This window comes from Anas acuta, chromosome 1, assembly GCF_963932015.1.
Source record: "Anas acuta chromosome 1, bAnaAcu1.1, whole genome shotgun sequence".
NCBI lineage: Eukaryota > Metazoa > Chordata > Aves > Anseriformes > Anatidae > Anas > Anas acuta.
The window spans coordinates 163,529,601-164,081,807 of record NC_088979.1 but is presented as its reverse complement, the minus strand read 5'-3'; the positions used below and the strand labels follow the sequence as shown (position 1 = coordinate 164,081,807).

The 552,207-nt window shown below is 37.2% G+C and overlaps 1 protein-coding gene and 2 long non-coding RNA genes across 11 annotated transcripts; all 3 read left to right on the top strand.

The window, feature by feature from the left end:
* The first annotated feature begins 83,370 nt into the window (after positions 1-83,370).
* LOC137849472 (uncharacterized) lies at positions 83,371-183,295 on the top strand. 4 transcript variants are annotated; one of them, XR_011091905.1, is made up of 7 exons: positions 83,371-83,619; positions 84,949-85,137; positions 86,133-86,267; positions 96,723-98,783; positions 168,822-168,922; positions 175,909-175,987; positions 183,067-183,174. It is a non-coding gene; the product is annotated as an uncharacterized lncRNA (long non-coding RNA). The 4 variants fall into 4 exon arrangements; XR_011091908.1 differs by lacking the exon at positions 86,133-86,267 and having other exon boundaries at positions 98,638-98,783; positions 183,067-183,295; XR_011091906.1 differs by lacking the exon at positions 86,133-86,267.
* Positions 183,296-186,654: 3,359 nt separating this feature from the next.
* On the top strand, positions 186,655-544,257 carry SYT1 (synaptotagmin 1). Of its 6 annotated transcripts, none has more exons than XM_068669113.1 (11): positions 186,655-186,804; positions 265,216-265,330; positions 311,349-311,410; positions 413,828-414,016; positions 449,160-449,344; positions 461,827-461,949; positions 465,063-465,230; positions 468,639-468,806; positions 489,683-489,800; positions 536,105-536,238; positions 541,093-544,257. In XM_068669113.1, the coding sequence occupies exons 4-11, from the start codon at positions 413,845-413,847 to the stop codon at positions 541,297-541,299; spliced, it is 1,275 nt and encodes a 424-aa protein (XP_068525214.1). In that variant the 5' UTR covers positions 186,655-186,804; positions 265,216-265,330; positions 311,349-311,410; positions 413,828-413,844; the 3' UTR covers positions 541,300-544,257. The 6 variants fall into 6 exon arrangements, with proteins under 6 accessions (XP_068525214.1, XP_068525217.1, XP_068525211.1 ...); XM_068669116.1 differs by having other exon boundaries at positions 413,825-414,016; positions 461,836-461,949; XM_068669110.1 differs by having other exon boundaries at positions 186,656-186,804; positions 413,825-414,016.
* Positions 224,335-228,463, top strand: LOC137850288 (uncharacterized). Its single transcript, XR_011092440.1, has 2 exons — positions 224,335-224,418; positions 224,952-228,463. It is a non-coding gene; the product is annotated as an uncharacterized lncRNA (long non-coding RNA).
* Positions 544,258-552,207: the final 7,950 nt, after the last annotated feature.

Below are 552,207 nucleotides of genomic sequence, written 5' to 3'. Positions count from 1 at the left end.
TTTTCTGTATAGCAGAATTAATCAGTTAACTTTTATAATTAATTAAAATATTATGTTACCGGATTTCAGATACTCATGGGTATTCTGAGCTGTTCAGTAATCAAAATGTTGAATATAGGGCTGAGGCTGAACATGAACCTTAAGCATATAATACACTCCAAAGGCTGTTTTATATTGGAACTATCTGCCTAATATCAGGGACATACTATGGCAAGTAGAAATCACAGCTATATTTGCAGAAACCTTTGCACTTGGTCAAGAATGCTGAGTACTGCTTTTTCTCTGAGGGATGTTTGGGGGATCAGAGAAAAGAGGGTTTCTGGTTCATCTACCTATTTATGCTCACAAAAATTTCCCCTGCAGTTAGTTCTCTCCCCTTAGTTTTGTTAGCAGACCTTCTGAGTATCAAACCACAGTTGGTCAGGAAGTTTCCAACTAGGCAAGCTGTCCTTCCAAGCCAAAATGATGCATCCAAGAATGTCAGAGTGAACAAACTTCAGCTGCACCCCAAGCAGAAGATATTTTTGGCCTTGTTTTCTGCTAGCTTACTGAGCAGCTGCTCCAGAAGGTCCACAAGATGCTTTGCTTGGGACCCAGAGCGTGAAGCTTCTTGCTGTGGAGCCAGAGCCTCTGTTGTTGCAATGCTTCAGCTCCAAATACTGCTGATGCTGCAGGTGGATGTGGAGAGGGTCTCCAGGCTTCCCAGGGTGCCCCTTGGATGCTAGGGAAAACCCAGGCCACCACCTGCTCACATGGAAGAATGGAGCACCCCTCCTGAAGCTGGAGGTGGTATAGAAACTGTTAAGATGTGGGAGAGGGGACAAAGTCCATCTTTGCTCTGATCTGTTCCAGCCAATATAAGCAAAACCACTTATATACTTTCTGAAATTAAAACTTCACGCATTCTAGCTATTAGATTATTATTATTATTATTATTATTATTATTATTATTATTATTATTATTATTATTATTATTATTATTATTATTATTATTATTTAAGATAAGCTTTACTGATTATTATTTTTTAGTTTCCAAACACAGAAGAAGGAAATCCCTGTAAAGGTCATTCCTATATGAAAACAGCTTTCTGGTGCTAACACAAATTCCTTAACAGTTCGTTTAGACTGCTGTTGCAATGTAAATGTATGTTAATGTAGATGCTGAGTGGGGTCTGATTTGCCTTGCTAAGGAAGCCGTTCCTGCTGACTGTGGGAATTGCCATTCCCAAAGCAGGGAAGGCATGTGCTCAAAGCACTTCAGTTTTAGCCTTCCATTATTTTTTTTTTTTTTTTTTTTTTTTCCTATTTCAGATAGGAAATAGCTCTTGGTGCTGCCACAGGTCTTTCCTCTGCATTTTGCCCTCTCCCTTTTCTGTCCTTCTGACATTTAACACATCCCTTCATCCCTTTCTGCCTTTCTTCAGCTCCTCTTATAACTGCTGTTCCCATCACTGCTCAGCTTTGCTCCCCTTCTCTCCCTGGCACGTTTCACTTGACCATCTCTTTGCTGCCCAGAAGGCTACTTGCTGCTCAGAGTGTGCCAGGACAGCATCCCGTCCTTCTCTGGCTCTGAACACTGAGCATATGCTGTCACAGCTGAGCAGAGCACAGCAATAGCCATCCAAAAGAGCGATGTCCCCTCCCTCGGGCTCACTGCCTGAGTGCTGGCTTTTCTGCATGTGCCATGGCAAGGCCTGCTGCAGCAGTGGGTGAGAACAGCAGGCTCTGGGAAGAAGCCCCATGCTTTACCTATAGCAGTATGTTCACAGGGAAAAAGCTGAATCACTTCTGGGGTGGTGGATCCCTGGTGTTCCTCTTTGTTTACACATCCCACCCTTTTTCCTGACTAGGGAATACTAAGTTAAAAGCAACCTTTCACTGGTTTTCAGTACTATGCCAAAAATAAATAGCTTGCATTTTGTAGCCTAGAGGAAGACTCCATGGGATGTAAAACAGGAGGCATGCAGTGAGTTAGGACATAGGAAAGGGGAGTAGAAGCTCTGAAACTTCTTCCGTTGTCAGACAATCTGAGTTTTTCAAAGGAGTTTTATTTCTTTTGCTTTACTGCTTACCAGAGGAAAAGAGGGAAATCTATACCTCTGATTCTGTGGTGCTTCACACACCAAATTTTTACAATTTTTACATTTTCAATGTAAAAAGTGGTGGAATTCTGATCATTTTAGAGAGAACAAACAAAAGCCTCTCATCTTGAAAATGAACCAAATCTGTCTGGCATTTTCAAAGAAAAATGGAAACAGTCGTGTTACTGTAGTGATATTTGTTAAGTAGTCTTGAGCTCTGGGGAACAAACAAACAAAAAAAAATCCCCACATTTTTCCATAGCTGTCACTGGAGTTACAATAATCAGATAATATTATTTAGTACTTGCTTAGTGCTTTTGATGCCTCATCCCAAAGTACTTCACAAAGGTCACAATAAGCATTATTGTTAAGGAATGAATGGGAAAGAAATCTCATTAATGGCAGCAGGGTGCAGATAGCAATATAGCACAGCTTCATGCATAGACCTGTGCCTTGAGATGCTGCTAATGAAGAAAGCCCCAGAATTGATTAACATCTTTATTGTCTACTCTCCTTTATTTGATAGGGGGATATATACGCAATTGTTCAGAATATTTTGTGAACTGTCATCACAGAAGATGCTTTCAACAAATGAAAAAGATACTGTTAAAATTTTTTAGACCCATGATTGCTCTCAGTAAATAAGAAACAATTTGTTGCCTGTGTGAGCGTATGTAAATGTACACTCACATATGGAGAAAAAAAGAAAAGAAAATAATCATTGGATTTTTGGATTTTAGAGAAGCACATGTCAAAGGGTGTTTGATATTATCATAGTGACTAAGGAGTCTGAACTCTATTTCCAACAATGACTTAAGGCTGCCTAAGTAGTCTTTGTGTTACCCATTGGTAGTTTTTAAATCTATGGTAGTTTGTGATAGTTTTCCTCAAAATCTTTGTGCTTACAATTAAACATTATAAGGATAAACATTTCAGCTTAGATTCACATAAATTAAAGCATTTATGTCTCTGGATTCCAAATTTCAGCTTTCCCAGTTAGTTGGGCTTGGAGGCCTCCATGGTTTAGAGGAGTGGCTTTCTGTTTGCCTTTGGGAAACAGAAGACTAATTGCCTCATATGCAGTAATCTGATGTTGTTTGCAAATGAGATTTCCAGGCAATTGCTAGACATGTATTTTTGGATTCTGTATTTTTAGTTCAATAACAGTAATCTTAGATATCACTCCTTTACAGAGTAGACTGGTCCAGCCACAAACCAAAAGACTCCATTTTATTAGGACACGGTTAGGCACAACTTCTGACAGCAGTGCCTATAACTCTGTTAAACGTGCTCAGCCTATCTTTTCTCAGGAGATGGCAGCAGCAGCATTCCTGAGATGGCTGCAGTCACTTGCATTTACTTTGGGGGCTTGAGGAGCAAAGCTGGATTGGGAAACAACTTTCCCTTTCCCCCTAAAAAAGTCCTCCCTGCAGCCATGTGGAGTGTCATGCTCAGAAAAACACAGACACAAGTGTTACATGCAATGTGAGTGATGGTCAAAAGGGTATAGCTAAAGAAATATTAAAGTCCAAATTAGCTAGCCCTATCTGAACATGTTACAGGTAACCCAAAGCAAGCATTACCCTTTGAGCCAGTTAAGCAAAGGCACTGTAAGCAACGTTGCATCAGGATAGCATAACTGCATATCATAGCCACCGACTTCCCTACAAATTTCTCCTCTGCAGATGAAGCAGAGGGCCAAAGAGGAAAGGTAAGAACAGGCAGACAGTGTTTGCGTTGGGTGCTGAGCAGGATTTCATTTTGCCATGGGAGATGTTTGGGAGGTGAGGATTAAAAGTGAAGAGCAGTAATATGGGAGAAGCAGGCAGGGAGTAGAGAAAGCTCTTTTGTGTTTTAATCTTTATGTTTTCTGATGATATAGTGAAAGCACCTGAGGACTTGCATATAATGTTGAACATCTGTCATGTCTTGTTTGTGTTGTAATCCTTACCCCATGTGGAGGGGCAGGGGAAGGTTTTTGTTTTCTGAAGACATTTTTACGTGTCTGTCCTTAAATGCATGTTTTGCTGTGAGGATGAAGAAGCCAGAAGTGGCTCTTGGGCAGCAGGAGGTGGGGGCTTGCCTGGCAGGACCCATGCCTCCCACAGAGCTCTTGTGCACCACACACACTGATACGCTGATGACTGTTCAGCCAGCTGCAGTGTTCCTTACCACCTGGGGCTCTCTAGGCCTGTGGACTTCGTGTTCAGATATATCACAGGGACCTCGTCCAGCTGACATGTGACAAAGCAACAATAACCATCGCTCTTGCTCTTACTCTCTACTTACTGGCTTTGCTGATTTTCATTTGTGTTCCACTTCAGCCTGCCGCTTTTCATTATCACATCCAAGCATGAGGTAGTATTGGTGGCAATATTATAGTTACCTGTGATAAAAGATGAGCTGTGTGTGCTGTTCACCTCAATCCAGACCATTATCTAATTCTTCCTTGCTAGGGAAAAAAAGATCTCTGATCATTAACATAATGGCTACTTAAAAAAAGAAAAAGAAAAAAAAATCTAAACAGAAATTACTCCATTCATCTCCCCTAGAAGGAATCTCACCCAGAGAAAAGAAGCTTTTCAGCAAAAAAATTACATGTCTTAGATCCGTTGCCAGTCCCTCCATCTATTTCTGCTGTCTTGAGTAGGCTGCAGGCTGCAGAGGTAGTGCGTGGGAGAGGCAGTCCTTATCTAAACACTGGGGGAGTGTTTCTTACTGCCTTTCCCTTAACACTCTTCTGACTTCAGACGGTTAATGGTGTGGAGAGATGAGTGGTCTCTGCTTTGTTGTTTCCAGGTGGCACAGCTGGAACCTGTCTGGATCTAGTTCTCTCACTGCAGCTGAGAAACAGAGGTTACTGGTAGCAAAGGAAAGATTTTGAGAGATTAGTTTAGAGAAATCTGAAGTTATTATTACAGAGCTATTCTCAGCTGTCAGAGTATTTTACATTCTCTTCTGTCTTTAGAAGTAAAAACTGAGCAGGGAGTAAAATGATGTTTCTCTTCTACCTAAAATGGTAAACTGTAGGATAAGACAGCTGAGTAGGAATCAAAATGAGGGTGGTGAAACACTGGAAGAGCTCTCTAAGAGATGCTGTGGGATTTCCATCCTTGAAGATGTTCGAAACTTGAAAGGATATGACCACGAGCAATCTGCGCCAAAGCAGATCTGCTCTGAGCAAGAGACTGCACCATGTAACATTCAGAAGTCACTTCCAAGCTCAATTATTCTGTATTTCTGGGAAAGAAGGGTCAGAAAAGAAACCAAGGCTACCCTCCTCCCCCGCCAGCAACAACAACAATAAAGTGCCCACAATTTAGTAAATATGAAACACTAGAGGTAGTGGCAGCCAACTGAAATTCATTTGTAAAGAGAACAAGCATGACCAGCAGCAGCTCCCATGTATGCTGCTCTTCAATATCTCTTTATTACATTCCAGTAAGAAAAACTTCCAGATAATCCTCATATGTTCCGAACAAGTGTCTGCTTTTTGTTGTAATTCACCATCTGCAGGTCAGGAATTTTCTCTTTCTTTTGCAAATTTTCAGCTACACTGTGAGACACATACTAATTGCTCCCTGAGGTCAGAGCTATTGATGTTCCTTGATTATTTGAAGGTGTGTGAGATAGATGAGTGAACCTCTAAGGGAAATGTTTAACATCAAGAGTTTACAGGAAAATTTAGCGAATGAGAGAGATGAGAACATGACAGCTTTATAGATTGAGGTAACACTCTGCATCTAGGAGAGGTAGCATCTAGGACTATCACTGTCTGTATTGTGATTATTAACGACCTGTAAAATAGTTTGAACTTTGAGATGTCAACAATTGCAAGTAATAGCATTATTTTGATTGTATTGTCTGGAGGTGTCTCTCTCCAGACTATGAAGGAGATAAAATTTGTGGAGTTTGCTTGTTTGTTTGTTTCTTTGTTTGAAGAGGGGACACTATGGCAAATGAAAAATGCATTAGCAAATGTAAGTAATTCAGATTTTAATGAATATGTGGAATTATTCATACACTTTGCTAGGTTCTCAATTAATTATAAACATTTGGCCATCTGTGAAAAACCTCTGCTTACTTCACAGTGTTGATTCAAAAGGCATATGGATTGCTGGGAGATCTGAAGAATGGAACTGAAAAATAATACTTAGGGTATTATATGAATAAACAGTTTGCATTCAGCTGACGCCATGAAGATCACAATTCTAAAAGGGTATTAGAAGAAGAAAAAAATGATTAACAGTGCATGAATGGAGGTGAGTTCACCAGGGACTTCTTGGGGAAGAAAAGATCAATAAAAGGGTAGAGGCCTATCATAAGCCACGAGCACTACAGGGAACAAAAAATTAAGACTTTTAATTTCCTGTTGCTATAATGCAAGTGAGGAAGGAGGAGGACAACTAGTGAATCAAATTATGAGTCAACAACTTGACATTGTTGAGAGGCAGAATGTATTATACAAACACAGCTGGGCAAAGGAACTCAGCCACATGCATCCAAGGGTTAGGGTAAGGAAACGAGTCTGAAATAAAGGAAGTTCTCAATTGCAGTAGGCCCATGTACAGTTATTATGAAGTAAACTGCTGGAAAATAATAGTCCTCAAAACATGAACACCAGGACAAGACATTTAGCAGAGTATTGACATGTTAAATGATACTCTGTGACACTTAGCATGGAGTGTCTTTTTATTGGTTTTGATTGAAAATGAGTGGCCTACCCACTTTAGAAAACAGCAAGGAAGTGCAAAGCTAAAAATGAAAATGAAAGATAGATAGATAGATCGATCGATTGACCGATCTTACCATTTACCCTGGAACCTTGTAAGTATGGCAGTGCATAGCTCTTACACAGGCCCAGGGATCCTGCCTGGTGCATTAAGGAAGGTAGAGCCTGCTTGTGTCTCTGACTGCTGCTTCTGGACCATGTGCTCCACAGGGGAACTGGTGGATCAGTGGAGGTGGTTTTCTCCCAGCTTTGTACCACCAAAACAGCTCAGCGGAATATAGATAGACACAGATGATCAAATCTCCTCTTACTGTGATGCGGCACTTTTGCTTTTGTGGTGCAGCTGATTTAAAGGGGGGTAAAATTAGTCTGACATTGATGGCACAAAGGCAGCCAAGACTCTCACCATCTGTTTTCCTCTGGTGCCTTTTGTGTAATGTTTGACTGGGTAGACTTTGGCAGCAGAAACACACATTCCTTGACACAGCAGGTGGCTTTAGCTACAGTATCTGACTTCGTCTAGTTGTTATCACAGAAAATCAGATTCACTATGACTTTGTGCATGTAATATTACAGGAGTTCACCATAATTAGACACAGAAACTAACTTTGGACTCTCTTTTGTCCTTCTGGATAGCACAATCAACCAAATGCTTTCTGTCCATGCTGCTTATTTGAGATTTTATTCTATTAATTTCTTCGGTGTGGACATGAAGTCATATGTGCATGCAGAACTGACTGCAGGCTGACTCAGGCTTGTTAAAAGTTTCACAAATAACTGATAATGACAAAACGGATGGATGCTAAGTAGTGCTTGACACAAGTTCATGGTTTTAAAGAACGGTTGTCTCTTTCTGGACATACTTAGGCATTCTTTCCACTGCAGAAGTGCTTTCCTTTCTCAAAAGTCCATTTTTTCAAACATGTTCTCATGAACAGTGACTATGCCATCTCCTCTTGCTCATTGGTAGAATTCCCAGAATCTTTTATCAAGAACTACTTTTTTTCACTCCTTTAAACTGTATCATGACTTCTCTGTCCCAGTTCTGATTCCTTCTTGAAGCCTGAGCTTTGGAACAGGACAATCTGTTCCAAGCACAGGGGAATCCTGTGATACCTTCTAAATGCATATACTTGACACTGATCAGTATCACTTTGCATGGACAGCCCTTCTCATGTTTCTAAACACATCTAATGTCATTCATATCACTGTTTATCTGGTACTGAGGTCTTTCTGTGAATGTGGAGTTATTCAGATTGCTCCATTTATTGTTTTTAATGCTAACACAATTTCTCAAGTGTTCTAAGCTTGCTAGAAATTTCTAAGAATGTTCTTCACAAAACTCTTCAAAAAAGTCTTGCAAACAAGAATTTCATTATTTGTAAATTGTTCTTATGGAATCCCTGTTGTTCAACAAAATCCTAAATTATTCTGGGGAAGAAAGCATTTTATCATATGATGTAATTATATTATTTGTTGTATTTTCCAGTGGCAGACAAACATACTTTTCTGCTTTGTGTCTATGATTATTGACAGTTCTCTCATTTCTGTTAATTCTTAGAGTTTTCCTTGTTCATACTCTACTTTATAAACTTGTATCTCAGACTTTCTTGTAATAGGCTGCTTATCCTTTTGACTTGCTTCTCAGTGTTACTCCATTCATTGTTTCTGATTCATATCAGTCTAAATATCAAAAATGTCTTGTGTTTGTGTGTCTATAATATACATACTAGAAGACATACATTTCTAATTTATGGATAGATAGATAAACACAGACTTATGAAAAGCATTTTATTTTATTTGTATAATTTTCCACTTCATCGCTTAACCAGATTTTTATGTCACTGCTGTGTTAATCTAAGTAGACACATTACAGTTTTGGTGTTGATTTTAAGTTTCCAGTCATATTCACAAGGTTCACTTAAATGACTTTTTCCAAATGATTTGTTTCTTCTATTTGATTTTTAGTTTCATGAACACAGTTCATTATCAACAATTATTTTATTTCTTAATCTGTTTGCACAAAACAAACACACATCCGTGTGATCATATAGATCACATCTAGATCCTTTCTGCAATGCCAAAACATCATGTGTTGGTGGTTTGTTTTTTGTTGTTGTTGTTTGTTTGTTTGTTTTGGCTCTGTGACCCAATCCCTAATTATCTGTAAAGATGAGGCCTTATACACAGTTCCTTCTTGTTGGGTGAACAGACTTGACCTAAGAAACAAACACATGTAGATGGGTTGGTAAAGGCAATGTCATGCAGAACAAAAGCCCACATAGTAATGCATTATTCCCTCATGACTCTGTTTTTAGGAGATATGTAAGAATATGTGTATTCTGTTCTCTAGTAAGCTTTTTTGTGAACAGAATTAAACACCAGTTATTGCTGTTAATCTTAAAATAGTTGATGCCTAAAAATCCTAGACTGTGCATTTCTCAGATATGGAACCAATAATTTTGACTTTGTCAAACTTCTGCCCTTTGACTCACTTAATTCATCTGAAACTGGACTAACTCAATAGTTCCAACATGTTGGCCATGGAAATCTTCCTATGACATCTCAGTTATACAGGCTAGATGAAATGAATGCTCTTCAATGAACAATTCTGATTTCTTTTGTTTATTAATCAAGTCTCTGATACTGATCTGTAGGAAATTAGAGGTGTCGTTTTTTGTTGCTATTATGTGTTTTTTTGGGGGGGAGAGGAGACATTTTGCTTCTCACATGCTTTGATGTCTTAATGTCTTAATTTTGTTCTCAAATCTTATTGTGGCACTCAGTTCCTCTTTTCATCTTTTCCTTTTTGTTAAATGAACCTTCAGATTTACTTAGCTAGACTGTCCCCTCAGATTTAAGTTTTCATTACGTTGACATATATCCCAGCCAAATCATGTAACTACTTTACCGTGTGGAAGGCCAGTCAAATGCTCTAGCAGAAAAGTTACCAGCCTTACAACAGTTACCTAAGAATCAGACAAAACAAAATAAAACAAAAGTCTCTCTTCAAGTGCTAGTGAAAAAAATGAACAAATTCCAGGAAGACCCACCTGTCTGTGCTCTTCCTTCAGCCTTCTGATTTTCTCTGAAACAGTCTATGTATAATGAAGATGATACAGTGCAGCATCATTAGGCCACTGTCTTCACTGTATCATCATTACTGATCTCATGTGCCTATTGAACTCAAAATACAGTACAGGCTACAGCATAATGTACAGGTTCCTAGCCAGCCATAAATGAATTCACTTGGTATCGCAGTGTGCAATGGCCATAGCCCTACAAGTGTAATTTACTGGAGAAGGAGGAGACAATTAGCCTGCTTTGAATGCTATGCTGCTTGCTTCCCTGCTGCCAGGACTCAAGAAAGCCTGACCTTTGTTTTTACAGTATCTGTTCTGAAAACTGGTGATGATGCTGCAATACCTCACTGCAAACCTACTCTAAGCTGTACTTAAGAGAGTGGCACCTTGTGTCTGTGCCTTGGGGAGATAGCACACCATCTGTTGTCTCCTTGTCCTTTACAGGATGTTCTCTCCCTTCTGTTTAGGGGAGAAGGCATCATACCAAACTACATCCTAATCTGCAAACTTGTTTGAAACGTTATATCCTTGAGCCAGAAATGGATCCAAACTATTATTAAACTTGACCTGAAACTTTAGAATAAAAGACCATTGGGTCACAGCTAAATTCAAAAGTCTGGACTGTTTTGGACAAGACTGTCTGACTTTTCTGGATAGTTGGAGCCCTCTTTTATGGGTGTAGTTAGTTTTCGTAAAGGTCGGAATTGTGCAAATGTGTCTTGCTTCCCCATTTCTTTACAGTAGCTTTCCTTCCTGTTTCAACCAAGGCACTCTACAATATCGACTGCAGCTGTCATGACAGTGACCTAATGATATAATGTGAAATTATATATATTATATATATGTGTTTTGTTTTTTCTTTGATGACCAGAGCACAACTGTGCTTCTCTACCTGCCTGTCCTGGCCCTGGTCTTATTTCTACTGGTTATGAGATAAAAATTTCTCTGTGCCATTTCTTGGTTGTCATCTCTTTCTCCTTTGAAACTTTGTTTTATCTTAAACTGTGTGTCATCTGTACTTCTTGTTTTAACTTATCCCATTTTTAGAACAGCCATTTGCACTTTGTATACAGGTTTCTTACAGCTTGTGGTACAAAGAAAAAAATACCAAACTCCAATATCAGAAATAACCAGTGAGGTTTATGGTTTCTGAACTCTCTGGTGAAACCTCACTGCTAACCATGGCTTTAAAGGAAATATTTTAATATATGCAAAAATATGCAGATCTATTATGTAAACCAAGGGCCTACCTAGCCTTATGAAGAATCTCCTTTGGCTGTTCTGCTTTTATAATTCATCAGATACAATATCTAAAACTATCTAATAGCCACTGGTAGAGGAAAAAATACAGGTTAGGCAGTATCACTGCCTAATGTAATGTAAGGAAACTTCTAAGCTCTGTGTGAAACTCCATAACCTTGACAAGTTATTATACCCAAAAGTATTTTGAAGGGGTTTCCAAATGAGTTGAATATGAAGCATGCATTACAATTGTTATTTCTTCAATCTCCTCATCTACAGCAGTAACAAGTAATGGCAAATATGAAAACATTTTAATGATATAGACAGCTGGATAGAAGTCATCAGCTAACTTCATGTTGTCATAAATGATTTTACACAATTTTCAGTTTACGTAAGTTTATTGTTCTATTACAACTCAGAATTAATAATCAGATGAAACAGAAAAGATTTGCTAATAAGTATTCTTTTGACAAAAGAAGAATAAATCTTTGAAGACAAGAAAAAACATTGCAAAGGTACTAACAAAATAATGTAACATAGTTAAAAATTCAAATTCAGTTTTATTATCATCTAATAGTGTAATAGAACTGCAGGAAAAATAAGGTGAGTTAAATAAATAGCATCCAGGATTTAAACTCCCTGTTGCATCTCTGTGTTGCAAAAGCATGGTAGCAGTGATGTGGAACAGGACTGCCCAGGCTTACTGGCTCTGAGGATCTACTACTCATAAAATTTTAATAACCTTTATAACATGCAGCTTTTCAGAGATAAAGAGCCTGGCTGTAAAATTACAACCAGTCTTGTAGAATAAGAGCTAAAACTACAGAAGAACATCTGGACTAAGATGAGCTAGAAGAAAATACATGTGCACTTCAGCACTAATCAGGAGACTTTCTATATGAATTAACTGGAAGAGAGGATGTTGTTGGGTTTTGGTTCATGACACTCATCTTCACAAAATCTGATTTCTGCCAGGTCCCCCTATGAAGCTCAGACGTGTTGCTATTAAAGCCATATTCCTATTTTAGTACTCTAACCAAGCCTTAACTTCAATTATTCATAAATATAAATAAATTGTACCTGAAAGACTTGTATTCTTTAAAACAGAAAATTTTGGGAATAATTTCTTAGTCCTATTCTTCATGATATATGCATATTCATAGCTCTTTAGAATAATATCTTAGCCCTATCATTTGTGATGTGTCATCTGCATAGCTTTAATTCAGAAGTAAAAAAATGAAAAATCAGCCATAGCAGTTATAACAGAGATGACAGAAAGGTGATATTTCTGAGAACAAGAGTGACCTGTTCATAGTGTGTAAACAATACAGAAGGAAAAAAAAAAAAAAAAGAGAGAGAGAGAGAGAAAGAGAAGAGGAACCAGAGAACCAGAAGAGTGGAAGTCTTAAAGAAGCAGGAGCATTGGGAAGGGCAAAGCAGTTGGTAAAGTACAGATCTTCATCAAAGATGAGGCAGGAGCACTCAAATAACGGGAAAACCTGAGCTCACCAAGAGCATGCCTGACAGTGGAGAAACTGGAAGGGAAAGGAGAAAGGAAACTCATGTCTCATAAGATTTTGTTAGACAAAGGCTTGCAATGAAATGAGAATTTGTTTGGCAGACAGTGAGTCTGCATCACTGCTAGAAAAGGTCAGCCAAGATGTAAAAAACTCTTGGGTTTGGTATCAAATCATTGCCTCTCTAAGAGGGTCTGGACTTCTCTTTCTGTCCTGTAGCTTTCAGCATGCTGAAGCTAAAAGTACTACTCCCCATATAAGGGCATTACATAAAATCCATAAAATCTTTTTTTTTTTTTTTTTTTTTTTCTCCTGTTCAGTCTCCTACAGTGTGCCAGGTGGCATGGCATGCAGCACAGTCGCACAAAATGCCCTTTTTATATCAGGCAATGTTTAGATAATATCGCTTGTTGAGCGCAGTCCTGTTCCCACTGAAGTCAGTGGGTGCTATTGAGCAAAGGTACCAGATGAGATTAGGCCTTATGCTTTTGAGGCACTGCCCTGTTATAGTCCAAACCTCAAATAGGATCTTTCCTCTAACAAACAAGCAGGGATGGATGGGAGCAAGCTGCTTCCCTGGCTGTTTCCTGAAGCACTATTTTATACCCACCGTCTGCCCACCCATCTGTTCAGACCCTGTTACAAAAACTGGAAACATTCCTGCTTTTTAAATGGGGAGAAAATGCCTAAAAGAGAGGAATAGGTGCTGTGAGAATTCCGTAAAATTAGTACCCTGATCTTCCCAATTAAGTATGATAAAATCAGGAAATAAAGAAGATTTTTATTTGATTAAGAGTACAGTCTTTTCTGAGCATTTTATAAAAGCAACATCTTTTGTTAAGGATTTATCAACAAGTCAGTGGTTACCTATGGTTACTCAGACTGCATTTGTGGACTGCCAGACAAACCTTGAAGTACTTCGTGGGGCAAAGCTGTGGGCCAATGCTTTTGGAAACCTTTGCATGTAGAGGGAACTGCAGAACTGGGACCTGAGCCCACAGAGCAGCCCAAACATCTGGAAGCAACAAGCCCCATGGAGTACATTGCAGCCAAACTCTGTTTGGTGGCACCACCTGTCACTAGGTAGCTCCAGCCGTCTATGGGCCTGGCTTTAGCTGCAGGCAAAGGTTTGGAGCTCATGACAAGGCCACAGTGAAATGAAGAAATGAGGGACAGGGAAAGCTTTGCTTTTCAGTGGTGCTTTCAGGGCTTCTGGTCCTCTGTGGCAGCTGCTGCTCATACTCCTGCCCAGACTCCTGGGCACCATTACAGGCAAGCCCCAGTGGGCAGCTGTAGGCATTGCTGTCATGGGGTAATGTTGGCTTTACTTTATTATCAGGGACTGCCTCCTTTGAGACAAGGATATTTCTTGCAGTGACTGAGGCCAGAGCCTTAGAAAGCCATCTTCAGAAAAGTCAGCATGCTCTCTTTGTGAGGTGGTGGTCCTTGTATAAGCTAAGAAAAGAGAAAAGGTTTTCAGTTTGCAAAAAAGGAAAGGGATTTTCCACAGCAGCCAGATAAGGAGGTCCTTGAAGATGCTCCTTGCAATGACGAAGTAAGGATGGTTGGCGTTGTGCCATGGCTCAGAGAGGCATATCAAGCCAGCAAAGATTCAGCAATGCTCCTAGAGTGGGGAGGGAATTTAGTTGCTTTTAGATGTAGTCAAAAGTATCAATTTTAAATAATCCAAACTCCTAACTTGAAGTTTTACTGGTGGCTTTGCAAGTAGCTGAGTAATAATACCTGAGACAACTCCAAAAGGGAAAGTCGTAGCTGGAACCAGGTCTCAGGATGCATGGGGTAGCAGCTTATTATATTTTATGGCCCCTAGTTTTTGCTTTCCTGGAAATTAAATCAGTTTATTCGTCAACCATTCAGAAAAGGGGAGGAGAAAAAAAGACAAAATGAATTAATACATAAATAAATAAAATGGGTAGACCGAAGGCCCTCACCATGACAGGACAGGACACTGCTGTCAGGGCCACCTTGGCTTGTGCACAGGTGGAGGTGGGTGGAACACAAAGAAGTGCACATGTGGAAACAGACCCAGCTGGAAACAGTCACTAGAAATTGTGTAGTTCAGAGCGGTATTAGCTTTATTAAAAAAGTAACTAAGTTCAAGCAACATCTATCTCATACAGCATCTTTTTAGAGGGATTTCGTCTGAGATGGGGGACTGGTTACTAGTCATAACTATTCATTTTCATTTAAAAGAAAAATAAAATAAAATAAAATAAAATAAAATAAAATAAAATAAAATAAAATAAAATAAAATAAAATAAAATAAAATAAAATAAAATAAAATAAAATAAAATAAAATAAAATAAATAAAATAAAGTTTGATACTTGCTGTTTGCCAGAGAGGGCTGGTACTGAACATCATCTTTTCCTGAGTTTATAAAGCCAAGAAAGCTAAGTACCTTGGCTGTTTTTCATGCTGTGACTAATGCCAACTAGTTTTACTGAAATCAAGGTTTATGAAAGAGTCTCTCCAAACATTCCTGTTTGAAGCTAATGGCTTAGGCTCTTATCTGAGCAAAAGGAGCTGTACAGAACACAGAAATGAATTTTAGCTTGAATTACTGAATGTGGATTCAGATTCCAATAAAAACTAAGTCACTGGGATTTGGGATATTTCTAAATGAGGGTTTCGAATCAAACTGCTTTCCCTCTGTTGACAATCTTTTCCATACCACAAGCATCTTGGTGTATTAAAGAAAAGACTTATCAACAAACAGTGTATTGCAACAAAACAGTCTTTTTCACTTGACTTGGCACCAATTAGAAAAACAAATATTAGAAACTGCTGAAGAGCTGTAGTGAGTATGAACAATTTAGACAAGTTTCTAGCTGAGAGAAAATTGACTGTCATAAAATTGGGGATGGGAAAAGGCTGAATGCAGCCTATGGGACAAATGATGCTAATATTAATCTTAAAAGATTGATCCAATGGCAATTACTCTCATTTCCTTGTCTTCTGAGACTACAAGTCCCACTCTGCAGTGCTCCACTGTGCTGCAGGGCAAAATACAGCTTATGAAGCATGAAGTTGAATGCTGGGAATTGTAGTCAACACACAATGAAGCTCCTTATTAAAGATTATTATAACAGGACTATTTTCTGCATGTAGATTATAATATTTCTGAAAGTTTCTAGTCTTCAGTAGACCTAATATTACAGTCTTCTGGTGTTTAGTTAAAAGACAACATTATTCTGCAATTTGAACAAAAAGTATTTCACAAAAAGTGAAATAATTGAGTGTTGATGTGAGAATTTCTATTCCTGCGAAATAAATTTATTTTTAGGGAAGAAAAATGAGCTGGAATAAAGCTCACTGCTCTTAAGCTCTGTCTAAAGAGTCCAGGGTTCAGTCAAATGCATTTATTATTTTCTAAACTTAAATGCCCCATCCTAAAAAAAAAAATAATAAATAAAATTAAAAAAAAAAAAGCAGTGGGAATTTGGGGAATCTGAACCTGCTTCTCTGAGTCTGATTGCTGTTTGGACACTGAAGGCAGGTTATCCTTGCTGGGTTGAGTCTGGAAGCCAGAGGCTGGTGCGTACCAGCACAGTCAGGACACAGTCAGGACTCAGGCTCTTTGGTGATGAGGGCACACCTTGTGCCACCACTGCACTTCCCAGGCCCCTGCATAACTGCTGCTCACATTCACATCCCATATGGCTTATGTAATCTGCAGATATTGCAGCTCAGCAGTCATTACAGACCCGGAGGCACGAAGTTTCAGTCCTAGGCTCTGGGGTGCATTATGGGCTAAATGAGATCTTGTGCTCTGTGGCTAACACTGTAATTGCTGTTTTCAGTGCTGTAGGACTGCAGCTACCACCTATCTCCAGTACATATAAATATATGTGAAGAAGGTAGTAACAAAAGTCTAAATGTGCATAGAGTAAAAAATAAATAAAGCTGGAAGTCTTTAAAGAAAGAGGATGATATAGAAGCTCCTGACTCCTATAGCAAATAACAGGTCTTCAAGATGGTTTTCTGCTCTCCTGTGTTGGCAGCCAGTTTGTTAGATAATTGCTGTGTTCCAGCCAATTGATACTGCTACACAGCTTCTGGAGATTGTCTGGTGCTTATTAGGGCAGGGAGTTTGCCCATTTTATAAGGGATGCAAACAAAATAATAGGAAACTTCTAACATTCTGTCTTTACTGCTGTGCATACCATTGGGACTTTGAAATCAGTTTTGCTGACAATATGTCTGTTCTGTAGTATCTAGCACAAGTGTTTTTGCTAGACATGTATTTATTTTCTTCTGGATGAGAAGGATTCATTAATTTGTCTTTGTTACACTTACTGAAATTGGTTCTCTCTGTTAAGAATGCAGGGTAGGGAAGAAGCAGTGAAGTAATTTTCTTCTAGACTAGGGGACTGTGCAAGTAAGTAAGGAAATAAAGTGCTTTTCTTCTGCTTACTGATCTAATGCTACTTATAATTAGAATGAAGAAGTGCAGTCTACATTCTTTCCCCAGGCACACAGTGTGTTATAGGAAGCATATAGAGTGGAGGTGGACAGGCCATACATTGTATTTGCCAAGTTGTGACATGGTAGCAAAGAACAAAACTTTGAGCTCTTTACAATAGACTCCTAATAACTCCACAACATCCTGGAGAGGGTCAGGCCATTATCTCTTGTAAGAGTATTTTAATCAGCTGGTCCAAATGCCAAAGTAAATCTCCACAAATTTGCAACAACCCTGTTTAAATGCAAGCAGTGCTTAGTTTGCTCACCAGAACAATTCAAAACACCACAGGGTGAGGCAAATTTGTCACTTTTTATAGTTATGACAAAGTTTGGCACAGTAGCTCTCTACCTTGACAGGGTACTGAGGATGCCAGGTCACATTAGGCTCTGGTCTGAGCCTGCAAGTGGGCTGGGGCAGAATTTTCTTCACTGCAGCAAAGCAGTGAAGTGAACACAGCCTGGATTCAGCTGCTCAGAGCATGTTTCAGATTTCTGTGCTCTTGACTCGAGGTCAAATCTTGAGTCCCTGTGTAATGCATGCTAATGTGATCTTCTCTTGTCTGATTATACAAGGTCACCTGAGAACCTTTTGATAAAATGACATGTGGTAGGTCATGGTCAGTGGCTTCTTAGTGTGGTTTGTAGACTAAAGAGTTAAGGATTTTGAAGGGCAAAGAAACTGAGTTTCTAGTCTATTTTTCTGAAAATTGAAAGTATTTGCTTCATTCTAATATAGAAAACCAGCCAAAGTAACTTTCTTCCAATGATAGGTTATTAAAGTTTTGATATCTAATATTAAGCTAGCTAGCATTGGCTCCTTTTATAGAAACAAGTTTTTCTGGAGCACAATTCATCTCACCCAAAGAAAGACATCTAAGGTAGGTCAAATGAATTGCTCTTTGGAGGCATCTATTTTTCTTACTTGACTATAAAGGGAGCCTGGGATGAGTAACTCAGGTGTCTGAAAGTGAAAGATTTGACCTATGGGGAGACGAATCTCACTTGGAACAGCAAGCCAGAGAAAGCTGTGTGGCATGAAGCATGATAAACCTTGCCAGGAGATAGATCTCCCCTGCCAGTGCAAATGCTCACTGTGTATACAATTAATAATTATGTTAATGCTGAATTCCTCGCTCTCTGCCTTTATCGTGCCTTGATTTCATCTCTCTGCAATTCTGGATGATCTCTGTTTCTGTGGTGGTTCCGCTCGAGTGGGCAGCCAAGCTCCATCACAGCCACTCTCTCACTCCCCCTCCTCAAAGACGAACGGGGAGAAAATACGATGAAAAGGGCTCAAAGGTTGAGATAAGGACAAAGAGATTATGCAGTAATTATTTTAACGGGCAAAACAGGCTCAGCATAGGGAGATAGTAAGATTTATTGCTTATTACTAACAAGCTAAAGAAGTGAGAAACAAAGGAAAGAAACCAAAGGTACCTTCCCCTCCATCCACCCTCTTCCACCTCCTCCCCCCAAGTGGTGCAGGGGAACAGGGGAATGGGGTTATGGTCAGTCTACAGCGCTTCTTCTCTGCCGCTCCTTCTCGGTCACTCTCGTCCCCTGTGCTGTGGGGTCCCTCCCACGGGGTGCAGTCCTTGATGAACTGATTCGGTGTGGGCTTTCCACAGGCAGCAGCTCTTCCAGAACTGCTCCAGATATGGGTCTGTACCACGGGGTCCATCCCTCAGGAGCAAACTGCTCCAACCTGGGTCCCCCACGGGCAGCAGCTCCTGCCAGGTCACCTGCTCCTGCGTGGGCTCCTCTCCACGGGCTACAGGTCTGGCCCGGAATCTGCTCCGGCAGGGGTCTTCCACAGGCAGCAGCCTCCATCGGTGCAGGGCCACCTGCTCCACCGTGGTCTCCTCCACAGGCTGCAGCGTGGAGCCCTGCTCCACCGTGGTACTCCATGGGCTGCAGGGGGACATCCTGCTTCACCATGGTCCTCACCACAGGCCGCAGGGGACATCTGCTCTGGCGCCTGGAGCACCTCTCCCCCTCCTTCTTCACTGACTTTGGCACCTGCAAGGCCATTCCTCACTCCTCTCACTCTCCCAGCTGCTGTGTGGCGCAGCGTTTTTTTTCCCTGTCTTAAATATGCTGTCACAGAGGCGCAAAACAACATTGCTTTTTGGCTCGGTTCTGGTCAGCAGTGGGACCCTTACCAAACATGGGGCATTCTAGATCCTTCTCACCGAAACCACCCCTATGGCCCCCTGCTACCAAAATCTTGCCACGTAAACCCACTACAGTTTCCTGTCTAGTAGTTCCTTTCTTCCCTCTTCCTCGATCTTCCTTTTATGAGTTTACTCCTAACCTTCTCTTTCTCCTGACCTCTTTCCCAGACAAGGCAGCCTAGAGGTGTCTAATGCAGGACCGCATGAGCTCACAGTTCAGCCCTTGCTGAAGGACTTACAGTTACACAGAGGAGCATCTGGAAGTTTAAGCACTGCTGTCCTTGGCATTACTGGCAGTATCCTTGTTTGAGTGGGGCTTCTTTCATTTCTTGGCTGACTTTGTGGTGGTGTTTTCTTTTTGTTGTTGTTGTTTGTTGTTTGTTTGTTTTTGTATTCAATTTTTCTGTCAGAGGTACCTATACTTCCAGCTTCTGAGAAACTAACTGCTGGAGAAACAGCCAAAGACTGCTCTGAGACTGGAAGAAGCTGAGTCTCTTTAGCAGACTGGCAACAGGGACTGAAGTAGGTGCATTTTTTAAATTTTTATTTTATTTTTTTTCAGACCAGGGACTCATTTAGAAAGCCACTACATGGGACAGATATTTCACTTGTATTCCAATTACTTCTTTGGTAGAGTTTGAAGGAGTGAAACCTGTTTGTACTTTCACTTGCAAGTTGATTTAGTAGTGACTGTGCCTACTGGGACACTCGTTCCCTGTGGATCACAGGTTCTCCTGGGGACACCTTCCTCATGGTCATCTCTCTTATTTTTAAAGCAATCTCTTTTAATCTACTGAGTGATTAAAGATATTCTAATTTATATTCTTTGACTTAACCTATTTGTCACCCCTACCAGGGCCCCATATTTAGAACAAATCAAATGCAGCATTTTTCCCCTAGGACAGCAGAAGAAAAGTACATGAAAGAGAAAAGGTCCTATTATGTCCCCTGTAATACATTTGTAGAAGTGTTATGTGTAAGTCTTTGGAGTGATTAAATGGATGATAGTTGTATTAAGTTTTAATTGATGCTGCCTCCTAAGAGATAATACAGTCATGAGAGAGAGCTAGATCCTTCTGTTGTGTAAATTTCTGTAATTTTGTTGACTACCACAGCATCACAAACTCATACAACCTGAGGATTAGATCCATCAAATCTCACTGAATCTTCAGAGTTAACTTCAAATAGATCCTGCTGTATTTAAGACTGGTATTAAGGAAGTCATTTGTTGTAGTGGGAGCCACATTTTTATGATTTTTAACTTCTGCTTTCTCTGTTCTTCCCTGGTCCATTAGTTTATTTTTTCTTGTCTATGTCTTTGTTCAGTGGCCTTAATTTTGCTTATTAGTAAAAACTGCACTAGAAGATGTTGAAATTGGGGGAAGAGTCTTATGCATATTTTTTTTATTATTATTTGCTACAAATGAAAAAAAAAAAAAGTCTCTTGTTTATTTGTACTGCATTCACTCTTACAACTTTAAATGGGTCAGGGCCTCACTGTACCACAGGGGTATGTCATAAAAGAGAGTCTCTGAAGCAAAGGGACTAGACCTGTGGAGATAAGAAACAGCAACTGAGGGAAACAAAAGAACAGGGAGGACATGAAAAGGTCTAGATAGGCATGAAAAACAGATTCTAATTTCTATCTGCACAGCTCCTGTGTGTATTAAGCTGATCAGTAGCAATGATAGCACCTCTGTTATTTATTCTTCTAGTAAGGCTAGGCTGTACAGAATTTAAATTTCGGAGCACTGCATACTAATTGTGTTTGTATTACCCACTTGTCTTTTTCCTTTTGTTTTGTTTTGTTTTGGTTTGTTTGTTTGTTTGTTTGTTTGAATGCTTTTATCACAGATTTTGTATTAATTAAAGCTTTTGGCTGAATGTGGTTGCTTGGCCTGGACAAAGTGGGCTTCAAAGATCAGCCTCTTTCACAGCATCAGGGAAGCCAATTGTTTGGATAATGACCTGCAGAGTAAGGTCCTCCCACCTTTTTGGTATGCAAGTTGATCCTTTGCTCTTCCGGCACCAATGGCTGGATCAGCAGCCAGTCTAAAGCCATGGTAATCCAAAAGATACTTCCTATTGCTAGTATATCACTAAAATATAGTTGTTCCTTTTGTCATGAGATATACAGTGCTCCGTGGTTTTAGTGAATGAAAATAACATCTTCAAAAACAATATATAATAAGAGTTGAGTAGGATACCACATTTAACACACTGTTTAATTTCTTAAAGTATACTGAGGGATAGGGCAAAACTAGACTTGACATAATTAACCTCAGTTTAACATTCAGGAAGATCACAATCTCTTCTCATTTTCACTGAAGCCACCTGCTAATTCCATTATTTATTTCAATAGCTGACCATTTTCCTCACCATTAACCTCATAGACTTCTACTCTGCATGTTTCTAGGAAAAAAAATATTGAGGTCCTGGGCTCTAAAGTCTATATGTATTCCAGCATTGTTCTAAAAGAAACAAGATACTAAGCAAGTATAAGAATTAGCATCACAAACCTTATTTGTAATTGTCTATTTGAAGAACTAGAAAGTTGTGAAGGAAATGTGATGCCTAGTACATGTATATGAGAACACTAAATTCAAAGCAATTTTAAGGTGATGACAAAGCATAAATGAACTAAATTACAATCAGTGATATCTCCATGATTTGCATCTTAGCCAGCAGTTGCAAACAGCATGACCTGTTCATACTTGTGCTGTACTCTGTGATATATTCAAAAGTCCATACTGACTTTTTTCCTTGTAATGTTACCCCAGCCTGGTTTTCAGATAGATTGCATTTTTACATCAACACATTTGAATTTGAAATGTGTCTCACATGACAAGGTACTAGCTCTTTTAGCCTGAAACTATGGCTATGCAGAATCTCTGCATCTCTTCTACCGATACAGGTCTTTAATGTGTTTGTATGTAAATGTCTGTGCCTCTCACCAGTATCTCTGGCAGCCCACAGCACTGTATGGAGTTTGTATTTATCAGGGTATAATATCTACTGGTGTTAGTGTTTCAGAGGAAAGGCAGATTTCTTGGCTAAAGAGCTAGCATCTTAATTTGTAGTTTTGACATACGTGAAGATGCACCACAGCAGGAAAGTGAAGGAAAGATGATGCTTGTGCATAAATAACTGAATTACCCAGACAGAATCACAGAATCACAGAATCACAGACAGATATCTTCATAACTGTAGTTGCTGCAAAACCAAATTTTTATTGTTTGTTTGTTTGGTTTTTTTTTCATTGTCTATAAATTAATATTTTTTTTTTTTTTGTCTGATGCTGAAGAATTCAGTATTCACATATTTCCAGCTTGAAAAACTCCAGAAACTAAATATATTCCTTACCTTAGCTTCACAGAAGGAGGTTTATTTCCTTCTTAAATATATTTTTTTTTTAAGAATGCAAGGCCTTACGTACTTCTCCATGGAAAATAATTGCTTTGCTTCAAGATATGTGAACACAAGAAGTATTAATTTCTACAAATTTAGTGTGATGCTACAGTTTAACTGGAGCTCAATCTGGCTACTGCTGTTAAAGATGATAAAAATATTTTCATAAATAAACAAAGAAGAAAAGGAGGATAAAAGAATGTCTCCATCCTTTATTGGATATGGGGGGAAACATAGTGACAAGAGGTGAGGAAATGGCTGATGTGCTTAATTTGAGCTTCGTCTCAGTCCTTAGCAGCAAGGAGAGTGGTTCTCCAGGTACTCAGTCCCCTGAGCTGGTAGATAGGCATAAGGAGCAGAATGAAGCCCTCATAATCCATGAGGAAATGATTAGCAACCTGCTACTCCACTTAGATGTATGCAAGTCTATAGGGCCAGATGGGATCCACCTAAGCATACTGAAGGATTTGGCAGAAGTGCTCACCAAGCCACTTTCCATCATTTATCAGCAGTCCTGACTATCAGGGGAGGTCCCAGTCAACTGGCAGTTAGCAAATGTGACACCCAGCTACAAGAAGGGTCAGGAGGAGGATCTGGAAAACTACAGGCCTGTCGGTCTGACCTCAGTGACAGGGAAGCTCATGGAACTGATCATTTTGAATGCGACCATACAGCATCTACAGGGCAACCAGGTGATCAGGCCCTGTCAGCATAAGTTTATGAAAGACAGATACTGTTTGATGAACCTGATTTCTTTCTACAACAAGGTGACACATTCAGTGGATGAGTGAGAGGCTGTGGATGTGGTCTATATAGACTTCAGTAAGGCATTTGACACCATTTCCAACAGCATTCTCATGGAGAAACCGCCTACTCATGGCTTGGATGGGTGTACACTTCATTGGGTTAAAAGCTGTCTGGGTGGCCAGGCCCAAAGACTAGTGGTGAATGGAGTTAAATTCAGTTGGAGTCCAGTACCAAGTGGTGTCCCCTGGGGATCAGTATTGTGGCCACTTCTCTTCAATATTTTTATTAATGATCTGGATTAGGAGATTGAGCACACCCTCAGTAAGTTTGCTGATGACCCCAAGTTAGGTGCAAGCGTTGGTCTGCATAGGAGGGCTCTGCAGAGAGATCTGGATCAGCTGGACCAATGGGCTGAGGCCAACTGCATGAAGTTCAATAAGGCTAAGTGCTGGGTCTTGCACTTGGGGCACAACAACACCATGCAATGCTACAGGCTGGGGGAAGAGTGACTGAAAAGCTGCCTGGTGGAAAGGGACCTGGGGGTATTGGTCAATAGCTGACTGAATATGAGCCAGCAGTATGCTCAGGTGTCCAAGAAGGCCAACAGCATCCTGGCTTGTATCCAGAAATAGTGTGGCCAGCAGGACTGGGAATGCAATTGTCCCTTGGTAGTTGGTCCAGGTGATGCCACAACTTGAATACTGTGTTCAGTTTGGGGTTCCTCACTACAAGAAAGACATCAAGGTACTGGAATGTGCCCAGAGAAGGGCAACAAGCTGGTGAAGGGTTTAGAAAACAACTCTTAGGAGGAGAGGCTGAGGGAGCGTGGGTTTAGCCTGGAGAAAAGAATGCTCACAGGAAATCTTATCACGCTCTATGACTACTGTAAAGGAGGTTATAGTGAGGTGGGGATTGGTCTCTTCTCCCTCACAGACAGGATGAAATGGCCTTACGTTGCAGCAGGGGATATTTAGGTTGGATATAAGGAAAAATTTCATCACTGAAAGAGTTGTGAAGTATTGGAAGTCACCATCCCTGGAGACCTTCAAAGAACATGCAGATGTAGTGTTTAGTGACATGGTTTAATGGTGGACTTGGCAGTATTAGGTTAAAGGTTGGACTACATGCTTTTAGAGATTTTTTCCAACCTAAATGATTCTATGATTCAGTCATGTTTAAGCATCTAAAAATGTGAGCATTTTTTCTCTGTTGGACTAGTATTTCATTTACAATTCCATTTAATGGATTTTTTTCCATATATACTTTTTTTTTTTCCTCTGTTTTTTCTTAAATATACGTTTAATAATAACTCTAGAAATATGACCAAATTCTTACACAAAAATGTGGTTTTCAATATCATACTGTAAGTCAAAGCTAAATATAAAATAAATGCCTATATAACGCTAAAACTGAATGGCCAACCTTTTCTTCTTGAGTTCTCTTAGAGTGATTTTTTTTTTCTTTTTGAAGGAAAGAACAATTTCCCATCTTATTTTGGGGAATTATGGCACATTTTATGTTACATTTGGTCTAGCCCTAGTACCTCGCAGGAGTACACCCTAACCCATGTAGAAAAAAGGAAGATGAAGAAAATCTGGTTTGCAACAGATGTGAAGTATGCTAAGGAAAGTCTTGCAGTTCCCCTGAATATAGAATGACATGTACTCTGATGTTTCCAAAGTCATTCTAATTCCATGCTCAAGTTCAACTATAACACAGTTGAAAAAATCTTTTGTATTTCTTGCAGGTAGTCTAAAATGCCCCTAGGAGGATTAAATCAATGTTTCAGAAGTAATTCACCAAGACACATTTTTTGTCAGACCATTCAAATGTGCAATGTTGCTATTGTCAAATCTGTGTGCACATAAATTCTATGAATTCATGCTTTGATTGCAACCTTGGCCATAGCATGTGGTATTATTGGGGTGCGACAGTGGGATTATAACAAAAATCATTGATAACTGAAAATGAGAGATAGGCCATGAAATATCCTGGGTTGTTTAGGTGAGCTGTACGGGTTGTGCTTCCAAAATATATACTTGGGAACAAGGGTTTGATCAATGAGAAAATGAAGATTGCATACTTTTATCAAAAGTCAAACATAATTTGTTGTAGTCAGAACAAATCTCATCTTCATTAGATTTTCCCCTTTCTTCCTGATTCTGGCCTTTTATCAGCCCATTGTGGAGTAAAAACAGTTCTCCTGGTCTTTCAGGCTTTATTATTTAGCAAAGGCTTAGGAGGAAATTAGAATCTGTCCTCTTGTTTGGAGAGTGATCAAGACAGGACTTATTTCATTCACTCCTAGTTAGGGCCTCCCTGAGAACATTTTGTCACAGTACTCAGGAGAGTTACATTAGTCAATATGCAGAGAAATGAAAAAGCAATGGATTTCAATAATTTTTCCTTGACCTTTAAACACAGAGGGGTTCTTCTGCAAAACATTAGAATATCCACTCTTCCCCAAGAAGCTGAATGAAGGTTTCAGGGACAAATTCCAACACAACTGAAGGAATATGTGTTGAGACTAACCTTTTATTTTCTTTTCTTAGTGGCACAAACATTAAAACAAAGTCTGTATGAAAGAAAAACCTGGTTAAAAAAGGTTAAGAAAAAATTTTGCACTGATAAAATGATAACATTTCAACTGATAACTGACAATTGAATCCTTAACTATAGATTTTTTCAAAGGAAAATTTCAAGAGAATATATATGTATATATATATTTAGATAGTTACAAGCATATACCTTCATGAAAAAAGACTTATGAGTTCCAATGCAGCTTCCCTAGTGAGATCCCAGCTTTTCTTCCTCTCCAGGACCTCTGCCTAATGGAGGTATTTGTCTTCCTTTGTTGAAAGAATACCATCATTCTATTAGATGTAATGTCAAACAATTGATACAGACCTGACATTCTTGAGTGTGAGTAATGCTTATGGCAAAGGTTGCCACATTTGGGCAATTACTAACATTTCCTTAGGCAGTAACCCTACTGGATACAGGAAACTCTTCCGCCCCTTTAATTGTAAAAGAAACAGTAAATTAAACAGTTCCATGCCATGCACCAAAATGGTAGGAACTGTAGCATTGGATCATAAAATTCTTAAATCTTCCTTTCAGCAGGGAACACAATGGATGGAGCTGCTGAGGGGTGCTCATAGCTGGGCTGGCAGGAGCTCTGCACTCTCTTCATTCTACAATGTGCAGGAGCTGGCTGCGCTTTACTGGACCTGCTACTGCAATGGAAATTTTAAAGTGACATCAGGGAGGAATAAACAAGCAGTCTTAACAGCATGAATTCTTGCCATTACTTTACTTAATGAGGGAGTCTGCATGTGAAGTACCTGCATGTGTCTAACTGGTAAATCTCTTCAGAGAAGCAAAGCAAGCTGTGGCACCCATATCCTATGTTCGTTCTTTCTTTTTCTTTCTTTCTTTCTTTCTTTCTTTCTTTCTTTCTTTCTTTCTTTCTTTCTTTCTTTCTTTCTTTCTTTCTTTCTTTCCTTCCTTCCTTCCTTCCTTCCTTCCTTCCTTCCTTCCTTCCTTCCTTCCTTCCTTCCTTTCTTTCTTTCTTTCTTTCCTTTCTTTCTTTCTCTCTCTCTCTCTCTCTCTTTCCTTCCTTCCTTCCTTCCTTCCTTCCTTCCTTCCTTCCTTCCTTCCTTCCTTCCTTCCTTCCTTCCTTCCTTCCTTCCTTCCTTCCTTCCTTTCTTTCTTTCTTTCTTTCCTTTCTTTCTTTCTCTCTCTCTCTCTCTCTCTTTCCTTCCTTCCTTCCTTCCTTCCTTCCTTCCTTCCTTCCTTCCTTCCTTCCTTCCCTCCTTCCTTCCTTCCTTCCTTCCTTCCTTCCTTTCTTTCTTTCTTTCCTTTCTTTCTTTCTCTCTCTCTCTCTCCCTTCCTTCCTTCCTTCCTTCCTTCCTTCCTTCCTTCCTTCCTTCCTTCCTTCCTTCCTTCCTTCCTTCCTTCCTTCCTTCCTTCCTTTCTTTCTTTCTTTCCTTTCTTTCTTTCTCTCTCTCTCTCTCCCTTCCTTCCTTCCTTCCTTCCTTCCTTCCTTCCTTCCTTCCTTCCTTCCTTCCTTCCTTCCTTCCTTCCTTCCTTCCTTCCTTCCTTCCTTCCTTCCTTCCTTCCTTCCCTTCCCTTCCCTTCCCTTCCCTTCCCTTCCCTTCCCTTCCCTTCCCTTCCCTTCCCTTCCCTTCCCTTCCCTTCCCTTCCCTTCCCTTCCCTTCCCTTCCCTTCCCTTCCCTTCCCTTCCCTTCCCTTCCCTTCCCTTCCCTTCCCTTCCCTTCCCTTCCCTTCCCTTCCCTTCCCTTCCCTTCCCTTCCCTTCCCTTCCCTTCCCTTCCCTTCCCTTCCCTTCCCTTCCCTTCCCTTCCCTTCCCCTTTTTACTTTCCTTTTTCTTAGCCCAGGAAATAGGTAAATGGCATGTACCTTAAACACAGTGCATTTACAGAACAGTGACCTTAAGAGCTTTAAATGACTACATTGTTTAATGTGAAGGAAAAGAATACCACAGATCAGTGGAAATGTCAGCAGTACTTTTAATGAATCAAGTTTGTTTTAATCGATATTCAAGTCTTCTTTCCATTGCCCTGAGATTGTCATGCTTTGCAAAGAGATAACAGTAAATGTCACGCTCCAAAAAAGCAAGTGCCTTCATTGCTATAAATCAATTGGAAACATTGTTCTACTAAACGTGACAGACACAAGTGACAGAAATGCTGTCTTTCCAAGAAATCACTATTTCTATACCCCATGTAGAAAAGGGTTTGAGGGAGTATTGCTTAGAGCCTTCTCTCAGGTAGCGCAAACACGGGACACACTGGAGGCTTAATCTGAGTGGAGAAATAGCCAAACCAGTCCAGGAGATATGCAATGCTTTTTTTTTTTTTTTTTTTTTAAATAGTTAATTCTGTCAAGTTTTTCTGGGGTATAGTTAGGACTAAGAGTTTGTAAATTTAATAGCTAAGCATACAGATGTCTGACTTTATAAACTTAGGCCAGCTGAGGCCCTGGGAGGTGAAGTAAATGACAGAAACAGTCTGTCACCTAGTTCAGCTCAACATACAATGACAAGAATTCATTACTTTAATATCCAAGGCAAGCAAAATTATGCTAGAGTATAAACTAAAGTGCATTACAGTTATTGTGGACCTTGAGACTCAGGCAATTTTGATTTTATGTTTACTTTCTTGAATTTATACCTCTGCAATTTTGGCAGTGGTGTGGAACATGAATGGGCACTGTATGCCTAGGTTTGTGCTCCAGAAGCTTCATGAGCTTTACAAGCACTTGGAGTGAGCCCCTCTGTGTGATAACTGTGTCATTTGACTAATACTCTACAAGTGTGTTGCTGTGTACCACCAGGTCATTCCAGAGTTACAGCAAACTGGCTGGTGTTGGCTGCCTCTGCTCCCACTAGTGTTAGCAACTCTTCCACTTTCTCCAACATGCTCAGGACACTGTCCCAGCAGAATTACTCCTTACTTACTTCTCTCTTGCCTGAGAACTTTCTAAGTATCCTTTACTGCATGTTTTATTGATATTTGTGAAACCAGCATCCTCTCTGCTTGATGACTTAGCCCTTTGCACTTGGCTTTGCACAAGAGCTTTTCCTACAAAAACAAATCCTATTAGGAGTAAAAACATACAGATGGATGGAAAAGCCCAGAGCCCAGTAATGAAAATAGTATCTGTATGCACAGGAATGTTGCTATTCCCCAGGAAACAGGCCGGTTGTTTGAACTTCTTGACAACTTCTTCAGATGTCCCTGCCTATGCTTGTGTTTATCTATAGTGGCCTATACTGGCTCAGATACCAAAAGCTCCAGAGGAAAGGGGAGCCTGGGACCAAGACAGGTCAGATGCAAATGAGCTGCTTGTCTGTGCTGTACAAAGATCTGTAATGTTAGCTTTTAAATTTAGATTTGAACAGAATTTTTTGTCTTCTTTTTGAAGAAGAGAGCTGCTTTCGCTGCAGTGAAAGGATAATAAGGACCCCAGGCAATGCAGCTCTTGCTGACCTACTTCTTTAAGTATAGGACAGGCATCAGTTCTGGAATGGGATGGGAAAACATTCCTTTAAAATTTTGCTGAAAAAACATCAGGCTTCACCACGGTGTGTTTTTTATCCTTGTCTGCTAGCAGGCAGATACTACTGATATGGTTAGTACCTATCAAAAGAAAGAAACGGTGGTTTTCTGTTTTTTAAGTAGTGTAGTAATTAGAATTAATTTGTGGAGCACATTATATAGATGAATTTGTAAGACTCTTTAGATAGGAAAAAAAAAAAGCAAAATCATATGACAACTTTGACACTCTTAAAAACTTAATTCCTACTTTTTATATAGAGCTTGCAGAATTTCAAGAGATGACTTCAGTAGTTTGGATCTTACTGTAAAATGCACAGAATTTCCTGCTTGAATAGATGGAGCTTTTCTTGTTTGGTCTTGCCTTGTGAAGGCTGTAGAGCTAAGAGGCTTCCTAGAGCTATGAGGATAATTCTACCAAGTTATAGGCCAAGCCTTGACCTCTCTCTGTGGCTTGTTTGGGATGCTCTGATTTAAAAGATATACAAACACTTTGGGTTGGCACTTAAGGTTTGGTTCTTTACAAGGGAGGGGGATTACAGGAGGGGGAAGGATTCCTGCTCATAGACCTGGTCTTCGTAACTCCAAAAGAGCTTAGAGACATCTTTTCATGCTAATTCCTTCATGTGGGACACCCAGATTTATGCTGTTCTACTTCATTTCAAGCATGGGTGAATTTCATGGTTTTCTTGAAAATTTTGTTGTCCTGATGCATACTAATGCCATATGTCCAGGGCAAGTGCTAATAACATATGTAAAACTTCCACAAGTAGCTTGTTCCAAATATGGAAGCAAAAATACATTTATGGTAGAATGAGCATGACTGGCATGTATTCCATAGTGTAAGTAAAGTATAAATACCACCTTATATTTCAGGTAGTTGAATCTTTTTTCTAGTGGACCCACACACAGGCTCTCACAAATGACAGAAATGAAGGATTTTAGAAAAGGCCATGCCTTATAGTTTGTTACATTTAACTTGAATTATATATATCTCATAATAGAAATCTGGCTTGTCCTTGTACACTTGCAAAGAACTGTTAGACTACTGAAGTAAGAAAAAACAAATTACTAGCACGCCATGAAAGGATAAACATGCTGAGGTGCCCTCTGTGCTATAATTCCATTTGGATGTGTTAGATGTTTTGCTGCATGCATTTGCTCAGAGCATGCCCTCTGGATAGCTTTTTCTGTCAGCAAGTCCCATCATGTTTACAGGAGGCTCTATTAAGGGTTCTGGGAAAGCTAAGAAATGTATTTGCTTCGAGCATAATGCGGGGGGGGGGGGGGGGGGGGGGTTGTTAAAGCAAATTCCCACATTTCTACAGTATGCAAAACTGGACAACAAGATTACAGTTGGGTTAACGTTCTGAAATAAAATAATTCACCAAAGAAGAGAAAAGGCAGCTTTTTGAACTCTAATAAATTGGCAAGCTTAATGCAAAATAAGAGAGGCATGTAGCATTCAAATTTAGCTTGTTAGAAAGGGGGCTAATTTTCTCTGGCAGTTATGTATTCATCTATGTCAGTGCTTCGCTAACCAGCTGTAGATGTTCGGTTCAGGATCAGACTAGGCAAAATAGGGATTTGCCAGATATAAAGCACTATATAACAAGTAGTTTTCTGGGACTCTTGCCAGCTGACTGCCAAGAGCTAAGTGAGGTTCCTAGAGGAGATAGGCTGCTGTTACCAATCCATGGGGAGGCTGTCAAGGCATCATTAGTAGCCTTGACTCAGTTTCCTCCCCTCTAGACAGCTATGCTGACTGATTCTGCTGTCAGCAGCTCTTATAGCTTTTCTGACTCATTTGTGACCAAGTCTTTTGCTCCTCGCATGGCTGCAGAGGCTGTCTGCTTCCATACACAACTTCTTGCAAGTCTGCTTCATACAGGCTTTTCAGGGTTGTTCATAAATCAGATCTCTGGTAAGAGAAGGAAAGAAATATGCTGAAACAAAATATTTTAGTGTAACAAGGCATAAAATACCTTAATAATCAGTCCCCACCCCACCACCCCCCCCAATTAAAAAATAAACAATTTTTTAAAAAAAAAAAACTGTCTCAAATTTTAAGCATATTTGTGTGGTTGTAACTTTGCACATACATACTGAGTCTCAAAAAGAAAGGTCAGAAGACCCACAGAAGTGGGAGTATCATTGCATCTAGCCACCAGATATGGCTTCTACTGATTGCCATTCTGATCTCCGATGTTTGAGTTGTGATAGTTGAACAGAACAGTCCAGAAGAGGAAGTGTGTTACCTACACACCAGTGTGGATACAGCTCCTGCTGACTGTTACAAGGTGAAACTGAGGCAGTGTTGTCAATACTAGTTAAACTCATAGAAAAGAATGGCTTTTGCTACTGCCTTTTCTATACTGTTGGACTGTGATTGTGTCTCTGGATGTTTCCACACAATAGAATCATATAACAGACAGCAGTAAAATAAAGGATCTTTTACGTGGAGCAGATACAATAAACTGTAAACAGCATACATATACCAAACTTCAGAACTATGCACAGAGATATTTAGGAGTACAGTCACTGTTAAATCATCTGAGTTCTAAAAAATAATACTTGAGGTTAGCATTCAGCGTATGCCAGAGACTGGTTTCAATGCAAGACTCTTGTTTGTTCTCATGGCAGTGCCTGTATTTATCATCTCTGTGTTACCCTGTGTGTCTCAGTTATGTAGGCTCCACATCTGGGTCAATTAAATCTGACCAGGAACACTTGCAGAGCATAGCCTGTGCCCAGACCTCTGAAATGAAGTGCTATGAGCCTGCTGCTTATGGAGGTGTTCCCCAGAGCATACACCATCCCATTACTTGGGGTAGCACTAGTTGTTACAGGCCAAAATAGTGCAAGGCCACATCATACCAGTTGGCTGATGTAGGTGACTGAATTGCTGAATGTTCCTGAATACTTTGATTTAGTAATGTACCTTCAGCTGTATTGTACTGTGAGGCTCAACTTTGCTTTTTATACATCATAAATATATTTCATAATCTTTAGCAGAGTCAGTTGGATGCAATATAGTGTATGAATACATTGCTCACTTCATGTTAACTCAGCAAATCACCTCAAATTTAGAGATAATTTCTTGAATTTGCCAAACTCATTATCGTGTTTATTACCTTTTCAGCTATATGCCATGTTTAATGATAGAAAAAATTAAGAACCAAATGTTGCTTATGTTTTCTTCTCCACTACTCCTCTGCAGTACAGAAAAAATCTGTGTTGCCTGAAACAGAAAAGCTTGTCCATCCCTTATCTGATGGAGAGATTGAGACTTATGTGTAAATAAATATACCTGCTTCTGCTTAAAAAAAAACAAAAAAAAAACTATTTACAATAATCACCTGTTTATTGGGAGTTTGAAGTAAGAGCAAAGGGGATAAAATCAGCTGCTTAATCCTGTTAGCTGATTCTGTGACACCAGATCATGATGCATTTACCCTAGTTCACTGTCCCACTGATGACACACTAATGGAAAATCCCATTTAGCAAATTTCCTATTTAGCAAATGGTTAATCATGAAACCTTGTTTTATGAGATACAGACTACGTTGATGTGGTGCATCTCAAAATGGTAGTATGATTGTACATGTTGTATGGGGCAACAGTAAGCAAATAAAAACTTTTATTTTGGTAAGGAGACAACAGGAGAGCAGACCTTCTTGTATCTGATCTAGCTGGCTTCTTTGCCAAGCCTTCAAGACCTTGCAGAGGCACTTCTAATTGTGCTACAGCCTGGGTGTGAGCACTGTTTCTGGTAACCCTCTGCAAATCTATTTTGGATATATTTGCCTATATTTTTCAAGAATAAGGCACACATGATTTATTATATATATTTTAAGAGCTCAAACAGAAGTGTGAAGAAATGCTGCCCTTAAAATTGTGAGTAAAGGAGATTCTGTCTGTCTGGTTGCTGGTGGTGTATTCACCTCTGATTTACCATACCTGGGACTTAGAGGACTGCAATTTTTTAAACAGCAAGAAATTCAATAAGACCCAGATAATCCCACCTGCATCTCTTCTGCTATTCCATTATATATATATATACAAAACCAAGCATTTTCACAGCATGAAAATATCCTGAGTGAACCATAAGCTCATCCTTTGCAAGCCATAATTGCTACCTTATATAAGTGTTATATACCAAATGCGGCATACTTAGTAAATAATACTGTAGCATTCTCAAATAGAAAAGGCTGTATGTGCTGAAAATATTTCATACTTCCATTGGTCACACCATTCCACATTAACAGAGTCTGACCTCTGGTGTAGAAGTATTTACAGAATTCTGTAGCACTATGTTAATTGAATTTCCAGTAGAGTATTTGTACTCGTAGAAAGACTAATTTTGTTAAGAGCAGAGTCTACTATATTTCTGATATTTCACCCTTCATAAGTGTGCCTTTTGAAATAATTAATAAGCCTCATCTCCCTAAAAATGAAATACATTGAAAAGCAGCAGGGTATTTTCCAAGTAACCTAAATACTATAGCAATAAAATCAAATTTCTAAAACACATGATCCATAATGATGGGCAACAACTGTTTCATGCTGTCATGGCAACAGGAAATCTTAGGGTTGCAAATCCATACTTTAAAAAGATTATCTTGAGAGCGCAAAAGGTTTTTATACTGCAGCTGCAGCCATAGTATACATAATATACAATTTCTCACTACTTCACAACCTGTATATAGCTTGTCCTGTTTTTTACAGTTTTTTAAACCTCATTCATTTGTGTGATGTTCTTTTCTTTAAGGATTTGTTTCTCTTCCATTTCAGCATGAATTTTATATTAATCTGATTTCATGCTAGTTTATAATATGCTTTTATGAGATGTCTGGGCATTTGCCCATCTATTTATTTTGTAATAGCAAATTCATCTGTTTGTTGTTGTTGTTGTTTTTTAAGAAGTATGTTCTTTGTGTCAAGACTGTTCTTTGTTTTTATGTTTTCACTGCATATTATATTAGAAATACTTGTATCTATACTCTCTTCCCTTGAGTAAAATATTCTTTACCACAAGCACTGCTCATTATATAGCTATGGCTGCTTTTTGTTGCCTGTCATGCTCTCCCCCTACCACTCCCCACACTACCAGCAAGGCTTAGTAAAGTGATAAAAAGGAAAAAAGAAAAAAAAGAAAAAAAAAAAAGAGTAAAGAGGTTTTCATGTTTTCCCTCAAATAAAAGTTAACTCTGTGATTTCAGGAGGTGGACTTTTCCAGTGCCTTTATTTAATGCTGCGTAGCCATACCACTAGCCATACTGTATTTGGATTGCAATATATAAAAATACAGTTGCATTTTGCTGTGATCAGTGACAGAATTCCCATAAACTTCTGTGGACCTGAAATTTTAAAGTAAAAGGATGTTTTGTTCTGAGCAAAGGAGGCATGAACAAATTATGTAATTTTCTTTCTTGTTCTAAGATGCAAGATTGCTCTGCTAGTCACATGGAAGAGAATGTCTCCCCATCCTAAATTTATCCTTAGATAGCAGTTATGGAGGAGGAACATTGTCTGAGTAGCTGTGTCTTGTTAGCACATTTCATAAGACTGAAGGGAACTCCTGGAAATATGCCATCACAAGAAACTGTGCCATAAAGTTAATAAAGCTTTATCTTAAAGCTATGCAAGTTGTGTTCTTCTTCACTACTGTTACTGAAAGTCCATTCCTGTAAATGCTCCTCTAACTTCCCGCCTAAACTGAGTCATACCACATACCTATTTGTTCTTGTGTTGGTGTTCTTTAACTTTAATAGGTCTTCTCTCTTCCTGCTTTCACCCACTAATGTATTTAGAGAGAACAATATCTCCTGTCAACATCTATGTTGAGAGCCAAGCTCTTAGTTTTTAGAGCCCACCTTTTCTTTATCGACCTAGTGGCCTTTTTTTCTGCATCTCTTACCAGCTGAATTCAGCAGTCCTAAATAAAGGGAAAGAGGATCAGAGTTCTTTATGTGGTAACCACTGCTATGTTGGGTCCACATGGCAGGACTTGTATGAGTTCCATATCTCCAGACCAACTCTGTTTCCAAATCTGTTCTTGTGGTATACATCACAAAGTGAAATTTACTTCTTGTATGCTTATGACTTCATTGCCACTTAGAATATTTTCTCTTACATTATAGTGTCACTGTGTGTAGAAATTAGAGGAAATCATTATTACCAAGAAAATAAAACTCTTGATACATATGAAGAGAAGTTGTGGTCCCATGTTCCCATGTAGTCAACAGATACTAATGAATAGATTCTTATATAGTCTATCCAGTGCACTGTATGAGGTGTTAACAGTGTGAAACATTCAGTCCCCTTCAAATTCCAGTATGGCATGGTATGAACCTTAAGAAGGAAATGAGGTTTGTTTCTCTTTGTGTAATACAATGCAATGGATGACTATTCTGACATGTTTGGCTGAAAATAAGCCTCTAAATATTTCTTTATTAAAAATGTCTCAAAATGTGAACAAAATTCTTTTGTAGCTTTATTCAAATCAGAGCTGAAGAGCTCATATTTACAGAATGATTCCAGCTCAAATAATTTTGTATATTATGAAATACTGATTTTTTATTTTAAAAAGGTGACTGAGTTAGAAGGTTACAGCTAGGTATGCAAATCTAAAAGTCTTAGAAATGACTCACAGCAATACTCTGAAATAACAAATATTGTCCTAAAATCCTTAATGACTAGAGGCTAGATGGGGCCTTATCTTTCAGTTCTTATCTGAATAACACATACAGAATACACAGATAGACACAGCCTGATTTTATTGTAGATATGTTATTTCACAGTGTTGTGAAAAGTTTTAAATTAGTCCTTGAGACTTCAGGGCTTTTCCAGAGCTACGTTGAGATTTGCATAAGGAACACATCCTGAGCTTTTACTCCTGTGGCGTAGCTACAGCTGTAAGATCCATGCAGAATAATGGATTCATTTGGGCTACAAAGGATACTGGGAGGTCTCTTAGCCAAATTTTCTGGGTGAGTGAGGTTTAGTGAACCCAACACTGAATTCAGACCAGGTTGCCCAAGGCTTTACAGCTCCCCTGGGCAACTTTTTCCAATGGTTATTTTTACTTACTGAGTTTTATTTCTTTTTTTCTTTCTTTTTTTTTTTTTTTTTTCTTCATTTCTCCATGTATTTCAAGCCAGAATTGTTGTCCATCATTCTCTCCTCATACAGCTCCATAAAAATTTTGACTCTATCTTCCTGGTAACCACCTAGGTACTTGGTGGGTTGCTATTAGGTCCCCCTGAAGCCATCTTGTTGCAAGACTGAACAAGCACACTTCTTTCAGCCTCCCCTCACAAGGCAAGTGTTCTAGTCTCAAATAACATAAGCAGCCCTGATGATCAGATGAAAAGATTGGTTAAAATTACTTATTTCTGAACAAAGAGTTGTTGTAAGAACTACATAGTATCTAAGTGATCTTTATTTCTGAGGAATTTCATATTAACTAGTATTTTAAAGTACTGGTGTATACTGAATAAACACCCTCCAGAATGCCAAACTAATGCTGAGATGAAGGAGACTGAAGTGATTTCACTTTGGAGCCCATAATGGCATCAGTGTGGTGAACAATGTTGTGAAATTAGTAAAGAAAAGTGTGGTCCCTGTGGTCCTTTGTCGACTCCTTTCTGAATCCTGTTTAGAAAAAAAAATCGTGTGCACCACAGTAAAACTTAAGATGCCCATCTCTGGCCAAGCATCACACCTGTCATAAGGAATGCCTGGCCTTTTTCCTCTCTCTGAGAGCCTTGTCCAAGCTCTAAGTGAAACTGGACCAAGGCTGCCAAGAGTGGACCATGAGCCCAGCCCTGTATCTCGCTCCCTGAAGAAAAGCAGGGGTCTTTATAGTGGGTATCTGTAACGCTGGTTCTGATGTCAGGCTTCAGTTTCCCTTTGCTTCTCCTTCCTTGCTGTTCAGTGTTTCAAGGCTGTGTGAACTCAGCTGCTTGTCTCTTCTGTTTCTTCAAAGCCCTGCTCCTGTGGCTGCTCAGTTCTGTGCAGGGAAGCAGAGCTTTGAAATCAATGCTGTGTGACCACAGCATCCAAGTAATGAGTATTTAAAAAGAAGATATGTGAGCACTGGGGAAAAGGAGGAGAGGCCTGGATGAGGGAAATGCTCATCTGTTTAAAATGTCAAGGCTTAAAATACTGCTCCCCAGGACTTTCAGGGGGCTTTGAGCCCAGCCAGAATCTGTCTGCTTGTCCCACTTCAGGCACTTTGTCTTCAGCAAGCTATGGCCTGTTTAGAATAGGGATACTTTTTCCACTTGGTTTGGATTTGCATGCACCTTAACACCATTTGTTTGGAAATTCTGATTTATTTCTTTTAAATCGTGAAAACATTAACACAATAGTATACACTCCTGGGTGTATATTTGTCAAACTGTACATAAACTTATGTGAGCTGCTGAAGGCATGAGGTATTTACATATCTGATGGGTTCATAACAACCTTGAATCACTGACTGTCTTCCCACTGGATATAACACAGTTTTGATCCCCCCCTGCTCCCCAATTTACTGATGAATGCATTGTGCATTATTCCTTGTGGTTTGTAGTGTTCATATTAATGCAATTTAATTAAAACAATTAATATTCATGTAGCAATAAATGGTAGCAGCAATTTTGTGAACAAAATGGTTTTGAAAATACCCTATGTGCATACAAATTGTTTAATTTAAATAAATATTATAATTAACATCTTATTTGTACCATAAATCAGGAAATGCTTACAGAGCTCTGTGCTGTGTAGCACTTTTGAAAGACAAAGCTGCAGGCATTTGCAAACATGTAAAGAAACAGGGGTGAGAGGAGGAACAGTACAGCCACTGTATTGTTTTCTACTATTTGATCTTCCAAGCTACATATAATCATATAATAAAAAGCAAGAAATGGGTTCAAATAAAAGGAAGGTAAAGATGGAAAACTGAAAGACAGAAATCACACTGCTCTGACAGAAAAGATTGAACTGAAATTACCATGAGGAGGTGCTGAGTTTGGTTCCTCTCACTTGTCATTGCTTTATTTTCAGTGGAAAGCTCAATATGAAGCCTTTGCTGGGTGACAAAATGCACTGTCTTCCTGCAGACATTCTGCCACTGTGTCAAGGTGGGAAAGCACTTCAAATATTAGCTCTGCGTCCTGGCTTCCCTGTAAAGATCTCATTGGAAACATCAGAATTATTCTCAGCTAAGGGTCCAGCTACAATGTTTTGTTGTTTGAGGGCACTGTTCTGCATTGAAAATATTAGAAAGCAGTGCTGGGGACTGGGAGGGGGAAAACCTTTTCTGGTGCATTCCCTCCTGCATCAGCAAGGCTTTCTGCTGATTCTGTTTCTCATCTAAGCAGAGACGGTCAGTAGAGATTCTTCTCTGCTCTGTGCTCTTTTCCACTAGAGTAAAATGACTGCTCCCTATGTGGGAGGGTGTTGTTTTTTTTTTTTTAATATCCTTCAAGTTGGTCTTTCCAATTGATGCCTGTTCTCTTTCCTTCCTCCTCCTTCCCTCCTCTGCCCACTTGCTTCTATCTCCACCTCTTTCACATCACATCCAGACTTTCAGAAATAACTGGATGGGTCCTCCCATATGTCCACCAAGTTTCTTGAGGGACATTTAGGCACCTTACCAAGAAAAGGAGGAGAATTTTTCCCTAAGTAGATATTTCAGCTACATCACAATATTTCCTGAATGGTCATAGTTGGAGTTGCCTGCTCAGTAAGCAGTGTTGTACTGCCTGGATCTGGAAAGGATCCCTTTTACCTAGGGATCTAAAACAACTGCACCCTGCCATAACCTGATTATCCTCAGCTTTTTGTCCTACATAGCAAGCAGTGCAAATGCAGATAATTTGCTCTTACTGTTGTGTGCATTTTTCTATAGGCAGAGGCTGCAGAGTACTGGGGATTGTCTTCCTATCATATTGACAGTCATATTGAGGTTGTGCTGCACTTCAACCAAGCTTGAAAATTTAATCAAGACACAAACAAGTAAAATCCAGTCTAATCTGCAGCCCAGCAATTAGGATATTCATGTTGGAAACAGGCTAGGATTCTACTCCTTCCTTTCTGGCCTTTGTCTAATACTATTTTTTGTTAAATGGAAGAGAAAAGCCTGTCCAGCTCACAGTCTCTGCATCACTTGGTAAGAGGTAGCAATTATATCAGAGTTTTCTGTAATTAAGCAAACTAAGGTAGACTGATAGGGATATGCCTAGAATTTTACATAAGGCCTGCTACTCATCAGCCTGAAAGATGCAATTTCAGGAAGCTGATATTTTGCTGAAAGGACCATTGCACCAAATGTGGCTGTACACATATTCTGGTTCATTATTATTATTTAGATTGAGAATCTGTTCACCTGTGTCAGAAGTGTATGCTTTCAAAATATGTAACAGGAACCAGTTCATTTCCTGAGAAAAAAACATGCAGAAGGAATTGTAGAAAAGATACAAAGATACTCAATAAGAGTGTATAAATGAAACAAAAAGGCATCTAAAAAGTTCTCTTTCTACAAACTATATTTTATATGCAAGTTATTCATCTTTCAGGGTAGTTTCAGGGTAGTAGTACTTTGGGTATGCTTTCAGGTTATTAGTGTAATTTCAGTTTTAATTTATTTTCTACTGGATTTACACCCTGTTAAGAAACATTTCAAACTTTGCAAAATACTTTTTGGTTTCCAAGCTAGTACTCTTGTACGATGATAAACATATTGGCAAGCCTGGGGAATTTGAGGGCAATATTTCAGAAAGTTGGATAACTGGCACAGAAGTAGAGAAGGTATAAAAGAATGTTGTGGTAGACCGAAGAAACCTTTGGAGTTATCACAGAAAGGATATTGGATGAGATTAATTTCCCAGGAAGTGTCTTGTTAGAAAGATGGTATGTTTTTAATGCTTGAACTATTGTGAAGCAATTTGTATGTTGCAGTTTCTCGCTTAAGGCAAGACTTATGTTTAAAGCATCAGTGTGAAATTATGAATAGATTTCATTTAGAAGAAGGCTAAATGAAAACAACATGTCTGTTTCTTTCAAGAAATTCTGATGCATTTATATTTTGTCTCATCAGGATATTTATTGGCCCAAGGAGAGCTGCCAAGGTTTTATTTGGGTGAATTTTTTATTTTATTTTTTATTTTATTTTTTTTTTCTCCTGTATAATGGTTTAGCAAGAAATAATAAATTGCTATCTATTTTTTGTTTCTTTATTCCTTTGCTACATACAGGATTCAGTTATATTTCTGTAAAGTGTTACTTTTTAGTAATAGTAATTTCTGTCATAGTTGTGGTTCAGGTTTACCTTGAATCACACTGCTTCTTGGGTACCAAAGGGAGCTCTATTAATGGTCTTCCAGAAGTATATAAGGAGTTTGGCAAGAGAAAGCAATTTATATGTTCATCATATAAAAATGCACATGTGAATATTCTGGTGAATTATTTTTTCTGTATACCAAATCATTAGTAGACTGTTCTGACTTCTATATTCCAGTAAACTGTACCATTCATCGTAACAACTACTTCACATCAGTTTGACTTTTGCCCATTCTAAGAGAAAGATACTTGTAAATAAATCTGCAAATCTGTTATACACAAATCAAAGTGGAGTTTGTGATCCTGTGATAAGAGAATGAAACAGATAACGGACAGCTTATTCAAAGTGTTTCTCTTGCTGGGTGGATGAAAAACATTGGCTTAATTTTTAAAAAGAACAGCACAGGAAGGTAAAACCCAACCAAAAGTGTTTGAGTAAAGAAGAGGGATGAGCACTGCAGGCAGTTAGAGGAAATTCAATAGCGTTATCTGAGAAGACATCAACCAAAAAGGAGAAAACAGGCTGCAAAGCTGTAACACACACAGACAAAAACAATTTGGTACTCCCAACAGATCATATGAGCCGTGTTTATCCCATTAGCTGCATTTTATGCAGTAGTAGTCATAAAGACCATGGCAATGAGAATAAAGGTTAACTTTTCTGTAAAGGTGCAGCACTGAACTTCCTCCTCCTCAGGAGAGTGGGCTTAATGTGGCCTGATACAATCTTCTTAACTTCTGAGTCTTAGTATAACTTTTTCTAGGACCTTGTCTCACATACAGAAACGGTCATCAAGGTACCTCTGGCCCAAAGCACTGTTCAGGGTTGTTGCATCAGTGCCCACTCTTTCTTCTAACCATTTCCCTGGAGTGCTCCCCTCACCTTCCTCCCCACCACTAACCTTGAGGGCAAATTTGCCTGTTTGCTGTAAACTTGGAGGCCAAGGGATTTTTCTAGCTCCCACAGGAGTCAACAATTTCTTAAACCCCTTCTTCTTCACGCTTCATTTATGTGATTACAATGTTTACTACAGTAGGACCACTGCCATTTTCCTCTACAGTCTTTTTACAGATATTTCAAGAATTCTTTACAGGCTTTCAGGCTTTCTTCTAGCCACTTTCTGCTGCATGAAGAAAGAGCTGAAAAGGAGAAGGCTGGCCCATGTTTTGTTTAAAATTTAGCCTTCTCATGTGCCCTTCTTCTCTGGGTTTTCCAGTGCTTCTGTTTTAAAGTTTTTCTCTTCTGTGCACCTTTCACTCTTGATAGGTAGCACCAGGTTTTGAATTTGCCTGTTCTTAAATGTTATTTTGTGTAGCACTCTTTTAGTTCTCTAGAGATTGTGATTATTATGTTGTGCTCCTATCACGAAAGGGCAGAAGGCTCCATCAACACTTCCTGACTTAACCCCAGGATTTTCCATTTGCTTGAGACTCAGTTTTGTTTATTAATGATAGATCCAACTGTTGCATCAGTCACTCCATAGATACATTGACAAAAATGGTCCAGTGAACATTGAGATTGTAATACATTGAGAAGGTAATAACAAAAGTTGTAGAAGCACTTAAACTAAACACTATGAAAGTAATATAGACATTATGAATAAAGTTATTGGTTTACTTGTTATAATATTTTGTTAGGCTCTACTCTTAACTCCCTAATATGCCTCTTAGGATTTGATGGAGCTTGTTCAAAACCTCATCTTACATAGTTTCCAGCTTTTTTTTTTTTTTTTTTTTTTTGCATCAAGCAACATAAATAGATTCTCAATATAGTTTGAAATAGTTTAAAAGAGTATTGCAGTTATACCCATATAATTGTGTAATGTACTGTAATGACACAAACAATTACACGAATATACAGAACAAGATAAGACAATTGGCTTTCCAAAGACAATTACAGACATTGACTGGATTTCAGTGGTATTTAACCACATAATTTTTGTTTGAAATAACAATGTTCCATTAGTCCTTGGTGTACTCTATACTAAATGAAGAGATTGAGAAACATTTGTTTTAGAAGGTGGAGGTCATAACAATATTCACTGTCTTTAAGTAGTTTGCATGTTATGCTCGGATGTGTATGCTACCTCTCTCAGGAAATTTTCTGTACCATCCCAGGACCTCTGTTATGTGAAGAGGAGGTTGAATGAAACTGCCTGGTTAAGAGGAGATTCTTCATACAAGTGCTTTCCTACAACTGGAAGCAGTGAAATACAGTGAGAAGGCAAGGCATGAGAGAGGACCTGACAGCAATGTGTTAATGTCATTTTTTTGGTGTGTACATAAGCTAACAGAAATTAACCTGTGTCAGCAGAATTAAGTATAAAGCGCTTAAAAAAAGAAAAAAAAAAAAAAAAAAAAAAGGTAGGGGTTTGCCTTTTTTTATTAATCCTGGTAGTACCATACAGGAGTCCACCAGAGCAGTAAAAGCAAATAAGAGGTCTTTTGTTACCATGATGTTCCCTGTGGTACCATAAGATGTGATTCATAAAGGGGGAAAAAACAACAACAAAAACAAAAAAAACTTGACTCATTTATCACATATCCAGGGGCAGCAATCCATTCAACAGGACAATGATCCCACACATGTTGAAAGTACATTCTATCCCATCTTCATCAAATAAATGGTATAATCTGCCTCCTCTTGGAAGACTTTGTTGCTATCCAGCAAATGGTAAGAAAATAAAGCTGTTGGATCTTACATAGATTCTCATTAGATCTCTGTCTTTGGTGTCACATATACCAGTTGAGAGCTGCAGAAATGAAAAGATAAGAGAGAAAGGTGACTATTAATATGACATTTGCTTTTAATTAGTGTCCCTTAGTGTTCCTATTATTGTAATTTAGAAAATAACTTACAGGTGATAATTAAAGACAATATAAACATATTGTCTTTAATACATATTCAATCCCTATCTAGGGCTCTAGGAAAAAAAAAATAATAATTTTTTTTAAAAAGTATTTTTATAGCCAAAAAAATGAACTAGAAGGAATCTTTCATATTAAGTTTATCCTCATCACTGCCACATCCAATTTTGTTCATTAAACAATAGTTCTTAAGCTCCATCTTAAACACTAGTCAAATTTCTAACCTCTTTCTTCCTATAATAAAACTTCTTCACTCCTATTATGGCTAGAAACATTTTTTCATTTCCAGCCTAAATGTATTCGTGACTGCTTTACACTCATTTATTCTTGTGCCAGTACTGCCTTTGAGTTTTATAAAGTTCCTGTGTCTCTGCATTTATTCCTTCTTCCCCCAACCTATGTATTAATAGATAGGAGTCTTATCCACCCTCAGTCTTCTTTTAGTTTAGCTTAACAAGCCAAGTTCTTCAAGTCTCTTCCAATAGCTCATTTTTTGATGCCTCTGCCAGGCTAGGAGAAACATACTACATCTGCATGATCTGCAGCATTTCCATTGCGAGTCAGGTATCTTGGACATGCAGAGACAAAATGTCTGCCTTGCACATGAGGTCCCGTTACGAAAATGTATGTGAAGCTTACAGAAAAATGAAATTGTATAAATTATCTTGGTCCTGTAGTGGATTTTGTCTGTTTGTTTGGGGGAGTTGTTTGGTTTGGTTTGGTTTGGTTTGGTTTGGTTTGGTTTGGTTTGGTTTGGTTTGGTTTGGCTTGGTGTGGCTTGGTTTGGGTGGGGTGGGGTGGGGTGGGGTGGGGTTTGTTTGTTGTACCCATCCACCCCCCTCCCCGGGATATCTTGTCCTATGGGTTTATGTGGCTGTGTAAATTATAGGTTATAGTTTTCTGATCTCATTATGACAGCTTTATTGTTTCTTTGCCAATATTTTTCTTTGCCAATTATCATCTATTCATTTCATCATAATTTTATTAACATCGATTCTTCACTTCGTACATACTGAACAAGCAGTAAGTGATACAAAGGACAGAACTCTTGTTCCTGGGTTCTAGAGATGATGGAGCATTCCTTAAGGACTAGTTCACTGTCTTCTTAATGTGAGATCATGGGTCATGTTTGTCATTTTTGATTTGTTTTGCAGGTCTTCATTGCAGAATGATCAATTCATGTACTTTGCTTCCACCTTGTATCTTATGTTTTCACTTCCATGCCCTCCAGATCTCCCTCGAGGCATCTGTAAGGGTTTCTCCTAGGAAGAAAGGCTGCCTTAGAAATTCTTACTGTCCTTCCCTAAAGGGGTTATGACTCAAACAAAAACCTTCTTCACCTTTGTTACTCATTCTTCATATCTCATTCACATATAATGCAATGACATTATAAACACAGGTTATGTGAGCACCTTCACCTTGATTTTTTTTTATTTCCTGGAACATGTATCCTTTGGCAGATGTGTTTTTCACCAGGTTTCATTTATTGCTGTAACAGTAAATTTCTAAACCTGTGGCTAGAGTTACCCCTTGCGATAGTATCCTAGGAGCCCTCCCAGACCCACTTTCCTTGAAGGATTAGCCGTAGCAGTTTAATTTACACAGCTATCTATCTGGCTTCTGCTCTCACCCATATGGATACCTTCTGCTCTTTTCAGAGGTTTCTGTTCTTCTCTCATTAGAAGCCTGAATCAAAACCCAGGGCTCTTCCTTTCCTAGCTGAAGGGAGTGATAACAACAGGGACATAAAATGAGATCTACATACAAGCACAGATGGAAATTTTCTGATAAAATAACAATTGTGATTAATCTGCATTTCAGAATTTGCCCCCGTGACAGAGTCACCAAGAAGTTGCTACAGCTCCACACTACTGTTCTACTGTTCTTCAGCTTTAAACAACAACAACAAAAAAGTGTGATCAATAGCTCAGTTAAAAAGAATTTGGAGGAGAGTTGAGGGTTTGCCTGCTTGTGAGCCAGGCAGCTCATCTCATGCAATGAGGCTGAACAACTTCTGTTTGATGATCGTCACGGTTGGGTGAAGTGGAGCAGGGAGGGAATAAATGTCTTTCAAATTAGATTGCAAAACTACAGGGGGAAAATGCTTGCCTTGAATTTTTAACCAACCACAGACCTGATTAACTTGAATCATGTCTTTATTTAATTTGAAGGCTGCTTTCCTAATTTAGGTTTAAATTATTACAGCCCAGCCCTTTTCAACAGGGCTCTGTTCTGAGGCTGTTTGGGTCTGCTGGCATAGCTATTGGTGGGTATTTCTAAGGGCAGCTTTGCCTGCTCTCTGCTCTCTGCCTCCCCCAGATCTCTGTGCATGTAGTTATCTCAGCAGCTGTGAGCACAGAGCTACTTTGGGAGTCCCTGGCAACATCAGAAGACAGCTCGTGGCATCCTAAGCCACTTAAGCCTAAGACACTTTCAGGCACCTGGGGTGTCAAACACTTCAAAAGGGGCAAATTCACAGTCAGAACAGACTGAACATCATATTGAGAGTCAGGTGGGGGCAGCCCTTAAAGGACGGGGTAGATATCACCACTGAATTTTGATGGAAAGGCTGCCTTACTGGCTTGCAGATTGGCAGCCCAAAGGCTTTATGCAGGTTTTGTTTGCCTTAGCAAATTTTAAGAATGCACTTGAATTCACTGTTGAATCAGGACCTCTCCAATTCAGACAATAAAAATGAATAACCAGAATAAGAGGTGAATTTTGTGTGAACTTTGCTTCCAGCAAAAATGTTTCTATCCTATTTCTCAGATGGTAGCAGTCAGTTAATTTACTTCTGATGCTGTTCTAACAGATGAATTACAAATGTGTTTGCTTTTCACAGTAACTTTGGGTTATGCTGAATACATCACATTCACTTTTGATTGAGCAAAGTGGATGCCATGTTGCCAGTCATTCTGTTTACATGAAACTTTTCATCACTGAAATTTATACTGTGCTCTCTATTGGTGATGATTTACAAGGGTGATACATGTGAATATTCGCCTGATGGAGGCCAGGCATCTATCCACAGTGGCAGTGAAAATCTTTTTTTAAAAAACCTTGTGAGGATGTGACTGCTGTTTTACACCTTTTAACAAACTGCCCCTCCAATGTTAGCACGGGGGAACAATCAATTTTTTTGGAACAGCTGTATTTTAGGACCAATGTTCCTATCTTCCTGATGCTAACCTTATATTTGTCATGGTTTCTCTGTCAGGGAAAAACAAAACAAACAAAAAAGAAAAACAAAACAAAACCAAAAAAGGTACATGGGTACATAAAGCTGCCTCTGCCATCAGTGAGGGGTGTTGGGAGCAGTGTGATGGAATGATGGACAACTTCTAAAACTGCTGGGGACCTGGAAGAAATCTGTTCAGCTCCTACCACTGAAAAAAGATTTAGAGTAAAAGAAATAATTTACCCCATACAACTTAGGCTTCAAAAGAATAAAGCTGCCAGGTCAGCTTACTTAATCAACAGAATGGAGGAAGCCAATCTAGTGGAAGACTAAATGCTTTTTCCAAGACTACATTTGCTTCACATTTCAGCTTTGCTGTAGCCAGTACAATTGGCACAAGATTTAGTAACGGTACTGTGAATTTTACTCCTCTTTTCTTCAGCAGCTTTTATAAAATTCACAGTCTAAGGTAATCCTTAGCTTATGATTTGCAACAAAGTTGGATTTTTTTGTTTGTTTGTTTGTTTGTTTGGGCAAAATGCCACAATATGACTGAAAACTACCGTGGCAGCATAAGCTAGGACAGTTTTATAAATAGTTGTGGTACAGGCATCTGCAAGTTGCTCAGAGTGGCTGGGAAGAACTGACCTGGCTGTGCATCGTGGATGCAATACACCCTACCCTGTATGAGGTTCACCCCTGCATGGTGTAGGGTCTCTGCCTGGCCTCATATCTTGTCTCTCCTTCATCTGTCTTTAGAAGATATCCTGTTTGGATTTATTTCTGCTGGACCAGCCACACAAAAAAAATTGAGCGTCTGGGAGCAGGAGGTGGAGGGGTGATATGCGTGTGAACAGAATTGAATTCTGCAGAGACTGCATCCGGCTGGTGGAGAATGGCATTTTAACAAAGCTGGGCCAGTTCTTTCCTGCAGGCTCCCACCGTGGAGCAAGTTCATGACCCTTGTTCTTTCTCAAGCAGACATATTTTCAATTAAAGCTGCCTCCTTAACAAAAAAAAGGATATATATTAGAAAGGGCAGGCTGGGACATGTGATGGCTTCTTAAGGCTCTTCCCCTCCAGTGTGACTAGAAGAATTGCCTCAGGCCAGGCTCCTTATGAGAAGGGGAAAAAAGTTTCTCTTGCTGCCTTTCAAGATAAGGGAAAGGTAGAGGATATTTTTCCTCTGTGATCTTTTTTTTTTTTTTTTTTTTTTTTTTTTTTACCTCTTTATAGCTATCCCCTGTTACAGTTCAGGCAGTATCAGTGTGTCCATTATAAACCTGTTTGTGTGAAACATCCCATCTATTTTGTACAACATCTTTAAGAGAACATAACATAGTTTAGCAATGTGGAGTAAAGAAAACTTTTGGTTTGGAACACAATCAAAACAAACAAATGAAAACAAACAAAAACAATCAGAGAAGCTGTAACATTTCCTTCCACCCGGTGTCTCACTAATACCAGTTGTAGGTCCCCTGTTAACCAAATTACTGGCTGTGGACATCAGTGTTCTGGCATCAGTGCTCTTGGGTCTTGCTTGGTCTGAACAGTTTGCAGAGCTGGCTTCTTTTGTGGCCTTCCTGTTGTACTTCCTGGGATAGACCAGAGGGTAATGCTCTCTAACTCTTTTCTAAGACAAGCCAATTGACTTTCCTGGTTTCTCAAGAACTGACCCTGTATTTTGTATTTAGATCAAGTCCCTAACTGCACTGGTTTCTCTGAACTCTTTAAAGACCCTCCAAGGTGAATAGAAGTAGATTCATCCTCTTTGTTCTCACTAACTAGTACAAGTATGCAGATCTTGGTACAACAATAAATGGTAAAAGAACAGCTGTATAAGGTCAGGACAAGGGCCTGTCAAAGCCTATATGCTGACCCTGACCATTGACAGTGGCCAATCAGATGCTAACAGAGTATTAGAGATCCTAATACTCTGACACTCTCCAGTCTCCATTCATTTCCTCACCCCTCTCAAGACAAAACCGAAGTCCATCTTCCTTCCTTTCTCACTTCTGGAAGCCACAATGTCCTACAAGATGCTGTCTGCCATGGCTGGGACTCAGGTGCAAAAGCAAAGGACCAGAGAGGGTGGAGGATGTACAGAACTAATAGATTAAGAATGCTTTCACCCTGAGCCAAAACAAAATCTTCCTGAAATGTAATGTAACTGTACTTTGAAATAGATAGCTTCCTCTGGCTTTGATTGTTTGAAAGTACAATAATATGGAGCAAAAGAGAGAAGAGAACAGGTCCTCTGCTATAAAATGATAAGGAAGCAGACATCTAATAAATCTTTGAGTCATAACTCGGGTTATTCTTTTATAGTGGTTATAAGGGAACAACAGTTGTATGGACTATGAATAACGCAACCCCTTATGCTCCCAGTGTTTGCTTCTAGTCTCTAGCAGGAAATGTTCTTCCACTCTGCAAAACTGCAGTCTCAAGAGCTGTGCTGTCACTGTCTGTCTGCAAGCTTTTATTCTGGTTAAAGGGCCAGAATGTTGTCAAATGAAAATGAATGCTATCACAAGCAAATTTAATATCTGTGTTTACAACAAGCAGTTCTTCCAGTGCTGATTAGAACATGGCTCCATCTGTCTCTGGCTGGTCACTCCACCATATTTTTTGGAAGGCCTGTGCAATTTAAAGGAAAATCTAGATTTGAAAGCAAGCTCTGATTTCTTCCTTGCCCAGCTTTATGTCTAGACAAAATATTTCTATTTCTTTTGATTTCCTGATTCTCCCATATTAGAGAACATGAGGCTGTCTTATTGTTGATGCCTCCCATTTAAAATGAAAAAAGTGGGTTGTTGTGTTTTTGTGTGTGTATGTTTTTGTTGTTGTTTTATTAGTAGTATTTCCTCTTCTCAGCTGTTAAAAGCCTTCATGTCTGTTGGCTTGAAATCCATTCTGAAGTCATTCTAGTGTAGAGCTTTCTTATTATAAGCCGTACTCACTAGGTTGAAGCTATAATTCAAAAGTACTAGAGAAAAAAAAAATCTCTTTCTGTTTGGATTCCCCTCAGTAGATAATGATGGTTAAATCTGTTTTAAAATATGAATATAAAAAATGAGACACACATCATCCACTTCCATATGTGCTACTGCAGTAACTTCAGCACACAAGAAAGAACTGGGGATGTAACAGGACACAAGAAAACCAAAAAATAGAAAGATTTGTGTGCTGATGTTCTTATTTTTTTTTTCTCTAAATGTGGACTAGATGACATTTAGATATGTACCCACGCACCTGTATTTTCTTGGTAAATCTAGTATTACTAATTGTTCTTATGCACAGCACTGTTTTCTTTGTGAAGCTCTTCACATCAGCTCTTAACTCCCAGTTCTGTGCTTTAATAACAATACCATCTGGCTGAGGTTTTCAGACTTGCCTCTGGGGGTTGAAAGCCTGTTTTTCCATTATAATTAATGAGATTTGGGTGTCCAAAACCCCTGGGCAACTTTGAATACATCACCTGCATCTTCTTGGGTTCACAAGTGCTTTGAGACTTTCAAAAGAAAAAAAAAAAAAAAAAAAAAAAAAAAAAAAAAAACAGCAGCAACAACAACAAAAAACATTAAGTTGACCTGAGATTATAGGATACTATGCAGCCTTGATGCACTATGTGTCTTTACACATTGTAAAGTATAAAGTGGTTAAAGCTTGCTCTATGGCATCTGAAGGGGAATGTTGTTGTCTTAGCTAACAGTCAACAAACCTGTTGAAGATCTTACCAATTACATTTAATTTTTATTCATAACAGTTAGTTAGAGGGCCAGAATGATACTGTTTGTTTTTCTGTATCAATGCAACATTTTTAATGTCTTATATTAGAACAAAATTTGGTACTCATAAAAGTACATAAAATTCTGGCAGCTGTCAGTAGCAGCAGGTCTGTGTTATGACAAATATCCAGTAATTTGCTTCATGATGCTGTGGGCCAAGGGTGACCAACCTTAATGTCAGGTCCCCAAATCTTCACACAATTACAATCAACAAAAACCTCTTCCATATTGGCAGAGGTGAGGAAGGGGAGCAAGTAGCTGTTTCTTGAAGGCTAGGCTTTAGCTGAAGACTTTAACTGTCCTTCCTGTCACTTCTTGCAGCTGAGGACTTAGGGGGCTCCCACAGCTGGAACATCTGGGTCCAGCTGTGAGGCGATGTCACAATCAAATTGCTTATGACTCAAGAGCTACTCTCTGGTTACTTTATCCTTAAGCAAACTGCCAAATTGCTCAAGAACAGAAAAGCTGCACCAACGTCTATTCTGTGGGTGAGTAAAGTCTGCCTGATGGCCAATGAATTTCATGAATGCCTGCACAAGGTGGTATTCAGAATTTAGCATGAAGCATTGCTCAGTAAAAATTGTGCAAAAAATGGAGGTTTGTAAGACAGAATTGAAAATGTTTTCTATCTGCTGCAGGAGAATCCTTTCAGAAGAGGTAGGATAGATAGGTTCACTAAAATAGTAAATGATATAAAAATAAAATGGTTTCATGCAGAGGGCAGTCATTTGCACTTAAATGGCAAATAAAAAATAAGTAGCAAGTCAGTTCAAATAATATTGTTTGTGGGTAATCCATTTGGGTGTGCTTATATAATCCATTTATATAAGAATCTACATAAAAATCTCTGTCCGTTCAGTCGGAAGAGTCTTGTTCAAATGTTTTATGTTGTTTTAGATTTATAAGAAAGATCCTTTCTGTATGCTTTGCAGACATAAAATAATGGATTAGTTCTTTAATAAAAAAACAACTCATGCACTATCTGAATTTTCATGCGATAATCTTCTGCTGGACTTACACATGCTACCTCAAATATGATTCAATTTTTTGCAAACTGCATACGGAGGACATGGTTTCATGCTCGGTGTAAGCAGATACATAGCTTGTACCACCTTTCGAAATAGCAGTCTTGACTGCAGAATCTCAGCTTTGCTTTGTGCCAGTGTTAGCAGGGCATAGACCTGGCTGCAGACTAACCTTTTTTGATATAAAAAAAAAGAGGATGACACAAAGTTTTCAGCTGAGTGAGCTCACTAGCTCGGCTGTGCCAACATGATGAAAGGATGGAAGCACAAAGCTAAGGGCAAAGCAGGATCTGGAATCACCCTTCTGGCCTCAGCGTGGTCTCAGGTCAGCTTGTGCTCCCTGTGCCATCACACTCTGAGTCAGTATGAACACGCCTATGCAGAGAACATGCAGTCAATTTAGGACATCAGAAGCAGCCGACTGTATGCCAGAATATCATGTTTGTTGCTGCTGGGCTTTGGATTTTTTCTTTTTTATAATTGTTGTTTTATTATTATTATTATTTTAAGACTGATGGCTTTATATTCTACAAGGACTTTAAATCAGAGGAATAATTAGCTATGTAAGTATGTGCAGCAATTTCTCTCTTAGTGAAGCAGAGGGAAATCCTGACAGACCTACATGTGAGGGATGAAAGGACAGCAATTTTTCCAGGAATAAGACACACATTTCAGAATAAATGCTGTGTGTAAAGAATATGACAGTAGACTCGGTAGGATATCAAAAGATATGAGTATGATAATGTCTGCATTATTATTTGTTACAAATTTCAAAGACCGCAGACCAGGCTCCAGAACGGTTTATTAGCTGGGCTCAGCGAATCACCTCTGCCCTTGTTTACTGGTATAAGTGAGTAAAAAGGGAATAATACTGTAATTTAAGGAAATACAGCAAATTTGTTATAGAGCATTTGCACCACATAGCCAGTTACTAAATGATATAAACATTAAAAAGGCAAGACCCCACTTATGCTTCTGGAAGGGTAGAACCTTTGTATTAAAGTGAAATATAATGTTACTCAATTTGAAAGCAATAATCCAAGAGGGTATTGTTGATTCATGTATACTGTAAGAAAATCATTGTGAGCTACTACAGGCTTCTATTTATTTTTCTGTGTGTCATGTGTCCCACCCCCAGTACCCCACCCCCTAATACCGTAGCTGAACTGTGGCTGAAATATTGCTTTTCCATCCCCCAGATGGCAGTGCTGCCTTCCAAGATAATAAGGCTCCCTAGCTCTGGGAGAAAAATGTGTGCCAGTCCCTGTCTGGCTTATGTGCCATGTTCCTTTGTTTCAGAGGAAATATGATAACAAATTCTAACGTAACAAGGCTAGGGTAATCAGGATGGGTTTGCTTGTCCAAGTCTGACACAGCAGCCTTCTTCTATTAGGGGCACCCACCAGGTCACAGACCATTCGTAATAAATGATGTCCGCAAACGTGAGTTGGAATTTCTACCAAACTTTATTTTAAATGTTTCTTATATCATCTAGGTGCACTAGAGAGGAAATAGGTGAGATGGCCAACTTGGCTCTTAAAGGATCCGCAAAAGAAGAATGTGTGTGCCAGTGTCAGTCCGCAAATCTTTGGCACCAAGCCTAATCCTGCCTCCATTTGCCTTACCTGAACAACCCTTGAGGTCCTTAGCAGGGTGGGTGCTGAGAGGTGTTGCAGATACCTTGTTAGTCTGATAAATCTCCCACTGGCTTGTGGGGTGAGATACTCACTTGATCTCTCTGTGCATTTGTGCAGTCTCTTCAGAGGCCTGAATAAGAACCAAGCTCAGTTACACACACGCACACACACCAGTCTGCCTGCACCTCTAAGTGGGTAATCTTTAATAGGAATTAATTAACTCTAGGTGCAAAATAATGGGTGTAATGGAATACGAGAAATGTGGTTTGTGAAAGTGGCTGCCAGCTCCAGTGGCACGCTGAAGAGGGAATGAGGAGCACTCAACCCCACAAGAGGTCCTGGGAGAGTAAGCCCAGTTGTCGCAGAAAGTGAAGCTTTTTAGCAATTGAGAATCCAATCAAATGGTCTGGCATGTTCTCTTCTATTTTGACAATAATGAGAAAGGGCCATCCAGGTTGGGAGGGTGTGATCTTTTTCAAGGATCTTAATTCTCATTACAGCTTGTTTTGTGACTGGAAGGGAAGAAAAAGAACTAGGACTTTGTAGTGGTATTTGCACCCTGTTTCTTTCCTTCACTGGAGATGTTTGTGTGTGTCAAGCCCTCTCCAGAATTTCTGCTACTTCTTGAACATCCAAAATCACAGGTGGCAAAGAACTGCTATTAAAGATAACCCCCTTTCCCTGGCCTCCCATTTTGTGGTTTGCAATTCAGTAAGGAGAGGCTTTTTTTTTTTCTTTTTTTTTTTTTTTTTTTTCCACCTTTTCTGCTCTGGTGACAGCCTGTGATGAAAGGTTAAATGCAAGCAGAGCCCAGACACACATTACCCATCCCATGCCAAGCCCCAGGATGCAGGGCCCATGTTGGAATGGGACTCCCCACGTAGGGGGTGGCAGGGGATGAAGGTGGGGAGGAGGGCAGGAAGTACACAGGGAGTCTGTGACAAAGCCAAATGTTTCATCCCCAGTTTCTACTGGAGCTGTTGCTTCTCTGTGTTGCTCTTTAATTGGAGCAGGCAGTAAATATAACCTGGTCTTCCCGGTTAATAGGATAAGAGAAATGCAGATTTAGTTCAGAGCAGCTACTGTGTTGCTAATGGTGCTTGGGTCACAGCTCCCATCTTCAAGCCCTCCTTTATCCTCTTTTATTTCCTTTGTAATTCTACCTGAAAAAAAAAAAAAAAAAAAAAAAAAGAAGAAGAAGAAAAAAATGTACATCTTATTTTCAGGAGGGAAATGTATCTCTTTGCTTTTCAGCTTTCTATAATTTTTCCCTCCTCACCCCAAATTTCTGTCTCATTCAGAGTCATGCTTTCTAACCCCACACCCTCATGACCGCCTCTTCCACTGACCTCAGGAATTACCAATTCACCTCACCTAAAACAAAGAGCTATCAAACATAAATTATGCAATCTCATTTCTGCCATAGCTGGAATTTCTCTTCTGTTCTCTGATAGCTGCTTATTGAAAAATCAAAACAAACTAATAATAATAATAATAATAATAATAATAATATCAAACCCACAAACAATATTTTATTTTTTTTCTAGTGGGAGCACTCAGCCCTCTAGCCTACCACAAGTCCAGGACTTCCTTATCACACTAACCCACACATAGCCCAAATAATAAAAATATTTGTTAATAAAAAGCAACAGAGATGGCATTTGAAACAGGGGGAAGAAGCTGTCCTTCCAAATGTGGTCTGGATTTTGCACTGTTTTCTCAGTCAAAAACCCTCTCCTTCTAAACATATTAGCAAAGATAAAAAAGACAGTTTGGTTTAAAAGCTGTATCATCAAACCCCTAAAATATCTTCCACCTCCCTCTACTCCCCCCAGATCTACATACACTGAAGAGGGAGAAGGAACTCAGCCATTTAAAGACACATCTGCTCATCCCCAGAATTTGATTTCAGCTGTCACCAACTCACCTGAAATGATTATATAGGAGACCAAGCTTATCAACTCTGGTTTCCCATTTCCAGTGATTACAGCACTTTGCAATTCTGATATTTTTTTTCCTGCAGAATATGGCAGACTGAAAGATAATCTAGGTTTATTTTTTAAGTAACCAGATTGTTCAGTTCAGAAGAAAACCAACACAAAATAGAAACAATACTTCTGCTGCTTGAGAATAAAGATTCTTCCATCTTTTAGAAAAGGTTTGCTGCCAAAGTGATGATTTTTCCATGGCTAAACATATTTTACATTCAAAAGTGAAATATGTAAAGTTTACTGAAAACAGAGACATTTTATCTGAAATATAAAAACCCAGAACAGTCTTTTTCCACTAAATTAGAGAGAAAGCTTGTAAGTGCTTTGTATGATTTCCTTTATATGTATATATATATATATAAAAAAAAAGTTTAACACAGCTTAGAAATAGAATCTCCCTTTTGTTTCCTTAAAAAAAAAAAAAAGAACATGTTGCTATGGTTGTATTGAATCGCCCTGACATTAATATTACACATCCTTCATTATTAATAAGACATTATAAAAATTAAAAAAAAAAGAAAAAAAAATAAAAAGAAAGAAGCAGCAACCTCTGGTATCTTCTACTCAAGACAGAGGTGGTACTACACCACTACACCATCTGGGATACAGCCATCCCTGGGATACTTGAAAGACATGTGGATTAAGAGATATGGTTAAGGATTTCTCCTTTTGTAGGGAAATATGTGTGCTTTTCTGTCTCTGTGTGAAAAACAACAACAACAACAACATTACAGATAAGCAAAAGAAGTTGTTAGAAGAAAACAAAAAATATGAAGTATTTTAGGAGAGAGCACTAAACTAAACAGGGCTCTGAACTTTCTACAGAGATCCTCATGCCCAAGTTCTGTTCTTGTTTTGGACAGCAAACCTTAATCAGAAATACACAGGTTGCATAGGAGGAATATCTGTCTAATCTTATATTTTCCTTTGAACCAAAATCCTCTGTCCAACTGCTTGGGTCAAAAAGGGCAGCAGTGTTTTACAGCTTAGCTGGCAGAACTTGGTTAAATGTCTGTCTTCTGACAAATCAGTATTTTTTAAAGGAGAGGTGACTCAGAGACACACGAGGCAGTCAGGCTGTGCACCTCAACAGCTGTCAGTTACTTTCCTCTCCAAATCCTCTCAGGGAAATCAAGCTTGTAAGGTATTTTGATTCAGTGGCATCTGTTGTAAATATGCATAATATTAAGACAAAGGGCAAAGAATAGGTGTCCCTTATCAAATTTTCCTGGGGTGAGAAAGCAGGAATTTGCTATAGCTCCTCTTTCATAGTTAGAACTGAAAGCCTTCCTGCTCTTGATTTTGTCTTTTGCCATTGACTACTATACAGCTGGAAGATGAGTTTTATTCTGGCCATTTTAATTGCAGTGTTCATCAAGACTACTAATAAACATGAACCACTGCAGTGGCACTTTGTGTTTCGGAGATCTTGCTCTGTCTTGCACAGTGCCAGATTTTGTTTACTTTGCTCATGTGAAAAATATCTGATTCAGCCAGTGAGCAGCCACACAGGTTTCACTGGATGAGCTTGAGGTAGAGCTTGAGTTAGGCCTTCTTCAGCAATGGTGAGGGCAACAGCCTGACCCTGGGGTCCCTACCAAGGAGTGCAACCGTTATTGCACACAGAACTCTATTTCAGCCAGATACTGTCAGTTCTTATTAGCTTTAATTTTTGATTTATTTATTCACAATTACTATCCAGAATATTCAACCTGGACCAGATTCTGACATTTTGAAGGCCTAATTACCAGTCTAACAGGAAAACCTACATTAATTGTCAGTAAGATAGTGTGACTGTTATCAAAGTAACTGCTGACAACATGCCCAAATGCCTGTTATCAGTAAAGGAGAAAGTCTGCCAACTTTATGCTAAAGTCAGTTTTCACTCACTGTTTTTTTGTTCTGGAAGTTATATCAAAATGCAGAGGGTGTTTCCAGAAAGAATTATTATGAAGAGATACTGAAAGGGAAGGTGAAGGAGGGAGAATGAGAAAGAAAAGCTGCATGGGGAGCGTTGCCCTGGATAAATAATTCGGTTGGTGCAAAACAGAGGATGGGAAACAGAAGAAGAGGCTTGATTTGTGTTTTTTTTTTTCTTTCTTTTTTTTTTTTTTTTTTTTCTCATTTAATGTATTGGAGAAGAGACAGGTTGTTAGGAGTGTTACTGCAGTACTCCTACTGCTTCTAGAATTTCTCAGGGGTTTGATTAGTATAACTCACAAAGGTTTAAACAGACTCATTTATGGGAAGGAAAGAATATTTCTACAGGGCACATATTTGAGATTTGGCCTATTTCTTTTTTCTTGTCATTTCTTGACATTACCAACAATAATGCAGGAATTTCACTTAACAAATTCCTTCCTATTGCAGGGACCCTGATGTCTTCTGCTCTGTTTTGTAACACATTGTAGCTACAGCTTTTACTGTTTAACAGTAAAGCCCTTAAGACTGAGAGGTTCACAAAAGATACTCCACGTTATTTTGTAGACATGTTTATGACGTAAAATCTCATAAATGTCTCTGAACAAAATTGTATTATGTCTGTCTGTGCCAGTGAGGGAGATGGCACCTAATGCACCTAAATAATGGCACCTAAATAATGGCACCTAAATTTCATGTGGGACACTGGATGTGCCTTCAGGCAGAACTCATATCCCTAGGACTTCATACCATACGACAAGGGCAAATAGGACTTCATACCATACGACAAAGGCAAATATTTATCTCCATTTAAGTTGTAGATGAAAGTAAATAGGCATAACTGGTCAAGTCCAAAGAGGAGGGGAAAAAAAAAAAAAAAAAAGATAACTTGAAAGATGATCACATTTTGGTACTGACTAACAAAGTCATTATTGAACTATGAGCTGTTTGGCATCTTTTCCTCATAAGTGATTTAATAAACCACCACTAAATAATATGGAAAAGTAGAATAAATAGACTGCACTGGAAAGTAATCAATAACTCACTCCTCTTACCTTTGAGATGCGTCTTTCTGGAGTAGATGCCAGAGAGATCTCTTTGTGGTACCAGTTATTTTCACTCACTGAAGCAAGCTCAGTTGTTTGAAGATGCTTACTCCTCTGGGAAATTCCTTTGTCCCACAGTCTGTGAAGCTTTATTCCATTTTGGTAAGATCTTAGGATAGCCTGGGTAGGAGTAGTAAAAATGCTTCCCATAGGAAGTGGTAAAACTTCTTTTTAGAAACCCATTTTTTGGCCCATCTTGAGAAAGTTTTAAAATATAGACACTGTTTAGCAAATCCAATTGAGAAACAATTAATATTTCAAATTCATGGGAGCAGCTGCAATAAGTTGTAAGTTGTGAGTTTGGTTTTACAGGTATTAACTGTGCAAACTGACAGTATTGATGTTGGACTGAAATCCTTTTGGGAAAGAGGAATTTCTATGTGGGCATCAATGTTCTCCTTGCTTTGAAACTCTAGCTATACCACCAGGAACTCTTCAGTAACTTCCTGTATTTCACATGGAAACAAGATCAACCCATCCTCTTAGTATTTTGCCTTTACTGAAGAATCTAACTGTTTTTCATTATTATTCGGGGTCTTGCCTATTAGAAACTCAAGAGCTAGTACAATCCCATTCTGTCTCCTTAAGTGTTACGGCTTGAGTTTCCCAAAGGCAGTTTTAACTTTCTTGATTGCCTTCCCTGCTGTACAATCTAACACTGAAGTATGATTGCAACTATCAGTTGACCCACTTCTGTGTTCCTAATCTGAAAAATAATCCTAATTTAATTTGTAAAAGAAGGTTTGTTTATTTCTTCTTGGCACAGGAGATTTGGATTGAGAATTAGGATTTCTCTGTTGAAATTCACAATATTTTTCAGTCTTGCTTTGAAATACATTGCTTCCTTTTTCCATCATGACTTGGTTACATTTTGCTAATGCTAATTTGCTGTTATGACTCTATAGCAAACTGAACAAAGTAAAAAGAAATGTTCCCCTTGGCAACATCTGACTGGTTCAAGGCCCCAAATAATGTCCAGGTCCAGCTTGAATTTGAATGGCTTTTCCTTCAACAACCCTCCCACATCTTCACGACACAGTGAGAGAAGGAGGAAAGCTAACATTGTTGTAATATCCTTTGCTCATTTAGAAGCAATGCTTTTAGAAGGAAATAAATATGATATTGTGTACCCACTTATAACAGCCATGGGTAAAATTATGCTGCATTGGTTATTGTTCTTTACATATATTACCCATTGAAAAGGAAATGAAATTTGAATTAATGGGCCCATTTGTAAAAACATGATTGTTAATATTAATATGCAGGATAAGTCATTTGGCAAGAGCAGAAATAAATTAGTGGGTGTCTCAAACACAGCATTTCACTGGAGACCAACTGCACAGATGCTGAAAATACAATCCTGTAGTTAAACCAATGTGCTGGGAGACTTTGCTCAGAATTCAGGGGAAATATCAGAGCACAGATTCTCCGCAGTATGCTCTTATTGTCCAAAAGTCTACATGCGCTGCCGGGAGATTATTAGTGCTTACTGAGAAAAAACACTTTGCAAGGGAAGAAGCTGGTGGAAGTAGCAAGCTCCCCGATTTCCTTCTGCGGCTACTGGGCTCATGCTGCGACTGCAGAGTATTCTAGATGGATTTCTCCGTTGGAAAAAATAGCCACGGGGAGTTTGTTTTTGTAGGCTCAGGCAGAACTGTTAAAACCAAGATTTTGAACTCAGCCCTGCCTGTCTCAGTACTGCTCAGGCTTTCTTCCACATGCCTCCAGTGTAAAGGCAGGCATCACAAACAGAAAGACTGCAGATAACTTTTATTGCCCTCAGACATTCAAGCTCACAGGATGACACCCTGTCCTTAGTAAAGAGGTAAAGCTTTGGAGAACTCACTGGGAATCCAATTAGTAGATTAGAAGTTTTGCTAGTTGATTATTCATGTTTCTAAACTATTCATCTAAAAATACTCAATTTGATCTTTCAGCAGGATGCTGAAAGCCTTATTTGTGTGCACCAAGTCCAAATTTCTCTTAATTATTACTTATCTCCCAGGAACTGAGTTTTTGGTGAAATGAAAAGCCACCCACCATAACTACGTGCTCTTGTTTGTAATATTCTTCATTCTCTCTGGTTCTTTAAAAAAAAAAAAAAAAAAAAAAAAAAGTATTGGAGTTTTGCTTGCCCATTTCAGAGCCAAGTACAAATTACCTCACTGAGACAAAGCTATCAATCTCTTGCCCTGAAGAAGCTTTGGAGATTAATCAAAAGCTGGGTTTTCTTTGGTTCAGGGGCAGGGCTGGGGGTGGGGATTTATTTATTTATTATTTTTTTATGATAGGGAATGACAACTTTTTCTGAAATCAAAGAATCCTCACAGAAATGGGCTTTCTTTGTTTCTGTGAAATACTTCACATTTTCTTTCATTTTATCCATTCATCAAGCTTTTCAAATGCAACAGTGGAATAACAAAGTTAGAAAAAAGCAGAACAATCACTAAAATGTTACATTCTGCATCTGAATACTAAGAATCCCATTAAAACTCAACATTAAAGCATTGTTTGCTGGAGAAAAAAAAAATCGGGGCTTTGATAAAGAAAAACAAAAACAACCTTGGCTTTTCCAGCTTTAATCAAGTAATTTGTGCCCTAGTAAGGGCTCTGCACTGCTGAGTTATTTTAGGAGCATTTATCACAGGTGTTTCACATGTGTTCAGCACATCCTGATTCTAATCCTCTTAATACGCTTAACAATAGTAGGGCGGCTTTTGAGAACAGGCAAACTGGCTCTCCCAGTTATTTTGGACCGTGTTCTTACACAAGCACTATTTAATTGGGATTTGAATCCCTGTTCCAGCACTCATTTCATCCAAAAGCCAACTCCATCTGTGCAGGAGGTTCTTCTTATAATGCATCATTGGGCTGAACAATTCCTGCTGTATGGAAACAGTGACAAGTACGTGGGAAAATAAAATCCTTAGGCCAGTTTCTTCCATGTTAATTTAATGTTCAGTGCTCTGGAAACCAGCCATTTGAAGGAACTTTCATCTTCTGGGTTGCACACTGTCTGGAGTTTTCTCAACCAGTTAACTGGCACCTGGATCACACTGTGGGCTTATATTGTGATGCCATGCAAGCAGTAGCAGAAATAACCCATAGTTCTCTAATTAGCCTCATTAATTCATTACTTGTGAGAGCTCCTAGCTTCACTGATTGTGTGATAGATTACAGCAAGTGCAATGTGTATCCCAAGCCAAAGGTGAGGGCATGTAAGAGAGCAATGTCCATGAGATGATCTTCAGATCCAGCAGGGAATATTTCTGTTTAAGTATTTAACTTTTTTTTTTTTTTGTAAGTACTTCAGGTCATTTTTCTTCAAATGATTATGCTTTTACTGTGTGATAAATAAGATTCTGCTTGAAGATACCAGAGGGTATGTGGCACCAGAATAATATCTCTGCAGCATATTTTGAGTGGTGATCACACCATTTCTAGCTCACCATATGGCTTGGTGCAGATGTCCTAGCATTAAAATGACCTTCTTCATTACATAAAGGTCATAGAGGCAGAATTCAACATTTTGTAACCCCTGGCACAGGTACAGGCTATACAGGGAGTACACCTGTTGCTTTGCCCACAGTTCAGAATGCTGTCATCCAATATTTGACTAAAATACAGGTATTGATTTCTACCTTATATTGATGTTGGTAACATCAATTAATAAACTTAGATGTCATTAAACAGTTCAGTTGCTGATATTAACAACAAACAAACAAACAAAAAGTTAAAATGCTAGAATCATTTTCTGTTTAGGTTTTATTTTGGTAGCTACAGTAACAAGAAGCATTACATTCTTCTTTTCTGAATCTCTGTCAATGGCTGTTTGTCTCTAGCAAAATGAAAAATAATTAATAATAATAATAATAATAATAATAATAATAATAAACAGAAAGTTAAGGCAAGGACCAGGGGTTTTGGTACATAAAAGACTACATAAAATTCTACTCTGATCAAGAAAGGCTTTTTCTGCATCTCACTCCTGGAGTGGGCAGGGTGGCCAGCATTAACCACGCCCCACCTGCACTGTTCTGCAGAAGTGACCCTGTTACAGGAAAGCTGAGCTGGGTTCCCCTGCCTTTCTCCCTAGCCTCTGCACCATCCTCTGTTTCTCTGACAGAAAACCTTGAGGTGTCCTCGGAGTATTTTTTTCTGTTGCACGGTGCTGCCTCAGTCGAGCAGCATGTTGAACAAGACAGAGTATGTGGCCTCTTAATTTAACCAGGGTTGCAAAGGTCAATAAATGGCACAAACAGATAACAGAGACATGCATCTTTTCTTCCCTGGTTGTTCAACAGCATTGTCTCTTGCTGGTTATTACTAGAAGGAGTTGCAGTTTACATGCAGCTCTGAAGAATCGCTATATATGGTATTTTAAGCAGTGTACTCAAAAATCATGCATGACATTGCTCTTTCTATCTGACCATCCAAAAGTACTTTTATACAGCCACTCCATCTTCAGTAGTCCTTTTGGAGGGATTTCACCAGTAAGATGCTAATAAATTCAGGAAATTTGAAAATCACGTTCTCTCAGCTAGTCTCAGAGCACCTTGTCAGGCACACTCTTTACCTTCTCCATGCATCTTCCTTAGCAGTGAGCTTTCATGAATGCCACTGATTTAGTATGTTTGGGATACAACCAAAACATACTCCCTGACAACTTAATTGAACTAGAAATACCTGACGAGGGAACATTTCATTAAAAACGGATAACAGCCAGTAATCTGGAATGTGGCCTTTTTTTACTGAATAGAACAAAATAAAAATAAAAAATTCTAAGGCATATGAAAAGTTGACCAAAACCAAAACATACACACATAAAAAGAAAAACCCAGAACTGCGTTTTATTCCCACAGGTAAAGGGACAAAAAGAAGTGAAAAGGCACAGAAGGTAAAGTACATGATGCTCAGTGAGATTGGCACAGCATTATGAAGCATCTAATTTCAGCTGCCAAAGGGGATCATATTGATTTTTTTTTTTTCCATTCTCTGTGTGTGCTTTTATAGAGACTTGAAATAGAGTCTCCATTTTGCTCTTATGAAAACCACGTTTCTTGGAGGGCAATGTGGGAGAGAAAAGAATAGCTTTTTTCCCTTGGAAAAATAGCAGCCTACTTAGCACTTACAGGAGGATTATACACCCTAATGTTCTGTTTAGGCACAGTGAGGGGAGCTGGATGCCTTAGGAGTATTTAGGAGAGAGATTTTAAATCCATACAGGCTGCAGTATGGTTCCCCATTTGTACACCATGGGAGAGATCTAGATTCCAGACATCTCTTTTGGGTATATAAAATTGCAATTAAGGGCAAACATTACAAAGCAATTCCAAAATACCCCCATTTGTAGAATCACAACTGAAGTTATTGAAAAGGTTGTTATAAAGTATATACTCCTTCCTCAAGATTGCCCCAGCAGATACAGTCAGACTCTGACAGACAGGGAATATAGAAAACTCCAGTTGTGTTGCAGGTCCAACCAGTGGAAAGATAACTCTTCATACTGTGAGTCATTTCTGACAGTTAATCAAATTCTAAATATTTGTAGGATCAAAGGAAGATTCGTTAGCAGCACAAATAACTAAATGACTTCCTTTTTATGGAGAAATTTTTATTAATAAGTAGGAGATACAAAGGTCCAAGAGATGTGTAACACTTCTTGACAACCTCAGCATTACTGCATGAGGAAGGGAAACAACTCACCTTTCCTTTCTTTTTCCCATACTTGCTTGTTGTAGACAGTCTCTCACCAGCCCCCCTCCAAATTTACATTTCCTCTGTGCCTTTATAGCAGCTAGAAGCTCTCCAGCCTTCTGTAGTCACACACTTATTTGCAGATTTTTTCTGCACTATGGTTAGGAGTTTTAAAATGGCCAGAGGCTGTGGTAGATGTATGGCTTGCGGTGAAGCTCTGCTGCAAGAGAATTGTTTGATTGATTTTTAGGACAGCAGTTAAAACAAATAAACAAAACAAAATATTTTAGAATTACAGCAAAGGAAACGTTAAAATACTGAAAGCAGTTTGCATCTATTGCTGCAAATGTGAGCTGCCTCTTTCTGTTTGGCACTGCAGCAGAGCAGAATTCGAACCATCCAAATGACAGTTTTAGAGAAGCGAGGAGGAAGGAGAAAGCAACAAAAAACCTCTCATGACTCAAACATTTTTCCTTTCTCCCCCCACATTATCTGGAAGAATTAAAAACCCAGCAGGAAATTAAACATATACACCTGACAAAGAACTGCTGAGAAAAATGTGATGTGTGATTATAGATGACTCATTCTCATTTGGGCAGACTGGTCTCCTTTAAAGATTCTAGCATGCTCTGTTCTCTTTATTATTTATTTATTTATTTATTTTTTCAAAAGGCATTTTGCAACTCAATTTTCTAAATAGGATTTGTAGTTACTGTTTATTGCATACAAACTAGGAAACGTAACAAGCTTCTTTTAATGATGCATTCTAACTAGTCGAGTTATCATTAATTTATATGCTGAGTTCACAAATAAAGATATTTTAGCATCCTTTTTTCACATGGAAGGGATTCCTTTTTATGTTCCTGTGAGCTGTATTTTTAAGCTGGTGTGGTTCTAGCTGGAGGTTCTACCATGGGGTGGAGGAGGCAGAGGCAGTGTAATAATAGCAATGCAAACTACATAGTAATGCTTAAACTTGCATAGCACTTTCTACATGAAGGTCTGCTGTGCCTTTACAATGACTTACATAAATTTTCATAACACCCCTAGGACATGGAGAACAGATATATAATGAGCACGTGGTACAGGATGGAATCACGGGAGATGATTACGTCTGGACAACCGCTTCTTAAAGCCTTCATCAATAACAAACATTTTAAACAGTAACTTGGTTTCTAACACTGAAACTGTCTGGGGATTTGAGTTTTCAGCATGCTGTTCCTGAGCTGGAATTTGTCCAGGACATCCGGGTTAAGAGGCATACCATGGCTTTCAGAAAAATTGCTATGAGCATTAAACGATCAAAAGGGGGTCACATCCCAATTGTAGGTCCCATCAAAGGATTAGACCTGTATCATCAGGGTGCTCTTTAATAAACTCTTATTGGCTCAGTACAGTCTTAAAAGGAAAACTGCAGTGTAGTGAATCACCAGCACTGCTTAGTGCAGACTCAGTGTAATGTCACTTAACTTGAAGAATTTGACATGATGAGAACACAAAGTGGTGAAATGTACAGCCTACAACAACCAAGGACTTGTGCTTTCAGAAAACACATCTGAAATATTGTACTAAATTTACAAAGTCTGTGTTCAGCTCCCTACTATACCAGGCAGTCATTAATAGGGTAAAAAGTGCATCTAAATGACTGGGATGAACCTACAGTCTGTACTTTGAGATCCTGATATTAACTGCCTGTAATATTTGACATCTTAACCTGTTCAGAATAGTATTTTTCCCACTCCAGTGGATAATTTATTTGTTTGTGAAAGTTTAAGCTGTTTCCACAACTGAGATTGCTGATAAAAAAAAAAAAAAAAAAAAAAAAAAAAAAAAAAGATTTTCCTAAAGATTTTCCTATCTTAAAACAAAAGGTAAAAATATAACAGGCATATGACTTCTATCATTCCCAAGCCATGGAGCAACAAATTGTAACTCCTTAGGCTATTATGTTGTTTGCAAGAACAGAGGCTCTTGTTTATTTTTTAAAATCATCTACATCTGGCCCGAATGCAACATGTTTATGTTCAGTAGTAACTCCTGTCATGGTAGCAAAATTCTCACAAGTTTCTGAACTTTTCCTGTCAATGACCTGAACTTGACATCCCAGCTCCTTCTTCAGAGACCATCTCATCCACTGTCCCCTGAACGCAATAAATGTTGACATCCAAATGACACCTTTCTGGTTGATTACAGACCATTTCCCTGGCTCCCTATAATAGTGCTGGACCTGATACTACTGCAGGATAACTGCAAACCCTTGCATGTACAAGTCAAATCTTACTAAAGTGGGGTCCCTCATTTAATTCTTTGACCAAACAAAAGCCAGAAACCGGTCTGCTTTGCCAAAGCCCTTCTTAATCATGGTGTACCTCTACTTGCAGGCAACTAATTAGATTTATAGATGCATAAAACCCAACAATATCTGATGGCAGACTCCTCCTTGTATCATCACCATTGCTGGGATCCCTTTCAGCATCCTGAGGGAGAACATGTCTTTCCAGCCCTTCACTTGCTCAGCTCAGCCTTCTGATGTGATTGGTGATTCGTCTCTTTTTGTTCTTCTTGAAGAGTCTGTCTCTTTGATGACAGACTTTGATGTTCCTGTTTCAGATCCAAAGATACTGCTTTTTTCTACCACAAAAAGGCAGTTTTAAAGCAAACCAGAGGTCAGAGTAATAAATAGAGTTCATAAAATCAAACAAAATTAATTAAGATTGCATAGACAGATTCCTCGGTCTCTAGTGCAGTGGAAAATCACAGAATGTTTAGGGATTTTTCTGTGTATGTTTCTGATTTGTGTATGTTTCTGATTCTAGGGTTGAAGGCTTTTTTTTTTTTTTTTTTTTTTTTGCTATTACCGTGTGTTTACACAATTTGGATAAAATATAAATGACTGCAATTTCTATGAATCATTTCACATGGTATTCACTACTTTACTGCAGTCTTTATGACTACAGTTTAGTCTCTGATTGATGTAACTTACCTTATTGGAAAGCATAATTATTACTTGAGAGTATATGTTTAGAAGGAGGAGAGGTCTCCTAACAGTATCCCCCAACTTTTTTCTCCCAGCTCATTCCCTTCTGATGTCTAGAAAGTTTACCTAACCTCTTCTGCAGCTGCACAATAATAATGACAAAATGAATGATGGTCAAAAGTAGGTACCCCCAGAACCTGTCATTTCTTCTATTAAGCAGATACTGTCAGCTTTGGACAAGACAAGGTCTAATAATAAGATAATTCAGCTGTGGCAGCACAGGAATTTACAATGATCCAGATTGAAACTGGACTCTGTGCACAAAACTGCGTCGTGCATTAGCTTGGCTGCTGGGCTTCTTATTCCCCCATTATTTTTAAATGGTGTCATACATTGCCTCTTTTGAATTTTAAAGCAATGAAAGATGCCAGTAATATAATAGACTCCTTGACTTGCTTGACTTTGAATGATCAGAAAATTCATTACCCAGTAGGGAATTTTACACTGTAATGAAGAATTAAAAAAAGTAGCTGAATGTCAAGGAACCTGCCAGACTTTCCCAAGCTCTTTCAGTTATAAGGTAGGAAACAGCAGAGAATTCAGCCGTTAAAAGAAATAGTAGAGGAGAGATAGAACATTACTTAATGGTTCTGGCTGAGCTTTACACAGGCCAGTGTGCTGTAAACAAGCAAATAAAATACATGCTTGGAAAAGACAATACATTCATTATGTCACTTCAGATGTTTTCCACTGGGAGCATCAAATTAAGATTTCAACCATTCTGACCAGTATTACCACATTTTAGAGGATGAATAAGGGGAGAATACTGGAGTAATTTTCAGAAAAATAGGGCTAGGTTCACTCAAAGTAAATTGAGACTAGCAATTTCTATGGCAAAAGAAAACACAGCTCTTCCAAATAACATCAAAAAGTGGAAATCTTATCCCTGAGGAGTCTGACACAATTGTGTGGGGTGTTGGGAACATATTAGCTATTAGCCGTAGTTCTATTCAGAGTCTCACTCTATAAATAATATTGCAACAGCTTTGTTCAGGAGAAAAGAAAGTAAAGATCACAATTCCTACCTTAGGATTCATTGAAGAGAATTCCTACCTTAGGATTCATTGTGGGACTTAACAATCAAGCCTCAACTTGCCCGTTACTTGGGAAAATGAAGTATCCATTTAAGTAAAATGCTTTTAGGAATGCAAATGCTAAAGGTCATATTAGTTCTCAAACAATGTGGATTATATGGGAAATGGATTATATGGGCAATGTGGATTATGGGCAATATGTATAAATGTCTGTGAACAGTAACACTGTGATATTAACCCTCTTGAGACCATTATCCCAGATATGCCACTTGTCTTTGAGTGTCTTTGAGAATTTGGGTTGTGATTTCTAACAATTTTCTAACAATGGAGGGTACAAGAAAAGTCTTATATCTTTACCCAACTCAAAAAAGATTTTAAGGGTAGTCTGAGGCCTGCTGGATCAGCAAGGTAGATTAATAGGACCACAGAAATTCAAGTGAGTGCAGGGAATACCAAGTGATGAAACATGAGGAGGGGGAGTCCAAGAAGTGAAAAAAGGATTCTGGATTCTGGACAGGGATGCCTGAGGTCGAAACCTGATAACATTAATCATTCTTTATGCAAGCTGGTGACACACTACTACATACTGTCTTCTTGCTTCACTGTCAGCAGTACCTCACAATGCTGGTTACAGCTTTCCCTTAACTTCCTTTAAACTGATAATCACAGGCACAGGACCATTTCACTTACAAATGAGTGTCCCAGAAGCACTTTGCAAATGATCCTCTGTTCCTCAGGTAATATGGGACAGGGAGACATTAGAAATGGGGTAAAATGAGATCTGAGCATGTGTTAGAAGAAATGGAAAAATAGATGGACAAGGGCCTGCTCCTGTGCTTGTGTGTTGTGTGGTAATGAGTGTGGCTACCATCACCCACAACCATGCACCCTTAGCCCACAACTGAGTCCCAGTCAGTGGTGCTCAGAAAGTGGCTTTAGATGATCCATATTCCAAAACTCCCACTTAATAGCAATCAGATACATGTAACATCTGGAGGTGTCAGCAGGAAGAAAAACAAAGAAGGTGTTGGAAGGAAAATGGGAGATGGGAGAAGCAGCCTAGAGATGGAGTTGGGGGGACAGGACTGGGAGCCAGTACACTGGTGGGAGAAGAGAGAAGGAAAGAGACAGGCAGACTGTGCTGATGTCTGCCACCTTTCCAACCACTCACCTCTCTCTTGCCTTTACCATGCACACACACAGCGTGACAGACTCTCTAGTTAAAAGACTAGTGCTACTTTGCTCTAACTTTCTTGTGCTTCACTATGCAACCTTAATGGGCACTTTTACAATGGTCTCTGTAATGCTGAGAGAAATTGTATGAGGTAAGTTGTAAAGGCACTGGGTGAAGATCTACAGGCATTTAGGCAGTTAATTTTCTAGTTATCTCAGGTGCAGGTTTTAGGAGTAAGAATAACAAAGCGGGATGGGCCAGGGCTCACAAAATAAAAGCAAGCAAATCCATAAGAAGGCTTCCTGGCAGCTCAAAAACACAGTTTCTAAGGTTGTAAAGTAATTGAAGCATATTTTCTCTTTGACTGTATTTCTGTTACTTTCGTTACTTTCGTTCCAATTCCTGCAATTTTTCTGTTTCATAACAAGGAAACACCTGTTTCTAATTAAAAAAAAAAAAAAAAGTAAAAAAAAGTAATGTATTATCTTAAAAATATTGCAGCCTGAATTAGGAAAGGACTTTTTAGTAATGTTATGTTTAAGTGTTATATTAGGTGTTCTAATATTTTCTTCCTTTTTCCTTTTTTGTATCCCCCAGCCCCCCCCCCCCCCAAAAAAAAATGTAGAACTTGAAAGTAGGAAATTCTTGGGTAGGGATATATATATATATATATATGTATATATATATATTTATTTTTTTTCCAGAGAAACTATATTCTGATTTGGCTGAGGTGATAATTATTTAAAATAACTAATTGCCTTCAGCAATGTGTGTTAGTTGGTAAGATTCTGCAGTGTGTTAAAATTAGCGATTGTCTAGAAATGTTCTGAAGAGGCTGGCTCACTAGCTTGATCAGTGCCTTTAGCACCAGCTGCATCATCAGTGCCTGGCTTGCTTCTTGCAGAAGTAGTTATTGTGGAAGGGACTATGAAGGAAAAAATACAAATATATATTGTGTCCTACCATTTGTCCTAATCAAAACTGTTATTTCATGTCATCTGGGTCACCCCTTGCACATTTATAACAACTATTTGTTGGACTTGATTCTTCAGTGTCATCACTTGGAGAAACAGTGATCTCCTTTATCAGCTGCTTATGAGTAAGTATGTTGTGAGCTATCTGTTCTAGAGGTATGTAGTTCAAATATCCCTGTTGTTTAATGTTAGGTTTGTTATATGAAGACACACCATACTTAATATGAAAGGCCAATTTGTGAAAGCTAGGATGTTCCAGTAATGAGGCTGTCTGTGTAATCTTAATTTGCATACACAAATGCATGGACAGGTACAGTTCACACTGCTGTCACCATAGGAGCCAGGTCTTGGTAACAAATGCATTCTGCATGCAAAGGAGACAGAGCTAAAGAATCCTAGACAACCATGAAAAAGGTATTTTCCAAGCTATTAATTTTCAAATCCTGTGGAGCAGACAGAATTCACAGTGTATATTCAGAAATTTCTAGGCAGAGTGAGATATAATGGATTTCAAACACCAAAGTGCTCATCACAGGTTTTCAAAGAGACCTTTGGAGACCATTAAGTCCAACTTCTCTCCTAAAAAGTAGGAGAGAACAATTGCTAATACTCAGGTCAGCTGTGGCTTTGTTTTCTTACATCTTAAAACCTCCTAAAGATGGAGATTTCAGCTTGATGCAGTGCTGAACTGCAACGTTTTTCCCCTTCACAAAAAAGTTTTTCCTAGTACCCACTCTTAAATTCCCTAATTACAACTTATGGCTACTGACACCAATTTTAATTGCGACAACCAGAAAGACTTGATTTCATGATCTTTTTTTTTTTTTTTTTTTTTTTTTTTAAACTATCATTCATGTAGCTGTTGCCTGCTATTAGATCAGCCTTTAGCTGCTTCAGCAGATGAAAGACCTCTCAACCTTTTCTTTTGGCCCCAGGCCTATGAACATCTTCACAGTTCCCCATGAAAGTCTCTCCAGTCGATAGTCCCAAATTAGATTTGCTTTTCTACATACAGCTTCACAAACACTGAGCAGAGCGGGATAACAACTTCCCCAAATCTTTAGGCAAACTTCTTTTAGCATAGCCTGATCTGCAGCCTAGTTTATTCACAGTGAGAAAGAATATTTAGTATATCGTCCATCGTACGTCTTATTTTCAGCAGGGCTGCTGCCTATGCTTTGATTATGTGTGGGTTTACACTGTCCCAGGTGCAGAAGTTTGTTTTTCTCCTTGTATAATGTCATAAGGTTTCTGTTGGCACAATTCTCAAGATTATCAAGGTCCCTGTGGATTCTAGTTCTGTCATTCATTGTGCAAGTCTCCCTTTAGCATCATTCATAAATTCGCAGATGGTAGATTTTGGATTATCAACCAGGTCATTGATTAAGATGTTAAGATGAGCAAAATTTTGGCCCTTCTGGTACCCTACTTGTAGCAAGAAGATGCTGAGCTACTGATTGCCGTTCTTTGAGTCCAGAGATACAAGCAATTTTCAGTGCATCTTATCATCATTTCTTACAGTCCACACTTCCACAGAGGGTAAAAGTGAATGCTGTGAGAGACAAAGTTAAAAGATTTCCTAAAACTGAAGTATATCACATCTACAAGTCTCCCCTTGCTCATAGACACAGACATTTTGTTGTAGGAGGCAATCAGGTTGGTTGAACATCATTTGCTCCACTAAAATCCACACTGATAGATACTTTAAACATTTCACCCTTCACATATATAGAAATGTACCCCCAAAAGACAGAGATTGTGATCTTTACAGGCACTGAGGTAAGGCTGTCTGGCCTATAAATCCCCAGATCTTTCCTCTTGACTTCTTAGAGTCGGTACCCAGTGCTTTTATGCATACCATCCAGGGAAAGCAGATGGGAGCCTCAGGGAAATTTGTGTTTTCTCTGTGAAGGACAAGGTATCCTGGAAATGGTTTTCCTGGCAGAAGGGTCTGAACCTGGGAAAGCATCGTGGTCCTGGAAGCATCCAGTGAGCACTTGCTGATCCTTGAAAACCTATAGAAGCAACTGCAAATCTCATGTCAGGCCATGCCCATATGTGCACAGGTATTTATCCCAGCTGATTGTGTCATTTGTGTGAAGTCATATTAGCTGTAGGCCTCTAGCTTAGACATCTGAATTAACAGGCCACCACATACAGAGTAATTCCTCCAGAAGATAATGCAGAACTCACAGTTCAATCAGCATTTTAACTCAACTCCATTCTCACTGTTTTGCTGTCTTGAGGGAATATTGGTTATAAAGGAATCTAACTCAGTACCCTGAATTAAGGAATCACTCCTTCAGGCAGCGTGACTTAGTCCTATTAAGTTCAACTGGAAATTTATTTTGTTGCATAAACCAGGAAAATATGATTCATATACTGTGAATGCTCAGCTGAATGTTTGCAATTTGAGCTCTTAATGAATTTCAGTTCAACAAATTAATTGCCAGTTTAGCCTGAAAAGGTTTCAGAGGTACTTGGGAATAAGAAACACAATTCAGTTCCGTCCTCTCTGTGAAGCAGCACATGACCTCTGCAGCTAAAGCTGTGTTTAGAAAAATTTGTTTTGCCTATTCAGAATTTGTTTTGCCTATGGTCATCATCAAGCCAGAGAAAACATTCCATAGGTGAAGTCACACACCATGGATTTTTTTTTAACTATTGATAGACATTAATTCAAAGATGACAATTCAGATTTCAGCCACAGCAATCAATGCTCTACTTGAAAACAGTCACAGAGCTATAAAGTTCTGAACCTACAAAAGCCTTTTAAAAGATGTTTTAGGAAAATATTTGAAGATTATTTTGTTAAGAGATAGTTGTATCTAGAAGCACCTCAGCTGCTGGGGTCTGCAGTTTTGTAGTTCATACACTGTGAAGAGCTTTTGGCACACCGGAGGCTTCATGTAGTGCGGGCACTGAACTGTTCATCCTTGACCCTTTGGCTTCACTGATAGTATGGGGGATATCCACACAGAGAGCTCAACAAGCAGTAGCAGGCCGTGTTGTGAAAACACTATGTTTCAAGCCTGCCCGTGTTAACAGAACAACCTTGGGAACTCCCGCAAGATTTGGTTGTTTCTAACGAGCAACCCTAAGAACTTTCTTCTTCCTCTTTGATAACATACCTACAAGGGATAAAAAATATGAAATACTAATAGAGATTTTTGGAGAGTGTCTCTGAAGGGCCGAATAAAAATTGTGGGGAATATTGTGTAGTTTTGTGTGCCCTTAGTTTGTGACTCTGGGTCCCATTAAGGGAAATACAGGAAGAAATCCTTTCTAGCATGGATGACACTGGAATAGGGTTAATTGAGGGCATGGATCATTAAAAATATTGCGAGCTCTGTCACTTGCTACAAGCTGTTGATTTATATGGGAAATGAGAACTACGAAGGTGTGTTTACGGATAAGCATACGTGTTTCTCTCCCAGTATAAAGGGCTGAGAATAGAGGTGAAAAAGTCAAGGAATGAGAAGAATACAGAAGATATCCACACATCTAGTGATTACTATCTTGTTCAGTGACATGCTAATTTCCTCTGTAAGTATTATATACTGTGCCCCTACTAAAGTTTATTATCAAGTAAATTAAACTGGAACTTGCAGCCTTTAGTATATCAGTCAGTCCAGGGAATTAATGCATTTCATTATTATTTTTTTGAAAACAGATAGGAAAACTGACTTTGTTTTCAAATAAGTAGTAAAGTAGAGAAAAGTGTGGTCTATATGTTGTGTTTAAGTGCTTTACCATGCAATTTCACATCTCTGTATGAAATTGCTTAGAAATTAAAGCAAATTAGCAAAAAGATAATTAAAATATTCCAGATTTCTTAAAAGCTTGTCATTTCCATTGTATATCAACTAGCTCTTTAAATAAAGTGAAGTGAAGGACGCAGGAGAAATCATATTAACTTTGCCCTCTTGTCCCTGAGCTACCGTCTGAAGATAAAGTTCTGTTTTTAAAGTACTGATCTCATTTCAAAGGAATACAGCAACATATCACAAAGCTGTGATCTAAACCTTTAGCTTTCGCATGTATTTAATGACTTCAGTAGAAAGCAAAAAAGTATGTTCTTCCCACACTAAAAGAAAATAGTTTGGTCACCAAGAGTTCATAGTCTTTATGCAGAAGAGTTTCATATGCATCTTACAGTTAGAAAACCAAAGGACCGAGACAACGGATTTCAAACCCAGCAATTGCACTTCCCTTTTTTGCAGCCTGGTTGCAAGTCATGCTGTTGTCTCAGTAAGTTATTTATATATACATTACTTAGAGTTCCTTCAGTAATGATATTTTTACGAATTCATTTGGATTTCATCCAAGATAATGAATACTAAGGAAGGCAGTAAAGTGTTTGGCATAGGGGAGATTCCAATTATCTAGCTGTTGTGATACTCAGTCTTCCTTATTCTGTATAAATCTGCCATCAACATGTTATAATGAATTTGGTACCCTAAAATTTGTAAGGACTCAGTAATTCCTTAATACAAAATCTTTTGCAGTCTTTCAGAATATCTCCTAACTGTTCAATAGGCTATGCAAGAGAAGTTTTCTCCAAAAGGAATTTAAATAGTCCTTGAAAACATAATATTGAATGATTAAGCCTGTGTCAGGTATTGGGTTTTTGTTTGTTTGTTTTGTTGTCGTTGTTGTTTTTTCAAAAAAATGTAAAATTTCATAAGAAATAAAGAAATTGTTTGCCAGTGCCATCGCTGAACTCACTGATGGCTCTGTGTGGGTGTTCCTTATTGTGGTTATGCAAAAGAAATCACGAGTCAGAGGAAAGTGCAAGAAGGCAGGTATTGTAGTCACTGTCACCAGACTGTGGAGTGGCAGAGTGCTGAAGGCATGGGGGATAGTTGCAGTTCCCCAACATTTTGGCTCCTTATTCTTCCTGCAGTCTTCCATCTGACATGCAGTTTGAATGGCAAAGAGAATGGCTGCAAATTAGAAAGAGTTTTGACTAAGCTAGAAGAAAGGGCAAAAATAAGATGGATTAGGTAGAATGAAGAAACAGAAACTGAGGAGCATGCAGGTAATGATAAGAGAATTATAGTGATATTTGATTAGGGACTAGATTATAGCCTCCCAAATCTAGTCCGTGATGTGCCCACCTGCAGCAGCAGTGATGAAGGATAATGTTTTCCCACCTCCTCTTCATTCAAGCGTGACAAACAGGATCAACTGCAAAGCTGTCTTTAGGAAAAGTTTCTCATTCCAGTAATTCATCAGCGTTATCTCCTGAGCTGCTTCCTCCTCCTGTGAGTCTGCAGTAGATGTAGTTAAATTACAAAAAAACACAGAAATCACTTTGCAAGTCATCTCTATCAGTAATCATCTCTATTAGCTCACTTAGGAAATGCACCCCTGACCACTTTCACTGAATCTGAGGCAGACTCTCCCTCTGTCATAACGCACGGTCAGTGAGGTATCAGCAATGATAGGTGTCAACACAAGACAGACAAAGACTGCCAAAACCCAAGGACAAAATTAAAAAAAAAGAAAGAGTAGCCACTGAAATGCTTTCAAAATAAAAGGCAATAGAATTAAAACAGGAAATGAGGGAACACAAACCTTGCAGTCATAGAGATGTGTGGGGAAGAATCAATGGCCGAAGAAGGTAACTATTACTAACCTTGCTATTGAATGAATATATAAAATGAAAGAGTTTGGATAGTGCTACAACTCTGATGAGGATTTTAAACAATACAAATACTGCTATTCTAGGAATGCTGAAAATCCAAGCATTATGAAGGAATAGTTCTGGCCTTCATCCTGAAATTACTGCAACATTTCTGATCCTGCAATGGAATAAAAAGTAACTACTACCAGGTCGCTCAGTCCTGTGTGCTAGGGATCCAGAAATATAACCGAGCAATGACATTGATTCATTACAGTACCTAAAGAAATCAGTCACCTTCTGGATTCTGGTTTATAACTCTATTTGTTCTAGGATTCATCAACACTTATGTTTATCTCTTTGCAAATCATCTGATATCATTGACTGGGAATGGTAAAGCTACCTGTTATTATTAGCAATAATGGTGTAATTTTATATATATATATATATTTTATGTTTTGTCATTACAAAAAATACAAGTTCTCTTGGACAGAATCATATCTGTTTCTGTTTTCATACTCGTCATGAGTATTTTGTTTCTTATAAAAGCTGTATTTGCAGATCTATATAGCCAAAATTTAGTTAACAAATAGAGAAACGTGAAGCCTTTTGGTGAAAAAAAAATCATTTAACTACAGAGCTATATCAAATAATCATAAGGCTAAATTCTTCCCTCTGCACTGCTTGTGGCTGCCTTCTGCTCTAGGCAGCAACTAATAGCTTGCAGTTTGGCCTTGACTTTCTGGAACAGTGGAGCAGTGCTTAAAACACATTTCAAGTAGAACGAAGAGGCTTTAAGACACTGACGTATACCCCTGAATCTCAGGTAACAAATGCCAGCCTGTGTCTGTGAAACACATTAAAGCAGCTTCAGGGCTGCTGTCGCTCACACTTCTGCCTGCTCCAAAAGTGCCATTAGGGTTGTTGAGAAGAAGATGAACAGAGTGATTCTTCAGCAATTTTTGGTGACTTAGTACTAGACTGGAGGCATGGCATAGGAGTTACCATGGCTCTTTTATGCCTTGGTGACAACTTGGTTGCTTATTAAGCCTTTAAAAACTGGAAACAGAGGCTCATCATCTGGCTGTCGGTGTCTAATGCACTCAATGGGTAATTGCAATTTAACAGGACTAGTGTCATGATTCTTTCACAATAAGAATAGTCCTGAGATACAAAATGCATGATTTTCCCTTTTCTTTTGATGAAAGGATAACATATCTGGAAAATTTGGCTGTTTTGTGATGAAATATGTCACTGATGCTCACTCTGTCACTATAGTATTCAGATTTGCTAATTGTATGCTGATTGGGACCATTAAGTTAGTGGCTGATGCTCAGAGTCGTCTGAAATCTTGGAATCACAGAATGGCTCAGGTTGGAAGGGACCGTAATGATAATTTAGTTCCAACCCCCCTGCCATAGTCAGGGATATCTTCCACCAGATCAGGTTACTTCAATTCTTGCCACCCTACTTTGTTCAGAGGGAGTGTCAAGGAGATCAACCTGTGTTGTGCAATATTCTCCAAAAGCAATGTGCAGTTCTAAATATACTGGTCTTGCAGTTCTCTGACAGCACTCTTCTTAATGAAATTTTCCTCTTAATTGCTGCCAAAATCAGAGGTCTCCTATTAGCGGCGTGGTGCAGAACCCACAAGGCAGAATGCTCTGTACACTCAGGGCAGCCTCAGCTTCTATTATGCAGTGTTTTCTTTAATCCTCCACACCTGTACAAAGCAAGGTTTTCTCTTTTACTGCAAATGGAACCTATGTGCATTATTTTGAGATAAATATGTTCTAGAAAAACTGAAGCACTCTAACGCTCATGTCTATCTAGGTTAATTTTCATGGCATAGCAATATTTGACAGATAGAAAAGATGTTTCTTAGTTAAGAACTTAAGTAGTGAAAATATTTAAGCTTACACCAAAACTCATCTCTGAAACTGGATGCTGCTTGGGAAACTGACAACAGAGAAAGGTGTTAACTGACTGTAATGCTGTATGCTGAATGTCTGCAAATTCTGGGAAAACAGGTATGTGAAATTCAGCAAGGAATAAAGGCAAAACTAATGCAGCATTTCAAACTACTTTTGCAGTCCATAAATGTTCCTGTTTACAATCTCTTTTACATAGGTGGTGATCTATAGTTTTCACAAATTGGGATAAATAACCACAGTAAATAACAACAGAAGTCACTAAACATCACAGGGCAAATATTTTCTCCATCCTTGCATATACCTGGACACTATGTATATATACACAACCTGCTAGCAATGACAGTCATGTGATAAATCACATCCCTATATGACAATCTGTATAGCTATGTAATTGCTACAAGCAAGTTTCACTACACAGCTTGCACTATGACTTGTTTCTGCATCTCCTTAGGCTGTGTTTCCACCATTCCAAATGTGCAATTGCAGATATAGTCCCAATCTGCCAGTTTTTTTTTTTTTGTTTGTTTGTTTTTTTCTATCTTCTGTGTGAATTAACATTCAAGGAAAGCATCTTTGTCACAAAAAGAAAAAGTAAGAAAAGGTAACCTGTCTGTAAGGAGGTTCCTTTCTTTTTTTGTATGAAAATAATAAAAAAGGTTTTAATTTTCCTTACTATTTCTTAACCAGATTAAAAAAGCAGAGTGCTAATCCATCCACGATAGATGGCAATGTGTCTATGTTTCCAGATTTATAAATAGGAATTTATAATGGAAAAGTTGTCGTAAAGTACAGTTATCTCAGACACATGGTTCTAATCAACAATGCATTAATTAGCAGTACTGAAAAATGCATCAGAAGAGATATCTTCATTTTTCTCCCAAAATTTTGCTCTTGAAGTCCCTAAAATCAAATTACAGGATAAGCAGCAAAGCAGACATTAACCCAAGTTTCATGGATGTGTGATCCATCGCGGGCATTTTTTTTCTGAAAAAATATTGAACTGAACATTGCTTAAGCCATTAACTTTCAGGGAGAATGGTTTGTTTCTCATTAAAAAATAAAAATAAAATAAAATAAAATAAAATAAATAATCCTTTAAAATCTCATATTTCCTTCTTAAGAGTGTAATCGTATGATTTGTTGCTAAAAAAGACTGAGGCATTCAGGTCTACCTTGCCCTTTGGGCAGCTCTTTATTGACCACATCTGAAGTGTCTATCCAGTCATAGGAGATGCTGGGATGTCTGGACTCTACTTTTCTGCTTCAGAGGTTGTTTTTTGACATAATAAATGGGGGTCATTTTTGTAGCCACCATCTTTCAGTCTCCAGAGTTAGCAGCAAGTCCTTCCAGGCATATTTGTAGAAAAGCAGGGCATTTAGAGACAGGCTTTGTTCATTTGAAAATGAACTGAATTAGTCAATGTGCTCTCGATGTTTGTCCCAAAGGCTAGTATTATTGCTATTTAACCAATGTCTGTCATTTACTGAAATACCAAACCACATATTTAATTTTAATGTTACTGTCACATCTGAATTGATAAGTTACATATGTAAATTTGATTTCAAATGAGAAATTAAATGGCTAATCAGCTGATCATTACACTCATAGTATGTCATTAGCATTTTAGGTCTTACATTATTATTTATCTTTGACTACTGGGTAGTTTTATTTTCACAGCATGTTATTTAACCAAATTGCTATTTTTCTTGTTATATTTAATTAAAACTTGTGAGAAAATATTTGCAAGGGAAACAAGCAGAATTCTTGTGTTTTTTTGTTGTTGTTGTTTTTTTTTTTTATTATTTTTTTTAATAGTCTAGTGTATCTGTTAAAGAGGTAGAATGTTAGATAAACATGTCTGTGGATGTAAGACTATACATATTGTTATCTATATTGCCATCTGCATGCAGTTTAGTCTATTCAAGTAGAGTATTAGGATCTGCAGTTATTTTTGTGCTGAATTTACATGAATGGTGTAAAACAAGTCAAGGACAAGATTGATTTGATGTTTACTTTTCCAGTGTTTATATGTTGGATTGTTTTTCATTGTTTGAGCATTCATCACACTTCCATATCACGGGCTGGTCCATTTAAAACATAAGAGGCTACTCCAATAGGCATTAGGGGAGGTTTCTGCTTATATCTAGTTCTCTGGTTTGGTCATCAAGTTTCAATCTTCAGATGATTGTTCTCTGTGGGAGACATTAACACATACTTGTATGTTTTTTTCCTTTACCTTTTGCGTGTGTGTGTGTGTGTGTGTGTGCATGTGTATTTAGCAGAATGCTGAGAGGAATGTTTAAGATTCTTATAAGCCAATAACCTCTTTTTTTTCAAAATAGAGAAGTACAGATGAAGTTTGAAGTGAATATACATTATCAGAACTGTCTTTTTCCTTAGAAATCCCAGCAGTTCCTGGCTTGGAGTTGGATTTGACATTTAGTGAGGAGTAACTTCTTTCTATATGAAAACCCACACATACTTCATAAGTCAATGTATATAATTCACACATGCCTAGAAATTTCAGCATATAATTGCCCTGAAAGTGTCATTTTCTCTGAATTTGGAGCTGAGCAGAATTTATTCCTGCCATTGCAGCTCTGGGCTGCTGTGATTGTGCACGGTCCACACACCCACACTGGATGGTTTTTGTGTTTCTCCAGTTCTCTTCCTGCCACTCAGCCTGGCTGTTTGCAGGACTAAGCTACCCAGCTCAAATGCACAGGGGCCAAGGCAGATCTGTGACAAACACACTGGAAAGGTGATTGGCAAACAAAGTGGGGAGCTAGGGTTGTAAGTCATAGTGGGGAGCAAAATTGGGAGAGTTTAGCAAGGAGCTCCTGTCAGAGACACTGAAGTGTCTTTGAGCAAAACCAGGAACAACAGAGAGCAGTCAGTGTACTTGGTCTGCCAATGAGCTTGGGGAGTGGTTTATTATCTGGTGAAACTGGGGAGAAAAAAAAAAAAAAAAAAAAAAAAAAAGGAGGGGTGGAGAAGAAGAAGAAATAAGTCTGGAAAAAAAAAAAAAAGCAACAGCTGCCCAGGAAGCAAGACTGAGGTTGAAGGAGATAACTGGAACAGACACAAAGTTCAGAAGACAACTGGAAACATGGGGTGGAGGAGAATGAAAATGTCACTGAGCCACAAAAAGATAACAAGATTGGGAGAGGAGGATGTGGTAGAGGGCAGCAGTGCAGAAAGTAGATGAGGGTTGGCCTTGCAAAGAGGTCATTAACGGAATAAGAAGCCTGTGCACTTCTGGGACTATCAAAGAGAGGAGATGTGTCTTAGAAGCAGCCAGTCCCGGGGCAGGGACAGTTTGAGGAGTGTGGGCACAGTGAATGAAGTTTGGAGTTGGTGGCGATCAAATTGTCAAAGTCTGTTGACATTCAAGATCACCATTCTATAGAGTCTCGTGCTGGACCTAAGATTCCAGGGTCTCTGTCTGGATCACAGAATCACAGAATGGTTGTAAGGAACCTCTGAAGATCATTTGGTCAAAACTCCTGCCAAGTAGGGTCTCCTAGTGTGGGTTGCACAGGATCATATCCAGGTGAATCTTGAATATCTCCAGGGAAGGAGACTTCACAGCCTCTCTGGGCAACCTGTTCCAGTGCTGTCACCCCCACAGTAAAGAAGCTTTTCCTCATATTCAGATGGTATTTCCTGTGTTTCAGTTTGTGCCCATTGCTTCTCATCCTATCACTGGGCACCATGAAAAAGAATCTGCCTCTATTGTCTTGACACCCTGTTTTAAGATTTTTGTATACATTGAGAGGATTCCCCCTGATCTTTCCCTTCTCCAGGCTAAAAAGGCCCAGCTCTCTTAGCCTCGCCTCGTAAGAGAGATGCTTGAGTCCCCTCATGATCTTTGTAGCCCTCTGCTGGATGCACTCCAGGAGCTCCATTTCCTTCTTGTACTGGGGAGCCCAGAACTGGACACAGTACTCCAGGTGAGGCCTCACCAGGGCTGAGTGGACTGGGAGGACTTCTCTTCACTTCTCTAGCACTGCTGTCAATGTTCTTCCTATAACACCCCAGGATATTCTTGGCCTTCTATACTACTTCTTCCAACGATGGCTGGGTGTACATTTGCTTCCAGCATATTCTACTTATGCCAGTTTACTCTATTTGGGCTAGGTAATACTAAGGATATGGCAGCATGGTCTCCTTGTCAGAGGCCTGGGAAGGGCCTAAGTCATGCTAAGACCACCAGCACCAAATACGCACTAGGATCAAGTTAATGTGGATATTTTACCACTACCATCAACATAAACATGTGGTGTTCCACACTGGTACATGGCTGACACACAGTGATTTTGCTGTCTGATATGGATGGTCCCACTTCTCAGGCAAAAATGGTCATAACTACACCAGAAGCCAAAAGTTTGGCTGGATAAAACCTCTCACCTAAACAGTTGGGATTGTTTGAAAATGTGATTCCAAGAAATTGGGAAGCAACACAAACATACACACACAAAAAGAACCTTAATGCATAAAATAAACCATAAAGTTAGTACAGTGCCATAGGTCTAAAGGCTGTGAGACAGGCTAATGTCAACCCAAATATCATGTTGAACTTGCCTCTTTCCCACATTCTTTGGGGGTGACCTCACCACCAGTTCCCAGAAATCTACACATGTGCCAGTAATTTTCCTACTCTTGCTAAGTCCCCTAAGTCTTAACAGTGCTGAATAACCACCTGTCTGTCTTAAAACTAAGTCTTGTGGAGATTCACAAATTGCCATTCTCTTCCCTGTCTTTTTTGATTAGGTACCTATTTCAAAGCCTACCTACCAGATTGAGTCTTGCACAATGCAAAGCACCACTGCCAAAAACTTTCCCACCAGTATTTTTCCATAATTCCAGTGTCTAAAACATGCACTTGTGTATGGGAAACTTGGCTTAAATTATCTAACCAGTCAATATATGAAGAGCATATACTTTAATGAAGAGCATTATTTGGCTGAAATAGCTAACTGATTTCTCCTGAATTTGCTACATTTTGACTAAAATAGTTAAGCCATTCATCTGAAGTAGGATCAGAAATCAGCTCCCTTGATTTTGCACCTATTATCCACAAGTGTGTGTCCATGAATGCCCATCTGTTAAGTTGGAAGCTTTTTCTGTTTCTCTCATTCAGTGAATACGCATTTATTTCATGCAATGTCAAAAAAGGTTCCACTGGAGAGTTTGTGAATGAGCAAGATTGTGAATCTTGCTCTTAGATGTTGTACAGGGAGCTTGAGGCTGTGGAAGCCTGTAAATGGACTGAGGCCAGTCTGTGGAGTCTGGGGTGTTGGTTTATCCAGGTTTAAACCAGAGCTTTGTACTTGCTCTCACTGCTTACATGCCTTGGCTTCTGGAGCTTGACATGGGATATGTGCTTTGATTTGCTGGAGTGCTACACACACTTCACTCTAATTGATGCAGTAACAGCTGCACTTTGGGTAGATAAAGTAGTGCATAACTCTGCATACATTGTACATTTAGTGCTCTTGGGGTTCAGACTGAGCACCCAAATGCTGGGAAGGCTCCACGCCTGGACTCTCCAGCTGTCAGATGGAATTAACACTACTCCTGTCAGCTCCCAAGGGTGCCCTGAGCACAGTGCGTGTAAAATAGCCAAATGGTACTGTGAAGAGCACCAGAGAAAAACCTGAAGGAGATTAATCTTGAGTTGTTTTGTTGTGCCTGAAGTTAAACACTGGAAAATGAGGAGAAGGCAAAACAGCCGTGGTCAGCTCATTAAGTGAGTACTGCTCAGTCTGAATGAGACAGGGTCAGGTAGGGAAAACCAGTAGTACATAGTTGTTTAACTGGAGAATATACCATCATGTAGATGTACATAAGGTTGAGTACTCTAGTGTTAATTTCCTGATTTCTGAACTTTGGAGTGTTATACTCCATGACCTTTCAATGTAGGTTTTTATGTAATCCTTATATATGACTTTTAAAATCTGACAGATGGCAAGCTTTTGCAGTCATTATCCCTTTATTTCCTCGGAACAAGATCTGGTAGACTGTAGAAAAAAATCCTAAGGGAAATGATTTCTTCAGTGGTTGTGTCAGTTAAAACTGGAGTGTACAATGTACTGCAGAGGACAACTCAGCAGTGATAAGTCAGACGACTGTATGACTTAACAGGGCTTGTTCTGTTTGTGCTTTGTGTGGTTCTGGGAAACAGAGCGAGCTTGTCTCTGTATTATGCTGCTGCTCTGCCTCAGGGAAAGACTGGGTTTGGGCAGGATAAATTAATTTTCATTTGGACTGTGTCTCCCTCCCTTTCTCCTGGCATCACATTTGAAGTTCCTGTGTTGTGTGATCAAAAGGCACAGGATGCGCAGAATCAGTCAGCTCTGCTACCATCAGCAGGACTGTGTACAACACAGAGTATTAGGGATTATGGAGATACTATCTAACCAGTAAAGAGAAGAAAAGCATCCAGTCTTTAATAAAAGGGTTGTATCAGTGAGGGTGGAGAAACACTTGATCGGTGTAGACAAGGTAACATTTAGTAAAAAGCTTGAGGATTAACTTTTAAACTCTACCTGATGTGGAAAAAGGGAAAAGGAAAATGTTTATCTTCTGAAATCAAACACATTCTTTATTTACCAGGGCACCAAACATGACTGTACAGAAAAAGCTTCATTTAATTTACATTCACAGCCTTACTCCTGAAATATTTCCGTAAAATGAATGACCCAGAAATAATCGGGCTTCCCAAAACTTGTTGCTGCCAATTTAGTATTAAGGGAGCAAAACAATGTTATTGAGAGCACGTAATGTAGACTAGATTTCTCCCTTCCCTTCCCTTCCCTTCCCTTCCCTTCCCTTCCCTTCCCTTCCCTTCCCTTCCCTTCCCTTCCCTTCCCTTCCCTTCCCTTCCCTTCCCTTCCCTTCCCTTCCCTTCCCTTCCCTTCCCTTCCCTTCCCTTCCCTTCCCTTCCCTTCCCTTCCCTTCCCTTCCCTTCCCTTCCCTTCCCTTCCCTTCCCTTCCCTTCCCTTCCCTTCCCTTCCCTTCCCTTCCCTTCCCTTCCCTTCCCTTCCCACACTTTATCTCTGTCTTTCTCTCTCTTCAGGCAGAGTGCTGCCCATCAGATGCAGCCTCCCTCAAGAATCTTCCTGGGCCATTTTTTCCTCTGTAAATTCAGCCCATGAACATTCAGGTTTCAGTCCAGCTGGCAATAATGCTGGCACATGAACAACTCTCAATCCTCCTGATGTGCCTGGAGTTGTCTGAAGGAAGGAAGTGTTGCTGTCTGAACAGGGTAAGTAACAAGGGATAGTCTTGGCAAATATAATTGCTACTAGCATTGTGAAATTTGACGCGATTTCTTCGATTACCTACTCTAGAAATAATGTATTTCCAAATTGCAGTGATGTGTGTAATGCCTACTCCAGTTAAGTTTGTAAAACACTTATCATTCTAATTTTGTTCTCAGGTGCTTATAGGTTCACTGAAGTGTTCAAATTTCATTCTTCAACTTTTTCTGGAAGCTGCCCAACCCAATATTTTTTCCAAAAGTAAAAATGGAACAAAATCAAATTATAAAAGTTTTAACAGCATATCATTTCCAACCACTTGATTAGTTTTCATCGTCATCTCAGATAAACAGTCTGAATAACTGATAAACTTCTCCTATGCTACAGAAAACTATTTGTTTTTCCTTTTTTTTTTTTTTTTTTTTTTTTTTTTATGTCAGGAAAATATATGCATATATTTTGTAATAAAATAGGGATGAAAATAGGGATGCACTGAAATGTCAGCCTGAGCAGTACAATTGCTTCAGCCTCTCTATAAGCTAATAATAACAGTTTCCCAAAAGGATACTAACTCCAGAAACTCCAGAACTATCTAGAGTGTTGCAGGGGGTGAGGAGAGTGAAGGTTCCCAAGGAGAAAGTGAAATTTGATAGCTAATACTTAATTTAGTGGGCATAGACTGTTTATTCTTGTCCTATTCACTATTAAAGAAGAAATATCATAGGTACAGCTAGGACTAGGTCTCTACTAAATAACTAATGACAGATCAGAGCTCTGATTGTCTTTCTAACCATATATCCATATGGTTAGAAATAACGGTATTAAGATGAAGCTAATGTGCGAGAGTATCTTTTGTTGTTCTAGAACATCTCTACATTTTTTTGCAAAAACTAATTTATGGAATTTCACAGTTCCTTTATCCCAAGACACCCTTTACCGCTGAACATCTCTCTGCCATGTGCATGAGAATATACTCTGTCTGTTCTTCTTTGGATTCCAGGAGATAGAAGGGAGGAGAGGAAACAATTTCCCCTGAATGGACCATAAGAAAAAGTGTGATAATGGCTGATACTACTCAGTTCTGCAGGCATCAAAACAACATTTGGTGATGGCTTTGTAAAATTGTGTTTATCAGGTAAATTTGGCCAACAGTCAGCTTTCTCAGAACTCATTTTGGAATTATGTATTGTGTGGCCTTGAGCAGCTCACTTCCTGTTTTTAATCTAGATGACAAATGTCTATAAACCTTCTATATATTTAGTTTAGTATTCCTGTGAAAAAAATAAAGCTAAAATAGGAGAAATATTTTTTAATCTCTATTTATTAGTAAAGAAATTTATACATGAGAGAAGCACACTTCTGCAATTTTTCCTTTTTTTTTTTTTTTTCCTATTTTCCAATTTACGGCAAAGTTCAGACTTCGTATCACGTTGTTTTGGAGGATAGCTGTTCTAACAAAAGCAGAAGCTGATGCTTGGTTCTTAGATGCTGTTTAGTTGTATAACAAGCACTGCCCTTGGCCAAGGGAAAGAGAAGCTGCTTCTGCACAGCATAACATGAAATGAAGTTGAAAAATGATCTGCCACTTGTGTGAGTGGTACAAATTTATGCAAGCTTTGTCATGGTCAGCAGGGAAGATTAATGAAAAATGGGACTTGAGTCAATCAGTGTTGAAACAAACTGAACCAATTAATTAAATGGAAACACTTAGCAGAGCCTGTATCAATAAATACAGATGAATATTGATGCGGATCTGTAAGATTTGGGGCAGAGGGGGATGAAACAATGTAGAGAATAGAAAACACTTAAAGGGAAAGAGTTTCACAATGTCTCTGCTGCTGATCATCCAGAAGGATTAGGTACTGATGGGAAAAATGCTCTAGGGCTTGCACAGAAAAGCTGGGGCCATATAATTTTTTCTGTAAATATATTTTATTTCTATATATAATATAGAATGGTCATGAATTTATGTTTAATCATATGATTATGCCAAATCTATGATCTGAAATTAAAAATGCACAACCCTAAAATGCTGTGGGACAAAAAATATATATTGAAACTGTGTTTTTCCCAGATCTATTATTCACACAGTCATGGTTCGTTATAATTGTGTATAAAACGACCACCTCTGTGACTAGGAGAGATTCTCTAGAGCTTCTCATCTGCTGGACTTCTCCAGAGAGTCACCCTATAAACAAACAAGAGGAGTATATTGATAATGCTAGTAGTCTTAGTACTAATTAGGTAGAGCTTAAGAGATCCTTATGTTTAACTAGTGGTGTAGCTTTGTGTTTTATGAAGGGGAAATCATGGGCAGTGTTTGATGGGGTTCTGATGGGGGCAGTAAGGAGTACAGTAGTGCCATATGAATCAAGGATTAGTAAGAGGTATAAAAAGACGTTAAAATACTTACATCATAAGAAGAGTTGCTTAGAAGTAAATTCTACATTCTAGTGTTGTGCAGGAAAGACAATATCTTATTCAAATTGCAGACTTTGCAGAACTCAGGAAAAAATTGCTGATAAATATCTTGTTTTGTTTGTTTGTTTGTTTGTTTGTTTGTTTTTCTCTTTCAAAAGACTGAAAAGGGCAATACATATCCAGATGAAGAAATTGAATCATTTGCTTCTTTCTCCCTTACTTCCTGACTACAGCATTAGTAACTAAGACATATACAAAAATAATAAGAAGAAGAATTGAAAAAATATGAAGTTGTCTTAATAACTTCATTTCTGCATGGCAACCAGTTACCATTGAGGCAGAGGCTTTTTTCATAAAGGAACACTGCTGGAAGGGCTATATATAAGATTCCTGGTATAGAATCCAAATTGAATTAAAGTGTCCTTCTGAGCTGGGATCTGTCCCTGAAAGATAGAAGAAACAGAACAGAATAACATCATGCAGCTTAAATTCATCTTGCTATATCTCAGCTCCAGGAAGTTGGTGGATGGTATGACCTCACACTGGTTCTTCTGACTGCTGAAGGGAATTGTTCAGCTGAATGAGAGCAGTCAGGGGAAAAAAAAAATAGAAAAAAAAAAAAAAGTTTTAAAATGCTGTTTCTAATTCCAGACTGAACTGGAAAGGATCAAAATTGACTCTCTGGGCCTGATGCAGTTGCTAATAAAATCATATATTCTTCAACTAACACAATTGGGAACAGGTTCAAATTTCATTTCTCTTTTTTATTTTTAAGAAGCCCCCTTTTATTGCCTATAATTACATGAACATTAAAAATGCTCAATATTTTTAGAAGTTGAGTAGGAAAATAAGCCTACCTTCCCCACTTTCCCAGAAGAGCAATGGAGCTGCTGCGTATAATTAATAACACAATTTTGACCGGCATTGTCAAATTTGAGGAAAATGCATCTGTAACTTAACAAAGAAATAAATTAAATCTAGTGAGGTGGCAATAAGAAAATTGACCATAATAAATATATTAGTGCAAACATAGACAAATATCTGTTAAATTTTATCCCCTTCTTCATCTTTCAATTTGTTTCAAACCATTGTAGCCCAACAAGACCATAAACACAGGAAATTGTAATGTTTCTGTTTTTAGATTGCCTATGGTTTTGAAGTTTGGTAAGTTTTATCAAAGTAACCATTTTAGTAAGGTATATATGTACATAATGCTGCTGAGAAAAGTCAGTGCAGAATTGTGCATTAGACCATTCTCATTGTGCTCCACAGACCTGATATGAAACTATATTGGTATGAACAGTTGCACAGCTGCATCTATGGACCTCAGGCTGGGAAATGGACTTCTCAGCCACTCCTCAGTCCTGCACCTTCCCTGCCTGATTATACTTATTACCATCAGAGAAGAGCCCTTTCTAAACAAATACTAAATAATTACTTGTGATTTTTCCCATGAATTGCATCCATGTGTGTATCTAGGAAGACTTTATATTAGTTACATTTACTTTTATATAACAGATAAAAATAGATGAGGGTCTCAACTGTTTTACATGTGGTTGTGTTTCATGTGTCCCTCCCTTCTTGCTTCCCCCCCCCAAAAAAAAAAAAAACAACAAAAAAACCAACTTTGTGTGTCTATTGCCAAGAATTCCTCAGAAAGTGAAGGTGAACTACTGAGAGTAGGATTTGTAAAATGATATAGTTTTTCTTTACTAAGTCCCCACTGTAAATTGATGCCAACTGTAGAATTCTTAATGCATTAAAAGAGTGTCTAGATGGTGAAGGATGGCTGATGCAGAGTGACACTCTTGTAGACATTATCAGTTTCTTTGCTCTATTGAATTGTTTGCTTCCAAGAAAGAAGAAGAGAAAATCCCATGTTATTGCCACCACAAGAGAAAAGCACTAGTGAGGATTATTTTTTTTCTGATGCAGATGAAAGAACTTCTGCCCTGGGTGCTCTTAGGAGTAATGGAGTTTGGGCTGTTTACAATGCTGTGTCTCCACTTGAGATGCCTATTATTAGAATTTCTGGTTCCCTTATGTCTCATAAGAAAGCTATGCTGAGACAGTGGGAACCTGCATAACACAGAAACACATTAATAGTCAAGAATTTATAATTTTAGAACAGTAGCAAGCATGGCACTCCCCACCTGAACCTTATTTTTAACATTTTGTTTGCTCACAGGTGACTGGGCTGTCAAAGAGTCAAAGTAAGGTTCTTACTAGTTAAGCTTCATAACAGCTAAAGCAGACAGTTCAATCCGATTAGGATGTGAGAGGAGTTCTTTCAAAGAACTAACTAACTAATTAAATAAATAAAGCCCATGTCCTGATCCCCAGTCCTGTGTCCTGCAGAGTAGAAGTACTCCAAGGGCTTGCTACAGCATGTGACAGTAAATGTTGCTACTGTTGATTACCATAATCAATGAGACAGTGTTTTTCTCTCTTATTCAGAAACACTTTGCTAAAGCGTTTGGAATAATTAGTTAAAAACGTACTACTTTCTCTTTAGGAGAACATAGCTGATTAATCTTCTAGGTTAGAAGACACAGGTGTGTGAGGATAAGAGCCTTGTTTGTTTGAATAAACAGAAAGTGTCTCATAGCTTTGCAAATTACTTCCTTTAAAGCAATCTAGGTAAATGAAGACAGAAATACCTGTTCAATATTTATTCACTGAAGAACAGAGAGGTTTCAGTTACATTTTGTTTTTGAAACAATGTTAAAAGCTGTTCTAGTATAATTCTATTGAGCCTAATGATTTGTCACCGGAGATGAATTTGGTCCTGGTATCTCTGTTTTCACCTGCCAAGAAAAAAACGTTTTTCAGCTGACTTTACATATTCATCACTCACAGGCAGGAGACAAGTCCTGGAACAACTCTCTTCTTTATATGGACTTTCTAATTCAGTTTTTCCAATGAGCTGGAAGGGAAGTCATGATCACACCATTTTTTGTTATGATTCTGAGTCAGTTTCACAGATTTGATCATGTTTATCCCCAAACTCAAGAATTTCTTGATGGATTGATCAAAGGCATAACTTAAAAAGTATATTTGTAAAATGAAAGGAGTAAAAACAGGGCTCCTTTGGAGATTTTATTAACTGACCTGCATGCAAAATGTTGCATCAGATGAAACTGCAATATATTTCGGATGTCTTAAATATTCTAACTTTCAGAAAGATTGGAAATGTTCTGAATTCACACTCTGCCTGGATAGGCAGGACACCTCTGACAGCATAGAGTGGTCCCACAGTGTTTGGGCAAAGGGGCCCAGGAGTGCTAAAATGATGGAAAATTAATAAATTGTATTTTGAAAGCAGTTACCTTTCATCTATACCTACCCACTGTCCAAGATTTTCTTTGGAAATTTTATGTGACTAGGGAAGTGGTTGTCCCTTTATACGTGGCACCAGTGAGACCTCACCTCAAGTACTGCATTCAGTTTTGGACCTCTCACTACAAGGGCATTGAATTGCTTGAGTGTGTGCAGAGAAGAGCAACATAGCTGGTGAAGGGACTAGAAAACAGGACATATGAGGAGTGGCTGAGGGAACAGAGGTGGTTTAGTATGGGAAAGAGGAGGCTGAGGGAGACCTTATCATGCTATACAACTGTCTGAAAGGAGGTTGCAATGAGGAGGGTGTCGATCTCTCTTCTTAGGTGACAAATGACAGGAAGCAAGGAAATGGTCTCCAGATACTCCAGGGGAGATTTAGATTAGGTATTAGGAAGAATTGCTTCATGGTGAGGGTGGTCAAGCATTGTAACAGGCTGCCTAGGGAAATTATGGCATCTCTATCCCTAGAGGTATTTAGGAGACTGGTGGACATGGCACTAAGGATCATGGTTTAGTGGTGAACATGGTAGATCTGTCTGATGGTTGGACTTGATGATCCTGAAGTAATTTCCAATTCTATGATTCTGTGATTCAGTCTCATGGCTTCCAAGTTCAATGTCATTATCATACAGCTCCTGCAGAACTAGTTTACAGATAATTCTGCCAGGCAGACTATCTGGGAAATTGGGTTAAAGAGAGGTTTCTTGATTGGTAGAACGTTCCTCATTAAATAAAACTTGTCTTTATCAGATACATTGACTTGCAGATCAAGTTGAAATTATTTGTTGAGTTTTTATTTTAGCTTGTTCTAAAAACATCACGTTATGTAATGTAGAATTTAAGATATTGTGATTTCAAGAGTGATGTATTTTAGTGACTGAGTTCTCCTTAAATAGAAAGATTGCTTTCTCTTCCCAAGCCACAATGGAATAATTGGTGGGCTAGCATGAATGAGTCGTGAGCTGCATACATCAGGGCCACTTGAGTCAAGTTAAAGTCCTTCAAACCTCAGTTTGTAATTAAAAATGAGAGTATGGGCATGGTCCTTAAATCCTGATTATAAGTCACTTAAAATAATTACAGAAGCAATGAATGCAATTTGAGTTATTCTTTCCATGGTAAGCAGTGGCTAACCCTAGTTGGTGAACAGATATCTCCATAAAATATTCTTGAAAGTGATTATGTAAAATTTCAGGTTATGTTTTTGTGTTTTTTTTTTTTTTTGAAAAAAGTCATTACTTGGATACATAAAACTAGTCTAGAGTATACAGAGCAAAATCTCAGCAATATGCTAACAGCCAAACATGTAAATCATTATCTATTATATGCTATTATAGTCAACATAATTGCTAATATTACATTGTATTTAATATTTTATAAATTACTTTGATATATCAGCTATATTTCTGCATAACTGCTCTGACTTCATTATCATTCATGCAGTTGACTTGCAAAACACCCATGTGATTTTATTATGTGAGTTTATTTGGTCCCTCATTTCCTTAGATACTAACCTGCATTTTTCCTCATGTATTTAATTGTTTCCTCCTTTTTTTTTCTCCTGTTTTAATTTGTGTTTTTGTGACACTCTGACTGAAAATCACAGCTGTTTGGGAATGAGGTTAGAAGCACAAGCTTGTGCTCACTGTGATGTTTTGGTTTTGTTTTTTTAAAGCCCCCTTGCATTCCCCCAAAATCTTCTGAACATTAATACACACATTATGGAGTATAGTTGTCATCTCAAGGCAGCCTTCCATAAAGTATTGACCATTAGCGCACTATCTGTTCCACCGCATAATTCACATGATTCATCAAGAGCCAGGAAGGAACAGTTGCTTTTTCTGGCTTGTACACAATCATCCTTAATATATTTTCTGAGATTCAGATTCAATGCTGAGTATTGCAAGGATTTCAGACAATGCAATGCCATTAAAAGCTTTTGTACTAGCAGTGTCTTCATCAAGAGCTATAGTTTAATTTATATGTATCTTACAGCTTCCCATTAAGATTTTTTTGTTGTTTATTCCCTCCCCCTCCTACTTAGAATCCACTTTCCCTTGGGAATAGATTTGCAGATCTGTCCTGTTCTTGTCATTGTGTAGGTGGTATGGTACTGCAACCATATTTTGCTTTCATAGTAAACCAGTTTTCACTTCTCCAAGTCTGTGAGCTATTCATGATTTAAAAAGAAAAAAATATATATATTTTTAAGTAACTCTTTCTGTCAACAGAAATGAGACTGGCAACTTGTGTTTGTGTTCCTAGTTTATTTTTTACTATGTTTAGGTAGGACAGGATGAGAGGAGTGCTTCTGGAAGTATCTAGAGGGTCACATCCATCTGTAGTGGAGGTTCATGATGCTTCGTAGGATATATCCATCCACTGAATTCATGTGCATTTCCATCATCACAGCTGTTGCCTGTTGCAGCTTGTGCTAACCCGTTTTACTTCATGTTGCAGCAGACTAGGAAGTCATGGACAGGGTTGTAATGAAGAGAGCCAAAGACAGGGTTGTGTGCATATGTTTAAAGTTCCCTAAATATATGGAAGGATTTTAAAATATGTGGATTTTGCAGACCCAAGAACTAAACTAACCCTGAGAAATCTGCATGTTAAGGATGTCAAAACTGGTCCACTGACGGTGACTGTGAAAGGCTGTGGCCGTGAAGCTGGCAGTATTCATTACAGCAGCATGAAGAAGAAGCTTTCCAGATCAGTTGAATTACCTTTGAAGATCAGTATGTCAGTCCTGCAAAGGAGCACATGAGAGGAAAATGTCGTAATACTTCAATTTGGTCTTGTTTAAAGTTAGATTAGCTTATTATCATTCTATAATAAAATCAATGTGAAAAGAACAGAAAAAAAAAAGTCCATTTCAACATACATCCCAAAACTTCTAGCCATTTGTATGCTAGTTTGCATTCACATCCCTGACTGATCTCAGAACTGAAAAATGTACCACACAGATTTCCTCAGCTGAATCAGGTGAGGCCACATTTAGTCACATTAAATAGAAATACATGTGTTTATTGGTAGACAATCGTGGCTTTATATTCATGGATCTTTACAGCACTGAAGTACTTTTCCAGTCCTTGAAAGTATATCTGCTCAAACTTTTTGTAAAACATGTCCTAAAAGGAGAAGTAAGCAGGTGCTTGAAGTCTTAAAGATTTTTATTTTATATTTAATATTTTATTTTCCAGTTAACCCCAACTTTTTTTTTTTAATTTGTTTTAGTTTTTATTTGAGAGAGAGCTTTGAAAAAAATATAGTGATGTGGGAGCAGTATAACTTACTTTAATAAATTTATGGCTTTTTAAACAATAAGCTAGATTCTCTATTATTCTGTGAAAGCATCAATATATTTTGACCATTTGTTCTCTTGTTATGTTAATTTGGAAACCTTGGGATAAAATGTATATTTTTCATGTAATTTCCAAGGCTGTCTACTTTTAGGAAATCCATGCTCAAGTCCCATAACGGCTGTTTCGTGACAAACTTCTAATTATTTAGTCAATGAATTTCTGATGCATGATATAATTAAATGTATTTTCATTCTTGATTTGTTACAGAAATGAGCATTGAATGAGTTAGTTAAAGACTGATAATAAACACACAAAAATGTCCTATAGTCAGATGAAATATTGAAATTGAATTGTGAGCTTGAATTTCTTTCCCTTTAACTCAGTGGATATAGTGAGCACTAAGGGGATCCATCAGAGCACAGCACCTCAATTTAATAGGCATACGGCATAAGATCAGCTTTTGAAAACTGTCATTCTCACATTGCATCCTTGCCAAAATATTGCTACTGAATTTTAGAAACGCTAATTTAGATTTTTAAATAGAGAATGACAGAAATATATCAGAGAACTGCTGGGATTATTGTTGATGATGTTTTTGTATAAGATCTTTTATAGCAGAGAAACATTGCTTACTGCCAGATTCTCAAAGAACACTTTTCTTGCTGAGTCAAGTTTTAAGCTAAAGCCCGTGGTGCTGGCCGAGTGACATAATTCCTAATGGAGATATAAGGAGGAACAGGGGGAAGAAAAATCCCTCCTCCACTTTGTGCCCAGCTGCTCCCTCTGAACTGCTATATGGCAGTCACCTCACATAGGTTTGCTCCTGGTTGATTCCTCTCTCTAAACTCTCTCTGGAAGACTTTCCATAGATACATGATTTTCTGCAAAAGGCTTCAGTCTTGTTGCTTCCACTGTGCCATCCTAACACCAAGTCACACCTTTCCTGCCCTACAAATGGGAGGTGACATTTACTGGGTGACCTGAGTTGTTCAGCCAGGAAGCCAATGTCAGAGGTGACCAGGCCATCAGAGCATAGCTGGTACGTCCACCCAAAAATGGGCAAGATATCTGTGCATAAAACCTCACCTCCAGTCTAGGCACATGGATGGTGGTACAGTGAGACTTGGTACAGAAAGACAACTATCACTTGCAATATCCACTGCCATCAGCAAATTAATTCTTTCTAGTGGAGACTGCTGCCACTTACAAGGCATTTCTGGAGCCTTGCCTGTAGGTATGTGAAGGTAGAGCAGTGCTTCTGCTGCTCAGCTGAATTGTTCAAGCATAACCAGACACCAGCTGGAGCCACCTCAGCAGCCATGACTGACTGCTTCTGTACATCCTTTTATTTGGATCAGGAGTGGAACCAGGCAGCCCAAGACAGGCAAGCAGCAGCACTCATTGAAGCAAGCAAGGAGAGCTCCAGCCCAGAGATATCACTGCCCTCTGGGCTGTGTGGCCTCAGGTGTAGTGCTACTTGTTGGGGCTCTCTCTGTTCCTCCATTCTTCTTCCACCTTGGTGACCGCAAAGGACCTCACATAAATGTGTTTTTTTGATGTTGTTTTTTTTTATTCCTTGAGGTCCATGTAAGTACTTCCTAGGATTCTTTCTCCTTCCATTTTTTGAGTCTTGAGACCCTAGTCTATGCACTTGTCATTTAATTACTGACATTAAAAATATGGTCAGTACTTGTTGACAGAAATGTGCATTTTCATACATTGGGGCAGTGGTGGGGAGAGGCATTTTTTGTGCTGTGTACCACCGTCAGAGATTACAAGATATGAACACTGTAGTAGTGCTCCACAATCAAAGATGATTCAGCAGTGCATCTCTCCATGACATTACATGCTCAAAAAAAGGAAAGTTCCAAATAAACAAAAATTACTGAGGAGTTGAAAATGCTACCCACTATGCACAAAGGTAGCATTTAAAATAGGCTCAACTGTCTACAAAAATTAATGAAATGTTGGTTTGAGAGCTGGAAACATATTGTTAGATTATATTTTAATTTGGGCATGCGAAGAGGAAGTACATTCCATGTAGTGAAATAAATAGAAAAGTCTGCAGCACTTACTTGCCAAACATACTTGCAAATAAATGCATTTTAGTTGAAAGGGTACAGTATTTAGGCCAGCTGAAAATTAATACACTGCTCGGCAGGATGCATGGGAAACTGCATATACCTCTTCACCTGGAAGATGCATTATTATTTCTATATCAGCCAAAATTATGAGGAATTACTGAGAGAGATTTCAGCACCTTCTGTTAGGAACAGCCTGATGAAAAAGTGTGCTAATGGAAATCAAACAGTATGTGGAGAGAGTAGCTGTAATCTTCATGCACATTAACCGTCCTAAAATTGGTGGCATTAACTGTAATAACGGTTTGGCCAGGACAGAGTTTAAGCTGTTGGTGGGTGGCTGTGGGTGGAGAAGAGCTGCATTTTCTTTGGAAATTTGGATGTGATTCTGTGCTTTGTCTTTCCTACTCTTTTTTTTTTTTTTTTTTTTTTTTTTTCCAGTTTCAACCACATTTGGCAGAAAACTAAAGGTCTCCGGGTTAATTTACTTTCTCAAGATGTATGCAGCCATGGCATCTTTCCCATAGCCCCAGTAAGGAAAGGACTGCTGTTAGTTCAGTAAGCAATGGAGAATTCATTCTGGAATTAGAAATGTGTATCTTGTACTTCCTAGCACACCAAAGACAATCAGCCACAAGACACTGACCTGCAGGGAGTCAGATCATTGGTTTCAGTGGTTGCTGAACTATTTCTTTGGTTCACAGGGTGGGTGTTACTCAGAAATCCTGAGCTATCAGCAGAAACAATGTGTTTTCAGTATATCTTGTGAAATGTCTGACTGCTGGTTTAACTTTTATTTTGAAGTAACATTATCTTCATAATACTTCTGCTTGAACAATATGCATGTTCAAAGACTCCTTTCTCTCTAAGGAAAGAAAGCAAGTTGCTACCTACTTAGTCTCTACCTGAAGCTGTAATGCTGGCTATGTGATCAGAATTCTGTTTCAGATAGTGATATACAGAGCTAAAATGGTGAAAGGACTAAAAGCCATGACTTGTGAGGAGCAGCTGAGGATGCTGAAGTTTATTGGTGTTCAAGAAGCATGGACAACACTCTTAAATACATGGTGTAACTCCTATTTTGCCCTGTGTGCAGGCAGGGGTTGAACTCCATGATCCTCATGAATCCCTTCCAACTCAAGATATTCTGACTCTACAATTATATTTCCATGGAATTCAGCAGTAGAAGTGTTAGGGAACGAAATGAGGAATAATGCAGGATGTTAAGCAAAATTGTTTCTAAGTAGGGTGGCTCTTTAACAGTCTCCAAAAGCTGGTAGATGAACTTTAAAGGTTGTGTACGCTTCAGCAGGCAGAAGCTATGCTTCAGCAAACCTGAGACTAAGTGACGATAATGTTAAATGCATATTGCCCACTTCTGTAAAAAGAGCAGTGGGAAAAAAAAAAAAAAAAAAAACTCAAAATCACGCTTGCCTAAGGATTTAGGAAAAAAGGTGACTTGTGGGTGGATGAGATTTAAGCATCATATAAATAAGCTAAGTGTTCTGAGGCAACTAGAATCTCTTTAAGAAATAGAATTGACACAGAGGAATCAACGATTATAGCAAAGCTTACAGACACTCTTCTGGAATAAGTAATGAAAAATATTATTTCCAACTTGGCAATTGAGTACCATATGCACTCTTAAAGATGCCATAGGAACAGCAATGTTATATGTCATTGCTAAGCTAATGTGACCTTGTGATATGTGTTTATTTTTAGGGAATTCTTGCCTGAATGCTCAGGTATTTTAGTGAAAATTACTTGTGTAATTTTCTATTTTACCTCTCACAGAAATTGCTTCATGATAGTTAAAAATAATTAATTAAAGGTAAAAAATGGAAGGGTTTTAAAGATATACTAAATATTACAGAATTAGATTTTAATAACTGTTCATTTAACCATGTATAAGCCTTAATTGATATACAGTTTATAAAAATGTTCATTGGTACAGCTTGCAGGATTCTTGAAAATGTCAAGCAATTGTAGTTGTAGATGAAGTTACTTTTCTTCTCAACATTTTCAAAAAGCATTTTTCAAGAGATGCTGCTTTAATATTTATATAAGCAGTTAGAAAATAAAACCTTGGGTACTGAAAAAATATGCATGTCAGTAGCTTCTGCTTCAAATTGACAACCTGTACATCTTTTCAACAATCCTTAGATGGTTTGTAGTTAGCTGGCCACATTAAAGATTTAAGCTCCTGAGGTTAGTGTTTTCTCTTTTCAAGGGAAGATAGTTTACTATGTCTTGTTCTCTTGCAGACTCTCAGTGCATCTTTTGTCATGACAAATGAAGCTGATGCAGTACTAAGGTTTCAGCTCTGCTGTCCATCATTTTGCTTTCTCATAAACAGGAGCAATTTACTTGGTGACCAGAAGCATACAGTGTTCAGCTTTGTCAAAACAAAGATGTGACAGACAAACAACTTTTAGTGTCTGGAGCAGTGTGTCCTATCCTTGGTCATGCTGAATCATGAAACTTTTTCCCTGCATGTGTTTGGTAAGTTCAGTACAATTTAGATCTTCTTGTTTCTGATGGGGAACCACAAGACTATTCCTATAATATTTAGCTGATAGCTAACAGTTTCTGTTGCTAGTTAGCATCTTTCTTTCAAGTGTATGCTGATGGAAACAGGCATAGACCTAAGAAAAAGTAGCCACATGAGCCTGGTTGGAATCAGGAGTGAGCATTTCCCAGGAAAAGATAATTTAATCTCCCTTCCCTTTTACCATTTTTAAATTTTGTTCTGCCATCCAATGTAAATGAAAATAGGTAAACTGAGGCACATAACTATTCAGGAATAAAAAACATTTTGCACTGTATATTCCACTCCTGGATTGTGCTTCTTTCTTTAAACCTTCATTAAGAGGCTTTAAAAAATCCATTTAGCTTGACTCGATTTGAAATATAAATAGCAAGCAGATCACTGTCCCAAATATCATGTGTGCGACTGTCTTTAGCACTTAAACAGCATCCTCTAAGTGCCTGGCACACACACGGAGAAATGAGTCTCTGTAGAATAAGCTGATTTAAACACACGTCATGAGACCTACATGTCACTAGTGGCTGGTCTACACACTGCAACTCCTGGCAGACCTAAGAGGTCTTAACTGATAATGAAAGAGTAAAATAGGAAAATTAACAATAAATTGCCAGAGAGTAAGATGTACTGTAGATCATAAGCATTTTTACCATGTTGCATGTTAACTCCTTAATGCATCCTTCAGTAAAAGGTTCACCTGTCTGTATCTGAGTATCAGGATTTCCCTGGAAGGAAAGGATTTTCTGGAAGTATCAGTATTAAAGTAGGCATGTTATGTACCGGACCTTTTATGCAGAAAATTTTAAGAAGGAAATGAACCAGTTACCCGGGCTTTTAGGATACGCCAACCTTGTTTCTGTGCTACAACATGTCTTAACTTATTAAAAGTACAAAAATACTATTTGGAGTATAATATGTATAACATCTTATCCCACTGATGCCTTTGCATAGTTCAAGATGAGGTCACCACCTGCCTTGGAGCTGTAAATCCTGGCTTGGAAACATGCATGCTCAACCTGTTTGTGTCAATATCTTGCTTACCTATGCAGATATATGAAAAGCTTATATTTAATATTGATAGGACTCAAACATTTTTTTTTATATCATAATTTTATAACAAAGCACAATTTCCACCAAGTACGTAATTTAGCAAGAGATATACATTTACAAGATTTTATAGTTGTGTTTTCCAAAAATGCCTTACATTGCCTTATTGAATGACTTAAATGTAACACATGATCTATACAACAAAATCACATGAAGGAAACATTTTCAACTGCTTTGCATATTTGAGTAAGACCTTTTATATTTTTATATTATGTTTCTAAGTAAATTTGCCTATCTTTAATTCTAATTTTTGAACATGTAAAGATATCACCATTAATATAGGTTGTTTCTTGTCTCTGTCATGAGATGTCAGAATAAAGAAGCAAAATAAATTATGTTTAAAAAAAAAAAAAGTAGTTCTTTGGAAATCTCTTACTCTCTGCTGGAACTTGCATTGTACAACACTACAGTATGATGAGAATTGGATTTTCTTTCCCTTCTTATATCTTCAAAGCACATTCAACTGCCTGAAATGCTTTGCAAGAGTCAAGTTTGGATTTTGTCCTCAGACCTCTGAAACAGAAAAAGTGAACAACTAGCAAGGCAGGCAGGGAGAGATGGAAAATGCAGGCCCTAAATTGAGAAACTGGTAGTTGATTTTTCCAATAACTTAGTCCAGTTAGCTCTTCATTTTTCAGTATAGCAGACACATTTACTCTCAATTTTCTGATGGTCACACTAAAGTACTGCATAAAGATTTATTATGATGGTGAAAAAATGCAACAATGTGACTTTTTTTCAAAATAGGTCAAGAATTTTGCAGTGGTGAAACAAAGACTGTTTTCATTGTTTGTTTGTTTTTGTTTTATTTTTTTTTCCATTTTATTTTTTGTGTGTCAAACTTCATCTTCAGAATTCTGAAGTTATTTTTTTATGTAACATTTTATGTCTCTTGAAAGATGTTATGTGTAAGTGTGCCTTATCATTCAAGTGACTATATGCTTAGCAAGACGTGTTAAGAAGACATACTGCATCAACACCTTTGAAATTTAGAATTATAGTCTATCCTACAGTTCATGCAGGAAAATGAAGAAAGCATATTATCTGCTAGAATTTCAATTTCAATTCCAGAACTTCATTAAGTGATCTTTTTTTTCTGATCACAATCCACTGAATCATGAAAATAGTTTTTATCAGCATTAATGTTTGTTACAGCAGGTAAAGCAAGAAAATATATAAATAATGGAACATAAAGTAGGATTAAATGCAATCTCTCCTCAAGGATTATCACAGAGCCTTATATCTCACAAAGCCGTATATCATCACATCATGTGGAAATAGCTCCTATTTTATGAGATTTTTTTTAATTCCTAACCTTCCGCCCCACCCCAATTTTCCTTCCCCTTTTTTTTTGATCTTAGTAGGAATGTTTAAACACTCTGTATTTTGCTTTACCAGGCATTTTAAATTCATACAATTTTAAAAACTTTATTTACATCTGCATCATGTTTTTTTGCTTTTGTCATTTTTGTTTGTTATATTTTTATATTTAAGCAATACTTACCAGTTTCTTGCCCATCCATGGAAATTAATAATGCCCTTTTAACATGACACAGTCATTTTTTGATAATTACACTGAAGTCAGTTAGTTCTTTGTTTGTATTTATTAAGATACTGCAATGTGTCCTGCATGCTCAGGATCCAAAATTCAAGAACATACTTAAAAGATCATCTGAAAGAAGTTTAAGTATTGGGTATTTTTTGATGTGCACATCAATTTTGCTGATAGAATTTTTGGCCCAGATGAGTGATTTTTTCTGTTGTTTCATTAGTCTTTAAATAAAAGAATACAAAACCCATTTATATGTTTGTACTTGTGACATTAAAAAAAGTGTTGCGATTCTTAAGGAAGTGCTGAGATATAGGAGAATCTAAGGGGGTTGAGAAGAGGTTCATGAGGTAAACATTTCCTCAGTATGGCAGACAGCTCTGATACTGCACAGACAAGATAAGTCTTAGTTTATCCAAGATCAATTGTGTCTTAATTGTAGATATAACACAAGGGCTACGTGTATTACAATATAATGCTTTATCTGTATGCTCAATTGCTGATATTTGCAAAATTAATCAAGGCTGCACATCTGTTAACTATAACAGTATTCTGAGTTCAAAGTGCTCCTGCGTAATAGAGAATACATGATCCTTACAGATCTGTCTGTCTGTCCAAAGTTAGGATTAACCACATATGTAATTACTAAGAATCTTCAATTCTGACAGCTCAATAATCTCCCTAAGCAATTCTCTTTCATTGTTTACCCCTTCTTAGATTTAGTTTCCAATCTCTCCCACCCCAAATATGCAGCCTAAACCCTCACTTTACACTTTTTTCCCTACTACATCTTTTCAAACCAGTGCAAAGGGAAAAGGTGTGGGGGCTTCCTAGATTAAAGTGTGCAACAAGTCTAATCACAGCTATTAGAGCTAGGAAACCTCCACTCCTTCAAGCTCTGCACAGCCAGAACAAACAATGAAGATTACAGTGTCAGTGTTTTCAAAACAGGCACTTTTACAGAAAATGACTTTTCTTTTATTTAATAGAACTGCAGTTGAATGTAATTTTGTCCTTTAAGTAAACTATTCTCTACAAATGATACAATTACAAAATTACAACTCGCTCTTTAAAAAGACAACATTCAACAGGTTCCAAGAATTAGAGACTAGATTATCTTTAGAGTTCTTCAAAGCATGCTTACAAATGACATTGCTTAATACCAATTGAGAGTTGCATTCCCCATACATAAATTTAGTCCTTTAAAAGTTGCTTCAGTACAGCATAAGATAGTCATCTCGGCTTCCTTTGTTGTCAGCAGAACGAAGCAGATGGAGTGACTTGCTTTGTGGCTGTTCCTGTCTCTCCACTGCATATAGATAAATCCTAGACAACAATCTCTGACTGGCCAGCACATTTTTTATCTTTTGCTAGAGGAAGTTTTGCAAGATCAATCCTATTTGTAAAGTTACCAGTCTCTGGTGAATCTTGAGAGGATTCCAGCTGTTCCTCCAATCCCTGAAAAACTTCAGAGCCTCTCCAGCTGATTCTTTTCTTCACTGAAAGAGGATCTTTGCCCAGTCTTACGGGGTTCATACACACTTCTCTCTCCTCATCAGTCTCTACTCAGTTCATATGATTCTTTACTAAAGGTCTTACACAACCCAAATTAATGGGAAGTTCCTCTCTGATTTCACTAGGCTCTGAATAATACCTTCTGCTTGCACTGTGACTCTCCAGGATCTTCCCAGCCTTCACTCTTTTATCGCCAACTCTACCCCTCTAAACTTGATGATCAGCTTCTGGTTCAAACAACTGTCAAATGCCCTGCTGGGCACCAAATAACTGCTGCTAATTTCAAATTCCATACATAATGAAGCCTGGCGCACATACCCTACAGCACGTGAGATTCGAATTCAGCTTTCTAAAGCATACTAAATGAAGGCAGAAATTCACTGTAAAGTCACAGTTCCTTGTCTCCAACTGCAGAGCAGATAGAGCTTAAAGCTATTACAAATCCTTACCATTTATCGTTTTGATGCATGCTTGGTTGCCCTCATATCCCATTAATACTAAAAGCAGTTGAGCATGTTATTGTTGCTCACAAACACACCCTTTGTGCTTTTTTTCTTTTTTTTTTTTCTTTTTTTTTTTTTTTTTACCAAAATATTGGAATTTTCATTAATGGGAGCACTTAAGAGAGAGATGGGAGAAAGAGCACCTCAAGGCATAGGCTCTGCTTTCACTAGCATGAGCAGATGAGAGGTCTCCCATGACAAGAGCAAAGCACTGCAACCACCTCTCTCCAGCTTTAGACCCACAAGAGCACCATCCTGCTTTGTGCAATGCTCTGCCCCTGCTCTCTCAGGAGGCTACAACAGCGAGCTATTGCCTCCCTCATGAAGCTCTCCATTATTCTGCCACACAGCTGCTGCCAATGTTTCCAGAGTGAGCCCAGGCTGCTGCTGCATGGCTCTGCTGTGCCGTCTGTGTGACAGATGGTGCGCAGTGATGCAGCGGCCACAGCTGAGCGTACATGGTGGAGGTGTGATTCCACCATAAAGATCTTCCAGCGCTGCTGCTCAGGAAACCTCCAGTGAGGGAAAGGAACAGTTTAAAATTCTATTATGTACATAAAAGTGTTTATTCACCCCTCATTGCACACAAGGCTGGAGGGTATTGCTGTGCCTGTTAGCAACATTTTGCTTTACCTGAGAATCATGAAGTTCTGCAGCATCAAAACTAGACCCATTGTATCCTAACTTTCTCTATCTAAGAAACAGATATAATTTTTCAATAGCTTTGACTGATTTGGATATTGGGCCTACTAAAGCCCGGACATTAGAATGGCATGGGCCTGAGAAGCCGTGAAGGTCAGAGCATGGTCTAACAGTAAGAGCAGTAAATGTAAATGGAAAAAAAAAAAAAAAAAAAAAAAAAAAAAGCTGCTTAGTAGGCTTCAGGGGTACAGCCACAACTTTGGGGGCACAGCCACATTAGCACATTTACCTGCCCTTGGCACTTCTCACATCTGGCTCACAACACATCTGTCAGGAGATGTGCATGAGCATCACATGGAAGGGTCTTGTCCACTATTCAGTGTGCAGAAAGCTCAGATTTTAGACAGTATTAAGAAAGGCCAGGATGGTGTAGCCCAAAGAGTAAAAATTCTATCACAGTTATTGGGAGACATAAGGGAAACTGGGTAGGACAGCAGCCCTGTAATTGAAGCAGGAGACATTTTGTTTTCAATAGGCTCTCTGTTCTCCAAGAAAGTTAAAACTGGGGCCCTCTAAAGGGAAAAGATATTTTTGAATACATGTATTTTCCAAAATGAACACAAAAATAGTATTTCTGTAGAATAATCAATGTGCATCTCACATCTGCTTCCTCAGACCATAATAAAGTTACTTTGGATACTGTAAACTATAAGGCTCCTCAGTAACAGGGGCAGTCCTGCCAGTTACACTGCCAGTACTGCCAGTATAGATATGCCATGAAAATGTAGGCTAGCAACCTGGTTTTTGCATTAGAGCATCTTACAATAGGAGGCAGATGTTGAAGTTTTGTCTAAAAGGGTTATAAACAGGCTTCGGCTTTCTGTCTTCCCTACCCTGGCTCTTGCTGTCTCCACTTCTTCACTGATTTTCTTCACTTCCATGATTTCTTAATCTGAGGCAGAATGATTGCTTGTTGTCAATGAATGTTCTGTATAAGGTGTCTGCCGCTAAATTGCTTTCAAGCTGATAACTATTTCTAATAAGCTGCAAGACAGCACTCAGCATGTTTAATGTTTCTATTATTTTTCTACAGAATTAAAAACCCTAGCCAGTATTTTTTTTCTTGTTTAAATCTTTTTACCCCCAATCATCTGGAAGAGAGAGAGGACTTATGCTACAGGTGCACAATTCTGAGCACAGCTGTCTCTCTTGCCTGTTCATGAAGGCTTGTCATAGCAAGCAAAACCACTGCCAACCTAGCTACTAACAGGAAAAATATGTATTCCGTGATTATCATTTTTGTTTGTATTTTTTTTCCCTCCATAAAACAAAAATATGAGTATAGAGCTCTGTATGCAGTTGATTCTGTTGCCCCTGTGGGCCTTGTCATAGAAAATAATATATATATTTGCTAATTTGTCACTATAAAAATTTTAAATTGCGAGATTTAAAAAAAAAAAAAAAAGCATCAAAGTGACAGTCTCTTCATAAGTCTGGCAACAACGGGGAAAAACAACTTCACAGCCTGATGTTGCTGCAGTTTGCCAGCCAAATGGGTATGTGCAGGCTGTTGCTGGCAGCATTAGCTGAGGGTCTCCTTTCTGGAAAGATAGACTTGAGCTCTCAGGCGTGGCCGTCCAGTCTGTGCAAGCAGGGCTCACTTGTCCTGCCGAGCTGCTCTCCTGCTGGGCCTCTCCCCCCCAGCACAGCATTAGCCACAATTCTCTTATCATTATGGCACCCCTTGGAAAACTTTTAAGGATATTACCTAGCAAACACTTCTGTGAAATTCTTTTATGTTTAATTCCTTATTTCCACATTTTTGGCGATGCAAGCCTCTGAAGTGAGTACTCCTTCTCCTGTAATTTTCCTATATGAGTCAGTAACAATTTTGTATGGAAGTTTTGGATAAAATAATATCTTACATGTTATGGTCTTTAATTTTGTCTTTTTTACTTAAAAAGAGATAAAATTATTCTCAACCTCCTTAAATATTTGTGTTTAATTTATATGTTTGATCTAAGCTAGGCTTCCTGTTCTGTAATAGCAAGCATAATACATGATGGCAGGGCTTTTCAGCAAGGAGAACTGAGTGACATTCCTGTATTATTCAATTAAAAGACAATGCCAGTGCAAATTTCTGTTTGTATTTGAGCTCTGTTTGAATTATTAAATGTAATTATGTTTCACATAGTAAGCTTGATAAATAAAACTCATCTAGGATCACTGTAATGTTCATTGATTATCTTTGGTAGACCTCTCAAAATAAAAAGTACTTATAGAAAAAGAAATCTCTACCATTACTGATCAGATTATTATTATCCTCCCAATGCATTGGTCCCATGACTGTTCCCTGACTGCATAAGATCAGAAGGATTTAGCTCTCCTTCCTTTAGGTTGCCTAAGTAGAAAAAGGAAACTATGACTTCTTCCCAGAGTGATAACACAGAAAGTATTAGTCAGTCCTCATGGTGATGGGATTCTTTTAAAGTAAAGGCAATTACTGATATGATATGATATGATATGATATGATATGATATGATATGATATGATACGATAATATATATAAATATATTTTTCACTTGAGTTAATATTTGAGCTGGAAAATCAGGCTTCTGTATATGAAGGGATAAACTTTTAGAGCTGTAGTGACATTTACTCTGTATTACTTTTGGGTGTCCCAGGCTTTTGCCTCTGTAGTCACCTTCTAACATGCATAGAGACCAACCCTCTATATATAAGAATAGGAGGGATCTCCACGAAATAGCAACTTAGTGTTTTCTTTCCAGTACTTCATGAGAAAGGAAATTTATTCAATCAATTAGGGTCATGAAGAGTTATTCCAGGGTCAGTGTTCAAGCTTCTCTATCCAGGCAGTCAGAATCACTACTGTATCTTAAACATGCCCATAATACAGCATTGTATTAAGACAATAATTACAACAAAATCTTAGGTATTAGAAGTTCTTTGTGTGATTGAATAGCCAGGTGGTATGTAATTACTGCCCCAATGTCTGGCTCAGTAGCTGTGCTCTTGCAATTCTTTTACTGTTTTGTTGTTTGGTTGTGGAGTTTCCTTGTTTTTTTGCTTGTTTTGAGGGATGGAAAGGGTTGGTTGGTTGACACTGTTGGGTTTTTGTTTGTTTTTGTTTATCTGTATGTGTGAAATAGCCAGGTTAGTATAGAATAGTACTTAGAGTGATACAGCTGAGGACTTCTTTCTGGTATTGTCTAAAATGTTCCCTTTGTTGCTATGAACTCAATGAAATCTCACTATATCAAGGTTAAGACCAGCCAAACAAAAAATACATATCTCTGTATCCTTTGCCTGCATTTTTCAAGTAGCTATAGAATTCTGTCTCCATTTAGTTACCCTTTGGCTTAACTACTGTTTAGCCCATCTAATATTTCCAAAAAGTCTGTCTTACAAGAGAATTATCACTTCTGGTTTGCTACCCTGGAATTCTTCCAATCTGTCACTGTCTCCCTGTAATGAGATGTCCAGAACTGCTGCAGTTGTAGTTGTATTTATCGCCCCACGTAGATGAAATACCCACTGTAGACTGAACGCTGTTTAGAAGGCTATGGACTGCCAAAATGCATGGCAAAAGCATTTCTTGATTGTTTCAACACAACCACTATCTCTCTCTCTCTCTCTCTCTCTCTCTCTCTCTCTCTCTCTCTGTTCAAGGTTGGGGTATTAATTTTGATCTTTTTTTTCTTTTTAATTAATTGAAATGACTGAAGAAACCTAATCTTTCCACTTCCATAGAAGTCTGAGGCAGCTAAGCTGATTAGGCACCTACCTTTTACCTGGCTTAGGTTAAGTAAGATGTGTCCTGTGTGAAATAGTTTGTAAAAAGTAATTGTTACAGCCTGAGTGACATAAGAGTGCAGTGAAGGGAAGGTAAATGTGAATATGTGAAAGGAAGACAGTTCAGTCCATGCTCACACTTTCTGAGACTTAAATAAATGATAAATGCAACTCTTTCTTGATTGACTTATTATGTAGAATAAGGCAGAACTAATGTATAGCTATCTCATATATTAGCCATGCTCTACAAAAGACAGGTATAGGCATTTCGGTGGATGTGCAGACTCAGAGAAGTGAAGGAGTAGCAATCAAAAACTGCAGTCAGAAATGTTGTTTTTGTCTCAGAGCATCTTTAAAATTCAGCTGTTCCCTTGATGGCTGTCAATGTGTCTGTTTGTTTTGGGGAAGAAAAAGATGAAATGCTGCTTTTTGGTAAGGTCAAAACCTTTTCTTTTCAAGGTTACCTGGAATGTTTTGATTGTTTCAAGCTTCATATTCTTTCTTTACTATAAATAATAAAAATGTAGGTCTGCATGCTCTAAAACACAAAGTAAGTTTACATTTATCTCCTACCTTAGGAGACTAATCAAAATAAAACTATGTAGATTCTTGGTAACTGTATAGTTAAGTTGACACTGTTGTCCTCACAACTAAAACAAAGACATCTGAAGCTTTTTATTTCTGTTTACTATTAAAATATATATTTTTTTTATGGAATAGAAATTGCCATGTTCATTTTAGCTGTTGAGCTAGCTTTGAAACACAGAATGTATCAAACAAGGACAACATAGCAAATGGCTAGGTTTGGCTGCACAAATGCAAGAACACAATCCCACATACCACTATTAGTTTACAAGCTGGGCTTCACTGAAGAGAGAAGCTCTGCCTCTGTTTTTACCCTATGTCAGTACCCTGTACAAGATCAAATGATCATCAAACTCCTGCTTCCTATAGGAAGGTTCTAAAACAGGAGTTTTCAAGAATTTTCCTCTAAGAAGGATCATTTTCTCCTAATGAGAACATATGGTTTTGGCAGCACCAATCTTTAAGGAATGCAGTCAGCTTTTTTTTTTTTGTTTTTCCTCCTTTAGAAAGTATCAGCCTAAGTACTGAGCTCATTTACCAGTAAATCACCAAGTAGAATGAAGTATTCCAAATGTAATCATCACTATCCTCTCTTGAAGGCTTGGACTGATGTGAATCATAACTGTGCTTCATAACAAAGACAATATTGTGTAAATGTTCCTATCCAGAAGCAATGAGTCATGCTACAATGACCATCACTTAATCATTCTGACTAAACAGAGGATCAACATTTACAACTGAGTGTGTTAACTTTTAAAATATTTTGGAGAGAGAGAACTATGGCAAAGTATAACAACTTATAAAAGCTACTACTGTATATTAATTCATGCTACTAGTTTTACTTGGAAAATATGCCATCAGTGAGCTGTGAAAGGTGCTTATGAATTCAACTTGTTTGCAAGAAAGTAAGGGGGGTAACACTTTTTGCAGTATCAGAAAGAATATTCCACTTGACCCTTCAATATGCTATCTATCTCCAGACAGCATAGTTCCTTTTACAGTAGATGAATGTAATGATAAATGCCTAGTATATCTGAGAACAAAACAGCATAAACTATTACAAATGAGGGATTTTCTGTAACTGTCTTTGCTATAGTTTAACTGTTGATGAAAACCTATTATGGAGTGGCAGTTTGCTGTCAAATGGCCCTTTAAAGGACAGGTTTGTAATCCCACAGCTAATGACCTTGGAATCCTCTTGGTATGGTAAAGATTTAATAGCTTTCCTTTACAAAGTCCTTAACAAAATAAGGCTTTTTTAAAAATAAATTCAACTTTAAAAGTCAATTTCTTAAATACTACTTTTTTCCTGTAGTGCCAAAGATTGTGCTTGAGCCAGCAATGTGTTTGTGTGGTAAAGAAAGGTAGTAATGCTGTCCTAGGCTGCCAGCAGGTTGAGGGAGCTGATCCTTCATTTCAGCATTGGTAAGGAGGTAGCGTGCTTGTGGAGCACACTTGGAGTGCTGTGTCTAGTTCTGGGCTCCCCGCTACAAGAGAGGCATGGAGCTCCTGGAGTGAGTCCAGCAAAGGACCACTAAAGATATAAAGGGAACATTTCTCCTGTCAGGACAAGCTGAGAGAGCCAGGACCATTCAGCCTGGATAAAAGAAGGCTCAGGGGAGATCTTATCATTGTACATAAATAACTGAAGAAAGGGTGCAAAAAAAGTAGAGCCAGGCTCTCCTCAGTGGTGCCCTGTTCCAGGACGAGACGAACATCAGGAAGCACTTTACTGTGTGGGTGACTGAGTACTCACACATGTTGCCCAAAGAAGTTGTCCAGAATGTTGTCCATTCTAATTTGATATTTGATCTCTGCTATGCCTCATAAACTCTGGGGAGTATCTTTGCCCTGACTTACCTCTGTGCTCTGTTCTTCCCAGTCATATGGCATAACATCTACATATGCAACACTTATGGCTTTGCCCAGGCATTACCTTTCCATTTTGGACTTGCTCAGCTCAACCATTTCTAATTTACTGTTCTCCTCCAAGTTCTTGCACTGACATGACATGACATGACATGACACCAACTGTCTGGTGCTGTTGTGCTGTAACACCATGACTCCTGCTGAACAATATTTTCTTGCTTTCTTGTATTACCCCATCTGCATCCATCCTTTGAAGCAGGGAACATCTGGGTGTTTTTTTTTTTTTTTTTTGCTGTTTGTTTTGTTTTGTTTTTGTTTTATTTTGTTTTGTTTTAATGCACTGACTAACCCAGAATGAAGACTCCTGAGCTCTCATACTGTACACATAGTTGACAAGAGCAGCGATACAATGTGACGTTCCATCTTAGTGTATTGATTTCACATAGATATGAACCTAAAATTTTGGAATAAAACCTGATGCCTCCAAGATAGTTTAAAGCTCCTAAGGGTTTCCATGGAACCAGGACTTTTTTTCTTAGCTAATTCAAAATTGAGACCTTGAATAATTTCAGGTTCAGCTTGCACTGTAAGTTATACCCACTGGATCCAATTGAAGAATACTTTCTATACATAAGAAAAGCACAGAAATCCTTTCATAGATTACGAGACGAAACTTTTGTAAACACATAATGATATACCAGGTGAAGCACAGAAAGCCTGGAGGTGTATTTTTTTTGTTTGTTTGTTTGTTTTGTGCTTTTTTTTTCTTCTTTTCCTGAAGCAGAGAAAAAAAAATACATTTATTTATTTATTTCATGAAGGCATCATTAAAACCAATGTAAGGAATTGAGTATCCTTTCTCTCTTTAAGGAAAAACAAACAAATAAACAAACAAGCAAAAAACAACCAGGAATGCATCCAGTAAAAGAAACTTAGTTTAAAACTTAAAGAAAATATACTTTTTAAGAAAAAAGAGGGATATGAGCTTTTTGAGAAAGAGTTCTGAATGCGAAGGACACAGCATATTCTTAAATGTTTAAGATAATATTATTTTTCTCACTTATTTTGGTGGACTTTTCCATCCAACAAACTTTAGATCCCCAGTGGAAGTACATGAAAGAATACAAATGATGCTAAAGATTGACAAAGGTGAACTTGGGGGGGGGAAAATCACAGGACAATAAATATTCTTCTTTAGTGCTAATTCACCCAAACCATAGGTATCATATTTTTAGAAACAGTTTAAGCACAGCATGGCTCATTCCCTTTCTCGAAGCAGGACTAAATCATTACATGTGTAGTAGGACTGCAACAGGGAGGTTGGATACTCAGTTTCTTATTTTTAATCTTCTAAGACCATATATTCTAACTTTACATGTGTAATGTAAATTGAGAAGGGGAGAGTAGTGTTCATAAATAACGCTGAAGAATTAGGTATTTGGCACCATTGCTGGCTGCTATTTTTGCACTACACAGGGAAATAGGCACTATTAATGACCTCTCATAAAATCCCTTCTGCTTGAGGTCACAGGCAGGACCTGCAGCTTGCACATTCTTTTGTATTAAACCAGCACATGTGGCTGTGTTACCACCTCTTTCCACCCTTCTCTAGGTCCTGTCACGGCTCAGGATTTTCAGCAGGGTGACATAGACAGGTGGTCTCCCTGGCACACAGAAAAGCCAGAACTCCTTTCTGAAAACACCAGGATGGAGATCAACCCCTCTTGTGTCTCCACTGAAATACTCTCTCTCACAGCTGAGGGGACCTGAATGTCCTCACCCTTCCTGCTCCTGTTTTAGAGCATTGAAGCCAACATCAGCCCAAGTAACATGGAAAAAACACAAACAACTGCACTGTTTTCTTTAATGCACAAGTTCAGTAACAATAAATTCAAATATCTCTATAGGAGATAAAAAATTGAGAATGATAAGTCATCAAGACAGGATCTTTTCTGAAAGTAACATTGCAATCTATGTTATTCACAGCCCATCATAATAGAAAAAGAACAGCATGCAAATCTTGAAGAGACAGTCAAAGGTGGAAAGGTGTCTGTGGAAAAGACATACACAGCAAAAGAAAGGAGCCAAGTGGAGATTGTGTAATGTTGTTGTTGTTTATTTATCCATAGATATTTTAGGTATCTCATTAAGTAATACAAAGAATGCTTTTGTAGATCTTTTTTTCTGCAGTTGAGTTGTAGATGCTTACACAAAGCCAGCATCTACTTGGTGTAGCTAAGCTGTAGCAAATTAAGAAAAAAAAATAGTTGCAGAAAAGTCAGCAGGGATCGCTAAGTTCAGCATATCATGGCCTACATTCAAACTATTTTTGAGTGGTTGTAAGACAGTCTTTATTCTTGAGCTCTGCTAGCTAGTTGTACAAAATCTAAATTCATAGAGATGGAAAGCCCCATAATATCAATCAGACTCTTCAATACATAGCAGTTACATATATAATAAAAAAAAAAAAAGATTTCATGAACTAGAATGTCCATAAACAAATCCTGTCCCTCCTTCACCTAGTCACAGAAGCAATGATTCAATTTTGTGACATGGAAAATGTCAATATATCAATAAACTATTACTTCTGCTTTTTATTTCTTGTTTTTAATCCAATTAGCTTCATTTAACACAAAAGAAAAGTTATACTCCCTATTCATGGTTACCATAGGGAATGCAAGTACACAGTGTAACTTCAGCTCTGACTCTATTAATACAAAATCATCAATTTGGTTATGTCGCAGTTATGGTACCAACAGTAACCATAGCAAAGGAAAGAGAAGAGGACCTGTATGTTTATATCATTGTCATGTGATCCTCACCACTAAATGATATGGCAGCTATGTGGCTTCTTAATGTTTATTAGAATATTCTATCATTATCATAAAAAGTAATAATCCAAAAATACAGAAAACCTATGTGTATTCAGAATATATTTCATTCTCTGTGTTTTTGTTTCTGTAGTCATATTTGCACCACATGTTTGCTCTGTAAAGAGATTGCATTACTGCAAAGTCTTCTTCATAGATGACTGGATTCAAAGTTTTCAGCCCTCACAATTCTCGAAAGCTTCTACTAGCTTAAATGAAATGACCCATCCCACTTGTGTTATATCATGGAAGTCTGTCAAGTTGTGTCATGTGACTTGACTCTGAATTTCTCCTCTCTTGTAAAGACCAAATGGCTGCTGGTGGGCACTTGTAATTCTGAGCTACAACTGCAGGTGAACACTTAACATTTATACTAGACAGAATATATGTAGGCAGAAACAATTTTTGGTTTTAGTCTTGAAAAATGTAAATTTATATTCTGCCAGGATAATTCAAAATTTGCTGAAGTGACTGTCTTGTCCTTTTGCAAATCCATTTTCAAGAGAATCAGTTTTGAAAGTCTGGAAATAGAAGACATTTAAAAGTAAGGAAAATAAACTTCTGTAAAGAGAAAATGGAAAAGCTTATCAAGTACCTGCCACATTCTGAACACTAGACTTTTTTTTATGGACAGTCATGAAGAAGTTACATGCAACTAAGAGAGATAGTGAAAGTTATTTATGTTTACATCTAGAACTATGGGAAATGCAATAGTACTGAATGTACTCTGAATTGTTCCTTTTCAATCTGTACCCTAATGCATATTTCAGAGTTTCCCACTCCAAGAGGCAAATTATCCACAGGGAAAAGAGAATATCTTTCATAATCTAAAGCTACAGTCATGGTGCATCAGTGGACTCCTCACTTACCCTTTTAAATAGGAATACTCTTTAGAAAACAGTTAGGTAGGGCTGATGGTGCGATTTCACACAGAAAATTATTTCACAAGAGTGGCAAGATTGTTACAGCTAGCACTCATAAAGGGAGATCAGAGGATTCAAAAGATGTCTTGCAATCTGTTTTGAATATACATCTTTTACATTTTTTTCACTCTTTTTAATTTATTTTTCTATTTTAAAAGAAAAGTTTGAGTCAAGTAGTATTTCATTTTATGTTTTTCTTATGAAGAGAAGGATCAGCAACAGTAATATTATTTATCCATCTCTGACTTTATTTTTGAAATCCTATTCTTTTTACATTAATTTGGATACAGACATGTCTTCTGACTTTTATAGTTTTTAGATTATAAAGGCACTTTGAATTTTCTGTCTGAGATACAATTAAGCATCATTCTCCTGACCAGTAGGAATGAAAGTGTTCAAAGAAAAAAAAAATCATTGGATTTTGCTAAACTACTGAGAATTGACTGTATGTAATACATAGCAAAATTGTACATAATGCATAGCAAAATTGCACAGTGTTCAAAGTCATTGTAGGCCACTTTCGCCACTTTCACTATTTTATGCAAACAGAGCAAAAAGTCAGGTGATGAGCTGAAAGATTCAGTAAAATATGTAATGAAAATCGCTTAGATTTAGATATGTCTGTTCACAAGAAGAGAGGATATTTCACATCAGACACCTCTTAATTTCTTGATTGAATTTGGAATAATGTCTTCTTTCCTTGAGAAGCACCAAATACACACACACACAAATTAATGGTTTAGTAGTAATTGTAAACAGAAATATTACACACAACTCCACTTTTTTGAAGGTAAAACAAGACTCAAAGTACATTGACATGGATAAGTATCAATAACATTCTGCTGACTTGGCTGGGTATTAGTTGAGGTGCAAAAAGTAGACCTTATTCATAAAAACTCAAACAACAGTCAGAATAACTTCCAGCTTTTGGGAAAAAAAAAAATATATCAATGGGAAAAGCCCATGTATTTAATTAGTTCCCACTGAAGTTCAATTTGAGGGCATTTTAAAGCTCTTCCTGAAATTCTCTTTTCCATTCCAGTACTCACATGTTAGTAGAAAGAGTATAGTTTGATTCATTTCTGCCAGGTAAAAAGAAATATTTCCTAGGTAAACAAGAAAAAATCTCCATACCAGTGAAAGTCAAGCAGAAAAAAAATATTTCTTGCTTCTTGCTCCAAATTGATACTGCAGTGCCAGCAGCTTCAAAATATTTCTGAGTTATTTGAGCAACTTTCATATGAAATTAGTAGAAAACATATCCAAACAGTACAGCATAACTGAATTTTTGCTATTGTATGTGTTATAAAATCAAATATACTGAACTTTCTTTTTTCCTAAGGTGAAATAATCATATAAAGCTCTAATAGGTTCAGTTCTCCACAAGTTTTTAAAATCCAAGGAAATATTGACACTTTTAAACAAGGGCAAGCCATATAGCAATGCATAAATCTACATTGGTATTTCTTGGCTTTTGGATTTTGAATCAAATATTACCAGGGCTTTAGTTGTTGACAATTAGGGATTTTTAAATGTAAAATAAAGCCTTTAAATCTATGTCCTACATAGCTTGTCTTATTTTATAGATTGCTATTTTCTTCATGGCCTCAATTAGTACATGTTACCAATCTTCTTGCTGTAGTGCTTGCATGAGTTAAAACTGAGGCTAGCTAAACACATTGTTTTACACCTCTTTAGTTATATTTTCACATGCTTCATATGCTTCTATACAACTCCACAGCATTCATCCATTTCCCATCTGCTTATCTGAAAGCAGTAGGATCAAAAATACTCATAAGTACCAGACATACAAATCACGATTACTGGCTCTGTCTGGCAATCTTAAAAATGCTAGAGTAAGTGTGCATACCTATCATCTACTTCTTACAGAGAAGTAAACTCTTACTAAACAAGATTTTTGAAGCTTTTTTTCAGAATCAAGGCTCCAGGAAGTTTAACTAAATCTTTTAACATGAGGGTTGGGTCATGTAATGAGTGCTAGCCATTATGAAGCTAGCCATTATATAGTCCTCAATCTGATACGATGCAGAAAATGGCATTCTACATACAATTAAAAGAGATATTAAAAACTTCAGTGTTATCAGTTAAAATCGAATAATCTAAATGACTTAAAATGTATTTTAAAAATTATTATGTAATTATATCTATTATGTAAAAAGAAGTATTAGTAAGAATCAGAAAAGATAATTCAAATGACAGAGGAATGGTGGACTGAACATATATAGGCTGACTTGCACAATTAGCCTTCTGTGTTGTGATTTTTATTTCATGGGTTCCTCCTAGGAATCAAAAAAAATGCCAAAGCTAAAATAAAAGTCATGTTGCTCTTGAGTTAGGGGAAAAGCATTGCTGGAAATGTTACTGAAGGGTATCTCGCAAGGGTATCTCACAACTTACAGGGTTTGTAGACATCCTTATTTTTTGAAAATAATCTGATATCTAATGCTAACCCCATCTAAGTGCTTGGACTTGACAGAAGTGAAAGAGATTTTAAAAATCAACACATGTTTAAGTTCATATAAATTATGTATTGTTTCATCTCCTTTTTTCTCTTGGAGTCAGGAGTAACAAAACAAAACAAAACAAAAAAAAGAGTTCAAGCAGGGATATTTTTCTGCAGATAAATGACAATGATTTGACATAGGAGGAAAAACAGCAGTCTGAGTCCTTACCTTACAGAGATGCTGACTGTCAGATTCATTCATTCTTCAATCATAGGATTACATAGGAAACTGCTATCTATAAATTGACTAGGTATTTGAAAGCACCTGAATCTTCTAAATCTATCTGGCTTCCTTAGGAGACTGATAATTTCACTCTTAGGCAAGAAAAAATGTGATTTTTTTTTTCCTCTCCCTGAATGTAAATTTAGATTAGGCCAAAGAACAATACAAAAATTATGCTTCTGGTGTTTCTGGGTTCATCCTTCTCACTACCCCCTCACTTTGGGCTGAGGCATTCAGACCTGCTGTCTCTAAACTGTAACTGTGTGGCATATTGACTGGATTAACAGCTCTGTAAAGATACTCGTGAAAATCTTCTGGATTCAGAACGTTTGTTTTCAATATTTTTTCAGAATTATAGCATATTCCTAGCTGAAAAAAAAAAAAAAAAAAAAAAAAAAAGGAAGGAAGGAAGAAAAGAAGGAAGAATTCTTTATATAGGTAGACTGACAGGTCTGTCACTCTATTCCTCCTCTTTGTGTGTTGTTATCAAACCAGTCACCCCTGGAAAGCATTTTAAATTGTCTCTTGATGCTGGAAGTTCAAAATGTTTCAACTTCATGTTTATTTGAGAAGATTGTGTGGGAATCAAGCACAACTTTCTCTCTCTCTCTTTTTTTTTTTTTTTTTTTTTCTTTTTTCCTTTGGAGAAGCAGAGCCTGTTTTTCCACCTTCAGAAATGAAAAAATTCAGCTTTGACCCAGAAGACGCAAGGTTTTGATGTTTTAATTTTACATTACAACACCATCCTGTAACACACAAACAGTGCTAGGGTACACATCTCTAAAGTGGTGTGCTAACAGCAGTATCATTATTTCAAAATCTTTTTTTTTTTTTCAAAAATCACACAAGGCAGCTTCAGAAAACAGAACCTCTCTGATTTAAGAAGGAAAAAAAAAAAAAAAAAGCAGCACATTGGAATTATTTTGTTCAAGTACTTTATGGAGAGCTCTCAGAATGAAAGAAAGGCAAAGTCTGAAATTAGCATGGGCATAGTTAGTCCAGCTTTATCTCTAGACTGGCAGCTAGCTGCCTGTCAAAAGGTTTTAAGTAAAGTTCTTGATTGTAGGTCACTTCTCTGTGGATAAATCACAGAAACAGCCACAGATAAGACATATGATTGGCTATTCTCCTGCTGAGGAGAGACTGCATTAAGGTAGACTAATGAATACTGAATCATTTTCTCACCCTCAGGGTGGACGCCCCTGTCAGGGCTGAGTCACTGTGAAAGCAGTATGCTGAAGTGATTTAAAATGCAGCAGCTTTTAGTGTTGGTGACAGATGGATATAACTTGGGCTTTATACATACTCATTTTTAGGCCTTCACAAGCCATGAGTGCAAATATACGAGAAAATGAAAGATAAACTGTGACACAAGTCTCCTGTCTATGCACACTTTAGGAAAGTGCAAAGTGAAGACCTTGCCACAGACGTTTAAAATGTCCACAGTGGACTGTCTTCTATGGTAGTTAAAGATGGATATTTTATTCCAAGGTTTCCTCATTGCTTTTTTTTTCCCCTTAACACTGAAGAATTTCCTGGAATAAACAGTGTATTACCTCTGCATAATGAAATTGCATTTTTACATTTTCTGCTGAAAATTTGTTCTGATGTGATCATCAGTTTACCTAGTCAGCTGGAGGTGTTACAGCATCAGAAATGGAGATATGAAAAGCTTGAGGTACATTTCAATTTCGTCAGTTGCATTTTAATTCGAAATATGTGTTCTTGTTCAAGAGAGAGGAGATAAAAAGGTAACTTTAGAAATATCAAACACCCTGACAGAAAAGATGGATTAACAAAATGCTATTACAGCCTGGGTGAGAAATTATGCAATTGTTTCCAATTTGGCTGAAAAATATGTCTTATGGCCTGGAGTCTGCCCTGAATTATGACTTCTGTGTGTATAATTGTGGCTTTTGGCATCAACAGACTAATAAGGAGAAGCTTGTGGTGGTGAGCTCTTTGAGGCCTCCCGTGGCTGTCATGACCACCTTGGGGACCAGCCAAGGAGAGGTGTTTGCTCACACTATGAGCAATGCTGCTAGGAGGAGTTTCATAAAGGTCTAGCTGCTCAGTGTCAGAATGTACTTTCCCCTAGCTCCTTGGGAAAAGCCATAACTTTGCATAACCCTGTGATCTCTCTGTGGTGAACCCTTGTTAGCAAAGTAGTGCAAATAAGGCTGCTTGTGCACAGCATAGACACAGAATGTATCCCGCAAGGAATGCTAGTAATATAAAAATGGATAATGAAACTTCATAGCGTACATGCATGAATTCTTCTAGCTACTCAGTCAAACCGTAGTCTATGGAAACCTAAATTGGAAAGCTGCTTGGGAAAGGAATCACGTGCAATGGAGGCTATGAATAGTCACTAGCAGAACAGCTTTATGAAAACAATAGCTCTAATGCTTGCATGCTGTTCTATGCCATTTAAAGCATTGCTGCTCGTTGTAGAAAATGGGACTTTTAAGCTGACCTTCTGTTTTACCTTTGGGGAAGCTAATGCTTGTATTGCAAGGGGGAAGCTGGTTGGTTGTTTTTAATATGATATGTGCCACAAATGAGAATGTCAGGAAGGTCTGAAATTTCATCTCATCCAAATCTATTAGTGTTAATGTTCTTTTCATTATGATTTCATCAGGATTAATTAACAGAATCTGTGAATAATATGCTGCACATATTTGATATGCAAAACCAAATCAACTGTACAATTTATGTTTCCTTACAGCTGGTGTTTCACATATTGACAGTCAGGAGTATAGACTACATGCATTAGTCTACACCAGCTGTCCATGACTAACAGCTCACCTTCCTGAGCCATGAGGTGCCCTGGATCTCAATAAAGCCTGGTGCCAGCAGCTGACCCTGCTGGAGGCAGGGCTTCTGAAGAGGAAGAGTTCTGACAGCCAGCCCAGAAAGCAACAGAATCACAAGGTTTAACACACATTTAGATTGTGCTGGTGTAAGTGTGTCTTGATCATTACATTTGAAAATAGTTCAGGATAAATGTATGAAATGTCCAATATTTGTTTTCAATGACTTGTCCAGTGCTTCCTCTGAGAACCTTATAAATTACCTCGCCAACATGATTCACCAGTAAGTGGGCACGGTAAATATGAGTGGGATGCTTATAATTCTCAGAGAAGAGCTCAACATTTATCAGAGAGAAATTTCTGTTGATAGCAATGGTAGTGTCCAATTAACCCCCCTCTATATAAATATCTAATTTTTAACGGGAGAAGACATTTCTTAAGTGTTGTGTTGGTTTTTTTTTCATTTATTTTGGTGGTGGATCACAAGATAAAGACTTGAGGTCTCCTGTACCTTTTTTAGAACATGATAAACCATCTTTATAGGCACCAAGATCTGGAATATTGATATATTTTGATGCATAGAACCAAAATAGTGCAAATCTGTTTTCTGCTTTCACTGGGCTTGGCACAGGCTCCTGGATATTTACATCTTAATTTCTTCCACTCAGATGTGATATTTGATGTGAGTGTTTGTGAAAGCTACCAATCTGACAGTCCTGCAGACCAAAGCTTTCCATTTATTTCCCTTTAAGTACAAAGTTCAAGTTTCCCTTTCCAATTAAAGTGCCTCTACCTGTGCTGGCCAGACCACCTCGAGGGAGGCATCATTTAGATTCCAGCCACACACTTTCCCCTGCCTCACTGTTGCAAATGCCAGCAAGAAGCCGATTTATGCCAGCTGTTGCATATTTTTAATGGGCACACTTGTCTATAGGGAACAAAACTATCAGATAACCACAAGATAACAACTTTAGGTTACTACCAGTCTGGACTGGATTTGAATTAATACTCTGGAAGAAAATTACCCTCTCTCATTAATTATCCAGATCTGTTTTGGTGTTTGTTTGGGGCTCTGAGAAGTATCTTAACAGAAGATATATTTTCTGTTTCTGATATTTTCAGAATGTTTCTCTTCATAAATAGGTGGATTCCAAATTTCAGGTTGTATTAACTGCACTCAGATGTGTTTTATACTTAATAGATGAGGAAGTTAGCTTATATTAGAAATGCAGTACATGTATATTATACCTGCTGCACATTTATCTAAACAGTGTCAGGTTTTGAAACAGCTTACATTAACTCTGCATCTGTGCTGTGAATCCAGAAAGAAGTTGAGGTTTGCTCAGCTAAATCCTTTTTCATGGTGTTGGCAACTGAGAAGGAGTTTGTCACTGATATGCTTACTTTTTTTTTTTTTTCATGTTTCATATTTCTGAAGAGTACATAAATGAGAATAGATTGACTCTGAAGTAACAGAAGGAACAATGTAGAGACAATAATGATGAGCATGTTCCAGCTGTATGGATTATGGGAGAAGCTCAAAACCTCCAGGTTCTCATTTTCTAACAAGAGAGACAATGATGCTTCTATACATAGGCATGGACAAGCCAGAGGGGGAGAAAGAGGTGTTTAATTTCTATCTGCTGTTGCAGCTTGGTGGCTTTGATACTTCTGGAACCATGCTATGGCAGATGAATTGAGAGCCTCACTGTTTAGAGGAGAAGGCAGGGAGGGAAGTGGTGCATTCCCCAGAAACTGTTGAGCCTCCCATCTGTGCTGTTGACACTAATTTGGGATGGAAAAGGGTTTGGCTAGCTCAGCATGTTGTATCCAGTGCATTTGGACCTTGCTGTGTGACCCCTTGCCCTGTTTCAAGGAGACTGATCCTCACCATTCCTGTTACAGAGGCAAATGTTTCTGAATTAGAAAATTGATTTTTCTTTTGTTTTCCACAACTTTGAATGCCAACCAAAAAAGGAAAAGAAAAGAAATATAAACTTTTCACCAGTAGAGAAAGTATGAATGGAACATGGCACTGCTAGCATGTGCTTCAGAAAAGAGCACAAAAGGGGACCAGGGCCAATACACTCATGCAATGGGGACATGTGCAATATATAGCTGAAGCCTAGGAAACAACAAATAATTGTGTCACATAGGCAGCTTTTTAACACCAAATGATTTTTGCTTGAAAGCCTAGCCAGATGAGTTGCTCCCACACACAAAGGGAAAGAAAATAAGAAACAAAAAGAACCTGGCTTTGGAGAATTTCTAGTCTGTATCCCACTTTTGTAGAGGTGGCTTGCCAGAGCAATATACAAGATGAAGCCCAGACAAGAACTTGATTATCTTTTACATCAGTATCTGCACCTTGTAGTGTTGTATTTGTTTGTTTGCTTGTTTTTTGGCACTGTCTTTCCCTTTAGTTTTCATATTTTAACCTGGAAGAGCCCTACAGACCCCAGGAAATGTCATACGTGGAGACAGAGACCAGTCTGTAGAAAGTAAATCCATAGAAAATGAGCCAGAAAATATTATGAGATTCTATTTAAGAGATATGAAGCTAGATTAGATGACGTGTTAACAAGCACTAGAAGGATGTTATTTGGGGCAGGAATTTCCAAGCATGCTTATTGAGATGCTGTGGGTGGTCATGCCAAATCACTTTATGGACTATTATACCCCATTGCTCAGCTTAACATTTCTGGCTTCTTTTACAGTGAATATATCACTTACATCCATCTACTTCTATCAAGACCTTCAAAGCAGGTGGCAACTCACTAAAAAATATAACATCATGACGATTGGGGCCCTTTTGGTTTACGGTTTATGTATTTCCTGCACAGCTTCTGATTTTGCAAGGAGGGTTTATCATCATGCACCAGTAAGAGATTAATCTTGCATCCCTCTCAAAAATAGGCTTCCTTGTCTGCCAGGAACTCTCCTTTAATTCTCATCAAATTCTCTTCCTGTTGTGTGGATGATGTGCAGATGGTTATTCTTTCACCTTTAGATCCTATGGTGGACAGCTTGTATAAGTGGTGGTAAGTATGATCCTTCTCAACCTGCAAAGCACTCTTCCAAAAACATTCATTTCTTGAAATAAATTAATAACAAAGTAGACCTATTTACATATGCTTTTACTTTTACAGTTCCAAGCCATCTCAGGGTTACAACACAGAAACCTAATGGAGAGTTAAGGTTGCACAGAGTCATTAAAAAAGCCAACTTAAATCTTGATGTCTTCCAGTCAAAGGCAGGTCAGGTACTGTAGTTTTTAATTTTACAGCCATAAACACTAAGTTTGGAATAAGATAACTCTTTTATTTCTCTTTAGCTAAAGCATGGACAAATGTATTCATTACACTAAAACATTTGCATTATTAAAAGATTTCAGTGAACACAAAGCAATTGCTAATCTGAAAAGGCTATAATTATTTTTGTCTAGCCATGAATAAATATCCTTTTTGCAACATTTGTAGGCTTAGGTTGTCTATTTCCCCTTGTGTATTTGTAAACTTGTATGCCAGTTGAGTCACCTGGATCAAAGCCACATTTTAATAAGACACAGAAGAAACAAAGTGTATTTGCTGTCAGCTTTCTCTACTGGAACTACAAAAATAATTGTAATCGATTTTACTTCTTTGAAAAAAAGATGACCCTTCATTTGCTTGGACAAACCAAAATGGTTGTTAACCATCTTCAGTGACCTTTCTCTTAGCTGACAGTTGGTTTGTGACAGATGAAGCTGAGTAATCAGCTGACTCTTGTGAAAACTAAAGCCATGTACCCGATACAGTCTTGTTTTGAACTATCATTTGTGGTACATGGGATTTGTTATGAAAGCTTCAGCATTTTGAATATTTTTGTCTTTCTGTCAGGATAATGAGCAAAAAATAAATAAAAAAATGCTCAAGCCTGTTTCTTCATAGGAAGGGATATTTCTGAATTTACAAAGCTGGCTTTAGTGGTATTCCTGTTTTCTGTTTTCCTGGAAACTTTTCCTAGGTAGCTAGGGGAATTTCACATATGTCCAGTGTTAAATATTTCCCCTACAATGAGTTTTCTAATGTTTGAAGGATCTGTCATGAAACAAGTGTGACTTTCATTTTAAAAGGTGTCTTTGCTGCTGAAACAGAAAGAGACGAGAAACTCTAGTTGAAACATGGTTATGATTAGATGTTAGGATTAAAAAACAAAAAAGCAAAACCAAAACAACAAAACAAACAAACAAACAAACAAACAAAAACAACAGTGAGGGCATGGCCCTGACCAACCTGACCTAAATTTTCCCTGCTTTGGGAGCAGCAATAGAACTTGAACTCAGTGACTTCTAGAAGTCCCTTCCAATTTGAATTATTCTACATTTCAGAACATTCCATATGAAAGATGACAGGAAGGTATTGTTTATGATCATTGTCAGTCCTCAGATTTCAGATTCAAGACCTGATTATCTATACTGGTAAATATATTGCATTGAATTCTATAGCAAACTGATTCACTACCTACATGTCACAGACCGACAACCATTTGTTCCTTGGAAAACTGTTCCTCATCTAGTGTATTCCTAAAAGTTCAGTAACTATCATGACTCAACTTGTGAGTTTTGTCTTGTTGGAATATTAGGATTATATTGTGCCTGCAAGCAGAAGAGACAAGTGAAATATTCTCCCTTATGTTTCTTCTGAATGCAAAATCAGAAATACATTTCATATGCGAGCTGAAATACATTAAAATTCAGTTACTGTTATTTACATTTAAATAATTTGAAAACTGGGGGTCTTTGGAAGTCAAAGTAATGATAATGGAAGGAGCCTTCATGTTTTCCTGTCACATGCAGTGAAAGAATCAGAAGTGGTTGGGGGGGTTCAGACATCCTTACTGTATTATACAACTTCTGGGTGATGCCTGCTGCAGGCAATTGTGAAAATGTCTCAGCAATTGAAGATACAAACATAGATGAGCATCTCATTTGAAGCATATATGTTCTTTTTTTTTATTATTTTTTTCTTCTCTGCTACATTTTTAAGTTGTTGAAATTAGTATGTTGGAAATATTCAATTTCTTTTTATTTTTCTTGCACAAGGAAATAAGTAAGAAAGGCATCAGATGAAGTAATCAGCAATATACCCACAAATGTTGGTATTTGTGGTCTCCCAGCTTTACTTGGCTAATAAAGCACCCTTTGGAATGGGCAGAATGAAGAAAACGCATGAAAGCTGACTGATTACATTTGCAATCAGTTGTTTTTTTCTATATCCTATCTTCCTTTGTCACCACACATTTTATTAAGCAAAAGTTACAGATAATACATTAACTGGAGATCTTCTGGCCTACAGTTTAATGGTACTAAAGATAAGGACTTCTCACACTTTTTAAAATAAGGTAAAGATAAAAGATAAAGATAAGATAAAATAAGAGTTGCTGGTGCTTCTGAGAATGTAAGAATTCAGACTCTAGGCTGTAGTACCACACATATCATTACTAGTTTAACCAGTTTCAGGCATGCCTGGAGATTAGTACACAAAGTACACGTTAACTACTGATTGCTGTCATTCCCTCACAAGAGTCAACACTATCATAGATAAAGCATGAGAACCTGAACTAATGCATGGAAATCATTCACATGAAGAAGATATCCAGCTTGCTGCTAGGACCATATTTCCAACAGGCAAAAGTGAGAGAGTGGAAAAGAATGGACACAGTAGTCCTGTGTAGTGGCAGACTGTAATCCTTGTCTCAGTTATGCTTGCTGGGATATTTTCCATTCAGGAATGAGATGCAAGAGCCTGTTTCAGTAAAAGCACTTATTCTGACTTTATCTATGGATAGCATGGAAGGCAAAGCAGTTTGCAAGCAGCCAAAACCATCAAAAAAGCATGCCTTTCCTGGGGGTAAGCCAATAATTCACAAGTCATCCCTGCATCCAAATTTGACTGGTAGCAAGAAGGAGATGACAAGGCAGAATAACATTGTTTTGTTTTGTTTTGTTTCACTACTAATTACATAAATCATAGTCTCTTAATTGTGTGCCTAAACCAAACACTAAATAACATTGTCCATCACAACACAGTTCACTGCAGAAGAGTAGGACTATATATGCCTTATTGGCTGAAACTTCTTGCTTTCCTCCTTCCTCTTCTAACTCAAGAACACTACTTCTCAGCAATTTTCCAGGGTGCACACACAGATCAAGATTTGTTTGTTAGCTCATACTTGTGCATTTTCTCATCTGACTTGTGCCTTTTCGGAGAGATTGGTCACAGTGGCTTAGAAAGTTTCTAGTGTAAGAAAGTAGACTTAAATGAACTTGGTTATAGAATTTATTTAATCTAGGAACAAACTCAAGAAATAAGCTAGCGGGCTCCTGCAGCTCCTGGACTAATGGCTCTGGTTCTGCCTGAAGTTATGAAAGCAGGCTGAAATACATGCTACTTTGGATCTGTGAACCTTGTTATTCAAAAGATAGTATGATAATATTTTCCTGTCCTGATACCTCTTGTTTTCCTTTAAATTGTGTGTACATTCATGATTAAATCCACTTTATACTAGTTATTACCAGCACTAGTTTATGGTGTGTAATTTATTAAAAACACAATTCCTTGTTTGTTTTCTTCTAACTCAACTAATTTCTGTCTGAGTTCCTGTTTCTTGCTTTTCATTATATGACTCAGTCTTCCAAAGGCAATTGTTCCACTAGGAAGATAAGGTGAAAAGGCAACAGAAATAACACAATGTGTCATCAAAATAAAATGTGGTACAATTTTAGTTTATTGTTACTGAGGGAATTCCATTTCAGTATCATTCCCTCTGTGCCCAAAAGTAAGATAAAATAGTGAGCTTTTGTACTTCTGGTCAGAAATTTTCAGTTATACAACATACTGTCATATACGTGCTGTTTATATATAACAAAAGCAAAATTTACTCCCTGTAGACATAACACCATTATCTTTAAGACTTTCATTATTTCTAGATTCATGATATCATGAAGATAAAAGCTTTTACTTTTTTTCCAAGGTGGGGGGGGGGGGGGGGGGGAATGAGTCTCTACCAGAAGACTTTGCAACTTCCTCACAGTACTGAAATTTAAAAAATTGTCCTACTCAGTGCTTTTGGTGCAGCTACATAGTACTCCGTATATTTCTGAAACCTTTGTAACAGTCAGTTTACTTGGTTGATGAACTTAAGAAATACCAGCTTTTTTCAGAAGAGGCACTCAGTAGTAGCTGCTACCATTACTACAGATCTATTCTACCTAGCTTCCACAATGATGGTTTGAGAGTTTGATGCTTTTGACTGTAAAGTTGTAGGGCAGATTAAGCAGTCTTTCTGACAAGAACTCAATACTTGAGCTGAGATAAGCTGAATTAATAAGTGTAAGAGATAATAGGAAACAGAAGGAGATGAACATGAGGCAAGCTAGGGTGTTTTCTTCAATCAACTCTTTAACAAACTCTCAGACTTTCCAGAAAATGTCTATGTAGTCAAAAGAAAAGAAAAGAAAAGAAAAAAAAGAAAAAAAAAAAAAAAAAAAGAAAGAAAATTACCCAGGTTCAATTCCAGAAAATATATTATGCTTTCTGCAATGTGGAGTATTTTTTCAAGACTAAGGAATGGCTTTTTCGCTTTCTGGAGACAAGCAGCAGCAATTCCTCGCTTTCCTTTTTGTTGTTTTTTTGTTGTTTGATTTTTTGTTTTGTTTTGTTTTTAAGGGTTGTTGTTTAATCTGAGAGTTTTGTAGAAACACAAACTGAAGGAAAAACATGATTTCATGAAACACCATTAACTGGGTGGAAAACGGTATCTCAAAATACTTAGCAGACATTGCATTACATGAGTGGGGAGATAAAGGACTCTCATGTAAATAAAATGATCAAAAGGGAAAGTTAAAACTAAGCATCTATCGAAGAAGGAATACCTAATTATTCCTTATTTTCACAGAGTCGTTGCAGTCAACTGTCATAAAGTATTTTTCAGTTTTTAATGATATTTAGGTAGCTTAGAGCAATGCAAACTTTGAATAAACACCTTAGCAGTAGTAACTTTTGTGTTCATTACACACACAGCTACCATGACAGAGGTAAGAGCCTGACCAGTTCCCCTGACCATGGGCCCAGTTCTGTTACATTCAGATCAGCATAATTTTAGAATATAGCTTAGTTGAAGGGAAAGAATTTGTTTCAAATTGATACTAAAGAAATTCAACGCAAGCATGGACTCAAAATAGGTAGATCAGATAAAGAATAAAGACATGTATGCAGGCCTTCACTCACCAATCAGTGAATAAAAACAGCTTTTTAATATATTAAGTGACGATTAATTAATTTGTTTAATGCTCTGTCCATTGATAAATGAAATATCACTTGTGTTGACGGCAGTTGTACTCCTTGCTGTCTTGCTCTGCGCTGCTGTGATAATTATTATTTCAAAGCAAAAGCCAATCCTTTTCTCTCATTTAAGAGATACCATGCCCCATGTGAATTGTGGATTTTATCTAAAGCACACTGAAGTCCACTGGAAAAACACCTACAGCCTTCAGTAAGCTTTAGATCAGTCTCTGAACAGGTCAGGGTTCTCGTGGAAAATAATATCACAAGACCTTGTAATTATGTTTGAATATATAATGACTGTACATAGAAGACATATTTGAAGGAATCACAAACTCTCAGAATGTCTGAGGTCAGAAGGGACCTCTGGAGATCAGCTAGTCCTACCACCTTCTCAGAGCAGTGTCAATTAGAGTGTTTCCCCAGAGCCACACTAGAACATATTTCTAACTTTATTTCTTTAGTTTTAAATTAATGATTTTCTCAATTTAATGTTCTCTTACATAAAACTCTGTACTACATTTCACTCTGTAATTAAGGGATCGTTTGCCAATCTTTTATGGCCTCTTATCAAGAGAGTGGAATCCTGTTGTGCAGGATTATATTTAGTATTATATTTTTTTTCACTGAACAGGGCATCAGGATTTGGAGTTTTAATGTAATCTTGAAAATTATAATAATGTGCTAAACTAATTCTGACCTTTTTAAGGTTCTATATTTTGATTGCAAAGCACTCCACTTTAGCATGAGTTAGTGAGACTGCAATCAATAGAGAAAAGAACTAGACAACCAATATAAAATGGGTGGTTTGGCACTTAAGAATATCTTTTGGAAAGGTAGGTAGAGAGACCTCCAAAATTTTGTCAAAAGGTGTTCCAGAAATAGAGCACTCTGAGCCACTTTGCTGTCAGACACTGCTGTTGAGCCTTGACCAAAGTTGGACACTGAATACCCACTGAGGTTTCTGTACAGATAACTCTCACCTCTTGTCCCACTGATTTCATTGAAATTATTCCCACAAATTGTTATGCTAATGGACATTTACACAACTGTTCCAGTGAATCTTTTCACCATTTCCCTGGACACTTGTTAGCTGGCATCCTGCAACATCCATGTTCTTATGAATCTGCTTACTTTCTAGATTGAGAGCTATACGGAAATAAGCTGACAGTAAGACCAATTACAAGTGATTGATTGAGGTTGCTTATGTATACCTGATACTGATTGTTGATAAGAGTTACATTTTAATTAAAATTACAGCTTTTCTTACTGTATATTAACATGGCTAGATGAATGTAAATTAGAATAGCCTTCATGCTATTATGTCTCCTAGGATATGAGAGAATATTTATATATCAGATATACTTCAACTATGAAATTAACACAAGGTGTGCAACAGCCAACAAAATAGAAAAATTGAAGGCCAGATTTAATCTTATGTACCATCAATATAGGGGTTTAGATTCAGTACAAAAATCATTTAATACCTGCTTCTCAATATTGTCTGCAGGTATCTCATTCATATTGAAAACATCACCAGTCTCCCACCAAGAAACCAGCACAAGAAACAAATCACAGGCTGTGCAGTAGCTCACCCTGAGCACAATAATGAGGGTCAGCCATGAATATGGGTGGTAGGTGCCTGGCAAAGGCATACCAGTCCCCTAAGAGCCCTTACTGTTGGGGCTGGGAAATTGCAAAGCCAGAAATACATGTAGCATGGAAATGGGAGCAGCAAATCTCCAGGGATACTGCCTTCTTAACAAGGGTATTTTCCTTGGATCAGGAAGTAGGGGGTACTAGTTGAGCCAGGATTTTAAGGTTGTCCTAATCTTGATACTTGTCTCTCATTTCTTTACAAAAAGATAGAATTACATGTGTTCCGTGGGTCTATCTTCTTTCTTCTGTTCTTTTATTTTGATGAGGTCCCTAACTGAAGCACCTCATCAGTTTTTCCAGCCTTTGAAATTACCGTAATATTTTCTATGTTGAAAGTATATTCTTATATGCTTGTAGAATTAAAAGTTTTAATTCGCTTTACTTTTTTGGTGTCAAATAAAAATTTTATTGAATGAAGAATTAATGTATGTTTTCAAACAGTAAAATATGATTTATATACTAAAGACCAGAATATATCAGTCTGAGTAGTGCAAAGTGGAAAAGTATCTATGTTTTAGAAAGAGAGCTCATGAAGCTACTTTCTGGTTTGAGGTGATCCAGTCTCCTATATTACTGAAACATTTCTGAATTTATTACATTACTGAAACCTTTGTGATAGGAAGAATAAATACACTGGTAAAGAAAAGGGACTGACAGTGACCTGAAAGCAGTGAGGGACAAGGTCTTTCTGATCTTATTTGAAATGATGCTTCAGACTTCACAGCTTGCACTGAAGCTCTGTTATCAGCCAGTGACCTTCTTAGCAATCACAGTGGGCTGACTAATTAATGACACTGTTTTGCATAGATTTGGGGGATGAGTAGGAAGAGAATACAATATAATTAAACTATTGTAAAGTTTCAGTTTTGAACTATTACTTCTAAAAAATGTTGGTCAATGTATTAGTTTAATCAAAGATAATAAACATGCATGGATTTATCTTGCATCAGTTGCCTTTTGGAGCACAGTCCCAATGACAGCTTTGTGTCAGATGCTGGTTTTGGATGCACATGCTCTGTGTTGAGCAGCTTTTCCTACAGCCTTTAACTCATGGGGCAGAATGGGAACAAACTTTACCAGCCAGGGTTTCCCAGTCTGTCTTTCACTGGGTGCCACAATAGTAGTCAGCACAGCATATCAGCCACTAAGTTTCAGGCATCAACATCCTTAGGAGTGTGAAATGCAGTGCTATAGGCCATCCCCTCAACAGGGTGGATTTTTACGTTAAACGCTGCTGTTGTGAGGAGTATCATACTTATTTGTTTTGTTGTTGCTTAAATTAATTTTGTAAGCAGGTCAATATTTTTACCTTAGTACTCACAGTGTTACTTTTAGCTGACTTGCTCTGACTTTAATTTTCGAAATGAGTTAAGTTTGTTTTCAGATTTTTCAGTTATTGTATGTTAGGCTACAGGAATAAGCTATATATTGGGTAGAAAAATACAAAATTCCTTGCATATTTTGAATTACATATGCTTTGCAGTTTGCATAGCAACAAATTGGAAGTTATATCAGTTTCTAGGAAAGATAATGTGCATTTAAAAGAAATATGATCTATGAACATATGTAGTAAAACAGCACCTGCCCACAGCATAGACCATGTTAGTGTTCCTGTTCCAAATCTCTGGCTTCAGGGGCTTTGGTATATTATGCCAAACGTTGTGTTTATCAGTGTGATGATATCTTGCCTGATGGCACAGGGATAATCCAATGAGGATTTTTACAGGAAGCAGTAATGAAAAAATGAAAAAGAAAGGAAAAAAAAAAAAGAGAGAGAGAGAGAGAGAGAGAGAGAGAGGGAGATTAATCTCCTTAGTGAGAGAGACACTGTTAATTGGCCAATATCCCTACCTGGCTGCTTCTAAGCTAGCGATATTTAATCTTTGCAGTCCTCAGGCTAGGATCAAGAATTCTGAACCACTTACCTAGAAAACACTAAGGAAGCTGAAACAGTTGTTTGTAAGTACTGGAAGAGACTCTCAGACATACAAACAGCCACAAAGTGCTGCAAGGAGGCCACTTTCTCACCTTCTGAGTCCCTAGGATGAATGGAACTCATCAAAGCTTGCAAAGAATGAAGAATTTTCAGGCAAAAGGTGATAAAACTTGCCTGTGGCTCCTGCGTGAGCAAATAATGGGTGTTTTTATCTAAATAGATGGGAAAGTCACAAAATGTGTCCACCAAAGAACACAACAGAGAAAAGAGTAAATATCACTTATGGTAGTAACCATAGTAGCTACCTTTTTGATTAACCCAGTGCCTTTTGAAGTTAGGAGATGAATATAGTAGCTAGTTCTTTTGCAGCAACTTGATTGTTCTAGATGCTCTGCAATCTAAGCTTTTCCATTATGTTGCATGGACTGTATTTTTTGCAGCAGAGCTCTCAGACAGAAATACTGGCTTCAGAGCAATTCATGGCTGAGGAAAGTGGTACATACGACCAAAATGGACTTACTTAGGAAATAAATGCCTGTGTTTAAACACAAGTCTGGGACATACTGTGCCCAAATGTAGTTCTCCAAGATGCAGTGAATCTCAAAAATGTTAGCCATACTGGACAAAGGGATATGATACAACTCTAAAAAATTTCACATACCTTCAATGTTTTATAATGATTTTTATCAAGCAATCTGAAGCTGCAGACAGCCCATCAACAAACTAACCATGCAACAAGCCTAGAGGCAACTCCAGAGCTTCCAGGGGAGCCTGCCAAGGAGCCAGATGTCACTAGAAGTGCTTCTGTTACTACTTAGCTGCTGGGCCCTGTGGCTGCCACCAAGCAAGCAAGGGAATAGGTTAATGTATTGTCTTACTTTTCTTAGCCTACATCAGTTTACTGCAATTCTGCATCCACTTGAGAGAGAATATTGATGTGTTTGCATTTTTTTTCTCAAGCCAAAGCATGTGTATGCATATAAGGGAGTGGATTTTGTCAAACTTGAAAAATATGATTATTATTGACCACTACTGCTGCATATCCTTGGCTTTCAGTGTCATGGTTTGAAATGAAACTTTCTATTCCAGACGTTTTCAGATCTCATAGTTTAGTAACTCTTTGGTTATCCATGAAGATGAGATAAGTAGACCTTTGAGAGGTTATGGAGTTAAGGCTCCACTATGACTGACCAGTGTGAGGATGTCATTCAGAAATAACCAAGATCACATTGTCAGTGTCCAAAGAAAGTCTGCTTAATTTACTGTGCATTTTAATCAGTCAAAAGGCAACATAAATCAATTCTGGAAAGTACCAAATTCTTTTTGATCAAAGATGACTCATTCCTGTGTAACACTATTAATTCCTGAGCAATAATACTCTGTTTATCCTTATTTTTAAAGTTACCATTCACTCTTGTATTGTAGATAACTATAACTCAAAATACATTCACCTATATAGCAGGCCAGTCCTAAACATTAGTTAGAGAAAGGCCTAGTCTCTATTGATACACTGCTTGATTTCTCAATCCTTCCTTTAGATCTTTCTTAGAAAGTTTTTCTCTTTTGGTGCATGCAGAGGTTAGACTGTAGATGATGCAATGGAGACTTGTACACTACTAGTTAAACACAAGCCTATGCCCATTCTGAATCAGATATTTTTCTCCCTCCCTGCATCTCTACAGAGATGCTGTTTAAGTATGGGATGAGGGCTGCCACACTTTGTAAGGTGACACAAGGCACCTTACACAGTGAGCTGGTGCAGCTTCTGAGTAGGACCTGATTGCTTTCTAGATGAACAGAGTATCTCAGGATATACCTACTCCTTTTTCTCTCCTCTTTTTTCACCAACATGCTGTTCCCTTGCCATATCTTAGTATATCTTGCTTATCTTTGTAAAATATATAAATAAAAGTGACAGATTCTGATCACTTGAACTGAGCATTCTATATCCCACACAGTAGAATATTGCTTGATCATAGGCACCAAACAATGATACCAAATTAACAGCCTCTGATTTCCTGAGCTTGTGTCTAGAAAGAGAAAGTGAAGTATTCCCAAAAGGCAGCTGGGATCTTAGATTCCCAGGTCATGAAGGCCAAGTGGATTAAAAGTAGGCTTTTATGTTTGTTATAGAAAGTGAACAAGCCCTTAGGATGCCACAGGATCTTTCCATTCACCTCCAATGAGGGAACACATCCTTCCCATCAAGGCTTTTCAAATTTGTCTTCTTTGTTTCTTTGATGGTTTTCTACTTTAAGTATTTTCATCAAGAAGGAGAGGATGGAATGATCAGCAAAGGTGCAGGCCAGAATGTCATGAATGTGTAAAGTAAATGAAATGGAAATTCACATTTCATACAGGAACATAGGGAGTTTTTGTGAATTGTAAGTTCCCTTCCAACAACCCTGGGCACATTACAGGTTGCCTGAACCATCACTCTCCCCCATTTTTCCTGAATTTTGATTTTTAAATGTTGGTACATCAGTAGCTCTTCTTATGAAAATCTATAATTTGCCACTTGTGACAAGTTGCTGGAGAAACAGTCCTGGGATGTAAGTCACCTTGCCTTCCTGCACCTTTACTTTAAAAGACTTTTTTCCACAAATAGGATATTATGAGTTCTCATGATCATTGATGGAGCCTGAGATAATGCACACCAGTGTTTTCCTGAGGGTGTTATGTATTTCTTTGCTTCAAATGCAAGCTACCATTCCTGTTTTGGGTTTGTTTGTTGGTTTTGTGTTTCTGGTGCCCTCCACCACTAAAATACAAAGTGACTAAACTTGGTGGTCCTTGATGCTTAAAAGGGGGAGAAATAATTTGTAATGTCCAGACAGGTGTATTTTTCTACCTCTACGGCATCTGTTGTTCGCCTCTAAGGTTTTTAGTACAGTGATTACAAGGATCTGAGGTATCAGCATCTGTAGCTCCTTTGTTCCTTCTTTTTGTAAGTTCTGTGTAGAAGAAAGCGTGGAGATTCATTTATGCTTGCTTAGCAAGTGTATCCTTTTAAATTTAAAAGAAAGAAATCCGAGGCCTGTGTGAGCTTTAAATGAGAACTAAAAGAATAGAATATGGCCTTTATACACTTATTTTAAAGTAAACACAGATATTTTTAAATAAGGGAAAAAAGCCAGTAATTCTGATTCATCTTATTTCTTAAACATATCATTTCTGTTGGCCACATATGGAGGGAAACAATAAGAGATTCATTCCCTGGGAATAAGGGAAAATAAGTAGGATAAACATAGATACATTCACAGAAATCAGTATATCCTTCTACAATAAATACTCCTTATCGAGTTTTTTGTTGTTGTTGTTGTTGTTCTTTGTTTGGGGGGTTCATGTGTCTGTACTTTATATTTCACTTCCTTCATTTAAAAGATGTTATCACTTTTCTATATACTATTAAGCAGATGTTGTTTAATACTAACTAGAATATTTTTGGACCAGCTAAGCATCAGTCAAATTCTTTTATCATAGAAGTCTATTCTGGAAAGATCACCTTATTCTAAGGTTACTAAAATGAAAGCAAGAATCCTTGCACATTAGACTTTTTTTTTTTTTTTCCAAAAAGATTTCCATTTTCTCCTACAGACCTGCCACTTTACTTGCTAGTTGTATTATGAAAAGCTGTGCTTATAGCAGACCTATTGTAGAGTGAAAAGGGAAAATGCTTTGCTACAAGGCAGTAGCTAATTCACTATTCTTCAGGGACTGATATTCATCTATCCTTCAATAAAAGCTAATGGTTAAATAGACCCAATGCACTCAGCTAATCTAGGAAGAAGCTGATGGCTGGGGGCTGGGATTCAAAGTTCATGCTGAAGTGCTATTCCTGAAGACAAAGATATTCTTACATTTCCCATAGAAAAAGATGACAATGCTACAAAAAATATCAGATGGCTTTCAATCTCAAATACACGGTTTTATAAAAAAGTACCTACTGCATCTGAAAGTTATATTTTATTATTTTTTTTTAAATGTATTACTTTTTTCTTTTTCTTTTTTTTTTTTTTTCCTCTTTTTCTCTTTCTAAGGGATGTGAATATTTAAACAAAGGTATCATATTTTAAATAACCTTCTGACTAGTCTTGTGCTACTTGAATTCCATCACCCTTAAGAAGACACAATGAATTTTTTCATGAAAAGCAATTTTTGTAAAGCACTCCCAGAAGGAGGAGAGATGACAATAACACGTTTTCCTCTGTATAACTACTATTCCAGTTAAAAGTACTGCTGTGCTGTGCATATCAAACAGTTCAGTGCAAGAAGGAAAGCTCACTTGAGAAATCAACAATGAAAAACAAAAGCCCACAACTAACATGGCAGACTACACAAGGGCAGAGCAGATAAGCAAGGTTATGACTTAAAATACAATATATATAGAAAACCACATGGTTTCTGGACAGTTTCTGCAGTGGTGTGTAACTACATATGTGTCACTGATTCTTTTGATAACCTAAAAGTATTTTTTCTGTGTTCTAGTACATTTAACTTAGCCATACTGTGAATGAAAGCAATGACCTAAGCATATAGATATATTATTTAAATGCAGGACTCTTGGTGGTTAAATTCTTGTCCCTCCAAAAACAATGGCAAAGCTCTCCCTGACTTCACCAGAAAGAGGATGAAACAGTAATAAGGAGAGGCATTGAAACTGGTGGCTTGTGTCCTTATCAGAGGACCTTCTCCTAGTACAAATGATGAAATGTCATATACTGTAACAAAATGTCACACCTCTGCACACTAGCAAATCAGTGTCTGAACAGCTGTTTTCTCTGTGACAAAATTGGACACATTTCTTGTGAGAGAGCTTGAAGATTTGTGTCTTTCTGCAAACTCAGTACTGCAAATGTTTTTGTTTTTGTTTTCTCTTCCCTCATCTTCTGCCTTATTTATCAGTTAGAGAAATATACATACCTACACACATATTTTGTCTTGCTGGGCCTTGTCCACTCTTTCAATGCCCATACATTAATTCCTCCTTTAAGGGATGTTTGCTGAAAGGTGATAATTATTCTGTCTGAGGCCAAACTATGTCTCTTGTTACACAGAGAAGTATTACAGTGCTATGACCTTCAGTTCTTCAGCATGCATCAGTGGGAAAGAATGTGGACCAAGCCAATCTTGCAGTAATATGAAAATCAACCATTTGCCTCAAAAAGCTGAGAGAAAAAGGGATTCCATTTGAACAGTACATTGGCACTGAGTGGCATGAGCTATTCATGGGCTTGTTCACTTAACAGTTCTCCCACATAATTTTTATGCAGGCCTCAGTTCTTGTTATCCAGAATTGATGCCATTCTAATTCACCTATGCAAAGTACAGGGGAGTCCAACTAGTCAGTGCTGGAGTTACACTTTAGGTAATGCCTCAGACTGATGGAGGCCTTAAGACAGCAATTGAAGGACAGCATTTTTAATGAGCTGTCCAAGAGCTTTCAGATTATTAAATAAACTCATGGTGGTTGGATCATGTATGAAAACAGAAGTGCGTTTTGGTGGATATATAAATTTCCTTTATATTATTGCCTTCATCTGAACACAATCTCAACATATCTTTAAGATAAGGGTTAACATCCATTAACAAAATAATTCAAGAGCTATTTACATTGTTTGATATTCATATAAATTATTAAAAGTATATATGTTGTATGTTTTACCCTCATAAACATGTCAAACATAAATAAGAACATCATGAAATTGGTCCAGACACAAAATTTCCCACAATATTTCTGCAGACTAGCTACATTCATAGTTCCAACAGTTTGAAAAAAGTAGCAGCTTACGTAGAGTAGAGAACCTCATGGAGTAAGTACTGCAAGGACAGGCACTTACCAGGCAGCATAGTCCAGTTACTCTACAGTCAAGAGTGTGGACAGATTCTGGTTGTTTCTACTGCCATCTCCTGAAAAGTAAACCCAAGCAGGTATAGTAATAAAGTTATAGTGGCACCTGGTCCCTGTCAATGCTGGTTGTGTAAGACAGGGACTTATTATTCAACTGCATTTGCATTCTTGATGTTCTCAGCTCTGGCAGGTTTTTTCACTCATACTGTCATTGTAGTCTCACTGACACACATTTCTAACCCTGTCATCAGAAAGATCATTTACTTATTTCTTTTTCATTGTACATTAGTTTTCAATTAGATGTTCATTATAATATTTCATTCTGTTGTAGCTTTCTTAGTGAGTGTTGTTTCAAGAAAAGCTGTAGTAATGGTGTGTAGTAATGGCCCACCCAGCATAAGTTCACTATGGAAAACCTAGATTACTGTTTCCACCTGTTAAAAAAGCCTCGCCTTTCAATTTTTCCAAGAGAATTTTTAAGGATGTTAGAAGTGAAAGATCTTCCCCTTCTGTTTGTTAACATTTAGAAAGTCAATTCTTTTGAATCTGCTTGTGAGACAGACTTGTTTAAAGAGTAATCACTGAGGGATGTGATTGATCTATATCACAGCAATTTATGAGTACGTGCCATTTCATTTTCTCAGGGTGTCATTTTTTGCTAAATTTAAACAACTCTGAAGAATTAAAATGTTTGGAGGGTTCTCTGACTCTGTCTTCTCAATCAATTATACTGAGTGATTACAAGTGGAAGGACCTGGGCCATTCAAATGTACTGTTTTCCAATGAAGAAACACTGAAACATGCAGATGAGACATTTGATATGAGACAAAGAGGTCACATTCCTCTTGAAAAACAGAACCAGGAGTACAAAATAGTCAATATATGATGAGAATACATGGTGGAAAAACTATTTTTTTCCGTAAATACATATTACATTTCTCTTTCCTTCTTCTGCTGTTGTAGAAACTACCTCCTCTGCTTTTTAAATGTCATCCATATTTATCAGACTGCATGGTTCTTGACATTTAGGAATATTTTTTCATCAAACTATAACTGAAGCTTTGACAAAGGGTACTAATTATCAAGGGATTTTTTATTTATTTATTTTTATATTTTTTTTAAGGAGCAGCAGGCTACAGAGAAAGTGTGAATTATCAGTCACTTCTAATGTTCTGGTATCAGAGTCTCTCTTCCCTTGCTGTTGCAACATAGTTAGAAATAAGAATTCTAATATTTGATGAAGCATGTACAAGAGGTAGTGAGAGTCAAATAAGAGTGGATTTTAAATGACAGAGAAGTCATTAGTCTACCTACTCAAGTAGAAAGAGTTACCACCTGTTAGAACTGCATACAGTCCCTACTGAAGTATATTTTATGAGCATTTTCAAATGTAAGTGCTGAGTAAAATGCTCATTACTCACCAATGGTGATTTCATTGACTATGGGATGCATAACTTGTACAATATCATAATACAGTAAATGAAAAATTAGAGCAGGAAATTGTATGAGAACATATTCTGTTACTAAACAGAAGGCTGAAATTAAAAAAAAAAAAATCATACATGTTGTGATTTTTATCAAAAAAAAAAAGTTTTTCATATTGGAAATAATCTATTTTCTTGTCCTTAGTAGTAAAGACCATGATCAGAAGCATAATGTTTGCATTTCACATATCCCTTTCACGATTCTCCAAATGAAGCCTAGTGTAAGGGTATAGATATATATCTGAAATCTATTATTCATCCATTTTCAGTTGCCTAGCAATGGCACATCAGCAAAGGAAAGAACAGTATGTGGTTTATAATACATTTTTTTATTGTTATCAATAGTTCTGTGTCCATACTTTGCTCCTTCATTATGATCTTGCCTGCCATCACATATAAATGATTTGATTTCACTGACTTGTCAAACCCAGGCCATTTAGCTTGAAGTGAGATTTTTACCTAAGGAAGGAATGCAAGACATTGCCATTACAAAATCAATTTTAATTTAGTTATGATATCAAAGTCTGCTTTTCGTACATGCTCCATGAATTCAGCTGTGTTAATAGCAATGCTTAGGTGAGACTATCTGAATCAATTTTATAAGAATTCAAGGCTAAGCACAACTTTTATGTCTGGCTCAGCCTTGTTTTAATGTCAGTAATTGTAAAATGACATACTTTCTTTTCCAGCTGGTTATGTAACTAGTTTCTAAGTAAAGAATGAGGCCAGTCCTACTAAACATGTACCCTCAGAGGAGACCAGTTCCAAACAGTTACCTATGACAGCAGAAAAGAAATATACATGTAGACCTAAGCATTCCTAAGACTCAGCACTTTCAACACAGTGAGCGCTACCTCTTGTCACTCCTTTCTATCCTACATGTAATTCTTATTAATGTCTTCATGTTGCAGTTTTTAAATCATCATATATTTATGAAACAGAAAGGAAAGGAAGCAAGTATCGAGCTGTGCCTGAAAAGAATGCACAACAGACCAGGCCAGAATGGCTTTCATGCAATTTTATTACTTATTTTCTTTCCCTAGAAACAATGCATCATACTGAGCTAAGGCAAATAAACAAACAAGAACAAACAGAAAAAATACTTTTTTTTTTCCCCCCATAGGCTACTGAAAACTAAAGCATTCTTGTCTAGAGCATCCCTCTTCCAAATCAGAGTCTACAAAACACATTGAAATAGACTGGATTTATATCTTACAGCTCCACATAAATTTGGAATTTGGCGTGCTTTTCCTTTTTTTTTTTCTTTTTTTTTTTTTTTCCCCCCCTCAGCATTAGCTTAAAGAAACTCTCTGGACTTTAGAAGATCAAGGTGAAATCTCCTACCTCCTGACAACAAGATTTCTAATTTTCCTCTTGCTACATTTGTTTCCCTTGTAATTTTCCTGTTCAAAAAAAGTACTGAGAACACCTTCATGTTAAATTTAACAGGAAATCCCTAATGGCTATAGGGGGAGGCAGTACTATGAAGGACATACATCTACTGGGCTTCACTTTTTACATCTTATGGATTTCAGGTTCTGCAGAATGTTTGGCAAAATAAATTGTGGTTCAATACAAAATGAATCGTTCACTGATGTGGTACTTTGCCATTTCCCCTGTGGGATGGTGGAAAGGATGATTTGATCCTTCTCTCATACAAAATGGCATCTTTCCTCTAGAATTTTCAAGTAACAACTAGAAAACTTAGAAATAGCTGTTTCTCCTGTCAATAATTTTAGCAGAGCAGTGTATAGGAGAAATATTTGTCTCGGTAATGAGAAAGATCTAAGGAATTACTAACTTGTAGTGCACCGTTGTATAAAGTCCTGAGGACATACAATTTTAAACAGGATTTGGCTAATTTGTGTTGCACATATATGTATAGGTAGATAATTCACTTGTAGAGCAAAACGGAAGTGATGCTATTGAAGTCATATAGATGAAAGAGTTTGCCCATTTGCCTGTATGGTAGACAGTTCTTAGGGGTTTCAGGAAGAAAGTTCTCAATGTATCATTCTCTGATCCATACTCTGAAGAATGGTGTAAATAGGAAAAAATAGAGAAGTAGACAGGATTAAAAAGCAGCAGGCTCCCTGAGAGAAATTATTGTGTGGTAATTTAGAGTAATTTCCATTTTAAAGTAGTCCTTGTAAGGAAGAGCAAGAGTCATTTTCAGTCTAGCACTTGAAGATTGAACTAACGGAGAAATGGAAAACTTTGCAGTGGCTTTGGCAGAAATCCAAAGATTTTTTTCCAGAGAGACCTTTTCCTGCTCCATATTTAAATTAGATTCATCTTAAAACTGCTTAAGTCTATTTTAAGGTAAACTAAGATCTCATTTATTCTTGTGGTATTTTCAAGCTTCACCAAGAAGCTGTGACAGTATGAAGAGATCAAAATTATTATACTCCGGTGAGAAACAGTTTTGGAGAAAAGGAATTGATAAACTGACATTAGAGCCACTGCTTTAATAAAACATATACCACTAGTACTTCAGCTGTCTTCCATTTTTAAAGAGCTCCTAAATCTCCTACTTGATATGCTTGAGTATGTCCTGGAGGCTATGGACAGGAGAATCATCTGCCTTAAACTGCGTATCTGGCACCAGTAAATGGTAATATCTGTTCCTGTGCTTCTCGGTAACCTCCTTTAGAGTAGACTGGTTGCTCCCACACAGCAGACAAATTGGCCCAGGCCTCTTCTTGTACCATGATTGCAATCCCAAGGCATATGCCTATAGTTATATATACTTGTGTCTTTTGCTTTGAAGTGTGTGAAATGAAGTGGTCCACAGAGCAATATATTTATAGACTGATGGTGGTGGTATATGTTCCATGTTTTGAGGTCTGCCATGAGTTTATGGGAAGGCCAAGAGGCCCAGCAGGCAAGGTTTGGGGTAATTTCCAAATCTCTGGAGAGGGAAAAAGACACACCTGGCAGGATGTCATCCCCATTGATTTTGGGAAATAAGGCCAGTAATGAGCTATCACAACTCAAAACTCAGGTTTTGTCTCCTGGGTTCACTCTAAGGACACACAAGTCTGGAGGACCCCTTCATTAGCAATGTGGATTATCAGAGCCCAGCAACAAACCAAGAACCTTGTTATGTTATGCTGTAAATATATTCCCAAGTCAGGCAACTCAGATGCTGAAGATACCATACTGTCCTGGTTGAACAGAAGGGTGTTTCGATCACTTAGAAGCCAACTTCTAAGAGACTTTCAGTCTCTGAAATTGACTGAAGAGAAGTCACAAGATAAGTTTTAACATGTTTTTAATTAAATGTGTGCTTTAAGTAAATGGGATTTTGTTACAACAATCTGTGACCTGGGTAGCTTTCTCATAGTTACACAGGAGTCTGAGGAAGAATAAGTGACTTATGAATGCCAATATTTCTAACACTTGGCTAACAAAGGTGAAAAATCTGTAACACAACCAGGTCACTAATAAAGTTGTCCCAGAAGTGGAGATAAAGGATCTATTTAGCCAAATAAGTCAATGACCAGCTCACCTTTCTCCTTCTTCTGAACAGTTTAGGTTAATGTTTTTGTTTAAAAAAGCTGTTTGTCTCTTCCTACTTGATGGATTTGATGTGGGAATTGCTCACATTTCTAGAGGCACATGCTTTTTAAGAACATGGAAAAATTAAAAATATATATATTATTTTAATGTATAAAAAAGTTTGAGAATCTGAATTTTAGTTGGAAGTTATATTTTAAAATTCAATTTAAACCAGGCAATCACAGTGCACAAGCTGCTTTGTGCTGGGACAATGCATAATCAAACAGTAATTTTGTGAAGCTTGGCACAAAATGAGTAAAAATAAGCTTTTCTGGAGATTGTGAGCATCTTCAAATCCATTCTAAAAGCTTAATTAAATAGCCTCCTGTACTATTCCTCTTCTTTCAGTTAAAAGTGAAAAAACTTATTTTCATACAATGAGAGCTACTGTACCTATTTTGATCCTAATGGATAGAAATGGGGAACAGTTTTGCTGTTGCAGTCTGAAGAAGTAAAATCACATTTCTATAGCAGGACTGCATCACACACAAAAGAACAATGTAAGGATGCCCAACCCAACATAACTTGATGCAATCAGTTTAGCCTGGCCATGCACGTTTATTGACATGGTAGGGAGCTACAGAAGATCTGGGTAAGGGCAATTGAAATGATTAAGTGGATGGAGCAAGTGACTACAGCAAGAGACAAAAAAAAAAAGGCTATAATGTCTCAGTTTAGAGAGGGAAAAAAATAGGAAGGGGTTACAATGAAGTCATGAAGGTGATGCTGAGTAATGTGAAAGCAAACCATTATTCAGCAAATCCCACAGTAAAAGAACTAGAGGGTATTCAATGAAACCATTAGAAAATCAGTAAAAGAAATGTTTTACATAGAAGATAGTGAACTTCTATAATTAATTCCTCAACAGTTTGTAGGGACTTACAATGTTAGCAGGTTCATAAAGGGATTCAATAAATTCATGGACAAATAAACAAATTCATAAACAAATACTAAAGGAATACTCTAGCCATCACCCATATAATGATTGTGGATGTTGAGAGGCAATCAGTGGAAACGGTCAGGGTTGCTTGTTCTTCCTGAGTAACTTTACCCAGTAGCAGACAGAACAGTGTTCTAGACAGACCGTTGGTTTGATGTACTGGGTGATTCTTATATTCACACTCATGGATATATATGTTCTGATGTAGCTGAAATGTACCTACACCATGTTCTGTTCTATGGTACACACATATGTTTGTTTTGTTCTTTTTTTCTAGAAAATACAACAGTGATCTAGATTTAAAAGATGTTTGTAAGGAACCCGTGTGTACCAACTAAAGAGCAGAATTAACACATTAACATTTTACAAAGTGCAAGCCCAAACACAAGTTGCTGGACTGACCTACTGGCTAGGTTAATTTAAATTGGCTTGACTTCAAAGAGACTGTCCATTCAGAATAATCCAAGTTAAGACTGATTTTTGCCCTAAAGAAACTAAACCCAAGTTATAAAACAATTTTTATACATACAAAAAGTACACTACCTGTTCCAGTGGTATTGCTATATGTGAATCCCAAGACAAAAATTCAAATAGAACTTTCTAGTGACACTCCTACTGCTTACGTGTGACTGTGAACATCATGTTTAATTTTTAAGGGTGCATCTTCAGCAGCTTCAGATCTGAACCCATTAACTATGGATTCACATCTTCTGTTAAATTTATTGGGAATTTTGGCTATTCTGTAATAGCAGAAATTCAGCAAAGCTGTCTTAGTAGTATGTAAGTAGCACAACTGAGAACTTAGACCATAACTTTTTCTATTCCTCACTTTCTCCTATCAGTAAAAAGGAGACTCTAAAGCTTACAGAACTTATAATGTTACTAATGTTTGTACAGTGCTCAGGCAAAAAGACACCATACAAAGGCAAGATCACATTGCTTTAATAAAAGTTCAGGGCTGGGTTTCATTTTATTTATTCCTGTTTGACCTTTGAAAGGAATGAAACCAGAATTTCCTACTTTTCCTAAATATCATTCCAGGTCTTATGATTTAGAATGTTTAACCTCTTTGATTTAGCTTTAGTTATCATTAATGGCTGAAGCAAATACATAGTCTTTGATGCTCTGATATTGAGGATTATATATTTTAAAAATAATAATGCCTAGGAAATAGCCTTGCCTTAGTATTCACACTGTTGGAACACATTGCTTGTGATAACTGGATTTTAAAAGATAATTTCAGTGAACTCCTGTGATATTAGTAATTCAAAAGCAACATTTTCCTACCTTGACATTTACTGTGCTCATCATCTCCTTTCTTCAGTTATCAGCAGAATCATGCTACAAAGTCAATGCAGTTAGGGAGGAGGCCTTGGATATGTATGTGGGTTTATGGAGTACCCTGTACACTTTCATAGTTGAACAATGACATAGGAGCTCCCAAGGTAGAAAGCATCTTTCTGGAAAGCACGATCTTCTAATAAAATATCACATAATCACAGAATCATCTATGTTGGAAAAGACCTCCAAGATCACCTAGTCCAACCTCTGACCTAACAACAAGTCCTCCACTAAACCATATCACTAAGTTCAACATTTAAACATCTTTTAAAGACCTCCAGGAATGGTGACTCAAACACTACCATGGGCAGCTTATTCCAATGCTTAACAACCCTTTTGGTAAAGAAGTTCTTCCTAATATCAAACCTAAACCTTCCTTATTGCCCATTCCCCCTCGTCCTATCACTGGGCATGTGGGAGAGCAGACCTATCCCCACCTCACTACAGCCTCCTTTAAGGTACCTGTAGAGAGCGATAAGGTTGCCCGAAACTCCTCTTCTCCAGGCTGAACAATCCCAGCTTCCTCAACCGCCCCTTGTAAGACTTGTTCTCCAGACCCCTCACCAGCCCTTCTCTGGACTTGCTCGAGCATCTTGATGTCCTTCTTGTAGCGAGGGGCCCAAAACTGAACACACTACTCGAGGTGTGGCCTCACCAGAGTCAAGTATAGGGGGACAATCAGTTCCCTAGTCCTGCTGGTCACACTGTTTCTTATGCAAGCCAGGATGCTGTTGGCATTCCTGGCCACCTGAGCACACTGCTGGCTCATATTCAGTTGACTATCAACCAATACTCCCAGATCCTTCTCTGCCAGGCAGCTTTCTAACCACTCATCTCCCAGCCTGTAGCACTGCTTGGGGTGCATTCTGAGGGCTGGGGCTGCAGCAGATGTAATTATTAATAACTGCACCTGCAACAGTTTTAGAATACTATGTTGCTTGAAGATAAGTGGTTATCTGGCAGTGCAGAAGTTTGGTTCTCAATTGGAAGTTAGATAAACAGAATGTTTAGGACTGTCAGATCTCTTTTAAAAAGTAATGGGATGACAACAGAAGAAACTTGTCTTTGGGGCTGAAAAGAGACTCAATGCAAACAGTTGTGATATCATAAGACAACTTCAATAAAGTTAGATACATAACCATGACCATTTTCAACAGACATGTTTAACATGAACATTTTTATTATGAGTAAAAGGAAGATTTCAGGAGTGAAATGTTGGTTGTGCACATCTTTAGTGGTCCATAAAATCATATTCAACTACATAATATATGTAAATATATATTTCTATACAAAGAAAAAAAGTTCAGAAAAAAATCACATAAAATATTTAAATAACCACTTTGTTGGTAGCAATTTTGAAAGCAAAATATGAGTCTTATTTTTAGAAGAACTGGTGGGTCTCATTACATTTCCCATTGTAGATAACTGCAAGGTGACATTGTCTTTTGAAAGAATCCTTAGCATCAATTATATTTTTCAAACTTCTAGTCAATATGTAGGAGAAATTATTTCTTCTGGAGATTCCACTTGTATAAAAGTCACTATATCTTGCTATTAGAACTCACTGCCAAATATGTTTAATTTATGTTCAGTGTAATTGAACTACTCCATCATTCTTTCCTGTTTGGACAGTTATGGTCACTTAGGAGTTTTACATTACTTTTAAACTTAGTTGATACTGAGTTTTCCTTTTCATGGTCTCTGGACCAAGAAACATATGCTTTTGGTGTTCTCTCAGCATTTTTGTCTTTAGTGTCTGTCTCCTTCATAGTTCATTTATGTATTTCAAAATGTTTGTTCAATATAAACTCATTTAACAGAAGTAATGGAAAATTTCCATACCCTTAATTACTTCTCTCTTTACTTTTTGAAATAGTTTAATTTTTTATTTTTTTTCCACTCTTACACCTTAATTTTTCAGCGATAGCTACCATATTATCTCTTTATTGTCTCATATTTGGACCCTATCTTTTCACGTCCACTGATTCATAGAATCATAGAATCATAGAATGGCTTGGGTTGGAAGGGACCTTAAAGATCATCTAGTTCCAAGTCCCCTGCCATGGGCAGGGATGCCACCCACTAGATCAGGTTGCTCAGGACTTCATCCAACCTGGCCTTGAACACCTCCAGAGATGGGGCATCCACAAGCTCTCTGGGCAACCTGTTCCACTGCCTCACCACCCTCCAAGGGAAGAATTTCCTCCTAACCTCTAATCTAAATCTACCCTCTTTTAGCTTAAAACCATTCCCCCTTGCCCCATCACCACCTTACCAAGCAAAAAGTTGCTCTCAATCTTTTTTTAGAGACTCTCTTCAAGTACTGAAAAGTTGCAATAAGGTCACTCCGGAGCCTTGTCTTCTTTAGGCTGAACATCCCTAGCTCTGTCAGCCTAGCTTCATAGGAGAGGTGCTCCAGCCCTCCTATCAACATCCTTGTTGTGCTGGGGACCCGAGACCTGGACACAACACTCCAAGTGTGACCTCACAATGGCAGAGTAGAGGGGCACAATCACCTCCCTCTACCTGCTGACTCCTCTTTTGATGTAGACCAGGATGCAGTTCACCTTCTGTGAGTTCTTCCAGCTCATGTTAAGTTTTTCATCCACTAGAACTCCCAGGTCTTTTTCTGCAGGGCTGCGCTCAATGAGCTCTTCTCCCAGTCTGTCCTCAACACAGGTGCAGCACCTTGCACTTGGATTGTTGAGCCTCATGCAGCTCACGTGGGCCCACTTCTCAAGCTTGTCCAGGTCCCTTTGAATGAATATACTAATGCATCATAAAACTTCTATCTTTGTACATAACACATTTATAAAGCTTCTAAAAGATGCATATTTCCTGTTTTACATGTAAACTTTCCGGCTTTTCCAGTTGGTATCTTCAGTTGTTCTTTGTCCTGCAGGTTGGTAATGTCATTTTGAGGGAGGTGAACATACAATCTTACAGGCCTGGAAGCACCTCAGGCATAATGCTAGGAAAGCACAAGGATTTACTAATAGTGCTAAGCTCTTATCAGGTCTTAAGTTGGTGAGATACAGTAATAAAACAAACCTGACCTTATATATGGGACAAAACTTCAGTGATTTCAAAAATATGTATAAATATGTACATATTTAGAATATTATGTGCTCTTCCAACCTGACTTACTGAAATTTTGAGAATTACCTGTAAGTAATCCTGACTTACATTTTGTATAGTTTGGCTGTTCAAGTGCAGAAATTGATTGTCCAGTGAAGAAGTACTTGCAGTCAAGTTGGAGTTATTTCCTTATTGCATGTCCCAAAGAAAAGAAAGACAAAGATAAAGATGGAAAGGGAAAGGGAAAGGGAAAGGGAAAGAGAAAGGGAAAGGGAAAGGGAAAGGGAAAGGGAAAGGGAAAGGGAAAGGGAAAGGGAAAGGGAAAGGGAAAGGGAAAGGGAAAGGGAAAGGGAAAGGGAAAGGGAAAGGGAAAGGGAAAGGGAAAGGGAAAGGGAAAGGGAAAGGGAAAGGGAAAGGGAAAGGGAAAGGGAAAGGGAAAGGGAAACCTCGTACAGATGAAGAAGCTTTTGTGGTGAAAATAAAATTCTTAGCTATTATTTGGCAGACAGCCTGGGGAAGATGACTACTTGCTAGCATTCTAACTCCACTCTTTAGTCATATATCCAAGACTGCTCATTAGCATTCCCAAGCATGCATCAATTTGAAAATGTCTTTCTTTCAACTCGTCAATATGGAAGCCCCAAAGTGCACTTTATTTGCTTAATAGATTCCTTCAAGATGTTCAAAATCAGTTGTGACTCTTCTGGTTATATTCAAGTGAAATCCACTCAAAGAAAAAAAAAATCACTAAATAATAAAGGCAGAAAGTGCAAAGAAATAATGCATTTTGGACTGATTTCTTTGAGCAGCGGCAAGAAACACAACATATTCTCAGATGATGATATATAGGATAGTAATGTCATCTTAACCAGCATCCTGGTTCTTATTGAATCTGATTCCCAGATTCAGCAGAAAGCCCCAAGAAAAGCACACCTACTATCATATTATTTTGCTTGCTAAGGGATATTTTAAAATGCTCAAATGATCACTCAGTAAATTTATCAGACAAACTTGCAATCAACCCAGAGACTAAGTACAGTTTTATTCAGAGTACAAAAATTTTCCTTTACATTGTAATGATTATTATAATGATATTATCTTTATTTTCTGCTCTACCAGGAGCTGTAAAAAGCTTCTTTCCTCCCCAGCCCAATAACTATTACCAGTGTAAAAGAATGGAGCTTTAGGAGAAAATTCAACCAATGTTTGTACAAATACACCAATATTTGTACCTCACTTGTTCTGTGGTGCTGTGTTCAGACATCAGGAATTTTATCTTGCAGCATACTTCTCAGGAGTTAGGAGAGACTGGATACCTTTTTACAAGCAAGTCAGAGACTTTCTTATACACAGATAAATCTCCTCCCTTTGCAATGAAAACTGAAAATAACCCTACTTTTAGTAGGTTTCCAGAATATAGCTCATCATGTGTTCTGAGATAAAACACTTCATGTCTGAGAAAGTTAACAAAACTGTAAAGCATTGGATAAAACAGTAAATACAAAGGTTCTGTAGCATATAAGCTAGAATTGTAATCAGCTGTATACAGAAGTGTATAAACCGTACTTTATAAGGCACGCTCACAGTGTATTACTGCCTAATTTGCTTTTGTTTAACTGGTTAATGGCATTTTTTATAAAACAGCAGAAATCATCCCCTTCATATAACATTCCTGTAAAACAGGATGGCAATATTTATATCACAGAATCACAGAATCATCTAGATTGGAAGAGACTTCCAAGACCACCGAGTCCAACCTCTGACCTAATCTCCCAGGGCTATGGCAAGGATTCACTAATTAGATATAGACTGATTTTTGAATGGGGAGACCTAACTAGTGCTCAGTCTCTCTCTACTCTTGATCTAGCAGGATTAGAGCACCTCCTGCTTCGGTAGAGTCTCTCTTACAAGCTTCAGTGAAATGGTAAAGTAGGACTTTGAGAGAATTTGTTTTGCTGTACACTGGGATGTATTTTAATTGAATTATTAGGTTATTTAACAATAATGTTACAATACAGAAAAGGAAGGAACGTGTTTAGAGCTGGCATCTTAGTTGTGTGTTCAACATGCAGTGCATGAGGCCCGAGTACAAATGTGTCCTCAGAGGGCGTACAGATGATAGGAGCTTTCTAGTAGCTTTCTCAGTGTTTCCTTTTGGGGAACTCAGGATGTAGTTTTCATCCAAACCTGCACTTCCATGATGTCTTCTAGCCTCTCAGAGCCTTCACTCAACTACTTCTGATGCACACTGCAACAGCTTTTCCTGGGGAATGTATAGCTACACAGGAGATTCTGTACATCTGTAAAGTGTAAAAATTAAAAAATGGCCTGTGTATCTAGCATTACTTGGAAGAGAAAAAAGGTAATCTTAGAGAAGGGACCTATTGAGGGAAAGTTTTAAATACATAGATTAATGCATTTCCAGCACATTTTTCTTATGCATTTCAATTACTCTACAGATTAATTAAATCTAGGGCAATCTTTTCACAGAATCGCAGAATCACAGAATGGCTGAGGTTGGAAGATACCTCTGAAGGTCTTCTAATTTAACCCCCCTGCCAAGCAGGATCACCTAGAACACGTTGTGCAGGATGGAATCCAGGCAAAAAATCCATCACATCCAGGATTTCCTGTCTTAGGGAATGGAATAAAAAAAAAGAAACTATCATTTTCCACACACTATCCATATGCAAACCTATTTCTTCTCAAAGTCTGATACAAGAGGAAATAGTTCCTACAGTTTCAGAATTGCACATTTGTACAGTTGTGAATCATTCCTGCCTCTAACACTTGACAGCATGTAAAGTAGATGGACTGTATTTTGCTCATATTCACTACATATCTGCTTCCTCCTGACAATACAATTTTGGTTTTGTAATAAATCGCTGTTGCAAATCATCTCAAGTATTCTTGTCCCATAATTCACCCAAAGATTTTTGACCTTGTTAACTGCAGATTTTAGAGCAGAAGTTTAAAATAAATGTCATTCTTGTTGATGCAACCTTATTGTTTTCTCCCAAGAAGACAGCTTAATAAGTTTAGACAATGGGAAGTGACAATTCCTCACAAATTTCAAAAAACATCACAAATTTATTTTAATAATGAAAATCAAATTGGTTTGTATAAACATAACCTTTGTCCTAAGGTTATGTTTACTAAGGAAGCTCTAAGATCTGTAACAAAACACTGTTAAATATAAAAAGTATAAAAGAAGAAATTGGGACAAATGTATATTACTAGTGATTTGGTGTCCATTACATTGTCATTGCTGAGCTTGGTCTTAAAACAAAACAAAACAAAACAAACAAACAACAACAACAACAACAACAAACAGTACTAACCTAGTAACAATGAAGGTAGGTATGCTTTTTTATTTCATTGCTGCTAAACATAAAAAAGATGCAGCATGCATCTATACGAGATACTCCATCAAAAGCTTGCTTTTGCCCTGCTAAATTCAATGAGCAAATTTCTGCTATCAGTAAGAACAAAAAGGTGCTATACTGAAGGATTTAGAGCATTTGGACTTGAATGAAAATAGGTAGAGGGCAACATAAGAACTCAGTTCTACCGTTTTTTTTCTCTCCTGTATGCCATTAACAGAACAAATATTATAGGGGAAGATATTTTCCTTTTGTCTACATCCCTTTTTCTTAGAGGAAATAGAGGATGGCCAGGAAGGCCAATGACTTTCAGGTCTGCATCAGAAATAACGTCATCAGCAGGACTGGGGAAGCAATTGTCCCTCTGTGGTCAGCTCTGGTGAGGCAGCACCTTGAGTACTGTGTTCAGTTTTGAGCACCTCACTACAAGGACATTTAGTTGCTCAAGTGTGTGCAGAGAAGGGCAACATAGCTTGTGAAAAGACTAGAAAACAGGACTTTTGAGAAGCAGCTGAGGAAAATGGGGTTGTTTAGTCTGCAGAAGAGGAGGCTGAGGGGAGACCTCATCATAGTCTATAGCTGCCTGAGGGGAGATTGTCAGTGTCTTTTTTCAGGTGACAGGTGATAGGATATGAAGTAATGGCCTCAAGTGGCACCAGTGGAGATTTAAATTGAATATCAGGAAGACTTTTCACAGAAAAGGTGGTTATGCATTGGAACAGGGAAGTGGTGGAGTCGCCATCCCTGGAGGTATTTAAGAGGCGGATGTGATGCTTAGGAACACGTTTTTCCAGTGGACTTGTAATGTTGGTTTGATTGTTAGACTTGATGATCTTAACGGTCTTTTCCAAACTAAATAATTCTGTGTTTCTGTGATGTGAGTACAGAAGCTGTAGCCTTGGAAGGACTGTAGATACTTGGTGTCTTCAGTACTGAAATGTCCTACAACCATCAACAGCTATACTATCCCACCTGTCAATCACATTCATAGAACAGACACAAGCATAAATGAGTGCCGCATAGGATTTTACAGATGATAAATATGATAAGAGTGTAAGCATTAGGGATACTTTAAGGGACAGTAATCAAAAATGATAAAATAAAATAAAATAAAATAAAATAAAATAAAATAAAATAAAATAAAATAAAATAAAATAAAATAAAATAAAATAAAATAAAATAAAATAAAATAAAATAAAATAAAATAAAATAAAATAAAATAAAATGAACTATGTAATCATGGTACAAGCCTGCTGACTATAGAACAGATAAGATCTACAGTCTACAGTCTGTAAGAAATTACCCATGGCTGTGGCTGCATAATGTGGAGTATAAGATTATAGGTAAAAAACTTTTGTTCTTAGGAGATTGTAGGTGGTTTTGATGCACAGTGAATGCTGGAGGCAAGAAGAAAGGGAAAAAAGAAGTCTTCCCCTTCATGTTGTGTGAGATCAGATCTTTGGCCTTCTCATGCTAGTTGCAATATTAATCTCTGAACACGATGCTGAGCAGAGCATCTCTCCAAGATTTCAGTGTGTTGCTTCTGCAGGATTTAAGGGATTCTAAATGAGTTAAACCTCGCCAAGGTGTCTCACTCCCTTTTGGCAGCAATTTCATGCAATCCTGAACTTTGTCACTTGTTAAGTGAAAGTGATTCACAATGCACTGAAATAGAAATTTTAAGAAAATGTTTCTGAATTTAATGCTCGTGAGAGAAATGACCTTAAGTGAGACATGATACAAACAGGAGCAAGATGGAACAAACTGTTTCAATAAGTTCTGGTCAACCTACCTCTCTTTGAAAAACAAACTCCTATATAGTTAGGCCATAGGTGTCTCTTGAATAAATCTCTCTCTGCATTTGCCAAGGCTACAGAAAGAGGGATTGTATCCAGTCTTTGTGTACAGTCTCTTTAATCAGTTTAAACCTATTTCTTCCTGTTAGATTTGCGTCAGTGAATTCAGAGGCACTGAGTTAACTGAATTGATTTTAAAACAGATTTCAATTACACCATATAATTTATGACTTTAGAAAAGGCCTACTTGGCTCTACACATAAAGATAGGCATGGTAAGCGTGTGTCATTAACACAGAGCTTTTTTTGAATGTATATGACAGGTGCTTTAAATGTCTAACCTGAAGGTGTGAACAGTCGCTCTGCTTTTCTGACTAACTTTCCAGAGACAGAGCTGCAGTAGCACCACTGTATCCCATATAATTCTTACAACTTACTTCACCCTTCACAGTTCTTTTAGGTAGACTTGTGCTTGAGTGGACACTTTCGTTATGCCATACAGAAAAGTTACTCTGTATCTCAGATTCTACATAAGAGGAGGCATGTTTTATGTTTGATCTAAGCGCGATCGCTCAGCTGGTCACAAGGAAATAAGAGGTCATAATGGTGGCTCAGCATTTTGTATTTTTCCTTGAAGCTTAGATTGTAGCTTTATTTTATCTAGAATTATACATTTATATGTAGCTCTTTTCTTTGAATTTGCTGCTACACTGAGCATGGAAAAACACAACTTCCCTTCTGAGTAAAATAAATGGTGACAACATGTAATTTTCTTCTTTGCAGCCTTTGCTATAATTTCTTTCCTTTCAAGCAACAGAGTAGTCATTTTGATAAAACCTTCTCCATTAGTCTTGTCAGTATCTTGTTACTTGTGTGTAACTGTTGTATGACTAAACATCCTAATTTTTTGGAGAGGTACCGTTCACTGGCGTTTTGTACATAAAATAAATATTTCCCAAGAACGTGTTATGGAAATAATTCACTGAAGCACTTAACTTTCAAAGACCAAAAAGAACATCCTCACTGAAAATATGCTCAGTGTTTAATCCAAAAATTACAGAAGACTTGGATTCTTTTTGGCAAATGGAGAATAGTTTTTCTGTTTGTTTGTTTATTTTGTTTCTTTAGTTGGCTGTTTTTGTTTTTGTTTGGGAGGGGTATTGTTTTCTCATTAATAATACTAATAAGCATATATATAGTTTGCTTTACATATTATTGTTTCTATTATACCACCTGCTTTTCAGGGATACCTAAGATTTCAGGACAGGCTATTTATTAGAAAAATATTATTTAATATATAGAAAGCTGAAAGAAGTGGGGAACAAACATCTACAGGCAGATTAGCTATGTAATCAGCTGCACTGGCCAAAGACAGCCAGCCACAGAGACAGAACAGAGGAATAATGTGGGTACAAGGAGCAAGGAAGAGGCATTCTGTCTAGCCGTGCAGCCTTCACAGAGACCAAGTGATGCCAGAAAAGGATCTTCAGAGAGACCTTGAGACTTACCTGAAATCTTAAGTCTTTTCTACCCTAGTTTTACCTCTAAAAATAAAGTGAAGCTTCCTGCTCCCATCAGATCTCCTGGTGCTTTGACCACCCTCACTGTATTTGCTTGTAACTCCTTCCAGCCCCTATTCTGTGTTGTCTGTGATGCTTTTGGCCAGTGATCCTTTGCTGCTGGTTTTCAGTAGTTTCCTAATGGCATTTCTTCTCCTTGTCCCAGCAGCCAAAACAGGAGATACCACATTCAAATTCTTATAGTCTCCTGCTCCTTGCCACACTAAGTTGAATTGGGCAGGTGGGAGAAAGAGGGTCATCATTCTCTCATTTTCTCTCTGGTATCTCCCTCTCTTCTTGTTTTCCTTTGTCTCTGCATCTCCATCTTTCCCTATTTTTTTTCAAACCACTTGTTTTCATTTAACCACACTTATCATTCCTAATAGGCTGCTATACAGCATTGTATCTCCGTGATGTACAAGTGGGACACTGCAGTGGCCAATAAAGATACACTGTGACACTTGTTTGGATAATATTCCTTTGTTGTTGAGAGCAGCAAAGTATTATTTCTTCCTTAAAGCAAAAGGATAGGAGTCTTCAGCCTAAAGAAAATGGACTGATAGAAGGAAATCGGGCTGATTTATTCTTGCATAGGCTGTCTTGCTTTCAGGATATCTGCAGTAACCAAACAGCCTCACAATTTGGAAGGATGCACAAGAAATAACTCTCTAACCAGAAAAGCAACTTATTTCAATTTAAAAAACATTTAAAAATCCTTCAAATATTGAGGAAAAAAAAAAAAGTTATGTAATCTCTCCAAATTGTTTGCCAATTTAGAAAAAAAATATTATATGCATACTCACTAATTTTGCCCTTTGAAAAATTAGATTATTTTTTTCTTCTTAAAAATTCCAATGGCTCTTGAAACAACTAATACAGTTTTCCTTACTGTTTACTGGAACCTACAAGGTTAAGTATACTGCAGATAAGTTTTTAAGTTTTCTTCCTGGACTTCTCTTCTAGCCCTAGCATGGAAGAGTACAAAAATATTTAATTTCATGTTGCTGCTACATAAACATTAACTAACTTTGGCAACTCCATAATTATCAGTGGAGGATGTTCATTTACAACCCTAAAGTCATTTCCCAGAGCATCAAGGTTCTTTTCAAAATATGGCTTGGACGTCAGTACATTGACAGCATATCTTCAGGACAGCATAACACAATAAATTTTCCTCTTGAAACTCCACACCAAAATAAAGAACACTTGTTAGAGGAGTACATATAGCCACTGTTACTTTTATCAATAAAGCACACCAGGTGGTCACATTTTGGGGGGTAGGAACTTTTAGCCTTCAAAGCAATAAAACAGAAAAAAAATGTTCTACATGGTGTTCACTTAAGCAAACTTTAAAGAAACAGAAATGAAACTGCAAGTTGTGAAATGCAAAAACAATCAACATCAAGAAAATGGCACATCTCAGTGAAGAAAGGTTGATTTTTTGTTCCTCTTTCCCACTATTATGAGACTTAAATTTGCAATTTTCTAACATAGAGATTGGACAACAGGTGGAATCCAACAAGTCTGATTCACACTAAAGCAGTGTTTTGACAGAAAAACACCATATGATTTAGTTTGTGGTATAAATATCCAGTAATCCCCTCCCTTTTAATATCCCAATTTGAAAATGCTGTGAACTATAACAAATTGAGAACAGAGGCACTAATCCTCCAAGTTCATTTACAGAGTTACCACTTCAGTAGTCTTGCTGGAACAATAAAGTAGTTTGAATGCAAGCTTCTTTGTTAAAGTCAAGCTTGCCTCACTTCCCAAGATATTTTTGATTGCTATTAGTTCTCTCACTAAAATATGCGTGAGCATTATGGTTAGAAATCACCAAGAGAGAAGCTTATGATCAGCAGCCAGACATTTTGAGACCAATAATTTGTTTTCTTTCAAATTACTTACTTTATTGCATTAGGGGTTATAAATAAATGAGGTTGCATTTTCTAGACAGATTATAAATGAGATGAAACTACAGCTGTGCCTGTCTCTTCAACACCAACCAACAGACACCTCCCTCTGCCCAAAATACTCCAATTTCCACCCATGAAGAGTCTCTCAAACTGACCACATTCACAAGAGGCAAAATACTTTATACTAACAAGCCCCAGATTGAGGGGCTGAATTCAGTGTCAGTGTGAAGATGACCACCTCTTGTTTTGATTCCTTTGTCAGTGGAACAAAAGCAAGCTTAAAATTCATCAAACACTCAGTCAGACAAACATTTGCAAAGCAATATTAAGGAATGTAATTGCTGATTAAACTTTCTTCCCAATGTAAAATTAATCCTGTGGAAACTTATACATTTAGCAAAAGCTATCCACAAAAGCTTAAAAGTGATTATTCTTTTGTATAGTTCTAAGACTGAGCTAAATTTAAAACCTGGAACACAAAGCATTGCAGTAGCTTCATTTGGAAGAGTTTGCTTCTTGTTTATGATTCATAGGGGAATTAGTATTTCTTATTGGCTGTGTACTATGTTAAAGTGAGAGCTTTGAAATACAGTAATAAGCCATTTTCTTCTGGCAGACCCTGAAAGTTTATAAGTAGGGACTATACTGGGACTCTTTGCAAATTTTAATCCAGTTTGCATCCTATAAAAATATCAGTAGTTCACCCCTCATGAGACTTTGCTGTATTATACTGCTTGTATAGACTGTGCTGCTGAGGAGAGTGTTTAAGTAGAACCATTTAGTGCAACTGGAAAGAAAAATGTGTTTTCTCTGAATTGAGAAAATGAACAACTTAAAGACAGAATATATAGCCAGAAAAAGCAAAGAACTGAGAGTGACTAAGGTAACTATGAATATTCACACCCCAAAGGGACTGCTAAACCTGCAGTATCCGTACATATCTTTATTTTTATATTATTGTAACATTTACTACTAAAGGAACTAGTTTCTCTCATAAACTGTAAAAAGAAACTACTTTACCTTCCACTGAAAAGACGTCATTTGAAATCACAGAATCACAGAATCATTGTCTACTTGATAATTTTTTAATACAGGAGGAAGTTGTATAACTAATATTAAAAGTGTGAGAAAATTTAACTTTGACAGCACAGCTCAGATGATGATTAACATTGAAAGAAGCTATGTTTACAAATTACAAAAGAAATACTTGCAGATGATGCCCTAGTCATATAGCAAATATACAGCAAGTAAGCTGTAGAGAACATGATACATTATATCTTTGTTAATGACATTCAAAATTATAAAGCTTCACAGTCACTTTTCCTTATAAGTCAAAAAAATACCAGCCTTGAATACACAAAAATCTTGATGCATGTGCCCAAAATAGAGTTTCCTCTCCACCTGGCAGCTGGAAAGATCTTTCTGCCAATAGAATTTTAGAATCACATCATTTAGAATCACACCAAAGGTGACAAAAATCAGAAAAGAGAACACTCCCAGTGAAGTGGTGTTACTTACATGTTTTCACAATTTATTTCATATTGTATGGTCTTACAGTATCATCATTTTTATGACATCAAGCAATCAGAGAAATAAGCTGATGACAAAACAATAAACTAATGACAACTTCTAACTAAAGAAACACTACAGTAAAGCAGACCGGTCAGTGGAGGACCACCAGGATGGTCAGACAGCTGGAGCCTAGGGGAGGCTGAGAAAGCTTTATCTGTTCATCTATTCTGGAGAAGACAAAGCTATAGTGAGACCTTTGGTAGTCTACAAGTACCTAACAGGAGAGTGTAGATAAGATAGAGGAAGACTTTTTTTTGGAAATGCATGATGAAAGAGTGAGAAGAAATGGAGGCAGACTGCAGCAAGGGAAGTTGTGTTTAGATATAAGGAAAAAACTCATCGCAGTGAGAGCACTCAAATACTGAGAGATATTAGAGTCTATAGAATCAGCATCCTCAAAGATGTTCAAACTCAGTTGAGACAAGGTCCAGTAATTTATATTTGAAGGTAGCTTTCATTGGGTGAGATGTTGGACAAGAAAACCTTCAGAAGTCCTTCCTACCCCCAACTATTTTATAGTTCTATGATTCCATGAAGTTTTGGAACTTGAGAAGATGTGAGCTGCTGATATTTTATCTGAAAAATATTGCATATTGAGAGATTCAGCAGCATTGGCATACATGTTTCATAATTGTATAATATTCAATCTTCAAACACCATCTTCAAATTCTAAAGTTTGATGACTTTGTTATATTAATTTCTATTTCATTTGTGCTGGGGAAAAAAAAAAAAAAAAAAAAAAAAAAGATACTTTTCTTGTGGAAACAGACTTGAACATACAGAAAAAAGTAGATAAATATTGAAGCATTTATAGCCAAAAAATAAACTGCAATTCATTTCAGTTATACATGCACAACTTTTATGAACTGAGGTAGAAAAACAAAGATGTATTGAATTGCAGTGAAATTGATAATTACAGTTTCTAACAAAAAAAATTGAAGCCTTTGACAATTGAATTGCAGGAGAAATACACATCTCAGAGAAAGCTTTATAATATGCTAACAGAAATGTTATTTTTACTAAAAATTCTCTTAAGCTAAAATGCTTTATTATTCTCTTGCAACTTATTTGTGACTACGAAAAAAATAGTTCCTCAGGTTTGTCTTCAATGCAGTCATGCTTTTACCAAAGTTGTTTAACACATTAAGGTGCCTCTTAACTCTGAGTAAATGACAAATATACATATCTGCCAGGAAATTTAGCCTAAAAGCAGAAAAGGAACACCAAATGCCAAGTATTAGTAGTTGTGTAGTCTCCTGGGTAATGCAATCTAGAACTGTAGAAGCTCAAACTGAAATCCTTGCATCAGCAAAATTACTGAAAATGAGACATCTTCATTTAGGAACACCAAAATACTTTATTTCAACTGTAAATATTTTTTAGCCTTTTTCAGTTATTGGCCATTCAGTCTTAGCCTAAGATACATCCATAAACTCCATATCATCCATAACATCCAACACAATTCAGGATGTTAGGTTGCAAGAGAAGCTGTTCATTCTGATGATAAACACCCAGTCACACAAATAACTTTCATTCCAGACAAGAAAAATAACAAATTAGTATTCCAATTCAGAACAAGGAATCTCCTGTACTGAAATAATGTAAGTACCATCTTTAAGCACAGGACTGCTTAGCTCAAAACCCAAATCTGTATCCCAAAAGGTATTTTCAGAGTGTGGTTGTTTGTTCATTTGTTTGTTTTTCCCTTTTTTTTTTTTTTTTTTCTGTAACAGCCATCTGAAAATATTGAAAGTACCATAATAATGAGTCCATTTATATGGAAATGGTCTTGTTATTATTTAATCAGGCCAGCATCTAAGTGATTCATGAACTGTAGGTTGGAATTCAATAAGCAGTTCACGAATCTGTCTGTTAAAAAAATCTGCAGGAAAGAAAAAGAAAGAACCCCCTTCCCCAAAGGACTTGGTAAACATTCTGTCAATGACGAATGCTACCTAATGTACTTTAAAGCAGTTAAAATCTACTCAGTTCCTTGGCTTATTCAGTGTTCACTTATAGTGAGCATCAGTGATGCATTATGGTAAGCACTGTATAAATCCACAGCAAAAAGAGAGATAACCAGTAGCTTAGAGAAATTAACTGCACAAAGCTGTTGTGAAGGAAGTTAATTGAAATTTGGAAGTATCGTAAAAAAAGCCAGAAATTTTCTTCCATAAATGGATAGGGATCAATATACTGGAATAAAGCTGCCTCATGCTTCCTGGAGCCTTTATATTCACACCAAACAATTTTATTTTTGTCATCCTTAAATTCCTTACCCCAAGGTTTGAAAAAGTGCCCTTTACTGTTTTCCTTGTAAGATCTGTAGTACTGCATGCATATACATATATGCACACACTCACACACAAACATATGTTTGTATGTGCCTTATGGGTACACACACAGCACTCCACATTCACCTTAAAAATACCTTGTAGTCACAATGCTAAGCAAAAGACTATTTTTCTAATGTTTCCACAGGGTGATCTTGGTAAGACTATTAAACATTTGTAATTAGCTAGAGCTTAAAATAAGCAAATGGAGGAAGAAAATTTGCACTGTAATTTAGTTTGACATGCAAAATGAGCCCAGACAGCTACAGCATGCTGATTTGTAGAAGAGTGATACCTATTTCCCAGGGAACAAAAATGCCATGCCCACCTTTCCTCATTGCCTTTTATTACCTCTTCTCCCACCCAACCAAGTTATATGGAAAAGAAACATGGATGAAGAGGATAGGTGAAAAGACTACTTCTGGAGCAAATGGTGCGGCTCAAATTCTGCTCAATTTCTATCCCTGACTTTTGATTGGAGATGAACATGGCTTTTTTAAATAAAAAACATAATCTTTTCAGAACACCTGATTGCTTTGCTTTTACATTGCATTTTTTTCTGCCTGCTTTCATCTACCTTTCTTATATCAAATATTAATGTGATTCCATCACTTTATCAGGCAAAGAGAGTTCCTAGTGATACTTTATCAAGACAAAAACAAACAAACAAACAAATAATAACAAAAAAAATATAGAAGCCAAAAAGCCAAAACACATTTTCTATATTACTATTGTAACTTCAGTAAAAACAGAAGCGCAATACTAGCAGAATTTCAAGAAAGAAAGAAAGAAAAAAAAAAAAGATTTTTTTCCAGATCATTCTGTAAAAATTGATCTTGCAGGGGCATGTGAAACCTTGGAATATATGTGCTTTGCTGAATAATGCTTACAGTGCTGCTAGTACTCACATGATTTTTAAGGTGGTGACAGTGTGTTTTAAGTGAATAAAAAATAGATAGGATCAAAGAAGATAAGTAACAGGGGCTTTGAATAAAATGAAAAAATAAATATCACATGGAAAATCATTGGGGTTACCTTCTGCTTCTACTTTGTTTAGCATAAAATCATGTGGAGCAATGAGAGAGGGCAGCAAATGCTTCATATATATTTGTGGTCTAACAGAAGATGGAGATGTCCCAGTATGATCTTTCCCCCCTTCTTAAAATCTTTGGGCTGCCTTATTGATCATCAAAGAAGTTTAGATGTAGAGCTTAGGGATATGGTTTAGTGGAGGACTTGTTAGTGTTAGGTCAGAGGTTGGACTCGATGATCTAGAGGTCTCTTCCAACCTAGAAGTTCTGTGATTCTGTGATTATGTTTAAGATACTAATAATTACAGGCAATTCCAAGGGTATCTTATAATTCACCTGGAGAGTGGCCACTTTGCATACCGGTAAAACCTTTCTAAATGGTTTCAGGCTGTCTTTACAGTGAGTTTCAAATGACTGTTTTGGGTCAGGTGTAAACTTGGCTGCTCATCAAGAAAGAAAGGTTTTTTCTTTGTCTCCAAGGCCCTGTAGCTGGTCATTGACTTGAAAGCTGACAAAAGGCCAGTATAGAATACAGTCTGCTGCCATAATGGTGCGGAATAGCAGTGTTATTCTAAATGTTCGTGGGTATTTCAGAAATCTTCTGCTGTGGGTCAGAGAGAACAAATCAGGTCATGAATGAAGACATGGGAATTTAGAGGAGCCATGGTAATGGCCCATCTAAAAAGGCCCAGGGCTGGAAATGTCAAAGACTTCCTCATGGGCGTGAAGCTAAGAGTAAATAAGAATTAATGTACAGCAAAGTGGAAAAATGGAAAGAATTTTTGTTCTACCAAGATTTTCCTTATTGCTGAAAGCAAAGTTCAGACATCTTCATGACAGGACTGAGAACTGCACTTAGAGGCTTTGACAGAGCCATTTTAGAGCAGAAGTGCCCAGAGTACTCAGTGCCAATATGGTTGTGTCACAGCCCCATCAACAAGTCAGTGCAGGTGAGCTTCTCTGAAAGAAACATCTAGCAAGAAAGAGTTTCACAGGGACATGCTTTTGCCAAGTTGTCAAAGTTTTCTATATATACATTTTGTATTTTTACCTCACAACTTCTAATATTTTAGAGGTAACAAATGGAACAAGTTAGTCTGTTGTTTATATTCAGCCAGGTCTTTTATTACTGTATACTGAAAACATAACTGATTATGTTTAACCCCAAGAGCAAGCTGTAGTTGCTGAAGTTTTGTCAACAACAGGCAGCTTTGTTGAGACAAGAACAAATGTGTTTAAGACCAGAGCAAAGGATGTTTTAGTGAGATGTCTTATTTACCTTGGTGGGAGTATGGCAAAGGTAAGCATGAAAGGTTCTTGTCCAAGGGAGCTTTCTAGGTAAAGATTTTGTGGTGTTTTAATTTTTTGTTTGCTTGTTTATTTTTTGGTGTGTGGTTTTTGTTTGTTTGTTTACTTGCTTGTTTTTGTGGGTGGACCTGCCTGCCTATTTTATAGTTCCACTGAATGTATTGATTTGATTGAAGAATTGGGATCTAAATTTGACAAAATCCAGATATAAATAAAGGAAAAGAGGTATAACAGAAAAATAAAAAGATAGCTCAATAATTTGTTTCAGTGCTACTTATTTATTAGTCTGAGATTATTAGGAACATGACCACAATGGTAGAAGGTAGTAAATCGTAAAGAAGGATCAACTGGGGTTCAAGAGAGAAGTTCTACCTGAGATCTGTTGGCTGAGAGATTGTGGAATAGTAGGGGAAACAGGATGCGTGTATGAGCAGTGCTGTTCAGAACCCTGAAGTGATGATGGAGTGCATGTCAATCACTTACACGAAAAGCTATAACCTATTTTCCTTATCATATTCACACACACACACACAAAAGTGGAAACTTCATATTTTTTTGCAATCTCCAAGTTTAACCTTATTATACAGGGACTGTCACACTGAATAAATCAGAACTGTTTAAAACCCTGTAGGCTGTTCACACAACTCAAGGCCACCTGTTCTTGGGTCTGGTGCCTTTCTGTTACTCGCTGTAAACACAGCATTCCTGAGGTCAGTAACTGTAAGGCTTGGTGGAATGGCTACCCTCAGCTACATGCAGCTGCAGTCAGATTATATTACTGCTCACACAGTGGCCTTGCAGGCCCTCAATGAATAAATGTTCTCTGCAGATAACAGCTCTACATTCAGGGACACTGCATTTATAAGGCAGACACTTACTCCACACTTACTTTTATGTATGAATATATAATCAAGGGAGAAAGGAGAACACTGAAGCAGTTTAAAAGCTACAGTAAGAGAATATGTGCCAGAGGCAGAAGCAAAGCAGCCTTTCCATCCAGGCTTCTGAAGGCTTCATTGTAAACTTAAAACCTAGGAGAGGGAGCATGTCTGTTAAATGCCTGCCCACAAATACAGCAGAAACCATTTAGTTCTTAACAAGTTAATTCCTAGCACTGACATTAACTCTGCAGAAAAGATATAGTATTAGGCTATGTTTTCACTGAAGAGCTGGCACAACAGAACGGTCATACCACTAATTACACCTCCAGCAGAACAGGACAATTTCCTGAAGTGCAATGAATTAAAGTTAAGAAAAAAATCAGTTTTAAAGAAAGGGTTCTTAAATGTAATTCTACTCAGATCTGAGTTCAGTTAAAACCTAGCATACAACCTGGAGTAAAACAATAACAGCAACAACAACAACAAAATACAAGAATCAACCTGCACTAACTTTTTTGTTTGCAGAATGTGTAATTTCACTTGTTGGTTCTAGCTGGTACAGGATAAACAGAATATAGACTCCACCAAATCTTTGTGCTGCTCTTCAAGACATGAAGCATCATCTAGAAAATCCTGGTGACATGTGAAAATCCTTTCTTGCTTTCTAGATGAGCAGCTGAGCTCACATGTCACCTTTCCAGCTGAAGAGTTTAGCATCTGGGGGATCTAAAGTGAATAGATCTAAAGATCTATTAGTAAAATAGTTATGAGATGCAAAGTTTGGTTAATTTGGAAGGAAGAACAGGCAGTACATTTGAATCTAGACTGAGAATTCCATGGTAAAATGTTAGATTAAGTACTGTTGGCATATGCTCTGTTAGCATCCTTATTGCCTTGCCAAAATATCTAACCAATCTTTATTCTTGTTCTGTCTGATCTGGTATGAGTGTTGTGTCCCAGTGCATATGTTACAAGCTTCACTGGCACTGTAAAGCTGGCAAGTGGATCCAGTCAGATTTACAAGCACTATCTTTCTAACTCCAGAGCATCTGTATACTGTGGGCAGACTGTTCAAAGAACACGTAAACTACTTATGCATCCAAATGGGAAGTAATATCCATGCCAGTTTAGCATGTGTTTTGTGAAATGCAAATTAAAATAAAAGGTTGAAGTAGGCTTTTTGGTTCTGAAGCATCACGGTGAATGCAATATCTGAAAGCGACCTCTGTCATCAGATGTAATCATTGCCTTTATAGCATTATTGTATCTAGTCCTGAAGGATGTATAGAGCTCCATCTTCCTAGGAAGCCTGTTCTAGATCCTTGCTACTCCGCTCATTCTCTGTTTTGCCTTTTAATCACTAGGAAATTTTTACCTATTGCTGGTGCAACTCTTATTAGTGAAATTATCAGAGAAAATCGAACCCCTTGAAAAACATCTAACTACCTTCCTTCAGCCTACTACTGTTCTTTCTTCGCTACTCATTACTATCTCCCTTGGATAGGTCATTTTATTCCCCTTTTTATTAGAGGCTGGCTTCTCCAACTTCACTGACAATTTTCCATTTAACTTAGTATCCAGTGCTTCACATATTAACACATTTAAGGTCGGATGTGTTGAGTTTATCCAGAAAATGTGTTATCAGACCACTCTCACACCATCTACTTTTGGACATTTTTTTGTCATATTCTTTTTTTTTTCTTACCATATGCAGACAAAATAACAAGTTTGTACTTGCTTGATTTATGTTTAATGTCTACTGAAAGTATTATTACTACTTTTTTTCCATTCTTCAGTTGTATTGTAGCACTTCTTACTGAAATGACTTATTAAAAATGCACACTGTTGAACATGTAAGCTTGTATGGTTATTCTACCAAAATTGGTGGAGATGTCTATACCCATTTTCTTTGTATTGCCCTCATATTTTGATCTCCTAGTTTTTTCCTATTTTTGTTCTGAAAAACAACAAATTCTTCATTGTACCAAAATCATCCTGCCAAAGCTTGTATGTTTGCATTCTTTTCCTACTCTATGAAACCCCCTGTATATTCGTTCTCTTTTCACTTGTATTGCTGAAGAACCTTTTATTTATTTATTTATTTATTTATTTATTTATTTATTTATTTATTTATTTATTTTCAAATCCTCTCTTGTCTCTGCATACACTTTTTGATCCCTTAAATGAGTATTTTTTTACAAACCAGTCTTCCCTTCTGAATATGCTTTCTACTTTTTCTGAAATGCCCTTCTTGAAAGTAATCAGTCTACTAGCAGAGCACTTGTCTGGAAGTTTTTTTTTATGCCAATGTCATTTGGTATATAAATTCTAGACTGTTTCTCATCCATGGACTGGAAGGAATTTAAACCTTCCTTTGCGTGCAAGTACTGAAGACCTGTCTGGTTGTTAAACCCGAACAATTCCTTCATTTTGTCAATGTTTATCCAATTTTTTCCTTTTAAAATAGAATAAATATTTTATAAAAAATTACTTTGTCTTTCTATGCATTTCTTTCCTTTGTGAATATAACATGAATAAACTCTGCCATTCAACCCAAGATCATTTTCCATGGCTGGCTCTTCCATGACAGCCTTGCTGCTTACCAGTGCCAACTCTCAAAACACATCCTCCTGCTTCATGGACATTTTAACCATCAAAATTAAGGAATCTTTAATAAGTGATTAGTTTTGTTCTGAACGGTTTGTCACTGGAATTCATTGACTGACATGTGGCTCTGCAGTGGGCTCTAATATTGAGGGGAACCATGAAATGAGAGGAGTGACTCAGACATTAGATTCAGGAACTCCTTTATTGCCTAGGCCATTTGTTGAAGTTTTTTATTTCTAACAGTGTACTACAGATTAAGCTTTTTTTTTTTTTTTTTTTTTTGTCAGAGAGACAATGCATGAATCTGTGTTTTCTTTCTATTGGTATTAATTTAAAAGCTTAAAAATTAGTGTTTTGAGAGATCTAAAACCATTTCAGTTTCTTAACACTCAGAATGGATTTTTCCCCTCTTTGTAGGAGCCATAAGTTTAATAAAAGTTCATTAATTTATTTTTTATTATGATATGTGCTTTGGTTGGCTAAAATGTTTCTAAAATACTGTTGAATATCTTAAATTGAGAAAAGCAGCTTGTTAGTTATAAATTGATAAATGGTTCAAAATAGTGATTTAAAATATTAATAAAAACATTTTACTGCATTTGTTTGCAAATTTTTATGAAAAAATCATGTCTACAAAATTTTAATCAATTTTAGTTCATATACTTGCACACATGAGTTTGTTTTTATAGCCCTGAATTCTTGTAATAAACACAGTATAAAGAAACACCAAATATTTCCTCAGAGGTCATTTTAAATTAAAAATAAAAATAAAATAAGCATGGGTCATCTCAGAGAATCTCAGTCAGGCAAATTTTAAATACCATTCACTTCAGTGAAGTGTAACTTCACTAGCTGGCAGTCATTAATACATTATCTACCTACTCTTCTCTCTATTTATTATCCAAGATGCATAGGTAAAATGTTATGCATTAATTTTATCACACAGAATCACAGCACAATTTGGGTTGGAAAAGACCTTAAAGATCATATAATTCCAACCCCCTGCCAATGGCAGCAATACCTTTATGACAATTAATACTTTTTTTTTTTTTTTTTTTAACTAGCCTCTACAAAAGGCCTATATAACTGCATGTAAAGACTACCGAAGTCTGATTCTTCACTGCTTTCTTTGGTGAATCTGTTCAAAACAAGTGTAAAGTGTGACATAATGTCATTTATTATTCCCTTTGCTCTTTTTGCCCAGTTGATATTCAGAGATGTAAGGGTTTGGATAATTCGGGTTGTAGGAGATGGGCATGATTTTTAAAAGTATCTTTTCCTCTGAAAGGAATGAAGATAAGGGACAGCCTGTAAGTTAAAAAACAAAAGACTTCTTTAGAGAGCTTGGTGGCTGATAACTGCCAAATAACACCACATATATCCCATATCTATTTTTGGCAATCGGTTGTAACTAGTTCTACAAAGTAAAATGAAAATGGGAAGCTAAAAACAAACAAAACCAAAAACAAACAAAGAAAAAAACACCTCATAAAACATCAGATAATCTTCTGCTTGAAGGAAAGATCTATTAATGTGAGTATCAGCCACACTTTCTCCCTGTTCTTTTCATCTGGAAGTATCCCAGCCAGCGTTGGGCTAAATGTGATCCAACTACCTTTTTCAGCCCTCCTCCCATTCCGTCATGACCTTGCCAGTTGTGCAGTACTGTAGTTGAAGGTAATCAGTTTAGTACATGAATAAGATTTGATTACTTTTGTTTTACATAGGCTATAAACCTGTCCAATCTGTTTTAAAAATCCTTTCAGTGTTCAATTCGCTTAGCTTTCACTGAATTGAATTCCCTGCCTGAAATATATTAAGCAACTGGAGTTAGAGCAGGGGAGTCTTTTTTTTTTTTTTTTTAATGTAAAATTCTCTTACTTCCTTGGAATAATTCTTTACTAGAAATATAGAGATTTGGTACACAGTGTATTGTTTCTTCTCAGCACTGTCCCTGAGATTTTTAATCACCTATCAAGCTAATATTACTCCACTGGACTTTGTAAGACTTTACCCTTCTTTGCAGCTTGGTCATGGTGTCTTCCTGGCTCGCTCTGGTGAACATGTTACAAGCATCAGCTGTTAGTTTGGCAGCCAGTTCAGTTCAAGGGGATGGTAACTGTAGGGCAATGCATAACTAATAAAATGAGCTAAAAGCATCGGGGGGGTCTCTAAGCAAGAGCCTGAAAAAAAGAGGCAGCCTCTAAATATACTCTAAAATGTTTCTAGCAGTCAGGATGTGCAGTGAAAGCTGTCTTCCTTCAGAAGTTTACATAATCATTTAATTTAATCCTTCCTATGGTGTTTCCCTGTGACTGCTTTAGTTCTTTGATCATAATACGCTAGGACAAATGTCAGGAAATATGAGTCTACAACGTGATGTAAATCTTGTTTCCTATCGGAGATGTGACTATGAGCATTATCTTCATGATATTTTCTTTCCCATGTATTTATTTCTGCTCTTTTTTTTTGTTTGTTTTGTTTTGTTTTGTTTTTCCAGTTCTATGATGACAGAGAATAGCAATGACTTTCAAGCTAAAAAATTGAGTTATCTTGTATTCCATCCCTGCATTAAGAGAGAACTTTAACTTGCATTTCAAGGTGAGGAAATGCCTTATTAACCTGGATATTATCTCTAAGATATGTTAACAGTGTGATAGATGATAACAGATTTGTAATCAGCCAGGTCTTTTGACTTTTACATTGTTTTGCACTTTCTTCAGCTCCATCATCAGTGTATGTGATGAGACCTACATATATGTTTCTGACTAACAGCAGTCAAGTATCATCATACAAATGTTGTCATTTCTTTTCTTGCTCTTCAGTAGATTTATAGCTTTATGGACTATTCTGAACTAGATGGAATGAAAAAAGAATATCTTGAAAATGATAGATATATGCCAATAAGTACACAGAAATTAGCATTAAAAAAAAAAAAAAAGAGGGGGGCATGAAGACTTCTTTAGCTCTTTTGAACTTTGAATTAAAAAATATGAGAGAAAGAAACTAAAAATCTTTCTATCCCTGTGGTAGAATATGTTTTATATGCATTTTTGTAATTACATAGTGTGGTACTGTGAAGGGAAAATAGGGGGGGGATGTAAAAATAGAGAACCAAAGAGGAAAATATTTTGTTATTGCTAGTAGTTTGGTGTCTGTTCAGTAAGAACTTTTGTCAGTGAATTCCTAGCTTTCTTTTAATTAATGTTGCATTACTTTTTTTTCATAGCAGCATCTATTTAAGATATTGTTAATAACAACATCTATTTAAGACATTAAGTCTCTAACATTAATTTAATGGAAGCTTTCCAATGGCATCTATTATATGTTCCCAGTTAAATTAGCATGATGTTCTTTTAATGGATGTTTTAATAGACATTATTAAACAAAATATTATAAAATTAAAACTGAACTCAGTGGGTTCTTTGAGTTCCTATTATAATGTTCTGTGAAGTCATTGATTCTGAAAAATAATAGCCTATATATTTTTAATTTAATTCAGTGGTAGTTGGCAAGAGCAAAAACATGAACATGCATTTATATGGCAGTAGTAAAGGTAAACATTTACTGAACTAGGATGCAGCTGATTTTAAAACTATCTTACATTTTGATTCTGTGGGTAAAACTTTTTCAGAAGAGGTTTATAAACATTTGTGTACCAACAGCAATGATCATACTTTTTCCTCCCTGCTGATGTGTATTATGTGTTGAATTCTTGTTGCAATCAGCTCTGAAAATAATTGAGAGCCCATTTCTTCAGAGGAAGAAGCATTCTTTTTACAAGCTATTTCCCATATTTTTTCAAAAAAAAACTCATTTTCTCTTGTTAGTTTGTGAAACTACACAGTGGGAGTGCATAGTAAGTCTCAATTCCAGCTGGGCTGCTTCTACACCAGATTCAAACTGAGAAGTATTGCAAAACTCAATAGACTGCAGATCTGCCTAGTAAGCTCTTATTTTGCTCAGCACACATTTAGTACACAGGCAGCAGAATTTGAACTTTCTCCTTATTGATTTTCTGTTTGTGAGTCACATTCCTGAAAGTATATATCTTACCCATGGAAAATGTTATTGTTTTCATCAATGAAGAGGGCTGTTGGTTATCATCTTCTTATTTCAGCAACAATTATGATTAATTCCCATTTTTTCTTCTGATCGTCCTCATTTTGTTGCAGATATGTGGGAGAGAAGACACCTAGCATACACTTAAAAAAAAAATAAATAAAAAATGAAAGTGTCTTGTATAACCAGTTAGTTGGCATTTTGAACATGTCATAATTGCTTTCATTTGGGTGGAACTTTTTCTGGAATTCTCAGAATTTCTGAGTTTTCTATATAACCAACTCTCCATGAAGTATTGTATAACATCTCAGGGTTAGCTGAAAACTTTTAACTAAATGAATTAAATCACCACTATTTTCCCTGAAATCCTAATGGTCTTATTTGCATACAAATCTGTCATTTCACAGGACAAATCTGGCAGACTTAATATGAATTTCCCATTGGATTTGTTTGTGAGTGTGAATCCAGCCTTCACTGAAGAAGGACTAACAATCTTTTTCACATCTCTCAGAAAGCCTTGTCAAAAAGTGCAAATGAAAATCTCTACTTTTCACATAGCTCTCTTGCTGCCTGCCTATATCCATCTGGCAATTTCTGATAAGGTCATGCCCATATGCTGACTCCAGGTGAACAAATGCTGTTTTAAGGTTCATCTGTGTGCTTTAGAAAATATGTGCAATAAGTAAACAAGCAACAATCTAATTAAGTTATAGCCTGGAAGTGGCAAAGTAAACATGTAAATTGAGAAGACAAAGGGTTTGTTGTGCTTTTCAAAAAGTCAACCTTTTAAAGGTATGTCTTAAACTCATGTGCCTAAAATAAGTCTTTGATAAGTGGGAGGAACATTTTTCCCATAAGAGTGAACTTTACACTGCAATCTCTAATGTTGTGCAGAAAAGCATTTGTTAAAAGAAACTGCCGTGAGGTTCTTTCAAGAAAAGAAGACACTTTTATTTATAATCTCCGGAATTCCCAAAATGCAATGGGATACAAACATACTTGAAAGCGGACTTTATAATAATATGAGAAAAAGATGCGAATGCCTGCTGTGCTGAGCTGGTTTGATTATACCATAAAGCCCTTTAAAAACTGAGTTTAACATCTCTTTGGGGAGAAAAAGGCAAGTGAAAATAGGCCTTCATAATAGGCCTCTATGAGACAGGAAGAAGCTGGTTGCCACACATGCTACTTTGCCTGTGCTTTTTATTTTACTTTGGATGAAAATAGCTCTTGTAAATCCAGAGAGAGAATGAAATAAACACAGAGTTCAATATTTCAAATAAGATGACAAATTTCTAAATTTCCATTTACCAAGAAAAAAAAAAAAAAAAAAAAAAAAAAAAACTGCTCCAGGCTAATTCTGTTTCCCATCTTATGTGGGGGCAAGTCCCCCATCTTCCTTCTCTCCTCCACTTTCCAGTCTTGGACCCAGGAACTAAGGATAGGTGTCAAGGGAGTCTGGGGAACCTGCATCTCTCCAGTTCCTTCTCCATGTTTCTAAGCTCCATCTGTGGGACCTGACAGAACATCTCTGCAGTGCTATCGTCAGTGGCAACCCAGATCTTCACAGAAATGCCAGCTGGCATGCAGAAATACTGTTTAGCAAAGCTTTTGATGTTATTAGTTTACTAGGAAGGAGTGGGTCTATCGAAACTGAGAGACTGTTCTTAGAATTGCCACATGGCTTAGGAGAGTCAGGAGAATGTGGGGGACCAGGTACAAGTGTCTCCTCTGCATGAAGCATGAAGCTGAAGCCTTCTTATTCAGGAATTATTTAAATAAAAAACATTTGATGGATTGAAGATGTTGACTTACTGGCTTACCAAGCAAGACACTTTCCTGAAATGCAGATGACCCCGATCCAATTTTCAGTTCCAATTCTGGTTCCAATTTGGATGGAACAGGGACATGAACTCAATTCCCACGTGAGTGCCACTAACTTAAAGCTTTGTAGCTAGAAGAGCTCCCAGGATTTTTTAATTTTAATTTTGTTCCAAATCCCCATAATTGCTTTCAGCTGTAGTTTCATTGAAATAAATATATTCCTATAGAATGTGATTTAAAACAGATTGGCATTTTCTGCCAACATAACTGAATCAAGAATATTTTGGGGAGCTACACTAAAGAAAGATTATTTAAAAGAAGACAAATGGGAAGGGCAAAAGAAAATGGCAGGCAATCAGATAAAAAGGTAGATAAGCCAAAATAAAGTCCTATTTGGAAGGGAAACAAAAACTTGCCTTCCATTTTAAAAATATCTCCAAAGCTTTCCTGGTTGGATGTCTGTCCTGCAGGCCAAAAGACTTACTGCTAACCAGTGAGAATCAGGTCAGAGTTGGAGCCTTTTATTAATTCACCAAGTTAACAAAGTCAGTTTTGAATCCTGAAAGCTGTACCTATAGCCAGAAAACCATCTCTAGAGCTCAATTTATAATCAAGACCCTTGATACTTATTGTAGCCAGCAAGGCCTTCTTTTCTGACTTTTTCCTCACCTTTTTCTCTTTATAGTTTCTAAAATAAAGTTTACTTATGTAAGTGCCCTTTTCCTTTATATACTGCCCATAGGCAGAACAGGATTCTTTTTTATTACACTGGCATTCTTTTGTCCAGAAGTTTCAAAATCATTCATCAAGGAGACAAGCGTCCTGCTTTGTTCCTTTGAGCAGATGTGTTGATGCATTTATTTTTCTCAGAAAAACTGACATATTTTTTTGAGAAAATCACCTAATTTGAGAGAAGAAATCTGCATTCTAGTAGTCTCAGAGCTAAAGAGATTAAATCTGTTAATCATTATGTAATACAATTTATTTAGAGTGAAGGATGACTACCAAAATGTACTTTCTTTCATCATTCCTTCTTTATTTGTCCACAAAATATCTAAGTGTCCAAGCTTGCCTGTATTCCAGCTCTGAAATCTCATGGGTTAGATGTCAAACTGGCTTCTTGTGAAACCTGCAGAACTGCCGCCATGCCCTGGTTCAACTGTAAATAGCACCGTGATCTATGCCACCACTGTAGGACACATTTGAAGTGTATCACTCATTGTATCACTCAGAAACGGGTAGCATCCAATCTAACTCAGACAACTTGTGACAAAGTGAAATGATTGCACAGGAAATACAAAGGCCAAGATATTAAGAACCATTATGGATATGTGCATACCTAAGGATTTGAAAATGTCTATATTCTTAGCAATTGTTTTTTACAGATTTTGCATAGACTCCTTAGAAGTGTATGATTTCTAGACCGAATTAATATGATATTAACCTGAATAACAGGTTAACAGGAATAAGAATAGGCCATTAAATGAGTAAGGAAAACCTTAAGCCAAGAAAAGCTCTGAAGTTCTAGAAGTCCAGAAAGCAGATTACAGGAAATGTATAGAAGTAAATCTTACGTGAGCAGGTATATAGCTTGACACAAACATTCAAATGGGCTTTCTGGTGTGCAATATAGAGTTAATTACTTTATCTTCTCCATTAAAACAATCACATGTATTCAGCATAAGCCAGAATGTGTGTCATGTTCACACCAAACTAATGAAGTGCACAAAGAAGCTGCTGCACCTAAGCAAATCCAGTGCAGTTAGGTAGATGATGATGATGATACAGAGGATAAGGCACTCCCTGGGAAGGCCTCTTGGGAAATTTCCAGAATATGCAAAGTCATCCTGAAGATTATCAGATGAAATCCTCTTTCTTGGTTTTAGACAGGGATTCTGTTGAAGCCAAGGTACCTGTCCTATACTATTGGTTTTACCTGGATTTTACTGTTCAAGGCAGATGCTACTACTGCTACTACTTTCTACTAATCTCCTGTTTTGTTTAGAAGCTGTTGAAGCTTTTAATAAGGATGTTAGAATAACGGCTGTTCAGTGTTTACCTTAAAATAATGAATATGAGTGCAGAAAAATGTATTATGTGTCTTTGGAACAGACATGTAAGGTCAAATGATTTTTTTGCTCATCCCTTTCTTTCTAATAAAGATTTGTTAAGAGTTTAGTACATGTAAATTTCTGTGTATTGGCATTGCAACTGGATTGCAGAGGATTTGACAATCTTTAGTATTAACAACTGAGACTATTCAAACAAAAGATATCAAATCCTAAATCCCAAAAGAGTATCTTGAAGATGAAATTTATAAAAAATATAAATAAATAAAGGATCATATTTGCTCATGTGTTATCTGATACCTGGGTGTTGTTGTTTTTCAGGCTTTACTGTGTAATGTTTTTAAGCTAGCCACAAATGTAAAACAAGTACAAAATAAATCTGAAATGTTCATGAAATCTTGAGGCTCAGAGTGGAGCTGTAGGAAGAGTGCTGAATGTCAAGAGACACTGAGTTGACTGAAGTAAAATTTTGATTTCCACTTGATGTTTTTATTATGGGTAAATTACAACACCAATTTACACCATTTTTAAGAACTATGCATTTGAAATATGGTAAAAAAGATGTGGTATATTAATTTTAATTTGGAATGCAGTTTAAACTGCATGAGTCATTTCATATTGCATCATTCCACACAACTTGTTTTCAAAACAACTTATTTTCTGAAATGATAGTATGTATGTTTTGGGAAACAGTCACTACTAAACTGGCTTGCAAATTTTGACTGCAAAAAAGAGAACATCTGAATTCTGCAAATAAATATTCAATTTCCTAAATCTCATCTAAATTTCATTGATTCTACCATTTCTTCTTCTAATTTGAAAAAGAAAGATGTGCTTTAAAAGATAAGCAGACTGACTTTCAAACTACAAGCTATATATGATTTAAAAATAAAAACGGCAGAAGAGAAGACTGAAATCATGGTGGGAACAGAGATAAAGGGTTATGCAGAATAAACATCAGAAACATATAGATGCCAATGCAAAACAGTTATGCTAAACATGTTCTAGTGATATAACATGACTGACATTTTAATAACAAAACATCTGAGTGTTAGTGCATAAGCAGGATGTTATATGGTTCTAGCCCAACCTAGCAGCTCCTGACAGCTGCTGAGAGAGGCTTCATGCAAATCAGTTTTTAAAACTGAATCTTTTCTGATTGGTATTCATGTTATATCCATTACAACAGATACTGCTTGAGGCAGGCACAGCCCTGATGTGAATGTGATTTCTGAGCCTCTTACCCAATACATTGGGTAATGGAGTGGGATCAGGCTTGCTCTTCCAAGCCCAGAAGCAGCCCTGGAGCCCTACCTATAACCCATGATCCCAACCTCAACAAAACAGTTCCTGACTAGATGCTGTAGCACAGATGGCTACAGCACGGAAACTTGAATCTAGTGTCTTTAGTGTCCTCTTCCACCTCCCTACCATCTTGCATTTCCAGTGAAGTGTCACTGGTAATCTCCTATTTTCAGATCAACTGTCTTTCTTAAATTATTCAGAGACAGCATCAACAAAAGCACTGCGGATCTCAATTCTTAGGTAAATTTGAACCTTTGTAATAGTGTGGCTTTGTGTCCCACTGCATGATGACCTTTCTCTAACCATGTCTTTGTGTTTGGAACACAGGTTCTAGCTCTTAGTTTTAACAGCAAACTGGTTCTGCCAAGAAAACAGACAACCTGAATACTTGAGAAGTGAAAACAAGGTAAGCATTTTTAGAAACTTAGAGCTTTTTTTCTTCCTTAAGCAGTGTTTTTGTGCTTATTATTTGAACTTCTTTGGACTTGAAGAAAGAGTGGTAAATTGACTTTAAAGCAAACTATAATAACACAAACATAACATTTCTTCTATTTTTAATATAAACATTGTTTTAAAGCTGAATTATGCATCAACAGGAAACTGTGAAGGAAATACCAAAAAAATAAATAAATATATGAAGCCGATTTCTGGAAAGGAATCTGTGATTCAGCAACTTCTGAGTAGGCATCTACGTCAACATTAAATCAGGTTGCTAGTTCAGCATGTTCAAGTGAAGAGACAATATTCTTGGGGTCAATGTGATCAAGATAATATGTAAAGAAACAGAAGCCAATTAAGGCATTTTACTAAAAGTGATGAATCTGAGAAGTTAGGATAGTCAAAGATCAAACTAGTTTCACAGTCATAAATTTGTTCTAATTGGAAAAGTACAGAGTCTATCAAACCAGCTGAGGGTCCATTAAGATGCCCAAATGGAAAACAATAAGGTATGTTCCAAAACTGTCAGTCATCTTGTAAGCAATAGATTTTTGGGGAGTTTAGTAATGGAAAATTTAGGCTAAATAATGCAAGCTGAGTGAGTCATATACAGGAAGTCTAGCTCAAATGCTACTTAAATATTACATGCAGTGTTACAGAAGGAGAAATGGAGGAAGAACTTCAGAAAACTTGTAGCAAAATGATGATGTTAAATACAAACAAGGCATGGAAATGAAATGATAATACAAAGTACTCTCTCAGCCAAATGCATCTCACACTATGAAGAACAAAGGCCAGAAAATACTTGAAGTATAAAGATACCTTCATTTACATGATAGTACCCACATCTACATAACAATTAAAAACAGACAGGGGATCAATTATGAAGAATTGAAAAGAGAACTGGTTATAAGCAGTCTCAGACTTCTGATTATCTGGGCTCTTCCACAAAGAGCTCAATTTTATAAATTCTAAATCACAAAGGTCCCAGATTTCTGTCATATCTGCAAAGAGATCTTGGTACACCATTATCAGGACAGTCGCATGTCAGTGCAATTTATTACATGATTCAAATCAGAATATACTTCTGGAAAATTTCCCAGAAGTCTACAGTAGAGGATTCTGACTCTCCTACTTTAGGACTATAACATTATACAGTGCATTAGAGGCTGAAAGCACAGAGCAACACAAAAGTTTAATTACTGTTCCTGTGTGGAACATTATAAATATTATGGCAGAGATATAGAAGTCAAGATAAGAAACCAAAACGGAAAAAAATACTGATGAGAAAATCACCTTAGAAATAACATCCTGAGGCAGAGGATATTGATGATGAATAGTAATAATATCCAAACTCAGGTAGAGCTGATGGCTCCAGCAAGAGCTGCAGAGATTTCGTTTTTGATGATATTAGTCACTTTTCTGTGGCTTATTAAGAGAATTCTAATTCAGTCAACCCTTCAACTCTGTCTCAGGTGATATGATCTGAAGACAAAGATTACTCTGTTATACTTCCTTTCATGGAAGAATGCATTAAAAATAAATAAATAAATAAATTAAATAAAATAAAAATATACATAACTTTCTGGGAGAAATAGGAACTATAAAAGGAACTGTTATTGAAATTATATTAAAAATATAGTTCTAGAAAGTGAAAGACTGTTGCATATTTTAAGGTTGCTTCAGGGTATTCCAGCAATCCCTTGATGTTAAAAAGAATAATATTGGAAAGAGCCTTTTTCATCTTCTTCCAGACAGCACAAAAGCCCTTCCAATTCCAAAACAATCTTCAAATTCACAGTATGTTCTCATGCCATTAGAAGTGTCTGTTCATTGCTATACTGGCTTTACTACTGCTACACTAGTTTACTACTTTGTTTACCTTAGTGTATTTATTTTACTTTATAGACAAATTTATTTTTACTAAATATACTATTTTTATTTTGCTTCTATATTAATTTAGTATTTTATTTTTTACTACTGCTCTACTAGCTTAACTGCCACAATACTAGCTTTACTACTGCTGTAGTAGAGGTAAGCATACTAGAAAGAATAATACTTCATTGTAAAAAATATAGGTACCATCCTTCCATCTCAGTATGAATTTGTGCATGACAGCTTGGAAAGGATGTTTCCAATGTATGATGAGAATGTAGACAGAAAAAGCAAGGAAGAAGAGATGCTGTGATATCTACTCCAAGGTTGGATTATTTGAATGAACGTGTAAAGCAAGAGTATAAATATAGATCCATAACAAGTTATCCATCTATATATGCTTTTGCAGAGGTGATTCATGGACTAATTCTGTACTACTGTTGCAGAGGAGGACTACGAAGATGACTAGAGGACTGGAGCACCTGTCATACAAAGACAGGCTGAGAGAGCTGGGCCCGTTTAGCCTAGAAAAGAGAAGACTGAGGGAGACCTCATCAGTGTGTAAAAATATCTGAGGAGATAGTGTCAAGAGGATGGAGCCATTCTCTTTTCAGTTATGCCCAGTGACAGTACGAGAAACAATGGACACAAACTGAAGCACAGAGGGTTCTGGCTGAATATAAGGGGGGCACCTCTTTACTGTGAGTGTGAAAATTTAGGACATGGAACAGGTTGCCCTTCCACAGCACTGGAACAGGTTGCCCTTCCACAGAAGCTGTGGAGTCTCCTTCTCTGGAGATATTCAAAACCTGCCTGGATGCTATCTTGCACAATGTGTTCTAGGTGATCCTGCTTGGAAGGGGGGTTGGACTAGATGATCTTCAGAGGTCTCTTCCAACCTTGGCCATTCTGTGATTCTTCACATTTAATCAACCCTAGACGGTCGGTACTGTTTTCCAGGGTTGCTCTGCTGACAGCAGCAGGAGACTGTCCAACTCCAAACAAAGGTGAATCTATTGCCATTGTGGCTTCTGTAATCTATTTCAGCTCAGCCTGCAGAGTAGAGAGTGTCACAGTAAACAAGACATTAGATTGTAATTAAACTGGTAATTAAACTGTAAATAACTTCAGCAAATAACCTTTTTTTACTCAAAGAAAACTGCCAAGGTTTTTTTAGAAGTGACTGCAAGAAAAATCAAAACAAGTTCTGTTTAAATTCAAGTACAAGGGAAGGCAAGCTAATATAAATCTTTTCAAAAAAGTCAAACATGGACATTTTTATGTACCCCTGTAACCAAAAAAAAAAAAAAGGCATGACCATTTTCCTTTAAAAAATCAGTCCGGTCAGAAGTAAAGCTTAATAACATTATAACATTCAAAAGGAAAGCAAAAGTGAAGAGTTAGTTAAAAACAAATAAACAAACAAACACCTTAGCATTGAACAGGCCTTTTGTTAATTTCAGAGGAATGACTGTTGCTTTAATAAATCCCTGAGGTAATTCTGCAGATACCTTTGTATTTATGAAGGAATAATAATTACAATTCCTTTTTGTGTTTATGGGAAAGTGGGGGTCATAGATTCCAGCAGAAGGAAGAAAGTTAAGGCAAAAAGGAGCCCACTGTAAATCTCAGAATAACTTAATCTAGGCTCTCATCTTCAGAAAGAACATTTTAATTTAGAATCCCAACATCAAAGATCATATGAAATCACCATTTCTTTGAAAATCCGCACTTAAGGACAAGAAGATACTGGTCAAAATCCTTAAACTAATTAGTACCAAACATTCCTCTGGGTTGAACTTTTCCCTAGGATCAAATTACAGAGCTTAAGCTAGAAATCTCTTAGTCTGATTTCAGTGTGGGCAAGGATGAGCTTCTAGTGACGAGGATCTTTATACTTTATCATGTCTGTCCTAAATTGCTTTGAGTCTACTTTTATTCTTTTCTTCTTTTTTTTTTCTTTTTTTTTTTTTCTTACCATTAAGTAACATTCCTGACTAGTTACTTCTCTTAAGGTACAAACAAGAATTAAAAACAAAACAATAGCTTAGTGAGTTTTCCATTACTCAGCATGGAGCAATATATTGTCATTCTTCAGCATCAGTCATAATTCTGCTTTTACCTCCATCCCTAAAAGAAAGAAACCTTGCAGAAATGGGTTCAATGTCAAGGATGAAGAGAACAATTGTGATTGTCCAGATCATTTCACACTTAGGATTAGCAATGTCACCACAAAATATATTCTCAGGTGAACAGGCTGAACATAATGAAAATAATGAAAATATATTCTCAGGTGAACAGAGAAGGAAAAGTAGAGGACTGGTAACTAAAAAGGTCAAAAGCAAAAAGCTAGGAAGGTGTCAGGGGATTTTCATTCATGGATTTATGAGCACCTCAGGAAGGTGGTACTGCCCCAGACTAAGAACTACTGAGTAAGGAAGAAACTATGTCCCCATTGTGCTAATGAAGTCTGCATTCCCTGAAAACTTCACATTTAAACTGAGGGTTTGAATTAAAATTATTCACTGCTACATTAACTTCTTTGGGTCTCTAACATAGCTTGATTTATAGAAGATAGCAGTTGTGGAAACTGTGCTTTTAAAATAGAAAATCTACTAGAAATTTTTACCTGTGCAATTGTGAGGAGAATTAAGGTTACTGGGTAGGTTTTATATTTTATTCACCTAAGTTTTTTAAAAGGCAGAAAAAATAAAAATAAAAAATAAAAAAGAAGAAAAAAGAAAAGACATATTGTAATGATTAAAAAATCAGGTTTGACTTGGATAAATAACTGTCAGGATTTGCAGAAGTGACACTACCACTGACCTTAACATCTTAACAACACAGTTACAGTCAGAGAGCTCTATTCCCTTCTTCTGCTCATCCGATTTGAAAGCTACAGAAAAGCAATGTGGGAAACAAAACAAGCATTTTGGTTTGCAAACAAAATGGCGCTGACAGATAGAATTGTCAGAGGTAACTAGTTTACTGTATTGCATTTAGGCTAAAACATAGCTATGAAGAAACTGAAATTAAAAATTCTTCTCTCCTAATTATATTAATGACATATAATTTCCAGTTCATTTATCCACGTGTTTTGCAAGCTTTTACACAGAACAATAGTCTAAACATCAGAATTGTAAAGCAACTGCATTTCTGCAAAGGAAATACATACTTTTTTTAAAAAGGACAGAAAATATTATGAAATGGTGACTGCAGTAAAAATATCCTGACACCTTTATGGTTTGGCATTTAAAATATAAATAATAGGATAATTTCACTGTGCCTTTGAATGAAATGACTGTGTGAGGTACATACAAACTCATTTGAGAATTTATTTATCAGAGTACTGATATTCAGAAGTACTTCTTGAAATTTAAAATATATTAACTAGTTTTGTACCCTAGTAACTCTATCCCATTTTTTCTTCACATTAATGTTTTTGCCTCCTCTGAATAGCTAGTGTAGAACTTGTCATGCTTCATGGCTAGGCCGGCTTTTTGGTGTATCTTTGCTATACATCTGCTGCATGATGAAGGTTTTGTGGAGATCTCAAATTAGAGACATCAAGTTCAGGAAGCTTGAAGTGATAAGGTTTTAAACGCATTTCAATGGTATATTCTATTATGTATATTCATCCTTACTCTGCTCTCAGGGTGTTTGAACATTAAGCATATTTTGCACTTACACAGGCAACTTATTTGAGGCTCTCAGAACTGAATCAATGTCATCCCTATTTCATACTGGAGACCGCAGAATGACCGGAATGTCTCATATATATTGTGGCAAACTGAAAAGACAAAGTTTAAATCTCGATCCTCTCTGCATAGGTAACAATAACTGCTATTACATAGAATCTTTGAGTGGCTGAGGCTGGCAGGCCCAAGCCCTGCCCAAGCAGGGCCACCTGGAGCAGGCTGCCCAGGGCCATGCCCAGGTGGCTTTTGAAGACTTCTGCCTCGCTGGGCAGCTTATTCCAGTGCTCTGTCATGTGCACAGTAAAGAACTGTTTCTTCATGTTCAGATGGAACCTCTTATGTTTCATTTTGTGACCGTTGCCTGTTGTCCTGGCACTGGGCACTACTGAGAAGAGCCCAGCTCTGTCCTCTCTGCACCCTCTCTTTGAGTATTTATAAATATTGGTAAGAAAGCCCTGAGCCTCCTCTTCTTCAGGTTGAAAACACAGCTCTTCCTTGTGCTTTGTCAGCTCCTCAGAATTAAATCAGAAATCACGCTTGCCATTCTTTTTATTACAGTCATCCATATGATGCATGTGGTCACCAGTGACTAGAAATTTCACACTGGGGAAGCCATAACACTTACCACCATTGGGTAAGATTGGATATTAATAATACCTGGACACTCTGGAAGCCACAGCTTAGTAGTTATTCATTTTATAGAGTAGACTGTACCTGAAGGGAAAACCAGGACTTCAGTCCTCTTCGTCCTACCTGCACTGCAAATGCTGTTTTTCTGGAGTACCACTCTGAACACCACTTGGGAGAAAACTGATTTTAAAAGTGCAGAAGAAGATTAGGGAAATTTAGCTGGCAACCCAAAACTGAATCCCTGAACAAGGGGCACCATCTACAGGGGAACAGACTGACACTGACTCAGATCTGTCCTTGCATTACATGGATGACATCTGCACAAAACACATGCAAGTTGGTTTGACTACCCTTGAATACTCCTTCATAAAAGAGTATTTCCATCTTCATTTATACTACTGCAGTGTCCAGAAGCCCAGGGCAGAAAGCAGGAGCTCTCTGTTTTAGCTGCTACGTAAGTGCAGATCAAAAAAGACCATCTCTGCCTAAACAACTTAGAAGCAGCAGATGTGTGCAGATCAAACACAAGAAAACAATGAAATCAAAATGACACATTGAGACAAATAGTCAGTGGACTAACAAGTTATTTGATTTTACCCTTTGAATTTTAGCTATGATAAGAAAACAACAACACTTTTATCTACTCCCTCTATCCAACTCACAGTCTCACACATTGCTCCAAAAATCACCTTCATAATATATTTTATATGACACACTTGCTTTTGTTAGTAGTGTACAGCCATGAATTTACTCTAGTATTTACTTGTTTTACAGAAGGTTAATTCTCACATTTGGGACTTAGCTTTCTCACTTTGTTTTCATGTTTCATGTTCTCCTAATGCAGACTTGGCTTCCTGACTAAGAATGTGAATTCTAAATACATCATCATCACCTAGTATGTACCGTGGAAACTTCACTGAACTCAGTGGGATGACAGTGCCCTAACGTGGGATTCCAAGTTTTTAATTTTCAGCTGTATGTGCCAGCCCTTGGATTCACAGTCAACTGGGAATAAAAACAATAAAGACTGGGTGTTTCATTTGCTAAGATGAGAAGTTTAAGACATCTGTGCTTGAACTCATGCAATCAGAGAACTTCTGTTTAAATGCTGGCCCACTCCCCTAAACAAAAGCTAATTCCTTTGTCTTCAGACATACAAACTAGTCTTAAAATGAAAAACTTTAGAAAATGCCAAACTGAAAGAAAAATTGGAATAAAATAGCATGACAATGAAGAAAAAAAGTAAAAGCATCTTTCAGTCAAAAATAGGTACCTGTGATCTTGAGCAACACAAGGCTGGTGAATAATTTCGTCATGATGACACAATTCAATCAGTGTTAGTTTACAGTTCTAAATTCTGCCTGATAAGTAAATTAACATGCTATCGATATCACTGACTCATTCATCTTCTGCTGATTTGCCCTCGTGAGTTGCCTGACTCCCCACCTTGTACATCTAATTGTGGCAGTGGTGATACTTGGTCACACAATGGCTGATGTACAAAAGACAACCAATGGCAGCTTGGGCCCAAAGCCAGAGCCCTGATTGCTCTTTTTGATATGCTACAACTTCTGTTGCTCCTTAATTTGCCTCACTTCAGCGACTGTCATTCTAGTACCTGCTCTTTATATGCCATAAAAATTGCCAGGACAGGCCTGAGAATACTTCAGTTTCATTGGCTCTGGCCCAGGCTTCTTCCCTGTTTATGGAGCAAATGGGAGTCTTTTACTTTCAAAACTTAGCTTTTATGGCTCATATTGCTTTCTAATCTTGAGGTTTTATTTTGAAGCCATAGTATATAGAGAATGAAAAATAAAAATGGCAAAGGCAAACGCTGCACCATTTCTGCTCTTGCTGTTTTATTCAGATTCTTCCCAGATGCTCATGTACCTCTGGCTCAGTTGAAGTCTAAATTAAAAACAAGGAATATGAAGGATGGATCAGTGTCAGGTTCTTAATTTGTACTTATCGGGGTTCTTGATGAATCTTTTAAATTGTAGACACTACTTAATGTTCTCTTTTGATGCACATTAAAAAAAAAAAAAAAGGATAAGACTCAGTTTTAGAACATCATTTCTTCTCTCACTGCATATTTCTTCCATTTTCTCATGACAGGACACCTTCTTCTTCCCTGAATAAAACTGTGAAAAACATAACAATAATAAATACAATGAGCTGTGTTTTGTGAGTTAGTATCTAGCACTTGGCTACCACTCCCAGTGCTCATCAAACATTTCTAAGCTCTTCTAGAATGTCCTTGCCCATTCAGGATACGTACATCATCCCTCAAGTTCCACAGCATCCTTGGGTTAAATTAAAGACCACAACTCAACAGTAACTGTCTATTTCCTTGAGGATGCAGTAGTGAAATAAAACTGGCTTGCAGGACTGGAGACCTCTTTCTGCATGAAGAAGCTTTGGGGCCTGAAAGGAACCGAAGCAAGTGTGTGTGCTAGAAGGAATGAAACTTTTGCAGCAATTTCTCCAGTGCAAATTATCAAGCTCGGAAAAGATTAGGTGCAATATTTCCCACAACCTGCCAGCCCCTACCGAATTTGTCCTTAAAAAAATATATATGTATATAAGTGCGTGTGCAGATTAATTGTGTATGCTCTGTGACAGGCAGAGAGCAAGAAAGGGATGGTATACACTCTTCAGGGCTACTGCTACATAGCATTTTTTTTCCTTACTGTCTGTGAACTATGAAAAAGTCATCGGGCTTAAACGATGGTTTTTTGTCTTTGCTCAAATACAAAGACAGGATATGAAGTGTCATGCCTTGCAAACACCAGACTCCCTCAGACGTCTGGCTGTGTGGCTGTTAGGAGCACAGTATCAAGTCCATAGAGTTATTAGCATTAACATTTTTTATTTTTTTATTTATTTTTTAACTGAACAGATAAATGATCCCAGAGAAAACAGTCCTTGAGATCTGCAGTACTGGGAGACAGAAGGAGTCATATTTTTTAAATTGTACAGGGTGATCTGGGCACAGGTGACTGTATGTCTGTATGCACAGGTTAAATTATGTTGGCTTCTCCTTTAGGTAGCTCAGCAGGAGCAGTTACTCGCTTTCCTTTCCTGTCTTCTCTCTCACGACCAAATGTGCCCGTACAAGAGTCGTAACATGACTAACAGACCTAAGAGCACGTCCAACTCTGATGGTATCAGAAAATGTGTATGTGAACTGAGCTGGTAAAGGGCTGCGATTTTCAGAGGCAAATGCCACCACAAAAGTATGGCTGGGGAACAGCAGCATGATGATGGTTTGGGGAAGGCACAGTTAAATCACCCACTTCTGAGACATGCCTGGGAGCTTCTTGCCTTTCTCAGGTACCTGCTAATGATGGCATGCAAAAGGGGCTCCCCTGTTTGCCAGGATTTCCTGTTCATCAGATTAAACTATAACTTAGATGACTGTCACTCTTGTGTGTGCTAGGGGAAGCCAACTACGTGGCTGTCGGACACATCACCTCTTGCTCAAGTTTTCTGAAAATAAATGTAATTCAGCACCATACTGCACCACTGTCTATTGAGTCTGGGCTAGAACCTGCATCTTGGGTACCCATCATTAAAGGTTATGGGAAAGTCTTACCTAAATATCACCCTATTATTTTTACAGTCTTTCAACTGAGATGAGGATTTCCTCCCGTGACACTGAGGTACAGATGCAGCTTTGCTGAAGAACAAAGAACTTTAGCCCTCCGTGCTTCTAAAAGCCAAACTTACATCTAAATCTATTCCCATTTCCCTCTGGAGCCCGGACAGCTCTTTATGTTGCATTAAACGCCAGATAAATAGGACAGATCTAATTAAAAGTAGAAGGAGTGCGCTTCCCTTAATTGAACGTGTCACGGTTACGTTTCGCAGCCCGGCGTTAATCAAAGCTGCGGCTCGGCGGGGACGCCCCCCGGGAATCGAGTTACCCGCTGCGGGCCCTTACCTGGGGGCGATGCGGGCTGCTCCGGGGCGAGCCCAGCACCGCTGGGTCGCCACCGCCACCGCCTCCGCTTCCCGCAGCGGTGCGCGGGGCCGCGCGGGGCCGCGCACGGAGCGGGGCGCGCGCGGCCGCGCGGGGATGCCCTCGGCGCCCGGCCCCGCCCGACGGGGCGGCCGGGGACCGGGCGGCCGCGGGATGGGCGAGGCCGGCGCGGCGGCTCCACCCATGCTGGGCGCCGCGCGGTTGGCCGGCGGCTCGGTTCTCCCCGCCCCCCAGCCAATGAGGGCGGTGGGCCGGGGGTGATGGGCTGCCTCTCGCGGGAGGGATTCCTGGAGACGCTGCAGTGTGGCGGCGCTCCCGGCGCCGCGCAGCCCCCGGGCCGCCTCCGCCTCGCCTCGCCCTGCCCGCCGGCGCCCACCGCCGCCCGAACTTAACGCCCGGCGCGCCGCCTGCCCGCCGGGGGCATAGGGACGGGGAGGGGAAGGGAAGAAGGGAAGGGAGAAGGGGGGTGTACAGCCTGCCTTGCGCGGGGGCGCACCGCTCCGCGCCGCTCCGCGCACCGGGAGGGGCCGGGGCTGAGCGCGGCCCCGCCGCGGGGGGAGCGCTGAAGGACGCGCCGGCAGCGCCCGCCCCGGTTGCCAGGTAAGGCAGCGCCCCGGGGCTGCCCGCCGCCGGGGGGGGTAGGGGGGGAGTGCGAATGGGAGGGGGGGCGCACGCTGCGGGGGGGCGGGGAGCGGCTGGCACAGCGGGGGCGCCCCCCTCGCCCCCCTCTCCCACCCTCCTCCGTCTCCATCCTCTCGTCCTCCTCCCGCTCCGGCAGCGGGCGCGGCGCCCGCCGCCCTCCCGGCGCTGCCCGGGTCCGGAGGCGGCGGGGAGGCGGCCCCGGGGCGGCTTGGGGCTCCCCCGGCCGTGCCCTGCCCGCGGCCGGGCGCTCTGCCGCTGTCCGGCAGCGGCGGGGCGCGGCCGGGAGGGGCGGCGGGGGCACGGCGGGTGCCAGCGCCCGGCCCCACCTTCCCCCCCCTCCCTCTCGTAGGGGCAGCCTCTAATCACTGGCGTTACAATTAAAAAAAATAATAATAAAAAAAAAACAACCACACACAATCCTCTCATACTTAGCGATGAAGCCCATTCGTTTTCTTTCCATGCGATTTCATCTGGGGTTCCTCGGACGTTGTTGCCCTCCCCTTCTGTGTGCTGCCTGCCTTGCTGTGGTTTCTGGGGTATTGTGCCCTGCTTTGTATGCTCGCCCGCTCTGGGTACGGCATCAGCGCTCCGTTTAAAAGTTAATTTGGCTTATCAAACTCTTCGAGGTGGAGTAGTGAGGAAGTGGTGAAGAATGTTAATGTTTCTTTTGTTTCAAGGCTTCTGAAATAAAGATATCAACTGCCTATCGGTTTCTAGTAGTCCGCATAGTAAGTAAATTAAATGTAGTCATTGGAATGAGCCTTTATGGCACTTTCAACAATCTGTAATTCAATCATCTCTGATACAAGCTGCCTTTTGCTATTATTCATCAGACCCAGCTGAGTGATTTCTGTCAGATGGGAAGTGGTAGAGAGAAATCTCTAGGTAAATGTAACTGAAAAGCTTTGCAAGTGGAGTCCTAAATGAGCACAGAAAAGCACTTGGCCACAATCTGGAGACAGATGTTAGCATCCAAATAAATCATTTCTTCTGATTGTCAGGGGGATGTCAAGTCTCATTTTCCTTATTTAGTAGCCATTTGCAAGTGAAGAACAGGGAGCTCCGTGTTTATGACCTTGTAAACTCAATGCAGAATGCTGTAATTCAATAGTATTTCACTCTGAAATACTATTTTCCGTACAAAGGTCAGTACAGTAATTCTAGATGCATGTACGTGTTGTAGACCACAGCAAGGCTACTGGATCAGCAACGGCAGTATTGATCCTTTGAGCGCTATGTAATGTGCCATCCGTGTTCGGCGTTAATCTATTGCGTGCTGTTTGAACTGCTTTGTTGTCTGAGAGAGTTCTTTCGTCCTGAGAAACAGCAGACAATAGTTGGAGATGCAAGAGGAGACTCCTTTCCCTGGCGGGTAGGTATCTAGAGTTAGAGAAGCAGTTGTTGTAGAAATGACCCTGAAAAGGGGGGAGCTTTTGGGTACAAGGACAAGTGGGCAGGAAACTTAATTTACTTTGAGTGTATGAATTGACATCTCCTGCCATGCTTAAATAAACCTGCTCAGAGAAAGTGTAAGGGAATTCCGTGTGTGCCTAGAATAGTATTTTCTTGTCACTTGTTTGTTTCTTGGAAACAAATGACCTGATTTTATGTCTTCAGAGACAAATACGTGTGTGTGTGTGCATGTGTGTATATATATGTATTTTTTTCTTCTTACAAGCTTTTTGGGGATTGTACTTCCATTAGTAGTGTCCGACGGGAATATACTTTAATATGGTCTATTACTTGGCTTCTGGTATAGTTGCTCAAAATTTGCATGCATGCAATTCATAAATTGAAAACTACATAGCTTAAAAACATAGTGTAGGCAGCTTGAGTGAGAAGAGATAATTTAAAAAAGAACCACAGGGCAGAAGATAATGACATACTGTAGGAAATAATCATACTCCTGCACTTGCAAAAGCATGAAATGTTCCAGTGTAGCCATTTCATACAAGACCAATTTTCCTTCACATTAAGAGTGCCTAAGTGAGCCTTATTAATGTTTGATGCAAAAGATGCTAAATCCATTTTAAGGATTGATACTGGAATTTAAAGAGGTAGCTCACAGACTAACAGTGCAGTTCTAACACTTCCACAGAACAAATGTGGAAAATAATCACTCCCCGTGTATGTCATAGCCGTGCAAATGGGATACAGCATTCCTTGTGACAATGACACACTAGAAGACGTTTCAGAACTACAGATTTAAAACAGTATTTGGTTTAACAATCTGAAACTTTCCCTTACCTCAATCGTAACTTGAATCAGATATAAGAACCCAGAAAATGTTCAGCTTTGGTTAGCATCGTAGCTTAGAAGGTGTAAGATAAAGAAAGGTTCTGTTTGTCAGAAACCTAGGGGGGGAGGAAAAAAAAAATCTATACTTTTCCAGCTGGCATTGAGAGACCGGAAACATAAAATCAATTTTTATGGTCTTTTGGCAGGGTTTGCTGTTATACGTAAAAAAGAAGTAGTAGCAGCTAAGGGTCTTGACAGAAGTTTTTAAGCCACTCAGCCATACAGAACTCTGCTAATTGATGCTTCCTCACACGAAAACAAAGCTCTCGTTTAGCATATTGTAGGCTTTTCTTGTCCATTCTGCAGTCTGATCACAATCTTAAAAATATTTCTATGTAAACGTGTGGTCTTATATTTATCTAGGAGTTTAAATGCATATACGATTTCTTACTGGGAAGTTCCTAATTAAGAGGAAGTTCCAAATTAAGAGTGTGTGCAACCTTGTATTGCCTGTTGTGGAAGAGACATTGAAGTTTGCAATACAATTGGAAAGAAAAAGAAAATTTCTCTGCGTGATCCAGAATAGAAGCATGGAGGAGTTATTACGCATGGATACAAGGATCTCCTTCCCTCTGCTGGTGATGCCCATAAAAACGTTCAGTTTCGCAAAGAAATACTTGGTCATTTGATTTACTTTGATTCTCTACAGAATGCTTGTCTTAAACACTACTCTGTATCTAGGAAGAAGCTTAATTAGAAATACACATAAGGGAAGCTTGTTAGCCAACTATGAATTTGTGTTTACCACTGACATTTACTAAAGATACTTGAGGTTAAAATAAAAGCATTTGCCAGACTGAATAAACAAAGCATTATGTTAACAAATATTTTCAGGATCTTTATGTACAAATGTTGTCTTTGCTAGAGGAGCTTTACGCCTTCCTAATACACTCTTAAGAGGGGGGATTAGGAAATGCTGGTTACACTGCTGTATCTTTTGCAAAAATACCAGATACCAAAGCAGTTGGATTAGAAGCAGGACAACTGGCAACAGCTCTTTTTGATTTCTGTTGGTGAGAGGGTAAGAGCAGGCTATGGGCAATTTCTGTCAGGAAGTACAGGAACAAGCAGAATGGCTTGTACAAGCAATGCATGGAAAAAGTTGTCTGGCTTAAATAAGTAAGCAAAAAAAAATTTTTTGAGACATAATGCAAAAGCAAGAGATTAGCTGTAATAAAATAATTCCCTCAGCACTTTTATTATCATTACTAGTCTGAAGGCATTTTTCTGGAATTGCAGGCACTGAACACTTTGTCTCCATTGTAGAAGGAGTGATGCTGCCATCTTTTAGATTCCGAGAGATTTGCCAATTCAAGATGTCACTTTCTTTTTTAGTCATCCCTAAAGATGCTGGGAAGGATGTGTCAGAACACAAAGTAAATCCAGAATACTTCCTGTTTAGCATAATTATCTGATAAGCTACTAATACCATTATTTAAAAATGGAAGACCATAGAAATACAAAGAAGTGTTATCAGAAATTTACCGAACTGGTTGGATTTCTTTAACTCTGGATAATTATGCTAATATAACAATCAAGCACAGTAAAACTTTATTTAGAAGTAGCCAAAACCAATGTGTTTATTTAATTATGCTGTCTATACTTATCAGCTATTATTCAGGATTTACAGTAGTACCCTAATGTAATTATTTTGATAATGTAGCCAAGGTTATGGTGACTAGGTAGTACAGTGCCTCAGATACATGAGAATACATGCCTCAAAGCTGCTCAGTGATTTAATGAAGTTGATTATAAATCTATTTGTGAGTTCTGCTTCATACCCTTTATCTGAATGGTATTGGCTTCTTATGTGTAGCTGAAAATCAATGTAGCAGTTGCAATATGGGAAAGCTGGTAAATGTCACCCAAGCTTTGAGACAAGATTGCTAGCAAGCTGCCTCATCTTCTTGTATTTGAATAGCTTTGTGGCAATTAATAATTGGAGTGCTTTTATGGAAGGCATTGTGGAAATAAAGACCCATGTAAAAAGGTTTACCTGGTTCAGGATGCTCACTAACAGTGATAAAATTTCTAGATATACACATGCACATACGCAATTGACAGGTGGATGTTAAACCTAGCTCTTCTTGTTCTAAAAACTTAATAACTGCTTGCTACATGCAATTTTTATTTATATTTTTATTTTTATTCCCTTCTAGAGCTATGGAGAGTATTTCTTTACAATTAATCTATTTCTATTTGATTTCTATCATCAAATCTTGAAGTCTTAGAAGCTGGTATGATGGTTACAGTTGGAGTGCTACTTTGTTTTAAAAGGCTCCACACAGTAACTTGAAGAAGTCATAGAGTGGGATGGTGACATTCTGAACTAGTGTCGTAGAAGACTAAATTTGTTACCAAGTAGTGGAAGGCTAAAGATTGATAGCATCCAAATCTGCTTTGTTTAAAGGAAAATGTTTTAATTTAAATGTACAAAACAAATGTATGCTGTTGAAATTGTCAGTTTTTGTTTTTTTTTTTGATTTTAAGACATTTGATTTAGCGTAATGTGGTGTTCTGATAGTAAGAAATAGTACTGCAGAGGATCACCATTGTCCATGTGAATGGGTTAATTTTTATTTTACCTTGATCAATCGCAGAAGAAATAGTATAGGAGGAAACACTGTCTCCATTATGCCAACTCTATTCGTTACCTTTTACGAAGATCAGGAATAAAATACTTTTTTGTGCCAATTTTATTCTCATGAATATATAATAAAGTTGAAGCAAGTGTTATTATAGATTGTCTTCAATTTTTTTCTCATCCTACTACGTCTAAATGTATATTTTAACAAACTGAAGTGTACTATTTTGCCTACTTCCTTTTTTTTTTTAATGTTTTCTCCCAGAGCAGTGACTCCAAAAAGACTTAGGGATTACATCGAGGGAACATCATCTGTCATTGTCACTAAAGAGCAGAGAAGCTGTATGTGGTCATAAACACTGAACTGTTGAGGGTAGAAAAGATGCCCAACTTCAAAGGGGATGCTGGACAACTAGACAATTAGTTTAGAGAAGAGACTCGGGAGTACGGTGTCTTAGGGCAAATATGCTTCTTGGTGAGAGTTGAAAGAGATTGTATTCTCTTTGGAAAACTGTATATAACAAGAGCTTCCTTGATTCCTGCACAGTGAAAATACTGTTATTCATATTTAATACTGTAGTACTCTACAGTATGCCATGGAGCAGCCTGGGTGGGTCTGCGAGCTTGAGGAGTTTGGACTGGAAGGTATCAGATTTTATCTATTAGAATAGTAAGCATTTGGGACAGTTTACTGAGGAGATGACACTTTCTGCTCAAAGTCCCTAGATTGGTATTTCATCTCTTTTTACATACATCAAGTACAAATTCTAGTTTTGATAAGGAAGTTGCTGGATATTTTTTTGTATTAATCCGTGAGAACAGACCAGATAATCATCTGGCCTTAAAATTGCTGACCTCTTGAACTTGCTGCCATTAACTCCTCTTGAGTGTCTTGGATGAGGTTGTTATTGTTTTTTTTTCTGTAAAAGGTCTTGTGACATGTTATTCTTGTAGTGTGAAGAGATTTGGTCTGAAATTCTCTTAAGCTGCCCTTTTATTTTATAATCCTATTTTGTCCTACCTTACTGACAAGACACTTCTGTGTATCTATCTACCTGGTATTAATCTTTGAGACCTGATTTAAAGCTCATTGAAATAAATGGAAATAACAGTAACTTATAAAATCATGTGTTGTATTTATAATAGGATACTGTTTAAAAGGATATTGGTTCTCCCACATTTGAAAGAATAACAAGCAATATCTTTGCATCTCATCAGTTTGGCCTGGGCCTGTGTAAATGTACTGTTTATTGGTTTGCAGATGCCCAAGAGAATAGTTCTACTTGAAGGTCTGCCTTCTACCAAGTCTGTTCTGGAACCAGCCTTGCATGTAGCAACACTTGGGCATGGTATTTGAGTTGGGGGACTCTGCGTCCTGCACAGTACCTTGAACCAGGAGAACTTTGTGTCGCTTAGAGTCTTCCGTGTCCTCTTTCCACCTGTCTAGCTATGGGTGTTTGATTGTTGGTATTGATAGCACAATAGGTGCTCCTTCTAAGGAGGATACAGTCTCACCAAAACGGAAAGTGAGGTATCTTTGAGGGTGTCCTCCCATTGAATTGCTGAAAATATGTCCTTGCATAGTCCAGGCAAGGATGGGATACAAACGTGTACTTGACCAGAAATGGAACAATGTCTTGACTCTGCAGGATTTTGTAGAAGTTATAGGATTTCTGCATCCTGAAATTAGCATACTTTTCTGTAACAGCTGACATCTTTGATTAAAGATAAATTTGTTAAACTGTTGCATTTGATAAGCCTATCTGGGAGATATTAATAACTCCTCAGATAAAGTCTGCTTTTTTCTGTAGTTTTCCTTTTTGTCAAAGATGTTTTTTCCTATATTAAAAACAAGAAGATATTTTGCATTTGTTCTTCAGATTCAGCTTTATTGCATTAAGCTTCCTTAGCTTATTCATCTGCTACTTAGAGCAGAGAAACAACAGGAGAATGTTCGTGTGACCTTGACAGAGGTCAATTCCTGTTTCGCGTTCTGCTGTAGCTAGGTAAGGTCTTCAGCACTCTTGTCTTGTAAATTTGTTTCAATCCTACACAATAGGATTTAAAGGTATTTTTCTATATTAATGTGTATGAATACTTCTTTACTGAGAAAGTTGTAAAACTGAAAACTTAAATAAAATCATCTGGGACAAAAATGCCTGAAGTCATAGGCTGTAGACTCTTTGTTATTTTCCAAATATATGTCCACTTTTGATAATAACTTGGACTTATGTTAATATTTAATATGCAAATATTGGCTTTACAAGTTGTACACTGGCTAATAATTGTGAGCTGTTTACTCTAGAGTAAATTCTTCATAAATATTGATGAAAGTTCTGTATGGTTATAGGTGAACAAGGCATTGAACTTGCTATGAAAATCATCATTCTAGAATAATAATAGTAGTTCTAATGATTCTATCCCAGTGTCAAGCAGGTAAAAACACAGAACTTTGAACTGAGTACTGTTTACCCAAGTAGTGTCATCTGGCTTTCAAAGCAGCAGCCAGACAAGTGTTCACTAAAGGTGGTGGATCAGACTTCTGCAGGCATGGTAGACACTGTCTACACTGTCAGTTACTGGAGAACTCACATATCCCTAAAGCTGATATTTACTTCTGCTTCTCCAGATAAATAAGGTCAGATGGAAATCCTGTCAATGGGATTCCAAGATGTATTGCATACAGATAAAAGAAAAAAGAATCAGCACAGTTTTAATGGGACTTGTCAGTTTTCCTGTAGTTATGGCTTTGGAATTTCTATTTGGTGTGAAAATGATACTTGAATATTTAATTTGCTTTGGGTTGAAATTTGGCTCTTAGGAATGGTTGAATACTCTTATCTTAAAACATCTGAAGTGTTCAGCAGTGTTCACTGATTTCACTGAATAAAGCTAGATTTGCTGGAAGAAGTCATCACCTAGCATCTTTTAGTCAGTGGTGTTACTGGTTTCTGCCACACACAGTTCAGGCTGCTGTGATGAAGAAAAGTAATTAATTTGGGGTTGGGAAAGGGAGGGGTTAAGAAGAACAAAATCTTAGCATCATTTTCAGTGTGCTGGCTTCAGAAATTTTAAGTAGGTGAAACTGCGAAGTTGAAAGGAGTGGACAGAAGACCATAGGTGGATGTAGTGAGTACCAAGCCTAGTCAAAGATGTATTTGGTCTATTATAGTGAACAGATTATTCAGGGTTCTTTTCCCTTCCATTAGGCCAAATACTTGAATATTTTACAGGCCTTTTTAGGATAAATGCATAGACTTTTGAATAGCGAAGGAATTATGCTAATGAGGCAACATACACGTAAACACCTTTTAATCTGAGGGGAAAAATGGCTGAACTATAGCCATAGTGCTAGTAAGATGCTTAAGATAGTTGCTTCAATCAGGCTTAGAATTTATTTGAAATAATTATTTCTAAGTACAAAGTTTGAGAGGTGTATTTGTAAATTTACAACTGTTATTGTTTATCTTATGCCCTAGGGTTTAAAAAAAAAAAAAGTAGGGGAATGTACTGAAACTGTTCTATTCTTTAAGGCCATCAGCAAGTCCATTGATTGTGATGAGTTGGGTTTGTTTTAGTTTAAAATTATTGCTTCATTATCAGTTGGTGCATGAGTACTCTGTGTGTACATGAAACCACAACAGGACTGGGAGGAACTAAAGGTAATGTTGGCTTACGGTGAAGTGTGAGAATGGAGGGACTGTATGTTGTTCAAGGACAGTCAAAATTCTGTACATGTTGGTGCTGGGATGATGATTCTGTAGTTTGAATCACTACATACCAGAGATGTAACCAAGGTCAGCTGGTCAGTCTCAACAAGGCTAGTATGCAACAAGAGCCAGCATCTCACAGATATGCATTTGAAGTGTGCACAGGAGCTATCAATTGCAGTAAATGCACGTTGTTGTTTCTTTTCCTCCCTTGATAAGGTGCATGGATCTAGGCTACAATGGACACAATGAAATTTTGTTTCCTGCCACAAAGCAAGCAACTGCTTCAGGCCACATTGCTTTTTCCATTGGATTTGCCTTAATGTTGTACATCCAATTCTGTCTGGCTTAGACCAGGATTCTTGTTAATGCGTTTCTCAGTAAATCATATTTCCTTTCATTAGATGCATTGACTTACATCTCAGAAACTTGTATATACATACTTTTTTTTTTCAAAGCACTTACATATGAGTTGGAAGGTTGCATAAAAAGTCACTTATTGTCACCATCACTTAAAATAGCTATTTAGGCTTTTAAACCTATTCTGATGTCGTAGGCTACTTGCTTGCCTTGACACATAGGAAAAATCAAAAGTGGCACTTTAGTTTTTTTGGCAAACATCCTAATGTATAGTAGGCAGGCTTTTTTTATGGAACAAAGAAAAAGAGCAAGGGCTGATGGAGGATGTAGAGGGGTGAGCAGTTAACACTGAATTCCAAATATGGGTTGTAACCAGTGACAGCTGTTTCATCAAGTGTTGCTCCATGTGTGCGAGAAGCAGTGTTTGCTTTAGCAGTCTCTTTAGAACAGGGCCTGACATACCTTGTAATGTGTTTATACTGTGTCTAACATAATAGGATCCAGAGCTTTGTCTGAGGATGTGGCCTGTTGTGCAAAACAAATAATAATTAGCCCAAATGTTGAAAAAGTGACATTATTTAAGGCACCTAGAGATCAATAAACAATTCATTGCTGTAAACATATTGACCATCTCCTTGAAAGGAGATTTTAATTTTAATTGTCACAGAAATTTCATACATGAAAAAGTGAACAGACCTGTTAAGCATTCTGTTAGATATAATTTATGTTTTGCTGGTCATTGAGGCTGTACTGTTTGTGCTGGGGGACTTGGACACTCAGTTTACAGTTCCAATTTGAGAGCAGGCTGAGTTATTCTTTTCAACCTCCTTCATCGTGATATAACTTATGAATCTATCAATTTTAAATGGGGGGAAGGGAGGAGAGTTCCCCAGTAATGTGATTTGCCACTTTCCCGCTGAAAACTGGGTAAACTGTTTGGCTTGCTCATAAAGAAAGCTGTTTTTATGCATAATGCCATGTTCACAACTGAGATTTGAATTACTTGCAGGAGGGATGGTACAAAGGGGCTGGATTTTAGCTTTGTGTGGCCAGAAGGGAATTTATCTGGCGTAAAGCAGATAAACTAGTTCCAACTCCAGTAATACTTAAGAGGCTAGCTACTTCATGCCAGAAAACAATTTCTAAAGGTTTCTGTGATAGGGGAATTAGCAGAGTTCTGCTACATCAGCTTCCCCAGTACAAGAGCCAGTTCCTCTCTCTGGAGATTGGTGTAATTGTTAGAATCTTCTGCCCCCCCTTTCAATCAGGAGTTGGTACAGGGAGAAACTCTTCACAGTCTGATATGTGATACTGTAAATGGGTGAAACAAATTGAAAGACAAGACTCTACCTAGTCTGTCTTAAAGATAGACCCAAACTGTTATCAAGAGTTCAGGTTAGGGTTAGCTTTTTGTAAATAAATACAAGTATGTGCACAACAGATAGATTAGCGGCTGCTATGTAATATAAACAAAACAACTAAGTAGCACAAGGTGGGTATGAGTTGTATTGATGTGGTGAAACATAAATCCCATTTGACAGATGGGGATCAATGGCAGAGGGAGATTAAGGATAGGATTCATCTCATTTAACTTTAAATACTTTCAGAAGGTGATTCATTTGACCTAAGTTGAGCTGTGAGATGGACTGCTCTCTGGAGGTATCAGTTCCTTTCCAGTGACTGTAAAAAGTCTGAGATCACTAGATGAGACTTAATCAGCTAATTTTTAGATGCCTAACGTGGACCATTTAAATCCTAAATTATGTGCCTACGGCCTTACTGAGGAGCATAGGGCAAGGCTGAAAACTGAACCCAGGTTTTATGAATTCAAATTAATAGCACTAATTGCAATAGCATCTTTTCTGTGAAGAGAATTAGATCGTTTAAAACTAGTAATACATGGTGAATGCCAAAAACTGCATTCAACAGTTACAAATAAAAAGAAATAATTGTACCTAAAAGGGGAAATATATATGAAAGTAAAATAAAATCTGGTTCAATTTCTTTATTTTGCTCAGTCTAGTATGTCATTTGTGGGAATAAAAAAAACAAACAAAAAAAAAAGTTTTATGCAAGACTCCAGATTTAAAAAGAATATACAGAGCTAAACTTGCATGTTTTGCTATATATGATAGCTGATCAGTCTTTTCAGAATCTGCAGAGCTGTCAGAAAAGAACAAGCTTTATATGCACAAATAGCATTTTTAATAGTCATTAAAACTTTCTTGTGGGGACCATGGGAAGATGGACATCTTGTCAGTGACACCATAAAGGTCTGTTGTGTTGGGGGGCAGGGAGAGAATATTCTACTAATAGTTATCGGAGCTAAAGTTGGTCTTGTCCAGTCTGCACTGATAATTGGGATTGCGTGAGAGGAGACTCCTTACATTCCTATGCATTGCAACAATTGCGAGATGGTGTTTCCTGAGACCTGCATGTTAAAACCATCACAGAGTGTTACCTCCTTTGCTAAGCTTTGGATCTTGCCTGAAGTGTGCAGATCTACACAAATAGGAGTGATGGAAATAATCAAACTTGGAAAAGTAAGGAGCGACTTGTATTGTCTCTCCTCTGATCAGAAAAGCTCTCAGGGTAGAGAAGAAAAGCAGTGGTTTTTTTTTGTTTTGTTTTTTGTTTTTTGCAACATTGCAACAGCATCTTTTTTTTTCCCTCTCTCAGAGCTGCAATAAGTTTTGCATCTGAATCAGATGCAGTGCTTTTGGGGGTTAGCTTGGTTCCTTCTTGTTTGACTTCCCAACTATTTACCTTTATGTACTTTAAGGCTGTGGGTTGTCATACTTTTTGACGGAAATTAAATTTTCTGAGCTGTAGTAAAGAATCTGTTTAAGTAGACTTCTGTAACTTGTACATAGAAATCTAATCAGATGATCCTCGTAATATATGACCCCCTTAAAATCATGGCATCACATCGTTTTGCATGGGAGTATACTGTGACGTTAAAGCTTCAGGGTGTAAAGTATTTGTTTCAATGAAGTGCTATAAGGAAAAAGCAGAACAGGAAAAAACTCTTCTATATTAACATAAAATTGGCAATGCAGGGAATAAAATAGGATGTATATATTAAGCTTATACGATCTTTTCCTTTAAAGAATTCAAAAATGGCTATTGCTTTCACAGTACTGTGTATAGTAAGAACTGTATTTTCATGTTATGTGTAAAGCGTTAAATTTGAATGCTCTAGAAAGAAAAATTCAATACCCTGAAAAATTACATCACAGCAAAATGGTTGTCTTGCTGATATCTTCGGTCACCAGAACTTCTTGTTCAGTTCTATCCCCCTTTGAGTTAGCAGCTAAATATCATATTTGCATAGCTAAATGAACCTTTTTAAGCTAGACAACAACTATATATGTGTACAGAACAGTAGATCTAAAATTTGTCACACTGTCAGAGTACAACTGTTTTCTTTACAAATATGGAAATTGTTAGTTATCTGCATTTTCTCTCTGCCCTACTTTCCCCCCTACACATTGATATTCACCCATGTGAAAGCGGCCAATTATACTTCGGCCATTGCATAAATAATGCAGAAGTTGTCAGTAGCAGAGGAAAATTTGTGTTAGAAACCTAGGGTAGTGAATAGAGAAATAAAAGCATCTTTTAATGAGGGCAATAATCTTTGTTTTTATATCGCTTCATGTTAAAAAGGTGTGTGTATTTTAACCTATTAGCAGTTTCTAATTCTTCACCTAAGGAGTGGCTGTAATAAGTTCCCAGTTTAGTGTTCCATTAGGATATTTTGTTCTGCAGTATTTTTTCCAGCTGTTTTTCCCAGTACCTCCTCAGAGCAGGCACTGGTGTCTCCCTAGGTTGGGAGCAGGAGTGGAGTCTGAGATGGAGGAATGTCCTGAGATTACAGCGAGGCTCACCAAAAATATCCATCTCTTTCCCCTGGATCTGTGAAAAGCACTTGGAACATGCAGTACAACCTGGAGTTAGGCTACCTTGAAAGTAATGTAATCAGGCTCATTATAGGTAGACTCCTGAAGCTGGGGAGCATCTGGGCCAGCTCTCAGGAGCTGTTGCAGGTATGCCAGGGCCTAGGCACTTGCTGGAGTTGCCATGACGTTGCCCTAGCTAAATAGCATGTTATTAGGGTAGCTAATTGCCAGCTGACTATTCTGGGGGAAGGCCAAAATCTGATCTCAGATAACATACAAAATTTAACTTCTATTTTTTCTCCTCCAACTGCTGTTTCTCTTGAGTATTATTCAGAGAGAGACTTTGTGGCCTTCAACTTAGTTGCATGTCAACCACCATGCCTCACAGTGATCTCCAGTGAAACTTGCTGGACTATGTGCCTGCTCTGTCTGTGATGTCTCTTACTAGGTCACAGACATCAGATTAACAGTGTACTAGCCCTTGCCTCATGTAGTTGACTTTGTTTTCAAATGGTGATGCTCTAAATATAGTCATTAAAAGGATACTTGTAAAGGGAGATAAAAATTGCATCTTCACTGAGGCTTAAAACAGGAGTAATAAACAGGAGATAAGCAAGTATCTCTTTGGTTTTTTGTTTTGTTTTGTTGGTTTTTGTTTGTTTGTTTTTTTGATCAGGGAGCTCAATTTTTCCTCGTTATCTTTACTTTTTCATGATTGAGCTGTTTGTATCCAGATGTGTGAGGGCTGGGACGTGCACTGGCCAGTTTGTTCAGCAGCATGCATCTCCTCAAGCAGAGCCTGAGGACTGCCTCTCCTGCAGCTATCGGCTTCAGTGCTTTCATTTCCCAACCCAGAGCCACTACAGCATCATCCTTCTGTGGGAGGAAGGATTTATTTTATTTTATTTTATTTTAAAAACAAATGCTGTTGTTGGATTGCTTTTACCTATGGCTTTGTTAGGGTTTGAATTCACTGGACACTTTCCCCACATCTTCAGTTATACCTTGTCTTTTCTCCCATACTTTTTTAAAAACTAAGTGGGAGGGGAATAATAATTAATCACAGATAGGGTAATAAGCTCTGATTAGAAGACAGACAGACACATAGCATGTAGCATACTGGAAAGGCTAAAGATCTGCTATGTACATAGTCAAAAAATAACTTTTTAATATAATAGGCAAGGTGATTAGGTATCACCCTATTAACCAGGGTGGCTTATCACAGTGATTCAGGGGGTTTAATCAGCAGTTCTTCAGTGGTTAAGTCTGAATTTCTGGGTGGTGCTGTTCTGCTCTCCTGGAAAGCATGGTGGTGGTTGATGGGCAAACACTGAAGTCCGTGTGGTAAGGCACTGACCTTGTACGGTGCATGTCACTCTCTGAGCCTCTGGAAATCCCTTTGAAGTTCAAATAAAGTACACATTCACTAGTACAGTTTTTTGGTTTTTTTTTTGAGGAAAAAAAAAAAGTACAAAAAGCTTTTTGAAATGAAAGTATGAGATACTTCTATCATGTGGCTACGGTGTGTAGACTTGTTTTCCAGGATCTCTTAGCAGTGAAAACCTTTCACCATATGTAAGTATTTTCATAAGAAAAGCATGGCATATCTGAGCTGGAAATCTCTTCAGACAACATGTTTTTGATATGTCTGCTCGTAAAAAGTATACTGGGGATTGAGAATTTTGAAGTATCTCAATAGAAAATCATGCCCTTTCCATAATCTGTTTGTTTTCCAAACAAACTCTTTTAAGCTCCTATTACACTTGAACAGATACTTGCTGCTTTAGTCTAAGCAATTCTGTTGAGCCCTTGTACTTATTGTTATGGTTTATTAGCAAATATAGGTTCTTCTGAAAACTTAGGTTTAGTTACCAGTTCACTACTTTTTTTTAACCTTTGCTGTAGTATAGCTGTATTAAAGTTTAAGTGAGTAAGTTGAGATGGCTATGACATCAAGCAAAGGAAGTAAAAGTTCCATGTGGAAAACATTACTGTTAGCATTCTCTGAAGCGTTTAGATCATGTGACTTTTTTTCAGAACAATCATCCCCACACTGAATTCTAGCAAAATAAAGCACTTCAAAATTTATGTTGCCTAAATGGTTTTATTTTCTGTTCAGCAGCAGAAAATCAGTCATTACTCAAATCACTTGGTGACATTGAACACTTTAGACATATCAATCTTTGTCAAAATGAGAAGTCATTTCTCAATTCTGTGTTACAAAGCCAAATATAACCCTCTAAATTCCTCTTGTCCATACTTCTGAAGTACAACATTGTGTGAGCTAGAGTTCATTTAAACTGCCAATTACACAAGTAATTGGGATTTAAGACTTCTATACTTACTGTAGACTAGAATATCTTAATACTTTCTGTGGACAACTGAACAAAATTGTGCTAAAAGTGTAAGTGGTTCATACTGTCAGAATGTCACGACACTCTTCCCCGCCGCCCCCCCCCCCCCCCCCGCATTTTTGCTATGTATTTTGACCTTCTCATTAACATTCATAGAAATGCATAACTGTTAGTTTTTTGTTTTTTGTGGAAGCAGGCTCAAGCTGCAAGAAATTCAGAAGGATATAGACACCTGAAACAAATAGTATTTCCAATTTTTTATATCAGATCTTCTCAATACTGTTTCAGTTTTCAGTAGATTGTGGAGTTTTTGTTTGTTTTGCAGGGGGAAGAAAATAATTTTTCTTATGCTGACAATAGCTGTAATTACACTACAGGTAAAGGGTTCAAAGGTTATTTTTTGAAAAAAAAAAAAAAAAGAAGGAAAACTGCACAGTAGTCCCTTTCCACCATAGAAGATAGTGACATATTATTCCTTTCAATTCCAGGTTGTGCTTCATTGCTTTTGAAATAGATATACTTGGGACATATGCCCAAACCCAAGATGTGGTCAATGTGCTCCTAGGATTATTTTGTTGCTAAAGAGCTTTTTTTGCCAGAGAAAGAATTATCCAAGACAGATGCTACTGTGATAAACAGCTTGATACTTGCTACCCTAGATGCTGAAAAGTTTAATATGATAAGAAAGTAACAGTGTCAGGATCATAAATGCGTAACAATTTGTTCACTTTAGATATATATGGGAGGTAATACTTGATAAAAGATACCTCCACACGTTTCTTGGGTGAGTGGCAGAACTAAATAGCTAAATTATTATCACTGTTTATGCAGGTCTGGATTTGTAAATGACTGGTTATATCAGCAATGCCCAGCTTGAAGCGCATTGAGAAGTGCCTTGTTTTCAGCATGTGCTGGGCATTCATCCTGCTAAAATCAGGCTGTATGCACACTTGATCCAAAGCCAAGTTTTATTTATATGTTAGAGAAACTATAAGGTGAACTTTGAGTACATTCTTGTGACTAGAGGAAAAGTTGCTGGATAGAAAGCCAGATCTTCTGTTAGAGGCCTGTCTTCCCAGCCAGGGATCTTCGGGGTGATATTCATCCCATGTAAGGTCTCTGAAATGAGCATAGCTGTACTGTGTAATATGTGATCAATAGGACAAACATGAAGTGCTGAACCAGTGTAGTGGCTTTTAAGAGGCCCTTTCAGGCTGGTACCAAGCCCATCACCTTCTCAATACCCACTGAGTATATGAAACAATTAATAAAAATTTTAGTATACCCTCACTGTCACCTGACAACCATCTTTAAGGTAGTTGTCTAGTCTAAGCTGCTAATGGTGACTTCTTATTAACAGAGAGCTGCGAAGAAAGGATACTTCATTGTTCCTATTTTAGATAGCTGATTTAGGGTGATGAGTCATACTTGGACACTGGAGCTCTTCCTCCACTGCCTGAAGTGGGAGCCATAGTAGCTATTGTTGGTCTAGTAGGATGTAATGTCTGCCTCAAAAAGATTCACTAATTCCTGCTATTTAAGGGGAAAAAAAAAAAAAGTTGAATGGAATATGAGTTTATTTTTCAAGATTCTTCTGTCTCGGAAACAAATAGGTGGTACTGACTTCTCAGAACTAAATGTTATTTGAAGGTAGTTTTCATGATAAAAGATTTTGTGGTGACTTCTACTGAAATAAGAAATATGTAGAGAAATTAAGGAAATCCTAACTTGCACATAGGGATTTCTACTCGTAAACAGTACTTGGACTCATTTTTTTGCCACTTTTATGGATTTTGTGAACAGTCTTAAAGCATAATACTAAAGACTTTGAGTAGTGAATAAGAAAAGTTAAAATTAATTTTAGTCAGTAATAGCAGTAGGATGACAGTGCTAGTATTTGTTTTTTTTTCTATTTTGACCAACCTTTAGTGTGTGATTTTATGTATTTGCCCAGATGTAGCTTGGAAAGACTTATTTACGGATAGTGATCTAAAAAATGGACTAAATAAATTTCTACTTATCTAGTATCACAGAACACTACTGAATAAAGATGAAAAACGTGCCCATAATATTCTGTGAATCAGGATGGTGTATATTGCTTATGTCCATGTAATTTCATCTTTATTGATACTTGTACCTGATAGATGCTCCAACTGGTATTCAGGTACTGATTCTTACATGGTGTTTTGGTTCTGCAAACCTGATTGCATTTCTACATCTCCTAAAGGAACAAACAGAACACAAACTGCATCTGACATGAAATGTTACTAATAGGTTTCTGTTGAGTACCTTTCAGTACTCTGCTGTTTACATGGTCATTTAATGGGATCCAGAGAGACCAGCCATTAAGCACTGTTTTCTTCAGATCTTGGATAAAAGATACCTACTGCTACACCAAAACAGAAGAAAAGAGAATTCGGAATATATAGGATACAGTCTCTGCAGAAATATCTTGCTCGCTCTTTCTTTTTTTCTGTGTGTATGTTATTGTGAATCCCACATTCACATAAGTATTGTTACTTTAGGTGAGTTGAATGTGCACACGTGACTGTACATCCACATATGGTAGACACTGGCATCACACAACTTGCACGTCTGCCAATAATAATGATTTTAGCCTGGCATGTGTTTTTTTTCTGGCCCTGGGCAAGTCTTTGCTATTCCTAGGGGCCCATGTTTTTCCTTGTATTCTGTCACTCCCTATTTGCAGGAGAAAATTGAGAGACACTAAGTAACTGTCACTTAACCAATATTTTTCCAGAATATCTGTGAAGTTGTAAGTAGCATTTAGGTACTGTGCATGCAAATTGCCTCTCCAGTTCATCAGAACCGAGCCTTTGATTACAAAGTTTCTGTGGACATACAGACCTCAAGATGAGTGTGGAAATGTCTATAAATATGCAATGTGTATGTAAATAAAAATACTTTGTATCCTTAAGGATGTTGCGAAGATCTATAACTTTGTTCAAAATACCTGTATTAGTTGTCCATCAGTTAATTTAGGATGAAAAGGCTAGCGTAACTAATGCTTTAGAGCTGTTAGTTTCTATGTAAGACGCTCTTTTAATAAAATACAATAAAATGACCTGATTAAGGAGCAACTACAAAGCGTGCAAACTGATGGTTGTTCTATCAATATCAAACACCAGATATCCAAGAAGCTTATAAATTTGTTGTCACTTGCTATTTCTCTTTCACAATTTCCAAGCTCTAGTCCATGTTAACAAGTGTTTTTGACATCTCTGGTTGGTATTTAGGAGAGGTGGGAAGAATCTTGGATGCAGAGTTATTCCTTGGAATTTTGTCATAATCTTGCAAGAACTCTTTCTTTCCTATGCATTCCCCAAAGAAAGAAGTCCTTAGGTCTTTTTCCTAGCGGTAGAAATCCCATTTCAGAAGGCAATTTCAAAAGAATTGAGTTTTTGCTTGCAAAAGATAATGAACAGCTATAAATGAATACCTTATAATAGTCAAAGAAAGCATTAAATAGAAAGAAGGGACAAAAGTGTTGTTTTTTTAACCTGCTGCTAAGGGAACCTGGTCCCTAATAACACCTGAGTGGTGGCTAATAAGAATATTGATTTTAAGCAAACAAATAGTAAAATGTTTGGATGGCTGAAGACTGACTTTGTTGTTTTTTTCAACCTTGTGTTTGAATTATTTAGTCCTTTATCCTCAAAGAATCTTAAACATTGCAATGCTGAGAATCACAGTTATCTTCCCAATGACATTGTTAACCAGTATGGAATCTTACAAAGTTCCCATAGGAATCTTAATTTCATATAGAATAGGTTTTCCAGAAGCTGGAGCGCTAATTCTCAATGTAAAATGATGTAAAAAGAGACTTCTGTCTTGGTGCTACAATCTAGCTCTTTCCTTTGGGCTGCCTGGAAGTGTTCTCATTGGCTTGACTTTTCAGCAGCCCTGAGCCCTCTTCTGAAAATAAATGTGCATGCATCACTTCTACCAAAATCAGTCAAGATACCTTTGTCATCTTAACTTAAGGAAGCAGAAGATAGTGATGAATATTCCTTTTACAAAAACTTGTTTCTTCAGATCACTCATCTCCCAGAAGGAGTTCAGAACGAAGATACTTGACTTTTCAGTCTTGCTGTTAGTATTTTTTCTCTATTTTTACGTTGATAAGCTACTGTCTATTCAGACTATTTTTGGTTACTAAATGAAAGGGGAGAGACATCTTTGTTGCTTCCTTATTTGATTATTTGATCATGCTTTTGAATTACAAATACTGCTTACAGATGGGCATTATAGATGCTCAAAGCCCCCCCCTTGCATAAATTCAGAATGCAGGTAAGTGAATCTTTAGCATAGGTGTCCAAAACAAAGTAAGAATGCCTTATGACAAAGTTTGGTAGTCAACAGCACCTCTGTATTCACAAATTTTGCTGCCTATAAAACTTAACTGGAAAAGGTAAATGCTGAACACTTTGCAAGGATATTAGAAGTTATGTTCCTGTGCCTTCATCAATTTCTGAAGCAGTCATATGCAGAATTAGAAGTTCTTTGTGAACTTCAGGCTATTTTTACTAACAGCCCAAAAGAAATTAGTCTAGAATAGCAAGCAAGCAAAAAGGATCTGTTGTTATGCTTGTTGTTCTAAGGAAGAATAAATCTTAGCAGAAGTAGTCATAAGACTTAGTAGTTTCAGCATATAGACCAGAAGAGAGAGCTCTCTGAACCTTATTGGGGAAGGCTGAAGTAAATTGAACTGGGATTTAAGATGAACTTTCAAAACTGCAGTGTGAATGAGAAGGGGTTGAGTTCAAATGTACTCCCTGTCTTCTCTTTAGAAATAAGTGCATTACAGGTCTGCATTTATTCTAATAAAGTTTGGAAGCTTTAGACAATGTAAGTCTATGAAATAGTATGCAAAAAAAAAAAAAGTGGTTAAAACTGTGGATCATCATTATAATTTTGCAGTCAGTAGCTCTGGTGACATATGTTGTTTCTTGTCGCGTTACTCATAGTTTGAGAAATTTGATATATGTAGCTCTGCTGACTTGTTTTTATGAGATACTTAAGCCATACAGATTTAATGAATCTCTCTAGACCACACACTAGAAATAAACGTCTTTAATGTGCCTGAGACTTGTGCAGTATGATACAAGTTGAACAACTGTTTAGATTGGTAAACCTGTATTCTACCATGACCAGTATCATTCTATACTAGGTGAATATATTTTGGTGTATGACTCTCAATTTCTAAAGGATTATGTTTAACATAAGCATTATTACAACATCTTGCCTCAGTTTCTTGCTCACTATCATGAGTCCACTCTAGAGTTTCTTTCCATGAAAATTTAACAAAAGTAGATGAATATAGGGAATAGAGTTAGTGTGTTGGTATTTCAGGTATTTAGAATTTTTTATGTGTCTGGTATGCATTTGATCAAAAGTCTCATTTTCATTTGTTTTGGGGGACTGCTTAAGTGAGGCATATGAATCAATCTTTCAAGAAAGATGGTTGAAAAGATCTGAAATGATGTGTATCAGATAATGATCCCCAATGGCTAAAAGGCAAATGTAGTTTTCCAACGTGTGTTCTCTATGTTGTTTAGGGTAATGAGAAAATATTGTTTAAGTAGTAGAAAGAGAAGCTCAAAATGGTAATTGGAGACAAAGCTGAAACACTAAGAGGGAGGAATAAAGAAGTGCAAAAGAAATTAAGTATCTTATTAGGTGGTAGCATTGTATAAAAAGGTTTTTGTTGTTTTCAAGTTGACTGAAACCAGTATTGCACGTAAACAGATAAATAAAGGGCCCACAAACCTGAGAAGCGGTAATTTAGTAATTTAGAGTGCAGGTATTCCAGAGTGGCATTTCAACCATTACTGGAACAGTTTAGGACAGTGGAAACATGTGGATCTGGATAATGGGAGACAACAGTTGTACTTTATACATGAGTGAGGAAATGAGCCTGCAGTATCATAACCAGGAGCATGGAGTTCCTGGAGGGTGCCCATCAGCAGTGATGTAAAAGCTACAATGCTACGAGCATTAATATGAAGAAACATAGGTGTAGTGATGAAAATACTGAAACAGAGGTGTTTTTTCCCTGTTAAAAGAAAAAAGATACTTGTCTTTCCATTATGAAAGATCCTGGTAGGGCCTTAAATTATGGGCTTGTTTTGTGACCTGGGAATAATTATAGAGATCTGAAACTTTTACATTTCTCGTATCTTTTTATCTGCAGGATAAAAAGATTTTATCTACAGTCTCAACTAACCAACCAAAGCAGCATTTACACTTTTACTGGGATTTTGATGGACAAAAATTCTAGAAAGTTTATAACATTCTCTTATAACAAGGATAGAAGTATACCTGTGTTCATGGCACTGATTTGTTCCTTTTGTCCTTGATTACTAATGATGTATTCCTTGCTGTTTCCAGAAGTTAGTTGTGTGTGTAAGAGCATGTGTTGAGCGTCATGGAGGAAATTGAGATAAATTTCTTGATTGCCTTACCTACTTGAAGAATTGTTTATTTTAGGTATTCAAAACTCATGAACTAGACTGAAAATACAAAACTGGCAGAAAACTTTGTTTTAAAAATTACTTCAAATGTTTTTTGTTTTTTTTTGATTTGAACACTAGAAACTCTTTTACATGATATAAAGTCAGACAGTCATGATTCATGAAGTTTAAAGGTTTCAGGGAAAAGGGCCCCAGCTAAGCATTATAACTATTGCACTTTATTTTGAACTTGAGAAATGTATGTAGAATAGGATTTCTTAGAAATGCAGGAATGGAGGCATAATACATTCTGTTGCTAGTCCTAAATCTGAGTGCAAGGAAACAATAACAAATTGATTTTTCAGGCTACCCAGCTGCTATTCCAGCCCACTTCAGCTGAATACAACTCTAAGGTTTATTACCGAAATACATCACACAGGAGTTCTAGCTAAACTGAGTTCAATTAATAGGAGTCACTGTATATGCTGTTCACTCCCCCAATTGCATATTGATCTGTTTGTGATCTGTTTGTGATTCTAATGTGCAGTAATGACTTCATGCTTCTCTGGCTGCCACCTACACCCTTGCAAATGCGGTGTTGTATCTGAGCATATTTAAAAAAAAATATAGCTGCTACCCTATTTCTTTTTCTTGACATGGTAGGTCCAAATTGAATCAACACTTGTAAAAGCTTAAGATACTACTATTGGCAATTATTTAAATAAAAGTTATGATCAGTCATCTTGGTGGAGTCATATATAGAACTGACACTGGCCTCCAGCTACTTCTTAGCATTTATGAATTCAAAGGTCTGAATAAAAGTTGAAATAGTTATAGTATAAAGTAATGTAAAGTTTACTAACATTGCATTAATTATATTAATAATACATTTGAAGTATTTCTAATAAATATGCCCAGCAAGTTAGACTTCAGTTAATTTTCTCCACGAACTCTATGGTGAAGCACTTAAAGTAAAAGAAGGAGGACATACTCAGAATCTGGGAACTACAGAATCACAGAATGGAATCACAGAATGGGCGAGATTGGAAGGGACCTCTGAAGGTCATCTAGTCCAACCCTCCTTCCAAGCAGGATCACCTAGAACACATTGTGCAGGATGGCATTCAGGCAGGTTTTGAATATCTCCAAAGAAGGAGACTCCACAGCTTCTCTAGGCAACCTGTTCCAGTGCTGTTTCACCCTCACAGTAAAGAGGTGCCCCCCTTATATTCTGACACAACTGTACTTCAGTTTGTGCCCATTGTCTCTCATCCTGTTGCTGAGCACAACTTAAAAGATATTGGCTCCATCCTCTTGACACCCTTTCCTCAGATATTTTTACACACTGATGAGGTCTCCCCTTTTCTAGGGGAGTCCTCTCTTTTCTAGGCTAAACAGGCCCAGCTCTCTCAGCCTGTCTTTGTATGGCAGGTGCTCCATTCCTCTCATCATCTTCACAGCCCTCCCCTGGACTTATTTATACCAGTAGCTCTGTGTCCCTGTTGTACTGGGGAGCCCAGAACTGGATACAATACTCCAGGTGAGGCCTCACCAGGGCTGAGTAGAGGGGCAGAATCACTTCCTTTGACCTGATGGCTACACTCTTCTGCATGCAGTCCAGTATACTGTTGGCCTTCTTGGCCACAAGGGCACATTGCTGGCTCATGGTCAGCCAGCTGTCCACCACAACTACCAGGTCTGTCTCTTCAAGGCTGCACACTAGCAGGTCACTGCCCAGCCTGTACTGGTGCTTTAGGTTATTCCTCCTTATATCCAGGACCTTGTGCCTGCCTTTGTTGAATTTCTTGAGGTTCCTCTCAGCCCATCCCTCTGAATGGCAGCACAGCCCTCTGGGGTATCAGCCACTCCTCTGAAACTACCTTCCTCCAAAATAGTTAATAGCCACTGTTTATATATTAGATATCCCAGAATTTTGTGTTGTTTGTCAGAACTGTTCATCTCGACTAAGCCCTGAGTATGGAAACTGCATGACTTTTGTTTCTGCTGAGCCTGTGTTTTCCCATCAGCTGCCCAGATGGTGCATGAAGGGAGCCTGTCCCCATTGTTCATGTTTAGGTGGCAGCACCAACCTTGTGACAGGTGCTGTTCTGGTAGAGGACAGGTTGCAGGAAAGGAGTGAAATGCCTGGTCAAAGGCACTGCAACTTGGAGGAAGCAGACGTGAGTCAGGGAAATAGGAAGGAAAAGCAGAATGGATCTGGGAGTGAGTGATGGAAAGGAAGGGATGGAGGCACTCGTTTGCTTCATTTACTACACAGTTTTCCATTACTGCAGCAAATGAATTCTACTGACAGTCTCCTTTACTATATAACTAAATTAATCCCCAGAGCATCCTGTGTACTAAATGAAGTAGGATCCCGTGGAGAAAAATAGTAGAGCCTTAAAAAAAAAAATTAAAGACTGTATTGCACTAGGGGGCTGAATTAACTTTGCACGAGCCATCTCAGTTCTGGCTTTTCTTAACTTTAGAGTGCTCATCTTACCAACCTTAGTGTTATTTTAATGTAGGACTGGGAGAGAAGGGTTTGTGATAAATATAGGCAAATTATATGCACAAATGTGGAGTATGCAGGAAACATTCAATCTTGTATATCCTATGGAGGTGGACCTAAAACTCTTACTGACCTCATTGTGTCGTTGATTTGAGGATACAATTTGCCTATTACTTAATCACTTTTACCTTCAAAATACTATGAAAATAAAAGATTTGCAGACAAAAATCTAGGAAGGTAGTTTCTTAAGGAGTGAACTGTAGAACAGACATGCTTGCAAAAATGCTGTTACCATGAAAACGATTTATAAATCCTAGCACGCATCTTCAACATTTTCATCTGTATTGTGTAAATAGCTATTGCTTCCAGGTGTGTTGACCCACCTAGCAGTCAGAAAGTAAGCACCTTTTGTGAATTATTTAATAGTTGGATTACAAATATTAATCATAAAAGAACTGAAGCATTTTCTTAGAATATTTTTGAATCTCAAGCTTTGTTTGCAGGTCTTTCAGTGCAGCCTGGTACTGTAACTAATAGGTGTGCATGAAGAAAACCATTTCACTCTGCAGCCTTTTTCGCCCACATCTTTAGGGTTGCCAGAAATCCTATCTGTCAGCTAAAATGATGTTAAAGTTCTGCACTGCTCTAATCCAAATATGACAGAGAATAGGATTAGCAGAAGCTGTTCAAATGTGATAAAATAAATGAATAAAAATGAGTTGAAGAGGAAAGCATAATATTAGTGGAACATGACCCAATTATATATGTAAAAATATACCCAACAAAATAGGTCAGAAATACTTGGCTAGATGCATTTACATACTGTTTAGAATGTGAATTCTCTGTGTAGCTGTAATAGTATTATATAAGATTTTGATATCTGTGTATGTTTATCTATAATGAACTCCTATAAATACATGTAATTGAATCGAGACATTGCAGTCAGACTGTTTTCTAGAATATAAAACTGTATAAATAAGAACATCAGGGTCCCAAAATGATGCAATCTTCATTTCACTTTCCCTCTGTATTCCACAACTCAAACAATAAAAATTTAAGTAGGTAACTTACATAAATTGAGAAAATAAATTTGTTGACTTTGAAAGACATGCGGTATAACCAGTAGAAAAAAGTTCATGCTTGCAATAATGAATTCCCTCCAAGAAATGTTAATTCATGCTTGCAGGTTAATAAAACACTCTAAAAGGTAGGCATAGCTTCTTAAGCAGTAGTTGAATGTAGCTCTAACTTGAGAGTTAGTATTGTGATTTTTTTTTTTTTACATTAAATAAATGTCAAATTAATCTGCTGATTTAAAGAAGCAACATGCATAGCTTACAACTTTAAGTTAACTATTTCTCCTGGCAATATTATAGTATATTGCAGTTCACTGCTCTGTTTCTCTAAATAATGAAATTAAAGGAATTATCTGACTTGGACTGAAAAAGAGAAATGATGGTCAGAGCGGATGTTGGTATGTATTTTTGGTTTCCTCATTTTCTTATCGCATGAATGATCCACCTCTATATGTTGATTAAGAGAGATCTAACTTAAAAATATTTAAACATATATTTTTTTAATATATTATTTAGGTAACCAGAACTACTACCATTAATTAATTGAAGAATATGATAAATTGGAAATATATGGGGCATTTGCTGGTATTTGTTTTAAAATCTGGGTTTATTTTCACTCTCCTTTAAATGAAAGTACGTTGAAGATCAGAGTCTTTAAAATAGCCGATGAACTTAAAGTCAGAATTAGTTGAAGCAAGTGACCTTTTAGTGTATTATGGAGCTAGTTGAAAATGGTCTTTAAATGCTGCTTTCTTTCTCTAGTTAAAGAAAGCTCACAATGAGAGTTTGGGTTAACTCCTTCCTCAAGAAAATTGACAGCAAATAAGACTGAGCAGTGAACACAAGAACAGCAGTAGAGAGTTTGCACATTGCAACAAGAGTTGGGGAGTGCCAAACTACAGCAGCTTGGCTTATACTGCCCTCAAACTTTCCCTTTTCCTTCAACTTTGTGGTCCAGACCCCTCTTATGCCACTTCTTGCTCTTGTATGACCAGATGGTAAGTCAGTTCAAGGAACTGAGCCAACAGGAAAGAAAAAAGAGTAATTATTTTGCCTGGCTCAGATCACTGGACTTGCTCATAACCTGCTCATCTGAGCGTGAGTGCCAGTGCAAAGGAAGAGGCACGATTACATGGCCAAGGGCAGGGAGAAGAGCAGGAAGCCACAGGCCTTCATTTAGGTGTTGCTATGGTACTGTACAGTCCGTAGTAACTTTCTAGACAAATGGAGGGGCTAAAAGCAGTCAGGATTGATAAATATGTTCTAACAGATTTTTCTTGCCATGTGGTTAGGAAGGGGAGGGAAGTAATTGTTTTCCTTGTAAATCTGCATTTAACCCTTTCTAATGGAGTATATGTGACCTTTATTGCTAATCATGTCTGTTAAAAGGGTTGATTTGGCATTTATCTTAGGAGTGAAAGGTGTATCAGTATCCCACGTTATACTGAGAATATCACACTTTGCTATTTTGGCATCCCCAAAAGTCTTCCCCTGTATTGTTGCATCTGTGAAGAATCTTGACCATTTTTCTACTTTTGGATAGTCATTCTTCTCAGTGGAGAGACTAATAACTTATAAGTGATTATATCAATATATTCATACACAGAAGTGAAATGAGTCTATTGTTCCATGCTGTAATTTATCTTGACTACTTTATTGATCTGGGCATAAATGTAGGTCACTATGCGACTCACCATTAGTTTATACAAAAGGCTGATTTCAGGGGAGCCAAGATTTTATGCCTTGATATAGTTCCTTGTAAACTCAAATACCTGTTCATAAATATTCAGGACAATATGAAGATCTTCTTGTCTGTACTCTGTCAAATAGCACTTCAAGATTGCTGATTTCAGAGGTCCATAATAAGTGTGCTCACACAAAGTAAATGGTTGAAGTCACTTCTGTTCACTGGTCTTTCTTTTGCTTCAGTACATAGCACTGGAGAACTGGTATTCTTGGCTTCAGACCAGCGCACAAGAGGAGAAACAGGATGGATAAGATGGATAAATTTTTGTCAACTTTTGTCAACAAGCTTTTTGTCAACTATTCAGTTTCCAGTCTGCATTTTCAAAAGAAATTGGTATTGGCCATATTTTTTAATTTTTTTTTACATTGTTGTGCAAACGTCAAATATTTATTGTAGTACCAGGAGTATCAACAGCTTTTAGTGACCTTATCAGAAGCTCTGTTGTGTCCATGTTTTAGTTGGACTTGAAATTTGTCTCATGAATAATCATTAGTGGAAAGGTTTAAAATCAATGGGAGTTGTGTTTCTAAAATACTCTTTTGCAACAGAGCCTTACAGTTAAGCAGTCAACACATTCTTAACATTTTGTTTGTGCTGTGTCTGACCCTTACCAGTATGATCAGGACTTTGCAGTTGAAATTCTAGGACTACCCCACCTTTCTGGGACTTCTAATAGAGAAAGAACAAAACTGAAAAGCAGAGAGGACAGAAGGTGGACCTGAGTGGTGGTACATGGGAATGAGTAATCCTAGATTACACTGTAAAACTGCTTTTTTCCTTGGATGTGGGAATTTAGAAATTAATTTTCTTTAAGTTTAACCTGTGGGCTTTTTTTAGTCATTACTTTGAACCTGCTGGACTGATTTGTTATACTTACTATTGCTTCACCTGGAGAAAACTAATTTACTCTTATTACAGATATTTCAAAATGGCAGGTTATTCTTTATGATACAGAAATAATGCTCTTCATTTATAAATAAATCTGTAAGTTTTGTATTACATCTGAGTGCCTGACAAATACATGTAACATGTAAGTACAATGTGACGAATTAAAGGTGTGATCTCTTCACTCCATCCCTGTTACAAGATAATAACTGCATTGCAAGTCAGATCCACTGGTGTATCTAGTTCTGCTCTGAAATGATGCACCCAAAATCTATTGTTTCTTATTTATCCATACCTTAAGTTGCCTTTTGAAGACCATCTGCTGAATTCTTTGCTGTGTTGGTAACAGAATCCACAAGTCCCATTTCAAAGGGATTCGCTATGTATTCCACCTAAGTTCATCTCAGTGTTGAAGAATTTAACAAATACAGTGACATAAACCTTGCAATTACCTGTCGGAGCATGCAATCCATATTTTAACAGATGGCTAATCTTAGAATATATTGTTTGTTTCCTCTTAGCTAGTGCAACAGACAGCTTTGCCAACAATAAGTCCTGTCTGGTGAAATTGGGGATGGACTTTACATCTTCAGGTTCTGTTCTTCCTCTGAAGCCAAAGGCTAACTAATTGTGGAATAAGTTTTCCTGCATGTTCAGCTAACTGTCTAATCTCCACAGTGAAGCTAAAATGAGATGCCTCAGTATTTTAAAAAAATGTTTTAAAAAATTCTGCAAAGTACCGAATGAGAACTACCAAAGTTTTTCTGAAGTTATTTTTTTTAGATTTTCTTGAAAATTTTCAAACCCGGTAGACCTGATGAAGATATTTGTGGTTTAAGATATTGTCACTCAGCAATTTATTATTCGAAGCTCTAGCCTATTTCCTCTAGGCAAGCAGCTTGTCCTTCCTAAAATAAACATGGATAATGTTACCTATCAAAAGTCCTGGCAGAGGTATTGGTTGCCTGGCAGTTAAAGTGTTGGGTCTAATAACATGTTTCTGACAAAACTAAAAGGAAAATAGCAAAATGAATACTGCTTCCAGGAAAAGCCATAAGAGCCATTTGAGGTATTCCATAGTCTTGCTTATTTCTTTGTTACCCTGTTTTCATGATTTACTAAAGCTTTAGGTACTAATTCAGACTCAGAGTCTGAAAGAGCAGAAAGCATCAATGTGCATTGAGTGAGCATGGTGGTTTTTTTTTGTTTGTTTTGTTTTGTTTTGTTTTGTTTTTTGTTTAAAGGTTTCCTCTGTCTCCCTCAAGTATTTTGATGCTGAATGTTTCATCTTCTCTGTCTGGGGAGGAAATGTGGAAACTTGGAAAAAAAACACAGGCTTTCTAAAACTAAAAAGGAAATATATGATGTAATGTGGCCCAGGGCATGAGACACGATTGAAAACTGCTTGTGGTTTTGCTTTGTCTGTATAGCTGTCAGTGTTTTGCTGTTATTATGGTGCCTTTTATCTCTTAGACCATTTGACTGAGTGCTTGCATTGAGAGTTGTTCTTTAATGGAAGATGGTGAATGTTTATCTTGCTCTGTTTGGACAGCAAATCTCAGAAAACAGATGAGAACAATACACTAGTGGCAGTGATCAATTTAAGACTTAGGATCCTTTCTTTTTTTTTCTTTTTGATAAACAGAAGATATTAGCATTATTGGAGTTCCACACCTTAGACGAGGGAGGAAACAGGCTGTGTAAATCCAAACAGAAGCTTGCGTTGCATTTGCCCAAGACCCATTTTTTTCATGCAGAGGTAAAACGACTGCAAGGTGTAGCTCAGGAGGGAGCCCTCATCAGGCAATTCAAACTGCTGGTGGGTGCCCCCACGCAAAGCAGATTCATCATCACCTTGGGGGTGAAGTTATTTCTGTACAGAGCCAGCAGAAGAGTTGTCATCCAAGCACTTCATAAACTCTATTTCAGGGATTTATGCCTTGAGCTGAGTGATTTAGTTTTTACTTCATCGATGTTTTAAAATTAAAGATAGATTTTTAAGAATAGGTTAGCATGTATTGAAACTACAACCTCTGTTCTTTATCTATAGCCTGTTATTCCTTTTATTCACTTTGTCAGCACTACCAGGCTGACAGACCGTACTTTAAAACTTTAGAATTATACATGGGATTTGGAAACAGTATAATTCTTTTGTATCCTTTTCTTTCTTCCTGTCTTCATTTCATTATGTCATTTCTGTCTTTTCATCAGTAAAATGGGTTTGTTAAAGCATTGTTAATAATGATGTTGTTAATGCTGCTCGTTAAAACATTTCATTCCACTCACACTGAGCTGAAACAGGTTGTAGGAGAAGATGGTAACTAGAAACATCTAATTACCATCAATGCTTCTGTTTTCTGTCACAATGAAGATGGGGACCAAGCCAAAACATAAGGATGCCTTCTCTCTCTGTGAAATCCTGAGAGGTCTGGTTGCAAGGTTCCACTGAAGGTGCAGAGGAGTGTTATACCTGGTATCAATTATTAGTTATTGTAACACGTAAAACTTGCCTGAAAGCTGATTTATGGGTACTTTATGGTTTCAGATGGCAGATTTTTAGCTCAAGGATCAGTGATTAAAATCTTAATAGGCCAGTGTTTTTAATGAGTTGTTCTGATAGTGGCTTTGCTCATGGCAACTATCAAATTTTATGCGAAGTGCTGTCCAAGCATATGTTTGTACTTATCAACACTGTAGTGGGTCAGGTGTGTAGCTCCACTGAAAACTTTTTGGGGCTTTTAATAAAAAGACAAGGGACCTTTATCGTTAAAGAAAAACAAGTTTCCTCAAAAGCCAGCCTCTCTTTGAATGAAGGAAATCTTACAGAATTTCATCCTGCAATTGCTATACAAATAGTGAAAGGCTTAGCCCTGACATAGATGCCAAAAGTTGTTATATCAAAGTGCCGAGAAGAGGAAAATGATAAAGAGACCATACTCTTCAGACAGCAGCTACCTGTCTCAAGGTAACAGTATTCACTGTAACCCTGATACCCATTTTAATGGGAAGGCTACTGAAATAGGCTGGCTACTTTTTTGAAATATAAATACCTTGAAAAGAGATTATCAGTACGGTATCTACTTATAAGACTGTAATTTCTGTGACTCAGGTTTACAGTACAGCCCTGAAGAAAAAAAGAATGGTTATAGTTTATTAGTTCATATATCCTCATTTGATACTGTTACTGTGAGCTTTTGAACTACATTTGAGACTGTTCTATTTTAAATTCATTTATTTCCATCACATCCACCTTTATCCAAGCATCCTCTGACAACTTTATTTCAGTTAACAATGCATATTGAAATTTGGGCTGCTAACTTGCTGATGGATGTTTGGATTTATAAGATAATACTTTTATCCATATACTTATTTCAGCCTATTTAGAACTTCTGTCTGAACACAAATGCACACCTTCATTCCACTCAGTAAATCTGTCACTCACGTGGAGTACAACCCATACTGCAGAAACCATACCATTCTTTGTAGGGAAGATAAATAAATACATATGGTTTTGTTTTGTGTATATATAATCTGTTTGTATAGACATATAAAATATTTATGAAATAACAACAGAAGCCCTCACATGCCAAGAGGAAAGTTTTGTTTGTAACACTGGAGATAGTTTAACTCCATCTTGAAGTTATTTTGAGGCATATCACTTCTCAGATATGTTTGAAATGTGTTGCATATCCTGCCCATGAAAAGAAGGATAAAGATTTGTCATAATGACACAGCCATTATAACAAAGTAATTTCTCAGATTGTATTGTGGCTGGTAAGAAGAAGGTGCAGTTGTAAGACTTTATAAACATGGGCTTTTTTAATTCTTTTCTAAAAATTGTTTATTGGGAAGGTCCTGATGATGATCACTTCAGCTTTAACAAAAACTAATTTCCAAATAAAATACGTCGTAATTACATTTTTATGGAAGACTGACTTATCTGGAAAAAAGGGAAAATGAATGTTTTATGTGTTTTTTTTTTTTTAATTTAAATTAATTTTTCGTAATCAAATTTGAATTCTTTGACATGATTTCCAGGCTCAGTTATTTTAATTGTGTAACTTACTTGTTAAGCATTATATCAATCTAGGGAACATTAATGCGAGTTCTAATACAAAACTTATTAACTGCTACTGCTAGGTTTTACATGCTGCTACTTCTAGGTTTTACTGAAGTAATAGAAATGATCAGAACAGGAATTACCTTAGGTTTTGTATAAAATGATGACAAATATGCATTTTTCTTTAGAAAAAGTAACACGCAGAATTGCTTAATTTGCATCTTCACAGACTGTTTTCTCTTTAACCAAGATAGCTGACATGCATTAGAATTTATCTTCTTTATATTGGTTTTAATAACTATTTGAAATGTTGGGTTTTTGTTTGTTTGTTTTTAAAGTTATTGATCAGAATAACTTTTTGATGGTATTGATTCATCTTGTTTTTACTTCTAGGTAGGTATTTGAAAATTGCTATCAACTTGTTTAAACAAACAAACAAAGAAAAAAAAATCCCTTCAAAAGCAGAGCGACCAGCAGGGCATTAGTGTCTGTATGATTAACAATCAACTTGGAAAAATAACAAATGCATCACAAAGCTCATTTATGAGGAGGGAGGAAAAAGGTGGGGGTAGGGAGGAAGCCCTACAACAAAACAATTGATATGCACACCCCACAATGCTACCCAAACTGTGTTATGAGATATAAACATCTTTTCTAATCTTTCTGCCCAAGGCTGACTTTCTTCTTGAAAGTATAATAAAGTAGCAAAGTAATTAAAACTTAAAGCACAAAAGATTAAGCCACACAGGATTCTAGATTAGTTCAGGTTGTTCTGATTTCAACACCAATAACCCGAAGTAGTACCTAACTGTTCCAGTGATGAAGTATGCCCTCTGAAAATCATAACAGAATTATCCAACTAGGAAAACATTAAACTAGAGATAATTCTGGTTCCTATTTTTCACTATGGTTCAGCATGCTAATACTTCAGTTGGTAATAAGATACCAGAGCTGGTATAGTGATGCTGAGAGAGTTGCTAAGCTGTTTACATGCACAGTCGTGTTTTTCCCTTGTTAGACAAAAACTTCTTTTCATGCATTTATACTAATCAAGAAGTGCCTTTTAAAACAATTATGCCATCTACAGAATTGTTTGTAATTATGAAGTGCATTAATCAACTGTTCTGATCTGATTAGTAATTTTTAATCATGAGCAAAATGGAAGAAAACACAGATGTAAATAAAAATTGAACTCCATATTCTGGGTTGTGTTCAGGTGTACGTAAATAAACAATCAGTATGGCCTAGATTATTAGATCAAAGATATACATGTAAGAGCACAGTGGTTTGCACGTGTTTTAAATGAGCAAAGCATGTATGAGTGAATGTCAGTCAGACACCCCTCCATGCTGCTTTATTATTGTCCATGTACTGTCAGCACCGAAATAACCTCTTAAACTAGTGCCTGAATGGGTATGAGCAAGTTTCCTATTTTGATGGGTTCATTGTATTGGTTCTTCTTTGATAATAGAAAATAATTCCTCCCCAAAACACTTGTCTTCTCCTGTTTAAAAACCCAGTTAGTCACCTTCTATAACTGGTTTCTCTCCCTTTGTGGTATGGCTGCCTCCACAGTTCAGCTTGCTTCAGTGAAAGTATGCCTTCTAGCTAGCCTTCTTGGGGGCTAGGAAGAGCAATACATTGATATAGATGGCTGACTTGGCCAATAAGTATGAAGAGGGAATCTTATTTACTTTTTGTTTAAGTCACTATTCCTTTTTTTTTTTTTTCTTTTTTCCTAATTTCCTCATGCTTTCCCTTAATCATAAGCCATACACTGGCATGGAGCTCTAAGTAAAATGTGGTTTATTGGATTTTAATACTTTATTATAATGTTAGGAACTATTTAACTTTATATTACGTTTATTCGTTTTATTATGAACACTCTGAAAACAGAATTTATCCTAATCCAATGCATCTAATTTTTTCTGACAGAGAATAACTTGGCAATGCCATCGCATTAATGAACAGCAAACAAAACCAACCATTAGAATTCACATATTTAATGAAGATGTATCTATTTTATTTCTGTGATGCTGTAAACTTTTTTCAGTGAATTTTGTGCTATTTTCTGAACTGAGTAAATATCTGTTTATTTAGTTATTACTAAATACCATTCTAAAACTTAAATGATGTTAAGTAGTAGTCATGGCAATAATTCTAATAGCATTCTTGCTCAGAATGAGTTTTTACTAGCTCTGGGACATCATTCTTTAATTTATTTTCCTGTGGTTTCCTAAAAGATTATCAATGAATTTGACTTGGTGTTTGGGTGTCTTTAGAAAGTGATCTTTCTCGCCTAAAAACCAAGCATTGTTGTGTAAGAGTATGTCATCCCACAGTTTTCTGGTGCTGTGTTGTGATGATTGTATGTTTTAACCTACTTTTCCATTACGCTCAGTAGGTAAACTGCTGTTCCCAAAAAGACATGCTGTCTCTACAAGCAATCTAAGTGAAATGGTCAGCCATTTTTGAGATCCAGCTATGCAGTTGTGTGCATAAAAACAAAAGCATCTCTCCAATTACCTGATGTTTGGTTACACTGTTTTTTCCACAGTTGCAGAATAACATAATAAAGGCCTTATCTGATCCCTTTGAAGACAATGATATTTCCTGAAATCAGTGTGAGTAGATAAACAGTATCCAAATCTTGAACAAAATAAGTGTCACACAACCACCCAGTCAGAAAACATCCTAACCAATTTTGGTCACCAAACCTCACCAAACCTTTTTGTTAGCAATTTATTCGTATAATATGTTTTGAAATATGAAGGGCAAATTTAGTTACTTTCTCTGACCATCCACTTGGCTAAGTTTAGACAAAACGGGTCAGCAGGTTGGTCAGTAGTATGAAAATGCACAAAAACAGGAAAAAGAAAGCAAAGCTATGTTTCTTTTGTAAACTGGTAGATTTCAGTGTAACTCAAATCTTCTTTTTCCCCTCAGTCTTTTATATAAACATTATTTCCTTTGCACTTTATGTAGTGCTTTTCAGGTTCAAAGCCCTTTACACAAATTATTTTAATTAGTTTTCACATCTCCTCTGAGAGAGGTAAGTAAATATCATTATCCTCATTTTTACAGACAGGGACTCTCATCTGGAGAGGTTAAGTAACTTGCCCAAGGCCACAAGGGGAAATATTGTCATAGCTAGTCCTGGAAATTCAAGAGGTGTTATCCTCACTCTTTCCCTTTGTTTGCTGGGTGGAAACTTAAATCGTTAATGGTTACTCCTGTGTTTCAGAAATATGTTCTGTGATTTTTACCTCTTTGGTCTACATCATAAATTCAAGCAAGGAAGAAATCAGGTTTTCTGTAGTCAGACTGTAGCATGACTGTAGCTGAAGGAAATATAGTTTCCTTCAACAGAAATGTCAAGTTACTTTCCTGTTATGTCTGTAATTAAGTAGAAAAGGTTGTAGACATAAAATTGTTCACAATGTTACCATAGAAGGCTGCACAGTCAGTAGTTCTTTTGTTGGTTCAGGTCATATTAGGGTTGTAGCTCTGGTTTACAGGAGATGCTGAAAATGCAGGTTGTGGAGATGTTTCCAAGCCATGCATTTGTAGGACCTTGGGAAAATAAAATAAAAAATAAAAAACTGACTGTATGTACGTTCTAAGAGAAGTTTTCTCATACAAAGAAGATTCAGAAGCAGAGAGTGGTGGTTTTATATTTAAGAAAATTAAAATACCACACTGCTTTAATTATTGTGTTTTAGAGGCTAAAGTACCATGTCTGCAAAAATAGTTCTGTCTAGTCTTCAAGCTAGAGGGTGTTTAAGGAACTGAGTTTTCTGGTTGAATTTTATGTTTCTTGAACTTTAAGAGAAGGTTAGTCCCAACTAGTGTGGGGTTACTTCATTTGTATGTGTAGACAATTTAAAGAACTCGGTAGATTAGTCAAGATACTATTTTGAAAGGATAATGGATGGAAAAGAATAGAAATGTATTACATGTCTCGATTAACTATACCATAAAAAATAGAAATGTACTCAGACTCAGGTTGTGTATTATGTATATGATATTACTACAGCTAGTGACCCCTATTCTCCATGAAGAGCCAAGCATTACTTCGACTGTGCCAATGTAGTATTACAGTGCAGGATGTTGAGTCTCAAGTTACCAATACATGGGAAATGGGTGAATACTCGCAGCTGTCCAGTCAAGTGATGGAGGACAAATGAGAAGGAGAAGGTCTTCTGGGGAAGAATATTTCAGCAGTAGTTCTAAGGATTAGGAAGAACTCAGGCTTGGTTTTTGTTGTCCCAATGGACGTAGACCTTCTATTTGGTAGCTTGAGCTTGAATTATTGTGACATTTTTCTGTTGTCACCTGAAGTTTTTCTTGTTGCTCAATTAGAAACATTGGACTTGAATCATTTGCCCACGCAGAGGCATTTTCTTCCTTCTGAGATGTCTTAGATTATGTAAGATTTCTCTGTGGGGCTGAAAGGTACTACACAAGACCTATGAGAACTCTATGCCCCACAGCAGCAGCAGGTTGGGGTTCTGGGACACGTTTCATGTACCCCAGGGTACATCAGAGAGCACACCTTATTGAGGACTGTGACTGCAGTTTTATATGTCCTGCAAAACACTTACGAGATTGTAAACCTCATCTCAGTTACCTTGCACAGACATCTATACCAGAGTGAAAAGATTAAAACGTGGAAGGAAACCAAGCAAGACGGTGACATAACATGCTTTATGAATTCAAGTGAAAGAAAAAATACTGAGTATTTCGCCAGACATTTTGGAAGCTATGTGCACAGCATATGTGCAGCAAGAAAGAATTGATCAACTAACAGTGGGGTGGCAAAATTAGTTATCAGTGGAAGTGTCAGGTAATTCTTCACGATAATGATCAAACTAATGAGAGCTTTAGGGATAGTTAGTAGGCAAAGCTTGAAAATTGTCACTATCTAGCATTCTAGACCCCCTTCCTTACAAAGAGACATACTCCATTTATATTGAGCTATAGATTATTTTCTCTTTAGACTCAAATAAAATCTGTCCAGGGAGAATCAGATCACATAAAACTGTTTATAATATCTGTTATCAAAAGCACTTTCTTTAACAGTGTCTCACTCATTGTTTTTAAATCATCTGTGTTTATTTAAATACTGTTTGCAAGTGTCTTATTAGTTGAAATGAAAACACATCCTTTTTATCTTTTTACAGTATGAATACGGTCAGTGAAGAAGGATTAAGTTAATCTGTTTGTGGGACCCAAAAGTAAATAGACTTTGTGTCATTAAATTTTATCAATAACAGGAATTAACTATACAAATTAATTGTTATTAAAATGTCCCTGTTTCCCAACAGTGAAGTCTCCCACTTGGTTCCTTCTAAAATATCATCTAGAAATTTTCTTAGTAAATTTTTAATGATACATGATTAATTACTATGAATATGAACTAAGGGTATCTTTCAGTCTTCTTTGCTGCAGTGATTGGCATGATCTTCTGTATGAGATCATTCAAACAGTTCAAGACTTTAATTTACCTTTTTTTTTTTTTCATTTGCAGATTCTTTATTGAGCATTTTTTAGGTAGTGAATATACCTCAGCTAGCAAAAAGCTGAAGATTTGTGTGTTAGTGGTGAAGAGGTGAGAATGATATCATGTTCTCTGGCTTCTGACACTCTGTCCCGGCTCCATGTCATCACTGGCTGTGGATGATGGTGTCAGCCTTGCACATCCTGTGCAAGTCGTAGTATTTTAACTACTCAAAATTTTTGGAACTCTTACTGTTTGAATTGTGAACCTTTAAATGAAAAATACGTGTCCTAAAAGCACATGATAGAAATTAATAGTAAAACAAGTAGTTGCCTAATCAGTCCGGTGGCCTGTGTTACACCTGGGTACTTACAACAGCATACAGCACAAGGACAGGTTTTTCTTGGCCTACTGAAGAGATGGACGAGAAGTGGAAGTATGTGGGTAATAAAGACAAAGACTGTTTAAAAGAATGTTGAAATAATATTGATTAAATAATAAATATTAATATTAAAATATTAAGAATATTTTGGGTGCAATAGGTCAGATGTAGCCTTCTACAGATGTTCTTCAGATCTTCAGATATTCTTCTTTAAACATAAGAGAGAACTTAGAAAAGCTGTGCTTCTCCTGTCATCTCCCAGGTTTTTGCTGCTGGTGGGCAGGCTGGAAGGCCTTAGTAGGAGAGACAGCATCCCATTGCCAAATGCACAAAGAAGATGACATGAAGAGAAGCCAGGGAGCCAGAGACAAAGAGAAAAATACTGATGTTATCAAGATCAGGAGTCCATGATAATGGATCCATACATTAAATCAGAGCAAGAGCTAATCTAGTATCACAAGGCTGATATCTTCAGCTGGAGCAAAAACTAGAATTGTAGGGGAATAAGGAGGGACTATCTTGCTCAGAAGTCTCCTGTGTGGCTAGCGGATGACTACTTGGGGAGGTAGGTCTGCTTCTCACAGTAGAAGTCACAACTATTTGACACCTGATTCTCCCCCAAATAGACTATTCACTATTGTGCATTAGTGTGTTACAGCCTTTAAAAGTCATAATAGCAGAAGTTACTGTAAGATTGCATAAGAGAACAATTTCTGTGCAAAACCTACTTCTGGGCTACTGCATGAAATCCCAAACAGACACTTAGACACACATGTTTTTCAGTGTTATTTCTAAGTAAATAGTATTTGAGGACAAATACCTGGGAAAGTAACAGTTAACAGCCTAAGTTGTGAAAAAAATGTTGCCATTTGCAATGTTGTATTCACTTTTCACTGAAATACTGTGTTCCTGTGATTTTTTTCACTGCTGAAGTTTCAGCACTGCTCAGGAAAAAGAGACAATGCCTAGCGTCTTTTGTTTGGATCTCTGATGCTTCTTTATTATGCTTGCCAAGTAATACTAAAAATCTGGCTTTGAAGATTAATAGATTATAAATTACACACACAATAATTTAATCAGTTTTTAGTATCTGCACATTCTGAGCATGGTAAATGGTTACATCTCTCCAGGTGACATTTCCTTGCTTGGTAATACTTGAAGAAAAGGTAAATCAAGCTAACCTGACCCCATAGGTACTGTAATAATCTTTCCTTTTCTTAAGGTCATGTAGTTCTAGTTGAAACTAGTATTGTTCATCTCAGATTGGGTGCAAGAGGCCTTAACCCTTCTGTTGCCTTACTTCAGAGGAAGAAATATCTAAAAATATTTAAATGCACAGAAATGATGGACCAGCCAGTCACTTCTAAGACTTTAAGGACCAATACAGTTATTCAATTCTTATAAATGTTTTGAATCTTTCCCCTGATTTCTATGAGAAATGGATCAAACTTCAAATTAATTGTTTCTGAGAAGAAAAACTACTGAAAATTAGTCAGACATTATGCAAAATATACCAAACTTTAAAAAATGATTTGCAACAACAGGAGTGGGAGCTGTGATTACTAGGTTTGGCAAGGAAATTGCTGTTACAAGGAAGAGTCCAATTACTTGAACAGAGCTAATACATAAGTTTGAGTCTTCTTCCCCCTTATAATAGCATGGGGAAAAGTTTGGTTTCAACTTGGAGCTAGAGCGCAATTAATATTTTAAGTAATACTCTTCAATTTTCTCATATAAAAACTTAATTTGATGTGCATTATGGATGAAGTCTTACCTGCAACAGGAATTATATCCTATGGTAATATTAAATGATAATTACTCTACTGATGACTTTAAAGAATTTCAATTTGATATAGCCTTGGCTGGCAAAACTACATCTTGTGATGTGTTCTAAATTAAGGTTTGAGATGCACAGTGAAAGGGGAGACAGTTTTTGCAGTACCTTGTTTAATAGCCTTTTGCTTCAACATAGCAATCTCCATTTTTCCATAACTATTTTTTAAAACACGAGATGTATAATTTATACTTCATTTATGTAGCTAAATGTTGACAAGAACTTTGAAAATCTGATTATGTGATACATCTGGAAACTAGGCTCAATATCTTTTATTACAATTAAGTTTTTTTTTCCTTGCAAGTGAAATTTTATTTTTTTAGAAGAAAGGGAAAGTATGGAGCAGCATACTGCTTTATTTGAAGACTGTATTTTTACTTATATTCCAACAACTAGTCTCTGTACTTAGTAAAATGTGAGCTGTACTTTATTTGTGGTGGATAAACTAGGTATCATTTTGCAGAATGTAGAAGCTTATGTTGATCTAAGGTGGTTCTTCTCACCATTTAGCATGCATATATAGGATAAAATTACATAGGGAAGATTAATGTTAAAGCTGTAAAGCCAAGCACTAAAACCTAGTCAATGCTGATTATAAAGTTCCCCGGCGACTTTATTTCCATTATCTTTACATGTATGTTGTTCCCCCCACACACACACACTATTATACAGGAATAGAGGAAAAAAAAAGTTTTCTTGATCAGTGTCTCTGATCAAAGACTGTCCTCAGCCTCCTTGCAGCCCTTGGCACTGTTTACTGCCCATCTCATTGCCCAGCTGAGGCAGAGGACTGGAAACTTTATATATAATTAAAGATCCACAAGAGGCTAAACTAAGCTTGTATGTATCTTGCTCTGTATGGTACCAGTAATGTACAATGAAGAATTGGAGGAAATGGATGTGGACTTGATGTTGTCACTGGTTTGGTGCAAGCTTTCTATTGCAAGAATAACAGGAGGTCAGACTTAGGAGCAGCCACAGCTAGCAATTTTTAATAGCTTCACCCTGACCAAGTTTGCATGTATTTTTATTGGTCAGTGCCTTTGATTCCTTTCATATATGCCCTCCTATTTCAAACAAAAGAATTGTAGTGGAAATAGGGCAGGGAGGTGAGAATGCTAGCACTTATATGTATATATGTGTGTGTATATATACATGTGTGTGTGTATATATATATATTCATCAGCTTAATTTTTCAAAATAAGTGTTTCAACCTAAAAGCTTGTCATATTTGCCTGCCTCCACCCCCCAACCCTCCACCCATGTCTGCCTGAGTAGGAGATGAAGCACAGATTATTCTGGTCCCATTACTCAGTCTCCCAAAGCTATATCATACATTGCTACATCTAGCAATGACTGTCTAAATAAAAACAACAACAACAAAAAAAAGCATTAGGTGTAATGTGGGTGTCACCAGCTCTGTATTATCAGTGGAAAAAATAAGCTTAGTTATATTTTTAAACATTTAGTTAACTGGACACCAGCAAAACTGAATACCAGATAAAGAACCCATTTCTTCTAAGAACAAACATCAGAAGGAAAAGAAGATCCATTTATAATTAATAATACTGGTTAAAGAGGGAGGAAAAAAAAAAGAAATTAAATGCCAGGTGTGGTCATGGGGAGTTGTTTGTGATGTTACAAATAATCAGCAAGACTAGAGAACAGTAAATGTCATTGATCAAATATTAGTAATTTAGTTTCAACATACAATGTATAGGGTCTGATTCATTGTGCACTAAAGTGGAAACTTTTCAATAACTCATGGAATTGTCTGTAATAGTTCTGGAATACCTAATTTTGGTGTAGTTTTTGCAGTATTATATAGAAACAGTGGTATTATTAAACAGATTAATTAATCTCCATTATGCTTCTTGCTCAAATGCAAAGAGAATAGTTTTAGATAGTTGGTTCTTAAGATGCAAAATGCAGTTGAGCTTTATTATATGGTCTAGCCAGATGGATTAGCAAAACAGCAAATGCTGAGGACTTATTAAGAGGCAGTGCTAGGACCATTAACATTGACAAGTCCTATCCTCTTGTTTCAGGCTAATCAGTGAATCTGATCTGGCAAACAAAGGCATAAACCACAAACCTCAAAGGTATGGAGCACCTTGCTGATTTTTAAAAGTACACAAAAGGGAAAGGGAAATAGAAAAGGAGCAGAGAACACTGGCAGTAGTTGAAGAAGGCAACCCTTACTCTGTTGCTTTAATAGGATAGGCAATTCATAGTTGCACAAAAATACAGTTTTAAAAACTTTCTCTACATACTTGCCTTTTAAAAAAAAAAAATAAGTAAAACAGTTTCTCCAGAGGAATGCTGTTGGTGGTGGTTTAAGAACCAGGCTCTCAAAGAGAGGTTATTTGGACCTTTGTCTCTCTCTTACAATGGGTATATACAGGTCATTTTGCCTATATTATTTTCTAAATATGGAAACAACAACGACAAAAAACACATTGCTTCCCCTCCCCCCCAGTACAAATAGTCCAACCATTGTGATAAACCTCTGGAGTCCAGGAGTTGGGTTGAGTTGGAAATTATTATTGCCTTCTAGGCAAATATTAAGCTGACTTAATTGAATTCAGACCATAACCTGTAATCACAATGCATCTGAACTTTTGAAAAGTTGGTATTCAGGTAAGAAATTCAGACCTTAGTACATCGTGGTTCCATACAGAGCAGATGAAATTGGTTACAGTATGTAGCTGGCACTTCAAAGAGCTGTTCTCTAAAACTATTTCTAGACAACATAATCCACCTGACTATGAAATGCAATAGCAGCTGTGATTTCTAATAATAATACTTTTTTCTGTACACCAGAACACATTTGTGTTGACATTTAAGTATTGCTCAGCTAAGATGTTTCACAGCTTGAGGGAGAGGAAAATTTTCTCTTCCTTGACACATCATGATTCTTTTTTCTGAGTGACTAACTTTGACAATAGAGAAGGGGAAATGACTGAGCAGCAGAAGGGTCACTGAAGGATGAACATTGTATATAACCTTCCCTCTGGTGTGTTGTTCTGCATTTGAGTTCTGTGGCTGTTCCATTCTCACTTTCTTACTAATTGGCCCCAATGTCCCATCAGAGTCCCTTGCTGTGATAATCCCTCCCACCATCCAAAATTCCTCATTTGAAAGGCTGGTGCCAGCAGACAGAACGCTTTGTCCAAATAGTGGATACCATTGCTTAGAGGGACTGGTGACTCTGGGCGAGGAGATGGTGTAAAATCTCAGTAGATATGTCCTCTGCAGCACCACTGGCCATCTGCATCTTACATAGTGTTCCATCATATCTCCAGGTTTCAGAAGGTGTTTTGGAAGGCCAAAGGAATGACTCATGACCTTTCCACACTCATGTGACCTTACAGAAATACTTCATTCAGAAATACCAAGAAAATTTGTTGTGATCCCTACCTTTTTCTTTATGGTCAGTATTTGCCATGAAATGTGGACACCACAAATAATAAATATGTTTGCCAGGATCTGCTTTCTTCAGTACATCCAATGGAATGTACTTCTATGTCCTTTGAGATTTTTCAACCTGGACATAATATACTTTTATCTACTCTGAGAATGCAACATTGAAATAACCTCACTTATTAACTGGGTTGCTTTAGGCTGACATCAAATACGATCAAACAGGATGTGTATACTGGAAGGATGCATCTTCTCTGAGCTATGCCTCAAGGAAAGAACAGTAGTAAAATGACTTCATTTGTTGTTTACAAGAGAAGAGTGAGTTGATGTATACCAATCACTACCATTTCTAAACCCTTTTTAAAGTTCAGATAACAGCTCTCAGTGGCATCTGGAGCTCCTCTTCATTTTCTCAGTGCAGTCATAAAATTTTTGGAGATTAACCTTCAGCAGTGTTCTGTTATGTACGTTGAACTATTTTTTTTTCCATGCTAGCAGTTGTGCAGTGTTGCAGGAACATCCCCAAGGCAGTGGCTCTTTGAGATACTAGTAAAATTACATCCTTTTTTAGTTTTAGTTTTTCAGCTGCGAGGATGTTCCTCCAAACTGAGGCAAGCAAGGATGAGTAAGGAATACTTATCTGTCCCTCTTGGTTTTGTCTCCTTCTTGCAACAAAAGCTTTGCAAAAGCTGAAAAATAAAGCTGATATTGCTGAGGCCTCAATTGTTTGAAATAATGGTAGCCTCAGGCCTAATTAACTTGCACAGAGTTTGTCAGTGACCTTGAGATAATTTATACCAAGTCCATACTTCTGGAGAGCCATCAGCAACAGCATTTTCAAACATGGATTAAATAGCTGGTTTTTATGCTGTGCTCCTCTGTATCCTGTGGACACTTAACACAGTGTAACATAAAATACAGGGGCACGAATCTCAATCTGTCAGGGGTTTGGTTAATCCAGGTCTGCCAACCCTCACTGCATCAGGGCTCCAGTTTTGTGCATTCCCAACTGAACAGCACTGATCTTCTAAGCACAGCAGAGCATTTGGCAGACTGAGCAGCTGTAAGCCCTGATTTCTGTCATGTGTCACTAGTAGATACACGTATGCAGGCATATTACGTGCCCTCAGACTGCTTCCTCTTCCTGATGCATGTGATCCTTTTAGCAGAGTCTCACGTCACCATGTGGGAAAGGGGAAGGTTCATGGAAAGGATGCACCTACTTTTCTACTTCGGGGAAAAAGTGGCTAGGTGGAGTTATTGTTATAAGGGCTATGGTGACTTTCTTTAAAAGATATCACTTCGATATCAACTATTTTTTTTTGTCTTGTAACTCTAACTTTCTAGCGGATAGTGACAGTAATGAATACCATTTGTCAGCCTATTTGTTTTCAAATATGTTCGAGTAAGATTTATAGGACTGAATTAAGATGTATTGTAAAGCTTTGCAGTTTTTGACAATTTGATGCTGAGAGAAATAAGCAGTCTCGGGAACCTTGATTTTTTTTTTTTTTTAATTTTTAAATAGCAGTTTTGTTCTTGTAGATGGATTCACCAAAAACAACAAATGCTGGAGACCTATATATCTGCTGTATTTGAAAGAAGCCATGAACTTTTTGGGTGTGCTTTTTTGTTGTTTTTGGCTGATGGGTTGTTTTTTCTCCTTTTTGCTGTTTGAAAGCATGAAACTAATGGGAGAAGATAACAGGGTCAACACTTAAGAAGCTCACAACTATCTGGAAGTAATTCTTAAGAGTTAAACAGGGAGGTAAGGCTACCATGTGTTCTGAACTTGCCCTGTTGTGCCTAGGTAATGCAGCACATATGGCCTTCTCTCAGGAGCGGTAGGAGCAGTGGGAGAGCGTACATGCCATATGTTCTGCTATACCTAGTCACTCGCAGGAAGTTAAGGACGATGTGGCAGCTTTAACTTATAATTTCCTTTTATTGGTGTGTGTCTCAGCTTTAATGTCTTCATTTGCATAAGTTTAAATAACTATGTAAATTATAGCTTTGAAACTGACATATGGTATTTTATGTGCACATCTATCCTCTAATGTATACTTAAGGAATACAACACTTTAACTAATAGAGCCAAAATGCTGCACTAGAGACATGTTGCCTGCTTCTATCATTCCTACATTTAATGCCTGAAAGGAAAAAAAAGTCCTTTTATTCCAGGACAGTTGCATTATGTAGGAGGCAGTTGAGTCTATCTGGGATTCAAACTGAACACAGTATAACGTAAACAGTATGTCATGCTGGAGACTAATGATTTCAGTAAGTCCAATTTTTCAGTGTATGGACTTCTGAGGAATTTATTGATGTAAAATAAGTATTTCAGCAGTCTTGACAAGTTCCTAGTTTGTCATCTCTTTTTCACACTTGTAAAATTACAATAGAAACCAATACTAATAATTCCTGCTATAGTCTTTCAAACAACTTCTACTGTGCGAATTGTAGTAAGGTGGATTCCATGATATTTAGCTGATGCAACTGCCTTTATTCTTTTTGAAATGGCAATTTATTATATTTAGAGTTCAGAGAACAGTCTGTGTTAGTCAAAAGGGACTCATTAACATAATCCAATTGCCTTTTTAGCTATACACAACCAATATCACGGGTAGCTTACGAATACAAAGGAGAAGGCAAATACATACAACAGTTTTATTTTATGTTTTGATGTTACAGCATTCCATTTTTTGCACTTATTATGATGTTACTATTTCATTTCCTAAAAATGCATCTGCTAAACAACTTCTTAAATAATCAGAGGAATGATGCAGGATACTTTTACAGCTTAAACTGTTGCTGGTGTCACAGTTCACAAAGTCAGTCTCTGCTCCTCTTGCTCATCCTGTGTAGGCTAAGAGACTCATCAAGCGGCCTCCCTTTACAATACAATCCAGTCGTCTGCAAAATCATAACAGGCTTTTGGTGGGACTGCAGAACATGCAGAAGATAGACTGTACATGGAAAATTTCCTGGAGACCTTCACAGGTTTGGCACACTGCATGCCAAGGAGTCGTAAAGTTATCACCATTCTGTACCAACAATTCTTCCGGACCAGTTTGATGCCAATTCTTCACATACACTTTGCAGCGTGTGTGGGTACATGCACTCCTTTATCATTTAGCTACTTGAAGAATATAAGCTGGAGACCTGGGTGTGAAATGCTTATAAGATGTCTAAAATATTTATAAAAGGTGTGAAAGAAGGAATGGATGATATGTGATACTAGGTCTCATTACTAAAATTAAATTGGAAAGCTCTCTTCCTCTCCTCTCCCCATTCCTCTCTACTCCCTCTCCTTCACCCCCTAACCCTTTCATCCAGCAGACTTGCTGTAGACTTCTAAGCTCCTTGCCTGGCAAGAAATGCTGTATTTCTGTAACCACAGACTGCGTCCATCTTTCTGATTAACTTCCTCCTAGAAATCCTTCAAGGGATCAATGCAGATTGATACTTTCTCCCGAAACTTGTCTGTTTCTTTTGTAATCAGCATATTTCTTAACTACAATAAAGATCCTTCTGTTCCTTTGGAGACATAAATGTCTCTTTGTTAGACACAGTGTTACTTTCTGTATTGATTAAACAGTTAACAATTCATCAACTCGATGAGAGATAATACTCTTCCCTTAGTGATTTGGGGCGTGATTCCATACAATTCACTGCCTGCATAGAGGTTTCTGTTCATCATATCTGCCTCTTCTTTCCTCCCTATTTGCAGTGGGAATGGGGATGGTACTTACCAAGAACTGATTTAGCTCACTGATTGCATGTAAAACTAACTAGGCAAAGCAGCAATCCCACTTCAGCCATGTTAGGGTGGTCAGCTCAGCTTATAGAAAGAGACGGGGAAGAGAAGGTATATGGCCAGAAGGAGGGGAAGGAAAGAGACAAGACTTCTTTTCAGCCTGCACCCCCTTGTTAGATTGCTCTGTGCTCATCGAAATATTCAAGCTTTTAGTGTCTGCTGCTGTAGAATCCCCTTGTTCATTCAACTTTGATTTATATGCCTTTATACATTAATAATTTTGATTAATTCAGTAACAAATATATGTAGGTCACTACTAGTTTCTCATTGTCAGAAAGCGTGATGACGATTAACCAGTTTGGGATGACCTGGGATTTAAAATCATCTTTCATTTTTCTTCTCAGGATACCATGGCACTGGGACAAAGGCAAAGGAAGGAACAAATGAAATACCTTCTGTTCCTTCTTATACCAGCTGTAATGTAATTTGCTAGGCAGGCACAGAACTTGCGGGTAAAAATCTGGAGTGGAAAAAAATAGCTACTTGTGGCTTCTCCTATGAATGAAAAATGGAGCTTTTCCCATAACTTATGTCTTAAATTCCATTGCAGTCCCAATATGGTGAAGGATATTCTAGAGACTCTTCTGTGAATTGTTTCAAATAGGAAACTGTATTTAAGTTTTTAAAATACAGACTATAATAGCAATATCAAGTCAGATCATGGTCTCCATCTGTGTTGTTGAGAAAGTAGTGCTCTCTCCCTCGTACAATGTTTTGAGATTGACTGTTGAACGCCACTGGAGAGTGAGTTACTGCTACTTAGGTATATAAGCCAACACACACATTCCTGCCTTTTTGGAATACTAGGTAGTATATAAATTTCCCTCAAAAATACACTGCTTTTCTCCCCCCTCTCCCCTCCATTTTTACTCAAGATTTACCAGAGTAAATCATAACATCAGTGTCATGTCACTAACTGTATAAAAATAGACAAAGAAAGATTGGTATGTCAGGCCTATGGTGCATTCCTCTGTATTGTACAGCTGTATTATTTCTTCCCTCTTTTTGCCCACCAGCATTAAGTGAGCATTTATTTTACTTGAAACTTTAATAAGGAGCGGGCTGGGAGGAACAAAAATGCTCAGATATGCTTTCATACTTACTAACAATAATATTCCTTTGCTGAGGACTGAAATGATCTCTAGCCAGTTGTGTACGCAGAAGTCTCCTCACCCTTCTTTGATGGGTGCAGTCTGCTGTGCCACAGTTCCCTATGGGCAGGAATGCCAGCTGCTCTCCGTAGATGCACAAGTAGTACAGAAATACATATCCACGCATTCCCATCCACATCCCTGACCTACTTGAAGCAGCCTCCCTGGGACGTAAGTAGCTGGGTTGTTGATAAGCAGATGCTCTTTCATCCTTCTGATGCAGGAGATACAGAGTGCAAGGAACCAGTGTAGATATGGTATACTTGAGTAGGTTTTATCCAGGTTGAAATTACAACATTGCTATGAATCCTGTGCTTTATTTGTTTCGATATTTTTTATAGTTACTTTTAAAATGAGTAGAACACACTTTGATTGTGAACAAGCTTGATTAGATCTGCCCATTATGAAGTAATCAAATGCTTTTAATTACTTCCATGACTATATGTTTGTTTGATAATATTATTTCAAACTGGGGCTTTTAATTGCTTCTTTAGTGGTTCATTTCTCTGGAAATGTCAACTATATTTTTCTCTCTGTTTTCCCATCTCTTTGTGCTTGTATATAAATTTATGAAGTGTGGCTTTGCTGTGACTTGTATTTATGCCTAAGTCAATATTTTTTCAGTAGCAACAGCTTCTCCTGTCTATTATCTTTCCTTGACAATGACTATAGAAGTAGACACTGAAAAAAACATCTGCAAGGCTGCAGCTAGCCTCTTTTTATCACCTGTCCGCTGAAGGTCCCTTGTCTAGCACATGCTGCTGCCAAATCTGTCTCGTGTTTTTCTCTCTTTCCTCTAGGGAAAACTCCTCTGTGGAGCTACCCCTCCTTTCTGCTTCAGAAGCCAATGACTTGCTTGTAAACATTATAGTCCTTACTAGTATTGCTAGAAAAAAGCTAAACAACGTCTACCAAAAAGCCCTTCAGTTTATCAGATGGTGCAGAACTGTGATCTTAGCTTCCTATTATTCCAGCCTTAGAGTCAATACAAAAGGTGCCATCAGGAAAAGAGAACATGATTAGCTGATTCTTACTGTTTTTTCACAGTGCTCAGTAAAGATCAGTTATCACATCACCATGTTGAAGTGACTGAGAAAACAAATTAACCCAACCAATAACTGCACAAAACAGAGATCTGACTTCTCCAGTATTTTGGGTAGTCTTTCAGTGAGACTGGTGTGTAATGATGCAAAATTGCTCAAAGTCATGGAGTTAGATACTTCAGAAAAGGACATCTGAATTATCTCTGTGCCAGAGAGTTCTGTATCTTGAAAGCTCAGTCAGTTTTATATAAATGCTCACCTAATTTTCAGGAGTAATATACTAACAATGTGTGTTTCAGGCTTTATTATTTTTTCACATAATCAAGTCTTCTTGGGATAGAGTCTTTTTTTGTCTTTTTTTTTTTTTAAAAAAAAAAAAAAAAAAGGTACACTGTTCTCTGTATGGGTGTGTAAATTCTTCTACTTCCTTACTCACTTGCATCTTAAATAGCTGGGCTGATCATAGAATGGCTTGAGTTGAAAGCGATCTTAATGACCACCCAGTTCCAACCCCCCTTCAATGGGCAGGGACCTTGAACACTTGGAAGCCTTGAACACTTCCAACAGATGGGGCATCCACAGCTTCTCTAGGCAACCTGTGACAGTGTCTCACCACCCTCATAATGAAGAGCTTCTTCCTAACATCTAATCTAAATCTCCCCCTGTTCTAGTTTAGAGCCATTCCCCCTTGCTTTGTCCAGTCATTATCTGACCAAGTAAAAAATTGCTCTCCATCTTTTTTATAAGCCTCCCTTAAGTATAGAAAGGCTGCCATGAGGTCTTACCAAGGCCTTCTCTTCTTCAGGTTGAACAACCCCAGCTCTCTCAACCTCTCTTCATAAGAGAGATGCTCCAGCCACTTGATCATCTTTGTGGACCTCCTCTGGACTCATTCTAAGATGTCTATGTCCTTCTTGTGCTGGGGGTTCCAGAGCTGTATGCAGCACTCCAAGTGAGGCCTCCCAAGGGCAGAACAGAGGAGCACAGTCACCTCCCTTGACCTGCTGGCCACACCTCTGTTGATGCAGGCCAGGCTGCAATTGACCTGATGGTTCATGTCAAGCTTTTCATACACCAGAACCCCCAAGTCTCTCCCTGTAGGGCGGCTCCCAATGTTTTTCACCCGGTTTGCCCTCATGTCTGGTATTGTTCCAACTCAGGTGCAGCACCATGCACTTCATCTTGTTAAACCTCATTGGGTTCTAGCTTCATCCTGGATATGCTATTGATTTTCACTGTTCTGTGAAGAGGTCTGAGGTCTACAATAGCCATGCTACACGTTTGAGCACGGGCAAGAAGATGCAGCCATATTCTGCTCCTACCAGTAACAACAGTGATGTATTCCCATTTACTCTGGTTTCCCTCCAGTGTACATGTACAGAATTTGTACTTAAGAGTGTGTTTTATGTTGAGTTTGTAAGCAGTAAAACATACTTTTATGCTTAGTTGTAGAAACTTGACTAGGAGCTTAAAGGAAAGGTTGAAATACATATTTATTAAGGAGATTTCAAATATTAGCTTAAAGTCTTTCAGACTTCAGTGTGCTCTCCTTTCATATTTGACCTATCAAGACTTAATGAAATGCACAATGTTCAGAATTGTTCTAACACATTTGTCTTTTTCATTATTTTTGGCACTTGCAGAAGCTTCTACTGGATTTTTTCTTTGTGCTTGTTTTAGTGTACTGACAGGGTGGGAAATAATAGTTTATCTAAATTAGGACAATGACTACTGGTGTTTGCTTAAAACAGGTTCTGATTAGTTGTTACAGTTTATTTTTAGGCACTCAGTCTCATCTGAGACTAATTTTGACCATGATACAGGAAGATTATTTGCTACCAGTTGGTTGCACATTGGTCCCATTTTGAATATAACAGCATAAATGCCAGGAGAAGGACCATTAAGTGTTCCTTATATCTCTGTCAGGGACGTAGGGAAAACCAGCAACCATAGCTAATGTTAAGGGGCAGGGGGAAATGAGCACTTTTTTCCTATAGCAAGCACTGTATAAAAATTTCACATAAAGACACACAGGCAACATACACAACAGTTACCAAATTCAATTAATTCAAGTGTTAAAAGGAAGTTTAATGGAAAATTTGAGATGGCCAATACATTCATTTTCCACTTCTGTTGCAAAAGCATTCAAGCTATTTTAAAACCTGGAGAGTGTGAAGAGCTAGACTGAATTAGAGAAGTAGGAAGTACAAAAAAAAAAAAAAAAAGATGATCTTGGCAATGTCGCTCTCCTTTACAAGGCATAACACTAGTATAGGCGAGTAGTTCAATAAGAAATTGCATTTGTGTGGTTTAGGTGTCCAGTCTAAGTAGTAAAAAGGACATGCAATTTGTCTGTAATCTGTAAGGTATCATCACACAGTTGTACATAACCAAATTCCCCCCGAAGGGTGATTAGTTCCAGAATGTTTCGAATGTTTTCTTATTGTCATTTTTTACTAAGAGCTTCATTCATCTGAAACAGCAGTAGTAGTGTAAGAAGTATCTTTAAAGATACTGTGGGGCAGGAGCACTGGGAAAAAAAAAGGAAACAAAGGTAAAGAAAAAATACCATAATAGGCTGAAAAGATGGAAGGAGAAATGAGAGAGAAAACAAGGATATATAAGGAGGAGGTGTGGGTGTGGGTTATTGTTGAGGATCAGCGCACCTTTCCAGCACAAGAAAAGAGACAGTTAATTCCATCTACGTTGAAAAAAATGAATTGCAAAATTTCCCTGAAAAATACTACTGAGCAGATACCAAAGCGTTTACAGAATTTTCAGATAAAATAGAAAAATTTTGGAACTTGCAGAACTTTTCTGAATTTCCAGTTATAAATGCTATTTTGTTTTGGTAGGGGGGTAAGAATAGCAAATTTCTTCAGTTTATGGAAATGTGTTGACACAGAGAAAATAAGGAGAAACTAGCGTCTATCATGTCCATAGATAAGGGCTTCGCATGCTCCTAGAGCTGAGGGCGCAGTCACTGACTCAAGGAGATTTGTTATCTTTTGTGAGGGTGAGGAACACAGGGAGGTAGGGAGCTACTAGTGGTGGTGAGAGCACTCCTAAGTGTTGATGTGGTTGTGGGATGATGATAGGGGGTTGTGAGGGAGAAAGGCAGGTAAAATGCTGGCAGCAGTGGCACTGGCAGTGAACACAAGGTATTAAATCATTACTGGGACTTGGAATATGATTAGTGAAGTTAATGGAAAACTAAGCCACTGTGCCAAATGACTGTTGCTAGGTTAAAGGAGGCTAATTTGCAACACCATAATGAAATTAGGCATGCTGCCTTTGTTCCTGACACGGAACAGGGGAAAAATAATGTTGTATGTATTGTGCATTTGTGGACCCTCAACTTTTCTGCTGGAATAGTGCTACCAGGCTCAGGTGACAGTGATTCGTGGTAGCTGGTGGGCTTTTAAAAGTACCTTAGGATAGATGTGTATGCAAAACAGATACTGAAGCGATCAGCCAGGTACCACTTTTAAGTTGGAGGGATTATTAAGAACTTTCCATTCTGTCAACTACATGTTAAACAGGAATCATTTCCGAGAGGTGTCACGTCTTTTAGCAAAATGTTGGGGTGTGGAGATTTCACAGGCATCTTTATGGTGTCTGTTCAGGCATCGACAACAACTGACTGACCGCTAGGAAGCCTGTCCTCAGTCTGCAAGGCTGTGTGTTCTGACTACTGTGTGTTCTGACCTGGGTGAACAGGGAAGACATTTTCTCTCTTTCCTTTTATCTTATTGCACCTAAATCTTGCTCTCTAGGCTAAGCAAGTTCTACTTATGAGATTTAACTTCTGTTGTTTTTTTGTTTGTTTGTTTTCTTTTCTTTTTGCTAGCATCTGAAAACTGGGTGGAATTCAGTTTATTGGCCTTCTAGATATGTACAGTTATAACCATCAGAACATTATCTAACATCTGTTTTTGTAATCAGGAGAGAGAAACATTCACTTAAAACTGATTAAAGACAGTGCATCTTAACCTAGAGTAGATTCCTGAAGTAAGCCAAAAGAACCATCCTCTAAATTTGCTTCTTCCTTTCTGACTGGAAGTGAAACCTCAAGGACTCATGTCTACATGTTTATTTACAGATTTCTGCTCTTTACCACCCTTCCATTCTGCTTAGAAAATAGTTGTGGAGTGTTTTATTTAGTATTATTTTTTTAATAGTATGCATTATTTTTTTTTCTATTGGCTTTCCAATTTATGAAATTCTTTTTACAAAAATAGTAGAATCAGAAAAAATACAGCCTTTTCAACAGAGGTCACTGGACTGTCAAGAATGTCATATATATATTGCATTTCAAAAAAACATAAATGCAATTAGTATTTTAATGCATCAACTGCATATGCCTGTTAAGACTTGTTATAGCTAAAGTTAGATAATGGTCGGTGGTGTACATAGTTTTGTTTATTACTGAGGTTGACCTATTATATAATCTGTCTCAGATTTAAAGCTGCTTCTCTTCCCCATCATTTTCAGTCTTAAATAATAATGAAATGGCCTAAATGTTTTAAAGAGTTTAAATATTTCATTAAACTTGAGTGATTATTTTGATGGAATAACAGAGGTTGAAGTAGAGTACCTTTTTTGTAACTTCTCTAAAAAGCTAATCGTTTGACCCACTTGCACATTTTGCATTAACAAGCAAGTAATGTTTGTCTAAAATATCTTGTCTTGTTAGTATATGTGAATGCTCCTGGTTTGTGCTTGTTTGCCTGCTGGGTTATATAGTCAGTGGGTATGATTCTCTTAGCAGAGACAGATTTAGGCTAACTAGATTTTAAGAAGGGATTTATATATGAGGAGTGAAGAGAATATTTCAGATAATGTTTGTTTATTGTTACATTTCATTAAGAAACTCCAGAAAAAAAGAAACACAAATTTTCCATAGCTAAGAATGGTGGTTCTCAGAGAAATTTGGGCAAGATATACATGGTATGAGACAGAGAGAACATACTGCTGTTTTTTTCAGTCTTTGTGTAAAATGTGTACCAGGGCAAGAATGACAGCCAGACCAGATTACAGCTCAACAGGAATAGTTCCAGAAACTCAGTAAACTTCACCCAACTTTGTAAATTATCCTACTTTTTTCTTACCTTTTCCAGGAAAGCTTTTTAGTTCTAACTGTGTCCTTACCCTACAGGCTATTACCTAGGCAACAATCCCACACAGAAATTATCACCAAAAATTACTTTGTGTCACGAGCATATACTTAGCATAATTTTATTTATATTCTCGCTCAGATAGAAAGCATTTTAGATATTATGTATATCCCTTGCACTGAAGGTGGCATAGTATCATTTGCTTTAGGGGACTTACTCTCTCCTTCACTTTATCAGCTAGGGGAAATAGGAAAAATTGTAATTTTAGTCTCATACAGAGCCACTCAAGATGTAGATAAAAATGATACTTGCTGCCTGTGAAGATGATGGGCCTGTGCCCTCGTTGTGAGAAGCAAAGGGAGGGCCGGGAGCATGGGGCAGAGCTGTGAAAGTCTGGTTTGGGCTTCTTCCTGTTGCCAGGGGCACAAGCAGGGGGAGTAGGCCAGGGGCACCCACTTGGCATCCCGCAGCTGTTCCCAGAGCATCAGTAGAGGCCTCCTGGGGGCACGATGGCTTTCTGGGTGGATGAGGCACTTTCCAACCACAGCCATATTGGGTTGTGTCTCTCAGGGCCTCCCGCAGCATTCATGTGGCGAGCACCCACCATGGGGACCCTGCTGGTGGCACCGGGGCCATCCCCTCACTGTGCATGGTACAGGCACAGTGTGACACCGGGACATCAACCATGCTGTGCTAGATGGGCACAATTACAGCCTTCTCACGTGTAATTACTCTATAAATAGAAGTTTAACTACGTGTTTGCTCTACATACCAAAAATCTAAGCGCTAGCAATTAGTAAAACTGCTTTCTATTTGTGATATCTGGGGATATATTATTGTATAGGTGACTGATTTTTTTCTAGGTACAAAATACTCTGAAGAATGTCAAGTCTGTGTTTTCTCAGTGAAAAGGGTTATTTTAATGTATACTTCACTACAATTACTGGTAACAGCAATTAGGTAGGTAGCAATGTATATTTACTTTATTAAATTCAAAATGCATCTGGATTTGAGTCTTGCAGTGGATTTTTATTGTGATTTAACTTGACGTTTTACTGTTCAATACTTGCTTTCTACTTATGTGTATTTACTATGTATATAACTTGGATGATCTACAGCTAACAAATAAACTGAATTAAGAAAGGGCCACATACTGTTCAAATAATTTCTGATGATGACTAGGTTACAATTTGTATAAGTTACTGTAGAATATGCTTAAATTCTCTTTAAAATCTACCTAATTTGTTTTAGTCATTGTTTTGCACACTAATACAAACCACAGCTATTATTAGATAATTTCTTTGCAGTTTTCAGGGTGGCAACATGATTATCTGTTGTTTACTCATTTTAGATAAACTTCACTGTAAAACATACAGTATAAAAAGCTTCCTTGTAATCAAAAATAGTATTTATTTTAAACCCAGTTGAAGTACTAGGGAAAAAATGAGAAGGTATCCAAGTCAGTAGTTCATCTCTGGTGGTGTTTCAAAAAAAAAAAATCAAACTATTTTCATAAACACTGTTCTTGTCTTTCACATCATTTTGTTTTTACAATGGAGGATCATAGGTGTTTCTTGAGAACTGAATAACTATACAAATGTTTAACTTCTTGAGCAGTAGAGGTTTGGACCGAGATACATCAAATTAATCCATATGGACAGAGCTCTGCTGACACAAGGGATCTTCACTGGAGCAGAGTACGAAAAGGCGGGTTGTTTCTTGGGAGGGAATAAGTTATGTCATTTGAAAATCCCTGGAAACCCTTTCTAAAACATTGAAACTTCCCTTGAAATCGTTGACTTTGTATTTGGGATTCTGTGTTTTAGTATGCTCAACTGGAGGTATTTCAAAGAATCAGCTTATCAACAGCTTCCATTGAGAACCTGTTTTATATCCATATATGTTTAAGCACTTTCATGTAAACCTGATTCCCTGCCTCCCCCCCTCCCCACCCTTCCTTCCCCCCGATTTAGAACATTAAAGAAATCACGTTTAACAGATATGGCCTATTTAAAAACTCTCCAAGTGTTACAAGGTGTAATGAGATGAAGTAGTATCAGCCTAGATGTTCCATTTTAATTTTGAAATATCCTTTTTAGTGTTCAGTACTAAATATGCTTTCTACCATTGACTTGTGATTTAGAAAACACTATTTTTGCATATCTGAGTGGATATATCTACCTTAGGTATACATCTAATTTTGTTAATTATGTTCTGATCATTCAAAAATGTTTTGGTGCTTATAATACTCTGGTACAAAACTTGTAAAATATTATAAAAAAAAAACAAATTTATTATTATTTTTTAAAACATCTTCTGTGTCTTTTGATCGTACTGTTATTAGGAAGTAGTATCTTCAGAATGTTTTGGGTTTTCATGAGATTAAAATAAATATTAAACTGATGATAGGACTTCAGTTGCTCATGCCATAGGATGAGAGGTACTTAGTTTGGGGTGCAAGGAAGCCTTAATCTGCGTTAGCAGCCACTTCTGGCTTGTGCCTGTAACAGCATTTGCTGTGTGTTTGCAACAGCAAGGGAACAGCTGTTCTCTTTGTGTGGTTTTGCTTCTCCCTAAACAAATGGTTGATTAGAAATTGAGCAAAAAAAACATATTCAGCAGAAAACAGGAAGGTGTCTTGTGCTTCTGAAGTGTGCACATGACAGCTATGGTAAGAGGAAAAGGAGGTGCTGTAGGAAGAAACATTTTTTCCCTAAAGAGAATTGGCTTTTCAGGGCCACTGAACATCAGTCTTGTTTTTATCATGGAAAGCCAGTCACCAGCACACAGCAGCAGCTTTTTTGGAACAAAAATATCAAATCAAGATTGTAGTTGTATGGCTGAGAGACTACATTTTAGGGCCAACTGCTGTCAATTGCTTTAATTAATGCAAGCTTTCCTAAAAAATATTTTTTTGTTGTTGTGTTGGTTTTGTTTTTCTGTCATGTGACGGTACTCTTAGAGGTGAGCACTGGTAATTCAAGTTGGATGTTTCACATGAGTTCTGATGTGAACGCCACACATCAAATTCATTTGTAACAACAGAGTTAAACTTGATCTTGTTTGTTGTTTACAAACATTATCCTAGGTATTTATGGGTTCCATCTCAATTTTAGTGAAGCCATGGATAGACATCTCTATTTACAGAGAGTGGAAGAGGATGGACGGGGTCAGGAAAATGGCTCCTTTTAGTAGAGGGCCCCTTGCCATCAATCCACCTGGGCAACTGATAATTCTTTTGGCAAGCGACATAGCAGAAAGTACCTCCTGGTTGAATAGAGAGATGTGACAGAACAAAAGCAAACTGGCTTATAAATACTAGGGATTAGTATAATACATTATCTGCTCCCCTCATGCCATCACCTTTTCCTATCAATTTCCCCTGGAAGATGGCAATAATACTTGCCTTTTATCATGGAGATGCTATGATGACTAAATTAAAAAGGCAATTTAGATTTGTTTAGAAATCTTCAGTGACCCTCAGGCCACAGACCTGCAATTAGTTGAAGCATTTTTTTCTTTGAAAACTGTTTTAATTATTGGCATTTGTGCTGTCATGCATAATCAGTGGGATCCCATTTGTGTTTCAGCTGGAGCTGCCTCTTGATGGCCAAGTAAACAGCACCTTTTTTAATATGGAATAAATTGTTGGCATCAGATGCTAATTCAGAATTAACATTATTTTAAAATCCTTGATGCTGTAATTCTGATTGTGACTAGATTGGCTATTTTTGTGACACAAAAGCTATTGTAGAAAGTAGGGTGAGTGTGGAAAACGGTTTTGCAGCCCCTCTTTTCTGCCATCCTCTTCTGTGTATGAGAAGTCCTTCCTCAAAAGCCAAACCTCAGTATGAACACAGTCCAGGCTGTTTACAATAAGAGAGTACCTCAATTCAAATAGCTGTCAGGGAGCGGGTATTAATCATGCCAATATTCAGCAAGCCATGTCCGAGAGCTTTCTTGCTCCTTTGAGCTTAATGTGGATAAAGCAGGTAGAGAAAGAGAAATTGGAAAAGGTGGCTTCACTGATAAGAAAACCTACCATAAACTTTGAATTAGTGACAGTGTACCAGATTTGCCTCTGGAGTGTTTCATTAGTATTGTGTACTGCCTCTACTGCGTGTTAGCTTTCTGCTGACATGTCACCTGAGATAACAACATCATCTATTTAACCAGCACAGGAAAAAAACAAATTAGTTTCCCACCATCCTAGGAAAAATGTGAATACTCAACACATTCGCAGTGTTTCCACACTCACTGGAAATTGTTCTACTTTTATGATCTACATATTTTTCTTAGTAAACCAGCAATTTTTAATTTTTCCCCCAAAATTATATGACAGATTGGACCAGGGAGATAAATCTTGTTCAGGAAGTGAAGCAATGTACAATAACATGATGCGAGCAGCTGCTCTCTTTGTATAGTTTGCTAGGTAGACTGCTATTGCAGAGCCTAATGACAAAACCAATTAGCTGATTAGAAACTGCTAGAAATAAAAGAGAACAGGAGAAAACACTTAAGCGATAACAAAAGTAAATGCAGTTCTCCATTAATTTTGCTCAGTGCTACTGCTCTAAGGATTTCTAGGGAAATCACTGAGTTTATTTTACTTAAGATTATAATAACCCAACACCTTTTTTTCAAGCTTATCGAAGAGATCATGATGAAACTGCAATGCTAAACAAGTACAAATCCTGCAGATGAAATGGCACATTTGAATAAATGGAACATCTGAGCATTGATCAAAGTTAATACTCAAGAGCTACATAAAAGAAGGCAAACTCTAAAACTGAACATTTTAATAGTTTTAGAGCAACATGGAATAGTTATTTTTTCAAGAAGCATCTCATTTAAATGTAAATTTGGGGTTCTGTTATCAAAGTGATTTTTTTAATCATTCTGTGTTTCTAGGGATCTAGGATCAAAGTCATATATAGCAAGCCAGCTTTTCAAGATGGCTGATGGTGAGATGTGAATTACCTTGAAGGTAGAATTCAGAGCAAATACTGAAAAAATGAACAAACAGAAAGTGAATTCTGGAAGGCTCCATGTTTTAAAAATATGATCTGTACTTTCAGCTCTCAAATGAGGTCACAGAAATGATAATTCATCAGATTTTTTTCTAGATTTGTACCCCCCCAAGGGAGGGAGAAATTGGGGACAATGGTAGGTTTTGCACTTAAATAGTGCCAAAGCACAGCAATACATCCCATGACACCACTTATGTCAATGGGCACAGAGCAAGCCATATCTTGGGTGGAAGAAATGAAGCCAATTGAGTGTAAACAGGAACCTTTATGTCTCTGTCTTCACAAGTAGCACAGTGACTGCAGTGTAGCTGTTAATAGATATACTTGAACCCTGCTAGAGCAGAATGTCTTTCATTAAGCACAGCACACGCATCCTAGGCCTACATGAAGCTCTCTAGGAGGCCTCTGTAAGCCAAGTCCAAATGTTTTTTTGCAAGTTTGGTGATAAAAGAGGATGAACAACTTTTTATTCAGAGCAGGTTGAACTGAAGGCATTGAGCTGCAGTCTTTTATCCCCATAACACGTATAAATCCTGTGTAACTTCACTGTATTCAGGAAGTATTGGAAAATAGCTGTCATAATAACAATGAAAGTACAAGTTTGAATACCTGTTCGTTGCAGTGTTGGACACAGAAGATACTTGTATATAGTCAACCAGAAAATTGTTTCCTGAATGAAATTTGTACACAGTTGATTATTTTTCCTTTCCTATTTATGTAGAAAATAGGTGTTCTCTTATGTTGCTGTGAATGTTGCCTTTCCTCATGTTATACGAGTGCAGAAACAAGCTCTAAATATCACTTACTAATGGTGTATTTTCTCACCATCTATCTGTGTAGGTGGTTTCTTATGCATGTATTTAAAATAAGTTTAAATACATTATCAATAATCATTGCAATAGGCAATTAAATCTAAGGCATGTGTTCGTGCTGGGAAGTGCACTAACCCCAAGCAGAGCTACAGGCTGGGAGATGAGTGGTTGGAGAGCTGCCAGGCAGAGAAGGACCTGGGAGTGATGGTGGACAGTCGGCTGAATATGAGCCAGCAGTGTGCTCAGGTGGCCAAGAAGGCCAACAGCATCCTGGCTTGTATCAGAAACAGTGTGACCAGCAGGGCTAGGGAGGTGATCATCCCCCTGTACTCAGCTCTGGTGAGGCCACACCTCGAGTACTGTGTTCAGTTTTGGGGCCCTCGCTACAAGAAGGACATTGAGGTGCTTGAGCGGGTCCAAAGAAGGGCGACGAAGCTGCTGAGGGGCATGGAGAGCAAGTCCTACGAGGAGCGGCTGAGAGAGCTGGGCTTGTTCAGCCTGGAGAAAAGGAGGCTCAGGGGCGACCTTATTGCTCTCTACAGGTACCTTAAAGGAGGCTGTAGTGAGGTGGGGGATGGCCTGTTATCCCATGTGCCTGGTGACAGGATGAGGGGGAATGGGCTAAAGTTGCGCCAGGAGAGTTTTAGGTTAGATGTTAGGAAGAACTTCTTTACCGAAAGGGTTGTGAGGCATTGGAACAGGCTGCCCAGGAAGTGGTGGAGTCACCATCCCTGGAAATCTTTAAAAGACGTTTAGATGTAGAGCTTAGGGATATGGTTTAGTGGGGACTGTTAGTGTTAGGTCAGAGGTTGGAGTCAATGATCTTGAGGTCTCTTCCAACCTAGAAAATTCTGTGATTCTGTGACTTAAAAGAATAATGCCTAATGATAGTATGAAGCAGTTTACCTCCCTTTCAATCAGGCTTCTGAAGATCTGAGCAACATATTCTGGTAAACACTTCAACAATATGGCAATGCAAAACATAGAGTATGGAAAAGTGTCCTTTTCTGTAATGGCCCACATTCTGGGCAGAGGATGATTAGCTGAGATGCTGTTCAGTCAACAGCCGTATTACTAAGTACTAAGGCATCTCCTGTGATGGCTTTCCTTGGCTCTTCATTTGGCCCAGTAAAGAGTCTTGACCTTATCATAAAAGAAAGCACTGCCAGCGTCTCACTGACACATTCCTCTTTCACCGCACCCCTCTCCTTGATCCTCAGTCATTTCCTTTTAGACAAATGAAAAGGTTACTGCTCTTTAAATATCCCTTCACAAGGGTCTATGGTAATTGAACTGTCTAAATTCATGTATCTAGTTAGATTAGACTATTTCTTTACAAAAAATAAATACTTGACTTTTGTCAGTTCTTACCTCCTTAGGAATAAATTGTATATGTGAGCCTGTTCTGGAAAGTGGCTGTTAGTGGAAGAGCAGTACAGGTACACAGTGGTGTCATGAAAGCTCCTTTTTCTATAGTCATTTGATTTGCATCAAGTAAATGCATCTTTAATACTATATCTGAAGTTGTATAAAACAAACAAACAAAGAAAAGTGCCATGCCTGCATGTATTTAAACAAGCAGGAATATATATATGTATTGAGAAGAGGGTGAGTTGTAGATTTGAGAGCTGAGAAATTGGATTTTTCATGACTGGTACTGTATGCGATCTTTCCTAGGTATTTTGCTTTATTTAAGTCAGAGTTGATACTTAAGTATATGAAAACGTCACCTAACAGTTCGCGATCCTGTAAAAAGGTATCAGTACTTATGAAAAATCCTGGTTACTGTTCAACGAATTTCAGAAATGTAAGATTGTTAGGATTGCCAGCTGCATCTCCTTACTGTTTCAAGTAACTCTTTCTATTGGTCTATGTTATGAGCTTCCAAAGCACCATGCACCTAGTTGTTAGTCTGAGGAGAGGATAGGAGCTGCATCCATTTCTTTTATAGCAAGGCTGTTCCAGATTCTCATTGTTCTAATGTTTAAACTGTTTTATTTTTTAATTTACAGCCTAACTTTATTCATAGAGATCTTATATTCATTCTTTCTCGTGCCAGCTGTGGCCCCTAGACTGAATAATTATTTTTCTCCATCACTGTTCAGTTCCCTGGCATATTTTATCATACTTTCCATTTCACTATACCAGATATGCTTAAGCACTTTTAGTCTCTTTTTGTCAGATAGATTTTCCATTTCTCTGATCATGTTGGCAGCTCTTTTCTGCACCTCTTCCAGTTTAAGCTTATCATTCTTTAACATGAGTGAGCAGGATTCTGTGGTGTATTAGAGACATCAGTGATTAGATTTCCCCCAGATCTTGTACAATAGCATCAGTATTACCTTCGCTCCAGAAAAAAATCTTGTCTGATACAGTTTAGGATTGCATTGTCCATATAACAATAACAACTCATACTTAAATCCTAGGATTGATCCTTTTCTACCGCAGTTGTTTGCGACTGATGAGCTTCTGGCTTTTAGAATAAATGTTTCTATTAGTCCTTAGGGAGATGGCCGTGCTGTATGTGTCTTTCAGTTTCATTTCATTTAATAATATTCATGTCCTCAAGGTCATCAGGTCCTAATGCTCCTCAGTATTGATTACTTCCCAAGAAATGAATTATCATAAGATTTCACCAGTATAGTACTGATACTTTTGCCAAGGTCATTATGAAAATATTTAATGAGATTGCTCCCAAGACTGGTCATTGAGAAACTCTCATAATAGCTTCCTTCTAGCCTGAAACTTTTCAACGCTAATCACTTCCATTTTTCCTTTAGTTAGTTTCTTATTGACCTAATATTCCTGGTATTACTCCTAATTTCCTCTAGATTGAGTAATGATTTCCCATGTTGGTACTCTGTGAAAATGCTTTTCTGAACTTCAGATATGTGAGGTCTCTCACATTCCCAGTGTCTTAAAACAAACAAAAAAACCACACACACACAAAACAATCAAAAAACAACAACAAATAGAACCTTGAACAAAGCTACTGAATTATCTAGCATGATTCACCTTTTAATCCTCCCTTGACCTGCCTGTCTTTAAATGTATGTTTTCTGAAAGCTTCCTCTAAAAACACACATATTCTTGATGCTTATTGGCCATCAGTTGTTCACATCACTCTTCTCTCATACTTCACTACTCTACGTTATTCTACTTACTAATATATATAGGACATATATATATAGGACTAATATATATAGGACTTACTAATATATAGGACAAGATAGGGATCTTTCTACCTGAAATGTCATATTCTTGTTCTTTCAGAATTTGAGCTGGAGTCTGTACTGTCACTGTCAGCTGGATTTGTTTGAGCTTTTCTTCTGAGTTGTATAATTAACATAACTGAGATTACCTAATCTGTTATCCATTTTATCTTCATCCCTTCATTCAGTATTTTCAGCATAATCAAGCTGCATTATCACCTCTGTGCCATACTCACTGTATATGATCCCTTTCTCATTTTTCGTGTTTGTATTTTATTCCTACAGGTGAAAATTCTTTTACTGTTTGTTTCTGCTCAAGTACAGAGTTTTTATCTTTTTATTAACAGCTACTTTAACCGTCATGGGAACAAGACTAGTGTATTTATTGTTATACCTTGTGCATATACATGTATGTATGTGTGTATATGAAGAACAAATATTTTTGAGACCTCTGGATTTTTTTTTTCTTATTTCCATACACAAAACCTTGAACTTTTTACTTACAATTGATATAGATAGGGTTAGGCAGATATTCAAAGGAGCAATGTGATTTTTTAATTCAAGTTTTAATCTAGCCTAACCTATGCAAATAAAATAAAATAATACTTTTACAATTTCATATTATGATATTTCTTAAAAGAAGTCATTGGCTTCTACTTTGTTGCTTAAGTCGAGTTAGTGCTCAAATTTAATGGGTTTAAGGAAGACTGAAAGGAGGAAATGGAAAAGGCCAGTCAAATTGTAGTTGGGAGAATGTTCCCCAAAGAAAAGTTGAATGCATGAAATCAATAAGGATGAACTGAAGCACTCCAGAATCACAATTTTTGAGTTCAGCACAGATACTGTAAGAGAAGAGAGAAAAAGAAGAAAAAAAAGTGATGAGCAAAGCTATTGCCAGGTAGGTATAGACAGTAAAGAAGAGAGAGCTAGACAGATCATGTGTTTTAGGTATTTCGTCGGGGTAGGAACAAGATGTCTGCTATGAGAAGATTGATGAATGGTATTTCCCACTTAAAAGAATGTGAGAAGGCAAGGTGAAAAAAATAAGAGAAAAAAGATTTTGAACCTGGAGGAGAAAGTTATATGCACACTGGAGACAGCCATAGGTTCAGTGATACACCATAATACAAGACTAATAGAAGACTATTAAGACAATGTACTAATAACATTGTAATAATTTGTTCAGCTGAGAGGAAAAAGTGGCAATGTATGATTCTAGCCCTATTTGAGTTAAGTGAAAAAGGTTAAAAGGAAAAAAAAAAGAGTGAGAGGTCAAAGCTTTATTTGCATTTAGTTGCTTTGTTTGTTTACCCACCAAAACATTAGGGAAACTTCTGCTAACTTTCATAACCTCCTTTGTCTGTATGATATGATTATTAATGGGGTTATTTTTTGCCTTTTGGAAGGAGTATAGTATTTTTCAAGCTTATGAATAATTCAGGTACTCCACAATGTGTTGCATTACTTGCCAAATGCTGGGTCACTAATGTAATTCAGCTTGCTGTTAAAAAATAAATAAATAAATAAATAAGTTTAATTGCTGAAAGAATTCAGTACTAAGAAAAATTCCTACTGCTTTTACATGGATTTTGATAATGGATGCTAGACATAATGATGATTATGGATAATAGACATACAGTGTTAGAACTCTTCAGTATATTAATTTAGGAATACTGAGCAAAGCCCAGAAGTATGTATCTCAGGAGATTGCAGGGTTTATTTTGAGGTTTCTTTTTCTATTTCTTTTCTTTTTTTTTCCTTTGTTTTAGTTTGTTTTTGAGATATAGATGACTTCTAATTTCTAATTTTTTTTGCTTATATGTAAAACAACATTGTCTTGATTTGTTTGCAACTGGATGCTTAAAATAACGGTATTGATGATACCAATAATAATATATCTACCCCTGGGTAGTAACATAGATTAATTACATCTGCATGGCCAAGAAAGGGATCATGAAGATATCATGGGACGCTTGGGTTGCTGTGGGTTTGCGCACATGAGTTTGTTGTGTGTGTGTGCATGCATTTGTCTAAGTTCTGTTGAATAACATCTACAGTGTGAGGGAAGGATGTGGGTGTATGTTTTAGAACAGAGATAGCCAAACTTTCAGAAAGGTACAGTGGCTTTTCTGGTGTAGCTTAGAACAGTCTTTAACTTGCTCAGAACTCCATGTAGTCCACAATTCCGCAGTGTGCCTTGTTTTGAAGTACTGGCTCCTTCCTTCAAGCAAAAATGAAGGAGCCATGATGGGCATATTGCTACTAGGCCATTACCTAGGTGAGGCATTTCCGTCTTACTGAGCGATAGAAAGTAATTTGGTATGTTTTAATGAAACTAGGAGTATAATCTTAGAAATAGTGCTAAGCATCTTATATTTTGAGAAGTAAGTGAATAAAAACTTCAAAACAGAAAAATACTCCTGTGCTTGTTGGAGTGCCCGGGGAAGCTCCCTTTGAACTTCATGACTATGGGACTGCTCTAATACCTAGTCAGGAAATGTAGTTCCATCATGTGAGGTGTTAACTGTATGTAATGACAAGACAACACTGACATAGAAGTCCAGTTTAAGACGAAACAGTAGCTGGATATAACAGCTGAAGAAAGTAGAAGTCCTGGAAAGCTGATCTTAAAGAATGCATAACTTTTTTGATCATAGTTTTGATCATAGTTTGAAAAAGTTTTGATTGTAGCCTGAGTTAAACAGTTCATTTCTGCAGCCTTTGTACCTAATAGCCAGATTAGCAGTACTACTGACTGCTTTAACAATTACTATACTCATAGGCACTGTGGTTTGAGGCTCTAAAATTAGAATCAGCACTGCTTTGCTTTCTGAAATTTGGCCTCTGCATCATTGGAAAGATTCAGAAAATGTGGGTCCATTCCTCGTAAATTTTAGTTTCAGCAGCATCTGTTACTTACTCAAAATTTTGTTTGGAGCAAAAAATATCTAATGAAGGCTTAAATCACTTTCAAATATGGTGTCACAGCCTCTGTTATTAGTGAGCTTTTAATACCATTTTTATTAGTAGGCTGTATTCTCAGTAGGAGTGATTTGTTACTCTCCTGATTTTTGGTATTTAAAGAAACCTTATAAAGGTTATTTAAGATTTGTGGGGGGAAGAATCTTTGCAAAACATCTACGTTCCCAAAGGAATGAGTATAACAGGTGATAAACCCTTTTGTGTTAATAGGAAGGCTTATACCTATATGGGGCTATATGGGACTCTTACACAAATCTACTCTGTCATTAATCATTGGAGATACTAGATTTAGATGAAAGGGATGAAGATGCTCAGCTGGGTAGATTTTCAGCTGTATCAGTCGTTAAATCAGTCCTAAGGAATTTTATAGATATTAAAGGACTATGTTAAAAATACCCTTATCTTAATGGCGCATCAGTTTAATGAGTAATGTTGAGTATAGTTGTAAAGAAACAGGATCTAATGAAATAAATTCTTTTTGCACAACGTTAGCAATGTATTTGGAAGCAAACATAAATAGCATTTATGGCAAAATCTGTTGGTAATAAACAATTGCAGTAGCTTGTTTTATTACATTCTTTCATTGAAAGAAAACACAGTTTGGCATTCAGTTTTCCTACTTGAAACTAAAATGTTAATTGATTTTTCTTACATGGTCATTTTGTTCTTTCTTTTTTTTTTTTCCCACACATCTATATTTTTCACCTTTTAAATTAAGAGCTATTTTTGCAGAAATAATCAAGTCATTTTTAATTATCTCCAGCAGTTTGTTAGTGGGACGAAAGCTTACTTTTGTTTCAGTCGCAGCTCTACTTTATAGAAGCTTACTGTATTGCATGCTACAAAATGCTTTTGTGGCAGCATAATGCCCTCTTTTCCAGTATTGCTCATTGTATATCCATGTACTCTTTCACTTAAAGGATGGTGGAAGATCCTACCCTGGGATGTTAAATTCTCATAATGTTAGTATCATTCTGTATATGTGTTTCAAAGAATACATAGACTGATGTAGACATCATTGTGGATATAAGTATATCCAGGACAGCAGGTGGATCTTAAGTGATTCTTACTTTCATGAGCTGAATGGCATATACTAGAATAGCCATTAACAGAAGGGATCAATATTTTCAAAGTGATACACTTAAAAATAATATCTACACAAACATGACTTTGTGACTCATTGCTAGGCTTTTTTGTTTGTTTGTTTTTATACTTCCTCAATAGTTATTGTGTTGAGATTCTCTCTTTATTTACTGGCATTCTGTAGGATCATACCAGTAATTCACCTGAAATGACTGTGTACAGTCTTAAAGGGTCATAATGCTAAGGTTCTGTTTGATTGCTAATGTAGGTCATAATTAATCAATAGTGATTGTGGAAAACATAAATCATTTATAAGATGCTTGTAACTGACATCTAAATTCTCCACAAGAGAAAACCTAAAATAGTAGCAGAACTTGGCCTTGCATCTCTTTGTTCTAGTTCAAATGTTCAAATGTCCCGTTTGACATGCTAGAATGGATGTCTTGAAATAGATTCAGAGGTAAGTTGTTTGGATGTGTCATTTGAACTGAATATAGTTCTGAATGTTCTTATAGTATATAACAGAAACAATGTGAAAACCACTAAATACATACAAGAAAAACTGAAATACTTTTATTTTTTTGCTAATCTTCCAAATTCCAAATCACAATCTACCCATAAATGTTATTTCGTGAAATACCATTCTGAGGCATTAATTAAGAAAAATCTGGGTATGTTTATTAAAGGACTCATGTTTTGCTTCCTTTCTAGGTATAATATCCAATCTTTTTTCTAAGCTTTTTCCAGCTGTCCTTTATGTGGTGTCTTTACACCATCATTCGGGTAATAATGTATAGCCTTCTTACTGAATTGGCTCTGCTTGATAGGAATTCTAGTAGATTTTCTGATAGAAATAGGAGTTATACTCATATATGGGAATTTCTGAAAGTAACCAGGTAATATGTACTGACTCCAGTATGTTACTAGCATGTTTAAACTCTTTGTTTTATTGCTATAATGTTTTTCTTTCATCTGCATATTTGCACAGTTCCCAATACGCTGAAACTCCAGTGTTTATTGAACCTCTGGATTCAGCTTGAAAAGGAATGAGTTTTAATTTTCTGGGGAAAATGTGAGAGAGTAGAAGCTGGGATCCCATAAAACCACATAAGATGAAGTAACAAATTCCCTTCTTTCTCTCCACCTTATCCCCAAAATCAACCCACCAGCAATTAGAGGAATGGTTAAAGAAATAATTAATTTAGTTCCTTAATTCCATAAAGGAATGTGTAAGACCAGGTGGTTAGCAGGCTTATTAGCATCATTTTTTGTCAGCAATGAATGACATAAATCTACAGACCCGTGACTACAAAAAACAACAACAACAACAACAACAACAAAAACTTCCTTATGATTCAATTGCAATTCTTAACTAAGGGTGACCCAGAAAGTGAAATCATGTGACAATGAGGAAAAAACTTAGTATATCGTAAACATTGCATAATAATATTTCATGCAGATAGAGCTAAAGCTACACATATACCAGAAGGAATAATCTTGAAGTCACAGAACCTGGAAATTGAGCCAATTCTGTAGCCTAAGATGTTTTTGCTGAAAGTTAGAACTACTAGATTTCTCATACCCTGGTTTTAAGGTTTGCTATATCACTATGAATGTTACATCTTGACAGTCACCCTTTGGGAAAAGAGATCTCTGATTAACATTATTAAGGATATTGGTAAGAAATATTTGGAGGGGAGCAAATCTGAAGGGAAACGCATAGTAGGTTTTCTAATTACCATGAAGTTCATGGCAAAAAGGCACTTACTCATTTAGACACTTCAGTAAACTCCAATAGGTGTTTATGTGAATCTTCAGGCATCTGAATACTTCAGCCCCTTGTCTAAACAAAGGACTGCATGCACCGACAGTATTTACAGTGGTGGAAGTCAGGTCTGATTTGTCTGAAATCAATGGTTTGTGTTCATTTATTCCTCAGTCTGAAGATATTCTAGCTGTAATCTGTTTGGTTGCCAGCTGACCAAAGAAAAAACCTCAACTGAAAAATTACATTTCAAGAGGACTAATAAATGTATTTTGAAGATGGGGAGACAAAAAGGAAAATTACTTCCATATGACACAAAGCTATTAGAGGTTTGATAAATCTGGCTTAGTTTCATCTTTAACAATGGCTGATATTAAATCCTTGGCCAAAAAAATAGATAATTGGAATCTCACAATGCACAGCTCTTCAGTTTGGCATCAATCTCGTAATACAATAAAACTTATCATTTGTAAGCTTGTCTATTTTTTAGCAAAAGACTGAGAACAATTTGGTCTGTCTTGGTACATAAGACAATACAGTGCAGGTGGTTTAAACACAAAACAGTTAATGAAACAAAATTTTACTTAAACTACCTGATGATTCATCATCCAGTCTTTGAACACTGTCAGTTGTGCCTTTCTGAGCCATTAATTATAGAATATTTAAATAGCCTGGACAGCATGTGCAACTGCTGAGAATGCTATTGTACTGTGAATTATTTCTCCAATTTGTTTCAGTTCAATATAGATGGACAACAGTGTAGAGTCAACCTTCTGTTTCCCTGAATGCAATGCAATATAATATTTATACTGGAAATTAATTTTTGCCTCCAGTAATATTTTGACCATGTTACAATATTCCTGAACTAATGTTTGAAGTGGTATGAAAATCAGATTTATTTATTTTATCATCTTTCTACTTCTTTTATACATGTGTAATCACAACCTCGAGAAGTTGTGTTTATATCAATGAGGGCTACTATTCATCTCTTATCTGCACAACTCCCTTTCAGACATGTAATTGCTTGGAAGCACCAACAGAGGATATAACAGAACAGTTCCTTAATGGGCTGGGGTCTAGCTGGAGTTTTTAGAGAAATTGAAGAAATGTGTAGAGTAGGAAGGAGCCTAGATAAGTTAAATACACAGATAATGAGATAATCCCTGCCTATGGCAGGGGGCTTGGAGTTAGATGATTTTTAAGGTCCCTTCCAACCCAAGCCATTCTATGATTCTGTGATCAAGAACTGGGCAAGTTTTGGCAGGCTTCAAAATAAGAGGATGCAGTTGGATGAAGCAGAAAAGAAAAAAAAAAAAAAAAGGCTGGGGAGAGAGAAGGGAGGTGATACAGCTGCAGATATGAGGTGTTTACAGTGTTTCTAACATAAACCTGGAGCTGAGAGAGTTAACTATTTTTTCTTGTTGTATTGGCATTTGGAGAGTGGCATGTCAAGGAGTCGGAAATGAGACTGATGGCAGCAGAGGTGCCATCTGGTTTGAGGACTGTGACCTTGATAGCTACATCTAGACTGCATGGCAAGCACTTTCTGGGATCCTGCCTGCCTGTTCATCAGTGTGCCTGGAAACCAGGGTGGAAATGATGAGAGAAAGAAAGTAGTGAGAGATGGGTGTTTGCAGTCAGATCCCATCTGGATCACTGGGCAGGTTGTCCAGGACCATGTCCAGGCAGGTTTTGAAGGTCTCCAAGGAGGGAGACTCCACATCCTGTCTGGGCAGCCTATGCCAGTGCAGTGACTGATCACCTGCACAGTAAAGAGCTTCCTGATATTCAGGAGGAACCTCCTGTGTTTCAGTTTGTGCCCATAGCCTCTTATCCTGGCACTGGGCACCACTGAAATGAGCCTGGCACCAGCCTCCCTGCACCTTCCCTTCAGGTGTTTGTGTACATCGACAAGGTCCCCCTTGAGCCTCCTCTTTGGAGGGCTGGCAGAACAGTCTCAGCTCTCTCAGCCTCTCCTCATAGGACTTCCAATCCCCTAGCACTCCCACTCCACACAGCTTTTTGTTGAAACTTACCATAATTGACTGCTTTATGTGTGTACCTATCTCATCGCTTGATTGTAGAGTTTTAGTGTATTTTCTGACAATGAAGCTTCCTGGGTAGTGGATGAAAAAGAAGTGATGATGAAATTTTTGTTCATTCTAAATGTGAACAGCAATTTTCAAGGGAGCTAATTAAAATCTTTATCTGATCCCTAGCTGTGAGAGAGCTCTGCCTGGATGCACGTGATAAGTTCATGCCTTTTGAGATTTGTAATTTGATTGTATATTTTTTATGATTTCATGGCTACAGCATATTTTCTGTTCATAAGTCTTTGCCAGAGGAAATAGCAACCTTCCCTTTAAATGTTGCAGTTAGGAAACAACAGTTTTGCAAGTGTTTGTTTTTTTTTTCTTTGTGTGTGTGAGAGGAATGGCAAATCAACTCATGAACGTGGTTTGTAGGGAAAAAAGATAATTTCCAATCTAATTGGATAATAAACTATTGTTTTGAAGAGTATACAACCTGAAATGTCTGAAACAGTCTGTTTTGGCTATAGTAGAAAAGTCCATGGTTCCTTTAACTACATCTCAGATAAGTGAAAGAATATTATTGAATAAACTCTTTACATAAGTGAAGTGGGTAATAATTATATAGATTTTTTCACACAGTCCAATAAGATAGGGCCATATTTATAATATTTTCTGACTCTTCTCAGTTAAATAACAAGATCAAGACTCTTACTTTTGTCAGTGCATACTAAAAAGGTTTTTGCATATATTTATTGCTTACTGCTTTTGATAAAGAAGTAGAAAGGGACCAAAATTTCCTTCCTTAAATGTGTTTAACTTTAACAGATATACAAGAATTTAAGATCAAATTCTCTTGGTGAATATATTCCCAAAAGGAAAGTCAGAAATTTCCAACTGAGACCAGAGAGACTAGAAAACACATATGAGCTTGAATTGTGTCATTTGTGGATGGGCACATTTTCTTGAAGGGTGATGACTCAAAGTTGTTGGCCATGTATCTCTGAGGTCAGGTTTTTATATATATGTAACTATATGCTACAGTATGGATGGCTGTAACAAAGCAAAGAACAAATTTGTCTCCTTTGCATCTACCAAATCAGATGGTAACAAGTCTTTGTGTACACATGACTCTGTACTGCAGTCACTTCATGCACTGCACTTGCTTTTCTAGGTGAGATGGATTCTGTGATTACAACTGTCTGCCTCATAAGAGCATATGCTATGTTAGGATGTAAAATCTTCTTGCAGATTTTAATCCCGAGGTATTTACAGACTAATTGTTTGGAATGTCCAGATAACATGCCACTTGTGATATAGTGAAACCTTCATATGGGCTTTTTGAATTATGATTTTTTCTAGATGACAAAGAACTTGCACTCTAGGTACAGTTGTACTACTGCTAAAGGAATGATTATCATGAACATACTAAGTTTAAGACATACAATTTTGTTCGGTAGAAATGAACTTACATGCAATACTAAGGATGACTTTGTGATGCATCATGCAGTGGTTTTGCCTAATTCCTTGAATGTGATGTCATCTGTTTCCTTGCCCTTGCTTAGGCAAAAATATAGGGCAAATTCAGAGAATCTTTGTTAGAATGGAAGAATGGTCCCATCAGTTCAGACCAGGGATTCTTGTAGCCCTTGCCACAGAGTGCAGCTTCCTGTCTCCAACAAGCCATAGATTTCCTTAGAAAAGGGGAAGAGGACAAGAAAATATTACACGTTTCTTGAAAATTCTACCAGCCTCTGACTGCTTTCAGCTCAAGGGATTTCTGGTGCGGTTTGTCTAAATATCAGTGAATTGCTCTTCTTAGTGATCATTCAGTTTCACCTTGAAATTTTTAAATTTCTTGCATCCCTAATATGTTTCTGAGAGTTTCGTAGACCTGCCACAACTGAACAAAGAACCACCTTCTTTTGTTTGTTTGAACTTTGCTCCTACCAGCTTCTTGTATGGTTGCTAGTTTTTCTGTATATAAAACATTATACTGAACTCTAAAATGGTATAAAAGTACAGTTTGAGCACTCTGTTTTGGTACAAATTATTGCAGAGCATCACAAAAACAGCTTTACGGTTGTATTTATTTAAAAACATTTCTACAGTAGAGGAATATCATTTTTACAGTAGTAACAAGGTAGAAATTATCACTTGTTACTTTAACTCACAAAATTCTATTGAATCTGTATTGACATTGTACAATATTCCATACACAATTGGTGGAAATGCTTCTGCAGACCGCATTTGATCATAAATACTAGGTACTGAGATCATAAACCCCACATTTTTATTGACACTGAGATAGGTTTAACTCATGTTTAACAGAAGTTACGTTTGAAAGCTGCAGGGAAGGTGACATAAGCTGTATTTTACTGGTAGTTTGAACAGTGGCCAAGGTTTATAATGCAAGGTCAGAGGGGACCTGATACCAGTAATATGGGCTGGAATGATATATGTGTGTTGTAGTTCTCATTGAAGGTCATTTATCGTGTAATGAATACTTCATAACATTTCTTGAGTTGAAGCTTAAATATTGTCTTGCAGTGTAATTAAGAATTAGTTAGAGTAGAATAAAGATATCATCTAAATCTCTACATATGTCAACTGAAGAATTTAGGTCAAGGCAGATTGTAAGACTACTGGCTACAGAGGCCAGGTTTTTCGATACTCCTTTGCTTGTTGCAGAGAAGAGATAACTGTAACATGCTTCAGACTGAAAGAAATGTGTGTTTGTTTGTTTGCTTGTTTTAGTACAGGAGATAGTAATGCAGTCAGAAGTAACGGAAAAATAATAAAGAAGATCATTACTGTCTTCCAGAACTAAATTTTTTTATTTTTTTTATTTTTTTATGCTGAATAGTAATACACCATGAAATTATTCAGTATCTTTCTACAATTATAAAACTTATGAACTTTAAAAAAGGGAAGCTGGTGCAAACAGTACAGAGATATATTTTAAAAATTAACTGAAGGAATTAAAGAATGTCAATCTTAGACCACTGCCATTTGTGTTGGTAATAAAAATATTCTACACCACCAAATTGCACTTCAAGCACCAGCTAATAGGAGTGTGTAATAGTCAAAAGGTGTGATAGGTGGGCTACAGCTGTATTAATATCACCAACAGTGGAACAGACTATTATACTTACCAACAGGTGCAGATAAAATAAATTGTGTTCTTCTGACCATTGGTTAAAATTGCTTTGTTGACAATATGTCTTTATATTGCTGATCACAGGTAGTGTCTTTTTTTTTTTTTTTCTAAAGCATTAAATAAAATTTTCTAGTGAAAAAAAAAATCTGAGCTGTCAGAAAACAAACATCGGAAAGCATTATATTCCAATCATTTGTGATTGAGAAGGCAGAAAGAAGACATTGCAAAATTGCTCAAACAGACACTTTCACTTTCCGAATCAGCTTGTTATTTATAACGTAGCTGCTGGCACTTTCAGAAATTTGCAGATGTAAACAGCCAGTGCCATTATGGGTTGCATGCAGAGAAGAATTATACCCTTCAGCTAAAGAGTACCTCTTGAGGAGAAGCTACCTGGTGACCCTCATTTTAACTCAAATTGTAGAAATGAATAGTTAATCTTTTCTGTGTTTATTTTGTTGTTGTTTTTTGGTGTAGGTTGTTTCTTTGTTTTGTTTCATTTTTCTCAGAAAGGAAAGAGAGCAAACTAATTTTATCTTCATGCTCCTGTATTTCTGATAGCATCCTTCATAAGTTAGTCATTGACTTTTCTTGTTACAAAAAGCCTTTTCCCATCATCTTTTGATATTGGCACTTTTTTTTTTCTTTTTTTTTTTTTTCCCCAAATGTTCTTACTACTGAGGAGGTCTATGAGAACCAGAGTTTTGGTGAAGAAAGACTGGAAGACTTGCTCATTTAAAATACATTACTAACTTAGGTATCTTCTCATACCTTTAAAAAAGCAAGATACAAGATACAAAATACAAAAGGAAACTTTTTTTTCCCTTCATTTTGTTTGCGTTTGGCATCGCTGTGGAAGACGCATAAAGGTTTTCCGCAGTGATATTAGTATTCTGGCAAGCTTTCATTTTTGATACATTGACTATCAAAATGCTGACAGATGCAATATTATACAGGAATGCAAAGATTATGTTTGTGTTTCTGTATGTATGCTGAAAAAAAAATAAAAAAAATATCAGATCTCTCCTAGTTACACTGTTCCAGAATGCTCAAGCCATCTGCTTGGTTTTCCTGCTGCATTTTGTCTCATTAGTCATGTTCACATGTATTTCAGGCTGCTTAATTTCATTACACAAAGTATTATGCACTGTTCATCCAATAAGTGAGAGAGGTTCATTCTGCTACCCAAGGGACTTGTAAAAAGAAGTTTTAAACCTCTAAGAAAACCTGAAAATTCATGTTGAAACATGGATCACGTTTCACTGTTACCTCTATTAACATACTAAAACTTACTTTATTGATTAAGTTATCCATCTTTCTCTGACTCCCAGAGGCTAACTGCTGTCTCCCTAGAAATATTTACTTCTCACTAGAATTTTTTTAACACAATTAAGATCTCTACACAAAACTGTCATGTTTAAAAGTTTCCTTTTAGGTGGGGTTAGTATTGCTGCCTCATAGCAAGGTTGCCAGTTTTGAAGAGTATGTGGCTGTGGCCATCCCCGTGAACAGCTAGCATTAGCAAAATTAAAAGCCCTTAAAAAGGTTTGGGATTCACACAGGCAAGAGAGATCCGTTAACGCTGAAGATGCAAAACCTCGAGGAGCAGTCACTATTGGGTGTGCTCAAGCTTCTCTCAGCATCTGATAAATACGCAGCATCGCCAGAGTGACTGAGCATTCTCGCATTGCAAGACTAATGGCACTGATAAACCTTCGATGGCTTTTGGTAACTCCTCTGCTCAATGGGAAGGAGCCAGCCCCCACAGTAGGAGCTGGGCTTGCATGTACCTCCATGTACCCAGATGGGACCACAGTAAGAGTAACACTAATGGACAAAAACTGTCAGCGCTGGGCTGGGAGGGGGGGTGGCCAAGGCTTAAGGGGCAAAAGCCCTAGACTACTGGTGATTTGTCAACCTGGAGAATGGGAAGAAACATAAAAATTGGGCATGGAGTAGGAAACTGGGATTAACCAGGCAAAAAGAGAGTTGGCAGGGATCTCTAGGGAAAACATTTTTAATAAGGAATTGAATACCCGGACAGCAAGCTAAGAGTGCCAACATACTTCCATTAGCAACAGCCAGTAATCGTAGCTGGAGAGAGCTGGGACTGGGTGAGAAATGAGCCAGGAAGGCAGCAAAAGAGACTACACTGAGAGCTGTGCTCCAGTATATAGCAACATGCAGTATATGCTGAATTTGCTCAAGAAATAAAATGAGAAAAACAAACAAACAAACAAAAAAGGATCCATTATTAGATGTAAAAAAGAGTGGATTTTTTTTATCTTCCAAAAAATTCACAATGAAAATCAATTTTATCTTAAGAATCTACTAATATACAAATTGTAGAGCACTCATGGAGCAGAATGGGGGGACCCTTTAAATTCCTTAATCAAGCAACATAGGTGCTGAGTAAGCATAGATCTGCCCCAAAATATGGTACTCAGAGATTGTCATAAAAGCCTCAGAAAGAGGCTGAATTAAACTTTGAGTGCATGACATTGCAATAGTGTTCTTTTATTAATGTTGTGGTTTGCATCTGATGAGTTTAATTTTACTTTGTTGTTTTGATAAATAAGTATATTCTATCCAGACAGCCACAAGGTACAAAATAATTGTCGACTCTGAGAGCTGGAACATTTTTTAACCACCTTTCCCTGATATTTATTTCCTTAAAGCCATAGATCTTGGAGTCATTTGGAGGATATCACCTTTTTTTTTTTTTCTCTTTAATTTCTGATGGAAAAGACACATTGCGTGGTGGTGTAAATTCTTGTTGCCCCGTGACTTTGGTGACAATGATTTAATGCTCTTTGTTAATATAGGCTTTACTCTCTAAAAATAATAGAAGGGTAATTATACATTTATAGAAATTTTCATTGTTTTTACTCCTGTGGTTAATAATATTGATGTCTTAGTACATAAGTCATGAAAAATAAGTTTCAAATCTATTCAAAATACTTTCAATGAACTTTTGAATTATGCAATTAAGCATTTGCAATAGAAATTGCAATGTACAATAAAAACTGCAATGTGCAAATATTGCAATATGCAATAAAAATTGCAATGTGCAATAAAGTATCTTTATTTCTAAGTAGTCTTACTGTCTTAACTACTGCCAAGACCTCCAAAATGAAATAATGATTGTATTTCACAGTAAGGAAAATGACAGCAATACATGTATGAGATGGGCCCTGAGAACAGCTTATATGGTGTATGATGAAGGTATTGATCAAGGATTCAAGACATTTATGGCTGAAAAGATTCCTTAAGCTAGATTCCTTGTCTGACATTCAGCATATTGGTTAATTTTGTGTACCTCAGCTTCCATTTGTAGGATAAATATGTTGATACAGCTTTTCTCCTATCCTTTGCATGTGTATAGGGGATTTGATTTACAAAAATCTTAAAGATCTCTAACAGTCTTGTTCAAACAACTTCCAGTACAGTAAGCATTCAGACTTCACTGGAGCGTGTAGACAGAGCTGTGGGGAAAAAGCTAGGTGAATTCTCTTAATTAACCTTAATCAGAGACTCTATAGAAGAAAAATAATACGGGGGCATAAGCTGAATTGTTCTACAAAATTATTTGAGTCTAAAGACTGAATTTTCTTCTGTCACTTTTGCCCTTTAATGCAAACTGTTTTGAATTGTGTATAGAAGGAAAAAATATAGAAGTACAAATCTAGGTCTCTTTAGTATCAAATGAGTTCACTGAGAATGCTAACTTAAGGAACCTTGTGGGTCACTACAATTGACTATACTTGTCTCACTGATTAAAACTACAGATACATATCTATAATATTGTAGCACACTAAGAAAACAGACCAAATGAGCCCATGATGAAGGAAACATGTATGTCTTTTTTTTTCTTTTTTTCCTGTGTATCTTAACAATCTGGTTAACTCTCATGGTAATCAACTTCTGACAATCAGCAGCTGAAAGGCATTGAAGAAACCAAGTATAATTAAAAGACTTTTTAAGCAGCAGTTGTTTGTAAGCAAAGATGGAAAATACAGCTGCAGAGGTACAGGCAAGTGTTTACATGGAATGTTTTTCTCTTAAAGGGAGAAAAGAAAAGGGATTTTTTCTGAGCTGTGAAGAAATTAGAAACTGACTGATAGAGCCTTCATTCAAGATTTTCCTGTGAAAAGAAAACCGTGTTGACGCCAATGATATAAGGTATTTTCAACAAATGGATTCTTTTACCTTCTGTACCTGCTTAAATGCTTTAAGGCATGGCACTTTCCTAGAAATAAAATGGAGGTAGTAAATGATTTTAAGTAATGGCTTTTTCAGATGTAAAGTCTATTAGATCAGTGAATGTGTAGTTCTGCAGAAATACATGATATTTGAAATTGCCATGAAAGACAGTCTATGTGCATTTGTTGACTGTTCATATAGCACTTCTATTTTTTGTCTGCTCTCACCATCGACTTGCATTTTATCAAATCCCAAGCTGTCATGGTTCATTATCCATAGATGATCTTGAGCAGCCTTACATCGTAAAAAAATATGCTGTGACATCTGCCATTGTGCACCAGTATATAGATAATTTCTGAGTAAGGTTTGTCTTTGATTTATCCATTCATTAGTGTGCATTCTTATATTTTCACATGTGATTTTCTTAAGCAACAGAAGCTGCATATACATTACTGTGGTCTTTCAGGTTGTAGATGTTTCAGCTGTGCGTATTTAGCTAATGAGTTCCATCTGAGTTAATGTTTGTACAACTCAATCTCCACTACTAGTCACATAGCTGTTGTAGTCCAAGTCATTACATAAGCTCCTGTATCAGTGATGTAGACAGGACAGTGAAATTGTAATAATAGTAATTGTAATAAAAGAGAGCAATAATGCCCAGAAACATATATATATATATATAGAGAGAGAGAGACTCCATTAGTGTATATATATACACTAATATACATATACATTAGTGTATATATCTATATATAGTGATATATATACATTAATATGTAATATTAATAATATGTAATAAATATATGTATAAAATATGTAATAAATGTAATAAATAATAATGTAATATATCTGTTACATTAGGGTATATATATACACACTAATGAAGTCTTTATTTCCTGTAAGCTAATTTCATTGATAGGAGGCTATTATTCTTTTTTGAAAGGCAGTAAGTGAAAATGCACAGACCTCACAGATATTAGTAAGCAAAAGTCCTCTCCATCCCTCTAATTTACATGTCTGTTTAACTACTGTGATAGGAAATGGAACATTTTATTTTATTTTATTTTATTTTGTTTTATTTAAGGATGCTCCAAGGTGATTAAGGGCTATTGTTTTGGTAATAAAACGTTTGGAAATTATTATATTGCCACTGCTACTGCTTCATCTAAAAATGCGTCAACAATCAAACACTGAAAATTTATTACTATGCTATTTAGCTTTGTACTTCTTGAATTGATAACAACAGCTTCTTTGGTTAATTTCTAATAGTTAGGAAATTGCTTGGATACTTTTCTGAATATGTTACACCTAAACAGCATTGCTTGCTCTAGCCTAGATAGCCTGTCTTCACCCAATTGCTTTGATGTTTCCTCCAGGGATGAGGAGAGTAAGAGAAACAATCTTGTTCTGTTAAGATTCCTTATAATTGCCAGGCTTGATGCAATTTCAGTGAAACATTGCACTAAAACCATCCTCTTAATAGATGAAAACAGTTGCTGTATAGTCTGAAGATATTTGTGGGGCTTCCATTTGCATGTCACAGTTCCCATACCAATTAATTGTTTACACTACCCCTATACAAGGGCTTCAATACTTCATTTAGGTTAGAGCTTTTTGTACTTTTTCTGTTTGTTTGTGCAGATGTTTTACAGAGAGCATGTGGAAGTGGAGAACATTCACAGGTCAAATGAAAAGCAACAACATATCAAGACAATGAAATGTCAGGGCACCTTTCAATGAAAGTTCACAAAACAAGTGAAAAGCCATAAGAAAATGCAAAGCAATATGTCCTCAAAGTAAATTGTCCCCAAGGAAAATAACTCACTTGGAAAGAATACTACTATTCTTTTGTGTTGTAAAGCAGATTATTGTGAAACTAACTCATGATGTATGACTTCAGTGGTGGCTGTCACTTTGTCCAAAGCTTACCTTTTATTTTTGATAATAAAACACAGTACAGCACTGTGCTGAATGTGGAAAAAGAGGGGAGAGAAATAGAGAGATTGGAGAAAAAAAAAGATTTTATTTTCTAATTCCCCAGCATCTGTTCCTGTTCCACCAAAACTTGCAAATGAATTTTGATTGGGGTAGTAGTGTGTTCATCACAGTGATAAAATTATTTTTCATCTCAGTTCACTATCCTGCATGTCTAAATTACAAACAGTTTCTTCTGAGAATATGAGATACTGTCTATGAATGTGTCTGGGAGTAAATCACCAATGTTTAAATCTGTTATTATAGATAACTCAAATTAATTTAAATCAATGCAAATGTTTGGTGATCTGAATTTCCATTTGAACAATAACTTCAAGGACTTGCATGCACATTGGACTGTCTTGTGCCCTGAGGTAGATTGCTACTAAAGAGATTATCCACATAGACTCAAGAGCTAAAATAGGGTTCTTAGGGATGTGAAATAGAATAAAGTTGACTATAAGGTAAATACAAAATGAAGAAGCAAATCAAAGCAAAAAATCAATAAGAATGACTCCAAGAACTTTTCAAAAAATCTACAGCAAGCACTTTAAAAAAATGCAATAAAACCTGAGGATCTGTTACACAAATTGGAACTAGAAATGCTTCTTAATCTGTCATCCAATTCCTAGAACTTCTTTGGTAACGTATTATATATAGACAATACAACAATATTGAGGAAACTACAAAGTGGGTTAAAGGGGATGCTTTAATAAGCAGAGTCATGGGGAAACACCTTCTGAGACTTGCTGAGTATTGGAAAGTGTTTACTGAAACAAGAAATAATTGCAGATAGTTATACATTACAGGGGATCTTCCTATTTAAAAATCCATTAAAATATTAACAATATTCCTTCAGGTGTTTTAGAGGTAGTGTCTCTTCTTTCCTTTTATACGTATTTCTGGTCAGTTGATTTTGGTGTTATTTTGTTGCTTTTTTTTTGTTTTTTTTTTTTTTGACTATAGTAACCAAAATGAAAGCTGTTCTCCTATTAGAGGAGCTATTACTTCCATTGTAGTTGGTTTGGCTATTCAAGAAACGTAGTGTGGGTCACCACTAAGAGAATCCCTGTAGGAAGGCTGTAAATGATGGAGGCCCCAGTCCAACTACTTTCAGTACTCTGACCCCATTTACTGCAGAAAAAAACATTCCAGTTTATAGCAAAGCTCTCACAAATTTTTCTTCTTTTCTTGCCTTAGCAGTATTTTGCTTCTAGACCATTCAGGAAAACAAGAACAAATCCTGGAATGCCCATTTCACTCTCCTGCTAGTAAAACACCACTAACTATGATGGAACATGCAGAACTACAAATGAAATTTCATTTCAATCAGTGAATTTGACTGGAGGAGAGAACTGATAATTAATTTTAGGGTTTATACATAGTATACCACACTAAAAAGAAAGTATCTTATAAATTAATATTAAACTCTTCACAAGGTTCCCTGTGTTCCCTGATGTTCCCTGTGTATTCTCCAAGTTGGTGGAGGGGGGAAAAAAAACAGTTTCCAACTTATGCCTTATATATATATATTTGTATTACCTTTCTAGATTTCCTGGTAACAAAGTACTATCTACTAGAAAGATGTTCACATATTATCATGGGAGTATTCAAGAAACAAGCACTAGAGCATTGTTCCAGTGAACACCAAAATTATAGGTTACACAAAGTTGCCACAGTTTGCAGACCTGTCTCAGAGAAAAGGCTGTCACACAATAAATATTATTACAATTCCTTTTTTTTTTTTCCTGTATTTTTAACTTTTGCTTGTTTGTTTATTTTTCTAATGTAATACTTAATTTCTTTTCTGGGAGCCAACATTCCACTGATAAATTAAAGTCCCTAGGCTGTAGATGGATACATCTTGTGTTCTGTAATCATTTCCATCTTAAAGGTAAACCTTTTAAGCAACGATGAAAATTGATTTTTATATAGGTCTGTGGTGCATGAATCTATTGAAAATACAGAGAACAGTAATGAAAAATTTACTTCAGTTAATCTATTGAAATTTATTTAACTGTGTATAACCTCCTTAGTTGAAAGTAGCTTACTACCTTATACTGGCAACATAGGTTGCAATGAGATATCTGGGGTTTGGCAATTGAGGATAAATCAGACATACCAAACGATTTTTTGTGGGAAAATTAAATTTTCACAAAGTAATATAGTTAAATGCAGGTCTTACTGTTCTCTTCCCTATAAGGAAGAGAATGAAATTGCTGGTGTAAAAAAGGTTTCTTTCTTCCCACAGTGCTGCATTTATTGTGTTACAGTCTAAAACAGCAGCAATTATACATAGCAGTTAAATAAAATGAGAACAATCAAACAGTCAGCTCACTGAGCCAGAGGTGGTACTTGGAGTCCCTGCTGTTTCTCCCAGTCAACCAGCACCAGTGATGGTCAGAAAATAGACTTCATACTCCTGCTTTTTTTTGGAGGAGGGGAGTTGGCAGGGGGGAACATGACTTTTCCTTACTTTTTGGCAGGCAGAAAAGAAACTAAAAACACTTGGGGGAGGGAAAGAAAAAGATTTATGGGGAAAGAATATATCTACAAGTGTACTTTATAGTGTAATTATAGTGTACTTTATACCTGGGAAGAATATTAACATTCTTAACTGTCTGGATAGAAGGTCCACCAGATTCCTACAGGAAGAAGCCTGCAGAAATGAGAATCACTTGGGATTTGCATTGTAACAAGAATTGTAACATTAATTTCTTGCAAGATTCCAGTGGAAGGAAAAAACATACATAGAGCAAAATAAGTGGATATGTGGATAGGATTTTTTTTTCATACAGCAAAGTACGTTCCATGTAACTACTGCAGGAGGTCACACATTTTTTGAAATAATTCTTTTGAATTAATTCTGAAGATCCCCTGTAATGTATGACTATCTGCAATTATTTCTTGTTTCAGTAAACACTTTCCAAGGGCAAATATTTTCTGAGGTACATTGGAGTTATGACCTTGGAAAAGACCAAGGTTATAGTTTTACGATCATCTAAAACTGCACTTTTGCTGGAAGTGATGATCTTTGTTCCAGTACTAAACATTAACAGAGTAGTTTTCAGCCAGATCAGCCTTATTGCTGACACACAAGGAATAATGTGGTGATGTGTGGGAAGTAGGGCAGGATCTCATCTATTTTGGCAGCAGCAAAACCTTAAATATTTTTAAGTATCTCCTGAAAGCACTCCAGAACTCAGCCTTCACAGAAGAAGGATGGAGGAAATGTGTCCAGACACCATCATTTACCTTCCGTGTAGCAAATGACAGTCACGTCGCAAGCATGCTTAGCACTTTAATGAATAATGAACTCCATTCACTTTCCTGTAATTGGACTAATTTTACCCAAATTAGTAAAATCAGTTCCCGGGCTTGATTCCCCAGTGTCTTGATTGTGGCTGATCTTGGTTGAATATCAGACACCCACTCAGCCACTCTCTGACTCTACCTCAACAGCAGGACAGGAGAGAAGCTCATAGGTTGAGATAAAATCAGCAACCAATTTAATTTATTGATGATTAAAATAGATTTGGATGGTGGGAAACAAACAAAAAACAAACAAACAAAAGCAACCCACCACCACCAAGCCTCCACCCAACACTTTTTCTCATGCTCAACTTCATTCCTTCACTCACGACTCCTCCATCTCCTCGCCTCCATGTGGCCCCAAGCCTCCTCGCCCTCCTTAATCACTGAACTGTCTGCAGGGCTGTTTCTCTCACATTTTTTCCTCAATCCTCTCTACTGTTTGGGATTTTTGCCCTTTCCCAATCCATTTTCCTTTAAATGCCCCCAGGGTGGCTGCTGGGCCCAGCCAAGCTCTGTGGTGGGGCCGTTGGAGCAGGCTGGAACTGGCTGTGTCCATCATGTGCCCTTTTAAAATACACCTATTTTATGTTAGTGTAACAATACTGATTACAAGGGAACTCATCTTTCTAAATGCTTTTGTAAGTACAAATCAAATAAATCCCATTATGTATTTTAAGAAAATATTTATTTTCAGCAGGGTTGTGCTTATGCTAGATACAAAGTTGTGTTTGTGTTTAATGTATTACGGATATTATGTATGTCTGAAAATCTGTGCTGAAAATGCAAACTAGTAGGTTATTCATTTTTCCCACAATACAATTTGTGGACCATCTATCACACTATGCAGAAAGTTCATTAAACAGATCACGTTGTGACAAAATTTTGCCTGTAAGCTTTCACATATGGCACTGAAAAAAATATATTTTCCTTCCTCTAAAAGACTCAGAAATGCTTGCATTCTCTATTAGATTGAATCCAAAATCTATATGTTCAGAATGTGTTAGAAGCGAAAAAGAGACATCAGTGCCAGAAAACAGGCAAACCCCCCAGAGCTCTCTGGATGCATTCATGAAATGCAGCAGGCAGCTGACCAGGTCTCTGCTCTGGGCTGGGAAGGTCTGCCCTATCCCTTCTAGCTCCCACCTCTCCACTTGTTCCTGTGTGTTTTCCAGACCACGGGGTAGGAAACTGACCTGAGACAAAGTTCAATCTCTGCTGTTCGCCGAGAACTTCTTTGATAAACTGGGTAAACATCGATTCCTGCTTTATTATTTATAATTGATGTCTCGTGTTATTAGAAACACGATGGCCCAACAAAAACAGTACATTGTCCTTTATAGCATGACATATTGTTTAGAACTGTTTGTACAAACAACTAGTTTATTTTGTTCTCACATTTAAAAAAAAAAAAAAAAAAAGACACAATATGAAACTTTGTCTATTTTTAAAATACAAATTCTTATCTGTGCCTGACAGATCACATCACTATGAGAGGTCCAAAATTGGTGGTTCACTGTTAAATTTAATTATCTGGCACTTTCCAACAACAGCTTGTCTACTAGTGACATGTAGAATTTCATTTTGTTCAAACATCTTTTGTGTGTATGTCTCCTTGATATTGATAACAGTGGCTCATGGTAATGCTTATCTCCTTTTGATTCTGAAAATGTAATAAAGAAGGAAAATACAAAGTAATGGCTACATGCATTAGTTAGGCAGACATCCATCAAGGCTTGCATGAGACTTAGCTTTTCAGATATCTCAGGAAACAGAGATCATAAAAGCAGCATTAGGATGGCAAACGTGTCCACAAAACCAAATAAATCACTGTCCAAACAAGGAGTGAGCCAGGACAGATCATTCTTGTTCATTCATGGGACTATTTGTTCTATTTTTCCAGGCAGTTCTTTTAATAAATTGTTAATTACTAATCAACATAGTTATCTCTCTTCGTAGCTACAGTAATTGGACGTGTCAAGGTATGTAAGGCTTGAGTCCATTCCACAAACTCTGGAGGATGTGACAGCATCAGGAAGCCAGTGCAAAGAGGGAACATACTCTTTATAATCTATTTTTTACAGATAAGAGTGGTCAGGTGAAAAAAAAAAAGTATAGAATTAGAAACACAGAACTTGATCTTGTTTGTACAACAGCCCTATCATTAAAGAACTGTGGGTATAAATAAAGCAACTGTAGACATAACTCTTGTTTACATTAGAGTTTCTAATGTAAACGTTTGAAACTACTGGATACTTTTATGTAAGACATGTTTAAATACATGACTTTGGTCTGTGAGATACTTGTGGATAATGAAATAAACAATAACTTCATGGTGTACTTGCAATTACACATGGGGGGGATTTGGGGTAAGACATACCCCAAGACATAGAAAAATACAAGATTTGGGTGGGTTTTATGTTCCAGTATATGCAGAGTTTAATGTGTCCAATAATTTCTGATTTTGTCTGACATAGAAAAGCCACTGTGCACTTATCAAATGTACAGTGAACTCTGCATCATGTGTCTCACTTGTCTAAGCCTCCTTGGCTCTGTAGTTCCACACTTTCCATGACGGTAGCTGTGGCAGCCAGAATATCTTCCTCTCTGGACTGTCATTCAAAGAACAAGTAAGGCACCTAATAGTAATGATTTTGAAAAATGTATATTATGGTTTTTTTGTTTTGAAAAAGTAAAATTACAATGTCAGTTGATAAAATACTATAACTTTGAATCAGAAAAAAAAAAGGTAATTATTTGAGAGAGAAAAATTGGTGAAAAAAGTAAGTCTGGCACCAGGATTATAGAAGAATCACCAAAATATTTTTAAGGTATTTTTTGTTCTGTGTCCAACCCAAACCTGCCAAAAGAAACTGAGTTTACAGTATTTGCTTTTCAAATTTTAAGGTATTTATGATCAGAGATTCTCAAAATAGGAATTATCTAAATCATGTAATTTAAAAAGTTACTCTTTAGTGCATCAGAAATCATTTCCATTTTCATTTTAAAAGCCTCCATTATAAGACCACATAATTGTAGAAAAACATAGTACAAAGAGATAACACTTTAGGCTAGAATGGAATTGATAAAACTTAAAATAATTTCTGAGGTTGTTGAAATCATGTTACAAACCATGGAAGAAGATTTACTCTGCATGGTATATTAGATACTCCATAAAATACAGATATATATGTTTCTTTAGAAGACACAATATCTTTTTTTTTGGAACATATGTCTTTATTGATTTTACAGTGCTATATGTGCAGAGTGGTCTTACTACAGCGTTTTGACTTTGTGGCTCCTTGCCTCGGTAGGTAGATTCAGTACTGATTGGAGATTGTATGGAGAGAACTGTATGCTTCCTAAGCAGGACATCTAATCTGAACATAAGACCAGTGTCAATCTGCTCCATGTTGTGAGGAAAACTAAAAATATTTTTGGCTTTCTGATAGGCTGTTGATAGGCTTTGATATATGCAATAAACAAGTTTAAGCTGTGCTGTGTGCCACAGAAGAGTCAGTTCTTGAGTATGGTGCAGCCTGTGTCTCAGGAGAAGCAGAGAGAGAAATATTTTTTTTCTGAGTTAATCACATTTAACAGCTTGTATAAAGGAAAAGGTGAGGTGGGTACAGCTGTGGATAAACCATACCCTTGATAAATTGGTCACAGGTGAGGAAGATGTATACCCAGTGACTCCTTGCCTCGGTATATTTTGATATTTTTTGATATTTTGATGATATATTTTCCCTAGACAGAGGAAACACATATTGAGTATCTACGGATTTTAGCATTTCTGTTCCCATACTAGGTCCAACTTGTGTGGTGGCTTCCAAGTGGGTTATAATGTCAACAGGGAATTTCCTGGCCAAAGCACATGACATAGTGCAGCTTGTACTAAACTCAAAAAAACTTGGCAGCAAGCAAATGTCACTCTTTACCCCCAGATGGTGGTGTCCAGGAGAGGACATGATATACGCTGTACAGTGGTTTTTTTAGGTATGCATATATAGGAGAGGATGGAAAGGAGGTTCTGTTATGGTGATTGAGAGAAAAGCAAGCAAGGGGGACAATCATGGTCATCTGGTATATTGGATTTTCCATGTAAGGTTTAAAGTGTACTGAAATAATACTTAAAAAAAAAAAATAAAAAATCTCCACTGCAGGGAGCAGGTGGAGACAGGAGAAAGCTTCCATCTTGTCATCTTGGTCCATCTCCTCTGTATTAGGAACAGATGGCTGCAGTGAAGTGGGATTCCTTTCCATTCTGCAAACCTGAATGTGGTATAAAACAAAAATAGCAGTTTTTATGGAGAAATTATAAATGTAAAAATAGGGAATGTAGCTCTGCTTTTCAGAGACAGAAGAGACACATGACAGTATGTGGGCATTCTTAGAATATGAGATTAGTTTTGGCAGCAAAGGTGGAAGGTACTCTTACTGTATTTTGTGAGAGACAGATGTTATTACTTTTATTTGACAGGAGAACTCTAACCTGCATCAGTTAGAATGTCCTTGTACTGCAGGAAATAGCAACCGTTAAATAAGATTGACAAATTGTTTCAGCACAAACTAGTTACAAATGAAGGGTGTTGGCTGCAAAATTTCATTCCACTGCTGCAAATACATAATTCATATATGAGGGTATGCCTGACATATTTGTAAGCTCAAAAATCACTTAGGAAATAAACAGTTGTTTACCCTACAGTAATGTACAAATATAAAAAATGTATCTTCTCTTTTTAATCTCTCTGCTGCTGTGCATTGTGCTACTTCTTTTTCCACCAGCAACCAAACTGTTAATTCTGTATTAATACATTCCCTTTATTCCCTGTGTTCTTGAGTGGATAATGTTACATAGTAGGTATGAGAAACTTCATGTGTGCAGCTGTGTTTGTATAATGCAGGCTTATGCTTAGGGCTGCTCAGGCATGTTTGTTCTTGAGCAGCATGAGGAAGTTGGATAGAAAATGCTAAGCTGCCAGTTTCCCAGTCTGTTTGGTTTCTGCAACTCAGCTGCTTCTGTTACTAATCAGTACATTTCCTGTCAATGGGAAGGATGTAAGAGAGGTACAGGTGTCTGGGTGGCAATTTTCTATATAACTTGTGACAGGTGGTATTCTTTTGAATCTGTAAATTCCTCAGTCAGGTGTTTCCTGAATTACAAAGTCTTTATAGGATGGGAGGATGCCTCACTCATATATAAGTAATTTTGAGTGGAATATATGAGTTCTTTTTTCTCTTCAGAAAAGATTACCAGTTACTCAATATTTCATATAGGCATCACAGCCAGGCCCTCTGATTAAACAGGTTTACAGATGGGGATATGTTTCTACAAATTAGTATCATAAAAGCATCCTAAATGAACTTTCTTAATTAAACCCAAGTGTTGTATACAGATCTCTTGAAAGGATGACACCTTGAAATACACATTGTATCCCACCTGAGAGTTGTTGAGCCAACTTTTGTATGTTTGGTTATATTTATTTCAGTGGGCCAATTTTTGGGTTAAGATACTAGCCAAACATGCTAGTCAGTGTCAGCAACTAATGAACTCAGCGCTTGGCTAGGGCTAGCAATAAATCTGAATCTAGTTAAAATTACAACATGATATTCATTAGCTTCAGCATGGGTAATTTCTGAGATAAAGTGTTGCTATCATCCAATGTGTTAAATAAGCAGTTGCACTAAGCAGGTGGTGGGCAGAGATCAATGACTTTCTATTAAACAATAGGTAATTTCTCAGTGGGAAATAACTCACATTCCCCAAAAGGGTCACATACCAAATTTCTTATGCTTGTTTATAGTTGTAAGAAATTTGCCAGTGAAGTACATGAACTCTATAAACATGAAGAGGCAGAAAATTGTACAGACTTCTTGAAGGGTGTCCTTATTTGATCTTATTTGTTCTATTTATCCACCATATCTGAGAAGTTATGGCAATCAGGTAAAGTTCCCACAGACTGGAAGAGGGGAAACATAACCCCTATTTTTAAGAAGGATAAAAAGGAAGACCCAGGGAAATACAGGCGAGTCAATCTCTCCTCCATGCCCAGCAAGATCATGGAGCAGATCCTCCTGGAAACTGTGCTAAGGCACATGGAAAATAAGGAGGTGATTGGTGACAGCCAGTGTGGCTTCACTAAGGGCAGATCATGCATGACAAACCTCATGGCCTTCTACAACAGGGTTACAGCATTGGTGGAGAGGGGAAGAGCAACTGACATCATCTACTTGGTCTTGTGCAAACTATTTGCCACTGTCCCACATGATATCCTGTCTCTAAATTGGAGAGCCATGAGTGGATAGATGGAACACTCAGAGTGTAGGGAATTTTAATCGGATGGGTGGTCATACTCAAAGACTTGCAGTCAATGGCTCCATGTCCAGGTGGAGATCAGTACCAAGTGGTTTTCCTCAGGAGCCTGTATTGAGACCAGCGCTATTTAATACCTTTGTCAGTGACATGGACAGTGGGATCAAGTGCACCCCCAGCAAGTTTGCTGATGCTGCCAAGCTGTGTGATGCAGTCAACATGCAGAAAGGAAGGGATGGCATCTAGAGCGACCTGGGCAGGCTTGAGAGATGGGCCTGTGTGAACCTCATGAGGTTCAACAAGGCCAAGTGCAAGGTCCTACCATCCACTTTTCCTACCTATCCAGCACAAGTATGTGAAACTGGATAAGACTTCTCTATCTTAAAACATGAATAGTCAGTTACATCTGTAAACATCTTTGTCATGATTTGTTATCTTGCACCTACCCAACCTGGTGATTTACAGAAAGCAGCAAAAATAATAGGATATGAAAGAGGGGATAAGTACAAATAATTATAATATAAATAATAATAGATAAATAGTAGAGTAGCTTATTTTATAAATTATCAATACAGTTAATTTTTTTCTGTCTTGCAGGAAAGGTATGTGTGTAACCTATTTTTTCTTTTCCTGTGCTTTTTAACAGAATTTTATTCTATTTTAAAAACTGTAATAATGTTTCATTTGTGTTGATTAAGAGGGATAGGACAAGCCAAAAGGTTAGCATTAGAAAAACTCAGCATTGTGTAATTTTTCTTTAAATCTTCTCCTTTAATGACATGCTTAATGAAAGAATTTACGTTTATAATTCCAAGCACAGCAGAAATTTTCGAAATTATTATTTAATAAATCTTCTATACACAGTGTCTGTTATGCTACAAAAATGCTAAATTAAAAACACTTTCAAATAGTTTCACTCTAGATGTGAATTTGGGAAGAAATTATATGGAAGTGTTCAGTTTTGTGAGGGAATAAAACATGTCAGAGCGGTGTCCCAGTAGGTTAGTTGGAGTTGTAATTTAAAACTTGCCATGCCATATGCTTTCTACTCATTCTTCATAATTTACTTTCATGAATAACTTACTCTGTCTTGCAGGTATGGTTTTGGATAGCAATATGTTTCTAGCTTCAAGATGAAGGATTGAGTATGCTGCATCTGACTCAATGAGTAAAATCTATCTATGCCTATTCTTGAAAATATGTTTAGAATAATCTTTTTAGTACCTTCTTTGGTGATCTTGAAACTATGTGACTTGAGCATCAGCTTCAATATTTAGGTGACTATACTGTAAACAATCTGATTCTGTATTTATTGAATTCCCCTGAACTTTTGTCTCCACCTTATTCAGTTAATATTCCATGTCAACATTGGTAATGCATGTATTAAAGCCTTGCTGAACACTACAATTGTATTTGATGATCACAATGTCTTTGCTGCTAAATTCTTATAGGAATCGCAGAAGAATGTCCTTTGCCCATTCTAAGAAATAAGAAGGCAGTAATAACAGCTGTTAAAGTTCTTTCTAAATTATTCGCTTGTTCATTAAAATCTTGTGTGCAGATATGTATGTATATATTGAATACCTCTACAGTTACATTTTTTCTGTCTTGCAGGAAAGGTATATGTGTAATCTATGTATACATGTAGGCATAGATTTTTCAACCTGATCACATATGTGTATGTATGTGTGTACATATATATAGGCATGTGTTAATGTTTAGCAGTCTGTTGATTATATGGAGATAAATGTGGATTCAGAGATCATTTGTGAGATTATTTTTTTTCTATATTGCAAGCACAGCCATAACGTATCTCATGCCATATTTAAAGAGTCAATAATACAGAAAATAAGTAGTTCTTCATATTTTTGGTAGGTTTTAAAAGAAGTTCAGCAACAGGAATGTCTATTTCAAATAAGTGAAATAAAAATGCTTTACGTCGTATTATAGGAGCTCAATTTTCTCTTGGGTAGGCTTCACAACATTAAATATAGGTAGTGGTAGGCTATCTAATATGGTGCTAGCATTCAAAGCACATTTAATTTCAGTCTGTAAATGTTAAACCTTTTTAAAGTTTGAAGTTGAGGTTCCTTCACCCAGTCTAGCTATTAATCAGCTATTGAATTTACATTTGACAAAAAAGTAAACATGTCAAATATGAATTCAATAATGTATCATTAATTAAAACCTCTATGAAGTAAAAAAATATTCAATATAAATTTGTTCTTTTTAATACTCTAATTTCCCTTGTTGTGGCATGAGATTTGTTTAGATTTTTATTAGCAGAAAGCTCAGGAATGTTTCCAATGGGTGGGGAACAACAAAGAGGTGATCGTCTTGTATCTACTGAGAGTTCCAGCCTCAAAAAATAGATATATATTACAGTTATAAATGACTTTTCACATACTGCATGGAGCCAATGTTTTGGCAGAAGACTGCAACCTAGTATGAAATATGTATTACACACACACACACACATATATATATAATATACATGTATATATAAGAAATATATATATAGCAGACACTATATTACAAGGTTTGTGTATACAGAAGAATTAGAATGTGTTGCATAGATATCACCTGATCCCTAGTGGTATAGTCTGTCACACTTGTACATCACTTACTTTTAAAAGTATTTTTCTTCATTCTTGCTCTAACAGATGATATTTCTTGTTAGCAGTGCTTCTCATAGGAATGTATTTCTAATCTCATTTAGTTTTTCTTTCTCATTTGTATTAATAATCTTAGTTGATGATCTGAAGATAAGACCAAGTTTGTTTTTCTTCACTCTTCCTCTTGTGTATTTTTTTTCCTTTCACTTTAACTGACTGTGGTTGATTTTTAATTTGAGGTACCAACACCTCTGTCTCTGTTAATGTCTGGCAGCATTTGGTGTAAGGTTACAAAAGATAAGACTGTCCAAAAAGAAAGTTTTTCAAATCTCCTCAACACTTTTTTTTCTTTTTTTTTTTTTTCTTTTTTTTTTTTTCCTGTAGGGACAAAATTTCAGTCTTTATTTTCTCTTTGTATGGTAAACCTTATTTATCCTCCTTACCTTTGAGTATGTATGAAATACCTAAATTGGAATGTTCGAGAACAAGCATATGTAAAAATGTCCACAAATTACTTCAGGCTAGTGTTAGAAGGTTGGTTGCTATTAGTATGATGGGAATAGTCTTCTATTGTCACCAAAAGACTCACATTGGAGCATCATTAGCTTATGAGTGGAATTTCCTATTGAGATAGGAATGGTGCCTTCCAGCTGGTGCCTTCCAGATGCCGTGTATTCAGATCCATTGTGTATTAGAACCCTCAGTAGATGCAAGACAATATTGGCTCTTTCTTGCTTCCCACTCACTGAAAACAGTCTCCGGTTTCAGATCTTGCAGCTAAACAATGCACTTAGAAGTCTATGGGAAATGTTTCCTTATGGTTTAATTTTTCATTACTATACAGTGTTGCAGTAGAAATTGAGCTTAGAGTTAAGAGTTTGTGATTCGCAAAATGGATTATTTATGGTTATGTTGGGACCTGATAAAGATTTGTTTGGGAGCAGCTTGAAAGAAGTTTTAAAGTCAAGAACTAGAAGACATATGATCGTTTTGATAAGCCTGTTTTTGTTGAATGAGTAAGAAACAAGATCTGAAAAATAGATCAGGAGAGGCTTGTGAGCAAGGTGAGCAAGAGCTGAGGAGAAAGGCAAGATTATAAGTACCAAGAAAGAAAGGATTTAGAGAAGGCAAAGTTTTTCTGGAGTAGGCACAGTAAGTTGCAGCTGTTAACAGGCCATTTAGAGCAATACATTGGAAAGAAAGTCAAACATATAACAGAGAATGGTCTGGTTGTAGAGAAGGGGTGAGCCATTGACACAAATTATAGCTGAATCCACACAATTTTTGCCGGAGAGGTTAAAAAGTGAGAGAGTACAGTACAATAGAGAAAGAGAAACTGTAAGGCAAAAGTTAGGTGAGTGAATGCTAAGCCACAGGATGACCGATTCTGTAAAATATGTTAAGAAAGAGTGTAAACAGCAATATGAAAGGATCTAGAAATGTTAGGGTAGCAGGATTTAAGACATGTCTAAGAACTGATCAGTATAGTAGAAAGCACTGGTAAGGAAAGATGAACATATATATGCATTTTATAAGAAACCTGTAAAACTATGTTTAAAAATTGTTCAGAAAGGTAAGGGATGAAGATAGGACTGTGAGGTGGATAGTAAAATGGCAGGTGCAGTTGAAGGTCCTTCAATGTGGAATGGTCATGGAACAGCAAACATATTATTGAAATAGGATGCAGTAGGAGCAAGAAACAGAGTCAGTATGACAAGAATGATAGTGTCACAAACAAGTAATAGAGCTTTAGTAGGAAGGTGCTTTAGTTAGTAAACACACATACACACACACACACAAAAAAAAAAGGTAAAGGAGAAAAAGAAATAAGTCTAAGCCCATTGGATTTCCTTCCCATTAAAAGTGTGAGATCCTGAACAAGTTAGAAAAAGAGATGTTACAGTAACAGGTCCTGCTTTCATCCATGAAATACCAAACAAATGTGTATGTTGTGTTGTTAAAATTTCAGGCAGGTAAAACTCTGCTTAGACAAACAATCCAAATTGCTCTGACTATATACTAGCAGATGTGAAAGTTGAGGAAAATATACAGATTCACGAACTCCATGCAGTTGCCTTTATAGATTTATATGCAGCCAGTTTAGCAGCTGGCAAAGTGATATTGAATTGAAGCAACCGTCAATCTTCTTAACATTTTTTTTTCACTAGTTTCATATGTTCCAGTGCTTCCTGTACAACTTAGAGACTTATGATACCCCTTCTTTGGGTATATTACTTCCTTTTCTATCTTCTTATCCTATCTTTTTTTTTTTTTCATTCTGCTGCATTTATAATCTGTGCAGTACTATTTCAGGTTCACCAGTACCTGCTATGACCATTTCACCCTTTTAAATACTGAACAGATTCAGAACTCTTGAAGTCTTTCACCATAACATAGCCTTTTAATTTCCAGATAAGCTCTCCAGGCCCTCTCTGTTAAAGAATTTGAATGTCCTTCACTTTAGTATCCTGAACTGTTAACAGCACTTTAAGATTGGCATAAAGCATATGCCTGTAGCTTGTGTTTTGTTCAGTCTTTTTTTTTTTTTTTTAATTACCAGTTGTACTCTAAAAAGGGAATTTCCAACTTCTTGTTTTAGATTCTGATAAACAGATTTATTTTTTTTTTTACTTCTCTTTGCCCCAACAGCACTGTTTTCTGACTGACTCCAGTAGCGAATTCAGCTACTAGTCCAAGTCATCCATTTCAGCTTAAATAGGTGGAACATTTGGACAGCTAGCAGGGCAAAAGTTAGCAAAAGATACCTAGGTCATCTTTACAGTTTGAGCTTAGAAACCAACCCGATAATCATCAGTTACAGTAGGTCTTAAAAATATATGACTTTCTTATTACCTACTAAATGAATATGCTTTTAGAATAAGTTTGTCTTCAGAGAGATAAGTGTTTTGAGCGTGTAGAAAAGTAGCTTGCGTGTCAAAGGCTGACCAGTTTGGTTGTCTAAAGAAGTTTCCTTTGCAATCAGTATATTTATTTTTTCTTATTAGCTAGATAGTAGCTCATAACTTACTCACATAAATTTTAGTTGAGTTCATCAGATTTCCTTTTAATAGCTGCTACTATATTTTTCTGTCTTATGAGTATTTCAACTCATACACATTCTCCCACCCTGCAGAATAAACAAGTTTCTTTAAGTTTGATCCTCTCTTGAATGCTGTCTATTGGAAGATTGCCTTGATCACATTTTTGCCGTTGAAAAGGTAAATGGCTAAGTCACTTTTATCTGCTTTATGGAAAGCTCAAGCTCAGAGACTAAGCCTTTAAAATAATATATACAGGTATTGCAAAGATTAAAACCCAGAGAAGTTAGATATAACGTCTGACATGAGGATTTTATTTAATGGAACCATTATTTCTCTTGATTTATAAGTAATCCCCTTGCTTATGCACGGTAAGGCTGTAGTAGCCTTTGCAAACAGCTGTTACACATGACTCTGTACATGTGACCACCAGTGCTTTTTACCATGTTACCTGAATGAAGGTCTATGGTGGTCTTGGTATACTTCCACCAGAAAAATAGCACTTACTACATGAAATTTCACACTACTGTCCTCTGCCCATATTCCTGTCTTGCTTCCCCACTTTGGCAGTATTTTCTTTATTAAATTTTTCTCATATGCAAATCATATTGGCAAAGTTTATGTAATTAATTTCAGCCCATTCTAACATTAATGTGAATGATAAATAAAATTGGGTTAGAATATTAATAAAACCCAAGGCTGTGTTAAGGGAGGGTTTTTGTCAGCTGTTAACTTCACATGGTTTGTGGGAAAATCATGTGAACAGGAGGAACAGCAACATGTTTAGTAATCTTTTCTTTAAAACTTTTCCTGTTTTTAATTATGTGGTCTGAATAAAATATTCTAAGTAAAGTTTTCCCTTAAACATGTTAGCTACTCAAGTACTGTTGGTATTGTTCTTGCACTAGTTTGACTGATACCATTTTCAAACACATTTAATGCTTAGCATTAAGCAGCTGTATATAAGCTCTGTGCTAATATCTGTGATGGTAAACATACACATTACTGATTCTAAGGAAAACTTCTAAATGGAGTTAAAACTGTGGTTTGGGGTTTAAATTTGTTCTTTTTATATATATATATATAATATCTGTCTTACAAGCAGCGTGTTCTGTATTTGAACAGCTGTGATTTTCAGCTGGGTATCTTTTATGCTGTTTGTAATTACAATGCTGTGCAAAATGGCTATTCTGCTTAATCTTGATATATGAGGGCTACTTTTAAAGTAAATAGGCAGGTTTTTCAAAATCAGAATCAATTTAAATATTAGACAACAACAGCAGTGATGGAAACACAGGCTTGTGACAGAGTCATGTATTCAAAGTAAAAACTACTTTTCTAAAATTAATGAGTACTTGAATAGGTGCATTAGTCTTTGCTAGTGTGACTTGATTTTGAATTGAAAATATTGCTCACTGGAAAAAGGGAGTGTAAAATCTTGTCTTTTGCTTATTCTGAGTTATTTTCCTTGATGGCAGCTTTTGCAATTGATTCTCAAGTTTTATATTTGAGCATGTGCTTGGTATTTTAAAGTCAATAGTCACAAGCAAAATCTGCTACTTTCTAACTCTATGAAAGCATAATCAATAACTGCCAAACCTCTGTTTGTCTAATAGCTTTCTTTTATTTTTCCACCGATTCCACTGAGGAAAACCAAAAACACAGAATTACTTTCTTTCTTTTTTCTTTTTTTCCAGAAATAGGGAAAAAAAATATATATATATATATGTATATATGCAACCTCTCCCCCTACCCTGTTCAGAAATTTTCTTTTCCTTTTGTAATATATCTCAACCTTTTCACTTTTCTGTGCTCTTCTTTGCAACTTAGTGCCATGCTTCTATCTATTAACTTATAAATTCCTGAGCTAAACTGTTTCTTCCTGCTCTAGATAGCTTTCGCTTTTTCCCTTGCAATTTGGCTTCTACTACTTCGATTCCTAAATCTTAAGACCCCAGAGAAGGACCTCTGCATTCATCCTTTGAAATGCTCCTTAAGTTGATTGAAATACAATCCATTAAAATGTACCTTTTGCTTTCAGCAAAAGAATTGGAAGCTTACAACTCACTCAGTTTTCCAAGCCCAAGTTTAACTGCACTGTGGTTGCAGTCAAATGCAGTCAAATATTTTTAAAGAGTTTGAATGTATGTTTTATATAAAATCAGATTTCATGTCAAAGCCATATTTTTTCCCAGTATCCTGTTTTCTTTTTAAAATACGATCCAGCACAGGCATAGTGCTGTGGTTGTCTTGTATCAGTAATAGTGTAGCCAGGGGGAGGTAATCGCCCCCATGTGCTCTGCGCTGGTGAGACCACACCTCTAATACTATGTTCAGCTTTGGGCCCCTCACTACAAGAAGGACATCAAGGTGCTGGAACGGGTCCAGAGAAGGGCCTGGAACACAAGTACTATGAGGATATGAGGAGCACCTGAGGGCACTGGCATTGTTTAGTCTGGAGAAGAGGAGGTCCGGGGGAGACGTCATTGCTCTCTATAACTACCTGAAAGGAAGGTGTGGGGAGCTGGGGTTGTCCTCGTCTTACAGGTAACTAACTAGTGATAGGACTAGAGGGAATGGCCTCAAGTTGCGCCAGGGGAAGTTCAGGTTGAAAATTAGGAGACATTTCTTCTCAAAAAGAGCGTTTAGGCATTGGAACAGGTTGCCCAGGGAGGTGGTGGAGTCATCATCCCTGAGGGTGTTTAAGGACAGGTTGGACGTGGTGCTTAGGGACATGGTTTAGTGGGAGATATTGGTGGTAGAGGAATGGTTGGACTAGATGAGCTTGGAGGTCTTTTCCAACATTAATCATTCTATGATTCTATGAAGTGAAAGTATTTTGATTCAGCAGTTTATACTGAACTTTATTCAGGTTCATTCGGATATTTATGTTATTCATGGATTCTTGGGATTGATTTGTTAATAACAGATTTATCCTAAAAGTAATACCTGATGTGAAGCTTGCAGACATCTGGAAAACATTTTTTTTGTTTGCTTTGTTTTTACTTAAAATCTCTTAAGGTATGCAGAAACTTAATTAAAAAAAAAAAAAAAGGCACAGGAAATACATAATGAAAACATTTCCTTTGTAGCTCAGCATTAATTCAGTTTCCATTCCCTCCTTTTCTGACTTTTTTTTTTTTTTTTCAGTTTGACTAGAAATTCCCATGGGGTTAGTATACTTTCTAAGAGATTTTGTGATAAGACTGTGTGATATGAAATATCCAGTCTGCAGCAGAAGAGCTGCATAGGAATACAGCAGCAGTACATTGAGATTGCCTAGGTGCTGCTGAAGCAATCCAGCTCAAGCATGGATTCCCCATGGATTCATTCTGCTTGTCTGCTTCATGTCCACTACATGAATTCTGTAAAAGCACACTTCTGTCTCCCATCATCTGGTGGATCTTCTAGGTGGACACAGAATTCAACCTGAGCTCCTTTCAGCTGGAATACCAATTTCCATCTCTCAACTTTGGGTAGACCTGTGCGGTGTCAAGAGTTGGACTTGATGGTCCTTAAGGGTCCCTTCCAACTCAGGATATTCTATGATTCTATGAACTTTGTAACTACTGCTTACAGCAGCAGTTCAAGCATATAGCAAAAAGTAATCCCCCGAAGCTTTGAATGGTTCAGGCTTCAAACTGTGCTTGTGATACACACTTATTTGCCTGCTTTATGAAAAAGAAAAATGGAATGACTTCTTATAAACTGCTCTAAGCACTCAAACATATCCTCTAAAATGTTCTCCATTGTGGATATGAAATTCTGATGCGATATTAATGATTTAGCATGATGGACGGATTAACTAGGGGGCAAAATGAAGGCTGTAAAACATTTCTAAACTTTCAGCTGCTTGACTTTGCAACTTTGACACAAACACTAATTTTTTGTTTAGTCTGTACAGGTGAGTCTGTAAGCAAATATTGGTTGACTAACCATATTGGTTGACTAACCTATGTACTAGATGAAAAGTGAACTCTTCCTATTGCTTCTTTATAAAATATAATTTCTTTAAGATAACTAATAAATTACTGCAGTTGAGAGCAGCTGATCTAAGTCCATTAGGTCATTAAAAAGATAGGTAAAAGAGTTACTGGAGCATGCAGTAACATAGCTCATCAGCATAAAGATTGCAAACCAAAACATGTTGCTGGCATCTGACAGTATCTGCATTAAACATCTTGATGAAAACTTACAGAATGTTGTAGTGCTTCCTCCATGTCTGCTCCCAACAGCTTTCTTCTTCCTTTCATTGCAGCAGACAGAGAATAATTGTGAGAAAGAATACAGAAAGGTTATTTGACTCTATTTGTATAAAATATTTTCCTTTTTTTTTGTATATACCTCATTTTAGTAGCAGCTGCTGCACATCGACATAAATGGAATAATCTTTTCTACCAATAATCTTACAAATTGCTTTAGAATGCCACACTTCACTGTGTAGTGACACTTAGACTCTGAGCTTCTACAAAACCTCATTTTGGGAAACAAAACTCATGTCACTTTACATGGCAAGAGAGTGAATACTACATTCGTAGCTCATGCGGAATCTGACAGTTCAAAACTAAAACAAATTATTTGGAAGGTCAACTCTCTTCTTCATTGACCTTGATATTAATAATGTTTGTGCCCTGCAATGTAAATGAAACACGTTGCCAAGGTCCTCCTCCATCAAGATAAATTAACAGCGTTTTAATTTATGTATCTATGAACTCTGGTTATTTTCAAACATGTAATTTCAATCTACCTAAATCAATTTAACCAGAGACGAGGCTAGAATGTGACTCATTTGCTTCATGCCAGTGGGTAGCATTAAGCTGCTAAAAGAAGAAATTCTGACAGATTTGTGTGCCTGAGAGCCTTCTTGGCTATTTCCAGTTGACAAAATTTCCACAGCAGCTAATGTCCAAACGTGGGCTCTGGTGTTTGAAAAAGATCTCATCTGAGGGAGATGTACACATTATTCATGCAACTCCAGCTATTGGGATAATTCTTTATAATAACTCTTCCTTTAACCCAAAGAGATTTTTTTTTTTTATTTATGATGTAGCTTTACTCTGTAACAAGAGGAAACCAAATTATGAAATGTAGGTAACTGTAGAAACACAAGATGTCAATATTGCTGATCTTCAAGTGCCAACAGATTAAGAAATGTAATTATATGAAGTCACTACAGAGTAAAACAATGGCATCTGTTCTCGCTATGTAGCTCTGCAAAGAGCAAGTTGAAAGGGATTCAGAAATTTGGACACCGAAGGCAGTCAGCACTTCTTGTAAAGAGCTTTCAGGCTTTCAATTAGGAATATTTTTGTCTTTACCTTGTTCTGTCTCTCCTTTCATGGCAGTCAGATGAAATTCTGGAAAAAAAAAAAAAAAAAAGATAAATCTATTACAACTCCTGTGTTTGGCATCATAAGGCAAGCTTTTCTCATGTAATGAGCTGTACACTGTGTTGTACAGATAACAGACAAATATTAGCTGGAACATAACTACACAATGAGGTGTAAAAATGGCTAGCAAAAAGTTGCTTTTATTTTTCCTGTAATCCAATGTTGCTAAAATCAGAGGTCCTGTATTACAAGATCCATGTGTTTAACTTTACGCTCAAGTGAACAATTTCTTCTTGTACCCACTAGTTTTTCAGTGAAATGTACATCACTTGTTTACAAGTTTGGAAATGGAAATCGTCATATCGGAAAGTAAAGGCTAATAAATTAGGAAAAGCTATTTTATTTATGTCTTATCAATAGATTTTTGATTCATCAAAATCATGGCCAGTAGGGTGAGGGAGGTTATTCTCCCCCTCTGCTCTGCTCTCATGAGACCCCACCTGCAGTGCTGTGTTCTGCTCTGAGGCCCCCAGCACGAGATGGACACAGAAGTATTAGAACAAGTCCAGAGGAGGGCTGGAAAGATGATCAAGGGGCTGGAGCATTTTTCCTATAGGGACAAGCTGAGAGAGCTGGGGTTGTTCAGCCTGGAGAAGAGAAGGCTCCAAGGAGACCTTATAGTGGCCTTCCAGTACCTAAAGCAGCCCACAGGAAAGCTTGGGATGGACTCTTACCAGGTACTGTAGAGATAGGTTAAGGGGTAATGGCTTTGAACTAAAAGAAGGTAGATGTAGATTGGATATAAGGAAGAAATTCTTCCCTGTGAGGGTGGAGAGGCACTGGCACAGGTTGCCCAGAGAAGCTGTGGATGCCCCATCCCTGGAAGTGTTCAAGGCCAAGCTGGATGAGGGTTTGACCAACCTGACCTGGTGGAGGGTGTCCCTGCCCATGTCAGGGGGCTGGAATTAGATGATCTTTAAGGTTCCCTCCAACCCAAACCGTTGTGTGATTCTATGATTCATGTCCATTTATTAAATAAATTCTTGAGAAAGAATGAACTATGAATCACAGAATCACAGAATTTCTAGGTTGGAAGAGACCTCAAGATCACCGAGTCCAACCTCTAACCTAACACTAACAGTCCCCACTAAACCATATCCCTAAGCTCTACATCTAAACATCTTTTGAAGACTTCCAGGGATGGTGACTCCACCACCTCCCTGGGCAGCCTGTTCCAGTGCCTAACAACCCTTTCAGTAAAGTTCTTCCTAACATCTAACCTAAAACTCTCCTGGCGCAACTTTAGCCCATTCCCCCTCGTCCTGTCACCAGGCACGTGGGAGAACAGGCTAACCCCCACCTCACTACAGCCTCCTTTAAGGTATCTGTAGAGAGCGATAAGGTCGCCCCTGAGCCTCCTCTTCTCCAGGCTGAACAAGCCCAGCTCCTTCAGCCGCTCCTCATAGGACTTGTTCTCCAGGCCCCTCAGCAGCTTTGTCGCCCTTCTCTGGACCCGCTCAAGCACCTCGATGTCCTTCTTGTAGCGAGGGGCCCAAAACTGAACACAGTACTCGAGGTGCGGCCTCACCAGAGCCGAGTACAGGGGGACGATCACCTCCCTAGCCCTGCTGGTCACACTGTTTCTGATACAAGCCAGGATGCCGTTGGCCTTCTTGGCCACCTGAGCACACTGCTGGCTCATATTCAGCCGACTGTCCACCATCACTCCCAGGTCCTTCTCTGCCTGGCAGCTCTCCAACCACTCATCTCCCAGCCTGTAGCTCTGCTTGGGGTTATTGCGCCCCAGGTGCAGGACCCGGCACTTGGCCTTGTTGAACTTCATGCAGTTGACCTCAGCCCATCGGTGCAGCCTATCCAGATCCTCCTGCAGAGCCTTCCTACTCTCGAGCAGATCGACACACACACCTAACTTGGTGTCATCTGCAAACTTACTGAGGGTGCACTCAATGCCCTCGTCCAGATCATTGATGAAGATGTTAAAGAGGACCGGCCCCAGCACCGAGCCCTGGGGGACGCCACTAGTGACTGGCCTCCAACTGGACTTGACTCCATTTACCACAACTCTTTGGGCCCGGCTATCCAGCCAGTTTCTAACCCAACGAAGCGTGCGCCAGTCCAAGCCAAGAGCAGCCAGTTTCTTGAGGAGAATGCTGTGGGAGACGGTGTCAAAAGCCTTGCTGAAGTCAAGGTAGACCACATCCACAGCCTTTCCCTCGTCCACCCAGCGTGTCACTTTGTCATAGAAGGAGATCAGGTTCGTCAAGCAGGATCTGCCTTCCATAAACCCATGCTGACTGGGCCTGATCGCATGCTTGCCCTTCAAGTGCCGCATGATGACTCCCAGGAGGATCTGCTCCATGAGCTTCCCTGGTACTGAGGTCAAACTGACCGGCCTGTAGTTCCCCGGGTCAGCCCTCCGGCCCTTCTTGTAGATGGGCGTCACATTCGCTAGCCGCCAGTCAGCTGGGACCTCCCCCGATAGCCAGGACTGCTGATAAATGATGGATAGGGGCTTGGCCAGCTCCTCTGCCAGTTCTCTCAGTACCCTTGGGTGGATCCCATCCGGCCCCATCGACTTGTGCACCTCCAAGTGCCGTAGCGGGTCACCAACCAGTTCTTCGTGGATGGTGAGGGCCACATCCTGCTCCCCATCCCCTTCCACCAGCACAGGGTACTGGGTATCTAGAGAACAACCGGTATTGCCGCTAAAGACTGAGGCAAAGAAGGCATTGAGCACCTCCGCCTTTTCCTCATCTCTTGTAACTAAGTTTCCCCCCACATCCAGTAAAGGATGGAGATTCTCCTTAGTCCTCCTTTTTGTGTTGATGTATTTATAAAAGCGTTTTTTGTTATCTTTAACGGCAGTAGCCAGATTGAGCTCCAGATGAGCTTTGGCCTTCCTAATTTTGTCCCTGCACAGCCTTGCTACATCCTTATAGTCCTCCCTAGTGGCCTGTCCAGTTTTCCAAAGATTATAAACCCTCTTTTTTCTCCTAAGCTCAAGCCACAGTTCTCTGTTGAGCCAGGCTGGTCTTCTTCCCCGCTGGCTCATCTTTGGGCACATGGGAACAGACCGCTCCTGCGCCATTAGGATTTGCCTCTTGAAGAGCGCCCAGCCTTCCTGGACCCCTCTGCCCTTCAGAACCACCTCCCAAGGGATTCCACCAGTTTTATGCTCCTAGCTGGGAAGCAAAAACAACAAATATAAATGCAGGTGCTCTTGAACGCTAGCAAATAAAATTGAGTGATACTTTGGGATGGCTTGAGATTAATGAATGTGCACTGCTCTTGATTTTAAGAGATGATACTATGTTTCCACCACATCTCAATGAAAGACTGCAATCTGGATTGGGTTGTTCACCTTTTATCTTTAAGGTAGAGGGACAAAATATAATTAGACATCTTGGACACCAAGGCTAAAAAACACAAAAACAAAACAAAAAATGTATTAATATATACCTACTGAAATTTTCAAAAGTTATAGGGATTTGAGATGATGTTCTTTTCTGTGTCATACTTTAAAACAGCATTTTTTTTCCTGCTGGGGAAGGATGCTTAATATTGTGAAGCCATACATTTATAATTCATTCCTGAATATAGAAATGAACTGTGAGACACACAATGTGACTTGTCATCACTTCTGAAAATCTTGGCTATTACATGGAGAACTGCACCACTTGCAGGCTTAATAATAAATATGAACCACAAGCATTTCTGGTTTTGTAGACAGGCACCACTGACCAGAAGTCTCTCAGTTAATGAACTAGGATAGTGAAGCATCCACACTACGCTACAGTAGCTGAGACAAATATTTTCAGTAGTATGATCATAGGAAAAAAATACTGAAACAAGAAATTTCCTCATTCTTGCTTAGCAGTTGAAAACAGTGAGTCAGAAAAACAGAAGAGATCAGAAGGTCAAAGAGCAGGGGCAGAAATAGCAGGAGAATTGAGCTGAAGGAAATAATTGGGGGAGGTTGTAGAAACTGGACAGAAGAGTCAACAAGGACAATGCATTCTGCAGCACTGTCAGGGGATGAAAATTCAAGGCAAAGTGACATGGAATAGATGAAGAAATAAGAGTTTAAGAAGGGTTTGAACTGGGAGCAGGAGGAGGGAGGGAAATGGAAGAAGATAAGTGAAGAGAAGGTACGCAGCAGATAGAAAAGCCTGAAAAAGTAGGCTGACTCCTGAACTGGTTGAAGAAATTCATGTATCACATGACTGTAGAAGAGGTTGAGGTAAAGCGAAAACTATATATAAGCAGAATGTGGGATATTCATTAGAACAGGAAAATAATTGCTTCTTGGCCAGGACAGGAGCTGATCTGAAAGAGGACAGAACAGATTTGTAGTGAAAGAAATTGATTTGGTCCTGGCTTTTCACCGAAGGGCATTCAGCATGAACAGAAATAGGAAATGGAATGTGGAGGTTATAGGTCAGAAGAAGAATGGAAGAGGAGGAGGAGGGACCGCAAAACATATGTTCATTGAGCTGAAAATAGTTCTATATTGTTTTAAAAGGAATCTCATATTTCGTGAAATCCATCAGCTTTTTTCTGACCTCAAAACATAAATCTCTTGTATAGGCTGACCTATCAGAAAACTAACAGGCAGTTTAGTTTTTGCAAAGTACAAGATGTCCTTTCAGACCCTGAGCCATGTTGTCACTGCTATTAACACATTTATCTCAGAACATTTATTTTCAACAATATCGAAATAGCTTTACAAGCTTTTCTTTAAAAAAAAATATCCAGAGTACTTAGTTAAAATAGATATTGTTTTTTTGTTTGGTTTTTTTTTCTGTCACAATATATGCAAACTTTATTTTTTAAAAAATTCAAGAGAATTAATAGCTAAAGAGAGCATAATCTTTCATTTTTCTGTCACAAGTCTGTACGATGTTCAAGGCTAAGCATCCAAAAAAAATAGGAGGTCTTTGGGCAGTTGAGAATGGGATGGGGAGGAGGATTGTTTTATCTTAGAATGCATTACTGCTATAGCAGTGGCTAAGACCACTGCATTACGGGCCAACCTTACTTGTACAAGGGAATGTACAAAAATGAAAGAAAAGACAATCCTTCCAAAAAGTTTTCATGTGATAGGTTACATACAAAGCATTCATCAGGCTTCAACATCTCTAGAACTCCTTGTACTGGAGGTAGCTATAGAATGAAAGCATACAAGAAAATCTTGTCTGTAATGTCTGCTTTCAAATAGCAATAAATTTTATAAACCTTTCATTTAAAAAAAAAATCTCTCGGAATCAGTCTAAGAGTACTGCCAGCATTACAAATGTAGTATACTTTAATGGTATTGGAAAAGTCATCCTGGAAAAGTCATGGTATTGGAAAAGTCATCCTGGAGGAACTGTGTGAAGGAGACATTTTATATTAAATACATGTGTGGTTTTTTTGTTGTTTGTTTGTTTGTTTGTTTGTTTGTTTTTTGTTTGTTTCTTACTAAATGTTCTCATTTTCAAGTCAGTAATTTTTAAGTTATTAAAAATGATTTTTCTTTTTTAATGTCAGTTTGTACAGCTCATCAAAAATCCTTTTGGATATCAAAATTAGTTACTTGAAATATTTTTCATTCATTTGAATATTTACCATGTACATTACTGAATATCCTTTTGAAGGATATTCATTCAAGAGAATGAGAAATGACCTGGCAGCAAAGCCAGGCTTTTTTTTTTTTCTTCCTGTAAAGTAACTGATATGCCGAATCTGATCCTGCTAATGTTGAAATGAGCTTTAAAATTCTCATTGGCTTCTGTTGTGTAAATCGAGAATTCTTTCCAATTTGGAATTTCTACTCTCTTCTTTAATTTTAGAATAGAGTATCCCATTTAACTTCTTTTCAGCTCTTCTCCAAAACATCAAGTCAAAGAGGAATCAGTAACATTTGAGAGATAAAAAGTAACAATGCAGTTTTATAGGATTTATTTGAATATGATAAATAGGGTGCAGTTTTGTCCATATGTCGGAGAATATACAGGGACAGAGCTAGAGCTCATCAATAGATGAGGAAAGGATTGACAAATAGGTTTATTTCCTTGAAAAGAACATTCAAATATAAGTACATACATCTGAATTAATTGTTTGTATTTTATAACTCAGTTACTTTACTATTAACGTACTTTTATTTTCCCTATGTTAATTTCAATGACAATAGCTATGGCTAGTTCTCAAATAAGAGAAACAGATGAATGGAGATAATTTAGAAGCGAAGGACAACACAAAGCAATTTAGGGTATTGGAATATGCTCTATATTTCCTTTTACTTGACTAAAAAACTATTTTACATTTATTTTATTCAAAAAATATACCCACATTTAAAGGTAATTGACTTGAGAATGTGGAAGACAAAGACATTCTGAGGAAAGTCCAGTTAAGTTTTTTAATTTCAAAATATACTATATATTATATTTAAAATATACTCTTTCCTTGAAATAGCAATACTGATTGTTCCAGAACTGTTCAAAATTTAACTTTTCACAACATGGGATCATTTCTAGTTGTGGAGTTAGATGACAGTTGAATGACTGCTTACAACTTTAAGAGCATTTTCAAAAGAAAGAGATTTAAATTTTGCAGTAATTTAAAAGATTTACATAATCATTGCAGACCAGTGTCAAGATAATTTGAGTCTGAGATACCAAGAAGCATAACCCAAAGTTAACAGTGAAAGTTTGTTAAGCCTAAGATGTGCATGATCACTACAAGGTCAATGATAGGGTATTTAGAGTCTCTGTAGGGAAGATCCAGGAGGTGGCCCTGGCTTCTGTTGAATGCTAGTATTACAGGAATTCTATAATTTGTTTGTTTACCTTTTATTCACATACTACAAATTGAATTAATTTCAAGATGAGACAAAAGCATGTAGAAAGCTAATGTATTTGACTCATGTGAAAACCATGTCTGATGGTGCAATATAATAATGCATGAGATATGTCTCAGGGCATGCTTGGTCCATGTACAGAATTAAATTAACATGCAGCCATCAAAAATCAAAACTGTAGGCGTCTCTGAACAGAACAACACGCCGTAATTAAAATGCTGTGATTTTGTGGTTGATTTATTGTCAGAAAACATGTGGGCTTTTTCCACCGAATTTTACCATTATGGCTCTCTCCAACCCTGACTAGTAGTAGTGTTCATTGATTTAGTTATATAAACATATGTTTAATTTTAAGTACAGGAGAGGTCTCAGAGGTTTTCAGACAACTAGTTGAGTATGTTCTTAAGCATCTTGCTGAGACAAGCTATAGCTATTGCTAGGGAATTTGGTATCTCACAGGAAAATGCCTTCTGATCATGTTAAACTGGCTAAATATAAAGCAAAGGCTAAATACAAAATAAATAGTTGTTTCTTGATTTGGGTAGAAGCACATATGTTTCAAACTGTAAATATAAAGCCAACTGTAAATGTAAATCCAACCATCCAAACATTAACTTTTAGTATATTAACAATGAGAGGGAATATTACCCGGGGAGAGGAACACAGGGAGTCAGTGCAAGGCAGAAAGGAAGTTTTGGGATGCAATATTATGCCATATGAAAACTGCAGAGATAAATTTTACTGAACCATGCTAGGATCTGGTGAAGTAAGTGAGCAAGGCCCTCCAGCTTTCCACTGAGCTGAATAAAAATACTCAAAAGCTATGTAGAAGCACTGTAGAAGGGCAAAACTAATGCAAAGAACTCAATTTTCCCCTCTACTCAGCAAATAGGAGAAAAAGATAGTAGAACAAGTAGAAAACTCTTGCCCATGCCCTTGTGCTACCCACTGGACATTTTCACATAAGAAATTCATGGGTTGTGGCAAAGCATTATGACACTTTGACATGGTATTTTTGAGTTCTCCTTCATCCTTTCAGTGATTTAGAGACCTAGACAGCTTTTGTCTCTTTTGTGTGCTTTTTATTTAGCTTTTGGCATGAAAATTGTCAAGTTGTTTCAAGGTAGCAGGGAGTGTTCTGCAACTTGTCTAGGCAAAGCACAGAATGTTCCTTAAGGGCATTCTGGCCTAAGCATCTCTTCCATGGTTGTCTGGGATTGAAGATGTCTGTACTCTGTGCCTGGGGCGATCTCTTCCATGCCCTCAGGGATTTTTTTTTCCTTGTTCTAATACGGTTCTTGGTTCTTCGATAAGTACCAGAAGTCCTAGGACTTTCTTGTTTTATTCTCTGTCACTTCAAAGCAGTGCTAGCATATTGTTTCTGTCAGAAATTAGTAATTGCGAAGTTGCATAGAATTGGATGGCTTTACTTTAAACAAGATAGGCTTAACCAAGCAGGAGGATGAATTAGGCTGTCCCAGTCAAAAAATAAAATAAATAAATAAATCAGACTCAACTTTTTGTAGTAGTCCGTCTACTGTGATTCTCAGGACAAGAATGTTTTCCATGCTGTACTAAAAATTTCAGGCCAGGTCATTCTCCAGTACTAAGGAGCAGCTAAGGCCAGCAGTCTGGCCAGCTAAGTGCTATCCCTGGAGCTTCTGAGGTAGAAATCCTTCCTGCAAGGCTCTTTACCCTGCTGAACTTGACTCCATTTTGTCTTGTCTTTTTAATCTTAAAACGGAACATGTATTTTGCCTCCCTCCTTCAAGGGGGTAGGTTTAGTAGGACTCCAGTGCAGAGCCACCTGTTACCTTCAGGCAGAAATCCATGCTGTATGGTGCCCAAGTCTGACTAGATCTAACTCATGTATTGTATAGTATGTATACTGTTAGGATAGCATTACTATAGTATGTATAATGTTAGCATAGCATTGCCTCATGGATATACTCTTGGTGCACATACAATAACTAAGAGCTGATAATTGGATTTTTTGGTTCTTTTCTTTCCTTTTTTGAAATGAGCTATCCACTTTATTCAGGATACTGTAATAAAAAAAAAAAAAGAAAGTTATTATTTGTATTTATTATGTTAAATCAGAAATTTCAGAAGTGATTTTTTCTATTGATGTTTGGAAGATTAGTGTAAGTAAAGTGGTGTTTTTAACAAACTGGCTTGTGATACAGAATATGCCAAATCAATATACTTAGTGCACTTCCAAAAGAGGCATTCCTGTACTCCTGCAGCACAACCTTTTCACTCCTGCCAAGGTAATTATCACTATAAATGACAGTATATTAAAATCTCTATTTTAGTTACCCTGCTAAAGACTTCAGAGGGAATCCAGGCAGAATAAAAACCTAGAACCCAGTCAAATAATGTCTCACTCTGTGTCATATCTGGTCTTGAGCACACCATCTTCCTCTGCTATTCTTATGCTATAAATTATATAGTGTTTGTTAAGGTTATTATTTTGCAGTGGTACACTGACCAAACTGAAGGTTTTTATACAGCCCTGGCATCAAAGGCCTCACTGATTTTGCACAGAGGGATATAAATCTCTTAACTGCTACCATGGAGGCTTCTAAATTGGGATCATCTCCTCTCTTCCCTTGTGTAAATCAAGTCTGTGTAGTGCAGTATCTCAGGTACGGGTGATCCTTTAACAGCATATATTTTATGCTATTCTAAAGACTATACCTTTCTATATATTGAGAAATGACAACGATTAAATTTCTAATGTGATGTTTGTTCACGCAGTCAGTTACATGCAGATACTGATGTGACTGCACTGTGTGCAGTCCAAAGTATTTATGTCTCCCTATTTTAATTATAAGTAGAATATAATTTATGTCTGCCATGAGCATACATCTGAGCCTTATCCAATCATTTTATGGTGCACTTTAATTCATAACCAAAAATCCCATAAGAAATCCAGAACATCTGAATGCTGCAGGCTCGGACAGTTGTTTTCTGGGGGCTCTGGGTGTGTGTGGATACAGCTTGAGAGAGGCATACATCTGCAAATACAGACATACATAAGGCAATTTGCAAAAGAAACAGTAAGCAAAATAAAAACTTTATGAGAGTGCAACAGAACCAATCCAGTAAATACTGTCAACTGACGGAAAATACTGTTCCATCTTGCAGTCCTTTGGCCCTGTACTTCTTTATCTTGGTTTAGACCATTCCATGAGTACGTTTACTTTCTGGTTGAATAATTCATCCACTGGTAAAGAGATACCTCTTTGGGATTTAGCAGTAATAGTAGTGGCAGGTGAACCATGCTATATTTATTAGCAAACATGTTTCTTGCTAATACAGCCCTGCCCAGAGAGTCAGATGTGATGAGCCCTCTACAGATGATTGGTGAGAAGCACTTGCATCTTCAAAGAATTTTGTGAAACAAGATGGTACAAAAAATAAACAGAGGGATAAAAATTTTATTGTTTATAAAGTTTTTTAAAAAAAAATCTATGCCTTTAGGGACAAAGAACTCAGACTGTCCTGTAATTTAATTCTTTAAATCAGACAAGGTCCCAGAAGTGCAGACATTCATTCCTCGTGGCAAACAGATGAGTAATTCAAAGGTGACATTTTTAAAAACACTCAAGGGTTGCCTTGATTCTCTCCTACTGAAGTTAGCATTTTTATAGACATAAGCTAAGGCCCAGTTCTATAGTTTGATCCTTGTAAGGACTCTAGGAAACTTAAAAGGTGTCATTGTTTATTCAAAATGCTACAGACTTTTAACTAATTAATTCTCCCAGCTCCTTCATAAGTTGATTGTTATTGTGTCTGTGTTATTAGCGGAGAAACAGAATAGTGACTTGAACATGGTATCAAAGCAATTTGGTGAGCTATCCAGGATTACAGCTCTAGCATTCTCAGCCCGCATTAGCTCTGATAATTCTGCTTGCTTCCACAAGTATTCACTGAGGGGAAAGGTGGAAACAATAAAATGAATATTTAGCTCAACTACTTTCTCAGCTGATGTTTTCAACTGTCTACTTTATAATACTTTTCCTCGTCCAGCTTTAAATTTCATGCATAGCTGAACTTTACTATATCCCTTAAAGTATTATAGAACAAAAGAAGAGTTTTTGATATCCAGCCAGTGCTCTCTTTCCCTGTTCTATTCTGTTTGCTTACAGTGCTGGTCATGTGCCAAATACTGTCCAAATTTAAATCTTTCAGATGCTTCCTACTCTTTTTTCAGCCCTTTGTCTTCTACACAGAACCTGTCTGCCTTGTTTCCTCTAAATCTCCTATTTGAGAGTGCTCTTTGCTTTTCTCAACATTTTAAGTGATCTGTTCAAATGCTTTACTTCTTAATATTGACAAAGCAAAAACTGAAATCAGATGTATTTTCTCAACAGGACCAGATAGTGGAATTGTCTGTAATAAGCATGGAAGATAGCAGTTGAAAGACCAAAAAGCATATTGGACTTTTGTTGTTATATCTCATTGCAAACTCATCTTTAGGAGACAGCACTGGGTAAATTACAAGACAGTAGATCTGGATTTCATATGCATATTTCTTTGAGCAGAAATTGTTTTGCAGTTGGGATAACAACCTCTCTCTCCTTTTTTTGCTTATTCTTAGGGGTGTTGCAGGATTCAATATAAAAGTACTGTAGAGAAGTTGCTTACCGTATGCTCAGAGGAACTATCTAGGTGCAAAGCAGGGCAGTGGTCATGGCACCGAGCCTGCCAGAATTCAAGAACCATTTGGGCAAATCTCACAGATATATGGTCCAATGGTTGAGTGGTCCTGTGTGGAGCCACATGTTGGACTTGATGATCCTTGTGGATTCTTTCCAACTCAGGATATTCTATGATTCTATTCTATGCAAGTTTGCAACTTCATCTGCTGCCCATTTTAATTTAGGGAGAAGGTGGAGAAGGAGAAAAGCATATCAAGAAGGAGCAAATTAAGCCAGGGCCAGGGGACCAGACATTTGGCTTGTTTGATATTTTATTTTCTTTCTGACTCTTCCTTATCTTACACAGACTTAAATTGTCTGATGTATGGACCAAGCTTTAAGAAAAAAGTAAATGAAGATGTTTCATTTGTTGTTAGATATCCATGTACCTAATTGTAGCCCTAATATTACTGTTCTCAGCTGTCTGGTCATTCTGTTCATAAAGTAACATTTCACGTTGCATCCTAGAATCTCCATGTATCACAGAGCTTCACTAATGACTGACACTGCTGTGGGTTGTGTTATTGTATTCTAGAGGAATTCATTTAGCCTAAGAGCCCACACTTCAGCGGCTCTTAAGACAGGACTGTAACCTTATAGGCAAAATGCTGATTTTTGTCAAAAGGAAAAGAAACTGACAGTCAGCTCTGCCAGAGTTTGTTGAACATGCATATTTAATGTCACTGGAAAGCATAGATTAGAAAATTGTCTGCATACTTCATAAGTGATAGTAGAAATTGATTAAAGCAATTGATTGTACCCTGTGCAAGGAAGTATTTATGGTCATTACATTAATGCCAAAAAGCACCTGTCAGCTTCAGAAAGGGCATCTACTGATTTGTTGACAGGCAATTTCAAATTTTCTTTTTACAGAAACTCTTATTAAGGGCTTCCTTGAACTAGATGATCTTGAACAGATATTTCCTTTTTTTTTTTTTTTTTTTTTTGCCAGATGCTGAAATGCAATTTTAGATACATCATGTGGTGTTTTCTTGATTTGTTTAAAATCCATGCTGAGAGGTGTTGAAACAATCGTTCTGCTTAGTGATGTCTGTTATGCTGTTATCCTACCTATGAATTCAGTTGTGCTCTCATCTAGCTGTTTACCAAAGCCCTATTCACATGTACCTTCCTACTCACAACTTATTCCATTACATCTGGTTTGTTTAAGAAAAAAATACAAACACCAAACTTGTTTAGCGGGACCTGTTAAATTCGTCTTTGGATCATTCAGCAGAGAACTACAGCATTTTGGTATTAAGCAGCTGCCCTCTTTTGGGGGTGCTGGGGGACCTCTGGCAGTGTAGCAGTTTGCTAGAGAAAGAAGAAAGGGAAATAACGGATAAAGGGGACAGAAGAAGTCTCATAACATAACTAGATTTGCTCCCCTGAATTAGTCTGCCATACATTTTCCTTCTCTAGGCCCCTCCTCAAATGTATAACACAGCTGGTGTTAAGAATATATTGGAGTATTAGGTGTTCAGTGGCCAGGCTTGGTTTGTCAGTTAGAAAAATAGATGAGACACATTTTGGATAATGATGTTCTGTGTTGAGGTAGAGTGCGTCCCTGCCTCAAGATGATTCAGACATTTGTTATGTTTTCTAACTCTCTGCTTCTGCCTCTTCTGGGCCATGGGTAGTACAGATTGCTTTTGTTTTATAGTCTAAGCTAATGTGTTTGCAAATTGCAATGAAAGAATCTCAGAAAATTACTCTATACATCAGCTGAGACAGAACAAATGTTTTTTGTTTTTTTTTTTTCTTCCCTTCAAACTGCTCCAGTGTGCTATTTGAGTGCAAATCAGTGGTTTTTATGAAGTGGCTAAAGTTAGGTCTGAATAAGCTATATTTCAGAGAATCTAATAATCAAAAATTTAACATGTTTCCTCAAGATGCATAGGAAGCTTAAATTAACGGGTGGTTTATATTAACATTTGGCCCTATAAAGAAGGAGAAACATTGCTGCATGAAATACTTAGCTTCATTAGCAAAAGTAGCACAATTAAAATATTTGACATGTGGGTTTTTTAGGGATTTCAAATAGACTTTTCTTGAATTTTCCTTGATTCAGAAGTGCTAACATTAAATGTGACACATGAGATGATAATTACACGGTAATTATTTGATTTTCACTAAATAGACATTTCCATTAGATTCCTTCTGGCAATATCTAGCTGAGGAAATTCATTTTATAGCCAAATACAACATCAAGATGTCTTTTCTTTACTCAACTACGTAAGGAACAATAACCATAACTATCTCCTTTAATGTTCCTAGCCATCTGTACCTAGACACTCTGCAATGCATGATGTGCGACTTTCTGATTAGACTATCAGATTTGCTGAATGTGGACTTGATGTTTTCTCTTCCTTTCATGTAGACTTGCAAAACCAGCACTTGTCTTTTATCCTGCTTTTTGTAATAGTATCTTTGCATGTAATCTGCAAGGATTGGCTGTTAAGCTCTCCTGTCACAGCTCAGGGTGACACCTGTGATTAAAAGGTCTGCCTGAATTCCCCAGTCTCTAGGTTTTTGCTTCTAGTTTAAAGATGAAAAAAGTCATGATGCTTCAAAATTTTGTCTCTGGGAGTATAAAATCAGCTGCAATTGTCAGGCATGTGCACATACTATGTAAAAAATGCTTTAAGATACTGAAATGATACCTCTGCATGAGGTAATAGCATTATGAATTTAGACCCAAATCCCAGCTGCAATAGACTAGTTAAAACTTTTACTGTGCTTCTATTGGTATGGAGAAGAATTTTAATTTATCTGCTCCGGCCAACCCTACTGAAATTATTGGTCAGGTAAGGAAAACAAGGGGGCCAGGTAGTATGTTACTGTGTGTGATAAACTCTGGGAACTGGCATGGCTTAGCCATGCTACACCAAGACACCACCTGTGCTTGGTTAGGAACTCCAACAACGGAATTCTTCTCTCACTTCCACATTTATCTCAGGGGTATGAGGCATTTCTATTGAACTGTTCAGCCACTGCTGAATTGGCATTGAGAATCAAGGTGGCATTTGCAACCGTGGCCACTAAGTATGCATCCAGGGCTGAAAACACAGCGTGCTTCGCTCTGGGCACTTAGGTTTTAAAAGTTTGCTCAGCAAGTTGCTGCTTGCCTGTAAACACTGGTTTGCACCACTCTTGGAATTCATGTGTTTTATACACAGACAATGCTTTTGGTCACAGTTTGTTTGGTTGGTTGGTTGGTTTTGGTTTGGTTTAGGTTTTGTTTGGTTTATTTGTTGGTGTGTGTGTGATTGCTCACCTACGTCCAGGTAAAAGAAAAAGCACTGAAAAAGCATACAGATCTGTATGTACTGGTTATCTCATTACTTGTGTTTGAGGATCAGTGATATTGATCAGTGCATCTCATTTTTACTTCTGTAATAGCACTATGTACTGCCCCTCCCAGGAGACAGGGCTGTCTGCTACAATGACAGTCATGGAAAAAATAATGTTATGGATGGTACTAAATAAGAATGACACTTGTCAGTGTCAGAAGTAGACTCTGACAAATGTGCATACAGCTGACAGTTTTAAAAAACAGCTCTAATTTCCAAGGGCATCTCCACAAATCCTGTTATTTTCATGCTAATCCATTTTATTTTGGTTTCTTTAGGCTTCTGTGCTATAGAATCCTAACTTATCAAAACCCAGTTTTTAACAATTACTTAAGACTTTTTGGCTAACTGTAAGGAGAGCTAATCCTCCACTTATACTCCTGCAGAGGAAGAAAAAGAAGATGGTACAAGATAAATTCATATTTTTCAACAGTCTTTGCAATGTTTATACAACAGACTCATAATAGTAATTCATTCTTGTTACAAATATGTAAAAGATATAAAAATTATTTTAAAATAAATAATTAGCAGGCTGCAAATATTTCAGGATTTTTAACTTATTGCTCATGATTTTATCATACAAGTTCTTTAGCTATGGTGTTGTAAAGTATTTTCACCGATGGTGATATAGCTGTTTATTTGCATTATGTTAACATTAATTGAATGTTAAATCACAGCAAGTGATTAGAAACAATTGTTTGGGTAAATGAATTAAAATACATGTTGTAACTGGGAAAAGTCTTTTAAATCTGCAAGTATATTTCTTATTTAGTGATTCTATTATTAATACAATTTAGTGTTGGTATAAAAGATCACTGCTTCTAGTTTGGCTACTAAATTTTGAGTTTTTCATTCTTTGCTGCTGCTGACCACAGAAATGCACAACATTTTTTTTTATTTTTTCTAAAGAAAAATATTCATTTAAGTTGTTGATATTACATTTTCTTATTATGGTTCAAAAATAATAATTTATTTAAAACAAAACAAAACAGTGCCCCCCACTCACTCCACCCTCCGCCAACTGTGACTATGTGAGTACTGAAATTTCACATGAAGTTTAAAAGCAGTAATCCTGGGATAAGAGATATATCTCTGATAGTTTCAGGAAGATGCAAGGGAGCAGAGAGCAGTTGGCATAGAGCAAATGTTTTATGTTGGGTGTGGAGCAAGCAATGTTAAAAGGAATGTGAGAGACTGTGGGTGGCAGCTTTGGAAAATGATGTACCTGTTTTCATTGGATTTGTTTTGTTGCTTACCAGAAACCTAAGCAGTTTATAAGCCATTATGTTTTGGATTAGTAAAGGAAACAGTACACAGTAACTTGATTTTGCTTCCATTTAGGCCTGGTAGATTTTCATTTTCTTTTTAATTATTTTCTTTAGACAAATTAAAACAGCAGCATGAATAAAACTTACTTTTTGAGAGAAGGTGTAGGCTAACATTATACCCACAGTGAATTATCATCTCTTACGGCACATGTCCAAGTGAAACTCAGAATATAGGCTGTTTCTCTAAACAGCTTTCTTTAGAGGAATGCATTGAGGTGGCCAGCAAAAAATTGAAGTTGTTATCACTCTAAGTCTCTTTAGGGTAGTATAGAAAGGGTATTAAAAGAACTTACCCATAGATTACATTACTTATTCTGCTGATGTGCTGATATTTGTTGTCAGGTTTCATGGGTGAATTGCTGGCTCACTTTAGAACATTTTTGTAAAGTAGAATTGAGAAATACATTAAAAAATCCTCATGCCAAACTTGCAGAACAAAAAGATCAGCAGTGTTATGTAACGTATAATCACTTCCTGCAGTGGGTATTGCAGCAGGTTCTTTCGTCCTGTGATAAAAGCAATTTTGAATCTCCAAACACTGAAATAAAGCTAAATATGTATTGAAATACTGAAGTTTTTGTAATTATACTTAGATGACTTGCGTTAGTTCTGTAATATACACCAGCTATTAATATAAAAATTTATGCTATCCATCTAGGTAGGATTTGGGAGACTGATTAATAACCTTCACAACACTTATAAATCTTGATCTATAGCTGAAACAAACAACCTAAATATGTCTTCTGAAATCAATTTTTACTAGGAATTATTTTCTGATCATTTCATATAATCAAAGAAATACACTATAAATAATGTTACAAAGCAACTTGTTAAGGACTGGATTTCTTTGTTCTGAGATGGTTCCTAAGATAGTGGAATTTCTTTATCTTTTTTAGTCCAGGAAAACCAGAAAATATTTTGAATTAAATTTGATGAAGTACTATGTCTGGTGTGCTGATTGTTTCAGCTGGTCTTGAAAACTTTCATTTAGGGAAATGAAGTTACCATCAGATTAACTTCTCAGTCATTTTGTTACTTTTAAATGTTAGTGGTATTCTTGTGTGTTCATAGTTGCAAAAATGTATGCTTCAAGTAAAGTTATAAATTCCACTGTATGCTAAGATACTGGCCAAGAAAGCCAGAATAGCAGGCTATGCATGGTGAAGATTCTTCCCAGAGCAGCTCCATAAGCTACTAAGTGGCAGATGCAGCAAAGTGGTTGAAGTATCTCTATATAGTGTGAACACATCCAGCTTGTCTACTTTAATGCTCTGTCACTTGCAGAGATTTCCTGGGAGCCTGTACCACATTTGGTGCACATCCATATCTCTAGCACATTTGACATCCCATTTATACAGCAAGAGTACTGTAGCTTCACTGTAAAATGGATGTTCATAGGGGAAGAGCTGTACATTGTCTTGGATAATCCTCCAGAGGGAGAGATGGAACTGCCCAAAATCCCAATGATCCTTTGACATTTTCTGTGTATGGCCAAGAACTGTCGTAGGAACACAAGCTCAAGTCAATTCAGAGACTGATTTGTCCCTATATTGTCACTGGCCATATTATCACTGTTAATAGGTGATCTTTCATGAAAAGAGAATTCTTTGATGGCCACTGATTCATATGACTATTTATTGATCATGAATTTAGGATAGTGCCCTAAGTGGGAGCGATTGAAATATCAAAGTCAATGGTTCTTATCAATCCAAGCATGAGGATAAAGCAGAAGTTTGGAATGGTTGTTGATGATGATGTCACAACCAGTTTTTCACTCCCTCTTTGTATCCCTTCATTTTTATCCCTTTTCTCTATTTATCCTTTATCATATGTGATTTTTTATTCTGTTGCCCTAAATCTCTCCCTTGTATTGAAAAAAAAAAAAAAAAAAAAAGGCTCCTTTTCTTTGATTAGCCTCTCTTTCATTTCCCACTCCGTAGCCATTTTCTTTCCCTTAGGAAAACCGGCAGTCTGTATCCACAAACTTATTCCATGTCACGTTTTTCCCTCCTAGTTTTGAGAGGACAGAGAAGCTGGAATCAAGCTTACAGGCAGAAGTTTGCTGTCTCTTCTCTGTACACTGACACCTACTGGCAGGCATGCAGATGAGAATATTTTTTTAAAAAAGCTTTGGGTTGTTTTAAAACCCTCTGGACTGTTACTGTCCAAAATGTGAAAGCTGCTGAGTTCATTTTTTTGTGGCACTCATTGACTTAATCCCATTCTGTGTACAGTCTCAGAGGATTTCCAAAAACTGTAGTTCATAGAAGTGTTTAGCTTTCCTACTACTATTTTATTCCGTAAGCAGACTGGCTAATTACCAGCTTTTTACCAAATGTGCAATAAAGATGACATTAAATACTTTTTTCCAGCTTGCTAGAAAACTTTTTGCCCTACATTTTTGATTTACAAAATATCAGACTATTGTGGCTCTGTCCATTCATTATTCCGTAACTTGTTGTTTATGCACTATCACCTCTACCATCATACATGTATTTCTTTATCGAATAACATGTATATTGTTTTCCGCTCTCCTGTTCTGTCGTCCATCATTTCTTATGGCAATGAGTCAGGGAGATGGGTGTGAGGCAAAGAATGCTGTCATCTAATACATAGTAACTTAGATGAATGCTATTTAGCTATTTTTGTGGAGGTGTATTTAAAATTGCTTTCTGTTTAGCTATATTACAGGCCTGAATTCAGCCAGTAATGACCTCAATAGTGCCTGTTTTAATGTAATCCCTGCTTGCTGACTGCTGTTCCAAGAATAAAAATTTAAGCCAAAAGATTTAATGAAATCCTTTGGGATTAGTGCTCGCTGGGTTGGGGAAATTGCGTATGAACCTTTTCTCTGTACTCTAACCATAAGGTTTAGTATTTGAATAGGAGGGTGTCCAAGAGAGACAACTCTGAGTTCATCAATAATTTACATTTTTGTTAGTTACAAACCTGGTATTTGGGATTCTGTTGCCATAGCAATCCATCTGGGCCTGAACGGATAGTGTTTTAAGTGGTGGTTGTATAGGGATTCACAGTGTGTGCTTTAAATCCCTTCTAAACTAATCCTCAGATCTGTTCTGTGACTTATTTGAGGCTTCAACAAAATCAATGTTACTCACAGGAAAAAGTTTATGCTGAACAAATGAAGCCCGTATAATATTAGAATATGCATATGATCAAGGACTTTAAAGTTCATCATGTATGACAATTTCTGTTTCAGTAGGTGCAGCAATTAATAAATGTCCACATCTCCTTTTTTTTTTTTTCTCAAAATACATTTAATTTGTTGCACATTATGCAACTAGAAATTATCCAGACTCTGTACTGGTTTATTAGCTAATTTATACTTCATAATCAAATGTTAGCCTCATTTTCCCAGATGTCAGGTTTTACGTTTTACAGGATGTCAGTCTATTCATAATACTGTATAACTTACACTTTCAATTAATCTGACTTCCTCTCTTGTAAGTTATTCTAAGGCTGACAATAAAATTTGAAATTCACATTTTCATTTCTAGCACTGCTGAAGCAGTTTTGAGGCAGTGTGGCTAAAGTCAGCAGTCTAAACATCAGCTGTTCTTAGTTTGAAGCTTGTTTTATATTTTTCATTTTGCCACCCAATATTTTCAAATGGTTTATTCAAAAACTCCCAGATACACCACAAGAAGGGATCTACTTAGGTTTGAAAGACAGTCAATAAACTCCCCAGCACACCTGGACTAAGTTTCTTCTCTGTCAAAACCGAAACCCTCCTGAAACTAACTGATTTCCAGAGCATTTAGTTCTTTGTAACAAAAATATTGCCCAGTTGTCGTCCCAAATGGTCAGAAAACCATGATACCAATATTTATCATCAGCTCTTTATTACTTCAGCTTATAGAAATTGCCTGCAAAATCACTCATCAGTGTTTGAAAGAAGAGATATTCAAATAATAGCCATATGCTCTACCAATGAGGTTTTAGTCAATAATCCTCAACAGACAAAAATTGTTTCTTCATACAGTTTATAAAATATCACATGGCCATGGCTCTTCCTGGCTTTAAAAATAGGAATAGAATAAAAAAACTGCAGATGGCCTAAGAGATCTTTATTTACCATGCAGCTTCCCTTTTATCTTTTATAATATGCTTCATAGTGAATAATGAAGCATGTCGTAGAAGGGACTTATTTTTGTCACGATTCTGTGATACTGAAAATGTTATTTGTCACTTGTAATAAATGTAGTTCTAGTGCTTCTGTTAAATGTGAGTTTCCTGAGAAAATATGCAAGAAGTCCTCTCTTTTCAGTGGAGTAGGATTTCATTTCATAATCTAAGATGTGCATGTGTGTTCTTAAATTCCATGTGGCTGACTGAACTTTATTTATTTTAGAGGTACCATTCTTCTCTCCTGCTTTAAGGAGTTATTTCCATAATTGGTTGCCACTAAATGTAATGGGAAACAGAGAACTTAAAATTAACTAAAAAAGGTTTTATTTGGATTGCTTTTGCGTATCCTTATGACTAACTGAAGTAAAAGTTGCAGATCTTTTACATGATTACTTACCCTAAAATTACATGCCCTAAAGTATCTTCTGTAGATACCATTTGTAAAATATAGATTATGCTTCAAAGGGATTTTACAAGATGTATTCAGGCATATCAAAATGTGTTTCTGTTGATATTTCCAATGGTTTTCATTAGGGAAAGTCTTCCCCTTCAAACATTACTGAAATGAAAAGTGAGCCTTGAAAGATGCTAGCAGTATGACAGATGCTATTTGTAGCTCTGGAAATACAGTTGTCACTGCAGGAGATCTCCTGCACTGAAGACCCACAGGAGTCCATAACCAAGGGTGAATGAATTAATCTTCCAACACATCTCATAAAAAATAGCCTCTATTTAATAGCAATAGAAACAGTTGAATTTCTTTGGTAATTTTATGACCTTTCTCTACACAAATCTTTGGTTTACTTTATTTCTATTTTAGCTCTGCAAACCCTTGCAAAGGGTGCTGGTATTTAGTCTCCTTGATTTTGTTTGGTTTTATTGATTGGTTTTTACTCATTTATTCCAGATCTGCTTTATGGTTTTGAATGTTTGAGAAACTCCACTTGTCAACTCCAAGCTGGCAGGCTGGCTGTTCTTTCTTACTGACACACCATAGTTACTCATGCTTTTTCTGAAATTTGCTTCTCTAATCTAGAACACAACCTGTATTTTTGTTCAGTCATTCCCAATTAATGCTCCAGTAAATATCTGTCTTTTCTTTCCTTTGCATTTTCTGTCTTTGCAGAAGAAGGAAATAGTTAATTTTCTGGAAGGCTTGGTAATAATATGACACAGCTTGACACAGACAGCTTAGAGAAACAGAGGAAGATTGAGACAGTGTGCCACAGAGCAGGTGTGACTCTGTGTATTAATTTCTCTAAGGCACTTGCAACTACCTCTGTTCAAATGCAAGATGTACACAGGGACCTGCACGAAAGCCCTGGCTCTGAACCCTGAGAAGAGGTTGGGATTAGAGCTTTTAGCTGAAACCTGTTTGAATTTCAGATCCCTCAATTTGGGAGGGCTCAAATGACAGTGAGAGGCAAAGCTTGAGTTGAACCCCTTCAAGATGTATTTGAGTGCAGTCAAGTTTGGTCTGTCACAGCCTGTACCAGTATATTTTATACAGCTAATAAGGGGCACCAAGTTTATAAGGCCTGCTAAGACTATTTTCAGATGTGTTACAAACTCTGGGAAGGAAATGAGTTTATCCCACAGCCATTTTCTACATCAGCTTCTGCATTATTATAAACCATTTCAAAATGGGGGTTTCATAGCATTAACTTTGCATTGCTTAAGTCCCCCACAGCTCTTTACTGATGTCTAGGGTATAACAATAGCAAAAGAGCTAATTCATGTTGTTTTAGCAAGTTTTAAAGTTAATATCAAAATAATACAGTATGCTTCAGATTCATGAACTCTATAGTCCTCAGCTCAAACGTGTTGCCTAACAAGTATCTTAAGCAGACTGACATGAAAATGAGTGATTTCTGGGATATCACAGATATTGAAAGAACCATACAGAAGACAACATTAACTTGTTACTGACAAAATAGGAAAAACAGACTTTAAAATCTATTATGTTTTGAATCTTTTATTATTTGTGTCATTAGAGATGGTAGCCTGGTTAATTTAGAGTTGTCAGATGAAATCATGATTTGGCCTTTTTAAAGAGCAGGCTAAGGGTTGATGTGATGTAGTTTGACAATTTCAGGTAATAGCAATTTTGTTCTGCTCCAAAAAAGTTGATCTAAAATTAAAAGTACATTTACCTACCTTGATAACTGTTCATTTGGCTCCCTTTTTCAACAGCATCAAACAAATTGGTCATCTTTGCATTTAACGGCCTTCACAGTTTGCTTCTGCCTGCTTTTTCACATCACTGCTGCCCTTACCACAACCCTTATTGCCCATCAGTCCCAATTTTCTCCCTTCTCTCATGCAATCTTTATTCATGAAAATTGTAAATAGTAAAAATCTGCAAAGCTAGTATGCTGTGTTCCTTCAAATCCGGCCTTAAAACTCACCTCAGTTGTGATGCCTGTAAACTGCCAAGGAGAAGCTAAGCAGCTGGTGTGCTGTGATCACTGCTTATTATGCTAATTGTCTGCATGAAACAGTGGGAGTGAAGCATCAAACACCCCTCTGCTGCATGTCCCACTGTCCTTCGGAAGCTGTGGGGGAGGCTGTGTCTGTCTTTGGAGGTACACATTGTTCTTTCCTTAGCTCCTCAGTCTAATAGGGTAATGCAACCAAGGTCTAATACAGCATGAGAAATTAATTTTTAGCAGAGGATTGCCAACATGATGGGTGTGAAAGCCTCTCACCTCCCCTGAACTGGGAAGAGCCACAGGTGTCCAAATGCAAATCAGAATTTGGTATGAGGTTTTAAGAGATTTGTCCCCAGAACATGTAGATTTCCCGTCTCTGCTTCTATATATAAGACTGGCAAATTGTCTTTTAAGGAAGTAGCCCTATGTGGATTTTCTTCTTTTCCAGACTTTCACAAAAACCCAAGGCTTTATATCTTGGAGTTTAACAAACCTTAATAAAAAAAACAGTAAACTTCTTTGCTGCAAATGAAACCAGGTCATTTATTTTATGTAGATGATAAATACACTTATTTGTTTTTCTTACAGACACACGGAATCCTGAATAAACAAAGAGAAGAGAGCTAAGAACACAGTCTGTATTGTGAATAGTAAGTGAATGTTATTTGTACTTCCATTTTTGTATTTTTCCTGTTTGCAGTTCTTTTAACAAGTGTAAGAAATTAGTACAGCGAGCATTTCTGCCTTTTATCCAACTCAGTTTCATTTCACAAGAGTAGGTTATTATTAATCCTATAATCACCTTAGGTAAGAAGCCCAGATAATCCGTGCAATGTATCTGTATCACTGCCCATACAGAAAATATTGTTATTGCCTTTTTCTTCTCAGTCAAAGTGAATTGTAATGCTAGAAGGTATCAAGATAAAATAGCATTACACTAACATTGGCTCACACCTGAAATTTTGCAGAAGAGTAGTTAAGTTTTGGATCAATACAGACAGATTATGTTGGGTGGGGACATGAGCACAAGAATGTTATGGTTATGATTTATCACTTAATCACTGATAAGTTGTTCTGAACTGCACTGGTCAGAGCTGTGCTGTTCACTTCCCAGTATGACCAATTGCCTGCAAGCTTACAATGCATGGCATCATTGTCCATTAAGACAACGAGCTATGAAAATAAGCCATGTTTGTGGTGTGGATGCTATTATCGATGTTGTCCTCTGGAAAATATCTCAGGTTCCTGGTGAAGTACCAGTTGTGATACAGCAGAGAACAGACACTGCTTTTATTGCCAGTCCTAAGTAATATGCCCTGGGAAAAGTAACAGTGTATATTGTTGTACTACATTACTGGGTAACAGAAGGTGGCAATATCCTTTAAGAACCAAAGTAGATAAATGTGTGCTAAGACATTTCTATTAACAGTTCAAACATAACAGTTCCTCTGTGTTACATGCTAATAGAGCCTGATTCTTTGTGGGAGAAGATTGTGGACAGTATGTAACATACTGAGAATATATGCTGTTCAGCACTATTCTACTTTCAGACCATATGGTTGACACTATATTATGCAGGAGAATTGAAAAAATGTATTGTCATTCATGAAATCCCTATTCATTTAGCCAAACTGATGTATGGAACAGTCTAGATTTGGGTATAAATAAATCTTGGAATTTTTTTTGGCACGCATTAAAAATTAAATGCTTTAGTGGGAAAATATATATATATATTTATAAACCTCAGAAGCTAAAAAATGTCTAGTGTCTCTCTGGGCAACCAAGATCAGCGATATGTTTTAATGTTACATTTAATCAGTCGTCATGAAAGGAAATATGTGACATTTCACTGAATCTGAGGGCAACATGTTTGAAAAGCTGGTGCTGTATATGTATGACTATTTATACAATGTACCAAACTGTGCTACCAGTAGGCATTTTTTAGCTTATAATGAAGCATTAGGAGGAAACAAAAAACAAACAAACAACAACAAAAAAAAAAGTTTAAAGATCCCTGTCAAAACTCACCTATTTCTCTTAGCTTTCCATTGCTTCTTCTGTCAATCATACTTTCTTTCCATTCTTTCTGCTTTTTCCCTGTCACATCTTGTGGTCTATATTCCCTACATGTGTCACATCTCTCTTCTTATGTCTTTCCAGTCCTATACCTATATACCTAACCTGCTCCAACTTCATAGTTTTTCCTCGCATCTCCCAATCAGTGCCATCTCGTCTTCGTATTTGCAGAGCTGCCTTGCAGTATGTTCCCAATCTTTGGAAAATTTTGAGCTTGCTATTTCTACTATAAAACAGATACTTTACAGACCTAGAACATTACAGGTGTTACCAATAAATAATGTACTGAATAATACCATATACCTATACATTTTGTGAAGGCTTGCAATATATTGTACTATGAATCAGCTCTAACATTTTTTATTTGTGAAAGATATGGTGAAAGTTTGGAAAGTTGTTTAACACATGGTATACCTTCAAACAAACCAGTTATGCTGTTCTCCAGGATCAGAAGTCTTGGTAGCAGTTGACTGACAGTAACATACATGTATATAAATATTAGTAATTCCAAGCAATTCATTTAACTCAAATGATGTATGCATACAAAAAATCCTAGAGCCGTGATAGACCTGTTTGTAGAAAGCAAATTTCATTATTGCAAGCACTCTGACTCTTTACTAATATTCCTCTGTCAAGTGGCCAGAACTCACAGGCAGCTGTTTCAGAATAGTGTGGATTTATTTGTGCACAGTGAGAAAAAATTAATCAACTATTATTGGTACTCCATCACATACAAATTCTCTCTTCTGCTAGCAGAATAGGTTGATGGAACCTTTTCATATTGTCCATCAGTTAATTTTATCAGTCATGGTATTATGATTATAAACTACAAATGACCTAACAATGAATATATAATTATAGAAATGAAACTGTACAGTGGTTATTTAACATTTTTAATGTGTAATTTATTTAACAGTCTCTTTGGAATATACATGGGAAATTGGAATAATAAAACAGAAAGAAAATTACTTTTAAATTTCATCCATCATTAGTGAGAAGCAATGTTACTAGCTTGAATCATGCTATACATTGCTCCGTGTGGGAAGGTTCATGTGCGCTACCTTTGGGCCTGCTTAAAACATCCTTGTAAACATTGTTATTCATACACTAAGCTATGTCATTCTTCTGACACTGAGATCAATTAATTGTGCATCCTTGTTTTAAAGGGTTTTTCTTGACTGTTTTCTTGAATTAAAAACTAAATTTCCAAATACCCATTGCTGAATACAAAAGTATTAGATTTCAGATATAGGAAGAAGATAAAATTAATATTAGTTCTTATTAAGAAAATGATAGAATAAAAAAATGGAATGTGAATTATATTTAGTGGGTTTTAATAGTTTTATTTTAAATGCAAGGGTCTTTGTCTGTCATTTGGCTTTGATGCTGCAAGAGGTGAGTCTTTTTTGGAGGGGAAAAATCTCACAGTGTGTTCCACAGAAAGCATTTGTTGACCTCATGTATTTAGCAGCAATCAAATTTCATCTGCTACATGCTCTGTTTTTTCTTATAATTGACATCTTTGGTGGCTGCTGGTTAATGGCAGCTTCTTCACTATTCTTGGGCAATAAAGAGAAGTTTGGGTAATGTGGCATGGATTAGGAGACTACATGGCTGAAGAACTAATGCAAGGCAGGCCCAGCCTGGCTGCATTTGGCTGCCATTGGGTGAGGCAAGGCCTGGCCTGCCCACAGTGATTGCATGGGCGATTTGACTCCAGTATGTGGAGGGGAACTAACTTAGCATTAGCTCATGAGCATGTAATATTACCATTGTTTACCCTAATATCTATTTCAAAAGATTTTATATTTTATATAAAATAAAAACGGCTTTTATATTTTACCATTTTCCATACTATATCCAGAGGTATGTAATGTACCAGAGACAAAGTAGCTAAATGAAGGTTCCTTGGTTTTGGAAGGGTCAGTTCTGTAAAAGTTGAATTTATGAGCCTTCGAAAGGAAATGAGCCTATGGTTTCTGAATGTTCTCTGCTAATCACAATAATCTTCCCTTACATTACAGTTTCAATCTTTCATTGCAATGCAATAATCTGGAAGCAGCATAGAGGTGCCCTCATTCCCCGTGCTCCCAGGTTTTCTCATTGCCCATTAAAATTCATGTGCATATACTGTAGGCTTGGATAAAAGAGTTCATTTGACTGTTCACACTACCTGAATTCTTTAATGAGGTCTTCCCCTAAATTAGTTTCACTTCTCAATTTTATTTTTTTTTCCACGGTGGAAGTATGAACTTCTGGCAAAGTGTATAGTAATATTTGCATAGTGTAAGGATTTTTTATTATTATTTTGTCTTGGTTACAATGTTAAGACTATTCAGAGTAGTATATTCTCTGTGACTCATCTGCTTACAAAATTTGGTGCCTCAAAAACTCATTTTTCTTTCTTTTTTTTTTTTTTATTGATAGTGTATTACAGCCACAGCTTTGCATTTTTTAATGTGAGATCTCTGACACGGATTTAGATTCTGTAGTGCTTTGAGGTATGCTAGTTATGCAACCTAATTTTGCAAAATGGCTCTGTGTATGTACTTCCCTGGGGCTTCAGTTTAGTTGTCATTTATCATTTTAGCACTGTGAGTGATTACTCTCTACTATTTAATTCGTCTTCCGCAGCTTCTCAGCTTTTTCTTCAATTGGTAAACACATAGTTTTCTAGACACATTTTCAAATGATGTGTTTTCCAAGTGCCCCAGAAGTCATGTAATCTTATTTTTCTCAGCTAGGAGTTGAACCATTTAAATAAATTATTGGCTCATATTGTGTCTATTACTTGGAAGTTTTGCATTTCAAATCTGTGTTGCATTTTTCATTTTTCAATGTCACTGTATTTATCTATTCTGAAATATGTGTATTTACTAACTGTATCTCTGTCCTTCAAAAAAACAGCAAAGTAAATGAGCACCTTTTTTAAGTGTAGGAGCCAAAAGCTTGGGCAGATGCTACTGCAGTAGACTTTAGCCACCTTTGCATGTTAGGTTTCAAATGCAAAGTCTTTGCTAGCTTAATTTGCTTGTTGGAATTTCACAAGACAGCTCCAACGAACGCTTTGTTTCTCATCTTGTGTACTGTATTTCTGTACCATAATTTGCTATTTTTAAACATTACATAGAATATCAACATGGCTATGATTTAAATCAGGTTCTTTAAGATTCACATTCAGCTTTTAATTTAAAAAAATTGCATTAAGTCATACTGTGTATACACATGGTGGCAGTTTTACACAATTACTATGGCAACTTCCAAGTATCTACTATAATGAACAGCTTCTGTGATCCACATGTCAAATAAGTTTTACCTTTAAATTTTCCTTTCTCACATAGTTTTATTTTGATCATTTGATCTTATTTTTTATTTTTTTACTATTTAGTCACCAGCTATACTTAAGAGTTGTGATTAAAATCTCTTAGTAGGCAGAATTATACTGCCAACATCAGCAAAGCCGCACTATGATGACACAATTGCTGCTGTAGTTCTGTCTTCAAGTGCAGTCAAACAAAATTAGTAGAGATCTGGTGTTGTATGCTTCTGGGGGACAGTTTGGCATTCTTTTTTTTGTGACAGAACTTTAATCAATACTTATCTTTTGCTTGTAATTCTTACTGTCTTTGCACAAACCCCTTCTAAAGACTACCAGGTTAGCTTTGGTAATTCATGGTAGGTGAATTCCAACCCATGTTTTGTAGAACATCAGAGATAGCCTGTTCTGTCACTGTTCTTGTAGTGAGTTAGCTTTGACAAGGAACGAAAAGGATATTGTTTCTTGTCAACTCACCTATTTGGCATTTATGATTAACTCAAAAAATAGCTAATACAATACCGGTGATAACATACAGAAAAGTTAAAGTGATTCCCACCCATGGAGTTTGTACTAGCCAAATAACATTATTTGGCAGTTCTGGATCCTCTCCAAGTGTGGTTTTGTTCTTCAGTGATGATTTTGTTTCCTTCTTTTAAAGTTTCACGCAGTAAATCTTATTTTGAAGACATATAGCCGTCATAAACATCACATTTTGACAGCTTTTCTTGTGAATGAAACTCATTCAAGTCAGTCTATCCAGAAATAAAAAGATGCATCTTAGACCTGTTTACAATGATATCTTTAAGTTACTAGTATATTGACAGTATTTTTCTCAGAATATGTGAAGAGAAGAATAATAGGAAATTCAGTTACTTTCCTATGTTAACAAAAATGTTTTTCAAATCCATTACCAAAGTCAGCATATCGGTTTTAGTAAAATACATGATATACACTTGATAGAATTTATACCAGATTAAAAATGTATTTTATGATAGTAATCTTACGTATTTATCTTGCTAGCTGAAGTGTATGAACATTTGCTTTGAATTTTTCTTTTTGCAATAAATACTTTTGAAAAAATACTAGTAAAATTCAAAATTAAGTGATATGAAAAGCATTATTCCTTGTTTTAGTCATGTGAAATTAAGATAGTGTTGTGTGTTTTTTTTTGTTTGTTTTTTGGTTGGTTGGTTGGTTGGGTTTGTTTTGTGTTTTTTGTTTTTTGTTTCTTTTTGAGATTTTGTTGCATAACACTACATCTAAAATTTAGGAGTGCACTGTAATATATAGAATATATTGGTAGTAGAACTGTAATGTGCATCTGCTGCTGTAGTTTCAATTTTGAACGGTAAGCTAAAGAGGCAAGGATGTGGTTTTCCTGGAAGAGGAGCCTCCGTACAAGGGTTTTTACAGCAAACTTGGTTAATATATTTACTGCTTGTGACTTTTGTAGCTACGTTAATAAATGCAACAATGATTTGAGCTGAAGGCATATGTTTTTGAGTATTGTGGTTATAACGCACATAACATATAGTTCATGTTCCCAGTCTTAACCACTAAAAAGCTTTAGTTAAGTCATTAGGCCATTCAGATTGTTTCTAAATGAGCTATATATTTGGGAGTTTTCCTCATTATTGCCTTATTTCCATGACCGTGCTTCAGTTTCTCCAAAATTTAAAGGTTAAGAAGTGTATTTTTAATTGAAAGTTGAGATTTTTATGCAATCACATGGATCCAGAAGTTGGAGCTTCTAGGAATAACTCCCAAAGACTTATTGCAAAGTCTGGCAATCCTGTGTAAAATGCATGATAGCCTGGAGGTCTCTGCTAGTACTGTACAGCAGTACACTTTGATCTTTCCAATAATAGGCCTCCCAATACCTTTTCATTTCTAAGAGAAATAGTGCCCAGGCTGCTCTTATACCATAAGTCTATTTCACCCATACTTATAAGTTGTGATGGCAAGTGAGAACATTTGTTTTAGAAAGAAGGATGAGGAGAAAAAATGAGTAAGATGTCATTTAGATTGTACAACCTTAGCCGTTCTTAATGGGATTTTATTCTTAAAATTTGTCACCATGTTTGAATCTTTAGTTTAAATGAAATGCTTAACATCAACAGAGTTTATTTAAAGATCTAATTTCACTTCAGGGAAAATAATTTTAGGAACTTTAATCTGCATTAAACTATTAGTTATTTAACCACTAGCTATTTAACTGGTAATAGTTTATCCTGCAGATAACAATGATTCCTTTTGGAGAGTTATGCTCTATTGGGCAAATATGCATTGAGGGAGGTTTTAAAGGGAATTACATCTAAACTTTATAATTATGTACTTAGACATTTCTTAAGGAGAATAGAAGCCATGGCCATTCATACATAAAGTGGTATATTCTTCAGAAAGATCTAAATGTTTGCAGAACGCAGCTATTTTTGTAACAAGGAATTGTTATGTCTCAGATGCTATATAACTATCATTTTTGTATTTTTCTCTGAAATTTGCCTATTTGCAGCCTCAGTGTCTGGAGCTATGACCTGTCATTATAGACATTCTAGTTGCACTATGGAACCAGTCCACACTCCAGTCCTTAATGGACTAGTTCTATATCCATTTAAAAATAATAGTAAACTCTGAAAGAATTTGAAACCAGACTGCCTTTTAAGAAACAGTTGCTCAAAAGAAAGTAGGTTATATATAACGTCTATGATACCATCATTAGCACACAAAAATGTTGCAAGCTTTCTGTACAATTTTCACCTGTATTTTAAAGGCTGTTTCATTCCTAAGTAATATTTGTTGTTTATATTTGATAATCTGCTGAGTACGATCATTATAAAAAAGATGGAGAGCAACTTTTTGCTCAATCAGAGCTAATGATAGGACAAAGGGCAATGGTTTTCAACTAGAAGAGAGGAGATTTAGGTTTGAGGTTAGAAAGAAATTTTTTCCTCAGTGGATGTTGAGGCACTGGAACAGGTTGCCCAGAGAAGTTGTGGATGCCTCATCCCTGGAGGTGTTCAAGGCTACGTTGGACAAGACTCTGGGCAACCTGATGTAGTGGGTGCCCATGGCAGGGGGGTTGGAACTAGATGATCTTTGGGGTCCATTCCAACCCAATCCATTCTATGATTCTATGATCTTTAAGGGGCCTTCCAACACAAGCCATTCTATTATTCTATGATTATACTGAATCATGGCTAGATTTCCACATGTGCTAATTGCCCTTGAAGCTAAATCAGTGACTTCAAGCATGTGGAAAGCTGTGCAGTGCTATCCAGCCCCATCATGGATCTTACACAATGGCTTTCACAGCTCTCTGACATTCAAGAAGCATGACAGCTGTACTTTCTGGTTTTATTGAGGGCTGTCCTTTGTAGTTGATCAACAGAGAGACTACAGCTTGCCCCATCTATTTGTGGCAGTACTAGCAGGGATCACAAAATCATAGAATTGTCTAGGTTGGAAGAGACCTAAGATCATTGAGTCCAACTTCTGACCTAACACTAACAGGTGCTCCACTAAACCATATCACTAAGTTCAACATCTAAATGTCTTTTAAAGACCTCCAGGGATGGTGACTCCACCACTTCCCTGGGCAGCCCATTCCAATGCCTCACAACCCTCTCAGTAAAGAAATTCTTCCTAATATCCAGCCTAAAACACCCCTGGTGCAACTTTAGCCCGTTCCCCCTCGTCCTGTCACCAGGCATGTGGGAGAACAGACCAACCCCCACCTCGCTACAGCCTCCTTTAATGTACTCATAAAGAGCGATAAGGTCACCCCTGAGCCTCCTTTTCTCCAGGCTGAACAAACCCAGCTCCCTCAGCCACTCCTCATAGGACTTGTTCTCCAGACCCCTCACCAGCTTCATCGCCCTTCTCTGGACTCTTTCGAGCACCTCGATGTCCTTCTTGTAGCGAGTGGCCCAAAACTGAACACAACACTCGAGGTGCGGCCTCACCACAGTCAAGTACAGGGGGACGATCACTTCCCTAGACCTGCTGGCCACACTGCTTCTTATACAAGCCAGGATGCTGTTGGCCTTCTTGGCCACCTGAGCACACTGCTGGCTCATATTCAGCCGACTGTCAACCAATACTCCCAGGTCCTTCTCCACCAGGCAGTTTTCCAACCACTCATCTCCCAGTCTGTAGCTCTGTGCTGTGGATCATACCACTGTCCTGAATATTAAAGCCCTATCCTGAACTAGAGGGAAGGGGGTTTGTACTTCTCAGGAATTTTTTGGTGTGATTGCCAGAATTTCCTTTTTCATTAACTTGTTTCTCTTTTGTGTCACATTTTAACTATGTTTTTCCAAAAAAGAGCTTCAGTTAACTAACTTTTAGTTAATTTGAGCATTCTTTTTCCCATGACATTTTGCTTCACAGCTTGAGGAGTCTTATGTAGAAAAAAGTACTTATGCCATTGAAAAACTCAGATGTCTGATACTGAAATTTTCCAAGGATATTAGCTAGTGGACCTGTAGAATTTGCTTAAGCCTCATGAGTCTCTTTCCTTTTAAAACTGAATGTGGTGGCACATAACTGTCCAGGGGGATTGGAATTCACTCCTGCAGCAAATCTGCTAGTATTTCTACTGCCATGAAATGAATGAGCCAATGAGCATCCAAGTATTGCAAAGACCTTGAAGAACTACAGATGTATGTACTGCTATTACTTGTTGTTACTCTTTCAGATGCAGAGGTTGTTCTGAATATTGATTTGTCTAGTAGTGCATGCTTCCTAAAGATGCCATCATGTTGGTCTGTTCAATAAATGTGTTCATCAGTACCTGATTATTTTTGAAGGATGTTAAAAGAAACTGAGATTATATCTGTTGTTGAATAAATGTTAAATAACTATAAACAACTATTTATTTTTTCTAGTGTTTTATGAACTTGAAAATGCCCATGTAAGACAGTGAACAAATCCTACAAACATCAGACTTTCTTGCTTCATTTTTTACCCATATAAACTCTCTGCCTTCCTTACTCATTCTCCTGGGAAAACTCAGCAGACTTTACATGCCTGAATTGTGGGAAGAGGAAATTTCTGGTATAATATCCTAATCTGCTACCTGGTGCTATAACATCAAGTCCCATATCGTTTCTGATTGTCCTTTTGCCTTTCATTTTTCTTTATATTCCCTTTGCGGCTGTATTATTTGCAGCTCTGTCTGAATCTTTATTCCCCTTCTAGAACTACCTTGGCCATAGTCTTCTGGAAAAGATCCCTCATTTCCCAGTGTCACCTAATTTGTCTTTTCATAGTTTCCATAGTCCTTTATCTTCTTATAACAGGGATAAAATAAGGCTTCTTTCACCTGACATCTGCTGGAGTGCAGTGGGGAAGCTGTGACTGACCTTGCAAAGAGGTACTCAAGCTGGGCCAGTACCTGTTCATGTAGCTGTGTAACTAGGCAGAGAGATAGCAGTTGCTTTTTATATATGCCTTCCTTCCTTCTGGTGCTCTTACTGTCATGCTATAGAACAGTAAGGGAACACGGGGTTTCTATTGACTCCAAGTGTTTCTTTCTTTGACGTAATCCCAGAGTTCTTTGGACATTTCTCTATCACCATCATCAAACTGTCTTTGTAGCTTTGTTTCTGCAGCTGCTTCCTTTTCTACATTCTATGGGCACGGGGCTACAAGCTTACATTGCCCCAGTTAGAACACTTTGCTGATAGGTGATACATTAATACATTATCCGCCTTTTTGTTAGTAGTCAAACCCTTAACTTTGGCATATAGTACTTTCCCTAATTTATCTGTGTATGACACACTGGTTTTGATCTGTTTGATGAGCTGCTGTTTTCTGCCTTTTAGATATTTTAGTAAGAATTAAAAAAAGAAAAGAAAAGAAAAGAAAAAAAGATAAGAAAAGAAAGAAAAGAAAGGCTTATGCTTCTTCCTTTTCTTCTCATGTGTGTGATCATTCTGTGACCATTCTGTGTCTTTCCCTCTTGTGCTTACTCTCTTGTGCTCTTTTTCTCTATTTCACTGGAGTGTTATGTCCTTAGTTGTCAAATAGCTCCTTCTCAGCTCAAGTTCCAGTGCTGAATCAAAAGAAATCAATCAGAAGCTCCAGAAAAATGTTTCATTTTCACAGTGAAACTGAATTTTAAGAGTCCTGAATGAACAAAAGTATATTACTAAAAGAAGAGTATGAGGTTTGTGAAAAGGGATCTCCAAGATTTAGCATACGAAACCAGAAATGTTATGATAAGATTATGAAACCTCAAGGGGTTATTTGAATGAGGGGTTATTTGGTTGTTTCTACAGAATAAATAAAGCTCTATCTTATTAATCCTAAGTGCCCTTTTATTTGTTGCAATATATTAAATCAGGGTTGCAGTATCTCTTCAGCATTAGCTTCCCAGAAACAGCAACACCAAAGTGCAACTATCAGTCAACTAGGTGATACAGATACAACGCTGAAAATACATGAGTGATAAAGCAAGTCGCTATTTTTTCCAGAAACAGCACATCCATTTCTTTGCGGTACCAACAGGAGATTAAAAATAAATAAATAAATAAATAAATAAGAATATATACAGATGTACATGTATAAAAACAGTTGAACAACCTGTTTACTGACTAATAAACCACTTTCATAGGTTAAATATTGGTAAGCAAAGGACAAAGACAGGTTAAAAGTTACAGTGTAATGAATTGCATGGTACACATAAAGCAGTTCACACTCTAAGAACTGTATGACAATTGTGAATCACAACTGCTTAAAGATGTCCTGGCTACTAGGAGACATTAAGGCATTCTCTGGGGGTTCTGTGTAAAGTTGACTGAGATCTGAGTAAAGCATTTCTATTACGCTCAACAGTGCTGTGTGGCTAAACATAACAGGTGGCTTTCAAGGTGTGAATCAGCATGCAGCATAGCTGTCCCTGTTCAGCCTTGCCTATTTGTAGACATTCTGGTTACCAAAATGTTGCTTCATCAGTTTATTAATTTAGGAATACAATATAAATGCTGTCACAACTTCTTTAGCAGAAGATGCCTATGAAAATTATGACAGGGTAATTGGACAATTCATTTAACAACTTGAAACTCACAAATTTAAAATGAACTGAGCTGTGTCAGTTTATTATATACTATACTGCTACCTGCCTTATGGGGGTTTCCTCAGAGTGGATTTAGAATGCTTTACAAGAGATTATGGTAATACAAGGTGGGTGGGTTTTTTTTGCCTTTTTTTTTTTTTTTAAGTGAATTGAAGAGCAATTACTACTTCTCATGGGACTAAGTGGGAGGAGCAGGTGAACCGTGGGGTCCAGTCACAATTCTAGATGTCATAAGCAAACAAATATCAAACCAGTACCAAGAGAAAATCCCAAAAATTAGAAAATGAGAGAAGTCTGAATGTTTCTAAATAAGGGCATCTACCTTTCATGATGCTGACTTCTTTATTTCAATTTTCATGTTTTTACTTGGTGTGATGCCAGTAGAAAGAAGGATTTGTTCATTTATTTTTTCAGTGACCAGAAATTTTTCTAGGCCACTTACAGTTAGAAAATGTTACACTGTGCAGGACAGAAAAAAAAAAAAAAAAAAAAAAAAAAAGAATTAGGGATTTTCAGTGATAATACAGAGAAAAAAAGGGTGAAGAATCACAGTTATTTATCTTTAAAAGGGATCTCCATAGTAACTGCATTTATTTAGGATTCTTAATACATGTATTGTTACCTCTTCTCTGACTGGGTGAAATTTATTTTGTCACCTAGAATTTAATGTGACTTGTACCATTGATTTCTCTCAGAAAGGGCAAGAGATTGAAATTAAAGAAATAAGGGTGAGAAGATATATCTGGAAACCATCACTGAGAAAGTGATGAGTAAATGCATGCAAGTTCATGATGTTCTTTAGTAAGATAAGAGGTAATAATATTATAGGTAAGAAAAGAAGAGGCCCAAATTATCTTCTGAAGATAAAAAAAAAAGGTGTCATGAAAAGAACATTTTTTACATGTATGAGTTAGCTATATTGGTAAACAAGAGCAATGACAACTTAGAGCAAGAAGAATGCAGGTGCAGGTTTTGTCAACGTGCAAGTAAGCTCCTCAAGATACCCTGATGAAAAATTGCTGGTAGTTGTTTTTCCCTTATGGTAGCCTTGACCTGCTGTATATTCTCTGTAGAACTTCTGCCATTTTCACCCCAAATAAAAGTAGCCATTCAGAAAGTTTAGCATTTTGGTTTTTTGATTGTGCCTGGTTTAAAAAAAAAAAAAAAGTAGAAACATGAAACATTTGGCAGTGACAAATGGTGTCTGATCTGTAGGCACCATTTGTTGTACTCTGAAATGATGTAGAATGCTATCTTGTTCAGATGCTTTCACAGCTAGGTGTCTGTAGCTTATATTGTTGCTTGTTCACAAAGTAAATGGTTTCACGTGTGTTTGGGATGTGTAGGTTTTGTATGGTGTTTTCATTATAATTCAGTTGGGTTTGGGGAAACATCACTCATTTTCTATACCTTTATGGAAAGCATACAGAATTATCTTGACTCTACAAGAAACTATGTATTTCTGTGTATTAGGACTTGATTTTTGTTTTGTTTTGTTTTGTTTTGATGGGAGCATATCCACAGCTTGATTGCCCTGTCATTTTCTGGTGCTTCTGGGGCAGTGATGCTTCTTCTGCAGCCTGAAATTTACAAACCCGTCACTTTTTTTTTTTTTCCTTTATTTTTTCCTCTGGAACAATGAGTTCCAGTCTTAGAACAAGACTTCCCTCAAAGAAACGTAAAGAGTGAGAGATTTGCAGCTTTGCTTTTGGATGGAGTTTCGTATATCATTATTGTTAATTATCTTATCACCTTGTGATAGTATCATAAAAAGTACTAAGCAGACTGTATAAAATTTATAAGAATTTACATAGTACCATAAACTAACATAATTCTGCTAAGATTCAGTTACCTTCCTTTTGTTGTGTATGCCTGATACCTTATTAATTCACAAGCAACACAGTCTCCAGATTAGATTTCTAAAAGATAACCTATGAAATCAATTAGTCTTGTACATTAAAGGCAAATGCTTGAAATGGAGGAGTCTGGCAGAAGCCTCACTGATAAAAACAGTGGCAACTGTGACAAGGGATCCTAAATAAGGCTTATCTGCTAGCATAATTTACAATGTATAGAAATGTCCACCGAAAAAGTGCTAGCTGGTATGGGGAAGTTTTGTGGGTAAACATCACACTTCTATTCCCTCTTGGCTTTTTCATGAAACTCTTATTTAATTTTCCAAGAGAAGGCAGTTTCTCTTGTTCAGTGAAGTATAAAGCACATTTCCACTGAAGTTAATAGCTGTTGCTAGGTAAGATGTGACTTCTGGCTGGGTAAGCCTTACTAATAAAGAAGATGAGAGCCATTCTAGAGGCTCTTATTCCTTTCGATTATGATAGTTTTTTCTTTTTTTTTTTTTCTTTTTTTAATGATTTCTTTGATGTTTTTTGTTTTGTCTTTTTTTTTTTTCTTTCTTTATGCTTGGTATTACATTATTCTTGGTGTTACTCATATTACTATTTGAGTTCTTTACTTTTAATGGTTTATTCTGTGCTTATTGTATTTGGAGACACAGATAGATCTTGGTTAGTGTCTATATCTATATTGTCTAACTTTATGAACCTTTAAACTTGAGATCTTGAAACAGCTTCAGGAATTTTTCATGATTGTTGTATGTGCCAGGAGATCCTGTACTTTAAGGAACTTGGCTTTCTATTTCTCAGTCTTCACTACAAGATAGGCAGGTGCCAAAGCTGCCACGTCCCTTCCAGGAAATCAGATACCATGTTGTAGTTTACGTTTGGTTGCTCCTGTGCTCTCATGCCACTTATGCAATTGTCTTTATGCCTGGTATTGGAAACACACACAGCATTTTTTCTGGTGCTTATGGTGAATATCATGTTATCAAGACAGGCAGTCACTTCACCGCCAGGTTACAGTAATGCCCCTTTTTAAACTAGCAGCTGAGCATTATTTAAAGAGACCATTAGGTGGCCTTTTATCAGAGATTAAGCCAAAGATCCAGATCAGATTCCAAACACTCTGTGATGCCTCTGAAATATAATGACTGAAATGGATGCATTTGTCCCAGTAGAGCTGTCATGACACACGGGTAAATTTTTTAGCTTTTTAATTAAAGATACTTTTAGGTAGGACTAAATAATCTTTTCCAAACTGAATGACTGTATGATTCTATGTCTGAGATAACCTAACCAAAATAGTTCTATTAATTAGCTTCTTACCATTTTTTCAGTTGCTGGCCATTAGTAAATATTTGGTTTCTTCAAGTCTGATTTCTCTAGGTGGGTGATCTAGGTATTTATAACTATGGGAGAACGCATTTGTTCATTTCCATGTTTTCTCTATGATATCTTCTAGGACTTTCCAAGTCACATTGCATTTTTAAAAATAAATGAATAAATAAAGAGGAGTTGAAGGAATATAGGAACAATTCACACATCTATATGTGAAACTTTGAATTTGTCCCGAGATGATGTCTTAGCTACCGACTGTGAGAACCAAAATTGACTTTCCATACAAAAAGAGTTATATTCTGTAATTCTGTGAATTTCTCCAACTGTTGCTTGAAAAAGCATGTTTTTCTTTTTTAAATTTATGACCATGTTTTTATAAGTCTGTTTACTGTAGGGCACGTTCATGGTCTCTTGAAATGTCAGGACATAAAAAGGAGTGAATAATGGACTTCAATAGAACTGGGAATAATAGGTAAAAGCCCTATATCAGAAGTCACTAGTTGTTTTCTGGGGTGTGTATAATTATCTCTGTTTCAGTGGGGGTAACCTGCAGCTGTGAAAAAGATCAATTATTATTGCCTACACTGTTATTTTCTGTTCCACAGTAAACGTTAAATTCATTCTTTATCCCTAAATTAATATTTTATGTCAAAGCTTGGGGAAGAAAGAAAGGGCTTTCTAGGGGGAAGAGATGAAGTGTATATGTATAATTGAAAGCTGCACTGGAAAGGACATTTTGGTTAATGCTGGTTCCCATGGTTACTTGCAAATAATTATGCAATTTTAAAAACACAAAACTTTTTTTGCAATCTTACTTCCAGGCAGATAAGTGTCCAGCAGTTAATTATCATTAGCTATGTAAGAAGTAAATTACCAGCTTTGATCTTTAAATTTTGTCTTAGCCTACATATTTTACACCTGTGCATACTGCATTTTTATCGGCTTTACTAAGATTAGATTTCCAAGTTAGGCAATTTTGTCTGGCTTGAATAATCTTATCAGTTTGCTATCGGTTTATTTTTACCTCCTCAAGTTTTATAGTAAGCTATGAATGCCTGTTACTGTTTTTTCAAAACAGGATCCATTATACATTTAAGAGTTTTGGTCTTTTCTCTTAGGGCCTTTTCTTTATTATGATGTACCTAATTTTATTAAATTCATTCAGCTCATGGAAAGCACAGTGATGAAAATGGAGTCTGCCATGAAAGTTGGTCATAAGAGAACACTGTTCTTTTTTGTTTGTTTGTTTCATTAATAACAAATATAAGTTTATGTTGCTAATAGTAGTAGTAAAACAATTATTATATTTTTAATACCATATTAATGTGATGTGAAAAATAAACCAATTAGATTCAACTGCCCACGTTTTCCTAAATGAAACAAAACTCTGTCACTGTTTTGTTTGTATAGCTGCCCTACATGGCCTTGGAACTGCACAACACATGTAATTGCAGAATTAGGGGAGTGCAACAGGTAGCTTAAAACTTACATTGTTTTCAGTTTTCAGAAGATCAGAACTTACAGTTCTGATCTTCTTTTCCATACAGATTTTTACACTTCTGATCTGTGATTCTTAAATACTACTTTAAGAATAAAATTATACAAAGAAGCATTTTCAGATTGTTTTGTTTTTTTTTTTCTGTCTAGATATGTGTTAAATTTTTATGTTTGCAGCATTAATTTAATTATTAGCCAAAAATAGGTATAAGAAGATCTTTTGTTTCATATCAGCCCCACTGGTTTCCTATGTCTATGTTTCTTTCTTGTCTCTTTTTCATCAAGGCACATCAACATCAGATCACTGTTTTTGTAATTAATGCCTGTGATAAAACATTCTATTCAACCATTTTATATAATTTTATTTTTAAAGCATAGTAATCAGTTTCTATTTAAAATGACTACTCTTTTCCAGCATAACACAGAGATCTGGAATGCAGCAGTTCTTCACATAGAACTTTGAGTATTTTCTTTTTACTTGAGTATTTTCTTTTTCAGAATCTTAGTAACAAGCTTTCCAGTTACCAAGAGATGTGGTGGTGTTGTCAGGATGAGGATAAATCATAAAACTATGAGGATGAAGAAATATTGCTTTGCCACAATACTTTTTCCTCATTTGCTTAGAAAGGCATGATGTTCAACATTTATATTTTAATCAAAGAAAGTAATTGCAACATTAGTATGAGGATTGTGGATAGAAGTGTTCTGAATAAAGTTTTGTGTTTTTTTTTAGCAGTATGCGCTTGAAGATTCTATCCAAGAAAACCAACTGAATCCAGGGATTTTCAAAGTAAAATGTACAATAGATTCATTAACAAGTATGTTAAATAACGAGGAAGGAAAAAAATTATGTACTCATCATGTTAGAATGTGAAGTCTCAGTGACAATTGCAGGAGTCAAGAAAGCAATACCTTGTCAAAATGAAGGGCAGCTGTGGCATTGGAACTAAGATGTCATGGGAAAAGATTCAGAAGTTTCCAGCTGGGCCTTCCACAATCAATGCAAAGAGGGGAGCTGGTGTCAGTAGGTGTGTCTGGCAAAGGAAGTAAGAGAAACTCCTCTTTGCTTGAGAGGGGAAACACAAGATTAGTTTAAGACAAGGAAAGAGGAAAGATTTTGGTGAAGAGTATCTTTTTAAAGTATAATCAAAACAATGCATCTCTTTTTCCATTTTGTACCTTTATGACAGTAAATCTATGTGCTTAAATCTATGTACTTTATCCTGAAGTTTCTTCTGATGATAAACCTGAATAGTTTGATACACGAAAAACATTCCATCCCATCAGGTATTGTCATGGTTAAGAGGTTATTGCAATATCAACATGTACAGCTCCTGCAGCCCATTCTTGCAAATGTCAGAGTTGCTTATGAATGGTTTGAAGAGCTGACAACACAGAGATCTAAGAAGAGATACAACTATTGGCCAATAACCAGGTAATATTCCCACTATGTGACCTGGTAGAGTTTGCTGGATTTTAAACTGTAGAATCACATAATCACTCAGGTTGGAAGGGACCTTAAGATGTCTTGCAGACTGGCCTTCTGTTCAAAGCAGAATCAGCACTTTGTCCAGTCAAGTCTTGAAATACTTGTAGAGTGGAGATGCTACAATCACTGTGGGCAGGCTGTGTCAATGCTTAACTGTTGTTTTTGTAAACCTCCCTGTTTCAATTTATAATCATTGTCCCACAATGTTTTCCCATGATGTACATCATGTACAAATAAGCATCATTATGATCCAGAAATACAGCTTACTTAATAAGTCTGACATGCAATAGCAACAATGAAATAGTCTGTCATATCATGTTTTGAATTCATATACAGAATATACAAATTTAGTGATATAAAAACTAAAAATGTTTTTAAAGACAAAACCCAGTAACTTTCTGAATATAAATTTTCAATAATTTTATCTTTATTTTCAAATCTTTATTTCAGGGCAGTTTCATTCAAAGTCAATATAATTTTGCAAATTTTTTAATTTTTTTTTTTTTTTTTCTCTCTCCAGTGGAAAAGTTCCCTGGCTAAAATGTGCAAAAACAGATTCTCAGAAAGACAGCTTAAAAGCTCCCCTTACAGCTTTTCAGAGCTTATGCTTTATGACAGCACATCTGGGCTGAATTATGAAAAATATATTTGGAATTGCCATTCAAGCAAAAGGAAAATTCTTTATCACCTATAGATCCTGTATCAGTCTTGAAAGTGCCCATTCTGAAACACTGTGGGGAAAAAAAAAAAAGTCAAGCATGTCTGGATTTTGGTCGTATTAATGAAAGGGACTTATAAGCTTTGCTATCATGTCAGGTTTTTCAAGTAGGGGATACAAGAGTGACCATGCAGCTATGTAGAGTCAGTTCCAGAGGGGAATGTGTCATCCTTTTTCTGTCAAAAGCCATCAGTCTTACAATGTTGTTGTTACTAGAAGTAGCTAGATTCTTAATAAGCCTTAAATTCAAAAAGCTGAATAAGGCAGCTTTCACTAAAATAAATAGATAAATAAATTTCACTTTCTTTGTTCTGCATTTGGTTTTCTACATTGTGCTGCTTTCCTTCAAAACAAATTTCAACTGAGGAATCTTTTTATTCCATTTTAAGTACTCAGTTTATGATCTTCCATTTCTCTCCCCTCCTCACCCCTTCCCTCATCTGTACTTTCCCTTTACTTCTGTTCTCAGTATTTTCTCTTTCTATACTATTTTTGTTCCATTATCTTTTTGCCCCATCCCCTTCATCAGTCATGTTTCAGCTAAAGCATGAACAGAGAACACATTTTACCCCTACAGATGTAGACTGAATGAAAAAGATCTTGAGCTTTCCTGAGCGTAGGAATTACCTTATAGACTTCCACAAGCTGGCTCAGAAAAATCTTGTTGTCTGTCAGGCTGGAACAACTAAACCCAGTTTGGGTAAATGAATTTGCAAGGTACACTACACTGGGCAACAGAAACAGAATGCTCCATAACCCTCAACATATTTATTGAGTGCTACTTGTCGAACCCAAGCTGAAATGAAAATTAGCTTGCCACCTCAGTTCCCTTGTAAATGCTACTGGACATTTAAAACATGGGCTTTGTTCAACTAAGTCAGTTGCTGTCTGGTAAATTCTTATTGCTCATTCTGTAAGTAATTTGTTCCTGTTTTTACTTTGGAAAGAAGAGTAGCTCACTGTGGTTATTGTTCCCTAGGTTTCTAAATGGACAGTAACTCTAGTTTCTTTGTATAATATATTGGGAAATCTCGAAAAAGCTGGAAAACAAACCCCCTTTTTCAACCACCTTGTCAGCACAAGTAAAGGCATTCAGAGTTAACAGACTTGGGCCAGTTCGGTTTATAAAGACTCAAAAATGAAACCCAGTATTCTTTTAGAACTGTTTGATGAAATGTCCATGATTCAATTTACAGTTATTTGGATTGAAATTATATTTGGACAAATTGAATGTTTAAAACGAGCTAATGGGTTACAAATCAGTATGCTTTTAGTGGCTTGAAAAAATGGTTTTAATTTTTTTATTTATATGTCTGAATAAATTTAATAATAATCTGATGACTGCTGCAGGTGAGAAAACACATAGAACAATCTCAAAAAATATCTGAATATATGATTTCAGTATTGTCTAAAAATAATGCAAGTGAATTCTGTGCTGTCATAACTTATTTCATTGTGAATTAGTATTATTCTTCATATATGAATAACAACAAAGTAGAATGGAAGGTTAGAGAATATATAATGAGTATGAAAAGACAACCAGTACAGGTAAGAAACTCATTTTATCAAAATATTCCTTGTATTGAAATATTTTTAAATATTCATCCTGAATTCTGCAGTGACATTAGAAACAGGAGACCCTGGGTCTAACATGTCATAACAGAAGTAATGTTCTATAGATGACTCAAGCTATGATCGTTATTATAAATACTGCTTTCATCATATTATAATTTTTCATTATTCAATATTATGTATCCAACAAGTATTCTCACTGAAAGGGACAATGGTCTTTTCAAGATAGGAAACAAAAGACATTTTCAGTCCTATGCAAAGAAATTCAATGTTCAGTGAGTTATACTTATCCTTAGAAAAAGGCTACATTTGGATTTTGTCATTGTGGTAAAACAAATACACTGTTTGTCTCACTGAGATATATTCATATAAGATCATAGCTGAAGGGTGTGGGGGGGGGGCAGGGAGTTAATGTACTTATTTTTTTTATATATGAAAATTTGTGTGTGCCTTTTAAGTTATGCACATGTTGTGTATATTAATAAGTTTGTGTCCATGAGAATGTAACATGAATGCTATCTCCTGTTTTGTCATTAAAACACCAAATTAATAAGATATAGTTGTGCAATGATGAAAATACAGAATGAATTATTAATATTTAATGGCCACAAGATAAGTCTGGAATGGAAATAACTTATCACTAAAAACCATCAAACAATTTTTTCATGTATTTTTCATATTTAATTTCATCACAACACAATATCATTGTTGATGCATGTAGCATGTGTAGACTAAAATCAGTACAGTTTTTAAATCAAACCTTTTAAAACTAGGGATTGGTATTATTAAACAAGGCTACCACTACTAAAACGTATGCAATTTTAGTTGTATGACCATATACTAAACTGACTGAGGCAGAACATTCCAGAATATGAACAAAATGGAGAATGTTCAGTAAAAGAGCAGGTACTCAGACTTTTGTTTTACCCCCATTGTTTAGAGGGATATTTACATGTGTTATTCGACTCCTTCTCTGAAGATGGGGTCATTATTTTTTCCTGTGATACTTAGCTTTATTATCTGGTAAGGGTAATAGTATGGTACACAGATAGTAAGAAACTTGCAGCATGGGTGTGAAAAGAGGAGGAGGTTTTGGTTCCATTTTATAAGTGGGTCAGCAAAGCATATAATGCACAAGAGTATCCGTTCATTTTGTGTGTCCAGTGAGCATAAGACCTTTAACATCTTGATTCTTCCAGACTGTTGCATTTTTTGTAGTATATAACGCATTAAAAGCCTGACTTGGAGGGACTTAAAATTGGATGGAGGCAAGACACACAGGTAGCAGGCTTCACTGTTATTTGAGGATAGCAGGAAAGTACAGAGAAGCTGAATTCAAAGCCAGATACTTGGAGGGGAGTGTATATGGTATTGCATTTTGCTTCTATTTCTGCAGCTGCTGATTCTTTTCTCTAGATTTCTTCCATCTGTAATAGTTCATCTTCTACACACACACAGTCTTCCCAGAACTGTTCATGCTACCCTGTCACATTCTTGTGCGCTTTTTTCTGGTCTGTATACACAAATACATGGTTCTGTCCCACCTCCTTCTCACCTTCTGTCCCTTCTTTCCTTTCTTCAGCTCACCTTTCCTTCCTGGGTTGCTGGGCTGGCTGGGTCTGTTGGCACTGCCTACAGTTTCCATCTCTTTTCCCTATCTAGTCTTCTTGCCTGGTGCTGGTCCTAGGACATACAAATGTGTACATCCACCTCCTTAGAAAGATTATACTTATATTTATCTATTCCATTATTTCTGATTGAAAGCCAATCAAGTCTGTCTTGCATGCTTTTTCATACTTTCTGTTTGCCTGTAATAATTCATACAGAAGAAATTGTCCTTTTGTTCTGTGTTCCTGTATGTAGTTCCATGGCAATATTCTTATAATTTTCTTCTTCTGTACAGTAGAAATCCCTGATACTTCCAGTTCTTAGCTGGAACAAATTGATTATCAATGGAAATTTGGTGATAGGGATGCTCATCTCTAGTCTGTACTACAAACAGAAGAACTGAGGATTTATTTTATTTTTTTTCCTGAAGACTTGTCAATTAGCTGAATTTAGACATTCCACAGAAATCAGCACACCTCTGGTGCCAAGGTGAACCTTCTGCCAGAGAGGAAACAGATGGGGAAGCAAAATTTCTTCATGAAACATTTACAGAAATTTTCCCCAAAAAATGTCTTTTTTCCCCAAATAGTATATTTTTAATCAATTTGAGGAAGATACACAGTGTGGATATTTCAATGGCAAACAGATTTGGCACAGTAACATAATCAGAAGTACTGACAGCTCTTAAGAATAGGCCTGAGGTATTTGCCTATCACATAATGTTTAAAATAGTTTCTTCTACATCTCTTCATATGACAGAATTGATAATCTGTGGACTGGAGATAAACATCTTTCACAGTAAACTGAATTTACTTCTTTATAAAATTCAGTATATAAATCATACTCATTAAGCAGTAGAGCAAAGCAAGAAAAAAATCAATTATAGGACTTAATAGAGTATTGTGTTGAGATTTAAATGACTGCCATGAAAGGATAAAAAAAAGTATTTGTTAGACTTTCATTAAGTGACAGTTTACTTCTATTGAAAAAGTTATGCCCATTTTCAAAAATTCATTTCATATTGTGCCATCTTCCTTTCTCAAGAAATCTGGTGAGTACTTGTTTACAGCATACTGTTTTTCTGTTTTGATTGTCAGAACCTTGGAAAATATCAAGGTCAAATATGGAATTGCAAATTAATGCAAAAGTGCATTTAATTTACTGATAGATGATCTCAAATGTTCCTATTTTTACACTTATAATTTTTTAATTGTAAAAGAGAGTAGTGAATTTAATGAGCTGAAACTGATGGCTTAGTGTTGTTAGTTGGAGCTGGAACATTTTACTTGGGTGATACACACATTTTCTCACAGAAAAAAAAAAAAAATTTCTCTGCCAATATAATTCAGTCCAGAAAGAACTGCAAAACAACAAAAAAATTACTAACTAAACTAATATTTAACATTCCTAGTCCATTATTAGCTCCACAGAAGATAACTTATGTGGGACATGATAGAAGTATTGTAGGAAAGGAAGAGTGAATATTAAGTTAGTATAGATCTTACCACTGTCTAGTTGGCACTGTGATAACTGTGATAAGGCTGAAGCTAGGAAACATTTTCTGAAATGCTAGATACCAACTCTAACAGCTTTCTCTATCCTAAGCAAAAACTCTTTATTTTCCAAATATCTTGAGAATTCCCATGCTGTAGAAGTGTGCTGTAGAAGACGTTGGCTTCTTACACATATACATTTGAATACATTTTGAGAAATAGTTCTGTCAAGAAATGTGAGGAATGTCTTTTATATTGAGGCAAAAGTATTTAAGTACATGTTCATGAGGCTTTCTTTCTTGCATATTTAAAGATATAAGTTAAAAAATGTATAATTAATTACTTGGTGTCTCAAGAAGAGACAAGTTATTTTAATTTATAAATTTTCAAAAATAAATCCACAGTAGTAATTAGAAAGTAATTTAAAATGTATTATCCCACACTGGCAGTTGTATTTAAGGCTTACACAGTCTATTATCAAAGGTGTTGTGTAAGAAAAGCTAAACAGACATGAACTTGAGATTGATTTAGCAAAAATTCTTTTTGGAATTTACAGACTTAAATCCTCACAGCAGCACAAAAGCTGGTTGTAGAAAAGTGGGAAGTGACAAAACTGCTGATCTGCCTATTATGGACCAGTGGGAGGTTAGAAGTTAGGAGACTCAATATCAGACTTCGAACAAAGCTAACAACATTTTGCTCCTTGTATAAGCCCCTCCAGCTTTCTTTTGTACTCTAATTCCTGCAGAGAAATAAATAAATAAATAAATAAATTGATGTGAATTGTTTGACTGTCAAGCAAATTGATATAAATGAAAACCTACAACTTAGGTTTAGCAATTTGCAGTGGTGATCTTAGGTTATCAATGATTATGGGCTCTGCAACTACAGATGAACTGCTCCACACATTTCTAAAAATCCAAACAGTTAATCAGTGCAGCACTTTCATTTTAACCTCATCTTTTCATTTAAACCCTTCATCCTGTTTGCCATATGTGACAGTGAAGCTTGGAGGGAGAACTGTTTCAGAATGTCCTCATAGTGACTGAAAGTACAGACTGTCCCCAGCTAGCAGACAGAATGAGGCTGGGCTGTCAGTCAGGATACAGTTTTAAGTTAGAGACAGGATAATTTCAGACAAAATGGAAAATGAAATCACTTGGGCACAGGTCAGATGTCTTTTCCTACTTCCCTCCCAAACAATATATGATTTCTGGGCACACCTTGTGGTCTCATCCTTCTTCTCTCCTCCCTGCTACACCCTTCTCCCACATAGCTCTTCATGCCATTTCACTGGGGGAAGCTGCACAACAGATATAAATCTTATATTGTACTTAAACACTTTGGTGCTGAATTCTAGTCAGTCTGTGCTTCGTTGTAGCTGGATGAGTTTTATTGGAAGTCCGGCTTTCAGAAATACTGTGAACCTCTGATCTCTGTCATGGACCAATGTAGTCAGCAAAAACCCAAAGTCAATTCTTTTGGACTGTTGATGAGCAGGTTTTAGATGTTTAGAGACCAGGGAAGAATCACAGAATGACAGAATGGTTAGGGTTGGAAGGGACCTCTGGAAGTCCTCTGGCCCAATCTCCTGACCAAGCAGGGCCTCCTACAGCAGGCTGCCCAAGACCATGTCCAGATGGCTTTTGAAGATCTCCAAGGATGAAGACTCCACAACCTTTCTGGACAACCTGTACCAGTGCTCTGTCAGCCACTTCTCCCAGTTTTGTATCATCTGCAAATTTACTGAGAGTGCACTCTACCCCATCATGCAGGTTGTTAATGACGTTAAACCAACTATACTCAATACTGACCCCGGGGGTACTCCGCTCATTACTGGCCTCCAACTAGACATTGTACCAATGACTACTACCTCTGGGTCCAGCTGTTCAGCAAGTTTTCAGTCCACCTCATGTCTTCTCTACTTCAGCAGCTTTTCTATGAGAATCTTATGGGGGACAGTGTCCAATGCCTTGCTGAAGCCTGGGAAGACAATATCCTCTGCTCCCCTGACATCCATCAGGCTAATGTTTGCAGTACAGAACCTTACCAGGTTATTTAGGCATGACTTACCTTTGGTGAATCTATGCTGACTACTGATGGTTTTCTTCTCTTTCATGTGCCTGGAAATCGTTTCCAGGATTAGCTGTTCCATGACCTTCCCAGGGATCAAGGTGAGGCTGACCAGAAGATAGAAGTGACATTTACTTTCCTCCAGTTTTCAGGCACTTATTCCAGTTGCCACAATCAAGCAGATTGTTGACAGTGGCCTCACAATCATTACAGGTGCACATCCTTCAAAGCCCATGAACTTGAATATGTCCAGTTTGATCAAGTATTCCCTGACTTGATCCTCTTCCAGCAAAGATACATCTTCCTTGCTCCAGCCATTCAGCCTGGCCTCTGGGACCTGGGATTCATGAGGGCCAGTTTTGCTGGTAAGGACTGAGACTAAGAAAACATACAGTACCTCAGACTTTTCACTGTCCTGGGTAGGAAACTGTCCTGTTTCCTTCAGGAGAGGGGCCCCATTTGCCTTAGTCTTCCTTTTGTCACTGATGTACTTGTTGCCCTCCTTGTTGCCCTTGATGCTCTTGCCTAGATTCAATTCACTCTGGGCTTTAGCTTTCCTAACCTGATCCCTGGCTACTCAGACAATGTCTGTGTAGTCCTTTCTCCTTAACTGTTATTGATTCCACTCTCCAGAGACTTCCTTTTTATTCTTGAGTTTGTCCTGGAGCAATTTGTTCATCCATGCAGGCCTCCTAAGGCTTTTACTTGATTTCTTCTTTGTTGGGATACATCACTCCAGAGCTTGGAGAAGGTGATCCTTGAATATTAACCAGCTTTCTTGGACCCCTCTTTCCCAAAGTTAGCTCCAGATTTCTGTAGCCCTTTTTCTTATGCAGGATTCACCCTTCGTAGAACAAGAGCTTCCCTTGCACGAAAATGATGCAATCTGACTTACGTTTTAGTGATTTTTTAATAATATTGACTACCTGATGACATTTTGATGATAAGCAAATATAAATAATATTAAATATACAAGGTAATTAGAATGGAAGCAGCACAGTAGTTTAATGGTGATTATTATTTATTAGAACATGGGTTTGAAAAAGCCATGTATAGTACAACCTGGTATTGTATCCATACATGAAGGAGTGAAGATGAGCAAGAAGGAAGAGGATAATCAAATGTGAAATTTGACACATGGCATAAAATATAGGTGTGCCCTGTTTGCCTCCACACATATTAACCAAACCTAGTGCAAAAGAAGACATTTATTCCATATTGTTTGCACTTAGGAGCCAGCTTTATTCTTCAGAGCTGAAGGGTGGGAGGAGCAGATCAGAGCTCCCAGGAGGGGTGGAAAACAGGAGGTAGGAAGAAGCTCTGTAGTGATCTGTCACTGCAACAGTGATAGCAAACATTTGTTCTCTCCCTTCACACTTCAGGAGGACACTAGGTACTAGGTAGGGAGAAAAGGGTAACAGAGAACGGAGATGAAAAACGATTCATTTAGATGATACAAATAAGTTGGCTTTCCAAACAGTGAGACCCTCAAACACTGCATGAGTGTTAGCAGTAGTGACTGATGGGCTGCTGGCTGGAACTATTTACACCAAGCTTTTGAATCCTCCACTTTTCCAGCTGAACAGTTAGTCACCCATAAGCCATCCCATTCGTTTCAGTTGTCAGAGGCATGGAAAGCCACAGGTGAATTGCTTATGGATTCCTGGAGCTTGGATACTACTTAAGACTGGCCTATGTAAAGCTCAAGCCAGAGCGCCCCTGTGCCATGACTGGAGCTGCCTAACAGTGCTCCTGTACAAATCAATAAAGGTTCACAGGTATGGAGGCTTTCCCAAGCTATGATTGCTGAAGTGAGACTGAAGATGAATAAAGTCTCAGGGAAGACATCATCAGTTCTGAGAGTAGTTTAAGCCTTTCACTTTTTGATTAGCTCTGAAGTGGTGCAGGAGAGTTTGCACATTGTCACTATCCCCACACAATAACAGAGGCATGATAACTTCTTAAAGTTCAATCATCATTTCTCAAAGGTCGACAGAAGCTCCTGGGACTCTGCATTGATACTCCAGTTCAGTGGGAGCTCAGTCTCTGCCTGGAGTCGTAGGGCTGTGGCCTCCTGTTGCCAGCTGTTCCTAGTCAGGCTAAACAAAGTTAAATGGCTCAGGTCAAGGAGTTTGGCATGGGAGGGACAGGGCCTCAAGCCTTTGGCTCTAGGTTTAAGCCTCTGTCTAACATCGAGTATCTCCAGGCTCCTTCACAGACTCCAGTGTCAGGGCAGGAAGAAAGAAAACATGAAGTATGGACTACAAACTAAACTGTAGTGTTGCTGTAGTCCAAGATTAGAAGTATTTTTGTTGAGAAGAGACTTTGTTGAGTCTCTTTTGTTGAGTGATTCATTGTTGTGACTGTGGAAGTTATGGAAGGAGTCTGTCCCTTCCTGACTTCAGCACAGATCATTCTCATAATGCATATAAATTACACTATACAGGAAAATTATTCATGTCTGAAGCTTCCTTATTATGTTGTTACACAGCTTGGTATTTTTTCCTTACCAGCAGCTAGGAAAATGCAGCAGCCAAAATCTGTGATTTGAGCTGCAACCACTTTTGAATGTGAAGTGTAAGCCATTTTTGTTCAAACCTCTGTCCGGCTGCAGGAGCTGTACTCTGCAGTTGCTGGGGGGGAAATAAAAATAAAATAAGCACTTTGGAAGCACCGTTGAAGAAAAATAAATGCTTACTGGACATTAAAGTTGAATGTCAAGCTAACTGCTGGTAATTTTGTTTTCACATGATGTCTTTTTTGATGGCCCGAAGCTAGTAGATTTCTCTTCATCCCCTTCTTGTTATTTCATCAATTCAAACCTGAAATGTGAAGTATGTTTATTAGGAAACCAGTGTGGTCATTGCTATGAAAGGATGATGCTGACAGTGTAGCTGCTTATAAACTATTTGTGTTTTGCTTTGCCTGGAATTTGGACAAGCTAGCCACTGAAGCAGAAAAAGCACAGCCAGTGTTGTCAAATATTATTGGTGCAATGTGCCTTTATATGTGCCTGGCTGAGCAGCATCAAATGGCATTTGACATGGCTCTTTCCCAGGGCCATAGCTTGCTGCATATAGCAGACTCTCCGTGAAATCATTTTTTTTATTTTGTATTTATACACACATTGCATTTATAATCCATCAGGCTGATTTGCATGAATTTGTAAAATATTCCTCCACCTACTCTACTTAATTTTTTCATTTTGGATTAAGAAGTTACTTTCAAAAAATCATGTCATCTTTACCAAAATAGCATCCTTTAATTGAATAAGCCTCAATGCATCTAACTATGATATACAGCAGTCATAAATATGTATTTGAAGATGTAAAAAGGCCTAAAATTAGTGATTTTTCAGCTCTCAAATTATACAAGTGTCTGTTTGTTTGTTGTTAGTTTTTTTCGATTATTTCTTGGGTGAAGACTTTCAGACCCATAAGTTTGTTTGTTTGTTTTTTTATTGTTTTTATTAAACACTGAGTTCTTTCTGTTAGCTATAGTTAGGAAGAAATACATACAGCATTCATTGTCTCTGCCTTCAATGCAAATAGAAATCCAGCTCCACTGTGTAACATATTCTACATGGAAATCATGGGGCAATGCTACAGTATGTTCAAGTAGCATTATATTTAAATAAACTGATGCTTTAACAGTATTTTTAAACACTTTCATTATTTACAAAAGCTATATTTTTGAATGAATTTTGTTGAATGTTAATTTTGGAATTCATAAAATATTTTTTCAGAGGCATAGTAACTTCGATACCTTAGCTATTCAAGTTTAAAATGTAATAGATGTTGACTTGTCATATTTCACTTTTTGAACAAGTCTCCTTCTATCCCAATAAATGATGTGAAGAATAGATGTCAGCAATGAGAACAGATAACTCGTATGTGTGAAGAGTCATTTCTATTTTAGCTGAATTTTGACTAATCTAGACCAAATAATAGTGGCATCTTTTCTGCATGCTGTTTTTATTTCTCTGTTCACTTTAGACAGAGATAAAAAACACCTGCCAATCCATATTGAAGCGCTTGTGTCTCATTGATTGATACCTGCGGGAACTATCCCAGTAATGACCATGTAACAACTTGGGGGTGAAAATGATCTCTCTGTCTAGTCTTGTGTGGGATAATTCCCTACAGAGAAGGACAAAATGGTCAAAGCCTCAGTGCTACTCTGCCCTAGACTTGTCTTTTTCACTAAGATTTTGTTCACCTTACCTCCTGCTTGCTGCTGGCTGCAAATGTTTTATTGGTGGTGGTGGCGTTTTGTTTGTTTGTTTGTTTTTGTTTTTTTAACCCTGGCTTATGAAATTATGTTTTTATTAAATCCTGTGCAGTATGTTGTTAACTTGGTAAGAAAAATCTCTGCATTAACTTTTAACTCAGATAATAGCCTAGCCTGTTTTGTTTTAATTCAAAATCAAATTCCAGGGAAAGCAATATGTAGTGGATTTTTTAACAAGCTAAAATGAAGTTTAGTAGGAACATCTTGTCAAGCTATTTAGGATTTATCACCTTGTGTCACCCATTTACTGAACTGAATTATTATAAGTTGGTAGTCATAAATATACCATTAGTATATAATATGTTGCTACTTTAAATAAAGATTTGTATTCTAAACTAGTTTCAAATAACACCACTACTTGAGTCTCCCTCCTAATTTAGGCAATATAATTAATTCATTGTTGCAGTGTTCTTTTTTTCCCTTGAAGAATGAAGGAGGAAAGGGAAGGCAGGAGAGGGGAAAGAAGATGTTAGAAAAACGATTAATCAGCTGTTGTCAAATGTACAGAATAAACCAGCTGGATCAGAAGCAAAGGAGGAAACATATAATCTTTTCCAGTTATAGCAATATTGGAACATTAGTTCTAGAATTAGCTTAAAATATTTCAGATGTGAACATCGTGTTCTCTTTAATACCATTGCACATCCTCATAAATATTGAGATAGAAATAGCTGTTGGGTACTTCAAACTTACTGTGGTTCACCATTGTTTAATACGAGCACATGCAAACCATGCTATTGCATACATTTTATATTCAGTGTTCACCTAGGAATACTTAATTCTGGGGGTTTAAAGGAACATGATTTTCAGTGTACACTGGACGTTAGTTCTATAAAAAACAAGATTTCTTCAACGTTAGCCAAATGGTGCCAGCAGTCATCAGTTCAGAAAGTCATGGATCTAGCACATTTGTTACGGTCCAGGTGGAGAACTACAGCTTGTCAATGGTGGCTTCTTAATGACTTTTTTATATAACAGTTCTTATGTTCTTTTCTGAGCTAATATGCATTTTCCTAAGATGGATCTGATTTAAGAAAAACAAGACTTTTTATGATCTCAAAATTGATGGCTTGCCACATACGATTTCAGATTATGTGAGTAACACACTAAACAAGATATTCTGGAGAACGAATTTGAATTGGTCCAGTATATTAGTATTGATTTTTTTTGTCCTTTGGAGCTTCACTGATACAAATGTGGAAATAACTGCATGAAGCACAAACCAGAAACCAACGTCTATGTAAGTACACTACTTAGCAGTGGTCCACTTGTGTTTAACACTTGTTTGATATCCAGAAAGCAATGACATTAAATCAGGGTTAGTGTTCATTCCAGTTCACATCTTCAAAGCAGTATCTTGAACTAAATGCATTGATTTCAGGCTGTCAATTATAACCAGAGTATTGAAAAGCTGCCTTTAACAGTATAAGCATATTTTCTTGCATTTTACGGAAACCGTTTACCCTAGACAACATGCCAAGGGATATTTTATGCTGTGTTATTCAAATATTGTTATTCAAATCATTGAAAGTGCATTAAAACCAAAAATTGAAAATAATTTGACCAAAAAAAAGAATAAAGTTAAAAAAGATATTATTTGCAAGTGTGTAATTTTGAGGGGGAAAAAATAGGTTGATGGTTTTTCCTTACATAGGAACAAAAGTTTAAAGCATGTTATTTCCAAGTCTGGAAACTCCTTCTAGAATTGCCCTTTGTAAGTGCATGAAAACCTTAAATAGTCATTAAGCTAAGAATATATGTTCAGGGTATATGTTATATTAATTATAGTAAATCATTTATTGTGTCTGAACAATATGAAATTATTTTTTTTTCTGATTTTATTCCAGTTACCAAATTTACTATGATTCTAGAATACCTTTTATGAACGTAGAAATACATTAGAAAGGAATGAACTTTTAAAATTATGTTTCAGATTTGTTTTAATAAATCAGAAGAAACAAAATGGGATAAAGTAAATATCATTCTTTTTCTATTCCCAGTAAGTTAATTTTAGCACTTGTGAAATGATAAAGTGTGTTTCTTATCTATTACATCTGAATATTGCAAAGCTTTTCCATCTCTACATTTATTGGGCAGGCTTAACCTTCCCTTCTATATATTACCCTGAAATAAAAAGTAAAAATACAAGAATGTAACTATGTGAAATACTCATAATAATAGGTAGTCTTTTCTACTATTAAAATACATATGTGAGCGCATGAAGAGTGTAAAACTCAGCCAACAAGGAAATGTAATTCTTTTGGAAAGATTCTGTGAAGAAACATTATGGAATTCAGAAACCTTTTTTGTTCTTGTAATTCAGGGCTAACTTGGGTGTTGGAGAGGCCACTCAAGTGTTATGCTCTTGCACTGTCTCAGTGTCTATGAATGTGAGCACGTGGAGGACCTACAGGGCTTAAGAATCTTTTCACACATTCATTAGGGCATCTTCATATTCTCCAAGAATATTTATACCTAAAAAGGGTGTCTCAGATTATTGAGTACCAATTAACGTTAGAGGTCTAAGCATACATCTATACATTTTGTAAATTGTATTAATATTTGTAAAACTTAAAAACAAAATGGAGGAGATCACTGTAACTAAATAAGATTAGCTGCCTTATCAGGCCTTTACTTGAGTGAAGCTTATTGTTTGACCACGACTCAGAAGTGCTCTGAGACAAAACAGACTGGCTAGTGATCTCCTTTCACATAATTACATTTGTTTTTTCTAATGATTAACAGATGATCCCGTCACTCTTATTTGAGAGTTCCTAATCCTCTTCATGTGTTTTAGGATTGTGTTGGGTGTCTACAAGTACCAAGGAAATATCTGTTGTAATGGGAAATTGTTCTGGACTAGGCAGGTCAAGAATGTTATATTCTGGAGAGAAATAGAAAGCCTTCTTGTTACCTATCTCATAATCAATACTGTATCCAGTAATGGACTAAAAAGGTTGTCTAGGATCAACAGCAGTAAGGAAGCAATGACAAGAGAAAGGATAAACCTTGTAGAGCTAATTCTGCTTGGATTGGAAATCTCCTTTGCTGTATCTCATATGTCATGTGTGAGGATTAGAATTGCAAATTTGGGGGGGTGGAGAGGTGGGGGTGAGCAGTAAGATGATATAGCCTCACAGAATAGTGAAATTTTACTCTATGGACAGTAGGTGGATTTGTAAAGAGACTAAGAGCAAGCTGAGTCATGAAATCCTCTGTCAATTAATTAATCATTTAAATAAATCCTGAAACATGTATAGACACAAAATTGCAGCATCTTACCAAATTATTGATTTAGCAACTTTCTTAGGATAAGCCTTATTTTGATGAACTGGTTTAATATTTCAGTACATGTATTTGTTGCAGTATTCCTCAGATACTCCATTAAAATGTAAAATATATATTTCATGGTGTTGTGCTGACATAAAAATCAAGTACTGATGAAGTTGTCCTTATAGTTGTTACAGAAACATGACATTCTAACTGACAAAGGATTTAGGGGTGAGTATCAAAGAGTCAGACAAACTTGAACTGAAATATATGAAACTGCTTTGATTTAAATTGCTCAGGAAAGGTGTTTTTTTTTTAATTGTATTTTCTGAGGATACCATAGAATATTACTTAAAATAAACTGTAAGTGAACAGTATAGATGAAAGTGGTGAAAGGAGTTGGAAATATTTCTGTTGGAAGAAAAAAGTGCAACATTCAGTATGAAACAAATGCAATTTTGCAAAAAATGATGCCTTAATGAATCTGTAGCCATTTTAAGAATGCAATGATATTCACCATTACTACTTTTGTAAATAATACTGCATTTTCACAGTAGGTAAGGTGGGGGTGTAAGGCTGTAATTCTTATTATTTCCAAATACAAATATGTTAATTCAAGTTCATTTGCTCTATACTTACCTTAAAGGACGCTATAGCAAGGTGAGGATCACTCTCTTCTCCCAGTCACTAAGTGATAAGATGAGGAAATGGCCATAAGCTGTGCTGGAGGAAGCTTAGGTTGGATATTAGGAAAAATTTCTTCACTGAAAGGGTTGTGAAGTATTGGAACAGGCTGCCCGGGGAAGTAGTTGAGTCACCATTCCTAGAGGTCTTCAGAAAAAAAAAAACATGGATATGGTGCTTAGGGACATGGTTTAATGATGAACTTGGCAGTACTAGGTTTAAGGTAGGACCACATGATTTTAGAGGTCTTTTCCAACCTAAATGATTCTATGATTCTAAGTCCAAAAGTTGGTCTGCCCTTTCAGAGGGTTCAGATGAACTACATTGTGCCAAAATTACAATTCTGCAGAGAATCAAGTTTATTGGAGCCAGATAGAGCTGCTCCTCTCTCCTTTATTATTCAAGGGCAGTACTGCTCATGAGTTTCTGCCATTAGACTTGAGCAACATAACAGGTACAGTGGAAATATCCTTTCTGATGAACTACTGTAATCCACAATACTGTGGCAGTCTTCCAGTATTCAATATTTAGAGTCGTTTGTGTGTATCTGTCATGTGGCAAAATCCATTTAGATAGCAGGATCTTTCTGTGTTGTCTGTTCTTTTGCTTTCCTTTTGGAGTGAGTTACAGATGAGTGTGATACAGAACTCTCATTAAACATGATGCTCCTTTATTTACTCGGAACCCCCACTACAAAAAGGTGGAAGGCACACACATCAGGCTGGTTTTTCAAGTTTGCACTTCAGTGTGTTGATAACTAAATAATAGATCACCTGGTGGGAAACTTTGATTGCCTGTCAAGGCCAATCAGGAGTCACCGGCAGAGAAAACACTTATTCCAGCAAAGTATTCCTAGTGTAGACATGGTCAAGTAATCACAAAGACCCTCTGAGATGAAAACAGCCTCCATGCAGGGTACTGTAGCTGTTAGCAGCTGGCTTTAAAAAATATACATGGAGAGATTGCTTTTGACTCATCCACAATTCTGAGACTGCTCTCCTAAAAGGCTGAAGATGGACCTTTGTGTTATTCTTGGTCTAATGCAGTTGAAGGCAGGACAAAAAATGCATTTTAAATCAGGTTTGCCAAGAAGATAATGGTGATAATTGAGGTAAATTACCAGAAGAAGGAAATAAACATTCATCTTAATCACAAACAAAGCAAAGAGGTCATGGACAGAGTGAGCATGGAAGAAAGTCACTGCTGGCAGTTTTCTTCAATCAGCATTGAAGAACAAAGTCACCTTTGAGTGGAGAACGTTTAAAGTTTGGATCTTCAACCATATTTATTCAGAAGGCTACAAGTCAGAAGCTTGGCATTCATTACTCCAGTGTTCAAATAATACAAAAGTCTCTTCTTTGTCACATATTAACAGATAAATTATCTCCCGATGAAGAGCATTTCACTGTGATCTTTGTTCTTTACTCATATTTAATGTAAATATATATATATATATATTGAGTCTTTGTGACGATGTTGTGCTTTGTTTTCAGCTTTCAGCAGAAATTCAGTAGTTCAGTTGAATTTTATCTCAGCCACTGCTTAAAGGAGTCTGATTATTATTGTGAAAATGAACAGATGCCCTCATTATGGATCAAGAGACAACCCCTGTGCAAATACTGTATCAACTTGAATCAAACTATGTCCATATTGGGAAAAAAAAAAAAAAAAAAGCTGAAGTACACGTGTACTTCGCAAAGTACAGTGGACAAATGCCATATTAAAGTAAGTTGTAGGGAGACAGTGAACTGACTCCTGTGTGATAGTTCCCAGATCACAGGTAACATCATGAAAGGGAGGATGACTTCAGTTCTGTCAAGTTGCTGCATCACTTTGTAAAGTCATGGGCAGATAAAATGGACATGCTTGCTGCTTTATTTCCAGCCCATTCACATGGATCAAGGATGGCTTGCCTGCACTCCTGGGACTACAGTGCTAGTGTGGATATTTAATGTCATGATCTAGACCCATACAAGTATCATATAATAAGATATGGTTCCTTTGTTGTCGGTCTGTCTTTAGGATCTCTGTTATTTCATTACTATTTTCAAACACAGATAATCAATCAAAGCTTAGGTGCAGTTTCTTTTGCAGTGCTACTGCCATGCATAAAATTTACTGTTTTGTATGCTTATTGCAACCTACCTTTTTGGATGAAAAAGGAAGCAAGTACAAGAAAGCCACAGGATGCTGGTTTTTTTTTAGAAATTCTTTATTTGAATTTTCCATGTGGAAAATTGACTAGAGACTTCCTGGTCATTTTAGCAGATTATGACAGCCTGGAGGAGAGGGTGTGAGGCGGAACTTCTTAGACTTTTTCACTGCTCCAGTGCTTGTTTGGAACTAGGGGCGCTTTCTTGGTGAGACAACAGATGAGTGGAAGAACCTGAAAAGTATTTTCTATGACGAAGTGATTTCTCATGAAAGGGCAATGGTAGTTTGAAGTGTATAGACACTGTTAGAACATAAGAAGGGAATGATGTTTGTTCAGTGGATTCTGAAAACTTTTTTAAAGGCTAGTTATATTTCTCTGACTTCTGTATGAGTTTTAGAACTATTTGTAGAATGTGGTTTTGTCTGTCTAAATAAAAAAAATAAAATGTAAGCATTAGCTTTAAATCACTTTTGTTTAAGTGTTATATCTAGCTTAGATAGAGAGTAAATGAAAAGACCTATGTAAAGAAGGAAAATACAGTTGATAAAAATGTAGATGGGGAGACAAACAACTTGGAATGGGAGAAAGATATTTATTCTTAAGAGTGGATGAGTTAGTTCGCATTTAGGTCAATCTATTTTAACTTAAGCCTTGTGTCAAAATTCAACCAGCTCTCACCCACTTTAGAGAGATTCTGACTGTTCTGAGCTAGAAAAACATTTTTGTTTTTCATTTCTATGCATAGAAACATTTTCTATGCATAGAAAAACATATGTGAAAATCACCATATAGACATTTAGAATAACAGACTGTCCCTTACTCCGATTCTATTTGTGTAATTTAGTACCTACCAACCTCAACTGGTGACAACTGAAATTATTTCTCTATTATCTGCAGAACAATTTCAGTGTAAACAGTATTAATATAATCTTCTGCTGATTGCCATAGCAATATATTTCATCTTTGCTCTTTAGGTTCAGCTCTTGATGTGAAAATAGGTCAGTTTTTGTTCTCTGCTGTCTATCAGTATGTGTGTCAATCAAGCAGGTGAAGAACATACACCCGTTAGGGGTTATATTTGAGATCATCGACTCATTTCATGTAGGCTTCTAAACAGATGGTTTCTCTTGGTCCCCAGAAACATTATGTGGATTTGAACCACTGATATGAGTGTGAAAAAATCTGTTTATACTCACCACAGTCTAGCTTACATCTATTAAAATTTTAAAGGCACAGATTTTATTCTGTATGAACAAAGCATGTGAAAAATCACTGTACTGGATTAATAAGTAATTAGTGGAATTTCCTTCAATTAAAACTGAATACACAAGCCTGCAGCCTTGCATACTGAGTATGTTCTTTAAAACAAAGTAGGCACCAGTATAACTTGAGACAGAGCTGTGATGTAAAAATTTCCAGCATGTATTAGTCTGATACATTTTAAAGGTGATTTGCTTGTTATGCCTTTCCTTTCCTGATGGTTCTGTTCAAGCCTTTCTATGTTGTACTTTATGTTGGATTTTATTAAGTTCCTGAACCATTTAGCAAATAAGGAAATAGCATTACACTCAGAACAGAAATATGCTGGTTAAATTATTTCTGGTTACGCAAGTAAAATATCAAAGTCATCTCATGGATTTTACTGGGAATGAGAAACCTTGTCTTCTGTTTATGAATACCCCTACCAGACAATGACAGATTTAAGTTGCACACCAAGGTCCTCATTTTTTATCTCCTGATTTTATTTTATTTTTGCCTCCCTTGCCCCTAGCAATGCAATACTGTTCAATATTATTACTACTGTGTGATTCGCTGTACCTCTTAAAGGCTATAGTCAGGATCAACATGCATGATGGTTAGTCTGTATTGCAGAATGTGGTGTAATAAAAAGACACCAGAGCTAGATTTAAATTAATTATTGAGGGTACCTGAAGCAGTCTAGAAACAGAAGCATAGATCTTAATCTTTAGTTATTTATTCCTCTTAGCTTGATGTAGACATCCTATTCGTACAATTTCTATGTGTCAACATTGTAGTTTACAGCTATGTGTATTACACATACAGTAATGCAGGAGTGTTTTTAAGTTGTATATGCTGCATGTATTTATTTGATTTTATATTTATGGTAATATAATACACCATCTTGACTATCTGGGTAAGATTTAGTCTGTTTAAACATTAGCCCTGAATATCAGAACTTCTCAAGCATTCCAAGTACTAGAGGTTACTGTTACTGTTCTTATCAAAATCAAATCTTGTAATAGAAAGTAGTTACTAATGACTACAAAATTGTTATGGAAGAGCTGTGGAAAAGAGAAAATCAGTCAAAATTCATACTCCTAACTTTAGCACTTACTTAGACAGCCCTTGTTTGTGAAAAATATTGGTACTATGTCAAAGCAAAGTGATTACTCTGAGTATACAAATAAGGGATCAATACACCAAAATATTCAGAATTGAATCTTCAGAAAGTTCTATGTTGATTCTGACAGACAAAGAAGATGAGATTTCTCTGTTGATAAGCTAATGTTTGGAAAGCTCAACAACAACAACAAAAAGGAAGACAGAACCACTTGTATGTAGAGTAAGAAAATAATATTTTTAAATTACACTTAGGTGGGATTTTGTTTGGAATATTATAAGTATCAGTAAGGAAGGATTCAGCATACGAACCATTTTCTGTTTTTCTTCAATATTGACTTAAGTGAATTGGATGACTGTTATCTGTACTGGGATGAAAATGTCCAGATATCAGTTATTGGATGCTGATAGAGTGTTAAACTATGACTAGGGAGCTATTATACTACTAGAAGTCATGGTCAACTGATGATATCTCACCCTTTCTTTACAGCTGTGGGAGATCTTCTTACTTTTCTTGTCACAATCTAAAAGTAAAACCTCTTTTTCCTTACACACAGTCCTGATTAGTCCTGATTCCTGACCAGATGGAATGATTTGATCTAAAATCTTGGAACAAAGAATGATCATTCTTCATCTTACCCTTCCTTTCTGTCTTTGGTCAGAAGTGCAGGAAGGTATGAAAATGAGAACTCCAAGTGATTAGAGTTTTAAAAATGTTCAAAGCTATCACTGTACAGTTTGGATTGAGTGGAAAACAGGCTAATAGGCTCTTAACTCCAAACTAGAGTTCATCATCACTACAGAGACAACAAACTAGCACTTCATGAGGCTTCACAGCTGCAGGCTCTAAGGCAGACTTCTTTCAGTATATGCAATACATACACAACTTAGTTACCCTTAGTTTCTTTCATTGTCAGTGGATAGAAGCAGACAATTTAAAGGTACATCTGCTTTTGATACCTACTTTAACAAAAGAAGATAAAAAGAAAAAAAGAAAAAAAAAGGCCTAGAATTCAATGAGTTGGTCCAATGTAGTCAATACCAATTATGTTGATTGTACAGAGCCACCAGCATGACTGGCTTAGATAAAAATGCCTTCAGTGTTGATATCAGTAGGGAAGATAGGAACTTGTAGATTGAATTAATCACCCTGTCTTAGATATATTCTTTACTTAAAATTAGAGGAATTGCACACTAGGAACTGTTAAATATATTGGTTAGTCACAATGTTTACCAGTTCAGTTGCAGATGTATAAATGGTAGGCATTTAAAATTAAGCAAGATGAATTGTTGACTGTTTTATTGCATACTTAAGTTCCTTTGACTTCTTTGAAAATACCCATTTCTTTAATAGATGGCTCTGTAAGAATAACATTGAATTTATTTGTTTTCATACATTCTGTGCTTAATATAGCCACTGACTGTTCCGAATTCAGGGTTTAGTTCCTGTGTTTATGTGTAGTACTGTAAGTTTGTAGTCTTAACTCACTTTTAGCCAAGCAGTTTACTTTGTGTTTATCTTAGCTTGTCTCTATGCTGCTTTCAAGTATACTTTCATGCTGGGTCCAGTACTGCATTTAAAATCTTGCTCCTAACACACCAGAAGTGAATACACTTTGGAAGTGGGCTAGTATCAGGAAGTTTATGTTGAAATAAATTGTTCCTTTCTTTAGCATATTCAAAGCATATCTCTTCTTTACATCTTCAGCAAAGAAGATGTAAAGATTTCTTTGCTTGCTTTCTTCCCAAATCACAGAGCACTGATTCTCTGTCGTCACACCCAGAAAACACGTTTCTTACAGCATTTTCCTTTCATCCACATTTTGCTCTGCTTTTCTCATTTTTCTTTTTCCTTTCCCAGAAGAATTCTACAGTTTAAGGACTTTGAGCCACAGATGTTTAATCATTATTTTTGACACACCAAGTAAAGTAACTTTGCACTTTTAGGCTTTACCTAGATATCCAGATTTTTCTGTAAGTTATCCTCAGTGTCACATTAGTGAGAAACATTTTTTGTCTCATGGTGAAAGGAAGCAAGAGTTCCTGCCTCCTTAGTTAACGTAAAGCTTAAATGGTGACATGTTACACAGCTAATGCCTTTTGATTGTCTCTCTTGATAGTACCATGTCATCAGAGCAGTAAATGAAAGAATATGCTGCTGCCTTGAGTAATGCAAGTACCTGAACCGCAGCTCACTTCCATACTAACATTTATAGTTATCTTTATTTTAAATTTCTCTGCATGTCACTCACTGTTGTTAAGTATACTTGATTGTTCAAGATGATACAAGAAGCAATATGAAGGTACTGGTTGTGTCAATAACTGTATAGTACTCACAATTATAGTTGAGGATGTCTTTAAGTTATCTGTCTTTTGAAGAAATATATTCTATTTGGTAATCTTGTCCATTCCCATAAAAGAGATGAACTAGACTTGAGAGTCTTTCCATTAATGAGTTTTCCAGGCTGTACAGAATAGCTATTAAGATGAAAAAACTGTGACTTAGTGAGGTTAAATTTGATTTGTTACTACTCACAACTGAACTCCCTTCTGGTAGCTGGAGTGAGTTTCTAAAGCAGATGAGAAGAATAGAGCATGAGGCACACAGCAATTTTTCATTGTTATTGCAGGTGACATCTAAACTGGCAGCATGCAGGCATAAGAAGGGCATATAAATTAGAAGAATTTCTTTAGACTTTTTCAAAAGCATCGACAGAAGTGCAAAAAGGAATGAACTTCAGTGGGATGTGAGAAAGAACATCTTCATCATCTTTACCTAGCTATCTTTCAATGCCAAAAAAAAAAAAATCTACTGGAAATAAAAGTAGTTTTGGTCCTTTGTTCTGTAGTAGGGGGGGAAAAAAAGTCTTTACTAACTTACCTTGGCTCCTAATATCATGTGCATATTACAGTCATTTTTCATTTTGGAAAGAATGAGATTACTAATGACCAATTCAAGGAAAACATTTTTCAGAGTGGGCTGGATCTTTCTGTTCTGTGGATGTTAATATATATGTGTGTGTGTGTGTGTGTCTGTGTGAATTTCCTGCCACAGTAAGAGTTTCAGTAATACTAGGTCAGTACAAAAGTTTGGCAGATGATAATAATCGCTACTTGCCACTGCAAGGTAGATTTATTTGGCATCTTAAGGGATAATGTTTGACATTACAGTACATTTGACGTTATAGTAGAGCACTACTAGCAAAACTGGGCAATGGCTAATTTAGATACTGTAGCGCTTTTTTTCAGTCTTTTCAATCTACCTAATTGTAACTGAAATGAGGCTTCTGTAGAACAAACACCTCTACAGTACTTGATACAAAAGTGCAATTAGAACACAAATAGATCTGTACAATCTAGACAATGGCTTTTAAAAGAGTAGGGTTTTTTTGGTTTATTTTTGTTGTTGTTGTTGTTTGTTGTGTAGTGTAGTGTAAATGAAAAGATGCCTTTTTCCTTGCCCTGTTGTTCACTTGTTTTAGGTCACGAACAAGATCATGACACTCCGTCACACTTTCAAAGACCCTTCTGTCCTAATTGCCTTTTCCGTGTCTTTCAAGAGGTTACAAAGGGATCTATCAAATATAGTACTACTTTATACCAGAGCATACTGTTAGTATATATGGCAATCTCCCTAACCTCATTGGTTAAATTAAATTATCCAAGAAAGGAAGAAAGCATCCCCAGCACTTGCAAGCATAAAATAGCTTGTCACAGGCTTGAATTCTTTTCCATAATATCATCCTTTCCCGTTTTTCTCATATACAAGTATTTTTGAAAACAAAAGGGGAAATATCTACCTTTGTTCTGTTACACTCTTGGTCGTGTTTGAAAATGATAGCATTTGGACTGTAGCTATTCCTCATAAAGGGCAGCATTATAAATTTGTCACAGATGAGCATGGAAGTTTCACAGCAGCAGCAGTGGGGTTAGGAACACGAGACCTCCCTTCAGGTGAGCTGCCCCCACGCTGTCACAGGGCAGCCACACGCTGCTGGCTGTCACCGCTGCTTTGTCACCATGCGTTCATGGTGCTGGAACACAGAGACGGGTTTGCAGCTTTTGATTATCTTCAGTGCCTTCTGCCCACACACCGTATGCCAGATTTTGTCATGGCATACTGTGTAGGTGAGGCTGTGCCAGGGACAGAGAAAAGTTCTTGCCCAATTCAAGTATTTGTTTTATTGATGCTTACTAATAAGACAATGATGTCTAAAAATAGTCAAGCAATAATACTAATAATACTTAATACTGAAAAAAACTATACCTAAAACAGAACAATTACAAATAATAACACTTAGCAGTTACAATAATAACCTCCCAAATTCGCTCACAGCCTGCCGCAGCTGCATGCTGTTGGTAGCCCATGGCCCGGCTGTGCCCAGGGAGCCATGGTCCTTGGACCTGCCTCAACAGGTGAGGCTCCAGGCCACCTCCTGCGAGGCCATGCCTCCACACAGCTGTCACACCTACAGGAGGCTGCTGCATTGGGACCTTTAGAGGTCTCTGAGTCAAAACATATACACACAGTATTTTGTCATGCTTGCTTTATATCACTAGACCTCTGGTCTAAGCACTTTGTGGTTAGCTGAACCAAATATCTGATCATTATCCCTTTCATCTCCTACTGCCAGTTTCTTCCTCATGTTAATTCTGGGCCAAATTCACTTTGCCGTGTTACTGTCTGGTCACTGTTGTCAACAGCCTCAAGGCAAAGAGTTAATGCCACCAGTTTCACTCCAGGCCAGAATTGGTCCTCGCTTCTTACAGCTCACTTCTGTTAAGGTGCATGCACCAGTCTCTCTGTGGACCACTCACAGCTCAGGACGAAGTTGTTGGGGTACCATGCCAGGCTGAAGGTGGGGCATTGGGAGCCAAATTGGGGATGTATTTGTAGAACATACAGTCCCACTGCATTTTCCAAAAGGATAGGGAGTTGAGAATGTGGATTAAATGGTTTGAAAGTGGATTTGTTGCCACTTTAGAGCCTAATGGAGGTAGAAGTGGTCTCAGCAATTAACCTTACTGGAAGAATTACAATCCATCTGTCAGTTTTTGGCCTTAACTTTGTATCTCAGGTACCCCAAGGAGAGTACGGCCTCAAAGAATTAGCCAAAGCTTCTGTCAAGTTCTGCAACCTAAAATCAATGTGATGGTTAGGTCTTGCTCTGAGTTTTTCTATTAATATAACTGGTTAAAAAAATATATATCTAATCCATCAATCCATTTAATTCCATAGTTACAGCATCAAAGTGTAGTCTTCATGTTCTTGCTTGCCGTTTTACACAAAAGTAAAACAGTCCCATAAGATTAAATAATATCACACTGCTAAAGGACTACGGCTTCCTGAGAAGAATGGCATAAATTATATATATATTTCAATTGCATCAGTTTTGCTGGAGAAAAGAACTTTTAAACTTGCACTGAAATGCATTATAAACAGCTTTTTTTTTCCTGCCAAATACTTGCAGCATAGTGGCAGATTGGCTGTTGATTTACAAAATATTTTTACTCTGTTTATTTTAAAATAGAACCATAATTCTTTTCCTGTTGAGTGGCACTAAAACAATATTACACGATGTAAGCAATTAAAAATAATTGCAAAGGTTTGAAAGCTAAATGCTAACATGCTAAGGACAAACTCCAAAGTTTTTGTTTTGCTTTCCACAAACAGGATTCATACTCGTTTCATTGCAGTTTTTACCTTGACACTTCCAGATTTAAAACACACAGGACCAGATGAATAAAACACACCATTATGCTTTGTCTGCAAAATCTGCATCTTTTATTGCATGTGGTTATCAGTGCCCCAGATAAGTTTTATGTGTAAAATAGCTAAGTGTGAGCCTAAAGTGTTGATGTGTGATTCCGTGTTCTGTATTCTCTATTTACCTTGCCTGGATACAGTGTGGACTCACCTGAAAAATTCTCACGCAGCATGATTAAGTTCTTTTATTAGCTGTATGCTTATGTCTGATATATCTGAAAGTTACTTTGTCACTGCAGTATGTTACAAGAAACTTCTGTCCCTTCTCCAACAGCATCACTTTCTAGAATATTTATATATTTTTGCAAGGTTTTTGCAATATTTTTTCAGCCATTTTTTTCCATAGGTTATCATCAGTTTTAAATCACCACACTTTGAGGGCACACTGACATCAGAACATGGATGTGATAAGATAGCAATGCTGGTTTGACATACATGCATTTTAATATATGAAGTGTGAAGGTGAAAACTGCAGTTATCAGTGGCAGTCAAACAGATTAATACTATTGCTGACACTGGAAAAAATGACCAAGGCAGTGTAAACTGGTCATTTGCAGTAAATGTTGCTCTCATCTTATTTAGATTTAATTTTAATGATTTGAGAACTAAGGAGTAGGATTCATTTTATCTAGTGGTAGATACCTATAAGCCAGTTTCACAGTACTGACCTCAGCTGGTTTTACAGCCAGTGGAAGGGCAATCCATCTTATTTTATTTCAACCTCTATTATAGGATGGGATGACTCATCTTCTAAGGGAGCTGTTTCTCGCCATTGACTATGAAGGAACATAGTGTCTGTCAATTAAATTAGGGCAGATGAACTTGCCATGCAGCTTGCTGTGTCCAACTCCTGGAAATATAAATCATATCTGAAACTCAAAATACTTAAGGGAAATACACAATTACTTCAGAAAAGTGGAAACTGCAAATATTGTAGTGGATTTGTATGTGCATAGGATGTGAATTTAAACTGTAGTTTAATATTTTTGCATAAAAGTCTTGTTTTTTTTGGTGTGTGTTGGAGGGGGGGGTGTTTGTTTATATGGTTATCTGTCTTTCCTGAAGAACAAATGTTTTTGTTGTTTGTTTTCTTTTCTTTTCTTTTCTTTTCTTTTCTTTTCTTTTCTTTTCTTTTCTTTTCTTTTCTTTTCTTTTCTTTTCTTTTCTTTTCTTTTCTTTTCTTTTCTTTTCTTTTCTTTTCTTTTCTTTTCTTTTCTTTTCTTTTCTTTTCTTTTCTTTTCTTTTCTTTTCTTTTCTTTTCTTTTCTTTTCTTTTCTTGTTTGTTTTATACCAGGAAGAAAGGAACATGAACATAAGGTACTTTTCTCCAGCTGAACAGATGAACAGATGGTTCAATGAATGGGTCAAATATGCCTTTGCCCCAAGAATGTATGGTATTCTGAAAAAAGATATGGGAAAATAGCTGAGAAGCGTAAAATGATTTTGCTTTGTGCTAATATATGACATCCTCATCTAGTATAAACTTTAACTACTTCTGTTTCACCAAACCAAGTGGAGGTGTTACTTTAAGAAAATAAGGCTTAGAAATAAAATTCCTTCAAAATTTGGTTATGTGTTTGGGCAAGTTTAATATTTAGATCATGGTGAATCAATTTCTGAAAACCTAGTGCCCAGTAATTTCTAAAAATCATATCCATTTAATGTGCTTTATGTTGGAAATTTCAGACATTTAAAATTACCTTTAAAAATATTGTTTTACACATTTTGGTATCAAGAAGTCTGTCTCCACAGTATGTGGGACAATACCTTAGTCTTGTACTTCACAGGTTAACATAAAACTGTGGGTCTGAGGGGATGGTTTTATATCTATATTAGATCGGCATCATAATGAGAGTAAAAAACTTCTATAATCTGACATATCTTAAATTAACCTTTAAAAGTATTTTGTAGGCAGGCAGAGCAGTCATTTGGTTTCTCAGCCATTTCTTCTCTGTGGAATTTTGATAAGGGAAGGTCATTAAATAAATACATTTAAAAAAAAACTATTAGGAATTGTGTATAATGTATGACAGCAGGAACAAAGACAAAACTAATATTGCTAGTAGTCTATTTATGAAATCAGTCATACATATAATTTGATTTTTTTCTCTCGCCTTCTCAAAATTATTTTACAGTCTCTTTAATTTTACTTGCTCTTTTCTCCCTTTGTTTTGTTATCACTGGACATTTTTCTCCTACCCCTTTTCTGCCTTCTCTTTTCAATTTCCTAAACAGATTAGGAATCTAGTTAGAATCAAGGTGAACTTTTGAACTTAGTGTTCCTGAGCTGATTAGAAAATGGGCATAATGGGGAATCTCATTTCTAACAATGATTTCATGACAGTAATTGAATAGCGTCTTTCAGTTGGAGATCCCAAAGTGCATTGTAAATGTGAGACAGTATTATTATTGTTCAACAAATAATAGAAAAAAATGGGAACGGATAAATTTAGGCTTGCTTTTAAAAATACTTACCTTTGAAGTGGGGTTCTAAGCCCTTCTTTAGGCTCTCAAATGCTAGGTCAAGCTTTATCAAAGTAACTACCTAGAAGCTTTTTTCTGAATCTGTTGGGAGCTGTGAATGAGGAAAGAACAGTTACCAGATGAACAGATGAACTCAATACATAGGCAGCCTTCATGTTCCTGATGTACACATTCCTATTACCTTTTTAATGGTACCATACTCGCAGATACTTAACCATGACATTAGAATGGTATTTCAAACACCAATCTTTTAAGGCCTTCACCAAGGTATTTTTCCTAAGGTCCTCAGACAAGCAGGAACTTCACATCTCTATGTTTCTTTGACGGCATAATGTACAGAGCATCTTGCAGAGTTTGGAGGGTGAAAGGAAGACAGTATCTTGTTACTGAGCCATAAACGTTTTGCTTTACAGGAAAGAGAGCTAGATGATTTAATTAAAAAAATAAATAATGCTGTTATCTTTATTGGAGCTGTGATGATTCAACGGATGTGGGGTTCTATAAAAACTGGAAGCTATTCCTGTGCCCATTCTATTCAGCTTATGTTTGTATCATTCAGAGATCATTATGCTTTCAGTCAGGCCAGAAACAGAGACAATTTTAATATTATTTTGTTTTGTATTGCCACGTAACAATATTTTACCAATTTAACCAATTTTACCATTTTCCTCCATTATCAGAAGATGCAAAATGTACAGCTATATCAGCCTCTCAGATAAAAAATACAGTAAGATACAGTGCAAATATTTATAGTAATGATAATAATTCTTTCACTTCATGTTCATATTAATCTACTATTTATCACGTGTAGCAACTTACAAAATACATTTACAGTGTAGATGCGGGTGTATTACCATAGTCTCACTTACAATGCTGGCCCACCTCTCTGCCCATGTTTTTTTCCTGCATAACTCTCACCCTTTCTCTTGATGCATTAATATGGATACATTAGATGAATGTCTTTTCAATTTGATAATTCAAGTGTAAACACTCACATAAAATATTTGGTTTTAGGAAAAGTAAATGGAGTATAAATGCAAAGTTTAAATTCTTTATGGATAAATTTAATGAAAACAAACTGTTTGAGGTTGATTTACTTGCTTCCTTGAAATGATGCAGAATGGTTTGTGGTGGAAAGGATCTTAAAGGGATCTTAAAGATCATCTAGTACTGGAAAAGAATGAAAGGACACCATTTCCTTAAAAACTTTATAAGACACAGCTAGTTTTTATGGATCTCTTTGTTTTTCCTATGGGGAAAAAAAAAAAAAGTTTTGAATATCTTAATCCATTCCGGAAATATAATGTTAAATCTAAATAAAATAGAGAATTAGCAAGATATATGACGTTTTTGAGTATTGATCTCTTGGTGGTAATGCAGTGTTTTTTTTTTTGATTTTTTTTTTTCATTTCCAAATGATATTCTTAGGCAAATAAAATATTCCCCCATCTGTCCTGGTCTGGTTTTAACTGCTGGTTTTAACTGCTGCTAGCTGTGGCAGCTTCTGAGTGTTTGTATTGGGAACATCTTTCTGCAGAACATCCCTTCAAAGGCACAAAATGTCACTTGAAGCCAAGAACAAGCAGGTGCACCTAGAAAAAGGTGTTTACTGATGTGTCTGCCTCACCACTAACAGTTGACACTCACATTGTGCGATTAAGAAGTGAACAGTTTAAAGCTCAAAAATAATCAGGTAATAAAATACTGGCAACTGGAATAATTCTCTAAGTCTGTACATTTCTATTGTTGCTGATGCCTATATAGCAGTCAGTAGTTTGTTACTAGGTAAAAATGCATTCTCTTTCGTTGACACTTTCAGTGAAAACTGAAGAATTTCAGGATCCTGCTAAAAAAGATTTTTGAACGTCAGCTTATTACAGCTAAATTACCTGTGGAACAATTTCCACTGTTTTTAGTAAATTATTTTCCATTTGTATTAAAAATATATTTTTAAAATGCATGGTTGATATTTTTTTTCCATTCTTGCTGCACAACCTGAACCCAGTATTAGTCATCAGATCTTCCTATTAAACATCCCTACCATATGTGAATGTCACCACTTCCATACAAAGGTAGTTATTTGCATGGTGTTATGTCTCTATTCTTACAGCTTATTCCTGACTGTTCATGAAGTTTGAATTTACAGACAGGGAAAATGTATGGATTATTATTTAAGGAGCTACCTTTTTCAAAGTATCCTCTCCAGCTGTGTATTGCCAGGAGATTCCTGACTTTTGAATTGCTTTCTCTGCCTCTGGGACCATTTCACTTACCATTTCTTGATGTTGAAGATCTAGTATGAGGTATTATTTTGAACCTTCTATGAAATTCACTTACTTGGCTATAACTTTGCAATAAATTTACTGTTAATTTGCTAGGTAGAATCTTGCAGTATTTGCTCTTTTTGCTTTCACAGAAAATTAAGCAGGTGTTTAGCTCTTGGGAAAGAAGAGTATAATATTTTGCAAATGTAAAGAATGAATATATACATGCCTAGACTTCAGATTCCTTGAGGAAATTTTTCTTGGATACTGATTTTTGTCATGATGATTCATCTCATTATAGTCATTCTTCTTCCTTTAAAATATCTTCAATTATGTGTTTTCTGTGGTAAAACACTGCTACTTGCATGTTTTCATGTATGCATACATGTTTACTGTGTACTAAGTTTTATCTACTTTGTTCCCATCTCTGAAGGATACAAAGCAATAATAATTCAGCCAGCATTATAGAATTGATGGCTCTGATCAAATGAATAGTCTGTGACAGACAAAGAGGAGCTAAAGCCAGGAGTGTTCATAAACGCTTGTCTTTCGTGTGTGACAGTAAGCTGTCTGTCATACTAATACAGTATTGTGATTATGAAATTCTTCCCACTCGAACAGTCACTAAGGCTACTAATGCTGGAAATCTGAAGTCAGTACATTGGGGTAACTTATATCTAAATATTTTTAAAGGATTGGCAAAAGAGCTCTCTGGATTTTTAATATCGATTTTCATTGTATCTTGAAGCACTGGGGATGTTCCAGAAGCCTGTGGGAGTTAAGATTGTGCTAACAATTTTTTTAAATGGGTGAGATAACCTAGGTAATTATAAGCCTGTCAGTCTGACATCAGTCTCAAGCCAAATAATGGAAATACAGGTGTGGGACTTGAATAAAAAAGAATTGAACTGTGCTGTTCAAAAAAACAAACAGGTATGTTTTAGCAAGCACAAGATATAAGAAAGGGAGCTCAATTTACAGAATAGGGGGTGCTATCCATGAAAAGCATTTTGTTGCCATAATGAATAGTAATAATGAGGACAGCTTAAGTTTTTTATCCAGAACAATAGCCAACAAGAGCTAATGTAATCATTGAACATATATACAGGGCAATATATTAGAAAAACTGAGAATATCATTTTATCCCTTTACCTATGTCCAGCTAGTGAATACCTAAAACATTTCCAGTTCAGTAAGGATGTTAGAAACCTGAAGAGGACATAAAGAACCACAAGACTCATTAAAAAATATTCTGTATAGTGATACATTATCTTGAAGAGTTTTATTCAATTTATTTAGTTAAAAGAGTCATTTAGGGAGGACTTGATAACACTCTATAATTTTAAAGATGGAAAACTGAAAACTGAAAACAGAAAACTTAAAACCTAGCAGACAAAGATTTAAGATTATCAATTGAAAGATAAATTCATACAGTAAATACAGAATTACCACGATAGTTCTGAAAATACCTATTTTTAGGACTGAAAGTTTATAAATCAAAGTCATGATTTTTTAAGACATATTTTCTGCTACAAATCTTTTGTGGGAATCCCTACACACTTTGTAATACTGCAGGTCAGACCACATGATGACAATAGTCCTTTCTGGCATACTAATCTATCTGTGAGTCAGAAAAGAAGGTATGACAGAGTTGCACTGACGTTAATGCTTTGCTGTAAATGAGTCTCAGAGAACTTAGTGTCTTGCTAGAACAGAACTTTATACATAGCTATTGGCCCACAAGTAGGGTGATATTCTCCAACTGGCTTTTGATCAGAAGAGCAGTACTGAAAAATCATACTATTTTAGCATTCACAATAAAGACTATGCTAATTTCAGAAATTTAATTTCAGAGCTGAGAATAAGACAAATAAAACTCAACATTAAGTAACAATGTGAGAAGGTCTGCTGGCTACTGATGAAGGTTTTGCAAGTATTGGTACCACCTTGTGGAGTGGCTTAGATGCCATTGGTCAGTATCTCTACATCTCTACAGGTGACCACCCTATCAAACCTTTCCATGTACTGTGTAAGGAATACTTCGTCATTTTAGAAAACGAATTTGATCTTAGGTTTTTTTGTTGTTTTTTTTTAACAGTTACCAGTGTGACATTAGAATATGCCATTTTCAGCCCTAGCTACATACATCACTTCCAGTAAATAAGTTATAGATTTTTATGAGTTCTTACAGTGTTAAATGAAAGACAATTTTTTTTTAAGAGGAAAACTGAACTAATTTTACTTCCCTTATACAAACATTTTAGATCAGCGGTATAAACATATTATAGTTGAAATATTTTAATATTTTTCATTTTTAGTTTAACATCATAATGCTTTTTCTTTACAAAAAACTCTCAAATAGTACTATTATCAAATATCTGCATAAATCTCTAAAATATGTACATACACACAGAAAGATAAAGGACCCACATCAAAATTAAGAGCAAAGTATGTTTATTGTTCATGGTTTATTGTTCAGAGATTTGCAACCATTTTCTTTAAACTGCAGACTTAAAATACAGAATACATATGTCTCCTCCATATAAAAACACTCTTTTATGCTAATGTTTATTTTGTTTAATTTACCATATGACAAAAATAAATAGGCACCATGTAATGCTTGGCTGTGCCTGTTTATATTGCAGTACCTTGCAAAAGAATCAGCATATATTCCAAGGTGTGAGTCAGTATTTTTATGTATTTTCTTTTGCCCTGTCCCATTTTATAGCTTTGTAAGAATTCTGCAGGTAGTTAAGTGAGCATGATGGCGAAAAAGCTGCAATAAGTAAATGTGCTAAGTAAGAAAATATTCAAAAATGTTTTGGGTTTGTTTTGGTCTTATTTTTCCATACCCTCTCTTGTCTCTTAGATAACAGAGAGTAGTAAAATTATTTAGTATTAATGTGCCATGCTAATTAAAAGGTATATGAGCATTTTGCAGATTATAGTTTGTCTCAAGGTGAGAAAATCTACCCAGTGTGCAAACTTGATCATCATTAATACTATTTCACTGTATTAACATTTTTAATGAAAACCTTCCACAGTTTGGGCGTTACTCTACTGATCTCACTGGAGTAACAACAGCACTCCAGTTCTAGGGCAGATCTAGGCTATGCTGAATCAGAGTGTCAGTCTGAACATCAGGGGACTATGTTAATTTATGCCACCTGGCCCTAATGCCATCACATATGTGCAAGCTGATGTGAGATTTGCTCTGGCTGCTCTGCTGATATTAAGTGGTGGGAGCTATACAAGAGTGAGAAATGTGAAGGGAATTCACACTTGTCCACATCTGGTTGCTTTTCAGCTTTTTTTATACCACTCAGACAGGTGGACCTTATGCTTGGGCAGTTTCTGGATCAATTATAAAAATTACTTCTGATCATGTGTGAGACCACTGGGATCTTTATATATTCCTGTGTACTCTGCTTATCAAACAAGAACTTAATGAAGAAGGAGCACTGAAAGAAAAAAAGAGAACCTGAAAAAGAAGGTAAAAAGATTATGTTTAAAACGTAATTCTGCAACCTCTTGCATTTTTGTACTGTCATTATTATTACTGAATCTTCCCTCCTTGATTTTGGATCTTAAGAAGACATATGTGCAGTTGCACATATCAAGCAATGCTCTTTCTGATTGCTAAAACAAAAACACTAAAAACATCTGTAGCATAATAAAAATATTCACTCATTCATCCAGCCTAGTCTGTAATAACTAACAGAGTCTCTGTGGCATAAAACAGGAAGATAGGAGTAGCAATCAGACTTTGATATTTATTGCCTGAGTATGCAGGACTTTCTCCTAGTGTTTTAACTCTTAGTGGTTCTATTGTGAAGGAGACAGATAAAAATTGTAAAGTAAAGGTATTTCTGATGTTTCTGGTACTGATTCCAATTCCCAATATTGTCTGAGCAGGTAGCCTAAGACAAATTATTTAAGGGGAAAAAATTAGACATCTTAGATGTATAAAACACAAAGGAAGAAAACAATAAGAAAAGTTAATTTTCAAATTCACATAATAGCTGTTGATAAAACACTGAAATATTTGTTATTTTGTCTAAACTATGATTAGAAGTTACTGTTATGGTTAAACCATCTAATTAAACCATCTAATGTACAGCAAACAAAAAGCTTATCTGTACCCGTAGTACAGGAAAACCTTTCTCTGATACTCTCTCAGTTACCTCACTTTTCTGCACAGCTTTGGAGAGAGAAGCTGTGAGAGGTTGCTGTGGGGTGAATGTGGTAAAGTTACCTCATCTCCAACCTCCCATAATTCTGCATCTGTAGAAGATAGACTGACTTCCTTACTCCTCACAATATATGTGTTGCAAGTACACTTGCTTTTGTTTGCTTGAACTACGTCCTTCACAAAAGAGCGCCAGAATTCTGTGATATCTATGCTGTGCAAATTAAGACATGCCATTTTGTTGTATTAATTAATTTTAAAGAGCAATTACTGTAGTAATTGGTTGCTTATTTAAGTACTATTAAAAGAGAGAACATTTGTGAGAAAAAAAGCTAACTGAAAATAATAAAATGGAGGAAGCAGAATGAAATACAGTAAATGAAAAAAAAAAAAAAAAAACAAAACCTTGAACATTGAACTAGAATCTGAGTTACTTAGAATATATCTTTGATTCACAGTGCTGGATGTCTTGCTTGAGTGATAAGAATAGCATCTGGACACCCCCCCCAAAATTTCAACAGTATGCATCACAGCTGTGAGAATAAACACCTAGCTTTCCTTTCAAATGAAGCAGCAGAGAGCAACAGTATGCCTTGCAGCTTGCTGCTCTCACATTAAGTTGCCATGTTTGCATTGCAGTTCTTCATCACCCTGTGATAAGTCCCAATGTGGTGTCATGGGCATCTTCATAGAATAGTCATAGAGTGGTTTTGGTTGGAAGAGAAAGACCATCTAATTCCAGCTCCCCTGCTATGGGCAGGGACACCTTCTACTAAGTCAGGTTGCTCAAAGCCCCATCCAGTCTGTACTTGAGCACTTCCAGGGATGGGGCATCCACAGCTCTGGGCAACATGTGCCAGTGTCTCACCACCCTCCCTCATAGTAAAGAATTCTTCCTTATATCCTAAGTTTGCCCTCTTTTAGTTTAAATCCACTACCCCTTGTCCCATCACTACACTCCTTGACAAAGAGTCCCAAAGCTTTTAAGTGGGCCCTCTATAGGTACAGGAAGGCCACTATAAGGTCTCCCTGGAACCAGTCTCTTCTCCAGACTGTACCACCCCAGCTCCCTCAGCCTGTCCCCACAGGAGAGGTGCTCCAGCCCCTCAACCATCTTTGTGGTTCTGGACTCATTCTAATACGTCAATGTCCTTCTTGTGCTGGGGACCCCAGAACTAAACGCAGGAATTTAAGTAGGGTCTAACGAGAGGAGAGTAGAGGGCTCCCTCAACCTGCTGGCCACGCTGCTTTTGATGCAGCCTGCTATATGGTGGGCTTTCTGAGCTGCAAGTGCACCTTGCTTGCTCATGTCAAGCTTCTCATCAACCAATACCCTCAGGTCCTTCTCCTCAGGGCTGCTCTTAATCCATTCTCCACCCAGCCTGTATTTGCGCTTGAGATTGCTCTGGCCTAGATGCAGGACCTTGCACTTGGCCAGCAATGGTTCAACAATTCATTGACAACAAAGGCCAACAATTGGTTCAACAGTGAATGTCATGGGGTTCGCACAGGCCCACCTCTGAAGCCTGCCCAGCTCCCTCTGGATGGCATCCCTTCCCTCCTGCATGTCAACTGTACCACACAGCTTGGTGTCACCAGCAAACTTGCTGAGGATGCACTCCATTTCACTGTCCATGTCATCAACACAGTTGTTAAACAGCACTGGTCCCACTACCAAACCTTGAGGAACACTTGTTACTGATCTCCACCTGGACATTAAGCCATCAACTGCAACTCTGAGTATGACCATCCAGTCAATTCCTTATACACCAAGTGGTCCATCCATCAAATCTTCATTTTAGAGACAAGTGTATCATGTGGGACAGTGTCAAGGGCTTTGCACAAGTCCAAGGAGGTGATATCAGTTGCTCTTCCCCTCTCTACCAACCCTATAACCCCATTGTAGAAGGCCATGAGATTTGTCAGGCATGGTCTGCCCTTAGTGAAGCCACGTTGGCTGCCACCAATCACCTCCTTATTTTCCATGTCTTAGCATAGTTTCCAGGAGCATCTGCTCTATGATCTTGCTGAGCACAGATGTGAGACTGACTGGCCTGTAGTTCTCCAGGTCTTCTTTTCCCTTTTTATAAACGGGGGTTATGTTTCCCCTCTTCCAGTTAGTGGGAACTTCACCGCACTGCCACAACTTCTCAGATATGATAGACAGTGGCATCTCTCAACATCCTCGGGACCCACAGATGAACATCATCAGATCCCATGGACTTCTGCACCCTCAGGTTTCTTAGATGGTCATAAACATGATCTCCTACAGTGGGCTCTTCTTAATTCTACCAGTCCCTACCTTTGCTTTCTGGGACTTGTGCAGTGTGGCTAGAGTTCTTGCCAGTTAAGACCAAGGCAAAAGAGCTCCCTGCAATCTGAGCGTGACAGCACGGCCCTGTGAATGTGTGACTCTGAGTTAGTATCAGCTTCACCTATATTCTTACTCTGCCTTCTGACTGGAGAAAAAGGAGAAAAGAGACTTCACTGGCTTGGTGCCTGCTGTCTGTAGTCTGACAGGGTGGCCTAAGTGATTCACGTCTTCCCTAAGAAGTGCTGAGGAGTTGCTAAGAATGACATACAACTGGAGAGCTCAGGTTTACTCTACACAGGTGACCGTGGTACATGGGATGGTGAGGTTTACAGGGCATGAATCAGAGTACACAAAGTCCAAAGACTTGACGTTACTATATAATGAACCCATATTAATATATATGTGTGTGTGTGTGTGTGTGTATCACCATCCTTCCATCAAACATTTCCCAATAGATATAGAAGTTACTAACATTAGTTGATACTTAATGTTACTTGCCTATATATTTAGTTCTTTAGTGTGGAGCTTCATTACTTCTGTCTGTAGTCTAACAGCTCTCTGCCACCATAATAAAGCCTATCTAGTTCCCCTGTCTGTGCATTCACCAGCTCTCATGACACTGGACTCAGGAATAGCAAATAGAATAAGGAGGAATGAAGGCAAGACCTCCCATTTTCACTGTCAGTTCCTTATGGTCTTCCCATTTTGACATTATAAATTCAAAATCATACACACTGTTGTCTGTTTCCTCAGTTTGTCTGAATAAAGATATTTACTCTCCTCTCCTTCCATTTTCTTAAACCACAGAAATACAACTCCTGGTGCTGCCCCTCAGCCACTAGGGGTCACGACCAGCACCACCATGGCGTTGAGCATATTTCCTTCTAGCAATAATTAGTTATTTTTGCTATATAGAATTCCTAACCAGATGTCTGGAAAATAATGAAATCATTAAGAATATGTGGCTGTAGCTTTCACCAGACAAAAATAATTGTTCCTTGTACAAGTGTCAGCTATGGGATTGCTAGTTATGGAGAACATTTTTTAGGACTGACCACATGGTGAGTGTTTTGCATGCAAATGACCTGTGCTGCATCACTAAAGGAACAGTCTCAGTCTCCGCAAGTTCTGTATCAAGTCCTTACATTTCTCTGTACTTTTCTACCCTTGTCCTAATTTGCTAGTCGATTCCTACTGCTTACAAATTTTATCCCTGCACAGAGAAATGTTTCATTTCATGAAGGAAATAATGGATAGCTTTTTTTCCATTACAAAACACCTTGTTTTACTGTCCCTTGTATTTGTGCAAATTCATATAACTGCAGCACTGTTCAATGTGTTAATATAAAGTATAGGTGAGCTTAAATATGAAGCATAGACAAACTCCAGAATAAAACAAAAACAGACAAAATAAGCTCATGGTTTACCCCAATATAAATACTGAGGAATGATGAATTTGATTCAGGAATATAGAAAAATCTTTAGAATAATGCCTTTATCTGAGACTTTTTGGTATTGGAATGGTAAAATTTGTAAGTTTATAGCTTAAACAGAAGTTGTGCAGAAGAAATGAGTGCACTGAAATCAGATTTGTACTAGTTTTATAGTACACTTGTATTCCAGTTTTATACTCTCCAACATTATTTTAATTATTCATCATTAAAGCATATCCATATTTGCCTATGTATATGTGTGCATATTATATGTGATATTGTGACATGGTAATAATATATTACTTTACCAGTACTGTTCATTATGTTAAACAGTCTGTGTCATTGTTTTTAGTTTCTTTTGTTAGTGTGTTTGGGTGTGCAGCGGGACCCAGCTTAGCTAGAGATACGGAATTAGCATACTGTTTCTTGGGGAATGCCCTTGAATGTGCTTGAGTAGCTGTCTTGTGTAAGACGTGAGCAGCATTGCTTAAAGAACGGGTGGTAATGTGTTCCAAGCAGAATGCAGTAACCCTACATTGCTGCGCATACTTTGAAACCTCAGGAAAGCTCTTCAAACTGTCAGGATCATGGTTCAATGATTAGCAAGCTGCATGGTGGGCAGGTTTGTCACCTGGAATGTCAGTTCTAGGTCATTTACATGGCATTTTAATAGAGTTTCAAACAGGGCCCATGCAGGAGGCCAGGTATGACTCTGATCTCACTGTTAGTGACCTGAAGGTGTCACCAAGGAATGAAAAGTAAATCTAAGGCCTTTCTATTGCTTTTATATGGGGAGAGAGTGCAGGGTGTCATGTGCTGGGGCAACATGCAATGTAAGTTATCTAAATTTGGCTTTTTTTTTTTCCATACTTGCATTTATTTTCAGAAATGTATAATTTAAATAGGGATGTGACTGACAATCTCGTTAAACATTAAATGCTACCAAAAATCAACCTTGATCTGAACAACCTAGAGAGATAGGCAACATGACTTTTTATTAATATCACATGCCAAGGAACATTGTCACCTGCTAAGATAAATGGAATAAAATGTTTCTTTTTGGCACAAAAATTTGGAATGGAGAAAACTGCAATCAATCAATTACAGCAACATAAGTGAAAGTTGGGTGAAAAATCTAGGAGATAGCTAGGAATATAGCTGTGTAACTATCTCTCTTTATATCTCATTCATCTCATATGCAATCCCATTGTGAGATTTAAGTTTTATTCTCACACTGTTAATCAAGAGTTTATTGTGAGAAGCAGAATTCCATTGAAATGTCCATCAACATTGAGGGCTTTTTTTTATGTATGTCATACAATGTAGCATATTTAAATATATTTATTTATGGTAGTAACATCAAACATAGAAGGAAGTATGAAGTTTTTCTTTGACCGTGGTAATAAAGGATGACATGTTACAGATTAGCAAAGATCTCTAGTCTGTATCAGCAAGTGCCATTTTATACATAGGGTAAATCAAGCTGGTGACAACAGACTTAGCGACACAAAACAAAAATCCGATCATACAGTTTGTATATATACTTCAATTTCTTTTTAAAATGACATTTATTGCTATGTAAGTTATTTGAGATACATTTCACTATATACAGACATTCACATGGCATGTGTGCTGCATTAATTTCCTAGTAAGTAATATTACAATGAGCTTTTTATTTCCCACCTAAGGAACAGCACCTGTATTTACACTTACGCCTCTCTATCTGAACTGAATGATAGTGTAACTGAATGATCACTTTCTGTTACATATTACACAGTGTTATATGCCATGTTCTCCATGTTTCTACTTGTTTAAAAATTGGCATTATGCCTGTCAAGAAAAGAAGAGCTGGCATTAAATTAAACTTTCAAATAAATAATGATATTTCATTTTACTTTTATTATTTCTTCTTATTTTATTATAATACAGTAAGTGTTTACTGACCATAGATTTTGCTTTTCTTAATGAAGAAAATATCTCTACCACTGTAATCTTCTTATGGTCAGTGGCCTTGGCCAGAAATAAAAGCAGTTGTCACTGACTGTAACCACCAATATATGGCATTTTTTTCTTGAAAATCGAAAGGACTAAGCATCAATTGGTTTTATCTTTCTCCATACCATTAAAACCAAGAATCATAAGTGCTGGGAAAACAAAATTACCCTGATGACAGAAAGCACATTGAGGTTCAAACTCACAAGGCATTTCTAAGTCTAGATACAGAAGATTTTAATAATTCCTAAAGAGCTTTGTACCTATGGGTCATAGCACTCTAGGAGCAAAAATCACATCTCTAATAAAAGATCTTGACAGTCTCTGTGGAACAAATGCTGGTCAACATGACACCAGAATAATCCGAAGTTACCTATTAAATCGTTGTTGTTTGCTTCGTATACTTATTTTTTACTTAAGGTGAATTGAGGCAGTTTCAGGTCTTATACTAGCAAGTGTCATTGCAGCTATTGCTGACTTTAATTACTCCTCAAATAGAATGCAATGTTACAGAAATTTATTCATGTACAGATTAATTTCTGATTCTTCAGCAGATAATATGTACAGGGATAGATTTCACTCAGAGTTATGTAACTATAAATCTGGATTAGCTCTATTGAAGTCAATGTTATTTTTTTTTTAAGTTTATGTTTTTTATCAGTATTTCTGAGAACAGAATGTGGCCTGCGTGTTTATAGATGAAAAATATTAAAAGGACTATAGAAGCAACGTCTAATAGTTGTCCCCTCATAATCTTACTTGGTTAAATTAAGCAAAGAAACATTTAGGGTTTTATTTCCTTTAAGTATCTACTTTCGTTGCAGTTAAGCTGGTTTTACAAGCACGGAGACCCAATAAAAGAGCTTGTTTACTTCTTTCCATATTACAGACTTTCTTTTTTTGTGCTACAGAATATTTATCTCATTTGGGAATTCATTTTTTATTTGCCTATTTTTTTTTTTATTTTCTTGTTCATCATTACTGAGTAACTTGCAGAAGTCTTTCACTTAATTTCCTGTATGACATACCCCCAACTCCAAATCAAAGTATTTCAAATGTATTTATGATAATTTCCATCACTGTTTCATGCATTCTATTATCAAACAGCAGGAAACCCTGTTCATGGGGAAAAGGTTATAGCAAAACTAATATACACAGATTTTATTTTATCTGTTATTTATTTTTCCCCTTCCCCTTCCATAGGAATTCTAGTTTACTTTGGTCATATTTTGTAGTTTGCTTACAACTTTGTTTACAAACTATGTAAAAGACAGCAATAGACAGGAATAGACAAAAAAAAGACAGGAATGTATAGAAGTTCAGCATGAACTTCTGAGCGGTTTCCAATAACCTTACCAAATGGGACCTATTTTTTTGATCTGCGTCAGTTCAGCCAACTGTTAAACAAGTCCACCCATGAAAATTTAGAGAGAATTTTGGTCCTTGTTTATGATATCATTACTAAACACATATTTAATTAGATGTATTCTCCAAAAAATAAATAAATATACATAGAGATATATAAGTGCATACAGATATATAAATACAAACACACACAGACACATAAGCACATATAGTCCTTTGTCTTCAAATAACAGACTTCCAGCCACAGTGTCATTCAGCCTTCACAAGACTATAGTATATGTACTGCAGGTAGCTGAAATATTGTGAGTTACTGGTCTCAATGATGTGAATGCTGTGGCAACAAAAATTTGGAGTATGTGTCACCGGACTGCTGGGACTTCTGAGTATTTTTGACTACTTTATTGTCTGTCTCATTTATCAGTCCCCTAATGATTATATATAGTTTATTTTTCTCACTTTAAGGCCATTAATTCTCAAAAAAATCTGTTTTGCATTTTGTAATATACCATATTGTTTTATATTGAAAGATAAATTTGAAGAAAAGTATAGCAATAAAAATTATCCTTGAAATAATATTTGATCTTGTGATATGCATAAGCTGTAACAAATAACACTATTATTAAAGGCTAAGTTTTGTTTTTGTTTTTTAAGTAAGATGCGAGGAATTTGAAAACGTTTAGACAAATGACAGAGAGCCTGTCTGCTTATGTCTGGTACAGATTTTGTTGAAGAAGAGCAACACAATTGTTATTCAAAATATTACATTCTATTTAGTGAGATAATAAGAATCAAAGGAATATGCACTAAACTTTATCATCTTGTGTTTTTGTTTTTGTTTTGTTTTGTTTCTGTATGTGAAGGTGTAAAGTGAAAGAAAAAGAGGTTCACTTGTAAACTAGGGCAGCCTCACTTAGTAAAAGCAATGCAAGATATCAGCATTCTGTGCATGCTGCAGGAAGAACAAAAAAAGAAAAGTTCTTCAATTGGAAAGATCTTTATGAAAATCCTTTTGGTGATGGAGGAGGAGGAGGAAAAATTAACATCAATATTAAAGTGCAATTGGGTTGGATCAGAAGTCTTGATGATGCATCTGGGAACAGAATAATGTAAATCGCTGCAGGTATAATTATGAAGGTAATTGCAATGCAGTATAAGTAGTACCAAAAAAAAAAAAAATTAAAAAATTGCAAAGCAAATAAAATCATGAGCAGCCAAAAGACAAAAAGTTTGTGATAAATGGTTCATTTAGACCTGCAGTGCTGTGTGGGCAAAATTGGATTGCAATCATAGCCATTTCAAAAATGAAAACATTAAGAGAAAAGGAAATTGGACAAAAATGGCATGGAAATTACAGCCTTTGATCCGTTTTTGAAGAACCTTTTATGAGACATCATCGTGAGTGGGCAGCAAATTCTTTCCAATCTCCTCTTAAAGCATTTGTGAAAGCTTGGAGACCATGAGACTGAAATAAATGTTTAAGCATGGATTGTGGAAGCGTATCTCTCCCTGTTGACCTTTTTTAGCTTTTAAGAAGTGCAAAATTGCACCGAACATTTAGCACAGTACTATGGAATGTATATAATATATGCAATTATATAGAGCGTAGCACAATAACAATGAGGAAAATATTTTCTGTAGTAGCACTAGTCTTTCATTAATTTTTTGTTAATAATTGGGAATTATACATGAGGGAATGGCTACATGTTGTTTTTAAGAGATATTTTTTGCAGATGTTTTTTGCAGTTTATGCTTTTGAGGGCTCACTTAGTCTGGGCTGAGTACATCCCTGTCTAAACTTGCCACGAGTTATATTCCAAAAAAAATGATGTGTCTTTTTCTTCTTAATAATGCATTGCTTTCAGCCTTCTGGGTTATCCTGCTGTCCTGAGAAAATTATGAAGTCTGAACGTAAAAATTCAGTGTATATTCATAGAAAAGAGGTAAATTGTTAACATGAATAATATACTGTAATTGCCAAAGCATAGCCCAGTTCTGTATTAGCTAAAATTAGATTAAGCTCTGAGGCTATAAAACAAAGATGATCATAGACTTGTTCAATCACTATTAAAATATCTGTAATTCTGTTGTAAAATATTAATGTATGGATGTATTTGGCAGTGCTCCTTATTAAATACCAGTAATTAAAATCAAAATACATCGGGTTAGCTGTCCCATCCTGTAAAGTCTGAGTAATTAACTTTCAGGTAATTGGTCAGATTAGTAACTGCACATAAAATGAACTTAGATTATTGGCGATGAGAAGAAATATGTTACATCCTGATTTGAAGGATCATGAATGCTGTCACATAAAAGAATAAGCACGCTATTTTACATTTCAGTAAACAACAGCTGGATTCTTCCAAGAGTGCTGCTTAAATCAAATTCAAGCTGCCTGAAGCAAAATCCCTGTTTATTTTCTTATTTTATTCAACTTGACTGGGTTCTGTTTTCATTAACATTTTCTATCTGACCTTTTGAATTAGAGAACCTTTTTATTTTGCAGAAAAAGTCAAGTTTTCTTTGAAATTGTGAAATTTAGGATCTCTTCTTTTTTTTCAACTTCCCATAGCATTGTAAAGGTGGAAAATGCTGTCAAATATATCTTAAAAAGATTATAGGAAAACTAAATATAAAAATAGTTTTTAAAAGTTTACTAATTTGTGGACTTTTTTCTTCTTCTTGGATTATTAAATAGGAGGTGGAGGCAGAGCTCTGTTTTGCTCTTATGCTGCTGCTATTATCATTATTAATCATTTATATAGTTTATATATAGCTGCTGTTCACATCTTAAGCAAATAAAAATGTCATCCATGCCCTGAAGTGTTTGCAATCTAAAATTAGACAAAAGAGCAACAAAAGATATAACAGATAATAGCAGTTGGCTGTAGGGATGGGAGGTTTGGAAGAATACGCTAGTGTTTATCTGCTGTCCTCCTACGATGTTCAGGTTGAAATGTTTGCTTTTCTCAGACTCAAATAATAGTTGCATTTGACAGAGATTGCTGGAAATCTAGTTTGGGTCTAGTCCAATACCCCTGCTCAAAGTAGGGTCAGACAGAGCAGGTGGCCCAGGCCAGTGTCCAGGTGGTTTTAAGTATCTCCAAGGATGGAAGCTCCACTGCTTCTCTGGGCAATCTGTTACAGTGCATGACCTTACTCAAAGTAAAGAAGTTTCTTGGTATATTTGAATTAAATTTGCTTAAATGTGCCCGTTTTTCTCTTGCACTGTCAATGGGCACCACTGAGAGGAGTTTGGTTCTGTCTTCTCATTCCCTCCTCCCAGTTAGTTAATTATGCACATTGGTAATATGTCTCACACACATACCTTGTCTGTCCTTACCAAGTCTTTTCTTCTGGACAGCCACAGATTCGTAGAACGGTTGATGTTACAAAGGACCTCTGCAGGTCACCTCATTCATCCCCTCTGCTCAAGTAGGGCCAACAATAGCAGGTTGCCCTGGACCATGTCCAGGAGGCTTTTGAGTATCTCCAAGTAGGGAGATACCACAACCTCTCTGGGCAACTTGTGCCAGTGCTCCATCACCTACACAATAAGGAAGTATTTCTTTATGTACAGGAGGAGCCTCCTGTGTTTCTGTTTGTGCCTTTTGTCTCTTGTGTTGGCACCGGACTCCACTGAAAAGAGCCTAGTTCCATCTTCTGTTCACCTTCTCTTGAGATAGTTTTACACATTGATAAGATCCTCCCAAATCTTCTAATTTCTAGACTAAACAGTCACAGCTCTCTCAGCTTTTCCTGATAGGAGAGATGATCCCTTTATCATCATCATGGCCCTATCCATTATATCCATGTCTCTCTTGCACTGGGGAGCCCAGAACTGGACACAATTCTGAGAAGGGAAGGATCACTTCTCTTGACCTGTAGACATCACTCTTACTACATACCAGGATACACTTTGCCTTCTTTGCCACAAGGGCACACTCCTGGCTCATGTTCTACTTTACGTCCACCAGGATGCCCCAGGAACTCTTCTGCATAGCTGCTTTTCAGCCAAGCAGCCCCCAGCTTCTAATGGTGCCTAGGGTTGCTCCTTCCCAGGTGCAGGACTTTTACTTCTCTTTGCTGAAATTTGTGAGCTGAAATTTGAAATTTCTCCAGCCCATTGAGATTCCTGTGGATGGCAGCACCACACTCTGGTGTATCTCCCATTCCCCCCAGTTTTGTGGTATCTGCACAGTTGTTGAGGCTACACTATGCCCCATCATTGACATCATTAATGAAGATGCTGGGACTGGACTCAGTACTGACCCCTGGAGTACAACCACTAGTTACTGGTCTCCAAATAGACCTTTTTCCACACATCAGCACCCTCTGAACTCAGCCATTCAGCCAATTTTCAGTCCACCTCACTGTCTTCTCATCCAGCACATACTTCATGAGCTTCTCCATGAGGTTCTTATGAGAGGTAGTGTTGAAAACCTTACTGAAGCCAAGGTTGACAATATCCACTTCTCTACCCTCATCTACTCACAGAAGGTCATCAGTTTGGTCAAGCATGTCTTCCCCTTGTTGAATCTGTGCTGACTACTCCCTCTTACCTTCTAGTCCTTCGTGTGCCTAGAAATGATTTCAAGGATTAACTGTTCAATGACCATCTGAGGGATCAAGGTGAAGCTGACTGGTTTGTGGTTGCCTTGGTCCTTGTTCCTGTCCTTCTTGATGTTAGAAATGACGTTTGCTTTACTCTTTGGGCTCTTCTCCTAATTGCCCCACTTATTCCAAGCTCTCAAGAGTGGCTTTAAGAATCAGTCAGCTCCTTCTGCACTTGTGAGGGTATTCCATCAGGACCCATCGACTCATATGTCCAGCTTGCTTAAGTATTCCCTGACCTGATCCTCTTCAGCCAAGGGTACACCTTCCTTGCTTCAGCTCTTCTCACTGTTCTCCAGAACCTGGGGTTCCTGAAGGCTGGTCTTGCTAGTAAAGGCCAAGGCAAAGAAGTCATTCAATACTTCAGCATTTTCCATGTCCTGTGTCACCAGCTCCTCTGCCCCATTCAGCAGCAGGCCTCATTTTTCCTTAGTCTTCCTTTTGTCACCGTTGTACTTGTAGAAATCCTTCTGGCTGCCTTTGATATCCCTTGTCAGGTTCAATTCAAGGTAGGGTTTCACTTTCCAAATTGCATTTCTACATGCTTGGGCAGTGTCTCTTATTCCTCCCAGGTTGCCTCTCCCTGCTTCCACCTTCTGTATGCTTTCTTTTTTGTGTTTGAGTTTTGCTAGGAGTTCCTTGTTCAACCATGCAGACCTCCTGGCATTTTTGTCTCACTTCCAGCTCGTTGGGATGAAACAGTCATGGCTTGTACAGTGAACATTCCCAGCTCTCTCAGCCTCTCCTCATATAACAGATGCTTCAGTCCCTTAATTATCTCTGTGGCCCTTCTCTGGGCTCATTCCAGTATCTGCATGTCTTTCTTGAACTGGGAAGCAAGAACTGGACCTAGCCTTCCAGAAGTGGTCTCACCTGTGCAAGCATTCATAGCAAGAGTTTTAAGTAAGGTATGTTGCAAGAGCATACTGTGATTAACATGTGACTGGGGATGGGGAGAATTTTCATAAGGGTAATAGGGGCAAAGTTTGAAAGAAAAGGGAAGAAAAAAAGAAAAATTGAACAGTCAACAGACGAAAGTCAGTGGGAAAGAAAGCACAACTAAGTGGAAGCAGCAAAAGAGAGCAGAAGGATGATTTATATATATTGGGAAGGTGAGTGGGAGGGTGAGGATAAGAGGAAGTAGCTAAAGCTTGATTAAAAGTTAATTGAAGGCAACGGGAATTTTTTATGTTTATTTCAGCAAATTCCATTTCGGGAACAAGTTGTGTAAGTGGCAGGTTGTTAGAAAGAAGATGCACCCTTGTCTAGACATAAGATTTCCTAGAGTTCAACTATAGCAAGTGTCTCTGGGGCTTTGAATTTTTTTTCTTGTTTTGATGGCTGGTGATTGCTTTGGTACCTTGGTGAGATGTGCTTGAAGAGGGAATGGGTCAAATAACAGCTGTTTCAGAATGGCATTCTAATTTGCAAAGGTGGTTCTTTTGGTGTGAAAAATAAAAATAAAAATAAAAATAAAAATCTTCCTGGTTGTGGCTGAATTAGATTATTCCAATGTTCCAAAGAGTGAGTATATCTCTTAGTATATTAGTATGTCTCTTCAGAACGTAGAAAATCTGCACAAAATAAAAACAGGGCTAAAGGGATATTTTAAATGCCAAGTCCTCACTGGGAAAATGAAAGCCAAACTTTGATTTACTGCTTAAGTTATATACATTTTTATACTGAGCAACTGAGCTGTTAAGAAACTTAAATGGTTCTAATAAAGGTAGCATCAGATTTGAGCTTGCTTATAGTTTGAGAACTGCACCATTTATTTTGTGTATTTGTGAGTCCTAAACTCTGGTAGGACCATCGTTTATCCTTACTTTTGGGGTAATTGTTTGCTTGTTTTTTGTTGTTGTTTTTTTTTTTTTAGTATTTCCATATCTTTTTGTTGTATTTTTATTGTTAATTTGAGATTTCGTGTTAATGTGTAAGACATGTGCCAGTTTAGTTTTGGTGCTATAAGCTTCTTCAACCCTGTATCTCCCAAAGGTGTTTCGGTTCTCTGTTGAAATCTTTTTGTTCTCCTTGAACTATTACTGCTGTGGTCATCTCTAGGTAGGATATGGCTAACCTTATAAAATTTCCAATGCTAGCAAGTCTGTGTTTGGTCTTTGTAAAATGCTGTGATAAATATGAACCATAATTACAATTCTGCAAGTACAGACATCCATACATGTGGGAATAGTATCTCCAGTGTAAAATGCTTTCTTCTATAACATATTAGCTGTAATAAGTATTAACATACATATCTCTTGAATGCAGGTAACAGATAAGTGGAAAAAAAGGATTCACCGATGATAGATCAATAACTAAAGCAATATTATTCAGTCAAGGATTTCATATAACTGAGAAGGATTAAGTGGCAATAGGGAATGAGGTACATTTCTTAACCATTTCTCAATTTCTTGTAGTTATATAAAGGCATTACAGCCTTTGAATACAAAATGGGGATTTGCTTCAATGGTAGCTGAAAATTCATTTTATTTTGTTTAGTTTTGGGGAGATGATGGAAACTGGGGTCAATTCCTTTTATTCCATTCTTACTAAACTGTTGTTCTAAGTTAGGGATTCTTATCTTCTTTTCAAACTTCAAGCAGAAAATATGAAAAATAGCTTTTATTACCATTCCATGATATTTGTAAGGATAGTGAAGGAGTAGCTCATGAAAAGAAATTTCTCCAGTTTTAACACACTGACTTTTTCATTACCATAGCAGGTGGTCATTTTCATATAAATGAAACTTGTAAATAGCAACCCACCTTTTTCACATGGATTCAATTACAGTGAATGCTTCCAAAGGCCAAGTGCTTGGGAAAAAAAACTTCCTTTTCATTCTCTCTCTAACCAAATAAAATGAATCTTTAAATCTTATTTTTTTATATACTGGTCATAGTCTAAATGCAAGAAAATATAAAAGAATCCTATACTTTATATTTTTCAGGTGTTTTTTTTTTCTTTTTCCATTTTTCTTCCTGTTAGTTGTTACTAAAGCTGTACATAGAATAATTTAAGCCAAAGTGAAATTTACTTTTCCTATTTATAAGTTTGTAAAATTGTTTTAAGGTTTCTGACAAATTCATTTTAACCTATGCTATGCTTTTCCCCTTTCCTCACTTACAGTCTTGTAAGACCCACCCTTTTCTTTTGGGTGAGTCGTTATTTCCCTGGAATCATTGTTTTCCAGGCTGCTGTCTTCTGGAAAATAAATTTAAGTTCGACACATGGCACCTCATAAATTTGCCAAGAATTACATTCATCTCACCTAATTTTAGATTTATAAAAATTAGATAAAGTTAGATAGTTTAGATAGATTAAAAATACATAAAATCTGTATAAAGTATCTACTGTACATCTGTTTCTCTTTTTTCTCCTCCTAGTTTGCTGTTTGCTTCAAACGCAGTATCCAAACAAAGTCTAGAAAGACCTCTGTGCCCTAAGAACTGCAGTTTAAATACTAATCTACCTACAGATTATTGAAGTCAGGTGAAGAAGAAACAACATAAAGTACTGATTACCAATGATGTCACTGTCAGCTTGAAATATGTTGCAAAAGTTCATAGTATTTTATGGGATCCATAAAAATTTAAATTCTATTTCAAAGATGGAATGCTTCTTGGAAAAGCGTTGTAAGGTGCCTGAGCAACATTTTAAACAAGAATTCTTAAGCACAGTTTATGAGACAAGAAGTACATCTTATCAGCACAGAAGTACATCAGTACAGCATTTAGCCTGTATGCCACTAACACCAGCAATGAAAATAAATACTGCCCACGGTAGGATTTCCTAGCTGAACAGTGTTTAAAGGCATTATTCCCCCAAATGAATTTACAAGAATATTATTTATATAGACAAATGGAAGCACTGTTTTGTCTCAGGATTGTAGCTGCTATCTTCAACTCATGAGGTTTTACTGTAGAAAAACAGACAAAATAACATCAAGAGTTTGCACACTTGGTCAGTTTAACTGGGGGTCCTTTCAGCTCTTTGAATCTATAGTTGTCTCTAGCAACCTGCTGGCAGATAAAGGTGGCAATTTAAATCTTTGTCATTTCACATCCTTTTATTCACAGCTGATGCAGACTTTTTCCATCAATATCTGATCTGTTGCATTTATTGTGGTGGAGAAGGGCTCCAAAGAAGCATGTTCCTGTTGTTCTTTGTTAGGAGTGATTCCCAAGATGGGCAATACTTCCAGTAATTAAATTTCATTTTCTCTGTCAAATGCACTGTGCACATTGCTATGCTAAAACTCCTGAATTCTGTCTTGAGCATTAATTCTGTCCTAAGCACATGTGAAAGGATACATGAACATTGGAATTCATTAAAAAAATAAAAATAAAAGTTCATGGTAGCATAGAGATTATTTTGATATACAGTTTGTATCTTTTTAAAATTATTGTTACTAAGCTCAACTGCTGATAGAAAATATGTGTGCATTAATTAGTACAAAGACTGATGAGTATATTAAATCAGGCACATTATTTTTGCATATAAATTATGATATTAAGGAAGAAAGGTTGTTGAGCTGGACATAAAAGTGCTAATAGTGATTTGTAAAACACTTTTTCTAATGAAAAGATATTGAAGTTGATGATAATTCAACTTCTGCAGTCTCAGGCATTTCGCTTTAAGGAACCTTCCTTTCCTCTGTCCTCACCCTCTTCCTCCTTACACTATCCTCATCCTATAGCACTTCAATTTTTTGTTCTACTCTGTTTGTACCATTATAAGTACAAGAGGTTGTATCTACTACTCCACCCTATCTTTAAATAAAGATTCCGGAATTTCATTCCAGATAGTTTTGGGGTACAAATTTATTGTCTCCAGAGACACTAATGAGCTTGTTTCAGTGCCTGTGATAGGGAAATTTGATATTATTCTATTTTGCAAGTTCTTGCTACAAACGGAACTTGCAAATCTATTGTGTTTTCCAGTTAAATAACCCATAAATTCCTACTTTAACTACAGAGATAGTTGTAAGTTGTTCATTCCTCTCACATAAAGATTTACTGAAATCTAAGCTATTGGCAGTTTTTAATATTACATTAACACAATTTCATATAATTCTTAACTAAATTCTTGCAAATCTTTCTACAGAAGTGTAAGACAACATTGATTTGTCACTAAAGAACAGTATCACTGATTTATACGCTTTATGAGTGAATATAGTTAAACTAAAACTCATAGACAACAATGTCCATTAGATGTCTATTTATATATACCATTTTCATTTCAAACCATATCTATCAATTTTACAGGTTACTGTTTACATGTTACTGTTTACTTTATAGAAATTGTGTCTGCATAAGAATTGTTGATTCATGTTATCTATACTCAGCACGTGCTGCTTTATAAAGACATGTATATTGAGTTGTTTAAGCTAAGCACACAGAAGCTACCTAAATAAGAAACCTCCTTTGAAATTTCTAGCGGTGAGAACCCAAAATGTCCCTTTATCTCTCAGAGACGTGTGTGTTCAGCAATGCTAAATATTACATCGCTTGCTTAAGTCTTTGTTCTTTGGCAGTCAACATGAAAACTGAGCCATTTTTAAGATACCAGTTTAGCCTTGTGTTTCATAACTACTTCCAGTAAACGTCATGAAATTCAGCTGAGAAATGAAACATTATAGTCCAGCAATTCTACATCTGAGGATCACATCCACATTTCTGCCTGACAGAAGGATTATATTAAAGAGAAATATTAATTCCACAGAAAAGCAAGATTAAGAATTAGCTATTTTATATTTTCTGGCACTTTGATATTTTAAAATTCATTTTAATAAGCAAGATAAAATAATTAAAACAGATCTTTAAAATAGTCTGATTAATGAGCAGTGATAATCAAAATAAGTTTTCAGAAATGATTTGTTGTTGTTGTTGTTGTTTGATTTATCGTGCCTATTTTCATTTCCTATTTCCTGTGTTATTTGTTGGTAGTGGTTTTTAAACTGTAAATAATTTAGAGATGTCCTAGATTTAGAAAATGGTGTTTTAAAAGCCTATGGTTTAAAGTGTGCCTGGAGAAGGCACAAAATTATTTTCTTGCTTTCATGTTAAATGATGATTTGAGCAATAATAGTCCATTAGACTGACCTTAGTAATACGCAAGGATTTAGAAGATATTTTAATGGAAACAATGATAAGGGACACAGAGGCAATGGAAGCCTACATGAAGTTACCAAATATAGAGCATTCCGGACTAACCAATGTTCATTGATGATATAACTATGTTTTTTTCTCAAGAAATGAAGCTTGGTAAACTTTATCTGTATGGAGTTTATATCATTTGATATGGAAACTTTTTAAAAAAAAAAAAAAGAAAAAGAAAAAGTTGTGCTTTAAATATGAACAAAAGCTCTAAAATGATTAACAAAGTAGAAAAAAAAGGGGGAAGCATGATGATGAGCTGTGTTTAAAGTTACGGAAAAGGGAAGAGGTTATTAACACAGTTCTTAAAGGAGTGTAGGACTTGAGTCATTATTACTTCTTTAACAACTGTTCCCAAAAAGTCAGGGGACTGAAAAAATTTGCTCCTGATACAAGCTGGAAAGTGTTGGCAACTTGTAGAAAGAATGAGATCTCACTGAGGAAATGGAATGAGATTTAAGAGAGGACTGTTGGAAATAGATAGTTTGTAAAAATAATAAATGAAAGGTTAATAGGCATAAAAATTTCTACCCTATCTGGGTTCTCAAACCTTCAAAACAAGAAAGAAGGAGAAAATCATCTCTAGCCATGGTTGAATAGAGAAGCTGCCATTAAAAACTGGAAGATTTCTAGAAGTTATTAGTCAAGATACTCAGGAAAAATAGAGATCTGTTAATTAGTGACACTAGTAAAATTCTACCTGCAATGCTATCTACAGATCTTGCCATTACACTTCCAAGGAGATAAATCCATATGAGAGCAGATGAAGAGAAAGTTTATTAAATGACCAGGGAATGATAAAAGAAACTCATTTTGTAAGCATGATCAATTAACGATCAGATGGCCGTTGTGGTTGTCTTAGTAGCCAGGGGTTGGACAGGGACCCTGGTGGTCAGCATAGGCAGGAAAGTGATTCCAATAAACCTTAAACAGAAAATATAAATTTAATGTAGTGCTTCAATCCCTGTACTAATTTTCCTGTGTTCCTTAATATCCAGTGTAAGAAATGTGGTATCACTTTTGACAATTTCTTAATCTTAGTTTTGTGCCATTTTTTCATAAGCCCTACATTAAACTTTCTGTTTGCATGTGATTAAGCAGTATTTTTATAGTGACATTTTAGTAGCTCACAGCAATGAACAGATATCTAAACAGTGAGCTGCACCAAGATATTCAGAATATACTAAAACATACTTAGGAAATAAATGCTTTATTGTCCCAACAAAGCTCATATGAGCTTTCTACCATAGATCTCTATGATCATTGCTGTGATAGAACTAAATCCAAAGTCCAAGGCTAGCATTTTGACTGCTGGATTGTTCTTCTGGTTGTATTTATGCTGGTGAAAGTTAGGTATAACTTTATTATCAAAAAGATCATAGAATCATAGAATATCCTGAGTTGGAAGGGACCCACATTGAGTCCAACTCCTGGCTCCATACAGGACCATCTGAAAATCAATGCCATCTGTCTGAGAGCATTGCCCAAACACTTGAACTCCAGCAGTGCCGTGACCACTGCCCTGGGGAGCCCGTCCACCATCTTGGTGGAGACCCTTTTCCTAACACTTTTCCCTGTCCCAGCTCCATGCTGTTCTCTCGGGTCCTGTCGCTGTCCCCAGAGAGCAGATCTCAGCGCCTGCCCCTCTGCTCCCCTCATGAGGGAGCTGCAGGCCGCCATGAGGCCTCCCCTCAGCCTGCTCTGCTCAGCTGCTCCTTGTGTATCTTACCCTCTAGACCCTTCACCATCTACTTAACCCTTGCTTGAATACTGTCTAGTAATTTTATGTCCTTCTTATATTGTGGTGCTCAGTAGAGAAACCCTGGGAGTTCAGTCTTTTCCTTTCTAAGTGTTGTATTGCCAAACAGTATTATTTCAAAATTTTTGTAAAGGACTGATCAGCACAGCACTCAGTGGTAAAGGGAAAAGATGCATCAGTACTTGTTGGAATAAATACCTTTTCTACTAAATAATTTCATTTTTGAATAATATTAGGCTACTCTTACACTAGGGGCTAGATTTTGGAGATATAGGTAGTCTAGTAATTTTTTTATTTAGAAATTTACATTGAGCTGAGCCTCCTACATATTATTTGTTGTTCAGGATTGTTCCGAGACTACAAACTCAGTATGCATCACACTGTGCAGCTCTGGAAATACCAAATATGAGTCAATATTTGTGGTGTTAATCTGTGCAACTCAAGCCAAGTCTTATTCCAGCACACCAAATACTTTTGAAAAAATATTGAAATTCAGCTGGCATAAAAGGTTATGTCAGACTGAACCACTTCAGCCGGGCCTTGCCAGGGAGATGCAGCTGGATAAAAGACAAGGAAAACCAGAAAAATAAATAATTTCACACAGATTGTTGCTCCTATTTCCCTGCTTCTGTATAGGAGAGGGCTTACACTGTTTAAAATGCTTGCCTTCATCTGGTAATTTGAACTTGCTTCACAGATCTAAGAAAGTTGCATTAGCTGGGGAGCTTCCCCAGTTTTAATTGCATACAGCTAGGTCTACAAAGTCATGTGTAATAGCATAATAATTTTAATGTGCACATCATATGAAATATTCAGGGTATTCAGACGTAGCACTAAATTTTCAGCAGATGTTTAAGTCACTGAAAATTGCAAATTTGGTAATAATTGCTAATTTAAAAAAATCATCTATTATAATGACTGTCACTTCATATTTGAAGAGTTGCTGGGAGGCTTTTTTTCTGTTTTGAAAAGACTCAAGATACTTGTTTGATCTAATCACCTCTTCTCTTGTCCTAGTGTATGTGTGGTTTTACTGTCATTACATCATTCGGGGTATGAGGTATACATGGGTAGTTATCTGCCCTTATCTAGACATGTATCGGTATCTGAGAGAGCTCGATATTTTCCTGCTTGCCTTGAAATTTAATTCCTCCCAATTTTTCTTCTAAAATATCAAATACCGGTTTCAACACTGAAATGTACTTCCAAAATGATCACCTTTGTGAGTCTTTCTAAATTCTTCATTTCCCTTCTGAACTGGATCTCTTCATTTGTTCTTTATGTGTTATGAGCTCCCTGGTAAAGTTATTTTATTAAGCTTTCAGTGTCATTGAATTTAAGAACAGCAGCTCAGGCCTTCTGCCAGCTCAGTGTTTGGGGACTGAAATTGTCACTGTTTTCCTTTGTTGTTAAAAAAAAAAAATATGATGTTCAAAGTTGAAGCCAAAGTCTTTTTTTTTTTGTCTTTTTTGTCTTTTTTTTTTTTTTAGGATAAATAATTATCCTGACATTATTTGCAGTTTTAACATATAGCATAAATTTTGTGAGAACAGAGCAAGATGGGTTACAGTCCTAAAGAGCCCCTGTTCTATTTTATCGGTTTATTTCATCAATAATTTCTCATTTTTCCCTTCCGGGGCACATGGTTTCTGTATTGTGAACTCACCAGTGTGATGCCATATGTAGACTGGCAAGAAGCATCTTGATTCCAGCACTGGATATTTTAATGGCTGGATGTAAAATCTTTTACCCTTGATGAAATGGTATCCTGGGTTTCTGTGTATTTAAGAACTTCTTATCTTCTTGTATCTTCAGTTTACATCACTATCTGGAGTATGGCAAAAGCAGTATAGCACCCTTGTGTTCCAGCCAGCTGGCTATTTATTAATGCCTCATTTAAATGTTAAAAAATGTTATGAAGATGTTTTGCTACACTGCTAGTCATTATAGGTAACTGATACATCAGAAATGCTGAAATTTGAAGCAGGGGAAATGCACTTGCTAGGAAACTGCATCAGGCAGCATTTTAAGGTTTGTTTCAATTTCATTGTGCTGCTGATTTTCCTTATTTGTTTTTATGTTCTGACTTTATCTTTCAGTGTAACATTTTGTTTTATATTGGCAATTAGAGAGCTATGCATGGCAGCTTATTTGCAATTTTTTGATCTAAAGATAGTGGAATTGAAAATTTGGGAATAAGCTTTTCCATAACACTCTATACAATCCTGATAAAGTCCTTAATTTTCCTGAGTTTCAGTTACCACATATGAAACTAAAATAATGTTTCCCAACTGCCTCCTATACTATTTCTCCAACACAGCAAGAGAATACTCAGAATAGCTAGGTAAGGGAACTCCAGACATTTAGACATTTATATTTAGCAGGTTGGAAGAGGATAATCCCTCTAAATCAGAATTATAAGAAAAGGGAGCATTTGTTAATTGTTTAGAACTGATTTGTTTCAGTTTTCTGAAAAACTCTAGCTTGGTTTGGCTTGGCATTTGGGTGTTTGTATTATCTTGTTTGTAGCTGGGCTAAAGGTACTGAGGCATTCATTTCTTGATTTGCCTGAGCATATAGTTGTGACTAGGTAAGGATTCACCTGTCATATATATCAATATGCAGAGCTGGAAAATAAGATAAAAGAATGTAGCTACATTTCTGAAAGAAAATTACTTATGCAGTAAAATGGAAAATATAAAATAATATGCATAGCTAATGTGGATTAAAAATACACGTTCCTCAGCAAAATCATTACATTTGTTGTTGAAAATTTGCTCTAGTACAGATATACAACCAAAATAAATACATGGAATTTCAAAAGAAAACACTACCTGCAAATTAGAAATACTTCTTGTGAGTTTTTGCCTTGAAAAAATACAAGAAATACGAAGTAAACCATGTAAGCCAGTTAAATGTGAAATTAAAAAGGTGAGAAATGTGCTTGAAAATGTTGTTTTCAGTGATTCCTGTAACATAGTGAAAGCCACAGTATATCATCTACCCATTTTCCTTTCCCCATGCCCTCAGAATACACTGCCCCTTCCCACAAAATTGAAGCATCTTTCTGTTTTTACAACCAGCAGCTGCAGATTGAAGATAATCGGTTGGAATGTATGCACTGGCTTGGAAGGGCTGAGGAAGAAACAAAGATTTCCAGACCACAAGGAGGTGCAGTACTGCTTGAGTGGTCTAGACATACACAAGGGTGCAGAAACTCAGTCTTTAACTTATGCATCTTTAACTTCTTGGGTGTCCCCAGTGCCAGTTCTCATCATTGGCTATGGGATCAGGGAGTGAAAATATTACAAACTTTGCAGGAAAGGACTTTGAAGTTTGTCAAATTCATCTCAGTATGGAATGGGAAAAAATCTGCTTGAATTATTTTTACATGAGCAGAGAATTGTTTCCTCTTCACCACTATGCAATTTCAGATTGTGGGTCTCAAACACATACAAACACACTTTCATGGTGCTTAACTGCAAGGTTTGGGTTGGAACCACTTCAGAAGAATATTTCAGCATTCCCATTTGAATATTTGAATAATAAAGGATTAAGATTTTGTCTACGGTATATATACATGTGTGTGTTTTTACAACCTAAATCTTATTAAAAAGATAACTAAAAAACAACCTTTTAAAAAACAGCTACATAAAAATAAATAAGTAAATAAATAAATGTGAAATATAAATCATGCCAATCAGTTAGGCTTTGATATCTAACATGCCTCTTTCTTTATTAATAAAAGTTAATTTTATTAATAAAAGAGGAGGCAGATAGAGCAGGAGGGTAAGAGAAGGGTAGAGCTGTGTCAGCTGTCTTTTCCCTTGTCTCTTTGAACAGTTTTGCCATCCTCAAAGCCTCTGTGCCAACTCCCTGTAACCCTGAGCAGTACCTACAGCTGAAGGATTGCTGTCTGAGCACAAATGTCTGTGCAATTTCGTACACTGCAATCTGAAGATGTGTGCCTACTGGTGGATCTGTTCCTTATTGTCTAATTATATTGTCCATTGAAACAACTAAAGTATGGCAAGGGTAATTAACAAAAAACAACAAAATCTTACTCTTTTTTTTTTCTTTTTTTTTTTTTCCTCAGCCTGCTGGGAACATCCACACACCCACGGGCTGTAGCTGACCCACTTCTTGATAAATCATACAGCAAAAATGACACTGAGGCAGCTAATGCCATCTACTGACTAAAATAACACCACCATCACAATAGTCAGCCTCAAAAGAAGCTACAGAGCTACAGGGCTGGCAGCATTAGAAATAATCAGAACGTTATGTACACCTCTCTGATTAAATATAAGCTGAGCTTGAGAAGTTAAATAAGGTGCTTCAGAAATCATGATTCATTTAAGCTTGTTCTGCAGCAAGATTGCTAAGAAAGCTAAAATAATCGTTAAAAAGGTCTTTCAATAACCTGATTTTCAAAATTGCTAAGTACCTTCTCTCCTGTTGTCTTCAATGAGATTTGTGTCTTCCCAAAATCTCTGCAAATCCATGCTGTTTTGCTAAAAATACTTTATATGCTGTAACCCATTTAACACAGAAAACAAGCATTTGCCCCATCTAATCTCCTTTCATTGTTGTAATGAGTTATACCCAAATGTGTTATAAAGCTGACTGTTTTCACTTCAGAGGTGAGACTGGGCTTTTTATTTTTGTTCCCTTAATACGCTCTGAAGACATGATCAGTGCTAGGCATGTCTTTGCTTTATGACATCTGTAAATAACCATTTAATTTAAAATACCTTTTTTTCTGTGTTTATTTTAACAAAAATATTGCTTCAATGGAATATGCAAAAAAAAAAATGTGTTTGAAATAAAAGCCATATTTCCTGCTAAAAATAATTCACTGAGCAAGTTGGATTACATATAAGACATCGGCAGCCTCCAGGTTAATAACAGAGAACATTCTCTCTAATAATGAATAATCACCTCTACACAGTAAAGCAAATCAGTGTGCTCAGCTCTTTTCTTAGACAATTAAATTATAAATCAAAGTCTCATTAAAACAGACGAGGTACTTCAGTATGTTTTTAAGTGGGGTGGTGCCGCTTTAACTAGTGTCACCTTTCTTTGTGCTGAAATATTAACACTTCTGAGGCCAAATCCTCCTGGCTGTGTGTAGCTTGGCAGAGTTATTGAAAGAGATGCTAATCAAAGTGTGGTGGATCTGCTGTAGCTGTCTTTCACCCTAAAATGTTGACTGGATCAATTCACTGAAACTCTGCTCAGAGGTTTAGCAACCTCTGCCCAGGTTCTGACCTTTTTTGTATTCCAAATATCCCAAACTGACTTCTGGAACAGCAACAACTTTGCAGCAACTTTGTATATTCACTCCATTAGCCAATGTAACTGCATCCACTATTCTGTATCCGCAGCTTCTGTACCAATCCTTCTCTCTGTAGCTTTTAAACTGCCATAGAAGCAGTTTAAAATTTTATGGAAATTTTCACAATTTATCCACTTTTCCATAGCTGTAGCTGGTGAAAAGCATCTTTGGTCCTTTTGAGAAAACAAGGTCTTCAGCTAAAAGGGAATGTAATGGAGGTGTCGTAATGTAATGTGATGTGGACTAGTATACCAGACATAGCATTCATGTTCATGATGTCCAGGGCATCTTCTATGGATATTATAGCCCAAAGAATAAATGAAATTAATAGAATTAATTCACAATTTCTGCTTTCACGAAGTAGTAGCTTTCTGTTCCAGAATCATTTTCATTTCACTGTGTTAAGTTTGGGTAACATTCTATGTCATCATCATTATTCTTCTTAGGTAGCATTTGCCACACCACCTCCTACATCAGATCAGAATAATTCTTGGTTTGACAAAATTTCCTCCATGGAAATATAATTACTCCTATAATCTTATTCTACCTATCATAAGTAATCCAAGCTTGAGGTCATCTTTACCATTTTAAAATAATTCTTACTCTACTTCCATGTTATTTTTTCCCTTGTCTGTTGGATATTAGATATTTAAAGTCTCCAAGAGTCTCTGTACAATTCTCAACTTTATTACAGATTTTAGTGATCCTATTTGTTTTTCCACAGTCACTGCAGATGAGAACAAATTAAGAAGATATGCAAATTTGCATTAAAACATTCTGTACTCATTGTTAAGATTTTTTTTAACCTCTTTAGATTTGATTGCTAATTGCTTGCTAAATGTACAATACATGTACATGTTATGGACAGTACATCTCAGTAGTATGCATGTTGAATAGCGGAATAATAGCAATCATTTCTGCTTTGCTTTTAATAGCTTTCAATTTGCCTGTTGCTGTGTGAGGAAGGTATGTTTTGCTTTCAAAATGTGATAGATTGCACTGTTTCACAGGTTTTTACCAACTAGTTTCTCAGTCTTGAGTTGTTTTTTGTTTTGTATGAGCAGACAACTTCTGTTGATCTTGAATTAAGATTTCCAGGACCTGTGAAGAAGCATGGTTTACCAAAGGCCAGCTAGGACAACTATAATGCTACTGCATTTTACATAGATAATTCTATAAAAATGATATATATATATATTTTTTTTTTCTGTAGAATGTTAAATTGTTCAAATAGCTGTGTAATTTATTATTACAGACTGTCAATGGAGTACTCTGTACTTACAGCCTTCAGGAAGGGATTTTTTGTTTCCAGTTGTACTCCATGGACCCAAAGAGCAATTCCTGTAGAATTTACTGTTCATTTCTTTGCTTTTATGTTTGATTGGACCTTTCCTTGTAGAGAGTGAGGCTGCTTTTATTTTGAAGCCTGACAAATAAATCTATCTATCTACATCTATAAATGGTATTTTATATATATATATATATATATATATATATATATTATTTTTTTACTAAGATACTGTACTGTGTGTGAGTTTCACTGAACAGAAAACATTTTGGGAGACAGGTGTACAATAATCTTATTATTTTTGTATAAATTTAAAATGTTGGCTAGGAACATGAAATTTGGTGTTTTTAGCAGAGACAAGATTTGTTCCACTTTTCTTTAGGAGTTAAAGACAATAGTAAAGGGATAGGAGGGAAAGTTTTTTGATGAACTAGTTGTGCTGTTATTTCATTTGTTTTATAAAGTTATTTATATTTTCTAGTCAAGTTATCCAGAACATTTTCTTATATTCACAGAGGACATATAGGAGAAAATATTGAAGGTCTCATGGCAACAATATATAAAATGGACTGCACTGTTGTTTGCACTGTATCTAGGAATTTTTAAACATCTACATTACTGTGTAGCGTGTACAAGCAAGGGGATTTTAATAGTTATTATAAACTAGTGTACCGATTTCTGAAAAAAAAACATGTAACATTATGTGATAATGGCTGACTGTGAAGGATGAAGATTATGCAAGGAGCCTTCATAAAATAAGTTGTATTTATAAATAGAATGTGAAAGCCCATTTTAAATTGCTTCATAAAATTTGATGGCTTTAAACTAACCTTCATGCCAAATAAGCCAGTTTTGTATTCTGGACGCATAGATTAGAGCAGGATTACTCAGCAGATAGGAGGCACACACCTGAAGTGGTCCACAAGGATCATACCTGATAATGAGAAAAATCCAGCAAAAATCATCCCATTTTGGTGACAGAGTAGGAGCCTTGAATGGGGTGGAAAAAACTAAATATCCCTCAGAACTGACCTACTCTCACTGCTTCTACTGCATCTCCTGCTGCAAGCCGTTACCTGTGTGGTACTTTCTGCATCCAGCCTGTTCAACACGTGGGCCCCATTCCTGGCTGTCCACTGCTGGGGTTCATGTCACTACCTCAGTCCTTAGTCTATTTAGTTGCATGTGATAAAAGGGGTCTGAGGAAGACAAGACTCACTGCCCCAGCTTGTGGAAGACTGTTCACCTTGCCTAAGAGCTGGTGTATCAATGGAAAGGGAAACATGTTCCATCTCACGAAGATTCAAATGAGATGCCAAGCACAGTGGTTTTTTTGGTAGCCCCTAGAGGAATTAATTCCTGTCCACTGAATCCCCCACATAGGCACCTTTGTACGGGACACTAAACAGGAAGGGGCAGGCCTTCTCCTCAGCTCTCCCTCCTCTCTGGCTCTGTTTCTGTTCTGAGAGAGAGTCTGCCTCCCAGCATACTGGGGAAATACGAGGTGTTCACCAAGAGGCCAGTTTGTGTTGCACATAGTGACTACATAGATTTAAGGCAGCCAGTCCACAGGTTCCTAGCTTTGCCAGAAAATGGAAAAAAATAAAAAATAAAAATTAATTATGATTTCTCCTTCTTTCACTATTTAAAAATAAAATCCAGCATATTTAACAGAATTATGTGATACAAGGGATCAAAATAAGACTGGACAGCTTTTTTTATTCATTCCTTCCACTTTTTACTTTCCTTCTTGTGGCCTTTTTTATAATCTGTAAATCATTCCTTTGTTGCATTCTTTTCACCCTCTTCCATATTTCACTTTTTCTCTTAGATTCTGTTCTCACAGTTTGTTCTTCTTCTTTTGTTTTTCTGTTCTCCCTCTTAGATTGCACTCAGCAATCACACCTCTCTGTCTGCCACCTTCTTTCATAACTATTTTACTACCTGTACCACTTTTCAAGTGATTTGTCCTTCATTTTTATCCCTTTATACATACCCCTTTCAGGATTTCCTTTTCCTTCCCATTGTAGGCATTTTTAGGTTAGTGTTTTCCCTGCAGGTTTGTCTCCTTCCCTTCAGCATTAGTCCCGAATTCCGTCTGCAGCAGGAGAAAAGGGGGTGGGCAGACAGTAATTCTGTCTTCACCTGTAAAGAGGAGATGGAAGCTGCATCTGAATTCAGCCCGAACTGTTCTTTCTCCAGTTGCTATTCCTGTTATCAGGGGAGGAAGCTGACTTCAGAAGGCTGAAATGCCAGTCTGAAACATCAATTAAGGTCAAAGAGGAACACAGCACTAGTCCTTTTAAATTCTCACCAAGTTTAAATGTTAATATTGAGCTTTGTGAAATACAGAGTTGAGGGATTTACAGACTCACAGGTTTTTGAATCCATGGCCATTACTATTTAATTAGTTATTTCTCTTAACAGAAGTTGACTTCTGCTTTTGCTTTTTCTGGTGTTTGATCACTACACTCCACAATCTTCTTATCTGAAGTCTGTTAATAAATATTACATAACAACAGAAGATGGTGGGAAAAAATGGCTCTAGTGGAGAGCACTGGATATTGGAATATGGCATTAGGCTCCACTGCTTAGCTATTAGTTAGCCAAGTCTTCACTGATTTTGTATATATAATCTGAACTTTTGTGTACCTCTTATTTCTCCTCCAAAGGACAGGAAATGTGGAGAAAAATCGCTCTACTTGGCTAGAACAGACATGGTTGAAAGAGCACTGTTTGGGAACGCCACTTCTGGATACTACCAGCCCTTGTATGCAGTTCTTGAGATGCATCTATCCCCATGTGTGGTTTAACCTGTCCGGCAGCTAAGAACCACACACCCTTTTGCTCACACACACTGTCCCCCAGCCCCAGTGTGATGGGGAAGAAAATCAGAAAAACTAAAAGCCTGTGGGTTTAGATAAAGATAGTTTATTAGGACAGAAAATGAATAATAATAGCACTAATAATAATAATGTGTATAAAACAAGTGCACAATTCAATTGCTCACCACCCGCTGACCAATCCCCAGCCCAGCCCTGAAGCAAGGTTCCCTCCACCCCAGCCAGCCACCCCATATTAATTGCTCAGCATGGCGTCATAGGATATGAGACATCCCTTTGGCCAATTTGGGTCAGCTGTCCTGGTTCTGTCCCCTTCCAGATCCATGTGCATCCCCAGTCTGCTCACGGGCAGGTTGGTATGAGAAGCTGAAAAGTCCTTGGCTTAGTGTAAGCACTATTCTGCAACAATTAAAACATCAAAGTGTTATCAACATTATTCTCATCCTAATCCTAAACCCAAAACACAGCACCCTACCAGCTACGAGGAGGAAAATTAACTATATCCTAGCCAAAAAAAAAAAAAAAAAAAAAAAGGACAAAATCTAAAAAGGGGGGTTTAGTTGGTTGGTTGGTTTGTTTGTTGTTGTTGTTGCGTGTGTGTGATTTGGTTTGGTTTGGTTTGGTTTTTAATAAAGCTCATCTTCAAAAAGAAAGCTGTGCTTAGGTCTGAAAAAATATTTAGCTTCAGGCAATAAAATTATTTTTGAGCTTTTAGAGGTTATTTTCTACTCTGTCTGTTCAGTGCCTTACAAATGTTTCATGAAGCCAGCTCCTAAGGTACCAGTAGCAGGAACTGGGAAGGTATTCAGTAAGTAGAGCCTAAAATAGCTCTTAAATGTAGGTGCATAATGAAGAGAGGATAAAGATGATCATAGGTAGCAGCTGCACAAGGCAAAACTACATTTCTCAGTAAGTGTGGTGGCCTACTTGTGTCATTATAGGTTCAATGCAATTCAGGATGCTCTGACTCTCTTCTAAGGTTCTGTTTCTCTATCAATCTCTTGGCAATGACAGCAGATGCTCTTAGGACTAGTATGATGTGTCCATATTAAGAAGAGAATGCTAAAAAATAGGAATAAGTCTAATAAGATCACCAGGGGACTGGATAACTTGAATTTTACAAAATAAATTAATTAATTAATTAATTAATTAATTAATTAATTAAAAAGCATTTTCACTCTAGTGAAAAGACTAAAAAGAACATTGAAAAATACTGGTGATATAAATATTGGGAAGGGAAAAATATTTATGAAGCTAAGAGACATCAATGGCCATGAGTAAACTTAGACTGGAAGTTAAAGAAAGATTTCCAACTATCAGAGCAATGAGATTCAGTAAGAAAGAGCTGGAAGAGAAACAACCTGAACAGAATTCAAGAGGAATTTTGACAAAATTCTTGAAAGGCATGTATGACACTCTTAATTGCAGTAGTAGAGTACTGGAATCTAGATTTAACTGCCTTATCTCCCAGCTAAATTTCGCTTTGGACTACATTCTTCAAACACTGAAGAGTTTGAGGGCATTTTTTCTGGAATGCTTGTTTTCAACACTTGTTCTTCATCTTTTACAGAGGGTCTCCCAGGAAGCATTTTTTATAAAAGTCTGTGTGTGAAAGCACACATTTTATCCTTTTCATGTCCTCTGTTTGTTTGTTTATGGATAAGTGGGAGGTGCTCTGTTCTACCAGTTGGAATTATTTCAGAGCCAGTACAAAAATGTGCAGATTTTTCTAGAAATCAAAATGTATTTACCCATCCATGCATCTTACCAATCTGATACAATTAGACTGAATTCTTTTAACATGGGAACAATGAACTAAGCTTTCACAACTCTAAAAAAAGTCATTCCTGATAGCAGCAGTTTTCAAAAGCTTCATTCTTTTCTCTTCATTTGTTTTTCACTGTAATTGGGATGAGCACTGTTTAAGCTCATTTTAAAAAGACATGTTATGTTCCAGCGAATGAGTACTTCACTTGTAGACTGTACCTGTAACAGTCTCCAATCTGTAACTCCGGTGCTGGACCCTGTTTTGTCTGCCATTGTCACTGGCTTGCCCTTAATTTTATTGATATATTCAAAGACTTCCTGTATATAGAAGACTAAAATGCTGCATCATATTTTGCTAGTATGTTTTCTCTTCCATTTACATTTCTTTAAATGCCTTGGAATTTTGTCACAGTGCCTTCATACATATGCATGACATGCCACTGCAGAAGACAGAACTCTTTATTTTTAGAACTTATGAAAAATGCATCCAAACTTCAAAGTTGAATTAGAAATCAAGATTTCTGATTAGATATTTTGGGATTAAAATCGTATGAGACCACAAGAATGTAGACAGTAAAAAGGGTGATATTAATGTGTCTTTAGAGAGAAAAAAAATGCCTTGCATAAATCCCAAGAAGTCTTCTAAGCATTTGGAAGACAGGAAATATGTAACTGAAGCTAAAATGACAATTTGGCTGGCTACAGTTTGTAGCTTGTGATAGTTTTAATATGATTGCATTTTTTTTTCCTACTGCATAAATAAGGATTTAAAGTGCCCTGGAATAATCCATGTTTTATATATCAGTATTCACTGAAACACAAACAGAATCAAAAAATGGTGTAGTGTAATGATTTAAAAATTCTTTAAGTATTATGTGCTAATATAGAAAAAAATGGGATTGAAATGCTTTATGAATACATTTATAATAAATGTGACATTACTACCTACTGTGTGCTGGGCATATTCATTTATACCAGCTAAATCCACTCACAGTTTCTGTAAAGTTGAAAATGTTTTATTAACTTTCAACTGCCAGAGAAGTTTAAACTCTTTACAAGTGAATGATTTTAATTAGGAATTTAAAATGTAAATCAAATAGCAAAGCCCATTGCTAATCTGCAGTTACTAAATTCTGCAGTATTACACATATTTTGCTTGAGTTCTCAAAAAAAAATTCTACAGATTCTGTTGTGAAACTTGTTTTGTTTATATATGTATTGAACTGATGTAATACATTACATAGAGGTAGTGGTATAAAACAAAAAAAATACTGAATAGACATTATTCAAAATTTTGAAACATTATCTGCTTGAGATGAGTTAATAGAAATGTCAGAACTGCATACTCCAAGGAAAAATTTGCAAACAAACATTAACATGTCATCTTATTCTTGGTACCTTTAAGTCCTACATTTTATTTTCCTGTTTTCAAGGGAAAAATCCAAGGTTGTTAAATTTGTGAAGCTTGTAATGTCTTTGAACTATGTCCAATGCCTCCAGCTTGTGGAATTCATAAGCTTCACTATTTGAAAGTGATTCACCAGTTTGCCCTTCCAATGATTTTACAGTATGCCAGGGAAAGTCTCTCTTCTGTTCTTAGGAACTGAACCCACAAAAAAGCCCTGCTGTGCAGTTTGCAAGCTGTGCAGCAGAACAAAGATGTCAAAGCAGAATCTGCTTCCTTTTCTTATTTTTTTAACAATAAAAATTTTCGTGGGTCAAAACTGTCCTTCTTTATGTCCAGTTCATTAACAGATGAATGTTTGTCTGCCTAGAGCTATGCTCATTTACAAAACCTGCATATTAGCTGTAGTATTTAGTTCTCACACACAGATCTCAAAGCTCCTCCCAGAACAAGAGGGGTGACTGCTGCATACCTGACAAATCACATTTTTAGCTACTTATATTTTATTCTCTCTGAACAGCAAAACATTTCAATCATATCTATCCTAAACATTACACATTTGCTACATTCTGCAGTTCGAGATATGCTCACAAAATATTGTCTTCAGGCATTCAAAACAGGAACTGGGATTATTGTTTTTTAGTGCGAAGAGTTTATTTTCAAAAATTAACTCTTCCTTTTTTATATCGCTGCTATATATAACATAAAAAAGTAAGCAAAATTAATTTTTAAAATTTGCACAACAGACAGTAAGAATAGAAAGTTTAAAGGAAATGATGATAAATTATTAAAAAAAAAAAGCAGCAGTTACTCCAAGAGAAGTGGATTGGGTTGTTTAACTTCTCAGCTTCTTGAGCATTATAGCCATTTTAGTATAACTAAATGAAGATGAGTTGGATGACTATTACTTTCCCATATTTACAGGGTCTAACTATGATTCATATTTTGTGTGTAAAGTATGCAACAGAAATGTAGTAGATCTTGGAATACGGCCAAGCGCAGTTCTATGTTTATGAGTACACAGAAATATAGAGATTTACTACACTAGATTAAACCTGTATTCCATCGAGTTTAATGTAGGTGAGTACCCATCCAACAGTGTCTGGCCATATTTAGAATGGGATGTTTTGAATAGACCTTCAAGAAACCCTAAAACAGCTTGTTGTGGATTAATCTGTCACATGGGAAATCACTCCTAACCCTTTACTACTCGGAGTTTGACACCTGCATAAAGAAATGAAGCTTTGTAGCTTTCCAGGGGTAGTAAATGTAGTTTCAAGAAAGAGGATTCAGTGTGTGGGAGAAGACTTTAGGTCACATTACAATTCACTTCCTAAAGGGTACATACAGTGTCTCTCTGTTTACACAAAATACGTTTTTTTAAATCTCTAATGTGTCTCAGGGGAGAGAGGTTCTTGGCTGTGTATGCTTAGAATGTAATCGAAAAAAAAAAAAAAAAAAAAAAAAACTTGTTAAAATAAAAACCCTAAAGAGTTTATGGAGATTTTTGTTAATAAAAGTTGAGTTGCTCCTGATAAGTGCCCAAGATACAGTTTCCTGTTACCTTTTTGGTGCCAGTTTCTGTTGCAAGTGGCAGTAGCAGGCTTGCAATATAGCCAATTAAATTCTGTACGACATCATTAAGCTGCAATGTGCAGTGAGATGAACAGGTTTGCTAAAAACCGTCTTTTGTTTTCTAGGCTATTATAATGAATTTTTTTACACAATTCTTTTAACAGTCCCATGTTCTAATGAGACAGCCATTTTAAATTAAAATTTCCATCACTCCTAAACAGTTGTGACTTATGAAAAAAGTCTGAGGAGAATTGATTATTATTCGTTCCAGCTATATTAAGTGAATAGATCTATTTGCATCTTGTGTTGAGCAGTTGAAGTTAAACTCTGCAAACCGAACCATTTCTTTAGCCCATTAGATGCAGAGTAGAGAGATTGGTAAATACATTCTCTCAGATTTTGCACCACAACAAACATCCTTTGTTGCTCTTTTTTGATTCTAAAGGACAGTCTCTGCATCAAGGACTGTCTGAAGTCTTGTCTTCTGTAACTGTGCTGACCCATTCCTGCATGTGTAGGTAGAACATATGCTGAAGAAGCGGCATGTTTGCCGGTGAAGTCACACTTTCATCTGAAACTGGGCAATGCAGGCTGACAAAAGCTGTTTCTGTTAAGATAACTGCATACCTTAGAAGTTTTGCTGGCATGACTGAACTGCAAAGACGTGCTGGCATAGCTGTGGTCTAACTTAGGTAAACAAAAAAGGATACAGAGAACAGAGGAAGGAAAGGATGGTTGATGCAAGGGAGGAGAGCTAAAAGTAGAAAGGGGGTTTACTGCATAGCAAGAGAACTATGAAGCTGTAGGAGGAAATTTTTCAAAGGTATGAATGTTAGCTAAGTGTCTAGATATCCCTGTCTGCTTCTGAAAACATTTCTCATAAATATTACACAGAAACTGAGGTAAGATAGAGGGAAGGAACAGATAATAGGGCAGAGAACATGCTTGGAGGAGGGATCTAAAGAGACAGGCTGAAGGCAGTTAATGAAACCAATAAATGTGGTTCCTGGGGTAGCATAGCAGCATGAGTCACACACCAGGATAAGGAAACAGGGAGCAAAAAGGGAAGAGGAGAGGTGGCACACAGCTAAAAATACCAAATAAACAGAAGATAGTCAGCCATTTAAAAAAAAAATGTTAAAAGCAACCAACTTTTATGTAAGTTGTTCCAGGAAATCTGGTGATGACAAGGAGAGTGTCTATCTAACTTCACTTGCAGTGCATCACAGATTTTCCAAACTGAAGACCCATTACAATATGTTGTGGCTTCCACTCAGGCTAGTCATAGATCTCAGGCAGAAATGCAGCTCTAACTGCTTTTTAGGCAAGTGTTTGTATTTCCACATAATTCACAAGCTTTATTATTGACCAGATTCTCATTTCACATCATGGATCAGTTGCCCATATTGTCACAGGCTGGCTTGTCACAAGAAGTGTGAGTAGGCTTCAACAGAAAGAAGCACACTTCATTCCCTTTACTAGCTTTGCCTGTCAGAAAGAATTAGATAGACGAATAAATGTGCCTGTAATGTTTCTAGCCACTGCTCTAAATGCAAAGCAATAGTTACACTTGCTAAGCAGAATACAGACACCTAAGACCCTAGTGTCCATTATTTCCTTTCCATCTCACAACTGGTTCCACAACAAGCCCAGCAAAGTGTGCGCTGTTCTTTTCCCATGTGGGCTAGGCTCAGAAACTACTGCTCTTAGTATCAAATTGAGCTGGAGTGCGGCTGCAGTGTAAATCCAAAAGTTCATGATTCAAGCACTGCAAATGACCCAGTAAAATATGTAGTAATCATATAACTATGGTTATGGTAGATGAAAAAGTAGGAATATAAAGGCTTCCAGGGTGTCTTCTGCAAATTTGAGATTATAATTTCAGTGTTCCTGTGACATATTTCACCTCCAAATTAGGCTCTGACCACAGGACTGCATGCTGTAAGACAGTTCTCATCAGCCGCAGTTTCTCACCTTGTAGGTCTCTGCTTTGAATCTGCCCAATCTGTCAGGAGGAAAAGCTGCTGTGTTGAGCTATTCCCATGCCACAGGCAATGTGGATTTCTTTGAAATGTTGTGCCATCACAACTTGATTTGTGAAGTTTCACAGAAGGGCTACATCACCATCTCCCTGAGTTTTATTCCTTAAACTGTCCCCTGCTAGTTATAAACTCACGGAAATGGGAGATAAACCAATAACGAGTGAAGCAGTCCCCAAGCTTTAGTCAGAATTTTGCAAACACAAATAAATGGTTGAGCAAGAGATGTAAAGAATATTTGCTGAATCCAAACTAACCAAAAAGTCATTTTTACACCACACAATTTTGACTGAAGTTTCATTGTACATGTAGGCAAAGGCATACTGGTGCTTCTGCCAGCCTTCCTGACCTTTCCTTCTTCTGCTAAAGTTACAGCCTCCAATTTGTTCTTGTTAGCAGTGTCCACTCTCAGCCAGTGCCTATTGCAGTGGTATTGCAGTCCTTTGCTCTTTAGCATTTCTTCTGTGAGAGCTGACTGTTCACAGAGATGACACTCTCCCTCTTTGGAGACAGCCAGCTGCCACTATATTTTCTTCTCTCCCAATGGTGTATTTTGGCAGTAGATTTCCTATGCAGCTGTGACTACAATTTGCATTTGGAGAGTATTACTTTAGAAAGAGAAGGTATTTAACAGAGCTAACAATTATTGCTTTCAAATGGTTGGAAAGGTGATGAAAATTCCAGGAATTGCTTTTGTTTGTGGATTAAAAAGAAATGCCACTGTTTGCCATAAATGCTGCTTCGCACTTTCCTACAGTGACAGCTGGTAACATCTGAAACACAGATGCCACGTTAGCCCAGATTTCGATAGGAAGGGACTTCCAGTGGATATTGACTTGCAGGTTTCTTAAAATATTCAAGGAATATCAGACTGCACAGGTGTAGGGCAAGGCAATTGTTCCTAACTTCTGAGGAAATACTTTCGCTTTTGGTCTGTAGGTACTCTGTGAACTTAAAACTGCTGGTTTTGTAATGGGCAGAAGACAAAAGTGCTGCTCTAGTGTGTGTTAAAGGCACTAGATAATACACTCTTTCAAATGCAGAAAAAGTCTTTTTCTGCCTAAGTTTAAACAATTTTAAATTATTCTGTTTAAGATTTTGGCAGCAAAAGTACAAACAGAGTGAAGCTCAGAAATATGTTGTTTCAAGCTTTTCTCTCTTCTTTTTCCTAGCAATTGTAGAAAAAAAAAAATACAAGGTTGTAATTAAAAGTTTAATAGCAGCTGCTTGGTCTAAAATGACCTCAAGGTGGTATTCTTCTTTTCATCTTTCTCTTTTCTTTGCTAATTTACAGGAGGGCTAATTCCTCTTTTATTTTTTATTTTTTTTACTTTATTTTCCTCCAAAGGCTTTGTTGAAGTGAATGCAAAACTTTGACTTTTGTCTCTTCATATTTAGAATAATCTTTTCCTTGTCACATTCTTAACATTTTATTGCATCCACTTTCATTCCATTGTGAATGTCCCTTGTGCTCTAAGTCCAATTTTCTGCTTTTACCTCACAGTGCTTAAACTATCCATTCTATTCTGCTCTGTTTTCATCAAGAACCAGCCCTTAGCAACTAGATAACAGCCTGAAGATTTCTTCTTTTCACACACTATAATACATCTTTTCTCTTCCAAAGAGATTTCTGGAGCTCATCAAATACCTGTGTTACAGAACAATGCCTCCACGTGCTTTCTCTTTAGTATCTCTTCTCTGTAGAGAACTTTGAAATGCTAACTTATTTATTACTCCGCTAAAGAGAAAGCAAACATTTTCATCAATCATGTTGAATGCTTTTGTGCTCCTTTTTTATAATGTAGATATAATCTCTGGAAAGCTCTTGGCTGCAAATTTGTTAAAGAAAGCCAAGAATTTCTTTAATAATTAGTGCTGCATTCATTATACAGGACCAAGCTCTTGCAAGTAGTGCTGGCATTATCTTTGGATTCCAGTCCTGTGTTTACATGCTTTCATGAAGGCAAAATGCCCATACAACAAAGCAGAAACACGTGTGCTGGAAGAGTCGTAAAGACCATGCTGGCCTCCCTACATCCTGCTTCTGGTTTGGCTCAGTATCCTCATCCTTTCCAGAGCACTGCACTATGATTTACAGATTGCAGAGCACAGAGTACAGCTACCAGAGGCTGCAGATGAAGTGAAAATTACCCCTTGTCAGTCCCGGCCACTTCCTTCTCTTGAACACATGGAGCAGCAGGGAGTATGAGCGTGGTGCTACCCTGCCTGGTAGCCAAGCATACCAGCCACGCAGGGGTAGCACACAAGCTCAGTGGATGTATGCCTTTAGTGCCAAAGCTCCCCAACTGCACGTCTGCTCTGCCATGCTACTCAGCAGAGCCCCAATCTTATAATAGTAAAATTGATACTATTTTCAGATAAAAGTTTGACAAAGACATACACCAGCTATGGTGACGTAGAAAAGCGGGAGCTCACTGTGTGTCTTTGTTCTGTGCTCTGTGACAACAGATTATTTTCCTATCCCTGTATGATCAGCAAGTTCTTTTGTTTTCATTTTAAACAGACGTGTACAGGTTGAGGCTCATAACCAACAAATGGTTATAATGCCATAGCTGAACACTGAGCTTTGCAATTAAATAAATAAATAAATAAATAAGGAAAAAAGAAAAAAAGAGGTGAAATAAGAAAAAAAATAAACAAAAAGCATTAACACATTGAAGCATGCAATTAGACATTATGAATATGATAATCATCAAAGAAATTAAGATCTAAAAGAGATTTTTTTATTTATTATATCAATAAGATGTCAATACAAAGTAGAACTTGGTTTCTCTCACATTTTTGCTCTCTTAAAACTGTTGTGTGTGTTTTTTTTTTCTGCATGAATGTTAAATGTATGGCAATTAATGTACATGCAGCCCTTCTGATGTCCCAATTGGACAGTCAGCTCAATCAAGTAAATCTACAGGAAAGCGAAGAATGTGACAATGTGTACTAGGGTGTTTAACTGCTAGACATCTAACCACAGCGGCAGTACCTGTGTTGAAAAATAGCATTCCTGTAACCATCCAGTAACCAGTGAGTGTTCGGTGCAGTCTAAGTTCAATTACTAGTAGATTATTTCTGGAAAGCATAAGTAAAATTTGCTCAAGTTTGCATCCACAAACTTGAAAAACTGAATTACCCTACTTACAGGCTTTTGATGAACAGCATTTTCCCACCAACAAGCACTGAGTCAATGGTTTAAAACAAAGAGAACTGTACTGGGCAGAAGGAAGAAGCACAGAACAAAATTGGGAAAGCCAGCAATAGAAATGAATCTGCCATGCCTATTAAGTAGGATTTCTATCTCCCCAGGTTGTTTTGGCAATAGTGCTAACCTTAGTTGCCCTCTTGCAGCAGTAAGTGGCTAATGAGGCAGAGTAGTCTATCAATCACTGCCTCCATCAGAATGCTACTGCAGACTGTTGTCCATATTTAGAGTAGATCCATCCCTCAGTCTAAAAGGGCACAATGCTCTGGGACTTTACCTGCCAGCATAGATGAGGCACACAGGAGGATGGTTTTCAGAATTCAGCCCCAGCATCTCAGTTGGCCTCAATCCAACTGAGAGCTCAGAAGGTGCAGATGACTGAAGAATTTCTTTCAAAGATGTGCTGAACTTCCAGATGGAAATGGGTGATATTCATGACCCGGAGAGGGTCATACCATCAGCTGGAGACTCCAGACTGCTTTGGTCATCTTGTATATGCAAGCAGAGGAAATACAGGTTGTAGAATTGATCAGAGGACCCTTTATGCTGTTTATATAAATATCGTTACTCTCTACAACCTTGGACTGTATCATAGCTTTAGGTCAAGCTTCCTGTATGGTTTTAAAGACATGAGTACCTCAAAACAGGATGCTCAGCAGCCAGAACGTTGAGCAAGTAGTTGCCTAATCAGCAGGGTATGTTAAATCAGGAGTGACTCATAAATAAAGCTCTTCTGAACAATCTCTACCACTTTCTTCCAGGTGAGGTGTGTGTCCTGGCAAGCACCCAAAGAGCTTTTTTTTCAAAAGCTGTACAGGGATGACTCTTCCCTTTCAGAGCACAGATGCAACAAAACAGAGGCAGCCTTAGGCCAAGGTCTATCCAAAGGGATTCAAAGCTATGTTGCATGGCCTCTCTCTGGTCTAGAGAAGAGGTGGGAAGATGGCTACACCAAGCATTTGCGTGTGCCAAAAATCTGAAAGTTTTAAACTTATGAGAATCCCTAAATTACCATTCAATCCTTAACTATAAGTATTTTATATATTTAATATTTATATAATTATTTTAAATCCAAGGTGTTTTTTTTCTTTTCTTCTCTTACATTCCTTACCTTTATTCTGAAGTTGTTTTCTTTATTATTGCTCATGCATGAGTTAGATATAACATTCTTGTGATGGCATCCTTGCTACATTGTTCACCTACAGAAATAACTGCAGAATGAGAATTAATAGTACCATCAGCAGAGAGTAGTGCTTACCCTAATATTTTATAAAGTGCTTCAGTGTAGGTCTATAAATTGTGAAAATAATTTTAGATATTTATAAGGAAATATTTTAAAGAGATGGCTTTACAAAACACCATAGGGAATGCATAATTTTTAATCTTAAATTAGGATCTATTTTTTCTTTTCAGTAGAAAAATGTTACAAGTTAGGAATTAATTGTCTCATAATTGATTGATAATTTTGCCTCCTGCTGTGTGCAGAAAGCTATTGGATGACGGCATATCGTTCTCAACAGCAGGAAAAAATATCAGTCATTATGGGACAATTAGTTCCAATTTCCACTATTTCTCTTTCTATGTGCTGATAAGATTGCCTTCAAACAGTAAGTACAGTAATCAACCATAAATATTTTATTTTATTTTATTTTATTTTATTTTATTTTATTTTATTTTATTTTATTTTATTTTATTTTATTTTATTTTATTTTATTTTATTTTATTTCATTTCATTTCATTTCATTTCATTTCATTTCATTTCATTTCAACTTTAAAAAAATCTGAATGCAGATGCTTCCTGCACCCCTGTACTCTTCTTTCCTGGATTGGTGATATTCTTGAAAAAGTGACTTCCACATAGCTGCAGTTAGCAGAACCTGTCACAGCCAGTCAGCTTACTTTCATAGTTTTGCCAGGTTGTTCCTCATTTCAGTGCTGCGGTCATGTGGCTGAAGAAATCTCTGAAAATCGTTTTATAAAAGTTTGTAAAAAGTGTGTATTTCCCTACAAAGCTGCTATCTGTTTATAAAACTGCAAAACTGTTTATTATAAAATTCTTGGACTCAGACTCACATTGTTTGCTTTGCTGACAGTCAAGTCATAATACTTTCTTAGTCACCTCATAGCAAGCATTGTAGTATGTCATTTGTGCATACATGATAAATATGTACCCATGATGTATATATACAACAAGGTATAGTTGTACAAGCACAAGTGCTTTGCATTACCTGGTTGATATACGTGTGGTGAGCTATTGAGGTTTTTAATACTAGATTGCTTGTATCTGAAAAATCTAAATCCTTTGTCACACAGAATTTGCAAAACTTGATCTACATAATTCAGTCACATGTGAGCATTTTTCCCATTAGTACACTTAGGTGACACATTTTAGAGCTTTAATGCCAAATACCAACTGTTTACATTTTTCTAAATGCCAGCTATGTAATTTTATCATAAGATCTCAAAAACTAAACGAGCTCTTCCCTTCTCCCACCTACCACCAGTAACACAGCCCAAATTTTATGTGCTTGCCTACAAGTATGCCTTTGGGTATAACTGCTTAACCTGCAGTAGGTTCTCAGAGATATAATCAACTGATCTTTGAAATTTAGTTAATAATAGCATTCATGATGCACAGAAAGAATAAAATCTTGCTCATGTTCTCTTAGCTTTTTATACCGAATATATAACAGAAAAAAAAAAAAAAAAAAGTATTGAAGCTGAAATGTGATACTCATTAAATTCAGCATATATGATTGAATATACATAGGGAGCAGATCTTTTTTCAGAAGGAAGGTGCCATTTTTGTATAGTAACTTGTCAGAGTAGAATCACACTCAGAGTTGCCAATTATTTCACAGCCTAAGTCCAGGATTTAACTAATCTGTGAGGTAGCAGCGAATTGTACATCTCAGGTCCCCCCTGTATTTGCTTCTTTAGTTCATGTACCATCCTGCCTGTTCCTAATTAATTTCACTAATCCCACTGTTACTGACTGCAAAAATTGGGACATATAGGAAATCTCAACAGAAGAAAAATTCAAAGATACCAAAACAGGAATATTAATAGTGTTTTTCCCTGTATTATTTTACAGTCTCTGTTGTTTTGTTCCTTATGACTTTTTGACATCATAGCTAGTCTCTGTAGCACTTTCCTAGTTTATAGGCTTTATTGGAGACATTGATTGGACAGTAGCCAAATGTGTGAATATAAATTGATTTTATGCAATGTACATAACAAGGATTTTATTGATATAAAGGGCTTCATTATTTGTGAGATTACTCTAAAATGATTTTGGAACAGCAAGAATTCTCCGTGGACTGTATTAGAATTTCATGCTTAAATGCAGCTGAACACTAATTTTTATATGAATTCTTTTGTCTTACACTGCTGTATAAAGGAAGTCTGAAAGTAAATACCTGGGGAGTAGAAATGCAGATTACAGCTTCAGGAAACAAGATGCAAGTGTGAAAGATGACAGAATGATCATGTGGGAGGAAATTGCTGTAGTTTCTTTCCCTCATTCCTATTCATAACTCTAGCTAGTATCAAGGACCTCAGTCATTTTGGAACAGCATTGCAGCAATAGAGGAAGGCAAAGGGGTTAAATTATACATATTCTGATGCTTTGACAGCTTTGGTAACCTCGCTGCTGCTGAAACATGACAACAATGTCAACATCCAGAGAGACAGGCCTGTCTCCAGCCCCATTACCTCGAAAAATCAAAAGAAATGCTCCACTAAGAAATATCATATACTTAGGGGAAAGTAATAGTTTCAGAACGCAGTCAGGGAAATACGCATTTATATAGTGAATCTGTGCACAGGGCTCGCTACTCTTGACTTGCCACATTACTCCTTCCTCTTGACTTTTATGTTTCTCTGTGAGCTATTCTGGCTCCTCTGGCTCTTGCATTGAGGAAAGTGAGTTTGAAGTGCAGTCAAAAAATTATGGCTTTTAGCTGGAAAAAAAATAGCGTTAGCTTCACTGTTCTCACTTAAATTAACAGCAGGCTTATCAACTACTTAAGGGGTGTCTGAAAATATCATTTTGCATAGTTTGGTATGCAGATCACAGCATACAGTGATTAGCTGTTCATAGTTCATGTATCAGCAGACTGAGGTTCTTTCTGAAAAGAGAAGCCAAGGTTTCCCTTACAGAGACTCTGCAACATGAGATATTTCAGAGCCCTGTTTGTTGAATAGCTCCACCTTATTTAGTAAGGGTGATCAGGAAACTAAAAGAGAAACATACATATTTTACCATGTACTGAGGAGTTTGTCTTACTCCAATTTTCACTAAAATAAATCAGATGGCTATAAAAAAAAATCATATGGCTTACCATACACTGGGCAGATCATTTTCAGTGACGTTGGCTTTGAAACATGCTTAGAGGTGAAATCATACTTTCTTATCATTTCAATTAAATAAAACATATTTATTTTATCATTACAGAAAACCGTGAACTATTCTGAGCTTATTCTACATATATTTTATGTTTATTAAACATAAAATTAATTTTAAAAGTTAAGCGGGTTAAGAAAAGTACACAGAGATATGGATATTATTTAAATATAACCCATACTTAGATAACAGGCTTTCAGTGTGAATATGAGGTTGAAAATCTTACAAGATTTCATTTTCTCCTGACTTTTCAGATGCTTCACATGCATGCTTTGCCTCAATACTAGAGGAGGTCTAAGGATGACATTCATATCTAAATACATAAACTTTCCATACAGTTACACTGCCAGAAGCACCTGAAATAATAACTAAATAGATGTCTGAGAAGAGGAGCAAAACATGTTTGAGCCTACAAATAGAAAAGAAAAAAAATAAATAAAAAAGATGAGCTTGGAGTTAGCCATCACATTACTTGCTTTCAGCTGTTTTTCTAAATTGTTTTTTCCTATTTTAAGCAAATTCTGGAGACTGATACTGAGCTCATGCCTAATAATGGGAAGATTTGTTGCCTGTTCTGGGACTGTGCTGTAGATAACTCAGTCTCCTAGTTGGTTCTCAGAACTAACAGTTTTGACTAGCTGTCAAAAATTATTTCTGCCAAGCTCTCCTACTGTCTGCTACCTCGGAGTTGCAACACTTTTGTCTGATTTGGTACGTGACTCCTTTGCCACCCCCACACTTGCTTAAAACTTGGACTCAGAGGTCTCTCCCTTCCACGTATGTGAGGTCTTCATCACATCTCACTAACCATTCCTATATCACAACATGATGTTCTGCCATCCACTGCAGAATCAGTGATGCTCCTTTGACAGGACGCTACTGGCACAGACATTTCTAAAATGAAGCAATAAAGTAGCCATGGACTTCTAGGGACAGATTTAGGTGCCTTATCTTGATTGTTCAGCTAAGCCAAAAAATGTGTTGATGCGTAGCTGTAAACACCATTTTAAAGATCTAATGTAAAGTCAGGGTCTAGAAAGTTTCAGCTGAACTGATGTTTTCCATATGGCAGCAGGAGAAATATTTGTTCTCCACTAAAAGAGGTGCAGAAAAGTGAGTCGTTGAGGGTTTGCTGGGGCGTTTATTGTGCATCTGTAGCAGCACAGATAGGACATCTGAATTCTCCCACCCAAATTCTTCATCAAACCTTTTCTTCCCATGAAATGTTGGCCCTTTGTGTATCTTCACTAAAGCAGTATTAAATATGGATTGCATTGTAAGTCTCTATGGTAGTGGTGAAAAGGCTGTTTTGATATGACATCTTTACTGTGACCTTCCATTCTTCTGAAAATGTAGTTACAGACCCATCTTTACAAAAAGCTGAGAAAGTCTCTTTTTTGAGCTTGTCTTTTAAAATAAATGTCCATTACTGAAGCTAGAAAGATAGCATATTTCATTAATAGGAAGATGAATGAGTATAAAATGTATTATTAACATCCCAGAATACTTCAATCTAGGAAGAGATCGTTTATTGTAGATAGCTTTAGACATTCTGGTAATGTTCCCATCTTCTTAGTGATGAATTAATTTCATTAAAAACAGTCTAATGGAATAAGGTAAATTTTCAGTGTGGTGTCAAACCTCTCTCTGGTAACACTGACTGTACCCTGGACAAAGCAGCACTGAAAGCTGATAGTTTTTTCTCTCTCAGTGCATGGTAACTGTAAACAGGAATGCCAGAGAAACAGAAGTGATGTTTATGTGTAATTTTTTTCTTTCTTGGATAAGTGTTGTGATTATATCCCAAGCTGAATATAACTGCTGAGCTGAACATGTTTGGGATGCTGAAAAGATAAAGCTGTACAGGAAATACTATTTAGCAATCTAGATGCCAATTTACAACTTGGCATGTTTATTGGGGTTCAGTGACCAGCTCTGTCACAGTTACAGCAATAACCATTGAACAAATGGTGACAATTACTTCTGAAAACTTATAAAGTTCCTCAGAGTAACACTATGTTTTTACATGTTCAATAACCGCATTTAAATATTTAGTATGGCAGAAAAATCTGAGAAGTCGCAATGTAAAATGGCACTCTCCAACTAATCTCTAATTGTGGGAGAACGATTTGGTCAGCATGGCATGTCTGATCTATTCACCATCTCACTCCACCCTGTTTGTATTCAGCAGGTAAGGGAAGAAGTTAGCAAAATTGTATTGACTGAAATCCATGCAGAAGGAATACACCAATTTTCTGTGCTTGGGATTAAGTATTCACTAAATCCTTCAGCGGATGCTATGGTATACCTGCTGTAACTTAACCAAATAGAACCCATTCAAAATCTCTGTGATGTTATTGGAGCTCCTTCCCTTCCCTTCCCTTCCCTTCCCTTCCCTTCCCTTCCCTTCCCTTCCCTTCCCTTCCCTTCCCTTCCCTTCCCTTCCCTTCCCTTCCCTTCCCTTCCCTTCCCTTCCCTTCCCTTCCCTTCCCTTCCCTTCCCTTCCCTTCCCTTCCCTTCCCTTCCCTTCCCTTCCCTTCCCTTCCCTTCCCTTCCCTTCCCTTCCCTTCCCTTCCCTTCCCTTCCCTTCCCTTCCCTTCCCTTCCCCTTCCCTTCCCTTCCCTTCCCTTCCCTTCCCTTCCCTTCCCTTCCCTTCCCTTCCCTTCCCTTCCCTTCCCTTCCCTTCCCTTCCCTGGCAGTCAGCCAATACTTTGTACCTCCCTGAGGAAATATATTCCTTTTTGTGAATCTCTGGGGTGCATTTGTATATTATTCAGATTCTTCCTTTTCAGAGGAAATTATGTACAAATTTTGTAGATGTCTGAGCTGATACTTGTTTTTGTCAATTTTTTTCTTGCATAGGGAATAGTAAGGTTCTAAATCCCCAACATCCTCAAGGGTTCAAATCATCATCTCTGCATTTTCAGTCAACACTTCCTACTTCTGGATATAAACAACAAGCATTACTTCCAAGCATTCCATGTATTTTTTTTCAGGGTTTTTGTTTGTTTGTTTATTTGTTTGTCTTACATCTGTTTAGTAAGGATTTTAGTCAGAATGGACAGTGTATAACAAAGAATAAGCATGCTCAAGCAATATAGTTTTTATAGAAGCATGTAAATGAAATAACAATTTTATTTATGACTACAAATGTACTCCTAGTTATGACTGCATGTTGCACATGCAACATACAGCATTTCATGCCTAGCAGTATCACCATTGTAGTGAACACTGCACTGGAAATCATAATTGAATTCTACGACATTTAATTTTTTAACCTATAAAAAATTTGTGCTTTCAACTGCCATTTCAAAAATGGCAGGTAATCTGCTAGTCTTTTGTAGATCTTTACCTTTAGCAATGCACTGCAGCATTAAAGTAACCCCTTTTTTTTGTAAAAGGCCAATTTAAATCTAATTATCCAGTACTCTGCAGTCTCTAATAATATGGCAGTGTTTATACCATTATTGTGGGAAGCTGCTGCAGTGTTACAATAATAGAAGCCATCAGATGTTATCTCTTTAAGGGAGTGGGCATGTGCTCTTCAGAAAATTCTTTACTGCAGACAGCTTCTTCTGAGACAAGATGCTTTTTCAGCCCCTTCACACCTATTTAAAATATCAGGACAGTGTCATTGGCTTGTAAAGGTCGAAGGCTCTGTAGCAAGTCTCAAAGCATTTCTGCATGCCTCATTAGATGTAGTGACCTCTAACTGCACTAGGACTCTACTGAGGCTTGTTCCTGGAGATTAGAGAAATACTCTATTTTGTTATTTTTCCTTGTTTTGGATAAAGGAAAGTGTAACACTAAAAATTTTTTTTCTCCTAATATATTTTCAAAATATAGCTCCAAAACTGGAAGCAAATAAATTACATTTGCCTTAATTTTTAATTAGCTGAAAGTCATCACTGCAAATTGTGTCTTCCATTACAAAATAAAATAGTCAACTGCCAGGCCTGAAATAATTAAGCAATATATTATAATTAAGCAATTTAATTTTGATTTAATTATGATATATCATACAACTTTTCTTCTGATTTAACTGACATTCATTGACAAAATGCTATAATATAAAACAACATTGATGTTTACAGCTGATGGCTCTGCATGTTTTGCTTCATAGTATTTGGCATTCATCAGAGCATATGGAAAAAGTCCCCCAGTCTGAGAGAGCTGGCACATTATTCCATACTACACAAATTATGCACTACATGTTTTTCCCGATTGTTATTGTGGGAGGCAAGTGGGGAAATCTTTGCAGACATCAGACTTGAGCCAAAGTTCATGGCTATTAACTGGAATGTTTCCAACAGCTTTGGTCTGCTTTAGATAGTGAACTGCTCCTGTGTTGTTACAGACAAATAGATAAGACTGCTTGCATATGAAATATTTATGTAGCTACATCACACACATATTCTGTGTCAACGTCAACACGATTTTATATTAGGCTAGAGACTGTGAGGGCAAAGGCGGGAGCAATGGGCGGGCAGGGAATACTGCTTCATTCAGTGCTGCGTCGATAAAATGGCTGCAAAATATCCATTACATTGCTTCTTCAGAATAAGGCCAATCCCCTATTTAGTTAAAATCTTTTTCATCAAATGACGGTATTAAAGGATGACTTCTGTTCCAGAATACACTTAAACACAAACCCCTGCTTAATGATGGGAATGGTCAGGGTGATTTCCAAAGGTTTGTTCTTCCTGCAGTGAGGCATGTGGTAGGAGATCTTCCTTACTGTGGGCTTACAGAAGAAAAGTTGAAGGACAAAAAGCCAATCCTCATTTGGATTTAGTGATTTGAGTACTTTTCAGCAACATCCATTGCTGCAGTCAGATTGCATGCAGTCAGATGCTCATGCTCCTTTAATTTTGATGTGTTGCCTTTTTTCATCTGATGTTTAAAATTCTCAGCACAAGGTCAAAGGCCAAGTTTCTTTTGGGACTGAGAGCAATTGTATGCTCAGAGCAATAATGAATGTTTGTTATCTTTCAAGCCCTTTCTCCCTTTGGTTTTCTGAAGGAAAACAGAGTGTGATTATTCAGATTAGTGATATTTAGGATGCAGGAGAAAATCAGAACATTGTGTTCAGAATCAATGTAAACATTTCAGCCAACCTTCTGGTGATACTGAAATTGCATTGTACATCTCATCTCACCTTCACCCCGCAGGCCCCAAATTCTTCGCTTTGTACCATAAGCTCAAGCAGAGGTTTTGCAGAATGCCCATTAAACATTAAATGAAAAATATGCCAATGTAGGATTATGTTTGTGACAGTCTTTCAGATTCTTCAATATGGCTGCTACAGATGTCGTGGCTTCATGAATACACCAATGAGACATGTGAATAATTTAACAGAATATTGTCAGTAGCAAATGTCACACAAAATAACTGGAAGGAAAATTGCCTTCAATAAATGAAGATAAAAATGGATGCAAATCAATTTATTTTTAATATACAACTTGCTTAAGTATAAAACAATAGGTTATTACTTTGGCAAGAAAGCTTGAAGTGTTTTTATTATATTCTTATCACTTCATTTATTTTATGTAGAAACTTTGGCTATTATCTGCACTTCTGTAACTCTCCTGGATAAATAATTCTGTAAATACACTGTGAAATTTGCACATAGGGAGCACTTATTACCCCCTGTACTTATACTTTCAAAATTGAAGAGCAAAAGGTAAATCTGCATGAGAGTTTTACAGGAATTTTGAGGTTGCAATTTCAGCAGTTCAAGAATCAACGTTATTGGAAAAGAACTCTAAGCACTAAAATGATTCTGTCTGAAATTAACCCTGCAAAAGACTTCTTTCTGGTCTAATAAATATTGTATGAAGAACACGAAGCAGTATGCTGATGCAGTCATATTTACCCAGTATGCATGAGCACCAAGTGATATTCTGCCTATTTCGTCGTTTATTGACATGAGATCCACTTTCATGATGTAAATATTATTTTTCTTTTTTTTTCCCAACAGCAGCTTCCACAGGGGTTAAAATGGTGAGTGAAAGCCATCATGAGGCCCTGGCAGCACCGCCAGCTACCACAGTAGCAGCAGCTCCTCCAAGTAATGTCACTGAACCAGCCAGTCCCGGAGGAGGGGGAGGAAAAGAAGATGCATTTTCTAAATTAAAAGAGAAGTTCATGAATGAACTGAACAAAATTCCATGTAAGTAAAACTTGATTGATTAAATGCTTTTGCTGGCAGATTAGATTTAACTTGAAATTTTCATCTTTGTCATTTATTTAGAGTGCAGACTAAATGTTTTCAAACTAGAAAAATCAGAAGATAAGCTCCTCAGAATTAATTGTAGTAGAAAAGATAAGAACAAACTCATATGTGATTTGAGCCTATTCTTGATATGTCATTGTAACTTTTCCAACAAATTATTGCTGAAACTTCAGAGCTGGACTTCACAGTGGCCACAGGATTGAAGTATCTCCTAACAGTAATGCTTCTGGTTTCATGTGTATTATAAATAGTGTGGCCACAGTACCTTAAAGCAGAATTTGGCTTCAAACCATAAATACTGAGAAATAAAGTAACTGTGTATCTTTGGGGACTTTTAAAGTACCAGTGCATATTTCTGTTAGTAGCGTTATTTTGGCATTTGTTAGAAAGTGTTGATTCAAAGTTGGGGCATCAGTTTGTACACAAAGCTTTTTGCTGTCTGCTTGAACCTGTTTGGTACGTTTTCATATGCATAGACTGGCATTAAACACTCAACTAATTCAGTATTTTCAGTGTCATTTTATATAAGAAAGAAAAAATCCTCTTTTTTGTTATTATTTTTTTTGTTGTTATTAAAAATTTAAAAAACACCTAAAGATACAAGCAGATAATTTTGGCATTTTGTAGAAATGAACGTGGACACCGTGTATTTCAATAGCAGGCACTATAGAGACATTCAATCTGTAATGATTTTACATCAAAAGAATAACTAAATATAAAATATTTTCAAGAAGCTATTTTAACATATATGATAGTTTTCATTTTAGAACATTATCATTTGTTAAAAGAAATCCTGTTTGACTGATAAAGACAGATAACAAATCAGAATATTAATTGATGTTTTTATCTCTGAAATGTATCTTGGCAATCTGGCAGATGCAGTTTTTGCAAAATTGATAGCAAACAGCTTTGCTCTGTCACTTGAAATTCTCACTTGCAAGAGTAGAGGTGTTACAGTGGTAAGAAGTCCGTCTGTCATTAGTTTGATAATCTGCACAGTCCAGTGCAGACCATACTGAAATGAAATTGCCTGCTGATATCATGGGAAAAACAAAACTGCCAAAAGTAAAAAAAAAAAAAAAAAAAAAAAAAAAAAAAAAAAAAAGAGAGAGAGAGAGAAAAAGAAAAGACAAGATATTGAGGGAAAAATGGTGTACATTCAAAATACTTTCTCTTTTAATTTATAGCTCATCATGCTATATCAATGACGTGGATGACTTTTTTTTTTTTTTTTTTTTGTAGATATTACTTTATTTTTAAGCTTTTGGTTTCAGAATAGCAAAATAGTGGATTGTTTCCACTGTGTTAGCAACTACAGTTGATAAATCTAGGAAAATACATACATAGGAACTTTGAATGCACTGCTGCATACTTTTTCAAAACAACCCTAAGGACAATTGTAAAGTCCCATTTTGAGAATCTTTCCAAATAAAACTACTCCTGTTTTCATAAAAAGAAAGAAAAAACTACCTTTATATGATGAAATTGCTTGTAAGAGAAAATATACTAGGCCATAGGACAACTCTATTTATGATGAAATACATTTTAGTAATTATAAAACAAGATGTCTTATGCTGCGAGTAAGAACAGAACATGTTACAGATCCTTTTTCCTAACTTAGAGAAGTTCTTTGAATGTCACATTAAACAAAATAGGAATCTGCTTCCTTAGAGAATTGCAGAAAGTCTTGGTAATCCTGCCCTGGCTCAAAGAATTAATCTAAAACACTGCCTTTTTTGACTAGTTTGATTGTTGACCCGCTTGATCCATTTTCATCTTTATTATTTGTTTTAGCTTCTCCTTCTACCTGTAATAGTCTCCTTTTTGCTTGGCAGAATAGTCTCTTAAAGTTTCCATCAGATCCCTGTCTTGAAAGGCAAGAACAAAATCTTTAAAAATTAGGACTATCAGTGTGTCTTCTTATTACGTCTTGTGTTTTATGCCTCTATTTTTTCCATTCAGTAATAATAGTGCATCTGCCGTTACCCAACAAACATTTATTTGCACTAATGCCTTTCCTTCCAGTTTTAAGATAAAAGCTACTTTTAATTCTTCAAAGACAAAAAAAATAATCTTGATATATTTTTTTGTTTAGAACGTGTAGCTGCTTTATGGGAACAAATATGGTCAAGGCTGTCTGCGCTACATTTTAAAACTTTTTTAAAAACTTACACTATTACAAAGTTCATCTTAAATTATGACTGTATGAAGTGTATATTGTTGCCTTAATTTTAGACATCCCAACCCTTACCTAAGATCATGCAGGAATTCTGTAGTAGAAAACTGAACCTGGGTGATCACAAATGCCATGCCAGTCCCATGTTTACCTTCTAGAGGTTGGAGATATGATTGGATCTTCTCAGCATCTCCATCAAATAAATGCTGGGACTTTTTAACATAACATCCTGCTTCTTTATACATATATATATATTAATTTTGATGTTTCAAGAAGAAAGTTAAATGTACATTGTACTGCAAAGGGGCAAAGAGCTTGGGTGTGTTGTTTTTTTAATATTTAAATAAGAAATAGTGCTACTGAAATGTTGGCACATTTTGTATCCAAGTAACTTTTGCTTCTCCTTTGAGAACAACAAATCCTACATGAATGGACTTTAGTTGGCAGGTCTAAATGTGCTTCTTGCCAATAAACAGCTGTCCTTTATAAACTAACACAAATAGACCACAAAATAAGTTTAAGTAGACTGTCTCCAAAACATCATGGGGTAAGGCCAGGCCAGACCAGGCCACGCCGGCCTCATTTCCCTGTCAGAAGATTAAAGCAATTCCTTACTATTTGTTTGTTTTTTGTCAGTAAGCAGTTGTCAGTAAGGTGTTGTTAGCCCCTAACGAAGTTCAGGATTTCATTTTGGGAAGAAAAATTTACAAACCTTTACTAATACAGCTGGTTACAATTTATTTATTTATGTATTTGTGAATCTCTCTTACAACATAGCAGAAAGTAAATTTGTTCCAACAAAATCATTTTGACAGGGTCTTTCTAGGAATTTCTTGCATTGTGAGAGATAAAAAAAAAAAAAAAAAAAGGCAGAAAAATGGTGTAGAAGCCTCTTTGGGATAGCACAGATACTTGAGCCTAAAAACTGTTGTGGCACGTGGACTGTGGACCAGTATGTTCTCTGGTAGATTCAGACTGGACAACCTGACCCTGAATCTTAGACATAGCAGAAAATGACATAGTCAACAAATTCTCAGATCTTTGCTGGCAGGAGACCAGCATGGACCAACATATTTTTTATCTCATGTATTTTCACATTAAAACTTCCAAAGGTCTCTTCATCCTGTCCAGGTTTTGGCTAGGACAGACATATCACCATGTGACAAGGAAGGCTTTGAAAGTTTGCTGGTTACTGGGAGAGTATTTTTCTTGCCAGTGATTTATTGTCTGTGTACAAGAGAGAAATAATTAAATGTTTTAATTGCTTCTGCCTAAGATGACTGCAAATGGAAAATAAGCCATCATGATTTAATGGAAGTATAATAAGATATAATATTGCCATATTGTGAAAAAGCTCACCTGCAATCAACTTAAAGTGATAAAAAGCCCAGCCATGGTAGGGGCTAATTTATAAATATTCTCCTCTTTCTGTCTTTACATCAAAATTCTGTAACATCAAGTCATATTTATATACCCCCCCCCCAAAAAAAAAAAAAATCAAATAATGGTGATGACAAAGGTAAAGGTACAGCAAAGTATACCCAGCTGAATAAATAGTTGTTCCATCCATATGCCTTATATCAGAACAGACATATTTTAAAAATAGTATGTTTTGTAGAACACACAAAAGTCACAAGTTAAATAGGCTAGATATACTTAACTAACTAAAAGTATGAGGATTGCCAATAAGATTTCACTCCACAAGACTCCAGGATAGGGTCTGTGCAATTTAAATGACACAGATGTTTCCTCCTGTAATACATTCACCAGAGAAGTCTTACATTTATCAAATGCAAATGCATTAAAAAAAAAAAAAAGAGTAAATAAAAGTTCCAAGAAGAACAGAGGGACAATTTGTATTAGTATACATTTATTACAAAAGCAGTGATGCAACATGTAAACCCAGTTGAAATTCTGATTGGTACAAGCTTTTTGTTGATTTGTATCTCTTTAAAGAACATACTCCACATTTTGTGGCAGGAGATTGTAGTCTTCCAAAAACACACAAATCATACAAAATGGTGATTTCCTACCATATATTTCACTCTGAATAATGCGAGTGAGCGAGTGGAATCATTTTATTACAATGAGTCATACAATTAAAGTGCAAGAATCCTGTAAGGTTACTGAGGCATAACTGTGAAGAATTTTGTTCTCCGTTATGTAAATCCTTGCATTTTGGTTGAGAGTGGCTGATTTGCATAATCACAGTACAGTTGTTTTTCAACTGCACTGTGTATAAAAGTCACTCTATCTTAATTGATTCTTATATTTTCTATCCTAGTTTATCTTTAATCAGCAGGATTTTTAAGCTGTTGACCAGAAGGAGAAAAAAAGGTACAGCTCCTACATAAAGAAGGTAAAACAAAGAGACAAAATGGTACTTTACACTTCTGAAAACAAAACTGCATTAAAAGTCTTTATAAGCTATATTGATTATTTCCTTCCTCTCCCTCTCTGCTTTTCCATCTGGGCTGTTCTCTACCGGATGGGAAAATACCTGCCATATACTTACAAAAAACAATTTCTAGGTTTTGCAAGACTAAATGAATGCAAGACAACAACAGCTTTTCAGTGGAGGCTTTAAATGTCAAGATACCAATAGTAACCATACAATGCTTATTAATGTTAAGTTTTATCTTTATTTTACTTAATGAGCGTGTTTGTAAAATCAAAGTGAATTTAATGTGTTTCCTAAAAATACATTCTTTTATGAACAGAAGACCTTGTTCTGCTGGCAAGGTAAATAAAAGAGCAAAAACTCCACCAGTAAAATCCCACCACACATCTGACCGAATAAGTATACTCTGTCAATGTTTCTGGTATAATCCTGAATAGCGGCAATATCTGACTGCTTTCAATGCTGGATACTAACATTACCTCTTTAATAGGAAGTTACTGCTTATTGCTAATGTTCGTTGCTGTCCTACATTGTAATTGAAAAAGTTACATTTCTATACCAACCTTATTCTAAAATATTTGGCTGGCTCACAGCTCCATTTGCCCTCAAAGCCCCTAAATTTGATTTATTGTGCACAAGTGACTGATAGTGTTCCAAACCAGGAGCTCAAAGCTATGTGATGATTCAGGCTAAAAAATGATGTCCTGTTCAGGCTTGTTTCACAATCTGTTTGCAGCTGTGCAGAGAAAGGTTTGTTTACCTCTCCCTAGCTTTCTGAATAGCTCTCAAAATGAAATGGGACTGGAGGCTAGAAAAGAAACTGTAATAAAAATATAAAAATAACTCTAAGACTCAGGTCTGGGTTAATTCTAAATAACAGCTTAATAAGCCGACATACTGACTTGTAGATATATTTGGGTAAATCAGTAAATAAAATAATTATTGATTTATATGTTTAGCCATTTTAATTAAAGTTACAGCCTTCAGTAGTCATTCTAGACACACCTCTATTTTATTTCCTAGTAGTCTCTGCTTTTCTGCCTTTCTTGATTGACCAGCTTATTATCCTCTTTAAATGGCAATGAAGTTTATTTCTTAATATTTCATTATTATTTTTCATCAAGATTCAGGTTGGAGATATTGCTGACTTTTGTCTATAATTCATTAGAAAATTAAAAATTTTGTGCATGAAGTATTTCTGAATCTTAATTTTTATCAACCTCATGGTTTGGTCATTTGCAGAAAATAAATTCACACTGTTCACTTCACAGCTTCTCCTACTGGTTTCTTGAGTATAGGTGGCACTGACATGAGAAAGAGAGGGCAGGTGTTTTGTTGTTTGTTTTTGTTTTTTTTTTTGAAGTTCATAAAAAAGAAGTAAAATGCTGCTAATAGAATGCTTTCTGATTTTAAAAGTGGATTGATAAAGAGAGGCAAATACCAAAAATCATCCTAAAGTCAGCCATAACTATTATTTATATTTCCATAGCAGAGTTATGCTATACATTCCAATGTTAGGCATGGCCTAAGATCTTCATAGCTTAGCCAGAATAAAATAAATATAACAACAATAATAATAATATAAAAATAATAAATTCATTATTTCCTGTCTGAGTGTCTATCAAGGGACAATTGCCTGTCTGCACCTAATGACAACTATATATATGTGTGTATATAGGGAGGTAGTTGAATCACAGGTTTTTTGAAGAACCGGAGGCATGGTTTAATGGTGGACTTGGCAGTGCTAGGTTAAAGATTGGACCAGGTGATCTTAGAGGTTTTTTCCCACCTAAATGATTCTATGATTCTATGCCTATACATACATGAATTAGTGTACACATCTATATATCACTACAATAAGCAGTGATCTCAGTTTAGGAGCAGTCTGACATTCGTGTCCTGGCAAAGAGGACTTGTCAGGCAAGATTTAGAGAAGAATAAAGAGAGAAGATTCTTGATGTTCCAGCAAGTCTGAAGAACTGTGCTGGAGAAAGCAGGAAGGCATAAATTTAAGTCTTCTTGTTTCTGTTCTGTCATCAAATCATTGTCGGTTGCTCATGATAGGGAAATACATGCAGCTTTACACTGGGGAAGAAACAAGGGAAATTAGAAATAAAGATTTATTTTAGAACATGGAACAGGTACAAGACAAAACTATTACAGTGCAACAGTAGAGGGAAAAAAAAAAAAAGTATTTATAAATATAGTAATTTAAATGCAAATTTCAGATTACTTTGGTTTGTCCCTGAATCTCCCAGCCCCAGAGTTCAACGATTACATGACAACTTTGGCATTCTTCTTCTTTGAATAAAAGTTTCTAGACCACCTGCAGGTAGGGAGAAGCTTGAAAACACTGCCCACACACATTTAGAAGACACAACAAACATGAGACAAGGAAAAACAATTCCAAATTGTTATTTTATAAGTTCAGAGCATGACAATAACTTCATTAATCTTAGGGACCTAACGTGTTTTGAATGCTTGAAATCAGGGGTCCTGGAAATACAGCTTTCAAATCTAAAATATCTAAATAGTTGCTGACGGGCCAGAATAATGGAAGTAAAAATCTAATGAGTGAGAACATGGATGAAAAACTGTGTGTAGAAAGAGCGGGATCTCATAGTCTGAGATCCTACTAAATTATACTCTGTTGGTATCATAATGATGAATTCTATCATAAGAAAAAAAAAAAAAAACAGATTCCTACAGCTTGACCTAGGGTACCAGATCCATCCAAATCCCGGGAGGACCCTAAATCCATGTGCATCTTGAGGATTTACCTGTGTGAAAGGAAATGTTGCCTGTTAAACAGAAGTACACTGGGAGTATAACCTCAGTGTCAAACAGAATTATATATTATTAATGACATGTCTAAAGCATCATTTTTAGAAATACTGGTTGGTTTTGAGATGTGTAATCTGAAAAAAAGGGGAAGGAGAAGCAAGTCCAGTAAAATACATAATGCTGAGAGCATTCACAAAATATAGGAAAACAACCCCCCTTTAACTTTTGCAGATAAGCTTTTGCATCCATGGGGTTGAAAATCATCTATAACAAAAACAGAGGTGAGCATCTTCCTTTGGTTTGGTTGCAGGGTTTAACAAATAGTGCTGGAGTACCCCCAATGGTCTCCTCTTGCCCATCACTTCTATCATTATTTTATATATTACAATGACTCTGGTAGGTATTTTATTGCACTATAGATATGTCAAGTTGTGCCAGTGCCATATAAATTGAGTAGAGAATTCAATTTACAAGCAGAAAACAGAACATGGTTACTGGCCTCCTTTCTGTACTGAGAACATATCTTAAAATTTCATTACTTTGTGTTATGGGAAGTGTGTACTAAAATTATGTTTACATACATAAACACAATATTTGCTAGTCTTTTTCTAACTTACCTACAGATGAAGTGTCTACAGAAATTACCCATTATCTGTTATAATTCGGTTTGTAATCTTGCTTTGAAAATGCTCTATAAAGAGAGTTCATGGAACAATTGTTCTCAACTTAAAATTGAGAATGCATTTAAAGATTGCTTCTCAGCAATGTACTTCATAAAAGGAAAAAAAGCACTTGGGACTATGTTTAATAGATTTTCTTTAAAAATACATGGTATAAATGGGCAATGAAAATACAGGAATTACTGGTAAGATTGATATCACATCCTTACCTCTGCTACTAGTGCCTCTGCCTAGTGCCTAGGCATTGTAGCAAGTTATAAGATATCCTCATGCATTTTTATAAAAACAAGAGTAGATAATGAAGCCTCTGTTATTTCGAGGCACTGTTGTAAATTGGCACAGATTTAGAATGTCATTCTTTGTTGTTATTGTTAATAATTCTTCTTAGCACTGGGTGTTTGCTGCTGACAATTATCCAAACTAAAGTCTTCACTGAGGGATTATATATACATAACACCCCCGCTTATTTTGGCTGATATATGTTGTCTAAAGTATTTAAACTTTTTTAAAGAGACAAAAATCATTTTATTGTTAAATGAGGTATTTAAGTCTTCTGTTCATCAATCCCATATCGCCAAGGTGGGTAAAATATTAAGCCACTGACACCAGGAGGAGCTTTCAGGAATGTTTTAGATCCATAGCATCATTTCCTGCATTCTTTTAATCTTTTTATGCTTGGCTTGTGTTTCAAGTGAGATCTTGAACTGATCTAGATGAGAAAATCTCTACCACTTCCAGAGCATGCAGCTAGTTTGCACGAGCTGTGGAGGTGGCCTCAAATCTTCAGACAGCTCTTGGTATGGGTAGATTTTGCTCTGACTACACAGAAAGAGCCTGTGCTGCTGAACTTGAATAAGTGCCTCAGGAAGGCTGAGTTCCAGCTGGCAGCTGAGCAAGCCATCTGCCTACTCCTGTGCAGGTTTCTGAATCTGCCTCTAATCTTAATTATCAACTTCAGCAAGAGCTCCCTAATTTGCTCATAGGCCCTATATCATCTGGGGGCATGTTTCAGTACTGTAGCTGGCACTGTTTCCTTATTGCAGTGAGAGCCACCAAAATAAAAGATGGGATTTGTCCTTTTGGACGGGAAAGGCATTTCAGCCCACATCTCAACAGGAGCTCCAAAAATGTTCGGGGTTTCCACATTGAACTTTGAAGAGCCAGGCTCTGGGAATCATATTCACAGATTTGAGTTAAATTCTTTAGGTCCTCTTCAGAGCAAACAAGAAACAGAAGGTCCACTTTACCCGGTATGAAAAACTGGAGGGAGATGTGCCTGAAATCATGCTGGTCTCACAGACTTCAATGTTTAGGGAGAGACCTAGCTTAGGCCTTTATAACAGGTGGATTCATAGACTGTAAACTTACAGACCTGATTTATCTCACTTTGAGACCAATAGGTTCACTCTTTTATGTCAGTGCATAATTTGATGAAGAGCAAGGAAACTCACTGGACCATAGACCTGGCTGAAGAACAGCATATTGCATTTTGTTGCGAAATGTCAATGGACAAAATAAGCAAATGCCCTGAGTATTTAGGGCTCCATACTCTTGAACAAGTATCCTACACTAAGCTACAGAACCTGACCCCATGAATCCTGTGTTTCTTTTCCACTGTTGCTGCAGGAAAGGCAGATCTAAGTGAGTTTTCCAAGTTGACCCCCTTTTGTCTCAGGAAGATCAGGAGCTCAGGCGTTTTAGGCTGCAGCCCAAATGATATTTCCCAGCCTATGTGGGCAGTTCCCATATTGTCAGCTTGTAGCATCCACCCAAAACATTTGTTTGACATCATAGAGAAGGGGTGGCACTTCTTGACAAGGAATAGAGAAGAAATATCCTAAAGCTAGTGAACTGCCAGTAGTATTGAAAGTCATTTCCACAGAAGAAACCTTCTGTCCCGTGAGCTGTGCCAGGTCCATCCCTCATATGGCAATACTTCAGAAGGGAGGAAACCTACAGAACTAGAACAGGTATTAGATGATTTTTTTTTACTGAAAACAGTTTATACAGAGGCAATACATTCTTCCCCTAGACAACAAAATGCTAAAAAGCCTTATTCCTTTCTTGTAAACATTTTATTGTTCCTCCTCACCAGAATTCATTGAATTTTCTGTTTTCTTTCTGTTATATTTCATTTATAATTTTATTAACATTTTTTTTCTATCCAGAACTCACATGAAAAAATTGGCACAAGCAACATGCTTGCTAACCCAACATTCAAACTTGTTTCTTTAGGTTTTGAACCTTGCTTCCCCTCCAAGAACAGCTATTTTATCATGGTTTCTAAGACCTCAGTACCCAATTTTCAGTAGACACATGCTCTGAGCTGGATTGCAGCATTTCAGGTCTCAGTCCAGGAGTTAGCTGTTTGTTTGTGATACACCATGGGTGCAGATTTACTCGCAGCATGAGCAAGGCAAGGAGGACAGAGGAAGATAAGGCAAGCTTACTATTCATAAATTTCAGTCTAGCGTAGCATTTTAGATTACAACTCTGTGATGGTAATCGCTTCTATGAAACTCTTCCAGAATACCAATTTCCAAACTCTCTTGCCTCATGAAATATTTATTGGTGGGTTTTAAGTCGTAGGACAGTGAGGTGCCCAAGCTGACAGAAAAGTGTCAGAAAGGAAGGTGAGGGCAAGAACAGTAGGCAGAAAAAAAGCTTATTGTTATCTGAACTCAGGGCATACCATTAATGATAAAATAGCACAAAAAAAATGTCAGAATTGACTTTGCTGACTCCTATTCTACAACAACCTTGTGTTTATTTACCAGTGGTTGTGTGGTACAAAAATTCACTGCTTTTTTGATGTAAATATAGACATGCAGAAAGAGACAGAATGGAAGAGGGAAACTTTACAAAAATATTTCTTCTGTTCAGTTAGTGCATTAACTGAAGTGTTTAAACTGTGCAACATCCTTATTTGCAACAGCTTATTTTTGTTAGGCAACTATTGACAGTTGTTTTTTCATTCTGCAAAGTACATGGGCCTGTCCAACATTGCTAGTGCTTCTCACTGTCACTCGGAATAAGGAGACTAGGTATAATTTTATAGTGATACTGACAAGAAGCACTTTCATTCTAATGAACTGAATATTTATCCTGGTATTTCCTGGGAAAAGAAGGAAAAAAAAAATATATCCTCTTTAAAAACCAGAAAACCCCTAAATTGTGTCAATGTTAAGTAAAATGAGTTGTGATACCAAATCCCTGATGACGTAGCTGCGCTAGCTGAAGCCTGCAGTGCAGGCAGAGTGCAAACTGATGAACAATTTTTTTCTCATTTTCAAGTCATTTTCTTGACTAACATACTCCACTCCATTAAATAACATAAAAAACAACAGAAGTACATTCTTACTTGATATAGCCAAGCAAGGATAAGCTGTAGTCTGAGTTCAGGTAATGGAATGATACACAGCAGATTGTAGAATTTCAAAGCATTTAATCCAGGGAAGTATTTAAATGTGTACTAGCCATTAAGCTCCAGAATAGTCCATTTAATTAAATTTGTTGCATGCAAATGAATGGTGGTTTGAAGGATCAAGACTATAAGTAAATTTCTCATACATGCTGCAATTTATATGTTGAACTGCTACATGAATCCATAATTTAATATAAATTAATTTTACTTTAGGTGTGTTTATTTTAAAAGTGTATAACTCTACAAATGATGTAATTTTGGAGATGTGTACTACACATGTATAGTGGTAGCAGCAAATTTATTTTCATATCTTCATAAATATCAGTGTAGTTTGTTTTTCTCCCATTTCATTTTAGCAAGCTGCTTGCTGAGATTTGTACCCTCTTTTGTTACATGGATTATTATCATGACACACATTCTCATGATTGTTGTCAAAAAAAAGACAGCACTTAGGAAAAGTCGTTTTGTTTAAATGATCAGTAGAGTGTTACTTTGAGATCACTGGTGGGAGGGACACTGAAATTTTGCAATGGAAGCCATTGGAGGAATGTAATTGCCTCACTTGGGATTTGGGCCAACCCTGCAAACATCCAATTTCCACAGAAGTGATTGAGGTTCTTTCCATTTATTTTAATGAGAGTTGGATGGGGCCGTAAGGCATTACAATCCTTTTGGGAAAATCCCAGGGGATCTTTCATCTCCACAAAAGCTCAGGACATTGGTTTTATGCTTCCTCCAAAGCACAGCAGCTTTTGCATCAATGTGTCTCCACTGCTGTTTTTCAACATTACTGACTCAGGGGGAAGCAGGCCACCATGGTGCTGCTTTCTGTGCCTGAGAGGGATCCAGGATGCTTGCAAATGATGTTGTTTAGCGTTCTTCTGGGTTTAGGTCATCCATGTACTTCAGTGAGTTGCTCAGCTGTTTGGTGGGCGTATGGGAGTGTCTGTGGCAATAAGCAGGCAGCAAATGCAATGCCTCACTGATTCTTCCCTCCTCTCAGCAATGGTGCTAAGAAACATCTGAAAGTCAGCATCAGATTACCACAATATTCAATACTCCTTGAAGTGGTTGAACCCCAGCAGCTGATTCCTTGAAGGCCAAGGTATAAGATTGCCATCAATGCCATGGATAGCTCTGTGTTTGGGCAGGCTGCTTTAATCTTTTCCTCTTGTATCAGGGGTGACTGTAAATTAAAAATTAAAAAAAAAAAAAAAAGTTCTGGGAGCATTTAGCAAGTGTTACAGTGCCACTGTTTCAAAGCTGTTTTTTGTTGTTGTTTTGTTTTGTTTGTTTATTTTAAGTAAAAGCAAGCTATAATATACTTACCTCAACATAGGACTGAAATAAAAGATGTCTGTACTTACAGTTATTGGGGAGTGTACTTACCATTCAGTTCCCAAACCTAATATGCCCATCACTCAAACTATGAGAGTGTTGAATTAGAGCAGTCTGTTACTCACTCAGCATCAATGGTTGAGAGTCATTAGGAGACTGAAGCGTCAGTGAGGATGCTTGATGTAATAATACAATGCTGATATTGTCTGCTTTCCCACAATATTTTATGGGATAAGGAAATAAAGGGGTTTTACACCAGTTTTTGGCTTTGGGCTTTTGTTTTTTTGTTTGTTTGTTGTTTGTTTGTTTTTTTCCGCTGACAACTGGGGAGTGGAGAATGAAGAGCTGGAAAATATCTATGTTCCTGTCTTGATGCTAGGTGAACTTAAAATTGCCTTTACTAAATTAAAAGAAGAAGAAGAAAAAAATAGTTATTTCTTCTCAAAAATGCAACATTTGCCTCTACAAGACAGATGACCAATAGTGACAGTATATGTCTTCATAATCCCCATATCAATAGGTCTAATGTTATGAGAATTTCTATTACAGAGTATGTTGATAAAATGTATGACTTGCAAGCATTCGAGGTCACACCTGTGATCTGAGAGTAAATAACAACAAATTTGTGATGTAACAGCTCCAGTTCTTCCCACAGGCTTTCATCTTCCGACTCTTTTCCTTCCTTTTTCCTGGTTCCCTCATCACACAACATTTTTACCTCTCATTTACGCTTTCTACCTCTCCAGAAAAAAAGAAAAAAAAAAAAAGTTTTGCGGTGCTATGGCTCACAGAGAATATAGCTGCGTCTGTGTCTATTGGAGGAAGAAGAGTAGAAGAGTTAGGTCTGTGAAACTTTTTTGACATATGGCTGAGAGAGACATAAGGCTCTCTGCCAGTGCAAGTCTCTGCTCCATTCTCCAGGCTGTCTGTCTGCCATAGAATGCTTCTGATGAAAAAGAATAAATATAAACCAATCTCTCTCTACTTTTCCCTCTACTTCACAAAAATCATTTTAAGAAAGTGAAAATCATTCAGCTAACTTTCTGTTGAAGCAGATGACTGAATACTGGTGTTTATTGTTCAGTAACTGTGGGCTTAGTGTACTGTAAAATATACAGCTTTTTCCTGTCACAATGGCAGAAGTAATGAGGGTAGGACTAGCTGATTTTTTGCTCAAGATTAATAGGGCTCCTGACAGTGGTTGTTCTTTACCCTGTGAATACGTTGGACATATTCCTCCACTGACCCATGAGCTGGAAAGCTCATATCTCTGCTCAAGTGTTTTCTAACTACTCCTAACTAAGCTACTAGTTGGACAAGAAACGTTTTTGGAAGGAGTGTCAGAAAAGTGCATACAGCCCTGCAATGTCAATGGCAGTTAGCAAAGTTGTGTGTGACCTCAAAGGCCAAGAATAGAGACAAGCCAGGATAAACTTCAGTATTGCCAAGTTTAGAGAGAAGCCAAAGGAAAACTGGTTCCCGTGCTGACTTCCAGAAACTTTTTTGCTGGCATGAGCTGACCTAACTTGAAGGCATGGGAGGCCAATTAAATCACTACTAGCCACTTGCAAAAGATATGCCTGTCAGAAACTGATTTCATAAAGGGATAAAAGGGCTATCAGTCAAAACATAGTCTAGAAGTTGGCCATACTTAAATACTTTGACTGACAAAGTAGAGAGGTATCAAATAGGGTTTAGTCTGAGGTGGTATTTTTAACTCTTCAGTGGTTGGATCTGGGGAAGCCACGGCATAGACACTGGATCTCTAAGCTATCAGCAGTGAAATAAATGGCATTTAGCTCTGCTCCAGGGAAGGACTTACTCTTTCATCAAGTGTCACCTCTACATGATGTGCCTGAATAAATATGAGTATCCTCTTTTTCTTTAGTGGAGTCCTCTGCGACAGCACTGCCAATGTAGGTTATTTATGGGATGAGTTGAATGCTAGTCATAGCACAAAAAGATTACGTTATAAGCTCACTGCATATTGCAGGTGATGGAAACTAAAACTTTACCCTTATTAAAGGACTATTTTGCCATAACAATATCATTTGAAGGCCTACTTTTGCCCCTACTATCTGTGCTTCTTGTACATTACATTGTCCCTGCATGTATCCATGATTCAGTTCTTCAGCTCCTCAGCTAAAGGACAGACTTCTCATCACTTAGCAGATCCAGGAGTTTGTAACAAGTCTGATTAGAAACACTCAAACTGACATTCAAAATGAGCTTGAGCAACCTACTAGTTGCTGGAAACCTCGTTTGAGATTTTACCAAATCAGTCCTAATTTGGTTATACTGCAGAGCGATGTGCTAGCATCAGTGATCAGAAAGTGAGGCAAATATTTGCAGATTTGATTCCGAGAGAGTTTGAGTAAATTAATACTGATTTTGCTGCTTTCCTTTGTCCTTGGAAATACAGCAAAGGCCACATTTTAAGAGTCATAATTTATTAAGTACTGTGCAACTTTTAAGTCTGGAAGAAGAAACTTTGCACCAGTTTTACTATGTTGTTGTTAAAACTAATTAGTATCTTACTCTATCTTGTATCTTATCTGTTTTTTACAATATATAAATTACCATCTTATTTTTATGGAAGTCTGTGCTGATTTAAAGATAATTCACAGGTGGCTGAGCCATAATAAGGTCTACATACATTATAAAAGTAATTTGTCTTATGGGTGTTATATATTGAGGTAATGGAGGAGAAAAGTACTACAAAATAATACAAGAGTGATAATAAAGATAATAAATAAATTAAAATACACAAACAATAAATAATGACTAGTAAAAAAAATATTGAAGAGTAAAACAGGACCTGGTGCTTAGGATCATGGTTTAGTGGATGACTTTGCTAGTTGGGTGATAGTTGGACCAGATGATCTTGAAGAATTAATTCACTGGAGTGAATGAATTTCCAACCTTAATCATTCTATGATTCTGAGTAAATGCAATGTCCTTAATGCAGTGCATATACAGCAACATGTTTGTACCACACTCTAAAAGCTGATAATAGCACTGAAATCAAAATGTGATGTAAAAATAACAACGTATTTTACAGTCTCCTTGTCATTGCTGAAGTAAATGTATGTTACATAGATAAAATATAACATAAAAAAAATCTAGATCTGAATAAAATTTTCCTTGTGTAAAGTTAAGTGCTTTTCCTTTCAAACTTTTCTTCATGTTGTATATTCAGGAGAAAGAAAACACAAATTCTTTCAAGTCCTTCTTACCTCAAGGCTTTTTACTGTAGTGCACAGTTCTGTTAACTATCAGTGCACTTATTCACAGAGGTGTATATTAATTCTTGTGCACGGGCCTCTGTGATAGCCCATGCAGCACATAAACCTCACATAAATGTAGGTTTTGAATTATTAAAGATGCCTTTTGCATGCTTCTACAATGGAATAATTTTTACACCATCATACAGAAAAATACCATGAAAATGACTGTTTGATTAGCAATCTCAGGCTGACATTTCATTTGATAATTAGTTATGACTTATCAAAATATCCCTTTTCTGTGAGTAGCTACACTTATAGCTACACTTCCTAGGTTTATGGAATGCTGTCAAAAATATCCAATGCTTTTTCCCTGTTTATTAGTAAGTTCACCTCCAAACCTAATCCTACAAACATTGTTCAGTATAGTTTTGCTGAAATTAATGGAACTATTTACAATGGAAAGGACTCAAACCAGTGCTCTGCTTCTCCAGAAATATCAGATGGCAAAGAAAATTACTTTAATGGGACAATTTTCAGAATTTTCATCATTTAGATTTCTTTTTGATAATACAACCCTCTATGTACATTTTTCAAATAACAGACCCAATTTTCAGTGTGTAATTCATCTGTCTTCTCTATTGCTCTTTTACTTGGAGGTTGTATTTTCATTCTTGGAACTAGTGGGACTGGCTAAAGAAATGCTGATAGTGTTGTCGCCCATTTTATTATGCAATAAGGACAGTTGCTGAGGCACTATCACAAGAGGAGGAAGCACATGGCTTGCATCTTGCTCTGCCTAAGCAAGTTGTAACCCCTTGTATCTCACTCAGAGAAAAAAAAAGCTAGTGGTTAGACTGTCTGGAGGCGTTACTCATGCTTCTCACCGAGGCTGAGGCTGAAGTCCTCCATGGGAGACCCAGGGAATGTAGAAGATTGTTCTGTGGGAAATCTGACATAGATTCTGGCCTAAATGGGATAAAAAGCTCACTGCGTAGGGTACCAGACAAGAAAAGAGATGCCCAGAATTCTACTCTCAAGCCTATTTCCTTTTTTTTTTTTTTTTTTTTTTAAGTGAATATTACATTGAAAACAGTACAAAGAATCACTTTGCTGGCATTTTAGGAGAGTGTCCTATCTACAGTATAATTACTGCATGCTCTCATTCCATGAATCTTGCTCTAACACGAAGTGTTTCCTGAGTTTCCCAGGCACATAGGGCCCTCCCTATCACACATACTGGAATTCACCATTTTAGCAGCCTGGTTAGGCTTGAGAAAGAGAAAAATAAGGAAAACAATGAGATCTAGAGAGCCCCTATATCTGAGTGGATTCAGACTTGTGCACATCCATTTTTACACTCAATGCCTTCATACTTGTAGCTATCTACAAACATAGCTATTTAAAGGTACAATAAGATCAAGACAGTCTGGGCTATTTCTCTAAGGGGGAAACATGCAAAGTGTCTTTGTCTACTATAATACCTTATGGAAATACTTTGTGACTAACTTTTTGTAAAGATTTGCCCTCCTGACCTTCTTTTCATTCTTGTCATCTGTTTTGAGCATTTTTAAGACAGTTTTTTAACCTGAAATATCTTGCCTAAAATTTTGTGGGGGGAAAGAAGAAAGGTGAACTATTCATTCTTGTACATTGCTCTCAGAGCTTGTAGAGTGTGTGCTGGGTGGAGGGTCATATACATTATTTTATTGCCTCATGGCCATTTTAATTCTTAATGCTAAAGTTGCTTATGGCAGAATTTCAGTTGTGGGCTTTAATTTTTCATACTGAACACAGAGCCTGTGGAATGTTTATTTGCCAGGAAAAAAGAAGGGGAAAAAAAGCGATTCTGTTGTAAGAATGTTTTGAAAGAAATCTCCTGACAAGACAAGGTTTTGATCATGCCTGATTTTGCTGTGGACAGCTCATGTCAGTAACATAACACATCTGCAAAAGTGTTTTTTTGTAGTTGAGTTCTGCCTTAATAAGTAAGGCTGAAGGATGACTTATGGCTTGAAGCTTTTTTCTGTTTTCAAGCTGTATCATTTTGTCTAATGAAAGGCCATTACCTCCCCCTGTCAATGTGGCCTCCATTGCTGTAGTAATGTATCTGTGGATACATTATCACTGCTTCTGCTTCTGTGAATGAACAATTCCAAAGCAGCTACATAGAATTTATTTGCTGATTACTCACCTGCTATTAAAGTAGTTCCAAATAAAGTGAAATGGCAGACACTGCCTCTTGGTAGCTTTTTCCAACTATAAAAGGAATTCTGTGTGTTATCTGCAGTGCTCAAGCTGCTTTACAGATGCACCATATTTAATTAGATTAGTTTTAATTAGACTACAGATGCAAAGTTGCATCTATGTATCACGATTAGTCTGTTTTGAGGCACTTTCAGCCAATAACAAACCACCATCTCATTTGCATTCATTTTAGTGTGTTAACCATTTGCCTGCTGGAATAATCACTGTGGAAGAACTTATATAATTTGTGTTGTTATTGCTGTGTGGCACCGTACACAGAAAGTGAAGTAGCTTAAAAGAAAATCATGCAGGGGAAGAAAAAAGGGTATTGCACTGAAGAATTAATTCACTCTTAAATAAATCTTTCTGTGAATTCCATTTGTACTCATTTAAATTCCTTTAGAGTGCTTATTTTCCAAGACAATCTTGCGAGCTTTGGACTTTATTGATTGCTCTTCTACCCTTAATGTTTGTTTTCTTTATGATCTTTTCATTTTTATTTCTTCATGCTTCACAGAGCCCATTTTCTTTTGCTGCCTTTCCCTTTCTATTCTGAGCTTAACTCAGTTCTGAGGAGACAGAGGATTAATTGTTCATTACTCATGATGCTACAGGTTTGAAACAATTGTCGATTAGCTATTGCAAAGTTTTTATTATCAGGAGAAAGCACAGATGCTTCTTTAGTTAATGACAGAATACTTGCGAGAGAAACTGGAAACTTGGGGCAGAAGCCTCACTGGGGAAAAGTCACCAAGACCATGGGCATTGGCTTCAAGAATGATTCTTTTACCCTCATTTCTAATTCCAGCAGAGATTATTTTCCTATGTTTAGATATAGCATTCCCTTTTTTTTTATTTCTCCATTTTGGCCAAGCTTCAGATTAATCACTGCATGCTCTATTCTGTTTAAACAGGGATGGAAGTAAGAACTCTGGTATGTACTTTTAATTTTAAGAGTTGATAATCTTTCAGCCTTTTTGATCAGTAGCAATGAAATGATTCCAATGAGAATAATGTAATTTAATTAAATGTTTTTAATAAACAGGATACACTTTGAGCAAGGAGGGGATGCAGGAATTGTTAAATAGCAATAAGAAAATGTGCCATCTAGAGCAACTACTAAGGCTGACTATAAATACTAGGAACAAAATATTACTAGACTGAAAATATTCCAGTCTCAGAAGAGAAATGTACTCTAGGCATGGGGTTAGGTCGACTATGCTCAGATTTTAGTGACATTCTTTGAAATCCCTAAAGCAAGTCACAGGTCATTTTCTCCTGGCTTTCCTTCTTTAAAAGGAAAATAATACTTATCTCCCTTTATGCCAATTAGCAACTTGTCATTCAGAAGGCACTTCAAAGATAAAAACACAATGAACTTGGAGTTCTGTCATCCAGAGGACAGGACTATAGATCCAAGTTTCCTATAGAACTTTTGAGTCAGTGATGATCATTTACTGAAGCAAAAGTCAGACAAGAATGTTGAATAATTGATTTTCAGAGCTGGTGTAAGGCTCTGATTCCTGTTTTCTTCCCAATGAATAGAAGGTGGTAACATTTCAGCAGTGAGTTTTCAATATGCCCTTACAGGGATGCTTCACTTAGTGGAGAAAGTCTGGCTTGGATGTACCTGCAGGATCAATCTGTGCTGAGCACACTCAGTGTCAATAGGACACTACGTCAGGAGACAGAGGAAGAGGATGCTCATTCTGTCAGTGGAGCTTGTTCAATTAGATCCCATAAGGGATGTAAGTGCCTAGAATGTGTCTGGTTTTCATTTGAGCAGTGTAAGGCAAAACTGACACCTAGTGCAGTTAATCAAAGGTGGACTCTGATACTGAAAGAGGGGATTTCTTTCTTTCTGTCATATCCAGGGGGGGAAAAAAAAAAAAAAAAAGGAGAGACTGACATAATTTAAGAACAGCTTGCAGCCTGCATTCAGTGTTACATGGCTGGACTTCAAACTCAGCACAGGTGGGAGTCATGGGGTCTCAGAACAATGAAAAGCCTCATAGGCTGGCTGTCCAGCAGCAAGCCAGATGCAGGGGTTAAGATGGAGGGTTTCTCAGAGCAGCAACTGGTTCATCTGTCCACTTAACACAGGGAAATGAAAATTCCCCTCTGAAAGACAGATGCCAGCAGCCCTTTTAGGGGGATAGGAATGGAAAAAGGCCGAGTCTTCTGATACACTGGTAGCACAGCTCTCTACTTCTTATATATTGATCTGAAAGTCAGAGTGCTCCTCCAGGAACTGGAGAGACTTAGATTAAATTTCTTCATCAAGCTGGAAGCTATAATGGTTGACAGTACTTTTAACTTATGTTGAAATCACGACAATGTGTACAAAATAATTCAAAATATAGGCCACACTGAGAGGGGAGAAAGCTTTCCTGTTCCTGTTCTCCACATTGCTAAATTTTAGAAGAAGCAATCACCAAACAGAACAGAGGCATTGAGGAAAAGGGTCTTTTTAATGGTTCCTGCTCGCCAAAGCTTGCACTGTCATATTTCACCTCTACTTTTGTCCAGTTAAAATAAATAAATAAATAAATAGAGCAGATAAAAGTACTTGGATCAGATTTTTAGGGAGAGTCGCTATCTTATGAGACAAACTGATAGTAGTTGTTGTTTCTGATATCCAGTGATATTAACAGGACAAAGTAAGCATTGGGCAAACTGCCTGCTTTAATCCACACTGGATGCACATGTTTTATGCTGTCCTGCAGGATGGTATGTGTGTGTGCTTAAAAAACAATCTTTCCTAGGCTCTTTTCAGATCCACATCATCACCCTAAACTAATATTGTCAATTTAGGGTTGCAGCTGTAACATATATTCGTAGCCTAGCTGGATATAGGAGCTGATTGAAGCTTGTGTGAATTTATTATTCAGGCTAATTAGCAGAAGACTGAAGCACAACATGAGAGAAAACATATTCCAGGCTTGCTAAATTAATAACTTATAACATTGCTAGATTGCAAAGTCAGAAGCACAGCATCAGTGATGGGTGTGTTGTACTTGTGCTTTACAGAAGATATAGTATACAAGAAACAATTTGCAGATAGTATGAAGGAAATCTGGATTAAGAGATCAAAATGCAGTTTCCAACTCTTTCCTCCCACAGACCTGAAAAACTATATCCATACGTTAGTCATATGGATTTGCTGCAGATTTCAAGATAGTAACATGAAATTCCAAACGTACAAACAAAAGTTGTGTTCTAGTTTCCTCCAGCAAACTGACCACTTTTCTAAGAAAAGCACCTTTCCTGAGCCTGGCAAAAATAACAGCTGTAGGTAACTTTCAATTCCTGCTAAGAACAACTTTAACTTGTCTCAGACCGAACAAAAAGTAAGGGCAAAATGACAGTATAGCATTTAAGCAACACGTTTTGGAGAGGATTGTGATCTTACCTCAGTGGAATGAAATTTCAACTTTTGTATTTATGGAGATCAGAATAAAAAGACTCTGATTTGCCATCCTAAAAAGGATAGCCTTCCTTCTTAGGGAGCATAACTCCAGATTTGATTAGAGCTATTAATGAGGTCAAATGATGCTTTTAGGCTGGTAGCTAATGTAAACCAAATCTATTTATCACTTTGGCAGTGGTTCCTGCAACAAAGTTAATGACCATTACCACATTGCTAGTTAGCCAATCAGGAATGGTGCTTTTTGTGCAAAAAGGCAGAAGCTAGTAATCAATCATCATCATCCTCATCATAATAGTGCTGCTAAATGAGCTTCTGAAAAAGAAGAGCAACATGGCTATTAACCTTAACTGTATCTCGAAAATAGATTTCTTCCTACGAAGGCTACTCCTGATATGTGGGTTGCAGCCTGGATAGCTTCTTGCAAAATAAAGGAGGTCGAAATACCAGTCAAGTGCTCAACCCATATTTAGATTCTTTGTTCAGTCTTTTAAAATAAAACTGAACATTTCAAGGGAAAGATCAAAGTCTACATTTTTTTAAATAGCAGGTGAAACCATTTTGCCTAATAGACTTGAGTTATATACCGTCAGTGAATAGTGAAATTAAACAATCTTTTTTTTTTTTTTTTTTTTTTTTTTTTTTAACTTTATAAGTGTCTAATAACCTACAGGTTCCACCAAACTGTATCTTTATAATACTTTCTGATACACATCTTCATATGGATAGCCATATGCTGGTAGAACAGACTTATGCAAAAGCTGTTGTGCATATTCATGTCAGTAGTGTTTTCTTGGGAGGTTGGCTCAGCCAGGAAGGACTGAAGGGAGTTATCTTACATGGTGCTTGTTGAGGCACAGGTGAGGAGTGCAGTGGCAATGGCTCTCTCTTGTCATCCCAAGGCTTGGGTTGGCTGGGCTGTTGGTACCATCTCCCTCCAGATTTGCAAAGCTGGTACAAATATCCTGATCAGCAACACTGCCTAATAGGTAGAGATTGTGAAAATTTTCTAGCAAGAATGCATGGGGAAAGTTTGGGACCATTCATTCCTTCAGCTCACACACACCCATGCAATCTGACAGGCTATTCACTCTAGAGTATCTCACCTAACTGCCCTTCATCCCACAATGCTGTGTCACTCATACAACATTCCCAAGAAATCTACAGAATGGCTGGTTTGCTCTCTGCCCTTTGCAGAGCTGCATGGGAGTGCCTTTCCAATGACAGAGGTGCCTGCCAGGAATGCTTTCCCACATATCCAGCACAACCTTGTCCCATGGAAAGATCAAACACAGCCACAGCCAGCCTCACTTAGTCCCACCAGGATGAGCAGGGCCAGACGGGGTGTGGAATTGCACCCGTCTTGGATGACCTCCAAAATCAGTTCTAATGTGAGCCTATGCCTGAGGTGCATCAGGGTCTCAAGCACTGGAAACACCTTCTGGAGAAGAGTGGAGACACAGACTAGACTGTGTTGAAATGCTATTAAATATACCATATTTTTATTTGGGGCATTCGTATTACAAGCTGCCCTCTGCCAACTGTTTTCATAGATGCCTGAGTGTCTGGAGAACAATTTCTGTCTTGATTTGCAACTTAATCTGGAAGACCAGAAAGGGCCACAGTTGAAACCTGGTCCTTAACAGTATGAATGTGCAACAGGGATGGTTCAGGCTGGGTGTTAGGCAAAGGTTCTTCACCAAGAGTGTGGTCGGGCACTGGGACGGATTCCCCACGGCAGTATTCATGGCACTGAGCCTGCCAGAGTTCAAGCAGCATTTGGACAATGCATTTAGAGCCAGGAGTTGGACTCAATAATCCCTGTGGGGCCCTTCCAACTTGGTATATTCTATGATTCTATGAAACCTGGGTTGTCTGGTACTAACTGCTTCTGCCTTGAGAATGCAGCCAGCTCAGGCACTCATTTTGGAGGGTCCCAGATGAAAAGTGTCTCTTGGTTTTCAGTGCCATTTGTTCAGGGCCCAGTCTTAGCCACAACCTTGGCCAATGGCAAGCTATGGAGGTGCCAGGCTGGCTGGCTGGCTGGGTGCCACCCAGAAAGAGGGCATTCATGTTGTGGGTGGACAGGATCCTAGGAGGATCTTGTTGAGACAATAAAAATGTTTATTTAGCAACGGCTGTGCACAGCAGTGTGCTGGGTGATGTGCTTGGATGGACTGTAGCTGGCAGTGTACAAGCCTGGTGCATTCTTTTAGGCTGATGCATGGTTAAGGTCCTGATCCTTGTGAACAATTGGTTGAACCGAGATGCCCATGTACCTGCCACAGGCTTGGAACCTTAAGCTGCAAAGCCTCTCAGGCCAGACTGCCTTCTTATTTCATCTGTGTGCGCTGCCTAATCTGGTGAGGCATTTCTTCTGAGTCAGTGCCTTTAGGCCCTACCCACACACAAATGAGTGTCTATTAATAATGATAATATTTAATGAAAGAATCTTGTTCAAAGTTATATCTGTACATTTAAAATACCAGATCACGAAATGCAGGCATTCAGTTAATTTCATTGGGTATACACTATTGCCCAGCAAAAGGAATGTGTTTTTATAGATACATTCTTGTCACAGAAGAAAATATGGTTTCTCAGACTAGCAATTACTGCTTACATATTGCAAGTGGCCTAGCATACAGAAAAAAAAAAAAAAAAAAAAAAAGAAAAGTATATTTAAAAACAAAGCTTTAATTCTCTGTGGAAGAAGAAGATTAGTTTGGGTTTGTTCTTGATTGTTTTTATAATCGATTCTTCAGAACTACAGGTATGAAATTATTTTTTTTAATCATTCTGGACATTGAAGATATGACAAAGTTCCCAAACCTATTAGAAATTAGCCTTTCTCACTACTTATTTTGCTTAAGTATGCAAATGTTTTCCTGCTGAAGTGATTTACAAAAAATGAAAAACAACAGCAAAGACTTTTATATCTGAAAGTATTAAACAATTTTAGAAATAAACCATTTCCATGATTCTTGACTGCAGAATGCATATGTTTCTTGAATAAGTAGATGGCAGATGGCATGTATGTGTACACACATATATGTATATATATGTAAAGGTAGTACATTCTACACTGTGAATGAGTCTTTTTAACCTGTCTTAATCTTATGCATGTATATCTGAGGGGGAAAAACAAGTCCCAGGCCTGTTCAAGGGCTTGATAAAAACAGATATATGAACCTGCTTAGCATCTGTTCAAAGTCAATAATACAGCTCTACCAGGCTGTGTGATGGATAGAGGCAAAAGATCATGTCCTAAGGGAAATTGTGTCATATTTTTATAAACAGAAAGAGTTTGCTTATTTACAAGTTAGAAATACTTTGCATTTTGACATTTTGTTCTTACTGAACGTGGAAAGGTAGTAAATTTCACTGAGAACTTCACTGTCATCCTCGTGAAGGGAATCTTTAAAAGGTGACAAATGAAAATCTGAACTAGCAACAAAGCTGAGGAACAGGAGGATTGTTTCAATGGGTAAAGTCATCAGTTTGGTATGGATGAGAAGTGAGTAAAGTCTGCTTAGCACTTGATATCCCATACTTTGGTGCTTTCTCTGAGTGTATGGATTCTGGACATATTGCTGTCTGAATAAAATGGCAGGAGTCAGGAAAAAATATTGCTTTTAAAGTTTTCAATAAGAAATGAAAATCTATTTTCAAAGTAGTACATTGTGACAAATGAAATTTCAGTCTCTATGTTTATGTTACAGCTATATAGTTATAAATAAAATTGAGTTTTAAGGGCCCAGACACCCTGCAGTCCTGGAGCAATTTCATGTCATTGCGCTTCCCTGCTAGAAAGAGCTGCTCCAAAGCTGAGTGGAAAGTGCTGTGTACCCTTCTTTCCAGCAGCTTCAGTGTTTTGTATGGACTAGCCATGCAGAAAACCTGGAAGTAGTCCTCTGGCTTGCTGCTTGAGAAGAAGCGAGGTGGAAGCGAGGTGATCTAACGGTGCAGTCAAGCTCCAGGTACCAGAGGAGGCGACATGCCAGTGAGACATGCTGGAAAGGTTGCAGCTCTGAGAGCCTGGAGCAGAGACTGAGGGCACCTGTTGTGTCACACACGGTGTGAGGCACTAGTGATTTAGTGTGCTGGAGGGCTTCCTTATAGGTGTGAGTTTGTGTTGTGTTCTAGGGAGCTGGGGGCCACACGCTCCAGGGTGGTGCTTGAGGTGAATCCCAAGGCTGATGTTGTGCCCCAGGCCACTCTCTGGTGTGCCTCTCTTGCAACGGGCACGTGGCATCCTCCAGCACATCGCTCCCCACAGCTGCCAGGTGCATGCATAGGACCTGCTCCTGACATGAGCTCCACTGCTGGAACGAGGACATGTGAATGAGGACATGTGAACGAAACACACAGCAGATGAATCTGCTGTTGCTCCCTGTGCACCACACTAGTCAGTAATGTAGATTGATGCACCCACAGTGTCTTCTATATGATGCTATCCAAAGTCATTTTATTGTCTGTACCTTAATGTCTGTATCTCTGCAGTTCACATATTACCTACCTCATTTATAAGACAGTTTGTGACCTACCTATGAAAGATGCTATAACTGAAGCATTTTTATTTGTGACCTTCTAAATGAATATTAAATCTCAGTAAGGAATAAAACTGGTAATTACTTAGGAACTTAGTGTATAACTCCAATGGTAGACAATTCTGTTATTTGTAGCTGTTCTCATTTATACCTGCATGTAACATTTCTATGTGTTAACAGACCATTGGTATAAAGACAGATAGTTTCTATAATTTCATATTGTCAGAAATCATAGTTTTTTTATTATTTTTTTTAAGATGACATTATACCCTCATAGCATTCCTTTGTTGGCAATAGATTTTTTATCTAATTTTGAAACTTCTAACATCAAACAAGTACTATGCATGACTAATTCTGCTATGAAAGATAGGTGATTCCTCTTTTGAAAAATGAAATACAACCCTGCTCCTCATTTGCAGAGAAAGCCTTGAAAAAGTGACACAAATACATACCCAAGTACTCCAAAAAAAAAAAAAAAAAAAAAAAGGAAAATGAAACAAAAACAGTGTTCATTGCATGCAATGAAATCAGCTAGGAAAATCAAATATACATAAGCATAATTGATTTTTTCCATCAATTTCATTACTTTTGAGTCTTATTCTCTTGATTTCTGAGTCTTGAGATTGATATGACTAGAGTATTTTGTCCATTAGCGAATTCTTGTTTGAAGTCAGAAGCAGTTGCATGACTTTTTTTTGCTGTTCTTTTCCTTCAAACTATCAATCAAAATTTGAAGTGCAACACGCAGTGTGTCACAGGAAAAGTCAAATACTCTTTAACCACAAAATGCCATTGTCCACATGATAGAAAACAGTCATCTCAAGCTTCTACAGATTTGTTTGTCAGTGTTGAATATTAGCCCCATGAGTTGATTTGTGCCTTCTCAGGGAAGTATTTGGCCTCAGCTGGTGTTGGTGCATACACAGTTTTTGGAACGCCTTCAGCAAACCTGTCTGGCTTCCAGGTCCAGTTTGAGGCTCCAGCTTTCTTCATCTTCCCCAGCTGCTGAGTGTGTTTAGTGCTTTCTCTGGCAATTATCTAGAGCCTGAATTCATTTATTTTATGTTAAAAGCTTTATGGCAGCAGATATAATGAACTGATAGGAAGCATCAGTCTAAAAATACTATCCACTTTATTAGAAAGCATTTTCCACCAAGGTTTTTTCTTTCCCTACTCCATTTTCTGTAGCAAGTGACCTAGAGGCTTTGCTGGACAGGTGAGGCTTGTCTGTTTGTCACACTGGCCAATGCTGCAGCCCTTCACAAGGGACATGCTGTGCAGGAGGGGGTTAGGCTGCTGGTTTCTCCTCTGGTCAGCTGCATGCCAGCTGGGGGGACACTGGGGGCACTGGGGATATGGGTCTCATGCAGAGGGTGATGGGCGAAATGGCTGTATTTTCCCAAGGAAGGGGGAGGAAGCAACCAGTGGGAGCTGTGGAAGGATGGAAGGGAGGTGACAGCACCATGTTGCGGTTCCCAAGGACTACATCCAATTGTGGCTGAGCTGAAGGCAAGCCTGGGAGAGTGGCTCAGACCAGTAGCAACACAGGCAGCAAAGGGGAAATCTGTTTTAGCTCTGTTTTGCTTTTATTCCATTTCATTTTGGGTTTGAGAGGAGGTAGTCTGGTTAACAGAGGAGCTATTTTTGTTTTAGTATTTATTCATATGAAACCTGACACTTGAGCTTGAAAGCCTTTGTGATCTCTCTGAGGTACTTCCGTCAAGGAGACATCTCAGCAGCTTTGCTCCCTCACCATCCTGTCTCACCTGGAGACTCCCTGGCCTTACCTTCTCTGCCATGTACCTCAAGAGACAAGGAGCAGAGGAGCTGATGAGACTGAGCAGTGAGGAGCTGAGGGCGAGAGGGAGCAAAATATGTAGGAAAGAGGGAGAGAGGGAGAGCAACAGAGACAAAAATAGTTCTGCTCTGCAGAAAGAAGATACACTGTTCAGTAAATGTGTTTTACCACAATGCACAACTGTCATGCATCCTAAAAGGTGAATTAATACTACCAATAATAAATTCAAGTGACCTGAAAAGTCCAATAATAGGTGTGGGTTCACCTTCAGGTTAATATTTTAGTCATATTTATGTATTTTGACTTCCAGCTTAGGGAACACGCAGTTGGTACATGTGGTGTTTGAGTGACCCAAGCTCCTCAGCTAAATTTATAGCAATGTCTAGGATTACTGCTAAATTCAATGTCAGTTTATTTGCAAAGACATGAATGTTTAACCATAAGAAGTCAGAATAATTTCACATGAGGATATCTAACAAAGAAGCTATAGGCATAAGTGTATTCAGTGGGTGAAGCCCATGTAATCAGTACATTTTCACAAACTGTTTTGCACATAGGGAACTTTCACTGTCAAAACGCATATCTCTTATCTCAGTTAAAGCCTCAGTAACTTCCATAAACTATTCATAGAGATAGTATTATGTAACAGCACATTGCTCAAAAAATAGAAAAGGGGAAATGCAGCATGAGAGCATTTGTTAAGATATTTAGTAGAGGTTTCTTCTAGTGATGGGTCATAGCCATTATCTTGAACCACATAAAAAATCTGAGATAAATTTAAGTGAAAACAGTGTTTTGCTAAGATGCTGTTAAAGCAAGGATTCATATACAAGTGTTAGGGGAGGAAATGTAGCTGTATAAATGCGAAGGTTAGCATTTAAATCATTATTTTTAAGTATGTATTTGCAGTTTTTCCCTGCTTCCTTTACAAATCATTCTACCATGTATCAGCATTTCCCCTCGTATGCATTGATCACCTTTGTATTCCTTCTGCTATGAGTAGTGTCATCTATTACCTTGCTCTTAGTACATTTTTCTTTTTTTTAAGTAACTTTTAATGAAAGTCAGATTGGTTCCCAGAATGGGCCCCTGGTGAAAGAAAAAAAAAAAGAAAAAAAAAAAAAAGTACAGTTTAATAAATAAAAACTGCCAGTGCTCTCATGTTCAGGCTACCAGAGATTTAGCCTAATGTGATGTGCTTCACAAACAAACCATGTGACAGTTGCATCTTCTGGTTCAGTAGCAGGCCCGCTCTGAAACATAGATTATTAATATGTATCAATTGCAACATGCCATGGGCCTCCTTTGTACAATAATATGGGATCTGCCATCATCTAATAGTCCTTTGCTATCACAGTTTAAATGGGGCCACTTAATTGCTTAATTGCAAGTTATCACTGGACAGCATTTTTGGTATGGAAGTCCTCACTTTTTAATTCAGCTTCTCTCTTCATTTTTTTTTCTTGACCTTCTCTCTCTTTAGATTCTTTTTTTAAGTTAATGAAATTTCCTGTGACATTACACACAGAAAGAGAGGAAAATTATTAGGATGAAGGGTTTTATTCTCTTTTATAGACTGCAGCACTTTGATTCTGTTACACATTTTGTGACTACCCTCTACTGTCTTTCCTCTGGAGTCAAATGTCCTCTGAGGCATTTGATAATTTTAGATCGCCTGACGGGAATGTCAGTTTTAGACCCAAGGCCTGTATCTCTCCAAGCATTTTGTGTAAGGCTAAGTAAGGATATCTTTGCATAAAGGGCACAATTTGTAGCTCTTAAATCAACTAACTCAGTAAAACATCTTTTCCTTTGAATCTAATATATTCAGTGGAACAAGATTTGATTACAGGTTGGGACACGAGCCATGTTTAGTGCAGTGCAATAGAAGCAAATCTGTGGCATGAAGCAGTCAGTCCCAAGGACCCAGTACCACACTGCATGCTTCACGTAATGCTTCTAACTAGGTTTGCTCCCATGGGTGTGAGTGCCTTTTGCATTAGGGCAGCTCTGGGAGCCTATATTCACATTATTTTCATCATGCCCTCCCAGACCATGCACACCATGAGTTCAAGCACGGTAAGTGGGAATGGCCTAGAGATCTGCCTCATCAATCCCTTCTCAAGTCCAAACTGAGATGATAAAATACCAGTGCATGACAGCTGCCATATATATGAAATGGTTACAGATGCATTAAGTAACCTACAATATGCATACAACACTGGCTGACCTTAATGGTAGGAAACAACACATTGAAGAAAGCCTCAGAAAAGTCCTTTAGCTGCTTACATGTCTGACTGATGCTCAGCATGACTGAAGGATGCAGTATTGGTACCAAAACCATCTCCATTATCAGCATAATCCTAGAGTTTATTCTTTTCAGTGACCCACTATTGGTCAGGAAAAACCTTTAATGTTCCCTGCAATTTCCTTGTACTCCGCTCTTGCATTTCTGAGTTAAGTCCTGGAATGTACCCTGTTGGGACTGGACTGATACTACTAATTCAAAACTTTACTCTTACTAACTGTGCCACCTTAGCTCTATTAGAGCTTTGTAGAATCACCAAATCATGTAGTGATTCATGACAGTGTCTTCAAGATAAGTATTCTGTATTTGTCTACGGGAGCAGAACAAAGAAAATAGCACAGAAATACCAAAAAGATTATGCACATATTAATTATACTTAAACCTATAGCTTTTCCTTGATAGCTTGGTTAAGTATTGCTTGTTTCAAAGCACCCCCTTGTGTGGGTACTTGGTAAAACATTGTACAAGTCGCTTTTGGCTCTCTGATACCTATCTCTCAATCCCTTGGTCAGAATGTTTTTTGTGTCACCCACCCGTTTGTCTGCTGCAGAGATTTTTTATTTAATGGATTATGTCCAAAGACCCACTGAGGTTTCAAAATACACTATTGAACCTGATCAACCTGTTTTAATATAGATGGAAGTAGCATTCAAACTATAGATTCCCTTTGCTGTCCATTTAACACTAGGAAAATGAAATTATTTGAAAGTCTTGCATGTGTGTGAGGAAGTTCAACCATAATTAATCATTAGGAAGCTCTAAAGTAAGCCAATATACAACACCAAATTCATATGCTGTCCATAACATTTTTATAAATATTATTCACAGTTGGTATGCCAAAAAATTAAGGACTGCAGATTTGAGTCTTCCAAAGTTATAGTGGTATTGGTTACTTCATTCTGGACTGTCCACCCTGAGAACACTTTATACAAAACTAATTTTTAGAAACTTATTGCTGGAATTCAAGGTCTTCTGACAGTGTCATGAATTGAGTAGAACCTTCAAAGTCTTCAATAATTTGGGGACATAATAATAATGGATTTTTAATAATTTTGTAAAATCTTGCCTGTGTCATGTAAAAATGATTAACATTTATGTAAATAATGCTTTTGAAAGACAATGAACATCATTTCAAAGTTAACTGTATGTTTCACTTGTCTTAAATCTAGCATGTACCTCCCCTGCTAGCAGTGTTAGATTCAGCACTGTCTATTGGAGGCAATGTTCTGCTGAGCCATCTCCTTGACAGAGATAGTACACTTTTATTGGGGAAAAAATGTTCATTCGTTTTTGCTTTTTCAGTCTTGCATGCTGAAGGCATTTTTGAAAATGTCCAAATTTTGGGAAACCCCAAATTTTTATCTTTTATTATGCTTTCTATAATAAAAAGGTAGTATATTTTCTTTGAAGAGATAATGAGGAATTCAGCATAATTTTTGGTGTCTCTGATATTAATTTGGGGTTCATTTAATTGCATCACAAGAGCTATTGGGTGACATTAAATTACAAATAGATGAGAACAGACAATACATGACAAAAAACAAGCTGAGGTATCTGCAAGTTTTTAAAATGCTCCCCAAGGCACCCTACATTGTTCATGCTCCAGAGAACCAAGGCAACAGTGCCAGAATACCACTTTGCACAATAGTTTCAGCACATAGGCATCTGAACCTACACAAGCTTTTTCATCTGTAGGATGTGTATGTATATATCCTATTAACACCCACATTCCCTGTCTCAATTCCTTGATTCTTCTAGCTTACCCGCATTAGCTGTGCCCCTCCTCTCTTTACTCCCACAGTGCCATCCCGCCCCAAACCTATCCCATACTCTTGCTGCTCCCCATGTTCCCTCACATCATGCTTTGAGCACTCCTGACAAGGCAGCAAAACAAATAGCTGATAAATTTAGGCACATCATTCATTTCATATTGTCAGAACTCCTAAGAATTAGCTCAGATATAAAGTACAGTGTTATATAAATACAAATTCAAAGGCCAAGTGTCTAATGCAGTCTAGGCACATGCATGAAGTTTAAATTTGAAAAGAATACACATTGCCTCTAGAAGGTAATGTTTTCACATTTGTGAGTGTTGGATGAAAAACAAAATTAGTAGGAGAGTCAGTTGTGCTACAAGGAGTTATCACACCAGATCTGAAGTAAAAATGAAATCATTAGTGCATGAAATACAGATTTTAAGATGTGATAAGTGCAGATCTAATGCAACTTTTACTGCAGAATTGCTGCTGCTGACTCCATAAAATACATCCCATAAACAGCTGTTAATCTGTTCACTCTTTATCTTTTAACATTCATTTGTTTAGTAATCAGTTCTCATTTGTTCTACATATGGTACATAGCTTCCCTTTTGTAGCAGCTGCATTTAATGAACATTTGGATGCACAAAAATTATTACAGAAATTATTGTTTAACTATTTTTCCTACATTATTTTTGTATCTGTCACTAATAACATTTGAATGAAAGTTAGAAATATGGTCATTAAACTTAGAGTAGGGAAGGTTTAGGCTTTGACCTCTTTCTGAACTGGTAAATTCTACTGGAATTTCCAGTGACCATTCCTCACAATCTGCTTAGCTTCTTTAAGCATTTAATTTTCTCTATTTATGCTGTCCATTCCCTTCTCTGATTCACTGATGTCAACATGTCAAATTTTATTCACTCTTCAGTTTTGCTCTTGTAGTGGGTTTACGTGGCAAGGTTTTGGTAGCAGGGGTCCATAGGGGTGGTTTCTGTGAGAAAGATCTAGAAGCTGCCCCGTGTTTGGGAAGGGCCCCATTGTTTTCAGAGCTGAGCCAATAAGCGATGTTGTTTTGCACCTCTGTGAGAGCATATTTAAGACAGGGAAAAAAAATGCTGTGCCATACAGCAGCTGGGAGAGTGAAGGGAGTGAGGAACAGCACCAAGGTCAGTGTAGAAGGAGGGGGAGAGGTGCTCCAGGCGCTGGAGCAGAAGTCCCCTGTGGCCTGTGGTGAGGACCATGGTGAAGCAGGATGTCCCCCTGCAGCCCGTGGAGGAGACCACGGTGGAGCAGGTGGCCCTGCACCGATGGAGGCTGCCGCCTGTGGAAGACCCCTGCCGGAGCAGATTCCGGGCCGGACCTGTAGCCCGTGGAGAGGAGCCCACCCAGGAGCAGGTGACCTGGCAGGAGCTGCTGCCCGTAGGGGAGCCAGGTTGGAGCAGTTTTCTCCTGAGGGATGGACCCTGTGGTACGGACCCATATCTGGAGCAGTTCTGGAAGAGCTGCTGCCTGTGGGAAGCCCACGCCGGATCAGTTCATCAAGGACTGCATCCCGTGGGTGGGACCCCACAGCACAGGGGACGAGACTGACCGAGAAGGAGCAGCAGAGAAGAAGCGCTGTAGACTGACCATAACCCCCATTCCCCCGTTTCCCCTGCGCCGCTCGGGGGGAGGAGGTGGAAGAGGGTGGATGGGGGGAAGGTGCTTTTGGTTTCTTTCCTTTGTTTCTCACTTCTCTTGCTTGTTAGTAATGAGCAATAAATCTTACTATCTATCTTCTTATGCTGAGTCTGTTTTGCCCGTTACAATAATTATTGCGTGATTTTCTCGTCCTTATCTCAACCCTTGAGCCCTTTTCACATATTTTCTCCCCATTCCTCTTTGGGGAGGGGGAGTGAGAGAGCGGCTGTGGTGGAGCTCGGCTGCCCACTCGAGCGGAACCACGACAGCTCTATATCATATTACAGACCTTTAGGTAAAACAGTGAGAAAGTAACTTAAAAACCTGGTAGAGTGAGTGTGTTTAGAGATTTTAGAAAATGACAGCTTAAAATATTTGAAGTTTCATTGGGTGTTCAGGTTAAATGTGGGCATCAGTGGTCATTAAAGCTGAGTTGCATGAAGACAATTCCCTCCTGGACTACTTGTGTTCAAGTTAATTCATTTTTTTCCAAAACTCTGATTTTTAACAAGACCATTTTATCATAGTAAGTGTTCTGTATTATTTATTCATACTACAATTGTGTCCAGCATCCTGGATTGAATGAAATATCTGAACTTTGAACTGTGCTTTTCTTGGTAGGAAACTATAGGTGAAAATACAGTTATGTACTAAAACTCTGCTAGTGTTAGGGCATGATAACTAATAGCACAAATGCCCTTGGTTTGACAGTCCTGTGCCCTTGGTCAGTGTTTACTGGTGGCCTCGACATGCATCTGTTGTGAGGAGTCTGTGAGTCTGTCAGGTACAACAGTGGGCAGAGGAGAAGGGCTCTTCATCAAAACTTGACTGCTTGAAATGGATGTTGTTCTGAAAACAGGAAATTCCCTGTCAGTTCCACCCTATTCCGCCACGATACAATGCCAGGTGGGTTCTGGAAATGATTAAAGAAAGAAGCAAGTGATTGCCTAAATGTGTCAAGCATTTTACAGATTTGCACAGTGTAAATATTTTGGACATATTGTTTTCAGATGGTCAATTAATCAAAATAGCTGCAAGGTAGTTTGATCTGTGTCACCTGGCACATAAATAGATAGATGAGTTAAATTGGCATTGTGTGTGCAAATACTTGCTTGGGAGAATATGCTGTACAAATGACAGCATATTTTAGAATGAATTTCAGGTATTTCTGCAAGGTATTTTCTTTGAAAAAGGCTTAGCTGTGAAATAAATGTTCTTGATTCGAAATTTAACCCTACTAACAGTTTACCACCTTCTTTTTGTGTGTGTTTCTTTTTCTCTTCCAGTGCCACCTTGGGCCTTAATAGCCATAGCCATAGTTGCAGTCCTATTAATCCTTACCTGCTGCTTTTGTCTCTGTAAGAAATGCTTGTTCAAAAAGAAGAACAAGAAGAAGGGAAAGGAGAAGGGAGGGAAGAATGCTATTAACATGAAAGATGTTAAAGATTTAGGGAAAACCATGAAAGACCAGGTAAAGTACCTCTCCTTTTCTTCAGTTCTTGAGTTGTATTTGAAGAATGTGTCTACAAAAATGTTTTGTTTATTGCCTCAATGGTGGCTTTGTGGAGAGGGGACTGATCATCATCATCTTCTCAGTAGTATCACAAACAAATGGATATGGGTATGGCATCACTGATAAAGCAGTCAACCAGTTTCTCTTCTCTGCTAAAAAAATGAGCAGGCTTGTAGTGACTCATCTGGAAGGGGCATTTTTATTGACAGTATCTTGGCTGTCCCAAAAATGCAGTAAATGTGTGCAATTTTCAACTGTCCTTTTTCAGGGCTTTGACCAAGACCAAGTACAACATTTGTATATCTTTCTAGCACTGGTTCTGAGCATCAATGATAAACAAACAGATCTGTACTCTAAATCTCTTTTTACACAAAAGCATAAGTTCAACTGAGAAACAAACAACGATATAGAGGAGAAAATGAGAAGCACAGAAACAAGGAAAAACAATCAAAAAGAAAGAGCATGGGTCATTCAGCACAGTGATGCTGGGAGAATTTATTTTGTGTTAGAGAGGATGAGATTAAAGATAGCAGAACGTACTTGTAGCTGTAAGTCAATGGAGTAACTTGGAGGAAAAGATTAGTATAATGTCCTTTGAGTAGTATCATTTTCATGAGGGCAAGAAAACTTGTCATTTAGATCTGTTTCATGCAAGAGAAGCAGAAGGTTACACGACCTAATCCTCAGTGTCACAGACTTAATTAATATGTTCCTGAAAGAAAAAATATACATATGTATATATATATATATATATATATATTGCCAGTGTTTTAGTATTGTCCTTCCTGATGATTCTGCTGCTAAGAATTCATAAGGAAAACTGTTAAGAATAAACAGAAGAATGGGGAAATAAAAGTGAAGAATTCATGTGTCCTTAATGTAATGCCATATTTCCTAAGCTAAGACAAAGGGCTGCATTTAAAAAAAATAATAATAAAGTTCTGAGGATAGTTAGAGAACTGCTTTGCAAAAACTCTTCAGTAGGAGACTATTGTAAAGACATTACATGTGTCTGTGCTTCCAAACCAAGCCAGAGCAAACCAGAAATGCTTATCCAGCCAAAGAAAGAAGATAAAAGCAAGGTAAGGAATGAGTAGTTCCTTCAATAAGCTGGACACAATATAGGGTTTGAAGAAAGCTGGACTGAAAGCAAGTTGCTTAGTACAATAATCAACCTGGGAACCCTGGGAACCTGGGGACTAGTGTAATTAGATCAAGAACAAGGTCCAAGAAGAAAACCCTAGAGTACAGTAGCAAGGTGAACAGAGCAGACCAGAACCAGTGGTGGGATCCCACTATACAGTGATGGAGCAGCAATGGATACAGCTCATCACCCAGTCTTCAAGAGTCTTGGAACAGGTTAGCACGATTCTCCAAGTATGTGAGATATGATAGGAGGAAAGCAAGAAAGATAGGTGCAGAGACCTTACAAGTTTGATGGCCAACTGCAGCTGGATCACCTAAGTGGAGTGTGAAATGAGCTCAGGTAAGGGGAGGAAAACAATGAATACACTTCAAAGGTGCAGAGCTATCAGAGCTATATCAAGTTTCCAACATCACGCAAGAGGGCAGTTTTTGTTATTGTTGCTAAGTGGACAGTATGAAAAGAAAAATACTAAAAATTCAGTTGTTTCTTACCTGTTCATACTACTTAATTGCAATAGTCACTACTGAAATGTTAATGTATTAGACAGTAGTTAAATTTTCTAGGTTATACACTACACCAAACTTTGGCAAAATTCATTACTTTCAAGCTGTATGTACCAACATTTTGTAGTGGCCATTGTACGCACTGTCAACATCTGAGTGGCAAAGGAAAGAGTGAGGCTTACACTACAGCTAATAAAGGTCATACCAGTTGTAGGTTCCAGGTGTAGTCATGTGTCTACAGCCAGTAGGAAATACAAAACAGATTTCCCTACAGCCATACCAGATTGTCTTACCACAACTCACAGACTCCTACACAGGCAAAGAGCACAAGTGGCAGAGTCCCTTGCATCCACACTGCAAGTGGACCACTTCAGACAGCACCCAGGTACACAGTTTCAACCTTGGTTCCACCAGGAGGAAAGATGTTATTCATATATCACACAGGTGTATTGAAGTGCAAAACTCCCAAGTGTAGACACAAGGCAAATCCATACTTGGAAACAACCTTGTTCGAACACAAAATCACTAATGAAGATGCACCTGTTCCAAGTTCAGGAATATTAGTGAGGTTGAGCTCAGAAGACAACAGAAATTTTGGGTTCTCCTTTGAAAAAGATTTTTGTATTTTACTGATTTTGTTTTCTCTGTATGACAAATGTGAAACCTCTTTTCTTTAATCACCTTGGTTTAGGATTCAAGAATTCCCTTTATTTGATTTATAGATATTGTTCTGGTTCTTGTTATTAAGTAATTGTGAGATATTTCCCCACAGCCACACATGGAAAATCGTATCGTCAGTTGCTGGGTCACCCTGGGCTACTGTTAGCCAACTTCTTCCCATTGAAGCAAGCATAATTTGGAAGAACTCTTTGATTATGTTTGTGGAAAAAATCGTTGTGATGTTTGTTGTGTTCTACAAATGTTACTAATGATACAAACTTAACACTTTGTTGTAGGATAAATAATGTACAATTTGTTGATTGATATTTATGTGGAGTTTTTTTTTTTCATATTATTTAAGGCCACTGTTGCACCTACAGTATATTATTCAGTGTTTTTAATTATATTCGTTAGGACCTGGATAAATGACCACGGGTTCTTGGAAAATAAATATTTTAAATGCAAAATTGCATTATGCAATTAATATGGAGTTTATTTTTCATGGGAAAAAAATGATAAAAAACTGAATCATGGTTTCTTATCTTTCTTACAGGCAATCTTAAATGTGCAATATTTCAGTAAAGAGAAATGAACCACTTTAGAGGTTCTGCTATAAAATATAAAGGGTTAAAAAAAAAAAAAAAAAAACTTTTAGCTTTCTTTATAAAGGGCAATGTACAGTACCAAAGATCTGAAATGTTGTCAAAAACCAAAAAGCTTAGTTGTCATCGTTAGGCCTGAACGTGCAAGTGCTAATTACCTGCTGCCTTCAGCTGAGAGTACATAATAGCAGTTGATAGGCACTTGGCATCTTGCAAGATCCTAGTTCCCTAGGCACACAGAACTTGAAAGGGAGCAGCATTTGGCAAATTGAAAGTATCAGCCTCTGGAAGTATAATTTCCATCTTAGCCTGGTTTCATTTGTCAAAGAGAACTTCTCCCTTATTTGTGCCCACGCTGACCTGCACACCCTTATAGAGCCATATAGCTTGACATAAGTAAAGATACTGCAAATTTGGTTGCAGTAAAGTTGGAGAAGAGATAAAATAAAGATTAGGTTTTCAATCTTTAAATAAAATTCTACTGCAGGAAGTGGTTACTTATTCAAGTAGAGCACACAGCTCCATCAAGGGCTAGGGGGAGGGTATGATTCCTTCTGGAGAGGCAAATTATTATAAGAATGTATACTACTGTGAAAAGGTCATTTCTCCGTGGTTTTTAGTAATGTTTGTATGTGGATGTTTTAATTTTTATTTCTTCCTTCTATGTCCTCCTTGTCTATGTTGTGTCTCATGACTGTTCTGGATTGTCACTTGCGGTAGGTTTATTTCACTATTTGGACGCACCTAGTCTAAAGCTCTGATACATATAGTCTTCTGACAGCTCTGGCTCCTCAGCTGAGATTTATATGTAGTAGCTTTGGTACACACATCAAGAAGCTGAACCAAACTGATTGGGTATTTTCTCGGTGGGGGGGAGGCTAGCAGAGGTATAGAGAAAAGAGGTTGTCATTTTTTCTTTAGTTAAAATATTAAATCAAACTGTACTAGAAAGCTCAAGTTTAAAATTGATGGGCACCTAAAAATAACTTGCTAGAGTTACTTCCTTCTTGTATAAATGTCACCATATCAAAAGTAGACAAAAGCAGTATATATTTTTACTGTCTTTTTCTTAGTGTCACTAAAATTATTGGTACTTCATGAAACTTATTGTGGGCTCTCCTATCATCTCAATACAGTCCACGTGCTTTAAGTTCTTTATACACCATGCACATGCTTTAAGTGATCTTACTGCAGATTTCTGTTGGTGCACCTGAGTAACCACTATCGCTAGTGCTTTTATGAGATCTTCTCTTCACAATTTTTATCTTTGTAACTTTCCAGTCTCTGCCATGCCTCCAGTAGGGCTGCCACTACTTTTTCCCTCAAACATCCAGCTCTAGACACTATTCTTGCTGCTGATTTATTGGGTCTGAATTTAATGCATTGATACATTGAGGTCTTAAGCAGCCTGTGCTGATGAAAAGGAATAGACTTAATCATTTCAGTCATGAACAGCAACACTGAAAAAATAGTAAAATTTACCCCTATTGCTTGGAGAATAATTTTTGTGGTTGTCTGTACCTTTTATTAGGTCACAAAGCATTTGTAGAGAAGGAGATTTAATATCTCAGTCATTCTTCATTGCATCAAGGTGAAACACTGTCACTAGTGAAAGATCTTTGTTTTACAGTGGATGTGTCTGTTAGGCGAAAGAGGAGAATTTGTATCAGGTATATGTACCATACCCTGGAATATATAAAGTATGTACTTGACTTACTGTGGCCTTCAGTCTATCACTGATTCCTCTGTATGCTTTTTTTCCCTCTATGTAGGCCTTCCTTTCCACTGGGGTTATGTACTAACTTCATCATAACTTCATCTGTTTAATTTTCATGTATTAATATCAGTGAAATTATGGGGCATTATAAAGTAATATGATAGTGAGTGCTGCAATTTTACTCAACCAAACTTCAGCATGTAATGATTTTCTTTGACTACTTCACCTTTTGATTTTAGCTGTTGAGCAGTAAACACCCTTAACCTCATAGAAACAAAATACTGAAGGGAAAATCTTTTTAAGGTGCTCTCAGAAATGTTTCAAAGTAATGTGTTGACCTGTGAACTACCAGTGAAGAAGATACCAAAAATGAAGTTGGGGAAAATCTGAAACAAATTCCAGCGAGCCTGGATTTCCTTTGAGGGAACCCAAGCCTTTATTGACAGATATAATCCAATAGGATCTTGTTGGGGGACAGGAAGTCCATTGCTGGTCTTTTTTTCTGCAATATTTGCTTGTGTGTTTATTTGTTTTCCCTGTTGAATGCCTAGAGAATAGTCAGTGCATTTATTCCACAGTGCTGTCTGCTGGTCTCACCAAGCCAATTCCCATTTCTTGGCATCTTCAGCCCATGTTGACATTAATGTTCACCATGGCTTATCCATAATGTAATGAAGTATCTCCTATTCACACTCAGGAAGACAATATGTGCTTCAGATCCAGTACAGTGCAGAAAACTAGTCAAAAATAAAGTGAACAAGACATTAGTCAAAAACAAGAACAATAACTATACTGTAATAGTCAAAATGGATTGATTGGGCCCCATTTGTGTATTAATTCAACCTCAGGCTTGAGCAATCATCCTGTTGTTTTTTTTTTCTTTCAACACTTTTTTTTTTTTTCAACACCTGTCTCAGAAACCAACTGTGCAGGATGCATAAAACTTCCTGAAAAATGTGAAAGCAGAATGTTTATGAAGATACAGTGCTATATATGAGTGTTTGTGTTCTGCAGGTTTTCTGCAATATTCTTATTTAGCTCAGATTTATATTAGACTTCAGAACCTGGAAATTATGAAAGGAACAGCTGTAAGCCACAAGTCTGAGCTTATTTGCATTCCTATCTCTTCTTCTCAGCCATTCAAAACAAGACATAGAAGCTTGCTTTGCCTGCTTCCTTAGTTTCTTTTTCCTCCTTTTTGTCCTGTAAAATAATTAATTACTTTTATTGTAACCTATTGTAATATTAGAATTATATGAAGATATGGATCCTACTCATTTTCTTACATCTTGTTTTCTATCCTGAAGGTCTTGCTACTGGAAGCTTCCATAGTTAAGATTTTTTTTCTTGCATTCTCTTGATTAACAGACCAGGTTTTGAACTCTTTATTCAAGACCAGAGTCTGCAGGTTTCTAATGAATGGTGTCTAGGAAGTATGCAATTATTCTGTAAATTAAGTGATTTGAATCACACATTTACCTGTATCTACTGATTACATGGAGAGCTAAACTCTTACACTAAGTGCCTGAAGTTAGCAGAAATGAATAACCTACAAAAGGAACAGCAGTTCATATCAATAATGTGTATATTTCAAAACCTACTGGTGTTTTAATTCCTTTAAGCAAAGGAATTTATTGTTTACAAACAAAATAGTGGATTATAGGTATGAATAGCAGAATAACCTTAAAGCATGAGAGTATCTTGGGTCTTGACAAGGTACTGTTGAGAGGATGGTCAAAGATTATCTCTTTTTATGCAAATAAGCCAAAAGGACAGTTCTTTGCCAGCTTTTTCTTCTGTATATCAATGTGGCACCCAATAAATCATGTCTGGCTATATTTAGATTAATTTTCACTGTTAAATAGATGTAGCACTAATTATATAGTATGACAAATTTCTCAAACAGAAATAAATTTAGTACTCAGAGTGGTCCTCCCATGCCCAGGAGCCAGCTCTATCCCAAAGCATGTTTCCATCTGGCCCTTTGCCATTCATTTGGGGAGGATGAAGAACAATTGATTGAGCAGTATGCACTGGCCAAGCAGCCTAAATCTGCCTCCTACTCACAGCCTGCTGCATAGCAAAACAAACCAATGCCATATGGGAAGTGGGGGCAGAGCATGCTAGCATACTTGCAAAAATGTTTGCTTCTTTTTGTTCATGCACATGGGCCCTGTGTTCAAAGCACAGCCCTGACCCACCAGGTGACCTTCCAAAATAGGCCCCCAGGTTGAGCCTGACTGCATCTCTTTTCAGCAAATAAACACTGTCTACAAAAAAATAATAATAATAAATAAATAAATAAATAATAATAAAAAAAAGATCTGGGAACTTAGTTCCAACTTTTTGCTGTATTCCTCCATTGAACCAAAGGTAGTAAGTACCAAAGGTAGTAAGTACTTCAGTACCCCAACAATTCAAGTAGCTCTTAAGCTGAATGTGATGGCCTTGTGTCATTGAGCTCCTAAAGAATGAAAGCATTTGACTAATCCAGCAGACCATTTAAAACCTGGATAACAAGCAAGGAAGTAATGTCAAAGCATCGAATCCTGGACACAGCAGGGTTGTGCTCATTCTGTGCATTGGTGTGGCCCACTGCTGATGTGTAAGGCGAACAGTCTTACAGCAGTAATGGCAAAGTAGATTTCACAGTGACCAAAGCCTGGCTCAGCCACTGGAAACCCATGCACAACATGCTCTCTAAATTAATTCATGGAGAGAAGGCAGATGCTGAAAGAATGAAATGTTGTCTTTCCTTCTGAGGCACTCTGATAGAGAATGTGTTACAATTGCAGGCTTTTCTGTTTTGTGATAGGGAATCAGCCAGGAATTTTTAAAGGCTTTTATTTTTCCCAATAAAAATTGGCCACATCAGAATTGTGGTCTACTCAAATGTGAAAATTGATAAGAGGTGATCCACCATTAGTGGAAATGCAGCCATTCCTAGGTGTGGACATCAATAGGAGGAAAAATTGCCTTTCTGATAAATTTGTTGTTAGACATGGCACAGAACATTCTCGCTACAAAATAATATTGTTTTCTTCCTTTCAACTCAGCAGGCATTGCACAAGCCTGAGGGCTGGGCATCACTCACATGTTAAGAAAAATCCTCCGCCCCACATGAACAAGAAGACTGATTGATAGGACAGATGTAAAAAGAACTCAGACTGCAGCATGCACTGTGCCACAAATAACCTTAGAGCACTCATAGTTATGCTTTCCTATCTAACATGTGTTCTGGCTTACTGGTAACTTGCTTCCTTAAAAGTGATACCACAGGTCACCCCTCAAATGTAAGCAACTCTAAAACACTGCTAATGAAAGTGTTTCCATACATACAACAGTAAAACACGTTGTTTCTGCTTGCTGTCCTCAACAGATTTCGAAGTAGGCATTGACAATGAGACACAAAGATAACTGAGACCAGAATCAAAAAGCAAAATACACCTTCTCGGTGTATACACCTTCTTTGCATCCTCACAGTGACTCAGATGGAATTGTGGCCTCTGCTTTGCTGTAGAGAGGGCAAGAAAATACACTGTTGGGAGGGAGTTAATAAAAGAATACGTAAAGCTTTTTAAATGCCCAGAATATCTTGTGGTTTGTGGTGAATAGCAGTGACAGGGCACGTGGCCATTGGTGGAACTGAGCTGGAAGCAAGGGGTGTTCAAAGAATCAGAAAAGCAGTGTCATCATCAAGAGGCTTCTCTTGAGTGCTGGAGTGGAGCAGGGAGGAAGCCCAGGAAATGCAAAAACCCACTGCAAGGTCTGGAGTCTGTAGAACTGTGATCAAAATCAGTTCTTTGTTTTGTTCTTTCTAGTTTTTATGCAAAAGATTAAACTACAAAAAATTGAAAACGAAGCATTTTCTTTAACAACCCAGAAGAAAAGAGGAGACTGTAAAACCACCCTTAATTATGTTATGGAAGTGAAGAAAAAAACAGCAGATTGAACTGTGGATCTCAGATTGCTGTAATTTAGCCCTATTTGTTGTAGGAACCACTGCAGTGTAGATGAGCTTGGGAAAAATTGACTAAGCATGGCACAGAAACGAAACTCCTAATGGCATATGTAAATTTATGTCTGTACCCTTGGTTCAAACTAGTTACAGATCTCATTCAAATATGGATTAAATCAGAGGGTGCTCAAAGAATTCATTTTGTCTTCCAGCTCTAAGAAAACATATCATATATTGAATAGCTCTGGCACAGTCCTTGGCACAATGTAACTTTTCCCACTTGCTGATTTCATTAGATGTGAAAGTGTCACCTCACAATGAACCAACACTTTTTTTTGTACATTCCTACTTATGTGTAAACATGCATTTTTTAGCGACTTACATACATGTAAGAGGATGTAGATTTTTCAGTGCTGTTTATTTCTGCATACATTCACTTGAGCAAATTTCACATTCATCCCAACATAGAAAAAATACATCTGTTTACCAACATGATGTTATGACAGATTTTTGTGATGTGTATTTCACACACACATGCAGAAAATGTATTAAAATGTCATGGAATTAAAAGAAATAGAAGGAAAAGTAAGACATATTCCTCTGCATTGAAATCCAGGCTTTCTGATCACTGTCATGTCAGATGAAGAGGCTTGAGGAGAAAGTTGGCTTATAATTAAAAACATTTTACTGATTCTAAAACCAATAAAATATAGCTGCTTATTTTAATTGATTGTAGCAGTACAAAAATAAGATTCAATATAGTGTGATATAATGTATTATAAATTGTGGGTTGCAGTACTATTCCATTAAATATTGATCTTTCAGAAAATCTCAATATAAAATGAAAATCCCTGTGGATATTTCAAGTACTTTGAAGCAATCCAATTCTTCTTCCTCTTTGGAACACAGCAGCTGCATCACACATGAGAAACTTCTGTGCTTCCTTTGACTCAGCTTCTTCTTGAAGCATTGGCCTTTAGTTTGAAAGCAAATTCCTCTCCTGAAGGTAAAAACTATTATATACCGATTTCTTTAGAAATAACCATTTGTTATTTCTTCCCTCCCCTGACTCCAAAACCTTGGCCAAATCTGAACATCATCTTATTCTTAGTGTTTCTTAGTTCTTCGATGTATCTGAGTCAAGGTCAAGAACAATATAGCCACTCAGCTGATGTGAGTAATATGAAACATTTTCCATCTCTCCTGGGAAATAGCTTTCACCTTCCAATAGGACTCTGATAAGTTATGGAGAAGAGTTTCCCAATCGTGCAATGTTTTGTGCCTGCACTTCAGAACTCACTTGCAAGAAGGACATTAACTTCCCATTGTAATTTCTAGAGACATAGTAAAAAAAAAAAATCACTCTGAGATACACACAGTTTTGGCACATCTCCCAGTTTGATCAACTATGCAGAAGAGTATGTAGTTTTTCTAGTGAGAGCATGGATATGTATTTTTTTTCCTTGATGCAATAGTTACAGATGCCCTGTAGCTGGAAATTAACACAGAAGTTTCTCTTTGCATTCTCCATTTTATTCTTGAGGAAAGGCTTCAGGATTGTTCTGCTCAAACAAAATCCAGGTCAAAAGTAGATGTAATAGCAGAAAGGCCAGTACTTATCCTAGATACAGTGATATACTGAAGCTGTTTATCACTCCTTTATCATGGAGTCCTCTGCTAGGACAATACTGTGATGATTCAGAGCAGTGGGTCCTGGAGTTAACATCCTACTCTGAGTTATTGCTTCCTGTTGTCTCCAGGCTCAGATCAATGTGGTTGTTTCAGTTCGACTGAGTCACATCTTTTTTGTGTGTGTGTGTGCGTGATCACAGAATCTCAACCTTATTTTTATTACCAGTGAAAGCAAGATGCTTGATATAATCACGCCATTCCATATCCTGAAAGTCCGATGTATGGTCCTGAAGGGGCTGTGCCCCAGACTGGCTTTGTTCCAACATTATCCTCTTGCCATAGAACCTATTAGGTTTTTAAGTGCCATCTTGGTTGTTGTGTTAACAAAAATGTTGTTGTGCCACAGCCAGGGAACTCACTAGCAGCTCAGCAATTAAAATAACTCAAAATAACGTTAATATCAGGCAGTTCAGCCCTTCCAAACAGAATTGGCTTAGTTCAGAAGTATTACTTTTCCAACATTACAGGTGATTCTCATCTACTGTCAACCTTTCCCACCGACCTCATGCTGGTACGCTGTAATTTATGTTCCCAGTAAAGAGTCCATCACTCACTAACATTCAGGTATTTAACTGTAACCCAGCTCCTCAGCTTGCATAAATCAATGTTGTTCCATTGATTTCAGTTGAGCTATGCCAGCTAAATTTCTATCTTTTTTTTTCAAAAAGTAGAAAAATAATTACTTAATACTGTACAGTTTTCAGTCTGACCTTTTGAATTTTAGATCCGGTTTCTGAAAAATAACATTTTCTACTTCAGAGATCAATCTTTCCTCTTACCACACCCACATAACTGTTGTGTGGCTCCCACAGCTTTCACGGCTGAGTGAGAATGTTAATGCTTTTCTGCATTTTTTTTTTCTCACAAGCCACCTTCAGCTGTGGGTATTGCTACTTTCCAGCCTCGCTGCCTCTTCAGATATAGAGCTCCAGCTGCAACCTTTTGTGTCTAAATGCTGTAGATTTCTTCAGACTTCCTCACATTGTGGAAAATAAAAATAAAAAAAATAAAAAAATAATAAAAAATAACAGAGCAAATCTTATTCTTGCACTTAATAGTCTGTCTGTGCAAGATATTGAAGGTACTTTTATATTGTTCACACTATAGTGTGCAAATCACAATTCTAGATGAATGCTCTCAGTATTGATTCTTTGCTTTCACAATCTAAACTTTATTTTCACATTTTCCTAATTTTTTCACTATTTTCCTCATCACTTTTGCCCATTTTCAGTTCTTACATGGTAAAGAATCTGCTTGAATAAGAACTACATAGTTAGGTACAGTTTTTTATGGTTTAATAATGACATAAATTCCCTTTTTCACTGTGCAAATGCTTCTGCTTTCTGGTACAGCAAAAACAATGGCATTACTTGGTATTTTCATTATGTATAAAAGCTAAGATAACTGCTGCATCCTTTAAAAATAGCAGGTTTTATATAATAGGCAAAACTGTATGGAGTTCTGTATTTCTTATGTTTGTATTTCTTTCCAAGCAAAGCACAATCAGCTTTCAATCAATTTGGTTCAGCTAAGCTTTACAGCAAGAATGAATAAAAGCGAAATTGGTCTTGGGAGGGAGGGAAAAGGAGAAACATGCACTTGCTGATGGCATGGTGATACCTCTGCTTCCATATTCATTCTAAATAAACATGAGAAATGTTTGGCATATGACTGTAGGAAGAATACATCCACAACACATGCTCTTTATCATAGCAATCCTACAGAAGTATGTTGCCAATTGCAAACAATTCACAGCATGCACAACTAGGTTTCACGTTGCCAAGATATCCTTAACTTGAGTGAATGCGTGACTTTGCATATTTAATAGCATGTTTGCCTCCTTGTGCCTCTTTAAGAGACAGTGTGAGCCCAGAAGAATTCTTTGATATCAAGATGATATTTTCTTTCTACTTTCAGGTTTTATAACAGTTGTTGCTTGTAATATTTCAAGAAGCTTTCTTCCTACTTCCATTGCTTGCTTGCTGGTTTAAAACATTTTGAGCAACTTCAATAGTTTAAATATGTATGTAAACTGCATACTTGGATTTCTGCTGTCATGCTTGCTTTTAATGGCTTCAAAATAGATTTGAGGACAGTGTCTGTTTTAAACCAGTGTTTAAGAGTTAGCCTTATTTATTAACTTTACATTCCTTCTTTCTAGGCTCTTAAGGATGATGATGCTGAGACTGGGCTGACTGATGGGGAAGAGAAAGAAGAACCCAAAGAAGTGGAGAAACTAGGGAAAATCCAATATTCTTTGGATTATGACTTCCAGAACAATCAGGTTTGAAACAGCCAACCTGTAACATTTCGGTTCTCTGTGGGCAAGGGAAAATGAAGTTATACATGTAGATATGGTAAATATAGCTTGCACTGAATAAAGGGAGAAAGCAAGACTGAAGATTCATGACAGAAATATTACTAACTGGTGTTCAATGTACTCTAAATTTGTACCTTTAATCAAAATTGAAGACAGTTTTATCTAATTGTTAATAACATATTTAAGTGTCACCAAACAATGTAAAGCCACATTCTACTACAGCATTTACATGTAACTAATAAAAGATAGCTTCTGCCTCTGCATATTTAAAACACAGGCAAAAAGATGGGGGGGGCAGGGAGATAGAGACATAAAAGTAAGTTGATTCATCAATGGGTCTTTTAGCAAGTTTGTAAGATTACCAGAAGTAGCTTTCTTTCACTGCATCATGTCATCTTTGCCTTACTAACTAGCAATCCCAAATTCTGCTGCTCTCCATGAAAGTACAGATATTTGCTAAAGACAATTTTGTTTGGAACTAAAATCCAAATGAAAAGTTCTGTCCTCCAAAGAACAGGACAGTTGGACAGGAAGGATCTCCAGCCAAGGACAGATATTAATTTCATGCCATACTCTGAAGATATTAAGACCAAATTTTGGCATACTTCCCCAAGTTTTTAGTAGCAACAGATACTATAATGTGATTTGGATGTACAATTGACCCATTCAACCAACTAATAGACAGATATTAAAGCTCATTGTGCTTAACTTCAGACCAAAGCACACCAATACATCTTACTTTTTCACTTCTACTCCATGTCTTTCAGTGAACTTGAAAATACACAGCCTGTTTCATTTTTTGACAACTTCAGTCAAAAAAACACATCATTGTTCTCGGTTTAGTGAAAAAAAAATATGCTGAACTTAAATCCTTATTAATTCTTGTTCTTCATCTGAACTGACTTCCACACATACGTGTGATTTATTTCCACATTCATATTCTTTATTTTATGCTGTTCATGGATTGCAGTGCACTTACATGTTACAACAGAAAGAAATTAAGAGAAATTTAGAAAAAAAATCTATCAGCAGCAGAATATTTGCACAAAGCTATTATAATATTTCCCCCATCTTCTGACTTTCAGCATTTGTTTTTAAACACAAGAGATAAAAAGAGTTTGAAGCTTTTCAAGAACCTGTAGTTAAAGGAGCTTTCCCTTGACTCCCAAAGAAAATTCTCTGGCCATGCACTGCGGCAAACTGATCCCCCTTGAAATCACTGTGAAATCAGCGTGAAACATTAAACCCTTCAAAAGCAGAAGATCTGAAGAGGGAAGGAAAAGAAAGTTGCAATTGTGTTCTGACAAAGTGATTTCAGTTTCTTCAGAATATGAAAAAGAACTTTCTTTTTAAAGGAAATTTTGAGATTTTGAGAACTTCATTTTACAAAATGATATAGGAGGGGAAAGCGACAAATCTCTAAAGTGTATAGTATGTAATTAATATAGTAAATTCTTTGAGTTATGGATTCCTATTTTATTTTGCTGCTCTAAAATGCATTTCAATTTGGAATTTTCCTGAGAATAGATTATATGAAAGAGTAGAATAGGGGATTTAAGTTGGCAGACTATGGTATAGTTTTGGTATTGCTTGAAACCGCAAACTAAAATTGTGATTATTAACAGGGTTAAGACCGAAGACAAGATAACCAAATTACTCTCTAGCATGATGCTTCAGTTTTACAGAGGCAATTTTTAAAGGAGAATTAATTAATTAAATAATTGAATTATGTTTCCAGCTTGTTAATTAGACGGAATAGATTTGTTTTTCACTCTCTGATGTGAAAGATTCTGAGCCTATTCTTGTATTTATAAAATACTTTGAATCTAGAATAAGAACAAGAGAGAAGAGAAAAAGTGTTTCATATAGCTAAAGGAAAATGCTTCATGGAGCTTAAGAGACCCGTAAGTAGGAAAACATGCAGGCCATATGGAGAATTTACAATTGGAAAAAGGTAGTCCAACTTTCAGAAGACTCTTAGAAGGCAGGAATTTCTTTCCTAGATTGACTTTAGTGTTCTGTATTCTGTTTGTTAGGGCTTCTGATTCCAATTTTAAACAATTCATCCATGAGAGGAGACAATACATTATGACTGAAGCACTGATTTAGAAGAAAGTATTTTCAGATTTTTTTCCCAGTTTTTAATCACTTGTCTCCAAATTGACCTTGAAGACTCATTTGAATGTTTACCTTAGTTTCATGTCTATTAAATCAGAATTAAAAATATTTTCTTTCTCTTAACTCCATTATGCTGATGTAGCCTAATATACTCTGGAATATCTAGACAACATAACATTACATATGACTTCATTTGTAACAGTAAAAAATGACCAGGGCATTTACAAGTTTCAAGTGTGCTGCAGTCCTATTTTAAAAGTATGTAAAAGATTTAAGAAACTAACTTTTCTGTCTTACAGTGAGATTAAGAATTGTTATTAGGACTTAGTTACCAGATGTCAGTTTTCATGGTGGGTGTTGTTGTGTTTGTTTGTTTGTTTGTTTTTAATATGTTGTCCTTAGACTACTGCCTAAACCAATCCACATACATATCAAGAGAATTTAAATATAAGGAAGACTGCAAGACCCATTTGTTTTCAGTAAAGCTCTACCTGAGGACTTGTGTTCGACACATCACCATTTTGTGTTTTGGAGTGGGGGGGAGATTATGTATTGGGGATTTAGAATACAAATTTTGTAGTCAAAATTAGACATTCTTGATTGTTTAATAATGTGATTTCTATTCATGGTGCGCAGCATAGAAAAATAATGCACAAGAGGCGATAGCAATTGAAAGTTATTTGATTGCAGTCTTTAAAAAGATGAAGTCTGTATTTAGCTGTAATCAGCTGCCCTTTGAAAACCTCTTTTCTGCTTAAACACAGCCTTTGTACCGTCTGCATCTGCCATAATTGGTTTTCATAAGTCTATAGTGTTGCTTTGCTTGCCTTCCTTGAAGGTCGAGGGGAATAGTTTTTCATAGACCAGAAATAGAGTGTGCATGTGTACTTGTCTGTTACAGTTTTTCATTTATAAATATATATTTGAAATTTTATTCTGCTGTTTTTCTGTCTTTTCAGCTTCTGGTTGGGATTATTCAAGCAGCTGAGCTGCCTGCATTAGATATGGGTGGTACATCTGATCCTTATGTGAAAGTATTCCTGCTGCCTGATAAGAAGAAGAAATATGAGACAAAAGTCCACAGAAAGACCCTCAACCCTGTTTTCAATGAGCAATTTACATTCAAGGTATTTTTTTGAAAATTATTGAAACTTTTTATTTAGCTACTATGTGTCTCATGCTTGACCACAAAGTTAAACATCTAAGTTAATTGGTAACTGTGACATTTTTCATGTTGTAGAAACCTCTAATATTCAATCTTATGATGAAAATGGTATAGCTCAGGGGCAGACCTCAGTAGTGTAAAAGCATGGTTTGATTTTAGGCATTTCAGTTATCCTGGTTTATGACAATCTGATCCATATTTTATGGCTAGATAAAGCTTACAAGAAGGTTGGAAAATTTTGACAACTGTCAGATGAATTTCACTGAACCAGCATTTTCTTTAAATTTCTTTGTAGTCTGATCTGTGAATTTCAGTATATCATTTTTTTTGCCTCAGAAATAGATAAAAGCTCGGGGAAGGTAAACAGATGAAGGACAGTATGGCAGATTAATCTTGCTAGTCTGTCATAGTAATCCTCTACCATGCTACTTTGTATATGAGTAGAAATCATATCTCAGGTTAATAATATACATATTAAATAAATGTAGCTATACCTTGCATTGTAAAGTTTAAGTTGTTCCAACATTATCTCTCGATGGTATATTTCTTAAACTGTAGCCATACCTAAACCCCAGGTAAGTAAAATAAAAGTACACTATTCATCATGTTTCAAAGGGCTTCTTCTAATTTACATTCTTTTGCTGTTACTTTAGGCCTTTCTTTCTATGCCCAATCTTATAAAGACAGCTACAGATTGAAAACAGGAAGAGTGAAAGATTCAGGCTATGTAATCATTCAATGAGAAAGATATCCCTGGAGGCCAGAACTACTACTGAATATATAAGCTTATGTTTTCCCTTGAAAATGTCCATAAAAATAATCTTTTGTGGGGAGTTATTTTTTCTTGAGCTTCCCTAAGAGAGTATTAAAAGGAAACAGTGTTATAAATTACAGATATCCGTGCAGCTCACAAAAGAAAAGCAAGAACCAATAATGCTATCATCTAAGATGAAAACACAAAATATAAATCAGAGCATCCACTCCTGGACTATAATGTCCACTTGTTTTAAGTCACATCATAATAAGCAAATTTTACTCTACTGAAAAACGTGTGTTTTCCAAGCAAGACCTGGCAGAAGTGTTTAGGTGCATCCCAATGTGGTACTGATCGTCCCCTGAGTACTGTGGTCTGTACTCAAGAGAAAATTCATGGAGCATGCCAAGTACTATCATTGTTCTGGGACTACAGTAAAAAAAGACAAGTGACCATTTAATTAGTGCTGCAACTTTAATAAATAATTTCCCTGGGAATTACTGACAGCATCTCACTTACTTGGGCAGAGTCTTACTCCAGTGACCCACTTCAGGTGGGTCACAGCTTCTGCTGGCAGCCCTCTTACACATCTCTCAATCAGAGCTGCCCACAGGGAAACCCAGGGCTGTTTTATTACCTTCTCCGAGGACATAGCTGTGAGCTGTCTGCCTTCCTTCCAAAGAAAGGCTAATGTGGAAGAGATGAGTAGTTTTTCTTCTGTATTGCCTCTTGATACCTGGACCTAGGTCCAAGATTAGGATCTTCTTCAGGTAGTTCCCTGCATTAGTCCCCTTTCTTTTTTTTTTTCCTAGACACCCATGGCGCCATTCCAGGTTTTAGGTGTTCATCAGACTACAGCTGTCTGAACTGTATATCTGCACTGAGCTAGTGAAAGGAAACTGAGAAATCCTAGCTGGGTTGTATCAGTCTGGAAAAGACAAAAGTGTTTCTCCCCAGGCCCACAATGGTGATTAAAATGATTCCCAATGAAAGGCTCCTGCATCTGTCCCAAAGCAGAGAGAGGGTTTGTGTCTGGAAGGGTGACTTGTCTGTGCCAGAAAAAGACTCCTATATGTGTCTTTTAAGCAAGGTCTCACCTGCACTAAGAGTCTGAGTACCTCTGAGCACAGCAGAAAGCAGGGAGAGGGCGAAATCCTTTACAAGAGCTGGGAACATCCTTGGTTGTCCTGAACAAAGCTGTAGGCTTAGGCTGCTTTAGAGGTAATGAATGGAGGAAGCATTGCCACTAGATCTTCTTTAAAAATGAAGCTTCACTGAGGTCAAGTTAATGATAAAAAATGAATGACAATGTATGTAGTCTTTTCCTGCATTCTGAATGACCAGAATCCATTAGGTACTATAGCTAACTGGAGGAGAAAGAAGCTTTAGAACATTTCTCTTCTGTTTTTGATGCTGTGTAAAAATAAAAGTGAAATTATTTAGAATTTTGCCTTCCACATAAATTTGTCTTCCATAGCTTTTTAGAAGCTATAAATAATTTACAGAATCAAAATAGGCTTTGCTGTAGTATTTATTTACTTTTATTATAATACACAACCCTGTACTCATTGAAATTATTGTACTCAGTAATGGAAGCTGGAGTTGGCTCTCAACTTGAAAAGCTTCTTTTAAACATTACATAAAATATTATGAAAAAGAAAAACTACTCATGTCATTCTTCAGTATTTTAAAGAGCAAGCAGAAACTAAACAGTACCAAAGGACTACAATCCTAGGGTTTAAACAGACCAGAACATATAGCAGTTAACAAGGCCAGTGACAATGCCATGCTTCTTATAGAGACAATTAATAGAGAAATGTTTGCTGAAGCCCATGGAAAACATTTATACTTGCAGAATATATTAATATTGACCAAGTGTTGAATATAAGTCCAAACAATTCCTAATTCTTTTTTTTTCCAGACAGCCACTCAAGTGTAGCTTACCTGAACTGCACATCTTCATCTGAATATTAAAAATGTGACTCATAAACATCCAAACCCATAGCATCTGTCTGAAACACATCAGAACAGCTGGAGAATTAGTCAGAAGTTGGCCTTCTGCCACCACAATTTCTAACTGTACACTGTGACTTATAGGCACCTAAGTGTCTGCAGTGTGAAAAGTATAATAATGAAAAATATGCCTTGGCAAGTAATAGGTAGTGGTACTGTAAGAAAACTATTTAGTGTCTAATTACTTTGTGTCAGATACAGTAAGGCAGATCTGTTTTTTTATCAGTCTGTGAGCTACCCATTTCTGAGTGATGACACTTGATTTATTGAGGAAAAGACACCACTGTGTGAAAAGTTCATGTGTCTTCAGTGCAAATAATTGGGCTTCCTGTTTCAGTCTCATCACCCACAATATAATTTGAAGTAAAATGAGAAAAACCTGTGGAGTGATGAGTGAGCTGCCACATTGTTCTATTGAGTGCCATAGCTTGGTCTTGAAAAATACTGCATCTGGTGACTCTGAAACAAATACACCTCATAATTTTCTCTGCTTTTCAATTTACCTGAGATGACAGCTGATAAACCAAAGAAATAGATTTGCATTGTAGTGGACTGATCTTTATTGTCTGAGATACTGAGTTTGTCATTCTCTCTTCTTTACAGGTGCCATACTCCGAGCTGGGTGGAAAAACTTTAGTGATGGCAGTTTATGACTTTGATCGTTTCTCCAAACATGATATCATAGGGGAATATAAGGTTGCAATGAACACAGTGGACTTCGGTCATGTCACTGAGGAGTGGAGGGACTTGCAAAGTGCAGAGAAAGAAGAGGTAAGAAAAATTGGCTGTTTCCGTTTTTCAGGATACTTTTTTACTCAGTGGGAGAAACAGTCAAACTAGCAACATTTTATTTTTTTTTGCCAAGACAGTTCCCATCTGTTATCAGCATTTCTCAGACTTACTTCGCCTGATAAATTTTGATAAGCATCTTTTAGAATACTCACTGAAAGGTACATTCTCCTTTGCTAATCCTATTTTCAATCTTTTTGATACTTTATGCAACGTATTAAGGGAAGTTTTCATGAGTTTGACTTTTTATTAAGTTAGAGCACTTTGGATACAGAAAAATTGTATTTAAATCATAAGAATAGTGTGCATTTAGGCTTTTTTGTGCCACTAATTCTGAATGTTTGCATCTCGAAGCATCTTATTGCATATAAAGATAACAGTAGGTTTTTATTGAAATACTTTACAATTTTATTGAAATTCTATGTAATACCCATTGATTAGAATATGGATTTGATAGGTACCTTGGAATGAATTACATTTTTCTCAAATATTAATCACTTTTTATTATTTTCCTCTCTGTGCCAACATCCAATACATTCATTATTTAGTGTGTATAATGGTATGTGTACACAAGATGCTTTTTGGAAATATTTCACCACTAAATTTTGTATCCTGTGAGGCTGTTCATACTGGCACATCCACCTTCTTGCTTGTTATAAGACTATTTTGTGCTCAGTTTTTCATTATTTTTCCTTTTGATTGCTACGTAATGTCTGCCCACTCATATTAGTCAGATTACACAGCATGCTAGCATGCTTCAATTCTCTGGTGAGAGAAGAAGGAATCTGAGTCTGCATTCCTCGTTGTCTAATTTAGCTATTAATTTGCTCTGGATTCGAACCACAGTTTCTATAATTGAAGGGACAATCTCTGGATGAAATCTTAGTGTAATACAAGTGAAAAAAAATATATGAATATTCTGTTGAGACTACAAGTTGTGAAAAATAACAGCAAATGCTGAATCATCCTGCTTTCTCAGATTTTCAAAATAGTAGATTTCAGTCTTGCCATTTTGAATATTTGCTTTTAAAGACTGTATTTCCAATGAATTTCTTCCCCTGTGCATTGATTTGAAAGTCACTGCTACATTAAGACTATTCTGCATGGAATTATTTCATTGAGACAGCATTTGCATGGCTCTCTTACTGCAACTGACATTGGTAACCAGGCTTTATGGTACATTTTCCTTCCAAGTATAAAGCTAAAGATTAAAAGGCACAATTTGGAAAAGAAATCTCTACCAAGAACCAAGAGAGTTACCTCTGTCAGTAGTTTGGGGAACTGTATTTCACAGAAAATGTCATTCATATTTCCAGATTTGACTACCTCACCAACTTTGATGTTCCAGCCTCTTTGCTCGGCAGTAAAAATGCCAAACAAATTCCAGTAGATTTTATGCAATAACTAGCAAGGGACAGAAAGGACTGGAAGAGGCCCTATCTCTATAAACCCATTATTGGCTGCCACAGCAGACCTTGAAGAATTCATGGCAGATGTACCTCTGACCAAGCAGTACTCTGGCTCCAGAATTAACAAATACAGTACTGCACATGTAAAGGCTAACATGATTTACATGGGGTAGATGTTTAGCAACAGAAACACGTGTGTGTCTTGACAGTGACCATAAACATCACATGGCAGCCTGCCTTACTAATTGTAAGAAAACATGATAAAATTGAATTAAAACCCTAAGCAACTGGATTTAATCTAAAATTGTATGACAAATGAAATTCTATTACCAAAAAATCTTCTGTAGACTATTCTACATGTTGTAATTGCATAATGAATTCATTCCTAAAAAGCACATCTGTATGTAGTCTGCATTATTTGAAGAATGACATGATTTATTTTCTTTTTAGCCTTACAGGATTTAGTTAGGTTTGTCTATTCTTAAAAACCTACCACTAACTAGAATTCTAAATATGTAGGCAATTAAGGATCACATACCAAAATATCCTTAATGTCTTCATTATGACCTGAAAACAAGATTTATGCCAAAGCACATCAGTGGCAGTTGTCACCAATCACTTTGAAAGAACCATCTAGGTGACATCATTCAAACTGAGTATGAAAATCTTATTTTTATTTCACTTGATGTAGAATTCAGTTGTTGCACATCATAGAATATACAATTTAATTAACACTGTAATCATAGAGGGCAAAATCATTTTACGAGCTGTTACTCTTCTATTTGCTCATGAAGCTGTACAGTACTTTCCATCCTTTCTTCTAAATGAGCTTGAAATTGATGTCGGAGGATGAAGGTTTAATGAAATATTTGAAGCTCTACCTCTCACAGCCCAGCCATTTGAATGCTGTCTCTCTGATACTCCATTGTCTTCTGGGAAAGGTCTTCACCATATATTCACCATATTTATGTTGGTGAATCACTTTGAAGGTACAAGACTTTATGTAAGTTTTTGCTATGACTGAGATAGAGCTTTGGAAAAGTATGAGTCTGTACAATGACTGCTAAATGTCGGGGAAGCCACTATTAACAAGCTACATACCTTGAATCCTTTTTCCCTAGCTGCTTTGAGCTCCACTGTCTTTGTGAATATATGATGGTGATTTATCTAGTAGTCCTTCAGTCTCCTATGACTGAGAGCATAGGAGGGAAGAGTGGTAGATACTGAAAGATTATTCACTTTTACCAAGTCTGACATATAATGGTTTGGGCACAGAGCGTAAAAAAACAGATGATAGGAGTTTGCTCCTCTGTGTCATCTACCAGATGTCACTGCCATTAACTTTATCTGAGTACACACTGCATCCAATATCTGTTATCACTCTGGTACAGAAGGCCAGACAGACCTCTTCTTTGCTCACAGCAGTATGAATCATACCGAGAGTCATCTCCTGCATACTTCAACTGATTTTTCTCCATCCATTTTGTTATATTGGCACTTTAATTGAAAACCTGTTGCAGCAAGCATTTAAATTATTTTTTTAGGAGTAGGGGCAATACAAGGAAGAGCAGAAACAATTCTTGCTCTTGAAAGCAGTGGAGAAGCAGAACCTTATTCGATGGGAATAAGAAACTTTGACCTGCCAGTATCCACCACCAAGACTTCTGCAGACCTCTTATGACTGCCATCACATAAGACTACATGCGTTATATGACAAGAAACTCACTGTGGATGAATTACCTGATGCATGCGTGTTTGTATCACAGTGGGCTGTGATGCATATATTTTGTACGTAGCTTCTGAGGTGCGAATCTGCTAGAAAACAAGCAAAGTGGACAACAGCTTCCCTCCTACATGATGCACAATCCCAATCAGGAGACATGCTACAGTACTGCCTTGCAGATGGGTGAGAAGCAGGCAGTCTGCAGCTGGGGAGTGGAAGAGCAATTCTGTGAAGCTTGACAAGTGTGTTATTCATGCGGATTATTCTTCCCTTCCTCCTCAAAAAATAAAAGTTGAAAGATGGAGATGGAAAAGTGGGCCTGAAATGGGTATATTTGTTTAATACCTCTGTAAGTTTCAGAGAAGTTGGAGACTGACAAAACTAGTAAGCCATCTAGCTTATTGAATCCTCAGCACTGAAACTTACAGAAAGTTAAGAGGAAAGGACATTTTTACAAATGTCACTGTCAAATCACAGCAGCAAATCACTGTCATTTGCCGTTATATCAGAGATGGACAGATGATCTAATGGGCCTTTTCCTATCTCTAATAATAACACTTAGCTCTTGTACAACTTTGCAGATATCATAGTGCTTTGCAAAAAGAAAGTATCATTATCCCTATGGAGATGCTGTCAGAGTGTCAAATTTTAAAATGTGAGGTCTCCATTATTTAGCTGCATATTATATTGGATCACTATGTTTTCTGTATGATGTTCAAGTTTTCTCAAATTCCCTTCACCTTACACCCAGTTAAAACTCTAAAATGTTAAATTTAAGGGTGTTTTAAGGGTGTTTCAGATTTTGTGGCAGAATTACATACTGTAAATGCAGGATGTTGAATATACAATAAGTGCAACAGCTGTCCTAAAGAACAACTGAATTTGGTAATGAGACAGGGAACAAAACTGAAGATCTTAATAAGAGGGAGATAGCTAAAATTTAAGAATAAGCAAGCCTGATATGAAATTAATCAGCAGTCAACTAGTTTTTTCTCTTTAAATTGAAGATATTGAAATCTGCAATTTTAAAGATAAAACTATGTGACTTAAGTAGAGCAGTGTCTATACTGTTTCAGACTATTAGAATTCTGCATTTCTTTTCTCACCTTTCATGTTCAAACTGCTGACAATCCCCCTGTATACATTTGTTGAGTATTATGTTTCTTTGCTCCCTCTCTGGAAAAGGCACCAAGACTTAGAGGTCAGAGGCATTCTTGTTTTATAACAAAAAGAATGTAATTGGCTTCCCCAAAATAAAAAAAGAGAACTTGTCTTGATTCACCTCAGACTCTCTGGCTTTATAGACGTTGAATTCAAGTATAGAGGACAGTAGACAAGAAGCAGGAGTTGGATAATAGTGTTAAATTCTGTCTGTGCAAGACCCCATTGATTCTGGGTAGTATTCTCTCTCAGATCGGAAAAACTTGTATTGCATAACTGTCTAAATCATGCTTACTCCATTTGACTCTCAAGTGTGGAAGGGCATCTTGAGGTTAAACTGCACTGACTCTTGGTACTCTATATCTCCTAATAATCTATACACAAAACAATATTAATAATGGTTCTAGGCAAGGCACATTCCTAACAACCTTGCCAAAAGTTATGACACAAAAGGAAGGAATACCGGGCAATTCCCTTCTTCATGTTAATGTTTGTTGTTGTGTTTTTTTTTTTTCTTAATTACTTAAATACAGGTTATTTTAAAATGTTTAATAGAGGAGAAAAGCCAGATCAACCAAGGAGCTCAAAAGCATTTGACTTGGATGTTAAACACACAGAAGCGTTTGGATAACAAGGTTCTGGGGAACTTTTTGAGAAATATGCTGAGAGGGATCGAAATCATCATAAGAGATCTTTTTATGAAGTCTTAAGCAGAATCTGTATTGCTTAGATGCTGGAAGCATTCTGCCAGGTACATGCAGGTGATTCATTCGGCTTGTTGAGGTATCAGTCATTTGAATGAGCTGAAGTATATTCCAAGGGGAAGAAACTAAGACTGCACCATAAAGAGATGTTTTGGTCTGAAGCATAGAAGGAATTCCAGAGAATTCAAACATAAACTCATGGTACTCCCAGTTATAAAACTCTGCAGTCTGAGAGGGTTTGTAAGCACATGTGCAGAGTCTGCTGATTGGCATGGAAGGACCACAGAACATGCCATAAATGAAATTCTCCTGTATTGTTCTCCACGTGGACTTTTATGTGCCTACATATTTTTCTGACTACCAGCACCACTGAATGCATTATCCAGAGGCAAAAGTTGCAGTTCTCACTGGGATTATAGGCAAAAGATTTGCAGTAGTTCAAGGTGATAATTTATTTCTTTTTCTTACCTCCTTTTACAAACTGACAGAGTAAGAAAAATCATTATGTGATTGCTGCTACATTTTTAACAGGCAGAAAGAACAACCAGCTCTCTCGCAAAGAAGACATTTTTCAGGAAAAGGTTGAAGCACAGTGTGGGACTATGGTCTCCTCTCGTTGTTGTGCCCACCCAATTTCAGATTAGAGCATCTTTGTTTCCAGAAACACCAGAGAAAGATGTATTTTTAAAAAGGTTAAAGACAAAGATTTATCAATAGCAGTCTGAGAAAGAAAAGGGTTAGTCATTTTCTTAATTTTTTTCCTCTGTCAGCTCTTAAACACCAATTTAGACCATGTCAGGGATTACCATAGTAACCATTTAACCTCTCTTCAAAGCCTGTTTATTGTGTTTCAGCTTAGTTTAACAGTGAGCTTAACTGGCATTTGAAGCACTTTGCACTGTATCTGTGACAGGCATTAGCATCAAATGCTCTTATTTTACAGAAATCACAGTTAGAATCTAAAACATAGTACTGTATTTTCAATTTGGTGGTATTGAGCTTCTATTGGTTTTATGTTGATATTTTTAAGAAGCAGAGTATATGAATTTAGGATGTTTTGCCAGGTCTTATTTCTAGGCTAAATTGATAACAGATAGTAACTCATTCCTACCTGTAGGAAATTATTCACATTGGCTGATGTGTTGTTATGTTGATATGGTACTGTTGATGTAACTGTGTGTTTTTAGTGCAATCAACCTTAAATTTCATCATTCTTTTCCAAAGCCCTCTACAGCTTACGCTGTGAATGTTATCATCATAACTATAGGACACTCGACACTCAGGACATGAGGATTTAAATTAGATTTTATAAACCTTTGGATAGCATTGCCTTTTTCTCTTGTTCATGTCTAATTCAGTCTGGGCAGAATGCTGTTGTACAAAATAATAACTTGCAGAAAAAAAATCATCATAGAATATCTCTGTTTCTGCAGTTTATGTATTCTTACCACGTAGGTTAATGGAGAAATGACATTTCCAGTTTCTAAGATCTTGCATACTGCCACATACACACAGTTCTTTCTGAAGGGCTGATTATGGCTAGTCTTTCACTTTCAATCACACAGATCAAAGCAAATATTATTATTCTTGGATGTTCATAGGTAACTCTACATCATAAGATTTAAAGAGGAAAAGAAGATAGATATAAATGCTTTTCTGTACCTTATCTGAGCATGAACATTTACAATATTGGTGCTATACAATTCATTTTTTTAATGTCTCTGTCATCTATAATTCTAAGAGTGAGGAATTTTACTCCAAGAATGATGGCACTGTCTAACTATCAAACCATTTCTCCTCGCTCCTCTGTGTCTTTCTGTAGATTTTCACATCACTGGCCACACAAAGGGAGAAAATCATAAAATGCTGTCTTGTCTCTCAGTTTCTTATTCTTTTAGGCATTTTATTTTAACCTTTACCATCGTTCTATACACCTGAGTCAGTTAATAATTAAACTGCACATTTTAGCCTCTGCAGTCTAAAGTTACTGGGTTTTTACTATCTATGTTGACCAGAGATCAAACTTCTGTGAATCACTCCACCTCCTCACTTCTCATCATATTCTCACTCTGCGTGTGTAAGATGTGGCCTTGAGTATGGAGCAGAAATTTATCTTTCTTTGATGATGTATGTTCTGTGATGGAACCAAAAAAGCTTTGGTGAAAACTTCAGTAGTTTCACAAGCAACCTTTAATTGCATTAACTGCAACTTTTTATTTTGGATGGCTGCCTGACAGATGGATGGAGTGATACTGCAGAACAGTGGTTCTGTCCTTTCCACTGGCAGAGCTTCCACAGAATGAATTGGTTTCTGTGGAGGACCTGAGTATGTTCACTGCCACAGAATTACTACCCCTTCTGTCTACTTAGAGCAGACTACTTTCTCTGAGTTACAGTCATCAGTTCTGATTTCTTTTCTGAACCCAGGTATGCTTTTGCAAGCAGTCTGTATGTGCTTCTTGCTGGCATAGCACTAGATGAAGAGAAATACCTGCAGCTGAACCCAGTAACACGTAGGCCAAGATATTTTCCTTGAGGATTATATCTGCAATTACAACTATAGAAATAGTGCCAAAGGCAGGAGTTTCCAAACCATCAGAAAGAAAAAGAGTTCAAAGTGGTATGTTATTGCTGCTTGATCGGTTGGATTCATTCACCTATAACAGAACAGAATTAGAAATTATTGCTACTTCCACTGTCACTGATAATGGCAACTAAATTTGGGAACCCTAGTGCCTTTTTCCACTTGTAGCTGACCTTGAGATCAAATCTTTTCTTCTTAGATACAGACCTTGCCATAAAATTCTAACCTAAATCGCTCCTTATAAGATTACTGTTATGTGGGGTTTATAACTTGCTTTAGATGCCACCACTGCAGCTTCTAGCTGGTATGTACTATGCAGTAGGCAGAGCTCCCAGTTAGATTCTTAATGAAGTTTATGTGTTACTTAAATTGCTCCATGTAATCCTCAGAGCTGCTGAGTTGTCTGGAACCCAGTTATTTTACCTCTGCTTTCCTATGTCTTCTTCAGTAGCATGAAAAATTGGCAGGAGGATCTCTGTTGATGAGTGGAGTTCAGGCTTCACAACTGGCAGCAGCTTATTTTCATGCAAGTGCCCTGAGGTCTGCAGCTGATGTCCCCTGTCTGTTAATGCCCAGCCCAGAATTAGATAGCTGTGGATTATGCTGAAAGTGTTTTCATTCATTCAGACTTTCACATTAATCAGTCAGGCCGAACATTAATTTTCTGTGATGGTTATAGCAGGCAAGTTTTCTAGGAGATGTGGGTCATTTGAATTAATTTTGATTACTCTGATTTTTTTGCTTTTGTACTTATTGTACGGAAAATAGGTACAACTATTACAATTCAGTGACACAGAATAAAAGCTGCAGTTCTTCCACAGCACATCTCTGTAACCCATGATTTCTATCTTGTCATAGCAGATTTTCTTTCCTGCATTTTCTTTTTCTATGACTCTCAGGCATTAACTTATATATTACAACACATCAGAGCCTTAAAAATAAATAAATAAATAATACACCTTTAAGTTCATGTGCCATCCAGAGCATGTTTCCTATCCCTTTTTTTCCACAAAAAAAAAGTCTCATTGCAATTTGATATAGAAATAATAATAATGTTTCTCTAAATACAGAATTTTCTATATACCCTTTGAATCACCGAGTTTTTAAAGTAATTTAAAAGGCATGCATATTTCTTCAGAATATTTCTGTGATACCATACTACTAATTATTTTCAGCAGAGAATAGTGTGATTTTAGTTTTATCCATCTGCCTAAATGAAAAAAATGTGCATTTAGTGTATTAAACGTTACCTCTTTCATATTTAAAGACATGAAGTCCAAAAATAATTAATATTGCCTGATATATGATAATTGTAAATGAGAATAGATTTTAATTAAGCTCTACTAGATTTGCTGCAGCAATTGTGTTCCAGAATGACTTGAGAATATTGGCTTCCTGGTTGGATTTCAGCTCTAGAGCCCTGCATAAGTTCTTGCAAGCTCAAACACTGGTCCCATTATATGAGAATTTAAGACCCTGAAACTTTCTTGTTTATATATTCCCTATCATGAAAACTGGCTGTTTGTCAGCACAATCCCTACATAACAAGTTGTGAATATCTTGTGTATAAACACTGGGACATGCTCCTTAGATTTTTTTAGCCCACCTGTTCACTGATTACTTGGGTTTATTTCCAAAAGACACCACTATTTGAGCTCTTACAACTCGCTGAGGATGACGGGTCTTTAAATCTGATCTGTTTTCTTTGCACTAAGACTAGACTAGCTAACATTAACATTTTCTTTCTGGAACAACAACGACAACATTGTCATTTCAAGGGCCTATATTTTATTTAGAAATAGTATGGTTTCCTATCAAATTGGGTGTTTTTTCTAAATTAGATGAGGTTTTCTGCCCTAAATCTGAAGGACTCCTAAATCTTCAAGGAACATTTTAAAAAATGTAAAGAATCTCCTATAATCATACTCAAACTAGGAAACCTGCTGCATCTGCAAGACAATAGTGTTACCTCTGTGCCATGCTGGGAGAGAGGGAGACACAAGGAAACACTAACAAGCTTGGAAGTTAAGTGTTTCTTGGTTTTGGAGCAAGGAGCTAGGAACCCTCTGATTCACAGCTTATGATGTTTTCTCATGGCTCCTTGGCCATAGACTACAAACTGTGAAAGCTCAGGCCTTTTGGCATTATCCTGCATATTTATTTTAGAATTTCACCAAAATACCTCTCCCATGACACATTGTGATATTGTCTAATCAGAACTTAAAATCCTGCTGGATAATTCTGTGTGAGATCATACTGAGAAGTGTTACGAATCTAAGGCTGTTGTCAATAGGCTAGCATTTGTTATAGGCAGCTTTGCACCTCTGTTGGAAAACACTTAAAGATTCTACACATCAAAGAAGTTAAAAACGTCAGTAATGGAGAAAGTAACACATCACTCATAACTTCGACAATTGCTCTTCTCTCTCCATTTAAAATGTGTATTTATTTCTTATGTGGATGTTTTTGGATTCTAAGTCAAGTCCCTGGTTCTTGTTATGCTCTTCTTCACTAGATTCAGGCCATTTAATCTATGATACTTCCTCTCTGTGGATGTACTTATGCACTGCAATCAAGTCACTTTCAATCATCTTTTCAAAAAGCTGAAGAAATTCGTCCTTCACATTTCTCATGATCAGGCTTTTTATCCAGTTTCCCAATAAGAGTTGTGACCTTCACATTCTTTCTACTTTTTAAAATCTTCTTAAAATAACATACACAAGAACTGTATGCAGCATTCATGCTATTCTTGCCAGAGAAGCAAAGTCACATGCTACTTCTGCTCTTCTACTGTTGACTCTAGCATAGCATTGCACTTTCAGTTCATGGCCTATAGCTTATGACCCTAGCTGCTTAGCAGGAAACTCTGCCTTGTAAGATATATCTCCTGATTCTGTATATATTTAGAAATAGTCTGAGTTCTTTTTCCTAGGATGTCAGATTTTTGCTTCTGTCTGTATAAAAATGTGATCTATGTGATTGTTTCCAGGTGACTAGGTGTTTTAGCACTTTCTGACCAACCTGTTGCATTAGTATTTATTATTATGATAATTTTGCCTACTTTATCAGTAGGAAATTTTACTTTCATATTTGTAAAAACAGCAACAGACCTTCGAGTGATTTTTTGCATGTTTCCTTCATCAGACAAACACTCAATCTTATCAAAGAATAATCTTATTTTAGTTGAAAAGGCCTGTTTTCCAGATAACCATATGACTTCACATTCATTACATTCTATATCCTTTAAACCATCATTAATGCAAACTTTTATGAATTCTTCATTGTTTTATCTGGGTTTGATAAAAGGCAATTGGCTGATAGATTCTGCCTTCATCCCATTTGGCCTTTTTTGAGTAAGATGGGCATAGCATTAGCACCGTTCCAGTCTTATGGAATTTCCCCTGTGGTCTAAGATTTATTAAAAATGAATATCATTGAGCCAGAGATCTCATGATAAGTACAGTCTTCTTTCCTAGATTTTTATAGATGACTGTGGCGACCTCGTTCTTTTTTACTGAAGAGATTAATGAAATTCAGCGTGTTGTACTGATTGCTACGATGACCTTTGATGAGCTGTCTTGTCTTCCTAAAGAATGCATTAAGAGAGTGCATTTTTCAAAGTGAAATACTGGGGAAGTGGAGTAATATAAGAGGCTTTTACACATACGTATTTATCCAAAAACTTGAATGTATTTCAGTGGATTCACAAAAATATATTTTTGAATGCAAGGTTTAAGAAGTGGCAATGAGTCTGGTAAGAGAAAGTCAATAGATCTGAATACACAGCAATAGTTAGGAGAAAATAATTTTGAACTGAGCACAAATTTTTACCAAGCTGAATTCTAAACTTTTGTTCATGGGGCGTGCATTATGTTCTTCATTTCAACTGGAACCAAGACAAAAATATTGAAAGCATCTGAGAGAGTATTTTACATTTTTTTCAACTTCCCAGAAACTAGAAAGCCCTACACAAAGAGCACTTCTGAGATTTTCTGAGGGTTTTCAGCTTGCCTCTTTTCCAGCTGTGTATCCTTTACCCTATCTCATATTTTTTAGGAAGCTTGGGTGCTCTAGAAAAATCTCCAGTGCAAAAATTAGTAAAAGAGGGCAATGTAAGAAAACTTTCCAAATGAAAAACAGGGATACAGAACGAGATTTCAAAACCTGCCAGTGACTGTAGAACAGAAGCAGTGGGTGGAAATAATAGATGACATTGTGTTGGTTGAAATTATACATGAAGCAAAAAGCCTTCTTCATCTGGATAAATTACAGGTGGAGAACTGTCTTGCCTTAAGACTTCACCTACTGGTGAAGTCTCTGGCCTGCCTCTTGCTAACCAGCAGGTTTCTAGTTTCAGAACAACTACATCACATACTGCCTCTTGTCTAATGGCCATTTTAGGAGATTTCGAAGGAGGCTACTGTATTGTGTGGAGTTTGTGAATTGGGGTCATAGAAGAGAGCTAGAGGTAGTGCGGGGGGATATCATGGGGGAGCATGAAAGCTGAACTGTTGTTACAGCAAGCAAAAAATGAGAGGAAGGAGGACATATATCCACAAGAACTGAAAGAACCAGGCTGAGTTAGTGTCACTGCAAAAAGAGCCATTTATTTATAACATATCTGTGACTGGCACAAGGTGCAAGGTCATTTTATCTTCATAGTTTTTTGCGGAGGAAAGCGAAAAAGATAGCTGCCTATGAAAGTAATCCACAGATTCCATTGAATTTCCCTTCATGGTTCTTGCAGATTGCAGATGCACAAACAGAAATATACTGTATAGCTTCAATAATGGAGTCACTGAATTCACCTGATAGTCCTTCATTGGGGCTGTTGGATTTCAACAGAATTTACCAGCATCCATGGAGAATTACTCACGCCGTCTTGCCACTCATTCTCAGCTACTGATTCATTTAATCTGTGCATTCTGTCTTGTCATTAACTGCAAATGTATGGTCATTTTAGCAAGGACTCTGTGACAGGTTTTTGATACAGTACCGTATACGGAGCAACACTGATCCTCACCAAAATCTGCATGTGCTACTTTAATGAAAAAAGTACCTCACTCATATAAAGATGATATATTGGATACAAGTAAGAAGTCTGTAATTGATTTGATTCTTAATTACAGTTCACTGTCTGCTGACCCTATATATTTTCTGATGTATGCTGTAATTTCAATCCACGATCTAAAGCATTTGAGTCAATCACTTCTGGAAACAAGACACTCTTTTGATAGTGGAAACTGCATTAACTAAGCATTACAGTGCCCATACTTACTTCAAGAGATGTTTTCAATTCATGTGAGAGTACTGTACTGTGACTTTCTATGTCCTATCACAAGAGGACAAGGATTTTCTGTAGAGTGACTACAATGTACATGTAATTTGCTATTAATTATGGAAAAGCTTTGTGATTTGACTTCTCCTGGTGCCTGATAAGCCAAAAAGGAAAAAAAAAAAAATTGTTCAACTGTATTACATTTCCTTTCAATGTTGTACTTAGACCACTCACTAGAAGACGAGCCTAGTGACATGCTAGAGTTAATAAGTTTTCCATGCTGTCAAAAGTAATAATATTAATGTGCCATTCAGTTAAATTAATTTTGTTTTGCGCACTGGCCTGCATAAACGTGAGTGACATTTAGAAATATGATCAGGCGAGAGCTGAGGAGAAGCGAAGTGGCAAAATAGAGCAAGATGCAATCATTAAAGCAGAGCAGCCAGCTGCAAGCCTTTGTGGGTAGGCAAAGAGCTACTGAAAACTAGTCTGATTTTTGGTTGCATATGTTTGTTTTAATTCATTCCTCTCTTTCTCATTTACTTAAGTTTTCTTGTTTTGGATTGTTGGTGTGTTTTTTTTTTTGTCTTCTTTAATTAAGAACTCGGTATGTTTGGTAGCATCGTCTCTCATTTGGAAATGAAAGGGTGCATTTCTTCTAATCTTTGATTTCAAGTGCCTTCAGCCACAGCTTTTCTAATTTTGGAAGAGGCAGCTGATTGTAATGCTTTTAAACTGATGACCATGAAGTGTCATTTTCTACTAATAATAACAGTGTTTTCTCCCTCAATTTTTCTGCTTTTTAGAGAACAGCAGTAGAAGTGCTTTCTCTAAACAGTTAAAAATGAAATGAAGAGGACTAAAAGAGGGAACCTGACAGAACCTGACTTGTTAATATTTTAATAACATTGACTAGTTCAAATTGTTGCCCAACTTGCTTACAAGTCTGATTTACCATTGTATTGGAGACTGTTACATTATTAGGGCAGTTAAAAGAAATGCAGTCTACCACATATATATTACAATTAGAAGGCAGAGATTTGTGAAGAATTCTATGTCAAGTGATGTTCAGAGAAAAAATAAAGTAGATTTTATTTCCACAGGAAGATCTTGTCAGGCCTTGTTCCCTTTAAGCAAAGGTAAAAAGTAGAGCTGGCATACAGTAGTTGTATGACAAAGGAGTCAGAGAGTAGAACTATAGTAGGGAAAGCAATAGAAAGGAATTTGTAATTAAAGCTGTTTCTTTTGGCTCTTCCACTCACCTACTTTATACCATGACTATATCCCTACAGATACCACCTCCTGATACCTTTAATAAATGCCCTTCATTTGAAAGATTGTTCCCTGTCTGCTCTAAAATTCCCTTTTAAAACTTACCTCCTGGACCTTTGCTTCTATTTCTGTTCTCTGTTCACCTAGCATCAGCCTCCTTTCCATCTTTCCTTTAGACTGTTGTCACTGTTAATCCCTTTTTTACAGCATCCGAAACAAGCCCTTTGGATCTGTGCCTCAAGAACCCTCTGTTTCTTCTGAGATCTCCTGCTGTAACCTATTTCACTTAGCTTTGGTTCTTAATTTACTTGTTATATGGCTTGTAACTGAATACTTTACATTAACATGAGCTTCGTTTTATGGCCAAGTTTTCACATTTGAAGAGGGTATTACCTACAAAAGCACTTCTGAAATAATGCTAGTAAAAGCAAACAAGAGAGACCTTTGATCACAAGCACTGTACATCCATTTTGGAAGAAAAGTGGGTTATTCCTGTGAATAAAGGCTGATCCTTGAATAAGGAAGCATGTGGTAGGACACTTGTCTGTTCATATTTGTACTGTTTTAAAACGTTTTCTTCAAAAGTGCAGTAGGTACAGTCTTGAAGAAGGTTCTTCCTTATCTCCAGAGGCATTTAGCACTTGTTTATTTTAAGCTGTATAACAGTGTGGCTGCTCCATTCATGGGAATGAAATCCTTTTAGACTGAGAAGAAATTATTCTGCTTGTCAGATTAATGGTTTCGTTTGTTAAAACCCTAAGTTTGTATTGACTGGGTTTATAGTTAACATTTCACATGTCTGAAATACCTGCTTCTGTAATCAGCATTTTGCTTGAAAAGGCTAGGGAGAATTCTGCCTTTCCTCTTCACTCTCAGCACTTTATCAACAAAGTAGTTCATAGACTTTGGGGTTCAGTGTTACATGGTGTACATACATATTCATGTAAGAATCTCCGAAAGTGCTGTAGTAATGGGCTAACACATAAGCTCCAGCTTTTCTTTCTCTTTCCAGTTCTCCTTTTTCTTTCCCTGATGTACCACCTATTTCTAGCTTATTTATGCAAAGTGAATTTTATATCCTTCTTGTTCACTTCCCACTCCTTTGTCTAATTGTGGTAGAACTATCTTCATATTGTGGAGTCATCTGTTTGCAAGTGTTAGTGAAAAATATCTTCTTTCCTGCTTTTACCTCTTGCAGGCTTGAAATATTCTTTGTTGTTGAGCAGTATATTTATCAAAAATGCAATGCCTTCAAAGCTAGTAATGTTGAAGATAGCTGTTATGGTAATAAAATTTCAGGCTTAGAGAAAGAGGGGAAACCCCAAAAAAACACAGTATTTCATTTTCCTTTTCCAGTATGATCCTTATTTAACCTGAAGGAGGAGTATTTTCCTAATTCTAGATCCCAGTTATGTATATTGGTTGCTAATTCCACCCAGTTCCTGCAGTGGCAATTGCAATTGTGGCCAGTCCATGTCATCCATTTCTGCATCTGTATGATTCTGATGCTAATATTAGTATGACTCTTTTGTGGCTAAATGCATTCGTGGTTTATGTGCCAAAACAAGGAATTTGTTGGATTTGAGATCTCTTATATGTAGACAGAATAACAATGGCTTCAAAACTGTCCAAAGCCCATGGATATGGGAACTACAATTAGAGTTCCTGTCATTACCATTTACCTGGGTTTCCTGAATTTGAAAAAAAAATAAAAAATAAAAAATAAAAAATAAAAAAAAAGCTCATTTATAACACACCTTGGTACTGTCCCAATTTTCTCCACGGAGTTTTAAAATAGTTTTGTTGGTGCATCAAAGACCCATCCAGCCTGGCCTTGAACACCTTCAGGGTTGGGGCACCCACAGCTTCCCTGGGCAACCTGTTCCAGTGTCTCACTGCCCTCTGAATAAAGAATTTCTTTCTTACACCTAATCTAAATGTACCTGTCTTAAGTTTAAAGCCACTACTCCACGTCCTATCACTGCACTCGCTGATAAAGAGTCCCTCCCCAGCTTTCCTGTGGGCCCCCTTTAGGTACTGGAAAGTCGCTGTAAGGTCTCCCCGGAGCCTTCTCTTCTCCAAGCCCAACTCCCTTGCCCTGTCTTCATAGGAGAGGTGCTCCAGCTCCTTGATTATCTATTATCAATACTATTAGCTTATATTTCAAATACGGATTGCTGGTGGAAGATTGTATTTTGGGTCTTCACCCACAAACAACATCCTATTTTGTTTCTTTTAGTCTCATGCAAATATCTACAATCAAAACTGGGTATTGAATTTGAAAACCCACTGCACTGTGTTTATATCTTTCTTGTACTGACAATTTTGGAGTCTTAGATCCAATTAGGGGAAAAAAAAAAAAAAAAAAAGTATTGTGCTGTGGCTTGTTGTTTTGGTATTGCTTTACCAAGAGAGCTGCAATCATCAACTTTCTTGTAATATCTTACACAAAATGTGGAGAATGCTTGTATTAAGAAGATAGATATCACTGTTAGAGATTCTGCAGTGTGAATGAGAGTAATCTGCATAAATAGCATTTTTCTCTGTAGCTTATTAGGAAAGTGGGCTGTCAAGGTAAAAATGACTACTGACAAATACAAGAAAAAACATGAGACAGGCAGGAGAGGCTTACAGTCTTCTCTAGAAAGATCAGGTTCTCAATGGGACCTCAAATAGCCTTTTCTAAGCTGAAGAAGTGTTACCAGTGCTATGTCATTTATGTTCTGCTCCATTGCATCCTCTTTAAATGTAATGAAGTTATGAAGTTGCTTAGATGGAGAGAGTCTTTTGATTGGTGTTTAGGTGTTATACATGAATAGGTTAATATCTGTGAACCTCCCAGTTGGAACTTTCTAACACTAACTTACAGTTTTCATCAGAGATCAAAGTAATTTACTAACATAAATTATTTATACATAGGGCTGAAAGAAATTCATAATAACAATAAGGCACCTTCATGAGATAATCACCATACCAGAAGCACTCATCTGTACCTCATAGCCCTGCAGGGGTTTGTAATTATCTCCTGCAAACCACACCTCTAGTGATTGTTTTCTGTTGCTTCATTGCAGTGCTGCCACTTTCAGTATTTTGCCTGACAAATATTTTTAAAATAAAAAAAAAATACAAAGCAGCTTAGGAATAGAAAACTCTTGGCAGCAATGCAAAGAGGTAATGTTAAAGTACAAGAAATATTCAAGAAAACTAGTTGTTACAGATTTTAATGAGAGCAAAAAAGCTCCACATGTGATTATGTAGGGATTTAAACAGGTATCTCTGCTTTTTCTTCAAGTTATTCACTGAAATGAGCCCATCATCTGCTGTCATTTCCCATGGCTTGCTGGTGATCTATGGAAAACTGGCTGTTTACATGGTCCTGTCTTCTTCTCCATGTTTCCTGCAGCTAAAATTACATTAGATGAGGCTAAAAATGCATTGAATACTCTCATAAAATTAATCTTCTGTGTAGACAATTGCAGTATTTGCACAGAAGCATAACATGGTTACAGATGGAGAAAGGCTGGTGAGAGGTGATGGTCTCTGTGGCAATAACTGTTTGTAAAATACCTTCTCCAGCTTCTGCTGAGGCACTCTGCTATTCTAGTGCAATTTTATTGAGACACTTCAGTCTCAGTACAAACATTTAAAAAAAAAAAACAAAAACAGTAAGAACAATCAAGGAACCAATTGGAAATATGTCATTAATTCAAAAATTCCTTCCAAAATAGATGTTTAGATATTCTGTCAGTGAGGTACATTTCTGAGGAATACAAGTTCCTGTACCGCTACAACAGACATACTGCCTAGTCAATCTAGGGATGAGGGCAGAGCCCTTGAATGTTGGTTGATACTTGAGTACAAAAGCATCTGAGATGGGGGACCATGACAAGCTTTCAAATATCCCGTTTCAGTCTTACTCAGCCCATGAGTCAGCCAGGCTAATTTAAACCAAGTCTACCATGTAATAAAACAGCAACAGCAAGGAACACCACGCGGCTGGGTGAGCTGTGATCATGATAACATGAATCAATAAGCAATTGATTTCTTCCATTCTGAGCAAGCTGCAAGGGATAGATCAACTTCACCATTAGCCCAGCCAACACACACTTCCCAAACTGAATGTCAGGGCAGCAGAAACATGCTTTGCTATCACCATGTCATTGCACACTCAGAGTCAAAGGTGAACTATGCTGAAATATGTATTTCCATGATCAGAATCTTTATAAAAGCCTATGCAGACAAAGAGGAATAGTGAGTCCTTTCTTAAAAATTCAGTTTATGCAGTGAAAGCCATTTTAGGTTATTTTAGATATGAGTTAAAAATGTAAATTTTGTGGTATCAGGATGTCTTCCTTTGAACAAAGTCATAACATCATTATGGCCCTCCTGGGTCAGATCAAGGTCTTTAAGATACCCTTTCCCAATATCCCCATTCCAGCCTGAAGAGTTGTAATCTACTTAACTCTTCCTAATGCAGAAGCTGTATCATATTTTTCATCATTCTTGCTGCTTTTCTGGGAATATTTCCGAGTTCTACTATATCCTTTTTGAGGTGAAAGGATAGCATAACCACACCAGTTTTCAAGATACGGGCATGTGTGCATATCTTATACATGATACATACATTTAACATTATAAGCTTTTGTTTTGTTTCATTTTGTTCCACCTGATTGTTTACTAATTATACACAACTTCTGTGTTTGTTCTATATGTTTTCTGGCCATGGTGAGCACACAGCTGATGGTTTTCAGGGATCTATCTATTACAATCCCAAGGTCTCTTTCCTGACTTGTAATAATCCATTCAGAGTCTATCACTTTATAGGTGTTGCATTATTATTGAAGTTTCCAAGTTTTTGCACATTAAAAGGATCTATAACTACATGATGCTGAGTAATTTTTAATATATCAGGTTCAAGTCCTTGAGCAAGAAAAACACAAGCAGATTCTTGTGTCCCCAAGAAATTCTTCTGAGACAGACCTACACACCTTTTGATGGGGGAAGATGTAAACTTTGAAGTATTGCTGAGTATCTGGAATTAATCCTTCAGATGGATATATTGCAGATGCTTATCCAAGCCTGGATAAAAAAAAAGTGTTTGTGTCTAAGAGCTATTGTGAGAAGAATATAAGGAAACCACAAAAGTAGAATAGATGCTTGTTATTCGGTAGGAATTTCATTTTCAAAAATGCTTGTGCACACAGATATTTAGATACTTTGCATAAAATTCAGCAAATAAAACCTAGTTTAACACAGCATAGGCACTTGACTCTCAGTAGAAAGTACTTGTAAAAACAGTTATTGAGCATTTGTATAGCTAGACCTCTATATCTAACTGTTACCAGTGCTGAAAATTTGGCTTGGTGGTTAAAGCTCAGATTCTCATAAATGACATTTTGGTGCATTTTCCATGGTAAAGTCCTTAGGATGTGGTCTGTCTTTTCTTTGTGACATTCCAACTACAACTGTGGACCCATGAGCAATTACTTTCGGTAGTTTTCCCACAGCTTTTTTGGTAAGGTTCTGCATTTGTATCTTTCTTCTTGACTCTTTGAACCTGGTAAATTGCCATGTCCTTCCTATATTTGTGGTATGGGGAAAAGGTGCATAATTTTTGCCAGAATTATCCAATGTCTTAACCAAAAGCCTGGATACACATCCAACACTTCTCAGCAATCAACCTTCCAATTTATCCTAACAAAACACTGGAGCCAAAGGGACTGATAAAAATGTACTTCACTGCCAGAATACACTGTGGAAAACAGATATGTGCCATAAGGTCGTTGAAAGAGAAATAGTGCTGTCTAAAATGCCTATTGGACTGTTTAGTATAACATGATTCTTCTTTTTTTAAAGGAAACCTACTTACTCACCTAGAGATACCATTGTACCTGAAAGGAAGGAGGAAAGCAGCTCAGATCATCCTAAAGATCATTTCTAAGCAGTAGTCTGGTCTTTTATCTCCTATATCTGCAAGTTTAAATGTATTATTCCTACTTTTAAAACGAAGTTCCTGTACTCCTGCCCATAATTCAGCCTCTCCCTCTTTGCCAGGACTGTTAGGAAAGTACTAAACAATGAGTGGCAAAAGGTTGTGTTTGGCAGGATCCCAGATGATAGTATGCAAAGGCTGAAGGCAAAACTTCCAACCACTCCTGATGTGAAGAGGGATGCACTCCCTGCCTATCTGCCTTCCTGGTTTGCCTGTCTGATAGGAGACAGGCCTTTCTTATATTTATTGTTCTGTGCTTTGTGTTTTATCTACATTTTGCTTTTGTGACAAATCATGATGAGAAAGAACCAACATTACTCTTTTGCAGAAAACACTAGTGGTTGCATATGTGTGTTAATTGATTTCCAGTGAAACACAAACTGGAAAAAAATAATGACTTGGTTAATATTACAGAGCAAACAGTCTGGAACCCTGATTGTCCAAGGTGAAGTGGGGGGCACTGCATCTTGCTTTGCAGCCAGCACATCTTGTCATTTGGGTCCGTCCAGGACAGTTGCTGTGAACTCCAGTTGTTACAATAGACTTCATGTTACCAAGGATTTAACTTGTGGCAGACACATTGTTAATTTGAATGGTTTGTTTTGCAACAGGAGATTGAAATGTAATCCTGTTTTTATTGAAATGTAATCCTGTTTTTTCAAAATCATACTTTTAAAAGGTTCAAAACGATTAAAAAAAAAAAAAAATAACACAATGACTTGTTTGCTTTCACAGCAAGAAAAGCTGGGTGATATCTGCTTCTCCCTTCGCTATGTGCCTACTGCTGGCAAGCTGACTGTTGTCATTCTGGAGGCAAAGAACCTGAAGAAGATGGATGTTGGTGGACTGTCAGGTATGTGCATGAAAATCTGCTTGTAGACTTTGCAGGCTTGTAAGGCAGAAAAACAATTCATTTTCCATTGGAGATCTCTTGGTTGAGAGGGTAAGGGCTCTTGTTCACTGTCTGAAAAATGCATTTTGTGTTTTCTGAAACTTAAGGCATGACTGGGTATAACAGAACTCATTCTAGATTTAAAAAAAGGAAATTCATTATACATCGCATTCCAGTCCAAGACAAGGTCTGAAGAGTTAAGCAGTCAGATAGCGCTCTCTGTACTTTCTTCCTCTCCTGTTGCCTGGAGATAAATATGGACTATTCAGGCAAGAGAAAAAGAAATCTGACTACAATTCCTATTGTCTGTTTAATCTCACAAAACGTGAACATTTCCCTACAATGTTACTGATAATACATAATAGAGGAACTCATCACAGGTCACTGTGCTGACTACTGTCTGAGGTGCTAGGGTAATTGTTTCTGCATTTGAAGGACTCAGGTGTGATTGCTCCCATGCACAGATTTGGGACTGTTCTGCATTTACATGTACACCAGCAATCAAAATGACAGTCTTGCACTTGTGGGAGTCAATGAGGTTGATACCTACAAATAGTCCTCATAGTAAGGCTAAGCACGCAGTGAGTGAGGTGATGTATGCCATCTCTAAGGGAGGGCACAGTCAGCACGTGTGACACTAGAGCTGTGTCCTGGGGACCTGGCAGAGCTCCACATAGGCTTCTGTTCTCTGCTGTGTCTGGAATTCTCGGACACAAATTACTTTCTGAATTGCCAATTAGCTAAGACCAAATTAAATAACAAGAAGATGCTTCATAAGGAAAGGTCTTTGTAGGAGAAGTTTATTTTATATACCTTCTCTTAAAAACCATTGAGAATAAGGATGTTTCTATCACAGCTCCAGAACTGAACACTTTGACAGCTGTCACTAACACACATATGATATAATTGCTCATTTTGAATAAACAAGAAATAAACAAAATGATACAAGCAAGAGTGATATACAAAGTACACATCAGAATGGGGGCATGCTTGAAGTAAGCCTGGAGGTTTTGTTTACCACTTCTGATGAACAATAACAGGAGAGCCTTCATAAAGAGAAAGGAAACAACATCTCATACCAGTAGCCAGTTATCATTATTTATTTTACTTGCTTCTAAAGTCTTCCACTGTACAACAGCAGATATCGTAAAATAGAAGACATCAAAATGTTGTTGTGGTTGTTACCTGAATCAAGTGTAACTTCTTGAACACCCATTCTAAAATGTGAACACAACACTAATTGTTTCATCAACACCTGTACTGAACCAATTGCAAATTACAGTTCTTAAGAACATTTCCTTCATAATTGTTTCCTAAAGAAAAATTACATTCTCTTAGTGAGGAAGTGTGATACTTTGTGACTTAAGTAGAGGTCTAAGAGCCAGAATGTCTATATTCTTTCACAAATTTTGAAAGACATGATGGATAATGGCTACAAAACCCCTAAGAGAAAGTGGCAGGCAAGTACCAATGAACTGAAGATCTTCTATCAACTTGAGATGAAAAATATAATGCATTGTTGGAAATGAATGTGCTTACTCTCCTTTATGTGATGAAGTGCCAGAACAGAGTAAAGGGCATTCAAATGTATTTCTAGGGGATGACAGGTTTTGTTCTTCTTTTTTAGGGCCATACCAAACTAGAAACATCTTGTACTCTCCGAGACAAACAAACCCAATGGGATACCATAGTTGTAGTAGGAATTCAAAAGTCCCTGACAGTGATAAATGGCAGTTAGTGTGGTACACCTGAGGCAGTAATTATAGATGAAATAACATTGGTTTAAAGTGGATACAGTATCTTTCATTAGGGAATTTATCTTTTGAATAAATTATGCAGAAATAACTTGAAATCCAACTGAGCTTCTGTTATTATTCACACTAACTAATACCTAATCTCAGAGTAAGGTACTGTTAAGTGGTAGTGAAGGTGGCAGGATTTTATCTCGATTAGGGAACACTTTCCCCACTAGTTCGTTATTTTCTCTAGACACTAAAATTGCTTTTCACTTTGCAGAACTGAAAGTTTTGCATTGCAGTGGAGGTGGGAAAACACTAACAATCAAATGTTATCTCAGACTGACTGCTACCTATATACTCAACAGCACTTACTGTCACCAAGGGGAGACCGTTAGCAAGAGGTGAAAATTATGTAGGTGTCACAGATGAGAAAAAAAAAAAATCTTAGACATTTGTCAAAAATTGCTGAGAAGTATCTAGTTTTTGAGTTTAGCATCTTTTATGTTATTCTATCCTATATTGGAAAAGATGCTGGAAAAGGAGAAGATGGACACTTGGAAATGGCTCCTCTTTCTCCTCCATCTAGCCTTTCTGCCTCTCAGTGGAGTTTATCTGCATTGCACAAAGGAGAAACAAGGCTCTGGCTCCTGCAGGAGGTCTGACAGCACTGCCAAGCATTCACAGCAAACAGCAGGCAACTCTGCAGTCTCCTTCTGGCTGCTGCCCTGCATGTTTTAAGTATAACTGCTTCTAGTGAATATCTGCTATACCTTTGCTCCTCAGTGACGTGGAAAGCTTTAGCAATTATGCATCTGTTGTCCCAATACAAAGACCAAGTCAGTCACTGTGGTTCAGTAGTCTTCTGAACTTCTTGTTAATAATAATTTATTAAAAATTGGAATGCATCCATAATTGTGGTCAATCATACTTTAAAACATTATTGGTTTTCAACATGTATATTTATGCTGTGCTGAAACAGAGCCCAGTTAAGAAAGCATGTATCAAAAGCAAGAGAACAATCAAAGTAGTTTTAAAATACCATCTTTCCTAGCATGGCTACAGTTGTTCTGCTGGTGAAACCCTAATCCATCTAGTCAGCCTATGTGTCCCATTTAAATGTTATGACAGTTGAAAAAGAAAATAGAAAAAAAAAAAAGTCTTTATCTCCCACATTTTGAACGTTTCCATAAATTTTATTAACAGTCAAAAGCCTAGCATAAATTACTTCAGACAGATAATAAAAGACAACAAACTAATCATCAAATTCATTAGACTCCTTGTAGCAAAACCAGATCACCCATCTGAGCAATAAACTCCCAGGTCTTAAACTTAATTGCAACATCAGGCTGTGACTAAAGCAAACCTTGGCTCAAACACTGGAACTGTTCAGCCTGAGCTCATCAAGTCGCCACAACAAGTGGAAATTATTACTTCTGGTGAGGAAGGGCCTCTGGCAAACAATTATGCATGTTTTAAAATGGAATTTTAATTATTTAAATTATATTCAAATGCATTTTTAATGAAACTGACATCTGGCAGGTGATATGTAGGAATGTTAGCTATGAAGAAATTATTTTTATTTGTTGGAATTAGGTAAACCAGGGTTACATGGCTTTATAGGCATATTTCACCCAAAATTTCTAAGAGGCGTAGAAGCTTATGTCTTACTGAAAATCAAGGGAACTTAGACTCCCAAATCACTCTATTTTTTTAATTGCCTTTAGAGGACTTACAAAACTGAAAGATTTCAAAACAAGCTTGCCATTTAATCTCTCCAAACAGCTGATAAAGACACAGTCCAACTAATTCCTTGATAAGGGCACAGTGCAGCTCAGCAATGCATTTCAGTTTACAAGGGTTGTCTGTGAATTACAGTATGTTATTCAGGTTTACAATCCCTTCTGCTCCAGAAAGAGAGCAGAAATTATCTTTATATTATTATACCTTTTGAGATATACAATTATAACTTGCGAGGTATTCATTTAAATCAGAATGGTAGTGATTTCAGTTACTGATTTGAATGAGTATGAAACTTTTATCTACATTCATTTTAATCTTGTGTTGTATTTGTATTTTTTAGTTGTTTTATAAATAAAAAGAAATAGTAGCTTAACCCTTAGCAGGTCTGACAGCAGATAAATGCATGCTGTAAAATAAATACAGTGTTTTTTTATTTTATAGGAAGAGTCCCAATATTAACACACGTTTATGTAGGCAATTCTATAGATATCAATGTATTTAGTTGTAGCCTGCATTTATGATCATTTTTGATCCTAATATGAAATAAAAGCTTTCATTTCAATTTTCCAGCAGCTTTCCCTGCTTTGAATGAGAAATTGAAATATATTAGCTAAGACGAGCTGGCACCTGAACAGACTGTTGTTACGAGTGTTTCGCTACCCAAGGCTTAAATGCCTTTTCTTAAGAAGTTCAGTGTCTATATGTATTACTGACAAAATATTGTTCCATTTCTAAAAAGTTTCAACTCTTAATAGCTGATAATAAGTGCAAGCTTTAACATAGCTTATTGTCTTTTTAAGATTAATTTCAGCAAGGTTTATTTCTTCAAAAAAAAAAAAAAAAGAAGACACTGCATTTTTGTTTTATGTGTTGTTTTAGTATGCTTAGCTTTTAGTCAATCTAGTTACTAGGAATGTATCCTAGGAGGAAGCTTTTTCTTCCCTTTATCTCCTTCGTGCTGCTGCCTCTCAACATGCCTGAGGTCAGACTCAGGTTACCAATGGGGAGGTGGGGACCTAACTGGCATGGGCTCAGCTCCTGCTTAGGCATTGTGGGTTATAGGAATTATTCAGATTATAGAAAACCCTAAACTGTATCCATTTGTGCCAAATTAATGCTTAGGAAGAAATGCAAAGACTGATTGGATCCGTGTGATCTTCCTTCTGCAGGAAGCTGCAGATACAGACACAGAAGAGAAAGCAGCCCATAATCCAGCCCATGATGTGTGAAAGCTAATCTCAATATTTATGAGTTATAAATAGAAAATACATAGCACTTCTTTGTATCTGTCAAGCAAATACTATAAATCTGAACTATCTCCAGGGACCAAATTATAAAAAAGATTATAAACGATTTGTAAAATAAAAAATTGTTTAGAGACCGTTTCTTTGAAGACAGAATGAAGGCTCATGAATTATGCAGTCAGAGCATTCACTTTAATAACTTCATTAAAACATAAGAAATCTTAAAAGCTATCTAACATGAATGTAATAATATGTGAAGAGAAATACACTTTTAGTGCCATGGCCTTGCTATAATCCATATTGTAAGCATAACTCCATGAATATTAAGGGAAAGGAAAACAGCCTTACTAAATGACAAAATTAAAATAAAAACACAACAGCTGCATTTACATATAGCCTAATCCAAAAGAATGCAACAGAGATCAGTACCAACAAATATTTTAAGATCTCTACTTTCAGTGAGTATTTCTACAGTATCTAATATTTCAATATCTCTACTGTAGTACACTGACAGGCAGAACTTCCAACAGTAGATGGCTGCAACAATACATCTCTCTAACACTTGCAAAACAGCCTCACTGCACAGTAAATTCACTTTGGGCTCCGACAGTGGTGATGGGATCAGTCACCAAATCTCTGTCATATAAAAATCCTTCTCTCCTGCACAGAACATTTCTGTCAGAGACATCTTCCCTAGGACTAGGCAGTGATGGGGGCAGGAGGGGTTGTCCGAAATGGTCCTCTTTCAATGGCTAAAAAAGGTCTAAGCTTTCTTCTAATCACTACTCAAACCTTCAACATTAAATTGTGTGAAGTAATGAGCCTGATGAAGGTAATTCCAAAATCAAAACACAGTAAAAATTGCAACATATTCATCATAGAAACCATATTAATGGATACATGAACTCTGATATTTTAGGGCATTTTGGAGGTTCTTATGAGGAGGCTGCTAGCTAATTGTCCATTTTGGAGCAAGTACATTTCCACTAAATTTCCACTGAATCATTTGCCACAGGCTATTTCACACAACAATATATTGTATTAGATGAACCATCAAATGCAGCAGCTCCTACAAAGAAGCAAAGTCAAATTGTTCTGCTCTTTTTTTCCCTCTTACGCTTCAAATGAGGAAAAAGAGATTGTGCTATCTGATTACCAGTGAAGCTGGACAAAACCTGTAGGCATTGCTCTGAAATACCTTAGTAACCCCAGGACAAACATTGTGCCACAAAAGCTCCTGGGCTCAGGAGGTGTTTGAACAACTTCTTGATTTGAGAAAGGAAAGAAAGCTTATTGTACGTGTACATTTCCTTAATCATACATGCTGACCAAAGGTACAGGAGATCAGGACCCAGCTGTATGGACTTGGCCAGCAGTCAGAATTTTCTAGCATTGCTGTTGATTTCCTCCATCCTTCACCAAAAAAGAGAACCTGGAAACTTTTCTTTCTTTTATTTGCATATCCACATCTAAATATTGCATTTTGTGTGTGTGTGTGCTTCTTTCTGATTAAATTATAGTATGTTTTTATTTAGTTATGCATTCCCAGAGCAAGTGTGAAGATGTGTGTGTTAATTACTTATATGAAAATAAGATGGTTAATACTTCGGTTTTCAAGCTCTACTAAAATTTCATAGCAATGTGAGTGGCTGTAAAATAGATGTAGAAATACTGTAGATAGATTCAGGCATCCTTAGGGAAATTAGTCAGTTCTCTTACGAGCAAGTTTAATTTATTTTTACTCTCTGAAAATGACAGTCTATTTCTTTCTTATTTTTTTTTAATGGGTTGGAAGAAAAAATTAAAATATGGTCCCAAAAAGAAAACGTAATTTTTTCATCTCTATAAATACAGTTTAGATGGGTACTTAAATGATCGCAGAAAGTGAAAAAAGTATAATCAAGGGTATTTCCTCTTCAGGACTACGTAAAGACATACAAATTTTAAAGACAGCATAAGCATTATATTAGCACTGTTATGCAGCTGGAGTTTGATGAAGTTTATAGGACTTTCTGAAGAAACAAAAACAACTTTTAAATAAAATTTATATGTTACTTTAAATCACTCATGCATTTTTTCTTTGTTTAATCCTATGTGGGCAAGAAAGACAACTATTTTCTGCTAGGCCTTTATGTGGTTACTTCTTATAGGCCTCCTGACTCCATTTCCAAAGTGTAGCCACTTTGTGCATCTCAACAAAAAGAAACATTTCACAAATGAGACCCTTGATCCCAATCCTGAATTATGCCTGAAGCGAGCAGGTGCCATATATTGAAAAGGGAACTGCATGTCTCCATTGTGCTGAAAATACCTCTGTGAAAGTGGAGAAACTGTGTACTTTTAGTGTAATGAGAGAGAGGAAATAAGGTGGTCTGGCTTCTCTGTCAGTATCCTTATTTTACATACGTGTTTTATCTGTGCTAATTGTTCAAAGCTGCTCACATATTTGGCAACCACTGGCAGCTACGAGATTCCAACGAAAATGGTAGAGAAGCTTTCCCATTGCCAATTCCAAAATTCACTTTCCAAAACCTTCCTACTGAAGGCAGAAGTCAAATCCTGCCTTCTTCTTTTGATGCAATCCCCTCAAAAGTTCCCATTATCCTTCTCTAAAGTAACAGGAGATAAATATAACCTTGTTGCTGACTGAGATTAACATGCCAGCATTCAGTTATTCTCATCATGCCTTTCATGCATCTCAGGAGGATTCACAGATCTCAGAAGGATTCTCTTTCCAAATATTTTATCCCTCACTTTCGTTCTGTGATCCTATTGATGAGGTAGAAAAAACAGCATTTGGGCCTCATTCCAACCTGCCAGCATAGTCCCCGCTGTCTTAGAGCCACCCTACACTAGTTGTGTCAGTCACAGTGTTTTGATTAACTGCAAATTACCTGCCGACACAGTGGAAAACTGAAGCCTAGCAATGCCACTTTTCCTCCTTGCAAAGATGTTCCTATGTGACGAAGGTGGGGATTTATCTGGGTTTAATTCCTAGGTACCCTTTCTTGTGCTTGTATTTATTAGCTGCTGAAGTCAACACTGCAGGTTTTTGTATCTTCTGTATTATGAGAAAGACATCTTTACATCTTCTTTGGAAAAAAAATGAACTGAGCTCTTCAGGCATATTATTGTAAAGCGCATTTATCACTGAATTTCAAATATAATGAAGGGAAAGACATGGCTGGATATGAGTGAGAGCAACACCTCTATTTACATACATAGTTTTTTTAGGACAGCTAAGATGGTGATTGTTTTGCAAAGCTAAAGGTAAGAGGAATCTAAGGAATCTCCCCTAACAATGTGATTGTTTTTAAACTGAAAGCTGTGTTTGTTATCTATTATACAAGTGTTGTTGATAAGATGGTGCCAGATATGTTTCAGCTGATGCATGTCAGCGATAGCAAATCTGGCAATATGGAGGGAACATCTCCTGACATTTTATAGGTGTTAGTCCAGGGATTGTAGTCCTTAGTAGGAAATTAAGATTTTATTCCATTTAAGATTTTATTCCATTTTTGTTTATTATGCTGCCTTTTTTATGTCTTGTTGAAGAATAAGGCTATTGTTCATTCCCTATTTGATTTTTTTGTTGTTGTTGTTTATGCTGAACTGTGTTCACATTTACAAAAAGCAATATTTTTTTGCTCCCTTTAAATCACAATCATTCGTATGCAGGTTTTTATTTGGCATCTTATCACATTAGATAGTAAAGTAATAAATGAAAAGTAAAATATATAATGATCATTCAGGAAAAACACAAATAAAGCACAGATCACATAGCAACCGTCCTGCATGTGTGCCAGCAGACATAAACTTTTTAATTTGACTGCAAAATTCAAGTGTTATCTTACATAATTGACCAATGACCAATGAATAATATTTAGAAGTTTTTCTTGTAAAACATGCCCAAAAGGAAAACTGTTAAAATGAATCCCACCCATAGCAAAGGTCAGCTGTTTTCATTTTTTGTTTGTTTGTTTGTTTTTGAAGGCAAAAAGGAAGATGTGTAAGTTCTGTATTGTGGGCTTTCATAGCATAACTCTCAGATTTGAATTTGTCAATATATTTATATTGATACAAATATATATTTTAAAACTGCTTATGATCTAATAGTGGTCAGAAGCAAATTTTAAAAAGCAGCACACAAGGATTTCAAGATCCACATGTAATCTCTGCAGCTCAGCAGTGTCTCTGTAGGAATTGCTTCAGGTCAGAGAAGTAAGGGTTTCTTATAATCTCAGCTATCAAACCCAATTCATGGTGCCTCTTTTTCTTCAGATTCCTGGTGGTATCATAGAATGCTTCATACCTACAGGTCTACAGGTTAAATCCACCCTTCCAGTGAAGAGAATATGATAATGTCCTCATTTAGCCTTACCGAGAAAAGCAACTTAAATTCTGTTTGAGTCTGTCCAGAAATCTTTGCAGTGCAGCTGGCTCCAGGGCCATTATCATTATAATATTGTTGCAAGGGGGCTGTGTTTCTGCAGCAGGTTCCAGGAAGCTGTTGGAGTACTCAGCTATATCAGTAGTTTCCCATCAGCAAACCATCACATGCTTGTCAACATTTGAAGGATGCTAAAAGTGGTGATTATGAGAGTATGCAACATGACAGGTTTTTTAAGTTCAGAAGCCCTGGCTATGTGGGATGTGAAGAAATGCTTATGTAACTATCTGGCAGCATCAGCAAGTCTTGCACTGCAGATTGTTTCAGCTGATTGGGAGCTGAGTTAATTCAGAATGCTCCCTCATGGCTAAAAAATAGAGGTGAATATTTTATTAAAATAAGCTGCATGGTACATAACAAAGTATTTGGGATCAGGAACTGGAAAGTGGAATTGGGTGGAGGGGAGAACCAAGGATGCTCCTGGGAGAGGTTCCTTGCTACTGTTATTCAAAGACACTTTCACTGGGGCTAAGCAAGCTTAAATGGTATCAGATCACATTTCTGCATGGACAGTGGAAGTCAGGGACTGGCTCAGCCATTCCTAGAGACCATCCATAGTGCCCCATTGCTGAGGAACATCTACTTTAGGAAGTTGCTTCCTGGCTTCTGGTCAGAAAAAACAGTACTTGGCAAGAACAATCTTTCCATTTGCAGGTCTGCTCATACTTTGTGGCTGGTAGTCCCTGCAGGAGAACAAGCAACTGATTTCCTAAATTGATCAATTTTTTTGACCTTAATTAGTCAAAAAATAGACCCAAATGTGAAATAGGTGTTGCTTTTGTCTAAGCTAGGCATGTATTGCATCTTTTTGATCAGGGTTTGGGTACTTCCAGCAACAAAATGGAGAAGTCTAAGAGAGTCCATGCCAAAACATAGACAATTATATATGTTTTATAAATGAGAATTGTTCAGACAAGTGCACCTTCTATATCCACCAGAAAACACTTTCCTTTATGTAGCTAATATATCCACGATCTTTATAACATGCCAGTTGCTGTAGTCTCTAGGTATTATGGTTCTCAACTGCAGATTCCATGAGGTAGATGGGGGCATGGACTTGACAGATTTTCAATCTCTAGTTAAGTTTTACACTAATGAAACGTTCTGTTTCATTACGTGTTGTCGAAAGACCAAGGCCCACAGTAGTGCTCTAGTAATTTAAAACAGTTCTGTGAGCAGAGGAATTACAGGGCATGATTTCCTTTAAATTTTGGAGTGTGACTGGTTATTCTAATGAAACTTCCAGTCAGAACGTTCATAATATGTCTTTCACGCATGTATTTTCTGGTGAGTAATAAGAGGTGAGACCATGTTGCAGATTTCACCTCATGGAGGGATATTTAGTAGGCTTTCTCCATTCCACCTGGCTGCCTATATTCACACAGCCTGTAGGAATTTAATATCCTGGAGAGGCCTGTGATCATGTCAAGTTTGATTGACACTGACCAATATACTAGAAAGTACAGAAAGGGGGCAGTCAGTCACCAGACTGATACTTGCACATAAAGAGGACAGAATGATCACCTACACTGCTTCTTTGGGAACTCAAACAAACAAACAAACAAACAAACAAACAAAACAACAACAATAACAACAATAAAAATTGTTTTATTTCAAACTCATCAAAAAACATACTTTAGTGATTCATATTTAAATCTATTCTCATTTTCTTGCTGTGAGTCTGTTTATCTTTCTGGTGTTCGAATGAAGGGAATTAGTACTTTAAAAAAAAAAAATCTGTATAGCTGCTCCAAATCAATCTATTACTGCCTCTCTAGTTTTAATTGCTTTTTGTGCATGTGAGACCCTGAATCTGAATAAACTAAGTCATACTCTGATTTTGGAAAGCATATTTTGGCTCTGTTGGCTGTTGGCTTCATACTTCAGCATAGAGCACAGTCCCTAAGCATTCACCGCTGTGTATTTGCATACAGGTTTGCTTTCTGTGGAGCATTCACAGGATAAGCACTTTGGCTTTTCTTGTTTACACTCTGTTTGCTGCATTTTCTCTTTGTTTACAATTCTAGCACATTTGAGCCCTGATAGGTTAAATGGAAGGGAAGACTTACATCATCCATGGTACCGATGCCTGACCTACCCAGCACATACATCTTGCTTTTAGAAAAGCCCAGTCATTTTTCACCAGCACTATGAGGTACATTCAAATCTGCTCTGGCATCTGTCCAGCCCTGCATAATATCAAGCCAGGGACATCCTGTCTGAGAGAACAGATTGTTAGTTCAATTATATTCCTGAAATCAAGTTAAATTTCCATGAAATCTGCTTCAAATGTGAAGAACCCTAGGGGAATGTGTTTTTTCTTTTGTTTGTTTGACTTATATTATAGCAATCAGGCAAACTAAATGAGATGCATTGTATAAGTGCATGTTTTGTGTGCTATTTATGGCTGTTATCTCATGTGTTTGATAAGAGTGAAGCAAGTAAATTGATAGTGCTGCCATCTATAGACAACACAAAGTTATGGTACTCAGCATGACAAGAAAGGTGGAGGAGCTTGGGCTTGTCTAATTTTTTTCTAATAATGTTGCATTTCAGTGAAAAAGAATATAAAAATGCTCCAAGCTTCTTCTCAGTGTGTTTAATGACAATTCCACACTCATGAAGATTAAATTCGCACTGTCTTGGGGTCATTACTAATCTTAGTAGAATGGGTGTTTTCCTAGTCAGTCTCATGCCTGGTACACTGAAAAGAATGGTAGTCTTACTGTAACACATAACATTTCAGTCCACTTTTTGGTAAAATGACAGATGGTGCAATTTTTCTGGCAGAGATCCAAACATCCATATGGTACAATAGCATTCTAAATTAATTCTAATGTTGTTTCATTGAAAGATATCATTCTGGTAATATGCAAAACTTTCATGCTCAGTTATACTTCTTTGCCTTTTTTTTTCCCTCTGTTAATTTCTATTTATTTTCATAAGTTTAAAAGCCATATTTCTCCATCTGCCAGTTTTATCCTACAGTGACAGTATCCTAGACAGTGAATGTTTATTTTCTTCCTTGCATGTCAAATTGCATACATACCTTAAGAAGTAAATCTGGTAGTAACACAGAGTAACACATCATACAAATAAGAAATACACAAATTGTCCTATTGATATCCGTCACGTGAAGTTTCTATTTTGTCATGTAAAAGGTGATAGATTTTGGATTTACTTATGTTGTTATTTTAAATATATACAGAATTAGTAAAGGCTTTGGCTATTTTTTGGAGTACTTTTTGATGACTGGATGTTTGTTCTGCTTTTATATAAATGAATGCTACCTTTTTGCCTCAATGAGACAAGAAACATTGCCATCGTCTGTGGATTTTATTTCTTGTGAACAATTTCCCAGTGAATTTTTACATGGGGATGATAAAAAGGTCTAAATAGCACATATTTCTAAATAATCTGCAAGCATTATTAAAGAGAAAAAGCACAGTGATTAGAGATTGTCTCACAAGCTGATCAGAATAAAAGAACTAATGCATGTAAGAAACAATAAATCACTTAATGATTTAATCAGGTTAGCATGATATTTAATCAGGTATCATGATAAGTAATGATGCTTAGAGAAACTGAGAAAGAAGAAGAAAAGAAAAAAAAAAAAAAAAAGATAAACTATTCCAGTTAACAGTATTTGAAAGAAATTACATGCAAACTGTCAGGAAGGCAATAATTCTAGGTTGGTAAAAGACATAAAGGGTTGCCATCTATGCATCACCAAAAACTGAGTAAGCTGAAATACAGTCACATCATGGTTTTGACAATGGTCATAAAACACAAACTGTAGAACAATACAAACTTTTCAATAGCCACGCTAAATCCACATAAAGCTTGCCTCTTCCTCTCTAAAGTCCTGGTAAGCTGAAGCATTAACATTGGTTCTAATGCATATTTTCAAGCTTTACATCAACGCATTTGACAGCACAGCATATGCTGACATCAGACTTCCAGTTCTACTCTTTGTCATAGGCATGAAGCTCAATAGATAACATGCTAATAAATTAAAGGCAATGAAGGGTATGGCAAGCCTTACTAAAATGACCAGGAATTCTGCTAACATTTTTATTTCAAACAAGTACAGTCTATGAAATTTATCTTCAGAGGGTGACTGAAGTTTTGGATTTCCTTCTTTTCCAGACATGAATAGGCTATTCGTACATCTTTATTCATCTTCTTGCACATGTAAACAACTGGCATTCAGTTCATTATGAGAGACAGATGATTTTCAAAAGACAGAAGGGGTATCCACATACAAGCAGTTTTGCACTTAACTATGGAAAAAAAATACTGAGTAAAATAGTGAATTTTACAGAATGAATTTTAAAAACAAGAGTGTAGACATCTGGCTACAATTGTTAAGTAATTTATGTGGCTTGAGATACAGGATTGGAGTTCAGATGGGATTTTCAGTTCTTCTCTGATAGCTGCTTAGCGATGTACTTTTGAAAATTGCATACATATTTAGGCTTTTAAGTACATTGTAAACCAACTTTTGCCAACTTTTCCTGATTTAAGTCAGTCACAGTGACCAAATTTTCACTGAATGAGAAGTTCAGGGCCAAGTCTTGTTAAACTGAAAAGAAGGATGGCTTCTCAGTTGTCCTAAAAAGTCTTTTACACATCTTTCACAACACAGTGAAGCTTTTGTCGTTGCTGTTGTTGTTGTTCTTTAGGGTTTTTTGGTTGGTTGGTTGGTTTATTTTTTTAATTAATTAAAGGGCAAATTAAAAAAAATAAAAAAAAGTCTAATATTTAAGGCTCCATAGATGTTTTGAGGCTTAAGCTAATGCTTACTCAAGTCTCTCAGAATCACTGTCAGTAGGGAAATAGCAGAGTTGCGTGTGTATTTAACCATCTATCAGATTACTTGAATAGCCATATCTGAAAAGGAGCACTCAGAAGAAAAATGTGCATATTGCTCCCTCCCTTCAGCTCTTTTGTCCAAAAGCTGATTAAAATATTATTTAAAGGATAGCTTAGACTATTAAGTACCCTTGGATTTCTAAGGCATCAAAACAAAACCAGAAGAAAAAAAGTTCAATTGTATTTGTCTGGATATTTGTGTATCCAAATGGTCAGATAAGGTGGAGGATTGAATTCCCTCTTATTGTGTAGGGATAGGACCAAGGTTCCTGCTTCCCAAGTGCAGGTTCTACTCATGAAGACCCGGTCCTCAGAACCACCTTCTCAGTTTCCACAGGCAGCTATATTTTTTACTTAGCATGTGAAGGCTGTGCTTTTTGCAGGGCTTGTACTTATGCTCTGTCTGTCTCTGTGCTAAGCATGAGCTAATCAGAGCACATCCCAAAGGGATCTGAAGTGTGCCATTTTCGATATCCCTAAACATTTCAGGACAGGAGGGGCATTAAACATTGTGTCACCAAACAGCTGTGTTCTGTGGGAGGTGCCGTGGACATTTAGCTAAAAAAGAAATCCTTTTCCAGAAAGCACTGATAGCTATGTCCTCTCACATGCATGTGTAAGGTATTTTTACAGTTAGTCCTTTCGATAACTAAAATGTGCCAATGTTGTCCTGTATGCATCTTAATGCTATGTTGAATCTTAAGTTTAAGTACTATTTCCAGATTTGCTATTAAGTTGGGTTTTGACCATATGAAAGGTATTTGGCTTGGCTTGATCATGAAGAGCATTTCCTTGTGTTTGTTTTTTTTTTTTTTCACTGATATCATTGCCAATGTGGGACACGCTTCTTATCATATAGAGCCAATGTCTAACTGAAAGAGGACTTTGAGTGTGCAGTGGCAGTAATAACAGTAGTAAGTCTTGAATCTTCTAAGTAAATTCACTGTTTCTTTTGTCTAGAGCTCTGAGATTCTCTCAGTTTCTTCAAGCAGTATGCAGATAGATCCCTTTCTTACCTGAGACTACATGGCCTATGAGACTGTGTATTCTTTGTATCATAACTGTACTTAATTAAGATCTCCAGTCATTTTGATCATGCAAATAACCCAAAAATAATTGCCCCAAAACCACATAGCAGAAATTTAAATATTATTCTTTCTTGCTATCACCTGAACGTGAACCAGGAACTTAATGGATGAATAGGAAATAGAAGCAGTCTTTATGAAATGTATGGAATCGGGTGTATTGTCAGGGAGGTTAACTTGTTTACAGACACTGCTTGTGATCACAAGCCTGAGAACCATTAGCCCAACACAGTATAAGAGCTCACAGCTGAAAATATACTCTCTGCAGTTTTTTATATTCACAGAAGTTGAGGTACACAATTCTCTAGTTCAAATTTGTAACACATTTTTTTTTTTGACTTATCTGTATACTCCGTCTCACTGGCTGAATGGAAGAGCATCTGTAGTTTTTGAAGTAAATTTTGGTACATCTGTAGCTGAAACTGTCTCAAGTTCCCATTGAATCAGATAATTCTTATCAGATATCCTTGAAGATGATAAGAAGATCACTGCTGTCAGCAAGTGCAAAGCAGCACAAAAATACAGTTCAGTGAAAAGAAGCTTCATTGTAATGCAAAAAACATCTCAGTGCCCTAGCCATTCCAGGAGTGTGTGTGCAAGAGTTTGAGTGATTTGAATGCAGGATTTCTGATACAATAATTTCTGTCACGAATGAGACCCACAATGATTACTTGTCCCTGCAGGGTAAATGGACCTGCTCATCATGCAGGTCTTTGTAAAGATAATGTATACACCTGTTAGGAAGATTTAATAGTTGTGGTTGAAATACCAGGTCTGCAGCTCAAGGGTTAGGAAGGACGGTTGAGCTTTAAAATCACTTGGAAGCAGCTGATTTTAAGTTGCCATGGCAAAGGATTTTCAGACAATGAGAAGCTTTTACATTAATATCTTTGTAAGCCTTGTTGTGATAGAATTGTCTGTGTGAAGAGCAGTCTCTTTCTTGCTCCTGCCGACACACACACTGATAAAATCATAAGGTAATTATAGAGTGCTCTAATGATTTTTGGGTTTCTTCTCTGAGGGTTTTGCCACAGGTTTAGAGAATATGTCTCTGGTATTTTTTATAGCAGGGAACAGTATTATTCAACATTTTGTTATCAAAAAATCATCAAGATACCTTTGTTTGCAAGAATACCAATATATGAAAATGACATTGATTTTCCATTACATTAGTCTATTATTTTTTAGCAATAAGTGAATAAAAGCTGTCTGCTCTTTACTTGAAGTAGAAGACGTTTACTTTGTCTAATTGTCTTATAAAAAAAGAAAAAACTTTGTAGCTGTGATGGCCTGAATGACATGAGTACTCTCCTAGAATTTTGCAGTATATATTTTACAATTAGGTTCTGAGATGCTAGTCTTTTTCCTTAGTACCTAAAATATAGGTCTTAAAAATGTGTAACACATCCAAGATTAGTCTGAGACAAGAAAATAAGGGGTTTTGTTTGTTTGTTTGTTTGTTTGTTTGCTTTTGTTTTGTTTTTGTTTTCTGTAGGGGGAAATTAGTGGAGTATTTTGCAGGGATTTATTCTGATTGCCTCTGGGGAGCAGAGGGTGTAGTGTTCACTCTTCTCAAGACAGTTTGGGGTTGTCCTGGTTGTTGCTGATTAAAGTTATGTTGGCTCTTAAGGCTGCTGCTGTCCTTTATCTCAGGGCCAGAACTGGGGCCATTTCAGTGCTTAGCTGGCTGTAGCTGTTTGCTCATGTGCTCATTGAATCTCAATGCAGAAAGAACTGAAGGCCAATACTATTATTGCTATTTGTCTTTGCCAGCTCCCCAGAAGCTGATGAAAACAGCGTTGGTAGCACAGTGTATGCCAGGAGCAGGGAACACTTAATACCTGTGTCCATTCTCTGCCACCTCCCAGAGGCTAGCTGCACTCCTGGGGGCTTCAGAGAAGTTTCCTGAGATGCCACTTTGCCTTCCTGTTGCAGAGACAGTCAGAATGAAGAGGGGAAGTTTTCAGGCCAAAAAGGGCTTTGGGGAAAGCAGTACTGAATCTCTAGCAGCACTGAATCTCTGACATTCACGCCTAGTGGCACTTTGTCATATTGAAATTTAATGGGCTTCGGGACATAAAGTGAGGTGTATTTGTTCTGACACACTTTTAATTAAGGTTTTTATCAAACGCTTTTTAATTTAATTTTTACTTGACATTGACCATTCCTTGTTTGGGATTCAGCAGGTCTGGAAAGCTTTCAGATAGAGCTTTAATTGGAGGCATTTCAATGTAATTATTAGTTGTGTATTACATGGGGATGAAGCCAATTCTTTAAGTTAGCACAGTTTAAATGCTTCATACGCTGAGCCGCTATGCTAATGCTAATGTGCAGGACTGGAATCTGCATTACAATACATCATCCCCCCTGTCTGTACTGCAACGCAGACAGACTATTTACTCAGTTTAGTGACAGCACCAGTACACAAGCAATTGGGGCCTGTCAATTCTCTGTGGGTATTATTAATTTAGTGCTAGATTTTAGTTATAAGAGGTACCCAAATGCCATCACAACATACAAACATACTTAAACATGAACAAATTGATTGGATTACATAGATAGATTGACTGCATTAGTCTCAAATCTCTGATTAACTGCATTAATCTCAAATCCATGTATTTAAGAAGACTTGTGTTACTAGATACCTGTAAGCATGGAGCAAACTGATGCAGAGGTAGACAAAAGAATACTTTGTTCAACAGCACAAGATACTGGTTTTTAACTCTTTGAAATCAGCCTAAACTGAATTAAAGTGAACAATCTAGGAAAGCTTTAGAGAGGACTGAAATCATTCACAATAGTAATAAAATATTTGAAGGTACTGAAAATAAAATATCCCAAAGTTAAAAAAACTATGTAAAGAGAAGATCAGTGAAAAACAAGATATGAAATAAAGGATGTTGAATAGTGGGTGGGGATAGGCTTGGTTTATGTAACAAGTTAGAAAATGAAATACAAAAATAGATGGAAAACTAAGAAACAACTGCATTGCAGTTTCACATTTTTGCAGCTCTTCCAAACAGCTTAAAGCATAATTTAAAGCAGCTATTCACCTAGAATAGGAGCACAGCAGGGCTTAAATTCTCCAATCTTTCTCCTATCATGCAACTGAAAATATGCTCACGACATGACTAAAGTGCTGGTATCTCCTTCCTATCTGTTCACATGCTGTGGACAGAAAACGTCGCAGTCATAAGATGAATGTGCTTGTAGTCAAGCAATACAAGGAGCCTTGTAAGGCTGCAGGAGCACCAGTAACAAGAAGGATGGCAGGCAGCTCCTGCAGCCCATGCCCCATGGGACACACAGAGAAGGAGGACCTTGCAGACAAGGCTGCTGAGCTGTGGTTCTCCCTCCTGAATAGTGCAATCCAGACACTCCCCAGGCTGCAGGAAGGCTTTCTATTTTTCTTATCGATTTCATTCTGCAAAGACCTGTTGTCTAAATACCTTGGCTTGTTTGAGCAGGAAGTGTTGGAGCTGTTACTGATCTGAGTATGCAAGACAACCATTTATTTGGGGGAGGGAATCCTTTCCCTTAGGGTAAGTTTAGATAACTGTAACCTTTGAAGAGTAGATAACACCACTGCTTTTTCAAATTGTGTGAGCTAGGCTTGTGTTTTGCAGAGAAGTAAGTTGCAATCTTCTTTCTTTGGTATAGGGAAGGAAAAGCAATTCCTGCTGAACTGATTCTCAGAGATAGGAAGCTGTGGATCATCCAGTAGTGGTAAAGGGTAAAGTGGTAAAACCAGTCCAGCACCTAGCCTAGTGACTAGAAAATATTGTTCAAAGGCTTTTCAGTTTGACAAAGGTTGCTGAATCGCACTATATTTTTATAAGGAAATTTGCACTGCTGAGAGAGTCCACCATGTATGTCTGAGGATACATACAACTTCATGCAGGAAATAGAGATAATATTGTGAAGCTGAACACTTCATGACTTAAATGACTAAACATGTAATATGTAAGATTTTTATTGTTTTTTGGAATATGTATGTTACAGCACACCTCTTGTTGTAATGATAATAGAGGTGAAGGTAGAGGAGTAAGTATGGTAGAAAAATAATGCAAGAAGAAAACTGGAATTCATAGTTATGACAAATGAAGATGTGAACAGAGTTCCCGTTTGTTACGCTCAGTGATTTGGTCAATAATATATGGTGTACATTTATTTATATAGTAAATACAAACCTGTAAATACTGCTTTTCATTACTATGCAAATCCTATGTGTGGGAGTAGTACTCCTGCAGGAGTGGTATTGAACAGCTGTTGTCCTCCCCCATTCCCACATTGCTTCCAAATCAGAGTAATTTGAAGATCTTATAACCAAGACAGACTGAAAGAAATGAATAAACATTCCCCACATACAGCATTAAATCAACATTCTGAATTCTGAATACAACCAATCTGACCAGGCATATGCATGTAAGTATATGTATACGTAGACTTAATAAACTTTGGTGCAGAGTCTTTTGTTAAGTGAGAGTCTTTTAGTTTGTCAAGTACTGATGGCATTTCAACTGAATAAATGGAAAACGTTAAGATTTAAGAAAAAAAAAAAAAAAAAAAAAAAAAGGAAGACTACAACCATATTACCAAAGTGCTTTAAGATTTATGTGAGATTTATGTCAGACTTTATGGTAATGTTTAGAAATCCTGTGTATTTCACTGGTCCATGGATGCTTTGGACTCATTATTTGGAGGAAAAAAAAAAAAGAAGTGGAAAAAAATCACATCTACACCCATGTACCTGGTATCATACCATACAGTTCTCCAAAATAAAATAAAAAATGGTTCCACACGGTTGCCTCTTGTGTGATAAACAACATGATTGTCTTAGAGTTAGGGAAAATGAAACTGTTCTGTGGCTCAGTATGTTATTAGGTTTATATTGGAAACCTTCTACTTCTCTGAGCAACAGTAACTTGCAACTGGTGGAAATTCTGACTGATTGTAGGTATTGGCAGGGGTACTCTAAGGGAACCATGTACTCTGGAAGTGGTATGGAGGTATGCAGACTGCACTCAGTGGTGGCTGAACACCTTCACAGCTACAGCTCTACATGTAGCTGTGGCTAGCAGTGTTTTTCCTGCTCCAAGGGACTCAATGGTAAGTATTTTATTCAGTGGTCAGTTCCATCATTCCTATTGCCAGGTGGCATGCAAATGCTTTCTTGTGTATTTTGGCCAGGTGGCATGCTTTACAAAAATTAGTACAAACCATTTTTGTAATAATTCTTGCATGTTTTTTTTTTTCCCATTTTTATATCTTCTTCAATAATGATGCCAGTTTATACACAATTTAATTATTTTGGATGAATCCTGATCTTATCACTTTACAAATTACCTTGCAAGTGAAAGGATAAAACAAAAATTTTATATAGAGATAGTTCGATTTTGAAGAACTCTGCATCCAGCCTTTATAGTGCTAGTTTAATATACCTCACAGAATATACCATCACAGAATTGGGAGAGTAATAAATACCTTTATCATGTCTATTCTGTTTTCATGTATGAAAGAAATTTGTTACTCTTTATCTGATACACTTAAATCATAGAATCATAGAATATCCTGAGTTGGAAGGGACCCATAAGGATCATCAAGTCCAACTCTTGGCACCGCACAGGTCTACCCAAAAGTTTAGACCATGTGACTGTGGCACATGGCATTCTCCTGTCTTATGCAAACTATTTTTCTCACTTTATTTGTTTGGAGGATGTTTAATACCAAAATTCTGAAATATTGTTTGGTTTTTCTCTTTTACAACTGATTATTATCTTCAGAGAGTGATTTGTAGAGAGTTTGAAATATCAGTGTTGCATACCCAACTTGGACTAAGCTAGGCATAACTCTTAAGAGCTGCTAACAAATGCCTAAGTTCAAGACAGTAAAATAAAAACACTGTCTTCATTATGCAGAAAACAAAATCTTCAATACAATGCTAATTGAGACTATCTTGTCAGCTTAGCCTATTCATCAACACAGCAATCATGTTGTTACTGTTTATTTGTACACAGTAGTCTTGGTCATGGATCAGGATCCAACTCTGTTAGGCTGTATAAAGAGACAGTTTATAATGGTAAACTAGCAGTGTGAATACTAGCCTCCAACTGTCAGTAAATTCTGACTTTCATGTCATGTAAATATTGCCATGTTAGTTCAAGGATCAATCAGTTGACTGTTTTGGCTAGAAGGAAAAGGCCTACTTACCTAAAATTTGTCTTTTCTGCCTCTAAATGCATTTAGTAACTAAGAAATCTCCCCCAAAAAAGTAATCAATACTTCTATTGTTTCACTTGTAATATAGTGCTGCTAACTACTGGATTTTACTTATTCCACCACTGAATAAACAAACTGCATATTGTTGAATATTTTCACAGAAATTATTTAAATTGATATTCTGATAGTAGCTTATGAGATGGAAGAGAAATGTTATATACATAAAATGTTTATAGGCTGTATTTGTATTGCTGACTGTTTGGTGTGAGGATTATATCTTCTTCTGTTTGTCTATGCATAAAAAATGAAAACAATTGAAAGAAACCTAACGACAAAGGCATTTCTATAAGTGAATGAGTAGAATTGTAATCCCTTTCTAGAACTGTATTGATCTCAGAATGAGCATCCAACCAAATTTCTGAACGTCATTTGAATAGAGCAATTGCTCCATATTATCATATTCTGCAAAAGAAGTTTGAAAACAAGGGAAAAAACATTTTTTTCTAGTCCTGTGTAAGGAATACTTGGGAGCTTGGTGCTGTATTTTGGGGAAAAAAAAAATAAATAAAAAGGAAAAAAAAAAAAAAAAGAAAATAAGATCCACAGTCATTAATTGTAACATGTATATCAAGAAGATGGCCAACAGCTAAAATGGGTTCTTTTCATTATTTTCTATTCATGGGTAAGACTTCCAAGAAAAGAGAAAGACATCCTCTTCCTCTTTGAGAATTATTACAATCTTTACTTAACCTCTGAGTATAGAGAATAAGAATTTCCTATTATTACATGATTAAGAGAAATGCGATTAGGAAATAGCCAAAGATTCTTTTTGTTCAGGCGGCCCTGCTTGTTGTGCCAAGCAGATACTAGACTGCCCTCCTGGGAGTGCAAAATATGTGAGAAAATACAAGGGAGCAACATGAGGCTACAAAAGGCAGCTAGGAACAGGATAACAGCACAAGAATATCTGAGGTAACAACAGTCTTTGAGCTAATGTGCATTGAGATCCCTCATGAACTAATGACTGTTTAAACCATTCTAAAAAAGTTATCATACTCTGCCCCACTTAAGCATTTTAAATGGCTATGAAAATGCTCATTTTACTGTAACCAAAATATTGTGTAAATATGGAAAACAACCACTAGGTTGTCTTTTGAATGTTATTGTAAAGCTCAATTCCAACATTATTAAATATTCAAATTGAAGAGAAATGAAACATAAGATCCATAAAACATAATTAATTTAGCATAGATCGAAGTCAAGTGAGCATTATTTCTGACAAATTATATTCTAAGAAAATTAGGGCAGTATGAAAAAGTCAGTAATATATTAGCAGATTCTCTTACAAACAAAGATGTGATGCCACAGCAATTAATAAAAAGAAAATGCCTAAACAGTAAACCAGGTAAACCAGAGAAAGTGCCTTTCCTTGTGCATTTACATTATATCTCACATACTGAAAAAGATATATATCCATATACTTGAGGGTGATGCTGTCAAGGTCTCAAAAGTGTATGCAGCATCTATCATGCTTAATATGTGTGAGCAGTAGATGGCAAAAAAAGAGGTTAACAGTTTCAACAGTAAATAACTTCCCCAGTGCAAGATAATAGTGGGGTTTTTAGATGCCAGAAGGGGACTATCCTCAAGAAACAAAGAAAGAAGGAACAAGTAAAAAGTTACGCACATATAAATGAAGACAATGCATTCCTAACATATATTTTGTTGATGTTTAGACCTGAACCAGATAAATTCTCATGAGGAAAAAAAAAACAGTTTTCATCTCCCCTCAGTCCTTGAATTGAACGTCAAATTGCAAGATGGAAAATGATTATTACAGAATTCGTCTAGGGTTGAGCGTGAACCTGATTTTCTAGTTCAACAAAAGACTTGTTCAGTCATGTAGCTGCATGTGAAAGATGATGTAAAGTGCAACCAGGCTGTAAAGGCACCACTCTATGCTCATTGAGCATGGATGTAAATAATTTAGCAAGATGCAAAGGAGTGAGACCAAGTCTAACAAAACATAATCCCATTATTTTGGACAACTAAGTATGCCATGTTACTTGTTTATGGAGGATTCTTGATGCTTACAATATTGGATAGTGCTTTTAGAGTTGACTTTTCAAGTTTCGATAAGTATGCCTTTTCGCTTGCTGGTCTTGACATGTCTAGTGGGTCTGACTATTGATCTGAATTGAAACAGGCAGATTGATTTGAATAAATATGAATTGAGATGTCACTAGGGCATTGGTTTTGCTCTGATTAGGAAGCTGAAAGCACAGAAAATAAAACATGGAACAAAAACAATACAGGACTAAAAAAAAAAAAAAAAAAAAAAAGTGTGTGAGAATTATCTTAATGTAGCAGGAAGTTGTTCAGGTCTGGTGGATATACTGTGCTACAATATCTGAAACAGTGCCCCTGTTGTGATTCATTATCACTGTATAGCACTATTGGAATTAATAATAATGAAAGACAATCATAAACTGATGATAGAAATTGTGGTGTTCCTACATGGTTTTATAACTAAAGTGGCTAAATAACTGTTTTTGTGGAGATGATTCCATTATAAAGAAAACAAAGCCAACCTTTACAGATAAGTAGTTACGTAATTTTGTCTGGTAGGGCATTATCAGCCCAATTATCTGCTTATCTGAACAGATAAAATTTCACCAAAGATGGTGATGTACCCATTTATTCTGGCAGAGATCTTCTAACAATTTTAAATTATCTGATGTAATTTGAAGTGCCTTCTTGTCTTTGCTTTGTTAGAATCACTTTCTCACTCTTTTCTCACTGGGGTTGCTTCAAAGGCAGTTTTGGGTAGCACAATTGGTTTGTGTGGCATGGGAACAGCCAGAGAGCTGAGTCTGGGATCAGGACCTAGCAGGGTGTTGGTTAGCATCTAAATCTGTAACACGATGTGGTCCTTCTTCTTCTCTTGGGGGTGAGCACCACGTAATTTTCACTGATCAGCGGTCTTTGTCTGTTGAGCGCTAGTTGGGGAATTGTGCTTCGATGACCATAAAAGCTGTAATTGTCCCTGTCTTTACTTTATGTGTATCACACTGAGCTGTTAGTCAAACAAAAGTCCCACTGGTTTACCTCTTATGGACACTGCAGAGCTCACGCAAGTGCTTGTTCTGTTGCTGTTCTGCAGTCTGCAATTGACTCAGCCAATTCCTGTTTCTCAGTTTAGCCGAGTTTTTGTATGCAACATTTTTAATTGCCAGTATATCCAATCTGGGATGCCTTGTTCGTGCAAAACACAAAGTTACTTTATCATGCCAGTGGAAGACTGTTAAACAGTGCCTGTGGAAAGAAAATTTCTCTATCCATTATAGGAAAGAGTGACATGAAAATAACAGTGTTTACAGTGAAGCATTTAGGGAATCAAGACAACAGTTTAGAAAAAGAGTTAGTTCTTGGCTTCTCTGAGTTTCTCAGAATGGTTTTAGCTCCTCAAAACTTACTGCGCAGCCTTATGGGTACCAAAGTTTCTCCTCCTAGGAATAAATGCAGCCAGGAGGATTTTCAAACTCAGCATTTGGAGCATGTAAACTTCATTTGGAGCAGGGAACCATATCTTCTCCTTCCCAGGGGAATCCCCCCTGTGCTACATTACTAGATCCTAGAGATTAACTCTGCTCAATTTTTTGTTCTAAATAACTGAATATTCATTTGAGGAAAGATTTCAACTGTTTTCACACACCTCTGAGGTATCTTTCTTAACCATTATATTCAATGCTCCTTCCCTACCTCTTCTTTCTGTTTCTTTCTCACTCTGTTTTTTGTAAGAAAAGGCCAAATAGGCTGTAACACCCACAGCCCCTTTTCTTTACATGATTAAAAAAAAAAAAAAAAAAAATCTAGGGGGAATGATGATGCAAAGATTAGCTGGCTAACCTCTTTCTGTTCTTAATGGGTATCTCATTTGAAACCAGTCAACTGTTTTTATTGACTCTAGGCCCGGATATGAATGGGTTGCTGTTCTCTTCTAATTCTATATGATTAACTCTTCCAGGATGCAAATCATGATTTCATCTAGCTCTTTGGAAGACCTGTAGAGCACCACAAAGATAGAGAGAACCTTTCCAGTTCTTATTCTAATTGTTTTTATTTTGGAAAAAGTTACTGTAATCAACAGATAAAAGAGAGATGTTACTTTTAAACAAAGCTGAATATATTCAGTACTGTCACTCTTCCAAGCTGAATGTGTCATGACATAAGCAGCTTGTAATAGCTGTGAGGGCTTCTATAAGGCATTACTTTATGTAATGCAGAACAACTATAGAATTGTTCTCAATTACTAAATTTTTGTATTCTACAATAGCTGTGTTACTGTACTATTTTCACCTCTTAACATTAAATGGTGAACACCAAGTCATTACCACAAAGCTAAAACTTCCAAAATCAATACAGAATGAAGCAAAAAAATATATATCATTTCCAGAGATACTTGTAGCTATTAAGAGATTTCTGTGTTCACTGGGTTTCTTTAAATTCTATCAAAGCACCTCAGAGCGATGTGGAAGGTTGATAATGTAGGTAATAAGAGAGTCATCCCAAGAGATACAAACTCGATGAAGTGATCATTTGGCAAAATAGTGCACGTGCATGCTAAAGATCAGGTTGGCTGGTCTCAATGTTCCTTCTTTGCTTTTAAAAGTAAAAATAAAATCCAATGAGAAATAAACAACGAGGTAGTTTGTGCACTGAATTCTGGAGGAAAAAGTCTCGATTGAGGTTGCAGTCATGGGCAACTGTCAGTGGAGGTCAGATACCCTGTGCTGTGAACTGAGGCAATAAAATTATAGTCTAAATATTTACTCCACCTTCAAAGTCACTTTTAGAGGTGGATCCACAATGTAAACAGATATGAGATAGCTACCTTCTACAGACATAAAACGAAACCAGGATAAATGTGGTTAAGGTAAGAATCTGTGGATGTCCCAACCCTGGAAGTGTTCAAGGCCAGGCTGGATTGGGCCTTGAGCAACCTGGTCATGGCCGAGGGGTTGGACCTGGGTGATCTTTAAAGTCCTTTCCAACCCAAACCATTCTATGATTCTATGATTCTAAGGTGATCCAAATGTTTGATCCGTGTTAATAAATCAGGGCAAGAAACCTCATTTTAATTGAGCACGACAAAACACAGAGGTCACATGAGCACTGTACATCAGGGTGAGGGATACCAGACTAGTAAGGAATCTCTAGGATAATAGTTAAACTGCAGACAGAGTCTTTTTATCCCGTTTATCTCCCTTTCTGACTAGCAGAGAAGGACAGATTCTTTCCGAGTGATTCAGAATAAGAACATAAGCCAGGTGCTGCTCTCCTGCTGACTGTATGAGAGCAGCTGCTTCGTACCCTTCTTTCACACTCACCAGAGCTCTAAGTTGGATTTTGACAAAACTGAGGCCAAATAAACAAGCACCATCTGAGAATTACATGGCATAGCTAGTTTGCTGTGGAAACTGCAGGGAGTTTTCTTGTGTCCAGCACTTCAAAACCCTACTTTTGTCTGATTAGTCAATTGCTTTATTTTCTCCCCAGGAGGAAACCTAAATAATAATTGACAAAGGAGCTTTCTATCACACTTACAGCTGGAAGAGGGCTATAGGAAATTTAGTGGTAAATGTTCTCCCAACAGTAAAAGCAGTGTAACACTGACTACAGTAGCTAGAAAAATATTTACCAAAGTTGTGAGAACACCTGTGTGGATGAGTTCATGCTGACCCAATAGTGAGTCAACCAGTACAGTTCTTGTGGTTTTCCTGTGTCTGTTTTGATGTTTTGCCCAGTTCAGTATGGGCATCAGTTGGGGATGTCACCATCCTAAGAGGACTCCTAGAATTTTCTCAAGTCCTTCTTTTGACTGATTCTGACATCACTCTGTTCTGAAAATTTCCTGGGAGAAATGTCAGGGAAAACTACTGGTAAAAGACCTTCCTCACTATGCTTTTAAAGCTTTTATCATTACATGTTGACAATGGATGAAATGCGAAGTAAGAGAAGATGTAAGAAAAAAGGTCACAAGTGGCTCAGTTTTTATAGCATGTTGTTGGTAATTAGAGGACATTGTCATTATTGCCAAAGCCGGGTTCTTAAAATTCTTTCTCTTGGCTTAAAAATCAACACATTTTAGTAGTAATAAATAAACCATCCCTGACTTAAAGCTTTGGATTCTATGCTTTCAGACTTTTATTTCTAACCATGAGGGTTAGAGGTGTTATTTTTGATTTGAAATGAAAGCTGAGAATCTCATATGATAGCATAAAGCCGAGAAACTAAAGCTTCAAGAAATATACTCTATATCTCAAGGACTGTGATAAAATCACAAGAATTGGCAGCAGTGCAATATTCTTAAAGTTTGCATACAGTTGATTTTACAGTCTCACTTCACTAATGATACAGTACTTACAGGAGCTGGTTGCTGGCATGAATATCAATACCAGAGTTCTTCAGTAGGATATCTCTGGACAGTAAATAGTCCTTAGAATAAAGTCGAGGTTCAGTCCATACTGAAAGAAAAGAAAAATGCAAAAGCAAACCTAACCCCCAGAACCAACAGTAAATAGAAAGGTTCTTAAAATATATTTTATATAAGTAAAAGTTACAGATTTATATATAAATTATATAATGTATATGGTTGTTTTGCAGACTTCTTAGCCCCTAGTTTGGCCATTACTCCAGTGTTTAATATCAGCTTTTACCTCTGACTTTAGTTTGTGAATGCCAAGATGCACCAGCAGTTGCAAGAGACTGGGAGGAGAAAGGGACCAACAAAAGGGCCAATATTTTGCTGGAGACCCTTAACTTTAAGATCAGCTGTATCTTCAACAAAAAGCTACAGAACAAAACACTTGCTTTCACTCCCATTGAAGCAGCAATTTTTTAAATTGCCTTTGACTTCTGATATATATATATATTTTTTAAATAAAAGAACTTATCATTGAAGGCAGCTAACATTCTCCCAGAGCAACTTTCATCCTAGTGTATTTGGAACATCCAAGAACTTTTGGAATTTTGCAGCAACGTAGTAGAAAATAGGTTATTTATAGTACCCCTCATGATTTTTCCCTAAAATGTGGTAGATTTCTGGATAATAATAACAACCTTTTTAAGGTTAGAATGCTTGCTTTCTTTCACTTACAAGATCAGCCATTTTTCAGAACAAAGAAGTTTTAGCTAAAAGTTTCTAAGGTACCTAATACTGTATTCTGGCCCAGTCAATAACTGCAAATGATAAAAGGCTTTCTCTCAGCTTTTGTGCTCTCTGGTTGCATTAGAGACTGAACGAAGATATATGAGATGACACAGCAGGCTTTTTAATCCTTTAGAAATGGTTGGCAAAGTCACCTCTTTACTTACAAAAAGTAAAACATATGAAGTTGTGGTATATGGGTATTTTTAAAATAAATGTCAAATCTTTTCATAGTCTACTGTATTTTCACAGTCGGGCGTTGGGTGAAGGACTGTACTTTAACATGCCAAGACATGTTTATAAAAAGTTCAAAAGTTTAAGAAACAAAGGCACTGATAATTCCAGGAGAAGCAGAAAGGTACTGAGCCTTCCAAAAGCTTCTGAGCTTCTGTGGGTTTTGCTTACAGCACTGTCTGGAATTTGCCATGGTTCAAGTGAGAGGTATGCTGTGAAAAATAAATCTGAAATGCTGTGGTGCAGTGCAGTGGATAACTTGTAGGCAAATTTATACAACAGAGCTCACTTTGCAGCTTTAAAGGTACTTTAAGCCTTTATTTTGTGAAAATCTAATCAAGATACCAAACATGTGCTAGTAAGGCTCAGAGTATATCCCATCCATTCTTTTCTTCATTTCTGGTTGATTCGATGAAGTTAATTGACAGAAAATTGTAGCAGTATAAAAGCTATATTTTTTCACTTCTTTTCACTGGTTTTCTTTGTAATCTGCAAATTTTGCTGACAACATCATGTTATTCCTTATACACTAACTCTTAATTTAACAATATTTCTTTGTGGGTGGGCAATATTTACTGCAGATGATGTTATAACTGTCTTGCAAAGGAGAATCTAATTAGTTTAATGCAAAGTTGGGTCTCCTGTAAATTGTGTACCCTCTATGTCTAATTTCAATTAATAGTATAGATACAAGTCCCCTAACCTAGAATGGGAAGGAACAGGGCTTCAAGCCTCACCATACCCTATTCCTCTTAAATTCCCGCTTAGTGCCCCAGCTTTTCAAAAAAGCCACAAACACAACTGAGAAAATAGAATGCAACATCCTTGCTCACTCCAGCCAAAAAAGAAAAATGAACCCAAGCTAGCAGCAAGATCATTGTAGGCTGAGTTACTGGATTGCCACCACATTGCTTTTCAGTGAATCAGCCTGCATGTAGGCTATAACCATGGGGCTGTCCCAGGCCCCAGGGTGATCAAGTGCTTGACGGTGTGACACCTTGTCTGTTTCTGACCTTCCACCACTTGTTGGTTCACAAGTTGATCTTCCCAAGGGATAAATTACCAATTTTGAGTATGGGGCAAAGGGAAAATCATGTGAAGAGTTGGCCAGCAGCAGCATGGCAGGCAGAGCAGTAATGTAAAAGATACCAGTGTGTCCTCTCATCTTGTTTGTCATTCCCTTGGATTTTTTGGGGGTGGATAGGTGTATCTTGCCATAATTTTCACTGTAATATACACAATTTTTGTTTGCTAATGTTCATATAGTTTGTGGATATTTGACTAGTTAAGATCGGCTTTAAGAAAATCAACACACTTGCAGCCGACAACAGCATGCAGCTACAAAGCCTGAGCAAGAAAGGAGAAAAGATAAGAATGAAATCAGTATGCTTGAGGGGGAGTAGTGTATAATTAGGAAACTGCCGCTTTTTTCTTGTCTCAAAAGCCATAGAAATCCATGACTGCCATCCTGTTTGTGCATTCCCTCAGCCATTGTTTATTTTTATACCATGGCAATATGCTGGGTGAAAAAATCCTACCGATTTCTTTCCCCTGAACAAATGAAAGGCGCATATACAATCTTCTTTTTTGTTGTTACTCTACCTCCTTCCACAAACCACCTCTTGTCTCAAAAGAAGTGGAGATATTTCCATGGTCAAAATAGAATTTCTGCCACTATCTTTACCACCCTTTCAATTAAATTCTGTGGGGAAATCTCTCTACTCGTTTTGGTTGTGTAAGATAAGGGATGCCACAGTAGCCTAATGGTTGAGGGTTAAAACGACATATGGATATAGAAAAGTTCATTACACCAAGTTTGCACTCCCAAAATATGTTACAATAGAAGTAAAGCTTTATCACATATTACAGGCTATGCACTGGCATGGCTTTACTTCATTCATATGGAATAGATACAAAATCTATAGATTTCAATCATACCTTCGTGGAATGACATCCTTTCACCAATAGTGTAATGGATTAGATATCTTACAGACCCTCTCTATTAAAGATTGTTCAAACTAAGTCCATACACACATACTGAAGTACAGTAGCATGTCCTGTATTCTGACTGTACACACAAAGAGCTGAACCCTCAGCAAAGCTTCTACTTCAGGTGAGATTTCCAATGGACTACACGGCTGATGAGCAGTGAAAGAATTGACTAGGCCATGACAAGGGGAAGTCAAGGTGGAAGGGCCAGAATGACAGTTGCTATATACTGAAATTTATGTCAATAAAGTGAGAACAATTTATACTGGCTGCACAGCAGTATGGTGATGCCTTTCCACAAAAAAAAAAAAAAAAAAAAAAAAAAAAAAAAAAAAAGATATGATAAAAACATTTGAAGAAGCTGGTCACTGATATGCATCTAAGCATTATTTCACTTTATTTCAAACATTATTTTATTTCAAAAAAAAAAAAAAAAGTAAGGAACAGGGTTTTCTCATATCTGGAAATCTACTTTCTCGCAACACTTCAGTAGGAAGTATGATAAAAGCCAAACAGATAAAGAAGCTGTAAGTCCTACTGCTTAGGGTTTGTTTTTTAATTATTATTTATTTTGTTTCCTGAATCACTTTGCTGTACTCATTTGGCTGGAAGGCAAATGCATTCCCTGTTGATTTATCCCCACTCAGCCAGGGGCTTTTGCTGCTCTGTTTGATTCCTAATATGGTAGCAAAAGCAGATTTTGTATGACTTCCAGAGGGCTCCTCTCAGCTTGGGGAATGCAGCGAGAAAAGAGCCCTGCCGAGAAGAACAACGACAGTTGTTGCACTAATACTAATAAAGACCAGAAAATGGGCTTCCCCACATGCACTAAAATTTCCGCTTTCACTGCTCTCTAAATCACCACTTTTGTCATACTTCATGGTAAAGCAAAAAATTGTTTTGTGTTACCTAGCTGAACAGGCTTTGTTGAAAACATCAGAAAACATTTTTTCAATAAGTGGGGAAAACACCTACTCCATCACAATGAAATTTTCATTATACTAATGCATAGCTTAAAAACATTCTGTCACAGTATCAGTGGATTAATTATAGCACAGAGGAATTAAATGTTTTGGAAATCAAAAAAACTTAGGATTTCCCCTTTTGTCTTATTTTCTTTGTCACTTTGATTCTAGACACTCAACTTATTTGTTGTTCATTATAGAACGAAACCAGTTTTCTATTTTTTTTTTGTTTATTTATTTTTCCTTTTAATAAAGTGTTCTTCAGGTGCCAAACACACAAAATCTCAAAATGGCCTTTTCTGGTGAAGTACCAAAATCCAAAGGATTAAGTTCCTCCACCAAGCAGGGTCTCTAAAAGGTTAATGTGGTGTTGGAAATTAATTTCATTCCAAATACAGAACAATAGTGTGCAGTGACATGACTTTGTGATAAGCACTTGTTAAAGCTAAATCCTCTGTAAGCCCTGCAATTGTTTTCCTTTGTGCTAATGGCAAGCTAACCGGAGGTACTCCCTCTCCCTCTCCACATTTCTCTTCTCTGAGGGTATCAGAAAGGCAAGTTTATTGTTTGCCAAATCTGGCTTTTTTAATTAAAACTTCAGTTGTCTTTAGGTCATTCTTTTTGATGTTTGTGATCTTCATTTCTGACAGGAGAATATTTTTTCTTTCTGAAATCCACAAACTTAATATTATTGCTTGCTAATTGCCTTTACTGGGATGTGCATGAAACAAAAGGAATTTTAACTATTTATTATTGCTGTTGAGTGACAGCCTTGGCTTTCATTATTCACAGACACACAAATGTATTCACTAGTGCAGAAAAGTGTTCGATCGGAGTTTCCACAGGAAACCTGAAGGTATAGGCTCCAGGGGAATTGATCGCTTCATCCTCTTACCATTTTTAACAGGAGCTATGTACCTTTGAAAATCATGGAATCATAGAATCATTCAGATTGGAAAAGACCTCTAAGATTATCTAGTCCAACCTTTAACCTTGTATGGACAAGTCTGCCACTGAACCGTGCTACTAAGTTCTACATCTACACATTTCTTGAAGACCTCCAGAGATGGTGACTCAACCACTTCCCTGGTTTTATTCCAATGCCACAAAACTCTTTCAGTAAAGAAATGTCTCTTAATATCCAACCTAAATGTTCCCTGGAGCAACTTCAGGCCATTTCCCCTTGCCTTATCACTTGGTGCTTGATAGAAGAGCCCAATCCCCACCTTGCTACAGCCTCCTTTAAGGTAGTCGTACAGCATGATAAGGTCTTCCCTGAGCCTTCTTTTCTCCAAGATAAACAACCTCAGTTCCCTCAGCTGTTCCTTCTAAGACTTGCACTTTAGACCTTTCACTAGCTTTGTTGCCCTTCTTCAGGCATGGTCCAGCAGCTCATTGTTCTTCTTGTAATGAGACCAAGAACTGAACACAGTATTAGAGGTGCAGCCTCAGCAAAGCCAAGTACCAGGGGGCACATAATTTCCAGTACAAGCTAGGATGCTATTGGTCTTCTCGGCCACCTCATACTTCAGCCATCAGCATACTGATGACTCATATTCAGTCAGCTATTGACTAATACCCCCAGGTCCCTTTCTACCAGGCAGCTTTCCAGCCACTCTTCCCCTAGTCTGTAGCATTACATGGAGTTGTTGTGCCCCAAGTGCAGAACCCAGCACCTGGCCTTGTTGAACTTCATACAGTTGGCCTTGGCCCATCAGCCCAGTCTATCCAGATCCCTCTGCAGAGCCCTCTTACCTTCAAGCAGATCAACACTCATGCCTATCTTGGTGTTGTCTGCAAACTAACTGAGGGAGCACTTGATCCCCTTGTCCAGCTCATTGATAAAGATATTAAAGAGAAGTGGCCCCAGTACCGGAGCCCTGGGGGACACCACTTAGTACTGGACTCCAACTGAATTTAACTTTATTCACAATTCTTTGGGCTCAGCCACCCAGCCAATATTTTAACCCAATAAAGTGTACGTTCATCCAAGCTTTCAGCAGCCAATGGACCCATCTACGATTTCAAATACTTAATATCTTTGAAAATCTATTTTATATTTGACTAACATTGCCTGAAAAGAGTGTTGTTTTTCCAGCTTAGTTTTGCTGGAATTACTTATATTCTCAATTATAGACAACAAGCCCTGACTTGGCTTGGAAACAGTGTCATTCACCAGTCTCTTACTACTGTTTAAGGCTATTGATTCCAAATAATAACACTTATCCATTTCACTCCTGTGTCATCCTCTTCTTCCTCCTCCTCATCTAATAACCTCTCACTCGGCTTGTCTTTTCAAATATTCCTATTTTCAGTTCTGAAGAGCCAAAGGGTTTGTGAAATTTACACGTCCTCCTTGGATCCTTGGGTTGTTTGATTATAGAACATGATCCCATGACTAGACTACATCCAGATCTTGTTTCAGTGAAGTAGCACACAAAAATGTTGTGAACTGCACAGATTGCACAGATGCAATCTGGCTTCTCAGTGAAGCACAAGATCCGATTGCTCCACCACTTCTGTAACAAATTGGATTGCTGCTATATAAATTTGTAGCAGGTATTCAAGCTGAAAACTATCATGTACCTTTGGATTTCTGATCATTTATGTTGCGTTTGACTGCCTTTTAAGCTAAAGTGGTGTACAGTAAGTGGTGAAACCATAACATGTCAGTCAAATATCCATTTGTAGCCATTAAATGGCTGCAAGAATTTGAAGAAGCTTGGGGTACACTGGGGCATGAGTTACTGGTGATGTTCTCAGAAGTACTTCCATCTTTCATCTAATATTGCCATTTGTCAAGTTGTTTGGTCTCTTGTCAGCAGCAGAGCATTCGTACTGCAGATGCTGTTGGCCTTGAATGCTTGTATTATAGTATACCTTGACAAGACAATGGCTTGTACTATAGCCTTTAAATGCCCCATGGCATTGTGTTTGCAACACAGAGACCTCCTTGTCTTGTACTTTCTTGTAACTTTTCTAGGGCATTGTAGAAAGGTAAATTGTTCTACCAAGGACTTCATAACTTGCATAACCCTGGGCATAATCCAGATGTTACTCTTGTTTAAGTAAAAATTTGGCTTGAGTTTCAGGTCATTGCTTTTCATTAGGTGGAGTAAACTGGAATGTAGTCCCCCAGCCCTTGCTCTGCAAGGGCCTGAATTCAAAATTTGACCTTCAGGCTTTTCAAAACTTTTTGTTATACTGCAAATATGTTTTCACTCAGTTGTCATTTTTTGCTAAACAGATGTAACATAATTGAACTCAATTGAAACTGCCTGTCACTTTAACCTACCTAATAGCTTCTGTTGTTGAGATTTATATGAAGATGTTGCCCTTCCCAAGGAAATCTTCTTTTGATCTGTTTTTCCTATGTTTAAATTTCATCCAAGACAAAGTTAGTCTTCAGAACAATATTGGGAAACACCATCTGGAATAGCTCCTTTCATGCCCTTGGTAGACACAATTCTTGGGTTCTTGCCTTGCAGTATTCCTGGAGTCTCCTTCTCACCACCAAGAAGCAAACTGTTGTCAGTTGGATTTTCCCTGGGCAGACAAGAGGGAATGGTTTCATGTGGTTTCTGTGTCTATAAGGGCACAAATACATACACAAATACATATCTGTGTCATGGGTTGCTTTAGGTTTAGTATTTCAGATTGGTGTTGTATTTGTTGAAGCAGCAAATACTTTGATCCTGTGAATCACACTAAATTAGGTGCCAAAAATAGCCTATAAGTTTATATAAGAAAATACGTACCAAAACCAGCCTGAAAAGACATGCAGTGTGTTGAGAAAAAGGGGGGGGGGGGGGGGCTGGGGAAGAGAGCTATTTATTTTCTCCTAGTACTTCTAAATTGATGTTTTATAGGCTAAAAGCAGGACTGCATGTAGCTCTAATCTAACAGAAAAAAATAACGGAAGCAAAATGAGAATTGAGCTTTATAAAAATATAAATTTCTCAGGTAGAAAAAGTACTAGGAATGATATTTCAAACTGAGACTGAAAACCAGATGCTCATGGGCTCCCCTTCTATACAAACACTGATGAATGAAATGTTGGAAAGTCTTGATATCCTCTTAAAATAAATATCAGCTTTCATAAAGCATAACTGGTGTTGGTTTCTCAGCTGTGAATAGTTCATACCAACCTGCTTTGCTGGTAGTCACAGATGTTGTGAGAATTTTATTATTTTTTTTTGCTCCTTCTGTACTGCAATGTTCCCAGAGTATTAGCTCTCAATATTTCTAGTTTAATCACCTGATTTGTAAAACATCTCTTTCACATTCTCTAAGACTGTTTACCCAAATTAAAAAATATAAATAAAAATAAAAAAATGTGAAGTATCAGCAATATTCAACATATATATATATTTTTTTCAGTATAATGTTTTGCATTTTTGTGATGACTTATTTGTGTGAACTGAGGGTTTCCTTATGGTTTTCCCAGCCTTTCTGTAACATGCAGGTAATACATACTGCTGCTTTGCTCTCCTGTTTTATATCCTCTGCTTTTTCTTCCAATTCACATAACATTATCTTTGACTGCCGCCAGGATATGGAAAATGGGGTTGTAACTGTATTTAATGCATTTGAAATAAAAAAAAAAAAAAGACATGTAATTAATACCATAGTTCAGTGTTTTTTATGCGAGGCTGCCTTTATCATTGCCTTTGTCTTTTTTTGAATATGCTGCTTCTAGCCCTCTGTGGGAGAGGATATAGATTACTTCCAAGCAGTCTGTATGAGCATTTTTACTGTAAAGACGACCAGAATTCAGTGATACAGTGATGATGTGCAGTCAAGCCATGAAACTTTTCTGTGGAAATGCTGACATGAGGAGTCCATAACACAAAATGTAAATCCTTGCTGCAATAAATAGCTAAGAAACTAGCTAGAACATTTTTTATTTGTTTTTAATAGAGTTTCTCTGTATTTCAGTGTTGATTAATTCTTTTCAGTCAATACTGCCACTCACTTCAGTGACAGTAATATTAGAACTCCTATCTGTCCTCTGTGCAATTTGAGATTAGGACTTGTTTTGCATCACAGCTACTGGGTTTGGGTTTTTAGTGACGGTGCCTTTTTTTTTTCATGGGGGTGGGAGGAAGTAACCAAAAGAGAAATTTCTTTTCAGTCTGCTGGAAGTACACTAAAAGTGAAGGGAAAATTGTCTCAACTGTTTCCAGAGACAGGAAATGGAAATTGAAGGTTGTTCCCTACCCCACTGCAGTTTCCACAATGTCTGTCCTAAGGGCATCTCAGTGCTTGGGTGTGGCAAAATATTTGTTTGGATATTATCTTTACTTCTTCCTGATGGGCATTAATTCCTTTCACATCTTTCTTTCTATGAGCACAGCCTTCCAGTACATGAAAGAAATTGCTTTCTTTGCTTCTTTCCAGTTATTTTCAGGTGTCTTTCCTCACCCTTGTCTCTGTCTGGCACAGTAATCTTCCACAAGATGGTCATTCCATGTACTTAAGCCTGGAAGCACAGAGAAACATCTACAGACAAATAGAAATCCTTGACTAACAAAAATTTGTAAATCCCCCTGGGCTTCTTTCAATCAAGTCTCCTAAAATGTTGATAGTCACACCATCATCCAGTGCACAGGCAAGAAGCTATTTGCAGCAAATACCCACAGGGACAGATATTTGATATGACAGAGGCCCGAAGATGATGATTGCACAGGCAAGGCAAGCGAAGGCACTCACATCAAAGAAGGGAGACCTGGCATCAGCCTTTGCTCCACTGACTTATCAATAGTAGCACTCAAAATGCGACGTTCTTCTCATCAGAGCAGGCTGAGAACCTCTTTCTTGTATCTTTTAGCCTCAGGATGTTGGAAACAGGCATTCAGATTCCTTTAGCCAACAGAGGGGTCTAAAGACCCTTAGTCAGCAATTAGCAGTTTGACCTCTTGGCTATCAGCAAAAGAGGGGTGGAGAGAAAAAGACGGCTGCTTTATTCTGTAAAACAAAATAGATAAAACCAGAAAAGACTAAGCTGGCACAGCAGGAGTAAAACATCGGAGACCTGAAAAAGTGAAGTGTAATACCTCTCCTGAGCACTTTTCCAGGAATGTTGAAGCAGCTTCCTACCCAGGTGCCTGGTATGTCCAAATTCCATCCGTTCCACCTGACGCTCCTCACATGCTTACTTTTTGTTGTTGTTTTTGTGGATTCATTCCACCAGGCAGCACGTGTCTCTGAGAGAGGTACTATACTTCTGTCCCCCCACCCCAAATCTTGATACCCCTCTCTGGTTAGAGAGGCAGCCCTGTACTGCAGGTCTTCCAGGTACTCACAAACAGTCCAGCTAAACGCACCATTATACGCTTTGTTCCTTTTTTTTCTGCTGAAGCATCCTACGTGACCTGGTCTTTTTCCTTGTTTTTGTTTTGTTTTCCATATTATGTGTTTCTGCTTCTCTCTTTCTCTCTTTTGTATGTCATTATTCCTCAGTCACTGTGTGTTCCCCCATCCTCCTCCCCAGTTCACTTCAGGACAGTACTCTGAATCTCTCTAAACCTCTATGTATTATCTTCTTTCCGTTATTTTCAGTACCACCAATTTAACAAATAGAAATGTAATTAATTTTCTCTCTATAGCATCAAAAGGCATTACATAAATTCAGACTCAGCAATCTGCTGGAATTCACTGCCTGAAATATTGCCAGTTTGCTTTGGTTTCTGTCTGAATTCCTGTACTGGACAGTCTGCCTGTATCAGCAACCCCAATTAATAACATTCCACTTTTTAATGCTAACGCCTCCCTCATCTTGTTTGTTGGCGTATTCTTTCCATCTGTATATTTTTTCATACATAATGATACATATTATAACATTTTACATATTACAGTGTATTTTTTTATTTGTTATTTGTTCCCATTCCCCAGCATATTAAAGTTTTATAATGCCATGCCATATTTCATAACTAAATTCAAGCTTCAAGAGCAGTCAGGCTCCCTTTTTGGTGCAAATACAGAAGAGTACGGTTTACTGCTTTGATGCTTGAAGTTTTCATATAATCACATTTCCAAAGCGTTGGGTTAAGTTGCTTGGCTTTTGCACCAGGGCATTATGTGTTTACACACAGACAAAACTTAAGGTGCATTTTCCCCTTGATTCAACCCACAGTGAGCTTTCTAAAACTATTTGTTTTGCCTATGTGCAGCTATGTTGAAATGATCTGCTTGGATGCAAGAGAGACAGATCAGCTGCCCTTGCTCTGGCAGTAAACTTAATCATAACCTTATAAACACTAATTTGTACTGTTTTTAAATAAGAGTTTTGGCTTTTTTTTTTCTTTTTTTTTTTTTCAGTTCTATACTACTTTCCCCATCTGGTGTTGTAACATTTGTTGTTATATTCCAGTTGGAAGCACTAGGGGTGGAATTACAGATTCATCTGCTGGATGAATAGCCCTAAGGCCACTGTGAATGTTTCTGTTTCTTCTGTCAGCTCTACGTGTTCTGCAACCTCAGTTTGGGATTCTCAGATGAGGGAATTGCTGGCTCCGCTGTCAGTTTTACAACACCTCCGCCCTCCCATTGCACTTTGGTTCTCTGAATTCAGCATTTCAATAACTTGATACTCACTTAACTGCACAACAGTGAAGAGTTGTTATTTTGAGACTGCTTTGCTACACTCACCATTTAACTTTTTTTGTTATTGTGGGGGGCTATTGTTAGTTCTTACAAATACTGACCCCCTTTCCCCCAGTGTAAATGGATTATTGAAATCCATCATTCTTTTGAGAATCCACCTACTGTTATTGAACATGTATTTGCAAATGTTTTCATTTATAAATGATCTAGTCTTTGAGTTTCTTCTATTAAAGATGCTTATGTAAAAACTTAACTGAAATCATCCAACTGGACACATAATAGGAGCAAAAAAGGGTCCTGAGCATGTAAGTGTGCTGCATCTGGAGCTGTCCACGCATGGGGCACAGATAAATGTTAACACATGAATTCTGAGTCTTTTTAACTAAATTGTTTACAGCTATCTGTGACAACTCTTTGTAGGCTGGTTGCAATTTCTTAACTTTTTTCATGGCCAGTATGGTACTGGGTGGTGTTGGGAGAATACCCCCGGCACCTGGTTGAACCCTTAGCCCACTTACTAAACTGATTTTAAAAAATGTTTTGCTGGGGTCAGAACTGGCACAGGTGCCACCACAAGAACCTGCAGCAAATACATTTTCTACCCACTTTTCCCGTGTGCATTACTGGCTACAACTCAAGATCTGGCTGATAACATCAAGTAATCTATAGCCCAGTGGGGTTATGGAAACTATGATGAAGTCCCAAGTGTCATTAGCTGAGGATTGGATGCTGGATGCTAAGTAACAAATAAACTTTAAATAAAAATCAACATTCCTGTTTTCAGGGAAATGTGGATAAATAAAAAATTAAATAAATAAAACCTATATTTTATGCCAAGATAATTGCTCCTAATAAGAATATTTTTCAATATTTCCCTTGAGATGTCAGCTGCTGCTTAAAAATTCTGTCCCACTTTTCATGTGCACATTTGTGGAGGAAGGTAGAAGACCCACTATCTTGCATCAATGAATATAAACCCTATATTTTATTAAATCTAGAAAGTACCCTAGCACTTGTACTCCTTCTTTGTAATTGTGCCTTACATTGTTTCTTCCTGAGATAACATATTTCCCCACCCCCACAGCTTTCTTTCCCATTCTGCAGCATTCCATTCATCTGAAAAATATTGGCTTAGACAATCGAGGCACAATATCACTCTAAACTCATTATTTCAGAGACTTTAATTATCCTCTCTCATCCATACATGAATAAGCAGGAGAAGAAAAAAGTTAAGGCAAATTATCCATGGCCTGAAACCTACAGGCATCGTGTGAATCATCCCTCTCCCGGGAGAGAAGGGTTTATAGGCCCGCAGAGGGAATAAGTCCCATGATCCTTGGGAAAAATCAGCAAATCTGTGGGAACTACCAAGCAAGTTTGTCCTGTTTTGCTCTGTTCTCGGAAGCCCTGATGCTTTCTGTACGTAGCACTGCTGTGGCAATCACAGCTGCTTTTCTCCAAAGGCAGGATAAAACATACATACAGATACTGCTGCCCCTTGTCAGCGTTCATCCCTGGCAGAGCTGCTATAGAAAATAGAGTTGCTTGCTGCATAAAATTGCTGTTCTCCTTGCTGCCTGTTGCCATAAGCCAAAAAATAAAAAAGAAAAGAAAGGAAAAAAAAAAGAAAAAAAAAAAAAAAAAAAAAGGCTTTCAAGTGAGTTTGCATAGAATAGCTACAGGTTGTGGGTGCAGTACTGAATCCAGCACCCCTCTTGCTCTGGTCAAAGGCACGAGCTTGGCATTGCTCAGCTTTCCGCCCTGCTGCACTGCTGCAAGATGAGAGTGATTACAGCTCTTTAGCATGGAACTAATGATCCGCCCTGCATGTCACCTCTGCCCTAACCATGTGTTCAGAGCCATTTCTCAGGTTGCATTTCCAAATCCGATCTTCTTTACTTATTGGATCAATTTCCAAGCTCTTTGAGAATTCGCTTTGCTTCCTGAAATGGAAACTCCACTATCTGCTGACACCTTTGCTCCAAATGTCAGTGATGTTTGCTTTGGCACAGGCTTGGCATGCATTTTCTTCTGATAGGGAAAAAAATGTGCTAATTAGCATCCAGTTATCCTGAACATTTTCAAGGCAAAAATAAAGCTGAAGGCAATTCTGGCACTGTATTTCTCCTCAGTTTCTACATTGTATTTGAGAACATCTTCTTTTTACAATGTTTGTCATATGAAACTTTACTCAGCTCTATCTATGACTAGTTTGTTCTGGCTCAGGTTTTTTTCCTATTAATGATGTTAGGCTTCCTTGAGGCTTGTAGAGGGTTTTCTCTGATCCAGCTGTACAGAACTGTGTGGGATTTTTTTCTTTAAACAGTTACTCTTCCCCAGCACACAGACTGGGGACTGTAATTGCACACCTAATCAAGTCCAGTGTTTTCCCTGCAGCATTTTTCAAATTTGTCAACTTTCTAGTTGCTTGCTTTTCATATTTTTGTGAGATTACAGAAGCCTTACAAATATTTATCAAAGATCAGCACCATCCTTATGTTTGCATTCAGAATAAATCACTGTAGTAAAGCCATTCCAAGTTAAGTACTTTGTTGACATTTTTCTGCTGAAGATCCATACAAGTGGAAATTTGTATGCTGAATTCAGTGCTACCTAACTGGAAAATGATTTTTCATTAACTAATGATCCCTATAACATATTTTTCACCTTAAAACCCACTGATAGGCATTCTGAATTCCACTTTTTCCTTAGATATACTCATTAGCTGTAATTTTCTTCTTTTTTGATGTAGAATTTTATTCCAACTGCTAAGTTTGCTTCTTCTAAACCTCTAATAATTAAGAGCATCTTATCTACAACATAATAGTGGTGCAACAGTCATTATTTTAAGTGGATTCTAATTGTGTATATGGGCATCACAGCCCACATGAATCAAGATGTCTTTGCCTGATATGACATACCATTCCATTTATCCTTCAAATAACATATTAGCACCTTACTACAAACTTCAGGAAAACAAAGTATGTCAGATGGTCCCCCAGTGCTCTAAAAGCTGTTCAACTAGCCTCCCTTGAGATGTTGGTGTAAAATCTACAATGCACAAATAGTTATGAATTTTACAGCTTTTTTAGCACTCATGGATAGACCATTAATGAGGGAATAAATAGCAGAATTTTATTTAATCACACACATTGGTTAACATGAATTATTAACATATGTGGTGCCCTGGATGCAATATCCCTTCTTTCAGGTAGATTGGTAATGTAATGTCTTGGGGATGTAATGTGGATCTAAACTTTTGTTTACTCAAAAGGAACAAAAATGTAGGAAAAAACAAAGTGATGCTTATGTCTCCTAACTTGAAATAACTGCAGTATAACTGTTTACATCAAAGTTTGCAGGCTGACCTGTATCAGTGGAGAGAAATAATATTTTGGGGTACAATCCATTTGACCAAAGACAGATATCTATTCTGGAACGGCATAATTATCCAGAGTACATAAAGAGATTTATTTTTTTAAATTTTCATTGGGATTGGATGTAGACATTTACACCTGGTCAAAAGAATTCTGCCTTTGTGCCCATGCTATGCACTCAGCATGCAAGTTATCACTGCTAGCCTGTAATATCAGTTCTGTCATCCTTACTAGTCTCACTTGTTCAATGAGACTATTTACATATTAAAGCATTATTCAGCACAAGTAACGGTGCCTCAACTGAGGTTATGTTGCAAGTAGAGAGGTATTTCCATTTGCACTAAACCTTATCTCAGAAAAATTACTGGAGACTGGTGCTTTTCAGAGGTTCTGCTTTCTTTTGGTCATCCTCCCATGGTGGAACAGAACCTGTCTTTTTCAGAGGTTTGTTTGCGAAGTTGCAGGAAAGCCTGTGCTTAGGTATCAGTTTGTCTATGTAGGTTACAAACAAATAGATAACTGGAAAGTTAATGGATTTAGGGCTAATGTGGTGATGTATGGGAGAAGAGTGTAATTGAAGATAGTGCAGTGCTGGAGAGGAGTCAGATATTAGATGTAGAAGAATAAAGAGAGGAGAGAACTAGGTAAGACCAAGATACTTCAAGATACAGAAAGTAGATGTGCAATCTAATGTGGATAAACTCAGTTAAAATCTCCACTGGCCCTTTTGCATGCTTGAGCTGGACATACCATTCTTATTTGCTCTGTTTTTGTGATGAGTATAGTTATTTAATACTTACCCCTAAAACTAAAAAAGAAGGAACATAGTTTCAGTTAGGTGACTTTTTTAATTTTTATTTGGTTTGGCATGACAATTTCACCCTATGAAGAGAAAACCTGAAACTATTGTATCACATGGAATGTACATGCATGGTATGTACCCTTCTGTACTCCATTTGGGACCTCTGCCACTGCACTATGAGGGCAACCTGGTACCACTTGAATCTTTCCCATTGAAAAACTAGCATTTGTCTGAGCCTAACTCAAATCCCTGGACAGACAAACATAAGGAACTGATTAGAAGATGAAAAAGAAACCACAAAACCTATCTTCTTTGCCTTCCTGTGGCCATGAGTTATCCAAGGTCAATTTTTGCTGTAATAACAGCAGAAAGATAGAACATCTGTTAAATTCAATAGAAGCAATCATTTAAAGTGAAGGTACATGTAGTCCCCAAATATTCACTTGCACTTCAATTCTAGGCTTGAAACGTTTCTTTCCAAAATATGCAATGTTTATCTAGATAGCAATGTATTTGTGTTGCTATATAAATCATTGCTATAGAGTTCCTTATAGGCATATGAATAATCATCAAATCTGTGTATATTTTCTGTGTACAAACACAGGTCAATAAATGATTTTCTTACATAGACTACATTTATTTTAATAGAATTCTTAATTTCTAATCCCCTTAATAATAATGTACTACTGAACTGTTTAGCCTCCCAGCCCAGCCTAGTTACTCAAATTATATTTTAATAGAATTATATCTCATTTCCATATCATAACATGCTACCACTGGCTCCTTGACTACTGAAATTTCTTACTATATATTAGTTATAACTAAAACATCATTTGTGCATGTCAAAACAATTGTGCACTCAGCACAGAGCCTCAGCAAAAGTAATCAGGTAGACAAGCTTCTCTCAAGAATCAGCTAATGTTGAAGGAATCCAGGTCGGCCAGTTTTCCACCTTCAAAACACGGTACGCCATGGTGTTGAACCCAGTATTAAAAAAAAAAAAAAAAAGAAAAAAGAATTCTGTTGTCTTTTTGCTAGCATTTCTGCTGTTCACATTTCTGCTCTGCCTTTATTCATACATTGTGCAGTCAAAAGGAACCCTTGCAATTCCCTATGTAGCCTAGAGCATAAAACTACCCAGATTTAATTTGTATTTGAACTCGTGTCATTTGAGGGAGAAGGAATCTTAACCCTCTGTGATAGAGAGTTCACCACAAACACTGAGAAGCTATTTCAGCTGTATCGGAAGCCTCATTCTATTTCTAAGCTAGAATTTGTATAATTTCTTCTCACAGCCATTGGATCTTATTATACCCTTGTCAGCTGACTTGAAGAGTCCACTATCAAAATTATACTCCCTTCAGAGGTACTGTAGACTGTGATCAAGTCACTGCAGTAACTTAACTGTCCTGAGCTCCTCAGTCTTCCACAGTAAGGCACATTTCTAACAGCAGAATGCAATTACCCTCCTCAGATACTCCAAGCATGAACTTTATTGAAGTATGGTTAGTTCATAGTGGTAATATTTAATTTCAGTGTTCATTTGCGGTTCTTCTGTGCCCCATCCTTTTCTCAGAAGAAGCCCTTTCCTGTGATAGCTTTCATTCAGGCTCTCTTAGTATTTGCCACACTTGACTTGTGGGTTGATGGGTGTTTTGTACAGCTCCTACCAATTCACTAGAGGGATGGCTTGCCTCAATTCCATCACAGTTCAGCTGCCTAAAGACAAAGGGATGCCTACCCAAATTTTGATGACTGTACCATACAGGTTGTTGAAAATGATGAGCTTGAGACTCTTCAAACGGTGCTTTATGGTAGGCTTAAACAAAAACACAAGCTCAGTGAAGGTATTGCTAATTAACACTGCCATGGAAGAACTGCTAGTTCATTCTCTAAATGGCTCTTGTAACAGATTAAAGACTGATAGCGCTGGTTTTTTAAGCAGGCAAAATTTCCATTGAAAGTATAACCACTGAGATATCACTTCACGGCAGTAACTTCAATGAGTTTTGCTTGTGTGAGGAATACCTGAATAGGTACTAAATCATTTCTGTTACTTAGCCACCAGAAGTCATACAAGATAACAATAGGATTTCAGTAGGGAGCAGCAAAACCGATTCATAATTTATGCTGATATGGCCTGAACCTTACTCTGGCTGCATGCAGCACTAAGATAGAGAAGTAGTATTGGTGGGGCAAAGTCCCTTCCTGCCTCGTGCCCTGGCCGTGTGCTCTGTGCAGCTCCCCGGGGAGCTCAGGACAGGAAAACCCACAAAACATCACAAGGGAGTGAGGGGAGGAGTAGCCAGCCCCTAGCCCCATGCATATCCTGCCTGTATTCGTCAATGCTCAGAGCTCCATGGGAAACCCTCCTCACAGCACTAAGGCCCATTGCCAAGATGTGTCGGCAGTTAGTAAATAATGTTTCAGTAAAAATGTTTCTAGGACAATTAATGAACTGCAGAACAAAGTTAGGTGGGAATTTACTCCTCCTTTGTACTGTTAAGCAGACAGCGCAATAAATATTTTGCACCTTTTCCATTGGGAACACTTTACAATTGTATAGGAGTTTTTCTACAGTGGAAACGAAGGCTGTTAAATTGCAAATTGTTTGTTTTTTTTGTTTGTTTTGTTTTGTTTTTTTATCAATTCTGGAATTTGTGAGATTAAAATCTGTAGAAAGTGCACTGAACTACCTTTCTTACCTCTACTTCTTCTCTTGATTACTTAGATCCCTATGTGAAAATCCATCTGATGCAGAATGGTAAGAGGCTGAAGAAGAAAAAGACCACAATTAAAAAGAATACTCTGAATCCCTACTACAATGAGTCTTTCAGCTTTGAAGTACCATTTGAGCAAATTCAGGTAATGTCAAACAGTGTTTTGTCTTCTCTCTGTGTTTCATTTCTCAGCCCTTATAAATATTTAACAGGACTCGTGTTAATTATCACGTGTGCATGCCTTCATTAGCACCTAGGTGCCAGCACTGTGCTACATTAGATGAGTGTGACTGCTTCAAGAGGGAAATGATAAAATGCACAGTACTTATGAAGCTTTGATTCATCAGTGAGAAATGGATAACTGACATTTTATGTTAACAGAAATGGATTTTGAAAAAAAAAAATCCACAGGGAGATAGAAAAAGAATGTGCCTGCAAAAAAAAAAAAAAATGGGGATAGAAGAAAAGGCATATAGAGTAATTTCCTCCAAATTATTTCAAACAATGCATCAATATCATTCACCATATTTATGTTCCCTGCATTTTTAGGACCTGTTTGTTGAAAGCACTGTAGCATTGCTCTTTAGTAAAATGCATTTTGTAATCACTTTTTTTTTCCAGTTACCCACCAAACAATTAGAACTTTTTCAGTGGTTCCTACATCTCTTGGAAAATAGAGATTTGAGAATCTCATGGATCAGTTTGGTTGAGTCAGGTTCAGGGATCAGTCAGAATCTGGTTTCTTGTCAGCTCGGTGGAGCTCTAGTAGTTCTCTGGGTGCTGTTCCCAAGGATTTACGTGGTTAAACCTAGGAGACTCAGAAGCTAGCATGCTGAGCTGGAGGTTGCCTACACCAGCAGTGTCATCTTTCTTCAAGGACTCAGATAGCTACCTTTGAGCTACTGGAAGTCAAATCATCTCTTGCTCATGAGAGTGAGATTCAACTTTTTCTCAAGTTACCTAACATTTTTGCACAAGAGAGATGGTCTTCTTAACCATCTCAGGAGACGTGCGGAAAACCTCACTGAGTTCAGTCCCCTCGCTAAATAAATTTGAACCTTGATCTTCAATGTCTTAAGCAAGTATTCTTGTCACCTGTGACTATGGCTTGTTTTCGGAGTGCAACACTCATTATTTTTCGTAAATAGCTAAGTATATGATTGACCACAGAGCATCAGTTCATCTGTTTGTTAGGTGGATCACTTGGAAAGGGCAAGATTGATCTCAGATCTGATCTCTGCAATGTAAGCCACATAATGATAAGTTGGTACAGGCCAGCTCCATTTTTGTTAAGCCTTACCCGCTAGTGTTAAGCTGTTTTTGTTCTTTTGCTCGCTTGTTAGAGTGTTCATTGTCAGGAAAAGACGCAGTGGTTTAAATAACCTCAAAAGAGAAGAGAATTGCATGGTGGCATCCCACTCTCCCAGAGGGAACCTGGGACCATGCAGATGTTAAGCAAAATAACTTCTTTTCTGTATGGAGCTCAATATGGAAAGTCTACTCTCAGGGGCCTCCCAGGTTGAATGACAATAATTAAAACAGTCTTGGAATACATACTTTTGTGGGCTTTAAAATGAGTCTAGGTACAAGCTATGTACCTTGCTACACAAGGATTTAAATGGCATCAATGCCATTTAAATACCAACTGATGCCATTGTTGACGACAGCCAGCAGACATTTTCAGGAAAAACTGCAATGCAAATAGGGACATGCAGCCTCCTATTGATTAGATGAAAGCCTGGTAAGGGTTTTAAGAATCTGTATCTTGGGTTCTGATAGCAGTTGTACCGGAGAGAAGTCCAGCAGCTAGGGCCTACATTTCAACAAAAGCTGTGTGCTTGCCTTTTATTGACTTGGTACTGACAAAGGTAATAAAGCTAGACAAGATGAGGCACTGGGACTTGGATGCATGACTGTCCCTTTCAGGAGTTTCTTCATACCCCACAGCATGTACAGATGTCTATGGACTCTAGGAATCAAAAGTGAGAAATCCACTGGGGGCTAATTCCCGCTGATTTTAATGAAAGCTGGTCATTGTGCTTGTGAAAAATCTCATAACAAGCACTGAAGAGCCAGAGGCAAAAAAGATCAATCACATCGAGCCTCTCTGGAATGTCTTGATTTCTGAATAGGGACAGGACTGGGAAACCTGAATAGATACCTCCAAGTTATCATGATTACACGCCTCCAAGTTGGCATGATTACATTCTGTGGGTACTTGGCCATTTTGTTTCTGATCCTGTCAGTTTTGTAAGGTGGACATAGACCTTTCATAAAGTGTTGTAGTTGAATTTTGCCACTTTTTTGATAAGTATATGAGAATAATTATGGCTATTTTCTTCAACATGTAGCCTCAATTTAAAATCTGTAATTATGGACTTCGATCATATATCAATGTATTTTGTAATTAGTTATAAAATAATATATTTACAAATGATTTCAATATAGTTACTGTAGTAATTTCATCATTAGAAAAACACGTTTTAAATGGTGTTCAGACTTAGTACAGTAAGAATTATTTTGGATAAGTCATGTAAAAGTCATTAAGAGACTTTCAGAGACATAAAATATAATGGTTATATAAGTTTTGTGATCATCAGAGAGCAAAGAGCTGATGGAGGGAAAGTAGCTCAATAGCAGCACATCTATGTAATTTAAAATGGGCCAAACAATTTAATAGCGAATATGGACTTTGACTCTTAAGTGAAATAAGTGTGTAAGAAAGTGGGATCTTGAAAGACAATATGAGAATACCACTGGGAAGTCAAACCCTGTTGTTACAGGGAAATCAAGCACGTGTTTTACCACTTTTGAGACAGACCACATCTGTAAGTAGCAAAGTCTACAGGCACTTTTACTCCAGAGAATGCCTAATCATGCCAAGGAAACTACTAATCCAAATGTGTATTAGCAGAGGTAGTGCTTTCTACTAGCACCTGTTGTTTTTTTGCAGTGCAGCTGTTCCTTTAATATAAAGTACAAAAGCACAGAGATGCTTACATTTCTCTGTAGGTTTAAATCAGAGACCATGAAGTGAAAATCATCCCAGCGTTAACCATCTGAGCTAGCTGCTCTTGCATCTTTATAGATCCAGAAGGAAAAAAAAAAAAAAAAAAAAAAAGTGTCTTTTGTTTACAATGCTCACTGTTGCATTATGATTAACAACAACAACAAAAAAAAAATCCAATAGTAACTTGCTCCCAAGCTTCTAGGTACAGCAGGCAACTTTTTTTATGCTGTAAAATGATACTCGTGTCTACTTTTTATATCTGTGATTGTATCATGCATCTAAAACATAAATGTCCATTTGGGGAGGTACCATCAACATTAGAGTGAGTATATTGCAAACAGCAACACTGAAACATCATTTTGGCATCTAGAAATACTTGCTTCAGGATATTGTCATATATCATGTGTGCTCTGGGTAGAGAGAGTCTTGAGTTTGATGTACAGTTTTGTCATCAGCAACTGTATAAATACTTTAGTGCCTGTTGGAGTCATTTCTTTCTCTGGATCAGAGAACTGCAGAATCTTGTAAGTGAATGGACTCCACAAAATAGACCTCATGAGTCTGGTCTTCCAGATATGCTTAAGCATCAGTTATTTTTAAAAGATAAATCCAATAACAAACAAAAAAAATTAATCATGCTAGTAAGAAATCTAGACTGTACTCATATTTAAATTTTAAAAAAATTATGCTTGAGAATAAAAGATTTTTCTGGAAGAATTGTGTTTCTGTGCATTTCTTCCTCCAGTTCAGAAAGCTCACATTGGCATAAGGAGCTGTGTGTGTTTATCATGGGATGGAAAGAAGTCAGGAAAAGAATTGTATGTACATCTTTAAAAGAAAGTCCCCGAGGAGAAGCATTTATAGTTAAGTAAAATCAGCCCAAGGCTGTTTCACGTTTTAGATGCTGTTGAAAAACACCACTCCACTGAAGGAGTAGTTGTTTGTGCTGCTTCGACAAATATTAATGACCTGATGGAGAGGAATGCATGCGTGTGCACGCAAATGCATACACAAATGCCTGGCTTGAACAACACCTCTCAATGTGCCCAGTCCAAGTGAACAAAAAAATGGTCTCTGAGCTCTGACAGATGGGCTCCCGTAGATTTTGTGGGCAGTCTGACCCTGTTTGCCAGCGGTTACCATTCCTGCAGCAGAAGTGGCACCCCAGCACCCACCAGCTCAGCCGTAGGCCAGACTTTACTGTGCCTGGCAGCACCACTATGTCAGAGCCCTCAGACACAGCAGCTTGTCCTTCTTTCCAGCTCCCCTGAGTAAACAGCCTAATTTCCTGACTCCTTTTATAATGTATATAAATATATACTATACACAGCACATACACATTCTTATGATTGTGCATGCACACAGATATGTATTTATCTATATAGCAACTGTAAGGGCTATCTTTTGAATTTCCCTGAAAGCATGCTAGCACACTAGATAGATGGGACACAATTGTTTAGAAGTATAAAAGCAAAAAAAAAAAAAAAAAAAAACATATATATATATATATATATATATATATATAGTACAACAGTGAAAATGATAACTTAGGGCAAAGCCATTTCTGAATTTTAACTGCTAAGTTTAACTTACTTACTTAAACAATAATGGTGTGTTAAATTGAGCTACTTTTGAATTAGCTTAGCTTAAGACTTTTAGCTCTACAGATTTCTAGCAGCCTGATTCCTCAATAACAACAGCTACAAAATCTATACATTGCTAATCTGTTAAAGGAGAAATGCAACCATGTGAAGCTCTGTGATGCAAGGGTGTGAATTTCAAGTTAATGTGGAGGTTATGAACCTAAATAAATTTGGAAGGCTGACAAGAAGCAAAGACAAGAGTTTGAATTTGCTTATGGCTGGGGGAACATGTACTTGCCCACTTCTCATCCATGGAGTCTCAATTGTTTGTGTCCATGCCGAAACTCATCCCTGCCTGCCTTCCCCTTCCTGTCATTCTCACTGGTCTTTCTCTGTCTCCTTGTAGAAAGTGCAAATTGTTGTGACTGTTTTGGACTATGACAAGATTGGCAAGAACGATGCCATCGGGAAAGTCTTTGTGGGCTACAACAGCACTGGAGCGGAGCTGCGGCATTGGTCAGACATGTTGGCCAACCCCAGGCGGCCCATTGCACAGTGGCACACCTTGCAGCCCGAGGAGGAGGTAGATGCCATGCTGGCAGTCAAGAAGTAAATTAAATTAAATTACATTAAATTATGAAGAAGAAGAAGCCTTTCTGCATTTGCCCACATAGTGCTCTTTAGCCAGTATCTGTAAATACCTCAGTAATATGGGTCCTTTCATTTCCAGCCATGTGTTCCTGACACAGATCAGTTGTACTTTTAAATTCCTGTTTTAATTTGCACAACTTTAAATGTAGAGAGCCTTCTAATGGCGCTTCATTTCACCACTGCCCCCCCAGATCTACTCTTCTTTTAAGCAATATGATGTGTAGATAGAGCATGACAGAAATTATTTATTGTATCACACAGTTGTATATATACACCAGTATGCTGAGAATTTATTTCTAGTTTGTGTATTTGTATGTTGTAAGCGTTTCCTAATCTGTGTATATCTAGATGTTTTTAATAAGATGTTCTATTTTAAATTATGTAAATTGACTGAGATATAGGAGAGCTGATACTATATTATAGGGTAACTATTGTATCGTCTGCATTCCAGAAAAAAAAATTCCAACTTGTAAGGCACTAGTAGTGTTACACTGACATCTTAAAGGACAACTTAAATCTGAGCTTTCAACTGGACCATTCTAATAACACGCTATGCGTAATCTTGGAGGGGCACATCCAATTCGGTAGACCTTTCACAGGCAACTTAGCATGATCTGAGCAGCTCCATGGCTGACCTCAAGGAGATGTAGCCAGAAGCCAGGATATCATTTTTTTGTATATATTCCAAAGCAAACACATAACAGACTGAAATGGCTTTCAATTGAAAGTCAAGGAAGCAGTTCCATAGGAGGCAATGATTTCATCTAACATACAAAGTAAGAACATTGCAGAGGTTGTGCAGGGAGGGGGGGAAGGGAGGGGGGAGATGCAGCGGTCGTGAAATGCTGCTATGAAAACAAGAGTAGCTCTCCGTTATCACCTTTATACAAAATTTGCATACTGTGAATTCCATCCACAATTTCACATTATAATGAGTTTGCACATTAGACTTTGTAACAAAATATTTTATTATACTAACTCAGATTAGAAGGAATGCAGAATATTTTTTAGACACAGCCGTGTGAGTTTATTATACAAAATAGTTTCATGGTAAACAGACAGTATTGTAATCCCATCAGAAGATGACAAAATTTAGCCATAGTTCTAAATGCACTTCAAAGTAAGCCAAAAGAGAACAGCTAGTGACCTTTTATATACTATTTATACTTAAGTTTTAATTTGTCCTTTAAAAAAAAAAAGTGAAAACAAAGAACAAGTTCTAGAAAACTGAAGCAACCTCTTCTGTATACTAGATGCTCGTTTCAGGAGGAGTTTTTAAATGTTTTCAATGTTATTATGTAGTAAATGGCACTATTATGAAGCTATTAGTCATTCCATAAGAGTCTTGAAAGACTGCTCTGTGTATCACTGTGACTGCCGTGTGTGCTTAGAAATGTAGTTTTCTCAGTGGATAGCAATCAATTTATTCCGTAGTGATATTGTAATAATACTGCCATTCCCTTCTACTGCACTGCCGAAGGAATGCATAGCACAAGCAGTTCTAGTTATTACGGACCAATTTAGAACTGGAGAGCTATGCAGGGGACAAGGAGGCTATATTGAATGGGTTGACCACGCAGCATTTTGTCAAGCCCTGTGCAATATTCCACATTTCCAACCTCCTTCTCCCTCGCCCCCTGCCGCTTTACTGTAGATAATCATCTTACAGCTAGCCAGCATGTCATCTCAGCTTGTACCATCTCATCAAGTCAGTTAGGGCATCACTTCTATCTCATGTACCGTCCTTTGAGGCCTCTTGCTTATCTTTCCAAGCTGTGAATATATTTATAATGCTTTGAGAAGTTCATTATTTTCAGCCATGCAAACTACCCCAGAAATGCGGAAATGCTATACCTTTTGGAGGGAGGCATGAGATGTTAATCAGTGATGTTCTTCTCAATTGTATCTAAAAGAAAATATTGTCAAAAAAAAAAAAAAAAGAAAAAAGAAAAAGAAAAAAAAAAGAAAAAAAAAGAATGTAATCAGGGAACTGTGTGCTGAAAACGAAATTCTTCACCCTCCCTCAAGACTCTGCTTCTGAGAGAGGTGTGACAGTCTGAGAGGTCAGTGCAGTGACAGCCAAGCTCCAACATTTTCAGTGCATGTGGAGGGCAAGAGAAGCAGCAAAGAAGTGGGAGGAGACTAAAAATCTGGATCTCTCCCCACCTCCAAAAGTAAGAATAGCAGGACCTATTTTCTTTCTTTTTTACATGAAACATGGAAAAAACACAAGTGAGACATTTTCTGATAGAAACAGGCGCATACATGCAAAGCATCAAGCTGGAATACTTAAAAATCTTGATCTTGAGGACCAAACCCTACCAAAGAGGAGAACTAGACAGTCAGCTTTCCAGTGTAACAGCAGATACTCAGCTTCATGGTCTTCAGCTTTCAGTTGTTCATTCAGGATAGCTGCAGGTTCAAACTGCCAGAACTGATTCATTGTGTTAAGGTATTCTTAATGCTTTCTCTTCCTACACTGCCAGACTGAATGTCACCGTAGAATTGGTTTGTAAGGTACTATGATTCTCAGAGACTGAACCTGCTATATGACCAAGATGACATTTTCATCCTCAAAGAAGCCACATGTACCTTTCTGACAAAGCTGTGTGAAGTATTAGAATCTGATGCTGTAGAAAGATCCTAGTTGCCTTTGTGTATATTTACTGCCTGCTTGAGTGTTTCTCTGTGTGGGTTTTCTCTGTATCTTGTAGAAATGTTTGGGGTGTTTTATCCTGCCATATCGCTCGTGGCCCGCGAGCTGACAACTTTAGCCGTATTTTACCTTCATTTTTGATGAGGTGGTTTATATTTTGTTTCACTTTGTGTAGTGACTTCCCACAGTAGAGTTTTCCAATTGTCGTTAAAATAACATACATATTACACAGATATTCAATAAAAATGTTTTATTTCCTGTTGATGTTTCAGTGTTTCTCTTTTGATCTAAAATTTTAGAAAAGACATTTCACTCTTGGACCTTAGCACAATCATAAACTTGGAAGTATCACAAGTGCAGTGGCACAGCACCTTTGGAGGGGCTGTGAAAGCTGCTTTCCGCTGCATGGCCCAGCCAGCAGTTCTCCAGGAGGTGAATTCTCTGTCTCTATTGTAAATGAAAGACTACTACCCTGTTTTCCCAAGAAGTCTGATTATTTGCAACCAAAAACATCATTTCCTATCAAAACATAGATCACCTTCTATGCCATGACCAGAACACCAAGTAGTTATCTCTGCAGTAAGTACTCCTCCAGCCAGTTGTGATTAGAGAGTTGTTTGTTTGGAGAGAGATGGTATGTTTTAACTTACATCCAAGAGCTACTTCTAATGCTGACCTTAAAGTCATGTCTCTTGTAGACTAAAGATCAGTAAATAAGAGATAAAAAAATTACATGGGAAAAAAAAAAAAAGGTATGTGAAGTGAATCCACAGATGAAAATTGATTGAAAAGCACTGTGGTATAAAACAACTGAAGCTCCTGAGCCTACCAAGAGAAACAGTTCAAAAACAAACAAAAAATCTGTAGCTCTGTTTGTTTTATGTACCATGCAACATTTTTTACAGCAATCATCTCTACCTTTGCCTTTTCCTCTACCTCAGAAGAAGTATTGTCATTCCTGTCAGGAACCACACTGTGGTAATTACTGATATGCATCATTTTAACCGTACTTCATTTGCCATTGTCTGCACGAGGACTTACTAAGAGCTGGAGAACATTGCAGGCATTTTCATAGTTGACCTTTTTCCCTATTCCCACTGCTCAGAAATTGTTCTTTTCTCCCAGATGTTTGTTTGTTTGTTTTTCAGTCTAGGGTCAATGAGCACCAGACAGACCCATGCCACTTCAGTTGTCAGCAAGTGAGAGCAGGCTGACGTCTTCTGGTGGGCCTGGTGGGTTTGCCAGTGTTACTCTTCCAGATTGTCAATGGTTGGGGTCATCGTCTGTGGCTTGTCTGCCATGAGACACTGCCTGTTGGTCTGCAGGAGCTAAGGTAATGCTCTTGTAGTGCAGTGCAGTCCCCCAGAGATACAGGCAGGTACCCCGTTATGAAGGTATGAGATGCTGCTGCTCCTTTCCTCGACATCTAAGCTGTTGCATCCTCAGACCAAGCATGTGCTTACCTAAGAGCATCACTTTGCTTAAGAGCAGACTGAAATTTATAAAAGTCGATAAAAATACTTTTGATCCAGGCTCTATATCTAACACACATTTTGGCTGATCTTGAGAATACCAAAACACTTTGTCAATCAAAAGCAGTTCTTCCAACAGGGCTAATCAGTTAAAGCCAGTTATTACAACTAATGTAAGGAAAAATGCTTCATATAATAGCTGTTATACTAAGTGAGAAAAGCAGCAAAAATTACCAATTTTATTCAGCTCATTTAACCCCTAATCAACTGTCAAGAAAAACATTCTTCCCAACTGACAGATTGTTACCAAAGCAAAGGATATACATCTCTCGATCTCTTTTCACATCATGAGTCAATGAAAGTTAATTGCCTGTTAGTTATGCAAAGCAAGAATTAGAACATTATATTTTCTGATTAAACTAACAGTCAATTCCCTTATTTATTTATGCATTAGCATTTTCACTCCAGGATTCCAGTTCAGTTTCTTCTATACATACTGTCCTGCCTTTCAGAACATACAAAGAATCATCAAATCATTGAGGTGGAAAAGACCTCCAAGATCATCTGGTCCAACTATCACCCTACCACCAATGTCACCCACTAAACCATGACCCTAAGCACCATGTCCAACCTTTCTTTGAACACTCCCAGGGATGGTGACTCCACCACTTCCCTGGGCAACCCATTCCAATGCTTGACCACTCTTTCTGAGAAGAAACGTCTCTTCATTTCCAAGCTGAACCTCCACTGGTGCAACTTGAAGCCATACCCTCTAGTCCTATCACTAGTTATCTGCGAGAAGAGACCAACCCCCACATCTACCACAGTCATGTCCAGCCCCTATTTTCAGTGTCAGTTCAGACACTATTGTTCATCCAGGTGTTAAAGAAAGCATGGAAAAGGCTTTTTCTATATATCCCAAAAGGACTTTTACCCAATCCTAGTTGCATTTACCTTATATGCAGTAAATCTTTCTATGCTCAATAGAGAAAATACTTGTAATATTACACCAAAAAGTAGTATTTGAAAAGCTAGTCCAGAGAAGAATTTAACTTTCTGTGGTACCTTGTGAATGATACCTACAGCAGTATTTTCAGACACAAGAGCCACACTGAGAGGTTTATTTCAAGGTTTTACTGCATTCAACATAAAAAAGAAAGTTCTGTAAAGAGAATGACCTAGACATCCTTAATGGAGGTTATGAAGAGGCCAGATAAGCTGAGGAAATGAAGACAGTTCTTCAGACTTTTGGGGTGAAGGAGGGGGCAGGTCTTTTTGTCCTAGACATGCACTGCACCAAGGTTCTTAACAATCATTTAGAAAAAAAATAAAAAATAAAATACTTCATCTTTTGACAGAATCAGACTCACCAGTTTGATGGCTGACATTTAATTTCCGTCAACCATCTCATATCTTTGTATACTCTTTTATTACTTACAACAAGGAAAGCTCTGTAGGCAATGCACTGATGTTATACACCAAACACAGCCAACATCAGTTTTTCTCAAAAATAGAAGACTGGTGCACAAGAGCAGCAAAATATTCTCTGATCTGCTACTATTCATGATTATCCCACAAAAAAAAAAAATGTCCCAAATTTTGTTTGTATTGTCCCAGAGTCCAGGGACAGTTCTCCCCTTGTACTTAATTGTATTTATACCTTAGAATATTTCATGACTCTTCCTAAGAAGCAGAAGCACCCACTAAAAGGTTGTTCCAAAACACTGACACGAATCTGTCATTGAAGAATTCCAGGTTGGGCTTAGGCTATATTTGTCTTCTCCCTTGGACCATTTATCACAAGGAGGAGGATCACTGGCTGTAAATCCTGATTGAAAGCCTGGCAGGTTGTAGCCTGGAATGTAATGCTGAAGTCAATTCTCTCGTGCTTAGTCAGAAACACTATCATCCCCTCATTCCAGTGAACTCTGAGGCTCAGTAACTTGCATCCTGCACAAGATGTATTTTTCCTTCATGAAACTAGCCATATTATTAAACTTATTTTTGAGATATTTTCTGTGACATTCACAGAGTCAAATGGGTTTTGTATATTTTCTTTCTTTCGTATGAAAGGTTGCCTCTAGTGTTTAACTCAGTTAAGAATTTTTAAGCCACCTCTTCAAAATCAATAAAAAGAGGCTAAATTGGTTAATTGGCAAGTGAATAAATATGCATTGTAGCTACAGATTTCTACGATAATAGAAGCAGAGAAAAAGCATCTAGCTGCAAATTCATATCAGAACAAAGATGATTCTTCATTAGGCTTCATACTGCCTTGAGTTTTAGAGTTCCAAGTCTCCAGAATAAAATGCTGAGAAGATTCAGGTTACCATTGCTGTTTTGCATCGTGTTTCAGAAAGGTTTTTTCCCCACACAAAGAATGACATGTCTCACTCCAGTCCAGTGATAAGAATTGTTTAATGCTCTCATTCCTTGGAATTAACACAAATAGCTGCCTGAAAGGTTTGAGCACCATGACCATAATTAAATCTGCAGTAATTAGTAATGCAACAATGGCAAGCAAGAAAAGTAAGCAAGCTTCTGCAGCTGACATTTTAAGCACAGATAACACAGGGGAATAAATGTAAAAAAGGCAGAAAGAAAAAGAAATCACTTGCAGATCAGGGGACCATATTGTTGCCTCTTGCCATTCTCCATTTCATTGTTATGTCAAAGCTACAAGATATTTTCTAACTAAAATCCTGATCCCATGTTTGATCCCCTTTGTGTTGTATTTACTGTGTTCCCTCACCCTGCTGAGCACAAACTCCTCTATTGTTGATTCTTCTCTTGGTTTCCTTCTCATGTTCTACCTCTGTTTAGCCAACTTTCCTTTCTTTTCTAAAGTTTACTAAACCACTCTGTTGCAACTGGCACCTAACCATCTTTTAGAAACATGGGTTGAGGAAAAAACACTGAGTTGCAAAAGCCTTTGCAACCAGTTGACACATGCTTCAAAGTAGAAAGTACAAAGATGCTACAATCATTTCCCACAGTACCTTCCTGTATATGTGCAGTTTAAAGTATACTTTCTTCATGGTCTTATTATATATCTTATTAGCAATGATGAGTCATACGAGCACTTCAAAGAAGTGCAGTGGCACTTTTGATGGAGAAGAAATGTGATGGACGGGGCGATACTGAGGGCTTTTTTTTTTTTCCTGCCCTGCACCAGAATCTCAGTTCCCACCAAGACTTTCATCATCTCAAGTGCCTTCATCAAATCTCTTGTAACCCTTTCCCCAAGAGAGAGCAAACTGTGTCTGCCTAGCACCATAATGCAAGCACATTTCATTATAACTAAGGTAGCCAAACAATCAATACGAACTGCACGTTAGCCTCAGCCTGTCTCCTCCCAGCTTCGTTTGAAGTTGGCAGCACAAATACTTCACTCTGATCACATACTAGGAGGACTAGGAGGACCACTCTTGAGTCAGCTTAAGCAGCTTTGACTTACTTTCTTCTTTTAAGGCATTTCAAGGGGAACAAACTTTTGGTCACACCACTATCCCATATCCATTTCCAGTTTTCATATAAAGGAAAATTTGCATGATACAGACATCACACACAATGCCAATCCATTTAAAATAAAAGTAAAACACACTGGAATCTAGATTTTAAAATGTGTTGATAGAATTAGCAAGTTAAACAGGAACTCTGTCATTTTCCTGCTAGCCAGGCTATCTGTTTTACAGTATCTTTACTTTCTTTCATACATGTGTGCATTAGTTATCTCGTAGTTGACAGCTCCATAAATCCTCTCACACTCTTGATATGTTCAAGGATAGATGAGGAGCTCCTTCATGACAGAATATTTCATGTCCCTACAAAATTACACAGCATGTTCCTTGACTAACAGCTGTTAAATACAAATATGCACTGGCACACTGCATTCCTCAGCACCTCTAAAACAGTAGGTTTCCTCCACACGTAAGCAGCAACAGACTGCTCCCTGCTGAGTATATAGAAGGCATGTACAACATTTTCCCACTTCATTTACACTCACTTTATTGCCATATTTGACTTCTTTCCTATGATGTGCACCATGCAGAATTCTGGTCCACAATTTGGGTACCTGGGCATCCCTATACTACTAATGCTAGCTATATAAACTTCAAAGCCAAAGCAAAAGTCTTAAAGATCAGATGCTTTTAACTTTGTAGGTCTGAAATTACCACTGACATAATCTACTAAACAAGCATGTTATTTTTTGTCAAATCATCTTAATCAAAAGTCTTCTGGATTTTCATTATCCTTCAAGATTGTTGCACCAAAAGAGAGAGAAAAAAAAAAAAAAAAGGAGGAAATAAAATAAAAAGAGAGAGAGAGAGAGATTAATGTCAGTTCCTGATCCATTAACAATGTGTTTCCATAGTGTAGAACAGCCACTTACTGTGACATGGTTTTGTAGAGATAGATCTGTTTTCAAAATCCTGCAAGAATTGTACCCTTTTCATCTGAATTACTTAGCAGAACATATGAAAATATTTGATCCCATTAATAATCTAAAACAGTTATCCATGGAATACATTTGGTCTTATTAGCAGTGACATGGTCTTCTTTGACAGGCAATATAATTCAACACATGCCTCATAACACAGCCACAGAGTACTCATCACGAAAAAAAGAATCCAAACACTTTGGAAATTACTGATCTGGATATTACCATGAAATAACCAATTCCTTACACATGGCTTCTGGAAACTGTCTGGAGAATACAGTCCAATATTAGGCCTAAAAGAAACCAAGGACTTTGTACAGAGCAGCAAGCAAGCTCTTTGCTTACTTAGTATGTGCAGGTAGGCAGGCAGGCAGTTTCTCTGTGTTTTGTAAGTAGAGTGGATGCAGCAAAGACCTAAATTCAGGTCTTCCTCTCCACTAGAACTGGGTAAATCCAGGAAGATAAAGCTGAGGGGCAGTTAAGGACTTCAGCTTGAGCAGAACTGGGCTTCACACCATCCTTTTTGACTTCCCCTTCCTCTCTGCATAGTGTAACAGGCAAACAAGGGAGGTGGGACAGAGGTTTACAGATAAACATAACAGCAAGGAGCAGGAACATCTGTACCAGCGTGTCTCATCAGCCCAGTGACCCATCAGCCACTGCCTCTCACGCAGCAGCTGTGCCAGAGTGTTAGCTTAACCTCCCCAGGCTTCTCCCCTTCAGATCAATGAGTGCCAGTTCATACACAGACATGGACGATCCATCTTCTGGACTGTGCTGATCCTGTAAATAAAAATTGTGTGAAACACTGCCTTTCTAGGTTTCCAGCTGACACCACTGGCAGTAACAGTACCCTGCAGCTGCATGCACACTGTATTTTCTTCTCTGCTTGAAAGTCCAGGGCTACATTTCCCAAACCTTCTCTGCCTTCTCTGATTCCAGCTACAGCTGCAGCTAATTTTTTTTTTCAGGGTTACTATCCTAGATAATTGAACTTCTTATGTGTTTAGGAGCTAATTAAGTAATCGCTGGCCTGACAGGCAGAATGTTACAGTGGGATGATCAAGTTTGCCTCCTGACTCTCATTGTGCTTTGTGTTGTGTTTTTTTTTTCATGGAATCTCATGTAATTTACTTCATGTGTCTCCTACCTCTCTTTCCACACATGTAACTAGGAAAAAAAAAATCTCTTTGAGAATTTGAAGAAAACAAGTTTTGTAGGTAGTATGTAACATAGTTATATAATAACAATAGCATTAATACCCTAACTAGGAGTTTTTATAACTAAGTGCTTTTTCAAGGTGAGGTATAAACCTTGATCATGATATCTCAGGAATTGTTTCAGTAAGGAGTTGGTAAGCATTATTCTTATTCTCTGTAGGTAGAAATTGAATGCCACTAATTTGACCTGAGGTTACTTATACTCCATGCAGGGCTGCAGCACTGATTAGTTTTGGTCCTGACACAGCTCCAACCTCAGGAATATCTGCAGGCTCCCACTCAGCAGTAAATTATCACTGAATAGTTTTCTGAGCTTTCACAAAGCTGTTTGTGCAGTATCTTGTGGGGAATCAGTGTAGAAACTATTCCCGACTAGTCATGTGCCACCACGCATTTAGATTTTTCACAGAGAACTGAAGTATAACAGCGTATCTGAATATGCCTAGGAACAAAACTAAAACTGCAGTACACTTTCACCTTAGAGAAGAACATCATATTGGTTGGTCTCTACCCGTAAGTGAAACTACTGGTTTGAAAACTAACCAAAGTTTCCTCTGAAAAACATTAATCCTAGACACCCTCAAACAAGATTTGTGCCAAGGTAAAGAAATGGTACACCATGTGCAAGCACTTCATCACTCATTCAGGATGGATTAAGATGAAAAGCCTAACTTCTGAATATAGAGCTAGAATCGATCAGTTAGCTGAACTGATGAATTAGCTTTCCTTCACATGCAACTGTCAAGCTTCAACTTTTTTTCAGCGCAGAATATTCCTTTCTTATACTTCAAACATTTTACCATCTTATGTTCTCTCTGTGCAGCTGTAGCTCCACTTTGTGGAAGATGAAGAAAGCAGAGGGTGAGCCAGGTGTATTAACTGCATGAGTATGAAGAGGATTTCTGAAGGTAGCAGATACATAAGAAATGTGGGTTTTCAGAACCAGCCAGCAAAGATTAGTGAGCAATAAGACCATTTTTCATTCTTTTTCAATTTGAAAGGCACTCAAATATTTCCAAATGCCTTGCTGTATTTCTTCCTTCTACCCAGTTGCAAATATACAAAATCAACTGTAAAATAC

Excerpts from the sequence above, each read along its gene's own strand:
- SYT1 (XM_068669113.1), top strand. The coding sequence starts at position 413,845 with ATGGTGAGTGAAAGCCATCATGAGGCCCTGGCAGCACCGCCAGCTACC. Across the intron at positions 414,017-449,159 it reads TGAACTGAACAAAATTCCAT|TGCCACCTTGGGCCTTAATA; the intron begins GTAAGTAAAACT and ends TTTCTCTTCCAG. Across the intron at positions 465,231-468,638 it reads ATGAGCAATTTACATTCAAG|GTGCCATACTCCGAGCTGGG; the intron begins GTATTTTTTTGA and ends TCTTCTTTACAG.